This window comes from Tachyglossus aculeatus, chromosome X4 (genome assembly GCF_015852505.1).
Source record: "Tachyglossus aculeatus isolate mTacAcu1 chromosome X4, mTacAcu1.pri, whole genome shotgun sequence".
Lineage (NCBI taxonomy): Eukaryota > Metazoa > Chordata > Mammalia > Monotremata > Tachyglossidae > Tachyglossus > Tachyglossus aculeatus.
The window spans coordinates 6,724,733-7,206,238 of record NC_052098.1 but is presented as its reverse complement, the minus strand read 5'-3'; the positions used below and the strand labels follow the sequence as shown (position 1 = coordinate 7,206,238).

The following is a 481,506-nucleotide window of genomic DNA, read 5'->3' as shown; positions in this document are numbered from 1 at the left end:
CTGTCTCTCCCCACTTCAATCCATACTTCACGCCGCTGCTCAGATTGTCTTTGTCCAGAAACGCTCTGGGCATGTTACTCCCCTCCTCAAAAATCTCCAGTGGCTACCAATCAACCTACGCATCAGGCAGAAACTCCTCACCCTCGGCTTCAAGGCTCTCCATCACCTCGCCCCCTCCTACCTCACCTCCCTTCTCTCCTTCTACAGCCCAGCCCGTACCCTCCACCCCTCTGCTGCTAATCTCCTCACTGTGCCTCATTCTCGCCTGTCCCACCGTCGACCCCTGGCCCACGTCATCCCCCTGGCCTGGAATGCCCTCCCTCCCCACATCTGCCAAGCTAGCTCTCTTCCTTCCTTCAAGGCTCTACTGAGAGCTCACCTCCTCCAGGAGGCCTTCCCAAACTGAGCCCCCTCCTTCCTCTCCCCCTCCTCCCCCTCTCCATCCCCCCGCCGTACCTCCTTCCCTTCCCCACAGCACCTGTATATATGTATATATGTTTGTATACATTTATTACTCTATTTATTTTACTTGTACATATTTATTCTATTTATTTTATTCTGTTAATATGTTTTGTTTTGTTCTCTGTCTCCCCCTTCTAGACTGTGAGCCCACTGTTGGGTAGGGACCGTCTCTATATGTTGCCAACTTGTACTTCCGAAGCACTTAGTACAGTGTTCTGCACACAGTAAGCGCTCAATAAATATGATTGAATGAATGAATGAAAGCACCTGTATGCATATTTGTACAGATTGATTACTTTATTCATTTTACTTGTACATATTTACTTTTCTATTTATTTTGTTAATGATATGCATTTAGCTTTAATTCTACTTGTTCCGACGACTTGACACCTGTCCACATGTTTTGTTTTGTTGCCTGTCTCCCCCTTCTAGACTGTGAGCCCGTTGTTGGGTAGGGACCATCTCTATATGCTGCCAACTTGTACTTCCCAAGCACTTAGTACAGTGCTTTGCACACAGAAAGTGCTCAATAAATATGATTGAATGAATGAATAAATGAACAGTACTTGACCCAGAGTAAACGCTTAACAAATACCACTATCATCTTCATCATCATCATTACCCCAGTGCTTAGTATGGTGCCTGGCACATAGGAAGCACTTAATAAATTCCATTAGAAACAACAACAACAAAAACCAGAAAAAAACCAAAAAACTCTTACAGAAGTGATTAGGTGAAAATAACTCAATTCCAGAATACAGCTGTTGAGTCCATATGACAGCCATTCTAAGCCGTCTACACACGAGTTGTGATTTCTCAAAGGTCCACAAGCAATTTCCTGCAATTTTGAAATGGTGAAAGAAAAGTACTGCAGGCAAACAGGAAATATGGAAATGAAAGTTGGCAGGGTATTGGCAAAATAATGGGTAAGTGTGGCATTCCTATGCCAGATCACTGATTCATTCTGGTCCAAATCAGCAGGAACTGAGGAAGTTGTCATCTGAATCATCTCATGACAGTGGAGATATGGCCTCAGCTGTTTCTGTGCACTCACCACTGAGCTGTCATTCTCATGACTAGCAAATCAAGGCAGAGATTGTTACCATGTTGTGGGCAAGGAATGTGTCTAATGCTTCTTTCACTTTTTCCCAAGTGCTTAGTATAATGCATTACATCCAGTGGGCATTCAATAAATAGCATTAGAACCGTCGTGTTTTTAGATAGTTAAAGGATATAAGAAAATTGGACTGAAACGAGATCCCTGTAGCCAGGCAGGTTAGTCTGGGGTTAAAGTAGCAGAGTTTTAAATTTATACCGAATTACCCAAATCTCCTCCTACTTTCAAAGGAAACCGATACAGCTTAATTTCCTTGAGAGAGGCATTATGACGGAGCAGCATCTTCCAATAGAGGAGAGTTCCATCCATAATGAGGAAGAACATGAAAAAATCAATCAATCAATCAATCAATCATATTTATTGAGCGCTTACTGTGTGCAGAGCACTGTACTAAGCGCTTGGGAAGTACAAGTTGGCAACATATAGAGACAGTCCCTACCCAACAGTGGGCTCACAGTCTAAAAGATGTCATTAAAGAGTCTGACCATGGACCATTCAGTCCAATATTCTGTCTTGGACAGTGTGCAACAAGAAGCTTCGAAGACTCGTGTGAGGTGGCCCTCTCTGACATCCAACAGCATAGTTAGTATGTACCATCTGATGCCCCTAACGTTTCCCTCCGGTAAGCCATTATGGATTTGACGTTCCTGAAATTATCCCTTCCTTTCTTGAAGCTATAAATGAAGAGATTCACAGGTTTGAGAATCTGTCCAACCACATTTTCAGTAACCCAAAGTCGAGACCACGATGTTCTACTGCGTTTCTGCCCAGGTGACCTCCCGAGCTCTCCCGCAGCCTTCTGCCTCCATGCCATGTTTTAGGTATTGATGCAATCCTAACAATCCTTACATACCTATTTGGTCGGTCTCAAAGACTCCATTTGATGAGGACTGTGTTCTGCACGTAATAAGCGCTCAATAAATATCACTGAAGATATCGCTGCTGATTTGCCCTTTTAACATTTCCCTTCCACATATTCCCACTTTGCTCTTCTCGCTTCCTCTTTTCTAGCTACCCGATTTAGAACAGAATACCCAGAAAGCTCTGGATTACTGACTTTCACCACCTTGTGCACATCCACAAGTCTAGGATGTGATCCTGAATCCAAAATTATTCTTTGCCTGTCACCAGATTCCCCTTTGGAATGTAGATGCGAGAAGAAATGTATTTGCCTTCTGAACTTTAGGTAAAGAGTCCAGTGCTCTCAAAAAGTAGGGTGGAGAGAAACCTCGAGAGGGATTATTCTGAATCCCTTGGGAACACTGGACTCCACATTCCAGATGTGTCCCCACAGGAGCTGCCCGGTTTTTAAGCTAGTACATCTCAAGGAGAGAGAGCAGTGCCTAGCCTGGGGAGCAGGAATGCATATGCAGCAGGCAGAATGGGGATTTGCAAAGTTGATGGGGTGGAGGTGGGGGCTGGAGTGGACCCCAGACTAGGCTGGCCAAGGTAGGGAGAATGGGTGTGTTTCAAGAACTACAGGGCAGAAAGAGGAGAGGAGAGATGTGCACTGATGTTGCCATTGCCATCCCTCTTCCTCCTTCTGCCTCCTGCTCTGATTACTGACCCCTAAGACAAAATGAAAGAAAGGTCAGAGGTCATGTTATGAAGCCCAAAGTATAAGAAAGTCTCTACTTCAACATTTCTGAGGGCTGCACTGGGAGAGAGTGCAATACATTTCCTTCAAATACTGAAATGTACATCCCTCAAACCAGATCTATTTATTTATTTTACTTGTACATATTTATTCTATTTATTTTATTTGGTTTATATGTTTTGTTTTGTTGTCTGTCTCCGCCTTCTAGACTGTGAGCCCACTGTTGGGGGGAAGGGACAATCTCTATATGTTGCAAGCTTGTACTTCCCAAGCGCTTAGTACAGTGCTATGCACACAGTAAGCGCTCAATAAATTACGATTAAATAAATAAATAAATAAATCTTCCAAAAATTACTGAGAACATTTCACTGATAATGAGAATTTCAAAATGGCTCCTGTGATTTTTCTTTCTGAAAACTGCACAATTGGTTTAATCAAGGGGAGGGAGGGCAGGGGAGAGGTATCTTTTGAAGGAATGCAGAAACAGTTTTACATCTCCCCGTATTTGGCGATAGAATTCTCTCCCTCCCGTTTCCTCTGAGTTTAACAGCTTTCCAAGTGCACTTCATTAGAGTTATTTCAGCTGTGTTTTTCTCTTCTATAAACTTGGCCTTAAAGAGATTGTCCATATTTCAACTCTTCTTCTCCTGAGTGATCAGTGGTGCTTGAAGTGGAAAGTAATTCATAAAAGCAGCTGGACCCAAAGATACCTAAACATTTTCTACCTGATTTCCTTAGCCAAGGATATAGAAGAAGACCTGGAATTAAACCTCCCTTCTGGCTCATTTTCAAAGCCAGCATTTCAGTCCCTTCTGCCTGTTATATTGTACTCGCCCAAGGGCTTAGTACAGTGCTCTACACACAGCAAGTGCTCAATAAATACCATTGATTGATTGACTGACTCCACCTGGGAGTTATGCCCTTTCACCAGCTCTTTTAAGGCAGAAATCTTACTCATCTCAAAGTAGACAGGCTAAATATCTCGCTGAATTCAGGCTGTGTGGGGTCAAAGCTAGTGGAAGCCCAGAAGGTCCAGAAGGCCTGAAGAGCCCAAATCTGCCCCCGACCCCTCTTCCACCTCTCACCTTGGCAAGAGTGAGTTCCCCTGGTAGGCTCCACACGTGTGCTGCTCCCTCTTCCCCTATTTTAGCCCAGGACAGAGATAGTGGTGGAGGAAAGAGGAGGTGGGGGAGGCAGAGAGGGTGTTGTTGAGATCAGCCTAGTGGGTCCTCCCTTGACAGCCCCAGGGGGCTTCCTAGGTCAGTGCATCTGTGGCATCTCCCCCTCCCCTAACCCCCAACCTCCCTTCACCCAATTGTAAAAGCTCTCAGGACAGATTTCCCCTATGGACACGTCCCTTCTCTCCAACAACACAGCTTCCTCCGTTCAACATGGCTAGATAACAGTAAGCCTCCTGGGGTGATGGTAAGAGGAAGCTTATGAGGAGCCTGACCAAAAGGCTCTCTGTCAGCCCCTATAAGAGAATCAAGGACTCCTGGGCTCCATATTGGGAAAGCACAAGTCACTAATCTGCAAGAGACCCAGTAACCACTGAATAAAGAAAACATCGGCGTGGACTACAGCTCCAAAGGCTTTGTGGGTGGGAGACAATTAGATGTATTTGTATTGGCTCCACCACGGGTCTATTGGCATCCTGCCTCTCTTTTACATAATGAATATTCCCAAGAGGTACATTCATTTTCAAACCATTTCCCCCTTATTCTCCCACACATTTCCTTGTGAGTGTGACATCTTTGAAAATTCTGTCAATGGATTTAACACACTCCAGGAGCATCTAGCTACTGGAGTTGCATGTCTCTGCAGGATTAATGAAAGGCTACAGTTTGCAGTGAATGCTAGCTCTCCCTTCAAGTGGTGAGAACCATTTGCAAACTCACAGCAGGGTGGTGTGAGCAAAGAGGGTCTTGGACAGACTTCACAAATGACTGCTTTGCCACATGCCTTCTGCTTTGCAAAGAGCAAACATTTTAAATGGCCTGTTGTTCATGGCAGCCTACCATAAATGCAACGAAGCATGTACTTAGTGTTCAGTGACACCATTCAAATGCTGGGATTTATGTCAGAATGGCTCAAGTTCTTAAATCACTCCTCCGATACAAAGCAAATCACTTTCACTATAATTCACTTCTATCTCTTCGGAACATGAGTTTCACCATTGAAAGGAGAGGTTCTGAGGGCCTGTTAGTCAGGACATTGGTTTTCCAGTCTGGATCACTTTATCCCAAAGGGGAGACACTACCCTGGCTTGAACTACGAATGAAACCAGAGACCCTTTTCTCTGGCGAAGCTCATGAAGCTCTCGCCACTCACTACAAGCTTTTTTGGCTGGGGAGGGACATGCAGCACAGTATTGAATGTTTCTTCCCGATTATTTCTTCCTGAGATCTCCCTGCAATTCAGTGGTTTGTTTAATATTGGTGAGCTGGTTGTCTTTTCCCCCTTGGGTCTTTACCAAGTTGTTTTACTGGCCTTGCTTAGAATCATGGAAATTCCTCCAAGGACATTTCCATGACAGGCTGGAGATTTGGGCTTCCACTCAATTCATGCCCGAATTTTCTATCCTTCGGACCCTGTCCTTGTCCTATTTCCCTGTTTTCCTTTGCTTGCCCCATTCTCTTCCTCTGTCCTTTACCTCCCATCTCCACTTGTCTTACCCTCTTCCCTCTCTCTTCCCCCTCCTCTTATCACATCCTTTCTCTGACCCCTTCCCACCATCTCTGCTCAAGGGGCTCCACTGGGAAGATCCCTGAAGTAAGGCAGGGCATGCACCTTCAAACCACAGCAACAGGACAGAGGAAGATGAGCCTGGAGATCCTGCCCCCTGTCCATTTTCTTCCCAGCAAAAATCACAGTCCAGTCAACATCACTGAATTCTCATAGAGAAGCAGCATGGCTCAGTGGAAAGAGCACAGGCTTTGGAGTCAGAGGTCATGGGTTCAAATCCCGGCTCCACCAATCATCAACTGTGTGACTTTGGGCAAGTCACTTAACTTATCTGGCCTCAGTTACCTCATCTGTAAAATGGGGATTAAGACTGTGAGCCCCAAGTGGGACAACCTGATCACCTTGTATCATCCCCAGTGCTTAGAACAGTGCTTTGCACATAGTAAGCTCTTAACAAATGCCATCATTGTTATTATTATTATTATTATTATTATCACTGCGGCAATCCAGCACCACCCTAGGGCGTGGAACCCGATGCAGCTCAAGCTGGGCAAGTGAGCACACACGTACATCTGGAAGCCTTCAGCCACGTTGCTGAATTCACAGGCTGAATTCAATGCCAGAGTGGCACCCAAGCACTGAGCAGCACCTCGCCCACTCTGGTTGTGTTTGTTGGCAAATTCATTCATTCCATCGTATTCACTGAGTGGTTACTGTGCACAGAGCACTGTAGTAAGCACTTGGGAAATATAAATCAGCAACATATAGAGATGGTCCCTCCCCAACAACGGGCTCACAGTCTAGAAACCCCAATCTTTCAGGATGTTTCTGCTATGCAAACAATTATTCATTCATTCATTCAATTGTATTTATTGAGTGCTTCCTGTGTGCAGAACACTGTACTAAGCGCTTGGGAAGTACAAGTTGGCAACATATAGAGATGGTCATCATCATCATCAATCGTATTTATTGAGCGCTTACTATGTGCAGAGCACTGTACTAAGCACTTGGGAAGTACAAATTGGCAACATATAGAGACAGTCCCTACCCAACAGTGGGCTCACAGTCTAAAAGGGGGGAGACAGACAACAAAACAAAACATGTGGACAGGTGTCAAGTCATCAGAACAAATAGAATTAAAGCTAAATGCACATCATTAACAAAATAAATAGAATAGTAAATATGTACAAGTAAAATAAATAGAGTAACAAATCTGTACAAACATGTATTCAGGTGCTCTGGGGAGGGGAAGGAGGTAGGGCGGGGGGGGTGGGGAGGAGGAGAGGAAAAAGGGGGCTCAGTCTGGGAAGGCCACCTGGAGGAGGTGAGCTCTCAGTAGGGCTTTGAAGGGAGGAAGAGAGCTAGCTTGGTGGATGTGTGGAGGGAGGGCATTCCAGGCCAGGGGGAGGACGTGGGCCAGGGGTCGATGGTGGGACAGGCGAGAACGAGGTACAGTGAGGAGGTTAGCAGCAGAGGAGCGGAGGGTGCAAGCTGGGCTGTAGAAGGAGAGAAGGAAGGTGAGGTAGGAGGGGGCAAGGTGATGGAGAGCCTTGAAGCCGAGAGTGAGGAGTTTTTGCCTGATGCGTAGGTTGACAGGCAGCCACTGGAGATTTTTGAGAGGTAGTAACATGCCCAGAGCGTTTCTGCACAAAGATGATCCGGGCAGCAGCGTGCAGTATAGACTGAAGTTGGGGGTGACAGGAGGATGGGAGATCAGAGATGAGGCTGATGCAGTAATCCAGTTGGGATAAGATGAGAGATTGACCCAGCAAGGTAGCGGTTTGGATGGAGAGTGCAGTGTTCTGCACTCATACTCAAGCCCTTAATAAATACCATTGATTGATTGATTGATTAAATGGCTCGCACTTGGAGAGGAGGCCTCTGGGGTGAGAATCTGTTTCGGTTGGCGGTGCATTTCTAGCGAGGCCACGGCCATCACCGCTATGGATGCAACCTGGGACTGGGAGCCATCTGAGAGAGTGGACCCATTGAGCCATGTTTCCCAACAGCTGGATTATGGGAATATCTGTTAGGGTAATCAAGACTCAAGACTCAACTGATTTTAACAGCCAATCTGGAAGTCCAGATAGGAGAATACCCATGGGAGTGAAAGGAGTTAATGGATGTGTCAGCTCTATCATTTCAGAGAAACAAGAAAAGGACTAGCATGAAATGGGGAACTGGGTCCCTGTTCCCCATTCAATGTTTTCTCTGTGCTTGTTTGTCTGAGGGTTATCTGAGGGCGAGCCAGGCCACAAAGTGGGGCATTTTAGAGATCAGGATCCATTCGTACTTCTTGGTATTTCAACATGCCAGAAATGCACAAATGATTAAAGTACGGGTTTCACATAGCTGCCTGACCACATCATCTTGTTCCTAATGCAAGGAATTTGTGGCCTCCAGGGTTCACTAATGAAAAGCCGGGAGCTATTTCCGCATTTCCGCCTCGGGGTGGGGGTGGGGCAAGGGGTGTGGGGGAATGGGGTCGGCTTGAGGGGGGGCGGTGAGGCACTGCAGTGCCTGCTGATTCAGCTCAGGATCCAATTCATAAAGACCGGACTCATTTGTTTTTAGCCCAAGTCCCCAAAGTCTTGAATGATGAATCAGCAGGCCTAGTGCTTAAGGCTGAATTGGCATTTCGCTGCTAGCTGAACTGATCTGAGCACAGAAGGGAGAGGGAGAGGAAGGGATGTCTCAGCCAGGCCCATTCAGGAAACAATCTCCTAGCTTGAGGTTCTGAGCCCATAAACTTGCTCCCAGGGTGGACTGGAACAGATTCAAGAGAGGATGACTTCTGGGATCTTGCTTTATTTCCTTGGATTCCTAGCAAAGCAGATAGGTTTTCCCCAGGACTGGGGCAGTCAGATCCTCATGGGATGGTAACTGTGGGATTTTTTGAGCTGCTTGATCTCAGCTCTCCTGCTAGGCCTTTCCTCCTGGGACAAAGGCACCATCCCCCTGCCCCCCCCCCCCCCCCACCTCCCCATTGTCTTTGGAAGCCCCCACCAGTGAACGTGATCTTTAGTACTATCTTGAATTTCTATTTATTTCCAAAGCACTTTTGCATCAATAATCTCATCAGATCCTCAAACTATCCCTGTGGCTGCTATTATTTTCCCCATTTTAAGGATGAGGAAACTGAGACACAGAAAGTTGAAATGACTTGCCCAAGGTCACACAGACTGTGAGCCCATTGTTGGGTAAGGATTTGTTGCCGAATTGTACTCTCCAAGCGCTTAGTACAGTACTCTGCACACAGTAAGTGCTCAATAAATACGATTGAATGAATAAATGAATGTGGCAGAGTTTCATCCATCTGTTCATTCATCCATCCATCCATTCATTCATTCATTCAGTAGTATTTATTAAGCATCTTTTGCCTTTTGCATCAATAATCTCATTTGATCCTCAAACTATCCCTGTGGCTGCTATTATTTTCCCCATTTTAAGGATGAGAAAACAGAGGCACAGAAAGTTGAAATGACTTGCCCAAGGTCATACAGACTGTGAGCCTGCTGTTGGGTAGGGACCATCTGTATATATTGCCAACTTGTACTTCCCAAGCGCTTAGTACAGTGCTCTGCACACAGTAAGCGCTCAATAAATATGATTGAATGAATGAATGAATCTACTGTGTGCAAGGCCCTGTATTGCGCACTGGGGAAAAAAGTGCACGGATGAAAATTAGACCCAATTCATTCATTCATTCAATCGTATTTATTGAGCGCTTACTGTGTGCAGAGCACTGTACTAAGCGCTTGGGAAGTACAAGTTGGCAACATATAGAGACGGTCCCTACCCAACAGCGGGCTCACAGTCTGGCCTCCAAGGGGCTCACAGTCTAAAATAAGTAGGAGAAGGTTGGCGACAGACACGTAAGGAAAACTGAACCAACAAAATCAGAAAGACAACTTAAAAAAGAAAAAAAAACAAGGACAACAATGAGTACAGAGTAGTTAAAGAACATTGTGACTAAGGAACAGTTTGATACTGCTCACCACTTGGGTCAGGCTGTTCAGAGTCCAGCAGTTGCCACAGCCAAAGCCACAGGCACGGGCACAGTCACCTCAATGTTCTGAAAATTCGGAAGGCCCATCGCCGCTCTGCCCTCTCCCTGCTGGGCTGGAACAAAGCAGGATGGGAGATCCAGACGGTGAGGGGGAGGGCATTTGTGCCATATCTTCTCCAAGGTTGGGGAACAGCTGGGCCATTTACTGCTCCTTCATCCTCACCGTGATACGCTTATGTACTTACTTAGACCCTTCCTCAGCACTTATGAATATATATTTATTCAATTACCCATGCAATTTTATATTCTGATGACTTGGGAAATATTTTTATGTCTGTCTCCCCCGTTAAAGTCCCCTAGACTCATGCTCTTTTCCATTAAAGAGAAGCAGTGTGGTTTAGTGGAAAGAGCACAGACTTGGGAGTCAGAGGATGTGGGTTCTAATCCCGGCTCTGCCACCTGTCAGCTGTGTGACCTTGGGCAAGCCACTTAACTTCTCTGTTCCTCAGTTACCTCATCTGTAAAATGGGGATTAAGAGTGTAAGCCCCACGTGGGACAACCTGATTACCTTGTATCTACCCCAGCGCTTAAAACAGTGCTTGGCACATAGTAAGCACTTAACAAATACCATAATTATTATTAATATTATTATTATTGTTATTAAATCTGGAGTCTGCTCCCTTCACTCAGTGGAAACTGTTCTCTCCAAGGTCACTGTAATTATTATTAATATTATTATTATTGTTATTAAATCTGGAGTCTGCTCCCTTCACTCAGTGGACACTGTTCTCTCCAAGGTCACCGATGACCCCTTGTCAAATCCAATGGCCTCTACTCCATCCTAATCCTCCTTAACCTTTTGACTGCCTTCAACACTGTGGACCACCTCCTTCTGCTGGAAGCATTAGCTAACTTTGGCTTCACTGACACTGTCCTCTCCTGGTTCTCCTCCTATCTCTCTGGTCACTCATTCTCAGTCTCTTTCACCGGCTCCTCCTCTGCCTCCCACCCTCTAACAGGGTTCTCTCAGGGCTCAGTTCTTGGTCCCTTTCTGTTCTCCATCTAAACTCATTCACTCCTATGGCTTCAACTACCATCTCTACGTGGATAATTCCCAAAGCTACCTCTCCGCCCTGACCTCTCTTTGCTACAGTCTTACATTTCCTCCTGCTTTCAAGACATCTCTACATGGTTGTCCCATTGACACCTCAAACTTAATGTGGCCAAAACAGAATTCCTCATTTTGCCACTCAAACCCTGTCCTGCCCCTGACTTTCCTATCACCATAGACAGTATCATCATCCTCCCTCTTTCACAACTGTAATAGTGTAATCTCCCAAGCATTTAGTACAGTGCTCTGCACACAGTAAGCACTCAATAAATACAACTGATTGATTTCACAAGCCTGTACATAATCTTGACATTATCCTTGACTCCTCTCATGCTAACCTGCAAATTCAATCTGCCACCAAATCCTGTAGGTTTTATCTTCACAACTTCTCTAGAATCCACCCTTCCCTCTCTATCCAAACTGTTACCATGCTGATCTAAGCACTCATTGTTTCCTGCCTTGACTACTGCATCAACCTTCTCTCTGACATCCCTACTTCCCATCTCTCCCCTCTCCAGTTCACACTTCATTCTGCTGCCAAGATCATTTTTCTGAAAATCTAATCAGTCCCCACTCCTCAAAAACCTCCAACTGTTGCCCATCCACCTCCGTATCAACTGAAACTCCTTACCATCGACTTTAAAGCACTCCCTCCTACTTTATCTCATTGCTCTTACTACCACCCAACCTGCACTCTGCACTCCTCTAACACATACCTACTCACTGCATCTCGATCTCATCTATCCCGCTGCTGACCCATTGCCAACATCCTCCCTCTGACCTGTAACTCCCTCCCCCTTCATATCCAACAGACCACCGCTCTCCCCACCTTTAAATCCCTCCTAAAATCTCCAAGAGCATTCCGTAAGCCCTCATTTCCCCTCTCTGTCCCCCCCTCAGTGCTGGCTATGTACTTGGCTATGTACCCCTTAAGCACTTTGATACACGCCCCAGCCCCACAGCATGTATGTACATATCCTTATGCTCTACTGTTTCCCCTGGCTGTCTTTGATTTTAATGTCATTCTTCCCCTGTAGACTGTGTACTCATGGTAGGCAGAGATCATGTCTACCGTCTCTCTTGTATTGTACTTTTCCAAGCACTTTGTACTGTGCTACGCACACAGTAAGCACTCGATAAATGTCATCGATTGATTGATCGATTAATTAAGCTGCATTGCTTTTCCCAAGCTGCCCCCTGATTTGCTTAGGTGTTTTGACCTATTCTCTTAGATTTAGCCATACAAGTTTTTTGTCTTGATTTAGGTTAAATTAGTCCAATTATTTTATGGTGGCTTCAGCATGCAAATACATGTAGATGACATCCTTCAGCTGATAGTGAATTCACTTCATTTTCCATCTAAAATCAACCCTGCAATTCCCTAACTGATTTTATTGTTCTCTGGCCTCCCTCCAATTCTATTATTTCTGGTCCTGAGGTGCCCTATGCCGAACACAATGTTCCAGGTGCAGTATCCCTAGACTCATGTTGAGAGGGGACCTCATCTCCTGGTTCCATAACAAAATCTACCTTCTTCCAGAGGCCACACCTAACTGAGCTGCAACATCTTTTTCTAATGTATAACTACAGGACAGGCTCTTACCTGGAGCCTTGCCCTCTGGTTTATGGGGCTCTCTTTGTTGGAGTGGCTCAGGGAAAAGAAGGATTGTCTTTCTGGGCTGGTTAAAGCAGCCCAGCAAACGTACTTGAAAGGCTCACTTTACTGGTTTCTGGAGCAGTTGCTCCACTCTAGACTCTGAAGAGGGGATGCTCCTGCCTCATTTCTCTCACTCCTGCAGTTCCCCCATCCTGGAGTTCCCTCCCTCCCCAAATCTGAGAGTCCACAGCTTTCCCCACATCTAGAGCCCTTCTGAAATCCTACCTCCTTCAACAAGCCTTCCCCGGTTAATTCCCAGAATCCTAAATAATAGAAACTCAGCAGCCCTCTCTAGTACTTATATAGTTATTCATGCCTCTCTTCAGCAGTTTTGTTTATATGTTCATTCAATTGTACATTCAACTATTCATTTTGAGTACTCTGCTTGTGAATTTTTCTACTTGTCTTCCCTATTATAGAGTAAGTTCCCAGCGGGCAGGGAACATGTCTTTGTTTTGTATTTCCCAAATGTCTAGTACCATGCACTCCATGCAGGGGGTGCCTGGTACATGCTATTATCACTACTATTACCATTGCTACGACTACTGCAACTACTATTACTCCTACTACTGTGGAAAGAAGGGGGAAAGAGAAAGTCAGATCCCCACCAATTCCAGCTCCATAATGATTCGGGGACACAGAGGGTGGTAGGCTCAGGGAATGGTGGGGATTTCCTCCAGTCTACTCTTTTCTTTCTTCCTCTTCCTTCCCCTCTTGCTGCCACTATGGCAGTTGAGAATAGGTGTATAGTGACTAGTTAGGGGATTTATTTAAATGCTAACTATGTTCCAAGTACTGGGGTAGATACAGAATAATCAAACCATTCCCTTTCCCACACAAGGATCACAATCCAAGAGGGAACGAGAATATGTACCTTGTCCCCATTTTACAGATGGGGAAGCTGAAGCCCAGAGAAGTGAGGTGACTTGCCCAAAGTCACCCGGCAGGCCGGTGGTAGAACCGGGATTAGAGCCCAGGTCACCGGACTCCCAGGCCTGTGCTCTTTCCAATAGGCCACACTACCTCCTTAAAGGGGCTGTGTAAAGTATAGTGGATGGCCCCTTCTCTTTGAACCTGTTCTCTTTGAGGCTGCAGGTCCACAGGCCTGTGCGTGTGGGGATGACTATAATAGGTGCTATTTTGATTGAACATTTTCTCATTGTTCACTGTGTGCTAGGGAAGAACGTTCTTCCGAAAAATGCAGCCTTGTTTTCCATAGCCTTGAGTTCAGGAGTCAGGACACAGATGCCATTTGGAACCTTGGCTGCTCTCTCTGACAAGATAACATCATTCTGAAAATATGATTTCTTTTAACTTTGGCCCCTCACAAATTATATAAGTTCACAACCTCTTCCCCATAGAAGTATCTCCCTTCCCAAGCTAAGAAAATCATTGGACCACCAAACAGCATGGAAGCAACTCTTCAAAATCCCAGCTTTCATCCTTCTTAATAATCCCTGATGGTTTTTATTTGGATTGGCCCAGGCCTTTCGATCTGAAGTGTCTCACACATTTTCCCGAAAGCTCTGAAAGCCTTTGTTATTTGGAGAAAGTGCTGCAGGGAATGTGTATCCTATCAGCTTCAGTGGCACGACTCTCCTTCCCATGCTGTATGATCATAATGATACCTTGAATTTGTATGGTGCTTTTATTTCTTCAAAGTACTTTCACATTACTTATCTCAGTTTGTCCTCACAGCACCCTTGTGAGGGAAGGAAGAGGCAGGTATTTCCCTCCGGGTTTGACAGATGAGCAAACTGAGGCAGAGCAGCATGGCTTAGTGGATAGAGCACGGGACTGGGAGTCAGAAGGATCTGGGTTCTAATCCCAGCTCTGCCACCTGTCTGCTGTGTGATCTTGGGAAAGTCACTTAACTTCTCTGTGACTCAGTTACCTCATCTGTAAAATGGGGATAAGAGTGTGAGCCCCATGTGGGCCAGGGATTGTGTCCAACCTGATTACCTTGTATCTACCCCAGAGCTCAGAACAGTGCTTGGCACATAGTAAATACTTAACAAGTACCATAATTATTAATTACTATTAAGTGAACTCGGAGAGATCACACAGGAAGCCCATGACAAAGCTGGTCTCCTGACTCCCAAACCTGTGTTCTTTCCCATTAATTGACACTGCCTCCTGGCAGTGGTGGCAAAAAGTGTGATTCCAGTGGGGATTGTTCTAAAGTTCCATCCCTGTAGTTCCTCTTCCAATTTTGAGTCATTTAAATGGCATCAAGATCCCAAGATGTTTATACTCGCCAAAAGGCAGAAGTGATGAGGGGGCTCCTCTGGGCATGAGGGCAGGCTCTGTGGCTGAACACAGAGAGATGGGACTGAAGATTCCCACTTGCAGGCAATCCACCAGTACCATTCACTGCCTCCCTTGCACTGCACCAGATACCCCCAGTTGGGGCAGTTTGTCACCATGGTGATGCCAAATGGAAAGGAATTTCACCAGTTAGAAAATGACTGGTAGGGTAGTTAGGTCTATGGGCTGTGGAAAGAGCTGGTGGGTTGGGCAGGAGAGGGACGGGCAGCTAACTGGGCTTATCTCCCTGGCCCCATTGCTTTGAGCTGCAGGTGAGGCCCACCAGAATAAGGGACACCCCTGCCAAAGCCTCCATGCAAGACTCATGGTGGGGGCAGTGGAGGAAGAGGCAGGATGCCTGGACCAGCATTTCCACCCTTTTTAGCAGAATGGGTCACTGAGAGAGCCCCTTCCTTATGCTCCACACAGGGTCAACACCCAGCCAAGAAGGAGAAGGTGTGAGTCCTGCCCTCAAGGAACTTGCAGCCTAATGGAGTAGACAGACACAAAATAATTTGCAGATAGAAAGAAGAAGAATTGGGTGGAAGAAGAATGTGTGGTTGAGAAAGTGCTTAATAAGAGAGCATATAAGTCAATTGGTACTAAAGTGCTGAGGTGAGAGTTGAGTGACTACGACTTGAGGAAAAGAAAAAATAAAGCTCCTGGAGGAGGGTTTTGAAGATAGGGAGGGTTGTGGTTTGATGGAATTAAAGTTGGGAGTGTTCCAGACAGGAGGAAGGCACCACCATCCTCCCTGTCTCACACGCCTGTAAACTTGGCTTCATCCTTGACTCATCTTCCTCATTCAAGCCACATATTCTGTCTGTCATGGAATCCTGTTGGCCTTCTAGTCTGTAAGCTTCTTTTAGGCTGTAAGTTCCTTGTGGGCAGGGAACGTGTCTACCAACTTCGTTATACTCTGCACACAGTAAGCAATCAATATGATTGATTGATTCTGTCTTCACAGCATCTCCAGAATCTGCCCATTCCTCTCCACCCAAACTACTTACCACACGTCCAAACACTTGTCGTATCCTGTCTTAACTTCTGCCTCTGCCTCCTCCCTGACTTCCCTGCCTCCAGCCTCTCCCCTCTCCTGCCCACACTTCACTATGTTGCCCAAAATCTTTTTCTAAAAAATCCTACTGCATGTGTCTCCCCACTCCTCAAAAACATCCAATGGCTGTTCACCCATCTCTGCATCAAGCAGAAACTCCTCAGCATTGACTTTAAGGCATGCAATCAGTTCTCTTACCCCTACCTAGCCTCACCCCTCTCCCACTAAAACCCAACACGTGCACTTGCTCCTCTAATGCTATCCTATTCACTGTACCTAGCTCTCATCTCCTCTGTTGCCAACCTCTTGCTTACACTCTCTCCCTCCTGTCTGGAATTCCTCCCCTTTACATCACCTGACAGATCACAACTCTTCCCATTTTCAAAGTCCTACTAAAATCACATATCTTCCAGGAAGCCTTCCCTGACTAATCTTTCATCTCTCCATCCCATTTTCCCTCCATGCTGCATCATCTATGCACTCGAATCCATCTCCTCTGAGCACTTATCCTGTTCCCCCATCGCAATTCCCCACATTACATATATACATATATGTTCTTATACTTGGTTGCTCCTCTTACTTCTAATTTATTTTAATGCCTGACCCTTCCTCTAGATTGTAAGAGCCTTGAGGGCAGGGATCATGTCTTCTTACTCTGCTATACTCTCCCAAGCTCTAGGTATAGTGCTCTTCATACAGTAAGTGCTCAATAAAAGGTAGATCTGGTGGAAAAACTAACAGGATTTAGTAACTGAATAACAATAATAATAATGATAATAATAATAATACCTTCTTTTTTTCCAGGGCTTTCATTTCCCCAAAGTGCCTTTGCATCAGTTCTCTTTTTATCATGACAACATCCTGGTGAGGTAAGGAGATATTATTTTTATATATATATATATATACACATATAATTATTACCTCCATTTTTACAGATGAGGAAACTGAGACAAAGAGACATTGCATGTCGTGCTCAGGGTTACACAGCAGGTCAAAGGCAGAATGGGATCTAGAATGCCCTCAGTCCCATGACCATTTGACTATACCCTGCTGAGTGTTTAAAGAGAGCTGAAGGAGAAGGGAGTTCCTGTCAGGGAAAAGGATGTGAGAAAGAGGTCAGAGAGTGAGGCACAGTAACAATAATAATAATAATAATAATAATAATAATAATAAAGGCATTTGTTAAGAGTTTACCTTGTGCATAGCACTGTTCTAAGCGCTGGGGAGGATACAAGGTGATCAGGATGTCCCACGTGGGGCTTACAGTCTTAATCCCCATTTTACAGATGAGGTAACTGAGGCACAGAGAAGTTAAGTGACTTGCCCAAAGTCACACAGCTGACAATTGGTGGAGCAGGGATTTGAACCCATGACCTCTGACTCCCAAGCCCGTGCTCTTTCCACAGAGCCATGCTGCTTCTCTCAGTAAGAAGAAGATTAGCTTCAGAGGAACGAAGAATGCAAGCTGGGGAATAGCAGGTGAAAAAAGCAGGTAAGTAAGATGGAGAGAGCCGGTGCAGTTCTTGCAATCCATGAGCAAGAGTTTCTGCTTAATGTGGAGAGAAGCAGGCAGCCACTGAAAGTTTCTGAGGAAGAGATAAGTGTGGAGAACAAAGCTCTAGAAACGATGATCCAGCCAGCAGAGGGTAGTATAGACTGAAAAAGGGAGGGGTTGGAGGCAGGGTGACCAGTGAGGAAAGGAATGCAGCAGTTGGGAAGTAATGAGAGATTGAATTTGGGTGCCTTCATTTGAGAGGAGAGGAAGAGGAGGATCTGGGAACTGCACTGGAGGCGAAAAATGGTAGATTTACTGATACTGGTACCAAGTCAAGGATGATGCCAAGGCTACAGGCATTGCTGTTAGATTTACTGAATGCGAGAGTTGAGACAGCCAGGACTCGAAGGAGGCACAAAGACCACAGGCTTCTGAGACAGAGAGAATGGTGGTATTAAGAAAGTTAGGAGGAGTGGGTTTAGGAGGGAAGAAACTGGGGCTTTGGGGCTTTGTGAGGTTGGTTTGGGAGGTGTCCACATAGAGGTAGCTGAAGCCTTGTCATAACATGGTTCTCTGACCTAGAATGGGTCATGGTTTGGGATTCATCTATTAGCTCCAGCCAACTTCCAAAGGACTAGAGCCACTGGGGAAAGAGCTTACCTGGTTAATCCAAATCTCCAGATAATAACCTATTATTATTATTATTACTGTTATCATCATCATCATCGTATTTAAGTGAATAATAATAATTGTGGTATTTGTTAAGTGCTTACTATGTGCCACACCCCACACTGAGCACTGAGATAGATACAAGGTAATTGGGCTGGACACAGTCCCTGTCTCACATGGGGCTCACAGTCTAAATCTCCATTTTACAGATGAGGTAACTGAGGAACAGAGAAATTAAGGAATTTGCCCAAGGTCACACAACAGATAAGTGACAGAGTCAGAATTAGAACCCAGGTCCTTCTGACTCCCAGGCCCATGCTCTATCCACTAGGCCACGCTGTTTCTCCAGTGTCAAGTACATTTGTAAGCATTGGGGTAGATGCACGTTAATTGGGTCAGACACAGTCCCTATCCTGCATTGGGGTTCACAGTCTAAGTAGAAGGGAGAACAGGTATTGAATCCTCACTTTAGGTAACTCTTTTAGCCCTGTCTTTGATTTAGTAGAAAAATCACAGCTCTGGGAATCAGGAGACCTGGGTTCATGATGAAGCTCTGCAAGCTAGGGAATGCCTGCTGGATTGTGGGAAGGGAACATGTCTACCAACACTTGCTATACTATTGTCTCCCAAGCACTTTGTACAGTGCTCTGCATACACTAAGTGCTCAATAAATACCATCGATTGATTGATTGGGGCTATGCCATCAGTGGTGAAGGTTTCTGATCCCCCAAAACTGCCTAGCATGCTCCATAAAGTGGACAGGAATCCTGAAACATAGCTGGCTAGTTTGGGTAGGGATGACCATAGAAGTTACCAAGGCAACTGCCCTCCAAGTTGTGGCACTACTGCCCAATGTTGGCAGGATGTGGTAGTCCCTTTGGGAATGTGGCCTGGGGAAAGAGTAAGGACTGGGAATCAGAAGACTTGGGTTCTAGTCACAGCTTCACCACTTGCCTGCTTCTCTGTGCTTCAGTTTCATCGGTTAAATGGGGTTAAGATCCCTGCTCTCCCTTCCTCTTCGTCTGTGAGTCTTGGGTGGAACACTCTCGGCTTCAAGGCTCTCCATCACCTCGCCCCCTCCTACCTCACCTCCCTTCTCTCCTACAGCACAGTCCGCACCCTCCACTCCTCTGCCGCTAATCTCCTCATCGTGCCTCGTTCTCGCCTGTCCCACCGTCAACCCCCAGCCCACGTCCTCCCCCTGTCCTGGAATGCCCTCCTTCCGCACATCCGCCAAGCTAGCTCTCTTCCTCCCTTCAAAGCCCTACTGAGAGCTCACCTCCTCCAGGAGGCCTTCCCAGACTGAGCCCCCTTTTTCCTCTCCTCCTCCCCATCCCCCCGCCCTACTTCCTTCCCCTCCCCACAGCACCTATATGTATGTTTGTGCGGATTTATTACTCTATTTATTTTACTTGTACATATTTACTATTCTATTGAGTTTGTTAATGGTGTGCATCTAATGATGTGCATCAGAAGCAGTGTGGCTCAGTGGAAAGAGCACGGGCTTTGGAATCAGAGGTCATGGGTTCAAATCCCTGCTCCAGCCACTGTCAGCTGTGTGACTTTGGGTAAGTCACTCAACTTCTCTGTGCTTCAGTTACCTCATCTGTAAAATGGGGATTAAAACTGTGAGCCCCCTGTGGGACAACCTGATCATTCATTCATTCATTCAATCATATTTATTGAGCGCTTACTGTGTGCAGAGCACTGTACTAAGCGCTTGGGAAGTACAAGTTGGCAACATATAGAGATGGTCCCTAACCAACAGCAGGCTCACAAGCTAGAAGATCACCTTGTAACTTCCCCAGCACTTAGAACAGTGCTTTGCACATAGTAAGCGTTTAACAAATACCATTATTATTATTATCTAGCTTTATTTCTATTTATTCTGATGACTTGACATCTGTCCACATGTTTTGTTTTAGTTGTCTGTCTCCCCCTTCTAGACTATGAGTCCGTTGTTGGGTAGGGACTGTCTCTATATGTTGCCAACTTGTACTTCCCAAGTGCTTAGTACAGTGCTCTGCACACAGTAAGTTCTCAATAAATGCGATTGAATGAATGAATGAATGAATGAACAGGGACTATGTCCAATCTGACTAACTTGAATCTATGCTGGTGCTTGGCACATAATAAATGCTTAGTAAATACCGTCATTATCGTTATAATAAATTGGCCTCGCAATTGAAAAAATCCAAACCTTGGTGATATATTGCTGCCCCCCTGCTGGCTGAGGTGTCCCAGGGGGAATCTGCCGGGCAGGAATGAGAGTGCACGAATGGCCCGAGCAGAACGCTAGCACTAGAATCGATTCCTCTGTGCAGGTTCTCTTTTCTGGGGTTTCAGAACTGAGGCTTCTCCATTGTTCCTGATGGGACACTCTCTAGACTGCAAGCTTGTCATGGGCAGGGAATGGGTCTGCTAATTCTGTTGTATTGTGCTCTCCCAAGAGCGCAGTACAGTGCTCTGCATTCATTCATTCTTTTATTCATTCAATCGTATTTATTGAGCACTTACTGTGTACAGAGCACTGTACTAAGCACTTGGAAAGTACAATTCAGCAATGAATAGAGACAATCCCTACCCAACATATAGTAAGTACTCAATAAATATGACTGATTGATCGATCGATTGACACTTCACCATCAGAAAACTACACCATCCTTGATGGGCATTATTGGCATTTAGCAATGGATTGATTTGCGTTTTCCTTCTCTACAAATTATTATTATTATTATTGTGGTATTTGTTAAGGGTTTACTATGTGTCAAATACTGTTTTAAGCGCTGAGGTAGATAGATACAAGTTAATCAGGTGGGACACAGTTTCTGTCCCACATGGGGATCACAGTCTAAATCAGAGGGAGGACAGGCACTTAGAACAGTGCTTTGCACATAGTAAGCACTTGATAAATGACATTATTATTAATATTATTATTTAATCCCCATTTTACAGTTGAGGAAACTGAGGCACAGACAGATTATGTGACTTGATCAAGATCACACAGAAAGAGATTGGGCAGAGGCAGGATTAGCACCCAGGTCCTCTGACTCCCAGGCCCATGCTCTTTCCATTAGGCCACACTGCTTCTATCCTCTCGAGGGGGCTGGAAGAGGGCCCTAATGGACAGGGCCATAATCTGACAGCAGGAAACTGCCAGAGAGGAAGGGAAGCATAAGGATAAGCCACAGATTGAAAACTCCACACCTAGATAATTTTGAGAGTGGGGGGTGGAGGGTTTTGCTAAATGAACCTCTTGTTCTCTAAAATGGCCAAATTCAGGGACCCTGGAACTGGTAGAAGTTTGAGTGTTGCTAGGTATGAATGGTAGGGTTATGATGTTTTTTCCATCACCACCTTGGATGGCTCCTCTTCCCTCTCTTCCTTACTTGGGTTTGTGCCTCCTTGAAGCAGCTGCAGCTAAAGCACTGCTAACTGTACAGTGAATAGGACGGAGAGGTGTAGAGCTGGTCTGGGAGTAGAAGTTTGGGGGATGAACAGTAACGGAAGAGCTGCTATGTGGTGAGGGGGTGGTTAAATGCCTGCCAGGGTGGGGGAAGGGCTGCAAGGTGAGTCCTTCACAGGTGCTAACCTTTGACTTCAACAATCAAAAACGATCCAAGAGTTCCAGCTCCACCTCCCTTGTCCTAATCTGTCCTTGGACTCATTTAGCACCATAGGGAAATGACTGAACACTGGGAAAAGGGCAGGGAGAACATTGAGTACGAAGAGAATTCAACAAGAGGAAATGGGGATGGGGAGGGGGCAGATAGACGCATGACAATGGCATAAAAACATCTCTGTTTAAAACAGCACTTTTGTTCCTGGTGCTTTACGATACGCAGGCTGGACGATTTCGCCATCTGTGTCCATGGCCTATGCATCAACGTCTCAACCTGCTCTCTTGGACTCAAGCCATCTTAGTGGGATCAATATTTTGGGTTCAAATATTCGCTTTTAGTTTTTCCTCTTGAGTTAGTGGCTTAAGCCATGAGCAAGACCAGTGTTCCTGGCATAAGAGCAAAGGCCGTCAAGGTGATAGCACGTGTGGCACGCAACTACCCCGAGCATTCTACTGAGAACCAGTCCTTCCAGCTCTGCTGCTAATAGCACTCCCTTTTCAGATCCTTACCCCACTGCCGGAGAATCACTAACCTCATTTACCACAGACCTTCAGCTCCTTGGGCTCAGACGTTACCTGCCACACAACCCAGCCTGGAGTTCTCCCCTCACCGGACTGCGGGGGCACACCGGATAGACCTGAGGGCTGAGACCACCTCCAGGCAGTTAGAATATCACGGCACTTGTTCACCCAGAACCACTCTGGCCTCAAGTCAGAGAAGTGTCCAGAGATGAACTCTTACATATTTTTGATTGTTAATCATCCTGATTTGATAAATTTTAACTAGGATTCTTCCTGTTCAAATTAGGTTCCCAATGTTCTATGTGTCTGACTCATCACGCCTCCCTCCCCCTTAATTTAAATTGGGAGCCCCTTGTGGAATGGGGACCGTGTCTGAAATGAGTTTCATGTAATCACCCCACTGCATCTCAGTGCTGTGCTTTCTTCCATCGTAAATGTTTAAGAATTATCAGTTGTAACAATAACGCCATGTTCACAGGACTGGGGGGAAGGCCTTTCCAAGTAGAAGTGACTCTCCTCCCTAAAATCCCATCTCTTCCATGAGGCCTTCTCCCACTGAGCTCTCATTTCTCCTGCTCCCCCTCCCTTCTTTGTCATCTATGCACTTGGATCTGTGACCTTGGTAATAATAATAATGATGGTATTTATTAAGCACTTACTATGTGCAAAGCACTATTCTAAGTGCTGGGGAGGTTGCAAGGTGATCAGGTTGTCCCATGGGGGGCTCACAATCTTAATCCATGCTGATGACACCCAAATCTACATCTCTGCCCCTGCTCTCTCCCCCTCCATCCAGGCTCGCATCTCCTCCTGCCTTCAGGAAATCTCCATTTGGATGTCTGCCTGCCACCTAAAACTTAACATGTCCAAGACTGAACTCCTTGTCTTCCCTTCCAAACCCTGCCCTCTCCCTGACTTTCCCATCACTGTTGATGGCACTACCATCCTTCCCATCTCACAAGCCCGCAAACTTGGTGTCATCCTCGACTCCGCTCTCTCATACACCCCTCACATCCAAGCCGTCACCAAAACCTGCCGGTCTCAGCTCCGCAATATTGCCAAGATCCGCCCTTGCCTCTCCATCTAAACCGCTACCCTGCTCGTTCAAGCTCTCATCCTATCACGTCTGGACTACTGCATCAGCCTTCTCTCTGATCTCCCATCCTCGTGTCTCTCCCCACTTCAATCCATACTTCATGCTGCTGCCCGGATTGTCTTTGTCCAGAAACGCTCTGGGCATATTACTCCCCTCCTCAAAAATCTCCAGTGGCTACCAATCAATCTGCGCATCAGGCAGAAACTCCTCACCCTCGGCTTCAAGGCTCTCCATCACCTCGCCCCCTCCTACCTCACCTCCCTTTTCTCCTTCTACAGCCCAGCCCGCACCCTCTGTTCCTCTGCCACTAATCTCCTCACCGTGCCTCGGTCTCGCCTGTCCCGCCGTCGACCCCCAGCCCACGTCATCCCCCTGGCCTGGAATGCCCTCCCTCTGCACATCCGCCAAACTAGCTCTCTTCCTCCCTTCAAAGCCCTACTGAGAGCTCACCTCCTCCAGGAGGCCTTCCCAGACTGAGCCCCCTCCTTCCTCTCCCCCTCGTCCCCCTCTCCATCCCCCCGTCTTACCTCCTTCCCTTCCCCACAGCACCTGTATATATGTATATATGTTTGTACATATTTATTACTCTTTATTTTACTTGTACATATCTATTCTATTTATTTTATTTTGTTAATATGTTTGGTTTTGTTCTCTGTCTCCCCTTTCTAGACTGTGAGCCCACTATTGAGTAGGGACTGTCTCTATATGTTGCCAACTTGTACTTCCCAAGTGCTTAGTACAGTGCTCTGCACACAGTAAGCGCTCAATAAATATGATTGATTGATTAATCCCCATTTTACAGATGAGGTAACTGAGGCACAGAGAAGTTAAGTGACTTGCCCAAAGTCACACAGCTGACAATTGGCAGAGCCGGGATTTGAATGCCTAACCTCTGACTCTAAAGCCCCTGCTCTTTCCACTGAGCCACGCTGCTTTTGATATTCACCCCACCTTCAACCCCACAGCACTTATGTATATTTGTTGTTGTCTTGTGCTGTCAAGTCGTGTCTGACCCATAGCGACGCCATAGACACATCCAGTGCTTAGAACAGTGCTTTGCACATAGTAAGCACTTAATAAATGTCATTATTATTATTATCTCTCCCAGAACACCCCACTTCATCTGCAATTGTTCTGGTACCATATCCGTAGGGTTTTCTTGGTGAAAATACGGAAGTGGTTTACCATTGTCTCCTTCCATGCAGTAAATGAGTCTCTGTCCTTGACTCCCTCCCATGCCGCTGCTGCCCAGCACAGATGAGTTTTGACTTGTAACAGATTGCCTTCCACTCGCTAGCCACTGCCCAAGCTAGGAATGGAATGGGTATGCCTCTGCTTCACTCTCCCTCCTGTAGTAGTGACTGGAAACTCTACAGGTGCGACCCTGAGAGGGGCTTATGTACATACCTTTAAATTATATAAGTTACTCATTTATATTAATGTCTGTCTCCCTTTCTAGAATGTAAGGTCCTTGTGGGCAGGGAATATGTCTGCTGTGCTGTATTGTACTCTCCCAAGTGCTTAGTACAGTGCTCTGCACATAGTAACTGCTCAAAAAATACCATTGATTGACTGATTAGTTCATTAAGATCTTCCCAGTGTTATTTCCTGAAAGGCACTAAATTCCACATTTTGGCCCAGGAGGCATAGGAACCAAGTTGAAGGTTTTCCCATCTCTTCCACCCAGGGAGACATGGAGCTTCAACTTTTGTTGTATCTTTAAACCACTGCCCAGTGCATTGGTTTTCTGGAGAAAGTCCTTGTCACTATCAACCCACTGCCACCAGGTCCCTAGACCCAAGCGAGATGTCTGCTAACTTCAAAGCTTCAGACCACCATGTAATCCCCTGAACATGGCAGTTCACAACATGTTGCCAAACCATTTTTCTTTTCCCCACAGCAATTGACGATGTGAGAGTTGTTAGAGTCACCACATGAGTGGTGAAATGGACACAGTAAAATGAACCATACTGTATGTTCTGGCCTATCATGCTAGTCAGCAGTTAGACCAGGAAATAGTTTTCTCTTCCCTACCTAGAACTTGAACTTGAACTTGAACCTAGTTCATTTTTCCCAATTAGGATTTAATTTGAAAAAGCCTGAAATTATGCTCACCCAATCTGCTACAAGTACAATTCTTGCTACTGGTCACAGGGTGAGAGGATGCAGCACCCTGCAAAGCACCACTACTATTGGAAAGTCCTCTCAAGCAAATGTCTTACTGACAGTGGGATACTCCTCTGCCCCTAAACAAAAGCCCTATGCAAATAGGCGACTTGAGATGTTAGTCCTTCGATTGCTTGAGGAGGTGAGTCAGCAATCAATCAATGGTAGTTGTTGAGTGCTTCATTTGTGCAGCGTCATTTGGTGAAACCCTGGTTAGCAGCCCTATTTAGCGGTGTACTGGTCACCCTGAGTTGGGGGGCGGGGGGGCTAGAAAAGGTGGCCTAAACTTTACCAACCTCACCAACCTAAGACCTGGTTCTGCAGAGGACCATGCCTGATGAACTCCAACTTGCTTGTGCAATAACAAAGTCACCAGGATCTATCCTGCTTGCGATCGGTGTGGGAGGGTATGTCGATCCTGCATCAGGCTTTGGATGGACCCTTGCCCTCAAAGCGTTGTCTTCAAAGGTAAAGGATGGCACTATGCGTACGTGTGCATATGTTGCATAAGATCCTACAAATTTGAGCTAAAAGAAAACCTCTAATTTTTGAAATTGAAACCCAATCTTACTTGAATTGTAAAAAAAATCATTAATAGAATTTTTTAACAGATGACCACATATTTATCAACAATGATGAGTACCTATTTCACTATTTTAAATATCTTATCCGTCTCCTACAGCTCGTGTTGGTAGTAATAATTATAACTGTGGTATTTGTTCTAAGATGGGCAGTTTCTATAAAAAACAATGGTGACGGGAGTGGGTCTTCTAGATGAGGTTAGGTGATCCTAGAGATCATTTAGGCATTAACACGTTGGTCTACCCCCAACGGTTTTTTGGGGGAGATCGAGGGAGTGCGATGGCAGCCACCTGCCAGGCTGTCTCTGTCCCATCCCCTAGGGACATCACACAAGGCCAATCCTACCCTTTCCTAACAGAATAGTGTGGTACAAAATGACCTCCAAAAATACTGTATTTTTAACAAGCAAGAGAATTTGGGGGATGATTATACAATATTAGTTTTTTTTCAAAAACTATTTCCCAGCCCCAAACAATAGACAATACAAGCATTTGAATGTCAAGTGCTTAGTACAGTGCTCTGCACACAGTAAGTGCTCAATAAATACGATTGAATGAATGACATTTTAAGAACAGTGAAGATGAGTCTCTTAAATATTGCCAGTTAAAAATGTTTCTGACCAAACTCCTTAACTATGCAGGTCTCACAAGAGTTTCCACCAAAATGACACGTGAGGGGTCCAGCAACTGGTTAGACTCTAGAACATCTTTTCAGGGGAAAAATAAGGGCCAGAACCATTTCTTCCAACCAACTGAGCTCCCACCCACATGCGCTTGCACTGCACCTCAGAATTCTTCCCCTCTGCCCCTGCCAGCCAAAGGTTTTTCCTGAAAGTCATGGAATACCCTTTACCACAAAAAGATGGAGCAGGGCAATAATGTCAAGGGCCGAATGAATGTCCTCATAGTCTGGGTGATTTTTCCTTTGGTCGGATGGAACTCTGAATCATATGGTGGAACAAGTGGGTGAGGACAAACTTACTCCTTTGAACATATGGTGCTGGGGAACTGGTCGGCAAGAGTATTTCTGAACTGACACAGAGGCAGTCCAGCGATTATTCAACACTAGCTGTTCGGTATGCTGAGTGAAAACAAATGGAAAGTTTAGACAGCAGACTAAACAGCAGATGCCGGAATGCCCACAACATGGTAGCTCTCCCTGTAGAATTCACCATTTTCTTTTCCCAGTTGGATGGTAGCAACACAATGGAATCTCAAAGACCAGGATTGATCTAGTTATCATGACATATAGAGAGATGGAGAGAAACTATTTTTACAAATCTAATGTGCATTAGCAAAGTTAGGTCTTTAGGAGGCCAGGTGAACACACTCTGTGCATACTTCTTTGGTTAAATAATAATAATAATAATGATGGCATTTGTTAAGTGCTTACTATGTGCAAAGCACTGTTCTAAGCGCTGGGGAGATTACAAGGTGATCAGGTTGTCCCACAGGGGGCTCACAGTCTTCATCCCCATTTTACAGATGAGGGAACTGAGGCACAGAGAAGTTAAGTGACTCGCCCAAAGTCACACAGCTGACAATTGGCAGAGCCGGGATTCAAACCCATGACATCTGACTCCAAAGCCTGTGCTCTTTCCACTGAGCCATTTACTAATAAATGCTTGGGTCATCCTTACAGAAGTTTCAAGAAGAACAGCACATAATTCATGATTTAGGTACACTTTATTTTTGATGTGGGTTAACATTTTGCTATGTTTTATTATTTCACTCTCTTATGAGGAATGGAAAACACAGGAAAGGGTTATTAAGATGAGCAGTTGGAAGGTCATTTGCATCTTGAACCACCAAAGGCTGGGAGTCTTGCAGTATCTTAATATGCAGCCCTTTCCCCCCTTTAACATTTTTGCAAATAAAGCAGTCAGTTCTGACTGAAATCCAGAATACATTCTCTCCTTTGCTTCCAAGCTTAAACAGAATTAGATTTCACAATCATGTGGCAGTATGATTTAAAAACTACAGTTCATACACCTTGACAATCAAAATAGTCTGACTTATAAAAAGTAAACTGCCCTTATAGCTGCATTATCCTTGGTATGTCAGGACATTGCCAGTAAGTTTCAGACAAAGGCAAGTTTAAAGTTTTCTTAAAACACATATTACAGCTTTCTTGTGCTAGTGAACATCTAGTATACACAGGTTCCCAAGAAGGTTGTTTGTCTCTATTTATGACATTCAACAAGAGTGCATTGTTTGGCAAAGTTAAAAGGTGTTTTCACTTTTAACAAAGTTAAAAGGTGGGGTTATTTTTCTGGTTTTTTTTTTGTTTTTTTGTTGGGTATTTTTTTTTTTGGACATGTGTCTATTTCCCCTCAGTTTTGGGTTTGAGGCACCAATTTCTGGTCTCAAGCTTGATAAGCCGTAGTAGAAATAACCAATTTACAAATACCAAGTAATACACTGCGGGTGGGAACTGCTGTGTCACTTAAAAGGAAAAAAATGCTTTGTAAACTGGCACATTGCAATGTCGTGTGGAGTGAGTCATGAAATGGTTGCTCGCCTTGGCATGCTAGAGAAGTGTATTTTTCTAAAACATGCTCAAGTCATTTCAACAATCTGCCACAGGCCCCACTTACCCATAGCACAGCAAAGTACTCCAGTGACACACTCTGAATTTTTTGCAATCACAATAGAACTATAAAGCATGAGTAAACTTCTGTTTGTTTTTATACAAAACTGAAAAGAGTCCCTCCCCACCCCCCATCCCCACTTCTTCTTTGCCCCTCCCCCCACCCAATCCCTTCAAAACAAAACAAAACAAACCAACCAAGAAAAAATCCTTTAGATTCAGTTGACTCTTTTGGACACAGTTCCATTTCTAGCACTGCAGCTAGGGTGATCCATTTATTCCCTTCTGAAGAGAAGGGCTGTTATCATGCACCCTAGGATGAACAGTGAAGCCCCAACTTCAACTGGGCGGAGCAAAATCCGTTCTGGTTTGATAGTGCCAAATAGAGCAAGCTTTCCATCTTAGAACTTTGGGGTTTCTTAATGCTCTACATCTACTATAGCTTTATTAAATAGACTAACTCAATTCCCTAGAATTGTAACACTTGTGATGAGGATTGATTTTTATACAGAAAGTATCTGAAAGCCTACAGATACTGTTTCAATTTTTCAATGCCCCAAATTTAACGTCATACTTTTGGGGAAGCAGTGGTGTAGAGCCATTAAGGCATTTCTTTAATGAATCAGGATAGCTTTTCAAACCACCTTCAATAGAGACCACCAGAGAGGTAATACGAAATTGGGCAGTGGCCAAATAAGATTTCAATGGATATAAAAGCCCAAATTCCAACTCCACATCATATGGCAAAAGTTCTACAAAGGTGGTTTCCATATTTGTATAAAAGCTTTGAACCTATGCATTTTACTGTGAAATTGCCTCTGGGACTTTTTTATCAGTATACCTCTTCTCAGGAATGTGCAAATGATCTTGTACAGCACGATGCTAGTACCGCTCTGTATGATAGTAAGGTTTTTTTTTCTTCCTTTCTAAATGGAAAGAAATATCCCCAGTCAAAAATAAACTGACAAAATTTACATTCTCCTCTCTTAAAAAAGTAAATAAAATAACATTATTCAAAATGTGAATTAGCTAAGACATACAATACAATTACATAGGTACATATCAATACAGCACATTCAATCTGCCAAAAAATTAATGATTACAAAGCCAATATGGATGCTGCCATATATATAGAGAGATGTATGTACAATGATTATAGCATTCATAATTGCACTATACCTACAACCAGTATTTTGTTGTTGTTGTTGTTTTTACTTTAAATTACAGGTGTTTTCTGAGGGAGCAAAAATATAGCTTTCGTTGTTTTAGGCTGGGAGAGTTAAAGATGATATCATTACATTTATACTTATTAACTTTGGTACTTAACTAATAAGCCAATAAATTTTCCCTCTCCCTTTACTGCTCCAACAGCAATTTCTACACAAGTTCACTCTGGTGCCAAAGCAGTGTGGCAGTTAATCAGACCAGAGTTGTGGCTGAACTCTGACTTGCCTATAGCTTGCTAACAATCACGAGATAGCCTTTTTTTAAAAATCATCTTTCTAGCCAAGCTGCTTAGTAGAGGCTCATCAATTCATGTGCCTTTTTTTAATTTGTTAAAAAAAACTGCACATTAATTAGAGTTCCAAAGTTTTCTTTTAACAGGCTCAATTACATAAATAAATCTTCAATAGAACACTGTGAGGCTACTTTAAAGTTAAGTCCATTAATCCTCCTCAAATTCTTTAACAAGTAACCATATCAAGAAAGGTTCCTGAATGTGGTGTCATCAGTAACTTTATATCCTTCAACTAAAAGGTGTCATTACAATACTACAAAAAATGTCCTCTGCAGTCTCACTCCACCTTGGAAATTACTAGGGTAGAGTTAAACCGTATTTAAGTCAGAAAACTATGAGCAGATGTCCCCATGCACCTAACAGCACATTCACTCTTGCTGCTGGGTTTTGGCTTTGAAAATGGAACACTTCCTGAAGGGGAAAGAGAAAAGGGAGCCACGTTAACCGGTGGTGGCTTGAATCCTTGACTCTACTTATTATTTGGCAGTTGTTTACTCAGGCTGAGTCCCAATCTGTCAGTTTGGGCTTTTCAATTTCCACAGAATCTTATATTTTACGAAATCAGTTTCCATTTTTTTCTTTTCTTTTTTGTAATTGACAGCCAATTTGGCAAACATAAATGTTCTTTACCACATAAAAATCATTTTAAAATTATGGATAAAACCCTAAATTATAACAAGAAAAGGATTGAGGGGGAGAGAACAAGGTTCCAGGCTGCAGCCATTGGGGAATGTAGTGTCTGTTGACATTTTTGTTTGGCATCTGCAATTAAAATATGTGTGTGTGTGTGTGTGTGTGTGTGTGTGTGTGTGTATCTATCTATATGTATGTAGAAAGATAGACAGATATAAAATGGCACATGGCATTTCAATGTAAGGTCACCCTTTCAGGTCTTTTGCAATTGTGTTACTGTCTTCTGTGCATTTCTCTTAGTCGCCAAGTTACGGCTGAAGGGAAAATTCTAAAGAAATGCCACTTCGTTGTTTGATGAGCATTCAATGGCCTAGCCAGTGTGAGAAAGACAGTATCAAAAACCAGGCGTATTTTAAACTGGGCCAATGACTTCTTTAAAAAAAAAATCACAGTATGGATACTTTTGATTCTTTGGGAAAAAGTACATACTGTGGAATTAGGTTGACTGATGATGGCTTAAATCTAGTGCCATTTTCCTGATTGTATCACTCAAGAGGAAAACCATTTGCTGAGGAATGCAACTTGGAAAAAGAAGACTATTGCAACCTCTGAAAACTCAAGAGGAAAGAGAGGGTCAGGAAAAGGAGAAACCAGCTTCATTTTGCCTCAACGGCAAAACCCCCCAAATCTTTGGGAGTGCACGACTGAAAATTGAAAACACATTGTGCCACAAGGTTTTGCCTCAAAAAAATGAGGAAATGTGCTGTGAATGTATTTCAGCATCTTTTGTTTTTCCTCCATATAGTTTAAATAAAATCAAAATATTTACTACAAGCCCTGTGGACAAACTCACACAGAGCCCAGGACGGCAATAAATTAGTATTATGCAAATTGTTTTCACAGATAATACAGTCCCTCTTGTAAGTCTTCAATCGCCCGACAGGGTGGGGCAGGGTGGGTCTCCCTCAACATGATTAGACCAGGTTGTACTCCTTCAGATTTAACTGAAGGATGGTGTCCTTGACAGCTGCAAAGACGAAGCGGATGTTTTCAGTATCTGTGGCGCATGTGAAGTGGGAGTAGATGATTTTGTCACTGTCTGGATTCAGGTCGACGAACATCTTCAGGATGAATTCTCGGGCAGCTTGTGCATCCCTCTGGGGACCTGGGAGGAACAGAAGGAAGTGAACATTTAGATCTAGCTGACTGAGCGAGCTGTTCATTGATTGGTACTCCCTGGAACAGCTTCCAAAAGGCCCTTTGGTGCTCCTTGCTTACACCTCTTTCCTGTGTTTCTACTCCTGTCTCTCGGGCTGAAATTGGCTCATTAGGGTTGGGCCCAGTTTTGTGCCTTCCTAATTCTAGTAGCCCAAATCTCTCCAAGAAACAGCTCTTTCTTTGTGAGGGCCTCTTAGCTGCGGTAGCATTCCTCAAATACGACCTAGTGGTCTCAGTTCACCCAGTCATCTTTCTCCACCATCTTGCTCTGCAGGTAGCTGCTGTCTGGTTGAGACCCCCACCTGCCTAATTCTTCTTACTATACCTTGGATTTTGTTGAAGACCAAAGAAATCAGCACAAACTTGATCAGCCAGATGTGTCCAGAGAAAAGACCCAAATGAGCCTTTTCAGATTGGGACACCAAACGTTTGGCCTGCGTGATTTTTTCTGCCTCCAGTCACCACCAGGGAAATCCTCAGAGTCTTCCGTTTGGCTTTCCTGAACCCAGAGCCTCTTCTGAGACTTAAAGTCTTCATGAAATCATTTCAGTCAAAACGTACGCAAAGGCTGTTTCTACCCTGACTGAGAGAAGGGAAATGGAAGCTTTCCACATTGGTACGGTGAATCTTTTCTGGAACTGCAGCCCACCTTGGCTACCAGATGAACGTTCAGAGAAAGAAGAAAGCACCACAACAGTGTACTCCATTACTAGCAGAGTCTCTGGAGAGCACTGCTCTGTAAATAAGACAAGCAACAAATTATTCACCATCTCAATGTTACCCTGAGTCCAGTCTGCCCTGATTATTAGAATTCAGAGAACTAGGTGGGGGAAAGTCAAAGTAAAATTCTCCACCTGGTATTATTACCAGTGGGAAAAGCCATTGATTTCTCTATAGTCCCTTCACTTTAGCTAGTATAAAAAATCTGGTAGTCAATCTCAACCCTACTTTTCCGCTTCTTTTCCCAGATTGGTTCAGCAGAGTGCCTCTGAACTGGATGAATTTCACGCACACTTAATTTACATGAAGGGGGTATTGCCACTGTTCTCGACACTCCAAGTTCATCACACAATGCTTCCATCATCCCACTCAGTTGAGCACTTAAAAAAATAATCCAACCCCAAAACCTTTTTCACATGGAGCAGAAAAATCTTCTGTGTTTGCCTAAAGTCCCTCGTTTCAAATCTTTCCAGTTTTAAAGCTACCCAGAGGATTTCTTCAAGTCTGGCTTGAGAATTTTTCCTTCGCTAGGACTAGAGCCCTGTAATATTTGCAGCTGAGCGTTAGCGCAATTTTGGAACTATTTATTTACAGAAGGGGGAAAAAAAACCTGGAAGAGGCTCATGGAGCTTTATTCAGGCTGGAAAAACAATCATCTTTCCATAATTTCAAAATAGCTGAATAGATAACAGATTTCCCTCCAACTTTCCTAACAGCCTGATCAATCCTGGAGTTAGACTGCCTGAAAATAAGTCCCTTGTTCTTTTGAGTTTTGTGAGGGGCACCCATGTGAATGTAAGCGTGTGTGCGCATAAACACCCAGGGAGGGGAATCTGCTCATCTCAATTCCTCCCAGTTAATCAGCAGGCCTGCAATTGTCTTCCATTATTAAACAGCCAAGGATGCTCAGAGGATTAGCCCTTTGGGAATCTCACCTTATTATGTATTGATTACTAATCATTTGTTGCGGGCCAAGAACATGCTGAGGACTGCTCAAAGCAAGCAGCAGGGGTGGGACTGGACGCCCCCCGCCCCCGGCATTTGGGCTGGGACTCTGTAGAGAGCTAGTGCCCCTTCAAGTGCCCAGTCTGGCCATCACGGGGCCCACTGACAGAGAGGGGAGCAGCCATCCTCTAGCACCAAGCAGCCAGGGGCAGCAGTCTCGTCATGGCTACTTTAGCATTAGAAGCCACAAGAGGAGGAGGAGCAGCAATAGGTGGCAAGGGGACGTACTTTGCCTGTCCATTCAATAGTATTTATTGAGCACCTACAGTGTGCAGAGCACTGAACTAGGAGGAGCTTGGAACATCCAACCGAAGGAAGAGACATGGTTCCTGCCCTGGAGGAGCTTACAATCCTGTCAGTCCTCTCCGCTTCATGCTCGCTCTCCCCCGGGCCAGGTGCCTTGGCCTGGGGGTGAGGCTTCCTACTCGATCCGGGCAGGCCAGCTTGGGATGCCCCTCGGCTGGGTCGCTGCCACTGGGCGGCGAGCGGGGGGCACTACCTATGTCGCACTGCCCCCCGCTCCCTGCCTCCTGCAGGCACCCCAGAGCCCACATCCCAGCTTTACCCTGTTCTGCTCCCATGGAAAGTGGGAGCAGCCGTGGGGCAGTGGCTGGGCGGGGTAAGGCAGGGCAGGAGGCAGAAGGAGTGGGGTCCCTGTGGAGGAGTTTGGGTGGGAGGAGGGGAGGACGGCGGCAGTGGCGGCAGCAGCAGCAGGGCAGCCCAGAGGCTGTCGGGTGGAGCAGGTGGGAGGCGGGGAGCTGGGCACAGAGTTCCCTGCAACTTGGGCTGCGCCGTTGGGTGAAGCACGGTCCACGCGGCACGTGCTTTGCCTGTCAAGGTAAGACCCCCCTCGGCCCCTCCCCGCCCCTCCCGATCCCAGGAGGGGAGATGAGGCGGCCGTTATCCCCTCCCAGGACTCCTCCCCCGATCCCACCGTGGTCCGTCCCCGTCCCCCCGGCTCTGCCGGGTCGGGGTGGGCAGGTCCGCAAACTGGGAAAGGGGAAGGGGAGGGAGGGTGGCAGTGACAGTGGCCACTTGACGTTACAAACTTTTGAAAGCTCCAAAAAAAAAAAAAGAAGGAAAAAATGAAAAGGCAAAAGCCCGGCCGGTTTGGGGGGTGGGGTGGGGGTGGGGCTAGGCCTGCCTGGCAGCGGGTCCGGGTGGAGGGCCGGAGCGTGGGGGTCGGGGGGGCATCGGGGAGGCAGAGGAACGTGGAGGGTCGGGTGGCAGGAAAGCCGTGCCAGCGGCTCTTAGAGGGGGGAGGGCAGGGCAAGGGGATGAGGGGCAGGGAAGGGGAGGGGGTGACGTACTTACCTGCCAAACCCGCAAACGCGGAAAGCCGAGCTCAAATCACTTCAACACGAAGTGATTTCCGCCAGGCTGTCGTGGAACCGGGCAGGGCTACTGATCAGGCCCGGGCAGAAGTGAGACATGTAGCTAGGTGTGGGTATTCAAATTCAAATTAAACAATCTGGGGAGGAAGAGCAGGAAGATGGGGCACAGGACTGAGTCTGAGCCAAACAATCAACAGTAAAAAAAAAAAAAAATCAAACTGCAAGCGAGGAGAGCTAGCATCTTTTACTTAAGGTTCCCTTTATATTCCATTTGCAAAGCATCTTATGTCAAGCAGGCAATGACTTCCAAGAAGATAGGGGTGGGGCTAAAGGGGAGTAAGAAAAACAACCAATCTGATACATTAAGGGGCCAAACCAGAGCAGGAAAATAATAACTTTTCTGGCACATTCGATCAATTAATCAATCGATAGTATTTATTGAGCGCCTACTGTGTGCAGAGCACTGTACTAAGCGCTTGGGAGAGTACAACTGAGCAAAAGACAAGGCCCCTGCCCTCAAGGAGCTTACAATCTCGGGGCGGGTGGGGGAGACTGCCACAACAAATAGGAAGAGGAGGAGGAGAAAGAAACAACGCTACAGCTTCTGTTAGCAGGAGAATAGAAGGATACATAGTTGTAAATTAATAATCCAGGTAATGTATCGCAGTGCTAAAGAGAGGTGAATAAACCTATGGGTTAAGGGCCGTTATTGGACGGAAGTGACCTGGGGAGGTGGGGAACACTTGGCAGTTAAGTCAGGGAATGCCTCCTGGAGAAGGAGGGATTTCAGGAGGACTCTGAAGATGGGGTGAGTTGTATTCTGGCAGATGATAGGGAGGCAGAGTTTTGGGCAGGAGGGAGGGCATGAGCAGTGGAACAGAAGTGAAAGAAGTGAGAATGAGGCACAGTCAGGTTAGTTTGGGAGGAACAGAGAGTGTCAGTGGGAGGAAAATGGATATGGAGGAGGGAGAGAGCTGATGGCATGCCTTAAAGCCAGTTGTCAAGAGTTCTTCCTTGCTGCAGAGAGGAATGGGTATCATCGGAGGTTGCTGAGGAGTTGGCAGATGTGTCCGGGACAACAGAGTGAAATATGGCCTGGAGCAGGGAGACCAGCGAGGAGGCTGACATGGTAGTCGAGCTGGGATGTGACAAGCGCCTGGACCAGCGAGGTGGTCGTTTAGATGGACAGGTAGGGGCAAATCCTGGAAGCGTTTTGGAGGAAAAACCGACAGGACTAAGTGACTGACTGAATATGAGTTGAAAGAGAGAGAGCAGGTGAAAGGGGCGGGGGGCTAGTTAGGTAGATTTAGGACTCATCTACAGTGAGGTAGTAGCTAAGTGAGCTCCCCACAGGAGTGAATACAAAGTGAGTGGACTAGGGGATCCAGAGCACAGCCTTGAAGGCTCTCCAAATATAGTGGGGGAGCAATGAAAGAAGAACCAGCAAAAGAGGCTGAATAGGAGTGGTTTGAGAAGTAGAAGTCAGTCAGTCAGTCAGTCAATCATATTTATGGAGCCTTACTGTGTGCAGAGCACTGTACTGAGTGCTTGGGAGAGTACAGTATAACAGTATAACAGACACATTCCCTGCCACATGGAGCTCACAGTCTAGAGGGGGAGACACACATTAATATAAATAAATAAAATTAAAGCTATGTACATAAGTGCTGTGGGGCTCGAATACTAATAATAATGATTGTGGTATTTGTTAAGCACTTACTATGTGTCAAGCACTGTTCTAAGTGCTGGGGTAGATACAGGGTAATCAGGTTGGACACAGTCCCTGTCCCACATGGGGCTCACAGTCTTAATCCCCATTTTCCAGATGAAGTAACTGAGGCACAGTTAAGTGACTTGCCCCAGATCACACAGCAGATGTGTGGCAAAGCCAGGATTAGAACCCATGTACTCTGACTCCCAAGCCCATGCTCCTTCCACTAGACCATGCTCCTTGAGTGAGTTGTCTACACCTGACGTCTCAAATTCCTCTCCTCCAATTCTCTCCTTGACCCCCTTCAACCTGGCTTCCGTCCCCTTCACTCTACAGAAACTGCCCTTTCAAAGGTCACCAACAAGCTCCTTCTTGCCAAATCCAACAGCCTCTACTCCATCCTAATCCTCCTTGACCTCTCAGCTGCCTTTGACACTGTGGACCCACACCTGCTCCTGGAAACGTTATCTAACCTTGGCTTCACTGACTCAGTCCTATCCTGGTTCCCCTCTCATGTCTCTGGCCATTCACTCTCAGCCTCCTTCGTGGGCTCCTACTCTGCCTCCCACCCCTTAACTGTGGGGTCCCTCAAGGTTCAGTTCTGGGTCCCCTTCTATTCTCCATCTACACCCAGTCCCTTGGGGAACTCATTCGCTCCCACGGCTTCAACTACCACCTCTATCTGGATGATACCCAAATCTACATCTCCAGCTCTGATCTCTCTCCTGCTCTTCAGTCTCCCATCTCCTCCTGCCTTCGAGACATCTCTACTTGGATGTCCTCCCGCTACCTCAAATTTAACATGTCCAAAACAGAGCTCCTTATCTACCCACCCAAACCCTGTCCTCCCCATGACTTTCCCATCACTGTGGATGGTACCACCATCCTTCCTGCTCACAACCCCTTAACCTTGATGTTATCCTTGACTCCTCTCTGTCATTCAACCCACATATTCAATCCATCACTAAATCCTGTCAGTCTCATCTTCACAACATCGCTAAAATCCGCCCTTTCCTCTCCATCCAAACTGCTACCATGTTAATCAATCAATCAATCAATCAATCAGTCATATTTATTGAGTGCTTACTGTGTGCAGAGCACTGTACTAAGCACTTGGGAAGTACAAGTTGGCAACATATAGAGACAGTCCCTACCCAACAGTGGGCTCACAGTCTAGAAGGGGGAATACAACCATTCATCCGATTCCCCCTGGATTACTGCATCAGCCTCCTTGCTGACCCCTCAGCCTCCTGTCTCTCCCCACTCCAGTCCATACTTCACTCTGCTACCCAGATCTTTTTTTTTACAAAAACACTTAGGACATGTCACCCCATTCCTCAAAAAACTCCAGTGGTTGCCCATCCACCTCTGCATCAAACAAAAACTTCTCACCATTGGCTTTCACCATTGGCTTTAAAGCACTCCACCACCTTGCCCCCTCCTACCTCACCTCACTTCCCTCCTTCTACAACCCATCCCACACACTTTGCTCCTCTTGTGCCAACCTTCTCACTGGGCCTTGATCTCGCCTGTCTCACGGCGACCCCTAGCGTCTGTCCTGCCTCTGGCCTGGAATCCCCTCCCTCCTGAAATCCAACAGACAATTACCTTCCCCCGCTTCAAAGCCTTTTGAAAGGCACATTTCCTCTGAGAGGCCTTCCCAGAATAAGCCCCACTTTTCCCCATCTCTCACCCCCTTCTATGTCTCTCTGACTCACTCTCTCTGCTCTTCACTCCTCCCAGCCCCACAGCAATTATGCACATATCTGTCATTTTATTTATTTGTATTGTTGTTTGTTTCCCCGCCTCTAGACTGTAGGCTCGTTGTGGGCAGAGAATGTGACTGCTGATTGTTGTATTGTACTCTCCCAAGGGCTTAGTACATTGCTGTGCATACAGTAAGTTCTCAGTAAATACGATTGAATGAATGAATGAATGATGGGAGCGAGTCAAGGCAGTGTAAAAGGGAGTGGGAGAAGAGGAAAGGAGGACTTAATCCGGGAAGGCCTCTTGGAGGAGATGTGCCTTCAATAAGGCTTTGAAGATGGGGACAGTAATTTTCTGGTGGATTTGAGGAGGGAGGGCATTCCAGGCCAGAGGCAGGACGTGGGTGAGAGGTAGGCAGCGAGCTAGATGAGATCGAGGTATAGTGAGAAGGTTAGCATTAGAGGAGTGAAATGTGCAGGCTGGGTTGGAGTAGGAGAAGAACAAGGAGACTTGGGTGAATAAAACCAAGATGGTAAACAGTGTTGATGATTGCCAAGGGGTCAAGGTGGATTAGGATAGAGTAGAGCCCACTAGATTGTTCGAGGTGCTAGCCCAGTTGCGAAGGGTCAAGAAGGGAATTAGGGGAGAGGAAGTGAAGGCAGCAGGTGTATACAACCTGTTTGAGGAGCTTAGATAGGAATGGGAGCAAGGAGTTGAAGCGATAGCTGGGTGACACAGTGAAATCCAAAGCAGGATTTTTTTTTAAGGATAGGGGAGACTTTGACATGTTTGAAGGAGCCATCGGAAAGGGAAAAGTTGAAGATGGTGGGTAAGGAGGGAAGAAGGGTGGCAGCAGTAGTTTTTGGAAGGTGTGGGAGGATTGGGTCAGAGGAACAGGCAATCCTTGAAAATGCATTATAGACAAGTTGGCCATCTTTAACTGGAAGCGATGCAAGTGAAACAGAGCATTTAGGAATTTAAGAGATGTGTGGCCGAGCAGTGACTTTGGCTACACTTTGAGGCAGAACATGATATGCCCAATGAACCTCTCCCCACTTCCCCGAGCCCATGGTGCTGGCACGGCTTTCCTTCTCTACTTCATGCCTACTTCATATCTTCCCCTACACTGAATCCCTCCCCAAGCCAGGCCAGCCACTCTAGCACCTGTAATCAGCTCTTATCTTTATTCATTGAAACATAATGGCCCCACTGCTGCCACACCTTTATCCTTCCCTCCCTACTGGAAAGTCGGGTGGGCAGGGTGAGACACAGGGGTGGAGGGGGGTGTTGAATGAGGGGAGGATAAGCATCAACAGCATGGGAGGAGGCCTCTGGGGGGGGACATTAGGATGGTGACCCTCACCTGATTCCTTCAAGCATACAGCTGCCACTAACAGGGCCAAATATCAGCTTGGTTGGACAATTGATCTTTACTAGCAATGACATTGCTAATGGACTTCTGTTCTTATGCTCATAGCCTAGAGAATAGTTTTTCTTATACTGGATTTTCTTCCATGCCCTAAATTTAACCAGATAGAATTATTTTTAAATATCATCCTATCCAACCTTTTGAAATGATGGATGTCTCTTTTAATGGGAAATCTGCATTTCATCATAAAGATGGAACAAAACGTCTTTGGTTTAGTCATTTTCCAGAGAAGCGGGCTCTTTGGGTACAGTATGCTTTAGAAACAGATTGCTGCACATTTACTTCCCTCGCAGAGAGGGGAGCAACCTACACTAACACTGTTCTGAGGGCAATTGAAAAAAAAACTAGTAAGAACCACTAAACTCCAATTTCCCAATGAGAGGTCCATTAGAGCAAGATAAGAAGATCAGATCACTCTAGAACCATTAATTGATGAAACTGAAGGTGTCTGCAAAGAAGACTTCAGGAATTAAGGAGCTAAAGTCAGTAGGAAGTGCAGGCAATGAAGCAACATGCCTTTGGAGGACAGGACTTTGAATCTGAAAAGAAGGAAAAAGGGAAGGGATGGAGGAAAATGTGTTCATCTGACTTCTTTGTAAACCAACCACCATAGGATGGAAACACTGGCCCAGAGTGAATCAATCAATCAATCATATTTATTGAGTGCTTACTGTGTGCAGGGCACTGTACTAAGCGCTTGGGAGAGTACAAAACAACAGTATAACAGACACATTCTCTGCCCACAATGAGCTAACATTCTAGAAGGGGAGAGAGACATTAATATAAATAAATAAATTACAGATATAATAATAATAATAATAATGATAGCATTTATTAAGCACTTACTATGTGCAAAGTACTGTTCTAAGCGCTAGGGAGGTTACAAAGTGATCAGGTTGTCCCATGGGGGGCTCACAGTCTTCATCCCTATTTTACAGATGAGGTAACTGAGGCCCAGAGAAGTGAAGTGACTTGCCCAAAGTCACACAGCTGACAAGTGGTGGAGCCGGGATTTGAACCCATGACCTCTGATTCCAAAGCCCGGGCTCTTTCCACTGAGCCATGCTGCTTCTATGTATGTACTTAAGTGTTGTGGGGCTGGGGTGGGGGGGCAGTGGTGAATAAAGGGAGTAAGTCAGGGCGATGCAGAAGGGAGAGGGAAAAGAGGAAATGAGGGCTTAGTCACGGAAGGCCTCTTGGAAGAGATGTGCCTTCAATAATACTTTGAAGATGGGGAAAGTAATTGTCAGATATTTATTCATTCATTCATTCAATCATATTTATTGAGTGCTTACTGTGTGCAGAGCACTGTACTAAGCGATATGGAAAGGGAAGACATTCCAGGCCAGAGATTGGACATGGGTGAGAGGTCAGTGGCGAGATAGATGAGATCGAGGTACAATGAGTAGAGGAGCATAGTGTTCGAGCTGGGTTGTAGTAGGAGAGTAGTGAGGTGAGGTAGGAGGGCTCAAGGTGATTGAGTGCCTTAAAGTCAATGGTAAGGAGTGTGGTTGAGCAACCGCTGGAGGTTCTTGAGGAGTGGGGAAACACGGTCTGAGCATTTTTGTAGAAGAATCATCATCATCATCAATCGTATTTATTGAGTGCTTACTATGTGCAGAGCACTGTACTAAGCGCTTGGGAAGTACAAATTGGCAACATATAGAGACAGTCCCTACCCAACAGTGGGCTCACAGTCTAAAAGGGGGAGACAGAGAACAAAACCAAACATACTAACAAAATAAAATAATTAGAATAGATATGTACAAGTAAAATAAATAAATAAGTAAATAGAGTAATAAATATGTACAAACATATATACATATATACAGGTGCTGTGGGGAAGGGAAGGAGGTAAGATGCGGGAATGGAGGGGGGACGAGGGGGAGAGGAAGGAAAGGGCTCAGCCTGGGAAGGCCTCCTGGAGGAGGTGAGCTCTCAGCAGGGCCTTGAAGGGAGGAAGAGAGCTAGCTTGGCGGATGGGCAGAGGGAGGGCATTCCAGGCCCGGGGGATAATGTGGGCCGGGGGTCGATGGCGGGACAGGCGAGAACGAGGTACGGTGAGGAGATTAGTGGCGGAGGATGCAGGCTGGGCTGTAGAAGGAGAGAAGGTAGGTGAGGTAGGAGGGGGTGAGGTGATGGAGAGCCTTGAAGCCCAGGGTGAGGAGTTTCTGCCTGATGCGCAGATTGATTGGTAGCCACTGAAGATTTTTGAGGAGGGGAGTAATATGCCCAGAGCGTTTCTGTACAAAGATAATCCGGGCAGCAGCATGAAGTATGGATTGAAGTGGAGAGAGACACGAGGATGGGAGATCAGAGAGAAGGCTGGTGCAGTAGTCCAGACGGGATAGGATGAGAGCTTGAATGAGCAGGGTAGCAGTTTGGATAGAGAGGAAAGGGCGGATCTTGGCAATGTTGCGGAGCTGAGACCAGCAGGTTTTGGTGACGGCTTGGATGTGAGGGGTGAATGAGAGAGCGGAGTCGAGGATGACACCAAGGTTGCGGGCTTGTGAGACGGGAAGGATGGTAGTGCCGTCAACAGAGATGGGAAAGTCAGGGAGAGGACAAGGTTTGGGAGGGAAGACAAGGAGTTCAGTCTTCGACATGTTGAGCTTTAGGTGGCGGGCAGACATCCAGATGGAGATGTCCTGAAGGCAGGAGGAGATGCGAGCCTGGAGAGACGGGGAGAGAGCAGGGGCAGAGATGTAGATCTGGGTGTCATCAGCGTAGAGATGAAGTTGAAGCCGTGGGAGCGAATGAGGTCACCAAGGGAGTGCGTGTAGATTGAGAACAGAAGGGGACCAAGCATTGAACCTTGGGGAACCCCCACAGTAAGAGGATGGGAGGGGGAGGAGGAGCCTGCAAAAGAGACTGAGAAAGAACGACCGGAGAGATAAGAGGAGAACCAGGAGAGAACGGAGTCTGTGAAGACAAGGTCAGGTAGCATGTTGAGGAGAAGGGGGTGGTCCACAGTGTCAAAGGCAGCTGAGAGGTCGAGGAGGATTAGGACAGAGTATGAGCCGTTGGATTTGGCAAGCAGGAGGTCATTGGTGACCTTTCAGAGGGCAGTTTCCATGGAATGAAGGGGACGGAAGCCAGACTGGAGGGGGTCGAGGAGAGAGTTGTTGTTGAGGAATTCTAGGCAGCGTGTGAAGAATGATCCGGGCAGCAGAGTGAAGTTTGGACTGGAGTGGAGAGAGATAGGAGGCAGGGAGGTCAGCAAGGAAGCTGATACAGTAATCAAAGTGAGAGAGGATCAATGACTGTAGTAACATGGCAGCATTTTGGAGGAAAACGAAGGGCCGATATGTTGTGAAGGTTCAACTGACAGGATTTAGTGACGGACTGAATATGTGGGTTGAATCAATCAATCAATCAATCATATTTATTGAGCGCATACTGTGTGCAGAGCACTGTACTAAGCGCTTGGGAAGTACAAGTTGGCAACATATAGAGACAGTCCCTACCCAACAGTGGGCTCACAGTCTAGAAGGGGGAGACAGAGAACAAAACCCAACGTATTAACAAAATAAAATAAATAGAATAGATATGTACAAGTAAAATAAATAAATAAATAAATAGAGTAATAAATATGTACAAACATATATACATATACACAGGTGCTGTGGGGAAGGGAAGGAGGTAAGACGGGGGGAATGGAGAGGGGGACGAGGGGGAGAGGAAGGAGGGGGCTCAGTCTGGGAAGGCCTCCTGGAGGAGGTGAGCTCTCAGTAGGGCCTTGAAGGGAGGAAGAGAGCTAGCTTGGCGGATGTGCAGAGGGAGGGCATTCCAGGCCAGGGGGATGACGTGGGCCGGGGGTCGACGGCGGGACAGGCGAGAACGAGGCACGGTGAGGAGATTAGTGGCAGAGGAGCGGAGGGTGCGGGCTGGGCTGTAGAGAGAGAGAAGGGAGGTGAGGTAGGAGGGGGCGAGGTGATGGAGATCCTTGAAGCCAAGGGTGAGGAGTTTCTGCCTGATGTGCAGATTGATTGGTAGCCACTGGAGATTTTTGAGGAGGGGAGTAACATGTCCGGAGCGTTTCTGGACAAAGACAATCTGGGCAGCAGCATTAAGTATGGATTGAAGTGCGGAGAGACACGAGGATGGGAGATCAGTGAGAAGGCTGATGCAGTAGTCCAGACGGGATAGGATGAGAGCTTGAACGAGCAGGGTAGCGGTTTGGATGGAGAGGAAAGGGTGGATCTTGGCAATGTTGCGGAGCTGAGACCGGCAGGTTTTGGTGACGGCTTGGATGTGAGGGGTGAATGAGAGAGCGGAGTCGAGGATGACACCAAGGTTGCGGGCTTGTGAGACGGGAAGGATGGTAGTGCCATCAACAGTGATGGGAAAGTCAGGGAGAGGGCAGGGTTTGGGAGGGAAGACAAGGAGTTCAGTCTTGGACATGTTGAGTTTTAGGTGGCGGGCAGACACCCAGATGGAGATGTCCTGAAGGCAGGAGGAGATGCGAGCCTGGATGGAGGGGGAGAGAGCAGGGGCAGAGATGTAGATTTGGGTGTCATCAGCGTAGAGATGATAGTCGAAGCCGTGGGAGCGAATGACGTCACCAAGGGAGAGAGTGTAGATCGAGAACAGAAGGGGACCAAGAACTGAACCTTGGGGAACCCCCACAGTAAGGGGAAGGGAGGGGGAGGAGGAGCCTGCAAAAGAGACTGAGAATGAACGACGAATGAATGAGAGAGAGGAATCAAGGATAACACCAAGGTTATGGATTGGCGAGATAAGAAGGATGGTGGTGCTCTCTATGGTGACAGGAAAGTCAATGTTGGGGGGACAGGGTTTGGATGGGAAGATAAGGAGTTCTGTTTTAGACATGTTAAAGTCGAGGTGATGACAGGACATCCAAGTAGAGATGTCTCGAAGGCAGGAGGAAATGAAAGATGGCACAAAGGGAGAGAGATCAGAGCTGGAGATGAGGATTTGGGAATCATCCACCTAAAGGTGGTAATTGAAGCCATGTGAATGAATAAATTCTCCAAGGGAGTGGGTGTAGATGGAGAATAGCAGGGGACCCAGAACTGAACCCTAAAGGGCACCCAGAGTTAGGGGGTGGGAGGCAGAGGAGGAGGTCGTGAAAGAGACTGCAAATGAGTGGCCAGAGAGATAGGAGGAGAACCAGGAGTGGAGAGTGTCAGTGAAGCCGAGGTTGGATAATGTTTCCAGGAGAAGGGGGTGGTCAGAGTTGCCATGCCACTGAAGCTCCAGCGTCCGTTTGGCCCAGAGCAGCCTCTTTGCTCCCTCCAGTACCGTAAGTGAAGCTTGTAAGGTTTCGAACATGGAGACAGCTATGGCACTTTGCAACCAAGGATTGTTGCCTATTCCAGGCTTTAGGGGGTATTGTTTTAGCAATCTTTACTGCATTGCATTTAGCATTGTTGAATTCCACTGCTGAATTTGTAATTTACTACTGTCTGTAATTCCGCCTTATTGTTCTGTGTCTGTCTTTCCCAATGTAGAGATAGTGAACGCTTTGGGGGACAGAGGCAGTGTCTGAGTTAACGATTGCACATTTAGCCCAGTATTTAGCACCCTGCTTGGCATTTGGTAAATACTTAATAAATACCCTAACTACCACAACTAACTATAGCTTTTTCAACCCAATTCTCCAGGTTACTGGTTCAGGAGACATAGCTAAGCTCCTTCCCCACCAGCCACCTTGGCCTACATGTGCTTCCGTTGAATTTCTTGTGAGCACAGCTGGAGGGTGAATTGCTTCTGCAAACACAGTTGGTCCCCCTGAGCGCCCCCTCCTTCAACTTGAGGCCCTTCTGGATCACCCCCTCTGCCAAGAGGTTGGGGCCACCTCGGAAACCTACGTGGGTACGTATGGGTAGCTACCGAACTGACAAAAGCAGAGCCAACACTGTGCAGTAGTTTCTCTGGCCCCACCTCAAAATGCCATTTTACCTTGGAAAACAAGCACAGCCCCCAGGCTAAAGGCTGAGGGGGTTTCTGATGTTCCCCCTACATCAACCTGCTGCCAATTTGCACCCCTCCCCTTCCTCTCTGCTATCAATCAATCAGTCAATCGTATTTATTGAGCGCTTACTGTGTGCAGAGCACTGTACTAAGCGCTTGGGAAGTACAAGCTGGCAACATATAGAGACAGTCCCTACCCAACAGTGGGCTCACAGTCTAAACGGGGGAGACAGAGAACAAAACCAAACATACTAACAAAATAAAATAAATAGAATAGATATGTACAAGATATGATATGCACCCCAGCAAGGGCAGAAAAGGGCTCATTGACAGCAATGACAACTTAGTTAAAGAGATGTATTTGGAAAGTCATTAGGAAAGCTGAGCTACTGTCCCCTTAGAATGACACTACTGATGTTTGCTCTGTAATATCAGGATGTGTCATGGAATTTATGGCAAGGGAGTTTGGCCACCATTATTTGGTCACTTGGGCATTTTGAAACTCCACCCACTCTAGAGACTCAGGTCCCCATAGAGGTCAGACTTCACAAGCAACTTAACTGCCTTCTGCAGTTCTTTCCTTCCAGAATGAATGAATGGCTTCCTGTACAGAGACGCTTTCTGCCACTTCTGATCCCATTCGATTCAAGCGGTAGATAAACACTAAAAGAGAAAACCTGATGTGGCTGGAAAAGGATTTGCTTTTAGAGGAATAGTAAAGCACACTAAGAGTCAGAAAGTACTAAACGCTTTTGGAGTAAACTCCAAAGGCTGTCTCATAGTACCCCAGGAATTTGATTTCTCTGTCTAAATTTACCCATCTCTTGAAATCTTGTATTTCTACAATACACACATCCAGATACTAATGTCCATCACTAGCTCCAGAACTTTAGTTTACTTATGTTCATATGCCTTGATATGTCACACGCATGAAACTAACTTTACTTTACTATTCCATTCAAAGAATATATATTACAGTAAACTATCTTTAATATTACTTTTAAAGAATAATTAAGTTTGGTGTAAGCTTGTAAGAAGTACAAGTCGATACACAACTCAAGTTCATAAAAGATCAGAAGTTAAGAACATAATGGAAATATTTATTTGTAGCTTGGGCTCTTGCCATTACATTGGTACAATTGCATATGTCAGCATATCTTTTTATGTCACTGTGGCCCAGTTTGGAATAACAATTCCTTCAGGGGAAGGAATGCACTAATTTAAATGTTTATATACTTGTCCATCTTCCTCAAAGAAACCACTGACAGTAAAATTTGCCTATGGGTATGTATGTGGCTGAAAAAAACCAACATGGAACTGACCATCCTGCTCGCACTGTGCATGCACAGATTGTACTATGCCAGGTTGTCACGTTTGCGCTGTTTCACTTTTACCTTTGTCTCACAGTCTTCTTGATACTCCTGCTCAAAATGAGCTATTCTTTTCTTGATTGCAGTGTGCCATGCTGATCTGTCTGCTGCAGTTGTCTCCCAGTTTTTAGCTGAGAAAGAGTATCATTTGAGACTTTGTTTTACTGCATTCTTCAAACAATTCCTCTGTCCTCCTTGTTTTTCTGTTGTCCCATTTCAGCACACCACCTAGTAGCTGCTTTGGGTATCTTATTATTGTCCATTCTCCTTTCAAGTCTATCCAGTGAAATGTGCTGAGGTAAGCACAGGTTCAGTGCTAGGAGACTGATGCCAAGACTGTTGATCTCTTGTGATCCTTGATGTTGTGTATGGCCTCTGAGGGATGCGAATGGAACTGCTCATGGATTCGCATGTGACACTTGTGTGGAGTCCAGGTCTCACAGCCTTCGAGAAGTTTGGACAGCACCTACAGTTTTGTAGACCTTCAGTTTAGTCTGAAGCCTAATACCACACTGCTGCCAGTGACAGTTTCTCAAAGATTTGATTTCCTATGCTTGCACCCTTGGCCAGTGTGCTGCCTTGGTAAAAGAACACTTTGAGTGGGGCCTAGCTCCACGTTGCCAATAAATTTCCTTGGATTTCCCTGGTGCAGGATGACAGACTACTTCAGTTTCTTCAGACTTACTGTCAGTCCTAGTGCCTCGATTCAGTAAAGTGGTCTAGAATCAGCCGCATAACTTCTCGAGTGTATGCCTCTGGGCTGCAGCCAACAGCACAGCAATACTTGATTGACTGACTACCTCTAGGACTTTGGATGATGCTCACAGCCTGTTGAACCGGAAAACTCTTTGGGAGAAGTGGAAGCACATTTTAATGCTTTCGTTTAGGTCCCTTGCCACATCTTCCAGCAAAGCTGCATAGAATAAATTGATTCTACTATGCAGCCCTGCATCACCCCACTGGAGACGAGGAATAGATCAGACAGGCCACCCCAGATCTGACTTAGCCAGACATGGTCATCATGAAGGCGTCTTAGAATCCTAATGAAGATCTCAGGGGAATCCAATTTACTAATACATTTCCAGAACTTTGATCTACTGATAGTGTCCAAGGCTTTTGTGAGATCTATGAAAACTTCATCTAGGGGCTGGTGCCGCTCCCTGCACACACATCTGTGGCTAACAAGCTGCAATGGCCTGATCTGTTGTGCCTTGTTGTGATCTTGAAGCCATAGTGCGATTCCAGGACCATTTGGTTCATAATAGTCTTCAGTAACCAGTTCAGAAGGACTCCCTGCCTAGGATCTTTCAGGCAATTGAGGGTAACGAGGTGCCTCGAGACTTGCTGTCATCTGATCTTTCACCTTTCTTCTTGTAGACGGTGATAATGGATGGGTCTTTGAGATCTTCTGGTATGTAATGGTGTCCTTCCACGCTGGTAGATTTTAGTGGGTTTGCCATTGGATCCAGGAATTCTGCCCATTTTCATGGCTCTGACTGCTGAGGTGACTACCTCAGGCATCTTCAGTGGTATTTATTGAGCACTTAATTTGTGCAGAGCACTGAACTATGCACTTGAATAATGTGGAGAAGTTCCTGGTTGGGTGGTGGTTTGCGTGTCATGACCCAAACCCCACATCTGTCCTAATCAAGAGTGCCACAAGGAGTTGTTGGTGTACTACTTGCTTTCCTGAAAGTAGAGATTGTTTTTCGGAGTCATTTGCATCAAATCAATTTTGGCGACTTGGCTCAATGACGTCCAATGTCTTCACAGCTACCTAGTAGACAGCAAGGTGGAGAAGTATGCATTTACTACCTAGGGCAGAGACCGTGGTTGGGATTCCTTGTTCCAACAGGGCTGTAGTAACATCGGAAACCTCCTTCATATGTCTTCATTCTCCATAAGCTGGCTTGGGGGTTCGGAAGCCGCTGTTTGATGCAACAGAGGTAGGGTCAGGGTGAGGCTGGGGCGTTTCAGATGATGGTCCATTCGGCACACTCTGTTCCACGCTTGGCTGCTGTGATCCATACATCCTTAAGGTCCTTCTGCCGCACTGTGACACAGGCGCTGAGGTACCACTGTTTGGATCACGGCTGCAACCAGCGTGTTTTCCAGTTGTTCATCAGAATTTCACCCTCTTTTCCATGTCAGCCAGGAGGCTAAGGGCAAGGGAAACAAACTTCCCCTGAAGCCCTCCTTTTTCTAGGCCAAGCCAATGGAATGACACGGAGGTTGAAGAGAAAAGGACGGAGATGATTTACCTTACTTGCTGCCCTGGTGCTGCCTAGTTCAGGATCTGGGTCCGAAGACAGCTTCTTGCACCTTTTGTATCCCCATACCGCCCCTCAATTCCCCATTCCCCTCCCTGGTGAGAAAGCATTGACAAGACCAGTGGAAACACCGAGACAACTGCACGCTCTACGCCACGTGAGTCAGGAAGCTAAGGATAGGGGAACCCCGCTTCCCCAGAAGCCCCCTTTTCCTAGGCCAAGGAATTGGAAGGATATGGAAGTTTGATGGCACTCGTTATATTGTAAGCTCCTTTAGGACAGGGACCATGCTTTCTTCTTCCTATGTAACTCCCCATTGTGCCCATTAGTTCTCTGCACTCAATAAAGAGCTCAATAAATACGGCTAGCTGAAAATGACTGAATTTCTGGAAATTGCAATGACAAAGTGTCATTGAAGAGCTATAAGGACATTCATCAAATTATATTTCCTATTTGAGTACTTTTCTCCCCTTTATTCCCCAGGTGATTTTAAAAAAAATTTTAATGTGTTTTTTCTAGACCTTTCAGTTTCATTAGAACTATAGGTTTTCTAACATTATTAGTAGGCATGCAATTACCACAAGAGGGAAAATAATCATTGCTAATCAATCCATTATAAAACAAGTTTCCAGAGGCAATGATAGCATTCACCACATGGTACTGGAATACCTGGGAAACTCTCTCTCGTATCATCACCGTATTGGAAAAGGTCTCTTTAAATTAGAGGGTTGCCTCTGAAATGTGGAGTAACTTACCATCGTATTCTGGGAAATAATCAACTAGATGGGAGTACATAATTTTCTCCTCTAGAAGATCCTTCTTGTTTAAGAACAGAATCACTGAAGAGTTCTGGAACCAGGGATATGTGATAATTGTCCTAAACAGCGCTTTGCTTTCCTCCATTCGATTCTGGAATGAAATTTAAAGAGTCAGTTAGATGATTGTCAAATCTGTTAACTCTGATTTTTAAGACCAACCATTCTATCCTCTGTACCCCGTTTATTTAGCCAAAAACTTTTATAGCTTCAATCAGAATGTATTTGCTAGTGAATGTGTACACTTTTTCTGTTATCCAAACTCAGAGGCTTACATGTAGAAAGAAATCATCAAAAAAATGGCACCACAAAGGAGCTCTAAGGTTGCAATACAAAATGGCCTGGCCCCGAAATTTAGATCAATAGTTGGCCCATTGGCACCAACGTCTGCCACTGAAAAACTAATCTGCACAAACCAAAAAGTGTTGCATCTTACTTGAGGACTGAATGCTGGACAACCTCACTTTGATACACTACATTCAAACCTAATCAATCATATTTATTGAGTGCCTACTGTGGGCCAAGCACTGTACTAAGTGCCTGAGAGAATGCAATGAGAATAGTAGACATGTTCCCTGCCCTCAAGGAATTTACAATCCAGCAGGGGAGACAGACAATAAAATCAATGGCAGGGAAGAGTGCAAAGAAATAGAGCATATACGTTGTGTACATAGGTGCTATGGGAGGGTTGGGGCGGTGGAGGGGGGTGGGCTGTGGAGGTGGGAAGGGCTAAAGTGGCAGCTGGGAGATATAAAGTGGGCGATGGGAGATTAAATGGGGAAAGTCTCATGGAGAAACTAATTTCAGAAGGGCTTTGAAGATGGAAAGAGCTGGGGTCTATTGCATTTGAAGGGGGAGGGAGTTCCAGGTAGGGAGAAGGGTATGAGCTAGAGGTTGGTGGTAGGAGACAGGAACAAATCACAATGAGTAGGTAAATCAGCTAAGTAATGAAGAGCGTGAGCTGAGGTGTACTGGGAGAAGAGAGTGGTTAAGCAGCAGGGAGGGAGGGAGCTGACTGAATGCTGAAAAAGCCAACAGTCAGGAATTTCTGCTTGTTGCGGAGAAGAATGGGCAACCAGTCATTGGTGGTTTATGAGAAGTGGGGAGGTGTGTGAAGAAAAGACATTTTAGAAAAATGATCCGGGCAGTAGAGTGAAGTGTGGACTGGAGAGGGGAGAGGCTGGAGCCAGGGAGGTCAGCAAGAAGGCTGATGCAATAGTTAAACAGGATAATACGAGTGTCCAAGCCAGCTTGGCGGCTGTTCAGATGGAGAGGAAGGGACGGATCTTCGCAATGTTGTGGAGGAAGAAATGATAGAACTTCGTGACAGACTGAATATGGGGGTTAAAAAAAAGGTAGAAGTTGGTCAAGGATAATGTCAAGGTTGTGAACTTGAGAGATGGGGAAGATGGTGGTGTTGCCAACCGTGAAGGGAAAGCTAGGTGGAGGAAAGGATTTGTGGGAAGGAGGGGTTGGGAGGAGAGGGGGAAAGATGAGGAGTTGTCTTGGAAATATGGAGTTTGAGGTGACGGCAGGACATCCAAAGTACAGAGAGGTCCCACTGGCAGGAGAAATGTGAGATTGCAGAGAATTAACCAATGAAAACACAGGAACAGCTTAATTTCCTTGGAAATGTATATCAATCAATCAATCAATCAATCGTATTTATTGAGCGCTTACTATGTGCAGAGCACTGTACTAAGCGCTTGGGAAGTACAAATTGGCATCACACAGAGACAGTCCCTACCCAACAGTGGGCTCACAGTCTAAAAGGGGGAGACAGAGAACAGAACCAAACATACCAACAAAATAAAATAAGTAGGATAGAAATGTACAAGTAAAATAAATAAATAGAGTAATAAATATGTACAACCATATATACATATATACAGGTGCTGTGGGGAAGGGAAGGAGGTAAGACGGGGGGATGGAGAGGGGGACGAGGGGGAGAGGAAAGAAGGGGCTCAGTCTGGGAAGGCCTCCTGGAGGAGGTGAGCTCTCAGCAGGGCCTTGAAGGGAGGAAGAGAGCTAGCTTGGCGGATGGGCAGAGGGAGGGCATTCCAGGCCCGGGGGATGACGTGGGCCGGGGGTCGATGGCGGGACAGGCGAGAGCGAGGTACAGTGAGGAGATTAGTGGTGGAGGAGCGGAGGGTGCGGGCTGGGCAGTAGAAGGAGAGAAGGGAGGTGAGGTAGGAGGGGGCGAGGTGATGGACAGCCTTGAAGCCCAGGGTGAGGAGTTTCTGCCTGATGCGCAGATTGATCGGTAGCCATTGGAGGTTTTTGAGGAGGGGAGTAATATGTCCAGAGCGTTTCTGGACAAAGATAATCCGGGCAGCAGCATGAAGTATGGATTGAAGTGGAGAGAGACACGAGGATGGGAGATCAGAGAGAAGGCTAGTGCAGTAGTCCAGATGGGATAGGATGAGAGCTTGAATTAGCAGGGTAGCGGTTTGGATGGAGAGGAAAGGGCGGATCTTGGCAATGTTGCGGAGCTGAGACCGGCAGGTTTTGGTGACGGCTTGGATGTGAGGGGTGAATGAGAGAGCGGAGTCGAGGATGACACCAAGGTTGCGGGCTTGTGAGACGGGAAGGATGGTAGTGCCGTCAACAGAGATGGGAAAGTCAGGGAGAGGACAAGGTTTGGGAGGGAAGACAAGGAGCTCAGTCTTCGACATGTTGAGCTTTAGGTGGCGGGCGGACATCCAGATGGAGATGTCCTGAAGGCAGGAGGAGATGCGAGCCTGGAGGGAGGGGGAGAGAGCAGGGGCAGAGATGTAGATCTGGGTGTCATCAGCGTAGAGATGATAGTTGAAGCCGTGGGAGCGAATGAGGTCACCAAGGGAGTGCGTGTAGATTGAGAACAGAAGGGGACCAAGCACTGAACCTTGGGGAACCCCCACAGTAAGAGGATGGGAGGGGGAGGAGGAGCCTGCAAAAGAGACTGAGAAAGAACGACCGGAGAGATAAGAGGAGAACCAGGAGAGGACGGAGTCTGTGAAGCCAAGGTCAGATAACGTGTGGAGGAGAAGGGGGTGGTCCACAGTGTCAAAGGCAGCTGAGAGGTCGAGGAGGATTAGGACAGAGTATGAGCCGTTGGATTTGGCAAGCAGGAGGTCATTGGTGACCTTTGAGAGCGCAGTTTCCGTGGAATGAAGGGGACGGAAGCCAGACTGGAGGGGGTCGAGGAGAGAGTTGTTGTTGAGGAATTCTAGGCAGCGCGTGTAGACAACTCGTTCAAGGAGTTTGGAAAGGAATGGTAGGAGGGATATGGGACGATAACTAGAAGGTGAGGTGGGGTCAAGAGAGGGTTTTTTTAGGATGGGAGAGACATGGGCATGTTTGAAGGCAGAGGGGAAGGAACCAGTGGAGAGTGAGCGGTTGAAGATGGAAGTTAAGGAGGGGAGAAGGGATGGAGCGAGAGATTTCATAAGATGAGAGGGAATGGGGTCAGAAGCACAGGTGGCCGGAGTAGCACTTGAGAGGAGGGAGGAGAGTTCCTCTGAGGATACCGCTGGGAAGGATGGGAGAGTAGCAGAGAGTGTTGAGAGCCGGGGGGTTGGAGAAAGGGGGGAAGAGACTTTGGGGAGGTCGGACCTGATGGATTTAATTTTGTTAATGAAGTAGGAGGCCAGATCGTTGGGGGTGAGGGAAGGAGGAGGGGGAGGAACCGGGGGCCTGAGAAGGGAGTTGAATGTACGGAAGAGCTGGCGGGGGTGATGGGCATGGGTGTCATGGGTATATTTTCCTCAAGGGAAGTACAAAGTAAATCCAGATTATATTACACTCAATGCCCTTCATTTACCACTTGCCAGTCTGTGAACAGCAACTGCTAGAGAGCAGAAAGCCTCCAGTTTAGCTTGCTACCTCCTGCCTTCAGAAATCATAGGCAAAAGTCAGTCTGGGTGACCAAAAGCAGCACTAAATATACTCTTTTAAGCGTCCAAAGTTTGGGCTTCAGAATGGTCACCCTTAGTGTGGTGAGGTGGGGAGTAAAACAAAGGATTCTTGTTTTTGAAGTTCTCTACCATCACAGTTTAGAACTCTCCTTTTCCCATATTTTTCCTCCAAAAGCATTCATTTTCTCAGCCTTAGCAACAACTTTACAGCTTGGGCTTTTGTGCTGATCGTGGTCACTGGACCAGATGTGAAAAAGATACTGACACCTATGTAAAATTTATAAAATGGATGATGACCAAAGCAAATACGGAAAAAGTCTGGTAGTTCGGGGTGCTCAATGTAAAGCTGAGTACTTGCTTCTAATATTCTCAGCTTGCTGTCTGCCTCTCTAATGCACAGTTCCTTCTTCCTAATGTTCACCGCACAGGGCTACACAGACAAAATATGCCCGTTTGCATAGCCTTCTGATCCTCATTCCAAGAAACCTCCAGGAAACTAGGCTCAGCAAACACGATTATTAGACACCGAACATGTTCTTGTTTTCTTTCTGTAAATTGTGCCAAGCAAGATGAAGTCAAAAAGGCACACATGGTTAAGTCAGCATTCGTGCTTACAGCGAGTCTTATGCACAACCCTTCAGGCTTATTAACTCTGTGTCTACAGTTTTACATACAGCTCCTTTAATGGGAAAATGCCCACAGGTTAAATGGGAACTGTGTCGAAACGAACATTTCACTACTCCAGTAGAATCATATTAATTTCCTTGAATTAAGAGGCAAATCATTCTTTCATTGGAATAAAATACTACAGAGTAGGCTATATAATTGTTATATACCTGAAGTAGGAAAGGCACTTTATAAAACCAAGTGTTCTTGCTGGGTGCACACACCTGACTATTAAAGCCCCATAAACTACAAGCTTTTACTGCTGGGGAGTCCACAGTCACCAAGTGGAAAGATTCAGTATGGTGTTACGCTGTGTTTTACATTGAAAATACATTTAAGTTGCTAAAGTGGAGCTTAAGTCCTTGCCAAGAAAGAAAGAAATTTTTGGTGGTGATTAAGAAAAAAAAAGCAGCAGGTATTCTCTCCATATTCTCTCCATGTTATGTACTTGTACTCCCTCTCTCCTCCTCTCCACCCCTCCCACCCCACCCCAACCAGCTCTGCTCCTGGCCCTACAGATCTCATGGGTCTGTGCTCCCTTGGCAGGACAGTCAGGAGTAAGAAATAATAATAATAATTAGGGTATTCGTTAAGCACTTACTATGTGCCAAGCACTGGTGTGGCTACTCCTCCTACCTCACTGCTGTTGCCCTAGGCCACCAAAGAGCTGTCCTTGCACTGAACTGCATGGGCTAGGAAATTCAATTTTGTCTTGGGTAGAACTGGGAGGAAGAGGGGAGGCTGGTTCTGTCTTTCCACTGTGAATCAGTGCTTTCCATGGATGGTCCATCACTCTCTTGGCTAGCGGAGCCAGGTCAAGTGGAATCGCCTGTGTGCTTTCCCCGCCAGTGCCGGAGAAGAAGTCAGGGTCTGATGCTCTGGAAGAGTTCAGGACCTTAATTACTTCCAACATGAGCAGAATTTCCCAACAGTCTTCACTGTTATAACTACATCCCCCAATCCGTATGCCTACGATCTGCTCGTTCTCGATTTGCTAATCTGGCATTTCTGCATATAGCTTTAATTCTATTTGTTCTGACGATTCTGACACCTGTCTATATGTTTTGTTGTTTGTCTTCCCCTTCTAGACTGTGAGCCCGCTGTTGGGTAGGGACCATCTCTATATGTTGCCGACTTGTACTTCCCAAGTGCTTAGTACAGTGCTCTGCACACAGTAAGCGCTCAATAAATACAACTGAATAAATGAATGAATGGCATTCTCGGTGAAATCACTGGGACCTGGGTCAAGATAACACTGAGGTGCCATGTGACCAATGCAGCATTATTTCTACATCAGTCTAGGCCATATTATCAAGTGCAATTAAAATGAACCCGGCCCCCCCCCCTCTAGATTCACCAAAATGTGAGAAGGCCCCTGAGGAGGCTGACTAATAGCCAGATGCAGATTCTGTAATGTGTATGGTACACGACTTCCCAGGTACAGAGCTTGATCATTTCTAGTGAGATGCTGGGGTCTGTTTAAACATCTAGGTTCAAGCAAGCCCAGGCCCATGCAAACCTACAGCCTTACTGCGAGCCCAAATCAAAACTGCCTGAAACTCCTATAACTAAGAATATACTGCTATGTTCTCCAAGTGAGGTTGGGTGATAGGCACTCACTATTTTTATTGCCTTGGACCAGCCAAGTTTCAGAAAGTCTGACAGTGATAAAGGCCTTCCCCTCCTTCCCAAACAACATCCAGTCCCCAAACCTGCCCTTGGCTTCAGAAAGTTTGGTTGAAAAGGAATGTGAAGGAGAAAAGTTTGAAGTGGTGCATCCAAAAGCTGTGTGTGTACACACACACACACACACACACACACACACACACACACGAGATTTTTTTTTCTTTTCACTCAGGGGAATGGACAAGAGAAATCTCCCACTTGCAGGTGGGTCATTCAGGAGCATCCAGAATTACCTCCATCTAACTTGAGTGCCGTCTAAGTGTCTCCATGTGACAAGCCTCGGTACAAGCAAAGGCCCAGATGAGCTCTTTACTCCTTCCAAGACCGATGGCGGCTGCTTGTGGTTAGCTGCAAGGGGTCACAACCAAATTGGGTGAAATGATCCTCTAGCTATTAAGACTAAGTTCCCAGCCTTGGTTTTCCTAGCAACCTGGGACTCATTTTTACTCCCATGGTAATATAGCTGCAGGGAGGTGTGTAGAAAAACATCTGCTTTGGAATTTCACTATCCACAACAGAGATCGAATGGCCCTGAGTGTGGACTAGCGGAGAGAGTACAGGCCTGGGAGTCAGAAGGCATGGTTTCTAGTCCAGACTCCTCTGCTTTCCTGCTGTGTGACACAGGTGCAGTTCAATCTCTCTGGGCTTCAATTTTCTCATTGGTAAAATGGGAAGAAAATACCTGTTCTTAGACCGTAAGCCCCGTGTGGGACCGGGACTGTGTTTGACCCGATTATCACGCAGCTACTCCAGTGCTTAGCACACAGTAAGCACCTAATACATACTTTTACAATGGCCTAGAACCTCGTCTCCCACCTCAGGCTCAATCAGCTGAGGAAATCCCTGTGGCAGCAATCTTGATCACACTGGTTAGAATACTCTATTTGGCCCTGTAGGAAGTTACAAAAGGAAACAGAAGTTACAGGTTCTATTCTGAAAGATAAATACAGACACAAAATTCCCAACTCAAGTGCCTTAGATGGCTTTGTTCGTAGTAAGAACAATGAAAAAAAGCAGCTAGTTTCAAGCAGGTAGAAAAGAAGCCTCATCGTGTTCTCTGCGGACAAAGCCACCGGAGTGTACTGGGGAGTAGAAAAAGCGGGAAGTGAATCATTCTGCACATAACACCTTTTTGCACCCAAGCAAATGAAAGAGCTGCCAACGTGGACAGCAGCAATAGTGAACAGGAGGGAAAAATCTCCACACATCTCTGATTGCTTGCCCTTACTCTATGGGAGCCTTAACAGCACGTAAGTTGCTGCTGTCCACTTCACTGGGCCTTTTGGCTAAGATGAGGAAATGAAATATCTGTTCACTGGGCCAGTGTGAAACCCCTGGAGGAGGATTTTTTAAAATAAAGTGGGAAAAGAAACTGAAGTTTCTTCCCCCACTAAAAGAAAAGCCCATTTTCTGGCAGCCAAAGACAACTAAAAATGGACTCCAGATGCTTGGCTGCCCAGCAGACAAGCTGCTGACTCTGCTGCTCAAAGTCCTGGCATTTTCAGAGGGGACCTTAACAGGGCAACTGGCTCTTCTGGTCCAGTCTCCTGGTTAGTGTCACAGAATGGCCACTGGGCCATGGGCCACCCAGACGTGAATTTGCCTGTGACTCATTCCAGACAGGGCCCGCCTAATTTGGCAGCCATGGCCAACCACCACCCCCCCCCCCCCCCAAAAAAAAAAAACAACAAAAAATGAAGAAAGAGCTCAGTTTGGTTCCTCAGTTTGGATGTATGGGTCAGTCTGGGAGTGAGCCTAAGTTTCAAGGCAGGAAAGATCATGTTGGGAACTCACTGAGGGAGGAGCCTAGAGCTGACTTTGAGGTAAGCCCTGTTTTTGTTTATACCATTTTTACCCCTCAGGGCAATAATAATAATAATAAAAAAAGCAAAACACAAATAGCAACATCAGCTCCTTGCTTCACCTTATTTTCCCAATTCTAGTGTCATCTTGAGCTGAAGGACATGCAGTGTGGTCTAGTGGAAAGAGTATGGGTCTGGGGGTCAAAGGACCTGGGTTCTAATCCCGACTCTGCCACTTGTCTGCTGGGTGACCTTGGGCAAGTCGCTTATCTTCTCCGGGCCTCAGTTTCCTCATCTGTAAAATAGGGATCCAATGCCTGTTCTCCCTTCCCCTTAGACTGTGAGCCCACCCAGAGCTTGGTACTGGGCTTGATACATAGTAGGAGCTTAATGAACACCACTATTTTTATTCTAAGTATGAAAACACCTAGGTCATCTCATCACTTCAATGCATTTGCCTTCCACAGAATAGTGCTTGTTCCCAAACAGTTTATATTTATCTCCCGCCTTTTCAAAAACTGCCACCGAATCCCTGGATGATCTACACCTTTTGGGGACCCTCAAGAGTTTGGACACTTTGCTGAGGAGTACCTGAGCTAATGAAGAGGGTGTAAGAAGAAAGATGGGGAGAAAATTGACCCATGATTCCTGCCTCAGTTGCCTGCTAGCCAGAAAATGAAAACTGTTTTTCACAGAATCACCTGAGCCAGGAAAACCTTTCATTAAGTCAGAAAAGTCATTATTCTGGGAATGTGTTTGCTCCTAATGCCTATTTCCCCAGGAGCACACTCGGGTCCTTGCCCCTTTTAAATGCAACCGACATGCCTGTGGATGATGCCTTTTGCATTTAGAATGAATAACAATGCGCAAATTGTATGAAGAAGGCAAAAAAACAATAAGCCACTTCATAAAATTGAAATCCTGCATACCTCGATGGAATTATTAAATCAGGGCTGCCATGACCCTAAGTTTGGCTCCAATCCACTCATTTTGCAAAGTCCACTCTGAGTAAGAAGAGCTGGGAAGTGAATTCCAATGACCACAGGCAAACACTCCGAAGGGAATCCAGTATTTAGGTTTGGCATAAGCCTTCCCATACAAAATTATCAAAAGATTTAAGGAGAGTCCAAAGATTCATGTTTCTACAGTTTGGAACCAAGCCAGTCATTGAGAAAGACTGTTGTTTGGTAACTTGGGCATTGTTCTACATCACCTCCTGCCAAAAGCATCTCCTTCCCCCCTCTCAAAGGCAGCATCAAGAGAGGATGCAATTTCAGGGTAGTGTCTGCAACTTCCTAATGTTTTCTGCATTACTTCTTGCCACCATCGAATTCAGCCCTTTGAGTAGAATGGCACGGTGTCCAGGTGGTCTCAATTTACAGGATCTGAGCTACCCACATTGACAATTGGGATTTATTAAAAAGGACACAGCTGAGCCTCAGTAAAATGCACTTTGTTAAGCCACCAATCTAATGTTCTCCTGCCAGGCCAGTGCTTTCCCCCCAAATGCAAACCAGCTACTGGCATAAGCCTATGGGGCATTTCACCAATCTCCAAGTAATAGTAATAATAATGGCATTTGCTAAGCACTTACTATGTGCCAGGCCCCCTACTAAGTGCTAGGGTGAATGGAAAGAACCCGGGATTGGGAGTCAGAGGTCGTGGGCTTTAATCCTGGCTCCGCCACTTGTCAACTGTGTGGTTTTGGATGTCACTTGACTTCTTTGTCCCTCAGTTACCTCATCTGTAAAATGGGGATTAAGACTGTGAGGCCCAAGTGGGACAACCTGAGTACCTTGTATCTACTCCAGCCCTTAGAACAGTGCCTGGCATATAGAAAGAGCTTACCAAATACCATTGTCATTATTATTATTACAAGCAAATTGGGTTGGAAACAATCCCTATCCCATGTGGGGCTCACAGTCTTGATCCCCATTTTACAGATGAGGTAACTGAGGCACAGAGAAGTGAAGTGACTTGTCCAAGGTCACACAGCAGACAAGTGGCAGAGCCAGGATTTGAACCCATGACCTTCTGACTCCCGGGCCTGTGCTCTATCCACTACACCATAGTAGCTCTCACAGTAGCTCTGCAAGGTAGGCCAACCACCCTCCTTGCCCTGCCCTGCCCTCCCTCCTAGGGAGGAGTTGGTGTGCAGTGAAGAATCTAAAGGTGATCAGTCTAGTGAGACACTGGGGAGAAGTGAAGGGCTTGGCTAATCCATCCCAGAACTGAAGTTGGCTGTCATGGAGCATGAGTAGCAGCAAGAGACTTGGGGAAAAGCCACTCGGAGCAAGTGAAAACGAGAGAGGATTTATGAGTGCATCTGGGAAGTGCTTTGCAACAGGAATATTGTTCGGTAATAGGAAAAACACGTGGACGGTGTCATTTGTCAGCTCCTTACAACACTATCGCTTGATGCAGATTCTCGGCAGTCAATATCTACAGCCCACACATCTCATTTCGACGCCTGCCAACAAGCTATTCCAAGCACTCTTCACACCGTGAGTAATGCCCACAGAAGGTGAGTTTTTACAGGCACCGTTTCAGTCTCCTGTGGCCAGTAAATTTAAAAAAAATGATGAAGTCTGGATATTGGGGTTTTGAAATACTGGGGCCCATTCAACAAGACTCCATTTTAAAAATCACTCTCCATTTTAATCATTCCAGTGGACTTCACACTCAGTTTTTCTGGGCAATACCTAATTAAAAGTCCACTTATGCAGAGCTCTTCAGAGGCCCTTATCATTGCACAGAGAGAGGCTGATTGAACTGCTTTTCTATTTACTCACACATAGCCAAGTCAAATTCTAGTCAACATTTGCAAATATGTGCAGCTTACTAAACTTAAAACATTTGAAACATTCAGGCCTGATTTCCTCCTTGATGAGGACTCAGGGTACAGTCCTTGTTAAGAAGGTATTTCATTTTCCAATAGCTATTGAGTAAATAAAACAGCCACCCAAAAGACAAACATTTCCAAAAGCCTTATGAAAAAAAATTTGCAAGTTTGATCATCTGCATGTCTTTTCTCCCCCTGATTATCCAGGATAAAGCCTTATTTGTTTGACTTTGTATCCTCCACAGGATCACATCATTATGTGTCCTATCTGATGTAAACACTACAATAATTCAAAACACATTTTGTGCCAAGTTCCTGTTGTTGGGGGAGAGAAAGAAGAAAGGGAAGGAAAAATGGACATAAATTTGCTGTCTAATAATGCTCAGAATGCTTTCTGTGTGCAGATTTCCAAAGGACTAAAGTGTAGTCATATGCACTTTATGCAACATGCTGTACCGGACAGACTGGTGGGATATAGCAAGAGAGTGAGAAGACACTCTCCTCCCTTCAGGCCTTCTCCATCTGGATGTCTGCCCGCCATCTAAAACTCAATATGTCCAAGACTGAACTCCTTATCTTCCCTCCCAAACCCTGCCCTCTCCCTTTCTCATCACTGTAGACAGCACTACCATCCTTCCCGTCTCACAAGCCCGCAACCTTGGTATCATCCTCAACTCCACTCTCTCGTTCACCCTTCACATCCAATCCGTCACCAAAACCTGCCAGTCTCACCTCCATAACATCACCAAGATCCGCCCTTTCCTCTCCATCCAAACCGCTACCTTGCTGGTTCAATCTCTCATCCTATCCCAACTGGATTACTGCATCAGCCTCCTCTCTGATCTCCCATCCTCCTGTCTCTCACCACTTCAGTCTATACTTCACGCTGCTGTCCGGATCATCTTTGTGCAGAAACGCTCTGGGCATGTTACTCCCCTCCTCAAAAATCTCCAGTGGCTGCCAGTCAACCTACGCATCAAGTAAAAACTCCTCACTCTTGGCTTCAAGGCTCTCCATCACCTCGCCCCCTCCTACCTCACCTCCCTTCTCTCCTTCTACAGCCCAGCCCACACCCTCTGCTCCTCTGCTGCTAACCTCCTCACTGTACCTCCTCACTGTACCTCAGTCTCGCCTGTCCCGCTGTCAACCCCTGGCCCACGTCCTCCCCCTGGCCTGGAATGCCCTCCCTCCACACATCCGCCAAGCTAGCTCTCCTCCTCCCTTCACAGCCCTACTGAGAGCTCACCTCCTCCAGGAGGCCTTCCCAGACTGAGCCCCCTTTTTCCTCTCCTCCTCCCCATCCACCCCACCCTACCTCCTTCCCCTCCCCACAGCACCTGTATCTATGTTTGTACAGATTTATTACTCTATTTATTTTACTTGTACATATTTACTATTCTATTTATTTTGTTATGTGCATCTAGCTTTAATTCTATTTGTTCTAACGACTTGACTCGTATCCACATGTTTTGTTTTGTTGTCTGTCTCCCCCTTCTAGACTGTGAGCCCGTTGTTGGGTAGGGACCATCTCTATATGTTGCCAACTTGTACTTCCCAAGCGCTTAGTACAGTGCTCTGCACACAGTAAGCGCTCAATAAATACGATTGAATGAATGAATGAATAAGTTCCTGCCTTTGGGAAGCTTACGGTCAGGGCTGACTTCAGATCTACAGCCGCCCTGATGCAGGGAAAAACTGGCTACCCCAAGACCCATTCTGCACGATGTTATCATATTGTGTTATGTGTGCACACACACACACAGCACTTGGTACGACATCACTATAGAAGCCCGTTCGAACCCCTGAACCTTGAGAGCTCCAGGGGGACCCCTGGCCTGCCCCCCTAGTACGGAGCCATTGCGTTCCCTCCCGGGGTCTCTGTGAACCCAGGCTATGACTTCCAACAGGCAAATGCTCTGAATTTTCAACTGCTGCTGGGCAACTGTTCTGCTGCAGTGCCCCCTGACGGGGTGCCCTGAGGCGATTGCCTGGCTCGATTACCACCTAAAGCCGGCCTGGCTTACATTTCACTGGAGGGAGGAAGGTAAGGAACATGAAATTCCTGACAACTTCCTGGAATGAAGCAGAGTGGCAAGGACTTTCCGGGTGGAAGCGAAGGCTTAGAAGTGGGAGAGTGGAGCACTGGGGAAGGAAAGGAGATTAGCTTTTGCTAGGGAAGCAGCATGGCCTAGTGGCTAGGGCACATGCCTGGGGGTCAAAAGGCCCTGGGGTCTAATCCTGGCTCCACCGCTTGTCTGCTGCGAGAATTTGAGCAAGTCATTTAACTTTTCTGTGCCACAGTTACCTCATCTGTAAAATGGGGATTAAGGCTGTGAGCCCTATGTGGGACAGGGACGGTGTCCAAACCAATTAGTTTATATCTACCCTGGTGCTTAGTACACTACCTGGCCATCATTATTATTATTATTATTATTAACAAATACCACAGTTATTATTATTATTTTGCTCAGCAGAGGGCAGACACTGGGTGTGATGGGAGAAGTCGGCTAGGTTTGGGGGAGTCAGATCGGGGTGAGCCTTGAACCCAATTTTGGGGAGCATAAATTGGATTAGGAGTGACAATTGGGAGCCTCTGTAGGATTGTGAGGAGAGTGACATGGATCCAACTGATATTTAAAGAAAACGATCCATGCTGTTGTGGGTAGAACAGGCTGGTGAGAGGAGAGATTGGAAGCAGGGAGACCACCAAGGAGGCTGTTGCAGGAGTAGAGGCAGGAGATGACGAGGGCTGGTGTAAAGGTGGAATACAACACAACTTTTTAGCTCCTCTCTCGCTCTACTCCTTCCCCCCACTTTGATCTCAGGTCTAATTTCAAAGGAGATTGTTGCTTTTCTCCTTCCAAGCAGGGACGCGGCCCTTCAGTGCACTGCTTCTGCCCCAGGGGCCATTTTTTATCTACACGTGGCTGATAAGAGTGTCCAGATTCTCCACCGATCCTTCCAACTTGATGCACGTTTCCCCCAAATTCTTTCCTCCTCACCTGCTCGGGTTTGGCCAGGGTCTCAGGACCCTAAAGGAGAGTTTCATTTTCCAAATCCCTCCCTGCTCGCCAGCTCCTCTCCCATCCATCTCTGTCCAAACAGGTTGGAACATATGAACGGAGTGCTTGGACAAGATAGAGAAGCAAGGCTGCTTCCTAATCTGTGCCAAGCTTGCTGCTGAAATCAGCCAACTGGGGCCACGGTAACAGGGACGCCAAACCCAGCTGCATCCAGAATGGGCCTTGTTGCCTCTTTGGTAATTCTTCTTCTCCCTAGCAAGCTTCAGCAGCAAGAGACAGGTGGGGATCCAACGTGGAGCACTCTCTTGGCAAAAGGACAGCTCTCAAAGGTGGAAATGTTATTCAAAATCTCTGCAAAGGCACATATGGACACTACTTACCCAGGATGTTTACTGAAACAAAGAAGATGAACACATTTGCCTTTCACCTCCAGGTCAGTGACTGTGAAGAGCTACTGATTTATGTTCAGGATAATGAATCTACAGCCTGAGAGGTTGGGGCCCCTTTAAAGCCAGGGTAAAAGTGTGCGTGCTCCTGGGGGATGGGAGGGGAGGAAAAGTGTGGGTGAGAAAAGCAAACTGCCCAGATGGGGAGAGAGGTAGAGAGAAGCAAAGATCAAGAGCCTTTTGAATTTAGCGCTAGCAATCTTGCAATAGGCAACAAACTTAATTTACAACAAACAGCTACCAGATCCTCTGTGACCTTCTGCTGGGCAAAACGTATGGTAAATACACAGAGAAATTAGGAAAAACAGAGCAAATCGTTTAACCTATTCCCCTGCCACTGTAGAACTGATTCTTTTCACACGTTCTGGGGTTTTAGCTCCCTGACTCTAAGCCCTCAGCTCCCCTACCTGCCCTCCCCTCTGCATCACTTGGACCTTTTTTTAAAATGGTATTTCATTCATTCATTCAATTGTATTTATTGAGTGCTTACTGTGTGCAGAGCACTGTACTAACCGCTTGGGAAGTACAAGTTGGCAACATATAGAGATGGTCCCTACCCAACAGTGGGCTCACAGTCTAGAAGGGGGAGACAGAGAACCAAACAAAACATATTAACAAAATAAAATAAATAGAATATGTACAAGTAAAATAAATAGAGTAATAAATACGTACAAACATATATACATATATACAGGTGCTGTGGGGAAGGGAAGGAGGTAAGGTGGAGGGGATGGAGAGGGGGAGGAGGGGGAGAGGAAGGAGGGGGCTCAGTCTGGGAAGGCCTCCTGGAGGAGGTGAGCTCTCAGTAGGGCCTTGAAGGGAGGAAGAGAGCTAACTTGGCGGATGTGGGGAGGGAGGGCATTCCAGGCCAGGGGGATGACGTGGGCCGGGGGTCGACGGTGGGACAGGCGAGAACGAGGCATGGTGAGGAGATGAGCGGCAGGGGAGCGGAGGGTGCAGGCTAGACTGGGCTGTTAAGCACTCACTCTGTGCCAGGCAATGGGCTAAGCCCTTGGGGAGGTACAAGCTAATCAGGTTGGACACAGTCCTTGTCCTCCATGAGGCTCACAGTCTTAATCCCCATTTTCCAGATGAGGGAATTGGGGCACAGAAAAGTTAAGTGACTTGTCCTAGGTCACACAGCAGGGATGAGCAGGGACCAGGATTAGAACCCAGGTCCTTCTGACCCCTGGCCTGTGCTCTGTCCACTTGGAAACACTGCTTCCCTGCCCCTTAAGCCCTTGATATTCACCCAGCCTTCAGCACCAGAGCACTTATGTCCATATCTGTAATTTATTTTCATACTTCCTCCCCATCTAGATTGCAAGATCCTTGTGGGCAGGGATTCTGTCTACCAACTCAATAGTATTACACTTTCCTAAGTGTTTAGTACAGTGCTCTGCACACAATAAGCACTTCATAAATACTATTAAGCTATTAACTGATTGATTAATGGTCTCTACCAACTCTGTTAATATTGTACTCTCCCAAGCGCTTAGTTCAGTGCTCTGCACACAGTAAGGGCTCACTAAATATAATTGATTAATCGCCTGGCTAAGGAACTAGCTCTTTTTAAGACTGTTTCATACCCAAAGAGTTTTGACACCAGTGATAAACAGAGGTGTACAAAAAACTTCATACCCTGGGGTGTGGGAGGTGTTTTTTCACTGTAGCCTTTGCCAATAACTGCTGGATATCTGGGTCTCTCGCTCAATCATTTATGCCTGATCAATGGTATTTATTGAGCTCTTACTGTGTGCAGAGCACTTATTTTGATATGGAAACCCATTCTAGCTCTCGTCCACGATAAATCCGCTCCTCCTATTCAGGACAGCCCTGGGCAGTCAAGCTAGAAATATGGCACGTGTTTACTATTTCCCCCATCAGCCCCTCTATTTCTTCTTTTTCTTTTTTATGGTATTTGTTAAGCATTTACTATATGTCAAGCACTGTTCTAAGCACTGGGCTGGGTGCAAGATAATCAGTTTTGACCCAGTTCCTGTCCCACATGGGGCTCACAGTCTAAGTAGGATGGAGAACAGGTACTGAATCCCCGTTTTACAGATGAGGTAACTGAGGCCTAGAGAAGTGAAGTGACTTGCCCAAGGTTACACAGCAGACAAAGCGGCAGAGCCCAGATTAGAAGCCGGATCCTCTGACTCCCAGGCCCGGGATCTTTCCATGAGGTCTCGCTGCTTCCCAGTGTCCTGAATAATTTGTCTCACATGTCCCTGTATCCCACTTGGCTGGACCCCGAGAGCCTCAATAGCCGGCCAGAGTCCAGGGGACTCTGCTGCTCTCTGACATGGTGTCTCATGGTCCTCAGCTCAGGAGCAGTGGCCTGCGAAATGGTCATATCACCTGGCCAACTCAGGTCTAGCTCGCTGGCAACTATCACTCTACGGTCTCTTTCATCATAACTTCTTTCCCTCCCCCGGAATATTTATGTGTCAGAGAATTTTCCCCAGCTGGTGTAATTTGTATTTCTTCCAAGTTGCATCTCATTTTGACAGATTCTTCCCATATTTCTAACCTCTTTCGATCCATTCTCACTATTCCCCTGCCTTCACTGGAACAGCAGAGGGGCCGTTTATCTTGTGTTAACGGGCTAGCTAGCCTGCCCTTCGAGTTCAAAGAGCCCTGTGATGTCCCCAGAGCTTCCCGCCCCCAACTTCTCACTAGCTGTCCGTGGCCTGCCTCCCTCTCCTCGTCAAATAAGGTTTAATAAATAGGCTCATGGGGGTTGTGCTGCCACACTGTGCTAGGGCCTTCCAGAGTGCCAACGAGAACTAAAGTCACCCGTGAAAAAATTGACTAATGACGGGCTCAGATGGGACCCCTTGGCAATATGTCAGGAGTCCAAAAAGGAGAACTGTGTGTGCATGTGTTCCCATCCAAAAGAAATGCATAACCAGGAATTACGCTTGTTGGCCCAGTTCCCACAATTAAGTCATGGAAACAGCTTGCTGCTGGTGTGGGACAGCAATCCATTTGAGGAGCCATTAGAGAAGGATTCCCAGGTTAGATTTCTGCCCAGGAACTATCCTTCCTCTCCATGGCTCCATGTCCAGAAGACACAGTCATTAGAGAGTGGATCAATATCATATGTCAGGGGCCCATAGGTGGCACTTGCTGTGAGACTGCCCTTTGGTTTGCTTTAGGGTTGAATCGCCTGCAAATTCATGAATTAAACAGATCATGACTATGGCCAGAGTCAAAATGGAGAGTTCATGTTAAGGAGAGTTTAAATTCTTATTTGGAATTCCATTGTCATCATCATCAGTACTTATTGAGCTCTCTGGCTGTCTGCAGAACACTGCACTGGTTCTTGGGAGCATACAATAGCAATAATGATGCATTTATCTAGTGCTTACTGTGTGCTAAGCACTGAGGTAGTTACAAAGATGCACCGTCTCTGCCCCACAGGGGCTCACGATCTATTTTATCTCTTTTACAGATGAGGCAATTGAGGCCCAGTGAGGTTCAGTGACCTCCCCAAGTCACACAGTGGGCCAGTGCCAGAGCTGGGGCTCAAACTCGGGTCTTCTGACTCCCAGTCCCGGGCTCTGTCCATTAGGCTGTACTGGCTCCCCTGATTAAAAATGAGACACACAGTCCCTGTCAGCAAGGAGCTTACCATCTAATGGGGGAGACAGGCAAAAACAATTGGCACATTTTCACCCACACTCGGCAGTATGGGCCCCATTCCAAATTTTGAGGCAAATCCCTTGGCCTAAAGTGAGTTCTAATCTAATTCACTTCCTGTTTATGACAGGATGAACTACCCCTCCTGGGGAGGGGAAGACTATCCTTAGCATTAATGGAAATGTGAGCCTAGTTGAAGGGAGTTGAAGGAAGCCAGCTTCAGCTGGCTCCCCTAATCCACACTTCTTACCCATTTTTCCTGAGCTAATTGAAATTGTTGAACATGCAACCCCAGTGACTTGGCTGAAGTGTGTCGAAAACTAAAAGTGACTTTTGCCTTTTCTCTTGTATGATCCTGACTCTTCAAGCAAGGTGAAATACCTGTTTGGAGGCACCCTCAAACTGACTAGTCAGTGACTGCGTCTGTGTACTAAAAAATACTTTAATCAATCAACCAATCAAGCAAAGGTATTTATTGAGCACTTACTGTGTGCAGAGCATTGTAGTAAATGCTTGGGAAAGTACAATAATGATGTGAAAGAGTTAATGCAGACCCCAAGGAGATTTTATTTCTATCAGGGCTTGGCTTAGGGACTGAGAGAATCTAGTTGGCCATAATGCTGAATTGGAAGTTTGACTTCTGAAATTATTTTTCCTAATTTTTTTTGTTTTGTTTTCATGATATATGATGAAGTGGAGGCAACACAAGAAATGAGATCATTGCTTTTCAGTAGGATCCACACTAACAGTGGGATTTCTCTTCATTCTTTTAAGGTTCAGTAATGAACAGATGTTTCCTATATGTAAGACTTTCCTTCCATATTCATAATGAAATGCTGTAAACAGAAAGCCACCCAGTTGTACAATAAATCTCGATCTGTCCTGTCAAATTTTGGGGAGAGATATTTACATCCTGCTCCTTTAACTCTTCCAAGCTCTGAGAAAGGAGATGGAATTCTTCATTCTTCATCTCCTGTTGTTCACTGCTCTATAGTTCATTCTCAGTTGTTCAGGAACTGATTGGCTAGTGTGTAGATGACTTGCTTCTCCTCCTTACACTTCCTGCTGTCTACCTTAGCCCTCTTTCTTCCACTGCTGGCCACTTGGCGGAGGAAACAAGTTCCTGCCAGTGGGCCAGTAGATGAAATAAAAAAGGAGAAAAGGAAGTGAAGCCCAAATCAGTCGATCTGGGCTCCCAGCCCGCACCCTCCGCCGCTAACCTCCTCACTGTACCTCGTTCTCGCCTGTCCTGCCATTGACCCCCGGCCCACATCCTCCCCCTGGCCTGGAATGCCCTCCCTCCACACATCCACCAAGCTAGCTCTCTTCCTCCCTTCAAAGCCCTACTGAGAGCTCACCTCCTCCAAGAGGCCTTCCCAGACTGAGCCCCCTTTTTCCTCTCCTCCTTCCCATCCCCCCCGCCCTACCTCCTTCCCCTCCCCACAGCACCTGTATATATGTTTGTACAGATTTATTACTCTATTTATTTTACTTGTACATATTTACTACTCTATTTTGTTAATGATGTGCATCTAGCTTTAATTCTATTTATTCTGACGACTTCATCATCATCATCATCAATCGTATTTATTGAGCGCTTACTGTGTGCAGAGCACTATACTAAGCACTTGGGAAGTACAAGTTGGCAACATATAGAGACAGTCCCTACCCAACAGTGGGCTCACAGTCTAAAAGGGGGAGACAGAGAACAAAACCAAACATACTAACAAAACAAAATAAATAGAATAGATATGTACAAGTAAAATAGAGTAACAAATATGTACAAAAATATATACATATATACAGGTGCTGTGGGGAAGGGAAGGAGGTAAGATGGGGGGGGGGATGGAGGGGGGAGGAGGGGGAGGACTTGATACCTGTCCACATGTTTTGTTTTGTTGTCTGTCTCCCCCTTCTAGACTGTGAGCCCATTGTTGGGTAGGGACCGTCTCTATATGTCGCCAACTAGTACTTCCCAAGCGCTTAGTACAGTGCTCTGCACACTGTAAGCTCTCAATAAATAGAATTGAATGAATGAATGAAAGTGAAGGACTGATAGTTCAAGGGCCTATCATTTATTGGTTGTAAACTAGGATCTGGTTTTTTTCCTAGCTGGATTTTTCAAGAGAAACTTCCATTTCAGCTACAATTTCATGTGGGAAAAACTTGGTTTGCAGTGCCCAGTGGTAGCTGGAAGGGAACTGTAGAGACACAGCAAACTCAATGGAGATATCTGCCACTAGTTATACTTTTGAGCCCACCCTAGGATCCCTGATATCAGAATATTGCACCATTTTGTGGAAAAGCTCTCATTCTTTTGCCCCTCCCCCTCCCATCCCCCCACCCCACCGATCCCTACAGTCCCACTGCCAGACAGAGGCCAGACAGGTTAGTGGGGAAAAGAGAAAGTGAAGAACAGAGTTGCCAGGACCCTTGGGGATCAACTATCAATCATGCTTAATCCTGTGCCAACCAGAATCAATTCATCAATGGTATTTGTTCAGTGTTTACCGGGTGCAGAGCTCTGTACTAAGCTCTTGAGAGAGGACAATACAATAGAGTTGGTAGACACAGTCCCCACCTCAAGGAGCTTAAAACCAGAAGACACACACAAATCTTTTTTTTTTTTTTTTTTGGTTAAATGGTATTTGTGAAGCACTCACTATATGTCAGGCACTGTACTAACGCTGGAAACTATCCATGTGCCACATGGGGTTCAAGGTCTTAATCCCCATTTTATAGATGAGGTTAAATGAGGCAGAGAGAAATTAAAGTACTGTCCAAGGTCACACACAGCAGACAAGTAGCAGAGCTGGGATTAAAACTCAGATCCTCTGACTCCCAGGCCCCTACTCTTTCCACTAAGCCATGCTGCTTCTCTAGTCTGTGCCTCCTAAGCTTTTTGATATCCGCCCCTCCCCCACCCCCAAGCACTTTTTTGAATGGCATTTGTTAAATGCTTAATGATGCGCTAGGCACAGTACTAAGCACTGGAGTAGATACTTTCCCTTCAAAGCCCTACTGAGAGCTCACCTCCTCCAGGAGGCCTTCCCAGACTGAGCCCCCTCCTTCTTCTCCCCCTACTCCCCCTCCCCCCCTTACTTCCTTCCCCTCCCCACAGCACCTGTATATATGTTTGTACATATGTATTACTATATTTTACTTGTACATATTTATTCTATTTATTTGGTTTATATGTTTTGTTTTGTTGGCTGTCTCCCCCTTCTAGACTGTGAGCCCGCTGTTGGGTAGGGACCGTCTCTATATGTTGCAAACTTGTACTTCCCAAGTGCTTAGTACACTGTTCTGCACACAGTAAGCGCTCAATAAATACGATTGAATGAATGAATGAATACTGGCTAATCAGGTTGGACACTGTCCACGTACCACATGGGGTTCACAATCTTAATCCCCATTTTACAGATGAGGTAACTGAGGCAGAGAGAAGTGAAGTTACTTGCCCAAGGTCACACAGCAGACACACGGCAGAGGCAGGATTAGAACCCAGGTCCTTGTGACTCCCAGGTCCTTGCTCTATCCACCAAGCCTTGCTGCTTCTCTAAGCAACTAAGTATATCAATCAATCAATCAATTGTATTTATTGAGCGCTTACTATGTGCAGAGCACTGTACTAAGCGCTTGGGAAGTACAAATTGGCAACACATAGAGACAGTCCCTACCCAACAGTGGGCTCACAGTCTAAAAGGGGGAGACAGAGAACAGAACCAAACATACCAACAAAATAAAATAAATAGGATAGAAATGTACAAGTAAAATAAATAAATAAATAAATAAATAGAGCAATAACTATGTACAACCATATATACATATATACAGGTGCTGTGGGGAAGGGAAGGAGGTAAGATGGGGGGATGGAGAGGGGGACGAGGGGGAGAGGAAGGAAGGGGCTCAGTCTGGGAAGGCCTCCTGGAGGAGGTGAGCTCTCAGCAGGGCCTTGAAGGGAGGAAGAGAGCTAGCTTGGCGGAGGGGCAGAGGGAGGGCATTCCAGGCCCGGGGGATGACGTGGGCCGGGGGTCGACGGCGGGACAGGCGAGAACGAGGTACAGTGAGGAGATTAGCGGTGGAGGAGCGGAGGTTGCGGGCTGGGCAGTAGAAGGAGAGAAGGGAGATGAGGTAGGAGGGGGCGAGGTGATGGAGAGCCTTGAAGCCCAGGGTGAGGAGTTTCTGCCTGATGCGCAGATTGATTGGTAGCCACTGGAGATTTTTGAGGAGGGGAGTAATATGCCCAGAGCGTTTCTGGACAAAGATAATCCGGGCAGCAGCATGAAGTATGGATTGAAGTGGAGAGAGACACGAGGATGGGAGATCAGAGAGAAGGCTGGTGCAGTAGTCCAGACGGGATAGGATGAGAGCTTGAATGAGCAGGGTAGCAGTTTGGATGGAGAGGAAAGGGCGGATCTTGGCAATGTTGCGGAGCTGAGACCGGCAGGTTTTGGTGACGGCTTGTATGTGAGGGGTGAATGAGAGAGCGGAGTCGAGGATGACACCAAGGTTGCGGGCTTGTGAGACGGGAAGGATGGTAGTGCCGTCAACAGAGATGGGAAAGTCAGGGAGACTCTCATTGCTTCCTCAGACTCTCGTTGCTTCCCCTACTTGTAATTTATTTTAACGTCTGCCTCTCCCAAAAGACTCTAAGCTCCTCAAGGGCAGTTTTCGTATCTACCAGCATGGCCTGGTGGAAAGAGCATGGACCAGGAAGTCAAAAGACCTGGGTTCTAATCCCAGCTCCGCCTCTTGACTGCTGTGTGACCTTGATCAAGTCACTTCTCTGTGCCTCAATTCCCTCATCTTCAAAATGGTGATTCAATACCTGTTCTCCCTCCTGCTTAGCCTGTGAGCCCCATGTGGGAACTGAATATCTTGTATCTACCCCAGCGCTTAATACAGTGCTTGGCACATAATAAGCACTTAATACCATAATCATCATTATTACCCATTCTTCTGTATCATACTCTCCCCAGTGCTTAGTACAGTGTTCTGTACACAGTAAGCACTCGATTGATTGAAAAGAGGAGCCACCATAACCTTACTGCTTTGTCTTCACCAACCCAAGTAAGTGTTCGCAGGGTAAAGCAATAAAAAACACTAGTTTCTCTTTTGCTCAGTTGAAAACGAGGTTGCAAACATTACAGTGGTTAACCAGCAGGACCTCAGCTTTTAAGTTTTTTTTATTTCAATCTGCCAATTACTGTGTTATGTTCAGTGAGTTTCTCAATTTCTCTGGGTTTCATTTCTCCTTCCTGCCGTCATGGGTCAAACAGGGAAAATGCCCACTGTTACCATTCGTGTAGAGTATGTAATGAAATAAATGGAACATTAGAAGGCTCCACGACAAACTGGTGCATTTTGTGCTACGATACATTAGTCAGGTGCAATCCTTCAAAATGATCTGATAAACAAGTGGTTTATGGTGGCTCCAGATGGACTGTCTTCATAATTTCAAGTACAGAGTCACCTGATCTTCTGTCAAAGGGACGGCACCAGGGAAGATGGAAGTAGAACTTTCCGGGAAGCTTGATAGGAGGAAGGAACCCAGGCCGACTGTAGATCAAGGGGAGATGCAAGCGAATTTTTCTCTGCTGGACTGGGAGGAGAGTACAAACTGAAGTGGCTGTGCCCTGGCTCCTTTGGAGGGATTGTGCCAGCTCAGGGCATTTCCCTCCAGGAGATGGAGGGGTGGTGTGGGTAAAGGGGGACAAACGTGTAGTTGACTCTGCTGGTCCAGCAGGGTGGGTGCAAACCGAATTGGTTCTGTCCCAACGGGGGCAGGAGGGATCAAGGTCCAACTCCCCACTCATCAGCCTGGGCTCTGGAGCAGGGAAGCCCTTCTTTTCCCTCCCCTCAAAGCAGGAAAGCATCAGTGACTCCTCTTCACCAAACTCTGGACTCCCTGGCCTTGGCCCCGGGGCGGATAGAGGAGATGCAAGCAGTGGGCTTGCCCGCCTCCTTGCAGAGGGCTGGGACCATGCCCTGGCGAGGGATGAAATGAGGAGCCTCGTGTTAGTTTTCTGTTTTTAAAACAACTGACAAAAAAGAGAAGTCCAGGCTTGACTTCTCTTTACCCTGTCCCAAACAGGTCTGGGGCAAACGCCGGAGTGGAGAGCACTGCCCGGCCCAGCAGGGGGGCCGTGGAGAGGGAGGCACCCACCCCAATGTTTGCACCTGGCATACACCCATGCCTCCAGCACGGCTGCACATATGTGTAAGAGAGGAAGGCGCCATGCCAGCATCAGATTGTGACCCCCGACTGGCAGATGTCAATGGTAGAGGAGATGGCACCCTGTCGGGCCATAATTCAACCCCTTCTACTACGCATTGCTAGATTTATTAGGACATTTGTAATCCAACCAAATGCCTCTTATGCAAATCCCATCCCCGTTACAGCCCCCATTGGAAATGCCAAGTTAAATGTGATGTAAAGAATGATAATGTGGCTTAAGCACCAACTTAGTTCCCTTATGCAGCAAGTCAGAGCAGCCAGTGTGAAAAAGAAGATAATAGAAAACGAGAACTCGATGCTGACTCAGTCAGGAAGCAGGCCCCACAGACTGCTGCCCTCCATTCCCAGCCTCTGAAACCATCACATGGTTCCTCCAAGTATCCTGTTGCCACTGCCAGACACAGAATGTTGGGTTGGGTTGGGTGAACCCTTAGTCTCACCCAGGAATACCACTGCACATGGCCTTATGGTTCCCTGCTCATTCCCAAGAGCATTCCCAGACCTAATATGTTGACGGTAGTCTTGAGTTTCCCATGGTATTCTGGGAGAGTTTTAGGTCAAGTCTACACAGTTAAAATGAAGCAGTAGGTGGAGCAATTGCTGGTGAATTTGGGCCCTGCAGCTTGTCAACCCAGTTAGTTCAGATCTACTTCTCTGCTTCCATCTCCGTCCTCAAAAGTCCTCACTCTGAGGACTGAACATCTGAGTGGACCATCTGCAAGGTCAGAATTCCCTGGAGAATTGTACCATCTTTGATTTGCTCTGGCTGGGCACATCTGGTTTTTGGATCCTGTCTGGATCTGATTTGATTGATGGGTATCTAAGGAATATCTAATTCAAGTGTTCTACATTCAGTAGGTGCTCATTAAATGCTACTGATGATGCACCCTTGAATGCAATCACTGGCCCTTGTCCCCAGAACCTAAAAAAACAGCACAACCTAAGGAAATCAGCCAGCTGTCCAAAATGATTTTTAATATGCCACTGCACATTCTGTTCTCTTTTCATTTGGGTTTTCTGGGAATAAGCATTTTTGGGGGGCTCTAAGTGTTGTTGCTTTAGAATGTATGCTCCCAGAGGACAGGGTTTACATTTACTTCACACAGTGCTTTACACAGTGCCACCTGTAGGTCAGCAGAATACTGTATTAGCTGCTTGGGAATATACACCATAAGTAATCAATCAATCAATGATATCTATTGAGTGTTTACTATGTACAGAGCACTGTACTAAGCACTTCGGGGAGTACAATGCAACAGAATTAGCAGATACGTTCCTTGCCCATAACAAGCTTAGACTAGAAGTAAAGAATACAGTTCCTGCCCTCCAGATGTTTACAGTCTACTGGGGGAGATGAATAGGCATTAATTGCCATACAGACAATAGGTAAAGGAAAGAGAGCATAGATTCAAATGAACAAAAACAAAACCAATTAAATAGTGAAATATCAAATTAACAGACCTGAGTGTTAAGGAGGCTGATGAGGTGGCATCAATCAATCGACTGTATTTATTGAGCGCATTACTGGTTGTCTGTCTCCCCCTTCTCCCCTTTCTAGACTGTGAGCCCGCTGTTGGGTATATCTTGCCAACTTGTACTTCCCAAGCGCTTAGTACAGTGCTCTGCACACAGTAAGCGCTCAATAAATACAATTGAATGAATGAATGAATGAATTACTGTGTGCAGAGCACCATACTAAGAACTTAATCAGCTGAGGATTAATCGGGGAATGCCACTTGGAGGAGGTAACTTCTTTGGAGGATTCTGAAGGAGGGGAGGTATATGACTTGGCAGATTTGAGGAGGGGAGAAAATTCCATGCAGGGAGAAAGGTGTGAGGGTGGGGGATGAATTTTGATGATGATGGCGCTTCAGGATGAAGCTTGGATTTTTACTTAGCCCTAGTTACCTGAATCACACTAGGAGGAGGAGGTGAAGATTGATGAGAGGTGTATTCTTAACGCGGAAAGGGCCAATGCAAATCCTGTAGCAGGAACCAAATCTCGAACAACTATTTGCAAGTTTGAGCTAAGGTGTCTTTGTGGCAAAAGGAACATATGGTTTTGAAGTCTAATGATGGCCTAGTCATGCTTCGACTCTCCCCTCCACCTCCAAAGCCACACAGTCACTCGTTTTATTTGTTTGGGTTACTTTTTCCTAATGCCAGTGATGAGAGAACATCCAAAGAGGATGGCAAAAATCAGGTTATCTTCTTCAATCAGATCTAATGCAAAAAGATTCATGGATGAATGAAAAACTTCCACAAAGCCACATTGTGTTTGTGTTATAAGGTTATCAAAAGCAGATGTTTTGGAAACTGTCCTGCTTCTTACAAAAGGGGAACCAGAAAAAAATCTAGAAACTAAGAGAGGAACAGCATCCCGCTCCTCCCCTCCACTCCCCTTCATTGATTTGGCAGAGATAAAGAAGCTCATAATGAGGATATTTTTTATGTAATAAATTGTCTAAGGAAAACCCAGTCTGCTCAATTCCTCCCTTTTGTGGCAAGGGGGATAGTAGCATGTCCACTTGGATGCAGCAGGAAGAACCCCAGGAGTAAATTGTTGCCTGAATAATAATAACAATAATAATAATAATAATAATATAATAGTAATAGTGGTATTTGCTAAGCATTTTTCATGAGCCAAATCCTGGGGTAGATGTAATCAGATCAGACATAATCCCACTCCCACAATGGGCTCACAGTCTAAGAGGAATAATAAGCATTTAATTCCCATTTTACAGATGAAGAAACTGAGGCACTTTTCCAGCTGTGATGAGGCCCCCTACTCTCTCTCTCTCTCCCTCTCGCACACACACCCACATACACACTTGCACATTCATTCATTCAATCGTATTCATTATTTTACACACCTATGGAAAACTTCAGGGGGAAGGAAAGGTGGATTCTGGAAAACCACTGGGAAGTGCATGCTGGGTCTTCCCCTTCTGCCACCCCCTACTCATTTCTAAGCTTGGCAGTCAAGGTGCACTTGAACCCTATGCAGCTTCACCTGATAGCATCCCTTAACAACTTTAAGAGAAGCAGCATAGCTCAGTGGAAAGAGCCCGGGCTTTGGAGTCAGAGGTCATGGGTTTGAATCCCGGCTCTGCCAATTGTCAGCTGTGAGACTTTGGGCAAGTCACTTCACTTCTCTGGGCCTCAGTTACCTCATCTGTAAAGTGGGAATGAAGACTGTGAGCCCCCAGGGGGAGAACCTGATCAACCTGTAACCTCCCCGGTGCTTGGAACAGTGCTTTGCACATAGTAAGCGCTTAATAAAAAATGTCATTATTTTTATTATTATTATTATTAAGACAAGCCAATCTTTCCTCTTCCCCTCCTAAGGAAATGGGCTAACCCATTTCGCTTTACGAGAGACTGTAATTAAACTCTGAATAATAATAAGCATCATTTGCTAAGTGCTTACTATGTGCCAAACATGGGGATAGATATGTGATAATCAGATCAGACTCAGCCCCTGTCCCACATGGAGCTCACAGTCTAAGGGGGAGAGAGAAAACAGGAACTGAATCCCCTTTTACAGATGAGGAAAATGAGTCACAGAGGAGCTAAATCATCATCAATCGTATTTATTGAGCGCTTACTGTGTGCAGAGCACTGTACTAAGCGCTTGGGAAGTACAAGTTGGCAACATATAGAGATGGTCCCTACCCAACAGCGGGCTCACAGTCTAGAATGGGGAGACAGACATCCTCCACTTGCCTGCTGTGTGACCTTGGGCAAGTCACTTCTCTATGCTTCAGTTTCTTCTGTAAAATGGGGATTAAACACCTGTTCTCCCTCCCCCATAATAATAATAATGGCATTTATTAAGCGCTTACTATGTGCAAAGCACTGTTCTAAGCGATGGGGAGGTTACAAGGTGATCAGGTTGTCCCATGGGGGGCTCACAGTCTTAATCCCCATTTTGCAGATGAGGTCACTGAGGCACAGAGAAGTTAAGTGACTTGCCCAAGATCACACAGCTGACAACTGGCAGAGCTGGGATTTGAACCCACGACCTCAGACTCCAAAGCTCATGCTCTTTCCACTGAGCCACGCTGCTTCTCTGCAAATGACAGAGCGGGGATTAAGAACCCAGAACCTCTGACTCCTAAGCCTGTGCTCTTTCCACTAGGCCACACTGCTTCTTTGGGAGAGGTTATTTACTGTAAGGAACAATTTTCCTCTCTATCCAGGTTAATGGGACTAACTAAAAACCCTGAGTGTGGAGGCTGACCATCTGACATTCCACATAATGGAGACTGACGACTCCTTTATGGGAGGAAGATTTATCTCCTTCATTTCTCCTCCAGTGATGTGAAGCCATGCAGGTAACAACTTTTGTGAAAAGAGGTGAGCAAACATTCTGTGATTGAGCAAGGGTGCAGAGCTGTAAAATACTTCAATAGTAGAGTGCTGGTTGATCTCTAGATGTAGTGAATTCCATAATATTGGCTTTGTTTACTTCTATACTATTGACTTATTTGCTAACAGGTCAATAGTAGAGGAACACCACAGGAGAGCTCAGAGAATGAGGTGATTTGTCAAACAGATAAGATACAGAGACTTCAATTCCTTTTAAAGGAATTGAAATGAACTACTTGATGGGCTTAGAATCCCCCAGGAAAGGTTCCTGCCTTCTTTGTCTGTTAAGCATTGATAACTCAGTATTTGATAAATGTTTGACATTACTATTCAACATTTATTGAGCAGCATCACTACACAGTGTACCAAACATTGAATTAGACTTGGCCCCTTTCCACTGGGCCAGTCTCAACAGTCCAATGGACACAAAGAAGCAGCAGTGTGGCCCAGTGGGCCTGGGAGCCAGAGGAACCTGGGTTCTAATCCCAGCTCCACCATTTGTCTGTTGCGTGACCTTGAGCAAGTCAGTTAACTTCTCCGTACCTCAGTTACCTCATCTGTAAAAGGAGGAATAAGACTATGAGCCCTGTGAGGGACAGGGACTGTGTCCAACCTGATTAGTTTCCATATATACTCTTTAGTGCTAGTACAGTGTTCTGCACACAGTAAGTGCTCAATCTGTGAGCCCGTTGTTGGGTAGGGACCATCTCTATATGTTGCCAACTTTTACTTCCCAAGTGCTCAGTACAGTGTTCTGCACACAGTAAGCGCTCAATAAATACGATTGAATGAATGAATGAATTAGCTTGTATCTAACACAGCACTCAGTACAGTGCCTGGCACATAGCAGGAACTTAACAAATACCATTAAAAAAAAAGCCCACACACAAAGAAGGAGAAGGACTGGAATGCATTCATGCCCTGGGGTGGGGGTATTTTATCCAGTACCTTACCAACACAAAGGCACTACTAACTGGCACTTCATATATTTCCCTATACACGGTCAATCATGGTTGGATGATTGGCTGGAAGGAATTAACAATACCTATTTATTAGAGTATAAATTCCTTGTGAGCTGGGAATATGTCACCTGTTTATTTTGAACTTCCCAAGATCTTTGTATAGTTCATTGCAACCAGTAGACCCTTCCCCCGAGGCACCCTGTCTAATCCCCACCTTTGCATTCTCTCCCAGAGCTTAGTACAAGTGCTCAGCACGCAGTAAGTACTTGATGAATACTATTAAAAAAAGCTATTATTATTATTACTACTAGTCAGTCAGTCATATTTATTGAGCACTTACTGTGTGCAGAGCACTGTACTAAGCATTGGGAGAGTACACTATAACAGACACATTCCCTCCCACAATGAGCTTGCAGCCCAAGTACTACTACTACCACCATTACTAATGTTTTCTTTCCTACTTTACTGAGTCCTTGGTGATTGCTCACAGGCCCTGGCAGGCAGGGCTGACCTTTAAATAGCTGGCATTTTTTTAAATAACCTTCACCTCACAAATACCTGAGCCTGCTGGGTGACAAAGAGTTTGGATCTTTGGTAAAATAAATGCCAAATGATGAATTCTAATAAATGAATATATCCTAATTCTGTGAATACTTTCATTAAGATCCCTCCCACTGACACTGAGTCACAGTCTCCTCCACATTTTTCACTTTATCACATTAATGGGACCTGACATGAAGAAGAGAATACATGGAGGCATTTCCGGATTAATCCCCTGCTCCTTCAGTTATAATGTTTTTATGGTATTTGTTATGCGCTTTTTGTGTGTCATATACTGTTCTAAGTGCTGGGGTAGATTAAAAGCTAATTAGCTAATACATACTCATGTATTTGTCTATTTTGATACTTGTGTGTATTTTTCTCAGCCTCTGGCATAGTGGATAGGGCATGGGCCTGGGAGTCAAACGGTCATGGGTTCTAATCCCGGCTCTGACGCTTGTCTGCTGTGTGACCTTGAGCAAGTCACTTCACTTCTCTGTGCCTCAGTTACCTCATCTGACAAATGGGGATTGAGACTGTGAGCCCCATGTAGGACAGGGACTGTGTCCAATCCAATTTGCTTGTATCCACCCCAGCACTTAGTACAATACCAGGCACAGAGTAAGCACTTAAGAAATACCAAAATTATTACAATTACTTTTATCAATTTGTCCATTATCCTGAATTATCCTGCATCCCTCCATCCTCCATCCTTATTTTGTAAACTTCTCAAAGGGCAGAGCCCTTTTGTATCCTCCCCAAGCCCTTAGTGCTCAGCACATAGAAGGGGCTCAATAAGTACCATTAATGATAGTAGCAGACACTTACCAATACGTGTGAGAAACAGCTTCTTTCCTGGATTCAGGAACTACAACCTACTCCCAACAGGAGAAATAATAGTCTTTTACATACTTCTAGATTATAAGCTCGTAGTGGGCAGGGAATGTGTCTACCAACACGGTTGTATTTCATACAGTGCTCTGTGCACAGTAAGTGCTCAATAAATACCACTGACTGATTGACTGCTTACAGAATCCTGCAGAGGGTCCCAATTTCCCCTTGAATCAATGGAAAACTCCTGGATTTAAGGCCCTCAACCAATTTTCCTCCCCTTTCCAACTTCCCTTATCTCCTATTAGACTCCTGCCAAGCAAACCCTCTCCTGCCGCTGAATTATTGTACCTACCTCATTCACAGCATCCCTCTACTTAAGCCTCCCGTCCAGAATAGACCCACTCGTCTATAATCGCGCTAGTCCTTACACCATCACCCTGCACGAATTAGCACTAAATAAGAATGATTACTCAAAGTAACTTCTAACCACACCACAAAATATAAATTATCCTTCCTATCTCTTTGACTACTTTGCCGTTATGGGACTACTTGCTACAGTTGGTTAGTGTAGATTTCTGTCATTTATCTTTATATGTAAATTTACTGAAGGCAGAGGCTATGTTTCTACTTCTTTTTGTTATTCACCACTGGACCTTCTACACTATTCTGCACTTAATGGGTGCTCAATGGAGATTGTCGACTGTCTGAACTAACACAGATGGAGATAGGACCTACTAAGTCCATTAAAAACATGCTGCTATCACATGGTAACCTATAGCTGAATCTATCACTCATTCTCTTTAATAATAAATAAATAAGACCTTTGACTTCCTGAAATTTTGGTTTGTCGGCTGTTGCCAAGACAACTAGGAAATGAAATGAGGAACAGAGAGACCTTCAAGAAAACAGGTCAGCGAAGTAAAGTTATTACATTAATTCCAATTGAAACTGTAACTCTGCCCAGGGAAATGGAAAATGAATTTTGAATTAGATGCTAGTTTCATGAGCTCTGATGATTCCAGATTAAAGTGCCCATCTATGGGAAATTTGATCAAGCCACATATCAAAAGCAGAGTATGAATATTGAGGGAAAAAAACCAAACTTTCCTCTGGACCATCAGAAACGCAATCAGAAGGGAAAATGCACTCCCTCATCTAGACTGTAAACTCTTGGTGGGCAGGGAACGTGTCCATCAACTGTGTTGTAAGCGTACCCTCCCAAGCATTTAGTACAGTGCTCTGCACACACTAAGAGTACAAAAAATACCACTGATTGATCGATTGATGGATTGATTATAGGCAAGGAGCAGGTGTTTTGTATCTCTTGGACTTTCCCCAGTGCCTAATACGATGCTCTGCCCTCAGTAGATGCTCAATAAATATGACTAATTGACTGATTTTCCTAGATGCCATTAGCCCCTAAATTCCTTCAGAAGTGTTAACAGTCAAATTTAATAAAAAATAAACCCAAGAACACACTGACATACAAGCAATGCTATTCATATCACTTCACAAGTATAGAATCTATTCTGAGTTACAGTTTCACGTGTTTCTGGAGGACTCACAGTAAGAGTTACTACGGCAAAAGTGACAGGAGCTGTTAAATCATCCATTGCAATTTGTAGACTTGAAGAAAAATCAATCTTGGATTCCCACTTGCTCTTTTAAAGCCTGACTGCAAAACTTCAAATTTATTTTATTCATTACAGACGTTAGGAGTGCTCCAGTAAAGAGGAAGAAAACTGAGACAATTATCCTAGCCCTACAAACCAAACACCCACTTTTGTCTCAATTATCTAAATAATTCAGGTGAAAACCTTGTATTTCTGCTCTGAACTGTGTACAGTATTTATTCAAATAGTTGCTCTACTGTCCATTTTACTTTGTTAATGTGTCTGACCTGTGTCTACAGCAGAAAAATGTTCCCTAGAGGATTTTTATATATGGCCACTAAATTTCTAGGGAAGCTATGACTTCTGTCATTCATTCTGCTATTTCCCTGGTGACGTTAAATTGAGGTCAATTTCAGAACTGGGGTGCCTGATATTAAAATTCAATTACTTTTCCCTTGTGGTTTTTCCCAGTAGCAACGAAATAAGTGCAGCTTCCAATTTAAGATACCTACATGTATTTTGTTCCTATACATTGCACAAAATTCTGGGAGTTGTAGAAATATCATACACTTACCTAAGGTATACTGGGTACATTCTCGAGAATGAACTGGAAAAAGGTTTCTGGGTCAGATGAAGAACTGCACTTCAGGAAAAGTTCATTGGGCAGGGAACTTGTCTACTAATTCTGTTGCATCGAACTCTCCCAAGTGCTTAGTTCAGTGCTCTGCATGTAGTACATGCTCCATAAATACCACTGATCAATCGTGTTTTCTCATAGCACTGTAGGTGACTTCAGATATTAGAGCAGTGTTGACTCAGGACCCAAGAGGTGTTACTGTGTTTCACTCTCCCCTGTTTAGGTCTTGTTCTGCACTGCTGGCGGAGTGGTGAGGACAGACAGCTCAAGAGATGATTCTTGAACTAATAGAAATGCCCACTCTTCATTTGGGTAAGTTAAGCTCATGGTCTTTGGTCTGTGTAATTTGAGTGCAAATACAGTTCTATACCTAAAGACAGGCCCCCATGACTCTCGTCTGATGACTTTTCTCCTGGCTCTTCTCCAGCAATTTTGCTTTCTCCACCCATGACAGCTTTCTTATCTATTGCTTTTTTTTCCTCGGCTTTAACATAAATAATAACAATAATGATAATGATAATTGTGGTATTTGTTGAGAGCTTATTATGTACCAATACTGCACTGAGCACTGGGGTAGATACAGTACAATCAGATCTGACACAGTCCCTGTCCCGCATGGGGCAAGGATGGAGGAAGGGAGGAAAGGAGGGAGGGAGGAGAGGTATTGAATCACCATTTTGCAGATGAGGAAACTTAGGCACAGAGAAGTTGAGTGATTTGCCCAAGGTCACTGAGCAGGCAAGTGGAAGAACTGGTATTGGAACCCAGAATTTCTGAGTCCCAGGCCCGTGCTCTTTCCACTAAGCCACACTGCCTTAAAGCTCAGGTTTCTAATCAATCAATCAACAAGCTGTATTTATTGAGTGCTTATGGTATGCAGAGCACTGTATTAAGTGCTTATTTCTACAACAGTACTCTTCTACAAAATCTTTTTCATAAGCCTTCACACTCTACCCCGACCTCAGCATGCAAGGGGCCAGTTAGATCTAGGGACAAGTATCATTTTGCTCTGTGGTAAGTGTTCCTTTTCCACACATACACATTTGCTGGCTTGGCATAAGTTCTTCCTTGCCTGGTACCAATTTTAGCCAGCTGTTACTCTGTCCAGCCACATAGGAACCCAGTGACCCAGCATCATGGACCCCAACCAAGGATGGCTTTCTGACTGAACTGTCCTATATCAACACATACAAAAGTGACTAGTGTTCATCAGTGAACTGACATCATACCAAACAAGGACTTAAAATGGCCACTGGGACTCAGTTTTTCTTCTTCTCCGTGAGTTCTGCACTCTTGACTGAAGGGATTGAAAGGGGATGACAAACTGAAGATACATTTTTAAAATTGGGGGAGGGGAGACTTAAAACTATGGACATGCCACTTTTTCCCCAGACTTCCTCTGCCAAGAAAACTAATTTGATGAAGTCCAATGATTGTGTTTAATATTCCCAAGTATTCTTCCTAAAGTCATTATTTTCTAATACCACCAGTAGCCAAATACATAAAGCAGAATTTTCCTTCAATAACAATAACACTATATCTTAACTCATTAAATTTAATAGAACGGTAAGCCATTCAACCACATGGAACTAACTCGTCTTCTTAGTCTTTCAGCATTCTGTTATCTAGTTTGGCACAAGGACAATTATTTTTTTAAAAAACCTGTATTCTAAGGAAAAAGGAGTCACATTGCCAATTTAAATTCATAAATAGCTGCCTCCTAAAAAATAACATTTCTACTGCTGAGTGGGAAGAGTTGCTCCATTGGTCAATGTTGAAAGTAGAGCTGGCATTTTAAAAACCAAATCTGTGCATAAATGGCAGGTTCAATTATTTAGCATGCAAATAAAGTGTGCTACTCAGTCAATCGGTTGTATTCATTGAGTGCTTACTGGGTACAGACCACTGTACTAAATGCCTGGGAGACTACAATATAGCAGAGTCGGTAGAATAATTTCCTGCCCACAAGTAGCTTACAGTCTAGAGGGGGAGACTGCATAAATTATGGATATGTACATAAGTGTTGTGGGGCTGAGGATGGGATGAATAAAGGGAACAAATCCAAGTGCAGATGCAGAAGGGAGCGGAAGTAGGGGAAATAAGGGCTTACTTGGGGAAGAAGGTGTGATTTTAGTAAGGCTTTGAAGGTGAGGAGAGTGGTGGTCTGTCAGATACGAAGGGGGAAAGAGTTCCAGGCCAGAGGCAGGATGTGGGTGAGGGGTCGATGGCAAGACAGACAAGGTTGAGATACTGTGAGTATGATGGCATTACAGGAGTGAAGTGAGAGTGCTGGGTTGTGATAGGAAATCAGCAAGGTAAAATAGAAGGGGCAAGGTGATTACTTCAAAGCCAACGGCATGGAGTTTCTGTTTGTTTCTATGTTTGTTTCTATATGCACACAACCAAAATATAAAGGACAAGATGAAATTTGATGATTAATAATGTAGCTTGTTCATGTAGCTCTCTGCCATGATGTATATACTTCTTTAAAGGTTAAACAATATTTAAGCTCTTTACTAGAAATTGGCTCAAGGACCAGAAAAGGGATATACTAGAGTTTATTTCATAAACACATCAAATCCACTTGGATTTTATGAAAGCGTAGGTTAAAATCAAAATACATGTACAATTCAAACCAGCTGGTACTGGCCTGCAATACTGTAGAGCTCATGCATATTTCTATTGCTTTGAATTATTCCTAAACCCAGCTCTGCACTCATAGCCTGAAGAAAGGGCTGAACGCCCGGTGCTGCATATCCCAAGGTTCTGAATCCTGCCGTTTTCCAGACTCAACACATTGATATGTCTTCAAAAAAGGTAAACCAGATGAATACTACAAAAGGAAGGGAGTAGTATAAAATTTCATTTGAGAATTCTTTAGCTGTAAGCTCCATGTGGACAGGAACTATGTCTTCTCTCTTTACTATGTGCTCCCAAGCTTAGATATGGAAGTCTGCACACATTAGGAAGAGCAGCATTGCCTAGTGGACAGAGCCTGGGCCTGAGAGTCAGAGGACCTGGATTCTGATCCAGGAGGCAGCAATTCTGAGTATCCTGGGTTACCTGCTGGGTGACCTTGGGCAAGTCACTTAACTTCTCAGTACCTCAGTTTCCTCATCTGCAAAATGGGGATTTAATGCCACTTTTCCCTACTTGGACTGCAAACCCCATGTGGGACAGGGACTGTGGCTGACCTGATTATCTCATATCTACTCCGACACTTAGATCAATGCTTGACACATAGCAAGTGCTTAACAAATACAATAATAATAGTAAAAAAAGTATATCCTGGCTCTCCACTTGTTGGCTGTGTGACCTTGGGCCAGTCACTTCACTTCTCTGAGCCTCAGTTACCTAATCTGTAAAATGGGGATTGAGACTGTGAACCCCTAGTGGGACAACCTGATTACCTTGTATCTACCCCAGCACTTAGAACCGTGCTTGGTACATAGTAAGAGCTTAACAAATACCATTATGATTATTATATACCTATAAAACATCCAGCAGTTCAAGATCTAGAGAGTGACAGCCGTGGGCAATAAATGAAGAACAGTTCCAGGTGGATACACAGGTTTTACTCTTAATATGGACTTAGAAACAATGCCTGTGGCAAAAGGAATTATCCCCCTCTAGACTGTAAGCTCCTTGTGGGCAGGGAATGCATCTATCAACTCAGTTCTACTGTACTCTCCCGAGCACTTAGAATAGCACTCTATACACAGTAAGTGCTCAATAAATATGACTGATCGAACCTCACCAATTTAGAAGTTCTTGAAAGTCTAGGAAAGTCAGGAAAGCTGGTTAGACTTAGTTTCCCCACTGATAATTAGGATAGAATGGTAGCTACAACAAAAGTAGAAAATGCAAAAAGAATTATACATGCTCTTCCAAAATCTAGACTTGTGCATCAACTCATCTTCAAATAGAAAACCTCACATTAATCCTGATTTGAAGACATTGGGAGGGTGGAAGGAGGAGGGGGGAAAAGGTTTTCAGTTGCTGTTACATTTTTAATGGTTAAAAGATTCAGTGAGTATAATGTGAAGAAACCTCATTTTCATTCAGTGTTAGACTAAGCAAAAACAGTTGCTCTGAACACAAGTATTAACATTTATTGAGATGTAGCGGCCATATAATTAGATACGATGCTCTTCTGGTAGGTTTATAATCAATAGTCAGACAAGTGAAGCACAAAGCACACTGAGAGAGGATAAGCAATTTACTCAGGGAAAGACAGGTGAGAAACAGGGCATGAAACTCTGTAAATGATCAGCAGTTTAGACTATCACCATCTGTCTGGATGCACATATCCTACTAAGTATCATTTTGTACTTCCTGCAGCTGCAAAAAACTACTCTTTTTTGTTACTGGTATCATTTTAACTGCCTGCTAATGTATTTTCAGGATTATTTAGTAAAAGTTAAGTTGCAAAAACGTTCAGCTTCTCAGGTAAAACATTTAGACCATACTTTTCCTCCTAATGACACATCTACAAATTTTAGTCGTTCTAGCTCTGAGAGGCAAGGGCAATTAAGACTTTACACTTGCCCATTTTACAGCTGAGGAAAATGAAGTAGAGTGCATAAGTGCAAAACAAGGAGACAATAGTATGCCACCAGAACTCCTGATTCCATGTGGAAATTATTCCTCTAAATATCTTTTCTTTCCTTTCCTTCCCTCTTTGACACAGAAAAGCCACACTAGATTATAAACGTCATTTGTCTGTCATTTTGGGTATGAAATTATTTTGTTTGTGTTTTCAGGTGTCACAAGAATATCAGACTTGTCTGAGGCCAGAAATTCTCAGCAGAAAATGAAATTCCCTTTAGCGTTAAATCCTCTTTTTCTGTAGTTTGAGAGCACCACCTAGTGGAACCAGACCAAGTTAATAGGAGATAACTAGCCGGGTTTCTGAATTCCTGGACAGCAAGCTCTTCAGAAGTCATTTAACTGATGCACCTATCTTCAGGCAGAAGTACACCTTAACCATCCCAGAGAGTTGAGACTTTAGCTCCCTTTTTGATTAACAACAAATTGCTGAGTGCTAGTCATAGTGTGTTAGGATGAGTCATAAGTATCAATACCTTATAAAACCCCATAAACAATATCTAGAGATACCTTGTAAAACAAGATGCCTATTTCTTATGTTAGTTCACAAACCCACGTGACTGATAAGAGAAAGCTATTTTTTAAGTCTAATTCTCTTTATCCAACTATGTTGAAATTAGAAGTTCAGAAAACACAAAAAAGTAAAATGGGCCATTACCGGGGTTTTTTTAAAGGCATTTGTTAAGCACTTACTATGTGCCAGGCACTGTGCTAAGTGCTGGGGTAGATACAAGCTTAATCAGGTTGGAAACAGTCCAGGTCCCTCAGGGGGCTCACAGTCTTAACCCCCATTTTCCAAATGAATTAACTGGGGCAGAGATAAATGATTTGCCCAAGGTCACATGGCAGACAAGTGGTGGAGTCAGGATTAGTACCCAGGTCCTCTGACTCCCAGACCTGTGCCCTTTCTACTAGGCCTCACTGCTTCTTGAGCCTGTTGAAGTACCAACTAAGGGTGGAGCTCCAAAGAAACAGGAGAAAAAGGGAAAACCAACACCTTATTCCTAGGGAAGCCAAGGGCTGGATTTTTACCCAAAAAATCATGGCCTGTGTGATCAGTCATCTATCTGGCTGTTGGTGATTTTCTTCCAAATAGGATCAGAGGGATGGAAGTAACAGAACTATAACTCATTAGGTTCAAGGATCCCCTCCCCCCAGCACAAAACTTTGAATCCCAGCTGCAGAACTGCATGCGCCAAATGGTAGCAGCTGCCTTTCACCTGGAACCACTTAGGTAAGAACTACAAGTGTCTTTAGTTGGCTGTTAGGTTTATTAGGAATGAGCAGAAATGTGTGTTAAAGATGGTCGATTTTGTGTCTGCCTTTTGGAAAGTACAGCAGACTGCATTCTATAAGCAGTTCTCACAGCATTAGGCAGCCCTCTCAAAGGAAGTGAGAATGGGTACTGAGAAGAAAAAAAAAAACCCAGGCCTCAGGGATGGTGAAGTGCAGTGGCCATTTCCATGGGCTTGTTACATTTGAGCTGCCAAACCAAAAGTATTCTAAAATTCTATTCCTCCACTTTTTTTCCCTGATTACAAATCATTTAAAGAGTATAAACATTCCAAAGGGGTTTGTGTTACCAACGGATGGCCCGAGGAGCTGGGGGCAGCTACTCTGCCCACAGGTTTTGTGGCAGATCTGGGCAAACTACCATTGAAGAATCCCAGCAGTCGGTACGCCTCTGCGCCAGCACCCGGCCGTGACTCACTGGAAATACATTTGGGTACACTCCCAGGTGTAGAGGTTAGTTACCACAATGATGTTGATAGGCATGTGCTTTCACTCCTTAGAAAAGAGGTGGGTTGGCCGAGGCTAGTGTGGGAGAGGTTGAACTAGGCTCACCTCTTCAAGCTCCCCGCCACGGGCTGGAGCCTTGCAGAATAGAGTCCTTCCTTCGTGAGCGTTTTGGGAGGGGGAAAGCACTCTTCCTTCCTTGGTGGGTTTTCATTTTTTATTGTACTTATTAAGAGCTTACTAATGTGCCAAGAGCTTTACTAAGAACTGATATAATAATGGCATTTATTATATCAGTTCTTAGTAAAGCTCTTGGCAACTGATACAACATAATCAGATTGCAAACCGTCCCGTCCCTCAAGGGGGGTCACAGTCTACTTAGGCAAGAGTAGGATTTACCCTCCATTTAACAGATGAGGTAACTGAGGCACAGAAAAGTTAAGTGACTTTGCACAAGGTCACACAGCAGACAAATGGTGGAGCTGGGTTTAGAACCCAGGTCCTCTGACTCCTAGGCCCATGCTCTTTCCACTAGGACAATTCAGTGCAGAAGGATGGCATACTGGAGCCAAACAACCAGGTCTCTCAGAATGGTACCTTTTAGAAAAAAGAAAAAAGCGGGCATGGGGAGGGTGGAAAAATGCATCCTCAGTTGGAAGGGAGAGAAGATGACGGCCAACTTTTATACTTTCAGTTAAGGCCCTATTGATTTGTTCATTCAGTCAATAGAATCTATTGGGTGCTTACTGTGTGCAGAGTGCTGTAAAAGGCACTGGGGAAAAGTACTCTAGTGGGAGGCAAATCTGGAACAGGACACATAGATGAAGAGTAAGAATGCAAGGCTGGTCTGATTAAATACATCAAGAGGTATGGAGGGCATAGCCAATTGCCTAGTTCTTCAGGATTATCCTCTGCTAGATAACACCTCTTAACCTAGATGGTCAGTTGGACTTGGACACCAATGGAGACCGTTTGTTTGAAGCTACCTTGAGCATCATTAATGCAGTGGGCTCTGATCTGATAAACTAAACACCTTTCCAGGAATAAAACTGTTAAAAAACCATAGATCTTCAGCCCCTAAATTGTGTGAAGCAATATTTGATCTTGTCAGAGTTTTTGAATTCACTTCAGGTTCTAGTCAGTCGAAGGGCCAATTGACTGAATTCAGAAGGGTCTGGGAAATTTTCAATCACAATACCATTATTGGTGCCCACACTCATTCATTCATTCATTCATTCAATCGTATTTATTGAGCACTTGTGTGCAGAGCACTGTACTAAGCACTTGGAAAGTACAAGTTGGCAACATATAGAGATGGTCCACCTACTTGATGCCAAACACTGAATACAGTTAAAAGCAAACATTAATCGAATAGGGAAGACAGACGTAAATTATTCTAACCACTTCAGCTGGACACACATCCAGCTCTTACAAGGCCACATGGTCTAAGGTTTTCATAGGGTACAGCTTCTGCCTTGTTGCCAGGTGCTAGACACAACTTTGGTAGGATGGTTGACTTGTCAGTTGGTCTTTTCCACACCTAACCCTTCATTATGGTGGAAGGCCCTCACTGGAGCAAAAGTAGATGTCCCAAAGTTTTCCCAGATTCCTCTACAATACAGTGGAACCCTCTGCCCCAGAAGATTTCCCTCCACTGTCAAGGCACAGTCCAGCACTCTCCAGGGAGTTATGTGTAAAAATGCGTAGATCTTCCTCCGACCCCCAGAGCCATAATCCCTCTACATTGCCGTAACTAAGCAATGAAGGCAGAAAACACAACTATTGAGGCTGATGTCATAACAAATGTGATCTGTTGCTTCAACCAAATAAGGCTTCATGTTAATAGACAGCCTGGCTAGAGTCACTGTTTTCTTCACTTTCCACAATTTTTCTGAAGAGGAGCCAATCACAGAGAGAAGATAAATGGGCTTCAGAATGTGGAAGCTCTTCAGCCCTAAGCATAGAATTCTTTGTATCCCAGCCATCTCCGGGAGGGAACAAATCTGGTCCAAAAAAAATCTAGTTCACATCACCCAAATTCCTTCCACTCTTCAAAATCCACTTCCTCGGGCCAGCCAATCCTTGCCCTAGGCGGACCAATTGATGAAACAGGGAGTGGTTAAGATTAATCTGCCGGTTCAATACAAAGCCACCGTCCACCTTACCTACCATACACTGAGAAAGAGCAGATCTATGCACCTTATAATAATAATAATAATGGCAGTTGTTAAGCACTTACTATGTGCAAAGCACTGTTCTAAGCTCTGGGGGGATACAAGGTGATCAGGTTTGTCCCACGTGGGGCTCACAGTCTTAACCTCCATTTTACAGATGAGGTAACTGAGGCTCAGAGAAGTTAAGTGACTTGCCCAATGTCACACAGCAGATGTGGCGGAGCTGGGATTCGAACCCATGACCTCTGACTCCAAAGCCCATGCTCTTTCCACTGAGCCACGCTGCATCTCTTATCTCTTTATCAACCTGAGGCCCAAGTCTGTATTTGTTAAGTGTGTCTAGCACACTCTGTGCCTTTTAAAAAATACTATTACTGAACCCGACTCTCCCATCGGAGGCTCCCATAGGCTCAGCTGTGTGTTCTCCAGAGCCAGGAAGAGGAGAGCAAATTTGTTCCATTCAGTCCCTGATAGTTATTGGGAACAGATACAGGCATCTTCAGAGAATCACAGCCTAATTGATCCCCTCCCTCCCAACATGGCTCTTTGAACCTTACTGAGACAGTGTCGGAGGACAGCGGAGTACTGGTAGCAGTGTTGGCATGAGATTCACTCTGCTTGGCCACATCCCCAAACAGTAAAGCCCAGTGTCTCTCTTTATTGCTGAATTGTACTTGCCATGTGCTCTGCACAGTGCTCTGCACTCAGTAAATACGATGGAATGAATGAATGAATGAATACTACCTAGTCCTGGTGGCGTGAAAAGAGAACATCATATTCTCCAGTGCCCCCTAATGCTAAAGGAGGCCATAGGTCAGCAGGGAAAGTTGGACTCTCCTAATAATAACCAAATGATTAGTAAAATGATTAAAAGGATGATGGGCTTCTTAAATGTTCGCCTGCACGGAGGCAGTGTGGCCTAGAAGTGAAAATAACTTAAGTCTGGGAGTCTGGAGACCTGGGTTTGAATCCCAGTTCCGTCATTGGCCCGCCATATGGCTGTGAGTAAATCACTTTACCTCTCTGGGCTTCATCTGTAAAATAGGGATAAAACAATTTCTGAGCCCTAAATGGGACAGGGACAGTGTCCAATCTTATAACCTTTTATCTACCTCAGCACTTAGCACATGGCAAGCACTTAGTAAATGCCTTAATGCTATAGTTATGAGTAAATGCTTAATGCTATGAGTAAACATCATCTTCCCAAGCACTCCTTAGAAGTTGAAACACTACTGTGTACAACTTCTTATCCTTGACTGTTTCCTGGGCAGCGGAAAGTCAAAAATGATGGCTTTCTTCTGGGTTGGAAGAGCTGAAATTCGAATTTAGGAACTGGCCCATTGTTCAGTAACTAAGCATTCCTTTCTCGATTGAAAACTTTGCTCTCCTGGGACTAACAACAGAAAACACATACCACAAGCCTTCTGATTAATCCCTATGATTTCCTTTAGTCTGCTTGACAAGAATCAGAATCTGAATGGGCAATTTGTATCTGAGGGGAGCATTAATAAGGGGGGCTAGTTCCTGAACACTGATCAACCAACCACTGAAACAACTGGAACTGATGGAGGACATTTTTTGCCCTCTAGCCCAGAACCTATATCTAGGAAAGGGCCATTCAATACTTAGAACTCCAGCTTGAGGGGAATGATTCCACAGACTGTGTGCAAATGGAGCACATGTAGCTAAGGCTCTAGAAGTGTAACGGCAGTGGACAAGTTCCATTTAGTTTTGGATTCGTTCCAAGAGCATCCAATGCCCAAAGGACTCTGGGAGCACATGCAAATCCCTCTGAACCCAATTTCAACCCAAATGGAGCCCAAAGCAGGCCAAACACAATAAAGGGTTTTGTTGGTCAAAGAGAAGGGAACATCAGAGCCCCAGTCCTCACTGCTCCCAGTGAAAGGGGGTTGGAGAGCCTCTGAGCTACCAGTCAGCCAGCCACGATTTTGACTTCATTTGCTATGTTGGCATGAAGAAGACTTCCTCTTTATCTGACAAGTCACAGAGGGAGATGCCTTTGGCCAGTGCCCTGCAGTTTTGGAGGAATTGGATTGCAATACCCCTCTTGGCATTTTCAGCTGGTACTGAAGTGGATTTTTATTATAGATGATTTTGTACACATTTTGTACCTGTGCCGAGGCAGGTTTTCAGGGGTTTGGTAGCTAATCAGCAAATTCTCAGGAAAAAGAGGATGAATTTTTCTTTCTGCCACTTCAGTGAAGTTCAAAGAGGTTATCAACTACACAGCAAGACAATTAAAAATGCTCATTTTTTCTAGTTCCTTTACTTTTTTAATTAAAGTTTTTATTTGGGGAACATTACTTTCCGTGTCTGTAAAACAAGGAAACATCTTACTAATCCCTCAGGGAAATACTGAATGGAAAAATGAAAAAAATAGAGTGTACCTTATTAATTATGCATGTCAGGAACTCTTTCTAATCAGTACACAGCTATTATGCCAGTTTTACTAATTCTATGTTGTCCTTTCCCTTTCAGAAACCTGTTGCCCTGCCTCATGGGAGAACAGTGCATAAATTAAACAAGTTTTGGTTGCCACTAACTAAATAAATGACTCGGTTTGAACTTTCTCACCAGGCAGAATGTACCTTCTTTATTTAACCAGGCGCCCAATGGGAAGGTGAAGCGAAGGATCAACTGCTAATTGCCCAATGAATTTACTTGCTGCAAATTAATCAGCTAAGCGAGGTGTTTGGTTTCGGATATGTTTTCAAGGCAACAGCCCACGTAACCAGAATACAAATGGAAAGAGTTCTAGTGGAAAAACATTTAACGGAGAAATGGGGGCACACTCCCCATGGGAGGGTGAATCATGATTCAGAAGCAGGGCAGAGAGGTCCCAAGGGGAAGGGACCCCAAATCATTCCCCGAATGAATTGATTTACTACCGTGAAGCTCTGCTGAACAGGTTTAGTAGTAGCACTCTCACCCTGGAAAGTGCTATCAAGTGGGATCCAGCAGGCAGTTTAACTGAGCAGAGAATTGTAGGAGTCACTCTTAGTGCCATTCACAAACACTGAAAAGGGGAAGACTCAGCATAACATTTTAGGGAACTAGCTGCTCAGATTGGACAGAACACCCCAAAATAATAGTAACAATAATAGTAATAATAATTGTGATATTTGTCAAGCTCTTACTATGTGCCAGGCACTGTACTAAGCGCTGGGGTGGATACAAGCCAATCGGGTTGGACACAGTCCCTGTTCCACATGGGGTTCACAGTTTTAATCAACATTTTACAGATGAGGGAACTCAGGCACCGTAACCCAGTCGTCCCCTTCTGGGTCAGCAGCAGCATCTGAAACATCCGGGAATATGGGGTAGGAGTGGGGCTGGAATAAATGAAAGAAAGCTGGGCCTTCGCAAGCTCCTTTGCTAGACTCGATACCTTAGTGCTTAATCATTGGGTTGGGTCCCCCCGGAACTCTACATTGGGTTCAAAGGAATGCCAGCACTCTTTTAAATCCAGGTACAGTGCAGTTCCACTTGAAATTGGTGCAGTTTGTTTTTAGCTACAAGCCCAATCCCCTTTAAGCTTTACTTCAGCTTGCTGACTGTCCACTGATGACATTTATAGGAATCAAATTTTTGGAGGAGAGAAGGTAGGACACAGTGTAGTCATGTAGTATCTTTTCCTCTTTTTAATATGGTATTACATGGATACTTAGTCATGCATTTGTGATAAATGAATGGAATTAAGAGAGTTAAATAAAGTTGGTGATACATTTAGTTATCTATCCATTACTGAGCCTTCTTCAGTTTCTTACTAAATTCCTTGAAACTGAAATTATGTATCTATGCTCTTTGTCCCTCTCTCCTCCTGCCCCTCCTTCAACTCTCTCATCTTTCCCAGCAGTATCTCAAGACGAGCTCTCCTGTCTTCTCTCAAAATCCACCACCTTCACCTATGCAACCGACCCCATCTCTTCATACCTTATCAAAACACTTGCCCCCTCCCTAACATCCATCTTCAACTGTTCGCTCTCCAATGGCTTCTTCCCCACTGCTTTCAAATAAACCCATGTCTCCCCATCCTCCAAAAAAAACCCCTCCCTTGACCCTACAGCTTCCTTCATTTCTCGCCCCATCTCCCCACTACCATTTCTCTCCAAACTACTTGAGCAATTTGTCTACCACTGCTGTCTCCAGTTCCTCTCCTCCAATTCTCTCCTTTACCCCCTCCAATCTGGTTTCCGTCCCCTTCCCTCCACAGAAACTGCCCTTTCAAAGGTCACAAATGATCTCTTCCTTGCCAAAGCCAGTAGCCTCTACTCCATCTTAATCCTCCTCGACCTCTCAACTGCCTTCAACACTTCATTGACACTGTTCTCTCCTGGTTCTCCTCCAATTTCTCTGGCCACTCATTCTCAGTCTCTTTCACGGGCTCCTCCTCTGCTTCCCACCCCCTAATTCTGGGTGTCCCTCAAGGTTCAGTTCTGGGTCCTCTTCTATTATCCATCTACTCCTCCTCCCTTGAAGAACTCATTTGCTCCACGGCTTCAACTACCACCCCTATGTGGATGAGTCCCAAATCTCCATCTCCAGCCCTGATCTTTTTCCTTCTCTGCAGTCTTGCATTTCCTTCTGCCTTCAAGACATCTGTACTTGGATGTCCTGCCATCACCCCAAACTTAACATGTCCAAAACAGAACTCTTTATCTTCCCACGACTTTCCCATCACTGAAGACAGCACCACCACCCTTGCATCTCACAAACCCATATCCTTGGCATTATCCTTGACTCCTCTCTCTCATTCAGTCAGCCAGTCAATCATATTTATTGAGCATTTACTGTGTGCAGAGTACTGTGCTAAGTGCTTGGGAGAGTACGGTACAACAATAAACAGACACATTCCCTGCCCACAACGAGCTTACTGTCTAGAGGGGAAGACAGACATTAATATAAATGAATAAATTACAGATATGTACATAAGTGGTGTGGGGCTGAGAGGGGGGATGAATAAAGGGAGGAAGACAGACTGTGGGAGAAGAGGAAATGAGGGCTTAGGGAGGGCCTCTTGGAGGAGATATGCCTTCAATAAGGCTTTGAAGCGGGGGAGAGAATTTGTCTGTCGGGTATGAGGGGGGAGGGTGTTCCAGGCCAGAGGCAGGATCCGGGTGAGAGGTCAGCAGCGATATAGACAAAATCAAAGTACAGTGAGTAGGTTAGTAGTAGAGGAGTGAAGTGTGCGGGCTGGGTTGTAGTAGGAGAGAGGTTAAGTGACTTGCCTAAGGTCACACAGCAGAAAAATGGCAGAATCAGGATTAGAACTTAAGTCCTCTGACTCCAAGGTCTGAGCCCTTTCCACTAGTTATTACTGTTATTAGAGAAGCAGCGTGGCTCAGTGGAAAGAGCACGGGCTTTGGAGTCAGAGGTCATGGGTTCAAATCCCGGCTCTGCCAATTGTCAGCTGTGTGACTTTCGGCAAGTCACTTAACTTCTCTGTGCCTCTGTTACCTCATCTGTAAAATGGGGATTAAGACTGTGAGCCCCCTGTGGGACACCTTGATCACCTTGTAACCTCCCCAGCGCTTAGAACAGTGCTTTGCACATAGTGCTTAATAAATGCAATCATTATTATTATTATTATATTAATATTAGCATCAGTTTTTCCTCATAACTTCTTTAGAAAGGAGAAAGGACATTACGGGTTCGTGTTTGGGTCAACTGCGGCAAACAAAATGACTCACCCAAAGCCACAAAACTCAGTAGGTGCTTATTAAATACTATTACTACCACTACTAGTACTACTACTTAACAAATATACTGACTTGATAAAGGACTTCAATCAGCGACATTTACTGAGAGTTTACCGGGTGCAAAACACTGAATTAAGTGCTTAGGAAAGGACAATACAGCAGAGCCGGTAGATGTGTTCCCTGCCCACAAGGAGCTTACAGTCTATAGGGAGAGAGGGAGGTTAAAATATATGAGGGATAGAAGAAATAGTAGAAAATAAGAATATTTTCATAGGTATTCATTCATTCAATCATATTTATTGAGCGCTTACTGTGTGCAGAGCACTGTACTAACGCTTGGGAAATACAAGTTGGCAACATATAGAGATGGCCCCTACCTAACAACGGGCTCACAGTCTAGAAGGGGGAGAGAGACAACAAAACAAAACATGTGGACAGGTGTCAAGTTGTCAGAACAAATAGAATTAAAGCTAGATCATCATCATCAATCGTATTTATTGAGCGCTTACTGTGTGCAGAGCACTGTACTAAGCGCTTGGGAAGTACAAGTTGGCAACACATAGAGACAGTCCCTACCCAACAGTGGGCTCACAGTCTAAAAGGGGGAGACAGAGAACAAAACCAAACATACTAACAAAATAAAATAAATAGAATAGATATGTACAAGTAAAATAAATAAATAAATAGAGTAATAAATATGTACAAACATATATACATATATACAGGTGCTGTGGGGAAGGGAAGGAGGTAAGATGGGGGATGGAGAGAGGGACGAGGGGGAGAGGAAGGAAGGGGCTCAGTCTGGGAAGGCCTCCTGGAGGAGGAGAGCTCTCAGTAGGGCCTTGAAGGGAGGAAGAGAGCTAGCTTGGCGGATGGGCAGAGGGAGGGCATTCCAGGCCCGGGGGATGAAGTGGGCTGGGGGTCGATGGCGGGACAGGCGAGAACGAGGTACGGTGAGGAGATTAGCGGTGGAGGAGCGGAAGGTGCGGGGTGGGCTGTAGAAGGAGAGAAGGGAGGTGAGGTAGGAGGGGGTGAGGTGATGAAGAGCCTTGAAGCCCAGGGTGAGGAGTTTCTGCCTGATGCGCAGATTGATTGGTAGCCACTGGAGATTTTTGAGGAGGGGAGTAACATGCCCAGGGCGTTTCTGGACAAAGACAATCCGGGCAGCAGCATGAAGTATGGATTGAAGTGGGGAGAGACACGAGGATGGGAGATCAGTGAGAAGGCTGATGCAGTAGTCCAGACGGGATAGGATGAGAGCTTGAATGAGCAGGGTAGCGGTACGGATGGAGAGGAAAGGGCGGATCTTGGCAATGTTGCGGAGCTGAGACCGGCAGGTTTTGGTGACGGCTTGGATGTGAGGGGTGAATGAGAGAGCGGAGTCGAGGATGACACCAAGGTTGCGGGCTTGTGAGACGGGAAGGATGGTAGTGCCGTCAACAGAGATGGGAAAGTCAGGGAGAGGGCAGGGTTTGGGAGGGAAGACAAGGAGTTCAGTCTTGGACATGTTGAGTTTTAGGTGGCGGGCAGACATCCAGATGGAGATGTCCTGAAGGCAGGAGGAGATGCGAGCCTGGAGAGAGGGGGAGAGAGCAGGGACAGAGATGTAGATCTGGGTGTCATCAGCGTAGAGATGATAGTTGAAGCCGTGGGAGCGAATGAGGTCACCAAGGGAGTGCGTGTAGATTGAGAACAGAAGGGGACCAAGCACTGAACCTTTGGGAACCCCCACAGTAAGGGGATGGGAGGGGGAGGAGGAGCCTGAAAAGGGACTGAGAATGAACGACCGAAGAGATAAGAGGAGAACCAGGAGAGGACGGAGTCTGTGAAGCCAAGGTCAGATAGCGTGTTGAGGAGAAGGGGGTGGTCCACAGTGTCGAAGGCAGCTGAGAGGTCGAGGAGGATTAGGACAGAGTATGAGCCGTTGGATTTGGCAAGCAGGAGGTCATTGGTGACCTTTGAGAGGGCAGTTTCCGTGGAATGTAGGGGACGGAAGCCAGACAGGAGGGGGTCGAGGAGAGAGTTGTTGTTGAGGAATTCTAGGCAGCGCGTGTAGACAACTTGTTCAAGGAGTTTGGAAAGGAATGGTAGGAGGGATATGGGGTGATAACTAGAAGGTGAGGTGGGGTCAAGAGAGGGTTTTTTTAGGATGGGAAAGACATGGGCATGTTTGAAGGCAGAGGGGAAGGAACCAGTGGAGAGTGCAAATCATTAACAAAATAAATAGAATAGTAAATATGTACAAGTAAAATAAACAGAGTAATAAATCTGTACAAACGGGACAGGAAGGAGGTAGGGAGAGAAAGGAGGTAGGGCGGGGGGATGGGGAGGAGGAGAGGAAAAAGGGGGCTCATCTGGGAAGGCCTCTTGGAGGAGGTGAGCTCTCTGTAGGGCTTTAGAGGGAGGAAGAGAGCTAGCTTGGCGGATGTGTGGAGGGAGGGCATTCCAGTCCAGGGGAAGGATGTGAGCCGGGGGTCAACGGTGGGACAGTGGCCCAGGGTCAGTATCAAAGTGCATGAGGGGTACAGAGTCAAGTGCAAAGTTGATGCAGAGGGGAGGGAGGATAGAGACAATAGAAGGCTTAATCTGGTAAGGTCTCTTGGAGGAGATGTGATTTTTAGGAGGGTTTTGAACGTGGGGAGAGTGGTGGACTGTAGGATATGAAGGGGGAGGGAGTTCTAGGGCAAAGCGTTCGTGGTGGGATAGATGAGATCAAGGTACAGAGAGTAGGCTGGTGTTAAAGGAGCAGTGTGCGGGCTTGGTCGTAGTAGGAAATCGACAAAGTTGGGTAAGAAGGAGAGACCTGATTGAATGCCTTAAAGCTGGTGGTAAGGAGTTTCTGCTTGATGTGGAGGTGGGTCGGCCACCATTGGAGGTTTTTGAGGAATGGGGAGATATAGACTGAGTGGTTTTTCATCCAGGCATCATAGCCTGGATCATTTTTATGAAAAAGTATGGCCTGGAGAGGGGAGACACAGGAGGCAAGGAGGGCAGTAAGGAGGATGATGCAATAGACAAGATGGAAATGAAGAGTGCTTGAATCAGCATGGTAGCAGTTTGGATGGAGAGGAAAGAGTGGATTCTAGAGATGTTGTGAAGGTAGAACATATAGGATTTCATGACATTGAATGTGTGCCTTTAATTTTTTTCATGGTATTTAAGCCCTTACTATGTGTCAAGCAGTGTTCTAAGCAATGGCATAGACACAAGTTAATTAGATCAGACCCGGTCCCTATCCCATAGGATGCACACAGTTTAAGTATGAGGGAGAGGAAACAGAGGCCTTACAAAGTTCAGTGACTTTCCCAAGGACACATAGCAGGCAAGTGGCAGAGCCAGGACTAGAACTCAAGTCCTCTGACTCCCAGGCCTATGCTCTACTAGGCCATGCTGCTGCTCTAGCATGAGAGAGGTGAATCAAGGATAATGCCAAGGTTGATTAATAATAATAATAATAATAATAATAATAATAATTGTGGTATTTTTTAAGCATTATATTAAGCGCTGAGGTAGATACAAGATAATCTGGTCCTACATGGGGCTTACAGTCTCAGTAGGAGGAAGGCCAGGTATTGAATAACCATTTTGCAGATGAGGGAACTGAGGCACAGAAAAGTGAAGTGACTTGCCCAGAATCACACAGCAAACAAGTGGCATGAGCCAGGATGAGAACCCAGGTCCTTCTGACTCTGAGGTCCATTCTCTATCCACAGGGGGGATAGTGGTGCTGTCTATAATAATGACAGGAAAGTCACGGAGAGGACAGGGTTTGGTTGGGAAGATGAGGAGTTCTGTTTTGGACATGCCAAGTTTGAGGTGTATATTATATTTCCACATGGTCAGTACAGTACTTCTGAATCCCAAACCCCTAACAGAGCATTTGCTGCAGTAGGGAGTCCCCGAGTTCTCTGGTGATCCTGGGTGGGACCCTAAGGAGGTCCTGGCTGGAATTTCCCACTCCCACAGAATAGGCCTTGAGCCCATTTGCCTTCCTCTTCAGGGAGCCTGAACTCCAGAGTTCATCCTCTGAGGTCTCCTTGGCCTAACTCCGTGCCAGCTGGGCCATTTCAGGGCTCCCTGAAACCACCACAGAATCAAGGAGTATATTCATTCAACGTATTAACCTCACAATAATGTCACAGCTGCCCTCTTTCCTCTTCTCCTGCCTGCCACTCACTAATCACTTCTGGTAGTACTATATTCTGGTCCTAACAATCCCTCCATGATTCATCATGACCCCAGGGTTACTTAGAGAAGCAGCATGGCTCAGTGGAAAGAGCCCGGGCTTGGGAGTCAGAAGTCATTGGTTTGAATCCCGGCTCCGCCACTTGTCAGCTGTGTGACCTTGGGCAAGCCACTTAACTTCTCTGTGCCTCAGTTACCTCATCTGTAAAATGGGGATTAAAACTGTGAGCCCCCCATGGGACAAACTCATCACCTTGTATCCCCCATCGCTTAGAACAGTGCTTTGCACATAGTAAGCATTTAACAAATACTATCATTATTATTATTAGATCCCACTTTTGGCACTGACATACTATATCATATTAGTTCTTAGGACTATTTTACCTACATCACTTTTACAGTGAGTAGTGATTAATGGATAGTACTCTCAATTAGTCAGCTTGGCTCTGACTCTTGGAGGCTCCTTCTTGAACTGCAAGCAGGATACACCCCAATTTACACCCATTCATGGAAATTAGACTCAAGGAAACAGTGCTAAGGCTCAATGCACCTCCAGTAGCTCATCTCATACGGGGATGTGGTTCTTGTCAGGCCGATGGGATGACATTTTTCAAGTGAGGGCAAAGTTAGTAACAAAGCTTAATTTGCAGAGCTTAATGAGGGATGCCAGAAGGGACAGAGAGTATAAGACCAAAACTGTAACCACATCAGCTTTGGCCCTACAGTGCTTGGAACTTAAAAATGAAGAGTATATGGTGAATGACAGTTTGGCAAGAACTTTTTCATTTTTTTTAATGGTACATGATAAGCGCTTATTATGTGCCAGGCACTGTACTGAACACTGGGGTTGGATACAAGCTATCAGGTGAGACACAGTTCATGTCCCATGTGAAGCTCACAGGCTTGAGCTGCATTTTACAGGAGGTAACCAAGGAACAGAGAAGTTAAGTGATTTGCTCAAGGTCACACAGCAGATAAGTGGCGGAGCTGGGATTAGAACCCAGGACCTCTGATTTCCCGGCCCATGTGCTTTGCACTAGGCTGTGCTGCTTCTCAACACTTAACTGCAAATACATCACCAACTTCTCTAGTGTGGTTACGCAGGTGGAGGTATTGTACCAAGAATCCTCTGAATACTAAATGGGATTTGCATTTTGATTCATTAGGGATCAGATGGTTTGTACCACCTGGATTGTTTGGTAATGCACTTTAAACTGGTAGAAAACTGGCAGTCTTTACAGTGATGGAATGGAACTTTTTGGTTGATGTTTTCATTCAAGGAAAACCTGATTTTTAATGGCTCCTCTTAAAAGCATGAAAAACGGGAATTGCTCAACATAAGGGAATTGTTTTTGTGAGTCGTCATGCTAAACGCAGGGCAACATATTTTTCCAAAGAGATTTACAAGAAGAATGGGAAGGGCCTGCTCATTCCCATTTCCTCAGCTGCACTGAAAACTATGAAGCACCTACTATTTGCAGAGAACGGCATTAAGCATTTGGCAGAGTACAAAAAAAAAAAAATAAGCAATACAATCCCTGTCCTCAAAAGGCTAACAATCTAAGAGGGGAAACAGGTAAACATTAAAATATTTCCAAATAGAGGGAGAGAGAGGAGGAGAAAAATAACTGGTAATAGTAAGAACATGAGTTTTAAAAAATGAATGCAATTGTTAAGCAATGACAGCTGTGGCTTGTGCCCCATTTTGACTCTCCATTCAGGTACTGCTTGGGTAACCTACTACTATCCATTTTTTCATGTGTCTCATCCATTGAATCAGTCAATGGCACTTACTGAGCACTTATTCTGTGCAGAGTACTGTACTAAGCATATGCTTAAGTGCTTAGTACAGTGCTCTGCACACAGTAAGTGCTCAAGAAGCAGCGTGGCTCAGTGGAAAAGAGCCCGGGCTTTGGAGTCAGAGGTCATGGGTTCAAATCCCCGCTCCGCCAATTGTCAGCTGTGTGACTTTGGGCAAGTCACTTCACTTCTCTGGGCCTCAGTTACTCCATCTGTAAAATGGGGATGAAGACTGTGAGCCCCCCGTGGGACAATCTGATTACCTTGTAACCTCCCCAGCACTTAGAACAGTGCTTTGCACATAGTAAGCGCTTAATAAATGTCATTATTATTATTATTATTATAAATACAACTGAATGAATGTGGGATAGTAAAAAAGAGTTAGTAGACATGATCCCTTGCCCTCAAGGAGCATGCAATCTAGTAAGGGAAGTTGGACAGTAAAATAGATTATCCATAGGAGGAAGCAATAGTGCAAATACATGGCCATAGACCTATGTCAATACTGTATGACATAACTGATGTGATAGCTTAGCTATTCCTGTTTATTGCAGGAATGGATGTCAGGTTTCGGGACTACAGAAATACAACTGAAATCTAAAATCCTCATCAGTTTGCATAACAAATATGAAATGCTCTTACTCACTGATTTTTAGGACAATCAATTTAATCATAGCCTTGATTAAAAGAGAAGGAAACCCAGCTAAAGATGGTCATTCATCAGCTCTTACAGTAGTGTGGCTGGGTGCATGCTGGCTCACTCTGATTAGATGAAAGACTGAGAGAGGGCCACTCTGATGTGCCCTGCTCTCACTCCTCAGAGCAACATTAATTATCAGTTTTTAGAGTTATGCTCTTAAATCCAAGTTCTGCTCCTCGAGAAGAAGGACTGAGTTGTACTTCTTCAGTATCTTCCCCATGCAGAGAAGCAGCATTGCCTAGTTGATAGAGCCCAAGCCTGGAAGTCAGAAAGGACCTGAGTTCTAATCCCAGCTCCACCATTTGTCTGCTATGTGTCCTTGGGAAAGTCACTTAACTTCTCAGTGCCTCAATTACCTCATCTGTAAAATGGAGGTTAAGACTGTGAGCCCTATTTGGGACATGGACTGCATCCAAATGATTAGCTTGCATCTATCCCAGTGCTTTGGACAGTGCCTGGCACATAGTAAGCACTTGACAAATACCATAGAAAAGTACCTAGAACAAGCGCTCTGTCCATAGTTGATACTCAGTACTGTTCATGACGATGGTGCTCTTGTACCTAATTATTCCCACCACCATCTATAATTAATGAATAGGCCAAATTTGGAAACCATGGCATCTTGCCTCTCCTTTAAGAAAATTAAAGTTGAGGCATTGCAAATTGGTCCATCTACATGATCATCATCAGAAAAAGATGATGATTAAAGCAGTCATTTATTTTGGACTACAGAAAGGCCAAAATGAACATTTCCTTTGAATAGCCAAATGGAAGTGAAAAACAAGGAAGACTACCAGGAAAGAAGCTTAATAAAATGAACAAAAGTATCAGAAATCGGGGGAGAGTAATGAGGAATAAGAAAGTGCCAAAAAAGAGGAATGCAAAAAAGAAGGGGATGAGAAAATGTTAAAGGAGGTTTAGGATGAGCAAGGGAATGAAAACTGAAAAAAGTCTAACTACACTAAAAAGTAGGGCATCTTTCAAGAAACTCACTGTTTAATCAGGCCATGGAATCAGAGCAAAGTAGAACAAAGGATGAGTGGTAAAATGTTGATTCTGATCTCATAATTTGATTAAGAGATCAAGTAGATTAAAGAAGGATTAGAATGTACCCCATTAATGACGTTACAGATGAGTATGGATAGTCTAACCTAAGCCCCTGGTTTTTAATCACTTATAACTTTCTCTCAAAAATGTTCCTGTCGGGGTTGAAATTTTTCATGCCAGTTTTTAGCCAAAAGCTGAATTTTATCTGCTGAAAGTCCCTAGAGTTGTATTAGATTTATTAGAGCATGAAAAAATACATGTTTCACACTTTTAAAAAAAGATGTTGCGTCTGGTTGTGGATGAATAACTTTAAAATGGCTTCATTTTCAATCCTGACATATGGAAAGTGTGTATTTGTTTATGTGTTGGAAATCAAGAAGGAAATGATTAAAATATATTTTCTGAGCATTTTGGGGGCTTTACTGTTTAATTGATCAGCTGGGTTCTACTGGCAGCTATAGCACATGACCTTGGACAAGTAACTTAACTAATTGCTCTACGCTGCGGTTATGAAAGCAACATCCACCACTGAAATTCAGGAAAATGAATATCATTACAGGACAGACTATTTAACCATTCACATTGCAGACAAATGGTCAAAGGGCTGTTGCCAACTTGTACTTCCCAAGCGCTTAGTACAGTGCTCTGCACACAGTAAGCACTCAATAAATACGATTGAATGAATGAATGAATGATTCGAGTATTTAGAGATGTTGAGGAGAAAATGTAACAATGCAACACACAAGTACACAGTAACATTGCATTTGAAACAATCACACCCAACTGTAATAGCACAGTTAAAATGGAGAACAGGGGCCCTGGAATTTGTGTGTGTCAGTTCCAAAAAACCATGCAAATTAGACCAACGTACATTAATACTGGCAACTCAAAGTTGAAAGCTGACTCAAAATTCTGCTAAATATAATAATAATAATGATGGTATTTGTTAAGTACTTACTATGTGCAAAGCACTGTTCTAAGCACTGGGGGGATACAAGGTGATCAGGTTGTCCCACATGGGGCTCACAGTTTTAATCCCCATTTTGCAGATGAGGTAACTGAGGCACAGAGAAGTAAAGTGACTTGCCCAAAGTCACACAGCTGACAAGTGGCGGAGCTGGGATTAGAACCCATGACCTCTGACTCCCAAGCCCAGGCTCTTTCCACTGAGCAATGCTGCTTCTCTGGCTAAATAGGCAGCCTAGTGCCAATGAAGTGCTGAAGTAATAATAATAGTCACAATTATGGTATCTGTGAAGCACTTGCTATATTTCAAGCACTGTTCTAAGCATTGGGGTAAATACACTTAATCAGGATGGGCGCAGTTCCTGTCGCACATGGGAATCACAATCTAAATAGAAAACAATGTAGAATACTGATTTAAGACATTCTGTATGCTTTTCAGGAACTTCAGAATAGCACCAATATGGCATCCAGAGAGAGATTTACAGAGTGGCAGTATCGTCTGTCCTTCTCTCTGGAGGAGTCATCCTTACCACTGCAATACCTAACCATAAGTGGCAAGCCAAAGTCACCAACGAGGTCCAAAACAGTCCTTCTTCTAACGTAGGAATAATGCTTGTTGGATAATTTCTATTAGTAATTAGGCATTGAAGTTAAGTGCAAAATAAGAAAAAAAGGCATCAAGAAAACTCTTGACTGTGGACTGTTAAATTCAGGCTGCATATACTTGAATGCCTAATTACCTCCATTGTGCCTCACCGATCATGTAAGTGAATGTTCATGTGCATTTATGCCAGTGCAAGAGATGTCTCCTTACTAATGACTGTCTTCGAGTTTGTGTGAATTCATTGAGAGGAAACCTAGGTAAGAGACATCTTCATAAAATGTTTTAATACCAGAGCAACAGCTTGCAGATCTAACACCAGAAAAAGTGTTGAACTTTTCAACATTACTATTAGACTATTTTTCCCCCTTCTCTAATATACAGAAGTAAATCGATAACCCCAAACTCCAGTAATTTACTAGAAAGACTTAGAATTGATGAAGAGAAGTATAACCACTCCAAAATTTAGAATTTCCAGGGTGGTATCAAAAATGTCATATTTCACACATGGCACTTAAAAGGGAAGTCAAAATCAAGGGCAATAACCTAAAATGTTCCCCACAAAACCTTTCATGTGTAAATTGTGCTGTACCTATTACAAAAGTATAGAAACTAAGAATATCACTGTCAGAATATGCTCTAAATCATCACAGATATACACTAAATGGGACACAGAGAAACCTGCTTTGAATTAAAGTTGTGAATATCAAATTTCTAAAGGTCCAGCAAAAATGCTTTGGGCCTTCATCCAATGCACATAGTAAGAAATATTTAGATAAACAAAAGTCTAAGAGAAAAAGAAAGAATTTTGTACCTCCGGGTCCTTCCAAATTATTACAAAAAGAAATAAATTTGGGATATTACCAAAAGTTCACAAATTAGAATACAGAAATTGGTTCATGTCAAGGGCCGGTTCATCAAGGGGGAATGGCAAGAACTTCAAGAAAGTTCTTCCTTCCCAATCTTGAGATTTTACTTTGAACAAGTGACATTCGTTCCCTAGGTGTCGGTATCTCCATCCGTAAAGCCAGTATAATAATCCTTCCTCTCCATCTCCCAGCAAAACTTTGCAGATTAATGAAAGAAATGCTGGTAATGTGCTTTGGACTCAAATAACAGAGCTGCAATTATTAGCTTATATTTGTGTTTGAAACATTTTAGCATTGCAGCAATGAAACTCCAAAGAAATCAGAAAGAATAAGGACAACATTCTCAGCTGTCCTACTGAACCCCCTGTTTAATAACAGTCCCTCTAGACTGTGAACTCCCTCTAGACTCTCAGCTCGTTCAGGGCAGGGAATGTGTCTAGCAACTCTGTTACACTGTTATATTGTACTCTCCCAAGCACTTGGTACAGTGCTCTGCACATAGTAAGCACTCAATAAATACAAACGACTGACTGATAGTATAACCAAAAGGTGTCTTAAAGTGCTGCACTTCACCACATATAAGGCAAAGTGCACCCACGTGTACAGGAACCCATTTAGCATCCATTTAGAGTGTGTATTTATGTGTGTATGTATATATGCCCCCACGCACTGTATGTACGTGTATGTTTCATATTTGAAGATGATGTTGACAATGGTGAAAGTTTTCATATGGCTGAAAAGGCCTGTGAGAGATTGACAGTCCAGACCATATCATGTACTCACAAAGATTGCCCCATGTTGTGCGATTGGTTTTTTGTACACAGAACAATAAACCCTCTCTGCTACTCTCCCATCCTTCCCAGCAGTATCCTCAGATGAGATCTCCTCCCTCCTCTCAAGTGCTACTCCAGCCACCTGTGCTTCTGACCCCATTCCCCCTCATTTTATGAAATCTCTCGCCCCGTCCCTCCTCCCCTCCTTAACTTCCATCTTCAACCGCTCACTCTCCACTGGTTCCTTCCCCTCTGCCTTCAAACATGCCCACATCACCCCCATCCTAAAAAAAACCCTCTCTTGACTTCACCTCCCCTTCTAGTTATCGCCCTATCTCCATCCTACCATTCCTTTCCAAATTCCTCGAACGAGTCGTCTACACCCGCTGCCTCGAATTCCTCAATGCCAACTCTCTCCTCGACCCCCTCCAATCTGGCTTCCATCCCCTACATTCCACCAAAACTGCCCTCTCAAAGGTCACCAATGACCTCCTGCTTGCCAAATCCAACAACTCCTACTCTATCCTAATCCTCCTCGACCTCTCAGCTGCCTTCGACACTGTGGATCACCCCCTTCTCCTCAACATGCTATCCAACCTTGGCTTCACAGAATCTGTCCTCTCCTGGTTCTCCTCTTATCTCTCCGGCCGTTCATTCTCAGTCGCTTTTGTGGACTCCTCCTCCCCCTCCCATCCCCTTACTGCAGGGGTTCCTCAAGGGTCAGTTCTTGGTCCCCTTCTGTTCTCTATCTACACTCACTCCCTTGGTGAACTTATTCGCTCCCAAGGCTTCAACTGTCATCTCTACGCTGATGACACCCAAATCTACATCTCTGCCCCTGCTCTCTCTCCCTCCCTTCAGGCTCGTGTCTCCTCCTGCCTTCAAGACATCTCCATCTGGATGTCTGCCCGCCATCTAAAACTCAATATGTCCAAGACTGAACTCCTTATCTTTCCTCCCAAACCCTGCCCTCTCCCTGACTTTCTCATCACTGTTGACGGCACTACCATCCTTCCCGTCTCACAAGCCCGCAACCTTGGTGTCATCCTTGACTCTGATCTCTCGTTCACCCCACACATCCAATCCATCACCAAAACCTGCCATTCTCAGCTCTGCAATATCGCCAAGATCTGCCCTTTCCTCTCCATCCAAACTGCTACCCTGCTGGTTCAATCTCTCATCCTAACCTGACTGGATTACTGCATCAGCCTCCTCTCTGATCTCCCATCCTCCTGTCTCTCCCCACTTCAACCTATACTTCATGCTGTTGCCCGGATCATCTTTGTGCAGAAATGCACTGGGCATGTTACTCCCCTCCTCAAAAATCTCCAGTGGCTACCAGTCAACCTACACATCAGGCAAAAACTCCTCACTCTCGGCTTCAAGGCCCTCCATCACCTAGCCCCCTCCTACCTCACCTCCCTTCTCTCCTTCTACAGCCCAGCCCGCACCCTCCGCTCCTCTGCCACTAATCTCCTCTCTGTGCCTCGTTCTCGCCTTTCCTGCCGTCGACTCCCGGCACACGTTCTCCCCCTGGCCTGGAATGCCCTCCCTCCGCACATCTGCCAAGCTAGCTCTCTTCCTCCCTCCAAAGCCCTACTGAGAGCTCACCTCCTCCAGGAGGCCTTCCCAGACTGAGCCCCCTCCTTCCTCTCCCCATCCCCCCACCTTACCTCCTTCCCCTCCCCACAGCACCTGTATATATGTTTGTACAGATTTATTACTCTATTTATTTTACTTGTACATATTTACATATTCTATTTATTTTATTTTGTTAATATGTTATGTTTTGTTGTCTGTCTCCCCCTTCTAGACTGTGAGCCCGCTGTTGGGTAGGGACCGTCTCTATATGTTGCCAACTTGTACTTCCCAAGCGCTTAGTACAGTGCTCTGCACACAGTAAGTGCTCAATAAATGCGACTGAATGAATGAATGAACAGAACCTGGTGCCGTTTCTACTTTCTGTCATATAGACACACTCCAACAGGATGTATTCTTTATAATTCCTTGTTACACTCACAGAGGCCTTCTCAGACTGAGCCCCCTCCTTCCTGGGTGCAGAGCACTGTACTAAGCGCTTAGGAAGTACAAGTCGGCAACATATAGAGATGGTTCCTACCCAACAATGGCTCACAGTCTAACAAATACTACAATTGTTATTACTATTATTGCAGAAAAATGACAACTTCTAGAACAGCTGGTTAGAGCTCAACAACAATGTCAATGACAGTTATCAGGGTTGCCCAGGGACCCTGCACTTCCCCACCCCCCACCGATCTGCTCTACTTGGGTGGGGTGTGAGTGGAAATGCTCCTTGCTTGTAGTGTTCCTTGATCTTGGACCAATCTGGCCCAGGAACTCCAGGCAGAGGAATAACTAATGATAATAATAATCATGACTAAGCTTCAAAACCTTAGCAGGAAACCTGAGTAAAGGTGCCACCCACAAAACATAAGGCCAATAAAGTGGATTCAGCTCTTCTGTACATTCAACTCCCTTCTCAGGCCCCCGGTTCCTCCCCCTCCTCCTTCCCTCATTTCCAAAGATCTGGCCCCCTACTTCATTAATAAAATTAAATCAATCAGGTCCGACCTCCCCAAAGTCACTCCCCCGCCTTCTCCAACCCCCCGGCTCTCAACACTCTCTGCTACTCTCCCATCCTTCCTAGCAGTATCCTCAGAGGAGCTCTCCTCCCTCCTCTCAAGTGCTACTCTGGCCACCTGTGCTTCTGACCCCATTCCCTCTCATCTCATGAAATCTCTCGCTCCGTCCCTTCTCCCCTCCTTAACTTCCATCTTCAACCGATCACTCTCCACTGGTTCCTTCCCCTCTGCCTTCAAACATGCCCATGTCTCTCCCATCCTAAAAAAACCCTCTCTTGACCCCACCTCACCTTCTAGTTATCAACCCATCTCCCTCCTACCATTCTATTCCAAACTCCTTGAACGAGTCGTTTACATGCGCTGCCTCGACACCAACTCTCTCCTCGACCTCCTCCAGTCTTGTTTCCGTCCCCAACATTCCTCGGGAACTGCCCTCTCAAAGGTCACCAATGACCTCCTGCTGGCTAGATCCAACGGCTCATACTCTGGTCTAATACTCCTCGACCTCTCAGCTGCCTTCGACACTGTGGACCAACATGCCCAAGACTGAACTCCTTGTCTTCCCTCCCAAACCCTGCCCTCTCCCTGACTTTCCCATAACTGTTGATGGCACTACCATCCTTCCCATCTCACAAGCCCGCAACCTTGGTGTCATCCTCGACTCCGCTCTCTCATTCCCCCCTCACATCCAAGCCGTCACCAAAACCTGCCGGTCTCAGCTCCGCAACTTTGCCAAGATCCGCCCTTTCCTCTCCATCCATACCTTTACCCTGCTCGTTCAAGCTCTCATCCTATCCCGTCTGGACTACTGCATCAACCTTCTCTCTGATCTCCCATCCCTGTGTCTCTCCCCACTTCAATCCATACTTCATGCCACTGCCTGGATTGTCTTTGTCCAGAAATGCTCTGGGCATGTTACTCCCCTCCTCAAAAATCTCCAGTGGCTACCAATCAATCTGCACACCAGGCAGAAACTCCTCACCCTCGGCTTCAAGGCTCTCGATCACCTCGCCCCTTCCTACCTCACCTCCCTTCTCTCCTTCTACAGCCCAGCCCGCACCCTCTGCTCCTCTGCCGCTAAACTCCTCACTGTGCCTCGTTCTCGCCTGTCCCGCCGTCGACCCCCGGCCCACGTCATCCCCCTGGCCTGGAATGCCCTCCCTCTGCCCATCTGCCACGCTAGCTCTCTTCCTCCCTTCAAGGCCCTACTGAGAGCTCACTTCCTCCAGGAGGCCTTCCCAGACTGAGCCCCCTCCTTCCTCTCCCCCTCGTCCCCCTCTCCATCCCCCCATCTTACCTCCTTCCCTTCCCCACAGCACCTGTATATATGTATATATGTTTGTATATATTTATTACTCTATTTATTGATTTTGCTTGTACATATCTATTCTATTTATTTTATTTTGTTAATATGTTTGGTTTTGTTCTCTGTCTCCCCCTTCTAGACTGTGAGCCCACTGTTGGGTAGGGACTGTCTATATGTTGCCAACTTGTACTTCCCAAGCACTTAGTACAGTGCTCTGCACACAGTAAGCGCTCAGTAAATACTATTGATTGACTGATTGATTGATTCAAGTCCTGCATTTACATAGGGATCTTGAAGAACTCCTCAGGGGAGTTTGCAGCATAAGAAGCTGACTGAATATGTTACTTTTCCACCAGGTATTATAAAACCCCTTCATGAGGTTGACTCTGAATAGGCATATTAGCTTTAAAAGCACACATGGGGGCGGGGGAGACTTCCTAAATCGTATTAAAAAACTGAAATGTTTCCACAATTCAGTCAATAGAGTCCCTTGGGATATCGTGCACACACTCAGTGAATACCGGCTGTGAATGTTAGACAGCTGCCCCTGCTAAGGCAGCCCAGCCAAAATATCTACAACTTTTTTCACACCTTTACTAGCAGATGCAAGAGGTAGGTAGGGAAATAAACCACTGAATATTCAGTGAGTATAAATGATAAAGCTGAAATACCAAATTTACCATAATGCTTGGAATTTGTTGGAGGAGAAAACAACATTAAATAATTTCACTCAGTATACAGCTAAACCATTTTGGTTCCCCAGTCACCCTGAGGGTCCCTAGGACCCCTGGTGCCCCAAAGAACCCCTCCACATACATACTGAGCAAAGCAGGGAGAATGGTAATGATGTATTTGGCAGGGGTTTTTTGTTGCTGCTGTTCTGTTTTGGGTTTTTTTTTTAATCCCAGAAGAGGCTAACAGGGAGGGCAGGTGAAAGAATAACAATGCTAATGGGGAGATGATAAACACAAAGTAAATGATATAAACACTGACAAAGTTTTGCCAAGACAGAAGAGTGGACAGCGGAGCAAGTCCCTTGGCTAGAAAAGGGTAACAAAGAGGGAGTTGTGGTTTGGGGTTTTTGCCTGCTTTTTTCTTGGTTTTGAAGAGTCATCATTGTTGCCACCAGAGGAGCTCCAGTGTCCGCCGACTTCCCGTCCACTCCCGCTCCTCCACCAAGAACTGCCCCAGAAAGTTGCCCTCCTATTTTGAGAAACACTTATCATGCTAAAACAGAGCTGTACCACCACTTGTATCTTGCAACCACCCCTTTCAGCCCCTAACTGATCGGCTAAGATTAGAAACAGTATTGTAGTCAGCTGCACTTTTCTGCATCCAGGACCAGCTCTAACCGTCCAGGCCAACGAGGTCCCTGCTGTTCAGCCAGGAAAGGACCCCTCTTTTCTCCTTCTGACATCTACAGCTCACCTCCCTCCTCCCTTCATTTTGCTTAGGGTGTCAAAATGTCTTGAGCTGTCCACGACTCACTATGAAACCACATGGTTCCTGACTCTTCCTTCCACAGAGGAGAGTACATCAGGGTCTTATGTACACTAGGAGGTGACAATTAGTCTGTCGATCTCCACATCTTTGTTACGACCTGTTCCGTTTCATGGACACTGACAATATCACAGAGGATTCACATAGTAGAACTCTGCTTGGGGTCTGAGCAAATCCATGGGTCTCCACTGGATCAGCACAAAGTTGGACCTGGGCTGGTCTGGATCAGGCACCTGTGGTACCAAGTCCCCCGTAGCCCTCTGCTGAGGGCTGAGAGCTGGGGCCGCACCAAAATATTCAGTGTCGAACAGGAAGTGGCTGTCACAAAAACCTCAAGAAGACATTTCCAGCCACTTCTGATTAACACCACCACTGCCACTGTGCTATTGCTAGGGCCAAGGCAAGTGCTGTACTGGTTTGGAGAGAACCAGGGGGAGCTGGGTCAGGCTTGTCCTTGGATTTCTGGCCCAAGCAAGGTTCTACTACATGGACATGTATGCAGAAATCCTTTCAGACTCGTCTCTCCCCCCTCTTCATTCCCAACTCCCAGAGTCCGGCGAAATGACTCGTGCACAACTGCCCACGCCTATCAACACTCAAGCTAGATGCTAGCCTGTAATCAACTCTACTGCCCAAAGAGGCACTTACCTCATTGTCCGACTCCACGAGCACTTGATCGTATTCGCTAAGGGCTACGAGAAACATAATGGAGGTGACATTTTCAAAGCAGTGTATCCATTTTCTCCTTTCTGATCGTTGGCCCCCTACATCCACCATTCTGCAAATTTAACAATATTCATATCAATCACAGGTGAAGAAAGCTTAATAAAATCAATATGCTCTTATATTGTTCACTGCACAAAATGTAAAATGCATTTCAGTAGGGAAAAATACCTTGTTTTAAAGAAAAGTGGTTATTTCATCAATATTCACAATGGCATGAGAGGAAGAGGAGAGAGAGACAGAGACAGTGACAGAGAGAGATGAGGGCAAGCCTTTCATTGGAGATGATGATACTACTTATGGACTTTAAATAATCAGGTATTTGTGAAGCCAAGGCACTCAAATATAAACCACAGAATTCAGCACACAAGCCAACTTAAAAAAAATTAATATTCAAATGCATTTTTTGTCTTTTTGTGCAGACAGACACAGGCCATACTTAGGAGGAATAGGCACATTCCGAACACAAAACTTGTAAACCTGTTTACTTCATATATTTATACTGTGCTTATGCTATGCTCTCCCAAGCACTTAGTACAGTGCTCTGCACATAGTAAGTGCTCAATAAATACCATTGATTGATTGATTGACTTCAAGCCTGAAAGAAGCACTGACTCAGGGGACACTGCTCACTTGGATAAGCTGCTAAAGTAAGAAAATGCATGAGCTCAGATTCAAATTAGATAAATGGTATTTTTTTAATTGGCATTCATTATCACCTCACAAATGTTTGTGATAGGGCCAGGTTAGGTGGCACGGCTCAGACAATCAGAGCCCTGGGGTGGCTGATCCCTGCCCACGTCTAGGTTGAGTGAGGGCCAGTGGGAAATGCTACTTTTCCCTCTGTACCTGGGGTATACATTTTCTCCAGGACAAAGAGGAGAACAGACCTGAGTGTTCCTGTTATGGGGTTCCGGTCGAGAAGAGTTAGAGAAGCAGAGTAGCCTAGTGAAAAGAACACAGGCCTGGGAGTCAGAGGATTTGGGTTCCAATACCAACTCCACCACTGGTCTGTTGTGTGCCCTTGGGTAAGTCTCTTAACTTCTTGGTGCCTCGGTTACCTCATCTGTAAAATGGGAATTAAATCTGTGAGCCCCATGTGGGGCATGGACTGTGTTCAACCTGATTAGCTTGTAGTTACCTCATCTGTAAAATGGGGAGTAAATCCTCCTCCCTCTGATTTAGAAGGCGAGCCTCATGTGGGACTAGGACTGTGTCCAACCTGATTACCTTGTATCTACCCCAGCACTTAGTAGAGTGTAAATACATAGTAAGTACTTAAATACCAATGAAAAAAAAAGAGTTGGACATTGGCTAGTCTGGAAGGTGAGGTGTGAACCTGGGAGTGAGTGTCAATATTCAGAGGGAGCATACCTAGGCTCCCAAAGTTGAGCCAACTGATGCTAACGAATTTGAAGACAAAATGTTCTGTTGGCCCTTCAAACTGGGTACGCCTAGTAGGCGTGAGACTTGCTGATTATGTTTCGCCTGGACCTGTAAACGTCCATACTGCTTTTCAGCTTTCTGAACAGACACGTCTCCAGGGAACTGAGACTCTATGAGCACTTGCAGGTATAAAACACAAGAGGAAGCTAATAGGCAAAGGGAAAGTGACAATGTCTCAATGTGGCTGGACTCTTGGGGAAACAGACTGAGTAGTAAGGAGCATTGAAACACTGTCTCCTCTCTATTCCCACAACAAGGACAAAAAGAAAATCACTCACTGTGTCTTTATTGGAAGAAATTACCCATCTCATTTCATCAAGTATCAGAATAGTTACACAAAATGAGTGTGGGACAGAGCAGGGGAAAGGCAGAGCAAGGAGGGGAGGAGGGAGAAGATTATCTTTCTTCCAGCCATACCTACAGAGGCATGAGTTGACAAAAATATTTATTGGCTTACTGGCAAATGTTAATTCCGAGACCAAGAAAAAACTGCCTTAGTGGCCGCTTAATGTTTGATAGGTACGAGGAATACCAAACTTCCCATGATCAAAGTTAGTTGTTACAGATGCTATCTTTCAAAACCAAGATGTCTACATGTATATCTTGAGCCTAGTACTGTACAGTGCTCAGGATTTAGCCAGTGCTCAATAAACTCTGTGGACCAATGAACTGAGAGTGTTTTATGAACGTGACACCGAGAGTAATGCGTAACAACCAGAGGAAACTTCCTTGGTGCAGGCTGGTGGTTCTAAGGGCAATTCAATCAGAAAGAACATTATCCCTTGGTATGCAGTGCTAGGTACTGTTTAGCTCTGGGGTAGATTCAATATAAGCAGATGGGTCACAATCACTGATCCCCAGGGGATTCGCAGTCTCAGAGATAACTCTTGAAAACTGAGGGAATTCTGTTTGATCCAGCTGTATTGGATTTTTAGGGAATATTTGACATATTATATGTTTCAGATGGATTTTATGTTTCTTATTCAGAGATCACTCAAACTGGCACAGAGCTATAAAGAACATCATTCCATTTCTCAAAACATAACAAAGGTTGGATTCCAAAGAAAAATACAACTGAGTGTTCCTGTATTAAGCGATTAAACTGTGGTTCAAATATATATTTACTTTCTCCCTTAGTTTTTGAAAATGATAACACTGTCACTTGCAGGGAGAGAATAGTGCCAGGAAAGGGTCACAGGTCCCTTGTTTCCATTTCCTTCTCCGCCTCTGATTTGTCTTGTCACCATAAACCAAGTCGATTAACTCCTCTATACGCCAACAAATGCTGTGAGGATGAATGAATGCCTGAGATGTGTGACTTCATAAATGGAAAACATGATCATGTCAATTTTTCTGCAGCTGAAAGATTTATGCACTGGGCCCCAGAAAGGGATCTGACAAAGGCTGGAAGAGGTCAGCTGTCGTCTTCTTATGAAGACTAGGGAGGCATGAGTCATGTGATTTTCTGGGTACAAGGGCGTGGAGGCCCCACTCTCCACTTTCTTTTTGTATTTGCTGGAGTGGCCCCGGAGACATCAGTTCCGAGAAGTAGTGTGACCTAGTGCATAGGGCTGGGGGTCGGAGGATGTCGGAGGACGATGGAGGACATAGGTTCTCATCCCAGCTCTACCACTTGTCTGCTCTAACCTTCTGACATCATGAGCAAGTCACTTCACTTCTCAGGGCCTCGGTTTCTTCATCTGCAAAATGGGGATTCTCCCTTCTACTTAGACTCTGAGCCCCATGTGGGACAGGAACTGTGTCCTATCTGATTAACCTGCACCTAGCCCAGAGCTTAGAACAGTGCTTCAAACATAGTAAGCACTTAACAAAATTCCACAATCATTATTAGCCAGCTCAATTCCTGGAGGTGTGCCATCCACTAAGGAGACCAGCCGAACATAATAATAATAATAATAATAATGATGGTATTTGTTAAGCGCTTACTATGTGCAAAGCACTGTTCTAAGCGCTGATATAGTTACACTTCTCCCTCCCCTAACTGCAGCACATAACTACACTGTAGAGGATATCTCCAAGAATACCATAAGTGAATGCCCTCTAGTACCACAACTTCCACAACCTATGGGGGTTGAGGGCACGTCATAGCACACACAGAGTCTGGGTGAATGTGGGTGTTGAGGAAGGGAGAGATGCTCTTTCCCTGTGTAAATACTACTTAAGGGGACAGCACATCCCCATTCTAATTCATTCATTCATTCAGCTGCATTTATTGAGCCATACTGTGTTCAGAGCACTATACTAAGTGCTTGGAAGGTACAATTCAGCAATAAAGAGAGAATCCCTGCCCACACTGGGCTTATGAACATTTCGCAATGCATCATGACTGGCAGGAATAAGACAGTGGCTCTGTGCACAACATTAGCATTATTATCAACTCCCTGATACAGGTTCTTAGTACCTAAACCTTCAATCAATCAATCAATCAATGTTAGTTATTGAGCACTTACTGGGTGCGGAGCATTGAACTGAGCGCTTAGGAAGGTACGATACAACAGAGTTGGTAGACACATTCCCTGCCCACAAGAAACTTGCAATCTACAAGACCAAAACCTTACTGGACCACTGAAGTGTAAGCTTCCTGAGAGCAGAGATAGTGTTGACCGACTCTACTGTACTCTCCCCAGCGGTTAGTACAGTACTCCGCACACAGCAAGCCCTCAATAAATAGCATTGACTCCATCATCATCATGCTGCAGGAAGTCAAGATGATATTCAAATTAATATTTGTCACCTGCGAACTGGAAAGGGGCATGAGATCAGCCAGCCCATCTCAGACACTTCTAATAATGGAAGAGTCTTTCCTTCCACGAATTTCCTCGTTTGTGAGCTTTCTCCCAAGTAGACTAAGTGGGATAGGTACAATTGATTTTACGTTAACAACTATGTCAGCAGAAAGAGATTTTACTTTTTCCACTTATTTCACTGTAATTAAAACAAACAAACAAACAAACAAAACCCTGCCCATGTTTCTTCTCACTACCCCTTCCCTCAGGGATTAATTTTGCCAAAACTTCTACATTAACATTTAAACTTGTGATTACTGGTAAATGTTATTACAGCTGCAGCCACATATGGCTCCAATGTTCATTATGATAATACCACACAAATAACATAAGAGCGAGTAATGTGTGTCTCAAGGACCAGAACATTACCTGAAAATGACACTTTGTAAGTCAAATGGATACTCAATGATCCCTGTGGTGGGCACTCGAACTCTGAGGACATCTTGTTGAGTAGGCAGATAGGTAGGATCTGCTACACGGTCCAGGTCATTAAGATAGCTGTAGACAAGAAGGAATGATTGAAAGGTTAGCAACAACACAACATTAAGCCCCCTAAGGAAAATAGTTAGAAAAAGGCAAAGAGAGACAGAAAGCAATGAAGAAAAGGGAAATCTGCTAGACTGTTAGCTTCTTGAGGGCAGGGACTGTATCTATTAACTCTATTGTACTCTCCCAGGGGCTTAGTACAGTTCTCTGCACAGAGTTAAGTGCTCAATAAATGTGATTAATTGACTGACTGAGAGAGAGGCAGGGAGAAAAAGCTAGAGGGAGATACAGTCAATTATTCAGATGGCAATTATACAGGACTTCGGCATCACCTCTTTTTCCCTTCTGCTGCCTCTTAAGCCATTTCCCTGCTCAACAGCATCCTTGCCAGAAGGTGGTCAGGAGAAAGAAACTGAAATGAAACTCAAATCACTCCATTTTGCTGCTGGTTAGAAGTCCCGCTAGAAGATTTGGTGGGGGTTGAGGTTGAATCCATTAGCTTTTGGATTATTTACGAATCTCATTTGTTCCTTGTCTGCCACTGCCATGAACCACAGCAAATTGGCTGCAGTAAAAGCAAGTGATTCTCTGCTTTTTCTCCACACAGAAAACCTGGGAAGGAGTCAGGGAAAAGGTCAGGGTTCCCTCAATTTGATTCCTTGATCTTACCCAGGTTTATAGGGAAACTTGCTCCAAAACAAAGTCTACAAGATACATAACTGAATCAGGTTCTTCCCATGCCCATTACCGATAACAGCTTTGAATGCATCCCCACTTTGGGCCAGGCACTCAATTGGGTTCCGGTGGGAAACTGCAAAGGAAGACCAGGAGGACATCATCCTTGCTGTCAAGGGGCTTAAAATCAAATGCTTCAGAAAATAAATTTGGTGCTCAAGAAAACAAATCTCAAGCCCCTGGGGTGTCATTGGGAATCCTGAAATCAGAAAGACATTATTGCATTTTAATTCATCTGTTAATTATTTTCACAGAGGGCAGGTATCGTTTTAGGATTTCAAAACTAGCAATTCCACAGTAGTATTAAAATTATTCAATCAATCAATGGTATTCATTGAGCGCTTACTGCATGCACTGTACTAAGTGCTTGGGAGAGTACACTATAACACAGTTGGTAGACACATTCCCTACCCACAAGGAGTTTGCAGTCTAGATGGGGAGACAGACATTAATATAAATAGTAAATTATGAATATGTACATAAGTGCTACAGGGCTGAGGGTGGGGGGAATAAAGGGTGGAAATCCCAGTGCAAGGGTGACCCAGAAGGAAGTGGGAGAAGAGGAAATGAAGGCTTAGTCGGTGAAGGGTTCTTGGAGAGGTTCGTTTAATAAGGCTTTAAAGGGGGGGAGGGGTATGTCTGTCAGCTATGAAGGGGGATGGAGTTCCAGGCCAGAGGCAGGACGTACGCAATAGGTCAGTGGCGAAATAGAAGAGTTCGAGGTACAGGGAGTAGGGCGGCATTTACAGGAGCAATATGTGCAGGCTGGGTAAATCAGATTGGTAAAATGAAATAACAAATTGAACATACTAAAAACAGAGGAGCCAAAAGATTCAGTGATCTGGGACTGGAGAACCTCCAGATTGGGGGATTTAATGGAAAGCACTCTATCTTTCAAAACCAGAAGTAACCAGAGCAGATGAAATAACCTACACCAAGTACCATCTCAATGACTAAGCCCACAATTTGGAGCAAAATGAATCCTTGGAACCACCTAGCAATCAATGTGACCACACACACACACACACACACACACACACACACACACACACACTCTCTCTCTCTCTCTCTCTCTCTCTCTCTCTCTCTCTCTCGCTCTCTCTCTCTCTCTCCCCGCCCCCCCCTTCCATCCCTAGCATTGGATGTGATACTGTGAGCCCATTGTTGGGTAGGGACCGTCTCTATATGTTGCCAACTTGCACTTCCCAAGCACTTGGTACAGTGCTCTGCACACAGTAAGCGCTCAATAAATACAACTGAATGAATGAATCACACACAGTTCACAGACACCCACCCCGCCTCGATCCAACAGCGAAGTCAGCAAGGTGACACCAAACAAAACCACTGCAGTTGCTCTGAACCTCAACCATCCAGTGACTGAGAATACTCCTTCCTCCTAATGTTCAAGGAAATCTAAACAAAGATCCCTGACTATCGGTAGCTTAGGATAAGGCTGACCTGTTCTCCTCATGAAAAGCTATGTGATCCCAGCACGCCTTTCCAATGCTTCCAACACCATCTTATTGTCTTCTATAACATCAAAGCCATGTCTCAAATACAGAGCTAAAATCATACTCTGGTAAAATAGCTTATGGCATGCATAGAAATCACTTACAAGTATAGAATAAAAAATGACTTTGATGCTCATGACTTCTGTGGAGCTACTCAACATTAGTAGGGAACAAAAACAGGATACTGGAATCAATGCCCATCATTTTTTATAGTATTTGTTAAGCGCTTACTATGTGTCAGGCACTGTTCTAAGTGCTGGGGTTGGTACAAGCTCACTAGGTTGGACACAGCCCGTGTCCCACATGAGGCTCACGGTCTTAATCCCTATTTTACAGATGGGATAACTGAGGCCCAGAGAAGTGAAGTGACTCACCCAAGGTCACAGAGCAGGCAAATGGTGGAACTGGATTAGAACCCAGGTCCTTATTACTCTCAGGCCCATGCTGTGTCCACCAGGCCATGCTGCTTCTCTATCTTTAGATTGACAACAAAGTTGGTGACTGTTGCTGATGGTATCTTTACAAAGGGGTTACCAGGAAGTTGAGATTACCCTGATGGAAACTATATTTGAGGGTTTTGGGTTTTTTGGTACATGGTATAATACAACATGACACGACTTCTTACATCATGATGACACCTAACTTCATCCCAAAAATGAAAATCTTGGTTTGTGTGTAGGGATGCACAACCTCAGTCATTCACTAGTCCATAATGCTTTTCAGATCCTAAGCATTCATATATCTTCTTGTGTTATGTTTCCTGAATGATTGCCTATGAATAGCAGCTCCTGTACAACTGATTCAAGAACTTAGTTCATTTCACTGTAGGCAGAATGGATAAATGGAACGATTTGTTGAACTACAAACATTCTCAAATAGCAAGGCACTTAGGAGTTGGGGAAAAGATTCGTGTTATGGTGCAGTGAACAGAAATCATGTCTCTCAATTTCATCAAGACTGAACTGATGGTTGAACAAACAAAATGATCTATGGCACTACGCTTCAATATCCCGCTGCTCATTTGCATAGGAGTCTTTCAGAGAATGAGCATGTTAAGTGGGGCAACCGTTTTTATCACATTGTATCCTAGGGGCCTTGATTATTCTCCCTCCAACTGAATATAACAAATTGAGCTGCCTGGAAAACATATAGCAGGGTCAGATGAAATCTATGCATGCATCTGCTTTGGAGCAGGCACTTATATAGGCCGAGTGGTTATTTGACTGAAATGATAGCCTGCAATGCCCATCTAGGTGACGGGGGGGGGCATGATCAAATTTCCAGCAGGCTCTCTGAAAGGTTCCTTTTTGGGTAAAGGGCCAATTTGCAAGAGGCCTTATTTTCCCTTTTCTCATCTGCTCCTCTTGACTTCAGTGGCCTCATGCTGAGGAAGCAGGGGTGAATCCCCTGTACAGTGAAATTCTCAGTGACACACAGGCACCCTCTTCCAACTCCTCAGATGGAAGCCAGCTGGGAAACCTGAGAACCAGGAGAGTATGTTTGGTTTTGTTCTCTGTCTCCCCCTTTTAGACTGTGAGCCCACTGTTGGGTAGGGACTGTCTCTATATGTTGCCAACTTGTACTTCCCAAGCGCTTAGTACAGTGCTCTGCACACAGTAAGCGCTCAATAAATACGATTGATGATGATGATGATGGTAAAACCCAGGCCTGAAAGGCAGGTACTACTTGGTACTACCAGAATGCAAGAAATCGCTTCTTGGCCATTTCTCCAATTACCGAGCAACTCCATGACCCCTTGGCTGTCCTACCTGAGGTGGCTTTGATTCCTCGTTGTGCTGGTGGAGGAGGAAGGAAGGAAGAAGGGAAGAGAGGAAGATCTGGAGTGCCTGATCTATGCTCACTAGAGGATCCCCAGGTAGCTGGACTGGCTCTGTAAACAGGGATGATGATCTCTGGCAGGGCTTCTGCTCAGGTGAAACACTGGATGAGATATTCAGCCTACAGTCATAACTTTCCCAAACCTGTAATGGACAAGGCCTTAAGGAATAGAATGGTGTGACTTTGGGGAAGGCCCCACTGAATTGGAAGGGTCATATGAAATGGGATCCTCCCCAGTAAGTCTTAGATTCGCTCATCATCACCACAAACGTTTATCATGCACCTAGATCTCTACATGTTAGGGTAGAAGAAACCTTAATGGGCATGTCCTCTCGATAGGATGGTCCTTCCCTGATTAATTTCACCCATTTATTACACATATATGGGCACACGCACCTCTAAATAACACTCAAAATTGTTCTTCAGAACTGGTATTTGGTCACAGCTAGTGGTGCCAGAATAGATCAAGGCCTTCAGTAGAAGCCTTTCACTGGGGGGCGTGGTGGTGGGGGTTCCACCCTCAAGTTTATTCCTCCATTTTGTGTTTGTAGGTCTGTTGAGAGAGACAGAGACCACTTCTGTATTGAGAGTATTCTCCTGCCAGTTTCTCCACAACTGGGGTGAAATGCAGTTCACATTTACTAGTGCCAACAACCCTCCGCTCCACTTGAGAATGGAGCTACAGGGCAGGGGGAGGGCATCTGTCTCATTTATTGAGACTGTCACATTTTGATGAAATATGTTGGGAGTTACAATCTCTTAACCTTATTGTACTTATTCATTCTAGGCATTTAACAAAATGAAAAAAGATTTTGGTGGAGTAGCAGGGGGACAGTTTGCCATTCAGTTAAACTGGAAAAAATAAATCACCCAGGTCTGAACCAATTTATATTACAGAGTAAATTCAAAAAGTTAATTATAGCTGTAATTTGTTTTGTAAAAATGATTTTGAGTGGCTGCTGAGGTAATTCTCAAGGGGTTGCTATGGAGACAGGCACAAGGTGCATTACCACGGCAATGTGGGTGTCACAAATGGCTGGCAAGTAGCTCCCTCCTAACATCAGGAAGAGAAAGCTAACGTGGCACAGTTGGGATCGACATTACTGACCAGGAGGACTGGGCAATGTTAGAAAATGGGTAATTTACTAGCCCCTCTTCAGTGTTACCTATTGACCTGTTAATACTTGACATTCCAACACCACATAATGCTTAATCACCATTCTGGACAGAGAACAAGTCATGGGGAGCACAGTGGTTATGGTAGCGCTTTAAAGTCTGCCTTTTAGTCACTCTTTCTCTTCAGTAGAAAGCACAAGACACTTAAGCTACCCAAGTTAATTATCTTTTCCCAAGTCTGCAAATACTGCACAAAATGGAAAAGTGGGCAAATTAGAATGAATACATAGCCAAAATCAATCACTAGTATTCAAAGAGCACTTACTATGTGCAGAGCACTATACTAAGCACTTGGAAGAGTATAATTCAACAGAGTTGGCAGATACATTCTTTGCCCACAAAGAGCTTACTGTCTAGAGGAGGAAGCTCTAGAAGAGAAGATAGGGAACACCTAGAGGAGATGTGACCTTAAAGCTTTGAAGGTGGCATATATGGAGAGGGAGGGAATTCCAGGCCGGAGGGAGGATGTGGGAAAAGGGTTTTCAGTGAAATAGACATTACCGGGGCCCAGGGAACAAGCTGGTGCTAGAGGAGTGAGGTGTAAAGGCTCGGCTTTAGAAGGAGAACAAGGAGATAATGTACGAGGGGACAAGCTGATTGAGGGCTTTAAAGCCAATCGTAAGGAGTATCTGTTTGATGTGGAGGTGGATGGGCCACCACTGGAGGTTTTTGAGGAGATGGGGACTGGACTTATTTTTGAAAAATGATCCAGGCAGCAGGTTCAAGTAAGGACTAGAGAGGGGAGAGACAGGAGGTGGGTAGGTCAGCGAGATGGCTAATGCAGTAGTCAAGGCAGAATATGGTGAGTGTTTGGTTCAACGGGGTAACATTTTGGAAGGAAAGGAAAGGACAGATTTTAACAATGTTATGAAGGTAGAACTGGCAAGATTTAATGATAGACTATGTGAGAGTTGAATGAGAGCCATTAGTCGAGGATAATGCCAAGGTTACGAGCTTGTGAAACAGGGAGATAGTGGTACTGTCTTCAGTGATAAGAAAGAAACAGGGAGGACAGGGTTTGGGTGGGAATACGATTGAATATGAAGAGCTCTGTTTTGGACATGTGAAATTTCATATGTCAGTGGGACATCCAAGTAAAGATGACTTGACGGCAGGAGGAATTGTGAGACCGCAGAGAAGGAGAGAGGTCAGGGCCAGAGAGGCATACTTGGACATCATCTGGCTGGAGATGGTAGTTGAAGCCATGGGAGCAAATGAGTTCTCCAAGGGAGTGGGTATAGATGGAGAACAAAAGGGGACCCAGAACTGAACCTTAAGGGACACCACAGTTAGAGTGGGGAAGGCACAGGGACATGTTAAAGAGACTGAGAAGAGACAACTGGAGAGATGGGAGGAGCACCAGGAAAGAACAGTGTCAGTGAGGCTAAGGTTAGATGATGTTTCAAGGATAAAGGGTTGGTCGATAGTGTCGAGGACAGCTGAGAGGTTGAGGAGGATTAGGATGGAGTAGAGGCTGTTGGATTTGATAAAAAAAAAGATCATTGGTGATCTCAGAGAGGGCAGTTTTCGTGGAGTGAAGGGGGTGGAAGCCAGATTGGAGGGGGTCAAGGAGAGAACTGGAGGAGAGGAAGTGAAGACAGCAGATGTAGACAACTCACTCATGGATTTTGGAGAGGAATAGTAGGAGAGGGATAGGGCAATAACCGGAGGGGACCGTGGAGTCAAGGGAGGGCTTTTTTAGGATGGAGATACACAAGCACGTTTGAAAGCAGTGGGGAAGAAGCCACTGGAGAGTGAATGGTGGCCAGGTAGGGAAGGAGGGAGAGGGCAAGTGTTCTGATAAATGCAAAGGATTGGGTCAGAGGTGCAGGTGGAGGGGCTGAATTTTGAGAGGTGGCAGGAGATCTCCTAATGAGATAACTGCTGGGAAGGATGGGAGAGTCGAAGAGGGAGCAGGAGGATCATTTCAGACCCAAATCCTGTTTGGGGTCAGAATGATCTAGATTGGCTATACACATTGAACGAATGCCATGTATAATTCTCAGGTCTCCGCTTCACTAGGTTACCAGGCCAGCCTAAGAGAGAGATCTAACCCATTTACCAATTATCTTTCGAACATAATCTCTTGAAGGTCAAGAAAAATGGCCTTCCGTTAGCAAGGAGATTCAACATGGAGACACAGGATTTCAGACTGCTCCTCTGTTGTAAAAAATGCATGGTCAACAGGGAGATCAGAGGTTGCACGCAGAGAGACAACAATGGAGCTTTGTTGGGGATGGGCTGAAATTTGGGATACTTGGTGTGCAACAGCCTCCAAGTAGCTTATTTAAATGAATATTGCAAAACCCAAAATTTCACAAAAAACAAATCCTATTTAAGGCCAGAAGCCAAATAAATCATATTCAAAAAGGAAGCACAGAATGACATTAGAAAAAAAATTAAAGAAATAAAAATAAAGCTCAAATTTCGAATATCTCATTCAAATATAAAACTAGGAATACACCCTCATTGGTTCTAGGGAATAGAAAAAATTAAAGAGCTGGGTATGGGCAATAAGAAAACATTTTCAAACATCTGGCTTAGTCTTACTTTTATTGGTAAAAACAAAAGGAATGAGGAAAAATAACATCAATTCTTCTCTACCTTTCATTATAGTCTTGGACAGAATCTGACACAGTTCAGATTAAGATCATTATAAGAATGATCTTTCAGTGATAATATGGCACAGAGAATTACTCTGTAGAAACTCTCACATCTTAATTATTGAAAAGAAGGTTGCGGAAACTAGGTCTATTTAAAAAAAAATTAGGTGGAGACCTCATTGTGATAGAAACATTCTTAAGGGATTAGAAAAGATAGCTTGTGCTTTTGGGCTGCATGATTAAAAACAGCTAAAACTAAGAAGGGGACAGGCATCAAAATAATTTCAAACCAACACGTCTTTACTTAGTTGACATGGATTAAATGATCAGAAGCATCGGAAGAGGGAAAATGGTAAAGGAAATAGAAAGAGCAACTAGAAAAGCATTCAGTGGGCAAATCTCAGAGGAGCAAAACTGAAGAGAAGGGGCATTTGGCCATTTGCTACCTTATTTTTAGTTTCATCTTTCTATCTGCCGTCAGGTCTCTGAGAGTGTTAAGAAAGCCAACAGAAAATTAAATATGCTATGCTGGAAATACGCTGTTCAATTAAATTATCTTCTGGATTTCTATAGTAGCTTTCCTTAGTCAACCCAGCCCAAGTATATGTTAGACATCTTTACCCAGTTTTTATTTTGCAGGGGTTGAAAATCCATGCACGGGTTAAAAATTTTCACTGACTACTTCCTGAAGATGTGTTGTTAAGCACTGGAATAATAATAATGATAGCATTTATTAAGTGCTTACTATGTGCAAAGCACTGTTCTAAGCGCTGGGGAGGTTACAAGGTGATCAGGTTGTCCCACGGGGGGCTCACAGTCTTCATCCCCATTTTACAGGCGAGGGAACTGAGGCACAGAGAAGTTAAGTGACTTGCCCAAAGTCACACAGCTGACAAGCGGCGGAGCCCACATTTGAACCCATGACCTCTGACTCCAAAGCCCGGGTCCTTTTCCACTGAGCCACGGAATGAAGGCTGTTAAACTCAGATAACTGGGGAAAGTTGTGGACTGCCTTTCCCTGGAGACGTTTAAGAACAGGATTTAAACCCTTTTGTCCCCTACAGGTCTGGTGAAGCAGATAAATGGGCTAGATGACCTCTGAAGTTATCTTGCAGCCTTGAATCTCTTTGATTTAATGATTTACTAGGGAAATTAAAGTATGCCGTGAAATGTGATCAAAAACCTTCAAGAAGCACTCCCCATGGAAGTGTAATAATTTATTTCTTCCTGTATAAACAAAAGCTCCTCACAATTGGTTTCAAGATTCTCCACCAGATATCTCCCTTTTATCCACTCTCTTCTCTCATGAAACCCTAGCTCGCACTCTTGGCTCTTAGACTAACTATACCTGGTTTGCTACCCTTTGGTTTTTGAGTTATTGCTCATGTCTTTCTCCCTGCATAGTAATGGCTTCTCCCTCTTCAAAGCCTTCCCAAAAAAGTCAGAGACGTTTCCTGAGTAATTCCTCACCTTCCTGACCATCCCACTCCATCAGCCACCCTGGCACTCTGGGTGTACATACTCAGTTCTGCTAGAATGTGGGCTTTCACTCTGCATTTTCTCAACAATGTCTGACAGCACAAACCCATTTAGGTACAGCGCTGTGGTATCGGAACAAATATACACTGCATGTGTACATGGCTACAGATATGGTGAATACTGCAATGGGAGTTTTCCTTCTTGCAGGCTTTTGTGAGAAGGCATTTTCCATGGTAAAGGAGAACACAGTGTATCTGCTTGCTTATTATTTCTTTGCTTACTTTGGTTTTTATCAATTGTGCTTTGAGTTCTGATGTATGTACCCAAGCACCTAGTCCAGCACTCTGTGCACAGTGGCAGTTCAATAAATGCTGTTGATAATGAGGTGAGGTTAAATCTGGCCATCTTTACCCACAAGGCCTAGCTACCTGAAGCCAAAGGGCCATACTAAGCTACTAAAATTTGGTATCTTTTTTTGTGGTATTTGTTAAGTGCTTACTATGTTCCAGGCACTGTTCGAAGCACTGGGGTAGAGACAAAGTAATCAGGTTGGATGCCATCCACGTCCTACATGGGGCTCATACTCAACCCCCATTTTACAGATGAAGTAACTGGGGCACAGAGAATTTAAGTGACTTGTCCAAGGTCCCACAGCAGACAAGTGGTGAAGACAGGATTAGAACCTAGGTCCATACTCTATCCACTACGCCACGCTGCTTCTCCTGACACTCATACCGGCCCTATACCCTTAAAGCCTTCAGGATGATTTTAGGGGAGGAAAGACAGCTCCAGGGGGACCTGTTCTGGCTGGCAGCCTTCCAGGGGATGAACAGGTTTTGTGATGGGCCATTTCCTCCCAGTCCAAAAAGTCCAAGTGGCTAAAGTGGCTTTGGCCCACCTCATTTCTTCTCCCCTTTCCATCCTTACCTCTTCCCTAGCATGCCGGTGGGATAAGGCATTCTGAGGCAGGGGATAGAAGGAACTGCCTCTTTTTCCACCCACCCTCTAGAACTGTGGGACTGGGCCTGGTGTCTCAGAGGGTCCTCCTACCAGGATCTGCCCAAATTCAGAGCTGAGTCTCCCTCAAAGTGGCTGGAGCTCTTCCACGCCCAACCTAGGTCAGATTCTGGGGTCCTCAAAGTTACGCTGCAGTGGGCATGGATTGGCAAAAGAGCCCTGGCAAAAAGTCACCCTGCTGTGCCAAAATCATGACCACTCAGTGCCAGCGTGGCACAGCAATTTACCTGTGCTATTTCCTTCCCATACCCAGCAAGAGCAAAGATGTGCAAAACAGGGTCACGATGTAAAGTGAACACACTAATGAATAGAATTCAGGGAGTTTCTACCCACAGGGGAAGGCATCAAAGGCAAACTTCCAGGTTAAATCAAAAGCCCGGCAGTAAGTAGTTTACAATTCTACTGTTTGCCGATGGTATGGGAGCTCGAGGTCCTGAGCTTTTAGGGAGAAGGAGTCACATCAAAACAGTGTGAATCACAGAATTAGAGCAACCTCAGGGATCATCTGGTCCATCCATTAGCTCCAAACAGAACAGATCCTAACAGAAAGAGTCATTTTAATTCATTTTAAAAGTTTCCAGAGACAGAGTGGGGTAACGTTCAGGACATTCCACCTGGAACCTGGACCCAGTGGAAAGAGTCCAGGCCTAGGACCTGAGTTCTAGTCCCGGCTTCACCACTTACCAGCTGTGTGACCTTGAGCAAACTGCTTCACTTCTCTAGGCCTCAGTTTCTTTATCTGCATAATGGGGATTCAATACCTATTTCTCTCCCCCACTCTCCCTCACCTTAGACTGTGAGCTCCATGTAAGACAGGGACTGAGCTCCATGTAAGACAGGGACTGTGTGTTACCTGATTACCTAATATCTACATTGGGCTTAGTATGGTTATTATAATTATAATTATTATTATTATATGTCTGAGCCTTGTTCCTGGTAGTACACAGGCACACACCCTTTGGGTTCAAAGACTGTTCAGGACATTGAGATTTTACTCACATATGTGGGCATGGCTGAAAAACAACAATGTGCTACCAAAAGTCCTTCTACATGTGCACATTCAGATAGTCTTTAGCCTTAAACACAGTCTGGGCTATTTTGAAAATGATCCACAAGGGTTGATTGCTGAAAGGGTCTTATTTGTTCTTTTTCCATACCAAAGAACATTCCCCAAAATGTGCATTTACTCAATACCTGCCAACTTCAGGTATATGGAAAAGAAAAGGAAAAAGATGTTGATAAGGCACCTTTTTTTTCATTTTTTTGAACAAATAAGAAGCTCAGAAAAGAAGCACACAGATTAGCTGATGGGAAAGTTCTCCCCAACAGTGATCACCCAGTTCATGTGCTAGAGACACAGCAAAGCCACTTTACAAGGAAAACACAATTGCATATGGAAAAAAACAATAACATTTTAGAAAAAAATTTTGGATGAGAAGAGACTATCACTTTCTCTGGGGGAGGTAGGAGATAATCTCCCATTTTTCATCCAACTAAAAATGGGCAAGAATACTGTCCAGAAGTCCTCTGGCAGCTATGGCCCATGCATTTGAAACAACTGCATCAGTTGTGAGCCATGATTTGCAGTGTTCTCTCAGCAATGTTTCAGGGTTTTGAAACATGTCTGTCAATCACTGTCATCCTGAGGGTTTGACAGAAGAGAGAGCCCTCACTCATTAGGATTTAGCTCTTACTTAAAGGTAAAGATTTGAGCTTGAGAAATTGACATTACTGCAAAAAAGAATGCCAAAAAAACTGGAGGCTTATGCGAAGGCACTGCCAAGATGTGAACGACAGTGCAGTTACTCATGGCAAATCAATTTAACTATTTCATATGGAAATGTTTCAACCATCCGTATTTTTCCTTTCTGATACAGCGAGTGGTCAATCAGCTTCTTTTCTCAGTAGGGCTTGCAAGCCCTGCCCCTGGAATGAGTGCTCTGGGGTGAAGAAGCATGTCTAAATGTAAAAGCTTTCTCATCTATTATAGCCCCAGGGCTACAGTGAAAATGGAATAGTAAGTGCATCCCATCTTGAATTCATCCACATCCACTATGGAAGGCAAATGCAGATTTCAAAACCCCAAGGTACTGTATGAGCTCAAGTCCAGAAACAATCATAGAACAAAACTTTCAGGAGATGTCAGACTGCAGACAGAAATCATAAGAACCTAAGAAGTAACCAGGCCACTGGTCCTGTCATGGACAGAGGCAACAGGATGCTTGGAGGAATAGTGAGCTGCTTGCCCTAGACATCCATAATAATAATAATAATCCTTCTTCTGGGATTATTTAAGTGCTTACTGTGTTCCAAGTACTGTATGTTCTGAATCCTGTACTAAGCGCTAGGGTAGATAGAAGACAAGTAGATCCAACAGAGTCTATGTCCCAGTCGAGGAGGGAGAACAGGTATTGAATCCCCATTTTCCAGAGAGGAAACTGAGGAACAGAGAAGTGAAGTGACTTACTCGAGGTCATGCAGCAGACAAGTGGCAGAACCAGGATTAGAACCCAGGTCCTCTTACTCCCAGGGACAGGCCTTTACCAATATACTATGCTGCTTCTTGCTCATCCCCTGTCCCATAAGAAAAGGCCCCTATGACACTATTGTCCCTAGTCTTAGAACTCTAAAACTGGAAAGTAACTCAAGAGATGCTTGCCTCCCACACCATCCAGAACAGGTGACCACCTTGGCCCGGAAGCTCCACAACCACCTTCGGCATCCAATTCTGGTTTAGCTTATTCACTTTTGTTCGACTGAAATCTCTCCTACTTTAATTTCAGCCCATTTTCCTTTGTTTAGCACTCTCTGGAAAAGGATAATAACTTGTCATTATCCTTCCTCATTAAAACCCTTCATAGGCTTGACTACAATTATTAAGTCACCTCTTAGCCTTCTTTTCTCCAGGCATATCAATTCCAACTCCTTTAACCTTCCCTCACAGGACCCATTTCCCATCCCTCTAATCATTTTTTTTGGCTCTTTACTGAACACTCTCCAGTTTCTCCCCACCCTCTGTAACATGCAGTGACCAAAATGAAGCCCTATTCTCTAAAAAGACTCTGACAAGCCCAGTGTCTCTAGCACAAGAATTACTTCCAGGCTCACACACATCATATTCCTGTTAATATAAAACCTTTTTAAGTAATACCACTTCATTGCTGATTTACATTCAGTTGGTGGTCGATAATGGTCCCTAGATGTTTTTCTACTATACTTACATCCAGCCAGTTTTTTCCCTATCCCACATTTGTTTTTCATTCCTAAGTGAACGACCTTATCCTAGTCCCTACTGAATGTTTGTGTGGGACCATTTTTCCCGTTTTATCTAGAATGGTTTTGATTTCACTGCTCTCTTCCAAAGTGCTAGCAACCCTACCCAATTTACTACCATTTGTGTAGTCTCGATTCCTTCACTTGTAAATTCTGGTTTAGCCAGGATGGTACAGATTTTTGTAGACCTTCCCAGGTAATTTTAAAACATTATACAAATATCTTGAAAATGGGCTTTCTTATGGTATTTGTTAGGCACTATATATTAAGTGCTGGGGTAGATCAGCGCTTGGAACAGTGCCAGCGCTTAGAACAGTGCTTTGCACATAGTAAGCGCTTAATAAATGCCATTATTATTATACAAGCTAATCAGGTTGGGACACAGTCCATGTCCCAAATGGGGCTCACAGTCTCAATCTCCATTTTACAGATGAGGGAACTGAGGCCCAGAGAAGCGAAGTGACTTGCCCAAGGTCACGTGCAAACTAGTGGTGGAGCCAGAATTAGAACCTAGGTCCTTCTGACTCCCAGGCCCGTGCTCTATGCACTAGGTCACGCTGCTTCTTCTGGCTAAACTCATCATCACCAACATTTATTGAGCACCTACTGTGGGCACAGTACTGCATTAGGTACTTGGGAGCATACAACAGAAGTCAAAGACCTAGCCCCTGCTTTCATCATCATCATCATCATCAATCATATTTATTGAGCGCTTACTATGTGCAGAGCACTGTACTAAGCGCTTGGGAAGTACAACAATCTAATGATCTGCCTATCTAGCCTGAACCCCAACTGTTCTTGCATTCTTGGAATTCCATGTAGCCTGGATGAGGCCAGCTCTGCACAAGGTCAGTTTAGGCCCTGAGGTATTCTGGCATTTGTGGCCCCAGAAACCTGAAAGAAAAAAATGATGTCCCAAGGTCCCCTTTTTCAAAAAAAATAATATTGCTCTTCTACCTGCCTCTCTATTTCTTAGACTGTGGACAGGGTCTGTGTCCTAACAAATTATCGTGTATCTACTCAGAGAAGCAGCGTGGCTCAGTGGAAAACTTCCATCTTCAACCGCTCACTCTCCACTGGTTCCTTCCCCTCTGCCTTCAAACATGCCCACATCTCCCCCATCCTAAAAAAACCCGCTCTTGACCCCACCTCCCCTTCTAGTTATCGCCCTATCTCCCTCCTACCATTCCTTTCCAAACTCCTCGAACGAGTCGTCTACACCCTCTGCCTCGAATTCCTCAACACCAACTCTCTTCTCGACCCCCTCCAATCTGGCTTCCGTCCCCTACATTCCACCGAAACTGCCCTCACAAAGGTCACCAATTACCTCCTGCTTGCCAAATCCAACGGCTCCTACTCTATCCTAATCCTCCTTGACCTCTCAGCTGCCTTCGACACTGTCGACCACCCCCTTCTCCGCAACACGCTATCCAACCTCGGCTTCACAGACTCCGCCCTCTCCTGGTTCTCCTCTTAGCTCTCCGGCCATTCATTCTCAGTCTCTTTTGCGGGCTCCCCCACCCATCCCCTTATTGTAGGGGTTCCTCAAGGGTCAGTTCTTGGTCCCCTTCTGTTCTCTATCTACACTCACTCCCTTGGTGAACTCATTCACTCCCACGGCTTCAACTATCATTTCTACGCTGATGACACCCAAATCTACATCTCTGCCCCTGCTCTCTCTCCCTCCCTTCAAGATCGTGTCTCCTCCTGCCTTCAAGATAGCTCCATCTGGATGTCTGCCCGCCATCTAAGACTCAGTATGTCCAAGACTGAACTCCTCATCTTCCCATCCAAACCCTGCCCTCTCCCTGACTTTCCCATCACTGTAGACGGCACTACCATCCTTCCCGTCTCACAAGCCCGCAACCTTGGTGTCATCCTCGACTCCGCTATCTCGTTCACTCCTCACATCCAATCCGTCACCAAAAACTGCCGGTCTCACCTCCGCAACATCACCAAGATCCGCCCTTTCCTCTCCATCCAAACCGTTACCCTGCTGGTTCAATCTCTCATCCTATCCCGACTGGATTACTGCATCAGCCTCCTCTCTGATCTCCCATCCTCCTGTCTCTCCCCACTTCAATCTATACTTCACGCTGCTGCCCGGATCATCTTTGTGCAGAAACGCTCTGGGCATGTTACTCCCCTCCTCAAAAATCTCCAGTGGCTACCAGTCAACCTACACATCAGGCAAAAACTCCTCACTCTCGGCTTCAAGGCTCTCCATCACCTCGCCCCCTCCTACCTCACCTCCCTTCTTTCCTTCTACAGCCCAGCCCGCATCCTCCACTCCTCTGCCGCTAACCTCCTCACTGTGCCTCGTTCTCGCCTGTCCCGCCATCAACCCCCGGCCCATGTCCTCCCCCTGGCCTGGAATGCCCTCCCTCCGCACATCTGCCAAGCTAGCTCTCTTTCTCCCTTCAAAGCCCTACTGAGAGCTCACCTCCTCCAGGAGGCCTTCCCAGACTGAGCCCCCTCCTTCCTCTTCCCTGCCCTACAACCTTCCCCTCCCCACATATATGTTTGTACAGATTTATTACTCTATTTATTTTACTTGTACATATTTACTATTCTATTTATTTTATTTTGTTAATATGTTTTGTTTTGTTGTCTGTCTCCCCCTTCTAGACTGTGAGCCCGTTGTTGGGTAGGGACCGTCTCTATATGTTGCCAACTTGTACTTCCCAAGCACTTAGTACAGTGCTCTGCATACAGTAAGCGCTCAATAAATACGATTGAATGAATGAATGAATGAAAAAGCATGGGCTTGGGAATCAGAGTTCATGGGTTCTAATCCCGGCTCTGCCACATGTCTGCTGTGTGACCTTGGGCAAATCACTTAACTTCTCTGAGCTTCAGTTACCTCATCTGTAAAATGAGGATTAAGACTGTGAGCCCCACGTGGGACAACCCGATTACCTTGTATCCCCCCCCAGCGCTTAGAACAGTGCTTCCCACGTAGTAAGCGCTTAACAAATGCCATCATTATTATTATTATTACTCCAGTGCTCAGCACAGTGTTTGGAACACGGTAAGCACTTAATACTATTATTACTGTTATCATTATTAATCTAGTTTAGTAGAGTACATTGTACCCAGTGGGTGCTCAAGAAATACTGTTACTACAGGAGAAGCAGTGTGGCTCAGTGGAAAGAGCACTGGCTTTGGAGTCAAGGGTCATGGGTTCAAATCCCAGCTCTGCCAACTGTCTGCTGTGTGACTTTGGGCAAGTCACTTAACTTCTCTGTGCCTCAGTTACCTCATCTGTAAAATGGGGATTAAAAATGTGAGCCCCCCGTGGGACAACCTGATCAACTTAACCTCCCCAGCGCTTAGAACAGTGCTTAGCACATAGTAAGCACTTAACAAATACCATTATCATTATTATTACTACTACTATTGCTATTACTCATACAGGGCATAAAAGAGATTGATAATTAGAAGGTTCCTCAAGAATGTGGGAATCATCATTCACATCCTCTAACCTAAGCCACTAAAGAGCAGATACACATACTGCTAAATTCTCCATCGACTTGCCAAACACAATGGGGAGAGGGTTCTACATGTTCCCTCCTGAACCTAGTCTGAAACTGGGCTTTAAACTAGGGGGAATATTCGTTCATTCATTCATTCATTCATTCATTCAATCATATTTATCGAGCGCTTACTGTGTGCAGAACACTGCACTAAGAGCCTAGGAAAGTACAATATAATAAAGGGTCACATTCCCTGCCCACAACGAGCTTACAGTCTAGAGGGGGAGAGAGACACCAATACAAATGAATAAAATTAGTTATGTACATACGTGCTGTGGGGCTGGGAGGGGGGAAGGGCAAAGGGAGCAAGTCAGGGAGATACAGAAGGGAGTGGGAGATGAGGAAAAGTGGGGCTTAGTCTGGGAAGGCCTCGGAGGAAATGTGCCTTCAATAAGGCTTTGAAGGTGGGGAGAGTAATTGTCTATGGAATTTGAGGAGGGAGGGCACTCCAGGCCAGAGGCAGGATGTGGGCTTGGGGTCGGTGGCGAGACAGACAGGCGAGATCGAGGCACAGCGAGAAGTTTAGCACTAAAGGAGAGAAGTGTGTGGGCTGGGTTGCTGAAGGAGAGAAATGAGGTGAGGTAGGAGGGGGCAAGGTGGTGGAGTGCTTTAAAGCCAATGGTGAGGAGTTTTTGTTTGATGTGGAGGTGGATGGGCAGCCACTGATGCTTTCTGAGGAGTGGGGTGACATGACCTGAGCATTTTTGTAGAAAGAAATGAAAGATATCCAAGCTGAAAGAGTTGGACAAAGGTGTTTGTCTTGTCCCATTTTAAAGTAAGCATAACAGAATTTGTGCTGAGGATGCCACAGCAGCCCCTGGAAAAACAGTAGGATTCCTCTGCCACTTGGCTGCTTTGTGACCTTGGACAAGTCACTTAACTTCTCCATGCCTCAGTTTTCTCATCTGCAAAATGGGGATTAAATGCCTATTCTCCCTCCCACTTAGACTGTGAGCCCCATGTGGAACAGGGACTGTGTCCAACTTGATTAACTTGTATCTGCCCCAGCATTTTGAACAGTGTTTGACACACAGTAAGCACTTAACCAATGATGCAATTAATCAATTAATCCAAGCTACCCCTCTTCTCGAAGGTCAGTGTCTTGAGGAATACAAGGGATGGGGGGGGGGGGGGGGGCGAAGGCGAAGGGGAGGCCTGACATCACAGAGTGACAGTGTGGCTTCTGCACGAAGCTTGGTCATAATTCCGGTCCAGGCCCTGAGTCTGAATTTTGAGAAAAGGCCCGGGCACCCAGCCCTAGAGTGTTTGGGTTTAACGGTGATTCAGGCAGTGGGTCATGGGTTGCCAATATTGTGCTCATGTCCCGATTCACTCTGTATCTTCCAGCTCACACACAAATATTGTATTTCCTTAGAAAAAGGTGAGATTTTCAAAACTGATGCACCAGGATTTTTCTAAATACTAGAACTTGGGCCAATGTGGCCGAAATTAGCATCCTCTGGGTAATGTCACAGGATTTCTGTTTGTGTAGCCAGTGAGCTCATTAGGACTGATTCCTCAGTATATTAAAACAGCTGGTGAACCCAAGCATAATTTAAACAAATAATGCCTGATTTTCTCTGAGCTCTCTTTAATGAAAGAGTGTCAAGATCTCTGGGCCTTCAGCGATATCGAGAAAGTGAACTAGAATTGAGGAAACTCAATCAACACCCCTCCTATACCCCTGAGAACTTACGTCCATATCTTTATACTTGATTGCCTCCCCTATCTGTAATTTCTTTTAACGTCTGTCTCCCCTGCTAGACTGCAAGTGCCTTGAGGGCAAGGATCATGTCTACTTACTGCACTCTCTCAAGTGCTTGGTAAAGTGCATCAATATATATTATTGATTAATTGATTGAATTAACCAGGGGCTAACCAGTTGGACTGTGGATGGTCCAGGTGCCAAAAGTAACCATCGTGTTGCTGGGTACTCAACAAATGGCTGTGTATAACTGGTCAGCTTTTTATTTGAAGAATCACTTTAACTTCTCAGTGCCTCAGTTACTCCACCTGTAAAATGGGGACTGTGGGCCCCACATGGTCACGGACTGTGTCCAACCTGATTAGCTTGTATCTACCTCAGGGTTTAGTACAGTGCCTGGCACACAGTAAGCGCATAACAAATCCCATAAAAAAAGAGTTTGGTAGAAACTCCAGACTGTGCCCAAATACAGTGTACACTGTAAGCTCCTTGTGGGCAGGGATCAGGTCAACCAACTCGTACTGTAGTCTCCCAAGTGCTTAGAACAGTGCTCTGCACACAGTAAGTGCTCTTCTAGACTGTAAGCCCATTGTTGGGTAGGGACCGTCTCCATATGTTGCTGACTTGTACTTCCGAAGCGCTTAGTACAGTGCTCTGCACAGTAATTGCTCAATAAATATGACTGAATGAATGAATGATTGATATAGTATAGTGCTCTGCACAGAGTAAGCACTCAATAAACACCATCGATTAATTTACTGAAATATCAATCTTAATGTTAAATACCAACTTCATATTGAGAAAAACTGTCTTGCTGACAGGACCAGCAAGAGCCATATACCAATCATCTTTCCTCTGGGCTTGCCACGGGGACTCTGATGGCAGCTCAGCCACCCAATATTGGTGTTTCTCCCCCAAGCCTTACCCCCACACCCAGAGCCACCTTAGGAAGCTACCATACTATCCCTAGAACACAGGCTGGGAAATCAGAGATAGGGATAAGGGATTTATTTATTTATTTGTACATATCTATTCTATTTATTTTATTTTGTTAGTATGTTTGGTTTTGTTCTCTGTCTCCCCCTTTTAGACTGTGAGCCCACTGTTGGGTAGGGACTGTCTCTATGTGTTGCCAATTTGTACTTCCCAAGCGCTTAGTACAGTGCTCTGCACATAGTAAGCGCTCAATAAATACGATTGATGATGATGATGATGATTGACAAGCAGGGTAGAGAACCATAAACCTGATGAAATCTTTTCAAGCCGCACTTGGTTTTACCCCACTGTCTGTTGAGACTGATGTTTCAGTGATTCACCTTTGTTTAAGGCCATTTGAGGAAGAGGTCCTTATGCTTAACATGGAGCTCAGAGAAATGAATCTGAATCCAATGAGATCTATTTCAGGGAATTACATTCTGAATAATATTAGTTTCAGAATGCAAATGAAAACATTTGAATTTTTTGTTTAAAATTTAAAATAACAACAACATTTTAAAAATCCCAAATTAAGTCAAATTGGCAAGATAAAATAGGACATTGAGTTGCACAAAATTAATTGGAAAAAACACAGCAGCAACTGCAAATGCAGAGAAACTACTTTTCATAAAAAAAATTGTTTGGCATTTGGAATTAGTGATCTGTAATAAACACATCCTGGTTAACAATATCCCTGGGAATTACAGCATCTGTTGTGAATGCATTTGAGAAACACACAGAATTCTGCTGAGTTCATCCAAGAAGCCACAGACCCCAGTAGCTCTTCCACCTTACAGCTCACTCACTTTGGAAAACACTTTCAAAAATAAAGTCTTGCAAGACTATATTCAAAATCACTTGAAGGAATGAAAATTACCCTAAAATCAATTAAACAGTCTTTGTCCCCGTGTCTAGTAAGGAGACCAGCTCCAGCTAAGTTGGCGATTAATTGTGTGATTTTTTTTTTCATCTCTTTGAGCCTCAATGTCCTCATCTGCAAATTGGAAATCTTTACTACCTGGCCCACCCTATACCCCAGAGAGGTGATAAAGGTCACTTGAGATACTCTCTAGACTGTAAGCCAGTTGTGGGCAGGGAATGAATCTGTTTAATGTTATATTGTGCTCTACCAAGTGCTTAGTACAGTGCTCTGCACAAAGTAAGTGCTCAATAAATATAATTGAATGAATGGATTCCACAGTTGTGAAAGTACCGAGTTCTAGGAAGAGAGGTGCTTTCAAAATCCAAGGTCTTCCTGGTTTGAGGCTCCCTGGAGTTATAGAAAGGAAAGCCATCTCCCTCTGTACCCCCTGCCTTCTTCCAGCACTGAGGCAAGCTTTCTCTTCAACAAGGAGCATACTAGACACCCCCTGAAGAAGCACTTCTACATGCCAAGTCAATCAGTGTCACCAGAGAAACATAGCCAAAGGAGTACAATTCTAGGCCTAATTGCAAAACATGGTATCTCAGCTGAGTGGTTGCTACACTGCATATCTGCTCCCTCTCAGCCCCCAACAAAAAGTCCCAGCCCCAGGACTGCAGAAAATTAGCCTTAAAAACACAATTAACAACTGAAAGAGAGCACACATGGTGGCAGATCTGAACCTTGATGGGCTTGTCTGCTTGCCCGGGTCATTTTGGGATCCTGGCACAGTACTATTTTCTTGATTGCCAGAAGGGACTGCCAGGGCCGCCTAGAAGCCCAAGAAGGTTCAGGTAATGACTATTCTTTGGAGAACCTTGGGCTCAATCAGCTGTTTAAGATAGATTTTCTTCTGTAAACACAGATTTGTTTGAAACTTTGGGATTCATACTCATCGTGCTTGGCAAAGAGGAATTAAAATAGCATTCATTTGGTACTCCTGAACATTATTTCCTATTCCACTATGCAACTGAAGCTGAACAATTTTATTCCCAGAAATAGTTGGACCAAAGAGACTCAGTCTGACTTGGTTCAGAATCTAACGTTGAGGGATGTGAAAGCTAAATAACCTCTATTGTATTGTACTCTCCCGAGCACTTAATACAGTGCTCTGCACACACTAAGTGCTGAATAAATAGCATTGATTGATCTCATTGCCAATTCACCAACATCACTATATCCCATTTTAGCCCCATTCTTGACAAATTTTGATAATTTTATAGGGGATTCGGGATGAGATCAAGCCATCAAATTTATTCCTACCTGGGACAAATATTTCTTGAGAGTGAATCTTTCCCAATGCAAAGTGCTGATTTTATTTCCCTTTGGAATTTGTTTCTCTTTTATAAATTCTCACCTGTTTGCTACAAGAAGAAAAACTGGGCTCCGGAACGCATTAAGTATTAGGCTCAACCCAGTCTTTTTTTTACACAAAGAAAAACCTGTTTGTCAAGCTGTTGTACCATCGTGCAGCCCTCCTAGAATGCAGTGCAGGCTCAGTCTGTGAAAGCTGATCTTCAAGGAACTATAATCAAACCAGTTATTGATTCCTTTGTCAAATGGGTGGGTGTCTGACAACACGTGAACATAATTTAACATTTGGACAATTCTTCTCCCCTCCCCCAGCATGGGCAAGAATGGATTTTCAATTCAGGGAGAGATTTGCTGGCCCAACACACAGAAGGAGCGTGGCCTTGGATGTGGACATCCTGCCAGGCCCCTGGGAACCTCGAAATGGGTATATCTTGGAGCGGGATCTGTGTCCCTCCCTGTGAGTTTCTGGGTTGGGCCACTGAGGTTCCTGAAGCGTTGTCTTCTGAGTGCTGAAAGAGTCTGACATAGGGGGGCCGCTCCCAGGAGCCTCATGATGGCAGCCAGGAGCAGCCAGCATAATCTGCCATGCCCAAACTTTGCTTCTGTGGGCAGGGATTATGTCTCTACTAACTCTACTGTGACGTTCCCTCCCAAGAGCTTAGTACAGTGCTCTGTACGCAGTAAGAGCTCAATAAATTCCACTGGTTAAGAAGGGAAGAATCCAACAAGATGCTAGGAAATCTGAACATGGTTTTCCTTCCATAGCAGGGAAAAAATGGCAGTCACGGGCTTGGGAGTCAGAGGTTGTGGGTTCTAATCCCGGCTCCGCAACTTGTCGTCTGTGTGACTTTGGGTAAGTCATTTCACTTCTCTGTGCCTCAGTTACCTCATCTGTAAAATGGGGATTAAGACTGTGAGCCCCAAGTGGGACAACCTGATGACCCTGTATCTACCCCAGTGCTTAGAACAGTGCTTGGTACATAGTAAAAGCTTAACAAATACCATCACCACTATTATTATTAATAATAACAATAATCTATCGAGGTTATTATAAACATAAATGGAAAATTTCTCTTAATTAGGATACCAATATCTTACAACAATACAACACAGACTTGAATGTTCTGTTCTCCTGTCTAATCTTCTCAGTACGGTCCTTGGATTCAAGGGTAGGTATGCAGTTAGAGCTCTGAACCAAGAAAAGAAGAAAAGGTAATTCAAATGAAAAAGAAAGATGAATAGAGATTTAGAGAGCCCAAGTGAATGGCTATATACTTACTATTTGGTTGAATCTGAAAGCTGATATTCTCGTCGTCTGTCATAACACTCTTGGATTCCAGGATCATTCCATAAACTCTTTATTGCTTCCACATAGGTGTTCTCGAAAGCGGACACCTTCTCTACATCAACTTCCCGAACCAACTGAGCCTGGGCCTGTTACCGAAAAAAGATAAAATAAATTTAAAAAATCACTTTTAACCATTTCCACAGCTAAACATACACCACTTATTTTTAATTGGTATGTTAAAAACACATTCAATTTGTTGATTTCCCATGTGAGTTGTCAGGCTATTACTTGCTTTGTATAAAGGATAATTTTTTTTGATGATAGTCAACTAGTTTACAAGAACTAAAAAACTCTAAGGTCTATGGTTTATAAAGATAGTCCAATTTTACCTTCCCTAACCTAGAATGCAATCCCCAAGGCTTGAATGGACTTGATTAAAACAAATTGAAAGGAAAAAAATGTCAAGAGCCTTAACAGAATGATTATTAAGGCATGATCCACAAAAGGTTGCTTTCTTTAGGATACTATCACAACCTGGAACAGTTAATATTGTTGAATTGAAAAAAAAACAACAAGAAGTATCATTCTGTTTCCAAGCCTGGAGTTTATTCTGAGCAGAGACATAATATACCTGTCCTGAGGTTTTTGTTTTTTGTCCAATACCCCTGTTTGCCTGGCAATTTTGGACAAGCTTCCCTAGGTCTAATAAGACTCATCTCTGTCTTCACCAGAAAGTTAAACTTAGTTACCATATGAAAAATACTTTAATACTGTCAACATGGACCAACTGTACGACTTGGTATAGTAGCACTGAAAACTTTACTCATTGTCCTCCAGCTTCCTTAACAGTGGCTCTATCGAAAACATTTCCCCCCACTGACTCTCAAGAGGAGATATTTCACTTGCTCTTAAAAATCTAACTCCTCTCCTTGTACTGTGGATCCCATCCTCTCTCAACTCCTAAAAACAATTGCTCCTACTTCCCTGTCTCACTGCCATCTTCAACCACCTGCTCTCCACCGCTCCTTCTCCACTACTCTCAAACATACTCAGGTGTCTCCCAAACTGTTCTCCCCTTCCAGTCTCCTTTAGTTGGCTTTATATGCCTGCTACCTTCAATCAATCAATCAATAGTATTTATTGAGTACTTACTGTGTGCTGAGCACTGATCTAAACACTTGGAAAAGTACAACAGTGTATGTACTCTGCTCATCTTCAAAGCCCTACAAAATTCATAGCTCTTCCAAGAATCCTTCATTGACTAGCCTCTTTTCTCTACCTTATTCACCCTCCCTTCTCCATCACCGATGCCCCACAGCACTTTCGTACACATTCTTATATTTTGCAGCTGCTTCCCCTAGCTGAAATTTATTTTAATGTCTGTCTCCACACTGGTCTGTGAGCTCCTTGAAGGGAAAGGATCATGTCTACCGACTCTACTGTACTGTACTCTCTCCAGTACTTAGAATGGCGCTCTGCACACGGTCAGTCCTCAAGAAATACCACTGATTAAGTAGGCACAATCCCTACCCTCAGGGAGCTGCAATGCAATCAGATTTTCATTCCCTTCACTCTACTGAGACCATACTCCCCAAAGTCTCTAATGACTTCCTCCTAGCCAACTTTCACAGGGCTCTACTCTCTCCTAATCTTCCTGGATCAGTCAGCTTCCTTCAGTACTGTTCACTCTTCCCTTCTCCCAGAAATGCCACCAAATTTTGGCTTCACTGATCCAGTTCTCATCTTCCTCGGAGTACTCTTCCTACCTCTCTGACCATTCCTCTGTCCCTTCACCAATTCTTATTCCACCTCTCAACACCTAAATTGGGTGGCCCAAATGTCTCTGTTTTGGGTTCCTAGTCCTCTTGCTATTCATTCAGTCTTTCAGAAAACTAATCCACTCACTTGGCATTACCTACCCTATATTTCTGGATAACTCCCAAATCTCTTGCCAGCCCAGACCTCTCACTTGCCTTCCAATCTCACATTTCCTCTTACCTCTAGCCCATCTCCACATGGATGTCCCAACAGCACCTGAAATTCACCATGTCTAAAACTGAAATCATCTTCCTTTCTGAACCCATTCCTTGTCCTCCTAACTTTCCCATCACCACTGACAGCACCACCATCTTCCCTGTCCCATAAGCTTGCCACCTTGGTGCCATCTTTGACATCTTTCTTTTACCTCTTACAATCAGCCTGTCATTAGGATAGTGCTCTGCACACAATAAGCACTCAATAAAGACTGTTGAATGAGTGAACATGGGTAAAATATGACAAGCATTAAACAGTCAATTCACAGTCCTATGACCAGAATTCTGGTTTTCAATATGATTAAGTTATTATGAATCTAATCAGCCTCCTCGATGACCTCCCTGCCTCCTGTCTTTCCCCACTCTAGTCCATATTTCACTCTGCTGTCCAGATCATTTTTCTAAAAAAACATTGAGCCCATTGCTCCCCATTCCTCACAAACCTATAATGATTACCCATCTAATCTACTTCCCCATCAAACAGAAACTACTAAGGCACTCAATCATCTCTCCCCCTCCAATTTACTTTGCTGGTCTCCTACTACAACTCAGCCCACTCATTTTGCTCCTCTAACACCAATCTATTCTCTGAACCTCGATTTCATCTATCTCGCCACCGATCCCTTGCTCGTGTCACCCTTCTGCCCTGGAACTCCCTCATTCTTCATCTATGACAGACCATCACTCACCCTTCCTTCAAAGCCCTCCTACAATCACATCTCCTCCAAAAGGCCTTCCCTGACTAAGCCCTCATTTCCCTTACTCACTCTCCTTCCCGCCTCATCCTATGCACTTCGATCTGTACCCTTTCAGTGCAGGATATCCACACCACCCTCAGCCCCACAGCATTTATATACATATCCTAATACCCTGCCATTTCCTCTAGCTGTAATTTATTTTAATGTCTACCTCCCACTGTAAGATCCTGTTGGGCAGGGATCCTGTCTACCAACTATTTTGTATTGAACTCTCCCAAGAGCTTATTCAGTCCCTTGTGCCCCGTAAGTGCTCAATAAATATCACCAATTGATTTAATGTGTAAAGCATTATACCAGGAGCTGTGAATCATTAGGAAGAATCCTTATTCCCTGAAAGTTTTGGAAAACGTCTGTCAATTGCGAGGTGCTCTGAGTAACAGATGAAAAAGATAGATGGGTGAGTGAAATGGCCAATAATACTAATAATTAATAATTATGGTATTTGTTAAGCACTTTCTATGTGCCAGACACTACTAAGCGCTGGGGTGGATACAAGCCAATCAGGTTGGACACAGTCCCTATCCTGCATGGGGTTCACAGTCTTAATCCCCATTTTACAGATGAGGGAACTGAGGCACAGAGAAGTGAAGTGACTTGCCCAAGGCCACCCAGCAGACAAGTGGCAGAACTGGGATTAGAACCCATGACCTTCTGACTCCTGGGCCGATGCTTTATCCACTAAGCCATGCTGCCCAGGTGGGTCACATACTTAAGGGAAAGACAAACTCTTTTCTAGTCTTGAAACAAATACAGTAAAAATTAGTTTAAATCTCCTCCTCCTCCACCCTCAGGACTTCTCAATAGGAAATGTATAGATTCAATTCTATATTCCCAGTTCTACTTAAACTTTTTAAGCACATAGCCATAAATTAAAGACAAACAATCATTTCCTAGGTACGGTCTTAAATTAGGATCTTTTAAGTCTATGTCTATGTTGCAGATAGCCTCAGGAGGCTCAAGAAATAGTCAGGGTAATTCACCGGTATCCTAAGTGCCCACCTGGAGAACTTACTTTGCTCTGAACAATTGGGTAGTTGAGACAGGGCCTTCAGAAGAGAATATCCACTCTAGAGGATTCCTCTCCCTCCATTCGCCCCTTTTTCTCTACCTCGTAGAACAGTCCTGGCCATATAGTTCTCTAGAAACATCTTCCTTATAAATGGATTCTAGTTCACCTAGGTGGAAATGATTAAACATTGGTCTTAAGGCTGTCTGAAAGGTGCAAATGTACAATGTACAGTGACAGGAGGGTGGAGAGGGGGAGGATGATGGGATTATTATCACATCTCTACAACCCAAACTGTTCCTGGGGAGTTTTCTCCTCAAGTGGCCCCAGCCCAAGCAACTGTTTGTTCTAGTATTTTTCTTCTCCCACACACTTCTCCAACTAGAGACTTGGATATGATTCCTGGTCAAACAATTTCCAAACAATAAAAAACCGTGGAGGGAAAAAAATCTGGGAATTTCAGGGTTGAAACAGATGCAAAGGCTGTGCTCACATCAGGCAGGCACACACCCTTAAAACAGTTTTGAAATCTCTCTGATGCTGCAAACTAGTAGAGGTAAGGTTTCTAAAATAAATCGCATATTCACAACCTGGCCCAATGTATCATCTGAAAGACGCGCTGTTTCCATATCTGGAACATAGTTAATGATGCCAGAGAAAAAAGATTTAACTTACTGGGCACTTTTTATTGTTATTATTAAATATTTATTGAGCACCAGTGATGTGCCGGGCACACCACCAAACACAAAATTAGATTCGGTCCCTGCCCAGCAGGCTTATAATCTAAAAATATATGGTCCCAGCCAAGTAAGGGAATACACTCCAGACAAAAGACGAAGACACCTTCCCGCTCCACATTCTGGCCAACTCCCAAGAACCATCTGGATGATCCCGATCAGAATTGTTCTGTCAACTTAACTCCCACTGATCTCTTTAGCCTAAGATGCAAGCCCTCAGTGTGACAGCCCCACAGGGAACATTTCATGCAGAAAACCATCCCCCAACTGCCACTGAACAGCTTGCATGTTGATAGCAGGATCCAAGTGCCACCTCTGACAAGTCAGTCTAAAAACTAGCCCACAAAACTGGTGATACTAGACTCACCAGTTTCTAGACTTTCTAGACTGTGAGCCCACTGTTGGGTAAGGACTGTCTCTATATGTTGCCAACTTGTACTTCCCAAGTGCTTAGTACAGTACTCTGCACACAGTAAGTGCTCAATAAATACTATTGAATGAATGAACAAAAGCTGCCTAGGACAATGCCACTCACGCAGAATCAAGAATCCATTAGCATTGGTTCAAAACCTTTCACCTGAGCAACCCAAATTCCTTGGCAAGCTTAATGGCCTTTTGGGAGTGCTAACCTTAGTACAGTGTTTTGCAGCCAGTGAGTGCTTAATAATTACCAATGAAAAAGAACCTGGCACTGGGACAAGTGCTGGGGAACAGAATATGAGATGACTCCCATGTCTGTCATGACCAGAGGTTGAATCAATACTCTCCCAGGACACTTTCTTGAGGAAGGGGGAGTTGGGGAGGAAGGGGTGAAGAGTGGGTGGAGGGAAGCAGGGACTACTATGGGGACTAGTAGGCCGCTTGTTGCTTCTAGGCTGCAAGGGTGCTTGGCAGTATATCTATGCACCACAACCACTAGAGGTTGCAGGGCCATGCCCAAAAGTGCCAGGGTTCTGGAACGGAACCTCAGCCAAGCCCCGGTACAAATCAGGCCCCGCTCTTCCCATTTGTTTTTCAGCTGGCCCTTCCAGACTTCACTAGAGCCACTCAATCCTTCCCTTATTTTGCCAAAGAAGAGGATCTTTTTTTTCCCCTAAAGTAAATCTAGGTAGGAGGATGAATTAACTCTTTACTACTTGCCAAATGTCAAATCATCTAGTATCAAGAAATATCGAGAGGAAGCTGCTATATTAAACAAATGTCAGGGACAAAAAGGCACTTATATTTTATTTTTGGAGCTACAATTTAAAATTCAAATTCATATCACATCCAACGCAACCCGGAAATAAGTCCCTTATAATAAGAATTCAAGTGGCAAGCCTCATCCAACTGTTGTCCCAGTTTATTTTTAAAATGCCTGGAAAACAGATGCGGGTGAGTTTTAAGCAACAAAATGTAAACACTTAGAAAAAAAATTCACTTTTATTTTAAATGACAACAAAACTTCATACTTCATGAAGAGGATTTGGATTTGTACAGTGCTTGTTTTGGGGATTCTTGGGAAGCAGGTGGCAGGCGAGGAGGACACATCCTTGGCTTAAACTAAATAGTTATTTTGCTGGAACACCGCTTGGCAGATCTCCAAGGCCCATATGAAGAAAGTGAGACCAGGGAGTTTGTTTTTTCACCATTCCCTTAGGGTACTTTAATAGCTTGCTGTCTCTTGAGTAGCAGGAATGACGGAATTGGGTTCCCTTGTTAGTTTTGAACCAACGTGTCAATAGACCAGCAGTACCAGCTTCCGGGACTTTTTTTATGCTATTTGTTAAGCACTTACTATGTATCAAGTTCTAAACGCTAAGAGTCTAAACTGTTCTAAACGCTGGGTTAGGTACAAGTGAATCAGTCCAGATACAGTCCCTGTCCCACATGGAGCTCAAAGTCAAGTAGGAGGGAGAACAAATATTGAATCCCCATTTTGCAGTTGAGGAAACTGTAGAAGTTAATTGACTTGCCCAACGTCACACACAGCCAGCAAGGGGTGGAGCAGGGATTAGAACTCAGGTCCTCTGGTTCCCAGGCCTGTCCTTTATCTAATAGACCACACTACTTTTCCTAGGAGGCTCTCTAGCCCCTGTGGTGGGGAGGTGAGGAGATTTTCCTTCCCTTTTGGCCTGCAAATTTTGTTCTGCACTGTTGGGTGTGCTTCAGTTTCTGCACCGTTTCAAATTCACCAGTTTGCTGACTAGACAGGATTGGTGCCCAGTCCCATATTCCTGCCAGCCCCTGACATACAGTGGGGGATTTCTATCATCTTTGGAATCAGCCCCCAGCAGAGAGAGACAGGGGGACAATCTCACTCAAGGCTTGTAGTGTGCAAGAAAAGAGAACTCGTTGACAGTATTAACCCTGGATGGACTAGGGATGGGATCATTTGGCTGATGAGCGGGTTGGAGACTGTAAAACTGAACTCAAGACTTTTGATCTTCAGGTTGAGACACTTTCAGGCTCTTATGATAATTTAGAAGAGCCATCTGAAGCTTTAGAATATGAAATGTCTCTGGCTAAATGGGCTGAACTAATCTAATGCGATGGAATTCAGGAGCCCAAATCTGAAATCAGCCTGATTTGGAGCTTGATTAGTCAGTAGCAGGAGAGCCAGCCTGAAACACAGCAATCATTACATTTAGTTAAAATAATTGACCCTTGATTCGAGACTTCCAGTTATCTTGCCAAAGGACAGGCAGAAATGCACATACAGAGCAGCACAACTTTTCAAGAAATTCAATCGGATGGGCAGGATAAAACAAGACCAGGCATGAAAGGCATACAAGGGCCCATAAATGAGTTGGGTCACATCAACTTCACTGTCTAATCCCAGTCACTCTATTGCGGCAGCACCTGAAATAGTCCTTTCACAGCTTCCCAGGGGAAGTGAAAATAACATTTTGAAGAAATCATCCACTCACATGTTTTTGGTTTTAGGTGGGGGTTTTTATGTTTTGTTTTTTTGTTATGTTTTGTTTTTGGCTTCCACAAAAAAAAAGGGCACCGGAGGAGGTATCCGGAATGAACCTGTAAACCTGCTTCAATAGTTTCACCAACCTACCTCAACTTCCCTATAAAAGAGAGTCTGCAATAAGTCTGCAAGAAGCAGTGTGGCCTAGTGGAAAGAGCACGGGCCTGGGAGTCAGAAGGACCCGGGTTCTGATCCCCGTTCCGCCACGTGTCTGCTGTGTGACCTTGGGCAAGTCACTTAACTTCTCTGTGCCTCAGTTCCCTCGTCTGTAAAATGGGAATTAAGACTGTGAGACCCATGTGGAACAGGGACTGTGTCCAACATGATTTGCACTTAGAACAGTACCTGGCACATAGTAAGAGCTTAACAAATACCACAGTTATTATTATTATTATTGTTATTTGTGCTAAATGGATGGTTATTTAGCACGAAAGAGCACATACCAAAGAGTATAAGAATCAGAACAGGGACTGTATACCATTCTCCCAGGCTAATCGACCACAGAGGGATAGGCCTTTTCCAAGGGGAGGTGTCAAGCCAATGAACAGGAGGTCAACTGAAAATAATGATGATGATGATGGCATTTATTAAGCGCTTACTGTGTGCAAAGCACTGTTCTAAGCACTGGGAAAGTTACAAGGTGATCAGGTTGTCCCACGGGGGGCTCACAGTCTTACTCCCTGTTCTACAGATGAGGTAACTGAGGCACAGAGAAGTTAAGTGACTTGCCCAAAATCACACAGCTGACAATTGGCAGAGGCAGGATTTTAACCCATGAACACTGACTCCAAAGCCCGTGCTCTTTCCACTGAGACACGCTACAATAGGAACACTAAAGACCTCAAGACTGTATCAGTCTCTTTGTTCTTCCTGTTATTAATTTAAAGAAAATGTAAACCATTATATATTTAAATATTTCTGTACAATTACATAAATAATATGCATCTGCTTAGCTCCTTTATAGAATGGAAACTCCATGACGGCAGGATCCTCTGCTGCACTCTCCCAAGGGCCTACTGTGCTCTGTACACAGTAGGCAATCAATAAATACTACTGATTGATTGATTGAAAGCAGGGACACTTGGTAAGTGACACCTGACGGTGGTAAAAGTGTATGCAGGGCACAGAGGCAGAGAATGTTTCCAGGTTTTGCCTCTTTCTAACACACAGGCCCTTCTTTCAGGATGGTAAGTAGGTCAATGACATATTTCATTGTATTTCAGAGGAAATGGACTTAAATTTCAACATAAGGGAATTAGGTTGAGCACTAGGAAGATTTTAAATAATTGAGTAGGTAGAATTTCAAAGGTGTTGTATGTAGGGTCCTGCCTGGAGGCAAAGGAATGTACTAGCGGACCTCAGGTGATTCCTTCCAGTCATGTATGCTTTTTTATTTTAATGTGTGACTGAGATGTCAGCTTTCACTTCAATCTCATTCATTCAATCGTATTCATTGAGCGCTGACTGTGCGCAAAGCTCTATACTAAGCACTTGATCTCCCCAGGCCAACTAGTCCCTGGATGGGTCTCATTCACTTTCCCTTTCAAAGGCATTTCGAAGAAGATCCTCAATTCCTAGAGTTCTTAATGACATATCATCACACTTAAGATACAAGTTCATTATATATTATAGAAACCAGCTGAGATTGCCCAACTTCCCACTGTGCTTTCTTTGTCCCTAGAGTTCATTCATGCAACATATTTATTAAGCGCTTATTGTGTGCAGAGCACTGTACTAAGCCATTGGGAAAGTACAATATAACAATAAGCAGACACATTCCCTGCCCACAACGAGGTTACAGTCTACAGCAACGAGTTTACAGTCATTGTACGAATTCAAGTACAGTGCTCTGTAATTATTCAATCAACCAGTGGTTTTTATTGAGCACTTACTGAGCAAAGTACTGTACTAAGCACTTGGGAGAGTACAACGGGGGTGATGGACACATTCCCTGCCCATAAAGAGCTTACAGTCTAGAGGGGGAGACAGATGTGAAAATAAAATAGGGATATGTGCATAAGTCCTGCAGGGCTGAGAGTGGGGTGAATATCAAGTGCTTAAAGGGTAAAGATCCAAGTGCATAGGTGAAAGAAAGGATAGGGAGTAGGGGAGATGAGGGCTTATTCGGGGAAGGCCTCTTGGAGATGTGATTTTAATAAGGCTTTGAAGGTGGGGAGAGTGGTGTTCTGTCAGATATGAAGGAGGAGGTACTTCCAGAGTCACAAAGCAGACAAGTGGCGGAGCTGAGATTGGAACACAAGTCCTTCTGACTCCTAGGCCCGGGCTCTATCCACTAGACCACACTGCTTCCTTTTACCACCTTGCCCTAACCCCATAACCTGTTTTCTACCAAGATTCTGTTTTCGATTTCCATGTAAGTCATCACGCAAATATATCCTGATAAATCTCCCTGTGCCATTGCCATTCAATCTTTTTACCTTTGTTTATGAAACCTTTTTTTTTTCTTGGCAAGCTCCTGCATGTTGAAACCAAAATTGTCAGCACAATAACTTTCAAAAGCTGCTAAACGAATATTCTTCACACTTCCAGGAAGCCCCTTTGCTGTTCTGGATTTGATCATGTTCAATAACTCCACCTGAGGTAAGTGGCAGATGGTTTCACGCATCTCTGCGTCACTGGTATAAAAGAAATTCATTTTCAGTTGGTAACTGCACTGTTGTAACATTATAACATTTGCTTAATGTAGCTCTGATTAATGGTGCCTATCTCGAAATGCTAAATCAGGCAAACATCATCTTCACTAGAAAACCTCTACTGGAAATGTTCAAAAGAGGTTAGTGCTCATGGGCAACATAATTCCCAGAGAAATAAAAGGCCTGGTTTTTGTTTTCCTCCATGAGTCCCTTATATGACACTATGGTACAATACCTAATTAGCTTTTCATTAAACAAGCAGTTTCAGTGCCCTTTATGTTTTACCTTTATACCCCTCAGCTCAAGCTCCTAGTACTGATTTTCATATTTTGCCACTAAGACTTTTCAGCTGGCATCATTACCCGTTTCAGTAAGGTAACTATTTCAAGGTTTCAAATGTTTCCTTTTCCCCCTTCTACATTGTGCTATAGTACGCAGCAAGGAACACAAAATATCAGCCTCTAGACTGCTAAGGCACGTTTCCTTGGTTCTGTACCTTTCCCCTCAATTTTGTTTGGCTCAACTCATGACAGCGTTTACTTTCCTGCTTATTTCTATCTTCCCTGTTGTGGTTTCTTTATGGGGAAGAAAATCTCTCTGCTTTCTTCCAATTCCAATTGAGTGTTTAAAGCACTCGATCTATCCTTTGTCCCTGCTGCAGTACTTTTCCATGCGTTAAAAATTCTTCATTCAGTTTTTTTTACTAATTACTCTTCCTTTTCCCTTGCATCTGCTCCCTGCATTATCTACATTCACAATCTAAATCCTCTATATCCGATCACATTGTTCGAAGCAGCTTGTGCAACATGTCACCCTGGGCACTGTTCAGGTGTTCAATTAAATATTAATTGACAAAGGTCTGATATCCTTTTACATGGGTTTTATTACAAGATAAAAATTTTTATCTACAGGCAAATCAAACCTATGTCTCTTGTGTGCGCATGTATACATTAAATCTTGGAATTTGATATTAAACTATGCAATGGAAAATATTTAATAACAATAGTGATAATTCCTTGCATTTTTATGGAGTCTTGCTTCCAGAACATTTTTACAAGTATTATTCCCTTGTTATAATAATGTGGTGGGGGTGATAATAATAATAATTGTGGTATTTGTTAAATGCTTACTAAGTGCCAAGCACTGTTCTAAGTCTGGGGTAGATACAAGATAACTGGGTCCCACACGGGGCTCACAGTCTAAGTTAAGTGACTTTCCAGGTCACCCAGCAGGCAAGTGGCAGAGTCAGGATTAGAACCCAGGTCCTCTGACTCCCAGGCCCGTGTTCTTTCCACTAGATCACCCTGCTTCCCGGAGTAAGTAATAGTAAATACTGTTATTCCCATCTTGCCAATGGGGAAGCTAAGGCACAGAGAGTTTAAATGAATTCTCCATGAACCCACAGTCAGTGGCTCGGCCAAAACTAAATCTAGCTTCCGGCTAGGCTCTACTCATTTTCATTATAATCTGCTTCATTAGGGAAAAAAGAAAAAGAATTATAATGCCTACAGAATTAGTCTCCTGTTAAACCAGACAGTACCTCTTACCCTCAGAATTCAGTCTCAGTGATTCCTCCTCTAATCAATCACTGCTAGACAATCTTTTCACCTTCTTGAAAACTTGTCAGGCTCATTATAAAATTCATTGCAGACACCCTGGGGCCAGAATCTGCATTCTTACTCTTTTCATGTGAAGAATTTCCCCTGATAAAATGGAGTGGTGGGGGGTTTGAGGGGAGGGTGTGTGTGTGTATAAAAACAATACTAGGAAGACTGGGCATGGGGGAAGAGAAGGATCAGTGGCCTACCCAAGACTACTTTAACTGTCAAGCAACCTGAGCACTTGCCTGCAAGACCCTCCCCGCCGCAACCCCACCCATCAAGGGGGCTGACTGTGGACAATTCATCAACACTTAGCAATAATAATAATTATTATTATCATTATTATTATGATCATGGCATTTGTTATGAACTTTCTACATGCCAGGCGCTGGGGTGGATGTAAGCAAATCAGTTTGGACACGGTCCCTGTCCCACGTGGGGCTCACAGTCTCAATCCCCATTTTACAGATGAGGTTACTGAGGTCCAGTGTGAGCCCCTCGTGGCTCACTTCGTTGCTGAAATGTACTTTCCAAGCACTTAGTACAGTGCTCTCCACACAGTAAACGCTCAATAAATATGATTGAATGAATGAATGAATTTGCCCAAGGCCGCACAGCAGACAAGTGGCAGAGCTGGGATTAGAACCCATGATATTTTGATTACCAGGCCCATGCTCCATCCACTATGCCACGCTGCTTCTCTGAGGAGGAATGCCGAGGAGGAAAGAAAAGAGACAGAATTAGGTTGGCATGCACATTCTAGGGATGGGGGGAATTTTGGTCTGGGATGACTTCTGGTCACAGCCAAGGTCCCACCAGAGCTGTAAAGTTCTTCTGGAGCCACCCAAGACCAAGGAATCTCCACCCTGGAAGTGGATTTTTAGGCTGTGGCCAGACAAAAAGAAAGGAAATGATACATTTCACTCTCAAGTTCACAGAATATTGGTGCAAATAAGAATTTCAAGAAGGGATCTCCTACTGAGCCTAGTCAGGCCTCATCCTTCGCCCAGAGTACCTTGCTTGCATTTGAGATCAGTTCAAAAAGAAACATAGCATATTGATCCACGGGCTCTAGGAGCCTCTTCAATTTCAATCCTACTCTTTTTTTATCTGGGTCATTTCCTGGGATTAAGTCTGGGGAAATCTCTAATCAGGTTATCTCTTCATCAGGCTCCATGAAGATGCAGTCCTACACAAATATTACCTGGATTTTATTTGGATCAACATTAGAAGAAGTGAGGGAAACCTGATCAGTTTTTAATCATATTCTGAAGAATTCCCTGCCACAAAGCATTTTAGGCTTTGTGGGCATGGTTAACTCAATCAAATCAATCATCAATCATATTTATTGAGTGCTTACTGTGTGCAGAACACTGTACTACACACTTGGGAGAGTACAATATCACAGAGTTGATAGACATGTTCCCTTCCCACAAGGAGCTCAATGAAAGTTTCCTATGATCTTTGCAGTTTTACTTTTGTTCTGCAGAAACTTCTTCACCTGGGAGCTACAGGTTGATAGGTATTAATCACTGCGATGCACAAACAGATGTCTATTTTCCATACACACTTAGCAGGTGTTCATGTTATTTTGCCATTGTCCCAAACAGAGCCTCCCCCCTCCCCCAAATGTGAAGAAAGTTTACAAGAGAAGCTATGATCAGGGAATTTTGATGAAGAAAAATGACAGCCCCTTCCAATGCCACTCAGGCCTCTGGTCCTTTGAGAAGCAGAGTGGCTCAGTGGAAAGAGCACGGGCTTTGGAGTCAGAGGTCATGGGTTCAAATCCCAGCTCCACCAATTGTCAGCTGTGTGATTCTGGGCAAGTCACTTCACTTCTCTGTGCCTCAGTTACCTCATCTGTAAAATGGGGATTAAGACTGTGAGCCCCCCGTGGGACAACCTGATCACCCTGTAACCTCCCCAGTGCTTAGAACAGTGCTTTGCACATAGTAAGTGCTTAATAAATGTCATTATTATAATAATAATAATTATTATTATTTGAGTTGCTTGACAAGTGGGGCAGTATTATGGATTTCTTTACTTGCAGGGGACCTTAAACTAACACAACCAATGCAGAGATTTCCATGTCCTCTCTAAATTTAACTATCTCTTCCTTTGCTGTTAGCCTTCTTGCCTGATAATATCCTCATCTTCATCTCAACCAGTCTTCAAAAATTGTTGTTCTTTTACAAGGGTGATAACCTTTCCCTAACCTCTGGTGAGGCTGCACTTCACTCTTAACAATGCCTATGAGTGTATTTGACAGGACAAGTTTACCACTCCCTTCCTTCTTTCAGTTTCTGTAGGCCCAGCCTAAATCACTTCAAGTGCCACAAACGTCTTTCCTTTTGAGGAAACATTGACCTTCTGTGAGTGTTCCATGCCTCAGATTAGCTTGATCCCAAAGTTAGAGAAAATGCATCTCTCGACCTCAGTTGTAGAAATAGCATTAGCACTGATCGAGTGCAGATTTGGGTGGCATACCGTCCTAGGAGTTTGGGAAGTACAGAAGAACAATGTGACATATTGTCTGCCCACAAGGAGTTTCCACTCAAATGGGGGAGGGAAACATCAAAATATTTGCAACGAGAGTGGTCAAAATGAATACGTTGAGCAGACATATATACTTGAGTGCTGATGATAATAATAATGATAGTGATAGTATTTGCTAAGTGCTTACTATGTGTCAAGCACTGTTCTAAGTGCTGGGGTAGGCACAAGTTCATCAGAATGGGCCCCTGTCCCACATGAGGCTCACAGTCTAAGCAGGAGGGAAGAGAGATATTGAATGCCTATTTTACAGATAAGGAAACTGAAGCACAGAAAAGTTGGATGACTTCTAGGTTTAAAGGTAGCAATTACTCGCAGAGTGGAGCAGAAGGGTAAGGAGGACTGGTCTCTCGTCAAAAGAACAATTACTCAAATGAAAAACACACTGTGAAATAGCATGGCCTAGTGGATAGAGCACGGGCCTGGGAATCAGAAGGACCTGGGTTCTAATCCTGACTCTGCCACTTGGCTGCTGTGTGACCATGCAGAAGTCACTTAACTTATCTGTGCCTCAGTTATCCCATCTGTAAAATGGGGCTAAAGACTGTGAACTCTATGTGGGACAGGGACTGTGACCAACCTAAGTAGCTTGTATCTACCCCAGCACTTAGTACAGTGCCTGGCATTTAGTAAGCATTTAACAAATACCACTATTGTTATTGTTGTGATCCAATACAGAGATACCAATTTGTAAGGACTCATGCCTTAATTTCAGTTTACAGTTAAAAAGAGGTAAGCGTCAGACATGTAAAATCTGATTCAATGTATATGGCAAACAAAACTTCAAAAATTACAGCATAGCCATGGGTTTCTAGTAGCAGGCAGACCAACACGGGGTGCAACAAGTAGAGACGAGAGAAATTATTTTGAGCAAAGGTGATGGCAGCTATGAGGTAAAAAGGAATCCCACAGAGCGACAGGTCTCTCATAGGAAAGCTTCCAACCTGAGGGCAAATTGTGTGAGAAATTGGTGTCAAAAAGGACCAGCCTCATGGCTCATTCCTATCAGCTACATCGTTACCCCTGGATAGTGACACAGTCAGAAGTCAGAAACTACGTGCACAGATAGTTACACTCAAATTAGTATCAACCACAGTTTTGAGCAAAGGACGCAAGTTATCGTCAGGTGAAGATGGAACAATCTGAGTTCAGAAACAAGGGCATTTATTGACTGTGTGCTTCCTGTGTGCAGAGCACTGTACTAAGCACCTGGAAAAGTATAATACAAAGGATTTGGTAGACATGATCTCTGCTCACAAGGAGCTTATCATCTCCCTAATCAAAGAGTGAGTCTTCACCGGATAATAGGCATTCACACCACACCATCAGCCTACATTCTGTAACTGGCTTGACAATCAAGAAAATTCCCCACTACCAACTTAACAATTTACCTGCTCTCCCACCTCCTCCTGCGTCTTGGGACAGGACAACCCACTCTCTGCCACTTCACTAGCAGGAGCCAGGATCATGCTGGATTTCCTGCTTCTGGAGCTGAATAGGGTCTGAGGATTAAAGGCTGATCATCCTGGGAAATATGGGTACCATTCCTCGGCTACCCACCCACCTGATCGAGCCCCTCGGCTCCATTCCAGAACTCTAGTTAGGAACACAGAAAAGATGGACAAGTCTTTGTCTCCAAGTCTGCACTCTAATGGCCCAGAACATAGGAACCAACACTCTTAACATCTGGGAAAGAGAGTGAGAGAGAGTGTGGAGGTTTAAGGATCCCAACGTTCAGAGGGCAAGGAGCAAAAGAGCGGGAGGCATAATCAACCTCATTTCCTTGCTCTCCTTCCCCAGTCTTCCGGTGGACCTTGTTGGGAAACCTGTGGCCCAACCACCATTGCCATCTGCTACAGTGTCATAATAAGAAATGATAATAATTGTGGTATTTATTATGCGCTTACTATGTGCCAGGCACTGTAAGTGCTGGTGGGGGCCACAGTCTCAATCTCCATTTGACAGATGAGGTAACTGTGGCATAGAGAAATGAAGTAACTTGCCCAAGGTCACAGAGCAGACAAGTGGTGGAGCCAGAATTAGAACCCATGACCTTCTTACTTCCACGCCTGTGCTCACTATGCAACCTTACTCTGCAGAACTTCTCCAAGTGGGTCTTAAATAACTATGCTTACTGGTTCAAAAGTAAATATTTTACTGTTCCAGCAAAGCAAAATATTATTTTATTTGCTAATTCCTGCCTTTAGGGTTAGTGGGCAAGGAAAAAAGAACTTTCACAAAGGCACAGGGGAGCTACAACCAATTAGTTTTTGATGAGACAACTGTACCCAATTAGCATTAGCACTGGATGATGCATAGCATTCATTTCCAGTAATGCAACATGAAAGCATAATAATATTGTCCCCATTCACATTATTGATAATAGGCTATGATATAATGTTCTGATTGTCAGCCACCTAGAAGTGGAAAATTATTAATTAGTATCAGTGTATGATTAAAAAACCCTACTAAACATGGCACTGTGTAAAACTACTATGAAGTATTCTCAGAAGCAGGACGCACGCACTTTCAATGGGTATGAGGAATTCTTTTCATTTTGAGTGGACTATTAGTCACATCCAATGTCTAATGAAGAACCAAACACAATCATTTTTGCTTTCATCCATGGCTGAAAAAACAAAGTCTGATAGAATGGCAACTGCTCTACAAATATTCTATATTGTATTACAAGCAGAATTTTGGTTCTGATTCTTATTAACAAATGCATGTAGCTCCAAAACGAAAAACACAAAGGATCATCACTGAACACACACAACCACAAGCCTTTACACTACCCAATTTGACAAGATGGCCTAAAATCCAATCTCTTCCAAGAGTACTTCCCCAACTAAACCCTCATCTCCCCTACTCCCTCTCCCTTCTGTCCCACCTATGCACTTAATCTGTACCCTTTAAGCACTTGGTATTCACCCCCCTCTCAGCCCCACAGCACTTATGTACATATCTGAAATTTATTTTAGTGTCTGTCTCCCCCTCTAGACTGTAAGTCCCTTGGGGACAGGAAATGTGTCTTCTAGCGCTGTTGTAATGTACTCACCCAAATGCTTAGCACAATGTTCTGCATGCAGTAAGCATTCACTACACTGACTGATTACTGTCCCTTATCCAATTCTGAATTCTTGCTCTTCTAATTTTCTGTCACCCGCATCAATTTAACTGGCTGTTGGCTCGTGTCCCGACGCACTGATCTGAGGTACCTCAGTTCTGGGTAACTGAGGATACGGCACATTTAGGTCAAAGACATCATTTGGAGAAATTTTAATTGATTCCACACTCCATGCAGCATTTAGAACACATTTGTTGGCTTTTCAGCTGCTTTTAGATTTCCTCATATACGAAACAAAAAAAAAAATCTTTAAACAAAAAAAAGCATGTGAAAGAAGTCCTGTGGGCTTTTTATACTTTATTTATTCCTGCAGCCAGCCCCAGGAAGTGGGTGGGAGGCTAGTCCCTGATGACTTTGATGCCTTCTGGAGATGCCTTCAGCTGTAGAGTGGTGGCAGCAAGAGTGGTTCAGGGACTTGTTGAGGAAGGACGGGGTAGTGGGGTACCCTAAAACCCTGTGGTAGAAGAATGAGAAATATGGAGGGCCTACCAGGGTCTGGGCATTCCTACAGTGACTAAAGGTTTTGTTTTTTTTAGCTGGGATTTAGGGCTGAAACCTCGGGTTTCCTCTCCTCCTCCCCATCCCTCCCACCCTACCTCCTTCCCCTCCCCACAGCACCTGTATATATGTTTGTACAGATTTATTACTCTATTTTACTTGTACATATTTACTATTCTATTTATTTTGTTAATGATGTGCATTTAGCTTTAATTCTATTTGTTCTGATGACTTGACACCTGTCCACATGTTTTGTTTTGTTGTCTGTCTCCCCCTTCTAGACCGTGAGCCCGTTGTTGGGTAGGGACCGCCTCTATGTGTTGCCAACTTGTACTTCCCAAGCACTTAGTACAGTGCTCTGCACACAGTAAGCGCTCAATAAATACGATTGAATGAATGAATGAATAACATATCTCAGTTTGAACCAACCCTCCTTAGCACTCATGTGTTCTTGACAGTGTTGCAAATATTTTAAATCTGTCTCCCCCATTAGAGCGTAAGATCCTTGTGAACAAGGAAAATACCATTTTGTTATTCTTTCTTCCCAAGAGTCTGGTATAATGAACAGCACCAAGTGGACACTCAATAAATACTATTACTACTACTACCTTGCAACTACCCTACTGCTTTTATTATACCTGCCTTTAGATTGAGCCTGCAGTGCAATGCACCAAATATTCAAATAGAAACAGGATGCCTTTACTGACTTTCTAGCTATGAATTGCACTTGAAATTTCCTTGAATCCATATCTTCCATAATAAAATGGTGCCATAGTTATTCAAAGCTCCTTCTGATCGGGAAATGATGATGCCTTTCAAAGTAATATACTTTGTGCAAATTTTGAGGTGGGAAAACAACTAGAGTGAAGCAGCCGAGAGCTGAATTGTGCTTTAAATAATAATAATAATAATAATAATGGCATTTGTTAAGCACTTACTATGTGCAGAGCACTGTTCTAAGCGCTGGGGGGATACAAGGTGATCAAGTTGTCCCACGTGGGACTCACAGTCTTAATCCCCATTTTACAGATGAGGTAACCGAGGCTCAGAGAAGTTAAGTGACTTGCCCAAGGTCACACAGCAGACACGTGGCAGTCGGGATTCAAACCCATGACCTCTGACTCCAAAGCCCATGCTCTTTCCACTAAGCCATGCTGCTTCTCAGCGTAGACCTACACAGCAGCAAGATGCTTGCCTGGGTTGGGGAGGAGCTATACTAGAAAAGAGATTTATCCAAATAGCTCAGAATCAAACCTAATTTGTCAATATTCTAAAGAAGAATTTGTAAACTACTTGAGGGAAAGGGCCATATCTCTTACTTCTTCTGAAAGTTGTCAAAGGTCTAACAAAGTGTTCTGTTTACTATAAATCCTTAAACAATGTTGCTAAAGATGATAAAATAACATGGGACTTGATGTCAGGAGACTTGGGTCCTAATCCCAGCTCTCCCACTAAACTTCTGGGTGATGTTGGGTAAGTCACTTAACCTCTTTGGACCTGTTTCCTCATTGAATATGGAACTAGGATATCTGCTCTCCCTGTCTCACAGTTTGTGAGTCAAAGTGGGACAAAGACGATAATGTGATTATCTTGTGCCTATTCCAACACTTATCCCAGTGCCAGTCCTCTAATAAGCAATTAAATACCATAATTAATGAAATGAGTTCTAATGCTGTACATATTATATTAAACCAAACATCCTGGAATCAGTGAGTCATAGCAATGGCAGACAGGGTTTGGGGTGTTTGAAAGGAAGAACTGGAGCCATGGGGAATTCATTTGGCTTGCTTAGTGAAGAAACTCATGGTTTTGCAAGCATTGATAGCTTCAGAGGACCAATGAGAATTGCATCAAGGCTCAGATTGTCTTTTTTTTGGAAAGGAGCCACTGAACAAAGAGTGTGCTGAACTAGAAAAGGTGCAAACTGCCCAGAGATCTGGGTAATTGCAGTTCCAATCAATCAGTCAATCAATCATATTTATTAATTAATTCATTCATTCAATCGTATTTATTGAGCGCTTACTGTGTGCAGAGCATTGTACTAAGCACTTGGGAAGTACAAGTCGGCAACATATAGAGACGGTCACTACCCAACAATGGGCTCAGAGTCTAGAAGGCGGAGACAGACAACAAAACAAAACATGTAGACAGGTGTCAAAATAGTCAGAACAAATAGAATTTGTTCTATTTTTGTTGTGTCGTGTTTGTTGTTCTATTTTTGTTATTTATTGTGTCCACTATGTGCAGAGCACTGTACTGAGTGTTTGGGAGAGTATAATAGAATTCATAGACACATTCCCTACCCATAAGGGGCCTACAGTCTAGACACCTCATATGTACTTCACATCATTTACAAGTCTCAAGCCCACCTGTTTATTTTCCCAAGTACATTGGAGACCTTACAACAAAAAAGCATCACAAATAGAATGCAGTGAGTGGGACAGCTGTTAGACTCGGAATTTCCAGAAATTGGCTGGTTCCAATTGAATCCCTTAGGCTCATTGCCTGACCTGCCTGATTCTAAGACTGCCATGGTATGAACCAGGACAAGGGATCTGGGAGCCTCTGGGCTCCTCCAAACAGCATCTAGAAAATCTCGGCTGGCTCCTGAATCCAGATTGATGATGATGAGAGAGGAGGCCAAGGGGAGCCCCAAGAGGTTTGCCTAGAACCAGACCGGTGTCAGGAATGTAGGCCATAGCTTCCAAAAGGGCCTGTCTTACTGTGAAGGAGAAACTTATATATTAGGAGAATCTGGCTCAGTTTCTAAAGTCCCAAAGAAGTTGGCTGTTCTAGGAATTAAAAAAAAATTCTTCTCTAATTTAAGCAAAGTGGGAGTCCTAAATTCCTACAGTTTGATCAAATTAAAACCTCATGGACAATGGGTCTGGGTCTTTTTTTTTTCATAGTGAGAAATTATTTCTGAGGCTGAGATGATCCATTGTGATTTGGACCCTGGAAACGAATGACTATTAACTGTCTTGGAAATATAATTTAATCATTCTTCACACTGTTACAATAGGAAGTAAATAATAAAAGATTAAGAATAAGGCTTTACGTTATGCTAAACTATGAATTTGTACCCGCTGAAGTGGTGGAAAGCAGTTTGAGACTTGTCCCTAAGCCCGTGCTGGGATACGTTGTAGGTGAGCTTTTAAGGATGGGCCGGCGGTTGTCACGTGTTTTAATCCCTTGTCTTTACTCCCTTGTACTTTAAATCTGCTTTAAAAATTCAGGCTATTTGGGGATTAATTATGACACACCTTATGAACTATTAAATGAAAGTGGTATTTTTCCTTTCGAGTCATTTGTTTAACACTTCAGATTCTCAGCAGATACCATTTCAACCCCACAGGCTCACCACAATGAAGGCTGTATGCTTTTTGACTTGGGGGAAAATACCTATAAAACTGGGGTTGGCCTAGCGCAGCACTGGATACAGAAGGCTGCAGCTATCTGAATCCTGGGCCAGATAAGTTGCAGTAACTTGCACCCAACTCGGGCACAACATCCATACCTGATGACAGTACCTGGTCCATATTCTCTTCATAATGTAGGAAGGCAAATTTGGCTAAGGACATATGGTGGCTGACATAAGGAGGAATGCTGTTGAACGGCACTTCCTGAATCATAACCACTTTTAAAAATACAGAACCGTGGGGAAGGCCTAGAATCTACAGTGGGGTGAATGATCAAAGGAGCTAAGAGTGCATTTGCTTGATTACAATGATGAGAATGATGGAAATAGGCAGGGATGAAGGGAGGATAAGCCAGGTAATGTGGTAGGGGACTGGGGGGCAATGGGGGATGGAGATGGGGGATCGGGGAGAGAAGACCAGTGAAGGCTTCGAAACAGATTGAGGAATCTACAAGGAGTGTGTGAGTGGAGGCCTTTGTGAAGGGACAAGACATGGGAAAGGTACTAAACAGTGCAGGTCATTTTTAAAGTCGCTTTGGGACGAACTGGAGGGGAAGAGTTCAAACATGCCCAGGTATCCCCCATCATAAAAACACCCTCCCATGACTCCATGGCATCCTCTAGTTATCACCCTGTCTCCTTCCTTCCATTCCTTTCCAAACTCCTCGAGTGAGTTGCCGCCACTTCGAATTCTCTGCTTGATCCCATGCAATCTGGCATCCACCCCCTCCACTCCATGGAAACTGCTTCTCTAAGTTCACTAAGGACCTCCTTCTTGACAAATCCAATGGCCTCTACTCCATCCTAATACCCCTCAACTTCTCAGCTGTCTTCCACACTGTAGGCCATCTCTTTCTCCTGGAAACACTTGGCTTCACTGACACTGTCTTCTCCTGGGTCTCCTTCTGTCTCTCTGGACACTCCTTTGCAATCACTTTGCCCAGCTCCTCCTCTGCCTCCCATTCTTTAACTGTGGGGGTCCCTCAAGGCTCAGTTTTGGGTTCCCTTATATTCTTCATTTAAATCTACTCCCTTGGAGAACTCATTTGCTCCCATGGGTTCAAATACCATCTTTACACAGATAACTCCCAAATCTACTTCTCTGGCCCTGACCTCTCTCCTTCTTTGCAGACTTACATTTCCTCCTGCCTTCAGGACATCTCTACTTGAATGTCCCACAGATACCTCAAACATAACATGCCCCAAACCAAACTCATCTTCCCACCCAAACCCTTTCCTCTGGTTCCTTTCCCATCACTGTAGACAACACCATCATCCTCCCTGTCTCACAAGCCCATAACTTTGGCATTATACTCAACTCATCTCTCTCACTCAGCCCACACATTCAATCTGTCACCTAACCCTGTCTGTTTTACTTTTACAATATTTCTAGAATCTACCCCTTCCTCTCCATCCAAATTGCTATTATGCTGATCCAAGTACTGATCATATCAGACTTTAATTACTCCCTGTCTCCAGTCTTTCCCCACTCCAATCCATACTCCACTCTGCTGCCTGGATCATTTTCCAAAAAAAAAGTTCTGTACATGTCTCCCCACTCCTGAAAAACCTCCTATGGTTGCCTATCGATCTTATCACACAGAAACTGCTTAACATCGGCTTTAAAGCACTCAATCAGCTCTCCCCCTCTACCTAAGCTCAGTCCTCTCCCACTACAATCCGGCCTGCACACTTCAACAACCTTACTCACCGTACCTTGATCTTGTCTCTCGCTTTCAACCCTTTGCTCATGTCTTCTCTCTGGCCTGGAACTCCCTCCCCTTTCATATCTGATAGGCTACCACCATCTCCAAAGTTCTCTCCAAGAAGCCTTCCCTGACCAATCTCTTATTTCCCCACTCTATTTGCCCTCCCTTCTGCACCACCTCTGCACTTGAGTCTGTACCTCTTAGTCCATCGTATTTATTGAGTGCTTACTCTGTGCAGAGCACTGTATTAAGCTTCTGGGAGAGTACAATGTAACACTTTGATACTCACCCCCCCAACTACACTTATGTACTTATACTTCTGCAATACTGCTTCCCCTATCTCTAATTTATTTTAATGTCTTTCTCCCCCACTAGATTCTAACTTCTTGAGGGAAGGGATTTGGCCCACCAACCCATTTGTACTGAACTCTCCCAAGCACTTAGTACAATAAGCACTCAATAAACACCACGGATTGATTGATCAATTGAAGCAGGTGTAGTCAGGAAGGTGAGTTTGATCATCATCTTCAGAGGTATTTACTGAGTGCCTACTGAATGTGCAGCACTGCACAAAGAGCTGAGGAGAGTACAACAGAAGCAAGACACACTATCCCTGCCCTCCTGGAGCTTGCAATCTAATGATGTAGGTAGACAAGAATGATTTATAAATAGTGTGAGCAGGAGGAAGAACAAGGATCTAGCAGGTAGTTCAAATGCATCAGTATGAAATGCCTGAATAAATAATTGAATCTACAAATGTATATGTATATATATATATATATATATATATATATATATATATACACACATACACACACACACACATATATATATACATATATTCACTGGTAAAGAAGTACTTAGGCTAAGAATGAAATGTATGTGCGGGTGGGGGTATTGGCTTGACGTGACTGGAACATTGTGAATTAATGAGGGATGGCTTCCCAAAGGAGGAGTAGCAGTTGAAGAAAGCAGATATGTAAGAGGGAGAAAGCTGTTGGAGAGCCTTGAAACCAGTTTCTGTTTGATGTAGAGGGAGATGGGATGCCATTGGAGGTTTGTAGGGAGTAGAGAGACGTGTGCCACTTCAGGAAAAGGATTTGTGCAGCGGCAAGGAGATTGGACTAAAGCAGGAAGAGGCTGATAAACTAGTCTAACCATGGTATGATAAGAGCTGGGACCAGGATGGTAGCTGTTTTGGGTGAAGAGAAAGGGTGGGATCATGGAAATGTGGAAAAAGAACCAACAGAACAGAGGAAAAGACTACAGAAATTCGGGCATGAGATGATGTGACCAATCATGAAGACATGGTAGGGGAAGAAGGCACAAGGAGAGAGGTGCTTCCCGTGATGATGGGGAAGGTAAGTAGAGAAGCTAATTCTTCACCATACTAAATTTGAAATGGCTGTGAAATGTTCAGGCACCTTCAACCCAAAGAGAGGTAGAGCATCGCTGGGAAGAAGAGAGGGGAATAAAATCTGAGCATCATCTGTGTAGAAGTGGTAATCAAGGTCTTCTTCCCTCATATCTTCTCTTTTGTCCCTTTCTCCTTATCTCCACTTTCTTCAGAAGCCCTTCCTAATAGAGCCTGGTGCTGGGTTCCTTCCCTTGCCTAAAGTGGTCCCTTTCTCTTCCTCACACTTTCCAACACCCTCAAGAGACAATGTATCCAGGCAGACAAACCCAGGCAGGAGGAAGAAAAACAAGCAGAAAAGCTGTTTTTCCCTTAAGCACTTAGCAAAGTGCTTTTCTGTTTGCATGTATCCACTGAAGTACACTGCCTCTTTGGGGCTGTGTGGTCATTTGGAGCAGGAACAATTTTGCTCTCTGCTGAGTCTTTCTCAATAATAACTGGAATAATTTTCTTTGTTTTTAAAACTGCATCTCCCATGTATGCCACTGCTCAGCACAGTGCTTGTCACATAGTAAGCTCTTCATAAATACCATCATTAGTATTATGTAGGCTACCTCTGGACTGGCTTGCCCACCTGTTCCATTTTGATGGCTCTGGGACACAGTTGTGGGACACCATGGCTTCCTACATCCCCTCGAGGCAACCAGAGGTAGGCTGACCATATTTTCATTCAATCGTATTAATTGAGCACTTAATGTGTGCAAAGCAGGGTACTAAGCACTTGTACAAGTGGTACCCTTGGGCAGCACTGGCTTTGTGGTGGCCGGGAAGGGCTGTGGGGGTCTTTCAGGGGAGCCATTTCCCCCACATCCTTATCACATGAATAGTGAATACGCAGGACAAAGGCTAGAGAGAATGAGAAGCACAGTCACACGTTGAAATGCCTGAAGCTCTTTCAGGAGGGCAGCCTGCCCCCTGTTTCCAATTTGTAATCTGGTCACAGGCCCCTATTGGGGGTTATAAAGTTGGGGAATTGCTGCATCATCTTTTTCTTAGAAGAGTAACACCACAGCTAAAATGCACATCCATTAGTCTAGGATTTGTGCCCTTCAGGAAGACATTACACACAAAATCCTTTACTAGGATTCTTTGTGGTTCATATGCCCTGTTGAGACTGGTGGGGTTTCTTTTTTCTTCTCTTTTTTCTTCTCTCTCTCTCTCTCTCTCTCTCTCTCTCTTAATTCTGGGCAACACTTCTGAGATTGCTTAGTATGACAAAAACTCTTGACTTTCTGTGGCTTTTTTTTTTCAAATCACCAGCCAAAGACTATAACCTTCCTTTCCAAACTGTCTGGTGATTCATTTTCATTTCATTTTTTCCTGTCTAGGAACCTGGACATTCTTCTTTTCTCTACGATAGCTCAAACTAGTCCAGGCTCTGTTTTCAAAAAGTAATGCATTCCTTCTTCCCACCATCTGGGGATGCAGTGGTGGTGAATGGTGGTGAATTGGGCAAGACACCCAATCAATAATTTCATTCTTCTAGGATCTTTTCAGTCAATTTTTTTTAGTGGTACTTGTTAAGCACTTACTATGTTCCAAGCACTGTTCTACGTGCTGGGGCAGATATGGGATAATCAGGATGGACACAGTCCCTGTCCCACAAGGGGCTCACAATCTTAATCTCCATTTTACAGATGAGGTAACTGAGGCCCAGAGAAGTGATTTGCCCAAGGTCAAACAGAGCCAGGATTAGAACCCAGGTCCTTCTGACTCCCAGGCCTGTGTTCTATTCACTACGCCACATTGCTTCTCACAACCCAATGACTTCTTCAATGACACTAAACAATATCCTTGTTTCTGAAAGAGTTAATACTGCTCCAAAAAACAAGTTATCCCCTCTTTGTCGGTAGAAACAGACATTATCATTGGCCTATTTTCCTATACACTGTCTACCACCTATACAAGCACATGCACTTTGATAGAAATATATACTCCCCCTTCTGATTAGAAAAACTCCCTAACCACAGCTGAAGCATAAAAAGGGTGCTATGCTGTTTTTCTCCCATGTTTCATAAATACACATCACGGAACTATAAAATCTTGGTGCACAACAGATGCACTTTAACAAACTCTCTCTCAAGCCACTCTGTTCTTTGAGACCAAAATTGAAAATATACACTGGAACCACTTAAACTAAAAAAAAAATACTCAGAACCTTGTCCTGAAGTCAAATTTTGTATTGACATTTTCTGAAAGAGCAAAGAGAAGGGGGAAAAAACCTAGCTCCTTTCACAGTATATTTTAAACAGCATGGCTTTAGAGGAATGATTGTAGCTGAACAACAGACTTCCTGCAATTTCTTAAAAATAATTTGGCTGAAATCACTGCAACTTTGAGCAACTTCTTCATAGATTATTCTGGCCTCATGTTTGTTCTCTCTCCCACCCCTAATTTAGTTGGGATTCTACAGATTTTGATTAAAGTGAAGATGAAGTGAACATTCACCAGATGAGAATGTTGAGACAGAGAATGTGTGTGTGTGTGTGTGTGTGTGTGTGTGTGTGTGTGTGCATGCACTGTGTTCTACCCTATTTCCCTTATCTCTAATCTATTTTAATGTCTGTTTCTCCCTTTAGACTGTAAGCTCCTTGTGGTCAGGGATTCCATCTACCAACTCTGTCACATTGAACTATCCCAAGTGCCTACTAAAGTGCTCTGCACACAGTAAGCACTCGGTCAGTGAAGAAGCGTGGCTCAGTGGAAAGAGCACGGGCTTGGGAGTCAGAGGTTGTGGGTACTAATCCCGGCTCCGCCGCTTGTCTGCTGTGTGACTTTGGGCAAGTCACTTCACTTCTCTGTGCCTCAGTTACCTCATCTGTAAAATGCAGATTGAGATATTGAGCCCCACATGGGACAACCTGATAATAATAATAATGATGATATTTGTTAAGCGCTTACTATGTGTCAAGCACTGTTCTAAGCACTGGGGGGGGGGATACAAGGTAATCAGGTTGTCCCACGTGGGGCTCACAGTCTTAATCCCCATTTTACAGATGAGGGAACTGAGGCACAGAGAAGTTAAGTGACTTGCCCAAAGTCACACAGCTGACAAGTGGTGGAGTCGGGATTAGAACCCATGACCTCTGACTCCCAAGCCTGTGCTCTTTCCATTGAGCCACGCTGCTTCTCTGATGACCTTGTATCCCCTCTAACGCTTAGGACAGTGCTTGGCAGATAGTAAGCACTTAAATATCATTATCATTATCTTCCCCTTCTAGACTCTGAGCCTGTTGTTGGGTAGGGATTGTCTATATCTGTTGCCGAATTGTACTTTCCAAGCACTTAGTACAGTGCTCTGCACACACTAAGCACTCAATAAATACGACTGAATGATTGAATGAATGAATGAATAAAGAAGAGAAGCAGCATGGCATAGTGGATCGAGCATGGGCCTGGGAGTCAGAAGGTCATGGGTTCTAATCCCAGCTCCACCATTTGTCTGCTGTGTGACCTTGGGCAAGTCATTTCACTTCTATGGGCCTCAGTTACCTCATCTGTAAAATGGAGAATAAGACTGTGAACCCTATGTGGGACAGGGACTGTGTCCAACCCAAATTGCTTGTATCCACCTCAGCACTTAGTACAGTGTCTGGCACACAGTAAGTGCTTAACAAGTACTATAATTATTACTATTACTTTACTTCTCTATACCTCAGTTCCCTCCTCTGTAAAATGGGGATTGAGACCTTGAGCCCCGCATGGGACAGGGACTGTCTCCAACCTGATTTGCCCCTAGCCACCCCAGACTTAGTAAAGTACCTGTCACATAGTAAGTGCTTAACAAATACCATAATTATTGATAAAAACCATTGATTGATGGATTGATGAAGGTACCCAGACTCTTCATTTGTTTTAGGCTTTCCAAGGTTGAAATTACCCACAAGCACAAAGACTTTGGTAGGACAAATAGTGTTAATGAAAAGTTACATGCACAGTTAAGTAGCAAAGTGACAGAATAGATTCCACTTTTAAGTTAACACTTTGTGTGAAAACAATTCATTGACTTGTGCGTTATGCTCTAGCAGTCACTGATTTTTAGTTTAAAATGTTTACCTTTTCCTCGAGTTCTGACAATAACTCTGACAATAACTTAAAGCTCAGGAAGTTAAAGAAATAAAATTATATTTTTCTGTTTCCCCATTTTTTGTTCAACAATCATTCCCTTTTGGGTTTCTAGTTGAGTTTAGAGTTATCCTCTTCTACGTTTTTAAAGATGGGAGTGCCCTCTGCTGCCCAAAACAGAACTCCCATTGCATTTATGAGGTGGCAGGAAGCTAAACATGATATCCTGGGAATGACAAATATGCCAATCCTTCCTTTTCATCGATAATAGGATGATTTGGAGATTTTTTCTTGACTTGCCTTGGGAGGGTCCTCTTGAAAAAATAAGATCGGCCCTGGGAGAATTCTGATCCACAAAATAATATAGATTGCGTAACTGTGTGTTCCCCTATAGAGAGATACCAATGCATCACTGTATGGAAAGAAACCTCTAAATACTCACGTTCGTTTTCACCTAAGCAGCCTCAATCTGACAGGGAAACAATAGCACTTTTCCTCAATTCTTCCCTCAATTCAATGTGCAATTCAAACTCACTGTGTTGCTCTGATGGAAGTTAGGGAAGACAGAATTGAAACCATTTTATAAAATCTCTCACTCCGTTTTGGCAGTCATGACAGAGCAAATGGGCACAGACTTAACACTGCCTCATCATCTTGCCTAGGGAAAAGGAGCAGTTTCCCTTCAATGCCAGGGCAGACATGCTACATGGTATGTTAGAGAAATCAAACACATTGTTATTTGGGAGAAAGGAGACCCAGGTTCAAATCCTGACTCTGCCACTTGTCTGCTGGGTGACCTAATATGACATTACACCAACAATTACCCTTCTTGTCGTCTAAAGTGTTGGGCTTCACTAAGGTGAGACCAAAGACATCTACAAAGGCAGTCATGAAAATAAGCAGGATCCAAAGAAACTAAGATATGCTTAAATAAAATTGGGCCATGTACTTAAGAGAAATGCGATATAATCTGCTCTGCTATTCCCTTTTTGCTTGATTTTTATTGGAATCTGTATTGGTGGGGGAATTTTGGCTTTACAGCTTTGCATTGTCCTCCCCAAACTACTTCACTTACTGTTGACTAAATTTTCTGGCCATCTAAATGGTGCTGCTGCAGTGCGTTCTGGGACTGTGCCAGCCAACAGAATTGGTTTTGTTGGTCTTTCAGTGGGGGTAATGTACTCTGGAGCTCATAATCTCTCTCTCTCTCTCTCTCTCTCTCTCTCTCACACACACACACACACACACACATACATATATACATATACATATATGAGTCCCAGTTAGCCCAGTCACAGAATCTGGGCCTTTTTAAGAAGGTGACCATGTTGCACTGGTTGATCTTTCAAAGATTCGAGGTTCAACCACGCTGGATCCTGAATTCCAAGGCCAACCATTTCAGAACCCTATGCAGTCCTTCAATTCTCTTACCTTAGGGCTACCGAGAGCAGTAAAGAGAGGCTGGTTTCTGTTCACCAAGTTGGTGGCAGGTTCTGAGAGCAACTGTTAGACTTGAGAAAGCGGGTAACTGCATATTCAAGTTTTAACTTTGCACGTGGCCAATAGGGAATAAAACTTCAATTTATTATTTGATTATAAAGTTCAGATGGACAATGACATTTCACGGCAAACATTCGGGAGGAAGGCAGAAACCCAATGGTACTTACTGAGCACTTACCGAGTGGAGACCACTGGACAAAGTGATTGGGAAAGTACAATACAATAAAGAGGGTAGACAGGATCCCTGACCCCAGGGGGCTTACAGTCTACAGGACAATTCGCACCCTACAACCTGCAAGTCATTGTCATGATCATCATGAATGGTATTTACTGAGAACTTACTGTGTGCAGAGCATTGTACTAAGCACTTGGGAGAGTGCAATAAAACAGCTGTGGAGATGTTTCGTTTGGGGTTTAGTCTTCCAGTTCGGCCTTTGCAGAGATTTGGAACAGTGCAGTAGAGAAAATCTCAGTTCAATACCATTAAGAACCTTCCACCAAATTACAGCGTCAAGACCCAGCACAGTCAAGACAGAAAGTTGTGAAGGGGGTAGATGAGAAGAACCCAGAGAATTCAGTTCCTGTGTCTCCTAGTTTCACCAGTAGGGGGTCTTTGACTACCAATCAATAAATCATATTTATTGAGCACTTTCTGTGTGCAGAGTACTGTACTAGGTGCTTGGGAGAGTACAATATAACAATATAACAGAGGTGGTAGACACATTCCCAGCCTACAATGCGCTTACAATCTAGAGGGGCTTACGTGAATTACAGCCAATCAACCAAGTGAATGATTCGAGAAGCAGCGTGGCTCAGTGGCAAGAGCATGGGCTTGGGAGTCAGAGGACATAGGTTCTAATCCTGACTCCGCCACTTGTCTGCCATGTGACCTTGGGCAAGTCGCTTAACCTCTCTGCACCTCAGTTCCCTCATCTGTAAAATGGGAATTAAGACTGTGAGCCCCACGTGGGACAACCTGATTACCTTGTATCTACCCTTGTGCTTAAAAAAGTGCTTGGCACATAGTAAATGCTTAACAAATACCACTATTATTATTATTATTTGCCTTCTTTGTACCCCCCAGCTTTTTTTTAATGGTATTTGTTAAGTGCTTACTTTGAGTCAGGCATTGTACTAAGTGCTGGGGTAGGTACAAGCTGATCAGGTTTGACATAGTCCCTGTCCCACATGGGGCTCACAGTCTTAATCCCCATTTTACAGAGGAGGTAACTGAGGCACAACTGGCGAATCCAGGTTTAAAACCCAGGTCCTTCTGATTCCCAGGCCTGTGCTCTCTCTACTTGTTTTGTTTGGTTGTCTGTCTCCCCCTTCTAGATTGTGAGCCCGTTGTTGGGTAGGGATTCCCTCTATCTGTTGCCAAATTGTACTTTCCAAGCGCTTAGTACAGTGCTCTGCACACAGTAAGTGCTCAATAAATACAATTGAATGAATGAATGAATGAACGTCTTCTCAGGCCTTGCTCCCGCATCACACACAGACTAGCGTTACAGATTAGTCACACTGAGGAAAGTGCCAGGCAATCCCAAAGCACTAAAAGCTGTAAGAATTCTAATAATTAATATTTGGGTCCTTTTCAGGCTCAAGGTTGTGCATAAATACGAAGGATAATGTATTGAATGTGGCAAATCACTCCTTGTAGAAGACAGTAAATCTGAGGAATTTAATTGAACCCTGAAGAAGGAGAGGAAAGAGTAGGATAAAATTCAATCACCTTTTCAAAGGCTTTCATGGCTGCTGCTTATTTGGTAACTTTGCCCTCTTAGGTGGTTAGGCCAGGTTCAATTTTCTTGGCTTGACATTTTAAGAGAGTCCTACTGCCCACGTCTTCGAATCCCAACGCTAAGAAAATTGGACTTTTCTCACCCTGAGAGGCCAACATAACCAAACTCAAATCACCATGTTTTAAATGTTGCTTTCACCTGGTCATATTATCCATTATCACCCACTTCCTAGTACCCGAGAGCCAGTCTTGATCATACTGCGCTCTGGTCTTGTAATCTGCCTCCAGGGTGCTCCACACTGCTTTGCCTCTCATGCCCACCACAAACAATCACCCCCACAGAAACGTGCAAGTCTCTCACCTCTACTGGATTGTAACTACGTCCCCTCTGAGAAGCCGGCCACAGCACGGCCCAAAATGCCAAGAAAATCACTGCAGCACTGCTGGGTTTTTTCTTTTTCCCACTGCCATCGCGCCATGTCGCCAGACATGGAGATGAGGTAGGTGGGCTCCTCAGATAAATAACTTGCCTCAGGGCTGCCCCTAGGGTAGCACTGATCAGGGCAGTTGCCCTCAGGGGCACCCTAGGAAACCCTGCTTTCCCTTTACACTCCATCTTCCCTCCCAGATCTTAATAATAATAATAATAATAGCATTTATTAAGTGCTTACTATGTGCAAAGCACTGTTCTAAGTGCTGGGGAGGTTACAAGGTGATCAGGGTGTCCCACGGGGGGCTCACAGTCTTAATCCCCATTTTACAGATGAGGTAACTGAGGCACAAAGAAGTTAAGTGACTTGCCCAAAGTCACACAGCTGACAATTGGCGAAGCTGGGATCTGAACCCATGACCTCTGACTCCAAAGCTCGTGCTCTTTCCACTGAATCACGCTGCTTTGCTGCTTCTTCTCCACCTGCCTTTCCCATCACAGCTGACAAACCCATCACCCTCCCTAGCTCTGAACCCAATTAGTGGCTACCAATCAATCTGTGCAACAGGCAGAAACTCCTCACCCTGGGCTTCAAGGCTCTCCATCACCTCACCCCCTCCTACCTCACCTCCCTGCTCTCCTTCTACAGCCCACCCCGCACCCTCCGCTCATCTGCCGCTAATCTCCTCACTGTATCTCGTTCTCGCCTGTCCCGCCATTGACCCCCGGCCCACGTCATCCCCCGGGCCTGGAATGCCCTCCCTCTGCCCATCCGCCAAGGTAGCTCTCTTCCTCCCTTCAAGGCCCTACTGAGAGCTCACCTCCTCCAGGAGGCCTTCCCAGACTGATCCCCTTCCTTCCTCTCCCCCTCGTCTCCTTTCCATCCCCCCATCTTACCTCCTTCCCTTCCCCACAGCACCTGTATATATGTATATATGTTTGTACATATTTATTACTCTATTTATTTATTTATTTATTTTACTTGTACATATCTATTCTATTTATTTTATTTTGTTAGTATGTTTGGTTTTGTTCTCTGTCTCCCCCTTTTAGACTGTGAGCCCACGGTTGGGTAGGGACTGTCTCTATATGTTGCCAACTTGTACTTCCCAAGTGCTTAGAACAGTGCTCTGCACACAGTAAGCGCTCAATAAATATGATTGATTGATTGATTGATTGAACCTGCAACCTTGGCATTATCCTTGAATCCTCAATGTCTCTCAACTCTCATATTCAGTCCATGGCTAATTTCTGTTGGATTTTCCTCCACCACCTTTTCCAGATCCAACCCTTTCTCTCCCTCCAAACAGCCACCAGCCTGATCTAGGCACTTGTCATTTCCCAACTAGACTACCATATCAACTGCCTCACTGATCTCCCACCCTCCAGTCTCTCCCCTCTCCAGTCTGTACTTCACTCAGCTGCCAAGATCATTTTGTTCTGCACTCATCTCTCCACTCAAAAGCCTTCAATTGTTGCCCATTCCTCTCTGAATCAAGCAGATGTTCCTGACCATTGGCTTCAAAATACTCCAACTGCTCTCTCCCTTTTAGCTTTCCACTATCTTCTTCCACTACTACACTGTAGCTCACAATCTCTGTTCCTCTCAAGCTAACCTACCAACCTACTCATGGTGCCTCACTCTCATTTCTCCTTCATGCGTGTAACTCCCTTCCACTTGAAATCCATCATTCCACAGCTCTCCCCATCTCCAATACCCTTCTGAAGTTTCATCTATGAGGCCTTCCCAAATTAATTTTTCTACTTCCCAGTTCCTATCCTCCCAACTATAACCTCGCTACCACTTCTGTCGGATTAATCAATGGCATTTATCGAGTGCTCAGTGTGCAGAGCACTGTACTATGTACTAGGGAGCGTGCAACATAACAGCGTTGGTAGACACGATCCCTGCCCACAAGGAGCTTACAGTCTAGAGGGGGAGACAGACAACAAAATAAAGTATGGGCATGTTCATTAAAATGCCACAGGGCTGAGGGTGGGGTGAATAAAGGGTTCAAATCCAAGTGCAAGGGCGATGCAGGAGGGAGAAAGAGTAAAGAAAATAAGTGCTTAGTCAGGGAAGGCCTCTTGGAGGAGATGTAATTTTAATAAGGCTTTGAAGGTTGGGAGAGTGATTGTCTGTCAGATATGAAGGGGAAGGGAGTTCCAGACCAAAGGCAGGATGAGAGGATGAGTGGATGAGAAGTCCATGGCAAGACAGACACGATGGAGATACAGTGAGTAGGTTGGCATTAGAGGAGCAAAACGAGTGTGCTGGGTTGAAGTACTTCTTTCCACTAGGCCCTGTTGTTCTCTTCTTTAAAGCCCTCTGCCTTTCCTCTCCATCTAATGGTTTTGTTGTCCTGACTCCACCTAGGGTCACTTCTGTCTGCTTGGGCCTCCATTTCATAAGTGTTTCTTGCAATTTGTCTATCTCCTGTAAGTGTTCTAGAAATCACGCCTCCTTAAACACTCCAGAAGGTGGCATAGCTCCTGGTGGAAGAGATGCATCCCAAAGGGGATACACACAACCCTGGAGGGAAGAAAAAACATTTACAGCTCTCATGTTCACAGCCATAATTTACTTTAATGTCTGTCGCCCCCTCTAGACTACAAGCTCCTGGTGGGCAGGGAATGTGTCTATCAGCTCTGTTATATCAGTACAGTGCTTTGCACACAATAAGCGCTCGAAAAATGTGATTGAATATTGTACTCTCCCAAGTGCTATCAGGAGACCACTGTAGCAGACAGATAAGTCAGGTGGATAAAAATTGGAAGAGGTGTTGCTCTCTACAGCTAAGTCTTTGGGAAGCCCCGGGACGCAAGGAGACAGAGACATGGGCACTGTGTGGGACAGCGGGTTCTACCACCTTCAGGTCCTCTCCAACTTAATAAACAATGTGGGAAGGGTGTGTCTGTCAACCTCACCTTGGAATTTTCAGTCACACTGACACACAAGGGGAAGCAGCATGGTCTTGTGGATGGAGCACGGGCCTGGGAGTCAGAAGGACCTGCGTTCTTATCCCGGCTCCGCCACATGTCTGCTGTGTGACCTCGGGCAAGTCACTTCACTTCTCTGCACCTCAGCTACCTCTTCTGTAAAATGGGGATTAAGAGTGAGAGCCCCATATGGGACATGAACTGTGTCCAACCTGATTAACTTGTATCTACTCCAGTGCTTAGAACAGTGCTTGGTACATAGTAAGCTCTTAACAAGTACCATAATAATAATAAGTAGTAGTAGTAGTAAATAGCATCATCTTCAAAAGCCAAGGGCAGCTCTATGTCTACAATAGAATCAATCAATCAATCAATCAATCAATCGTATTTATTGAGCGCTTACTGTGTGCAGAGCACTGTACTAATCAATCAATCAATCAATCGTATTTATTGAGCGCTTACTATGTGCAGAGCACTGTACTAAGCGCTTGGGAAGTACAAATTGGCATCACATAGAGACAGTCCCTACCCAACAGTGGGCTCACAGTCTAAAAGGGGGAGACAGAGAACAAAACCAAACATATTAACAAAATAAAATAAATAGAATAGATATGTACAAGTAAAATAAATAAATAGAGTAACAAATATGTACAAACATATACACATATATACAGGTGCTGTGGGGAAGGGAAAGAAGGAGGGATGCGAGGTCTTTACTAAATGTAGAACTCTCTGGGTCAGAAATTTGTGGCTAGCTCTTGGTATTTCTTCACCACAGTGACTTCCAATTGAAGAATCCAATTCTGGTCATTCACAGACAATTCTGTCTTTTGGGGAATTTTCTGGCTCAGAGGGCCAGAATTATTTGTTTTTTTGAAAGACTTGGTAAAAAAAACAACCCTGCAAATATTTTGGCAAATAAATATTTCAAACCGGAAGCCCTAATTATGAGCAAGTGAACACACAGTATTAATATAAACAACAAAGTGCCTTTTCAGAGTTGCTATTCAGTGTGCTTTCCTGTTGGCTGTGCCACGAAAAACATGATGGAAATGAGCAGGAGGAGATGGAAGAGGAAATGACTTCTTTAAAGACCACGTCCTGTGGGCCAACTGCTGCCTTATGACTTGCTTCAGTAAGATATCAAAGAGGAAGGGTGGGTAGTTTAAAGTTCAGGAAGAAAAAAACGGGCTCACAAACAATTTTGAAGCTCCTAGAACATTACATAAGGAGGACACTTAAATCAGTGGCAACATTACAGTCCCTTTTTCCAGATGTGGAATAGGAAAGTTGAAGAAAGAAATGTTTCTAATTTCTTGCAAATGTCCATGAAATATAGCCCTCTTAGAGACTAGAGAAGGGTTTTCTCTCTTCCCTGGCAGTCATTCAAATCCATATCCTGGCTCAAGGCACAGCTTTACCACTGGCTATGTGACTTTGGGTAACTCAATTATCTATCAATCAGTCAATCATTAGCATTTATTGAGCATTCATTGTGTGCAGAGCACTATACTAAGCACTTGGGAGAGTACAAACAGAGTTGTTACACGTACCCTGCTCACAAAGAGCTCGCAGTCTAGAGGGTGGAGACAGAAATTATGGATATGTACATAAGTGTTGTGGAACTGAGGGAAGGGTGAATAAAGGGAGTAAAGCCAAGTGCAAGGGTGATGCAGATGGGAGTGGGAGAAGAGGAAATGAGGGATTAGTCAGGGAAGGCCTCTTGAAGGATATGTGCCTTCAATAAGGCTTTGAAGGTGGAGAAAGTGATTGTCTTTCAAATATGAAGACGACATTAAGGTACAGTGAGCAGACTGGCATTAGAGGAGTGACATGCTTATGCTGGGTTGTAGTAGAAGAGCAGCTACATAAGGTAGGAGGGGGCAAGGTGACTGAATGCAATAGAACCGATGATAAAGAGTTTCTGTTTATTGTGGAGGTGGATGGGCAAACACTGGAGGTTCTTGAGGAGTGGGGAAACGTGGACTGAATGTTTTTGTAGAAAAATGATCTAGACACCAGAGTGAAATATGGATTGGAGTGGGGAAGAGACAATCAATGGTCTTTATTGAGCGCTTACTGTCTGGCAGAGTACTGTACTAAGTACTTGGGTGAGTACGAAAGGGTTGTAGACAAGCTCCTTGCCCTCAAGGAGCTTAACACTTACTTAATGCCTCAGTTTCTACATAGGTGGCAATAGGGACAGTAATACTGGCCTCTGTCTCTTTGAAGGGATGCTGTGAAGATCCAGAAAATGATGCATTGTTCGTGAAAGTGCTTTGAGCTCTTTAGAGGACAGCTGTTTTGTAAGTCCTATTTAATTCAGTCCGGTTTCTCTTGTTCTCTAAAGGTAAGTACGTTCCCCGATGAGAGCATAAGCTCCCTGTGAGCAGAGAACATGTTTCGTGTAGCTCTTGTACTTTGCCAAGTGCATGTACGTACCTGTTATTTATGTACATACCTGCAATAGTACATATGCAAATTATTTATTTATATTAATGGCTGTCTCCCCCTCTAGACTGTAAGCTTGTTGTAGGCAGGGCCTATGTCTGTTTATTGTCGTATTGTACTCTCCCTAGCAATTCGTACAGTGCGCTGCACACAGGAAGAGCTCAACGAATACAATTAACTGATCGACTGAAGTGCTTAGTACAATGCACTGCACCCTGTGGGTGCTCAATAAATCTCGTTACTAAGACTACTACTATGATGCACCAATGGACCTGGATATTGGTGCCAGAATGTGAATCCAATCCTTTGGGGGGGATCCTTCTAACAGACCACAATCATCCAGGAGCTCTTATATGCAAGGGACTATGCCTTAGAGGCAATAAGACACCTAGATGACTGTGCACCACTCTGTAGAGCTCTGGGAGACTGAGGTAAATTGAAGAAAATTGAGGTAATGTACTACGCTGCACTAGGGAATAAGACCTTCATCAGCAACATGGAACTAAATGCTGACCGGTGATTCTGCTACGTAGGCAGCATATTTTCCAAAGATAATCTTGATAATTAAAGAAAAAAGGAGATTACTTCAAGACAGTTAGTATTTTCTCTGGGAGACTATCACTGTGTAACAATGCCACAACATCAAGCTTAGAACCAAACTGAAAATCTACAAAGCCAACCTTCCATATGCTTAGGAGAACAAAACCTCCAAAATATGTTGTATCAGGCTTATTGAGCGGTTTCATCAACGTCATTTAAATGCTCAATTAATCTCAGATGACAAGACATAATCACAAACGAAGAGATCCTGGAACCAAGGCAGCATGCAAATATTACGGCAATGTTCTCTACCATGTAGCTTCATCAGGAAGGACTGTCAAAGAGAATGGCTGCCATCAGGGTACCCAAACAATTCCTGCACAGTTGTTGACCTGGAGAAACCAAAACCATTGCGGGACAGAGGAAATTCTTTAAGGATGCAAGGAAACACTGACTTTGGGACCGAGTCAAGGAAGTGATTATAGTGCTAGTGGTTTGCACAACTCCACTCACAATCCTTCGTCCCAAAGTAGTAATAGTAGTATTTATTATGTGCTTACTGTGTGCAGAACACTGGACTAAGTGCTGGGAAGGCGTATACAGGTGGCAATTAGATACAGGCCCCATCCCTCAAAAGGCTCACAACCTATTAGAGTTTCCGTGCCTGGACGGAAGCTCATCTATCATTTACGACGGGAGACCTGTATTCCGTGTCCATTCGGACTCTGAGCGCTCATTTAAAAGTAGAGCATGGAAAGAATGGGAAGACTAATTCCAGTGATCTCAACACTGTCACCACCAATCTTCAAAGGCATTTCATTGATGCCCAGTAGGTATGGCTCTATTAACAAGCTTCCCACTGCTGGCACCTCTAAAGCAGCACTTAAGACCTGAGGTTGGCCCAGTTACCTGGCCGATTCCTGGGATACAGAGAGAGTCCAGGCCAAATTATAGAAAGTTTGGCAGCCTTATCTCCCTCCCAGATTTGGCTTGGCTGGGGTAACAATTGGTCTCATCACCCTCAGAGATGACAATTAATTAGTGCTGTGGGAACAAGGCGTTGTCTATGAGGGGAGCCCAGGTTTCGCCCATTAGAGGACCGCTGTTCTGACATCTTTTTGGAAGCAAGGGGATTACATATCATTGCACATCCTGAAGAACATCCTGTGGACGGCATGGGACTATAGGGAGCTTCCTTGTGATTCTGAATGAAGATGACAAAAATCAAAGGAAAATGTTCAGTTGAGGAATATATGGGAGTTGGTAACATCAGTGAAGGGGCTGAACGAGCTATAATAAAGGCACGGCACAAAAACCTCGGTGAAAAGCAATCTTCCAATGCCTTAAGGTGGTGGACCAATAGCGACAAGAATGTTATCCCCACTGAAGAAAATTAAGCTTCTGGGACTATATATTCTGGAGAAAGCTTGATTAAGCACCAAAATGTAAAGTATTTCTCAAAATGATGCGAATGAGAGTGTGCATCACAGGTTGATATTTCTCTCCATTTTTATAAGGCAGTTTTGGAAAAGAAAGATTACTTTGAGTCTAAGTAATAATAATAATAATAATAAGAAGAAGAAGAATATTTATTAAGTGCTTACTATTGTCTAGACTGTAAGCTTATTGTGGGCAGGGAATGTGACTGTTTATTGTTATACTGTACTGTCCCAAGCACTTAGTACAGAAGCACTTAGTACAGTGCTCTGCACACAGTAAGCGCTCATTAAATGCAGTTGACTGACTGACTGATATGCCAAGTCCTATCCTAAGCACTTGGGTAGATACAAGATAATCAGATCTGACAGTCTCTATCCCACATGGGGCTCACAGTCTAGGAAGGAGAACAGGTACTGAATCCCCTTTTAACACAGAAGCAACTGAGGCACAGAGAAGCAAAGTGATTTGCCCAAGGTCCCACGGCAGGCAAGTGGCAGAGCCAGAATTAGAACCTGGCTCCTCTGACTTCCAGGCCTGTGTTCTTTCCACTGGGCCATGCTGCTTCCCTTTTCCCTAAAAGGTGAAAAGAGGCAGGTGTCATCTTTCCCACTGTGCAGCTTTAGACTGGGTTGCAAAGAGGGACTTTCATTATGATACAAGGGACTAAAGGAGCAACAGTTGCTGTGTTTCTGGTGATGAGCTTGGGCCTGGAAGCGCATGGCTGGCCCAGGGTTGCTATGATAAGTTCAGGGGCATTGGGACCCTGGCAGTCTCACAGTACCTGCAAGCTCCCTGCATGGCTGAGCATCTGAAGAGTAAGAGGGAACATAGGTTGGGTGGCCAGTTTATTTATATTTACCTGGCCACATCAGAGCTATTTGTTCAGTCATTCATTCAACCATATTTATTGAGCACTTACTGTGTGCAGGCCTTCCCAGACTGAGCCCCCTCCTTCCTCTCCCCTTCCTCCTCCTCCCCATCCCCCCGCCTTACCTCCTTCCCCTCCCCAAAGCACCTGTATATATGTATATATGTTTGTACATATTTATTACTCTATTTATTTTACTTGTATATATTTATTCTATTTATTTTATTTTGTTAATATGTTTTGTTTTGTTGTCTGTCTCCCCCTTCTAGACTGTGAGCCTGCTGTTGGGTAGGGACCGTCTCTATATGTTGCCAACTTGTACTTCCCAAGCACTTAATACAGTGCTCTGCACACAGTAAGTGCTCAATAAATACGATTAAATGAATGAATGAATGAACATGGTACTAGGCGCTTGAGAGAGTACAATGTAACAGTAAAAACAGACACAATCCCTGTCCACACTGAGCTTACAGTCTAGAGGGGGAGACTGACATCAATAAAAATGTATAAATAAATGAAGGATAGGGTCATAAGTGCTGTGGGGCTGGGAGGGGGAATCAATAAAGGGAGCAAGTCAGGGCAATGCAGAAGGGAGTGGAAGAAGAGGAAAGGAGGGCTTAGGCAGGGAAGGCTTTCATGGAGGAGATGTGCCTTCGACATGGCATTGAAGGCGGGGAGAGTAATTGTCTGTTGGAACTATGGTGAATAGTCTCTCTACTAAAAGGATCCATCTCGACCCACTACAGGTCCTAGTGGAAAGATGAATTTGAGACTGAAAAGTGCTGGCAGGTGTAGGCACTCATCCCCTTCACCTTTCCACCCCCACCCTGTAGTGCTTATGTACAACACCACTGATTGATTGATTGATTGATTGATTGATTGATTGATTATTGTAGTTAAGTGCCAAGGGCTGTACCAAGCTCTGGAGTAGATATAATGCAGTGTGGCTTAGTGGCAAGAGCATGGGCTTGGGGGTCAGAGGACTCAGGTTCTAATCCTGGCTCTGTCGCTTGTCTGCTGCGTGACCTTGGGCAAGCCACTTAACTTCTCTGTGCCTCAGTTACCTCATCTGTAAAATGGGGATTAAGACTGTGAGCCCCACGTGGGACAGCCCAATTATCTTGTATCTACCCCAGTGCTTAGAACAGTGTTTGGCACATAGTAAGCACTTAATAAACACCACCATCATCATCATCATTATTATTATCAGCATGGCCTAGTGGAAAGAGCACGGGCATGGGTGTCAGAGGACCTGGCTTCCAATCCCAGGTCTGCCAAATTCTTGCTGAATGACTTTGGGCAAGTCACTTCACTTCTCTTTGCCTCAGTTCTCCTGTTCTCCCTCCTATTTAAACCGTAAGCCCCATGAGGGACAGGGACTGTGTCCAACCTAATTCACTTCTATCTACTCCAGCTCTTAAAACAGTGCTTGTCACAATGTAAGCACTTAACAAATACTATAAAAAAAAATCAGGTCAGACACAGTCCCTGTCCCACATGGGGCTCATGGTCCAATTTATTTTCAGATCTGTCTCCCTAGCTAGATTGTAAACTCTTTGAGGCCAGGGAGTGTGCTTACTAACTTTATTGTATTGTACTCTCCCAAGGGCCCAGTATACAGGAGGCATGCAATAAATACCACTGTTTGATTAATGTGAAGAATTTGAAATTTTCCTCCTGGCCAAGCATCCCAAGAGAACTGGTTTTCTCTCCATGACTCCTGGGGGAAAGTTGCAATCCCTTTGCAAACCTCAGACAGGAGAGTCAGCTGGAGTAACCAAGCTCACATCAGCTTGGTAATCGAGCAAGGTGAGGCAGATGCCCCGAAGTTAGATTTCCTGAGTAACCAATCCAAGCAGTCTGATTCCTCAGACCTCGCTACCGTTTTAAAGAGAGTGGTAAAGTACTATGGAGGTGCTCTGACCCTTTCCTTGTCCAGAAAACACACCATCAGCACTTTGAGAATCAGCGATGATGGGGAGAGGGGACTATAAGGACTGGAAACTGGAAATTTTCGCTACAGGAGCAGTTTGAGGCAGGCGTTTTAAAAATAGATTTTGCTACACTTCAGCAACTTGCTGTAAAATTTGCCATACTACAGAGAAAAGAATCTGGAAGCCAAAGAATAAATCATTCAGAACTATAGATGAATTTACACATCCTGCCTCCTGTCTGGGTAAGCCTCAGATATTGCATTTTTATAAAGGCATTCATCATGAAAATAACCTACAAAAACCTCTCATTTATGCAAGGCTTGACTTTTGCTACCAATATGGGTCAATGGGTCAAAAGAGTAACAGTAATTCTAACCATGGAGTCAAGACTTGAAAATGTGGGGAAATGTGCAGTATCAAAGCTAAAGCTCTAAAATACATTTCACCAGGGATTCAGAAATAGGCTTGGTGTAATGCAGAATAGCCAGCTTTAATGCCTGGGCTAAGTGCCAGGAAACAATTTATTGTATGTGTCCTGCTGTCCCATTAAATCTTAATTTGGGCTCTTTGTAGAATTCCTACAGAAAACCAAAGTACACTAGTTCATTTACAAAACAAAACAAAAAAGGAAAAAAAAAAGAAAAGCAATTACCTGTATCTGTCATGTTCCATTTCTAAGAACCCTTTCACAGGTTTCAAAATGTGTCTAAATGCATCCTGGAGTTCTCTAAAGTAAGAGAACAAAACTGCTTGGTATGAGCATTAGATTGATTTGGGGAAAATAAAGGTTCCTAACATATGTTTACATATTAAAGACAAGCATTTTCATATGCCACAGTGAGGGGAAAGGGTGAAAATATTTAATTCCGTTTCTAAACTACTAAAGCCCTTTCTTTACAGCATAGTGAGAGGTCTTAAAAATGGATCTCCATACTTCTCCGAGATATCTGTACTTTCATCCCTGTCTTTTCTGCTACATGTATGCACTGAATGTATTCATGAAGCACTCGGAAAAGCGTCCATGTTGGACCCAGAGATGCATTTGGTGAGATTATTTTTGGGACAAGTGATGAAACAACATACCCTTGGCCTCTGGGGTCACGTTGAGCCCAGAACCCATCTCCCTCCCTTTACTTGGCATTATGGATGTGAAGTATCAAGCTCCCAGGTGCTTCAGGGAATTGAAGTCCCAAGCAGAGCTGAGGGCCAATGCACGCTCTCAACATTGAAGCTTTTAGCTGTGAATCCTGGCCCCCAGGGCTTGTTCTCCATGGACCCTGGGGCACGGAGCCCATAACTGTGCAGAGCAAATGGGGCTCCTGGACCCCTGAGCAACCTATGTGGACCTTAGGTGGACTGCAATAGCAGTTCTGCCTGGGGCGTGCAGCTGGTGCAACGAGGTAGGAGAAAGACAACCACAGCAGAGAAGCAGCATGGCCTAGTATAGAAAGATCCTGGGCCTAGGAGTCAAAGGACCTGGATTCTAATCCCGGCTCTGCCACTTGCCTGCTATGTGACCTTGGACAAGTCACTAACCTGGTCTGTGCCTCAGTTCCCTCATCTGCAAAATGGGGATTCAATACCTGTTCTCCCTCCCCCTTAGAATCTGAGCCCCGTGTGGGACCAGGACTGTAGCCAGCTTGATTATTCTGTGCCTCATCCAGCGCTTAGTACACCACTTGGCCCATAATCAGTGCTTAACAAATACCACAGTCATCATCATCATCATCATCATAATAATAGTGATGGCATTTATTAGGCGCTAGGTGCAAAGCACTGTTTTAAGCGCTGGGGAGGTTACAAGGTGATCAGGTTGTCCCATGGGGGGCTCACAGCCTTAATCCCCATTTTACAGATGAGGGAACTGAGGTACAGAGAAGTTAAGTTACTTGCCCAAAGTCACACAGCTGACAATTGGCGGAGTCGGGATCATCAACATCATCATCACCACAATCAGACAAATTTAAGCTTTAGGCTGATTCATTCTATGCCTTGGTTCAGGTCTTCGGAGCAATAGGGAAATCCCCAGGGCTTTGGCCTTACAAGTTCAGCAATACACCTAAGATTTTCCTAACGATCCTTCCGCTGAACTAAACTGTAAAACGCTAAGATCGATCATTGATCAATAAATACGCTAAGTATTTAGCACCCCCTGCGGACAGAGCACTGTACTAAGCACTCGAGAGAGTACAGCAAAGTCCGTCGTCATGATCCCTCTCCTTAAGGACTTTACAACCCAGCAGGAGAGACGGACACTACAACAATTTGAAGATGGAAAAGGGGATACATATGTGAGTTTATGCTTAAATAGTAGGGAAAGAAAGATACGCACAGAAGTGCTGACAAACAAAAAGAGACAATAAAAATAAGGCTGATGGGACCTGAAACCTCAAAAAAGACTGAGTGGAATAATAATAATAATAATTTTGGTATTTGTTAAGTGCTTACTATGTGCCAAACACTGTTCTAAGTGCTGGGGGAGATACAAGGTAATCAGGTTGTCCCACATGGCTCACAGTCTTCATCCCTATTTTCCAGATGAGGGAACTGAGGCCCAGAGAAGTGAATAGGGAAGTTCATCCATCCTGAATTTCTCTGGCTCTGGCCAGTCTGTTCTTAATCTTTTTAGGTCTCAGATAGGCCCTTGCAGGCAGGAACAAATTCATTCAATTATATTTATTGAGTGCTTACTATGTGCAAAGCACTGTACTAAGCACTTAGCACTGTACTAACAAATCAGCAAGAGACTAAAATGCCCCATTTTTCCCGCCTGGGACTACCCCCACTCGCTCTTGCATAAATTCGTGCATGCCTTTTGTAACCTAAGGAGCTGAGATTGATTCAAACAGTGCAGTTCAACAAATGTACCCTTAGCTGGGGTAGTGAGCTTATGTATTCTCCAGAGATCAAGTTACCAGTTGTGATAATCAAGAGACCAGAATGACCTTTAAGGTGATAAAAATCTATCCCTTTTTCCTAGGAAGTACATCATCAATTCCCAGGCAGAAAACTCACCGCATGAGAATAATGTGAGGAGTGAGATGGGCGTGGAACAGCCAATACGGTTCCCCATAAGAAAAGCATTTCAAGATCGATAGTTACAGTATTTACATGGCTCAAGACTAGCCAGTTGAAGATTTTCTTTCAACAACTGTGACGAATGAAGGGGAGAAAGTGTCACTGAGAAGATGTGGATTTTCCAATCTCCTCGTTTTTTCATCCACTTCAAAAGGCAACCAATGATATTTACTGGGCTGCTTATTGGGTGCAGGGCAATGTACTAAGTGCTTGGTTGAATACATTATAGCAGAGTTGGTAGACACGTGTCCTGCCTCCCCGGAGCTTACAGTCTTGAGGGGGAGACAGGCATTAAAATACATTATGGATATATATCTAAGTGCTGTGGGGCTGAGGGTTGGGGGCTTCTAGACTTCTAGTCTTCTAGACTGTGAGCCCACTGTTGGGTAGGGACTGTCTCTATATGTTGCCAACTTGTACTTCCCAAGCGCTTAGTACAGTGCTCTGCACACAGTAAGCGCTCAATAAATACGATTGATTGATTGATTGGGGGGATATCAGGTGCTTAAAGGGGACAGATCCAAAGTGGGCCCTTTTGAGCTCAGAAGGGACTGAGCTTGACCAGGGCCTTCAAAATGCGCTACCATTCAGCAGTGCCCACTCAACATCGCTCCTGCCGAGGAATGTCTTCACCTGCTGTTCGCTTCCATCCCGACTAAACCTTGTACCCAGAAAAACAGAGTCCACCAGGCAGCTTCAGGAGGAGGATGAGGCAAACAGAAAGACAGCAGAAGACCGAGCTGAGGATCGGCAAAGGAGCTGAGAGGTATTAGAAAGGGTCGATTCAAGGACAGAAAGAAAAATGGAGGACAAGTAGAAGAAAGGAAGCAAAATGGAGCACCAAATGAAAAGAGGGAGAAGTGTATGAAACAAGAGTAGGAAAAGAGATATTTCTTCAAAATGAATTACAGGGTTAAAAGCAAACGGCAGCTCATGCCCCCACATGCCTCAGAGAGCTAAGTCTCCTAAATAGAAAGAGGCAACGGCACGCTGCTGCTTCTTAGCTCCAGGAGAGCTCAGTTTTAAATCCCAGCTTCAAATCTCCATTTTTCACGACAGCATTTTACACAGAGCTTAGTATGCTAGCTACTGCAACTCATGGCCCAGTTATTTCACCTTCACATCTTGAAAGGAGATCTGACTTCCAGCAAAAAGGCAGAAAATTGCAATCCTAGGAACAAGCCATCAGCAAAACAAACACCACAATGCCCAGAGTGAGATAGAAATTCCTGTCACCGGAAGCTTTATTGTAACACTTGGTTAAGGGCAGCAGTAGTAACAGAGGTTCCATTTCCTAGTGAAGAATTGTTTCAATCCCCAAACACAAATGAGATGAAATGCATTCCAAATGAATGTGTTCTGCCACTTGGCTATAAATGTCTTTACTTGTTAGAATATGAGAAACAGAAAGGATCAACTGTAAATATCCACCCGGATATTGCAGGAACCTATTTAACGTAATTCAGTTTTGACATCACGGCTCTCTACAGAGGCCTTGCTTGATTTATGTTTGTGAAAGATAGGAAATCACCAAGTATTTTTTCTCTGATGGGGAACGTTTTGCTAACACTTGGCCTTCCTTCCACCTGATAATCTCCAAGTACTTTGGAAACAGAAGATAACACAGCTTTGAAGCAAGATTTCAATAGGTTTCGAACAGGGTCCCCACCCTATCTTCCCTCCCTTCCATGTCACCTATACACTTGAGTCCATACCCCATTGTACACTTAGGTACTCACCCCTCCCCAGCCGAAGTTATGTACAGGTCCTTATACTTGGTTGCTTCCCCACCCTGGAATTCATTTTAGTGTCTGTCTCCTCAGCTAGATTGGAAGCTCCTTGAGGGCAGGGATTGTGTCTACTCAACTTGTATCCTCCCTAAGTGCTTAGTACAGTGGCTTAGTGGAAAGGGCAAAGGCTTGGGAGTCAGAGGACATAGGTTCTAATCCTGACTCCGCCACTTGTCTGCCATGTGACCTTGGGCAAGTCGCTTAACCTCTCTGTGCCTCAGTTCCCTCCTCTGTAAAATGGGGATTAAGACTGTGAGCCCCACGTGGGACAATCTGATTACCCTGTATCTACCGCAGCACTTAGAACAGTGCTTGGCACATAGTAAACTCTTAATAAATACCACCATTGTTATTATTGTTATTATTACAGTGATCTGAACTAGTGGGGGCTCAATAAATACTGCTGATTGATTGAGATGGGGAAAGGATGTAGGAGGAGCGTGATACTCTGAGAAGGTGAGTGTGCCAGAATGTTTGCTCTGTTCCACCAAACATCATCCCAAAGCCAACTCGTATTTATTTAGGGACTGATTTCCCAGCCTGTGGTTTAACCAGGCCCTGTCTTGCCACATTTTGGCTGTTTCACTGTTCATTAGTGCCTCGACCAGAGGCTGGACAGGGGAAATAAAATGAAATGTAAGCCAGTTTATTCTGCTGTTTTTGCAGCAGCTCTGTTTCGTGTGTGGGGAGTGGGGAGGAGGTTGCGGTAATTTGCTTTAATGAGGTTTTTGGATTAACTGGGAATCTAGACTACTGGAGAATTGCAGAGTTAGCTTAAAAAAACTTCACTGTGAAAGTTTCTGAAACATTGAGAGATGAAGCAGGTCACACTGGGGCCTGGTACAAGACAGAGGGGGAGTCAGAGCCAACACTTCCTCTACCTCCTGCCTCTCCTGCCCTGACTTGATTTCAGGGGACCATTATGTGATGGTGCCATTTTCTGTGGGGCTAAACTTTTAGCCATGAAAAAACTGTTCAAAGAAAAAAAAATCTCTCATCTTCAATGTAAAAGGTTCCTGTTGTACCATTTTTCATTACTTTCAGCGATAGGGCTCTCTACATCACACAGTTAGCTACCACAGTGGCAAATATCTGCTACACTAGGTCCTTTGTAGTCATTGAAATGGAGTTCTATATCGTGGAATTCAATCACTTGCAGCAGGGCACTACCACTTGACCTGTATCACTAAGCTTTATGCTATTTGTGGTGTGCATTTCCCTGAAATACCATTTGACAATGTTATATTTCCTAATCTAAGTGTTTGTTTATACACCAAACTAGAACTATTGCATTCCAAACACCTAAGCTTCTAAGTGCAAAAAGAAAAATGGAAATTTATCTACAATGCAGCATGGAATATTAATGCCTGAGAAGAAAAGGGAAGCCTTTCTACACCATTAAAATGTCCATTTCATTTACTTCAGTTAAACGTAATAAAAATCTTATAGCAGTAACTTGGTGAATGAGCAATAATGGACCATTTTCAAGTTTGCAATGAGGTTACATATTTCACATGCCATTATACATCTTTTTCATTTCCGTGAAGCCTCCCCAAAGTTTCTTTAGAGATGCCAACAGTCTGAGTTCCTGACTTACGAAGAGCCTATGCCTTTGAGCCAGCTCTCTTAGAACACAATTAGTGACATTTCCATTACAAATCCCTTATTTTCCTGTATATCTAGGATAAATTAGTCTCCCTTGTCTGGTATCCAAAGTTCCAGCTGTTCTGGGATGGCCCCACGCCAGCAGGGGAAGATATGAAGTACTAAAGGTTAAGGGGTTGTTGAACTTTCATTCATTCATTCATTCAATCATATTTATTGAGCGCTTACTGTGTGCAGAGCACTGTACTAAGCGCTTGGGAAGTACATGTTGGCAACATATAGAGACGGACCCTACCCAACAGTGGGCTCACAGTCTAGAAGGGGAAGACAGAGAACAAAACAAAACATATTAACAAAATAAAATAAATAGAATAAATATGTACAAGTAAAATAAATAAATAAATAGAGTAATAAATACATACAAACATATATACATATATACAGGTGCTGTGGGGAGGGGAAGGAGGTAAGGCGGGGGGGATGGGGAGGGGGAGGAGGCGGAGAGGAAGGAGGGGGCTCAGTCTGGGAAGGTCTCCTGGAGGAGGTGAGCTCTCAGTAGGGCCTTGAAGGGAGGAAGAGAGCTAGCTTGGAGGATGTGCGGAGGGAGGGCATTCCAGGCCAGGGGGATGACGTGGGCCGGGGGTCGACGGCGGGACAGGCGAGAACGAGGCACGGTGAGGAGATTAGCGGCAGATGAGCGGAGGGTGCGGGCTGGGCTGTAGAAGGAGAGAAGGGAGGTGAGGTAGGAGGGGGCGAGGTGATGGACAGCCTTGAAGCCGAGGGTGAGGAGTTTAACTTATCCTGCCTGCCTGCTGCATCATGGAATTAAACCTTTTCAAGTCCAGGGGTTTCTATTTCTAAGATGCCCTCTGGCAACTCCAGATCACAGATATGGTAGGAGGGCAAATTCCACAGCAACCAGTGAAACCCCATTCAGGAATAATAGGTAATGGCATCTCCTTCTGAAAATGCAACAATTCTCCAAGTCAGCTCACAAGCCCTACCCCTACGTAGGCATGGGGGATTACTATGGCACCTTGAGGATAACAGATATGAGGTCTGGGAGATAGATTTTGAAGCCAGAGCCAGCTAGGCTCAAAAGATAACAAACAGCGAGACATCCCGTCTCTGATTAGACTGTACAAGCCTATTAGAGGAAACATAACTTGGTAAAATAAATGACAACACCTAGATACCTACCCGAGTGAAGTGGACTCCTATTACAGATTTGATATATCTACAAGGGTAGAGTTTAAAAAATCCCAGGCGGAGATAACTACGACAGAATTTGAATCCTCTGGCATAGCATTTTGTTAAACAAAATGGTTGTGGCCAGGGAACAGGTTTACCAACTCGGTTTTATTGTAATAATAGTAATTGTGGTATTTGTTAAGTGCTTACTATGTGCCAGGCACTGTACTAGTACATACATAGTATGTACTTGTACATGTACTAGTACTATGTATTTGTATATACTATATCCAGCCTGATTACCTTGTATCTACCCCAGCGCTTAGAACAGTGCTTGGCACATAGTAAGCACTTAACAAATACCATTGTTATTATTATTATTATTATCATCATTATTACTAAGCACTGGGGTAGATACAAGTTCATCAGGTTGGACACAGCCCCTGTCCCATATGGAGCTCACAGTCTCTATCCCCATTTTACAAATATGTTAACTGAGGCACAGAGAAGTGAAGTGGCTTGTCCAAGGTCACACAGCATACAAGTGGTGGAGCCGGGATTAGAACCCATGACCTTCTGACTCCCAGGCCCGTGCTCTATCCACTACGCCATGCTGCTTCTCTCATTCTCCCAAGCATTTAGTACAGTGCTCTGCATGCAGTAAGTGCTCAATAAATACGACTGATTAATTGATTGATTATCTGTTGGGCACGAGAAGTCTGTGAAGTGAAATTAGGACTATTTCAATGCAATTAAAGGAAAAGTGGCTCAATTCTTAGGGTTTGGGGCCAGCTCAAAATTCTTCAAAGTCAACTCAGAAGGAAACTAGATGACTATAGAATATGGACAAAATTTTTAAATGGCTGTTTAGACTACTGACAATTTAACAGCCAATTAATCCCCAGTGGAATAGGCAGAAGTGAGATTTCAACCAGCAAAACAATTTCACTGTTGCCCACAGGAGGCTACCATTTTTTTTTTTACAGACACCCTGAACAGTGGCCTAGTAGAAGGAGTATGGGCCTGGGAGTCAGTGGAACTGGACTCTTATCCTAGCTCTGCCACTTGTCTCCTGTGTGACCTTGGGCAAGTCACTTAACTTCTCTGTGCCTCAGTTTTCTCATCTGCAAAATGGGGATTCAATATTGGTTCTGCCTCCTACTTGGACTATGAGCCCCACATTGGGACCTGATTATCTAGTATCTACCTCAATGCTTAGTGCAGTGCTTGGCACATGATAAGAGCTTAACAAATACAACAATTTTGTTATTATTATTATTACTCAAACATTGCCACCCATTTTTCAGCATCTTTTTAAACTTTGGGCTTCTAAAAGACAAACGATGTTACAACTGACATTTAATCTCTTTACCCACTGAACCCCAACATACATTTGCCTGCTTAAATTAGGTTCTATTTCAAGAGCTAGACAATGCCGAGGTTTAAGAGAACATGTCTAGTAAAAAAGGTAAGCTTCAACTCATGCTCAACTTGCAAATTTTAGATGGACTCTTGAACAACTGTTTCAAATGGCTCTTTGGACACCAAATCATAATTTCATAGGAAATAGAATTTAGATAGGCATATATAATTTAATGTGCAATACTGGGTGATGCATAATGCATAATGTGAAGGGCAGCAGCATAATCTAGGACATTGGAACAGACAGTCCTTTAAAGGGTTTTGTTGCCATTTTAACCTACAGTTTCCTCATGTGTGAAATAGGGATTCAATATCTGTTCTCCCTCTCCTTTAGACTGTGCTTAGACTGAGCCCCACGTAGGACAGGGACTGTGTCCAACCTGATTGTCTTGTATCTACCCAAGTGCTTAGTACAGTGCTTGGCATATCATAAGCACATTATTATTATTATTATTATTAAGAAGAAGAAGACGACTCAACCCGAAATCTCACTGTGGACCAGTTGAAAATTCCAGCCATACTATGGAGTTGCAGAGGAAATTACTGACTGTTGGAAAGAGACCAAATTCCTTGGTTAAAAAAAAGCATAAAAGTAACACATTACGGCATTAGTATACCTGCTGAGACTCGTGAAGCCAGCACAGGATTCTCTATGGGCTTCCTCGGGACTTCAGTTCAAGGCAGCAGGCACTCCCTGTTCCCAAGTTCCTGGTGGGGGACTATATGTGCACCACCGTCTCTGCTCCCTGGACCAACCCAAGCTTTGAGCTCAGGCCAGTTTGGTTTTTAAGTCAAGTTTTTAAGTCAAGTTCCCTTCAAACTTTTCCCAAACACTGGTTTGCTCGGACTGCAGCAACAGAAGCGGAATCAGAAGTCGGAAGATGTAATCGTCCTTTTGAGGGCACAGTGGTGGAAACCCCCAGTAAGATTTCCATGGAGCTAACTGGCTGATCTCATTCAGTCATTTCTTCCATGCAGAAGCCTCTTCTGCAGCAATTCCCAGCTTTGCACTCCCCTCTCCCCAACTCCCCTTTCACTGCAGCAATGTGGCCATCACTGAGGAGCACTGTAATAACTATGGTATTTGTTAAGCATTTATTATGTGCTAAGCATTGAACTAAGAGCTGGGGTAGATCCAAGGTAGTCAGGTTGGATACAGTCTCTGTCCCACATGGGGCTCACAGGTTAAGTAGGAATGAACAGGATTTAATCCCCATTTTACAGATGAGGAAGCTCAGGCACAGAGAAGTTAAGTGACTTGCCTAAGGACACACTGCAGGTAAGTGGCAGGGCTGGAATTAGAACCCAGGTCCTCAGACTCCCAGGCCCGCATTCTTTCCACTAGGCCACACCAAGCAGGCCTTCAAATCAAGGGCAGGTGAGCAATCCCAATGTTCTTGGTCTTGTATACTGAATATACTACATTAATGAACATCAACACTAAAATGTAATAGAGATTTATTAGAGAAGAGGAATTTTATCCAGATGGATAAATCTTTTCTTTCTTTCTTTTTTTTTTCCAATAAAAGAGCCTCTCCAGTCACAAACCCAAAGTTTTTTGCCTTTTATCAAAAAACAGTTGAAAAGGAGGATTTATTTAGCACTTAGATTTAATTTAGCATTTGAGAACGCTCATCAATCCATTCACTTGGGAGAAAAACATTTATATTATGTTTCTCAAATTGATGATTAAAGAACATATTCCGTCTCGAGTAAGCCACAAGGGCTTTTTGTGGCAATTAATGACACTTATTGGGCTTGAAGCATGTATCACTTAGGAATAAGATTCCTCAATGAAAGAAAATATCAAAAGTCAAAACCTTCACTCGAGTTTATGATTCCCCTTTAAGTTCCTACAAGTCAAGTGCTTAGTACAGTGCTCTGCACACAGTAAGCGCTCAATAAATACAATTGAATGAATGAATGCAAGTCGCTATTCCATTTCATAGAAATTTAATGTTTCTGATCATGGGCTTTGAGGCTCTCCATCAACTGCCCTCCTCACAATTAATCAGTTGTATTTATTGGAATACCTACTCTGTGCCCAGCCCTGCATTTTGGGAAAGTGTAATGGAAAGAGAACACAAGATCCCTGCATACAAGGAGCCTCCAATTTAACAAGGGAGACAGACATTAAATAATTTACAAATAAGAGGAAGAAGTGCTCACATAGTAGAGCAAGGAAATCGAGGATGTGTTTGAGATCAGGTAATAGTTGGGAAGATGTGACCTGAGGAGAGGAAATTTAATCAGTGAAAGCTTCTTGCGGGAAGTACAATTTCAGAAGGGCTTTAAAGATGAGGAGAGCTGAGGTCTCACAGATTTGAAAGGGGAGGGAGTTCCGGGCAGGTGAAAGGTCCTAAGCAGAGGTTGGAGGCAGGAGAATCAAGAACAAAGCACAGTGAGAAGGTGAGTTTGGAAGGAACGGAGAGTGTAAGGAGGAGTGTAACAAAAAAAGAGAGTGAACAGGTAAGGGTGAGAGAGCCTACCTGCTCTCTGCATCATCTGCTCGGGCTCTCGGCTCTGCTCAGGCCGGCAGCATCTTCATCCACTGAACTCAGCTCTCTAACCTCTGTTTTATCGCCCATTCTACTCACTCCACCTTGAATGCTGGTCTCCCTGCCTCCAGCCCCTCCCCTCTCTAGTTCATACTTCCCTCTCTACTCCACACACCAAAACACACTACTCCCCACCTTAAAAACATACAAAAAACCCACATCCTGCATAAAGTCTTCCTGATGAGCTTCCTACCTTGGCCGCTTCCTGCTTCCCCTTCTCTCGCAACTGTTGGAAGATATTTCTGTAATTTGGTTCTTCCGCTTTAAATCGTATGTTCATTTTCTTAGATTCACTGGCCTCTCTCAAATTATATACTCCTTGAGGGCGTGAACCTTAACTGTTTCATCTTTTGTAAATCCCCTCAGTGCCTAGTACAGAGTGCTTTACACAAAAGACGGCACCCAATATTTCCTAACAAAGATGCGGATAACGCTGCTGCTAGTTTGAAGCCAGTGCTGGAAAATAAACCTGGAGAAATGGCACATTTAAAATCCGCTATTGTTCAAATTAAGTAGAGGCACTGACCAGCTAGACTTGTCCCTAGAAAGCAATTACATCTACTCCTTAAAGCTATCAGGAGGCAGATCCCTTTGGGCAGACTGGGCAGACTTGCTCAGAGTCCACTGCCTTAAGGGCGATATCCTTGACCAACTCGATAGCACATCCTTCCTTCCTTCCCTGGCCTCTGCTCTCATCTCTGCTGCTCAATAATAATAATAATAATTATTATTATTATCTCCTCATCTCTCCGGTTGTTCATTCTCAGTCTCTTTTGCAGGCTCCTCCTCCCCGTCCCATCCCCTTACTGTGGGGGTTCCCCAAGGTTCAGTTCTTGGTCCCCTTCTGTTCTCGATCTACACTCACTCCCTTGGTGACCTCATTCGCTCCCACGGCTACAACTATCATCTCTATGCTGATGACACCCAAATCTACATCTCTGCCCCTGCTCTCTCTCCCTCCCTCCAGGCTCGCATCTCCTCCTGCCTTCAGGACATCTCCACCTGGATGTCTGCCCACCACCTAAAACTCAACATGTCCAAGACTGAACTCCTTGTCTTCCCTCCCAAACCCTGCCCTCTCCCTGACTTTCCCATCACTGTTGACGGCACTACCATTCTTTCCGTCTCACAAGCCCACAACCTTGGTGTCATCCTCGACTCCGCTCTCTCATTCACCCCTCACATCCAAGCCGTCACCAAATCCTGCCAGTCTCAGCTCTGCAACATTGCCAAGATCCGCCCTTTCCTCTCCATCCAAACCGCTACCCTGCTCGTTCAAGCTCTCATCCTATCCCGTCTGGACTACTGCATCAGCCTTCTCTCTGATCTCCCATCCTCGTGTCTCTCCCCACTTCAATCCATACTTCATGCTGCTGCCCGGATTGTCTTTGTCCAGAAACGCTCTGGGCATGTTACTCCCCTCCTCAAAAATCTCCAGTGGCTACCAATCAATCTGCGCATCAGGCAGAAACTCCTCACCCTCGGCTTCAAGGATCTCCATCACCTCGCCCCCTCCTACCTCACCTCCCTGCTCTCCTTCTACTGCCCAGCCCGCACCCTCTGCTCCTCTGCCACTAATCTCCTCACCGTGCCTCGTTCTCGCCTGTCCCGCCATCAACCCCCGGCCCACGTCATCCCCCTGGCCTGGAATGCCCTCCCTCCGCACATCCGTCAAGCTAGCTCTCTTCCTCCCTTCAAGGCCCTACTGAGAGCTCACCTCCTCCAGGAGGCCTTCCCAGACTGAGCCCCCTCCTTCCTCTCCCCCTCGCCCCCCCCTTTCCATCTCCCCGTCTTACCTCCTTCCCTTCCCCACAGCACCTGTATATATGTATATATGTTTGTACATATTTATTACTCTATTTATTTATTTTACTTGTACATATCTATTCTATTTATTTTATTTTGTTGTATGTTTGGTTTTGTTCTCTGTCTCCCCCTTCTAGACTGTGAGCCCACTGTTGGGTAGGGACTGTCTCTATATGTTGCCAACTTGTACTTCCCAAGCGCTTAGTACAGTGCTCTGCACACAGTAAGCGCTCAATAAATATGACTGATTGATTGATTGATTGATAATAATAATTATGGTACTTGTTAAGGACTTACTACGTGCCAGGCACTGTGGGGTGGATATCATCTTGGACACAGTCCCTGTCTTATGTTCATTCATTCATTCAATCGTATTTCTTGAGGCGCTTACTGTGTGAAAAGCACTGTACTAAGCCCTTGGGAAAGTACAATACAACAGTAAACAGTGATGCACCCTGTTCACAATGAGGTTAACAGTCTAGAGGGTGGGAGACAGACATCGATCCAAATGAATGAAGTTACAGATATGTACATAAGTCCTGTGGGGCTGGGAGGGGAAAAGAACAAAGGGAGCAAGTCAGGGGCGGAAGAAAGTGGGAGATGAAGAAAAGTGGGGCTTAATCTGGGAAGGCTTCTTGGAGGAGATGTGCCTTTAGTAAGGCTTTGAAGGGGGGAGAGCAACTGTCCAGAGGATTTGAGGAGGGAGGTTGTTCCAGGCGAGAGGCAGGACGTGGGCCAAGGTTTGGCAGCAAGGCAGGTGAGACTGAAGCACAGTGAGAAGGTTAGCACCAGAGGAGTGAAGTATGCGGGCTGGGTTGTAGAAGGAGAGATGCGAGGTGAGGTAGGAGGGGGCAAGGTGATGGAGTGCTTTAAAGGCAATGGTGAGGAATTTTTGTTCGATACGGAGGTGGGTGGTTGCCCACTGGAGTTTTCCGAGAAGTGGGCAATGTCCTGAATGCTTCTGTAGAAAAATGATCCGCACAGCAGAGTGAGGTGTGGACTGGAGTGGGGAGAGACAGGAGGCTGGGAGGTCAGCAAGGAGGCTGATGCAGTAATCCAGGCAGGATAGGATTCATTCATTCATTCAATCCCATTTATTGAGCACTTACTGTGTGCAGAGCACTGTACTAAGCACTTGGGAAGTACAAGTTGGCCACATATAGAGATGGTCCCTACCCAACAATGGGCTCACAGTCTAGAAGGATGAGTGACTGCATTAACGTGGTAGCACAAGGGGTTCATCCCCATTTTACAGATGAGGTTACTGAGGCACAGAGAAGTGAAGTGACTTGCCCAGGTCACATGGCAGACAAGTGGCAGAGCCGGGATTAGAACCCATGACCTTCTGTCTCCCAGGTCTGTGCTCTATCCACTATGCTAGTGCTCAATCTGTTCTGCCTACAAATAGCTGAGAAGAAAGGGAGTGAGCCCCCGGAGCTAGAAGGGAGGGGAGAGGGGACGAACTTAGACCTGGGAACTTTCTGTTTTCCACTTTCATTCATTCATTCAATCGTATTTATTGAGTGCTTACTGTGTGCAGAGCACTATACTAAGCGTTTGGGAGGGTATGATATAACAATAAACATACACATTCCCTACCCACAACGAGCTTATGGTCTAGAAGACACGTTTATAGTCTAGAGAGCCTGGAGACCATGAGAGTCATAAACTCTCCTTGGCAATAGGAATGAGGAGAGAGAGAAAATAACCCTCGAAGCACAAGTAAATACCTGCTCTCCCACCGACTTGGACCATGAATCTCAGGTGGGTCACGGACTGGATCCAACCTGAGTATCTTGTATCTACCCCAGTGCTTCCGGTGCTTACCACGCTTAATAAATGCCATGATTATTATAATTAAAGAAATATCAAATATAACTACACATTTCCATAAGGAAATGTGTGAGTGCTAAGGTGGGTGTGGAGCTGGTGGGAATGAGCTAGGAGGAGGATTAATTAGGGAAAGCTTCACAGAGAAGGTGGAGTCTTAGGAGGGGAGAAAGGTTTTGTGTGGGGAATAAAGGGGGGAAGAAATGCACGCCTGTAGAAAGGTGGTTAAGAGATTAGCAAAGGAGGAGCAGAGAGGACAAGCTTCAGGTGCGGTGAGGGAGTGAGGAGCTGATAGCAAGCCTTGAAAGGGAACAGAGAGAAATAAAAGTCACTAATAATAATAATTGTGGTATTTGTTAAGCACTTACTCTGTGCCAAGCACTGTACTAAGTGTTGGGGTAGATACAAAATAATCAGGTTCCACATGGGGCTCACAGTAAGTGACAGAACAGGTACTGAATGCCCATTTTGCAGATGAGAGAACTGAGACACAGAAGTTAAGTGACTTGCCCAAGGTGACACGGCAGGAACATGACAGAGCTGGGATGAGAGAGGTCTTCTCTCTCCCAGGCCTGCTGTCACTGACCCCCTTGAAATACAAGAATGGAGAACAGGCGAGAGCACTGGGTTAGAGCTACGGATTCAAGAATCATCCCAAAGGATGTGACCAAATGAGTTCCTTCAGGGAGGGTATAAGGTGAGGAGAGCAGTGTAGCCCAAATTGGGCCTTGAGCAGTATCCTCAGTTAAAGGGTGAGGTGCGATGAAAATCAGGAGCAGACTGACAAGGAGCAGGAAGAAGGGAAGATTTGGGATCCAATCTCAATGCGCTAGGAAGGTCAAGCAAGTTCAAGACAGAGAAGATTGGTTTCATTAGCTTTATCAGACCAAATAATGGAGGTAGTAATAGTCCAGAAAGGCCTACAGCAAAACTACAGCTAACTTACTAATAGAGTTAACAGTAAAACTCACTGCTACCTTTTATCACTAATGTTGTGAATTCTAGCCTCATTTTCCTTGCCAACCTCTAAGATCCCCTTGGTATACCAAAGATAGATCATCAAAAAAGAGTATAACAAGTGCCTACAGGATTCAAGTACCATGCTAGGCATCATGGGTCTTACAAAGTTTTGTTAATTTGGTACATACCCCTCAGGAGATTGTAAACTCCTTGAGGGGAAAATCGTGTCTTTTAGCTCTAATGAATTCTCCCAAGCCATACACAGTACAGTGCTCTGAACTCAGTAGGCACTTGGTAAATACGGCTGATTGACTGACTGAGCTGATCATACATTGGAGAGGCCAGCCACAGTACAGACTACAGATAGATCTGAATAATAATAAGAAGAATGGCATTCTAGACTGTGAGCCCACTGCTGGGTAGGGACTGTCTCTATATGTTGCCAACTTGTACTTCCCAAGCGCTTAGTACAGTGCTCTGCACACAGTAAGCGCTCAATAAATACGATTGATTGATTGATTTATTAAGCACTTCCTATGTGCCAGAGCATCGTGCTAAGCCCTAGGGAAGATAAAGATAACCAGAACTGTCACAGTCCCCATCCCACCTGGGGTTCACAATTTAAGAGTTGGACAGGGCAGGGATCTCAACCCCATTTTTCAGATGAGGAAACTGAGGACCAGAGGAGGTTAAGTGACTTGCCCAAGGCCACACAGCAGGCTCTGTAAGAGTTAGGACTTGAACCCAGATCTTCTGATTTCACAGTAGGCCATGTGACCCTCCTTCAGCCTGCATCAGCTATAGTGCAGAGCAGGTAGCTTTCAGGCTGACAATTTCAGAGAGAAGGGGAATATTTTATATTGTGCTGGGCTGAAAAAAGACAAAGCATAAAATTGAAGTTTCCCTGCTCATCTACGGTTCAGTATTCAATTTGAAGTTACTGTGACAATTGGATTTTTGATGAACTAAACTAAAAGCCCAGAGAATTGCCTAGCTATAGGAGCATGAGACTGGTGGTCAGGAACAGAAGTTCAAACTGGAGTTCAGCAATCACTCAGACTTTCTGTGGACCTAAAGGTCAGTCACTTAACCGTGTCCCTGTTAAATTGTGGTACTTGTTAAGTGCTTACTATGTGTCAAGCACTGGGGTAGATACAAGTTAATCAGGTTGGACATGGTCACTGTCCCACACGGGGCTCACGCTCTTAATTCCCACTTTACAGATGAGGTAACTGAGACACAGAGAAGCAAAGTGACTTGCCCACAGTCACACAAGTGCAGGAGCCACGATTAGAACCCAGGTTCTTCTGACTCCCAGGCCTGTGCTCTATCTACTAAGCCATGCTGCTTGTCCAAATGTGCTTGATAGTGTTCTCTGAGGTCCTCAAATGCAACATTCAATGTACGAATGAAGCATGTACTGTCTAGGGGTGGTAGGGAACAAGGAAGGGAGAAGAGACATCAGGAGAGAGCAAATTATAAAACGTGATCTGTTTATACCTAGCACAATCTTTTTTCTTATGGTATTTATTAAGCGCTTACTCTGTGTCAGGCACTGTAGTAAGCGCTGGGATAGATACAAGCTAATCAGGTTGGACACAATCCCTGTCCCACTTGAGGCTCACAATCTTAAACCTCCAATGGCTACCGATCAATCTGCGCATCAGGCAGAAACTCCTCACCCTGGGCTTCAAGGCTGTCCATCACCTCGCCCCCCTCCTACCTCACCTCCCTTCTCTCCTTCTACTGCCCAGCCCGCACCCTCCGCTCCTCCACCACTAATCTCCTCACTGTACCTCGCTCTCGCCTGTCCCGCCATCGACCCCCGGCCCACGTCATCCCCCGGGCCTGGAATGCCCTCCCTCTGCCCATCCGCCAAGCTAGCTCTCTTCCTCCCTTCAAGGCCCTGCTGAGAGCTCACCTCCTCCAGGAGGCCTTCCCAGACTGAGCCCCTTCTTTCCTCTCCCCCTCGTCCCCCTCTCCATCCCCCCGTCTTACCTCCTTCCCTTCCCCACAGCACCTGTATATATGTATATATGGTTGTACATATTTATTACTCTATTTATTTATTTATTTATTTATTTATTTTACTTGTACATTTCTATCCTACTTATTTTATTTTGTTGGTATGTTTGGTTCTGTTCTCTGTCTCCCCCTTTTAGACTGTGAGCCCACTGTTGGGTAGGGACTGTCTCTATGTGATGCCAATTTGTACTTCCCAAGCGCTTAGTACAGTGCTCTGCACATAGTAAGCGCTCAATAAATACGATTGATTGATTGATTGATTGATTGATTAATCCCCATCTTACAGAGAGGTAACTGGGGCACAGAGAAGTGAAGCGACTTGCCTGAGGTCACAAAGCAGACGAGTGGCAGAGCCAGCATGGGAACCCAGGGCCTTCTGACTCCCAGGCCCATGCTCTATCTACTAGGCCAAGCAGCTTCCGGCATCAGTTCGGAGAGCCTAACATTATTCCAAACCCTACGTTGGCGAAAGCTAGTACTGGAAGCACAATATCAGTGATGATTGTGAACTAATGTTCACTGGCCCAGATAAACCCTTGCTTTTTGTATCCTGTGTTGGGGAATAATGACTGATTACCGGCTAAATTGGAAGTCCACATTATCATCTTTATTAACTCTTTTGGCAAGGTGTCAAGTCCCTCCCAAACCTTGCCCTCTCCCTGACTTTCCCATCTCTGTTGCCGGCACTACCATCCTTCCCATCTCACAAGCCCGCAACCTTGGTGTCATCCTCGACTCCGCTCTCTCATTCACCCCTCGCATCCAAGCCGTGACCAAAACCTGCCGGTCTCAGCTCCACAACATTGCCAAGATCCGCCCTTTCCTCTCCATCCCAACCACTACCCTGCTCATTCAAGCTCTAGTCCTATCCCGTCTGGACTACTGCATCAGCCTTCTCTCTGATCTCCCATCCTCGTGTCTCTCTCCACTTCAATCCATACTTCATGCTGCTGCCCGGATTATCTTTGTCCAGAAACGCTCTGGGCATATCACTCCCCTCCTCAAAAATCTCCAGTGGCTACCAATCAATCTGCGCATCAGGCAGAAACTCCTCACCCTCGGCTTCAAGGATCTCCATCACCTCGCCCCCTCCTACCTCACCTCCCTTCTCTCCTTCTACAGCCCAGTCCGCACCCTCCGCTCCTCCACCGCTGATCTCCTCACCGTACCTCGCTCTCGCCTGTCCCGCCATCAACCCCCGGCCCACGTCATCCCCCTGTCCTGGAATGCCCTCCCTCTGCCCATCCGCCAAGCTAGCTCTCTTCCTCCCTTCAAGGCCCTGCTGAGAGCTCACCTCCTCCAGGAGGCCTTCCCAGACTGAGCCCCTTCCTTCCTCTCCCCCTCATCCCCCTCTCCATCCCCCATCTTACCTCCCTCCCTTCCCCACAGCACCTGTATATATGTATATATGTTTGTACATATTTTTTTAACTCTATTTATTTATTTATTTAATTTATTTGTACACATCTATTCTATTTATTTTATTTTGTTAGTATGTTTGGTTTTGTCCTCTGTCTCCCCCTTTTAGACTGTGAGCCCACTGTTGGGTAGGGACTGTCTCTATATGTTGCCAATTTGTACTTCCCAAGCGCTTAGTACAGTGCTCTGCACTTAGTAAGTGCTCAATAAATACGATTGATGATGATGATGATGATGAAGGTGTTTTCCCAGAAGGGAGTCTCAAGTTTTTGTATTCCCTTAATCTTGCTAAACAGATCCTCAATTGCTTGCAGGGTTCTCTGCAGCTGAACATTTCCCCAGAATCTGAATAGGTGTGAATCAAATCACTGGCAATGCTCTTGCTTCTTTTCAAATACTGTTTTCCAGATTCCTATGGCAGTTCTTCCAAATAAAGCATTTCCAGAGGCAGAAAGCAAAAGGGAGGACTGGGCAGAAGCAGGGCCGAGAGAGGTAATCGACAGAGTGAAGGGGTAGTGTTTTGTGAGGAGGAAACCGCACAAACAAACAGATACAAATCCTCTTGGACCAGGCTGTGGAGGGAGCCAGCTAGGGCATCATGTGTAAGCAAATTTTCCCATGTATTAAATAAACAATCTGAATTAAATCAACTCAGTGTCTGCAGCCTTTCTGTGTCTTCTGACCTTCATGATGTATTTCTGGGTGGTTCCTAGCTCTGAACCATTCAAGCAGTTCGTACCCTTAAGGGTTGCTTGTGCTTTAAACTGGGGCAGAGAACAAATTGTTGGGCTAAGATCCAGATTGGCGATCTGGGAGTGTGAGGAAGGAGCGGGGCGGGGGGCAGAAGGGTGCTACTTCTTTATTCTGGCACTTGAGGCTTCAGGTTGTCACGACTACCTCGGCTAACAGCCCTATTCATTGGATCTGAGCGAGCACATGGCCTCAGTTTCCAATAAATAAATGATCATTTCCAATAAATAAATAAGTTCTGTGGAACTCCTGGGGCTGAACAATGGAAGCCTCTGACCCTTCCGCAGATAACTGGCATTTAAGTTTCAACACAATGAGGCAGAGTTCAGCAGTCTCATTCTCAGCGACTGGATGTAGGTTTACACAAGCTGCAGCAATGCAAGCAACATTTTAAGTGTCCACCAAGAAAACACAGCCAAAATCGACTTGTTGCTCTAAACGACCATACCCAGTAGAAGAAGGTACCAACAGCCGAGGTACGAATGTGATCCGAAAAAGGAATAGAAGTGTTATATTCTATCTCCCTGCCAACTCCCTCCAAACTAACTGGTTGAAACCACCATTATTGTATCTCACTGAGGAACTAATGTATATCAGCTGGACAGAGGGTGCACAATAGGAAATGGAGAGAGTGCAGTATCTTCATTTGTCACAACAATCCCCTCAATTGGACTTTAAATGATCTAACCACAAAATGGGCCTAAAAGGAATTAAAAGACCCCAAATCTCCATTTGGAGGCATGGAGGAGAATGCATTAGCACACATTTCCACATCTATTAGAGCCCAAAAAGTATTATCTCTAAGAAGCCCTTTAACTAAATTCATTAGCCATGTGACAGCTAAAGAAATCACACTCATGGCAGGACTCTGAAATAGCCATTTTCAATGTTAAATGCATCAAGAATGCTTAGCAAAATTACTGACATATGAATCATTAGCTGTAAAGTCATTCTGTAACTTCCTCTAACATTGGTTATTCTCCAGAAAACATTCTTTACTTGGATGTAAATATCCTCCACTCATACATAAAACTTATTTATATTCCTTACTTCATGTACCAGATTGGGTTTTTCTTTAAAACAGGGTAAAGATTGTATTTTGGTGCTATAATAATGAAAATAACAACAATAGTATTTGTTAAGCGCTTATTATGTGTCAAGGACTGTTCTAAGCACTGGGGTAGACACAGGGTGATCAGGTCCCACATGGGGCTCACAGTCTAAGTAGGAGGGAAAACAGGTATTGAACACCCCATTTTGCAGATGAGGGAACTGAGGCACAGAGAAGATAAAGGACTTGTCCAAGGTCACACAGCAGGTAAGCGACAAAAACCAGGATTAGAACTCAGCAAAGCAAATTTCTGCAGCAATAACCTAGGCAACAATGAGATAGGAGTGAAGGCCCATCTGTTGTTTTTTTTCCCCAAAGCAATTCACATCTGCAGCTGATAGTTCATTAGATTCCCAAACACTAATCCATCTGACAATATAATGAGCTCGCTGGGACAATTTGGGAGGCCATATTTAAGGGTAGGTTATACGAAGATCTAAGAGTGGGCAACGGTGCCTTTCTTTCTATCCAAATAATGTTGCCTTTCTCCCTAAATCAATCAGTCAGTGGCATTCACTGAGTGCTTACTGTGTGTAGAGAACTGTTCTAAGCACATGGGAGAGTACAACAGAGTTGGTTGACATGTTCCCCACCCACAAGGAATTTACAATCTAGAGGGAGACAGACATTAAAAGAAATTATGGATATGTCCATAGTGCTGTGGGGCTGAGGGTGGGGAAAATATCAAGTGCATAAAGAAGGGAGAGTGAGTAGGGGAAATGAGGGCTGAGTCGGGGAAGGGCTCTTGGAGGAGATGGGATTTCAGGACGGCTGTATAGGTGGGGAGAGTGGTGGTCTGTCATATATGAAGGGAGAAGAGTTCCAGGCAGGAGAGAGGACACGGGCGAGGGTCAGCGGCAAGACAGGCGAGATCAAGGTACAGTGAGTAGGTTGATGCTAGAGGAGCGGAGTGTGCAGGCTGGATCACAGTAGGAAATTAGTGAGGTAAGGTGGAAGGGGGCAAGTTGCCTGAGTGCTTTAAAAGCCTAAATTTGAATATGGGCAAGAGGAAATAGGCTTGAATTACAGCATGAGGAATTTAGATTGGCTACTAGGAAAATCTCCCGAACTGGGGTGGAGTTGAGACCCTGTCATGGGGGTGGCACAATCTCTACTATATTGCTGAATTGTACTTTCCTAGCGCTTAGTACAGTGCTCTGCACACAGTAAGCACTCAAATACAGTTGAATGAATGAATGAATCTTCTGAAGAATTTGTACAATAGGGGTTGCACAGTCTTCCCTGGGGATTGTCATGATAAAGGCTGTTATCTGTCTGCTGCTGGAGAAGTAATGGAGGCCTGCTGGAGGCAGGAGTGAGATTAAATGACCCCAAGATCCCTTCCAGCCTGCGTATCTGTGATTTTAAGAAGTCATAATACTGTCATTTAGCTATCAATTGGGGATGGCAATGCAGATCTTTCTCCCAGGGTGGTTGTTCTGAGTTAAAATGTACGTAGAATTATTTGCAAAATATAAAGACAATCTAAATGTAAACTATCTCCTGACACTATCTTTGAATTGGAAAAATGAGAAAGCTTATCCTGTAAATGGAATGGATCTTTAGGGACTGTGCATCAAATTTTCTCTGCAAAGGAAGAAAATAATGCATTCTGAAAGCTCGTGGTACAGGCAGATCCTAAGAGAAGTTCCACTTGCTCACCTGCTTTTAGAAAGGGGGGGGGTGGGAGGGTGGGGTATATCAAGTCAAGTCTCCCCTCCCCAACCAGGTAGGTATTTGCAGGGCACAGGGAAGGGTTGAGAAAGGAAGCATCCATTAGCCCCATTTAAGAGTCTCTGCTACATTTGGGCTCAGCCCCATTTATAATCAATCAATAGTATTTACTGAATGGCTATAATAACAATGGTGGTATTTGTTAAGTGCTTACTATGTGCCAAGCACTGTTCTAAGACTGGGGGCGGGATACAAGGTAATCAGTTTGTCCCACATGGGGCTCACAGTCTCGAGCCCCATTTTACAGATGAGGTAACTGAGGCACAGATAAGTTAAGTGACTTGCCCAAAGTCACACAGCTGACAAGTGGCCATATGAGAATTAGAACCCATGACCTCTGACTCCCAAGCCTATGCTTGTTTCCACTGAGCCATGCTGCTTCTATTGTGTCCAGAGCATTGTACGAACTGCTTGGAAGAGTAGAATAGAGAATAAACTAGCTGCTACCCAAAGGCTGGCACTGATGTTGGCAGGAGAAACACACACACACACACACACACACACACACACACACACACACACACACAGTCACACACTCTCACTCTCTCTTTTTCTCTCTCACTCTTTCCAGGGAAAAATCCCAAGGCCTCAGTCCAAGGGAGACATGAAAGTACATCCCCAAAAGACCCATCTCCAGGAGACTGAGTCACACACACCTTTCTCAGGACTCTGCAATTGGGCTTAACTTTGACCTACAGCTGGGGTGTGGAGATGCCCTCCCTCCCTTTCTAAGGGAGTCACCTAACAGAAGAATCCACATATGGAATCTCAAAGTCTCTGGGGTGAAGGCAAGAGGCCCAGCAACTCCAAGAGCTGTGTGGTGGAAGAGTTGCATAAGAAGCAATTTTGGCCACCTTCATGCAGCAGAAAAATGTGTAGATTTCATTTAATGGTTGACTGTAAGCTCTTTGAAGAGATTGGATCCATTTTACAATTCCTCTGGAGGCCTAGATGCAATCAATCAGTCAATGGTATTTATTGAGCACTTACTGTATGCAGAGCCCTGTACTAAGCACTTGGAAGAGTAGAATATAACAAAGTTGGTTGACATGTTCCCTGACCACAATGAGCTTACACTCTAGAAGTGGAGAAAGACATTAATATAGATGATAATTAATACAGATGCACTGTTCCTCACATCATAGGAATTCAATCAACCTGCTGCTGCTAGTGCTAACAAAACCTTCCCTGTTCCATCACAGCAGTGATTGCGGAATTTTTGTTCGTAAGTGAACTGGAAAGATTTTGTCCTTTCTGAGGTGCTGATGAGATACCGTATGTTCCTTGAAAAGCTAGTTCATGAGTTTTTGTTTTCAGTTACTTTCTCAAAACTGCTGAGAAGCAGCATGGCCTAGTGAAAAGAGTGGGGGCCTGGGAGTCAGGGGACCTTGGTTCTCATCCCGGCTCTGCCACTTGCCTGTGCCTTAGTTTCCTCATATGTAAAATGGGGATTCAGTATCTGTTCTTCCTTCCACTTAGACTGTGAGTCCCAAGTGGGACAGGGCCTGCTCAACTTGATTATCCTGTATCTCCCCCAGCACTTAGTACACTGCTGGGCACATAGTAGATACTTAACGAATACCATAATTATTATTGTGCTAGCCTCAGTTATCTCACTGTAAAATGGGGATTAAATCCACATAGCGCTTAATAAATACCATTAAATAAATAGAGAAGCAGCATGGCTCAGTGGAAAGAGCACGGGCTTGGGAGTCAGAGGTCATGGGTTCTAATCCCTGCTCTGCCACTTGTCAGCTGTGTGACTTTGGGCAGGTCATTTAACTTCTCTGTGCCTCAGTTACCTCATCTGTAAAATGGGGATTAAGACTGTGAGCCCCACATGAAACAACCTGATCACCTTGTATCCCCCCAGCACTTAGAACAGTGCTTTGCACATAGTAAGAGCTTAACAAATGCCATCATTATTACCACTGAAAATGATCATTATTGGAGTACCCAGGAACTTGACCATCAGACCCCAATTCTTGCATTCTCTCCTCTAATAGACTGAGCTTCTGACAAGCAAGAAAAATGAACGAAACCCCTTTTACTGCTAAATAACAATGTGCAGATGACAGTGGCATACAGAAGGCTCAGAGAGATATACTCACTGTGCAAAAATGTATTGTGACCAAGTGAAAATATTGAATTGAAACAGTTTGAGACTTGAATCCATTAATTTTTTTCACACCGGAAGTTTGTTGCTCTTAGCATACATAAAGAACAAAATAAATTAAACAGAACAGGGCAGTGTTTATTGAAGTCAGTTAGAAACCTTTCTGAGAAGCTACAACTTGAATCTAAAATGTAAACATCAAGGTTTACAGTTTATTAGTTTAGAGAAATAGCTTTGTATAAGTGATATAAGTGCTTTGTAACAGAAGTGAGAGGCTTGAAGGATTGGTGGTAATAGAAGTGCTCTTTTTTTTCCCCAATCGTGATGAAAGGTAGTCATACATTCACCTCTCTCACACTTTTTCCTCTCCCCACTTCACCAGAGCAGGAATATTTAAAGCTCCCCTCTCCTGCCTATCCCACCCCCTCAACTTCCCAACTGTCTTGATAAACAAGTCTCCTAGAAACTCAAGGATCTTGGCCAGAGGAGGGGAGTCAGTGAGCAGACATACTATATTTGGTAGCGTTGGGACAACTCCCATGCCGGAGTCAAACAGCACCTAAACTATCCTGACACTCGCTTTGACTGTGTCCTCGGCAGCAGTCTCCAAAGAGAAGAAACCCAGGAGTGGGCCAGATGATTAAATCAACTTTTTATGAGTAGAAGTGGCTCTTCTGTTACAGGCTGAACAACAACAGCTACTTGTCATTAGACCCATAAGGGGCTGCTTCCTTTGGAAGCCTGGCACTTGGAATATTTCCTTCTTCTTGAGCTGCTCCTCTGGATTCACTTGTGTGGATTCCAGTGGGGCAGGGGTCTGACCAGACTCTCTGGCGCCTGTCACAGTGGCTGCCTCCTCTCTGTTTAGTGGACTTGGACAATTACAGATGGATAGCTTAAATAATGTTGTGTGTTCTAATACCTCTTTACCATGCACATGTGTTTCCCAGTCGTTTAGACGCTAGGACAGTGGATTTGAGGAGCCAGATGTGGAAAGATCATTGGTTTCAGTCTTCCAAATTACAGCTCCATCCCTGCTCTTATTTACCCCAGATTAAATGCCAATTTGCCAAACACCAAATACAAAATAAAAGTTAAACCGAGGTGGTCTAAAACAAAGGTACTGAAGACTTAACTCCTTATGTTCTTTGGAGTGGAGGAGCTGCATCTTAACCTCCATTGATGCTTTCTGGCTGAGGGATGTGGCCGAACAAATTACCCATTGTAACGCAGCAGAGATCACAGCTAAATAGGTTCACTGTCCACCCCCCCTTTTTTTTTAAACAGAAGGAGTCTCTCCCAAAAGGCACTGGGTCATTTGTCCCAGTAAGAATGATTGGTTCTTGCTTCCATTTGGAACATTAAGCAATAGACTCCATTGCCCATTGACTCAACCACCGGAAGTCGCTTTGTTTGAAATATCTTGTTTTATACCCCGGCAGCTAGCACATAGGTAATCAATAGTACATGTGTGTGCAGAGTACTGTACTAACTGTTTAGGAGGGTAGCACAGAATTAGTAGACATAAACCCTGCCCTCAAGGAGCTTACCATCTAGTTGGGGAGACAGGCACTAAAATCAATTACGGATAGGAGGACTTAATCTAGTATATACGATTCATTCAGTCGTATTTATTATAATAATAATGATGGCATTTATTAAGCACTTACTATGTGCAAAGCACTGTTCTAAGCGCTGGGGAGGTTACAAGGGGATCAGGCTGTCCCACAGGGGGCTCCCAGTCTTAATCCCCATTTTACAGATGAGGTAACTGAGGGCCCAGAGAAGTTAAGTGACTTGCCCAAGGTCACACAGCAGACATGTGGCGGAGCCGGGATTCGAACCCCTGACCTCTGACTCCAAAGCCCGGGCTCTTTCCACTGAGCCACACTGCTTCTCTTATTGAGCACTTACTGTTTGCAAAGCACTGTACTAAGCACTTGGGAGAGTACAATATAACAATAAACAGACACATTCCTCTCCCACAACAAGCTCACAGTCTAGAAGGGATATAGTAGGTACGGTCTAGGATAGGTACATAAATATTGTCATGACTAAAGTGCTTAGGTGACATGGAAGTGCGGAAATAGCCATTGTGGATATGAAGAGGAGAGATTAGAAATCAATTGAAGAAGGTCTCTTGGAGGAGATAATGATGGCATTTGTTAAGTGCTTACTATGTGCCAAGTGCTGTTGTAAGCACTGGAGTAGATACAATACAATCAGATCAAACACAGTCCCTGTGTCATATGGGGCTCACAGTCTAAACAGGAGGGAGAACAGGAATTTAATATCCATTCTCCAGATGAGGAAAGTGAGGCAAAGAGAAGTTAGGTGGCTTGCCCAAGGACCCACAGTACCCACAATCCTAATGATGCCATGCACATACAAAATAGGTCAATGGCAGTTATAGAAAATAAAGATGTGTACATAAGTGCTAGTTTGGGGGAGCAGAGGGGAGTACCCAAGTACTCACATGACCCAGAAGAGCTGAATTGGAAACTGGGGGAGATAATACAGTGGGGGGAGATGAAATGAGATGAGATGAGGAGACGTGATTTCAGAAGGGCTTGAAGATGGAGAGAGCAGTGGTCTGTCAGGTGTGAAAGGGAGAGAATGTTCCAGACTGGATAGAGGGCAAGAGGGTGGCGGTGGGAGAGACGAGAACAAAGCACAGGGAGTAAGTTAACTTCAGAGAAACAAAGAAAATGAGTTGGGGTAGAGTGGGAGAGGAGTGAGGATAAGAAGGAGGGAAAGAATACATTCAATGCATTAAAATTATTTTAATGTCTGCCTTCCCCTGTAGACTATAAGCTCCTCGTGGGCAGGGATTATGTCTACCAACTTTTGCACTGCATTTCCTAAGTATTTAGTACAGTGCTCTGCACACCATAAGTGCACAATAAATACTACTGATCGATCTATCGATTGGTTGGTTAAAGCCAGTGGTCAGGAGTTTCTGCTTGATATGGAGAGGACCAGGCAACCCTCACCCTCGGCTTCAAGGCTCTCCATCACCTCACCCCCTCCTACCTCACCTCCCTGCTCTCCTTCTACAGCCCAGCCCACACCCTCCGCTCCTCTGCCGCTAATCTCCTCACTGTGCCTCGTTCTCGCCTGTCCCGCCGTCGACCCCTGGCCCACGTCATCCCCCTGGCCTGGAATGCCCTCCCTCCGCACATCCGCCAAGCTAGTTCTCTTCCTCCCTTCAAGGCCCTACTGAGAGCTCACCTCCTCCAGGAGGCCTTCCCAGACTGAGCCCCCTCCTTCCTCTCCCCCACCTCCCCCTCTCCATCCCCCCGCCTTACCTCCTTCCCCTCCCCACAGCACCTGTATATATGTATATATGTTTGTACGTATTAATTACTCTATTTTATTTGTACATATTTATTCTATTTATTTTATTTTGTTAATATGTTTTGTTTTGTTCTCTGTCTCCCCCTTCTAGACTGTGAGTCCACTGTTGGGTAGGGACCGTCTCTGTATGTTGCCAACTTGTACTTCCCAAGCGCTTAGTACAGTGCTCTGCACACAGTAAGCGCTCAATAAATACGATTGAATGAATGAATGAATGAATGAATGAATGAATTGGAGGTTTTTGAGCAATGAACAGATGGATGCAAAATTACACTTTAGTAGAACAAGTGAAGTATGGACTGGGGAAGGGATAGATTGGAGGTAAGCAGACCACTGAGGAAGCTGATGCAGTAGTCAAGCCAGGATATGACAAGTGCCTGGACCAGTGTGATGGCCAAATGGATGAAGAAGGGGCCAATTCTGGAAATGATGTGAAGGAAAAACTGACGGAATTTTGTGACAGATTACATATTAGGGGTGAAAGAGAGGGAGGGAGAAAGAATAATGCCATGGTTAAGGGCTTGAAAGATAGGGAATGTGCCGGTGGTGGTGTCGGCTGTGATGGAAAGTTAGCTGGAGGAGCAGATTAACAGAAGAAGAGGTGAAGTTCAGTTTGGGACCTGTTGAGCTTGAGATGCCAGTAGGACATTCATGTGGAGATGTTGTGGAGACGGGAGGAAATGTGAAATTGTAGGAGGGTGGTCAGGACTAGCAAGGTAGATTTGGGAGTCAACTGCATGGAAATGTTAGTTTGCAGCCACAGTGAATGCACTTCCCAAGGGAGTGAATGTATGTTGAGAAGGAAATGGGACCAAGAACAGAGCCTTGAGGGACACCCAAAGTTAGGGAGTGGGAGGCAAAGAAAGACGGAGAAAATGATTGACCAGAAAGGCAAAAGAAGAATCAGGAGAGAACTAAATCAGAGAAACAAATTCCAGGAGAAGAGTGGTCTGCACTGTCAATGGCTGCCGAGAGAGATTGAGGATGACTAGGACAGAGTAGAGCCCATGAGATTTAGCAAGAAGGTGGCTGGTGACATTGGAAAGGGCGGACTCAGTGAAGTGAAGCGGGTGGAAACTGGATTATAGAGGGTCAAGAAAGGAGTTGGAGGAGAGGAAGTGGAAGTGGCAGGTATATACAACCCATTTGAGGAGTCTGGACAGAAATGGAAGGAGGGAGGTGAAGCTGGATGGTGCAGCAGTGTCCTGAGAAGGGTTTTTTTTCTTTTTTTAAGGAGACATAAGCACGTTTGAAGGCAGAGGGAAAGGACCCATCACAGAGTTGCCAGTTGAAGATGGTGACCAAAGAGGGAAGAGAGTGGGATGGGGTCAGAGGCACAAGTGGCAAGGGTAGATTTCTGAATGCTAGCCGAAGATCACACAGTAAAAACGTATTATTACACATGGCTTTATTTCTGTTCGGCAACTAGAAATACTCAGAAATATGGTAATATCACACTTTGGGGCCCAAGCTATCTAACAGTATCACAGCTCACCATAAGCCAAATACTAAACAAGCTACTTGCCAGTCCCCAAGTCCTGCCCACTTGCCCCATTAGGCATGTGACACTACACAGGAAACACCAGCCTGACCTCCCACACCAACACAACCAGTTCTGTGTCATTCCTGAATTATGTCTCTCATTTGCGGTCACATCAGAGCACATGACATCACTATAGCAACTTTCAGGCAGGCTTGGTTACTTATTTTGATAACTTTTCAGAATTATAAAGCACCTTTTCGAAGAAGAACTCAAAGTCCTGTAGGTGGTTTACATTCACCCAGTGACAAACTTGCCAATTTTTTCAGAGCATAACTTGCATCTCTTCTTCTTTAGACAAATTTTCTGTGACTGAGTTTGCTAACATTCATTGACAATCAGCTCTGTCATCCCTCCTGCCCTCCTAGTTGTAGAGTTGGTGACTTTTCCACATGGGAGCTCTCTGATGATGGGAATGATCCTGTAAAGCCGCACTTTATTACCCCGGGTCATGCCTTTCTTGCAGAAGAAGCAGAAGGGCACTGCCTGTCAGTCAGTCTCCCCATTGTAGAATCATCAGTGCTATAATCAAGGCTGGATTTTATTTGGATTAATGGAGAGATAATGGTTCTTTACAACTTCAAAACCATTAGCCCTGCATGTTAAATCACAGACTTAAAAGGCAACCAGGGAGATTGCCCCGACTCGCTCCCTTTGCTCTATGCCCCCTCCCTGCCCCACAGCACTTGTGTATATTTGTACATATCTATAATTCTATTTATTTATATTGATGTTATTGATGCCTGTTTACTTGTTTTGTTGTCTGTCTTCCCCCCTTCTTGACTGTAAGCCCATTGTGGGCAGGGATTGTCTCTCTTTCTTTCTGAATTATACTTTCCAAGCACTTAGTACAGTGTTCTGCACACAGTAAGCGTTCAATAAATACGACTGAATGAATGAATGAATGAAGCAGGGTGGCCTAGTGACTAGAGCACGGGCCTGGGAGTCATAGGACCAGGGTTCTAATCCCAGCTCCAGCACTTGTCTACTGTGGGATCTCAGGCAAATCACTTCACTTCTTGGGGCCTGTTTCATCAACTGCAAAATGGGGATTCAATACCTGTTCTCCCTCCTACTTAGACTGTGAGCCCCTTGTAGGACCTGATTATCTTGCATCTACCCCAGCACTTGGTATAGTACATGACACATAGTAAGTGCTTAACAAATACCACAATTATTACTATTGTTACTAGGTAGGATTTTAACAGAGCTATAAAGAAGGGGAGCACTGAAATCTGGTGGATTTGAAGGGGGAGAGAGTTCCTGGCAGGAGGAAGGGCATAAGCAAGGAGACAGAGGAGGAAGGGTCAAGAGCAAATAGAATGAAAAAATAGCTTGGGGGGAATGAACAGTATGAGCTAGGGTGCCTTGGGAGAAGAGAGCTGATAAGTAATAGGGAAAGGCCTGAGAATTGGATACAATTCCCACAAGTCTCCAGCTGCAGCTTCCTTGCCAGTTTCCATCACCTACTTAGGCTAGATCCAGTCCACTTCTGCACCCGACCCCCGGCCCTTCAGGGCCACCGAAGCAGCTCATCTACTCCATGATGGGGGTCTATCCGGGAGACATCGAGATCACTGACTCTACTGCCTGACTGAAGGGGATTTAGTTCCATTCAATCAATCAGTGGCATTTATTGAGCACTTACTGTGTGCAGAGCGCTGTACTAAGCATTTGGGAAAGTACAATATAACAGAGTTGGTGGACACATTCCCTGCCCACCAAGAGCTTACAGTCTAGAAGGGGAGACAGACATTAAAACAAACTACAGACATGTACATAAGTGCTGTGGGGGCTGAGGGTGGGGTGAATAGCAAGTGTTTACAGGGGACATATCCAAGTGCAAGATCCATTGTCTCAGAGTCACGGTCCCAGGCAGCAGGATAGTGCATGGGGACCAAGGGACAGTGGCTCTTTTCTCCACCCCAACCCCTGACCCAAGGCCACCCATTCTCTGAAGTCATGTGACTTCCCACTGCCCCCTCTGCTGCACGTGGCCCACAAGCCCAGCAGAAAGATGTGCAGTTACTACTGTACTTTCCAAGCACTTAGTACAGTGCTCTGCACACAGTAAGTGCTCAATAAGTACGATTGAATGAATGAATATTGCCCATCATTTGAAAATTACCTGGGTTCATTAGCGCTCCAGAAGAGAATCCCACCTCCAAGACAGCTCTAGGACTGTAAGATTCCTTATTCGCCATCCCCTCTGCATCAACTATGCTCTTAGCTGTGCACTCCTTAAATACTTTGACACTCCTCCCAACCACACAGGACTTATGTACATATCTTGATAGTCGACTTTTTCCCCTCTTCATAATTTATTTTCATGTCTGTCTCCTCTTGGAGAATGCAAGTTCCTTGTGGATAGGAATTGTGTCTCCCAGCTCTGTTGTACTGTATTTTCCCAAGCACACAGTACAGGGCTCTGCACACAGGAAGTGCTCAATAAATACCGCTGACTGACTGACTGACTGAATGAATGCCTTTCAGCTCCCATTCGAATCCCAAAGAGATTTAGACGTGAAAACCTCCAATAACCCAGAGAGGCGGATCAAAGAGATACTTTCCAAAGAACACTCACAAAGCTGAATGGATGACTGTCAATACTGGAAATGGTATTTTAAAATCCTTATGGATGTGTAAAAATCCTCATCGTCATTGCATGAACAGCAGTCATTCGAGGGAGCAAAATTCCCCCACTTCAGATTTCTAGGTGAGGCCTCTAAAGCACTTTCATACGGCTATGTTCTTTTGTGGGAGTAAAGTGTTACTCCCACACTGTCTAACTGCAAGCTAGCTGCCTTTAGGACGGCTATAAACCAAATGCCACTCATAACTCCGCTGGCCATTTTGTTCAACCTTTGTCTCCATTCAATTATGCTTCAAGGTAATGAATAGGAAGTAGTTTGAAACTGAAAAGGGGGCTTATTTGACTAAATAGGCCAATGCTGTCACCCTTAAACTTGGGACATGAGGAAAATAATGAATGAAATAAGCAACAACTGCTAAATTTTCCATAATACAGTAGTAGTGAATGAGGAGTTAGGGATCTTAGCTCTTCCTGGATGAAATATGTGAGCATGTGTTATCTTTTTCAAGAAAAAGATCCAAATTTCTGGCCTTTTATTTTCTGCCTTTGCCTGCCAAAAAACAGCATATTTTCCCCAAAAGAAAAGCCAAGAAGGAAATTATGAGGGTGGGTTTGTGCGAAGAGACTGGCCTAGGGAGGGTAGGGTAATGGAGAGTGAGAGTGTGGTCTCAGAGCCAGTGGGGTAGTGTAAACTGGTTCGGGAAGCTCGCAAAATTCACAGATGACAGAGATGACCAGGGGCAGAACACCACGACTTCAAACTGGGGTGAGAGCCAGCACTGCAGGCTTCCTCTGTCCATGCTCCCTCTCCAACACACTAATACTCATACCTCCACCCTACGAGTGATTTCTCCAGGGGCAAAGGGAAGCAATCCTGGGAATCAGGACCCACCCCAGTCTCCAGCTCCATACCTTGCCTGGCACCACCACAGAAGTTGGGAGAGAAGGGAGAAAGACAGAAGGGGAGAGGAAGAAAGTGGCAGTTAAAGCCACAGTCACCCTCTGGGCTCAGGAAAGGAGCTCCCAGGCAGGCTTCCAGGCCAGTAGGGCAACACAGGGTGGAGGCCTGGATTCTGGCCTTCCTACTGCCACGTAGCAGCCCCTGAGGTGACCTGCCGGGCCCTGGGGGCACAGCATAGGACCAGGTCTGCCGTGCTCTCTGACCATCACCAGCCTTGGGAGCAACCCATATGGTTAGTCCAGGGTTGGAGACATGGGGAGGGAGCCACAGCCCTCGAGGCTGCCTCTTTCCATGGCTGTCTCGGGGAAGGGGCTGAGGTGTAAAAGCACAAGCAGCCACAGTACTGGTGGGAGAAGCCAACTCTCCAGAGGAGGAAGTAGAAAAGGACCATGGGCAGAGACACTAAGTATTAAGCAGAAACTCTTGACCTCTGGCTTTTAAACACCAAATAAGCTCACCCCTTCCTACTTACCCACTCTCTTTTCTGACTACACCCAACTCGCAAGCTTTGTTCCTCTCTGGCCAACCCACTTGCCGTGCCTTGTTCCAAGACTGAGTCCCCTCCTTCCTCTCCCCCTCCTCCCCATCCCCATCCCCCCCGCCTTACCTCCTTCCCCTCCCCACAGCACCTGTATATATGTATATATGTTTGTACGTATTTATTACTCTATTTATTTGTACATATTTATTCTATTTATTTTATTTTGTTAATATGTTTTGTTTTGTTGTCTGTCTCCCCCTTCTAGACTGTGAGCCCGCTGTTGGGTAGGGACCGTCTCTATATGTTGCCAACTTGTACTTCCCAAGCGCTTAGTACAGTGCTCTGCACACAGTAAGCGCTCAATAAATACGATTGAATGAATGAATGAATCTCTCCTGCTGCTGACCTCTTACTCACGCCCTTCCCCCTGCCTGGGACTTCCTCTCCCTTCAAAACCGACAGACCACGGTTTCCCCATCTTGAGAGACCTTCTGAAATCACATTTCCTCTAGGAAGCCTTCCCTGATCGACTTCTAATCTCCTCACCTTACATGTCTCCAACTGCCGCTTGAATACTTGTATACTCACAACCTCCAGTAGCAATCAATGACATTGCTTACTGCATGCAGAGCACTGTACTACATACTCTATTAGTTAAGCACTGACAGTATGTATGTATGTAGTATGTATCCCCTTTTATTTCTTCCTCCTCTCTGTAAATGAGTTTTGTGTCAATCCTCCCTGCTTGTTCTTCGAGGGCAGGGATTGCGTCTACTAACTCTAATGTACTCTTCCAAGTGCTTAGTACAGTGTTCCCCACACAGGAGGCACTCAAGAAATGCCACTGTTTGATTGATTACTCCTGATCCCCTTCTGTATTCCTTTCTTCACTGTGCCGAGGCTACCATTCCATCTGCTATCCCTGGCTCCACTGATTATTATTCCAACGTATCGGGGAAGTTGTGCTGTTCTTAACATTTAGCTCACCCGTTTGTGACTGTGCCCCTTTAAGACTTCATTAGACCAACTGGCAAAAGGAAACCTAGAAAATGAGGTGCTTTCCAAGCCTCAGTTGGAGTCATTATATATCTACAGCTCACCTGCCCCTTGTTCTTCCCTCTGGTTTTGATTTTGTGAGCTATGTTAGCAAGTTTCTGCACTCTAAGCAGTCCACAGAGCAGAAATCATGCCAACGGCTTGCTGGCTCCTGAGACTGGATTGTAAAGGAGGGGAAACCTATCAATCTTAAAATGTGGGCCTCTTCCTGCTGTTCACCCAACTGAAGGACAGGGCTGTTAATACCTATGGAAGGTGGAAGGTATTTTGAAAGTGCATTTATTTTCTATTGTACAATTGCCTTTTTACAAGAAGTATTTTTGAAGCATCAATTTGGAGACCTACCTTTGAACCACCCAGTGAGAGATTCTGGAATTGAACCTATGAGTGGGGGCAGTGGGAGGGGAGGGAGTCGAGGTTGCAGACGGAAAGAGGCACACTCCAAGGACACTTGCCTCTGCAGAGCCTGGAAATTTGCCCAATTGGCCTCATTTTCAACTCTGGCAGGAAACCAGACCCCCAGAAGTTAGCCATGGCTGTCCTACCAGTCCCCGTTAAGAGTGACAGGAAGCTCAGTTGAGGCAACAGCAGTAGCTATGGTGGCAGGGGCAGGATTTGTGGACGCTACAAAACCACATTAATCCTCCCCCACTCCACCCAGGAGCCACTCATGGGCTATCAATTGGCTCAATTACTGGCCAAGCCCTTTCCCAGAATCCACGTCTGAATCTGTCTTTGGCAGGAGTTTCGGTTCTGCCTGTGGAAGTAGGGGAACTTAATCTCAGAGAGACACTTCTCTTGAAACAAGAGTTCCTTTCCAGGTGACTTTACTTCTAGGGAGGGGCAAACTCTCTCCTCGAGTCCCCATCTCCACCTAACGCTCCCCAAAAAGGCAAAGTGATTGTCATGATCATCTACTGGGCAACTGACCACGTTTTCTGGGAGTCAACTGCCAAACTTTCGGGGGTGACTCGCTTTCCCTATACCAAGTCCACTGAAAGAAACAATTGGTAAATCTTATCCCAATAGGCTGGAAGAGTAAAATCACTTTCCACAGATCACACTTGGGAATACCGGGCACCTCTTGCTCTCAACCTCCTTCTGTATGAGCACGTGGAAAGGGTGATAAAATATGTCAAGCCAAAGCTTCAGGCTAGTCGGTTCCTCTAAGAATGAGCTTCCTGCTTCTTCACCCGACCCCACCCTTTGAACACATACCAGTTCCAGGGAAACTTGAACAAAAAATAATACTCGTATGAATACACTATCGAGTATGAACATATGACACGTGAAATGCCAGGACAAACTCTGACACTGAAGAGGCAAAATGAGGAAGAAACCAAATAAAACCAGAAACCTGCTGGCAGATCCAAGACAGCGCTGCCACAAGGTGAGCACCATAGGTTGCACACAGTTTAATGGAACATTTCTTTGTTCCCCTGGAAAGATACACCCACTGCTCTCATTCCTTCTCTAACACAAACCCTTCCTGGCTAATAGCATTTCTGAAACAGAACTCTAAGGGACAGCGAAAGTAGGAAATAGATGTCTGACTTCCCCAATAGCTACATTTAACTTTTTTTTCCAGCCCACGAACTTTTGTCTCCTGCCATTCAGAGCTCGGTTCTAGAAGGGTTGGATCCAGCCTCACTGAGGTAGGAAAGAAGAAGCCCATTAAAATTTGCCGAAAATGCCACTGCACATGGTCCCAGACCTACAAATCTTTCCTGCCTTCTTATCAAAGGACACAGCTTTCCTAACCTTAGCTCGGGAAAAACAAAACCAAGCAGCAAAAGAGCTAGAGATGTACCCAGAAAGAAAGACATTATCATTTGAACAATAAACCTTTGTTGCAGCCCAGCAACTGTTGTTATCCAAAGGAAAAGAAAAGGCTTCTCCTTAGGGTTTAAAGCTTTTGTATGATTTACTGACCCACTTAAAAACCTCAGCATACGCTTCAAACATTTAATAAGAATTGGAATGCAATCTTTTTCCTTTTTTATTAAAAATATTACTTCTTATAAAAGCAACAGCTCCGGGTTATTAGCCTCTATCTCTCTGCAAAGAAAAGGGAGCTGATGTATTATTTCAAACATTTCTTTCTCCTATTTCCCTCTGAAATTAGGAGTTTTGAAAAGTGCAGTAAAAAATAGCAGTATATTTCCAATCCACTGAATAGAGTCCATTAGAGTTTTCAACTTTCTATAGGAAGTTGAAATTTACTGATTAAAAGAGAGAAAGGGCAATATGTGCAAATTAAGCCCCACTATAAATCCACAAAACTTGATGAGATGAGGCCGGTCTGACAAATAAAAGATAAAGTGAATACCAGCATGGCTGCTCTCCTAAATCACATCACTCTGCCCAACTTTATTAGAATCTATTCTCAATTATTCATGAGTGGAATATCCATTTTGTGCATTACTTGAAACTTCCCCTCTCTCCAACTATCTCCCACCTGAAGCACTGACAGGGAAGAGGAAGAGGAGGGCTACTTTCCCACAGTCCTCCAACGGGTCCAGCACTGAACCGCCACGCCCCACACCCAGACAGGCCACTTCTCCCGTTTGCTCTTAACCATTAATTCATATTGTCCACACCACTTCTCCATTCCATAAGTGCAGATGGTGGAGAGTTGACCGTAATGCTATTTCTTCCATGCCAAATTTAGTCCCTGGATGTGTTTGCCCATCCCTTAGAGTGAAACCAATGCAGTCTCTTGCCAAAATTAAGCTGACTCAAAGAGTTGCAGAGCAGAGAATGAGCACGATTGATCACAGAACAAATAGATGAATCACAATGAAGCTTGCACACTCTGACAGAGACATTCAAGCCACTGAAAAACTGCGAGTGGATCGATATGCCCTGCCAGGAAATAATTCGTAAAGCAAATGCACTGAAAAAACTACCTTTAAAATGATTTACTGTGGCTAAAGCTCATAAGGCAGGGACCGCTTTAATAATTAGGAAAGGGGGAGATTCTTTTGGACACACCACCCTCAGAGGAGGTCGCCACGGCAATTAGGGCAGTCCAGTGTGGTTACTGCCCTTTGCTCTTACCGCCACTATAGCTAGCACTCAGGGCTAAAAGAAGCACCTGCAGCCTCCAGCAGAGCATGTGCATGCTCCAGGGAGGACCAAAGGAGAGGTAGCGTGGCCTAGCGGAAAGGCACGGGCCTGTGAGTCAGGGGACCTGTGTTCTAATTCCAGCTCCACCACTCGTCTGTTGGGTGACCTTGGACAAGTCACTTAACTTCTCTGTGCCTTAGTTCCCTCATCTGCAAAATGGGGATTCAGTACCTGTGCTCCCTCCTATGTGAGGGAGAACACATAGGACTGGGAGCCCCATGTGGGACCTGATTATCTTGAACCTACCCCAGCCTTCAGTACAGTGCTCTTGACACAGAGCAAGTGCTTAACAAATACCGCAGTTATCATGATCATTATTATTGCTGTTATTATTATTCACTTCTCTGGGCCTCAGTTTCCTCATCCGTTAAATGGGGATTCGGTACCTGCTCTCCCTCCTACTTTGACTATGAGCCCCATGTGGAGCAGAAACTGTAGGGACTTTGTCTGACCTGATGATCTTGTATCTATCCCAGTCTGTGGGGTAGATACTCCAGCACTTAGTGTAGCACCTGGCACATAATAAGCCCTTAACAAATACCATAATTATTATTATTTCTAGTGGATTGTTTTGTCAGCTCCACAGAACTTATGTACATACCTGCAATTTATTTATTTATAATTACCTGTCTCCCCCTCCAGACTGTAAGCTTGTTGTGGGCAGAAAATGTGACTACCAACTCTGCTATAGTGTAATCTTCCAAGAGCATAGTTTAGTGCTCTGCCCCCTTGAGCACTAAGTACGACTGACTGATTGATTAAAGTGGAAAGAATATGAGTCCAGGAGGCAGAGGACTTGGGTTCTAGTCCAAGCTCTAATAATAATAATACTGGCATTTATTAAGCGCTTACTATGTGCAAAGCACTGTTCTAAATGCTGGGGAGGTTACAAGGTGATCAGGTTTTCCCACGGGGGGCTCACAGTTTTAATCCCCATTTTACAGATGAGGTAACTGAGGCACAGAGAAGTTAAGTGACCTGCCCAAAGTCACACAGCTGACAATTGGCGGAGCTGGGATCTGAACCCATGACCTCTGACTCCAAAGCCCGTGCTCTACCACTAGATGTGAGGATACTCTTCTGAACGATAAAGGCCTAATGCCAATGCAAGGTATTATTAAAAGGGCATTAATTTCGGATTCTCTGGCCCCAGGACCACCGGAGTCTTAATGAGAAGCAGCGTGGCTTAGTGGAAAGAGCAGGTGGCTTGGGAGTCAGAGGTCATGGGTTCTAATCCCGGCTCTACCACTTGTCAGCTGTGTGACTTTGGGCAAGTCACTTAACTTCTCTATGCCCTCAATTACCTCATCTGTAAAATGGAGATTATGACTGTGAACCCCACATGGGACAACCTGATAACCTTGTACCTACCCCAGAGCTTAGAACAGTCCTTGGCACATAGTAAGCACTTACCAAACACCATAATTATTATTATTATCATTATTATTATTAATCTCTACTTGCCATAGGGTCATGTGATTTAGTTCAGGTTCAAGTTTCTTACTTACTGACTTGCTTGTTCACCATGTGGAGAACTGCACAGCAGCCATTTTAGAGACCAGTGAGAAATGCTCACTCTGTTGAATGCCCGAGAGCCCGAAGCCTACCGTAAAACGTTATACCCTGATCTTGTTTCCTGAAGTCATTTGATGTGTGTGCATTGATTCTTACGCCACTAGTACAGTTAGGCTCCCCACAGTGGAACATGTTCAATATCGTCTAACACAAACCCCTTCAGCAAGCCAAAACCATCTGAATATCATCCGATTCTTCTGCAGTCCATGGAATGCTATTCTGTCCACTAGTCTGCTCCCACACAGAGTTTCCTTTTACGGGAACACAATAATGGTTATTTCATACCGACTCACCTTCACACTAGATTTCAATCAGGTAAGTGGCAGAAAAAAGCAACCCCAAAGTTAGAAATGGTAAAAAAAAAAAAACCCAATTAGATTACTAAATTGGCTATCTCAATCTCCTAAAAACAAATTGTACCCCAATACCCTACCCATCCATGTTTAAAATGTCATGGGAAAAGCACTTCTCATTCCACTGGAAAGATCATTTCCCACTTTGCAATATGGGTTATTACTGAGTGCAATGCTTTCTCTGCTAATTTGCTCTTTAACGCTGCACTAAAACCAGTCCTTGGTACACTCACTCTAGAAGAGTTGGGTGTATTCTTCCAATTTAGATGCCTTGGCAGTACCTTTTTCCTCTTCACTTGGGTCAAGAAGCACATCGCCTTGAAATGTCTTCTAATAAGTGAATCTTTCCATCCCTCTAAGTTTTGCTATCCTTTTCTAAACCATATGCAGTTTCATCCCTTCTTCTAGTAATGAGATGCCTAGCACTGAACTCAGTATTCAAGGCACAGTTTCAGCAATTGTGAAAAGAGAGATTATTACCCCAGTGCTTCTTGACATACAGCCGCTCAACCCCAAATTATGTTGCTCATTTTGGCTCCCATATTGCATCGCAAGCTCATATCTAATTTACTATCTCCCATCATCCCTAGAACTCTTGGCAGGCAATTCTGTTTCCCACATTTCTCTTCCCCCTTTATTATGTTGGCATCTAATGGTTCCCCCCCAGATGGATTAGATTAGCTTGAATTTCTTCATCGAGTCAAATCACATTTGGTTTCTTATTCACAGTGCTTTTCTCTCTAGTCCCATTTGTCTTATTGTGCTGCTTTTTCCAGGGACCCCTGAAGTTAGTGTCATTTGCAAATTTCAGTCAACTAGTGCTTAATCCTCTTCCAAGATCCAAAGACGCTGAATGTAATCAAACCCAAACCCCCCAAATATACTGCCTTTCAGAATTTGTATTTTTGCCTGCTGTCCTTATGCCAGTTTTCTAACGATGAGACAGTGCTCTAGCCAAGGCCAAATCACATTAATAATCATAATTGATGTTCTATAACAATTCAGACAATAATAAAATAATTCTTATTGTTATTATCATTATTGTTTTGCCTGAATTGTTATGGAATATCAATTTTTCAACATTCCAGCCTACTATCCTCATTGTATGATGAGGAAACTGAGGCACAGAGAGGCTAAGGGAATTGTCCAAGGACACACAGCAGGTGAGTGGCAGAGGAAGGACTGAAACCCTGGTTTCCTGCTCCCCACACCTATGCTCCCTCCTCCAGGTTGGCATAACCTACTACTGCAACACGCCCTTAAAAGGGAACAAACTGGAGCTGACTCATTCCCTCTGCCCATCACATCAAACAAAACAATACAAAAAAATGCATCCAGTTAATCTTGTAAGAGTCTGTGGGGTTGTTTTTTTCATAAAAGCTTCTAGCTACACTTTTTTACCCTTACTATACATTCCATCCATTCACAGGCACTATGGACACAGAGAATCATGAGACCTGGATTGTAGTCCCAAATCAACTATTCATTCTACATGACCTTCTCTAAGACATGTAGAGGAATTTAGGGAACTGGAACGATGACAATGTATTCATTGCAAAGGCACCACCCAATGACTGTTGTCTACTCCAGAACTTGAAGCACTGACCTCAGGCATTAGGAATCTCTCAGTAAGCACTACGCTGTGGAAGGGCAGTGGGGAAGGGAAGAATACTTCTGGGAGTCCGTTTCGCTCTCACTCTCCATTCCATCACAATTGCTAGTAGCTTTGACCAGTGAAGGAATACTGTGATGGGGTTTTTTTTAACCATATTTGCCTGGTTTGTTTTTTCAGCCTGTTGGTTTCCCCCAAGCACCTCACCCCATTTAGATAATGACTTTCTTTTGGCCAAGGAGGATTTCTGCATTTATTTCCCTTATGCCGTTTCCCAGTGCTGATTACAGTGCTTGTCACAAAGCAAATGCTTAGCAAATGTAATAAAGAATAATGCAGTGGAACCAGCAGTGGCCAAATGGATGGAGGGCTTCGATTGGCTTATGAGAAGAAGTGTTGCCTGGTGGAAAGAGCACAGTCTGGGGAGTCAGAGGTCCTGGGTTCTAATCCCGATTCTGCCACTTGTCTGCTTTGTGACCTTGGGCAAGTTGTTGAACTTCTCTGTGCCTCAGTTACCATACCTGTAAAATGGAGATTATGACTGTGAGCCCCACATGGGATGTGGACTGTGTTCAACCTGATAAGTTTATATCTACCCCAGTGCTGAGTACAGTGCCTAGAACACAGTAAGAGCTTAACAAATGCCATTGGGGAAAAAAAAGTCCTCCTTATAGAACATTCAATCAATCAGTGGTGTTTACTGAGCACTTACTCTGTCCAAAGCACTGTATTGAGCACTTTAGAGAATAAAACAGAGTTAGTAGATATGATCCTTGCCCTCAAGGAACCTGAAATCAAGCAGACAAGGCACAATAAAGAGGGATCATCTCGCAGGGCCCTGCCTGGAGCTTGGGGGAAGCAACTATGGCATGGGAAAGGCCAGAGCAATAACACAACCAGTGCCCACTTGGAGGAGCCTCAGAATAGCACCGCCAAATGGCTCAGAGTTGTCTGAGAGAGCCCCAGGGGCAGAGTGGGTGAGGCTTGATGTTTTGAAATCTGGTGTCAGGTTCTAACAGACACCTGTAGTCCCTCAGTAGAGTTGGAGTCCTTCCTTTTCAATAAAACCATTTGCAAATTTGACACTCAACCCTTATTCTTATCTTCCGTTAGAGTGTAAGTTCCCTGTGGGCTTGGGATGCTTCACCGCTTTGTTTTGTGCTTTCCCAAGTGCTTAGTACAGCACGATGCACCAAGTGGGCACTCAGTAGATACTATTACTACCACTACTAAAATAGAGATAATTATGCTCACCATTTACCAAGTTCCTGTGGATATTTGGAGGAGTCACGAGATTTTTCTTTTGGCATAAGGAGTTTGGTTTCCTGAGGCTATACAAATTCAAACTTAATAGATTAGCGAGGCTCAAAGTCCCTCAACTTTATCCCGGTAATAATAAATCATCCCTAGCCACACCTGCACAGTGTACTCAAGTCACTAATTTCATTCCAAATTTGCCTTTGGCCTACACACAACTAAAAAGTTCTCTAGTTCCTCCTTAACTCCTGAAAACCCAGGCAGCAGCATCCTCAGAAACAAGGCCCTCAGAAAACAAATGCTGCCCAATAACACTACACCAGAGATTCAAATTATATTACCGGCGAGTTATGATCAGGATACTCTTATGCCATTTATCAAAGAGTTGGCACCACGGATCAAAGAATAGCGGTTATGAACATTTGCCCAGGGGCTTTTCAATGGGCCCCCGTTCATCCCTGTGGAGTCAATACAAATTAACTGCATAACTGACACCAGATTCTCAAAGATCTGGAAAATTTGCCAGTGTGGCTCTCGGTTTGTACCTTCTGCAGATGTCATTTGCAGAAATTCTAATTTTTCCTAACTCTTGTAGTGAACCACCCTTTTTCCTCTTTTTATACAGTGCTTCTCTTTTCTCCTCAAGCTTGAATGCTCTCAGTAGAGTTGGAGTCCTTCCTTTTCATTAAAACCATAAATACCCCTTGAGATCTGCTGCAATTCTTTTTAACATCCCTTCACAAGACACTTTTTTTCTACTCTCTGGGCCTGATTCCTATAGGCCAACAGCACCCAGGCCAAGCTTTATTTTCATGGCTGCTGTAAGGAAACCCCTGGTGCACTTAACTCACAATACAAAATGTCCTTTCCATATATGATCCCAGCCCACTGAAATTATATGAATTTCCACGAATGGCAACGATCACTAAGAAAGGTGTTTACCAATGGCTGTAGAGTCCTTTTTTGAAAATGAAGGGGCTAAAAAATTATTATATAATACTTTAGTCCGGATTTTACTTAGGTAGTAAGATTTTATATATATGTGTGTGGTGGTGGAGGTGGGGAGTGTATATATGTATATCTACCCTTGAGTAGCCTGGTACCTGGCCAGAAACTGGAAGTGTGTGTTTCTGGATACTCTTAAAGGACGGTGTGTCAGCCTGAGCTTTGACAGTGTCTACGGAGGTAGCAGAGGAGGATTTGGTGACAGGTGCATTGACCTGAAGAGCCATCAAAGGCTTGTACCGTAGACTCTTTTTTATTTATTTATTTATTTTGCTTTGGGAGAGAAAAAAAGATCTGGACTGTGATGAATCCTGGAAACTCTCTCTGAACTGAGTATTTGGTTTATATATGTTTGTACATATTTATTATTCTATTTATTGTACTTGTACATATTTACTATTCTATTTATTTTATTTTGTTAATATGTTTTGTTTTGTTGTCTGTCTCCCCCTTCTAGACTGTGAGCCCACTGCTGGGTAGGGACCGTCTCTATATGTTGCCAACATGTACTTCCCAAGCGCTTAGTACAGTGCTCTGCACACAGTAAGCGCTCAATAAATACGATTGAATGAATGAATTCAATGAATACACTAAGCCGCTCTCAAGCATTAGTTTCACTGTCAGGAATATTTACCACCAATGAAATACGATGGGTGTGATTGATACCACCCAGCCTCAAAATAAGTTCTCCAGTTTTGCCCAATCTTTTTTTTTTCAGGGGGTGGGGTGGGGGAGAGAGTGGGGGAGGAATTCCATACCAGTAACTACTGTATCTTGCAGACAATATTTATAGGCATTACCATGATTATACCCATCTGCTATTACAATGGAGTTTAATTACAATGTGAGGCCCCTTGAGGTCTCAATTTGGGGAGTGGCAGGAACTTGGCCAGATCATCCCTATGCCCCAGTACAAATTAGGCATTACAACAGGACCTGGCTAATTCGCTCTAATGACAGGGTCACTGAATATTGCAATTTAACAACCAAACAGGCAACTGTGATTTAAAAAAAAAAATTGGGTAGTGCTTCACAAAATATACTCAACTCATTTGATTTGCTAAGGGTAGTTTAGTTTTAAGTATTTATGATGAGACTCCACTGCATGTTTTGTAATAGTAATGAAGTCTTAGTAACAGGAGACCTCAATACAGCTCTCAGCTATCAAATCTTTACTAAAAGTGGGGTGAGGCTGCCAGGTTTGGTTGTTTCGTGTCAACGTCCCCGCCTCCCCTCCGGCTCTCTTCTGTGAGAATAGTTAGAATTATAGATTAACAGAGCAAAAACTGTCTGGTCCAACTGGAAAATCCAATTTTGGCAACAAAACTTTCAAAATCAAAATTTGTACAAAATGTTTTGCTTTTGATCAGATGTTCCTTGTTTTCTACATGTGCTGTTGTTATTCTAACTGCTGTGTTCTGTCTGCTAAACCAATGATCCCTGAGTTGTGGTTCAGTGGGTTGATTAGGCTTGACGGCTGGCTCAAATACAATGCTTCCTGTGGGTGTTTCCCTGGGGATTGTCATTAAGGTTGACTGCTTTTTAAACCAGTGGCATATTCTCAGCAACCTGTCATCCAGAGAGAAATGTCTGGGACTGAGGTGATCCAATTCCAGGACCCGGGTTGTTGTATGCTGTGAAAAGACTGCCAAAAGCTAGACATGGCTACCTCCAAGAGGGGAAACATGGATTGCTTTAGGTTCCTTCCTTTACTCCAGATCAGAAATTCTTCCATATTTACTCAACTCCATTACTATTTGGAGGAAAGACAATGTTACCCAATCATCAAGCCAGGGACAGGACTGATTCGGAGGCTTGCGCCGTGTGACACCATCTGGGAAAGTGGACAAATGGTACAGGTGAGCGGGTAGGTGAGGGGAAAGAAGCAGCAGCAGCATGGCCTAGTATTCTGTCTACCACTGTAGCAAGAGGGTATTTGGAAAAAATGTGTGATGGTTGCCCTTCTTGAGAGCAATTCTAATGCTTATGGATGGACTGACCTTTCTAACATGTCCCCAGCTCACCTTTGAATACCAACTGGCTCTCAACTCTCCTGCCTCCCTCCCCAATCAAATCTGCTTAGCGATAACTTTCTCCATCTTCAAAGGTGTCCTGATATCCCTCTGCCTCCATAAAGCGTTCCCTGATTAATTTCCGCCATTCCAAGCCCATCAACCCAACTGTCTGCCCAGAGCACTTATGTATTTATAAGTATCCTCAACACTTGTGAATATTTCAACAGTGAGACCGGTGATATACAATTGATCTGTGTAGGCTAAGCATTTATTCACTTACTTCCTTGTGGGCAGGGATCACGACTCCCACTGTTGTTGTATTATACTTTTCCCAATGTCTAATACAGTGCTCTGCACACAGTAAACACTCAGTAAATATCACTGATTGATTACTTAGGATCTCTTTCTTCCTACCATACTCTTGTTACTGCCAGATGTATCCATGTTCTTCCTCCTGCTTCCACTATTTGTAAATAATTTATTTCTACCTGTCTTCCCCTATTAGACTGTAGGCAATCTGGGAGCTGGGAAAGTGGCCTTTTGCTTCTGTTGAACTCTTCAAACCTGAGAAGCAGTATGGCCCAGTGGAAAGAGCAAGGGCTTGGGAGTCAGAGGTCATGGGTTCAAATCCAGGCTCTGCTGCTTGTCAGCTGTGTGACTTTGGGCAAGTCACTTCACTTCTCTGTGCCTCAGTTACCTCATCTGTAAAATGGGGATTAAGACTGTGAGCCCCACGAGGGACAACCTGATCACCTTGTATCCTCCCCAGAGCTTAGAACAGTGCTTTGCACATAGTAAGCGCTTAACAAATGCCATTATCATTATTATTATTTAGGGCAGTGACCTACACACCATAAGCTCTTTGTAAATATTGTTGATCAGTTGATCCCTAACTTCTCCTCTAACTACTCAATAAAGGCTATTCATTGAAAATTTTATCTAACCCCCCCTGCCTTGAACCTACTGATATTTTCTACCTAAGGTAACAGATTCCATGTGCTTACGCCTGCTGTGTGGTAATGCTCCCCTCCCCCTCCACAAAAAAAGGGGAGAAAATTCCCTTGATCTAAGATTCCATGAGTATCCACCCAATAGCAGTGGGAATGATCTTCTAACCCAGAATCTGGCTTTCTTCTGTAATTAGCTGTATCTGAGGAAAAAGACTTCCATTTCCACCAAGCAATAACCTCCCCCTGTTGCCTAGAGTGCTGGCTCCAGTCCTTTCCCAAATGACATATTTTAACTGGTGAAAAAATCCATCTCATTCTGAATATACTTGCCCTCCAAGGGTATGATAGAGCATTAGCACACAGCTTTAGCTGTCTCATGATATGACCCAATCCAGACAGCCCCCATTCTGCTGATTCACACTGTATCATTAGAACGTGGTACAAAGGAAGACCACAAAGGGTGACAAACATTTAAAGATGGTCCCAGAAAGAACTCTGACACAACACATCTGCTTAAATGTGCCTGCTGGGTAAAACAAAGGAGGAAAGGAATGGGGATTGGGAGGAAGGAGGGAAACTGTCTATATTTTTAGGCCAATTTAAAATCTGAATGCTGCCTGTGACGCTACTCAAAATTCAGACTTAGAATGCTAACTTCACCATTGAGTGGAGAAAAGAATGCTTCCAATGTTGCTTTTGGCTATTATGACTTTGGCTAGCTTTGGAATAGCCAAGCAGAGAACAGAAGCACTCTATCAGTATAATTGAACCAATCTAACCCTCTTCTGCCTCAGGTACCAAGGTACATCAGGCAAAAGGGGTTTTTTTGGGCCGGAATGATCCAGCTAATTGCTTCAAGTCTCCTCTTCAATGGACTAATGTGGCAACTGCTTTAGACACCAACAAATGATCTAGAATACTTCAGGCCCCTCATAAAACACTTTTGTCTGAAATATTCTGGCAGTGGAAGCTAAACTGTATTCTGAGGGCCTGAATTACCCAATTTGCTAGTGTCAACCCAGCCACTGAGTCCTTGTTTCAAAATTTTGCAATCTGCTATCTGGATAAGCATACCCTTCCCCCATAAGAGGGCCCAGCCCTGCAAGGTCATAGTTCAACACTGTTGGGAGTGTGTGAATTGCACAGCTGCCATCTGCTCCTAGGCAGCCCATGTGCTTAGTACAGTGCTCTGCACACAGTAAGCACTCACTAAATAGGATTGACTGATTGACAGGCTCATTGACCTTACTAGTCCATATCAACTGGATGAGTTTCCTCAAAGACATTCAGCTTGTTTTCCAATAATATGACACAGAACATCACATATAAACTAGACTGTAAGCTCGCTGTGGGTAGTGAATGTGTCTGTTTATTGTTATATTGTACTCTCCCAAGTGCTTAGTACAGTGCTCTGCACACAGTAAGCACTCAATAAATAAGATTGAATGAATGAATCAATGAATGAAAGAAATGAATGACACTTCAGATGTGGTGAAACTTTGAATACTGAAGACAATGGGATCTGGCAGACAAGTCAATAAGTGGGGTGTCGCTTCTCTGGGCCCAGCTCCACTGTGCAGTTTCGGGAATGACGTGTGGCCTTTCTGTGACTCTATTCCTTCATGCCTTGACCTGGAACTCTTAACATGCACCAGTCTCTGAGGGGTTTTTCATGGAAAACAAATACAGTAAATGGCTGCCACGGACTTTCCAAATTTAGACCACTATGGGAATGGCAAGTAACACTAATGCAGGCAACAATTTCTTGTTTTCCAGATCAATTCCCTCTGAGTTAATGAGATGATATTTTCAGAGGGTTTGGTCATTCAGCTAGTCTACAGACGCTCATATTCTGATCCGCAACCCAGCCAAACTTTTTGGGCAGCAAATATGGGCATTTTCCTGGAACGTGTTCAGAAAAGACAGACATAACTTCTGCTTTGATTTGATCTAAAAGTACTATTTCTCTCCTTCCATTCTGGCACTTCCACTTTTAATTTGGGTAAATAGATGGCAGTGGAGGAGACTGAGAAAGGAATTCAACTTCTGACTCTCTCAAATGGGTGACAGTTCAGGCTTACTTAAATGTTGGATGGTTGGGCAAGGGTTCAAGAGACAAGCAAAGGTCTGGCCAGTTTTTACTTTATCTGAACTATAAGACCCACCCTGAAAAAAAGAGTATGATAGCATCCCTATAAGGGCTCCTTCTCGGTTTCTCTGTCAGGTCCAAAACCCTTGAAAATCTAACACTGATTTTTGCACCTCCTTCTCTTCCTCTTCCTATTGTTAAAACCATTTGGTTTTGACACCGTCCAGTACTTAACAGGGTCTCCATGGAAGCAACTGGGTTCATTAAGGTTTGTCACAAGTGTCTCTCTCTCACTCACAAACACATATACACTGTTAAGGAAAACATACAGAAGGCACAGCATAGTGTAATTAGGTTGAAGAGAAATCAAATTTTCTAATTTTTGCTAGAGCAGAGCCACGCTCTATTTCAGACCTAAACCAAAACAATAATTCTCTGCCAGGATTTTTTAAAAACCTTTTAAAATATATTTTTCCAAGAGTAGTTTCCAGTTTGAGTTTGCATTCCTCTTCTTGGAAGAATCAAATCTAGCAAATGTCTGGGAATGGTAAAGTTCTGAGATCAAGGCTACTCAGACTAGAAGTACCCGGGGCCTGCATTTTGCTGGCCTCATTGACTGAAGACCAGTAGTCACACATAATCAGTGGTATTTATTGAACACTTACTGGGTGCAAGGTGCTGTAGTGAGCACTTAGCATAGTGGTCTTCGATACTGGAGGGCAGAGACGAGGGTTGAGGCCAGGGGTGGCACCCAAATCTCTGCAGTCAGAGAACCCTGCCAAAATGCGACTCATAATATCAAAAAAGGAATGGGATAAAAATACATGTTTTATACAAATTTAAAATTTGGCAAATATAACACAGTATCTTTAATATTCCTCCAAATCAAACTGTGGGTTGATAAGTGGCAAACTCAGCACATGCTCGAGTATCCAAAATGATCAGGATTAAGTCTACTTTAGACAAGAGAAGCGGAGAACCCCTCACCTCCCTCCCCCCCACACACACACAACACACACACACCCCAATGTCAGAAATGGGACCCAGGAGTTTCCTCCTTCCGTATATCTAAATATAAGTAATTTCTAAGTAACATAACTTCTGTATAAATATATATTATATATAAAAATGATCCTTCACTACCCTCAAGGTCGGGGTGTGCAGGGGATGGAGAGAACACCTGCATACCAGAAAAAACTGGGGACAACTAATATTTGGATTTGTGAGAGCAGGCTGCATGAGAAAAATCAGGGACAGACATACACAAAGACACATATACAAACATAGGGATACACACAGAGTGACAGAAACTGTTACAGAGAGTGAAAGTTGGACATGGAGGCCTCAAAAGACAAACACAGCCAAAGAGTTGGGAGGTTGAGGGACAAGGAGCAGGGGAGATAGGGTGTGAAAGACAGGAATAAGTGAAAAGAAGGAAGTTGATGAGGAAAAGAAAAGGCACGAAGAGAATGCGGTTCCTGGGAGGTCATTTTGTGACCCTTTATGTAACAGCCAGAAGTCCCTGTGTTCTTTCCCATGTGTCCATCTGTGTATGCTTGCATCTGTCCAAGCTGAAGTCTTGCATCCCCCGGCGTGTGTGTGGGTCTGTTCTTTGACTGAATTATTATGGTACTTGATAAGTGCTTACTGTATACCAGGCACTGTACTAGGTGCTGGGGTTGATCAAAGATAAGAATCAGGTTGGACACGGTCCCTGTCCCACATAGGGCTCCCACATTCTAAATAGGAGGGAATGTCCCAGGTATTTATGAGGGCAGTTTTGGGGGTTAAATATAGCGGCAGGACTAAGACCTGGGTTCTTCCTGTGAGCCAGCCCTGATTAACTGCCCCCCGGCTCCTGCCGGAGATGGGCTTTTCAGGCCACCAGAACGGTCAGCATAGTTGGGGCTGACTCTAGACTTTAAGCTCCTTCTAGACTGTAAGCTCACTGTGGGCAGGGAATATATCTGTTCTATTGCTATACTGTACTCTCCCAAGCACTTAATGCAGTGCTCTGCACACATTAAGCTCTCAATAAATATGATTGATTGATTGGGGCGGGGTGAGACGGAGGGGTAAGACCTCAGATGATGTGACCCAGCCAGGATATCAGCCCCAACCACCACTCCTTTGGAGGGTGAGAGGCATTCTGGAACTTTCGGTCTTGACTTCTTTCCCCTTTCTCCCCCAAATCCTGGAGTCCAAGAAGCCTAACTCCAGTGGACAGAGACCTGGGAAGATAGGCTGGGTTGGAAGGAAGCAGTGAGGAACAAGTCTAGAAAGCCAAAAATCACTGCTCAAGTGTCTGAGGGAACTGTGAGCTCATTGTGGGCAAGGTATGGGTCTGTTTACTGTTGTATCTTACTCTTCCAAGCACTTAGTACAGTGTTCTGCACATAGTGAGCGCTCAGTAAATACAACTGAATGAACAAGGGGAGAGGTGGGCAAAGAGGGAAAGCTGATCCTCTGTTCCATGAACACAAATAATTTATTCCCAGATGCAGTGACTGGATCACTAAGAGGCATTCAAAGTTCTCAGAGAGAATTCTCTTTAGAAATGACACACCAAGATTCCTTTAAAAAGCATGTTCAATTCAAAAGTACTTCTAGGCCGCCACATATTGAAATATCTACTAGGAGGCCACCGGGCTCAAACTCTTTATTCTCACCTACATGTTGTTGATGCAGTTGGGGAGATTTTTAATTGAACCCTGCAGGTGTGAAAGCTTTTCAATGCCTATTTAGCATTCAGGGGACTCCTGTTCAAATGATCCTTGAAGGAGCACTGCTCAATTTGTGATGCCATGTTTCTCCAATTGCAGGCTCCTGGCTGAACAGAACTAAAAGGAATGTGTGATGAGCCACGTTTACAGATCAGCCCAATGTGGCTATAGTGAATGAAGATGTCTCTGAAGAACAGCATGCAGTCATTTACATGGGCTTTTCCTATTCATCCTAACCGAATAACACTTGCCAATGGCCAAGCTCTGAATATAACAAGACCACCAGAGCAATATTTTCATAGTATTTGTTAAGCGCTTACTGTTGTGTCAGGCACTGTACTAATTGCTGGGGTAGATACAAGTTTGTCAGGTTGGACACAGTCCCTGTCCCGCATGGGGCTCACAGTCTTGATCCCCATTTTACAGATGAGGCACAGAGAAGTGAAGTGATTTACCCAACTTCACACAGCAAACATGTCCTTCTGACTCCCAAGTCCATGCTCTAACCATTAAGCCATACTGCTTCCCCAATATGCTTTCTAAATCAAGGAATGAGGAAGGCCTTACTTTATAAGTTTAAAGTTGTCCTCTGTACTAGGAGGACACATAGGAATGTGTTATCATTATTATTATTATGGTATTTGTTAAGCGCTTACCATGTGCCAAGCACTGTTCTAAGCACTGGGGTAGATAATGGGGTAGAGCCCACATGGGGTTCACAGTCTTAATCCTCATTTAACCGATGAGGTAACAAGCACGGAGAAATTAAGTGGCTTGCCCAAGGTCACACAGCAGACAAGTGGCAGAGCCGGGATTAGAACCTAAATCCTCTTACTGCCAAGTCAGTGCTCTTTCCATTAAGCCATGCTGCTTCTCTCATAATCTCTCATGTTCACTCATAATGTTTAAAATGAATCGACCCACAGGGAACACACTGCCCAAATTTCCGAGCCAGAAATATTATCCCATCTTCAGTTCAAAAATGACCCTGCTAATGGTGAGACTCCCTCTAGACTGTGAGCTCATTGTGGGCAGGGAATATGTCTAACAACTCTGTTGTATTGTACTCTCCCAAGCGCTTAGTACAGTGCTCTGCACACAGTAAGCACTCAAAAAATGACTGATTGATTGTGTTCAGCTCTCCCCCTCCTACCTTACCTTGCCGATTTCCTCGCTCCTCTAATGCTAACCTACTCACTACATCTCAATCTCATCTAGCACAGCACCAACCCCTTGCCCATGTCCTCTCTCTGGCCCGGAACTCCCTCTCCCTTCATATCCAACAGACTACTACTTTCCCCCACCTTCAAAGACTTATTAAAATCACACCTCTTCCAAAGGGCCTTCCCCAACTAAGCCCTCATTTCCCCTACTCCCTCTCCCTTCTGCATCACCTATGCACTTGGATCGGCCCCCTTTAAGCACTTGATATTACCCCTACCCCTAGCCCCCTTAGCACTTATGGACATAAGCTGTAATTTATTTTAATGTATGCCTCTCCTTTTAGAATGTAAGCTCCTTGTGGGCAGGGATTGTGTCTACCAACTCTGTTGTGTTGTACTCTCCCAAGCTCTTAGTACCATGCTCGGCAGACAGTAAGTGCTCTGTAAATACCACTGATTACTTGATTGATTGAGTGTGTCAGTGACAGAGAATAACCTGCACACTTTGTCCATGAAAACCTAGTAGTGCATCTTTTCTGTCCTCCTGCCATTTGGGGGAGCTGTGCTCAAGACACCAATGATTATGAGGGGAAAGGTATGTCCTATCACCAATCAAGGCATGCACTTGAGTTGATTTGGCAATAGTGGTGATGGTTGATGGTCTATGCTGAGCCAGCCACGTTATCTCACCTGGTTATCCCGTGCCCCTCAGCACATACACACCAAAGAATATCTCTGAGACCTTAGCAGTGACAGACACCCATGTGTCCCCAAGCCACTTTGTAAACCACAGTTGAATGTGACACTCAGACTTGCTTAATAGGACTGTGAATGGGGGGGTGGGGGGGGGGTCTTTCCACTTTCTTGCAAAAATCTTGCAAAAAAAAGCAAAAACAAGATATGAAAAATCAAACAGAACAACAGCAACAGCAAAAAAAGAAAGGAAATAGTACATAATTCATCCCAAAGCAATGCTATAGGGATATTTACTGCCTGATGTTCTTTTCAGGAATGATCATCCACTCTCCTATTTCATAGTCCAGCAACTCCCAAAGGGAGCCATGGGCAGTGGTTATGGGGTGGTCTAAGATGCTGACAAGAGATATCTCTGAGGCCTCTTTGGTAGTAGGTGGCTAGGTCTAGATCTCTATTAGTGTTTACTTTGAGGCACCCATAACAACTCCAATACCTAAAACTTGGATCAGGGAATTAAAGAAACCCACAATTATCACAGCAGAAGAAACAGTGAGAGGATGACAGGGGAATGTGAAAAGAAGTCACTAAAAAGGTAGAGGGAGAGAAATGATATAGGAGGGAGGGAAGACATTAGGAAGAAAGGGATAGAATTGAAAATAGTGGCCAAAAGGAGCTGAAAAATGGTGGGGGAAGTCGTCATTACAGCAGATTAATCTTGATTATTATCACATGGGTTAGTCTGAAGAGTTAAGAAAGATTTGGAAGGCAAGGAGGGCTAAGGGAGGGAGGAGGATGGGGGTGGTGAGTGAAGGAACCAGAACCCCCTCCACAACCATCAAGTACACAAGTCATAGAAACCCTTCGCCTTCACAATCACCTAAGTCTCCCCCAAGGTGGTGGTGGCGGCAAAGAGTCGGCACAACTCAGAGAAGCAAATTTAAAGCTTCACAAAACAGGAAAGACAATCTTGTAAAATGTGCTTCAGGTCTGTTACAACATAATGCTGAATTTGTACCAGGACCTGCCAGCGTCATTGTCATTGGAAAAAATGACAATAATACCCACGCACGCCCAAACTCATCACCAACTAAAAATGTAAAGTTACAGAGTCATTTGAGCTCCGGCTCTGGTTTTGCTACACATAAGGCATTGGAACTGCCTCTGAAGCCTGATGGTGTATTTACAAATTAACAGCATCTGCCACTATCAATTCTCCAAACTGCCTCGTTTTCCCATCCTTTGTCAAATTTTATGTTAATTCAATTTCCCCAAAAAAACTTTCATGACCCACGTTTGAATGCAACATGTCCAACAGTGAATCTTGATGTGCCTCTATAAAGAAAAAATCCCCTGATTTGCTCATTTCATTTTCTTTTGCAAAATTCATATTATTCCAAACAACACTAAAACACTCGGGTGCATCTGAATTAATTACCATTAATGGGGATCAGGGGAGTCTGGATAATTGAAAAACATATATAATCCCCCAAACTGATTTTTGTCAGAAGCTTCAACTTCCTCTCCCGTCATACTTTTTAACAGAGCTAGGAAAAAAGAGCAAAATTGACTAAACTGAGTTTCACTTCCTCCTTTCACCCTTGCCTCTCCACTGAAGGATGGTCCAACAAGCAGTGACAGGGCTAGAAGTCTATCAGAAGAAGCTAAAAGGAGGAGAAGCATAGGAGGAGAAGCCACAAACTGGATAATCAGGCCCTAAAAATAATTGAGGCGGCTGTAAAATCACTGTTCTCAGGGGCTAATCATTTTTCTCCTCATCCAGGCAGTGTATGTAGCCAGAGAAAACCTTCTTGCTTTTCAGAACCGTTTTAGCTTTTTACCACAGAGGAAGTGTGTGCTGTATAAAGAAAAGATAGCCTACTCACCAGCCTAATAATAATCGTGTCTCAGTTGGGGTGGGTAGGTTTCTTGGCACATGCCAATAATGGCCCTCCTGCAAGTCATTTTTTATTTTAAACAAAGCACATAAGAGTCTAAGGAAATTACATAACCACCTTATTTTATTATGAAGTAATGGGAATAGCATATTAACCGACGTTCATAAAAACAGAAAGAACTCAGAAAAAGCTGCTCGTTGAAAAGCCAAACTTGCCACATTTATCCATTTCCTAAGCAGATGCTAGAAAAGTGAAAAGAATTGTATCTTTTCATTAAAAGGAGAGATTGTTTTAGAGTTCAGTATGTGATGTAAATAGCATTCATTACTTTCTTAAAAGCCCACTTACCTTGTTGATATGAGGTTTATTTGAATAATGTGTGTGTTTATGAGTGCCAAGAGCGTGTGGAGGCCGACACAGTACTGTGATTTCTGAAATGCATAATTATGTAGCAGGTATATCTGTGTGTAGGTGAGAGTTAGGCAAGAGCACAGCTGCTGTGGAAACAACTGAATCTCTGGGTTCCTGCTCTTAGTGAATCCTTCGCCTTTGCCCCGTGACAGTAGATAGCAAGAAATAAAGGCAGTCACCACTGGCTACTCTCCCACAATAAGGAGGGAAAACAGGTTCAGAGGGGAGAGAATGACAGGAGAAAGCAAAAATCACAGATGTCCTTCATCTTCCAGCTGGGTCCTTTTAAGCTTCTTTAGCAGCTGACCCCTCCCAAAGTATAATTGGCCCTGTTCATCCATAAATGGGATCATCCCCAAGAGAAGAGAAAATTACTCTTCAGACCATTAAAAAGAAGCGGTAAATAGTGCATGCAATGTCAGGAGTATCCAAAGGTACATATCCAAAATGAAAAGACTTTTTAACTTGCTATTGCAAGGAACTAACTGATTTTTACTTATATTTTCCTACTAAGTCACATTAGGACTCTTTAATAGCTAGGGCAGACTTAAGGAAGGGCTCTGGCAATCATGCATTCAGTTGTATTTATTGAGCGCTTACTGTGTGCAGAGCACTTTACTAAGATCATTCAATCAATCAATGGTATTTACTGAGCGCTTACTGTGTGCAGAGCCCTGTACGAAGCACTTGGGAGAGTACAATACAACAGAACTGGTAGACACATTCCCTGCCCACAACGAGTCTAGAGGGAAAGATGGACATCAATATAATTACATAATTTATGGATACGTACATAAGTTCTGTGGAGCTGAGGGTGTAGTGAATACCAAATGCTCAGAGGGAATGGATCCAAGTGTACAGACAGTACAGAAGTTAGAGAGAGTCGAGGAAAAGGGAGCTTAATCGGGGAAGGCTTCTTGGAGGAGATGTGACCTTAAGGGCAGGATCTTCCCTTTCCCATTTAGACCTTTCTTTAAAGATTAAATGAGCACCAGTTTCATCTCTACCCTGTCTCTTCCTCTCCCCCTTTCCTCCCTCCTTTCCCAGCACTATCAAGGTAGTAGGTGGCTCTTAGGACAAGGACCATCTGTTTTAATTCCTTCAACCCTACAGGGTGGATTTACCATTTGGGCTAGCTTGCTCTGGGACTAGGGCAACAAATTTTGTCCCTGCCACCCTCCCCAGCCAAGGCTGCAGCTCCTGTGGGATAATACTGCATCTCCCAGCAGCCTCAACCAGTACATCCTTCTCTTCAGGAAGACTTCAGTTCCCTAACATGTTTCTACCCCATCCTCCCATTCTACAGAATTCTTCCTTCCAGCTCCAAGATATCATGACTAGTACTGACAGACAGATACTAACTCATACATATGGCCAATGCTAGACTTAACGCTAGTCAAATAAGAAGTATCTATTGTCGGCCCTCCATGTGTCTTGTATGGTTCTGAGCACTTGCAAGTTTGAGGATTTGCTGAAGGGATGAATATATGCGTCTGGCTCTGGAGGTTGTTCTTGAGAGCAAATCAGGGAAATGAAAGATGGGCCAGGGCCATATCCTATAATAAAGTTACCCCAGAACTCCCTCACAAGCTAACCACCTCCTCCCAACACCCCACATTGCCCAAGCTTCTAGGATTAGGCAGAGAGGTGAGCAGGAATCAATCAATCAATCCATCAATGGTACTTATTGAGCACTTAGAATGTGCACAGCACTGTACCAAGCACTTACAGTAATAAGAGTTAGAAAGGAGAAATACATCATAATGATCTCCAGAAGGTGACTTCCAGCTCCCCGGCTCCTTCTCCAGCTGTGTTTTCACCCTGAAATGCCCCTAGAGATTCTGGATTTAATTCTCCTGGATCCCATTTAAAGCCCTATCCTAGTGCACCTCATATAGCTACTAAAAACCCACCAATCAATCAATCAATCAATCGTATTTATTGAGCACTTACTGTGTGCAGAGCATTGTACTAAGCGCTTGGGAAGTACAAGTTGGCAACACATAGAGATGGTCCCTACCCAACAGTAGGCTCACAGTCTAGAAGGGGGTGACAGAGAACAAAACAAAACATATTAACAAAATAAAATAAATAGAATAGATATGTACAACTAAAATAAATAAATAGAGTAATAAATACATACAAACATATATACATATATACAGGTGCTGTGGGGAAGGGAAGGAGGTAAGGCGGGAGGGATGGAGAGGGGGAGGAGGGGGAGAGGAAGGAGGGGGCTCAGTCTGGGAAGGCCTCCTGGAGGAGGTGAGCTCTCAGTAGGCCCTTGAAGGGAGGAAGAGAGCTAGCTTGGCGGATGTGGGGAGGGGGGGCATTCCAGGCCAGGGGGTGTATGGCGGATGTGTAGCGGGCCAAAAGCGAGTAAAATTGAGGAGCTGGATGTTCCCCAATACTGCAGGTGCGAGATCCAATTTTTCTTCATAAAACCGAGTAACTAAGCAGAAGCCATCATGAGGCAAAAATTAAAGGGTTCTGCTGAAGCGGTACCAAACTCCACTAAACCTTTCCATATTAATGCCACATGGAACTAGTCTGTCCAATAACCCCAGAAACCTCAGAGCTGAGAACTTAGAATCATTAGATAAGAGTATTTTTTGAGAAGGTTTTTTTTTCCATTTTTGCTGGAAATCTGCAGAGAAATGGCAATTTCACAACCTCTCTTAATATCTTAAGAGAAGCAGCATGGCCCAGTGGAAAGAACCCAGGCTTTGGAGTCAGAAGTCATGGGTTCAAATCCACACTCTGCCGCTTGTCAGCTGTGTAACTTTGGGCAAGTCACTTCACTTCTCTGTGCCTCAGTTACCTCATCTGTAAAATGGGGATTAAAACTGTGAGCCCCCCGTGGGACAACCTGATCACCCTGTAACCTCCCCAGCGCTTAGAACAGTGCTTTGCACATAGTAAGCACTTAACAAATACCATCATTATTATTATTATCTTTACTCAGTGTTTAATCAGCTCAATAGTCAATAAGTGTTCCTGTCTGTCTAATGGAACTCTCTCACTACAATTTATGTCCACACCCTAATGTTTGATTCCTTCTGATGGGAAAGAGCCCAGAGACACTCTAAAGTAGCAATGGGGCCTGGGTACGGTAAATTATTGAGCCCCAAGCACAAATTTCATGCATTCCCCAGGACACACACACACACATGCCCCCTTAAGCTCTTTCCTTATCTTCCCATTTCCTGGCACTTTCTATGCTTCTTTTAAACTGTCCTGTGCCATGGCAGAGTGCTTAGATGAGGGAGTGGAAAAGAGGAATGATGAATCAGCACTGGTGGGTTCTCTACTGGTGGATTCAGGGGGCTCTTGTCAGCAGGTGTGATGTGTCTTTGGCAACTACCCACAATGCTCACTGATTATAACAGCCCTAAAGCCACAACAGAAAGACTAACTTGGAATGGAGTGGGGAAGGACTAGCTTTGGAAGGAGCAAAAACAAGGCAAAAAGTAAAGAAAACATAAGCAGGCTCTACAAGCAGTGGCTGTATCCACTGATCATACTGAAGTCATGTGGAAAGAACAAATAGTCAGATGTTGGTCTTTTCAGCAAACCTGCACTCATGTAAACACTAGCATCTGCAGTGTTATATTAGAAAGCCGAGGCAAGAATTTAGACACACATATATATGAACACACACACACACACACATACACGCTTCTGAATCTTTATGAAAGAACAATTTGATATCACCCCATCAGAAAGAGTCCTCCTGGGAAAGAGGGGATTGAAATCTTCTACCTGAGGTGGCACTATTTTAAGTCAGAAAACCCAAGCTACCAATTGTTTTTTTCTTTTATAAAGAAAGACTTAGCTTCCCTTTCTTGGGGAGCATATGGATTTTTGTGACTTCCTTGGACAGATACATCCACAATGGTAAAGCAAGGACATGCTAAGTATCACAAAACTCAGCTGAGACCTTCCAAGAATCTATCGTCATTGAAGACAGCAAACGTGGAAGGGTTGTGGAGGTGAATCAGACATTGTCTCAAAGCAATGTCTGGTACAGAATTCTGTCACCCCAAGTCTGAGGTGACTGAGAAAATGAAGCCCTGCTCTATGAAATATAATGACTAATTAGTGGCCCATTCTGCTTTCTTTCTTGTTCCCACTGACGTCAATGAGAGTTCCACGTGAAGGGTGAAGGAAGACTATGGCCCCTAGTCTGGGTGGTTACAAAACCATGCAGCATCTCCCCAGTTCTTCTTTAAATGAAGGAAACAGAAATAAAGATGCCTCCTTCATAGTCAAAGAAGAAGCAAAGTGAGTGGCATCAGCTAGCACAGCCACCTCAGAGAAAACAGAAACTTAGGCCTTGGGGCGGGAAAGGATGGTTGAGTTAAATAGCACAATATTCACTACTAGCCAGGCCCTGTGAAATCTGACCATTAGAAAATGAAACTTTACCAGAGCCGGTTGTTCTTTTTCCCTCAGGGCACTAATTGCAGAGGAATGAACTCGAAAGACCATGGGTCCGTTGTCTAATGCAGAAATCCCAGGCTTTCATTATCCCCACACACAGGGCATGTCACATCATCCATTGATACAGGCTGAATGCAAACACTCATCCAGTGTACAGGAAACAGGGCTTCTTGAGGGGGGAAAAAATTTACTTTTGCTTGGCAAGGGGGAAAAGCCATGGCCAGATAACAGACCTCTGATCACCCATAAATATGTTAGATCTCATCATGGAGACTGGAATTGCTCTGCAGAGTAAAAAGAGAATAAGGAGTGAAACAGTTGTGGAAATTGATGTTGCTTTCACCAAGGAGCAGGGACATAATGTGACATGGGAAGCAGTGTGACTAGTGGAAAGAGCCCAGGCCTAGGAGTCAGAGGACCTGGCTTCTAATCCCAGCTCCACCACTTGTCTACTGTGGGATCTTGGACTACTCACTCAACTTCTGTGGGCCTCAGTGTGCCCATTCTGCATCTGCAAAATGGGGATTCAATACCTGTTCTCCCTCCCACTTAGCCTGTGAGCCCAATGTGGGATCTGATGATCTTGTATCTACCCTAGCACTTAGTACAATAAGAGGGCATACATATGATGTTAATAAGGATTTAATATTTAATAATATTTTAATAGCTTTAATGAAACAAAAAGTATTGCTCATTTGAAACTGTTACATAGATGTCAATAAAGCTAGTCCGTTGTGGGCAGGGATAGTCTCTATTTGTTGCTGAATAATACTTCCCAAGTACTTAGTACAATGCTCTGCACACAGTAAGTGCTCAATAAATATGACTGAATGAATGGAAAAGGAAAAATATAAATAAACATTTCCAAAATAAGTAGAAGAAATGTATTGGGGTTCCAGAGAGCATATCTTTAATTATACGGAGGGTGAGCCACTGACTAAGGAGATTTAGAAATTTTGATCAGATGTTTGTGGGGCCCTAAAAGTCGTAACACCAAAGCAATACAGGGGCAAAAAGAGAAAAGTTGGATGAATGGAATCATGGAAAGTCACTTATGGAAAATTTGTATGGGAGGTTACTAAAGCAGCGTGGTGTAGTGGATAGAGCATGGGCCTGGGAGTCAGAAGGTCATGGGTTCTAATCCGGACTCCGCCACTTGTCTGCTGTGTGACCTTGGGCAAGTCACTTCACTTCTCTGGGCCTCAGTTACCTCATCTGTAAAATGGGGATTAAGACTGTGAGCTCCATGTAGGACAGGTACTATGCCCACCCCAATTTGCTCATATCCACCCCAGTGCTTAATACAGTGCCTGGCACATATTAAGTGCTTAATAAATACCACAATTATTAAAGCAATCAAAGCTTGCTAATAAATGAACAACATGCTCTAACTTATAGAATTTCTGATACAAGAAATAATTCTCCACAGAGATACTGCAAGCTGTCTCAAGAGAATGTGCATGAAACATAAGTAATGTCTCATCTTCTGACATCTGGAAATAACTATCCCCCCTGCCCTCCTCTCCCCCAAAAGATAACTTTCCCATGTTCCGGTGTGACAGGGTGAAGAGACGAATGGCAGCACAAGGCCCAGCTGTCCTCCCCCCCCCCCCCCCCCCCCCGCCCGACCTCAGAGTACAAACCCTGCCATCCAGAAGATATGACACAACCACTCTCCCCCTCACCATCTGGATCTCCCATCCTGCTCTGTTCCAGCACGGCAGAGAGAGGGCAGAGTGGCGACGGGCCTTCCGAACTCAGAACACTGAGGTGCCTTTGGCTGTGGCAACTGTTGGACTCTGAACAGCCTGACCTGAGCAGTGAGCAGCATGAAACTGTTCCTTCATCACAATGCTCTTTAGTTATTCCTGCACTCATTGTTGTCCTTGGCTTTTTTTAAGTTGTTTTTCTGTTGTTATTGTTTCACCTTCCCTTACATGTCCGTCGCCAACCCTTTCCCACTTATTCTTAGATTGTGAGCCCTTGGACACCAGGAACTGGGTCTATTTCTCATCTGCGCATTTCTTTTTCCCCCATTGTTTTGTAAACATTAGGTAGTCAATAAATAATATTGAAAGAATGAATAAATAAAAATATCATATTTTAAATCTAGCAAATTACATACTGATAACAAACACATTTACCTCCCATTTTGGTAGAAAAGATTTCTCTCATTATGAGACATATCATGGTTGAAGTCAGAAAAAAAGTCACAACGATCTAGTGGTTGTAAAGACCAGGTCATTGTAGACTTGGTGATAATTCATGAATCAAAAAACAACCAAGTCTGAGTATGAACCACGTTGATTATAAAAAGCCCACAAACCAGTTCCTTATTTGTAGTGACTACAGATTCTGATAATGCACACTAAAATCTTCAATGAGCAAAGAGATCATGCGAAAGGACCAACAAATTGAGGATCTAACATATAAAGCACGGAATTCTTCAGAGACACTTTCTGAGATAAGACGTGAGGATGAACGTGACAACATATCATCGATCATTTGCTCTGCATAGGCTCCATGAAGCTCTGCCAATTCCAGAACACACTTCCATTAACTGAAGAAAATATTCATCATACTGAAGGGGAAATGTTAAAACTTTTACCTCGGCACAGGCAATACGATAAAGGCTGAAAATGCATTGGCAGCATAATTTGTAATATATTCACTTGGAGTTTAAAATGGCTCAATTCATACCTCGAGGCCAATCACACGTAACATGAGTGTTAATAGCAAACCACTAAAAGCTACATTTGAGAGCTACATTAGTCTACTGCACAAAGGTAGAAGAGTAGTAATTAACCTCGATCATTTTTATAATTCCCAGACTACAAAATTGAGGGCCTACTTTTATAACAAGTCAGATTGCAACCTGTATACAATAAAAACGACTACAATTTTAGACCACTAAAGTTTAGAAGCATCATTCAGCAGCAAATCTCTAAACGAAGGGCAAGCAAGTCCAGACGTGGAAACAAAAGAGTTGCATGGTACCTACCCAGATCAGTTCAGCTGAAATGAAGTAGATGAAACTCTGTCTCGTTCATGACTGAAACAAGGTTTGCTCTTTGGGGAGAAGGGAGGGCTCAGGGGGTGAATCAGAAGGGGGACATGGGATGTGAAAAATTATATGTAATGCAGAAAAACTTGCTTGACAATAGGAATGGAAAATATATGTCGTTGTAAGACATACTACACTGGCATTTGGGGATTACATCAACAGATACAATAATGTTGCAAAAAGCATATGACAGCGGCAGGTAAAGGAATTACTCTATTGTACTCTCCCAGGTGCTAAGTACAGTGCTCTGCATATAAGTGCTCAAAAAATACCAATGATTGACTGCTGGACTGAGTTGACACCATATTAGAATTAAGAAGTTGTGAGTGTGTTGAAAAACAGCTGCAGCAGAGGTATTGGGACAGACTCATAATTACAGGCAAACAAATTCTGGCCTCACAACCAGATATTCAGCTGGTTGAGATATTTATTAAAACAGTGGAACTTACTGATTCTTGCTGTTGCTCAAAGCAGAAATATGCACAAAAGATAAATAAAAATATGGGGCTCATCAATAAAGTGAAATAAATGCAGATACTTGAGTACATCAAAATTGTCAATCATCATTATCATGGGGACTGCTACTACATTTTTATGGTATTTGTTAAGAGCTTACTATGAGTCAAACACTAATCTAAGTGCTGGGGTAGGTACAAGTAATTAGGTCGGACACAGTCCCTGGCCCACATGGAGCTCAGAATCTAAGTAGGAGGGGGAACAGGCATCCCCATTTTACAGTTGAGGAAACTGAGGCACAGAGAAGTGACTTGCCCAAGGTCACACAGCAAGCAAATGGCAGAGCCGGCATTAGAACCCAGGTCCTTCTGACTCCCAGGCCCATGCTCTCTCCACTAAGCCACACTGCTTCTTACTTTGAATAAATGGAGCTGGAAATTCATCATAGAGAGACCTCAGTTAAAAAGGTGATATATCTGGATGGCTGTCACAAAACCAGGAGATTTTTCTAACTTTAATAGATCACAGTAATGCACAAAAACTCCTCACTATTGGCTTCAAAGCTCTCCATCACCTTGCCCCTTCTTAACTCACATCCCTTCTCTCCTTCTACAGCCCAGTTCACACACTCCACTCCTCTGGTGCTAACCTTCTCACTTGGTCTCCTTCTCGCCTGTCCCGATGTCAACCCCTGGCCCTTGTCCTACCTCTGGCCTGGAACGCCCTCCCTCCTCAAATCTGCGAGGCAATCACACTTACCCCCTTCAAAGCCCTACTCACAGCTCACCTCCTCCAAGAGGCCTTCCCAGGCTAAGTCCCCCTTTTCCTCAGCTCCCCCCAACCTCCACATCACCCAGACTCACAGCCTTTGCTCTACCCCCCATAGCACTTGTGTATATATGTACATATCTATAATTCTATTTATTTATGTTTATGTCTGCTTACTTGTTCTGATATCTGTCTCCCCCCTTCTAGACTGTAAACCTGGTGTGGGTTTGTCTCTATTGCTGAATTGCACTTTCCAAGCGCTTAGTACAGTGCTCTGCACACAGTAAGCACTCAATAAATACGATTGAATGAATGAATGAATTTGCTCTAAAATCCATATTATTACAAGGAGTGAAGACCAGATTAATCTGAGAATTTAAAATACTGTACAATAGGAGAGGTCAGTTCTCTCCCATTTTGAAGGGAATGTAAACACAGCAGTGTGGGATTGCATTGTAAACACTGAGAAATTGCCTCTGTTCCTGTTTCTGACACCTTTGCCCCACCCAACCCATTGTACTTTTGAACGTCCACACCCTTCAAATTAGGGAAAAATCAAGCTTATAATAACAACTCAACAATAGACGATTTTATCGGCTAATGCCAGCATTGTTATAATTTGTCAAGTCCAGATTATTCTGAAAAATAAAATACAGTATCAGAGAAACCCCTCAGAGGAGTCCTTAACCACTGCTGAACTACAAAGCAGAGATAATAATAGTAATTTTGGTATTCGTTAAGTGCTTACTGTTTGCTGGGAACTGTACTAAGCACTGGGGTGGGTACCAGAAAATCAGTTTGGACACAGTCCCTGTCCCATGTAGGGCTCACAGACTCAATCTCCATGTTACAGATGAGCTGAAGCCAAGAGAAGTGAAGTGACTTGCCTAAGGTCACACAGCAGACAAGTGGCAGAGCCCAAATTAGAACCCAGACCTTCGGAAATGCCATTGCCTCCAGAAGTGTTTCCTTGACTGCCTTGATATTTAAGAAACGACAAGATTAAAGCCCCACCCTTGCTTTTCAAATTCAGGTTTCCCCTCTGTGCTACTGTGGAGTTCCAATGCTCATGAAACCCACCGAGTTATCTTGGGCAGTCGGAGTTGCACAAGCCAGCAGTAGATTTAAGGAAGTCAGGTAATTAACTGCTTTGGAGGCTGGGTGTTTTTGGGGGGGGGTTTGAGGTTCTTCCCTTTCCTTCCCTCACAGTTTAATGACATGAAAAGGCATTTTAGGACCAGAACCTTGCTCTAGTGGGTTTATGAAAGCTCCCCAGTGTGGATGCCATGATCATAGAGAACCAGACGGTGTAATTTCAAAGAAACAGGAAGGGGGAATAAAGGCTGATTTGGGAGAGAGCTGAGTGCCTTTCAGGTACCAATGTGCAGCTGAGGTAGATGGAATTTGGTGATTGTGGGTCATGGCAGGGTGCCACCTTCATTAACAAAATTTTAGTCCTTAATTGTAGTTTACCTTGCACATGTGTTTTGGTTGAAGGTCTGAACTAGCTGTTAGAATATGCAAATTGACTGTTTCCCTAGTAAATGTTCCTCTTTTCACATTTTTATGAGATTACTCAATGATATAGTAGAACTGACTTCAGTAAGTACATAATCGGTTCTTCCTGACTTCAGGAGGAACCTTAAATGGGTTCTTCTTAGCAATTGCATATGTATAACTCTCTTTGGTCTAAAACATTCTTGCAGGTTGGTTCGATCCAATTGAGCACTTAGAACAGTGGTTGACACATAGTAAGTGCTTAGCAAATACCACAAAAAAAAGTAACCCTGGTCCTGTCGGTCAGTCAGTGGTATTTATTGAGCACGTACTGTGTCACAGCACTGTACTAAGCACTTGGGAGAGAACAATACAATAGAGTTGTAGACATGATCCCTGCCCTCAAGGAGTTTAAAATCTAGAGGAATCCCATGGAACAGAAGCTTGACTCCTAAAACTGTCAGTAGCACTATATTCCAGGGCAGGAAAGAAATTTTGTTGGATCCTTAAAAAGAAAAAATGGCTCTGAGGGTAAGAAGAAATTTGAACAGAATGTTAAACCCAATCCACCTAGCATTATTCCTGTGAAGCAGCATGGCCTCGTGGAAAGAGTACGGACCTGGGAATCAATAGACCTGGGTTCTCATCCTGCTGTCTCCCTGGGCAAGCCAACCAACCCCTCTGTGCCCCAGCCTTCCCATCTGTAAAATAGAGATGAGACACCTGCTCCCCCAACCCCAAACTATGAGCCGCAAGTGGGACAGGAACTGTGTCTGTCTGGATTATCTTGCGCCTACCTCATCACTTTAGCACAGTGTTGAGCACAGAGTATGTGCCTAACAAATACCACAATGATTATTTATTACTATTCCTGCTTGTCAGTCAGTCAATCGTATTTACTGAGCACTTACTGTGTGCAGAGCACTGTACTAAGCAGTTGGGAGAATACAACAATACAAACACACATTCCACATACACAGCAAGCAATTATCTGGATGCTTGAGATCCCCAAATACATTTTGGTCTGAATTATCCATAGATTCCAATTCAACTCCTTAACTATCTGGGAAAATTGGGACCAAACTGAACTTTTGGGACTAAATCATCCAGATCATTGTAGAATTGTCCTTTGGTTTGACGATGATGCAGCTGAAGGTGAAGTTGTATCTACAAGAGTACAGGTTGGTGACAGAGAATCTTTTACAGTTTGTTCACGAAATACAATGGTACATCTCTTCAGGTCCCTTGCCATTTGGGTGAGCACTACTACGTCCTTAGTGGTTAAAAGATGAAACGGATGCCACCAACACTTTAAAGTCAGAATATTTTCAGTAGCATCAGATACTCCAATACTAGATATTTGCAAGGTTAGATTCTTTTTTAAAGGTTCGAACTCTGTATTTATTATTTCTCAAAGGTGTCAATCCTTTATGAGTTCACACACACCCACACATCCATACCCCCTCAATCAATCAATCGTATTTATTGAGCGCTTACTATGTGCAGAGCACTGTACTAAGCGCTGTACTAACCCTCACACACACACACGCCCCACCCCATCCCCCACCCCTCTTCAGGTAGAGTTACATGTTCTTATTCTGAAATAAAGTTGAAGCTGTAATTCTACGGAAGAGAAGTCAAGAAAACCAGAACAAAATTGGACTTAATGACCCTAAGCTGTCTGTTTATTTTTAAACAGAACACCAAGGATATAAGTTTAGATTACATCATTAGCGCTGGCTTTTTTCAGTTTTGCTAAACTTTCAAATTTGTAAAATTTACTTTGTGGTGAATAATATGCCCACCCAAGGTGGAATTTAAACCACATACGTAATTCTCCCCTCTATTTTCATATTTTAATTTTCCCCAATATCAAAACCCTCATTTAAATAAATGTATGTATCTGATCTTGGCTTCCACAGATGGTATAGAATCCTCATCAATAATGTTACAATTTCTTCCAAGTATGTTTTTTTAAAATATTATGGGGCAACACTTACTCTAGCAGACTGCCTACTGAATATCTTCTGTTGGAGTAAAGGAATGGGGGCTGAAATTCTATGCTAAAATTCCATCGAGTAGTTATGCATTTCCCACTCTTCCAGGGTCTACTTTTATTGTGAAAATGGACCTTTCGCAGCACTGCATACAAAAGGCAAAACTTACCTTATTGTGTTCAAACTTGTATGGGATTTTGAGTGTATCCATGGCTCTGATCATGGCCTGCATGGCTGTAAATATGTTCTGATACACCAATTTTGTGAAGCCCCTTTTATCTTCATCGGAATAGCCTGATCCATGGATGATCCTCATTTGCTTGATGAATGTGCTTTTGCCACTTTCTCCTGTTCCTGTAAAAAAAAAACAAAGCAATAATGATGGCTCATCAGAACTCAGGCAAACCATACAGCACAGCAGTCCTTGAGAACTACAAAGTTCAACTGGGATGCAGGACTCGGTAGCCCTCAACGACTCCTTAGGCAAGGGCTTTGATCTGTCAGAATCTGATCATGGAGTGGCAGCCATCCTCTAGGGATGGAATGGTCCATTTCAGGTGAAATGGTACAATAGTTAATTAATGGTCAAACTGTAGAGGGGATATTCCAAACCATTAAAAAGGGAGTGGACACAAAAACACTTTCATAACACCATCCCTTTGAGAGCCAAGGCAGCAGAGAGTGTCAACAGCAGACCTGTCACTCTAAAGAGTTATAATCTACAGTTTTATGAAATGCACTGATATTAGTATTCTTAACCTGACAAAAAAACAAATATGTTTACTCTTGTGCCCTCCATCTCCTCCCCTCTCACCTCCCCCCCCCCCCCCAACCTCCCCCAGGAGTGTTGAGAGTGCTGCTGGAAGCTGTCTGAAGTTCCTAGGCGGTTCAGCCAGAATTTGATTCTGGAAATACTTCATTTAAGAGAAATGTTGTTTGCAGAGATAGAATGGAAAAACAATACCCAAAAGTCTCTAGTAAGGATTTTTTTTTCCTTCTTTCAGATGACACATACAGACACAATAGCTTCTAAGTAGGTAAGTAAAATAGTTGTTGTAGCAGGAATATCAGATGAATTTCTCAAAAGAAGCAAAATGAGGTTAACAGACTTGCTACAAGATCTATCCAATTCTTTTCCCTATCTCTTTGGCCCACCCATACTGATACCTTGATTTGGAAAACTGACATCTTTTGCCTTTCTTTTTCCTTTTTCTTCAAGGATCGCCACTTCCGACACCTTCCTATTCCTCTTCCAAGAAGTCACACATTTCCTGTGACTCTACAGGACTGGAGATAGCCCCCTCTTGAACCTGTCTAAGCAGTCCAGGTATATGAGGGAAGCTGCATACACTGGTGACATCAAGCGCTAAGTACAGTGCCAAGCGCTTAGTACAGTGCTCTGCACACAGTAAACACTCAATAAATACGATTGAATGAATGAATGAATGAATGAATGAACTCGGGATTCCTCAGCATTCCAAAATCCCCTTCCAATGGAGGGAGGGCAGGACTGGAATTCAGACAGCATTTAGGAGAGCCAGATAAGGAGCCAAACTCCTTGGGATTGAAATCCTAGACCATCACAGACCTAGAGAGATACCTAATATGCCATCTAGTACAATCTCCCCGCCTCAAGATAGCACAGTGCATGCTATAAGCACTCAAATACTCCAGAAAGATGTAGTGGGTTTTGATGAGTGGGAAGGAAAAAAATAAGGTGGCAAATCCTGCTTAACTTGCATAAATTGAGGCAATGTTTTTAAATTCTAACACCACTTTTGTGGGGCATTTCTCTCACTTTCAATATTTACTTCAGATTGAATGAATTAAACAATAAACGTTTTTGTCGTCAACAATGTCAAAAAGTTAAAACATCTATTCAGATGCTATAGAATGAATAAGGAATAGCAAGGAATGTAACATAAGAACCTAACGTAAGAACTGAATGACCTGAGTTCTTTTTGTCATTCCCTTACCCCAAAGTCAGAAAAAAAATGATGGGGGGAGGGGACTCTTGGACTTCAGCATCTGCCTTAATCAATCAATCAATCAATCGTATTTATTGAGCGCTTACTATGTGCAGAGCACTGTACTAAGCGCTTGGGAAGTACAAATCAGCAACACATAGAGACAGTCCCTACCCAACAGTGGGCTCACAGTCTAAAAGAGTGGGCTCACAGTTCACTTTTGGTTTTCAGATAGCTGAATTTCATTAACAACCTCCATCCGAAAAGTCAAAGAAGTAGTAGGATTTACACATAAATTCCCAGAGGCTATTTCTCAGTGACCAAAGGTCAACAAGCACAATCCTTTGCTGAAAGTTTAAAAACGTATACCTATGGCTAGCTGCTAACCTCATTTCTCTGCAACTCTACTCTTTCAATACATCAAAGATGTTTAGAAATGGAATAGTCAACATCCGTCCTCCCGCCTCCCACAAAATGTGGAGGGGGGGTGGGGGCTGGGGGCAGGAGAAGAGTGAAACAGAGAGGAGAGGGAGGAAAATGGAGGGGCCAGATCCCTCGTGAGGCTTCCTCCCTTTCCTCATCCCCACCCAGCCATGACTGTCACCATTCCCACCATTACTGCCATAGCTCCTCCTCCTCCCCCACATTATTTGACTAACCCTTTAATCTATTCCGACTTTGTTTTTCTTTTATCTCTTCTCAGAGGCTGCCAAAGCATTCATTCAGCCTCAACAACATGTGAATGAGTAATGTGAATAGTATCACCTCCATTTTAAATATGGGCACTTCTGACCCTACAAGGTCTTAAATTCATTAAAATATTTGAAGGATATGTTAAAAAAATGCTAAGAAGGGAAGTGTGACTATTATTTCTAAGTGTGATTTCCAAATCTGTTAAAATAAGCCTATAGTATCCTTACCAAGAAGAGTGCTTTAAAGTTTCACAGTATTTGGTAGTAGCCAAGATACAGATTAGAAATAAAGCTCATGAAATAGATGGTTACCCTATTACTCAGCTTAAGGTCTGCATTTCCCTTGTGTCATCCATTCCTTTCCAGAGGAAAAAGGTCTTGATGGTGTCATTCTAAACTGCAAAATTATCAGGGCTAGTATTGCCTCATATTGCCCCTTAAATCCTTCAAAAAAAAAAAAACAAACAATGGAATAAAACAGCCATGAAATTAAGTACTGGTCCACATGTCCAGGCCTAAAATAAATTGAATATACTCAATGTCTTTTTCTATTCCCCTTCACTTTATATTTTAAGAGAATCTGTGCTTCTGAAGGAATTCTGATTATATTTGCTCTAAGAAGATACATGGATTCCTTTCACCTTGTAATGTATGGAGCAGTAGAAAGAGGTTAGCTAAAAGAGGTTAGGGATAGCGTTAATAGTGTGGACCAGAGCAGTGCATATTTTTTGAGCCAGTGAAGTTTTGCAGAGTTAATGCTTTTCAAAAACCATTTGCACAGCTGGCAAGGAGTGACCAGAGACTGAGCAATTCCGGAAAAGGATGTTTTATACCGCTATATGAAAACTGTTACAATGGAATTTATCAAAGCCGTCAGAAGGCAGAGAGGCTGACTAACTAAAAAGAATTCCTTAACTTTGAGCCTCTGCTAGAGAAAAGGTTTCCCTAGTGATTGTTAGTATTCTTCACATTCCAGTTTAAGCCCATTTAATTTTGTTCAGGGGAAATGGAAAACAACTGGTCACGTGCTTGACTACCATTAAGCCTTCCATCAGAGTCCTGTTCTCTTAGGAGACAATTCCAGTTCCTTCAGTCTCTTCTCAAAGGTCCTATTTTCCAAGTACTATTAATCTTCTGAACTCAAAGTCCCTCCTAGGTTGTGGACACCAAATTGAAAAGAGCAGTTGTGGAAGTTTCCCTCCATCACTGAGTATACCATTAGAATTTATTCGTGGTTCCAACTTTCTATGTTCCTTTTGATGGACCCCAGGATCTTGCAAGTTTTTCTAACAACAGAGCTACATTGCTTGGGAAAATACCGAAGAAGTATTCTGCCGACAAGGGGCTTGCAATCTTATGGGGGAGCCAAACATATATGAATTAAGGACAAATAGTAGTAACATGGGGGAAGAACAAGGAAGTAGGTAGTAGAGAGTAGGTAATAGGTAGTAGAGAGAATATGCAAGGATGAATTATTAGAATGAATTAAAGTAACAGAATATACAATTGCACATGCATTCATAAATAATAAGAATGGATATGAATGCATAAGTGGTAAAGGTAGCTGTAAGATTGATATTCCTTAGAGTTGGGAAGTGATCAGGGGAGGCTCCCTGGAGGAGGTGGCATGTTTAGGAAGGCTTTGAAGGTGGAGAGGACTATGGTCTGCAGATTCGGCAAGGGAATTCCATGTCAGGGAAATAGCGTGACCATCAGGTGGGAGGCAGGACAACTGAAAGTCAAATACAGTTGGATGAGTTTAGAAGGAATAAAATCTATAAACTGGAAAAAAAAAAAACCCTTAAAGTCAGTGCTAGGGAATTTTGTGATTGGGGGGTTGTTTTGACAGAGAGAGAGATGGGCAGCTACTGGAGGTTTTTGAGTAGTGGAATCATATATGTCTCTAAAAGATGATGTGGGCAGCAACCTGAAATATGGACTGAAGTGGGGGAAGAGGCTAGAGGCAGGGAGATAAGAGAAGAGGCTGATGCAGCAGTGTAACTTCTAGGACAAAGAGCTTGAACCAAGGTGGCAGTTATTTGGATAGAGAGGATTTTGAGGGCATTGATTGATAGATTATGCTCTCCAAGTGCTTAGTAGAGTGCTCTGTCCACAATAGGTACTCAATAAATAATACTGATTGATTGAAGGAGTGAAGCTGGGAAATGTTTTGGAGGAGGAACCAACAGGACTTAGCAGTTGATTGATTGCGAACAGAAAGAGAGTGAGGAGTCAAGCATGACACTAAGGTTGCAGGCTTCTGGTGGTGCAGAATGAGGGAAAATTAGGAGTAGGGAAGGATTTGTGAGGAATGATGAGAAGTTCAGTTTTAGACATATTAAGTGTGAAGTTTCACTGGGCCATCCAAATGGAGATGTCACAGAGGCAGGAGGAAATGCAATATTGAATAATGGGAGAGAGGTTGAGGCTAGAAAGGTAGATAATAGGAGAAGCAGCATGGCATAGTGGACAGAGCTCAGGCCTGGGAGTCAGAAGGTCAAGGGTTCTAATCCCGGCTTCACCACTCATCTGCTATAATGACCTTGGGCAAGTCACTTCACTTCTCTGGGCCTCAGTTCCCTCATCTGTAAAATGAGGATTGAGACTGTGAGCCTCACGTGGGACAGGGACTGTGTCCAACCTGATTCGCTTGTATCCACCCCAGTGCTTAGTACAGTGCCTGGCACATAGTAAGTGCTTAACAAACACCATCTCTATTATTATTATTATCTATTTCCTCCTCTAGGCTGTAAGCTTGTTGTGTGCAGGGAATGTGCCTGTTAACACTGTTGTGTTGTACTCTCTCAAGCACCTAGTACAGTGCCCTCTACACAGTAAGCACTCAATAAATATGACTGAGATTGACTGATTTGGGATATTCACCCTTGCACTTGGATCTGTATCTTTTATTCACCCAACCCTCAGCCCAACAGCTTTTATGTCCATATCCAGAATTTACTTTAATGCCTGTCTCCTCCTCTAGACTGTAAGCATCTCATGAGCAGGGAACATGTCTAATCAACTCTGTTATATTGTGCTCTCCCAAGTGCTTAGTACAATGCTCTGCACACAGTAAATGCTCAATAAATGCAACTGATTGATTGATTTGCAAGTCATCTGAATTGGGGTGGTAGCTGAAGCCAGGGAAGGGAACAAACTCTCAGAGAGTTCTTGAAGCACTAGAAGAGCAGGGGACCCAAAACAGAGCTTCGCAGGACAGTCATAGTTATGGGATGAAAGGTGGAAGAGGATCAGCATGGCTTAGTGGATAGAGCACGGGCCTGGGAGTCAGAAGGACCTGGATTCTAATCCTGGGGCTGCCACATGTCTGCTGTGTGACCGTGGGCAAGTCACTTCACTTCTTTGTGCCTCAGTTACCTCATCTGTAAAATGGGGATAAGAGTGTGAGCCCATGTGGGACAGGGACTGTGTCCCACCTGATTTAACTTGTATCTACCCCAGCACTTAGAACAGTGCTTGGCACATAGTAAGCAGTTAACAAGTACCATTATTATGATTATGATTACTAGTCTCCATTGAAAAAGAGAAGGAGTGAAACAGAGAGGAAGCAGTGCAAGGTGTAGGAGAACCAGCCAAGTACTATGCTGGCAAAAATCAAGATCTGATAGCATTTCAAGGAGAAGAGAGGAGGGGGTAGTTAACAGTACCGACTAACCCCTCATTTACCCACCCTATCCTCCCTCCTTTCTGCATCACCTATGCACTTGGGTCTGTACTCCCTAAGCACTTTAATACTCACCCATCCTCTACAGAACTCATACCCACATCCTAATACACTGTTACTTCTCCTCTCGGTAATTTATTGTAATGTTTGTCTCACCCATCCCAACTCTGCCACATGTCTGCTGTGTGACCTTGGGCAAGTCACTTAACTTCTCTGAGCCTCAGTTACCTCATCTGTAAAATGGGGATTAAGACTGTGAGCCCCCCGTGGGACAACCTGATCACCTTGTAACCTCCCCAGCGCTTAGAACAAAGCTTTGCATATAGTAAGCACTTAATAAATGCCATTATTATTATTATTACCCATTAGATGGCAGGCTTCTTGAGGGCAGGGAACATGTCTACCACCTATATGTGCTGTATTCTCCCAAGTGCTCTGCACTTAGGAAACTTTCAATAAACACCATTGATTGATTGATTGATCAAAGGGAGCTCAGAGGTCAAGAAGGATTAGAACAAAGTAGAGTCTGTTGGACTTGGCTATGAGGAGGTCCTTGGTGACCCTCAAGATGCTGTTTCAGTGGAATAAAAGAGACAAAAATGTGACTGTGGTGGATCAAAAAGAGAGTAAGTGAATGCAGCAGGTTTTTCAACTTATTCAAGGAGTTTGGACAGGAAAGGGAGGAGAGAGATGAGCAGATGACGGGACAAAACTGGGGGATCCAGAGATGGTGGGTCTTTTTGTTGTTGTTTTTTTAGTATGGAAGAGATTTGAGTTTAAAGGCAAAGTGTAAGAAGCTCTCTGAAAACAAGACATTGAAGAGCTCAGTATGGGAGAGAAGAAGAACACAGAAGCAAGTGTTTTCAAGGGGTGCTGGAGATGGGGTCAGAGGCAGAGATAGAAGGGATAGATTTAGGGAGCAGGTGGGAGAACTTCTGAAAGACAGCTGGGAAAGAGGAGGAGGAGGAGGAAGGGGTAGTAGAACCGAGGGAAAATGATGGAGGAACTTTGCGAAGGTCCTGACTACTAATTTCCATTTTACCAATAAAGTAGTTGGTGATATCAACAGGGATTACGGAGGGAGGGGGTGGGGGTGGGGTTCAGGGGGGAGTTAAAGGTCTGGAATAATTGGTGGGACTGGAAGTGTGGAAGTCAATGAGGGAGATTTCTCTTTAGAAGTAATGCTGGGCAAAAGAAAGGATTAAATTATAGCAAGTCAAAATGAATTTGAAGTGGCGACGGTTGGCTTTGTGCCTGGATTTTTGCCAGTAGCTTTCAGTTGCACAAGCACCTAAGCAGAGGAAGTGGACTATGGGGGGGTGATCCAGGGCTGGTTGACGGTAAGGGCGGGACAGAGTCACAGTGGGGCAACAGAGGACAGGGTTGAGGACTTGGACTTAAGCATCAAGGAATGGGAAGGTTGCCAGGAAATCCAAGAAGAGATAGCCTGATAGCCAGATTGTAAACTCGGTGGAGGCAGGGAATGTGTCTAACGCTATATTGTACTCTCCCAAATGCTTAGTACAATGCTCTGCACATAGTAAGTGCTCAATAAATATGACTGACTGACAGTGTGTCCAAGGGACAGAGGTCACAGTGGGTAATGATGATAGAATTTGGGGGTGAGAGGGTTTAGGCAATGTTGCATTCATCTGTTTTCTAACCACTTTTCCAAAGTTCCAAATTACCTGGAATTTTAGCATGTTAGTTATGTCTCAACTTCATGTCATCATCTGTGAATTTAAAGAACATACTGTCAGATCACTGATGAAGCAGCGTGGCGGGCCTGGGAGTCAGAAGGACCTGGGTTCCAATCCCAGCTCCACCACTTGTCTGCTGTGTGACCTTGGGCAAGACACTTAACTTCTATGTGGTTCAGTTACCTCATCTGTAAAATGGGGATTAAGGCTATAAGCCCATGCAAGACAGGAACTGTGGCCAACCTGATTAGCTCGTATCTACCCCAGCACTTAGTACAGTGTCTGGAACATAATAGGTGTTTATCAAATACCACTAAAAAAAATGAAAGAATATCTCTAAGTCAACAGGCTACCACATATGGCTGGGCATAAATATGTTTTTTGGTCTTTTTTAATGAATTCAGTTAGAGTGTGTGAAACATCAGCTGGAACAAGCATTTTTAACACACCCAACAGGAAAATCGATGGATTGAAAGCACTTAGCAAGCAACAAAGCCAGTTTCCTGGTATCTGCTTAGAAGTGTTTTCTATTCTACAGGCAAATTTTAGTATTCTCTCAAAGTGTGCAAGGAGGGAGCCCTGTGTCCGTTTCTAATTTCTGTAGAACTATGCAATTCATTCAGAGTCGGAACTGGACATTTTAACAATCTAACCATGATTAGTATGAAAAATTATTTAACACAGAATTAAAAGCAGCTGTTCGCTATTCATAAAAAGCCAATTTTGTTTTCCAGGCTCACATGAAAAAGTTTAATGTGAGACTTCCACCATGCTTTATCCCTGAATTGAAAGAAAGCAGAGTGTCCCATGAGGGGAAGCTTTGTGAATCCTGTTGTGTCTAATCTTTCAAAGCACAGGGGAGTACAAGGCACAAAAGTCTGACTTACTGAAGGGAACATTAGTCTTTAAATAATTTTCAAGACCCCTTAGTAAAATGAAATACATCTATTTGGTTTATATAAAAAGAAATGCACCTTGTTTGTGAAGACATGTTCTTTTGTCATCCAGTTATCCGATATCTTTCAAACACACGACATGGGGAGGGTAATGAGTCTTTGCCAAACCCCTGAATTTGGCCTTCATCTCAATCTCAGCTATTCCCCCCCTAGACTGTAAGCTCATTGTGGGCAGGGAATGGGACTGTTTATTGATACACTGTACTCTAACGCTCAGTACCGTGCTCAGCACACAGTAAGCACTCAATAAATACGACTGAATGAATGAACGAATATTTGAGTTTACAACGTAGGTTCTTTAGCACCATTATTTCATTACTTGATGAAATTCTGGATTTCAGCTGACATCCCACAAGGCTCTGTTGTGATTCCCCCTATATACTCACTTGCTCAGGGAGCCTATTGACTCGCACAACTTCAGCTTCTACCTCTATGGGCTTCTCCCCAATCTAACTCTCCAGCCCTGACCTCTCACCTTCTCTGCAATCTCCCATTGCCTCCTGCCTCCAGGACATCTCCATGGGGATGTCTTGCCAAGTACCATAAAATCAACATGTCTGAAACTGACCTCATCTTCCCTCCCAAATCCACTCCAGCTAACTTTCCCATCACAGTCCACACCACCACCATCACCTTCCCTTTTCCCAAACCCCCACAATGGTAATGATCCTCAACTCTTTGCTGCCTCTTCTAGACTGTGAGCCCACTCTTCTAGACTGTGAGACCACTGTTGGGTAGGGACCGTCTCTATGTGTTGCCAACTTGTACTTCCCAAGCGCTTAGTACAGTGCTCTGCACACAGTAAGCGCTCAATAAATACGATTGATTGATTGACTGACTGACTGATTTCAACTTTCACACTCAAACACACCCCTTCCTCTCCATTTCCTTCCAACTGGCCACCACCCTGCTTCAGGCGCTCTTCATATTCCAACTAAGCTCCTGTAATCAGCCTTCTCACTAGATTGCCTCCCTCCAGCCTCACTCCTCTCAAGTTTATACCACACTTTGCCTCCTGGATCCTCTCCAAAACACCACTCAACACACACAACCCTCCACTCCTCAAAAAACAACAATGGTTTCCCGTTTGCCTCTGCATCAAGAAGAAACTCCTGACCACTGGCTTCAAGGCATTCTACCAGCTCTCTCCCTCTCACATAACAATCGATCAATCATATTTATTGAGTGTTTACTGTGTGCAGAGCACTGTACTGAGCGCTTGGGAGAGTACGTTATTAGAGAGTTGGTAGGCACATTCCCTGCCCACAAGGAATGTCAGTTCTCTTCACCTATTGCATCCTATCTGCACTCTTCATTCCTCCCAAACTGACCTTCTCACTGTGTCTCATTCTCACCTCTCCCATCTCTGACTCTACTTCTTACACTTAGAATGTGAGCTCACTGCGGGCAGGGAACATGCCTATCAACTCTGCTGTATTGTACTCTCCCAAATGCTTAGTACAGTGCTCTGCACAAAGTAAGTACTCAACAAATATGATCAATTGGTTGCCTGACCCCTTGCCCATGACCTACCTCCTTCCTGGAACTCCCTTCCCTTGAAAATCTGTGCCTCAGTTTCCCCATCTCAGTTTCCCCCATTTCCCCTGTTCTCCCTCCTACTTAGACTGTGAGCCCCATGAGGGACAGGGACTATGTCCAACCTAACTAGTCCATATCTTGTTGTTGTTGTCTTATGCTGTTGAGTCGTGTCCAACCCATAGCGACACCACAGCCCTTCTAGACTGTGAGCCCATTGTTGGGTAGGGACCATCGCTTTATGTTGACGACTTGTACTTCCCAAGCGCTTAGTACAGTGCTCTGCACACAGTAAGTGCTCAATAAATACAACTGAATGAATGAATGAATCTCTCCCAGAAAACCCCACCTCCATCTGCAATCGTTCTGATAGTGTATCCATAGAGTTTTCTTGGTAAAAATACGGAAGCAGTTTACCACTGCCTCCTTCCGTGCAGTAAACCTGAGTTTCCACCCTCGACTCTCTCCCATGCCTCTGCTGCCCAAAACAGGTGAGTTTTGACTTGTAGCAGATTGCCCTCCACTGGCTAGCCACTGCCCAAGCTAGGAATGAAAATGCCTCTGCTTCACTCTCCCTCCCATAGTCGAGATTGCCCACATCTACCCCAGCACTTAGTACAGTGCTTGGCAGATAGTAAGCACTTAACAGATTTGACCGTTATTACTGTTACTATTATTATTATTATTGAATCCACCAGACCACAGCTCCCCCTCTTCAAAGACTTCCTGAAAATCCGTCTCCTCCAGGAGGACTTCCCCTACCAAGCGCCATCCTAGGCCACATAAATCCCATGATAATCCTTGGCACTATGTCTATTTCAATGAAATGAATTTGCATGTATTTATCTATTTATCCTACAGCGCTTAAGCTCTCAGCACCCATAGTGTGATTCTTTCTTCTGCTCCCACTATTTATAAACAATTTGTGTCTATCTTCCTCATTAGACTGTAAGCTCCTTGGGGGCGGGGGCCATGTCTCTTACTATGGTTACACTCTCCCAAGCACGGAATACAGTACTCTGCTCACAGCAGGTGCTGAATAAATGTTATTGATTACTTGACTGGTTATACCAGCATGAATTCTCCCTTAGTCATGAAGCTCTTCAAATGTAATCATCTTTCTTTGATGTATATTTCTTTTTTATATCCCCCCAAGTGCCACAGTGCTCTGCACACAGTAAGCACTCAAATACTGACAATGATGAGATGGTAATGATATACGGCTGACAGAAAAAAACTGCATTAGAATAGGGAAAAATAAATTGGGTATTGCAACACATGGCCAAGTAATTACCTTGGGATGTAGCAAACAGTGTTGCAAAGTATTTCTTTCACCTTTAATGTAATTCTTGAAGGCCAAAGTTTTATTCTAAATTCCTAGGTGACAGAGTAATCAACCCTAGCACTTAGAGACTGGTTTATACTCTCATCAGCACTCATGTATACATGTCTACTTTATTTTTGACCTCTCTACTTGTAAATATTTTATGTTTGTCTCCTTCATTACAGTTTAAGTTCCTTGAGGACAGGGAACATGCCACTTCGATATTCTGTGGGCTCTCAATACATGCTTTTAGACTGTGAGCCCACTGCTGGGTAGGGACTGTCTCTATGTGTTGCCAATTTGTACTTCCCAAGCGCTTAGTACAGTGCTCTGCACATAGTAAGCGCTCAATAAATACGATTGATTGATTGATTGATGCTACTACCACTACTACTACTACTATAGGAACCGGTGAAGGAGTGGAACCAGAAAAATGTTTTTTGATTGCTATTAACTGTCAATACAGAGTGAGGATCTCTGGGGCCTGGCAGGAAGGACACCCAGAAGACTCTTCAAGTATATCTCTGCACAAGCTTGAGAAAGTCTGCAGAGCTCCAGAGGATCTCAGCCTCCATAGCCAAGTCAGTTAAGCCCAAAGCCCAACACGGCCCTGCCAGGGCAACTTCCATCTTTAACTGCTCACTCTCCACTGGTTCCTTCCCCTCTGCCTTCAAACATGCCCACGTCTCTCCCATCCTAAAAAAACCCACTCTTGACCCCACCTCACCTTCTAGTTATCGCCCTATCTCCCTCCTACCATTCCTTTCCAAACTCCTTGAACGAGTCATCTACATGCGCTGCCTTGAATTCCTCAACGCCAACTCTCTCCTCGACCCCCTCCAATCTGGCTTCCGTCCCATACATTCCAAGGAAACTGCCCTCTCAAAGGTCACCAATGACCTCCTGCTTGCCAAATCCAACGGCTCATACTCTATCCTAATCCTCCTCAACCTCTCAGCTGCCTTCGACACTGTGGACCACCCCCTTCTCCTCAACACGCTATCCAACCTTGGCTTCACAGACTCCGTCCTCACCTGGTTCTCCTCTTATCTCTCCGGTCGTTTATTCTCAGTCTCTTTTGCAGGCTCCTCCTCCCCCTCCCATCCCTTTACTGTGGGGGTTCCTCAAGGTTCAGTTCTTGGTCCCCTTCTGTTCTCGATCTACACTCACTCCCTTGGTGACCTCATTTGCTCCCACGGCTTCAACTATCATCTCTACGCTGATGACACCCAAATCTACATCTCTGCCTCTGCTCTCTCCCCCTCCCTCCAGGCTCGCATCTCCTCCTGCCTTCAGGACATCTCCATCTGGATGTCTGCCCGCCACCTAAAACTCAACATGTCCAAGACTGAACTCCTTGTCTTCCCTCCCAAACCCTGCCCTCTCCCTGACTTGCCCATCACTGTTGACAGCACTACCATCCTTCCCGTCTCACCAGCCTGCAACCTTGGTGTCATCCTCGACTCCGCTCTCTCGTTCACCCCTCACATCCAAGCCGTCACCAAACCTGCTGGTCTCAGCTCCGCAACATTGCCAAGATCCGCCCTTTCCTCTCCATCCAAACCGCTACCCTGCTCGTTCAAGCTCTCATCCTATCCCGTCTGGATTACTGTATCAACCTCCTCTCTGATCTCCCATCCTCCTGTCTCTCCCCACTTCAATCCATACTTCACGCCGCTGCCCGGATTGTCTTTGTCCAGAAATGCTCTGGGCATGTTACTCCCCTCCTAAAAAATCTCCAGTGGCTACCAATCAACCTACGCATCAGGCAGAAACTCCTCAACCTCGGCTTCAAGGCTCTCCATCACCTCGCCTCCTCCTACCTCACCTCCCTTCTCTCCTTCTACAGCCCAGCCCGCACCCTCCACTCCTCTGCCGCTAATCTCCTCACGGTGCCTCGTTCTCGCCTGTCCCGCCGTCGACTCCCAGCCCACATCCTCCCCCTGGCCTGGAATGCCCACTCTCCGCACATCCACCAAGCTAGCTCTCTTCCTCCCTTCAAGGCCCTACTGAGAGCTCACCTCCTCCAGGAGGCCTTCCCAGACTGAGCCCCCTCCTTCCTCTCCCCCTCCGCATTCTCCCCGCCTTACCTCCTTCCCCTCCCTACAGCACCTGTATATATGCATATATGTTTGTACGCATTTATTACTCTATTTTATTTGTACATATTTATTCTAATTATTTTAGTTAATATGTTTTGTTTTGTTCTCTGTCTCCCCCTTCTAGACTGTGAGCCCACTGTTGGGTAGGGACCGTCTCTATATGTTGCCAACTTGTACTTCCCAAGCGCTTAGTACAGTGCTCTGCACACAGTAAGCGCTCAATAAATACGATTGAATGAATGAATGAATGAATGAACTCCCCTGCCCTCCTGCCATTCCCAGTATCAGATAGATGCCAAGGCAATGTCAAACCAAAGCTGCTTGATGCCCAAATCGCAAGTGGCCAGGAACTGCCTGATGCATGAGCTTGCCACCTCGGGGTTGCTGGGTGCCCTGGAAGCAGATTGCCAGGCATATCCAGTTCGGCCAAGGGCACTACCAGGTCAGTGCTGCTGTTTCACAGTGGGAACAAGGACAGTTAAAAAGCAGCATGGCCTAGTGGAAAGAACGCGGACCTGGGATTTGAGGGACCTGGATTCGAGCCTCCGCTTCCTATACTTGTCTGGGGGGGTGACCTTGGGTAAGTCACTTAGCCTCAGTTTTGTCATCAGTAAAATGGGAATGATATACCTATTCTCTCTCCCCCTTAGACTGGGTACCCCGTATGGGCCATGGACTGTATCTTGGCCCTGTACAGTGTTTGGCACAGAGAAAGTGCATGACAAATACCACAATTATCATTATTAGTTACATGATGGGATGGGCCCACACAGTGGACCGGGCAGGCCGGGTCTTGGATTTCTAGCCTCCTTGGGATTCTACCTCTTTCTCCCCTTCCCAACCCGCAGGCCAAAGTTCACCCTCTTCCACTTTCCACCAGTATGCATGCACCTCTTCCACCACACATACTCCCCTCCTTGATATGGCCAGGGCTATTTTTAGCCCAGAGCACTGGCTTGGGCTGAGATAAGAATTTGGGAGGAGGGCAGGGAGGATAGGGTGTATTGTAATAACTCTTGTGGTGGGTCACCCTGATGACTGTGGAGGGTGTCCTCCCTCCCCCCCCTCCGCTCAGGGTAGTGAGTTATTGCAACTGATCCTTGGGGGAAATTGATGAAGTTGCTCTGTCTGTCCAAACAGTAACCAAAACAAGCACATCTGCTATAAGCTACACATATCGTTTTTTACATTAACAAGAATCTGTGCACTAGTTATCTTCACCGGCAGCCTATAAATAATTAGCTTTTATAAAATGGTAATGGGTGGGGGTAAGGGAATTAAGTGACTAAAGGGATAAAGCAATTTTATTACTCCAATTAACACTTTTCAGCCTTTAAGCATTTCTCACAGCCTGGTCTTGATTATCTAAATATTTCAGCTAAAAGTATTCCCTGACCTAAATTATCTTGATAACTGGTAGAATTGACTTGATGAAGGCACATCTCCTCCAAGAGGCCTTCCCTGATTGAGCCTTCCTTTTCTCTTCTCCCACTCCCTTCTGCATCGCCCTGACTTGCTTCCTTTATTCATCTCTGCTCCCAGCCCCATAACACATGTACATAGCTGTAATTTCTTTATTTATTTAATTCATTTAGTCATATTGCCTGTCTCCCCCTCTAGACTGCAAGCTCATGTGGGCATGGAATGTGTCTGTTTATTGTTGTTTTGTACTCTCCCAAGTGCTTAGTGTAGCGTTTTGCACATGCTAAGTGCTCAATAAGTATGATTTACTCAAATTGAACTGAATGACCGGAGATTAAGGAGAAAATAAGAAGGTGGGATGCTAAGCCAGAAGATGTGAACACTACCTAGAGAGATCAGCCATTGATCAATCAATCAATCAGTGGTATTTATTGAGCACTTACTGTGGGCAGAGCATTGTGCTAAGTGCTTGGAAGAGTACAATACAACGGAGTTGGTGGGCACATTCCCTGCCCACAACAAGCTTAGAGTCTACAGGGGGAGACTGACATTAAAATAAATGATGGATATGGACAGAAATGCTGTGGGGCTGCAGGTGGGGTGACAAAAGGGGACAGATCCAAGTGCAAGGGTGACACAGATGGGTGAGAGAGTAGGGGAAATGACAGCTTAATCAGGGAAGGCCGCTTGAAGAAGATGTGATTTTAATAAGGCTTTCAAGGTGGGGAGACTGGTGATCTGTCGTATATGAAGGGGGAAGGAGTTCCAGGCCGAGGGAGGATGTGGGCAAGGGGTCAGCGATGCGCTAAACAAGATCAAGGTATAGGGAGTAGATTGGTGTTGGAGGAGTGAAGTGAGCTTGCTGGGTTGTAGTAGGAAATTAGGAAGGTATGGTAGCAGAGAGAGAGCTGATTGAGTGCTTTAAAGCCAATGAGAAGGAGTTTCTGTTTGATGCGGAGGTGGATGGGCAACCACTGGAGGTTCTTGAGGAGTGGGGATACGTGGACTGAACCTTCTTTTTGAAAAAAATGATCCAGGAAGCAGGGAGGTGGCGAGGAGGCTGTTGCATTAACTGGTTAAGTGGGGAATAAAAATGAGACAGACATTTTTCCATTCCTAAAGAGTGGGTTTCTTTAAATACAAACAGATGCAAAGCAAAATACCCACACCCAGTTTAAAATATAATCATCTGGGCAGAAATTGTTTTATTCTATGCTTTGCCAAAGATTAATAAAATGATGGTGATCAACAGATTTTATTATTGTTATTATTTCCTGCACATACTGTATGTCTACTTGAAATTCACCACTCTTAGTTATTTGACACTCTGCTAGAGAGAACTGCATTCAGAAATGCCTGAGCTCTAACTTCTCTAAAAAAAAAAAAAAAAAAATCAGGCTTTGCTTTTTTGGTCAAAGTGGGAACTTTTCAGTAAGTGCAAATACAAACTAGTTCCTTTTTATTCAATCTACATGAGGATCTGAGAAGACTGGTGTCTAGAAGAGGAAAAGCAAGGAGAAAATATTTCTGAAGGTATCAAATGATGTCCAAAGCAATTCCTCTAGTACTTTAAATGTCAGTCTGTGCCTTATTTTTAAATTTAAACGCTGTCCCCCAATTTATTCTGCCTAATCTCCATATGTTTCTTAGGGTTTCAAAGGCCTGACAGTGACACACTAGCAACAGGAATGCCAACTGCTGTTGATGAGTCTCTCTCCTGCTCCCTCTCCCCTCCTCCCTCCCAGCAACTTCAGATGTACCAATGGGATTAAAGTAGCAGCAGAGTGTGAATGAAACTCAAGGAGAAGGGCTGTTTTGTTTTGTTTTTTAATTTACCCTTTAAATGAGTGAGGTAAGAAAAAATATCAGGAAGGATACAGTTTTTCCTTTGCAGAATCCAACAAGATTTTATAACCTCAGAGAGGTACTTCAGTTTTAGGGTGAAATTTATTCTCGGATAAAATGAACTTATTGATGCTTCAGACTGATTTGGGGCATGCTCTCCCCCAGCAGTATTACCTTCCATTTAATTGATTAATGAACTGAAATCACTTAGCCTCTTAATTTGGGGCCAATTTCTCTCTTCCCCATGGAACTGATCCTAGTCAAAAAATAACTCTAGGTGAGCTTGCTTCAGAACCCAAATAGCACATGTGGTCCTCTCCCCTATTTTTATAGTCTCTTTAAGCCACAAATAATGGATTAGAAGGTAAGGGGGTTTGTTTGTAGTTAAGAACAAACATTTACATAGCACTTCTCTTAATGATTTCCCCTTAACTTCCATAGACATTGCAAACAACACACCCAACATTGGTTCTCTGTCTTTACTGATAAAATCAGTTCTAGCAGAAACAAATGATGTTACCAATTGTTTTCATATGTGAATAGCTTCTGTTACAGCATCTTGTTTATGGGAGAGGGGGAAGAAAAAGGTGTTTCAGTACTTAAGGAGAGCTCTTCATCATGGAGCGCCTATGTAGTTTCTTCCACTAGTAAGGAAAATAATTGAGAAGGAAACAAATGAATACATATTATTAAAAAAAAATGGAAACAATGAATCACTGTGCTTAGCTAAGCCAAGTTACAGCCCCAATTTTAGAATTAATTCCTGGCAGGGTCTTAAATCTACCATTATTATAGAATCAGGCTCTAACCCATATTTGGAATTCATAGCTTTGGCCTTTCAAGTCAGGCCCTAGAAGTCTTTTGATCTCATCCTGGCACTAGAACCACAGCTCACACACCCTCACCTTTACGTGAAGACTTCTCAGCCATGCCTGCACATCAAGGAGATATAGTTCAAAAGAACGGTCAGCCTTAAAAGTCATGATATCCTCACACCTGCCCCCATTAAATCAGGGGCTGATGGGTACTCAAATATTTGCCGGATAATTTCTCCTCTCAGTTTCACTGGCTTTCAGAGGAACCGATGGATCAATTTTTTGAATGCCTATTGAGTGCAAAACAGAGTACTAAGCGCTTGAGAGAGTGCAATATAATTAGCATCCATGATTCCTGTCCTCAAGGAGTTTACAATGTAGCAGTAGTAGGCACTCAGTTAATGAATCAATGGTATTTATTGAGCGCTTACTATGTGCACAGCACTGAACTAAGAACTTGGGAGAGTACGATACAGCAGAACTAGCAGACACGTTCCATGCCCATACCGAGTTTACAGTCTAGAGGGAATGACAATAGTATTTAAGTGCTTACTGTGTACTGTAAGCACTGTACTAAGCACTGGGTAAGAATACACAGGTGGGAATTAAACACAGTTGCTCTCTGGGGTGGGAGTGGGGTGCCCTCACAATCGAAGAGGGTTGAAAATTATCTGTGAGATAAATGCCCAGTGCAAGGAGCCCCCTAGCACTGTGTTTGGCACCAGTGTTTCTGCCACCTACTCAATCACTATTACCATATCCTGGAAGCTGCTAAGCATGTCAGTCAGTCGTATTTATTGAGCACTTACTGTGTGCAGGGCACTATACTAAGCATTTGGGAGAGTATGATACAACAATCAGCAGGAGCATTCCCTGTCCTCAACGAACTTACGGTCTAGAGAATGAGCTTACAGTCTAGAAGGCTGGAAGGGTTGACCTGATCCATCCCACTGAGTGTGTAAATTGAAGAGGGATGGCAGCACTAAGAGGTGTGACTACAGGAGGGTGTAAAACAAATCTAAAGAAGCAAAGTGATTCCACCTGGGTCTTAAAAGGGCACTTGGACATTTTCCTTAGAGTGTACATTATGCTTTAGATTGCAAAATTTCCAAGGCATGGGACGTCTTTTTCATTCTGTGGAAATCCCTGAATAGGAATGGTCCTTAGAGTCTTCCATACGGAGACTTCTTTCCATTGACCCTACATTATTGTGACCATCAAAAGCGGGGGGGGGGGGGGGGAATGGGGAGATTTCCAAGTTATTGAGAAGGTATAGGTATAGGGAAGCAGCATGGCCTAGTGGTTAAAGCATGGGCCTGGGAGTCAGATGACCAGGGTTCTAACTCTGGCTCCACCACTAGTTTGCTGTGTAACCTTGGGAAAGTCACTTAACTTCTCTGGGCCTCAGTTTCCTCAACTGTAAAATGGGGATTCAATACCTGTTTTCCCTCCTACTTCATTCATTGAATCGTATTTACCGAGTGCTTACTGTGCACAGAGCACTGTGCTAAGCACTTGGGAGAGTGCAATACATTAGACTGTGAGCCCCATGACATTCAGGGACTGTGTCCTACCTGATTAACTTGTATATATTCCAGTGCTTAGAACAGTGCTTGCTTGACACATAGTAAGACTAGACTGTGAGCCCACTGTTGGGTAGGGACCGTCTCTATATGTTGCCAACTTGGACTTCCCAAGCGCTTAGTACAGTGCTCTGCACACAGTAAGCGCTCAATAAATACTATTGAATGAATGAATGAATAGTAAGCATTTAACAAATACCATTAAAAAAGGTATTTCTACATAATGAAAAGAAGACATTTAGGCGGAGGAGAGGAAGAGGAAAGGCAAAGTTGGTGCAAATGATGACCAAGGGGAAGATGTTCAGCACCCAGAAGGTGCACATTTAAATGTATTTACTGATTTTTGAAGCAGCGAGAGAATGATCTCACCTTGTATAGACTGTAAGCTCCTTGTTGTCGGGGATGGTATCTACCAACGCTGTTGTATTCTACTCTCCCAAGAGCTTAGTACAGTGCTCTGCACACATATGTGCTCAGTAAATACCAGTGATTGATTGATTAAAAAGCACTGGTGATAAGATTTTTTTTTGGGGGGGGGGGAGGGGCAGGAGCAAGGAAGAGGAGGTTTTGCTAGGGCCTTACACCCCCGCTAGACTGCAAGTCCCCTCTAGACTGTAAGCTCGTTAGGGGAAGGGAGTGCGTCTGCTAATTCTGTTGTACTCTCCCAAGCGCTTAGTACAGTGCTCTGCACATTGCAAGCACTCACTAAATACCACTGATTGATTGAGTGTTACCCAATCAACTACCCTAAAGAGAGCTCCATTCCCACTTCCACAACCCAACTGGAACTTCCCCATGACCTTCCAGGGTGTTATGACCTCCACACTGAGAAGTAGTGGAGTAGAGCCCTTTATGGTACTGGGCCCTCAGTGGGCGCACAACAAAAGCCTGTCATTGATGGTAGAGTTCCCCTGCCCTTTAATGCACGTGCACTTAGATTAGATGGGAGAATTAGAGCTTTCAAAATCAAACAAGATACCACCACTCCAAAAAAACAAAGAACTGCATCTGAATCTGATTTCTTCCAAATTTACCACCATTGTGAGTCTGTAAGCCACAAGCAATTCCAAAGTGCCAAAAGAGACCACCTCCTCCTTCCCTCAACCCAAGAAACTAATCTCATAAGCCACAAAGATGTATCAAATAAAAACAAAAAAACAGAAATCCAGGAGCAAGCATGACCCCTCTGCCCTTTGTAAGAACTCACACAAACCACAGAGCATTAGTCACAACTTAGAATCAATGCAGGAAAAGATTATGAAACCTGAATTTCATCTACTTGGAAGTTGAAAATTGCTCAGTCCTCTAAAACCAACTTGCACAGGCTTTTAGGGCCTGATATTTAAACCCAAGACAAGCACAAATTTCCTTGCTTTGCGGGGGTTGAACAAGAGGCTGGAGATCCTTCATTTTCTGTTGGGGAAATGAGCTGGGGGTAGGGGGTGAATAACTTGGTAACCCGCTATGCTCAGGAGAGGAGACCAGACCTTGAGAGGGGGTGTGGCCAGGCCGTGAGGAGTAGAACCAGCTGTGATTCTCCTACTGACACAGAGTAAGCCATCTCTGCATGCCCAAGTGGCATTTCCTCAGGCTGAGTTCCTCTCCTGGGGGCCACAGAGCTCATTCTCTTATTCAGGGAAATATAATAAATCTGGATTGGGGGTGGAGGGAGAGTTTCTTTTCCTTCCCTTTCTGGGAAGTCACAATGCTAGGCCCCTCCTAGTCACAAAGGGTCGATTGGGCTGGCAGTTATATTAGTACCTCCATGTCACTCCTAGGTGAAAACATCTGTTGTGACAAATCAACATGGCCTCGTGCCCTCCAGTTGGGAATGCTTGTTGCCCTTCGTTATCCTTCATGCTCATCTTTAACCAAATGGCATGGGTCAAAAGGCCCTTGGCACCTCTCTGTGTTCAGGAAGTCACATTTGGTACGGGGACCAGTGACAAGGGAAGGTATGAAGGGGAGTTGAAGAGAGCACTAAGAGCCCTGGGTCAAGTAGTAGCTGAGTAATATCTCAATGGTTAAAACTGCTAAAACGGCTAATATCTCGATGGTTAAAACTGGTGACCTGAGGATGGAAATTACTGGTGTGTCAACCATGTCTACATTCCACTAAACACTGTGCAGGCAGCAGGTTATGACTGGGGCAGATTATTTTTATCAGTTTTGTCTCTCTATCTTTCTATCAGTCTTTGTCTTTCTATCAGTTCTGTCTCTCCCTCTAGACTGTAAGCTTGTTGTGGGCAGGGAACGTGTTGTATTGTACTCTCCCAAGTGCTTAGTACAGTGCTCTGCACACAGCAAGACATACTACTATACTGGGATCTTAAGGATCTTGCAACCTGAAGTGAGTACACAGATATGGTTTCCAAATAGAGTTTGCTGCAGGTTTTCAAAAGGCTTTTCACATTTTTCCCTTTTCCCCCCACCATTCAATATTCTTGGCTGCTAAGTGAGAGGAAATGGGAAGAATGGTGGGCCGGGTAAAACCTGGCAACATAAAAGAGCGTGCGTGTTTGTTTTTGCATATATCTCCAGGGGTTATGGGGAGAGAAATTAGCTTGAGAACACTGCCCTGATTTTAGAAATGATGGCGGGCCCGCCCACCCGCCCGCCATCACACCGCGTGGCCCCCGCTGCTCCCGTAAGGCTCCTCTCCTCAGAGCGCCTCCATAGACCCCCGGGACTCCGTTCCCGAGAGGCCCGCCCGCCATCACACCGCGCGGCCCCCGTTGCTCCCGGAAGGCTCCTCTCCTCCGAGCGCCGCCATAGACGCCCCCTGCTTCCACCCCCACCCACTTAAACGACCTTCCTTCTAGTGCCCCCCCAACCCCCCTTCCCAGTCCGGTCCTGACTGACTCCCCCCACCCCCACCCCGGGGAAAAGGCCCTTGTTATCACCAAGTTACATTAACGACAACCTCATTCGCACCTACTCAGCCTTCCTGTCCCACCATCGACCCCCGGCCCACGTCCTCGCCCGGGCCTGGAATGCCCTCTCAATGCCCATCCGCCACGTTAGCTCTCTTCCTCCCTTCAAGGCCTTACTGAGAGCTCATCTCCTCCAGGAGGCCTTCCCAGACTGAGCCCCTTCCTTCCTCTCCCCCTCGTCCCCCACTCCATCCCCCGCATCTTACCTCCTTCCCTTCCCCACAGCACCTGTATATATGTTTGTACATATTTATTACTCTATTTATTTATTTATTTTACTTGTACCTATCTATTCTATTTTGTTAATATGTTTGCTTTTGTTCTCTGTCTCCCCCTTCTAGACTGTGAGCCCACTGCTGGGTAGGGACTGTCTCTATATGTTGCCAGCTTGTACTTCCCAAGCGCTTAGTACAGTGCTCTGCACACAGTAAGCGCTCAATAAATACGATTGATTGATCGATTGAGTAGTTTCTAAACTGGAGAGCACTTTAGAGATGAAACAGATATACATATTGTATTTTAAGATTATTAAAACCAAAGAAACCAAATGAAAAAATACTACTTTGAGGACTGGGCAAAATTTGAACCTCAAGATCATTCTCAAGGCCATAATGTGAACCATAAAAAGGGATTGGGGGTTTTAATGCTTAATGATTTCCAACTTAGAGAAAAGTGCCAAAATGCAGTCAGATTTTAGTCATGTTCAATTTCCACAGAGGGTAACTCCTGTAAAAGAGGCCCCAGTTCATGAAGTGTAGCTTTAATCGAGCAACTCGGTGGCCATATCTGCACAGGGCAAAGCCCACTTCATTGTCAAAAGAAATCTCTAATCCAAATCTGTCTTAATGGTGCAAGTCAGTCCTGCATCTATAGTTTCACTCAGAACAAGAGGAGATTAATACACTGTAAAGTTTGTTATAGTACACCCAGTTCTCCTCTAACACACGGTTGCATTCTTGCAAAACCCCATGTAAAGATGTGCCCAACACCACGCACTGTGCCATATCCGGACAGGCTCAGGCTGTTGGACAGACATTCCCTAATCCCAGAGTAGCAGCAAAGTACAGCAGAACAAGTGCTTAGTACAGTGTGGCTGAGAAGCAGTGTGGCTCAGTGGAAATCAATCAATCAATCAATCGTATTTATTGAGCACTTACTGTGTGCAGAGCACTGTACTAAGCGCTTGGGAAGTACAAGTTGGCAACATATAGAGACAGTCCCTACCCAACAGTGGGCTCACAGTCTAGAAGGGGGTACAGAGAACAAAACAAAACATATTAACAAAATAACATAAATAGAATAAATATGTACAAATAAAATAGAGTAATAAATATGTACAAACATATAATACATATATACAGGTGCTGTGGGGAAGGGAAGGAGGTAAGATGTGGAGATGGAGAGGGGGACGAGGGGGAGAGGAAGGAGGGGGCTCAGTCTGGGAAGGCCTCCTGGAGGAGGTGAGCTCTCAGTAGGGCCTTGAAGGGAGGAAGAGAGCTAGCTTGGCGGATGGGCAGAGGGGGGGCATTCCAGGCCCGGAGGATGACATGGGCCGGGGGTCGACGGCGGGACAGGTGAGAACGAGACACGGTGAAGAGATTAGCGGCAGAGTAACGGAGGGTGCGGGCTGGGCTGTAGAAGGAGAGAAGGGAGGTGAGGTAGGAGGGGGCGAGGTGATGGAGAGCCTTGAAGCCGAGGGTGAGGAATTTCTGCCTGATGCGCAGATTGATTGGTAGCCACTGGAGATTTTTGAGGAGGGGAGTAACATGCCCAGAGCGTTTCTGGACAAAGACAATCCGGGCAGTGGCGTGAAGTATGGATTGAAGTGGGGAGAGACACGAGGATGGGAGATCAGAGAGGAGGCTGATGCAGTAGTCCAGACGGGATAGGATGAGAGCTTGAACGAGCAAGGTAGGGGTTTGGATGGACAGGTAACGGCGGATCTTGGCAATGTTGCAGAGCTGCGACCGGCAGGTTTTGGTGACGGCTTGGATGTGAGGGGTGAATGAGAGAGCGGAGTCGAGGATGACACCAAGGTTGCGGGCTGGTGAGACGGGAAGGATGGTAGTGCCGTCAACAGTGATGGGAAAGTCAGGGAGAGGGCAGGGTTTGGGAGGGAAGACAAGGAGTTCAGTCTTGGACATGTTGAGTTTTAGGTGGCGGGCAGACATCCAGAAGGAGATGTCCTGAAGGCAGGAGGAGATGCGAACCCGGAGGGAGGCAGAGAGAGCAGGGGCAGAGATGTAGATTTGGGTGTCATCAGCGTAGAGATGATAGTTGAAGCCATGGGAGCGAATGAGGTCACCAAGGGAGTGAGTGTAGATCGAGAACAGAAGGGGACCGAGAACTGAACATTGGGGAACCCCCACAGTAAGGGGATGGGAGGGGGAGGAGGAGCCTGCAAAAGAGACTGAGAATGAATGACCGGAGAGATAAGAGGAGAACCAGGAGAGGACAGAGTCTGTGAAGCCAAGGTTGGACAGCATGTTGAGAAGAAGGGGGTGGTCCACAGTGTCGAAGGCAGCTGAGAGGTCGAGGAGGATGTGGATAGAGTATGAGCCGTTGGATTTGGCAAGCAGGAGGTCATTGGTGACCTTTGAGAGGGCAGTTTCCGTGGAATGTAGGGGATGGAAGCCAGACTGGAGGGGGTCGAAGAGAGAGTTGGTGTTGAGGAAGAGTTGGTGCTGAGGAATTCGAGGCAGCGCATGTAGACAACTCGTTCAAGGAGTTTGGAAAGGAATGGTAGAAGGGAGATGGGGCGATAACTAGAAGGTGAGGTGGGGTCAAGAGTGGGTTTTTTTAGGATGGGAGAGACATGGGCATGTTTGAAGGCAGAGGGGAAGGAACCAGTGGAGAGTGAGCGGTTGAAGATGAAAGTTAAGGAGGGGAGAAGGGACGGAGCAAGTGATTTCATGAGATGAGAGGGAATGGGGTCAGAAGCACAGGTGGCCGGAGTAGCACTTGAGAGGAGGGAGGAGAGCTCCTCTGAGGATACTGCTGGGAAGGATGGGAGAGTAGCAGAGAGTGTTGAGAGCCGGGGGGTTGGAGAAGGGGGGGGGGGTGACTTTGGGGAGGTCGGACCTGATGGATTTAATTTTATTAATGAAGTAGGAGGCCAGATCGTTGGGGGTGCGGGAAGGAGGAGGGGGAGGAACCGGGGGCCTGAGAAGGGAGTTGAATGTACGGAAGAGCTGACGGGGATGATGGGCATGGGTGTCAATAAGGGAGGAGAAATAGTTTTGTCTGGCAGAGGAGAGGGCTGAGTTAAGGCAGGAAAGGATAAACTTGAAGTGAACGAGGTTGGCATGGTGTTTAGACTTTCGCCAACAGCGTTCGGCAGCTCGAGCATAAGAGCGAAGGAGGCGGACAGTGGCAGTGATCCAGGGCTGTGGGTTAGTGGTACGAGAGCGGCGAAGAGAAAGGGGAGCGAGTGAGTCTAGCTAAGTAGAAAGGGTAGAGCTGAGCGCAGTAATCTGATCATCAAGATTGGGTAGAGAGGAGAGGGAGGCGAGGTGGGGTGTGAGGCGCTCAGAAAGATGGATGGATGGAAAGAGAGCGGGCTTGGGAGTCAGAGGTCATGGGTTCGAATCCTGGCTCTGCCACTTGTCAGCTGTGTGACCTTGGGCAAGCCGCTTAACTTCTCTGTGCCTCAGTTAACTCATCTGTAAAATGGGGATTAAGACTGTGAGCCACACGTGGGACAACCTGATCACCTTGTTTCCCCCTCAGCGCTTAGAACAGTGCTTCGCACATAGTAAACACTTAACAAATACCATCATTATTATTATTATTACAGTGCTTTACACACAGTAAGCATTCAATCAGTATAATCAAATGAATGAATAGGGAGCCCAGGTGGAAGCTGGATAAAATCGCAAAATATTGTCTTGTCCCTCAGGAGGTTATTTATGCCCTCCTGTGTGTGATTACTGTATAATATAATAATATAATTATGATACTTGTTAAGCGCTTACTATGTGCCAAGCACTGTGCTAAGCACTGTGGTAAATACAAGTTAATCATGTTGCACACAGTCCCTGACCCCCATGGGGCTCACAGTCTAAGTAGGAAGGAGTGGGATTTATCCCTGTATTACAGATGAGGTAACTGAGGCACAGAGAAGTGAAGTGACTTGCCCAAGGTTGCACAGCAAACACATGGCAGAACCGGGATGAGAACACAGGTCTTCTGATTCCCAGGCTTGTGCTTTTTCCACCAGGCCATGCAGCTTAGTGAAATGTGACTGCAACCCCCTTCAAAGCCTTATTGAGGGTGCACCTCCTCCAAGAGGCCTTCCCAGACTAAGCCCCTCCTTTCCTTTTCTCCCACTCCCTTCTGCCTCACCCTGATTTGCTCCCTTTGTTCCCCCACCCCACCCCACAGCACTTACGTGCATTTCTGTCATTTATTTATTTGCATTGATGTCTGTCTCCCCCCCTCTAGACTGTAAGCTCCTTGTGGCAGGAAATGTGCCTGTTTATTATTGTATCGTTCTCTCCCAAGCGCTTAGTAAAGTGCTCTGCATACAGTCAGCGCTCAATAAATCCGATTGAATTGAATGAAAAGCATCACCCTTCTCTCTGAAAGTGCTACCGGGGTACAAACAAAGGTGAGTATTGCCCCATGCCAATTTTGCTTATGCTTCTACACATATGGGACCATGGGAGAATGACCTGGCTATTCTGGGAGCTGTGCTCCTTTACCCAGAAGTAGGCAGTGCTGGTGCAACATCCTACAAAGAGGCACAGCCAAGGGGGAGTAGTCCCTGAAATAAGACTGTGAGCCGGCTGTTGGGTAGGGACCATCTCTATATGTTGCCAACTTGTACTTCCCAAGCACTTAGTACAGTGCTCTGCACACAGTAAGCGCTCAATAAATACAACTGAATGAATGAATGAATCAGGGACAGGGGTGCTCACCTCCCCAGGGCATACTGCCTTTTCAGACTGCTTATGGGGAGCAGAACACACAAGCACTGGAACTGTGTGCAGTGCAACAGGGCTTGGGGCCCTGGGGGTGAGCGGGCCTGAAAGAGAAACTGATTCTCTCCCCTCCTCCATGGGAATGCAGGTATCAGGCCAGCCCACACTCAAGGTTGGAGGGTAGGAATAGGAGCTGGGGAAGCATAAAGTATCAATCCCCTCACTGATCTCCCTGCCTCTAGTCTCTCCTTCTGAACATTTTGGATAGAAAGTAATGGCAGAATTCGACAACATTCTTCCAGTAACACACCCCTGCCTGGATAAACCATGATGTGATGTTGGAAGAAACAGTTGCGGGCATGCACTTGGTTTTGGTCAAAGCATGAGCATAATTACACAAATCGCCTCGAAACAGGGTTCTTCAAGAACACAACCAACCCCCCGTGTTGTAGAAGACCATATTGTGCACGCAATCAGTCATATTTGAGGGCTTACTCTGTGCAGAGCACCTTTCTAAACTTTTGAGAGAGTATGACAGAGTTTCTAGGCATGATTCCTGACCTCAAGAAGCTTACAACTGAGTGGGGGAGGAAGCATGCAATCATAGGACATGAGCTCCTCGTGGGCTGAGACTGTGTCTACCAACTCTATTTTCTTGTACTTTTCCAAGTGCTTAGTACAGTGCACTGCACACAGTAAGCACTCAATAAATACCACTGACTGATTGATTACTGGTGATCATCTTCTTAAAATGTTACACAGCACACTTTTCCATTCTCTGCCAAACCTTCCTACGGTTGCCTATCTCCTTCTGCTTCAAACAAAAGCACTTAACCACTGACTTCAAGGCTCTCCACTTTACATACTGGCTCTCCTCCCTTACTACACCCCAGCTGGCACTCTTCGCTCTTCCCAAGGTCTCCTCCTCTCACACTGCTGGCCCCACAAAGGAACTTCCTTCTCCACTCAATCCACCAGACTTCGGCCAGCCCCATCTTCAAAGCCCTCCTAAAATCCCACCTTCCTCAATTTACTAACCCCCGAGTCATATCAACTCATCCACTGCCTCTAACACATATTAGTCAACTGAGCATCCGATTTTTTTTTATTTTGATTCCACTGCTTGTAAATATTTTTATGGCCATCTTTCCCAGTAAAGTGGAAATTCCTTGTGAGCAGGGAGCATGTCTTGTGTTTCTACTGTATTTTCCCAAGAGCTCAGGACAATGCATTAGACTCAGTAGACATTCAGTAAATACCATTACTAGTACTACTACTACAACTACTACTACATTATCACTAGAAGCAGCATGGCTTAGTGGAAAGAGCCCGGACTCGGGAGTCAGAGGTTGTGAGTTCTAATCCCAGCTCCACCACTTTTCAGCTGTTCGACTTTGGGCAAGCCACTTAACTTCTCTGTGCCTCAGTTACCTCATCTGTAAAATGGGGATTAAGACTGTGAGTCCCACATGGGACAACCTGATAGCCTTGTATCTATCCCAGCACTTAGAACAGTGTTTGGCACATAGTAAGCGCTTAACAAATACCATCATTATTATTATTATTGCTACTACTACTACTACTACTACTACTACTACTACTAAGGGAGAGGAGGAATATGCATGGTGCATTTAACGTATCTTCGGTCAAGTTACTACAAACACTTAAAAGAATATCGATATTGCCAGTTTCCAGCTGAAAACACACAAAAATAACTGTTGGAAATCAAGCAGAAATTTAAAGACTGAGTGGTAAGTGGAAGATACATTTCCAGTGGAACTGGGCAACTATCACTTCTTCCAGTGAGGTGTGTGTGTTCTGGGGGGTGGCAGGGACCTGAATATGATAATAATCTAGGTTAGAGGGCAATCCACACAGTCCATTTGTCACATTTCTAGAAAAAAAAACCCTTTAAATTGCCATGACATTTATAGAAGGAAAAAAGAATTTTCGTACCCTTGAGGAAACTTAAAATAATGCTTAATTACCTAGCTTAGGCAAGCTGAATAGATTTAAATGCAAAATAGATCCTCTTAGAAAATGGACTAACCTGACAGTATATTGTTTCTTGAATTTAATGGTCATTCTCAATCTACTAAATAATAAATAATGAAAGAGAAACAAAGGAAAATAATATGCAAATTTACTACCGACCAGCATTATGCAAATGCAGTGAGGAGAAATGCAGTCCTCAGACTTAAGAACTCCTGGAACCTGGTGGATATTGTTTGACAGTCATATCCCCTTACAAAATTCACCGTTGTCTGTAAGGTTGCAGCATGTAGCATGCAAAACTCAAATGTAAAGGAAACCTGGCTCCTTGCCCAGGTGGGGAACTGGGAAATAGGAATGATGGAGAGGAAACAATGGGAGAGTTGACAGATGAGCCAAAGAACAGCACAGTCTGTTGACTGGTTAGAATAAAATGAAATGGGAAGGGGAAAATACAGAAACCTCTTTTAAAAATTACGCACAGATTGAGAGGTGCCTAAGAAAACAGGAGGCTTTTCAAGAATTATAAGGGGAATGAAATATCCTCATTGAGAAGCTGAACCAAGCCGAAGAAACTATTAACAATGATGATGACTATGCTAGTATTTGTTAAGCACTTACTATGTGTCCAGAACTGTTCTATGTGCTGGGGTAGTTGCAAACTAATCGGGTTGGACACAGCCCACGTCCCACATGGGGCTCACAAGATTAATCCCCATTTTACAGATGAGGGAACTGAGGCACAGAGAAATGAAATGACTTGCCCAAGGTCACACAGTCGACAAGTGGCAGAGCCAGGATTAGAAGCAGCGTGGCTCAGTGGAAAAAGCCTGGGCTTTGGAGTCAGAAGTCATGGGCTCAAAACCCGGCTCTGCCAATTGTCAGCTGTGTGACTTTGGGCAAGTCACTTCACTTCTCTGTGCCTCAGTTACCTCATCTGGAAAATGGAGATGAAGACTGTGAGCCCCCTGTGGGACAACCTCATCACCTTGTAACCTCCCCAGTGCTTAGAACAGTGCTTTGCACATAGTAAGCACTTAATAAATGCCATTATTATTATTAACCCATGTCCTTCCGACTCCCAGGTCCGTGCTCTGTCCACTACGCCATGCTGCATGACAGGGTATTCAGTATCACAGTTTTCCCAGCTAACTGGAACTGAGGTAAATTAGATCATCAAAAGTTTGGCTCATCAAACAGAAATAATAATGATGGCATTTGTTAAGCGCTTACTATGTGCAAAGCACTGTTCTAAGCGCTGAGCACTGGTCTAAGCGCTGAAATGAACACAAAGATTGCTCAAGAAGCACCAGCACCAAAAAAAAAACAAAAACAAGCTATCCTGATGGCTTCTGGAATTGAGCAAGCTGAAGTATTCCTAGGTAATTCATGAGCCTAAAAAGGCTTGTTCCCCAAAGTGTGATGCAGGGTTTGAAACGGAAATAGATGAGGCGAGATGTCATTCCACTTCTCAGAAGCGAATGAAAGGTTCCTACTACCTCTAAGGGGTTAAGCTTGGGCCTGTGGATGAACCATCACTGTCCCATTTTTCCAGTTGAAGTGTCACACAAGCCAATCCCCTTCCTCTTTGTCTCCCTTCACACACTGATATGGCACTTTAGGCACTAGGTTCTAATGAGGATCACTAAAAGGTCAGACTGAAGAAAGCACCTGAAATTTTACACTATATGTACCAGGGTGGCCTCTTTCCAAGAACCAGGCCTGTCCCTGTAATGAAGAATGTACCGGCAGTGAAGAAAACACAAAACATAAAACTGATAACAAGTAGTATGGGACTGCTGCCAGGCACTTTGAAACCTGCAATTCTACCAAACCTCTGCCTACAACATCCATTTTCCCTCTTGATTGCGGATCTCACTGAATTCTCCAAAGAGAAGATTGAGAAATAGCTGCAACACCCCCTTTGCCTCCTCTTATCTACTTTTCTACAATAAATACGGTTGAATGAATACTTCTAAACTCTTGGGCCACGTGGTGTATCTCACGGCTTCAGGCTTCTATCCTCCAATTCTCTCCTACATCTCCTTCCATCTACTTTTTGATCTTCTCTCAACTCCAGTCCATACTTCACTCCGCTGCCCGGATTATCTTTCTACAGAAATTCATGGCATCTCACCCCCCCTCCTCAAAAATCTCCAGTGGTTGCCTATCCACCTCCATATCAAACAAAAGCTCCTCACCATTGGCTTTAAAGTGTTCTAACACCTTGCCCCCTCCTACCTCACCTCCGTTCTCTCCTTCTACAACCCATGCTGCACAATTCACTCCTCTGGTGCTAACCATCTCACTGTGCCTCCATCTCGCCTGTCTCACTGCCAACCCCTGGTCCCCATCCTACCGCTGGCCTGGAACGCCCTCCCTCCTCAAAGCCACCAGACAATTACTCTCCCTCCTTCAAAGCCTTACTGAAGGCACATCTCCTCCAAGAGGCCTTCCAAGACTAAGCCCCACTTTTCTTCATCTCCCACTCCCTTCTGCTTCTGACTTGCTCCCTTTGCTCTTCCCCCCTCTCCCTGTCCCAAAGCACTTTTGAATATATCTGTAATTTTATTTATTTATATTGATGTCTGTTTACTTGATGTCTGTCACCTCCGCTCTAGACTGTGAGCTCATTGTGGGCAGGGATCATCTCTCTTTATTGCTGCATTGTACTTCCCCAAGTACTTAGTATGGTGCTGTGCAAACAGTAAGTGCTCAATTAATATGACAATGAATGATAGAAACCAGCCTTGTGAAGGGTCCCACCCACTTACACAAGGACAAAACAGACAGATTTTTGCACTGATCCAGTCCTTCAACCACTGCTCTCTGACCTGGATATCGAAGACTCCATATAACTGCACCTCTCACCCTCCTGGTTGTTCTTTCAGCAGTGCCTACTCTGCCTCTCTACCCCTGGTAGAAGGAACTTTCGGGGGTTCTCTCCTCAGACCCCCTTTTTATGGTATTTGTTAAGCACTTACTATGTATCAAGCACTGTTCTAAGGGCTGGGGTAGATACAAGTTAATCAGGTCAGACACAGTCCCTGTCCCACATGGGGCTCACTGCCTAAATAGGAGGGAGGGCAGGTTTTGAATCACCATTTTACAGTTCAGGAAACTGCAGCAAAGTGAAGTGACTTGACCAAAGTCACACAAGCTGGAAACTGGCAGAGGCAGAATTAGAACCAGGCTCTTTCGACTCCCAGACCCACGCTCTTTCCACTAGGCCACACTTCTTCCCCTGAATGTGACTTAATCGATTTGTTGTCTCCAATTTCCTCCTGTCTGTATTTCAGTTTTTTATTCTTACAATGCCATAGCTACTCTTGACTGATTGCCTACTTTGGCTAGAATAAAGTGGCAAGAGAGATCAAATTTAGACTCAAACAGTAGGGCTAGTTCCTTTAGTGGCAATGGCCAAGCAATAGCCAGCATTAGGACTGTAGCTTTAGAATCAAGCTAGGAATTTTTCCAGTACCGATTGTGTTCAGGAGTAGGGTAGGGAGCAGAGGTGCAGAAAGAACATCTGCTTCAGAACAGGGATTAAATCTGAAAACTCCCAAGGGACTCAGGGCAAATATGAGTCACGTGGGTGATACTTGCTTTCACCTGTATTCCCTCCCTCCCTCCCGGAACTAAGCATACCCAGTATCCACAGGCAGATTGTGCTTGCAAGTAGAATGCTATGGTTATTCTCTCTTTTCAATGTTTGCATTACCTAGGTGGTAGGCAACGAACCATGGAGGGCAATGAACCATATGGGGAGGTGGGGGAGGGAGGCAGGAACGACACCTCTCCTCACAGCTATTTAACAAATTAGTTCAAACAATTCATCTCTCTAGAGTGCTCTACCAGGGAGATCCCATTCTGCTCCTAAGGAAGCACAGACTGTGCCTATATGCTTTTTGGAATGAAGCGTTGCCCTTGAATAGACACCGGCTCAGAATCTGTCATCTGAGTAGCATTTAGGGTCACTGTATGTGTCATGACCAGAGCACAGATGATTTTGACCAGATGCTTCCTCACAGAGGTTTGAGAGATGGACTGAAACCCTCCCACCCACACCCCCCAGGCGGAAGGTGATAGTACAAAAGCATAGGAAGAGTTCAAATTATGGAACAGGAAAGAGGTAGTCAGTTGATAGTCATCTGATTCAAAATATTGGGTGTACTGGATGGACCTCAGCAGAAATAGTATACCCAAGGAGTAATCTTTGATTGTAATGCTTCTTAAATAACATTTTTTTCACAGGATCCCCACTAGATCCTGAATGTGACAATTGATTTATCCTCTCTAATTTCATCCTGGAGCATTCATACTAAAGGATTTTTTTTTATTGAGGCCAACTTTCAATTATCCAATTTGTGGGTTATCAGTGCATTTTCCCATTTGAACTAGTTTGGAAGCATTCTGTTGTCCATTTGCACGGACAGAAAAGGATGGACCATGGAAAATACAGGAGGAAAAATTGCATTTTTTCCTTGTTAGCAATTTTGGTAAAACATGTTTTTTTGGGAAAGAAGGTGGAAGTGATTGGTTAGAAGGAGGCTTTTGGAGTATTTGTTTATTTCATGCTAGATATTGCAAGAATGCCAAAGGTGGTTTCTTAAAAATAATAATAATAATAATGATGATGATGTGAGATGAAGAAACTTTTTAAAAATATTACCAACTTATATTTATACAGAACCTTACTCCACAGTTCTTTTACAACATTTATATCATTTTGTTTTCTCAATGTCTGTGAAACATGGGGGAGGGCAGGTATTATTAAACCAATCCAAATGACATGCATAAAAATAAGAAGGTTAATACTTCAAGCTTACCATGATCTCAGTTCTTAGGGTGAAAAAGAAAATAAACAAACTATTTACTATTCAGTACTTAGAACAGTGCTTTGCACATAGTAAGTGCATAATAAATGCCATTATTATTATTATTATTTACTCTATAAAAAAATAGTGCCTCCAAATTCAATTTATAGAGCTGAATTGAAAAGTATGTCATTTGGATATTCACCACAACATATTTGTTTAGCTACTTTGTATAGTTTAATAATTCATAGGTATATGTCTAAGAAGTCTATCAATAAATTATGAAAGATAACAGAATATCAGATTGCCTGTGAATGACTCATCTCAAAGGCTACATTGGCAAGATATGCAAAAGCCTTTCAAAAGAGGAACCTGGTAAAATATAATGGGCAGAGGAAGAATCATAACAAGCAAACAATTTAACTCTTTGAGTCACTAAGAATCCAATTTTGATTTTGAAAGTATGAGGAGGATTAAAAGGAGAAATGAAATAAAACAAAATTATCATTGTTAATATTCCATATTTTCATGTAGAAAAAAGCTTTCATCACTGCATAGGCTTTGAAAGGAAAGAGCCTTTAATCCAAAGTCAGAAAAGTTGTTTGATCTAGAGCAGGAGTTTCAAGGTTTCACCAGAAGACCGGCACCCACATTATTATTATTTTATTATTATGATATTTGTTAAGCACTTACTTTGTGCCAAGCACTGTTCTAAGCACTTGGGTAGATACAGGGTATTAAGATTGTCCCACGTGAGGTTCACACTTTTAATCCCTATATACAGATGAGGTAAAAGGCACAGAGAAGTCAAGTGACTTGCCCAAGGTCACACAGCAGATGAGTGGCGGAGCCAGGATTAGAACCCACGACCTCTGACTCTTACAAACCTGCTCCTTATATATCGCTCCTTCTTCACATCTCAGTCCCTCCTCATATCCAGATTCCGCCCTTCTCCAAACATACACCCACGCGCGCGCGCACACACACACACAAATTCTACATATATTGAGGGGGAGGGTGATAAAGAGCAACAGCATGGCCTAAAGGACCTGGGTTCCAATCCTGACCCTACCACTGGCTAGCTGTGTAATCTAGCACAAGTCTCTTCACTTCTCTGTGCCTCCGTTTCCTCAACAGCAAAATGGGGATTAAATAACCTTCTCCCTCCTTCTTAGACTGACAGCCCCTCGTGAGATGGGGTCTGTGTCTGACCTGACTCCCCTGTATCTACCCCAGCACTTAGTACAGTGCTTTGTGCTCTGCACATGGTAAGTGCTCAATAAAGCCCACTGATCGATTGGCTCGTCTACAGTGCTTTGGCCCAATATCGGCACTATTTGGCTACCACTTTTGCTCTGAATGGCTTTTGGGAGTAAGAGTCTTGCTTTTACTTGTACTTCATCGTAACCCTGTAACCCTCCTATTCACTTGGTGCACCCACTGCCCCAGCAAGAACATGACCGGCAGGGAAGAAAGTGAAAGTGGCACTGTGGAAACCACTAGCACTCAAATTCATACAGGTTCTTGGCTATGAGGTCTTTGTGACTGGACCAAGGCTCACCATTCATTCAACCATATTTATTGAGCACTTACTGTGTGCAGAGCACTGTACTAAGCACTTGGGAAAGTAGGAATGCAACCATAAACAGTGACATTCCCTGCCCACAACAAGCTCACAATCATCCTTTATTTACAACAGGGGCTTCTGTCATTATCATCATCATCACCATCATCATTACTATTCCCTACAATGTTTTGCAATATCCTGAGGGCTTAGAGAAGCAGCATGGCTCAGTGGAAAGAGCCCAAGCTTGGGAGCCACAGGTCACAGGTTCTTATCCCGGCTCTGCCACTTGCCAGCTGTGTGACCTTGGGCAAGTCACTTAATTTCTCTGTGCCTCAGTTACCTCATCTGTAAAATGGGGATTAAGACTGTAAGCCCCATGTGGGACAACATGATCACCTTGTATCCCCCCCAGTGCTTAGAACAGTGCTTTGCACATACTAAGCACTTAACAAATGCCATCATTATTATTATTAGTCACTTAGCCCCAGATGTCAATCTTTGATTTAGAGTATAATGCAGAGTCCTAGAGTGACTGATCTTCCTCGCTGGCATGGAGCCAAAACAAAAGACCGTTTGAAAAAACAAATCTCCAAAACTCATGTTTCTTAACAGGTGAAACTTCTTCTGCCACTGACTCAATTTAACCTAGGGTGGGAGAGGCTGGGGGTGAAGGACCTAGCCAATCAATCCATGGTAGCAGGTTTTCTTTTAGTTCAGACAGGTTAAAGGCCCAAAAAATGGAATTAGTTTGTGCTGAGATTGTATATTGGGTGTGACGCCTGACTGGGGAGAGGTGGGTAAGAGGGGTCTCTCCTATCAGGTCCTTATCTGCTTTCATTACTTATCAACTAATGTGTGAAGTTTTATCTGTCAGGAAGTACTAATTTGGACAAAAACAAACTGGGAACAGAAGGGATTCTCATATTAATCTCCACTTTTAGAGAACCTGTTGACACCTTTGCTTTCATCCTTTGCTTAAGCAGCAAAAGTGTCACCTCCCTCTGTTCTGAGTCAACAGAAGGCAGACATTCATTGGGTATTATTTTTCCTCACCTTCCTAGGAAAACAGCAACAGGCAGTACGGTAAGGGTACAGGATTTAAGGGTGAATGGAAAATACTGGTCTGCAGTCTGTCGATCAGACAGCAGTGATAAACAAACAGAAGCAGGCTCTGAAAAAGGAGTGCTGTGGGTTTCCAGAAACGTTCTCTTTTTCTGCATGAAGAAATCCCCAAAGATGTTTGCTTGATGTTGGGATTTTTTTTTAACCCAGGCAGATTTGTGTCAAAAACGGTTACTTCCATCATACACATACAGCCTCTATAAATCAATAAAAACGCAAATCCCTTACAGCAAAGCCACCAATTGGCTCTGACCTTGGACAACTAGCTAAACTTCTTCATCTCCTAAATCCAACATCGCTGAATTCCTCCCCCTATCTCTCCCATTTCTGGTGATAACACCACCATCCTCCCTGTCCCAGAACCCTGCAACCTTGGGGTTATCCTCAACTCAGGCGCTTAGTACAATCAAGAGCTTAGTACAGTGCTCTGCACACTAAGCCCTCAATAAATACGACTGAATGAACTCCTCGCTATCTTTCGTATTCAGTATACTGCCACATTCTACTGCCAAATCCCGCCAGTTCTTCCCATACATCTCCTGAATCCACCCCTTCTTATTCAACCAAACTGCTACCACTTCTAACCTTAACAATAATAATAATAATTATGGCGTTTGTTAAGCGCTTACTATGTGCCAAGCACTGTTCTAAGCACTAGGGTAGATACAAGGTACTCAGGTTGGACACAATTCCTGTCCCACATGGGGCTCACAGTCTCAATCCCCATTTTACAGATGAGGTAATCAAGGCACAGAGAATCAATCAATCAATCAATCAATCGTATTTATTGAGCACTTACTGTGTGCAGAGCACTGTACTAAGCGCTTGGGAAGTACAAGTTGGCAACACATAGAGACGGTCCCTACCCAACAGTGGGCTCACAGTCTAGAAGGGGGAGACAGAGAACAAAACAAAACATATTAACATAATAAAATAAATAGAATAGATATGTACAGGTAAAATAAATACAGTAATAAATATGTAGAAACATATATACATATATACAGGTGCTGTGGGGAAGGGAAGGAGGTAAGGTGGGGGGATGGAGAGGGGAAGGAGGGGGAGAGGAAGGAGGGGGAGAGGAAGGAGGGGGCTCAGTCTGGGAAGGCCTCCTGGAGGAGGTGAGCTCTCAGTAGGGTCTTGAAGGGAGGAAGAGAGCTAGCTTGGCGGATGTGCTGAAGGAGGGCATTCCAGGCCAGGGGGATGACGTGGGCCGGGGGTGGCCGGCGGGACAGGCGAGAACGAGGCACGGTGAGGAGATTAGCGTCAGAGGAGCGGAGGGTGCGGGCTGAGCTGTAGAAGGAGAGAAGGGAGGTGAGGTAGGAGGGGGCGAGGTGATGGAGAGCCTTGAAGCCGAGGGTGAGGAGCTTCTGCCTGATGCGTAGGTTGATTGGTAGCCACTGGAGATTTTTGAGGAGGGGAGTAACATGCCCAGAGCGTTTCTGGACAAAGACAATCCGGGCAGCGGCGTGAAGTATGGATTGAAGTGGGGAGAGACAGGATGATGGGAGATCGGAGAGAAGGCTGATACAGTAGTCCAGACGGGACAGGATGAGAGCTTGAACGAGCAAGCTCTCGTTGCTCGAGAAGTGAAGTGACTTGTCCAAGGTCACACAGCAGACAAGTGACAGAGCCGGGATTAGAACCCACAACCTCTGACTCCCAACCCTGTGCTCTTGCCACTAGGCATGCTGCTTCGTGGCTAGACTATTGCACCTGCCTTGTCGCTGGTCTCCTCATCCGCTATTCACCAACTCGCCCTCTTCATTCTCCACAAGCCAAACTTCTAGCTGTATCCCATCCCCATCCCTTCACTCATGCTGTTCCACCGGCTTGGAACTCCCTCCCTCCCCAAATGTGAAAGACCCCAGCTCTAACCACATCCAACTCCCTCCTAAAATTCCACCTCCTCCAACAAACCTTCCCTGATTAATTTCTCAGCACCCTGAGCCATATCCTCCCTCGACCAACTTTAGCCCTTTTGAACTTGTTTATACTTATCCTCAGCACTCATGCATATATGTTTATTAAATTATTTGACCACTCAAGTAAATAATTTTTGTTTGTCTCCCCCATTAGCATGCAAGCTCCTCGTGGGCAGGAAATGTGTCATTTTTTTTTATTCTGCACTTTGCAAAGGCCTAACACAATGTATTGCACTAAGTCGGTGCTCAATATAGCTTACTATGTGTTAACTATACATATAAAACTATATAAACCTATATAACCTATATATGTGTAAATATAGTTTACTATATAGTAGTTTACTACTAAACTAGTAGCAGTTTACTACTAAATATTGCTATAGTATTTGATGATGATTATGGTACTTGTTAGGTGCTTACTAGGTGCCAAGTACTGTACTAAGCACTGGGGTAAGTACAATTGTCTCACAGGGGTGTTAAGATGAGAGCTCTCCAGTGAGAAATTGCTTTGAGATCTTTTTAAAAAATTACCACTAAGAGGAATTTTCAACTGAGAATATTATGCCAATGAACTCCTACCACTCTTATACCCTCAAGCATATCAGCTGATTTCTTTCATTTTCTTAAAAAAAAAACATGAATGGACAGTTCATCTTTGAATGCTTTGTTAAGCAAAGTTAATCCTCTTACAGTACTTAATCTGCCTATGTTTGAACAGATAATAAACTTTGTTTAGCATTCTACTGAAGCCTTTTTACCCATTGAAATAAATCTAATACACAACTCACCAAATATGTGACAGATTCAAGATACACAAAGCGACAACTACAATAAACCCTGCATTGGGACTCTAAATTCATTCCTGACATCAAGGCAGAACTTCATTCAAAAGTCAGCTTTGGTTTTGGATTTCATCTACCCAATACATATTAACTGTGCAATGCTCAAAGAAACTTTACATGAAATTAACTTATTCAAATGATTCTTATGTGCACAGTGCCACAAAGTAACACTGTATTCCCATGTGTCCAGTGCAGAATAATAAACTGAAAGTGAGTAATTACAAGATTCAAAAGCCATAGTTCTATTTTTGTTCAGAAACTAGGCAAAACATAAACAATTTTATTTCCTTATCCCCTAGTCCTGGATCGAGTGATCATGAAAATTCTAGTTTCATCCTTTTTCTTACTGTGGAGACTTAGGAAACAGTCATGTCATCACCCGGAAGAGAAATTCAGCTGGATTCCATTGAAAAGAAGAGCAGCAACTGGAATCACATAGAATGTGGCCTTTTCTCTATAATTTGTGCAGCTGAACTGCATACCCACAAAGCAAAATTTGGAGAGCACTGATGTCTTCCTAGTTAGTGAAAACTCATCTTCCTTTTCTTCAATGAACATATTCAGGAAGAGGAAAAAAAGTGCAAGATCCATATTATGAAACCAGTTATAATAACTTTACACCCTCTTGGGATTTCTTGGATATTTGCCTTCAATCCTAATTTGCCATAAGGCTGGACAATATTACAGCTCTGTTGACCTTGACTTGGGTCTGAAGTCTGATATCACGTATGCTGGCCTACTTGATTCAGTACCACTCCAGAACCAGGATTCGGAGGAGCAGATGTTCGGCGGAACCAGAGATCGGCTTCCCCTTCCGGTTCAGGCTACCCTAGGCGGGAGACAACTGTTGATTTTCACATGCTGTAGCCTGTAAGCTCACTGTGGGCAGGAAACATGTCTACCAACTCTGTTAGCATATTCTCCCAAGCGCTTAATACAGTGTTTGGCACACAGTAAGCGTTCAATAAATATGACCGATTGATTGACTGGTTTATGCTAATGTAACACAAATAAAGCTATTCTGCCTTAAAATAGCAGGGTGCATGTGCAGACCTTGACTTTTTTTTCTATGTGCAGCAGGAGCGAGAAAGGAGACTGTGCCCTTCAATGAAAAAATTATGTGTTGCCTGAGTTTCATGCCCTGACTTTATGCCATTGACAGCTGCATAGATTTATTATAATACTCCCTCACTATTTTTTATGCTGTCTGTACTACCTGTCACAAATCCATACATGAACTTCACCACCAGTAGCATCAACTTCATATAATAATAATAATAATAATAATAATAATAATAATAATGGCATTTGTTAAGCACTTACTATGTGCAAAGCACTGTTCTAAGCGCTGGGGAGGTTACAAGGTGAACAGGTTGTCCCACGGGGGGCTCACAGTCTTAATCCCCATTTTACAGATGAGGTAACTGAGGCACAGGGACGTTAAGTGACTTGCCCAAAGTCACACAGCTGACAATTGGTGGAGCCGGGATTTGAACCCCTGACCTCTGACTCCACAGCCCGTGCTCTTTCCACTGAGCCACGCTGCCTCTCCATACAAATACAAATACAAAGGAAAACTATATGTGCATACATACACACATACACCCAAACATATACACACATATGCACACACACGTATATATGCACTACCTGAAATAAAGATACCTCACATATTTTATTTTTTAAAAACTCTTGGCACTGGTCTCATGACAAACAGAATAACCATTATCACAACAAAACAGTTACTGTTCTAGTAAGAAGCAGCGTGGCTCAGTGGAAAGAGCACGGGCTTGGGAGTCAGAGGTCATGGGTTCTAATCCCGGCTCTGTCACATCTGCTGTGTGACCTTGGGCAAGTCACTTAACTTCTCTGAGCCTCAGTTACCTCACATGTAAAATGGGGATTAAGACTGTGAGCCCCACGTGGGACAACCTGCTCACCTTGTATCCCCCCCAGTGCTTAGAACAGTGCTTTGCACATAGTAAGAGCTTAACAAATGTCATCATCATTCTTATTATTAGTAGTAGTAGTAGTAGTAGTAGTAACAGTGGCTCAGTATTTTATTGAATCATTCTGACTTGGAACTTTTTTTTTTTATGTGGGGCTTAAGTGGGTATTAAGACAACTTTATGAACTTGCATCACTGGCAGCCTCTTAGGAAGTTGTTCTTGTGAAAACAGCAGATTCAAATATTTGGAAACACACGATGAAATAAAGAATGAATTCAGGTTAAATGCTGTCCTTCACAGGCATAGTCACTGCCAAATCGTTGGTCTGCTAGCACGTCAACATGACAAGTAATTATTTGGTTCCCCCTCCCACAATAATTTGACTCCTACCACTATCAGTTAAATTCTGCCAACAGGTCTTCAATGCTCCCCTCTAAAAAGTGACTTATTGGCACAAGAGAGCCCTGACATAAAATATCTGGTGGATCATCCATGATGCAAATTACCTTTTGCTTTCTATAAAATGGATCTCTTACCATTAAACAACAGCTCTTATGCCACTCTAACATAACATACCTAAGAATGACACCAAAGGTTGTAGAAAGCTTACATGCACTGATTAAAATAAAAATATATGCATCCTTGTAGACATTTGATGCCACACAATATACCGCTGCCATAATACTGACATTGCAAAGACATGATTTCCTTTCTAATATTACTGGAATGCTGAGAGGCCTGGGAAAATGGCTTGAAGCTCCAGAAGGTTAATATTTTCCTTTCAGTAAAAGCTGGACCACTTTCCTTGAGCAAAGAGTCTATGGTTTCCACTCTTCCAACCCTAAAGCCATGCAACCTGTAAGAGGATACGTTTCTGAGGCATCCATTTTAACTCTCTTGGATGATGGCATAATCTCTGTGTAGCCTCAAATATGCTGGTCCACAGCTCAATACAGACTCGAAAGGCAAAAAAACTGACTGAAATCTGCAGGCCTATGCCCTACAAATCCAGAATATACTTAATGGGTGAGCAGCACTGCAAGTAAAAAACAAAAACAAAACGCTGCCCATTTTCTTTAAAGCAAAGCTTATTGTAGACAGGGAACATGATTACCAACTCTGGTGTATTATGCCCTTCCAAGTTCCTAGTACAGTGGACTCAATATATCCAAGACTGAACTCCTTATCTTCCCTCCCAAACCCTGCCCTCTCCCTGACTTTCCCATCTCTGTTGACGGCACTACCATCCTTCCCGTCTCACATGCCCGCAACCTTGGTGTCATCCTCGACTCTGCTCTTTCGTTCATCCCTCACATCCAATCCGTCACCAAAACCTGCCGGTCTCACCTCCGCAACATCACCAAGATCCGCCCTTTCCTCTCCATCCAAACCGCTACCCTGCTGGTTCAATCTCTCATCCTATCCCAACTGGATTACTGCAACAGCCTCCTCTCTGATCTCCCATCCTCCTGTCTCTCCCCACTTCACTCTATACTTCACGCTGCTGCCCGGATCATCTTTGTACAGAAGCGCTCTGGGCATGTTACTCCCCTCTTCAAAAATCCCCAGTGGCTACCAATCAACCTACGCATCAGGCAAAAACTCCTCACTCTCGGCTTCAAGGCTTTCCATCACCTCGCCCCCTCCTACCTCACCTCCCTTCTTTCCTTCTACAGCCCAGCCCACACCCTCCGCTCCTCTGCCGCTAACCTCCTCACTGTGCCTCGTTCTCGCCTGTCCCACCATGGACCCCTGGCCCACGTCCTCCCCCTGGCCTGGAATGCCCTCCCTCCACACATCCGCCAAGCTAGCTCTCTTCCTCCCTTCAAGGCCCTACTGAGAGCTCACCTCCTCCAGGAGGCCTTCCCAGACTGAGCCCCTTCCTTCCTCTCCCCCTCGTCCCCCTCTCCATCCCCCCATCTTGCCTCCTTCCCTTCCCCACAGCACCTGTATATATGTTTATATGTTTGTACGTATTTATTACTCTATTTATTTATTTATTTTACCTGTACATATCTATTCTATTTATTTTATTTTGTTAGTATGTTTGGTTTTGTTCTCTGTCTCCCCCTTTTAGACTGTGAGCCCACTGTTGGGTAGGGACTGTCTCTATATGTTGCCAACTTGTACTTCCCAAGCGCTTAGTACAGTGCTCTGCACACAGTAAGCGCTCAATACGATTGATTGATTGATTGATACCCACTACCGCAAGATGAGGAGAGAGGTGTCCAAAGCCAGGATTAAGTGAGCCCCTTGATCTCCAACACCTACTATTACATGAGGGAGTAAGTAATTCTCTCTCACCTCCCCACCCGCCACTTTCTTGGCAATCCTAAATATTTGACTTTTCTAGTAGCAGTGCCTGATTTTCAGGGGTGTAGAAGAGAGTGTCCTAATTAGATTGTGATCCATCCTGGTAGAATCTATCTTGTTTTAAATTACATTTGAAGCTACACTCAAGAGCTATTAATAAGTATATGTAAACCCAACAGAGTAGCCCATTTAAGGCCAGGCCTCATTTAAAGCCACAATGACCTACAGGAAAGCAAACAAAAAAGGCTGATTTAATAACATAATAATAATTGTGGTATTTGTTAAGAGCTTACTATGTGCCAGGAACACATAGCGCTGGGGTGAATACAAGCAAATTGGGTTGGACAAAGTCCCTGTCCCACATGGGACTTACAGTCTCAAACCCATTTCACAGATGAGGTAACTGAGGCCCAGAGAAGTGAAGTGACTTGCCCAAGGCCACACAGCAGACAAGTGGCAGAGCAGGAATTTGAACCCATGACCTTCTGACTCCCAGACCCGTGCTCTATCCACTATGCCAGGTTCTATCTGACAAGCCTACAACTGTCCTGCTGCTTCTTCCACCTCCTCCTTCTCTTTTGCTTGCTGGGGCCAGAGAGGGCAGAGAAGCAAGAGAACTCTGCTGTTCACTGAGCCCCTCCCCACCTAGGGCTGTACTTCTTCAGGTTGTCATTATTCAACAGCACCAGCTATATTCAACAGCACCAACTATATTATCACTGTGACAACGGTTACACCAGAGAAGGATGATGAGTATTTGTAGTAGTAATGAGGGCTGAACACCCGCTGGATGCACTGCACTGTACCAAGTGCTTGGTAAAAAACAGCTGATGCATGAGATGTGTTCCCTGCCCTCACAGAGCTTACGTTCTAACAGGAGAGACAGACGTAAAAATCTTTACAACAGGGAAAACAGAACAAATTGACTGTAAAATCTATATATATATAAAATATATATATTTTATATATATATATATATATAAAATATATATATGTATATATGGTTGTACATATTTATTACTCTGTTTATTTATTTATTTATTTATTTTACTTGTACATTTCTATCCTACTTATTTTATTTTGTTGGTATGTTTGGTTCTGTTCCCTGTCTCCCCCTTTTAGACTGTGAGCCCACTATCGGGTAGGGACTGTCTCTATGTGATGCCAATTTGTACTTCCCAAGCGCTTAGTACAGTGCTCTGCACATAGTAAGCGCTCAATAAATACGATTGATTGATTGATTGATTGATTAAAATCGATCATACATCGGCGCTGAGAAAGGATATGTGGCTGACGGTGCTACATGAAAACAGTTGACGTGGAAGATGAGGAGAGCCTTGAAGTTGAGCATGAGGAGATTTTGATTGATATGGAGGGAAATGGGACACCACAGGAGGGATTTAAGGAGGATGTGAGAATAGCAAAGCTGTCTAAAGCTGGGAAACTGCTCCAAGGATGAGACTGGGGGAAGCGCAGAAGTCAGGCACAGATGACTGTTGGGCAAAGCAGATTTTGATTAGCTTTTCCAGCAGGGCAGCTAATGAGAATTTTCTTTGGGAATTTTGGCAGTGGGTTACGTATTCTTTGCTATACTTGGCAATAAAAGGAATGGCGGCATCACGGGCTGGTGAGATGGCAGGGAAGATGAGGCTAGGAAAAGGAAGGGAGGAGTTGTAAATATCATGAGAAGGTAAAAGTTTGAGGGTGACGGTCTATTTTAAAATGAATTCCAAGGCTGCACTAAATGAGGCGTGCTTGAAGTGGGCCGTCCCTTGTAAAAATAAAATGGCCTCACCCTCTTCTGGATCATGCTTTCCACTATTATTATTCTCCTTTAAAGTTCAAGTTCAGTCATTTTTGCCATACTGTCCAGAGTGGCTGCTATTTGTCTCTTTTTTCTGGTCAGAAGCACCTTAACTGAGGTTCGAACCATATTTTAAGATATTTTAGAGGTTTCACTGACTAGACATAAGAGGAGGAAGCCCCCCTTTCTGTTCAGGATATAATGCCTCTGTGCTAACTGTTGTTACCTTTTTTTTATTATTTTTGGCTGCCATATCTATTGGAACCACAGATCAAATTTCCTATTTGCTGTCACTCCAAAGCCAGCATTAAATATTTCTGTCACAATACAATTAAATTCATTCAGTCATATTTATTGAACGCTTACTGTGTGAACAGCACTGTACTAAGCGCTTGGGAAGTACAAGTTGGCAACATATGGAGACAGTCCCTACCCAACAGTGGGCTCACAGTCTAAAAGGGGGAGACAGAGAACAAAACAAAACATGTAGACAGGTGTCAAAATCATCAGAACAAATAGAATTATAGCTATATGCACATCATTAACAAAATAAATAGAATAGTAAATATGTACAAGTAAAATAAATAGAGTAATAAATCTGTACAAATATATATACAACTGCTGTGGGGAGGGGAAGGAGATAGGGTCGGGGGGATGGGGAGGAGGAGAGGAAAAAGGGGGCTCAGTCTGGGAAGGCCTCTTGAAGGAGGTGAGCTCTCAGTAGGGCTTTGAAGGGAGGAAGAGAGCTAGCTTGGCAGATGTGTGGAGGGAGGGCATTCCAGGCCAGGGGAAGGATGTGGGCCAGAGGTCGACAGAGGGACAGGCGAGAACGAGGTACAGTGAGGAGTTTAGCGGAGGGTGGGCTGTAGAAAGAGAGAAGGGAGGTGAGGTAGGAGGGGGTGAGGTGATGGAGAGCCTTGAAGCTATTCCTTTATGGCTTGTTTTCTCCCAACCCAAAGAAGCATTAGCTTGTAGTATTTTCTCCATTTTCTTTTCTACTTGTTTCTAATCTCCCTATGACACTTTGTATTATTTGTTTCCTTTATGCCTCAAGATGATGCTAAATTTGGACACATTCTATGCTACTTACCCCTTTCCACAACATGAATGAAGCTGTAAATAAAGTTAGAGATGGTAGTTCCCAATCAATACTTTCTAGAAATACAATTTTGGCCAAATTTTCCAAAATCCCATTTTCACACACAAATTATTTCAAAATTCTTTCATCTCATCTCAGAGAGGTCAAGAAGCCCAGTTTTGTTCAACACACATCACTTCTTCTGTGTTTTCTTCACCAACCATTGAGTGTCTCATACTTTCAACCACTTATTACGGTTTCCATAATTGCTAATATTTATTTAATTTTGTTTCTTGCTTCTCTTTTCATTAATTCAAATTGGAGAGGTCATTTTCTTCTGGCTACTGAAAAGGATTTCTTTTCAGATGGAAAACAATATACTACTTCACATATCTTGGTCTTTTCTTCATGACTTTTTAAACACAGCTCTGGGGTGCTGCAGTAGGCATACTGGCCTACTGAAACTGTATTTCAGTAATGCACACATGTCATCTTGACCTAGTTCATGAGGAAGTTTGGGTTTTTTTAATGGTACTTGTTAGTCATTCAATCAGATTTATTGAGCACTTATGTGCAGAGCACTACACTAGGCGCTCAGGAGAGTACAATATAACAGTTGGGAGTCACGTTCTCTGTCCCCAAGGAGCTTACAGTCTAGGGAGGAAACAGACATTCATTTAAATTATGGATATGTACATACGAGCCAAGCACTGCACTAAACACGGGGTAGATACAAGATAATCAGGCTGGAAACAGTCCCTCTCCCACATGGGGTTCACAGTCTCAGTTCTTTCGACTGCTTCTTCATTATTCAGATGGATTATGTACACACAAAACAGAAGAATCTCTACAAAATTAATAATAAACCCTGACAAAAAATGAGACCATCAAAACAAAGCTTTTACACTGTAAAGGATTTTTTTTTCAGCTGTCAATCCTTAGAAATAAAATTCAAACAAGATATCTGCATTCAGACAGTAAGAAAGATGGCACCAAAATTCACAGGCGCGTGTTGAGGTATCTTTGGTTTCTGAATCTCATCTCAGGATGCAATCAGTAGAGCTAATCCTCTGTGACAAGCTGGCCTGAGAGTGGCCCATCTAACAGAGCTGGAGGCTGCAATCAACAGTGCAAAGGCATGGGGCAAGATGAGGAACAGATTCTGTGTCAAGCAATCTTTCCTTACAGTTTGAAAAGCAATCCTTTTTTTTTACACTGTTATTTCAAGAGCATGATATCCTGACACTGGGAACCAGTTCAATTTTAGTGGTCTTGGCAGGACACTCTTTGAATTTGAGGTGGTGTCACTTTATAAGGAATTTTAGTATTTTTGAACACCATTCGCGGGTAGAAACCAATTGAGTTGTCTGAGGGTACTGAAGAGAGGGGGAGTTGGGTCGATGAAACCCACAAGCACTACAAGTATTCGGCTGGGTGGCGAATACTTTCAGTAACATGGAGGCAGCGGCGGCCCTGAGGGGGATCCTCTCCGGGGTTGCAGCCTGTCAGACCCCCTGGCCTGGACCGCGCCCCGTCCATGGCCAAGCCGGAGCCCCGCGGGGTCAAGCGGAGCCCGGACAGCTGCCCCCCGGGGTGGAATACATCCCGCAGAAGACGGCCAAGAATCCCATAAGGCCCGTGGGTCTGGCCTGGGCCATCGGCTTTCCATGCGGCATCCTCCTCTTCATCTTTACCAAGCGCCAAGTGGACCGGAACCGGGCCAAGCAGCTCCGGGTGCGGCAGAACATGCGGGTGTCAAACACGGGCACCTAAGAGTGCCAGCGATACCTTGACCAGGCCTCGGGCCCGGCTCCTGCCCCCTAGCCTGGCCCCTGCCCCCACCTCCCAGGCCCCTAGCCCAACCCCCTGACCCCAGCCCAGGCCCTGGCCTTGTAGCCCAATCCCAGGCCCCTAGCCCGACTCCAGAGCTCAGCCCCCTCGCCTGACCCCAGCCCCAGCCTGGCTCCTTGCCCCCAAGCCCAGACCCCAGCCTCCTAGCCCAAACCCCTGCCCCCCAGCCTGATCCCAGCCCCTTCGCCCAGCCCCAGCCCAGACCCCACCCTCCTAGCCCAACCCCAGAAGCAGCATGGCTCAGTGGAAAGAGCCTGGGCTTTGGAGTCAGAGGTCATGGGTTCAAACCCCCACTCCGCCAACTGTCATCTGTATGACTTTGGGCAAGTCACTTGACTTCTCTGGGCCTCAGTTCCCTCGTCTGTAAAATGGGGATGAAGACTGTGAGCCCCCCGTGGGACAACGTGATCACCTTGTAACCCCCCAGCGCTTAGAACAGTGCTTCGCACACAGTAAGTGCTTAATAAATGCCATTATTATTATTATTACAAAAGCCTCCATTAGACAGTAATTTCAATTTCTAACCACTGCACTAAATTTATTACCTGAGGTGCTCACCGGTAGCCCAATACACAGTCAATTAATCAACAGTATTTATTGTAAGAAGTAGTGTGGCTTAGTGCATAGAGCATGGGCCTGGGAGTCAGAAGGAACTGGGTTCTAATCCCAGCTCCACCACATGTCTGCTGTGTGACCTTGGGCAAATCACTTCATTTCTCTGGGCCTCAGTTACCTCACCTGTAAAATGGAGATAAAGAGCGTGAACCCCATGTGGGACATGGACTGTGTCCTACCTGATCAAGTTGTATCTAGTATCTACCCCAGCACTTAGAACAGTGCCTGGCACGTCGTAAATGCTTAAAAAATACCATAAAATCAATCAATCATATTTTTTGAGCGCTTAATGTGTGCAGAGCACTGTACTAAGTGCTTGGGAGAGTACAATACAACAATATAACAGACACATTTCCTGCCCACAAAGTTTACAGTATAGAGGAAAAGAAGGCAAGAGTGACAGGTGGAACAGACTGGTATGTTGAGGTGGCTCTTTTGGAACAGAGACTTTTTTTAATGCTATTTGTTAAGTGCTTCACTATGTACCCGGCACTGTCCTAAGCGCTGGGGTAGGTACAAGGCAATCAGGTTGGGCAAAGCCCCTGTCCCACATGGGGCTTAAAGTCTAAACAGCGTGGCTCAGTGGAAAGAGCCCGGGCTTTGGAGTCAGAGGTCATGGGTTCAAATCCCAGCTCCGCCAACTGTCAGCCGTGTGACTTTGGGCAAGTCACTTAACTTCTCTGTGCCTCAGTTACCTCATCTGTAAAATGGGGATTAAAACTGTGAGCCCCCCATGGGACAACCTGATTATCTTGTAACCTCCCCAGAGCTTAGAACAGTGCTTTGCACATAGTAAGTGCTTAACAAATATTATTATTATTATTATTATTAATCCCCATTTTACAGAAGAGGTAACTGAGGCACAGAGAAGTTAAATGACTTGCCCAAGGTCACACAGCAGACAAGTGGCAAAGTCAGGACTAGAACCCAGGTCCTTCTGACTCCCAGGCCAATGTGTTGCTCAGGAAAACGGTATGCTTAGAGCCGGAACTGTAAACAGACTTAGGCCCTGCAAACAGAAAATGCAAAGGCAAAGCAAAAGACAAACATTATGTGTGCACAGTCTGGAAGAAACTGCTGGTTACACATCAGTCTTTTCAGCCACATATGGGCAAAATTTCCCCTGGGTAGTGTCATTCTTCGATTACTAAAATCAGCTTTATATATATTATACACACCCCTTTTGGGTGTATATAATACTGTGCATCTATATCAGGGTCCAGACAAAGTTAAATACTAACTACACTAATTTAAAAGGTTTGTTTGCTTTGCTTCCCTGCTGCCCGGTTCATATCTTTTTATACAATGGTAAAGATAACCAAAACAATCACTTTTAAAGAGTCCAGTCTGGTATATAAAGCAACCAGCTCCACTTTTCTCTTTCTTTTACCAAAAAAGGGGTCTCCCGTGCTCTTCTACAATGCAAACTATGAAAAATGATGAAAATATTTTCTTCCAAACAAGTATAGATTTATAAATTATGTAGTGTAGCCTAATGGCTAGAGCACTGGCCTGGGAGTCAGAAGGACTCGAGTTCTAGCCCTGGCTCAACCACTCATCCGCTGTGTGACCTTGGGCAAGTCGCTTCACTTCTCTGTGCCTCAGTTACCTCAACTGTAAAATGGAGATTAAGACTGTGAGCCCTATGTGGGACAGGAACTATGTCGAACCAAATTTGCTTGTATCCACCCCAGGGCTTAGTACAGTGCCTGGAATATAGTAAGCACTTAACAAATACCACAATTATTATTATCATTATTATGCCTCCCCTTCTAGACTGTAATCTCACTGTGGGCAGGGAACGTGTCTACCAACTCTGTTGCAATATACTCTCCCGTGTGCTCAGTACAGTGCTCTTCACACCATATGTGCTCAATAAATACCACTGATTGACTGACTAATAAATTGAGACTGCTGCTCCACAAACTTGCAGGTGGAAAGAATCCATGAACTAACAGGCTATTGTCATTTGGCTAGCTAGGATTCACAGAGGAATCCCCAATATCTCAGTGCTCCTGTTGTGGGCAGGGTAAGTCACCATTTATTGTTGTATTGTACTTTCCCAAGCGCTTAGTACAGCACTCTGCACACGGCAAGCGCTCAATAAATATGATTGAATGAATTTGAAGAGAAGCAGCGTGGCTCAGTGGAAAGAGCCCGGGTTTTGGAGTCAGAGGTCATGGGTTCAAATCCCGGCTCCGCCAATTGTCAGCTGTGTGACTTTGGGCAAGTCACTAACCTTCTCTGTGCCTCAGTTACCTCATCTGTAAAATGGGGATTAAAACTGTGAGCCCCCCGTGGGACAACCTGATCACCTTGTAACCTCCCCAGCGCTTAGAACAGTGCTTTGCACATAGTAAGCACTTAATAAAAATGCCACTATTATTATTTACAAACCAGAACACCTGGTCCAAAATGAGAACTCTTTCATCTCCCATTATCTCCTATTTTCTAGACTCCTACAGAGAGAGAAAGCTGCGACAGGCAGCGGAGTGAGGTATTTTGCTGGAATAATACATCTGAAGGAGCCTCTTCAAATAATGTATATCCTGAGCCTTTCGTTAATGAACAAAAGGACAAGGGAACAGTGTTTGTTCCTCTGAACCAAACCCTACTAGCCTATATAGTTCACTGTATTCCATGAGGCAATATTAAATATGTAAAACACCCTTTAAAGACCCTTAAGGTAACTTCTCTGAATGTTTTCCAAAGCTATTAAACTCATTTTCCCTAAGCTTGTTACTATTACAATAGGTCCTCTCTGTTATGGAGACATTGTGTCTATTAGCAGACACAGGCCCCACCCAAAGAAAAGCAAACAGTACATTAGTGGAGCATTAAGACAGAGTTGATTCATACCGAAGTCAGGAAATTCAAAGCTAGATATCCATAGGGGGAAGCATTAATGCACTTAGGTGAATTCAGGATATTCAATCTACAGGAGCCAAATTGATTCCTGAAAATTTGATCTTCAAGGATCAAGGCTTAAAACAAGAGTTGGGATTTCATCCTCTCCACCCCCACTGGAAAGCACACTTGCTTCTCTTGGAGGACTTGTATGGAGTGCGGAAACGGGGCATTTGCAAACTGGAAGGCAAAAACCGTTTAAAGACCTAGTGAGAGTGTAGGCTCTGACTCTGTAATAGAACCATGGGCTGTCGGCAATAACCAGGCAGCACTGGGGGCTTCTCCACCTGAATCCGGGGGTCCAGGAACTGATTCTGTTTCCCCTCCTTCCCCTCGGCATTCTGGGGGAGGGAGGGGAGGGTGTGGAGCCCAACTCTGTTGGAGCGGGACAGGCTGGAGCTGGCGTGGCAGCACACACACCTGCAACAACATTTAGAATGTTGGAAGACTAGTGACTGTTGGACTAGAGACGGCTCTTCTGGAACAAGGAGGAGCCTGCTAACTGTACCGCGACTCTTACTGTTATTGTTGACATCTTTAATGTTCCTTTATTCATTTGGCTCGACTTATCTTGTTATTCTTTCCATCTGTGTCCATCGCCGGTTCCTCCTCCGTCCTTTTCTGGTGGTGAACCCACTATGAACTAAGGCCTGTGTCTGAATTCTTATCTTTGTACCGTGCCCCCGGTGCTCAATCCAGTGCTTTGCCCCAAGTAAGTCTCGACCAACTCGACAGCTAATGAAAGGGCACCACCTTAGCCCAGAGCAATCTGGGGAGAGGTTACTCTCCTGGATACTGCTGCTGCTGCTACTGCTACTACTACTACTACTTGTTAAGCACTTACTATGTGCCAAGCACCATTCTAAGAGCAGGGGTAGATACAAAGGTTGGACACAGTCCCTGTCCCACATGGAGCTCGCACTCTCGATCCCCATTTTACCAATGAGGGAACTGAGGGCCAGAGAAGTGAAGTGACTTGCCCAAGGTCTCACAACAGACAAGTGGCAGAGCTGGAATTAGAACTCGGGTCCTTCTGACTCCCAGGCCCATGCTCTATCCACTGGCACTGCAAGTAGCAAATGCATCAGTGTGGTAATGGGCACAAAGTATGGCAAGGAGGGCACCTACCCAGAAGTCTTCTCACCTCATCCACTCACGTGGGTAGGCTCTCCCCATCAGTAGTGTCCCCTTTGCATATATAAGACAAGAAAACCCACTTGCTATACAGCCCACGGTAAGGCTCACAAGTTCAAAGGCCTTGCTTCAATTATTTGCTTAGCTCTTCCAAGGCCTTGGCCCTAGTTAGTCATTGCTTCTTCTTCCAAGTCATCATTCTGGGTTTCTGGGATGTTGTCCTCTTTTGTTTCTCATCATCCTCTCTGCTTCTTCTTTTGACAGGGGAAAAACTTCATCCAAAGCCTGTTTTTTCCCATTTTTAATTCTATTCCTGTGAGATAACGTCTGTGCTAGAAAATTTTGACTACCCCATCTAACCGCTTTCCCACCCTAATCTTGCTCCTTCTGCTTCCCCTCAGAATTCTTCTTTACTCTCTCTCCATGCCTGTCAGAAATCCATACACTAATAACTACCACTGACCTATCCCTGTAAGCAACAGGCAAATTGTGGTGCCGGGTTCATGCAGCGATATCAAATTCACGCCATGATTTGAATAGAATCAGAGGTTCTTTTCCTGAGAGTTGCCTCTTCTTTCTCTCAGTGAAAGAGTGAAGACTCCAGATTCTGAGTCTGCTTTTCAAAAAAAAACATTGAGAGCTAGAGGGAGGTAACAGCCTCAAAGATGTTTATGTAACGTTGCTCCCACCAGACTCTTCCTGGCTTCTCAGTTGCTGCTCTCACTCCTTCTGGAAAGTTATTGATGCATTTTCTACCCATGAATATGGCAAAGTAGGGGGTCCCCAGATCACTGTTCTGTTCTTCCCAAAGTCAAATGGATGCCTAACTCCCTATATGGTCTTCTATCACATCTGAAAAATCCATTAAAAACCCAACTATATAGCGTTGTTGTTGTTTTTATGGTATTTGTTAAGTGCTTACTATATGTCAAGCACTGTTCTAAGTGCTGGCATGGGTACAAGTTAATTAGGTGGGACATAGTCCCTGTCCTGCCTGGGGCTCACAGTTTAAGTAGGAGAGAAAACAGGTATTTAAGCCCCATTTTAAAGTTGAGAAAATTGTGGCACTGAGAAGTGACTTGCCCGAGGTCATACAGCAAGCAATTGGCAGAACTTGGATTAGAACCCAGGTCCTCTGACTCCCAGGCTCAACCTCCCTCCACTACACCATGCTGCTTCTCTACAGTCAACTCCTTTGGTTATGTTACACTTATCTCACTTACTATCCTTCTTGACTTAATAATAATAATAATGGCATTTATTAAGCGCTTACTATGTGCAAAGCACTGTTCTACGCGCTGGGGAGGTTACAAGGTGATCAGGTTGTCCCACCAGGGGCTCACAATTTTAATCCCCATTTTACAGATGAGGTAACTGAGGCACAGAGAAGTTAAGTGACTTGCCCAAAACTCTTCCTCCTCCAGTCTGAAATAACAAACCAAAATCATCTTCTCCTCCTCCCGCTTGGATTATATTACTCCCTTGAACAAATCTATACTCCAAGGGCCATCGCAAAGGCAGGTCAAGGGCCATCACAAAGGCAGGTCAACATTAGTGAGAGGACCTCTGCCTTTCACTGCTGCCGAGCGACCCCTCCGCACCTCGGCTATGGCTGGGAAACCAGTGTTGGTGGCAGCAGAAATGCAGGGCCCCATTATATCAGCTCCCTGTGCTACCCTGAAGGGTTTCTGGGACATAATATTAATAATAATAATTGTGGCATTTGTTAAGCACTTACTATGTGACAGGCACTGTACCAAACGCTGGGGTGGATACAAGCAGATTAGATTATACACAGTCCCTGTCTTGCAGGGGGCTCACAGTCCTCATCCCCATTTTACCCCATTTGAGGTAACTGAGGTCCAGAGAAGTGAATGGACTCGCCCAAGGCCACACAGCAGACAAGGGGCAGAGCCAGGATTACAACCCATGACCTTCTGACTCCCAGGCCCGTGCTCTATCCAATACACCATGTATGGCTATCTCTATGTTGGACAGCATTATAAGGACTGTGTGTCCCAGAAATGCCTGGGACATAGGATCATCAGGCTTCTGGAAAGCTCCCTGCAGCAATCCATCTCTGCCACTGGCATTTCCATCTACAGCCCCTTCCTGTTCCCTTTGCTCCCTCAGTGTCTTCTCTAAACTGTCTTGGTGTCCATTTCCCACTCCCTCTTTCAAACATTGTTCTGGACTTCAGGCCTGGAACACATCTCCACTTGATGATGATGATGATGATAATGGTATTTGTTAAGTGCTTACTATGTGCCAAGCACTGTTCTAAGCGCTGGAAACAACTGCTGTCTGACACCCTGCCTTCATTTCAAATCTTACTGTAAAATTTACTTTTTAGAAATGTTCTCCATAACCATGCTGAGCTAGGCAAAAGGCAAAATGAAGTAGAAAATATGAATCATGCAAACTTCCATCTTGTGTCCAATAGCTCCAGGAAAGAAGACAATAAAAGTACAGGTATCCATCCCATCATCATCAATAGCAGTTATAAAACCATACTAATTGCAAAACTACTATGCTGTCCACTGAAAGAAAAAAAAAAAGACAAGGACCCTGTCCTCGAATGTACTGTACAACCCTCTGCACACAGTAAGCACTCAATAAATATGATTGAATGAATGAATCCTGGCCCTTTATCATGAGTTTTCCAAGAGAACAGCAACAGTGTTGTCTTTTACCTGTTCTGGACAGTGCCTACCAGACTGGCGGTCCTTAATAAATGTTCAAGACAAAATAACCAATATAGTTAAATGTTTTCCTTTTTCCTCTGGAAGAAGATATTCTTTTAATTGTTTATTATCATTCCCGTATCTCCGAGTATATTAGTGCCCCCAAAGAATTCCAATAAATGATTACGGTGTACTAAAATAAGCCTTTAAAGTATACAAAATCCCAAATATATATTGGCCAAGTTCATGATAAAAAGATTAACTCACTTTATGAAAAAAAATTAGACAAATATGACTCTTCTCCATTTGCTCAAGTGCCTCTTATGTCCAAGTGTGCAACCCACTGAGGTAATTGCTTCATAATACCCAACCCTGGAAATCTGCTTTCTAATATGAAAGGCACAGAATATCTAAGGGGTATTGGGCCTGGGTTTTCTGTGCTATTTTATTTTGTAGTGAGCTGAGCAAAATCCTACTGTCTTTCAATACGTACTTCAAAACGCATAATAATGTGAAAGGAACAAAAGACAATAGGGTGCAGCTTGCCACTTTTCAGAATGAAATTAATAGAAGATGAATTAACCACTACATTCACAGAGGTGTATTATGTCCTTTCTTTTTTCTAAAGCAAAAGTGAAAGGTTTTCTTTGAATGTTTAGCAGTCCTTTATAAAAATGACAGTAGCTCTATTAAGGCTCCTTGGTACTCATTTACCATTCTGTTTCCTTCTCTTAGACTGGGTAGTGTGTTTGGAACATTCTAATGCAATAGTAAGAAAGTAATTTAAATTAGGGGCTATTGAGGAAAGCAAGTAGTAATGGTATTTAGTGTGTTTCTCAGACACTAAATCAAGCATTTTCTATTTCCTAGTCATCAACATTGTTATACTATAATAGATTTGCCCATCATATACAGTAATTGCCCTTCAATTATCTTTGATTCCAAATTAATCTGTGCAAGTGTGACAACTCAACAAGAATACAATACAGCTCACCAAAGCAAAGAATCTCAAACAGCAAGATAATTTTACTAAAGCTAAAATCCTCTTATTGAATCTTAAGAAACTAGGGAAAATATTGGTCCAAACCCGGAGGTTTACCACTGTAGACATCCCTTAACCATTCTCACGGTAAACTTTCACTCCCCCTTGGGAAACTGGAACTTGAAATCTCACTATACTCAGAGAGAAAGAAGTGATAATTCATGGCACCTGCACAAAGGCATACTTGGGACAGCTGACCACATTCTCAAACGTGCTTCCACTGACAAAATGTTTCCTCCAAGAAAAAGGTACTTTAGGGAAGACTTTTGTTTAGGGTAAACCTTTCTTCTTGGGCACCTAGAATCACATCCCTCTGGCAAGATACTACTTAGATATTGAAGCTACTCCAAGAATAACAATTTAGCCCAACCACTCTTTCAGACCAAAGAACACGGTCTCTTCGAGGCAGCCCTCTACCTGCCTGTGGGAAATATAATTGCTGCCCTCCTAAAAATTTCACCCCTATGACTGGGATCGGACATGATTTCTTAACATATATCATGGCACTAGAGGTATCGTTCAGGGTACTCATCAATTTACCAAATGGTACTCTAATAACACAAGAATTAAAGCAACCAACCCCAGGGATAATATGCCCAAAACAAGAGTATTAACATTTCCCCATCCTGTTTAAGTAAAAGAAAAAGATAAAGTATGAATAAAATAGAAAAATCAACTGATGGCGGGTGCTTTTATATGACAGGAGGTAACAGGAAAGCTTAATATTTCCAATTGGATGAAAGGAACAAAAGAAGCACCTCTCTAGTTGCAAATATTTAATGTTTGTCTTCCCCCCGTTAAGAGTGAAAGCTCCTTGAGAGGACAGGGGATATGTCGAATATAATACAGTGCACCACGCCAAGTGGGAGCTCAATAAATGATACCACCATTATGATGACAAAAAAATGTGCTCAAACATATTCAACAGCCCATGATCTAAAAGATTTCACTACAAATTATAACAAAGACTGCAGCTGTATTGCAGGCAGACCTGAAAATCAGAGCAACTTAATTTTTTACGAACAGCAGAGTGGTCTGCAGTCTGCAGCCCTTCTGAGTAACTTGGGCCTTTCAATTGCAAAAATGTTTAAGTGTATTCTGACAGCATTAAGCTATGCCCCATTTCCACCTAACGAGAAGCTGTTGCCACCATCACCTTCCTCTCAGAATCAAATAGCTCATCAGTGCCCAGTCTGCTATACTCTGGCATTTGGCATTCTGACACAATGGTGAAATCCAACACCATTCAGCCACAGCCACACACCCCTAGCTATCACATCAGTGCTGTGAAAGGGGGTTTCCTTCATTTATTCGTCAACTATCGAAATGTTGCTATCAAAATGTTGCTTGAGTGTTCTTGCTAATAGCAGATGCAATTACAGCACATAACCTCAGCACTTAGTACCGTGCTTGGCATAGAGTAAGCAATTAACAAACACCACAATTATTACAACAAGGTAATAATAAACACATAGCCGCTATTCCCAAATGTCACAGACAACCTAGATATTTTAGTATTTTGTTATAATAGATTTTCAAAATGTATTCTGCTTTGGTCTAGAGCAACTTCTCTGGTTAAAGTAGGTGGGCAGGGGTAGGGGCCAATGGGGGGGGGGGGGGGGGGGGGGGGGGGGGGGGGGGGGGGGGGAGAGAGAGAGAGAGAGAGAGAGAGAGAGAGAGAGAGAGAGAGAGAGAGAGAGAGAGAGAGAGAGAGAGAGAGAGAGAGAGAGAGAGAGAGAGAGAGAGAGAGAGAGAGAGAGAGAGAGAGAGAGAGAGAGAGAGAGAGAGAGAGAGAGAGAGAGAGAGAGAGAGAGAGAGAGAGAGAGAGAGAGAGAGAGAGAGAGAGAGAGAGAGAGAGAGAGAGAGAGAGAGAGAGAGAGAGAGAGAGAGAGAGAGAGAGAGAGAGAGAGAGAGAGAGAGAGAGAGAGAGAGAGAGAGAGAGAGAGAGAGAGAGAGAGAGAGAGAGAGAGAGAGAGAGAGAGAGAGAGAGAGAGAGAGAGAGAGAGAGAGAGAGAGAGAGAGAGAGAGAGAGAGAGAGAGAGAGAGAGAGAGAGAGAGAGAGAGAGAGAGAGAGAGAGAGAGAGAGAGAGAGAGAGAGACCAGAAGGTCCCTTACTTCTATTGTATGTTCCTAGCTATCCTACTTAGAATGTTCAGCCCACAGTAAATACAATAAATGCTGTTGATGATGGTGTACAAAGAGAAGAAAAGATCAAAGGAGAGGAGGAAACAAGGAAATTGAGGAGAGGGGAAAAGGAGGAGGAGGGGGAGAGAAGGACTGAGGAGAAAATGTGGAGAGGATAGATTGGGGAAAGGGGGTGGGGGGGACTTGCTATTTGCCACATCCCCTACTATTGCCCAAGTCAAGTCAGCAAACATCCCGCTGCTGTGCTGGGGAAGCCCCACCCCTTGAACTCATTTAGCCCAGACCATGCGGGTGGTGTTACTTGTTGGCATGGCAAGGGGCAGCCGGGGGCCCCAGAATGCATTTACAGGGCTACCCCCAGGAAATGCCCCAGAAGTTTCAATGGTACAACCCAGACATTACAGCTGACGTGACTGAACCCATGGTGGCAGTGACAGCTGCTGCCACCCCCGAGAAAACAGACTCCCCTTACCTGCTGCTCCTTCTGGATGTAGGGTGCCCTCCTTTCACTCAGGCAAAGCCTAATGGAGACTTTCCATGTAGCATTATGGAACTCTAAAATTTGTGATTGTCTCTCTTGAAGCAAGATGTCTGGTCACACTTACCTTCTCTGCCAAATGACTAAACACTCATAGTTTCCCCTCATTGCAAGGCAACAGATATTACAGGAAGGGAGAAAGGAGAAAGTAGTGAAAGCTCATATAGTCTTCAGCTTGCCAACATCATCAAGCACTTAGTATGGTGCTCTGCACATAGTAAGTGCTCAAAAATAGGATTGATCTCAGTTTTCAGGAAAATTATTACAGGAAGCAAAGGATCACACAGACTCTGTCCATCTTGCTCTCAGTCTCTCTGTAAATTTACCGTGTAATGATTCAGATCTCTGCATTGGCTTTGCATTTTACTGAGCCCAAGTATTCGAATGCTGGCTTGTAGATTTGCACAATTACAAAAAGTGGCAGCATTTAACAATCAACTGCATTCATTCGAGAACGTGGCATCAATAAATTGGGCCTTCTTCCACTGTGACTGAAAGCTTTCCAAAGATTGGGCCGATTTTGTCTGTTCGCAAAACGCAAAAGAGATCAGGATGAAAGGCATTACAAAATTCCCAGCTCTTCCATACCATGACTAGCACCTTTTCTAATCACAGTACGGTTGCCTGAACAGTTCTAGCTATCTCCCCTAACCCCTGTCCCCAAGCTGCAGAGAAAGAGGGTATTTCTTCCATGCCCAAGCAAAGCATTCTCCTTTAATAATGTACTCGACAGGCAGAGTTACAGCACTCACCCAAATTTCTCTATCGTCTGAAACCAAGCTACTCACTCTACCTTGGTCTTGTCTATATCGTTGCTGACCCCTTGCCTACGTCCCTTCTCTGGTCTGGAACTCCCTCCCACTTCATATCCAACAGACCATCATGGTCCCCACCTTCAAAGCCCTACTAAAATTACATCTCCTCCAAGGTGCCTTCCCTGATTAACCTGTCATTTCGCACCCTCCTCACCTTCCCCTTTGCATTGCCTATGCACTTGGGTCTGTACCCCTTAAGCACTTTAATATGCCATCCTCCCTCAGTAGGCGCTCAATAAATATCATTGTTTCATTGGTTGATTATTTCCTCCCAAGACTGCATATTTTTCTTGTCTTTCAAGATCATGCTCTGGTTAGGATTTTGAAATGGTATACTCTAAGTGGATCGATTTTTCTCCACTATCTCAATAACTTGCTCTTTCTCTCTGATGTTACCAAACAGACCAGTCAGACAGCACTCATCCTGGGCAAGGGGCAGCCAGATGAGTAAACAGAACAGCTCCCAAAGCAAGGTTGTCTGGACATTCTGCAGCCTCAGATACACTCAGGTACGGGCTGAAAACATTTGAAGTATCGCCGAGCTCCACCCACCATGATCCCAGCTCAACCAGCCCCAGTGTCATGTGCAAAGCTCTGAGTGCTATGGAATATTTTAAAATAAAGCCTACTTGAACCCTTATCTCTCAGCTGCCACCCTTCCCATCACCACCCTCAGCAGAGAGTCAGCAGGAAGCCAGAAAGCCCCTAATATAGCTGCAACTGTTGTGAGAACAATGAATTTTGCATTAATTCATTAAGAGGGGTTCAAAAGTGCACTGGGCTTCCAACCGATTCTTCTCTGGACTCAGGGTTTTGCTACACACTAGGGGTTCCCTTAGCCCGAGTATCATTTGAATACACTGTCAAATTTTACTGAATTTTTAAAAAATGAATACCCTCATTGGGACATTAATCAATCAATCAACTGTATTTATTATGTGCTTACTGTTTAGAGAGGAATGTACTGAGCACGTGGGAGAGTACAATATAACACAGTTCGTAAACATTCCCTGCGCACAACGAATTTACAGTCTAGAGAGGGAGACAGACATTAATAGAAATAAATTAGTTACACCTCAGTAAGGTAGAACTTGATTAGGGTTTGATTTCTTTATGTAAGTAAATATGCACACCTTGATTTTTATGTAAACCGAAAATTAAATCTGACAAATCACGCTGAATAGCAATCAGTCCCTCCTATTTATTGAGCGCTATGTATAGCTTCATAGGACTCCAGTATTTTTCTGATCATGATCATCATCAGAGAAGTGATCCACATCCTCAGAGCTAGGATGGCGCATTGTCTGGTTTTATCCCAAACAATCTGGTTCTCAGCTGGACTGTCCCACAGGGTCCAGATACAGTCTCAGGCACCTCTTCTATCCCTTATTTTCTACTTTAGCACCCAGCTTCCCTCTGCTGAGGCTCCAGCCACTGAATTCTGCTGCTCAGAAGCAGTGTACAAATTCAGAAGTACGTGGGAGGCCGCTGGAGTGAGTGATGGGGGCCGGGGAACCCCCACACTCAGAGAAATGCTCTAGGTTCAGGGGACTCCTGGTGGACTCTACCAAATGGTGCATATGATGTGTCATTAAATTCCATTGTATGCCCAATGTAACGCACCACATGTCACAAGTACCCCTTCGTCCACACTCCACAAGGGCTCTCAATGATCCCCCTGTGCAGCCCCAATTCCCATCCTTGGGTATTATCCTGGCTTCATCCAGAAACCCTTTTGAAATGGGCAAGAACTCGGCCCAGAAGGGAAAAGAAGACCGACATGTATGCATTTGAGAGTGTAGGGGGCGAGAAAAACAGATCACCCCTCCATTTTATCACCCCTCCATTTTATCACCCCTCCATTTTACCAAGTGGAAAAGAGCACCACACTTGATACTGTCCACAGAGTGTGGAATCACAGGTTTATGAGTGGGACTCATTCATTCAATCATATTTATTGAGCACTTACTGTGTGCAAAGCACTCCCAGTCTCTGGCTTCCAAATTCAGGACATACGGCGGAAAAATCCTGCAATAAACCACACCTCACTTTGGGAAAAAAATGATGGGGAAAATAGTAGTTCTAATCTGCCCTTTCTTCTCCAAAACTGATACCACACTTATCTGAGCATTTATCATATCCTGCCTTGACTACTGCATCAGACTCTTTGCTGACCTCCCTGCCTCTTGTCTCTTCCTACGCCAGTCATTACTTGACGCTGCTGCTCAGATCATTTTTCTAAAAAAAATTCTATCAGGGTTTCACCACACCTCGAGACCCTCCAGGGGTTGCCCATCCATTTCTGAATCAAACAGAAACTTCTCACCATCGGTTTTAATAATAATGGTGGTATTTGTTAAGCACTTACTATGTGCAGAGCACTGTTCTCAGTGCTGGGATAGATACAAGGTTATCAGATTGTCCCACGTGGGGCTCACAGTCTTAATCCCCATTTTACAGATGAGGTAACTGAGGCACAGAGAAGTTAAGTGACTTGCCCAAAGTCACACAGCTGACAAGTGGCAGGGCCGGGATTAGAACCCACGACCTCCGACTCCCAAGCCCATGCTCTTGCCACGAAGCCATGCTGCTTTTAAAGCACTCAATCGCCTTGTCCCCTCCTGTCTTACCTTGCTGGTTTCCTACTAAAACCCAGCCTGCACACTTCACTCCTTTACAACTCACCGTATTTTGATCTATCTCACCACCAACCTCTTGCTCATGATCTCCCTCTGGCCTGGAGCTCCCTCCCACTTCATACATGACAGACCACCACACTCCCCACCTTCAAAGCCTTCTAAAAAACAATCTCATCTCCTCCAAGAGGCCTTCCCCAACTAAGCCCTCATTTCCTCTACTCCTGCTCCTTTCTGCACTGCCGACACACTTGGCTTTGTACCCTGTAAGCACTTGACATTCACCCTACGACACTTACGTGTATATTCGTAATTTATTTTAATGTCTGCTTCCCCCTCTAGACTGTAAGCTCTTTGTGGGCAGGGAACATGTCTACCAATTCTGTTGTATTGGACTCTTTCAAGCACTACAGTACTATGCACCCAGTAAGTCCTCAATAAACACCAATGACCGATGGACTGATTAATACAAGAGTGAGTTCTATGCAGCCTGCCATAGGGCATAGCTAAACACCTTTACTTCTACTCCACTCGCTAAATTTTCAGCATAGGGAAAGGGAGAAATGTTTGTGGTAAAAATAATTTGTGCCATTTAAATGGGTACTTGTACTGGCACTTGAGTTTTTCAGAGGAAAAGAGCTGAAGAAAGCTAATAATTATGTTAACACCATTAATAATTGCTCAGTGAAAGAATGAGCTCAAATAAAATATTTGAGTGAGGCAATGATGCTGCAAACTAATTTCCCAGAACATCTTTTCAGCATCCAATGGTCATTTAAGTGCTCACTGCGTGAACAAGACAGAAGCTGGAGGTTGAATCAGTGGCAGAAATCAACCCCTATCCACCCCCCAGTTCTGCTCCAAGAGCAGTGACCCACTTCTATTTCCAGCGGCCACTCTCCCTCCAACACGCCTCTTCATCAGGGCAATATTGGACTGGGGTAGCCAGGGGCACCATGCTACCCTGTCACTGCCATCGTTGGCCCCCTGGCAGCTCACACTGCCAGCCCAACTCAGCTCCCTGCCCTGGGTCCAGCTCTACCCTTTGCAACCCCTCCCTCGGTTCTCTCCTTTAAACAGCCAGTTTGTGGTTAAGCATTTAATGATAATAATAATAATAATAATAATGACATTTATTAAGTGTTAACTATGTGCAAAGCACTGTTCTAAGCACTGGGGAGGTTACAAGGTGATCAGGTTTTCCCACGGGGGGCTCACAGTCTTAATCCCCATTATACAGATGAGGTAACTGAGGCACAGAGAAGTTAAGTGACTTGCCCAAAGTCACACAGCTGACAATTGGCAGAGTCAGGATTTGAACCCCTGACCTCTGACTCCAAAGTCCGTGCTCTTTCCACTGAGCCACGCTGCTTCCCCATCTAACCCACTTCAGTTTCCCAACCGGACTCGGTGGGCGACCCTCGAGTTGTCAGAAGGCAAACTAAAGACTCGATTAATTGAGGCCATTTCCAGAGAAGCCAATCAGTCCAAACCTCCCTGGACCTTGCCAAAGCCAAACTGAAATTGCCCTCTGGGAAGGAACTCCTCCTGGGGCTGCTCAAGAGTGGCTTTTCTATGCCCAAGAGGCAGGAAAGAAAGAATACCAAGTTCCTCCTGAAAGGACCAGGTTGAACAGCTTGCTTTGAGGTTCAGCCAGTCCTGGGTCTAAAGAAAGTGCCCGTAACTGGACAGAGTTTCTGGGTTTAAATAGCATACTTATTAGCCGACTCCTCTCCAGTAGAAAGAGCTTCTCCTGTGTGCATCAGCAGGCACGGTTTCTCCCGCCTACAAGCCGTTTCTCTGAAAGGACTCCGAGGGATTGTGCTCGGTTTCGTTCAGCAAATTGGTCATCCAGATGTGTGAATGAAGTTTCCGCTCATTGTCTTGGTAGCAACTGGGTGGGCTGCAGAGAGTGTTGGGGATAGGACAAAGAGGGAAAGAGAGCTCTCTGGGCTATCTTCTCAGTCACCTCCACTCTAACTCTGGGCCCTGCCATCATCTGCACTCCAATTTTCCATTTCAGCTGAATAAAAAGGACTCTGGTGATCAAGACAGCTAGATCAGCTGCTCTTCCCACCATCCCAGCATGTGGTAGGCCATTACTGGCTGAACATCTCCCATAACCGTGATTCAAGGCTTTTGGAAAGCTGTCTGGGCATTCCAGCCAAATTCTTGATTTCTTACCTGGGGGGGGTCAATCCCAGGCAGGTGATATTCTTGTGTGTCGAGCAGAATTATCAGACTGGGGGATTGAAGTTTGTAACTGTGCCATGGCAACTTGAGAGAAACCCAAAGGAACAACTTCTCTGTGATGTGCTTTCCTAGCCACAATATTTTTCTACATTCAATCAATCAATCGTATTTATTGAGTGCTTACTGTGTGCAGAGCACTGTACTAAGTGCTTGGGAAGTACAAGTTGGCAACATATAGAGACAGTCCCTACCCAACAGTGGGCTCACAGTCTAGAAGGGGGAGACAGACAACAAAACAAAACATATTAACAAAATAAAATAAATAGAATAAATATGTACAAGTAAAATAGAGTAATAAATACATACAAATATATATACATATATACAGGTGCTGTGGGGAGGGGAAGGAGGTAAGGTGGGGGGATGGGGAGGGGGAGGAGGCAGAGAGGAAGGAGGGGGCTCAGTCTGGGAAGGCCTCCTGGAGGAGGTGAGCTCTCAGTAGGGCCTTGAAGGGAGGAAGAGAGCTAGCTTGACGGATGTGTGGAGGGAGGGCATTCCAGGCCAGGGGGATGACGTGGGCCAGGGGTCGATGGCAGGACAGGCGAGAACAAGGCACGGTGAGGAGATTAGCAGCAGAGGAGCGGAGGGTGCGGGCTGGGCTGTAGAAGGAGAGAAGGGAGGTGAGGTAGGAGGAGAAGAGGTGATGGAGAGCCTTGAAGCCGAGGGTGAAGAGTTTCTGCCTGATGCGCAGATTGATTGGTAGCCACTGGAGATTTTTGAGGAGGGGAGTAACATGCCCAGAGCATTTCTGGAAAAAGACAATCCGGGCAGTGACATGAAGTATGGATTTAAGTGGGGAGAGACACGAGGATGGGAGATCAGAGAGGAGGCTGATGTAAGCATTTGTCCCTCAGAGTAAGACAAATTGCATTTGGGAGATGAATTAACACTTTCTGATAACAGGGGTACAATTAGTGCACTGATTTTCTTAAATAGGACCCTTGTGACCTAAAGGTTTAAATAAAGTTCTCTGAGAATTCAACTAACACTGAAGAAGTAGCCTATGCAGCTGATGAACCTAATCAGAATTTTTATTTACTCACTATTTTTAATATGTAACAGCAGTATTGGTATTACTGAGTGCCCACTGGGTACAAAGAGCACATGCTTGGGAGTCAGAGGACCTGAGTTCTTATCCTAGCCCCACAACTCGTCTGCTGTGTGTCTTTGGACAAGTCACTTAACTTCTCTGGGGCTCAGTTTCCTCATCTTTACAAATGGGTAGAAGATGCCTCTTCTTAGACTGTGAACTCCACGTACTAAATACCTGTCCTCCCTCCTGTTTAGTCTGTGAGTCCCATGTGGGACAAGGACTGCATCTGACCTAACTTGTATCTACTTCAGTGCTTAGAACAGTGCTGGACACATAGTATGCACCTGTGTACCATCATCATTATGTTATATTTTTATTATTAATAATAATAACGATATTGTTATTACTAACTGCTTGGGAAAGTACAACGAAGTGACACATTTCCTGCCAAGAATATTTACAGAGTATAGCAGTCCTCAGATTTTTCACACCTGGTTCCTTAAAAGAAGCGTGGTCTAAGTGGAAAGGGCCCAGACCTGGGAATCGGAGGACCTGGGTTCTATTCCTGGCTCCACCAGTTGTCTACTGTGCGACCTTGGACAAGTCAATTCACTTCTCTGTGCCTCAGTTCCCTCACCTGCAAAATAGGGATTCAATACCAGTTCTCCCTCCTACTTAGGCTGTGAACCAGCGTGCCTCAGTGGAAAGAGCACGGGCTTTGGAATCAGAGGTCATGGGTTCAAATCCCAGCTCCACCACTTGTCAGCTATGTGACTTTGGGCAAGTCACTTAACTTCTCTGGGCCTCAGTTACCTCACCTGTAAAATGGGGATTAGGACTGTCAGCCCACCATGGGACAACCTGATCACCTTGTAACCTCCCCAATGCTTAGAACAGTGCTTTGCACATAGTAAACGCTTAATAAATGCCATCATCTTATAATCTTGTATCTATGCCAGCACTTGGCACATAGTGAGCGCTTAACAAATACCATGATTATTATTATTATTATTATTGTTATTAACAAAACAATCTCAAGTCAAGGCATTGCAACTCAGAATCAGTGTTTACATAGGAGCAATGTTGTATGGTGGGTGGGGGATGCTGAACTAAGGTTGGGTACTCTATTTTTACCAAAATTACCTACAACTGCATAATCAATTAGAGAACTAATATAGCTATATCATTGTATGTAAACTGAATCAGAGAAGTTCCACAGTAGGGTAGCCAACTTGCAGGAGAGTCAAGAATGAGGTACAGATAGAAGATGAATTTGGGAGGAATGAAGAAAGCAAGCTAAGAAGTAGCAGGTGAAGAGAGTGGGGAAGTAGGATGGGGATTGTTGGTTAAAGGCTTTAAAGCCCAACATGAGTAGTTTTTGCTTGAAGTGGCTGGAAAAGGGGAGCCAATAGAAGTCTTTAGGAGTGGAGCGATGTGTGCCCAGTGACACTTCAAGATGATCTGTTCAGCAGCAGGTAGCGTAGATTGGAGAAGCAACATGGCCTAGTGGGAAGAACATGGGGCTGGGAGTCAGTGCCTGGATTCTAAACCCAGTTCTGCCAATTGTCTGCTGTGTGATCTTGGACAAGTCATTTCACTTTTCTGTGCCTCAGTTACTTCATCTGTAAAAAAAGTCACTCAATACTTGTTCTCCCTCATCCTTAAGCTGTGAGCCTCATGTGGGATACGGGCTGTGTCCAACCTGATGATCTTCTATCTACCCTAGTGCTTGGCACAACATAAGAGTTTAACAAAAAAAAAAAAAATTGGGGAGGGGAGAAGCTGGAGGCTGGGAAACCAGCAATGAGATGAACACAATCATTTTACAGCAACATGACCAGAAATCAGTAGTTTCCATCCATGATGATAATATTCGTTAAGCATTTGCTATGTGCCAAACACTGTTCTTGACAGTGCTGGGGTACATACAAGGTAATCCGATTGGGCAGAGTCCCTGTCCCACATGGGGTTTACAGTCTAAGTAGGAAAGAGTAGGATTTAATCCCCATTTTACAGATGAGAAAACTGAGGCACAGAGAAGTGAAGTGACTTGTTCTAGGTGACACAGCAGATAAGTGGCGGAGCCAGAATTTGAACCCAGGTCATCTGAGTCTCAGTCTCCTGCTCTTTCCATTAGGCCACGCTGCCTTCACATGCCCATGCCCTTTAGGTTATAAAGAAAAGCCATCATGTAATTCTTCTGAGCACCCTGTTGACACTACTGGAAACCAAATATTAGACTGGGTGAACTATTATTCTGATCCAAAAAAGGTTCTTACACTTCCAGTGGTTTGAAACCTCCTCAGTAAAGTATTCCGATAAGACTGGATACAAGATTTAAAAATAAAAGAGATGCATACATGCCAGCTATGGATTTCCAGTGAGTTTCAAAGGGAATAAGAAAACCATTAAGATAAAATTTTGAAGTATCCTAAATCATTCAGCATCATAGTCCTGGGGGACTTTAACTGCTCAGCTACCTGTTCAAATGTGAAAACAAACAAATGAGGGGGAATTGAATGGATTCCTAAATTACACAAGTGACAACATTAAGATGCAGAAACTAGGACATCCAACTAATGGGGAAACTGTATTAGATCTACTGCTTACTCACCTGGAGAAAATAATCTTTAAAATATGACATGAACCTTTCAAATCAGCTGCAGGAACAGAAGTCTAAGAAGTCTTAGCTTTGAAAAAAGAAACTGTGGGGAAATTTAGTGAAGATAATGTACTGAGAGTTAATGAATTAAAACACATACATGTAAAAGAAGGTCATATTAATAATAATAATAATAATTTGTTAAGTGCTTATCATGGCCTGAGCACTTTACTAAGCACTGGGGTAGATACAAAATCATCAGTTCCCAAATGGGGCTCACAGTTTGAGGAGGAGGAAGAACAGGCACTGAATCCCTATTTTGCAGATGAGGGAACTGAGGCACAGAGAAGTGAAGTGACTTGCCCAAGGCCACTCAGCAGACAAGTGGAAGACCCGGGATTAGAACCCAGGTCCTCTGACTCCCAGATCCAAGCTCTTCCCATTAGGCCACACTGGTCTTCTACAATACAATGAACATCCAAATGATTACAATTCTTTTTAAAAAGAAAAAATGCAAACAAAATAGGAAGCATCCATTTGGATGACACAGAAGACTTGAAGTCCCAATCAGCTACAGAAAAAAAAAGGGTAGGTTGCCTAGCAAGAATGTGGTGGGTAGCCAGGACTTTTGTCTACAGAAAAACGGGTTCCCAGCACCTCTGCTAATGGGGGAAATGAAAAGCCTGGGCAACAAAGCATGTTTTGTGGAAAGAATTTACCCAGTGGAAAATTCCAAATCTGCACAGCGTTAAATCTAATTTTTAGTACCAGAACAACACTTCCAGGGAGCATGCTGGGAAGATCTGAGCTCGTTGTGGGCAGGGAACATGTCTACCAACCCTGTTGCATTGTACACTCCCAAGCAATACCAAGTACAGTGCTATGCATACAGTAAGCGCTCAAGAAATACCATTGATTGATTAATTGATCTGGGAAATCCCTTCGGAGACTCGTGCCATTAGTTCCTTCCAGAACCCACCCTGACTGCCGTGTAGTCGTCCCACCCACTCACGAAGTAGACGGAGCACATTTTTGAATTTTTCCAGCCTCCCAGAGGACCCTGGCAGGAGGCAATCAAATGGACTCCCAGGCCAATTAGGGGAATAGCAATACATAGTCAAAAATATTGGTCTGCAAGGGCTGAATACAATGTGAATAGTAAAACAAAACTGACTTTTGGCCAACCTCCTTTTGATTAGGTTAAAAATGGTTGTGTTGCTAAGAAACACTACGTTTAGAGATGCTTTTTGACCCTTCTATTAATATAGGAATGTTAATAGTCATCAACAGGAGAGCAAACATCTAGGCTAGGAAAAGATATGTTGGGGAAGGAGGTTTTTAAAGAGTCACCTTATCACCAAGCAATTGTGTAGAGTTCCCTAATTCCAATCTTCAGGACCAATATCATCGAGGGAGCTTCCCCTGGCCCCTTCATTCAGCATACCCCCTTCCTCCTCCATCATCTCCCACTCTCACTTGTTTCACTGCCAGACTTGGACATTTTTTTTGGAGACAAAAGGCATTGGATAGAAATCCTAAGAGATACATGAGTAAGTGGTATTTTTCTGAATGCTGAGAAAAGGAAAAACTAAAAAGAAAAAAGGTCTAATAAGTGGTGGTGGATAACTGAGGCAGGGAGCGAGGAAAGCAGGGAGTCATTATTCCTGGTCGACTGCTGGAACATTAAACTCCTGCTGAAATCTGTTTTGAAAGCAAAATAATAAATTTTTGACTTTTTGGGAATTGTGTAAAAATAAGGGAATGCACACAAACAAGTACCCAGACATATATAGCTAGTTCAAAAATTAGGTCAAGGATAATGTTACTATAGTACACATTTAAAATTAGATTCTCCAGGGGAGGAAAAAGTGCTATTTCCATGAAAGAAAAAAAAAAGCAGAACTGGCTGGTTGTATACAAAGATATCTTGATAAGTAATATGTACCTTATCATTTTAGACATGTTTGTGCTACACGAAGTCACATCAACAATTTCACAAAATTTCCTCAAAAATGCCTGCAGTTGAGATATATTATCCATCGGATGACAAAAAATAAAAGAAAGCAAGCATGTGTGAGTCACTTCTTGAGAAAGATCATAAACAAATGAAATTGCCAAAAAAATCCAGGAAGATGGATGCAACTGAACTTTCTACTCATGAAAGCAGCATACATAATAGTGCCAAGTCACTGAAAATATCACTTCCCTATAACAGCAAAATGTAGGTCCTGCTTTTCACTGTTTTCCTGATTATACTCCGTGATAACTAACTCATTCTCCCTTCTAAGTCTGACCTGATCAATATGCTGTCAACCTGTTTAACTGACACTACAATACCGATGTAGGCTCCAAATGGTCCCTGAGTAAACGGATATCACTAACTTTTGTCATTAAACCCAAATGAAGAAATGCTACTTTTAAACTATTATTTAAGAATTAGAATCTATTCAGCAAAGTTTACAGGCAACTGATATTCCCCTTGGTAAGCTCTCTTCTTCATTGTATTTTTAGCATTTTACAGATTTTGCGATTAACTGAGGATTAAACATTGATAACTGCTTTCCAATTCTACCCAATACTAATACTCGGTTGCATAATAAAATTTCCATAAAAATGAGAAATCAGGCTAGGACAGCTATGATGGGTATGTAACGTTACTCATCATCCATCCCATCTGTCCTTTAATTGTCAGAGGAAGGAAGAGAAGAAAAAACAAAAACAAATCAAAGCACCACCACTCTGCCCACAAAGGTGAAAGCTTCAGTCATGACATTTGTTGTAAATTGCTACAAATTATGGGTGATTTCCTACTCTTTTTCTTTTTCTGCTTTAAATCTACCCCTCAGAATAACAAAGAAGCAAGATAGAGGTTTTAATCTCTGTTTCTCCCTCCAATCCAAACTCATTTCCTCCTAGATCATTCCTGTTTCTTTGTAGTCGCTCAACCTCTCTTCTCTCCCTTTTTCTCTGGGTGAACATTCTAACCTGCTATTCAGGGCACTCTGGATACGGAAACAGGTACCAGCTCACCCTCCTATGAGCTTAGTACAATTCTCCACAGTTCTCCCTCTCTGGATCCAGCAAAATACGATAGCCGAGCCAAGGGGCTGTGAGGTACCATTGGCCCCGGTTAAGCCTGGAGCCTGAAACACTACTCATTTTACTTATCCTGTTTATTTGCCCACCTGTTCCTAAATTCCATTTGGTGTGTAATCAAGAACCTCCCGATTAAAAGAGGTTGCGGAACCCACAGCTACTCAATTTCATTGTAATGGGTTTATTTAGCAGAGAGTTAGAGGCAGGGTGGCCACTGACAGCACTTGAAAATGCCAGGCTTCATGATGTCACCTCCATTCCACCAGGTGTGCAGTGCAATGTGACGGAATCACAATAATGATGGCATTTATTAAGTGCTTACTATGTGCAAAGCACTGTTCTAAGCATTGAGGAGGTCACAAGGAGGTCAGGTTGTCTGCTGTGTGACCTTAGGCAAGTCACTTCACATCTCTGTACTTCAGTTATCTCATCTAGAAAATGGGGATTAGGACTGTGAGCCCCATGTGGGACATGGACTTCGTCCAACCTGATTACCTAGCATCTGCCACAGTACTTAGAACAGTGCCTGGCACATAGTAAGCACTTAAATACTATTTAAAACGAAAAGTAGACAAATCTCTAGCCTGCTTTTTTAAAGCCTGGAGAAGAAGATTTCACAACATCCCTCTGTAACTCATTCTGAACTTCAACCACAGTGGGGACATTGTTCTCTATCCATCACTATCTACTGAAGCTGTATATATGCATAAATATCTGGAAGCCTAGTTGTCATTATGTTTTATGAGGTGTTTCTTTTCTACCAAATATTCTTTGTGAAATGCCAGTGTGTGAGAAAAAGGCCTTATAAAGAGGACTCAATGTTTTAATACCGATATTGATGGCATTTAAAACCTTGGGCCTGTTTAAACAAGGAATTTGGCATTTATGGAGCAGTAGGGTATGGAGGAATTTGCCAAGAGTGAAGATGAAGGTGCTTTAAATCACTGAAACATTGCAGCCATATAATGCAAGGTCTTATGCTTTCCCTTTGGGTTGGGAACATAGGAGGGGAAAGAATTATTTGGTGATACTAGTTCTGGAATAAGCAGAAGACAAGTACATTCAGATTTCTCCTCTCCCCCTCGTCCCCCCCTCCATCCCCCCGTCTTACCTCCTTCCCTTCCCCACAGCACCTGTATATATGTATATATGTTTGTACATATTTATTATTCTATTTATTTATTTATTTTACTTGTACATATCTATTCTATTTATTTTATTTTGTTAATATGTTTGGTTTTGTTCTCTGTCTCCCCCTTCTAGACTGTGAGCCCACTGTTGGGTAGGGACTGTCTCTATATGTTGCCAACTTGTACTTCCCAAGCGCTTAGTACAGTGCTCTGCACACAGTAAGCGCTCAATAAATACGATTGATTGATTGATTGACTTCTGGACACTAGCATAGGGCTGGGCAAATCGAATGCCACCTCTTGTGAGACCAATCAGTTGTATTTATTGAGCACTTACTGTGTGCATGGCACTGTATGAAGCGCTTGGGAGAGTACGACAACAATAACAGACCCATTCCCTGCCCACAGTGAGCTTACAGTCTGCAGGGGAAGACAGACATTAATATAAATAAATAAGTTACAGATATGTACATAAGTGCTGTGGGGCTCTTGAGGGGAGGGAGAGGATAGTGAATAAAAGGAGCAAGTCAGGGTGATGCAGAAGGGAGTGGGAAAAGAGGAAATCAATCAATCAATCCATCGTATTTATTGAGCGCTTACTGTGTGCAGAGCACTGTACTAAGCGCTTGGGAAGTACAAGTTGGCAACATATAGAGACAGTCCCTACCCAACAGTGGGCTCACAGTCTAGAAGGAGGAGACAGAGAACAAAACCAAACATATTAACAAAATAAAATGAATAGAATAGATATGTACAAGTAAAATAGAGTAATAAATATGTACAAACATATATACATATATACAGGTGCTGTGGGGAAGGGAAGGAGGTAAGACGGTGGGGATGGAGAGGGGGACGAGGGGGAGAGGAAGGAGGGGGCTCAGTCTGGGAAGGCCTCATGGAGGAGGTGAGCTCTCAATAGGGCCTTGAAGGGAGGAAGAGAGCTAGCTTGGCGGATGGGCAGAGGGAGGGCATTCCAGGCCCGGGGGATGATGTGGGCCGGGGGTCGACGGCGGGACAGGCGAGAACGAGGCACAGTGAGGAGATTAGCGGCAGAGAAGCGGAGGGTGCAGGCTGGGCTGTAGGAGGAGAGAAGGGAGGTGAGGTAGGAGGAGGCGAGGTGATGGAGAGCCTTGAAGCCGAGGGTGAGGAGTTTCTGCCTGATGCGCAAATTGAATGGTAGCCACTGGAGATTTTTGAGGAGGGGAGTAACATGCCCAGAGCGTTTCTGGACAAAGACAATCCGGGCAGCAGCATGAAGTATGGAATGAAGTGGGGAGAGACACGAGGATGGGAGATCAGAGAGGAGGCTGATGCAGTAGTCCAGACGGGATAGGATGAGAGCTTGAACGAGCAGGGTAGCGGTTTGGATGGAGAGGAAAGGGCGGATCTTTGCAATGTTGCGGAGCTGAGACCGGCAGGTTTTGGTGACGGCTTGGATGAAAGGGGTGAATGAGAGAGCGGAGTCGAGGATGACACCAAGGTTGCGGGCTTGTGAGACGGAAAGGAGAGGAAATGAAGGCTTAGTTAGGGAAGGCCTCTTCAAGGAGATGTGCCTTCAATAAGACCTCTCCACTATTTCTGAATTTAGAAAAGGAGTATGGTGACCAAGCCAGAATACTAAGTCACACCATGATTAGGGTTAAAGAAGGGAGATTCATTTCAGAATTCTGTTTTGATGCATAGGAGACAGCAAGATATATAATCAATCAATCAGTGGTATTTACTGAGCAGTTACAGTGTGCATAGCACTGTACTAAGCGCTTGGAAGAGTACACACTGAATTGGTAGACACGTTCTCTGCCCCCAATGAGCTTACAGTCTATAGGGGGAGACAGAAAGTAAAATAGATCATAGATATGTACATTGGCCCTGCCACCTCTCCAAGGGCTATTTGGGACAGATTAGTTTAATTTAATTGAACTCTTTACAGGAGACTGCAAAGCCTGTGGAAGTCTGCCAGAGAAAAACTACCCTGAGCCTCAGACAGAGCTAGTGCTAGAGAGTGCAGGGCTTGGGATATTGCCTTTGGGCTCATTTGGAGCAAAATGAAGAGAAGGTTGAAGGAGCAAAACTTCACAACAATGCAATAGCTCCACTCGGACTGCTTCCCCAGCCCTCCCAAAATCTAGCTCATGAACTGTTTGCTTTTTTTTGTGTGTGTGTGTGGGGGGGGGGGGGGTGCGGGGGGTGCAATTTGGTCCCACACCAGTGGAATCTCTTGGACCAAGCAGCTCTGACTCTCAAGCTGGAAGGGGCAAGGCCTCATAAACAGTGGAACCTATAACAATTACCGCAATTCATACTCCCCTGGGGTCAGCCCAGGTCTCAATAAAAAAAGAACACCACCCAAAGATATTTTTTCCCTAACAAAGCCAACAGAAGAATGCTCCATTCATGATTATACCATTCTGCTGAAAATCAGCCTGTGTGAAATATTGATTTTTGACCAAATGTTGATTTAAGCAGCAGGCCAGAAACCAAGGAAGGTTCCCTCATTGCAAAAGGCTGACTAGCGATATGGCTGTTACATGAAAGGTAAGGGGGAAAACTAGTAAATGCAATGACAATATATTCATTTCAACCAATCACAAAAAGACACAGGCACCAAGCCTAAGAGTCTGAAAGAAATCAAGCTGGGCCCAAGGAAGTACCTCTTTGGTTTTTCCCTTCCCAGGATGAACTTGGGCCAGGCTGCCCTTCCTAGGCTGTTCTGAATTCATCCGGATTCCCTACGCAGTGCAAAGAAATAGGCTCTCTGCCCACACATTCCCCTACCTGGCACATCCAGTACTTTCAATAGCCCAGTCTACTGCACAGAGGAGTGATAAGAGTGGAGAGGGTGAAGAAAAGAGAGGGAGTTGCTCACTTACAGGTCCTCTGAGGCTTTGGTAAATGGGGTCCTGGGCTTCTGGATCTGCACCACTCCCTCCCCCATCAAAGAGTCGGGTTGTGGGGGGGATTTTTCCAGCCTCAGGGTTACAGGGGAGGGAGGAGAGAACAGCCGTTTGGCTGACTCCATTCTCTTCAGTATCAAACTTCCCTTAGAAATGAACCCTTATGCCCACTCCTGTGGAAAGTGGAATAAGGTATGCGAACACAGCCTAAGGAACAGTTTGTTCTAATGGGCCTAAGTTGTGCCCCCAGGACCACACACTTTGGCCAACTTTCAAACGCAAGCCCGCTGTGGGGGACATTAGGCAAGACACTGAAACAGAGTCAGCTGAGTCTTTCCTCTCGCTGTAAACTGAAGATTATCACTGACCTACCTTGCAGTGTTGTCAGAATAATTGATCATTTGTAAAGTACTCTGGAAACATAAATACATAAATGTTATATATAAGGGTGGTTTTCTTGGTTTATTTTTTTCAGTTTGGCTAATGTTTCTTCAAGAACTGAGATCAAAATAACTGAAATAAGATTTTTTGACTTTTTGGAACAAAACCCCTCACCCTAAATATTTGCAGATCCCTACAGGCAAACACAAAAGTCAGCCCAGGTCGCTGAAACCAAAACTTAAAAGACATATAGAAATCAGGCTATGAGCAGGTAAGAGTTTTAATAAAACCTGAAAATATTGCCCATAGTTCTAACAATGCCCCCTACTTCAAGCTTAGAGTCATTAAATAAATGGCCATTATGGCCTCCCTATCTGTGTAAAGGTCTGCTGACAGTAGTGCAGGTTTAGAGGTTTTTCTGAATGTGTCTGCAAGGTTGACCAAAGGAACTATTTTGTCAAAACTCTTGCTTAAAAGACATCCCAGTCAGATAGCTAATCTTGAGGATTGTCATTTGTATTCATGACATCCATGATTCTTTGCAATGAGGTTTTGGGACTGTCATCCTTATTGGATCAGAACTCTCTTTTTACAGATTGTTCTAACACACAGCTATTTATCTAACACCTGTCTTTGTTTTGTTCACCTTCTAGTACGTAGGCAACTGTACAATACAATGTTCAAAGACTCGGGTCTGGTTGACCTGCAAAGACCGAAAAATGAATGGAGATTTTCTCCCTATTTAAATAATTATGGATTATAGCCCATTATTTTTTAATGAGCTTTAAGCCTTTGCATGAGTGAAAAAAATATACTAAATAAAAGTAACATCATGCTTCAGCTCAAAGAAATATGGACTCAGAACCTAAGGGTGATTCGTTGTTCAAACCAACAAAATGAAGTGCTTAAGTCAAAAAAGTGAAAGTACTCCAAGAGCTTTGAAAGCTGAAGTGCAATAAAGGCCACATTAAAAAGAAAAATCCGTGAATAGCTTTGAGGTTGTAGTATGTTTAAATAAATCGATGGTATTTGTTGAATTCTTACTGTGCGAAGAGCCTAATAATAATGATAATAATAATAATAATAATGGTATTTAAGCCCTTACTATGTGCCAAACATTGAACTAATACAAGTTCCTGTCCCACAATGGGCTCACAGACTAAGGCAGCACTGCATCATGCACTTGGGAGAGTCCAATACGAACGTGCACATCATAGAATCATAGTGCTGGAATGGATCGCTGGAGATCATCTAATCTAGTCTTCTGCCTCTGGCAGGTGAATAACTGAATCCTATATTACAGGTGGTTAGCTATTTTTTTCCCCCCAAATCTTCAGGGATGTAAATTCCCCAACCTCCCTCAGAAGCCCATTCCATGTGATAATGGCCTACCCAAATGGGCTTTACTGCATTAGTCCTATTGTCAAAATACATGCATTGTTGTACTTTGTATTCAAAGATGTTGCCATGACGGTATACTTACCCACTTTTCTGGGTGTGGCTAAGTAGCCCAATGCTTGACCAGCTGTCTTCTCCATACTGCTTCCATGTGATTTTTTTATGGTATTTATTAAGCACTTACTATGTGCAAAGCACTGTTCTAAACGCTGATTTGTGGCAGTGGCCCCTGTTTCTACATTTTGTTGCTATTTACAGCCCTGCACTTTGCCTCCTGGGTTGCATGACATTTGCTCTGTGTCCTGTGTCTGATTAATGTATGCCAAATTTCCCAGCAGTCCACAACTGCTGCTGCTGTTTCCCAGAGGTCCACAAATATGGCATGCTCCTTTTCTGACATTATGGTTTCAGTGTGCCTTTATAGAATTGTTTCTGCCTTTCCTGCTTTTGTTGCCCAACTTCAGCTGGCCATATTTTTTTTTAATGATATTTGTTAAATGCTTACTATGTGCCAGGCACTGTTTTAGACGCTGGTGTAGATACAAGATAAATTGGATAGAGTTCCTGTCCCACTGGGGCTTACAGTCTTAATCCCCATGACAGATGAGGGAACTGAAACACAGAGAAGTGAAGTGACTTGCCCACAGACTAGTGGCAGAGCTGGGATTAGAACCCAAGTCCTCTGATTCGCACGCTCATGCTCGTCCCAACAGCCTTATAGCTGTTGATTTGGTAACCTGCTTGTATCATCTACCATTCCCAGACAAGACCTGCCTGGCAGAATGGTGTAGTTACACTGGTGGACTGGTGGGTTGTTGGTCTCTATTGTTGGTAATGCCATCTTGTCATTTAATGTTAAGTATGACTGAATAAATTATTAAAGAAGCTGATTGTGACATTTATGGAAAGTTCAGGTATTATGGCTATAATAAAGGTTGTGTGTACATAAACACACACAAAAAATAAGAACAAATAGGAAAAATAGGAAAAAAATTGGATATTTGCCAAATAATAATAATAAATAACTATGGCATTTGTTAAGTGCTTACTATGTGCCAAGCACTGGGGTGGATACAAGCAAATCAGGTTGGACACAGTCCCTGTCCCACATGGGGCTCACAGTTTCAATCCCCAATTTACAGAAGGTAACTGAGGCCCAAAGATGTGAAGTAACTTGCGCAAGGTCACACAGCAGAAAAGTGGCAGAACGGGGATTAGAATCCATGGCTTTCTGACTCCCAGGCCCGTGCTCTATCCACTATGCTATGCTGCTTCTCTTCACTTTGTTAGTAAAATAGAAACCAACCTGTGTGAACTTGCCTCAATCCCTTCTTCAATCTTCTCATAGCCAGGTCCAATGAGCTCACTTTGACCTAATCCTTTGCAACCTCTCAGTTGCCTTGGACACTGTGGACCACCCCTGTCGCCTTAGAAGGCTATCTGACCTTGGTTTTGCTGACTCGGTACTCTCCTGGTACTCTGCAATCACTTCATCTCTATTTCCTCTGCTGGTTCCTCTTCCACCTCTCATTCCTTAACCATGAGAGTAAAACTCTGTGTTGGGTCCTTTGCTCTTCTTTCTCCACATCCACTCTCTTGGAGAACCCATCGACTCTCATGGCTTCAGCTACCAGCTCTATGCTTTTGACTCACAAAGCCACAGCCCTTGGCTTGCCCTCTCCCACATGTGTCCATGGGCGTAGGTGGGGGTGATTTGCATAAGATGAATTTGAGTGGATTGTGAATTGGTTTGGGCATTCTATCAGTTCTACCATTCCCTAGTAGAAGGGGTTAAATTACAACCCAACTCATCTTCCTGAAACATTGCTCAGTAGGACATATACTCCCCTCCTCAAAATCCTCCAATGCATCAAGCAAAGACTCCTTACCATTGACCTCAAGACTCTCCACTGACATTCTACACGTTATGCAACTGGGTTCCCTCACCTCCTACACTCTTCTGCTCACATTGTTGTTCCTCCCAGGCCAACTTCTTGGCTACACCCTGCTCTCCGCCTGCCTGCCTTTGATCCCTTGCTCACATTGTCCTCAGGGTCTGGAACTCCCTTTCCCCACCAAATCTGCCAGAACACCAACCGTCCCCACCTTCAAAGTCCTAAAATCCTTCCTCCTCCAACAAGCCTTCCCCAACCAATTATCAGTACCCTGAAACTTATCAACCCTTCAGCTGCCTTTTGCACCTTTTGGTAGATACAGGGCTGGACACAGTCCATGTCCCACGTGAGGCTCACAGTCTTACTACCCATTTTACAGTTGTGGTAGGTAACTGAGGCCCAGAGAAGTGAAGTGACTTGCCCAAGGTCACACAACAGACAAGCAGCAGACACAGGATTAGAACCCAGGTCCTTCTGACTCCTAAGCTCGTGCTCTATCCACTAGACCACGCTGCTTCTTGATATAAGCGCTCAATAAATATGATTGAATGAATGAATATTTTTATATTGTTCTTATGCCAACCTCTAAGCACTGGTGTATAGGTGTATATTTTGATAGGACATTCAACTTTCTTCATATAGATTCCACTGCTTATGAATATTTCAATCTGTTTCCCCCATGAGAATGTAAACTCGATGTAGGCAGGAAACATGTCCTATGCCTCCGTGGTAAACTCTTCCTGTAGACTGTAAGCTCCTTGTGGGTAGGGATCATGTCTACGAACTGCATTGTAGCGTACTTTCCCAAGCATTTAGTACCATGCTCTGCACACAGTAAGGGCTTAATAAATACCACTGACTGATTGATTGGTACTTCCTCAATAATAATAATAATAATAATGGCATTTATTAAGCGCTTACTATGTGCAAAGCACTGTTCTAAGCGCTGGGGAGGTTACAAAGTGATCAGGTTGTCCCACGGGGGCTCACAGTCTTAATCTCCATTTTACAGATGAGGTAACTGAGGCCCAGAGAAGTTAAGAGACTTGCCCAAAGTCACACAGCTGACAATTGGCGGAGCCAGGATTTGAACCCATGACCTCTGACTCCAAAGCCCATGCTCTTTCCACTGAGCCACGCTGCTTCTCAATGCTTAGGACAGTGCACTGCACTCAGTAGGTCTTCGATAAATACTATTACAGCTACTCCTAGATGCAACTCACAAAGGCAAAAGTAAGAAAATAATGAGTAAATACATGACTAAATAGAAGAAATAAGCCAAACACTCCACACATGAATGGTAAGTGTGGCTGATGGGATGACTGAGCAGGGAAGTGAGGATGAGGTGGGTAATGTCCCCCAGAGACGGTGACTTTTTGAAGGTTTTTTTGAAGGGCTTTGAAGGTTGATGGGAAGACATGGCTTGGAGGATTTGAAGGGAGAAGGGAATGCTCCGCAAGGGGGAAGGGTGGGCTTGATAAGTCAGACCTGGGAGCCGAGACCAAGGTTCAGTTAGGAAGTGAGCTTGGGACTTGTGAAGACTGTGAGCTGGGATATAGCAGGAGAAGAGAGCAGAAAGTTATGAAGGAAACAGCCGGCAGGGAACCTTGAAGGCCTGGTTAGGAGGAATTTGATGCTGAGAGAAAGAGTTGACCATTGGAGGTTTCCTGAAGAAGGGGATGATGCATTCTGAATTCTCCTGAATCTACCGCTGCAGAGATTAGGCCTGCTCGTGTACTTGGTGGCCTAAAGCCACACTGAAATTCTGCAAGTACACTGTTGATTATGTTACACCTTTCTAGAAGTAAGTAACCAAGACAGAATCTCAACAATGACGGAGAAGAGTGAATTAGTGTGAGTGAGAGTTGCGGAGGTCATCTTTCTCCTTTCTCCTCTTGAAAATGGTGATGATGCTAGTGTCTTTGAAATCCCATGGCACTTCCTCAGCACTCCACAGACTAAGGAAAAGCCATCCCTCTTTGGAAACCTCAGCATGTATAACAGATCTGTGGGTTTCATGTGGCTCTACCTGAGGCCAAGACTCAAGAAACCTGAAACAAAATCTACCTCCTCAGGATTCCCTTCCTCACTAAGCCGAGAGAGGAGGCATTTTCAAATTTCAGTAGTGTGGTAGTCTAGTGCATGGGTTCATAAATAAATAGCAGAGGATGCCGAGAATCATTAATGAGACAATACCAAATTGACAGAGAGGGATTAAATTAAGACAGCATCAGAATTAGGGCCATGAACCACACATGGAAATTGGAAATAAACAAAAACCTGAGTAAATATTCAAATGCAATTCATTTTGAGTCAAATTTTGCATTTTATTACTCTGATTCATGGGCTTCAAATGGTTCATCTCGACATTTCCTTGGCTTTGGATGCAAAATTCCTTTAATCTGCTCTCTTATAAATTACCCAACAACACAGGGACATTTGCTGCCCTGTCAGACCAAGCACGCCGCCGGTCAGAATAACATGCTTTCTGTCAAGGGACTGCCACGCAAGGAGTGCGATGAGAGTGGGATGGGGAGGGAAATGAGCAGGGTGGGATGCGGGAGGGAGCTGGGAGGTCTGACTTACCTGTAGAATCAGCAAAATGCAGAAAGTCCAAGAGAAATCATTTTCGACAGGAAGCCATTTCCGCAAATCTGTCGTGGAGCCTCCCTATACTAGCCTAGCCTTACGCTCTCGCCTCAGAAGCTTTTCTTTTTTCAGAAGAAAAAAAAAAACCACTTACTGACTATGCTTTGACTGGAAATTATTATACTTTTTCTTTAGAAAAAAATATAGCCTTTTCTTTAGTGCTACCTTAATTCACCCAGTTCTATAATGCAGGAATCACATTTTTGCAAAAACCTGCCTTACTTATGGAACCACCTCTTAAAAGAAGACTCATGCTTTAGCACTCACCTGTTCCAATGTCACAAACATATGCGCAATTGTTTCTTCTGACACTGTGGTGCCCTGTATTCAAAGAGGATCGCACTGTTGGATAAATAACCCCCAATTCCCTAACAGATCTAGCCAGAACATACGGTGAAAGCATAGACCATGGCAGCATATCACAGAAATAAGGTACTTACTTTTTTTTAAAAAAAACCTCAAACAAAATTATTTTGGTGTTAAAAATAAAGTAATAAATCTAATTTTAAAATCCTTTGCTTTCTCCCTCATTTTCTAGTTTTGTTAAATGATTTATTTTCCATTTTCAAAGCCTTTCTTTCACCTGACAATTTATTTGCAGGTGGCATTTGACTTCCTACAACTTACTGGAAATGGATGGCCTTGTCCCTTTTATGTAATACTATGGCCTATGAAAGAATGGAAGTCACTATTTCGGAAATATTTATTTTAAAGTTTGTGAACAAACTAATGGTGGCTTGGGGAGATTTTTTTTTAATTGCACTGTGTGCCTGTTGCATCACGCATACGTGGCCTCTGATTCAGCAGTCATTCAATCTGCAGAATTCAGTGAAAACTGGGTGTGCAGAAGAACTGTGGGATCTTGCCCACATATGCTTATGATATTCTGATATTTATAGAGTTGGGAAGATTCATATCAAGCTCTGAGCTGCTGTTTCTTTCCACCAGGCTGTTCACACACTTCCCAGAACAAAGTGTTTTCTTCGAATTCTCCCTATTCAGTCGTTGCAGAAGACAGATAGTTTTCCCTCTAGAGTACTAACTGGAGTCTTGTTCCCCCTCTGGAGATTTGTGAATGTGTTTGGCTGTACAAAATGACCTTTGAAGTCAACGGGAGCAATGCATGTGGAGTGGCCCCAAAGGTTTAGTATGGAAATCTGATTTGGGCCCTATAACTTTAACCCAAAGACACAGAAAAGGCCTGAAAATCAGAAAGCTTTTTTTCCTTCAGCAACCTAGAGCACTGCAACAGGTGATTTGTTGCCTAATCAATTTACCTTATGGTAGTGCTATAACAAATTGACTTGGCATCATTTTAAGCGTAGCTATTGCCACATGAAGATCGTATTTTCTTCTTTTCAAATCACCAAGAAACCATGTTGGCCAGCCTCCCTGGTTTCATGTAGCATAAGAATGCATTCCTTGGATAACTTGTGATACCATTGACCTTTCTATACGGACAGATTGAAGCTATATTAGAATCATATATCACAATGCCAAATGTATTTCTTTCACATGATGTTTAACAGAGCCACCCTTACTTTAATTTTCCAGGAGACTTACAGATCACTCAGAGATACAGCAGTTGCTTTCAATTACCCACCATAGAAACCACAGAAGGTGAGATAATGAGTCTGGAAAACAGGATCATAAGTACAGTGGCTTGAACTCCATATTGCCACTCACATTTAAGTAAACATTTGTGTCCACATTAAGGTGAGGCTCTGCTTTTCAGGGTGAGGCCAAACACTACATGATTGGATGGACTTTGAAAGCCTTTCTGGATTTGTAAATTGCAGTGTGAATCTGTCATATGATTTAGCTCTCCTACAGATGGATACCGAGTGTTAAAATCTTTTTGTGTTTACCTTCTTTTCTCTCATTCCAGTTAGGAATCTAGCAGAACAGATGAGGCTAAGAAATATAACAGCCTAGCCTTAACAATAAAAATAGTATTTGTTAAGTGCCTATGATGCATCGAGCACTGTTCTAAGCACTGGGGTAGATACAAGTTAATTAGGTCAGATGCAGTCCCTGTCCCACGAGGGGCTAACAGCCTCAGCAGGTGAGAGAACAGGTATTCAATCCTCATTTTACAGAAGAGGAAACTGAGGCCCAGAGAAGCAAAGTGACTTGCCCAAGGTCACACAGCAGACAAGCGGTGGAGCCGGGATTAAAACCCATGACCTTCGGACTCCCAGGCCCGTGTTCTATCCGCTACGCCAGGCTGCTTCTCTAAGTGCTTCATAAGTGCTTTGGGGCTGAGGGAGGGGTGAGGAAAAAGAGCAAATATAAGTGCAAAGAGAAAGGAAGAGGGAGAAGAGGATCACATCCCTCCCTCCACCAAACTTAGTCATGGAGAAGGATGAAGTCATGGTCCCGATGTCCAGAGCGTGCGCAAAGGCTGTGCTGGTAGCAGAATTGTGCACCCCAAAATGGCTGTACACGTTCTCGGGTGCCCAGGGACCTCCTGACTACCAGCCTGAAAGAGGCTGGCAGCAGCCTTAAATGGGTATGGATCAGATAAATTATCCATTGACTGCGCTGAATCAGGGAGGCATCTGCCCCTCAGAGCAGGCTTCCCAAGGCCCCCTCCAATGCCCAGAATGCTCCGAGGCCCTGAGGTCCCTGAGGTCACCTGGGCAAGAGGTCGCAGACTCCGGAAGAAAAAGCTGTGCCTGCAGGAAGGGCAGAGAGAGTGGCACACCTTCCCAACAGCCAGTGATCCTGCCCCTTGAAGAAGCAGATGTGAGCCTACTCCAAAGGCAGGGTTGGAACGGAGGACCAGATCAATTGAACTCCAAATATGTACCCTACTTCACAAACTTTTTCCACCTTTCCTTGAGGTAGGCAGGCTAGTCTATGTCCAGAAAGTCCAAGGAGAGAACATTTGAAATGGGGACATTATTTAGGACATTATTTAGGGTTTTTTTAATTCACCAAGACGGGGAAAAGAAAGTGGAACCATGTAGATACTAGCACAGTGCGACGTGCCAGGGGAGCTTAATAAAGAGGAATATCAAGTGGAAAACGTCCCTTTTCCTGCCTTGTCCATTACCATAACAGAGCCTAGTTTTCATTCTCAAGAGAAAGGAGCTCTGAGACACTGGATGGGTGGCAGTCTGAATATGGAATAGAAAGAATAAAAAATTCCTGGTACCAACTAATTTGCTGTAAAATAGGCATCATGATAATTAGCTCTTGTGTATTAACTTGTCAAAGCCTGGCAAATTCTCTGGAAACATAAAGCACTGTGTAAATTCTAAATGATATTTATTTCACCCTCTCCCTCTACCAGTTTTTAAACCTTTTCTCTTCCCTTGTGAATGGCATCCCAGGTTTTCAATTTAACCAGCTGGCTGTTCTACTGTCATTTTACTGCCTGGGTCCTGCTTTAGCAGTACATTACGTCCTATGCAGGCCTACTCAATTTAAGTTTGTAATATAGTCAGGGCATCCCAGCAAGAAGTGATGGGGCTTCTGGCTAGGAGGATCATCCTTTGCTCAAAAAGGAAACACAGGCCTTTAATATGAAGGGCTTTGAAACCAGGCTGAACTCCATCGCTCCAAATTTACTCTCACTTGCCATAATCCTGCCCTTTCATTTGCTCCACAGTGCTCCTATGCCTCCCTCATTGACTTGCACATCCCACCTATTAGACCTGACTTTTAACTCCCGGTGTCCTGACCTCCTCCCTCTCTCAACCACTGCCGACCTCGCTAATTATTTGTGGGCAGGATTGAAGCTAACAGAAGTAAACTTCTCCATGATCCACCCTCACATCAATGCTCACCTGCTCCTTCTGGCTTTTTATATAATAGTATTTGTTAAGCTCTTACTATGTGCAGGCACTGTACTAAGCGCTGGGATAGGTACCAGCTTAAAAGAAGCAACATGGCATAGTGGATAGAGCACGGGCCTGAGAGTCAGAAGGTCATGGGTTCTAATCCCAGCTTTGCCACTTGTCTGTCGTGTGACCTCGGGCAAGTCATTTCACTTCTCGGTGCCTCAGTTACCTCATCTGTAAAACGGGAATTGAAACTGTGAGCCCCATGTGGGACAGTGACTGTGTCTAACCCGATCTGCTTGTATCCATTTCAACGCTTAGTACAGTGCCTGGTACATAGTAAGCACTTAATAAAATACCATAATTATTGTTATCTTCAGGTTGGACATAGACCCTGTCTCACATGGGGCTCACAGTCTTAATCCCCATTTTACAGATGAGATAACTGAGGCCCAGAGAAGTGACGTGACTTCCCCAAGGTCACCCAGCAGACAAGTCTCTAGACTGTAAGCTCACTGTGGGTAAAGAATGTGCTTGTTTATTGTTGCATTGTACTCTCCCAGGCACTTAGTACAATGCTCTGCGCACGAGAAGCACTCTATAAATACAATTGACTGGCACATAGTAAGCACTTAACAAATACCATAAACAAAAAGAAAAACCCAGCCCTCACACTTCGCTCCTCTAATGCCAACCTACTCACTGTACCTTGACTTCATCTATCTCACCACCAAACTCTCACCCACACCCTGCCTCTGGCCTAGAACACCCTCCCTTTTCATATCTGACAGACAATTACTTTCCCCACCTTATTGAAGGCACATCTCCTCCAAGAGGTCTTCCCTGTCTAAGCCTTCATTTCCTCTTTTCCCACTCTCTTCTGTATCTCCTGACTTGCCCCCTTTATTCACCGCCCCACAGTCCCACAGCACTTCTGTACATATCTGTAATTTACCTGTCTAAATTAATGTCTGTTTCCCCCTCTAGACTCTAAGCTAGCTGTGGGCAGGGAATGTGTCTGCTATACTGTACTCTCCCAACGACTTAGTACAGTGCTCTGCACACAGTAAGTGCTCAAAAATACCACTGATTGACTGATTGGTTGATTGTACCTCTGCTCTCATCTAACCTGCTACCGACCCCTTACCATATCCTCCCTCTGGCCTGGAACTCCCTCCCCCTTCACTTCCAACAGTCCGCCACTCTCCCCACCTTCAAAATTCTCCTAAAAATCACGTCCTCCAAGAGGCCTTCCTTGACTAAGCCCTCATTTCCCTACCTCCCCTCCTTCCCATCTCCACACTAGATTATAAGGTCCTCCAGGGCAAGGAACCACACCTTCTATGATCCAGTCCTCAAGTCCCAAACCCAATAGGGCGCTCAAATACCGATGGCAAAGCTGAACTGAAAATGCAGTATTAGGCTGACACTTAAAATATCGAATACAAAATTAATACAGAAGTGTACATAGGGTGTAAACCCTAGCACTGGAAACACTACAGTGGACTCTGGATATGTTTGTTTTTGAAATTTCTCTTGATAATACAGTGTGAACTGGAGGTTATTTCAGCAGAACACTATTTTTCTGAAATGGTTTAGGCATAGGTCTACCTCGTAGAAGTATTGACAAAATAACCATAAGAGTTTCCTTCAATCAATGGTATTTATTGAGTGCTTACTGTGTGCAGTGCACTGTACTGAGCACTTGGGAAAGTAGAAGAAAATAGAGTTGATAGACACGATAGCCCACGAGGAGTTCATGTCCTATGATTGCCTGCCTCCCCCACTCAATTGGAAGCTTCTTGAGGTCAGGAATCATGCCTAGAAACTCCGTCATACTCTCTCAAAAGTTTAGAAAGGTGCTCTGCACAGAGTAAGCACTCAAATACGACTGACTGATTGCGTGCACAATATGGTCTTCTACAACACGGGAGGTTGGCTGTGTTCTTGAAGAACCCTGTTTCGAGGCGATTTGCGTAATTATGCTCATACTATGACCAAAACCAAGTACATGCCCGCAACTGTTTCTTCCAACATCACATCATGGTTTATCCAGACAGGGGTGTGTTACTGGAAGAATGTTGTCAAATTTTGCCATCACTTTCTATCCAAAATGCATAGTGAAGATACATTATACAGAATTTGTGAAGCAACAAATGTATCCGTTGTTCTTCCACAAAGTGAGGGGAAATATTATATCCAGCCTTTCTCCTCTCACACTGTCATATTATTTATTCAAGAATGAGAAGCAATGTGGCCTAGTGGATAGAGCCTGGGCCCAGAAGTCAGAAGGTCCTGGGTTCTAATCCTGACTCGCCACTTGTCTGCTTGTGTGATGCTGAGCAAGTCACTTCACTTCTCTGGGCCTCAATTACCTTACCTGTAAAATGGGGATTAAGACTGTGAGCTCCGTTTGGGACAGGGAGTGTGTGCAACCTGAGGATCTCATATCAACCCCAGCGCTGAGTACAGTGTCTGGTACATAGTAAGTGCTTAGAAGCAGTGTGGCTTAGTGGAAAGAGCCCGGGCTTGGAAGTCAGATGATGTGGGTTCTAATCCCGGCTCCTCCACTTGTCTGCTGTGTGACCATGGGCAAGTCACTTCACTTCTCTGTGCCTCAGTTACCTCATCTATAAAGTGGGGATTAAGACTGTGAGCCCCACATGGGACAACCTGATTACCTTGTATCTACCCCAGTGTTTAGAACAGTGCTTGGTATATAGTAAGCGCCTACCCCAGTGTTTAGAACAGTGCTTGGTATATAGTAAGCGCTTAACAAATACCATTATTATTATTATTGTTATCATTAACAATGCTATGAGATCCTAGAGCTAGTTTTCATTTTTTAGCTATTTCTACTCAGGCATCCATTTACTCCCCGCCACTGTCCCTTATTATCAGTCTTCAGAGGAAGCCTTCTTTAATAATAATTGTGGTATGGGTTAAGCACTTACTATATGCCATGCACTGTATTAACCACTGGGGTAGATACAGTATAATCACATGGGGCTCAACCAACCAATCAATCCATCAGTGATATTTATGGAGCGCTAACTCTGTGTGTGCAGAGCACTATACTAAGCACTTGGGAGAGTTCAAAATAACAGAGTTGGTAGACACATTGCCTGCCCACAAGGAGCTTACAGTCTAGAGATGGTCATTGCCTGGCAGCCTCCTGCCCACTTAACTAGGCCCTGCGGCAACAAAGCGTAAGCTGGGGCCAGGGCAAAGATGAGGTCCTGGGCCAACATTATCCCCCATGGCCGCCATTGCTCTCCATGAGCCAGAAGCTCACAGAGTAGGTAGAAGGGAGAACAGGTACTGAATCCCCCTTTTGCAGATGAGGTAACTGGCATAGAGAAGTTACATGCTTTACATGCCTTACCTTACCATCCTTCCCGTCTCACAAGCCCGCAAACTTGGTGTCATCCTCGACTCCGCTCTCTCATTCACCCCTCACATCCAAGCCGTCACCAAAACCTGCCGGTCTCAGCTCCGCAACATTGCAAAGATCCGCCCTTTCCTCTCCATCCAAACCGCCACCCTGCTCGTTCAAGCTCTCATCCTATCCCGTCTGGACTACTGCATCAGCCTTCTCTCTGATCTCCCATCCTCGTGTCTCTCCCCACTTCAATCCATACTTCATGCTGCTGCCCGGATTGTCTTTGTCCAGAAACGCTCTGGGCATGTTACTCCCCTCCTCAAAAATCTCCAGTGGCTACCAATCAATCTGCGCATCAGGCAGAAACTCCTCACCCTCGGCTTCAAGGCTCTCCATCACCTCGCCCCCTCCTACCTCACCTCCCTTCTCTCCTTCTACAGCCCAGCCCGCACCCTCCGCTCCTCTGCCGCTAATCTCCTCACTGTACCTCGTTCTCGCCTGTCCCGCCATCGACCCCCTGCCCACGTCATCCCCCGGGCCTGGAATGCCCTCCCTCTGCCCATCCACCAAGCTAGCTCTCTTCCTCCCTTCAAGGCCCTACTGAGAGCTCACCTCCTCCAGGAGGCCTTCCCAGACTGAGCCCCTTCCTTCCTCTCCCCCTCGTCCCCCTCTCCATCCCCCCCATCTTACCTCCTTCCCTTCCCCACAGCACCTGTATATAGGTATATATGTTTGTACATATTTATTACTCTATTTATTGATTGATTTATTTTACTTGTACATATCTATTCTATTTATTTTATTTTGTTAGTATGTTTGGTTTTGTTCTCTGTCTCCCCTTTCTAGACTGTGAGCCCACTGTTGGGTAGGGACTATCTCTATATGTTGCCAACTTGTACTTCCCAAGCGCTTAGTACAGTGCTCTGCACACAGTAAGCGCTCAATAAATACGATTGATTGATTGATTACCCAAGATCACACGGCAGGTAAGTGGTGGAGTCAAGATTAGAACCCAGGGCCTCTGACTCCCAGGCCTGTGCTCTTTCCACTAAGCCAAGCTGCTTCTCTTTACATCAGACTCCACATTTATCAGAACTCTCCCCTCCCTTCAAATCGGGAGTCATTCTTTTCCTTATTACTTTCAAATCTCCTTTTTCATTTTGTTGATAATTAACTTACTCCCTAAAAAGCCTTTGGTGAAACCCTGCGTGAAAAACACAAGATGTGTCTTCATGGCACGCAAAACATTAACAGTACTGGGATGATTATGTGGTCCAAAATTAAAAGTACATGTGAGGTCTAACTTCAAATACAACCCTTAGCAGTGTCCAAGTTCAGGCTTGAACAAAACATAGAAAAACTTCCTCCCTCCAGAACTATCTGTTAGGAATGAATAGGTGAGGGGAGCAAAGTTTCACCATCTACTCAAAACACATCCACTGATTTGAACCTTCTGCTATATTTTTTAATGGCATTTGTTAAATCCTTGTATGTTCCTGGCACTGTACTACGTGCCGGAGTAGGTACAAGTTAATCAAGTTGGACTCAGTCCATGTCCTACATGGGGCTCACAGTCTTAATCCCCAGTTTACAGATGAGATAACTGAGGCAGAGAAATGAAGTCACAGGGCAGGCAAGTAGCAAAGCTGGCATTAGAACCCAGGTCCTCTGACTCCTTGGCCCGTGGTCTATCCACTAGGCCACGCTGCTTCTCCTGTGCTCTATTGTACTTCCCAAGCACTTGAACCAGTGCATTACGTCCAGTGGGTGCTCACAAAATGCTATTGCTACCATATTAAAATAGCAAAAAAAGGGGTGGATTGGTTACCAGAAAATCCTGCACCTGGGTGAGAAGCTTCTGATCAATCACTACCCCTCTCATCTCCTCTTCCAATTACCAAGTCTGGACCAAGAATTTCTGCTGAGTTTTAACTAGTGTATTTATTATACCTAATTTGTGTTTCTTCTCCTGTTCTTGTCAATGCAATCAAGGGCACCACTCATCAAACCACATCCCTCCCCTCCGATAATGATAATAATCATAATAATAATAATAATAATGATGCATGCTAAGCATTTACTATGTACAAAGCATCGGAGTACATACAGAAAATGCAGATTGGATAGAATCCTTGTCCCACCTGGAGCTCACAGGCTAAATGGGAGGGAGAATGGGTAAACTGCTAAAGAGCCATCTCCTCCAGAGGCCTTCTCATATTATTCCACTTGACTCTTAGCTCCTCTCCACTACTAATTTTCTTGTATATATGTATATACAAATATATACAGCCTTTAATTGTTTATGCTCATTTACCTTTCCTACCCCTTGATTCTTGTCTCACTATGTCCTTATTCCGGGTGATCGTTGCTTCCTCTAGACGGTAAGCTCACTGTGGGCAGGGGACATGTCTACCAACTCTGCTACAGTGTACTCTCCCAAGCGCTAATACAGTGCTCTGCACACAGTAGGCGCTCAATAAATACAATGGATTGAATGAATACTTGCACACTGCATAATTTTTGTAAGCCCCCGCTGGATAGAAATTGTTTTGTTTTCCCCTTAAGGTTTCCCATAGCACCCAGTACAGTGCTCTGCACACAGTGGATGCTCAAAAATGACTGGGAAAGGTATGAACCAATAAATATTCACTTCCAAGAAGGGTCCCTCAGCCCCTGGGGTGGTTTCACTCTTCATGAGTAACAGCTCACTTCAAGCCCCAACGTCCTGGGATGATCTCACAGAAAGAGGAAGATCATAAGTCAGCAATTCCATGGCCCAAACAGGTGGTGGGCAAAGGTTAAACAGTAAGTAAAATGAAGTTTGAAGGCTCTGTCTGAATTTCATGCTCTCAGAGGTATGGTTTTCATGACATGACTATGTTTTTTCCCATAAAGGAACATTAGCAAGACTGCACCAATCGGAGAGAGAACTGAAGAAAAACAACAACAACAACAAATAATGTTCTTAGCAGAACAGTAATGTATAACTACCTTTGCTGCTCAGGTTGGAAATAAGTTGGCTTCCAGAATTCATTCCTGAGCCAGACTACGGTTATCAAAGATAGGTATGATTTGGTTTGGGAGACAAATTTTGATGAATTCAAATCTCTGGAAGCAAGGGCCTGGAACTTATATTAAAAGATGAAGACTTGAGGAAGTTCTGAAGTAGAAACAGCTGCCATATTGAATCTACAATTAAAAATACTGGTTTTCCTTGTGGGGAAACTAAAATTCTACAACCAAAGTATAGCACTGCAGATTCTGCTCCTAACCACTGACTTGAAAGCTTCAGACTTTCCACCACCTTTCTCCCTTTTAACTATTGTCCGCTGTCTCCTGTTACACCCCAACTTGCACTCTTGGCTCCTCCCAAGCTCACCTTCTGACTGTATCTCACTCCTGACTCTACCATTTCTGAACCATTGCTCACACCATTCTCCTGTCTGATACTTCCTCCTTCAAAATCACCATATTTATTGAGCCTATTGTTTGCAAGAGCACAGAACCAGGTACTTGGGAGCAAATGATAGAAGTAGAAGATCCATCCTTGCCCTTGATGACCTCACCATCTAATGGGGAAAGCAAGCAGCCACAGACTGTGTACATACAATGAGAACGTTCCTTTCCAGGAGTGACACATCTCAAATCATGAAGTCAGTTTTCCAACCGAAGAGATGGAAGTGTGCCTCCTTCAACCTAAGTAACATTAGGCATTAAGGAGCCTACCTCAGTCTCTCAACTCAGAAAGTCACCTGTGTAGAAGGAACTTATACATACATATCCATCTGTAATTAATTTTAATGGCTGTCTCCCCCTGTAGTCAATAAGTTCCTTATGGGCAGGGATCACATCTATCTATTTTATTGAACTGTACGCTCCCAAGTACTTGGGAAAAGCAGTGTGGCCTATTGGAAGGAGTATGGGCCCAGGAGTTGGAGGACCTGGGTTTTAATCCCATCTCTGCCACTTGTCTGCTGTGTGACCTTTGGCAAATCACTTCACTTTGCTGTGTCTCAGTTTCCTCATCTGCAAAATTGGGAATTCAATACCTGTTCTCCCTCCTACTTATATTGTGAGCCCCATGTGGGCCCTGATTATCTTATATCTATCCCAGGGCTTAGCACAGTGCTAGGTACCTAGTAAGCACTTAACAAATACCATAATTATTATTATTACTGCTTAATACTACAGTACTCTGCACACAAAGCTCAATACATAGTACTGACGGATTGATTTAGAGATTTTTAGACTGTGAGCTCTTGTGAGCAGGGAAACTTGTCTACCGACTCTATTGTACTGTACTCTCCCAAGTGCATAGTATAGTGCTCTGCATTGATTGACTGCATTGGAATATGGTAGAAAAGAGAAAGAACAATTGCACACTTCAAAGATTCATTTCCCTAGTAAAGACTATGCTGTCAGGGCAACTTGGGGAGACATTGGGAAGATCTCTCTCCTAATAATCAAGTCATAGCATCTATTGAGTGCAGAGCACTGTACTAAGCAGTTAAGAGAGTACAGTCAGAGTAACCTGATAACCAGAGATTTCCTACAGCCTTGCTATTGATTCTATAGAGTCAGTGATGGGGGTGTAACTTTTCACTGTGAGCAGAGAAATGAACCATCAAGGAGGTGGGGCAAAGAGAAGGAAAAGGAGGTGAAAGGGGAAGCCAAGAGGAGGGAGCAGGAGAAAGAAGGAAGAGATGGAAAAGGGGAGGAAGAAAGAGGAGTCAATCAATAGTATTTTTAAGGTTCACTCAGTCGATCGCATTTATGGAGTGCTTTCATTCATCCGATCATATTTATTGAGCGCTTACTGTGTGCAGGGCACTGTATTAAGCACTTGGGAAAAGTACAATGTAACAACAGACACATTCCCTGCCCAACGCTTACTGAGTGCACAGCACTGTACTAAGTGCTTAGGAGAGTACACTGTAACAACATAATGGACAAATTCCCTGCCCACAGCGAATTTACGGTCAGTGTACCGACTGCAAACCCCAGCGCTTAGGACAGTGCCTGGCACCTAATAAGTGCTTAACAAAAACTGCCAAGGCAGTGGCTACCTCCTGCCAACCGGGGTCAAGAGGTGGCACTGTCATCCTGGCTCCATCTTTGGTTCCCTCTCATCCATAAAATGGAGATTGAGACTGTGAGCCCCACATGGGACAACCTGATTACCTTGTATCAAGAACAGTGCTTGGCACATAGTAAGCACTCAACAAATACCATAATTATTTATTAGTAGTAGTAGTAATATTATTTCCGGCTCCAAGGGCAGAGCCTGTCTTGCCCAAAAATCTGTGGGGATGAAGACAACAGATATTAGCTCTGCCCCATACAGGTGCTGGGCCCACTCAGCCCTATGGAGTTGGCACCTGCAGACACCTCACCTCGGTCCTGATCTGGGACAGGTACCTCCTGGGAGATGGCAAGAGGACGGTCTGAGGGGGTCTCAATGAAAAAGGATTGTTTTTATGATGTGTGCTAATTGGGGTGGACGTGGATTTCTTGGAAGCTAGTTGGGAGGAAGCAACTGCAGAAGCTGTGCCTCCACCCAGACAGAAGGAAAAAGATACCAGCCACCAGAGTTTAACTTTCAGGTGCAACTCACAACAGTTCTCTAGCACATAAACCCAGATACCTGGATTAAATCGAAATTCCCACACAAAGACATAGATTCTCGGCTGCAATTACTGAAGAGGCTCTCAAATGCACTGATGAGCACAATGACTTTGCTGCTTATTTCCTCCTGAATTAACCTTTCTAAAATAAGAGAAATAATCAGTTCATCTCTGAAGGAAATAGCCAAAAAATGTTAATAAAGTTCAAGGGTTCTCTCCTCATCCATCCTTATCAAGATTATCTGGATTACTGTGCACCACATTAGCCCTAAGAGAAATGCTTCTTTGCCAGTGACACACAGCACCAGGTGTCCTGGGAATGAAGAAGAGAATGTATCAATGACAGAATGTTCAAGGTGGCCTCAAATCTGCTTTAGTTGCATTCTTGGAATGTACATTTCTGAAAACTATCCCCTTACCTTAAGTACAAATCTAACCAGCAAAATATTGCAGTACCTTGTTTCACAAGTCCCAGTGACATTTGAAAAACTGTCCAATCCTGATTCAGTGGAATACATTTCACTTTAAAATAAACAGCAAATAGCCTTGTATTCCCTTCAGGAGGAGTATATTAGAAGCACATTTTTTAAAAAATGGTGCTTTTTATGTGTGGCATCTGTTAAGCACTGACTATGTGGCAGGCACTGTATTGAGCACTGGAGTAGATACAAGCTAATCAGATTGGACACGGTCCATATCTCTCATGAGGCTCCCAGTTTTAATCCCCATTTTACAGGTGAGGTAACTGAGGCAGAGAGAAGTGAAGTGACTTGCCCAAGGTCACAGAGCAGACAAGTGGTGGAGCGGGGATTAGAACCCAGGCCCGTGCTCTTTCCACTAGGCCACGCTGCTTCCCTGTTCTCACCTTTTCCCCTTCATTTCCTTCTTCAAAACCCAGTGCCCCAGGAAGTTGTGCTGGAATGTACACCCAGAACAGGGCAATGGCTACAAACTACATTTCCCAGGAGTAGAATAGATGATGCTTTGCTAGTGTATCAATTAAATAATATGGGTCCCTCCATTATATCCTCTTGACTGGGGTTGCTTTGACAGAATTGGATGGGCAACAGTCAGGGATTGAGGCAGAAGAGAAATTCATCCACGGAATAAAATGAGTAGAACTGCTTGGGAAAAGGGGGCTCAAGCTGGCCTTAAGAGAACTGCGAGTGGTCAGGAAGTCCAACAACGAGTTGAAAATTTTTAAAACGCCAAGCAAAAAGGAGTACAAATGAATAGGTGGAGATCTTAGGCTCCCCCAAATTCTTTGCAAGGTTCAGCTCAAACTAATCTACATGTTAGCTGGCTTTCTGGGGACAAAACGGGTGCCAAGACCTCGCTCTTTTTCCTCCTGGCAGATCTGGGCTCCGGGCCCATAGCTCCATGGCTCCTGGCTGCTAGTTCTTGTTAACTTTGCTGTTACCCTGTCCCTGCCTCCTCTTTGGATGGACAGAGAAGCCCAGAGCTGGCAGAACCTGGGAGGCAGGACAGGTAATGGCACAAGCTCAATGAACCAATAAAGGCGGGGAAAAGAGGAGGCTGCTGAGCGGCAGCCAAAGAGCTGCCTCTCAAAATCTGGCACACAGCCCACGAGCTTTCTCTGCAGGCACCCCAGGAAACCCACAGTAAGGAAATGACTTTGCCAATGCCCCGGGTAGAGGGGGCAAGACAGACCTTTTGCCTTCAGATGGACAAGGAGAGGAGAGGAGAGAAGGGTGCAAAGACTGGCTGGGGAGAACGTTACAGCATTCAATTCTATTAAAGCACTCACTCACCTTGCCCCCTCGCTGCTTTCCTACTACAAGCCAGCCTGAACACTTCACTCCTCTAATGCCAACCTACTCGCTGTACTTCGATGTCACCTGCCTCACTGCTGACCTCTCGCCCACGTCCTGCCTCTTGCCTGGAATGCCCTCCCTCTTCATATCTGACAATCACCCTCCCCATCTTCAAAGTCTTATTGAAGGCACATCTCCTCCAAGTGGCCTTCACTCACTAAAGTCCTCATTTCCTCTTCTCCCACTCCTTTCTGATCATCTTTGCCTTTGGATTTGCTCCCTATTTTTTTATATGGTATTTGTTAAGTGCTTACTATGCGCCAGGCACTATACTAAGCCCTGGGGTAGATAAAGCCTTAGCCGGTTGGACACAGTCCCTGTCCCACATGGGACTCACAGTCTTACCCCCCATTTTACAGATGAGGTAACTGAGGTACAGAGCCCAAAGTCCCACAGCAGACAAGCAGTGGAGCCAGGATTAGAACCTAGGTCCTTCTGACTCTCAGGCCTGTGCTCTTATCCTCAGCCCCACAGCAGTAAGTGCTTAACAAATACCATCATTATTATTATATCTGTTATTTATTTATATTAATGTCTGTCTCCCCTCCTAGACTACAAGCTCATTGTGGGCAGGGAACGTGTCTTCCAACTCTGTTATACTGTACTTTCCCAAGTGCTTAGTATAGTTCTCTGCACACACTAAACACTCAATAAATATGATTTATCACACCATTCAAGTTGTTATGCCTCGCAGTGTTACTTCATCTTTAACTTGTCTTCAACAATTTTGGTCAGATCGTCTAACTGCTTCCTAAACTTTCTGGAGGTTAAACCAAAAGAAGATCCATTTCTTGCTCAACTGTACTGCTTCTTTCTGAAATGGCACTCATCCTTCACCTACATATTTATAGAGAAAGCTGAATAAATATGGAAGAAAAAGAAAACAGGTGGGCCAAGACTATGAAATACAAGTTAAAAGCGGGGGAGGGAGGAAATAAGGAAATAAATGGCTGCCTAACTGTGGAATGAAAAATGATTTTCTGGCTAGCTAGTCCTGCCTCAGAGGCAATGCTAAACTTGGATAACATCCAAGTCTGGACTTGGATATCCCGTCTGGACTACTGCAGCAGCCTTCTCTCTGATCTCCCATCCTCGTGTCTCTCTCTCTCTCTCCACTCCAATCCATACTTCATGCTGCTGCCCGGATTATCTTTGTCCAGAAACGCTCTGGGCATATCACTCCCCTCCTCAAAAATCTCCAGTGGCTACCAATCAATATGCGCATCAGGCAGAAACTCCTCACCCTGGGCTTCAAGGCTCTCCATCACCTCGCCCCCTCCTACCTCACCTCCCTTCTCTCCTTCTACAGCCCAGTCCGCACCCTCCGCTCCTCCACCGCTGATCTCCTCACCGTACCTCGCTCTCGCCTGTCCCACCATCGACCCCCGGCCCTCGTCATCCCCCGGGCCTGGAATGCCCTCCCTCTGCCCATCCGCCAAGCTAGCTCTTTTCCTCCCTTCAAGGCCCTGCTGAGAGCTCACCTCCTCCAGGAGGCCTTCCCAGACTGAGCCCCTTCCTTCCTCTCCCCCTCGCCCCCCTCCATCCCCCCCATCTTACCTCCTTCCCTTCCCCACAGCACCTGTATATATCTATATATGTTTGTACATATTTTTTTACTCTATTTATTTATTTATTTATTTTATTTGTACATATCTATTCTATTTATTTTATTTTGTTAGTATGTTTGGTTTTGTTCTCTGTCTCCCCCTTTTAGACTGTGAGCCCACTGTTGGGTAGGGACTGTCTCTATATGTTGCCAATTTGTACTTCCCAAGCGCTTAGTACAGTGCTCTGCACATAGTAAGTGCTCAATAAATACGATTGATGATGATGATGATGATGATGATGATGATAACATGCAATTCAGTGAGGTGCTATTTTACTCTAGATACAGGGTCTCTTTAAAACCACCACAGATGCTTATATTCAAGCCCCAAACTACATTAGCAAAACTATTAACTTCAGGTTTCAAGTTTTCTTTTTCCTTACTCACAAATACAGTGCTTTGCAGTGCATTTCATAACTTCCACGATGCCCTTAATGAGGGCATCAGTTGACTTTCTGGCCTGTCAGGAGCAAATGGCACTTTTCTAGAATTCTGTAAATTTATTCTTATGAAAATTAAGGCCGGGATCAGGCTATCACAAGCTGAATGAGTTCACTTAGTTGTCTCCCATTCAACAGTCAGGTTGCACTGTAGCTCAATAGTGTGGGGACAAATAGGAAGGCTTTATAGACTCAAGAAAAGCAAATAAATAACTGAGCCCATTTCTAATGATTCCTCAGGCAGGGTTTAGGAGACAGCTGAAGAGACACCAGTAAAATGATCTCAAAAGACCCAAAAAGTGAACTACCACTGAGTTCTTTCTTACCTTTGTATTTCAGCTCAAAAAGAATATTTAACAAAATTATGTTTTTCCAAACTAAGAAGAATGGATAAAGGCAACTGAGCAGCAGGGTGGCTTAATGGAAAGAGCCCGGGCCTGGGAGTCAGAGGGCCTGGGTTCTAATCCCAGCTCCATCCATGTCTGTTGCGTGACCTTGGGCAAGTCACTTAACTTCTCTGTGTCTCAGTTTCCTTACCTATAAAGTAGGGATTCAATCAATCACATTTATTGAGCACTTACTGCGTGCAGAGCACTGTACTAAGCACTTGGGAGAGTACGACACAACAATATAACAGGCACATTCCCTGCGCACAATGAGCTTGCAGTCTAGAGGAGAAGACAGAAATTAATGTCTATAAATAAATTACGAATATGTACGTAAATGCTGTGGGGCTGGGGGCAGGGGTGGTGGTGAATTCGATAAATACGATTCGATTCAATAAATACGATTGATGATGATGAATTCATTCATTCATTCATTCAATCGTATTTATTGAGCGCTTACTGTGTGCAGAGCACTGTACTAAGCGCTTGGGAAGTACAAGTTGGCAACATATAGAGACGGTTCCTACCCAACAGCGGGCTCACAGTCTAGAAGGGGGAGACAGACAACAAAACAAAACATATTAACAAAATAAAATAAATAGAACAAATATGTACAAATAAAATAGAGTAATAAATACGTACAAACATATATACATATATACAGGTGCTGTGGGGAGGGGAAGGAGGTAAGGGGGGGGATGGGGAGGGGGAGGAGGGGAAGAGGAAGGAGGGGAGCAATAAAGGGAGCAAGTCAAGGAGACTCAAAAGGGAGTGTGAGAAAAGGAAATGAGGGCTTAGGGAAAGCCTCTTGAAGGAGATGTGCCTATCCTATTCCTTCCTACTGAGACTGTGAGCACCAAGTGGGACAAGAACTCTATCCAACCTGATTATCTCGCATCTACCCCAGTGCTTAGTGCAGTGCTTGGCACATAATAAGCATTTAACAAGTACTGTATTTTTTTGCTGAACATTCTCAAAGAGGAAACTCTCCAGTCCAAAATGTGTCATGGAATGTCTGATTTACATTTAACCTTTCATTCCTTAAACTTCAGATAAGAAGAAAGAAAACACAATACAAGTGTCATAATATTCGCTGGCCACAGAGAGGGACATGCCAAAACAAACTCTTCCTGCAGCCATTATGCCATTTAAAATTGGACAGGGTGGGAGGAGAGGGTTAAAATATACTGGAAGATGAGACAATGAAGGGTTTAGAATTAAAAATATGAGGCTTTGGAGGCCTTCCCAGACTGAGCCCCTTCCTTCCTCTACCCTTCCCCATCCCCCCCCCCCCGGCTTACCTCCTTCTCCTCCCCACAGCACCTGTATATATGTATATATGTTTGTACATATTTATTACTCTATTTATTTATTTATTTTACTTGTACATATTTATTCTATTTATTTGGTTTATATGTTTTGTTTTGTTGTCTGTCTCCCCCTTCTAGACTGTGAGCCCGTTGTTGGGTAGGGACCATCTCTATATGTTGCAAACTTGTACTTCCCAAGCACTTAGTACAGAGCTCTGCACACAGTAAGCACTCAATAAATACGATTGAATGAATGAATGAATGAATGAATGAAAAGCTGACAGAAAAGTACATTTGTTGTAAGATCTGCAACTAAGGCAGACTTTTCAAATGCCTGGACAGTTTAAAGACATGTCAGATTTCACTCCTACTGGAATTCATCATCGGGAATACAGCCATAACACAGTTATTGGCAAATTCTCTACCTGCTGTTATCTGTTTGGGGTTCAAAGATCAAAAGCTTCAGGGAATAACATCAATGGAGTTCCTAACCTTAACTAGATTTAGCAATTAATAGTAGTATATTGCTGTATCATAAGTCCTGACACAGTACATGGGCATTTCCTAATACACTGGTACAATTTAATATCATTCTTGAGGATGGGAGAGGGAGAGGTGGGAGAGGGAGGGTAACTTGCACTAAGGAAAAAAAAATATGACCAGTCACTTCAAAAACTGTTGCCAGACAGCATTAATTTCGACTATGAAAAGACTGAAAATTAAGCATACGGCCAATTACCTACAGCTTAAACAAATATGGTAACGATAACGCCTACACAATGTAGAGGGGATCAGGCTGTCATAAAGGCAGGCTGGCACACTGATCACACCTTACTCAACCTCATTCCACCTCTGCTTTGCACAAGGAAGGATTTAGATAAGATTTCAGAAAGAACATTCTGACTACATTGTTGTGGAACACAGCAACTCATTAGCCCTGAACACTGAGGAATCTTCTTTTCAGAAGATCAAAGCCTTACTAAAAAAATCCCATCTCCTCCAAGGGGCCTTCCCTGACTAAGCCCTCATTTCCCCAACTCCCTCTCCCTTCTGTGTCGCCTAGGCAGGTGGATCTGCACCCTTTATGCAGTAGATATTCTCCCCACCCTCAGCCCTACAACATTTATGTACATATCCATTATTGATTTTAATGTCTGTCTCCCCCTCTAGGCCATAAGCTCCTGATGTGCAAGGAACACTTCTACTGTACTGAACTCTCCCAAATGCTTGATTCAGTGTGCTGACCAAAGTAAGCATTCAATAAATACCACTTGTTGATTGACTGACAGAATCAAGGAGGTGAACTTGATCAATTGCATTTATTGAGCACCTGTGTGCAGAGCACTGTGCAAAGTGTTGAGAGTAAAAAAAATTAGTCACAATCCCTGCTATCATGACCTCTCAAGGGCCCTTCTAGCTCTAAGCTAAAATACTGTGAGTGTTTTTACTTGGCCATGCTTTCCAACCAGGACAGTACCAATCAATCAGTAGTAGATCAATAGTATTTACTGAGCCACTACTCTGCACAGAGCACTGTACTGAGCACATGAGAGAGCACACTAAAACTATAGGGAAACAGCATGGTCTAGTGGAAAGAGCATAGGCTTGGAAGTCAGACGACATGGGTTCAAAGGCACTGCCATATTCATAAATACTCATATTCAATCGTATTTATTGAGCACTTACTGTGTGCAGAGCACTGTACTAAGCACTTGGGAAGTACAAATCGGCAGCATATAGAGACGGTCCCTACCCAACAACGGGCTCATGTCTGCTGTGTGCCTTTGGATAAATCACTTAACTCCCCTGTGCCTTGGTTCCCTCATCTGTTCTGTGCATGGTAAGCACTTAGCAAATATCACAATTAAGGATCTTACAATCTAGCAGGGGAGACAGGCTCAAAAATGAATAACATAGGAGGAAGCAATCGAATGTGAAAATATGTGTATAAGTGCTTCAGGAGGTTGTGAGTACTGAAGTGCTTAGGTGGCAGGGAAGTGCTGAAATGAAAGTTGGACGACATGAAGCAGGGATAACCTCAAGGGTGAACAGACTTTAAATATGTTAGGCAAAGAGAGCAGAGGAAGCGTTTCAATGACAGGGTAAGACATAACCTCAGACAATGCTGCAACCCAGCTGAAAACTGGGACTCCATTGCTAAGGACAGACCTGCAGGACACACTGCCATCAAGAAGGGAGTGGCTCTCAGAGCAAAATCAACCAATCAGTCAATCAGTCAATGGTATTTGGTGAGCGCTCACTGTGTGCAGAGCACTGTACTAAGTTTTTGGGAGAGTACAATGCAATAGAGTTGGTAGAAACGATCCCAGCCCACAAGGAATTTACAATCTGAAGAGGGAGACGGACATTAAAATAAATTACAGATGAGGGAAACGGCAGAGTATAAGGATACGTACATAAGTGTTGTGAGGCTGAGGGTGGGGTGAATAACAAGTACACAAGGGGTTCAGTTCCAAGTGCATAGGTGATGCAGAAGGGAGGGTGAGTAGGGGAAATGAGGGTTCAGTCGGGAAAGGTCTCATGGAGGAGATGTGATTTTAGGAGAGCTCTGATGGAGTGGTGGTCTGTAGCATATCCAAGCCAGAATGTCCAAGACAGAGGGAGGACACGGGCAAGGGGATGGTGGTAAGATAGACAAGATCAAGATGGAGTGAGTAGGTTGGTGTTAGAGGAGAGAAGTGTGTGGGCTGAGTTGGAGTAGGAGATCAGCAAGTTAACAGAGGATGGGGCGAGCTGTGGGAAAGAAGAGAAAGAGACAAAAGAGAAACCAGAGCCAGGCATTGCAAACATTAACCACAACATCACAACACTGGACAACCTCTTGTGTGCTGAATGTGGCCAAGCCTGCAAATCCCACAATGGCCGTTTTGGCCACACACGCACTCGGTGGTGAACTTCGCCACAGTGGTGACTTCTTCTAATTTATTCATTCATTCAGTCAGTTGTATTTATTGAGTGCTTACTGTGTGCAGAGCACTGTACTAAGCGCTTGGGAAGTACAAGTTGGCAACATATAAAGACGGTCCCTACCCAGCAATGGGCTCACAGTACAGAAGGGGGAGACAGACAACAAAACAAAGCATGTGGACAGGTGTCAAGGACAGCTGTATCTTTGTGTTAGACATATTTGGGCGGTTATTTCACAGACGTGGTGAACTGTACTTCACTGTAATGGTCTCACTGCAATCAAAATGTGGCCAACTTTCCCCACCAATTTGGCCTTCATGTGTTAAGGGATGATTTGGGAATTTTTAATTTCCATTTAAATGGCATGTTATTTAAGGTTTAAATACATATTTTGAAGGATTTAAAAGTAAAGGAAAATGGAAAAGCCCAATTGCGGTGCTACTTAGTCTCTGAAAATCAGTCCTGAGGGCAACGTTACTGAAAGTCCAACACAAAAACATTAGCAAACCCAGAGGGGAGAATTTAGGCTAGTTCCTATCTTGCTCTCTCCTCCTCAGAGCAGGGACCTATTTGATTTAATGGCCTTATTTTACTTACCAAAATAGTATTCTTGAAACAATCACATGAAATGATTTTTGAAACATTTCTCAATCAAGTACTCCTCCGGAAGACTTAACAATTTGTCCTTCATTTTAATATCAAGAAAAAAGCACACACCGAGAATAAAAATGCAGCTGAAACCTTTGTCTGAATATGTGTTCTATGTTATAAAACAAGGAGTCACAGGAGAATAAAACTCTGTCTGACCCAAAAAGTTAGGCATGGGGAAGTGCTGTGCATTCATTAAATCTTGAAAATGACACATAGGACTTTGAGAATTAACCCATAAATAGAACCTTGGGGATTAGAGAGCCCCAAGAGAGCAATTTCATAACAGATATCTTATTCCAAGATCAAAAAAAATCCTCAAGAGAAAATGTTTCTCATGAGAAACAATGGGTGAATTTTCTGAAAATGCACTTTGGGGGCCAGAAAAGTGGAATGGCAATTGAACAATCAATCAATCAATCAATGGCATTTACTGAGCGCTTACCATTTGCAGAGCACTGTACTAAGCACTTGGGAGAATACAATATAATAGAGTTGGTAGACATGTTCCCTGAATACTCCCAGGTGGACGTGGCAATCAGGAGAGGCATCAAGATGCATCATCTCTTGTGTGGCATCAAGAGAACTCTGATGGTGACTAGAACTCCAAATCCATGGGCAAATGGGCTTTGAGAAACCTCTAGGGAGCCCCTTCTTCGTAATCTGCCTTCATACTTCACTCATGTCATGATTTCTTACACACAAAAGTCTGCTATTTCCTGCTCAGTGAAGCCCTCTGTCCACTGGAAGAGTCATTGCCATGGGGTGGAGGTTGGTGGGGGGGCGTGTTTTCTTTACCCACGTTGTGGATTTCCTGCCTAACCACTTTGCGGCTTCCATTCCTGCTGCTTATTCAGAGAGAACCAACCTGATCTCCAGGCCTGGCCTTATTCAAAGTGAAAGTATTACACTTGTGCTCTGGGACCTTTTAAGCAAACAGTGAGGCACCATTCTAAAAATCCAATAAATAAAGAAAATAAAAGTTTGAGGAAAGCACACTATGTTGAAGGGTGTCTGAGTTGCTTACATAGAAATTGGGCTTTTCTGTCTCCACCCAAAAAACCTTAAAATTAGCCAAAGGGTATCACTGTTATTAAGTGGCATGTGTATGAGGTCACATAACTAATAATCTGTATTTTTACTTCAGAGGATAGCTAAACTGAGGCATCTAAGAAACAGCACAGCATTCTTTTAAGGGAGAGGACAACATGAACAAGAACTACACCATCTTATACTAACCTATATTATTAGAACAGTAGCAGGAAGTGGGTCACATCTCTGGGACAAAGGGCAAATAGCATTTGTAATTTGTAGAGAGAACATTCTACATAATGAAGGACCTTTGAAAAAGATAGCTCCTGAAACATCATTTCACAGGACAATGAACTACTGAGTCTTTACAGTGTCAAAAAAATAAAACATGTTCAGTATGATTATATGTAGAAAAATCATGGGTCACGTTACTGCCCCATTCTCTTATTTGCTTTGTGGCAGTGTAATTGAAAAGAGGTCGGTTTTTTAAGGACTAGGCTGCCTCCAGAAATGGAAACATGCCTCTAAACAAGAGAGCTGACTGTAAAGGTTCCATGTTAGGGAATATACTACCCAGAGTACACTACACCTCTTTCTCAAATTTACAGTAACCGCTTATACTTGCTGATTTTAAGGAAGAGATCCTTCAAAAAACAGGACAAAATTTTTATGGGACTTTTCCTGTTTGGAAACTAACCCCCCAAAATTATTTGATGACATTTTTTAAAATAAATTTTTCACCTGTCACTCAGATTACAGCTTTTACTTGATTTTTCTTTACTCTCCCCACCTCACCATACCCCTCACAGCCCCCTGCCCCTACTCTCCCTATTCTTCCCAGGACTCAAACTTCCTGTCTCACTGCTCTGAATCCAAGCCTGCCTCCTCCGGTACTGACAGTGCCCCAGAGCCTCCCCCCAGCAACAGGCAACCCCTGAGCTGGTAACCACTTACCTGCTGTGTGACCCGTGGCAAGGCACTTAACTTCTCTGTGCCTCAGTTCCTTCATCTGCAAAATAGGGATTCCTAAAACACTCCCCTCCTACTTCGAATGTGAGCCCCATGTGGGATCCAATTACCTTGTATCTGCCCCAGCACTTAGTACAGTGCCTCATACAAAATAAGTACTTAAATACAATTATTGTTGCTCTTATTGTCATTATTATTATTATTATTATTACTATTAATAACCAAATTCACCCCAAACCTTCTCCCCCCACAACCTCCCCTGCCGCTTTCCTATCATACAGGTCTCTTGCAACCCCCACCATCACTGTAGACGGCACCACCTTCCTTCCTGTCTCAAAAGCTCGTAACCTTGGTGTTATCGTCGACTCCTCTCTGTCATTCAACCCACATACTCAATCCGTCATCAGATTCTGTTGGTCCCACCTTCACAACATCACTAAAATCTGCCCTTTCCTCTCCACCCAAACTGCTACCACATTAATACAATCACTCATCCTATCCCTCCTGGATTACTGCATCAGTCTCCTTGCTGACCTCCCAGCCTCCTGTCTCTCCCCACTCAAATCCATACTTCACTCTGCTGCCCGGATCATTTTGATACAAAAACGTTCAGGACATGTCTCCCTGCTCCTCAAAAAACTCCAGTGGTTGCCCATCCACCTCCACATCAAAAAAAACAAACAAAACTTCTCACTATTGGCTTTAAAGCATTCCACCATTTTTCCCCCTCCTACCTCGCCTCGCTTCTCTCTTTCTGCAGCCCAGCCCGCCCACTTCGCTCCTCTAGTGCTACCCTCACTGTGCCTCAATCTCACATGTCTCACCGCTGACTACTAGCCTCTGGCCTGGAAAGCCCTCCCTCCTCAAATCCAATAGTCAATCCCGCTCCCCTCCTTCAAAGCCTTATTGAAGGCACATCTCCTCCATCTCCTCCAAGCGGCCTTCTGACTTTTCCTCATCTCCTACTCCCTTCTGCATCGCCCTGCCTTGCTCCCTTTGCTCTTCCACCCTCCCAGCCCCCAGCACTTATGTACATATCTGTAATTGTATTTATTTGTATTGGTGTTTGTCTCCCCCACCAGACAGTAAGCTCGTTGTGGACATGGAATGTGACCATTTATTGTTGAGCGGTACTTACCCAAGCACTTACTACAATGCTCTGCACACAGTAAGTGCTCAAGAAATACAACCGAATGAATCTCAGATCCGCAGAACCACAGAGCCGAGATGGGACAGGACTGGGCAGGAGGGGAGGTCTAAGAGGGGACTGCCACCAACCTCCTTCCCACACCTCAACCAGGCCCCTCCTCTAGACTGTAAGCTCGCTGTGGGCAGGGAATGTGTCTGTTATATTATACTCTCCCAAACGCTTAGTACAGTGCTCTGCACACAGTAAGCATTCAGTAAATATGATTGGCTGACTGACTTCCCTGCCACTTGGTGGTCCCAGGATGGGTGGCTCTAAGCAATCAGTATGGCAGGCAAAGAGTAAGGGACTGCCATGAGAGGCAAGGTGAAGGACAAAAAAAGCCATCGGGCGAGAATTTGGTCACAGGTAAGGGGTTGGCCTGTTTGAGGGGGAAGAAGAGAGAGGTTATATAAATTAAGAAGCCATGTGGCCTAGTGGATAGAGCATGGGCCTGGGATTCAGAGGACCTGGATTCTAAACCCAACTCCTCCATTTGTCTGTCGGGTGACCTTGGATAAAACACTTAATTTCTCTGTTCCTCAGTTACATCATCTGTGAAATGGGGATTAAGACTGTGAACCCCATGTGGGACAGGAACTGTGTCCAATCTGATTGGCTTCTATCTACCCCAGTGCTTAGTACAGTGTCTGGCACATAAGTGCTTAACAAATACCATAAAAAATAGTTAATTCCATTTTTTTTAATGCATCATATATTGACTTTTTACAGGACATTCAAGGAAAAAAGAGACTGAAAAACAGGACTCCCATAAAATATGTGGGATGGGTTAACTTATTTGACAAATCCACCTTATCCTTAATTTGAAGCCTGGTACAGCACAAGAGATTATCCAGTTTGGGATTACCACCTTGGCTCTGAGCCCTTGGAGTAGATGCAAACTTGCCTCCCTCTAGAAAAGCCACAAGAGCAGCTTTGATTAGCCCTGAGTTGGGTTTGTTGAGACTATTAGGATAGGAAGTTGAACAATGCCCCCCAAATGCATATCCACAAATTTCTTTCTTTTTATAATAATAATAATAATGGCATTTAAGCGCTTACTATGTGCAAAGCACTGTTCTAAGTGCTGGGGGGGATACAAGGTGATCAGGTTGTCCCACATGAGGCTCACAGTCTTCATCCCCATTTTACAGATGAGGTAACTGAGGCACAGAGAAGTTAAGTGGCTTTCCCATGGTCACACAGCAGACAAGTGGTGGAGCCGGAATTCAAACCCTTGACCTTTGACTCCCAAGCCCGTGCTCTTTCCACTGAGCCACACTGCTTCTCATGTATCAATCATCCTTACTTCCCCTCTTTCCAGCTCACCACCACATGATACTTTATGGCAGCGTCAAATTAGAAGTTCCCTAAATCTTTAGAACTTTAGAAAGTATGCAAAGAGGTCTAAAGAATCTTCTTAGCCATTTGCCAAAGTCTTGTGGTTACAGTTGGTGATCATGTAATCCTTGGATCACTAAAGTAGGGTGAAATAAGAAGACAGTGAGCATGGTATGGCTTCATAAACCCTTTTGCTCACTGGAAAAGCAGAATTAAGTCCTATGCTTCATGATAATCCTACAGCTTCTTTTCTCTTGGGAGACAAAAAAAAAACAAACCCAAAAACTGTACATTGTCTCCATCACCAGCAAATCTAGAGCTGAAAAGAGTCAATGTTCACTCTTCTGCTACTGCTGGTTGCAGAACCATCATCTGGAAAAAAAGATGGCAAAGTAAAAATGGAAAACACGGAAACGAAATAAAAGTAATTATATTCTTAAAAGCAGAGAGTAACCTTTGGACATTTTATGTTAGCTGCAGAACAAGTCTACAGGGGAAGGGGAAATTGCTCATCAGGATTTCAGTTTTCCAAGGAAAAAGATGTCAGGCCATCTCTGAAAGGCTTTAAGAATAATCTGCTAAATATCCAGATTTTCTCTCAACAGAAAAGGCCCCACTGAAGTTCTTTTTCTTTAATTTGTGGTTCAATTATTGTTCCCTTCTGAGAGGTATCTCCAGTAGAATAACACTAACACGTTAGTTCCCCCACTGCATTACAATTTATTACATGCTTCCTTGAAACAACTACTCCATTTCTACTGCATCAAATTACTCCCAATCCAAGATTAATCCTCTAATAAAGGTGCCTGGAATGTTCTCCTACAAAGTTTGTTGGTTTTGTCACTGCTCTCCATTTGGGCTGCTGGATAAATTACTATTTGGCTTTTAAACTGGAAACAATAGCAAATTATTAAAGCACATTCCTTTATCAATGGAGAAATCAACAAAAGGGCTAAAAATGATCTCCACTTAAGTAACACAGCCCAAATTGGTATCAGAGGGCAGAGCCCAAGGGTAGAAACGAAGTAAGAACCAGCATGAATCCATTCTCAGCAAGCAATGTACACCATCACTCAAGGGTGGTGATCCTCTAGACTGTAAGCTGTGGGCAGGGAATGACACTGTTTATTGTTGTATTGTACTTTCCCAAGCATTTAGTACAGCACTCTGCACACAGTAAATGCTCAATAAATACAACTAAATGAGTGAATGAACGAATGATTAAACAGAAAACAAAATCTCAACAAACCTTCTGCCCTCTTGCTCTTTTCGGAGACATCAGGCTCAGGTCTCCAACAAACCCCAGAAGAGTTCTGCACCCACTATTGTTAAAACAAAGGCCCTTTCTGGACTTGACTTTTCCACTTTGTACATTGAAAGGATGGGAAAGAGAAGGAGAACAATACGCAACCATGCCCAAGGGGCAAAGAGTAAGTCAGAAGAGTATACTGTCAAGCATCTCAAGCTGCGGAGAGTTTTCCTTTTAGAAATGGAAAAATGACTAGGAATTTGTAAGACAACTCCTTCCTCTTAACTTACTGTTTTAAATATGTTTTAGTAGAATCATCTTGTTCTCCAGTATGAAGATGAACATTTTCATAATTTCATTCAAGGCAATATTAATGTTCTTCTTGGAAATTTCCCCAGGAAGGTTTAAACCATTAGTATGTTACACTGATTTCTGAAATAACATCTGAATATCAAGGTCCAGAGCTATTTACAGGGTCCAGTTCTCAGATGAGCGGTAGCTAGAATATAGATGTTTGTCTTCTTGCTAAACAGTTAGTAATTACGATTGAATGAATGAATAATAAACATCACTGCTTAAGATTTGTTAACTCATTTCCCAAAGAGCATACTCTGTCCTCTTTGTTTTTAGGTTACTAAGTTCAGTGAATCAAAAGTGAGTTTTGACCAATTTCTCACAATCACATCTGTGCAAAAATGCTTAAGTCTGAGAATAGATCTTTAATGTTATTCTGTTCAGCAGGGTAAGAGGAAATGTTCACTGTTTACACTATTCAGTTACTGCAACAGAGTTAATTACCAGCAATCACACTTTTACCTTTTAACACTATTTCACACTTTCCTGGGATTAATTTTTTTGCAGCAATTTTTGCATTGCTGAAGAGCCATTATCATAGTTTCCTTTTGCAAAACGGTTTCTACCCTCCCCCATCTGCTAAGAAAATAGACCTTTAGTTTGTTGCTAGAAATCCTTGTGGTCCCCATCCTGTGGGTGGAGAATCTAGTGGTAGCATATTTCTCTGAGTAGTCTCATGTTCTTTTTCCCTTCACCTTCTTAAAATGGCTTCTCTTCCTTCCTCCAAGATGAACACATTAAGATCTATTTTTCTCTATACACATAGACACAAAAAAATCCACAAAGGCCAATGGGAAGAATCCACGCACAGGCAAAAAGGAAAAATGAATATGAATATTTGACAACAAAACCTTCCTTGGCAATAGATGAAAGAAAATTTGCAAGATTAAGTTCACGTGGCCCTTCAAGAGAAAAAAAATCTATTTTATAAGAAAATTTTCTCCATTTCTTCACCAAAAAAGGCCATGTTCACATCCATAAAAAAGGAAAGTGCGATGAAAATCAAATAAAAGCTTGAGTTAGTGGGTCTTTTCTATTGGGTATTTTTAAAAATAAATATAAACCTTTAAGAGATGTTGCTGGGAGGTGCCAGCAGAATACTTAGGGAGCAGAAGAGAGGGACGCCAACTAGGTACCTTTTAAATAAACATTCTGATATAAAGATCTGTTAATATAAGCCCATCCAGAATCATTTAATGTAAGACGGAGGGGATTATTTTCCTGTTCATCAAGGTTTTCATTTATCCTCAGTGGTAATGGATTACCAGTAATTACAGTTTTCATTTTAAATAGGGAATGCTCCCCTTTCACCCTTAAAATATAAGTCATAAATTTTATCTCTCAAAAAAAGAGTTCTATAATTCAAAATGAAATTCCAGCAATCAGAGTCCCATTCTGCTCTTTGGGGATGCAAAAAAAAATATCAGCACATTGTTTCACTGCTCCCCAGTGCACCCTAATTAAAATTATATTTTGGTACCTCCTAGGAGGGTTAGTGCTTGATTTGCCTGTGGAGGATTTCTCTCTGAACTTCCGACTAGGGTAATTTACCCAGGCCATGATAAACAACCACAATTGTGGGGTGATACTACACAAGTTTAAGCCTGAATTATCTGGATAACTGACCCTAAAAAAGCAGGGTTTTCAGTCCAAATTATCTAGATTAGCAGCCTACACTGACTGACTTTACTGGGTTTATGCCAACCCCCTGCTTAACTTTGTGCTGGCCAGGTCTGGTATTCCAGGCAGAATTTAGTAGAAATCTATAACCTCCATGTTAATAGCTTTTCTATCTCCAATGTCTAAATGTCTTTTCTTAAAGCAATCTTGTTTTCCCTCTTGTTCTTCATTCTGACTCTCCAATTTAGAGCCACCTTCACTGTGACTATGATTTTTTTTAAAATCACTTTGATCGGTATATCATGACGCACAGCCAGCATATGGCAAGATGAGTAGGGTTAAGCTACCTAATTCAAGAAAGAGATAGAGAAGAAGTGTAATAACATTTTACTTCCTTCTAATATTAGTATCTTAATCATGACTATTAGCAACTCAAAATGCACACAACCCAGGAATAATTCCCTGTTTGATACTTGGTCTAATATTTCCATAGAGAACAGTTGCTTTTTTTTTTAATGGGATAGTGATTCTATCTGCTACAGATGAAAATACGTTATACTGTATCCTTATAATCCATTCACTGGTTTATGGGTTCCAAATCTGCTAGGTAGTGTCACCAATCCACATGGTCCTAAAGTACTAGATTTTGCAATCAGATCTTTAATTTAGCCGAGAGATGTTTAAAAACCTCCTGGGGTCCAGAGCCCTATCAGCTGCACAGCTGAGAAGACTCAAGAGTTTATGTCATTCCAGCTAAGGTTAGCTGTAATTTAGATTCACTAAACCGACCAGAGATTCCTTTGTTTCAGTTGAAAGAAGGTGATGAATAAAAATGATTTGTTAATCAAATCACCCACCCTCAGTCCTTTTCAACTAGCAGCCATGTGAAGGGCATGGGGATTCAAGGTTCACATATTAAGAAAGGCAATTGGTTAGCATAACACCTGAAGTTTTGGTACCAGGAGAGCAGTTACTGTATCTAAAGTTGCTATTTATCTCCCAAAATTCTAAACAAACAAAATTTCAGAGAAATTTCAGCACCCAGAAAGATCATATGTTGTCTTGAATCTACACCTTAAATGTTTAGCCATATCAAAGGGGCTGGCCCACTGAAATAGAAATAAATGCCCGCTTAGTAAATAAAAGGAAAGCATAACGTACTTTATACCTCCTAAGTATACAAGTGACTCAATAGAGGAAAATAGATTATTCACTAGGATACATATACAAACTGAACGTTTTCGTAGGAGAAAGACAAAAGTTGATAGCTATTAATATAATATTAACTGCAGTTTTCAATAAGACAAGAAAAACAAATGAAAAAGGGAAGAATTATTTTAGAACAAATTTGGCATTGTGGGGGATGTGAATCACGATGCCCTTCATTCTTTTTTTTTATTAGTTAGGTAACTATATTCCTTTCCTAATGTCGCTAAAGTCATCAGCTTCTAAAACTGAATAATTTGGTTAAGAAATGAGTCTGTAAAATTTTAAAAACTGGTTCCCCTCCCATAAGGAGGCCAAAAAGCCTCCGTTGACCTAAATTTTTATGTTTTCTCTTTTTTATTAGTTTACTTTCACAATTATCTTATTTTGAGATGCAATACATTTTCCCATCTGTTACATTTGAAACAAGCCAGAAATGAAGAACATTAAATTCTAAATCACTGATATTAAACTGCAAAAAGGCAGCATATTGGCAGCATAGTATCACAGCAATTGAGGACTCCAATATTAGATGTGAGATTCCCTTTTCTCTACAGAGAAACATCTCAAAAACTCCATAGACTGAAAAATACCTCCCCTTTCATTTCCCATCTTGACCCAGAAAATGGTGAACGTTCTCACTAGAGACAGATATTTGTAGCTTTAAGCAATTGCTTAAAAACCAAAGTATTTGGGCATTTATACTACATTACACAAAATACTATAAACATAAAGTCAAAATGACCTGCAAATTTCCAATGATCTACAAAGGGCCAGAATGGGGATTTATAAATCTTTACTAAGGAAGAAGTATGATTTAAAAGCCTAAATACATTTCAGAAATGCTCTTGCTTCTGATGTAGGGTTGGGAGCCGGAGAGGGGAACGAGGGAGAGGAAGTTACAGAAAAACCTCCAAAATCCTCATCAGGTTTCCCTTCACTAACCTAAATGGTATAAGCCAGACAATGCTCTTGGCTTTTATGAAGAATATTTGACAGTTTTCTCTCTGACTTCCTCTAAACTCCTCCTAGAAACCCAACAACATTTGAAGCAGCAGGGCAAGGTTGAGAAACCCTGGAGCCTCATGTTCAGAGGATAAACAGAATAATCCAAGTGAAAATCAAAGCAACAGCATTTCTTAAAAGAACTGTGTAAAGTGTTCCCTTCGACTCCTTTGCAAAACCTAAAATACCCACTTGAGCATTCTGATCCAAGAAAGTAAACTAAAATGAGAGAATGCGATTGATCCTGATTGTTCATGTCACATTTCTCCCCCCTCTGTTCATTCCCTTGAGCACTCCCTCCCTCCCACCCACCCATTTCTTCTTCAGTCCTTAGCTTCCGGGACCCTCCAGCACAAACATGTGCAGGTTACCCGGCTGTCCATATTACAAAATGAATCATGTAGATTCCCAAAGGGTGCCATGTGTAAAATGCATTCGTATCCATTTGTGATGTTCCTTTGGTTTCTGCTTTTTAATTGTTCTAAAGCAAAATAAAAAAGTCAGCCCCAACAGCCATCGGTTCCTTGAATCCCGAGATCGAATGTTCAAGGCAGGAAAATGACTGTTTTCGAGACTCTAAATAACTTTATCTTGCACAAATTTGTGTCCTGTTTATTACACACACAATCTATGAGGGTACATTGGTGCAGGCAATCTTCCGGGCCTGGTATTCTGGCATATACTATTATGGTAACTCCAAATTATCTCACATTCGACTGTGGCCGGAACCCCATCTTTCGATTCCGTGCGTTTGAATATTATCTCAGAGTAAATAAGGCATTCGTTGGGATCCCTAATTGAAAATGACACTCTGCAGGACCTATGGAAATCACACGAGTGGGGCTTTTGTGAATTACAGCAAAATGCTTCTGTACCCCATCCCTTCTATTTCCAGCAATGGACAGTCTCCAAAGGTGCTGGATTGAGACCCTGACAGCTTTTAACATGGTACAATAGGTTCCATGAGAGAGGCTGGGCGTTGGCATCGACTCATTCCCAGCCCCTGGTCTGCAAGCAGCCCTTCGACCCAGTTGCCTCATTAATGAAACCCCAAATTCCCGTCATCATCATCATTATCGACAACAAAACGTACCACCCCCAACCCCCAAGTCTTTCCCCTAAAGAAACAAAGCAGACATTAAAGTCTGTCACCATCCATTTGCTAAGGCATTCCTCCTAGGTCCTTTGATTTGGCTGCCTTGTTGCGCCGGAATTTTATTCCTTGGAAAAGCTAGGTTCTTTTTCACAGCACCCACATGTTCTCTCCCGACCCAATCCCCAACCTCGACACACTTAATAAGGTCAGTCAGTGGTCACTGTCCCCCACATCCCACCACCTTCAGGAGCGGCTGCCCAGCACTTCCTCTACTGTCGGAGAAAAATGCCTTTGGAATACATGTTCACACGCGAGGGCGCACACGCTCTGGCTCCATAGCGCGATCGATGGTATATGGGATATGCGAGGCCATGTGTACACGCTCCTACGCTGATCCCTCCACTCCAATGGTCCTAACGGAAATAGCCCGCTTCCCACCGAGGGCAGTCAATGCAATTGGGATAAGGACCTCCTCCCCCGTCCTTCGCTCTGATCGGATTTTTCATTTAATGCTTAGAGAAACTGCATCGCGGGCACGTCTGATGCCCCCGCCTCGTCCCGTCCCCCTACCCCAACACACACACACACACACACACACACACACACACACAATGCACAGCTGTCAGGGTTGCGGAGGGTGGGGGCCCACGAGTGCGCGCGCGCACACACACACATACACAAACACCCTCCTCCCCCACCCCGATCGCTTAACGAATCGTGGAGGCGGCGGGGAGCGTCAGGAGTGTTAACATATAGGGGGAAGAGACCCCCAAATGGTAACTAAGGTGTGTGCGCGTGTGGGAGTGTGCTGCGCGAGCGCATCAGCAGCTGGGGATACGGAGGGCTGCTAACCGCGGGGTGCCGGAGAGAAGGGGAGAGGGGAGAGGAAGAAGGGGAGACAAAACGGGGGAGAGAGGGAGGCAGGGGAAGAGGGGAAGAAGAGGAGGGGGAGAAGGGCAGGGGGAGGAGGAGGGAGTGGAGGGGCAGCCGCTTACCGAGCAGCAGCAGCTTGAGCTCCCGGCGCGCATCCCGCTTGTCCCTGCGGAGCTGCCGCTCGATCTCGTCGTTGATGCGCCGGGCTTCCTTGGCTTCCTCGCTCAGGCAGCACGCCATGATGGACTCCAAAGTCATTCTTCCCCGCGGCTTCAGACACCACCTCTAGCCCCCCGTGAAACACACCCGCACCCTCGCTCACACGTTCCACCGGCCGCCGCGCAGGCTGAGCCCCCCCCCCCCCTCCACCCCGGGGGTCGAGGTCGGGGTGAAGAGGGGAGGAGAGGGGGCTGGGGCAGGTGATGGAGGGGAGGCCGGAGAGAGGGTGAGCGTGGGGGCTGCCCCCTAGCACGGCCAGAGATCCCGGTGGCCCTGACCCTCCGGCAAGCCCCCCGCCCCGCGGGACCTACCGAAAGGAGAGACAGAGAGACACACAGAGACGAGGGAAGGAAGGGGGAGGAGCGCTAGAGCAAGACGGGAGAGAAGACCGAAAAGGCCCCCTAAACTCCGCTCCGCGACCTCGCACCCAACCCCCAGTAGTGCTTTTAAAAATAAAACACTGTCGCCCTCAAGCACATGCAGGCAAACACTATCCTGCCCCTCTGCCGCCTGCCTCTGTCACTGATCGGGTCCAACTCCACCTTGTCTTCTTCCCTAAATCATGCGCCGAGTAGCGAGGAAACATCCGCTGGGGGGCAGGGGCAAGGGTAGGAACAGGGGCAGGAGTAGGGGCGGGAGCAAGGGCAGAAGCGGCAGGAACAGGCGGCGGGCACGGCGGCGCACACACCCCGGCGCGTTCCCACGGCTCCCCCGAAATACCACCCGCCGGGATCCCCCCCACCCGCCCCGGGCGCGCTCACTCTCACTCTGGCTTGCCCTCTCGCTCGCGTTCACTCTCACGCTCTCTCTCCGCTCCCTCGCTCGCTCTCATACAACCGACTCCTTCCTCATCCTTGCCGCTGCTTGCAGCTCTTCCTCCGTCTCCTCCTCCTCCTTTTTCTCCTCCTCCTTCTCCTCCTCTCAGATACCCACCCACCCACTCCCCCCCCCCGCCGCCCCCCTCACCCCTCCACAGCCCCAATTGCAAGACGAGAAGCGGCTGATCAGCTTTCTCCCTCCCCCCCGCCACACACACGCACACACACACATTTTCTTCTCTCGTTGAACTGGAGCACAGATCCGGGAGGGGGCGGTGGCGAGGAGGAGGAGGAGGAGGAGGCGAGGAAGAGGAGGTGGAGGAGGAAGAAGAAGAAAAAGGAGGCGGGGGATGCGGGGAAGCGGCGGAGTAGGGTGCCTCCTCCCGGGTGTGTGTTTTATTATTTTTTTTAACTCGTCTTCTCCCTTCTTCCCCGCGTTCCAGCCCTTCCCGTCCCTTCCCTCCCCTTCCCTCTTTCTCTAAGGCGGCCGCGGCTGTCCGGGCTTCCCGCTGTCAGCGAGGAGAGCGGGCCGGGGCGGCGGCTCCCACGCTCCAACTCCAACCCACGTCCCACAGCAGCCACCGGCACCGACCTCACTTTTGACTGGCCCCTCTCCCGGGAATATGGCCGCCCTGCTCTGGGACTGCCCCCACCCCCACCCCCAGATTCAGTTCCCCACTCGGGGAAAGCTCCAGGGGTGCAAACCCTCCGAGTTCCCCGGACGGGCGCGGCCAAGCCAGACGCTGCCGTCCGTTGCCGCCGGGGCAACCGGAGGCCCGGGCTCACGCCCAGTGACCGCGGGGAAGCGGGGGCCCTTGGGGTCCAGCCACAGGGACGCTTTAGGAAAAAAAGAACAGCTTCTTTTCTGCTCCTTTCATTTAGTATAAACCAGCCTTTCTCCGAAGATTGGAGGGAGAGAGTGAGTGTGTGTCTGTGCATGTGTGTGTCCGAGTGTGTCTGTGTATGGGGGTCCGTGTGTGTGTTTGGGCGCCGACCGGGGCTGTGGGAGAGAGCAGGGACGGGGGTGAAGAGGAAGAATTGCAACCAATTCCCAGCGTGGGGGGAAGCAGGGGAAAGGGGGGGCGGGGCGGGGGAACCTTCCACTGAGTTACTTCAGATTGAAATCGAAATCTTGAGCGGAGAAAAGAAGCTGCCAAAGTTTCCGAGAGCCTCCAAGGCACTGCTTGTAACTTTTCATGCCAGTGAAATCTATTGTTTGTACTAGTTCGCCTCTTGTTTTGAAAGACAAGTCGATTAACATCCTGTAAAAGGTAGCCAAAATTTCTCCCCTAAACAAAGAATTAATGACTGGAAAGCTCTTTAAGAATGCAAAGTGATGTGTGAATAATGATGTTACTAAAATAAATGTTAACAATAATTATGGCAATGAATAATGATAATAATAAAAAACAAACTACTAGAACAAGATCATCCGCTTTTCCCCCTGCAACATTCCATTCTAGTTGCCTGTTCGACTCAGTTTTTATTGATACTGTTTGTTTTGCGGCATTGTTTTGCTACATTGTTTGGATTCATTGTTTTTCTCGATACATTGTTCTGATAATATTGTAAAATCTCTAGATTCAGGTTTTAGGTGACTACCCGGCTCCAAAAAGTGAAATCACTATCCTTCCTTATTTTCCGGAACCTAGTGATCTATTATTGAAATACCTTAACCGAATTACGACTTGATTTGTTTCTAGGAAAATTGCCTTCTATATCCTACTCCCCAAGGGATAACAGTGATAGCTCTATAAAGGGTCTCTGAAAACGACAGGGGCGTGACACTTTTCTCCATTCCATTAAACCATCTGACCGCACCCCTACCTAGGGCTTTAAATTATGGAGGAATCTATGGTTGAATTGATGCCCTTTTTTGTTTCGCGGGGCACGGAAAGAACGGGGCTGAGAAATACACCCTTGACTGGAAGGGTCCGGAGAGGCAGTCTCATACCTTTTAGAGTCAGAGTTCTGACAAAGCCACCAGACTCCTTGTGAAATTAAAATTGTAAATGAAATGATGAACTCAAATTCATATTAACAATTTTAGAATGGCTTCCAGGAAATAATTTAATCAGGGATTTCCTGAAATAAGTGCACAGCCTTGCCAGTTTCCCAAAAAGCTAGAAAATCAAATAAGGGGTTGGACGTTGTTCTCTGATTTCCCAGTCACATAAGAAATCAGGGATCCTCTGGGATTTGTCTCTATTTGAAATCAAGATAAAGGTGGTCTTGCGGGGATTAGAAAAAAGCTGTGAATGGGGAGAGGGGAGGGAGGCATGGCACTTTACTGTAATAGTGATGATGTTGAACACTGTCCATAGAAATCTTCAATTAAACATGGTGAAGGGAAAGAGGACTTCAGATCTAATCACCTTATTAATGCCGTGCCCACCTATCTTTATCTCTTGTCTGTTTATATAGCTCTTATCTGCCAGACTTGTATACATCCAGAAAGTGTCAAATGAATGTTGATGTAACATAACTGTGAAATAACAGTCATTTAGGAATTACTGAATGTTGATAACTTTGCCCCAGAGGCACAAACCCTGAAGTGAATGCATCTGATTATTAATCATTTTCCAAAAAATCAGCATAAATTAGGGACTATATACTTGAATAACTCATAGGTCAGGTACTAATTTGAACCAGGTGAAGCATATAAGGAACCCAAAATTATTTTAGGTACTAGAAGCAATAATAAACTCTGTAACCTCTGTATCATGCTATCTCAGGAGGAACTATTGGGTAAGTGGACGCCAACATTAAGAAAGTCAGTGCCTGCTACTGGAATCTGACTATCAGGGTTTTGCAGCATTGGGGAATCAAACTCTAGGAGAAAACTAAGTCTCTAAAGTGGAAGAGCCAGCCATCCATTCTGACCTAAATTGCAACCATGGCCAACGTTAAGATTCGTGGACACATTCTACCAATGTCATTTATCTACTATATTTCACAGCAGGGGCAGGTCAGAACATTAAACACCACCAAGCTGAGGCCATAAAATCGAGATGGTGAACTAGCTCTCCTATGTGAGGACCGAATTTTCAAACCACTCTTTAAAGCAAGCTGAAGGAGGGTGGCTATTCATTCGATAGTATTTGAGCACTTACTGTGTGCAGAACACTGTACTAAACGCTTGGAAGAGTACAATACAGTAATAAACACTCACATTCCCTGCCCACAACAAGCTTACAGTCTGGGGGTTGGGGTTTGGAGGGAGACAGACATCAATACAAATAGATAAAATCACCAATATGTACCAAAGTGCTGTGGTACAGCACAAGGGGAGGCTGCACTGTGAGCTGAGCTGGAGGATTTGCCTAGATTCTGGAGCCCTGCTGGGCTGTAGTGGAAATCCTGGTGGTACCTGCAGAAAAGAGGATCTTCCAAGAGGTCCTAAGGAGATGACCCTCTACCTGGAATGTGACAGCCCCCACCCAGCTGGCTGGCCCCCTCGGAAAGGGAGGAAACAGAAAGGGAGGGGGGGAAGAGCAAAGGGAACATGTCAGGGTGATGCAGGAGGGAGTGGGAGATGAAAAGTGGGGCTTAGTCTGGGAAGGCCTCTTGGAGGAGTTGTGCCTTCAATATGGCTCTGAAGCAGGGGAGAGTAATTTGAGGAGGGAGGGCGTTCCAGGCCAGAGGCAGGACGTGGGCCAGGGGTCGGTGGCGAGACCGGTGAGATGGAGGCACAGTGAGAAGGTTAGCACTAGAGCAGCAGAGTGCGGGCTGCGCTGCAGAAGGAGAGAAGCAAGGTGATGGAGTGCTTTAAAGCCAATGGTGAGGAGTTTTTGTTTGACGTGGAGGTGGATGGGCCACCACTAGTGATCTGTGGGACCCTTCTAGGACATGCCTATGGCCAGCCGTTATTCCTAAATTGCTGCAGACAGCAAAGGCAGCACTGGACATCTGCTGGTGTAGCTCTCTCTGTGCTTATGAGAAGCCAATGAGGTTAAAACACAAAGAACTATACCTGGCGCCCCCTAGGAGATTTTGATAGCACCATAAGGCCAGGAAACCCAGGCAATCAAGTGAAAAACTAATTCGTTCTTCCACCTCTTTGGGGGGATTAATAATCAGGAAGGAGCATACTTGCCTGCGCACACAAGGGGAGGCTGCACTGTGAGCTGAGCTGGAGGATTTGCCTAGATTCTGGAGCCCTGCTGGGCTGTAGTGGAAATCCTGGTGGTACCTGCAGAAAAGAGGATCTTCCAAGAGGTCCTAAGGAGATGACCCTCTACCTGGAATGTGACAGCCCCCACCCAGCTGGCTGGCCCCCTCGGAAAGGGAGGAAACAGCGTGGCCTAGTTGAAAAAGCACGAGCCTGGGAGTCAAAAGACTTGGGTTCTAATCCTACTCTGCCACTTGTCTGCTGAATGACCTCAGGAAAATTACTTAAATTCTCTGTGCCTCAGTTACCTCATCTGCAAAATGGGGATTAAGACTGTGAGCCCATCGGACATGTTTCTATCCCAGCGCTTAGTACAGTGCCCAGCACTTAAATACCATTTTTTAAATGTTTTTGAATGTCTTTGTACCTATCCTCAGGACTCATGTATTCTGAGTATTATTTATTCTGTGTTTCTGTGTTTCATTCCCTTGTTTGCATGTAAGCTCCTTGTGGACAGGGAATATGTCTTTTCTTTATTCTGTACTTCCCAAGCACTGAATACAATGTACTGCACCAAGTGAGCATGCAAAAATACCACTACTACTCTTAAATGCAAGCTCTTTTGAATGTACTGTAGAGTTGCTAGAATGTCTGAATTGAAGGACAGAGCTTGGTTTTTAATAACAGGTCCTTTCGAGGAAAAACCAGCCTTTGCCTGCAATCTGAAGCTGAGGATGCACACCAAGCTTGACCCCTCAGTAATTAAGGCCAGGCAATGAAAAGGAACACCTCTATGACAAAAGGCAGTATTAAACACCTCTACCTGGAAAACAAAGAAAGGGGGTTTCTAAGATACTTAACCCACCTATCGACCTGACCTCGGGTTGCCTCCACAGAAGGTAACAAAAGGCCAAATTCTCCCCTTCGATAAATATCCAAAGGAAACTTCTCCAAATAAATTTAGCAGTGCTTTTAAATGCAGAGGCCAAATTAGTGTCGATGAGTGTACATATCCTGGGAGCACCCTCAGACCTTTTGGTGCTTCAATCTTCCACTCCTTCCAGCCAGTTCAGCACCCTCTGCCCTGTAAGTGATTAACATCTGACAGATAATGGGGTTTGGAAACTCTCAAATGTACCTAAATCAGGGTTTGAATATACCTGAAGAAAAATCTGTCTTGCAAGATTTTTTCCTAGGGCTTGGAGCATTTTGAAGCACATGGTGGAATGTCAGAGAGGAGATGGGTTTGTCTCACACCTGTTTTTCAGCTTTGAGATGCCACCTAAACTGTGCTGGTGGGCCAGATGTGTTCATTTGAGCATTTGCATTTCCAGACATACAATTGGTAATGGGCTCAGCGCTGCCAAGTTCCCTACCTGTGATTGCAAGCCGTGAATCTAGGGTTGTGAGCGGCAGGTGGGGGAAAAGATCTTCCAAGGATGCTTTCTTCATGGTCAGGGCCTGAATTCCTGGATAACAGGCCCAGGTTGAGATGTCCAGGCAATCCTGGCTTGGTCTGCAAAGAAGAAGGGTTGTGGTGAAATCAGTCAGGAAAATATGGGGTGTGCCCACAGTGCATTTGTTTCTACTAATTATAATTTCTTGCATTTTCCACCCTGTGTTTGTCAATTTGACAAAGTGTTATTCAGGGCCAAAGACTCCTTGAATGCCATGCTTGAACATGTATTCATCTGTCTGTCCTATACTCCCCTGTAAATCCTACTCCATCCTACTTAGACTGTGACCCCCATGTGGGATGGGGACTGTGTCCTACCTGATTATCTTGTATTCATTCATTCATTCAATCGTATTTATTGAGTGCTTACTGTGTGCAGGGCACTGTACTAAGCGCTTGGGAAGTACAAGTTGGCAACATCTAGAGACGGTCCCTACCCAACAGCAGGCTCACAGTCTAGAAGGGGGAGACACACAACAAAACACATTAACAAAATAAAATAAATAGAATAGTAAATATGTACAAGCAAAATAGAGTAATAAATCTGTACAAACATTCATTCATTCATTCAATCGTATGTGTTGAGCGCTTACTGTGTGCAGAGCACTGTGCTAAGCGCTTGGGAAGTCCAAGTTGGCAACATATAGAGACGGTCCCTACCCAACAGCGGGCTCACAGTCTAGAAGGGGGAGACAGACAACAAAACATATTAACAAAATAAAATAAATAGAATAGTAAATATGTACAAGAGTAATAAATCTGTACAAACATTCATTCATTCAATCATATTTATTGAGCGCTTACTGTGTGCAGAGCACTGTGCTAAGCACTTGGGAAATACAAGTTGGCAACATGTAGAGACGGTCCCTACCCAACAGTGGGCTCACAGTCTAGAAGGGGGAGACACACAACAAAACAAAACACATTAACAAAATAAAATAAATAGAATAGTAAATATGTATCTACCCCAGTGTAAGCAGTACAGTGCTTGCCACATAATAAGCATGCAACAAATACTATTATTATTGTTATTGTTAATAATAATTATTATTATGGTATTTATTAAGCATTCACTATGAGCCAGGCACTGAACTAAGCACTGGGGTGGATTGAAACAAATCGGGTTGAACACAGTCCCTTGTCCTACGTGGGGCTCAGCAGTCTGAATCCTCATTTTACAGGTGAGGTAACTGAGGCCCAGAGAAGCAAAGTGACTTGCCCAAGGTCACACAGATGGCAAGTGGCGGAGCCGGATTAGAACCATTATCTCCTGACTCCCAGGCCCGTGCTTTATCCTCTACGCGTAGTAGTAGTAGTACTTTTACATCCTAAGCCAGGGTCTCCAAAACCAAATCTGGATATTCCTCTGGATATCATCTGTTTCTTCTTGGATAATTTCAAAACTGTCAAACTTCCCAGACAAAAATATAATCATTTTTAGATTGAAGAGGGGAAAAACAATCCTATTTAGATAGATTTTATTCAGGTTATGCCCTGGCATGTGAGAGCTTTGTGAAGTAGTCAAATCCAGGGGTATAGAGAAGCAGTGTGGCTCAGTGGAAAAAGCACGGGCTTTGGAGTCAGAGGTCATGGGTTCGAATCCCAGCTCTGCCACATCTGCTGTGTGACCTTGGGCAAGTCACTTAACTTCTCTGAGCCTCAGTTACCTCATCTGTAAAATGGGGATTAAGACTGTGAGCCCCCCGTGGGACAACTTGATCACCTTGTATCCCCCCAGCGCTTAGAACAGTGCTTTGCACATAGTAAGCACTTAACAAATGCCATTATTATTATTATTGAAATTCTCTCATATTTAGTGAGCCTGCTTCTCCCCTTCATATCTGATGGACACTAACAGTGCTCCCTGTTGAGCATTAGTGAAATCCTTTCCTCCATTCCCCTCCCACCTTCCCCGGTGGCCAACAGCATAAATTGTTCCTAACAGAAAAGCCTTTTTATGCTTCCAAGATGGTCTTACTGAGCAGTCCACCAGTTGCTACTAAGAGAGTAGCAGAATCACCACTCCTACAGCCCAGCCCTCACCCTCTGCTTCTCTGCCGCTAATCTCCTCACCGTGCCTTGTTGACCCCCGGCCCACATCATCCCCCTGGCCTGGAATGCCCTCCCTCCCCACATCCGCCAAGCTAGCTCTCTTCCTCCCTTCAAGGTCCTACTGAGAGCTCACCTCCTCCAGGAGGCCTTCCCAGACTGAGCCCCCTCCATCTCCCCCATCTTACCTCCTTCCCTTCCCCACAGCACCTGTATATATGTATATATGTTTGTACATATTTATTACTCTTTATTGATTTATTTTACTTGTACATATCTATTCTATTTATTTTATTTTGTTAGTATGTTTGGTTTTGTTCTCTGTCTCCCCCTTTTAGACTGTGAGCCCACTGTTGGGTAGGGACTGTCTCTATATGTTGCCAACTTGTACTTCCCAAGCGCTTAGTACAGTGCTCTGCACACAGTAAGCACTCAATAAATACAATTGATTGATTGATTCTCTTGTAATGTCCAGAAAAAAGCAGAAAATTCTAATTCTTGCTCAGTGCTTCTCCAGGCGACTCCAAGTGACCACAGAGGCAGCTGCTGCTAGTTCCATTTCCCTACCGCTGCAGCTCCATTGCTTCAAGGGAGGAGAGTGGTTTGCCTTGAAGCAAATGGTCAGACGATCCCAACCACTGGCCATAAAGCAAAGCAAGTCCCTTATTTAAAGAGGCAGCTAGAGCAACCTCAGCTATTTCGAGGGGATGACTGAAGCATTATGGAAAGGTGAGTAGCTGTTCTTTTTTTAAAGCTCTCCAAGGATGCCTAGTACAGTACTTTTGCACAAATTAAGGGCTCAATACATACCATTGATTGATTGATTGGCTGGTGACTCCACACCCTCCCTTGGTAACTGATTTCTGTGGTTCATTGCCCTGACCTTTAAAAATCTGGCACTGCAGCTGGGCCTTGGCAACATGGGTTTTCCCAGAATCAGAATCTCAGCAACATCTGATAGAAATCTTTTAACTAGTGAACAATTTCCTCTCTGTGCCATATACACCTCTCCAGTCTGGAGGACAACCTGAACAAGATGTTCATGAGGGAGAGGGAAAAACCAGAAATCAGTCAACTCCATTTTATTTTTAGTGCCTGTCTCACCTGCTAGATTGTAAACTCCTTGAGGACCTAAATAGTGCCCACTAACTCTATTGTAGTGCACTCTCCTAATTGCTTAGTACAGTGTTCTGCACACAGTAGACTCACAGTAAACCCCACTGATGGCTTGAAATCATCTGCTTTTCCCCAATGCAAAATAACTGTCATGCCAATGCAAATCCAAGGCGGGTAGTGAGAACACAGTTGTGCAATCTAATGCATTTGCACGGACTAAGAATTATCAGCACCTGCTTCACATTCCACACATTGTTCATCTTCACAGGGAGCCATTAGCTCTTGCTACGGAACTTTAGCTACGTCACCGGAATGAATCTGATGTTCATTTTCCAGCAGCAAAAGTAAAAAAAAGGTGCTCTTTTTAAAGCAAGGTACCTTACAAATTTTCCAGAGGCCTCCTCAGATTACTTATTTTCTTCAAAAAAAGGCAGAAAAGGTCCTATATGAGCACTGGAAAAGTGCCAATTGTTGTTGTGGTTGTTGTTGCTTTCCTATCAGAATGTGCCAGAATGCTATCCTGGCCCATAGATCCAGAAGTTCATCAGACTTGGACTTCACACCTGTGCAACAGGAAGCAGCATGGTTTAGTGGAAAGAGCACAGGCTTGGGAGTCAGGTCGTGGGTTCCAATCCCAGCTCACTTGTCAGCTGTGTGACCTCAGGCAAGTCATTTAACTTCTCTGTGCCTTAGTTACCTCATCTATAAAATGGGGATGAAGACTGTCAGCCCCATGTGGGTCAACCTGATTAACTTGTGTCTACCCCAGTGCTTAGAACAGTGCTTGGCACATAGTAAGTGTGTAACAAATACCAACATTTTCAAGCGCTTAGTACAGTGCTCTTCACACAGTAATCGCTCAATAAATACGACTGAATGAATGATGCAGCTCTAACACCTGTGTAGTCATGACATCTGCAGTGCTGCCGGGCTGTTCCCTTCAACCTGCTTCTTCCAGCCCTCACCTTCCCTCTCCCATAATCCAAGGCTGCTTCTGCTCCTCAGTTCAAGAAGGAAAGTCTAGAACCAATTTTAACCCAGAAAACGAGCACTACAAGAGGGCCATGGGCTCATTCGTTTTAGGAAAAGGTGTGCTTTCTCTGCAAAACCAATATCTAACCATCGAAGACAGTGAAAAACTGAGAAAGCAACATTACTAGGTATATTATCATTGTTCAGTTCCTGGAAAAATCCATCAAGCTTCTCCTACAGGTAGAAAACAAAGAACTTACCACACATTTTATCGACTCCTTTCTTAGCCGTGACCTTCATAGGCTGCTAATGAGGCCAGAAAGAATTTGAACTTTAGTGCCCTCTTTGGACTGATGCTCACAATGGTCTCTAGAATACAATCTCCTTTCATGTTTTCAACAGTTCAGACCTTTGCAGAGCTAACTAAGCTGACTAGGAGGGTTATAAGGAGAGAAGAGAAGCTCTCGAGGGAGGTTGTACAGTATCTGTCCCTGGAAACCATGAGACTCAGGGTGGATGATTGCAACTGAGCCTAAAAGGCGAGGATGGACTGAGTCAAAGACTCCCCAGCCTTCCCAATTTCATAGACAGGCAAGCAGGATTTTGTTTTATATCAGGACTTCAGAGTCCCTCCCGGCACCTGTGCTGCCTCCCCAGCACTACTGGACAGGATCCCGTGATTTCTAAAGTGCAAGGGGGCGCAAAAAGGAAATAAATAATAAAGCAATCTCAGGTAATTCCTCTTCACTCCATCTGAGAGAAGCCAGCAAGCTAGGAGGTAGAGAAGTTACCAACTCCTAAAAATTCCTTTTCTCCCTGCCCCCACCTCGAGCCTTGCTGCTCAACACAGTGGGTTCTCGGGAAGACCAAGACGGCAAAGGTGCAGGTACAATCAGCCTCCCAGCCGCTTGCTCAGTACAAATTAAATAAGGATGTTGGGCAAGACCCAGAGCTTCCAGGAGATTGGGGGCAGGGAACAAGTACAAGTGGCAAGCAGGGGAGATGCCATTGCAGGTTTATTGGTCAAGCTCTCTCACCTGGTGTTCTATCCCGGGTCCAGCTGCCAGACAGCAGGCAAGAGAGAGAAAGCAAACAGAGCTTCTCATTTCCTCATTCCCCCTCCCCCCATCCTCCATCCTCCCCCTCTTCTTTTCTGTCCTCTGGTAAGCATGAGGTCAAGGACCAGCACTGGATGAGATGACCTCTCAATACCTCTTTTAGCCCTCTGATTTTATAAAACTCTGAAGGCAATGATACATGACAAGTCTTCCTTCGAGAGGGATGCATTCTCTCTGGAGTCAGATAGCATGGCAGAGGGTGGGACAGTCAGTCATCTGGTAAACTGGAGACAATCTAAGCAACAAATCCAGGCAATGCAAACAAAAATGGATTTCTCTTCTTTTATTTTCTGAAATCTGAATTAGCCGCACAATTTGGGAGCTGACCTTAGGAAAGCACAATCATTTCTCCAGGGTCCTCGGGTGTCACAGTGTTAGCAACAGGGACAGTCCCCCTTATAATTCAGTAGGTTTACAGAGTGAGTTTGTTCCGACATGGCTCCCACTGTGCCTTCCTGTAACTGTACTCCATCGTTGGGAAACGGAAGCCAGGGAAGTCCCTGTCTTCCTTTGGCGTGGTCCAGTATGCATCACGTGCCCTCTATCGCAGATGAGGAGGCCATTAACTCATGAGGAGACAAAGTCAAAAGGCAACTTCAGCTTGAAGAGTTTGGTGCACTGGTGTACGGACAGATTTCTACATTTGAAAATATAGAACACTGGGAAAGATTTGCAATTTCCAGCAAAAGTTAACCCTCCAGTGCCCTTTAATAATATGAGTTGATTCTTAGAAGTTACATTTACTGTTTTCAAATTGAGAATACTCCTTGTCCCTCTCATTTCTCATGTGCTCAGAGGAAAGTCCATTTTTATCCCTTCCCCCTTTCAAGTTCTCAGAATAAAATGACTCTTTTTCACTCTCATTTTTTTTTCTTGGAGCTAGATGTGAATTGTTTTCTTTTGCCCCCAGACTGGCAAAATATATTAAAAATGCTCTTTGAATCCAATAAATATTCCATCATCCTACAATTATGGTTTTAAAACATTTCCTTCCATGACCGTCCCTGGTTTAGTTAATGTTCTGTAGCAATTTGTGGTGTCTGACAGAGATCTCTCTAGAAAATGTTCAAACAGATCATTTTCATATTATGAAACAGTGATTTGATCACAGATTCTGTCTTGAGTCTCAAGTTCTATCATTTTTTGCATTTTGATTAAATAATTTCCCTAACTTGAATAAATAATCTGGGTGCATTTTCTGGCCTAATTTCTCAAGATTCTAATAATTTCCTTCTTTAAAAATGGGACAAAACTCTCAAAAACACATAAATCTTGAGAGATAAGTCATTTCTGATGGCAATAGAGGAAGAGAAAAGGAAAATAGATTGATCTAGCATAAATTAATTTCATCCCATGTGCAGATACAAAATTAATAGCAGTTCCCTTTAAACTACTGCTATTAAAAATAATGTCTTGATCTGTATTTCCAATCAAGTTAAATTGGATTGCAAACTGACTTTGGACCCAGAGGTTGGCTAACGAGCCCTTAGAATCCCCAATGCCCAGAGATGTATATCCATGAAAGCCAGGCAATATGAGTGTGCATGTATGTAGACAGATCTTCCCAGACACAGTGGGATAAGATTTAGCCCAGTCACAGCCAAGGCTGTCTGTATAAGAGTGGCTCCTCCAATCAGATCATGGATGGGGTGACAATTACAACTAAATCAGACCCCAAGGAGCCAGAAAAACAACAACAACAACAACAATAATAATAATAATGATAATAATAATGGTATTTGTTAAGCGCTTACTATGTGCCAGGCACTGTACTAAGCACTGGGGGAGTTACAAACTTGTCAGATTAGACACAGTCCCTGTCCCACATGGAGCCTTAGTACAGTGCTTACTGTACTAAGCGCTTAGTGCAGTGCTCTGCACACAGTAAGCACTCAATAAATATGATTGAATGAATGGAGCCCACAGTCTCAATCCCCATTTTCCAGATGAGGGACCTGAGGCCCAGAGAAGTGAAGTGCCTTGCCCAAGGTCACACAGCAGACAAGTGGCGGAGCCAGGATTAGAACCCATGGCTTTCTGACTGCCAGGCCCATGCTCTATCCATGAGGCCATACTGCTTCTCATCTTGTCGGCTCTACAAATACAATGGAAGAAGGAGTCCTTTTGCCCAATTACCTTGCTGTTAGGGTGGCCAGAGAACCCATTCCCCAGAACATTTTCTACAGGACCCTTTCCCCATTTTACAAATCCAGTGAACACAGGGGTCACTTACTTCACAGGAAGCAAAATTCCCTTCTTTGGGTTCCCCAGGATATTTCTCTGCCTCTTAAGAGTTCAGCTGCTTTTGGCTAGTGAATTTGTATGCCTTCCTACATGTGGCAGGTTGCTAACTCAACCAGGCCAATTCACAATCTGAGGACCTCCTCAGCCTAATGGAGAAGTTTTAATACCAGGCCTGCCAGGTCCTGGGTAAAAAAATCTCTTCACATTAACTCATGCAAACCTGCATATTGTTGTGCCAGTTGAAATTTACTGATCTCTGCAATATATCTATCTACATATAGAGAGCAGCATATTTATATGGTACTATGAAGCTCCTGCACTGGGCTAAATGCTGGGGAAAATCAAATAGGAAACAGACCCATCCCACATGGGACTCATGACCTAAGAGGTAGGGCGAGCAGGTATCTTATCCCTATTTTGCAGGTGAGGTAACTGAAGCTCAGAAAAGGTGAGGTCACATGGCAGGCCAGTGGCAGAGTTGGGATTTGACTCCATCATAGGTGTCCACTCTATGCAGGGGAGGGGGGTGGTCTCCCAGCCTTGCTCATCTCAGCTCTCAACAACAAGATGTGAGCTAACAATCACAACTGAAAAGATGCAAAATGGTGGCTTTCTGGTTTGCTAGCTCTTTGCTGTTCTCTCCTAGTCCTCATCCCCCCTAAAATTCTCACCCCCGTGTTCTCATAATGAAAAGTTGGCACGGATGTAGCCCAGGGACCCAGGAGTCCTGACTCCATGCTCTTTCCTTTAGGCTACACTCTTTCTCTATTAGCAAAAAGAGGATTCTTTGGGCTAAAGAATCTTATCCAACAGGTGCCATATCTGACTCCTTGAGCCATTTGATAAGGGTCACTTATTGGCCATACTCACCATCAAATGACAAGGCAGGATCACAAACAGTATCTTCCCAACCTTTTGGTGGATAGCCGGGCACTTCACTCCAAAGGGCGGCTTTCCTTCCAATTTCATGATGTTTGGCCATTTTTGCCATGTGGACAGCTGAAAGTGATAGTTTGGCCACACCTTTAAGAGAAGCAGCGTGACAGTGGAAAGAGCCAAGAGTCAGAGATCATGGACTCTAATCCCAGCTCCACCACTTGTCAACTGCGTGACTTGGGGCAAGTCACTTAACTTTTCTGTGCCTCAGTTACCTCATCTGTAAAATGGGGATTAAGACTGTGAGCCCCATGTGGGACAAACTGATTACCTTACACCAGCGCTTAGAACAGTGTTTGGCACATAGTAAGTGCTTAACACCATCGTTATTATCATTATTATCAGGCAGGCATTACTATCAGGCAGAAACTCCTCACCCTGGGCTTCAAGGCTGTCCATCACCTCGCCCCCTCCTACCTGACCTCCCTTCTCTCCTTCTACAGCCCAGTCCGCACCCTCCGCTCCTCCACCGCTGATCTCCTCACCGTACCTCGCTCTCGCCTGTCCCGCCATCGACCCCCGGCCCACGTCATCCCCCGGGCCTGGAATGCCCTCCCTCTGCCCATCCGCCAAGCTAGCTCTCTTCCTCCCTTCAAGGCCCTGCTGAGAGCTCACCTCCTCCAGGAGGCCTTCCCAGACTGAGCCCCTTCCTTCCTCTCCCCCTCGTCCCCCTCTCCATCCTCCCCATCTTACCTCCTTCCCTTCCCCACAGCACCTGTATATATGTATATATGTTTGTACATATTTATTACTCTATTTATTTATTTATTTTATTTGTACATATCTACTCTATTTTATTTTGTTAGTATGTTTGGTTTTGTTGTCTGTCTCCCCCTTTTAGACTGTGAGCCCACTGCTGGGTAGCGACTGTCTCTATATGTTGCCAATTTGTACTTCCCAAGCGCTTAGTACAGTGCTCTGCACATAGTAAGCGCTCAATAAATACGATTGATGATGATGATGATGATGATTATTATTATCTTTACATCAGTGCCTACTGACACACAGGTGGTCAGGCCTTGTTCTAGAGTTATGGTTCCCCAGTTGGAATGAAGAGACTTAAGAAGCAAGTCTGCCATTTGTGAAGATATCAGGTCACCAATTCAAGGATCTGTTCCATCACAGGTCACTGCTTCTGAGGTCAGTCAGATTCACCCTTTGGGAATCTCCAAGGAAGCAAAGCATAGAGATTCAAAGAGATTTCAGTGAATATTAGTTTGGAGTTGGAGTTCTTATAACATTGTGGTATTTAAGTGCTTACTATGTGCTGCCCAGCATTGAATTAAGTGCTGGGGTAGATTCAAGATCATCGGGTCAGACACTGTCTCTGTCCCACATGGGGCTCACAGTCTAAGGGGGAGAGAGAACAGTCATTTAATCCCCATTTTACAGATGAGGAAACTGAGGCCCAGAGAAGTGAAGTGACTTGCCCAAAGTCACATAACAGGTAAACGGCAGAGCTAGAATTAGAACCCAGGTCTTCTGACTCCCAGGCCTGTGCTCTTTGCACTAGGCCATGCTGCTTCTCTTTTGAGTCTCCCCACTATATTGTAAACTCCTTCAGGGCAGGGATCATTTCTTTGTACTCTATTAAGTGCTCAATAAAAACCAGTGATTGATTGATGACTGAATAACTCATTCCATAGTATTTTTTAAATTTCTACTATTTTACAACCTAATGAAACTGAATCTATTTACAAAATAGGAAAATGTTAGCCCTCCGAGAACAGGAACGGTGTTTTTTTCACTTTAGGTGTATTCTTCTCCTCTCCCTCCACCTAGTAGTAAGTACTCATTCAATACCATCGATTGATGAATTGATAAGCCTGATTAATGGATTGTACTTTCCTAGGAAATATCTTAGCCATTTTCATCCTCTGTTTCTTCTTCAAATAAGGTAGCACACTGGGGTTTTTTTAAAGATATTTCATGCTCTTGAATATTTCCTTTGGCTGTGTTTAAATCTCACTGCTAATCCTCCAGCATTTAGAATTGTTATTAAGCTTCTTTAGGGAAAATTACCATTTTTATTTCTGATTTTATGCCAACTTTACTGCATGAAAAATTCATGGTGTAATCAAAATGAAATTGGTATAACCAAAAATGATATCCCTAAATATTGAAATCAGTCCAATTTGAGAGAAAAGATCAGAAAAGAAACCCCTCGGGGTGACCAAGCAAGTACATTTAAAGTTAATTGGTTAAAGCTAATAAACTGTCCTTGATCCTTCTAAAGTTTGGTGGCGGGGGGTGGAATGGGACAATTTGGCATGCAGCCTGGTGCTCAGTGGTTAAAGACCAAACAACTTGCTGTGTTTTCCCAGTCACTTCATTATTTTCTCTTCTGACTCTTCATTCTCAGTGCTCTAGATCCCCCTTCTAGAAAATGGAGATAATACTGATTGATCTCACATGGAGGTGAGAAAACTGCTTTTGAGTGAAATGTGTTGGTAGTCTTGCATGTGTGCATTCTTTTGTGACCCCAAATTTCATTGTACGAGAAAGAGAAGAGTATGTAGTTTGGTTATGCAGGACATTTGAGAGTAGTGGAGTTGTTCTTATACCCAAATTAGGAAATGGTCTTAATAAATTGCTTCCAACACGACAATGCCTAAAGTTCTGCTCCATCTGACCAGACCTTCAAGCAGTGCTTTAGTTTCTGCCTAGTCTCGCTGAGGCTCAGCTGTTTTCCTGTTTCATATCTGAAGCGTTGTGCTGTCACTTCTGTGAGCCCCTGCACCTCTTTGATTACCAATTAAGCACCACTTTCAAAGTTGACAATAAAAGCAGCGCTCTGCCTAAGCATCAACTACAGAAGGCAGCAAGAATGCCCCTCTCTCGGTTCCAGTAATGCTCAGGTGAGCGGAGACCCCCAGATGTGCAGCTCTGCCTTAATCCAGTTGTTGGACTAACTTTTACAGTTGCTAGCAGCAGTGTGGTGATTGTACACTTTCAGCTCCAGTAATGACAATTTGAAATTTGGGAACTTTAGGCTCAGTTACTTTAAAAATCTCTTCTGTACTTTCCATTGCATCACTGTTGAGCTTGTGGTTAAATCTGGTAGCTATTCTGTGCCACCGCTCCTGGGATGCCATTTGTTGGATCCCAACAATGCGAACAGGGGAGTCAGTGCTTCAACTGGGGGACCTGTGACTAGGGCAAAAAAAGAACATTGAGACTAACTTTTGTATGTTTACTTCCCGGAGGGAGAAATTTGGGTCGCAGGGGAGGGAGCTACTCTTATCCAGGGCAAAATTTCACATTTCAGCTAGACTTTGTAGTACTTGCCATGAACAAAATTCCCACTGACTTGCAGCTTGGGTTGGATGTGTACTTATATGGATGCAGAGAATAATTTGCTGGGAACCTATTGCAGGCTGAGATCCTGGGTCAGTGAAAAGAGCATGTGCTGGTGGCCTAAAAGTTGTGCTAATGAGAGAGGGGCATGTAAGCAGCCAAGGAAGGGGGGTGGGGGACACAGGACCACCAGATATCTCTTGTCTTATGCCATCAAGTCGTCTCTGATGCATAGCGACGCCATGGACACATTTTTCCCAGAATGCCCCACCTCCTTCTGCAATAGTTTTGGTAGTGTATCCATAGAGTTTTCTTGGTAAAAATGCAGAAGTGGTTTACCATTGCCTCTTTCCATGCAGTAAGTTTGAATCTCCACCCTCGACTCTCTCCCATGCCACTACTATGAATGACAGATAGAGGAAAATGGGAGAGTGTAAGGATATGGACATGCTGTGGGGCTGAGGGAGGGGTGAATAAAGGGAACAAATGAGAGTGATACAGAAAGGAGTGAGAGAAGAAGAAAAGAGGGCTTAGTCAGAGAAGGCCTCTGGGAGGAGATGTGCTTTTAATAAGGATTCAGAGATGGGGAGAGTGATCGTCTGTCAGAGATGAAGAGGGAGGGTGTTCCAGACCAGAGGCAGGATGTGGCCGAGAAGCTGGTGGCGAGGTAGATGAGGTAGATGAGATAGAGGTACAGCGAGTAGGTTGGCATTAGAGGAGCCAGGTGCACCAGCTGGGTTGCAGTAAGGAAAGCAGCAAGGTAAGGTAAGAGGGGCAAGATGATTGAGTGCTTTAAAGTCTATGGTAAGGAGGTTCAGTTTGATGCAGAGGTGGATAGGCAATCATCTTGCGGAATGGGGAAATGTGGACTGAACGGTTTTGTAGAAAAGTGATCTGGGCAGCAGAGAAAAGTAAATAGATGGCACTAATGGACTGCAACTTCAGGTACATATCTCCAAGTCACATATAATAGAGGCCATGATCTTGATTAATCTAAACAAAGAAGGGGGATGTCTCCCAGGATTTACAGAGACGGATTTAAACTCCGAAAAGTACACATGGCCGCACATCACTTTGCACATTTTCACATCTGTGGCACAACCCTCCTCCACTGGTCTCTGTTTTTAGGATCAGCAGGTTCAATGCCAGGAGACTCTTCCTTCCCATTCAGCTCTTGTCTCCCTCACTCACCTTTAGCATTATCGAGGAAGTCACTTAACTTCTCTGTGCCTCAGTTACCTCATCTGTAAAATGGGGAGAAAAACTGTGAGCCCCATGTGGGACATGGATTGTGACCAACCTGATTAACCTGTATCTACCCCAGCCCTTAGCACAATGTCTGGCACATAGTAAATGCTTAACAAGTCCCAACAAAAAGCAGCACTGATGGGGAATTCAGGGAAATAACATGAGCCTAGTACCTTATGCCGTGAAAGCTGTTCACAGAGGTTTAGGCAGTTTGGAAAGGGTGGCATTGACTAGAGTGCTGAGGAGTCTGAGATGATGTAATTGTTTTACCATAATTTCTATTTTGTTTATTGATCCTGTCATTTTTCCTGTGTCTGTTGCCCCCCATCTTAGAATGTGAACCCCTTGTGGGCCAAAGACTGACTCTGAATTCGTGTCTATATATTCTCCTTAGCACTTAGTTTAGTCTTCGCAGATCATAAGTGCTTAATAAATACGTTCTTGATTGTTGACAGTCCTCTACACTGTAAGTTCCTTTTGGGCAGGGAATGTGTCTACTAATTCTGTAATATTGTACTCTACCAAGCACTTAGTACAGTGCTTTGCACACAGCAAGTACTCAGTAAAAACAATTAATGACTGAAGACTCATTCCTTTTCTCCTCAAGCAAAAAGTACAGTCACCAGCCCATTTTTGTAACCCGGATATGTATGTGGGAATTCTGCATTGAGAAATCAACGATAATTATTGTAAGATATCAATGTCCATATTATTCTGTGAGGTTGGTTTCTGCCTCCATATTACCTTCAGTCATCAGTGCATTGCACCCCAGGATATATGATGGAGATAAACTCTTTTGACCATAATTCAAGGAGGAAAATTCAAAATGAATATAGAAACTCCAGAGAAGCAATGCAGGAAAGAAATATACTTTTTTCAAATGTGGAATGCTAATATTTGTAAAGGTGGTAGTTACAGATAGTCTTTGTTTCAGCTCACAAATATTTATACTAAGGACAATTACCCTTCTGCCTAAATAAAGGAGTTTTTGTACATATGCGCTGAGCTTCTCAATGACCTTTATTGTAACTTGTTCACAAGCCCACATGCATCCACCCATTCAAAAACTTCCATTCATCAAATTTCTCTTGCCTAATGAAACCCAAACGCCACATTTTTCTCCAAAGACATAAATCCATAAGAAATTTTAGAAGACTTCATCCAAAGCTGAAGAGTGCCCTTTATATAATGTGTCCATTTGAAGAGTTGATTCCTAAGTATACCATTTATGTTGCCCTTTTGTTGAGATTACTTGGGAAAAGTACAAGACACAGTGCATCTGAGTGTACTAAATGCTTTTAATAAGCATTAAACTCCGTTTTCCCTGTTTCCAAGTGGCAGTGTTCTTGGGTAAGTATTGGCAAACCAAAAAAAAAAAAAATAGAGAAACTGAATGGTATTGATTGAAATATAATTGATTCTTCCCCCCAACATACACATATTTTTTTGGGTGTGTATCACAAATGGACTATTGAGGTAATAAAGGCCACTGCCTAAGTAAAGCCTGCTCTAAACAAGTTCTGATATATGCCTGGCCATTCATTGGGGACTTTATGTAACTTCTCCCTCAGTATCTTATAATAACCTCTCTGTGCAGACCTAGAGAAGTTTTGGGGAAGTAATGTGAACAACAAACTTCATTCTCTTGCCTACATCCTGCCCCTGACCTGGAACTCCCTCCCTCTTCATCTCCGACAGACAATTACTCTCCCCACCTTCAAAGTCTTTTTGAAGGCACATCTCTTCCAAGAAGCCTTCCCTGACTAAGCCCTCATTTCGTTTTCTCCCACTCCCTTCTGCATTGCCCTGATTTGCTCCCTCTATTCGCCACCCCCTCAGCTCCACAGCATGCATGTACATATCCATAATTTATTTATTTATATTAATGTCTGTCTCCCCCTCTAGACTGTAAGCTCACTGTGGGCAGGGAATGTGTCTGTTATATTGTACTCTCCCAAGCACTTAGTACAGGGCTCTGCACACAGTAAGTGCTCAATAAATATGATTGATTGATTGATGTGGCAGAAAGTCACCTATCTTAACAGGCATTAATTCCTCCTCATCATCATTAGCAACAGCATTTATTAAGCACCTATTGCATGGAGAGCATTATACTAGGGAATGCACAATAGAAATAAAACCCAGTCATCTCCCTAGAGGAGCTTACCATCTAACAGGGGAGAGAAATTGACCCAAATTGGCAGATATGCAATAGGTAAAAGAATAACTACATAAATGCAAATGATAAAAAAACAGGCCATGAGATAAATAATGAAATATGTCAGTCAGTCTGTCGGTCAGTTGTATTTATTGAGTGCTTACTGTGTGCAGAGCACTATACTAAGCACTTGGGACCACATAATGCCCATGATGGCAATAAGAAATAGCTAAACAGATATCTCTCTGAGGGCCTGCTTTTTCCCTTTCAGCTCTCGCCTTCTCCATTCTCTCTTCTTTCCAAGTGATAGCAGCATTCTGTACCCAGGCAGGGAAAGGCTAGACGCAGGGGAGCAGTTAGCTGTTTCCGATCTCATTTGTGTGGCTGCTTGGCAGCCGGCATGGGGAAGCAGTGCCGTGGTCTGTAGCCGCCTCCAAGCTTTCTGTATAAACAGTGTTCATTTCCCGTCCTCAGACTGTCTTGCTGATGGCTTTGTAGCAAAGATTAGGCAAGAAAAAATAGGTAAAAGGGATAAAAGGGATATCACTGTGACAGTGGGCATTTAGGTTCTTATCTCATTTTATTGTGCCGACTCTCCTAGGACACAATTCAGTGGAGGAATTTGCCCAAAGTCTGAGATTTCTATGCTACCAGGGCACAATAAAAAATAAATCTAATAGAAAATGGAGGTGTGACTGAGTTGGGTGGGTTTTTTGAGAGGGGGTGCAGTTTTGGTGCTTTTGGTTGTAGGGACCCAAGCCTAAAGTGAAATCTCAACCTCTCAGACACTTTCTCCCCCTTTTATGTCCCTTTCTGCACATTCTACATGGAGTGGACTTTTCAGTAAGAATCAAATCAATCCAAACTCTCGATCCAACTCCATTTTAGATCATTTTCTGATCCGCAACACAGATATGAGACCCCCTATTACTGAGTATAGTAACTTCCCCAGAGAAAGTGAATTGGTCCACCATATAGATTCAATTATTAGGAGTTTAGGAAAGCATCATGAGAAGAAAAACAATAAGAGCTGGGTGTAGTAACTACTCTTCAGTGGTCAATACACAAATTCATCTTGCTCACAATTTAGGTTTTTGTAGGAGTTGAATGCACTTGTAAAGTATAGACTGTTGGAAGTAGATGGCCCCACAGAACAGAAAAGTTCTGTGGTTGAAGGTGGCTTAGTGGAAAGATCACAGGATTAGGAGCCAGCAGGTTCAAATTCCATCACTGGCCTGCTGTGAGACCTTGAGCAAGTCACTTAACCTAGCTTGGCCTCAGGTCCTCATCAGTAAAATGGGGATAAGGTGATTGTGAGCCCTGGGTGGGACAGGGACTGTCTGATGTTGAAAACCTTGTATCTACCTTAGTGCTGAGCATATAGTAAGTGCTTAATAAATGTCACAATTATTAATATATGAGTTATTGTGCCCAAAGGAAATCAGATAATCAACTGCTATCAGCAAATCATTGCACACAAAATGTAAGCTAACCAATTCTCTTGATGCTGCACCCTAGTAGTAATGGTATTAATGGCATTTAGCATGCACTTGCTAAATGCAGAGCACTGTACTAAGCACTGGGAGAGAAAACCCAGGTGGGAGTTAGACATGGATCCTGGCCCATAGAGGGCTCACAATCTAGTAAAGGGGCCCGGGAAAGTACAGACTTGAGATTGGGCCCATGCTCCAATATGAATGTGAGAAGACCAAGGATCACACAAAGGGCAACCTGAATAGTAAAGGCCAAATTCTTGTACTTGCCCACAGCTCTCTGACAAGTCAATCAGGTTGGGTGGGAGTTCCTCTGGACAGCCTTTGCCCCAAGGAAAATTGTAGACTATGTAACCAATTGGGTGAAATTGCCAGAAAGCAGACAGGTATAGCCTAGAGAAAAACTGGCAAAGGGGAAAGATGATATAACCGTCCCCAAGCACATGCTGTACTAGATGTTACAAGGAGATAAAAGTGTGCATGATGGGTGGTGGGAAGGGACGGGTGATTATTCTCCTTCAATGGCAACTCAACAAGAACGATTGTAAGCTAAGGCAACAGATATTCAGGCAGAATAGGAAGAAAACTTCATAAGCATAATTAGATAAAGGAGCTAGCTGCCGAGGGAGGTTGAGGAATTGTCATCATGAGGGATATTCAAGGCTAGATCTATTGAGAAAACACAACGGAATAATGACAGCTATTCAACTGGGAATGGATTAGAGGGTCTATAAAGCCACCTTTCAACCCCAAATCAATTAGTTTTCATTTACATTGTGACATCTGTCCTGACTCAGTTATCTTTCTGAAGGAAGTAACAACATTTTTCTGTTTTTATTAAATGAGTGATTATGCTAGCCCAAATTCATCGCAATACCTTCATTTTTCAATTAAAGCTATTGTATTCATGAGCTAGGTTTACTTTCTTTTAATTAAGTCACACTTAGCTCATAGTAAATGATTTAAAAGCACTTTGTTCGGTTTCCTGTGTTTTGTAGACTACCTACCTTGTGAGGAGAGAATTAATTAATTAGTTGGTAAATCCTCAGTTTGAAAATAATTTCCAAGCAGAGTGATGGCTTTTATGTTACTTAGAGTTTGATCTCAAGTCAAATGTTTACACTATAAATACCAGATAGTAATGGAAAACCTAACCGCTCTTCATCTAGAATTGTTAATAGGCATCTTAACAAGTTAGATCACACCATTCAGATATATTTGAGCAATTAACAGGTAAGGGACTTTCACACATGGTACCATTAGCCCTGCATATGAACATTATTCCACCTAAGGCCCCCCAAAATACATTTCAGGTATTTCCGTTGGGAAGGAGTTTTTAATAATAATAATAATGATGGCATTTGTTAAGTGCTTACTATGTGCAAAGCACTGTTCTAAGCACTGGGGGGATACAAGGTGATCAGGTTGTCCCACGTGGGGCTCACAGTCTTAATCTCCATTTTACAGATGAGGGAACTGAGGCTCAGAGAAGTTAAGTGACTTGCCCAAGGTCACACAGCAGACATGTGGCAGAGAGTTTTTAGTGGGGAACAGGAGGTGCTGAGGTTCTGGGGACAATTCAGGCCAATTGGCCAAATTTAGGCTACATCAGACCCATGAATGTGTGACTCCTCTGAGGTGAAAATAACAAAGAAGCATGTTGTTTGGCCAGGGACACAGAGAATCCAATTGACCCCTGGATCCTTTTCAGATTTCCTACAGGCAATACAGAATAGACTCAACTCTGGGTCTGGTCCTGGAATGGGGATTTGACAGAAGGACATACTGTAGATGCCAGGGCACCATGACCTCAAAAGGTTGCAATGTGTCATGCGCACTGGGACGGGGCTGCTGTCAGCTCTGGTCCCCACCTCTGCAGCCTGCTCCGGGATGGGTGAGCACTGCTTTGGGGCCAGAGTCATTCAGGCAGCCCAAGCTGGAGAAATCTGAAGGGCTGCCTGGCTGACAGCAGTCGTTAATCACCTCTCTAGGCCACTGCAGCTGCAGCTTGAGGGACGGAGCTCACAAATAATCTGTTTGGGGATGAATAAAAATAGAAATTGCAATAATAATTGTGGTATTGTTAACAACAATAACAATCATGGTATTTGTTAAGCGCTTACTACATGCCAAGCACTGTTCTAAGCACTGGGGTAGATACAAGGTAATCAAGTTGTCCCATGTGGGGCTCACAGTCTTAATCCCCATTTTACAGATGAGGTAACAGGCACAGAGAAGTTAAGTGGCTTGCCCAAGGTCACACAGAGGACAAATGGCAGAGCAGGGATTAGAACCCTTGTCCCCTGACTCCCAAGCCCGTGCTCTTTCCACTGAGCCACTCTGCTTCTCAAGTTAAGTGCTTACTATGTGCCAGACACTCTTATAAGCACTGGGGTAGATACAAGATAATTGGGTTGGACACAGTCCCTCTCCCACATAGGGCTCACAGTCTTAATCCCCATTTTACAGATGAGGGAACTGAGGCACAGAGAAGTTAAGTTGCTTGCTCAAGGTCACTTATCAGACAAGTGGCAGAGTGGGGTAACCTAGTAACCAGGTCCTTCTGACACCCAGGTGCGGGCTCTAGCCACTTGGCCACACTGCTTCAGGAGCGGAGAACCTGGAAGAGGCACCCTTATTCAGCCTGGCAAGAAGGATGGTACACAACTTCAAAATTAAAGCCAAGGCACTCGCACCTTATCTTGTCCATCGGCACTGATTTCCAGAAGATCTGCTCCTCAATACTCATATACAATGCAGAAACATGCTTTACCCACCTTAGTACCTATAGCGGTGGCTCCAACTAATTTCCACTACTCCACAACTGAAAAAATATACTGATTTATGTACTCCATTTATTTCAATCAATCAATTTCAATCTCTCAATAAAGCTTACTATGTACAGAAGCTGCACTGAGCACTTGGGAAAGTGCATTACAACAGAATTGGTAGATGCAATCCCCTGCCCACAAGGAGTTTACAGTTTATAGGGTGAGCCAGACATCAAAATAGATTAGGGATAGAGGCAATAGTAGAGTATAAAAATGTTTACATAAGAACTGTGGAGCTGAGTTGAATATCAAAGTGATCAAGGGGTACATAGCCAAGTTTGTAGTCCACCCAGAAGGCTGAGAGGATAGGGGAAATAAAGGGCTTAGTCTGGGAAGCCCTTTTGGAGGAGATGTGATTTTAGGAGGGTTTTGAAGGTGGGGAGAGTGATGGTCTGTCAGATATGAAGGGGGAGGGAGGGAGTCCCAAATAAGGGAGAACACAGACAAGGGGCCAGTGGTGGGATAGGTGAGATCAAGGCCCAGAGAGTAGGTTGGTGTTAGAGGAGAGGAGGTGCAGATTGGGTTGTAGTAGATCAGCAAAGCTGATGGTAAGGTGTTTCTGTTTGATGCGAGAGTAGATGGACAACCACTGGAGGTTGTTGAGGAGTGGGGAAATATGGTCTGAAGAGCTTTTCAGAAATATGATTTGGGCAGCAGGGTGAAGTATGGCCTGGAGAGGGGAGAGACAGGAAGGTCAATGAGGAGGCTGATGCAGTAGTCAAGGCAGCAAATGATGAGTGCTTGGACCATTATGCTAGGGTGGAGAGGAAAGGGTGGTTTCTAGAGTTGTTGGGAGGGTAGAATCAGCAGGATTACATGGCAGATTGAATGTGTGAGTTGAATGAGAGAGATGAGTCAAGGATAAAGCCAAGATTACCGGCTTGTGAGCCAGGGAGGACGGTGGTGTTGTCTGCAGTGATGGCAAAGTTGTGGGGATGAGAGGGTTTGGGTGGGGAAAGGAGGAGTTCTGTTTTGGGTACGTCAACTCTGAGGTGTTGGTGGGACAACCAAGTATTTATTTATCAATCGGTCAATCAATGGTATTCACTGAGTGCTTACAGTGTGCAGAGCACTACACTAAGCACTTGGGTGAGTATAACACTGTACAGTAAGTAGACACAGTCCCTACCCAAAAGGAACTCATAGACAAAAGGGGAAGACTGACATTAAAATAAATTACAAATGTATATGAACATGAGAGCTGTGTGGGTGGGCTGAAAAATCAAAGCGCTTAAGGAGTACAGACTCAAATGCATAGGAAACACTGAAGGGAGAGAAGGGAGGGGAAATGAGGGCTTAAACAGGGAAGGGCTCCTGGAAGAAATATAATTCTAATAGGGTTTTGAAGATGGGGAGATGGCCTCTACTCCATCCTATTCCTCCTCTACTTCTCAGGTGCTTTCAACACTGGAAACAACTCCTTCTCCTGGAAACATTATCTAACGTTGGTTTCACTGACACTGTCCTCACCTGGATCTCCTCTTTTTTCTCTGGCTGCTCCTTCTCAGCCTCTTTCACAGGCTTCTCCTCTGTCATCCCCCCTCTAACAGTGGGAGTCCCCTCAAGGCTCAGTTCTGGGCCCCTTTCTGTTCTCCATCTACACCCACTCTGCTGGAGAACTCATTCGCTCCCACAGCTTCAGCGACTATCTCTATGCGGACGATTCCCAAAATTACCTCTCCAACCCTGATCTCTCTCCTTTTCCTCAGTCTCACATTTCCTCCTGCCTTCAGGATATCTCTACTTGGATATTGCTCACCAATGACTCAAATTTAACGTGTCCAAAACAGAACTCTTCATCTTCCCACCCAAACCATGGCCACTAGGTCATGAGAAGCAGCAAAGCCTGTTGGAAAGAGCATGGGCCTGGGAGTCCAAGGACCTGGGTTCTAATCCTGGCTCTTCCAATTGCTTGCTGTGTGACCCTTGGCAAGTCACTTAACTTCTCTGTGCCTCAGTTCCCTCCACTGTAAAATGAAGATTAAATACCCATTCTCCCTCCTACTTAGACTGTGAGTCCATGCAGACAGGGACTGTGTCTGACCTAATTACCTTGTACCTACCCCAGTGCTCAGAACAGTGTTTGACACAAAGTGCCTAACAAATACCATAAGAACCCTGTACTCCCGTCTTTCCTATTGCTTTAGGCAACACGACCCTCCTCACATCTCACAAGCCTATAATGTTGTCATTATCCTCGACTTATTTCTTTCACTCCATTGATCAGTGGTATTTTTAAGCGCTCACTGTGTGCAGAGAATTGTAGTAAGCACTTGTGAGAGTACAGGTTGAACACAGTCCCTGTCCCACATGGGGCTCCAGTCTAGGAGGAGGGAGTAGGATTTAATCCCCATTTTACAGATGGGGTAACTGAGGCACAGAGAAGTTAACTGACTCGCTGAGGGGCACACAGCAGACATGTGGCAGAGCTGGGATTAGAACACAAGCCCTCGGACTCCCAGGCCTGTGTCTCTCCATTAGGCCTCACTGATCTCCTACTACCACCCAGCCTGCACATGATGCCCCTCTAACACCAACCTACTCTTTGGACCTCTATCTTGTCTATCCTACCACCGACACCCTTGTCCACGCCATCCCCTGGGCCTGGAATTCCCACCCCCTTCATAACCAACAGACCAACCAATCAATGGTATTTACTGAGTACTTACGATGTGCAGAGAACTGTATTATGACCCAATTAGTCAATCATACCTTTAGAGCACTTACTGTGTACAGAGCCCTGTAGTAAAACCTGGCAGGGGACAATATAACAGAGTTGGTAGACACATTCCCTGCCCACAATGAGCTTACAGTCTAGAAGGGGAGACAGGCATTAATATAAATAAATTACGGATATGTTCACAAGTGCTGTGGGGCTGAGGGAGTGATGAATGAAGGGTGAAAATCAAGTATAAGGGTGACACAGAGAGTAGTGGAAGAAAAGAAAATGAGGGCCTAGTCTGGGAAGGCCTTTTGAAGGCCTTTTCAATTGAGGTCAAGGCTGGAGATGTAGATTTAGGAATCAGTCGCATAGAGATGGTAGTTGAAGTCATGGGATCAAATGAGTTCTCTAAGGGAGTGGTTGTAGATGGAGAATAGAGGACCCAGAACTGAGCCTTGAGGGATCCCACAGTTAGGGAGTGGGAGGCAGAGGAGGACCCTGCAAAAAAGATGGAGAATGAGCCTCAGAGAGATAGGAGGAGAACCAAGAGAGGATAGTGTCAGTGAAGCCAAAGTTGGATAATGTTTCCAGGAGAATGGAGTGGTCCACAGTGTCAAACACAGCTGAGAGGTCAGGGAGGATTAGGATGGAGTAGAGGTCATTGGATTTGGCAAGAAGAAGATCACTGGTGACCTCTGAGAGGGCGGTTTCTGTGGAATGAAGGGGCAGAAGCCAGATTGGAGGAGGTTAAGGAGAGAATTGGAGGAGAGGAAGTGGAAAAAGTGGCTATAGGTAACTCACTGGAGGAGTTTGGAGAGGAATGGTAGGAGGGAGCCATAGGGTCAAGGGAGGTTTGTTGTTGTTTTTTTAGGATAGGGGAGACATGAGCATATTTGAAAGCAGTGGGGGAAAAGTCATTGGAGAGTGAGCAGTTGAAGATGGCCGTCAGGGAGGGGGCAAGTGCTTTGATAAGGTGCAAAGAGATGGGGTCAGAGGCAAAGGTAGAGGGGATGGATTTTGAGGAAAGTCAGGAGCTCTCTGTCACAAGCCCCCTGGCTCATACCAACCTGGACTTTCCTGATCCAGGGGGAACCTCAGTGACACATAGTAGAGTCAAACCACACCACTGACCACCAAGGAAAGTTTTTTACTTAGTTTTACCAATGTACAAGGGAGTGATACATACACACTCTCACTCCACTCCACTAAGGGTCCAATACCAGTCTGCTGGTCAAAGAAGCCCATTCTGTCTTCTTTCTGCTTCCAAGTGCTGCTGCCTTCAGCTGCTTTCAAATGCTGCTCTCCTGCTTCCTTCTCTTTGTGTGCCTCTTTCCTGAATGCTTGCCCTCTTGCATGCTTTCCTGAATGCTTGCCTCTTCTCTGCATGCCTCCTCACAATTCAAAGCGACTGCCTTTTATCTGCCTCAGGCATCGCAGCTGTGGCTCTATGTGGCAGTCACTGATTGATCCAGGCCCCTTACCAGATAGAGCAGGGAAAGAAGGCCATGCCTCCCTCCATGCTCCGCCCCCTCAGGCCAGCAATCACCTGTCTCAGGTAGAGCCCATCGGTGCCTTCGCCAGTCTCTTCCTTGTTTGCAAGAGCACAAACAGCCATTAGTAACTTATTACTAACTTAGTATAAGGCAGCTTTTTGTGGGCTCACCACATCCTTTTATTGAGATACTGCTGGGAAAAATGGGAGAGCTGAAGAAGGAGCAGGAGGAGGGAGGGACTGGAGAGGAACAGGGGAGATTTTAAGGAGATCACTCCTGATGGTTTCAATTTTCTCAGTAAAGTAGGTGGCCAGGTGATTAGGGGCAAGAGATGAAGGAGGCAGGGGCACAGGGGGTTTGAGATGGGAGTTAAACATCTGGATCAACTGGCGAGGGCAATGAGCATGAGAGTCAATAAGGATGAAGAAGTAATGTTGCCAGGCAGAGGAGAGGGCAGGGTTAAAGCAGGCAAGGATGAATTTGAAGTTTATGAGGTCAGCCTGATATCTGGATTTCTTCCAGCAGCACTCTGCAGCTCTTCTACTCATCCTCTGTTTCTTTCGTCTTTTCTAGTCTCCCTTTCTGGTTGCTGGCAGCAGTATCTCTGCCCTAAGAATAATGGTTGTAACTGGGTAACTGCGGCTTGCGGTGTGTGGTGGTAGCACCAGTGGCAGAGAAGAAGATTAGTGTTTTCCCTTTCTCCTGCTCCTTTTCCACTCTCCTCACTCCTCTATTCTTTCCTTTTGTCCTCTCACCTACCTCTTTCCTTTTCTCCTTCTCTCTTGCACCCCCATCCCCACCCCTTATTTCTGGCTCTGCCCCTTTTACTAAGCTTTACCCTTGTCCTACTTAAAGAGACAAGAAATCTGAACATCTGAGGTATAGCCTAGCCTCAAAAATCAAAAATAGAACGAATGTAACATGGACTTTTTATAAACAAAATATTTGAAAGGACTAAAAACCACTTAGAACTCATGTACTGTTCTAGGAACTTCAGGATTTTCAGGATGTCATCATGCTAACACATCATAAATGGGAATGTGGAAAATATAATTATTGCCATTCCTATAGCACCCTGTCTCTGCTCTCCCAACCCTCTTAACCCTTGCTCCCCCTTCTTACTGATTTGCTAAAAACAGCCCTCACAGCGTCAGAAAAGGAAGTATGGAGAGGGGAAGGGCCCCTGTGTTTGTCATGGGCCATGTTTGCAGACTCGTTAGGACCCCTCTCCAACCCCCAAACTCTTACCTCTGCTCTGCCCTTGCTATGTGCTTAGTTCAGCAATCCGCACGCAGTAGACACTCAGTAAATACCATCGATTGATTGGCAAGCACAATCTGACACAAGCTGCCAAGGAGGGGAGGGCAGGATATACAAGAAACCAGGCCATCGCTCCATGCTTTGGGAGCTGGTCAGGATTCTTGGCTCCCACTGCCCAAGGCCTTAGCAATGCTTTCCTCTGGCCCTGCTTCCTGGGAGTAAATTGAGCACTTTGGAAAGCTGCAGAAAGCTCTTTAAGGGACAGACAACTCCTCTTAGAGTACTGAAGCAGTCATTTAAATCCTCGAGGCCTAAGAGAATTACCACAAGTTCTCAAAATGACTAACAGGCTTCCAGAAGCTCATTTTTCTCTAGGAAAATAGGCCTGAACATGTTCCTTATTCAGCCTAACCAATATAAAAATTTGACTGCATTTACCAATCAAAAGAAATGAAATTCCTTTTGGAGATAACCTAAGTGCTATAGGAGTCTCTGAACTGACAAATGCGTCCTGTAATATCTAACATTTAACATGATCATTTTGTAATTATTACAGGATGTTACAATGAGAAAGATCAGGAAATTAGATAATGCATGTTAGCAATGTGCTTTTGTAATGCGCTGTTTGAACAGCCAGAAAAATAGGGGTGGTTGACGCTGCAGATATACAAAGATTAGGTGAAGAGTTGTAACTAGAATCAAAGCTGAAAGGCAAATTTCTATGAATAGAGAAACTGACTGAAAAGCTGATAGAAAGAGACTGCCTGGGACAATCTGAGAGCAAGTGAGCACAATTCTCTATTGTGCATTTGCAGAGTTATTGATTACTCTGGTTTGAAGCACTAGCTTCATTTTTTATGCTACTTCAATTCCGGCGCTTGCTCTGCTGCTTAATGCTCATCTGATGAGCTGATACAGTCTTGGATAATATAACTTTAAGATGCCAGTTCAAACTCAAACAAGTCTAAATGGTCTGTCTTTCTTCAAACTGGAACTGAACCCAAACCCATTATTTAGAAGTCTTTGTTGAAATTGAACCAAAACTGAATGGGGAAAAGATTTCTAAAGATATTTACGAGTGTGTGAACCTGCTGGAACCTGTTTGAACATAATTTCCTCGGACTGAAGCTTTGGGAGTCACAGTTGCCCCTGAACCGAAACTGAACCCCGAAAATGTACTGGTTTGATTTCCTTATTTCCTGCACCTGGATCCCAGTATCTGAAATCCATTCCTTGGACGTAAATGCTCAGTCAGGGTATGGCGTAGTGGATAGAGCACAGGCCTGGGAGTCAGAAGGTTATGGGCTCTAATCCTGGCTCCGTCACTTGTCTACTATGTGACCTTGGGCAAATCACTTCACTTCTCTGTGCCTCAGTTACCTCATCTGTAAAATGGGGATCGAGACTATGAGCCGCACATGGGGAAAGGGGCTTTGCCCAACCCAATTTGCTTGTATCCACCCAGCCGGGCACTTAGTAAGTGCTTAACACATACCATCATTATTATTATTAGAGAAACCCGAAGGGCCTCTTCCAAACCGACTGGGAAACCACATCTGTGGGCATTTTCTGGAGAACTCAACATTTCTCTGAAAAGGCCATGCTACTGTAGACATCTTAGAATCAGTCGATCAATGGTATTTACCAATCAAGGGTATTTATTGAGTGCTTACTATGTGCACTAGTACTAAGCACTTGGGAAAAGTACAATATAGCAGAATTAGCAGACATGTTCCCTGCCCACAACAAGCTTACACTGAGCGCTTACTGTGTTCAGAGTATTGTACTAAATGCTTGGGAGAGGACGATATAAGAAAGGATTGTTTCACTTTCAGGATTTTCCCCCACCTGTTTCACAGCAAATTGCCCAGCAATTTAAGAAGACTGTGGTAGCAGTATTATGAGACATCAAAAAAATCAAACCTCGTGGTGACGTATGTGCATCAATGACCAATCCTAACTCTCTTCAGATGATTTCCCACTTTTTACTTACACCTCTCTGCCTTCCTACTCCAACTCCCATTCCTTCCCAACTTTCCCTTCTCTCTTGGGTGACTCTCTACAGTAACTAGTCCCCTTAAAGAGTCTCCTGCCCTTTTCCCTTCTCTTTTCTCTCAGCAGAGGACTCCCCATGACTACTGGGAACCTAGCCAACATTCCTTACTCCTACTCTTCCCCCAACCACCCTGATCCATCTTCTTCTTTGTGCCCCCCTTTCTCACTCTTCATTCTCCTCTCTTCTGATTATTCTTTTCCCCTTCTCCTCCCACTACATTCTCCTTTTGCTGCTTTTCATTCTACCTTGCTCCTCTCCCTCACTCCTGACCCCTTCCTCCCCACTACTCATTTCCCCCAATTCCCTCCACAACTCTTTTTTTTTGCTCCCCTCTCTCCTCACCTGCTTCCTCTTCCCCCTTATTCCTTTATTCTCTCCTCACACATCACTCCATCTTTCTCTCCCCAACCGCCTTAAACTTTTCCCTTTATCCCTCCTCCTTCCTTCTCTTCTGCTCTGGCCCTCATCTTGGCCTCCTCTTTCTCCTCTCCTGTCCTCCCCTTCTTTCTCTTGGCCATGGGAAATACAAGGTGAGTGTATATCATGAGAGGGAGGTAATAATAATAATAATAATAATGATGGTATTTGTCAAGCACTTACTATGTGCCAAGCACTGTTCTAAGTTCTGGGGTAGATACAACGTAATCAGGTTGTCCCACATGGTAATCAGGTTGTCTCACAGTCTTAATCCCCATTTTACAGATGAACTAACTGAGGCACAGAGAAATTAAGTGACTTGCTCAAGGTCACAGAGCAGACAAGTGGTGGATCCAGGATTAGAACCCATGTCCTCTGACTCCCAAGCCCATGCTCGTTCCACTAAGCCACGCTGCTCCTCTAATCAATCAATCAATTAGGTAATGAGGTAATCAATAGTGTTGATTGATTGGGGTCATTCATTCATCCATTCAATCGTCTTTATCAAGTGTTTACTGTGTGCAGAGCACTGTAATAAGCATTTGGGAAAGAACCACAATAAAGAGTGACAATCCCTACCCACAGTGAGCTCACAGCCCGGAGTGGGGAGACAGACATCAATACAAATAAGCAAACATAAATACAAATAAATAAAATTACAGATATAAACATAAGTGCTGTGGGAATGGAAGGGAGAAGAACAAAGGGAGCAAGTCAGGGCAACGCAGAAGGGAGTGGGAGATGAGGAAAAGTGGGGCTTAGTCTGGGAAGGCCTCTTGGAGGAGATGCGCCTACAGGGTAATAGTTGGGAAATAGTAGGGGTGAGAAAACTCTCAAAGGGGTGGGTAAGTGAGGGGTGGAAAGTGGAGAAGAGGATGAAGGACTGATGGATGGAAAGAGGAAAGGAGGGAGGAAGGGAGTAATCCCCCAGATGAACTGTTTGATAAATCAATCAATTGTATTTATTAAGTACGTACTGTGTGCAGAGCACTGTACTAAGACTTGGGAGAGTACAATATAAGAGTTGGTAGACAGATTCCCTGCCCACAATGAGCTTACAGTCTAGAGGGGGAGAGAGACATTACTATGCACTATAAATACATAATTTATAGATCTCTAGTCATTTGGAAGAAAATTTTTTCATCATTTTTATCATAAATGAACTGATTGATTGGTGGATTTTGATTTTTGGAAACACAGACAATTGGAATTGGCCAAGGACTGGCCATTAGATGTTCATTTTAGATTGCTAGTTGATTTCTCTATCCAAATCTTATAGTTCTGCAGGATTGTGTTTCCAAACTGGGAAACTGAGAAACAGCATGTCCTAGTGGAAAGAGCACAGGCCTGGGAGTCAGAGAATCTGGGTTCTAATCCTGGCTCCACCACTTTCCTGTGGTGGGACCTTGGGCAAGTCATTGAACTTCTCTGTTCCTCAGTTTCCTCATCTGTAAAATGGGGATTCAGTACCAGTTCTCTCTCCTACTTAGACTATGAGCCCCATGTGGGACAGGGACTGTGTCCAATGTGATGATTTTGTATCTATTCCAGCACTTATTACAGCACTTGGCACATAGAAAAGACTGAACATGATTATTTTTATTATTAATAAATATAATTAATGGGAAAGAACCTGTCCATCCTAGATCATCCTCATCACCCATTTACAGACCCTTAGGCCAGATAATTGTGGACATCATCCTCTCCCTATGAGGGATTTGCTAATTGTTGACACAGCTTCAAGGGATGATTAAATTGTAACAGGGAAGAGGGTGAGAGAAAAGGTATACCCAGATAGGTTGACTTTTTCAGAGCTGGAAAAAAGTTTAGTCACATTCATTCATTCAATCGTATTTACTGAGTGCTTACTGTGTGCAGAGCCCTGTACTAAGCGCTTGGGAAGTACAATATTGCCAAGTCTTTCGTCTGAGTCACCAATTCATATGTAACTTAGGACCACCATGGCTCAATTGCCCTCTGATGAGTGAGCATTTGTCAGCCAACCACCACTAGACACGCAATGCTATATAGGCAACTCCAGGAGGGTTTTCTTTTTCCTCCTACCCTCACTGAAAACCGAGAGTCATTGCAAATCTTTGGCCTGTGACTATCAGATGGTGCAATTACACCACACACAATGATTTCAGTGTCAGAAACTGAGGAACCATTTCCATGGGGATTAGATGCTATTCCAGCTCTCTGCGGCCAACATTGTGTCACCAATACAAGGAACTATTGTTCAATCGAAATAGGGGGTGTTGCTCACTGGGGATTTTAGATTTGAATGTGTACCCAAATTGTTTTCAATGCTGCCTTTTGAAAAATGGGGCACCCTTCCCGCGTACGCTTACAGTATTTGATGTTTCTTCGACCAGGACTTTGGCTCTGTCATTGCTCCAGTGCTTCCTATGGTGGTTTTTTCTTTTTTGTGTAGGGGGGGTGGAGGGGAGTGGAAGGGGAGTAGGGGAAGGTGTTTCAGCGGTTACGCATTCCCTGTTTGGGATTTCTAATAGGAATGTTAGAGATGGATGTCTCAGACTGACAGGTTCTGAGCCACTGCCTCCCCGTTGCTTACAAAGAAAGCTGTTTTGCTGCACTGTGGGGAGGCACTCAACTGCCCAGCACCACAGTAAATATAGCAGCATGAAAATGATCAGCCTTTGCAATAACATTATTATTATCTGATAATGCTGTATATTTGCAATACGCTGTACTTGTTTTCTGAGTTTCTCCCAATAATTCTTCATGCTTTTCTCAGGTTTTTCCAATGAATAAAAACGGACCCAGGATGATCAATAGACTTGTCTCAAGTCAGTAAGGTCGCACGTAGTAAAGGGTAGTGGTCCTAAGCAGTTTACTCGGGACATCGTTTCCCAAGTGGAACACCGCATACTGAAGGATCAACAGATCCCCAAATCAGAACTGTCAATCCTCAAACAATATACACATATAGAATTATGGTATTTGTTAAGCACTTACTATATGCCAAGCAATGTAATGATATATATATATATATATATATATACATATATCAACTGGTAAAACATCTCTAGGTGTCAGTCTCTTTGTCTTTCAATCCATCGATGGTATCTAGTGGGCACTTACTGTGGGCAGAGCACTGTCTCCACTATTTTGTACTTCCCAAGCACTCAGTACAGTGTAGAACACCAAGTGGGTGCTCAAAAAATGCTACTACTACTGCTAATGATAATCACTATACTTGTTAGGTGCTTACTATGTGCTAAGACCTGGGGGAGGTACAATATAAGCAGATCAGACACAGCCCCTGTCCCACATGGGGCTCACAGTATAAGTAGCATGGAGAAGCAGCATGGCATAGTGGATAGGGCCCGGGCCTGGGAATCAGAAGGTTGTGGGTTCTAATCCCAGCTCTGCCACTTGTCTGCTGTGTGACCTTGGGCAAGTCACTTCACTGGGCCTCAGTTCCCTCATCTAAAAAATGGGGATTAAGACTGTGAGCCCCAGGTGGGACAGGGACTGTGTCTAACCCAATTTGCTTGTATCCATCCCAGTGCTTAGTACAGTGCCTGGCACTCAGTAAGCACTTGACAAATACCACAATTATTATTATTATTACAAGGGAGAGGGACAACAGGGATCTTATCCCTATTTTGACAGATTGGGAAAGAAGAATGAAGAAGTTAAGTGGTGCTGCTTCTTCACTGTTGTACTGCAATGGCTAGTGCTAAGATTGCATTGGAGCTGAGGTGAGAAGCAAGAGCTCCCTAGCCTTCATTCTGTGCTTTTACCTGACACTTCCTCACATAGAATGATTGAAAGTGAAGGAAGCCGTGAGGTGTGAGGGCTCTCAGGTGTAGGTTTCTTTATTTGAGTTTTAAATCACACTCTTTGTGACACAATAACCGTAGGAGGGAGCAAGGATAGAAAATGAACAAATTAAAATACATAAAACAGAGAGGTAATGACCAGGTTCTATTAAAAAATCCATAAAATGCAAAATTAAAGAGATCTATCTTGCATCAAGTCCTTAAGGTCAGCAGACTGGAACTCTCCTGGACCTCATAGGGCATATGACAGCTGAGATGATGGAGCAAGCAGTCCAATCACCCCCTTCCACTCTGACTGCCCTCCGCCCTTCCCACCTACTTAATCCCGCCCCCCGCCCAACCACAACTTGCTTGTGTTGCTCTGAATCTGGAAGGAACACCTTAAGGATATGTCTGAATGAAATGGAGTCTCCAACCTGGATGTTTGGACATAGGCAGGCAGTGGGGGACCTTTCACCCCACCCCACGTCATCTCACCCCGTTCAAGCCTCCATTTTATACTCAATCTCCAAGCCCTGAATTTCTGCTATGGCATCAAAGGAGGCTTGCTATCCCTGTCGGCCATCTTGCAATACATACTGCTGTGCTGTTGGGCCCTGGTGAGAGAGTGTGGATGGTGTAGTGCAAACCATCAACCATTACTGCAAAAACACTCCAGGCACCTGTCCTGTTTACAGTCATGTCATGAGCCCCCTGGCTCGTACCAACCAGACTTTCCTGGACCGGGGGAGCCCCGGTAACACATAGTAGAGTCAGACTACTCTAGACATACACACACTCACTCACTCCACCAAGTGCCCAATAGCAGTCTGTTGGTGAAAGGAGCCCTTTCTGCCTATGCTTCTTCTTTCTGCTTCCCAGTGCTCCTGCCTTTGGCTGCTTTCTAGTGCTGTTCTCCTGCTGCTTCAGTGCTTGCTTCTGCTCCAGGTGCTTCAGTGCTTTCTGCATGTGCTTCAGCGTGCCTTAAGTGCTGCTTTTCTGCATACTTTCTGTTTGCCTCCTCACAATTCAAAATGACCGCGTTTTATCAGCCTTCTGAGTCGCAGCTGTGGCCCTACATAGCAGTCATTGATTGGTCCTGGCTCATTACTAGGTGGAACAGGGAGAGAAAGCCACGCCTCCCCCCATGCTCCGCCCCCACAGGCCAGCAATCACCTGCTTCAAGTAGAACCCATCAGTGCCTTCGTCAGTCTCTTCCTTCTTGGTGTTTGCGGGATTACAGTCACTAATAAGGCAGCTTGCTGTGGGCTCACCACAAGTAGTACATACCTTTCCCCTCTCCTTCTCTCAACCACAAACTAAAGTCCTATGAAATGTAGTCAGCCCCAATCTGATCCCATGCAGAGAAGTGAAGTAACTAGTCCAAGGACACACAGCAGAAAAGTGGCAGATCTGGGATTAGAACCCAGGTCCTTCTGACTCCCAGACCCGTGCTCTATCCATTAGGCCATGCCGCTTCTCCAAAGCAGTTTCTCTACAGAATTTGGATGACGTGCAAACACAAAGCGGGAGAGATTAGTCTGGAGTGATCTGAAGCTATATAGTATGTGCCACTGGCTATGAGGCATTCCATATAGCTGGCAGATCAAACACATGGATCAGGAGGGAAGTAGCACAGCAGATCTGAAAGCCCAGAAGACCCCCAGTTGTATCTTTTCGGGTTCTTTTTATTTTCTCAAAATGTCGTGCAGTTCATCTCTTGTCAAAACAATATGAATCTGGTACACAGCCTTTGAGGGGAAGAATAACCCTTTATAAAAGAGACAGTAGCACCAGAAAAGTTTGACACCACTACAGCAAACTACTGTGTTTTTTGGTCCTTAAGGTGCTGAGCCAGGTTATTATGGTTGACAGTACTCTAGACTTGGCTAGTGTTCTGGAAAGATCCAGAGCAGCCTTCATATTTATGGAGTGAGAGAATAATAATAATAATAATAATAATAATAATAATAATAATAATAATGGTACTTGTTAAGCACTTACTATGTGCCAAGCACTATTCTAAGTGGTGGGGTAGATACAAGTTAATCTGGTTGGACACAGGCCCTGTCCCCCATAGGGCTCACACTCTTATCCCCATTTAAAAATGAGGTAATTGAGGCAAAGAGAAGTTAAGTGACTTGCCCAAGGTCACCTAGCAGACATGTGGCTGAGCTGGGATTACAATCCATGCCATTCTGATTCCCAGGCCCATGCTCTATCCACTAAGCCACGCTGCTTCTCAATAGTGAGGTCAGGGTGGCAATTCCCGTCTGAGCTCATGCTGAGGACAGGACATTTCTATAATTTGAATGTAGAGCTCCTAGACATAAGAGACACACTTCAAGGTCAAAATCAAGGCACATGAATGAGCAGCGTGACTCTGGATGAATTCCAGAACTCCTGATGTTTTCTTTTAAATGGTATTTATTAAGTGCTTACTCTGTGTCCAGCACTGTTCTAAGTGCTGGGGTACATACAAGTTAGGCCGGGCACAGCCTCTGTGCCACATGGGGCTCATCGAAGTAGGAGGGAGAACAGGTATCAGTGTTGACGCTGACAATCTAGAAACCTACTATGGTATTAAAATAAGACCCAAACAAAAAAACAAAGGCAATAAGGTAATTGCAGAACTTGAGCTTCAAGATTAAACATCTACATTGGCCAAACAATTAATCAAGAAAAGTAGTAAAACTGCCATGAATATTAACCACAAAAAATTCAGAAAGCAATCGCTCTGTAAAGGTACACACACTTCCCAGAATGTTTAGGAAATTTTGGACGAAGTCATTCTTCACTTGTCTAATTCCACTGCATTTATTTGGCCGTGTACTTAGGAATATTCTTATGGGCAATATTAATCTTTCTATTTGAATGACCAATTGTGAGTTTAACCTCTTAAAGGCTAAGATGTCCTCACAAGAAGCAAAGAGGAAGCATTGCACTTGTTGTATATAAAGAATTCAGGCCAACAAAAAGAAAATGGGTGTTCCTCTCTTTGCTGATTTTGGTAGGAGCATTTCCTAATAAATCCTCTGGGTCTTATTCATCCAGGTCACGGGTCTTCGGCTCTGCCCAACTTACACTGTGTTCATCCTCTAAGAATGCCCAAGGTGACACACAGGACAAGATTAGAAATAATTACTTTTTTACCATCCAAGCAACTCTCTGGCTTCTCCAATTAGCACTTTCATGTTGCTAAGGGCCAAATTCAGCCCCTTTGAGGATCTGATTTAGGGCATTATACCCTTGGATCAACATTTTTCTTTGACGATAAAGGTTTAGCTTCTGCATCCTCTTTTTATCCCTCCTGACACCATGATCTTCCTGCTGCTCAGTCATTAGGCTACCTTGAAGTCCAGCAGTCTCCATTGGATCTCCCCTCCTCCGTAGAGACGCCTGACTGGGTTTTCTATGGTGGTTTGACCCTAAAATAAAATTTGGACTGTGTTTAACCTAGTGTTTTAGCCCCTCTTTTTGGCCAGAGAGAATTCTAGCAACTGATCCTCCAACGTACAGAGATCAGGTCTGGGCCAGCCCCAGTCCTGCAGTTCTCTTGCAGAAAGGGTAGCCGTTTTTTTTTTCCACCTTTCTTACACACACTCAGACTATCCCAGGACCTGTTTCTAAGCCCCCTCCCATCCTGCCTCCCCTCCCCCAGCCCAGGAGTGAGGACTGGGTTTATAGGTGATGGCAATAGGAGTAGATGTCTCAAACTCCCATAGATGTCTTAATGGTCCAGTCCTCTCCTCCTTTATGAATGAAACCTTTGTAGAGTGCAATGCAATGAGGAAGGCAAGACTCAAACTGATTTGGAAGCTCTGCACCATTGTTATCCGGTTTTATCTGGCCAAAATGAAGACCAGGGTTGGACAACTGTCTAATGAATTCACACAGTACAAAAAACCAATTGAATAACTCCATGGATTTTTTTTTTACTACCTCAATAAATCACCATGAAATTGCTCAATCCCCTTCTTTACTTTAACAGCATAGACCTGGCCTTGAAGTTGGCTTGGAAGACCACAAGCTTGAGGATCATTTGTTTTGAGGTAATTACTAAATTGGTTTCTTGAATTAAGAACATTCTTTAGGATGACATACTAAGATGGGCAGGGCAAAGGTAGTGAATATCCTCAAAAGTCTCCAGAGCATAATGATATTTTCAGGCCTGTACCATTCAGACTCCATCTTCATGGAATAGGCCAGGATTTTGTAAGATGGATAAGAACCACACATTTCTGAAGTAATATTGGTTTCCTCACTTCATGGCTAATCATTTTACTACGCAAATATTCAGAGAAATTCCATCCCTTCAGCCCTACTTCCGTTCCACCAATGGAAATATAGGCATTTTTCAATTATCTAGGACATGGGGGGGAAGGAAGGAGCTAAAGAGGAAGAACCACAGATAACACAAGCTCAATTAATTAATTAATTATGGTATTTGTTAAGTGCTTACTCTGTCTACAATAATAATACTATTTGTTGAGAGCTATGTGCCAAGCACTGTTCTAAGCACGGGGGTAGATACAAGGTAATCAGGTTGTCCCACATGGGGCTCACGATCTTAAGCCTCATTTTACAGATGAGGTAACTGAGGCACAGAAAAGTTAAGTGACTTGCCCAAGGTAACACAGCAGACAAGTGGCAGAGGCAGGATTAGAACCCATACCCTCTGACTCCCAGGCCCGTGCTCTTGCCACTAGGCCACACTGCTATACTAAGCTCTGGGGTGGATACCAGATAATCAGTCTGGACACAGTCCCTATTCCACATGGGGCTCACAGTCTAAGGGGGAGGAAGAGCAGGTACTGAATCCCCATTTTACAGATGAGAAAACAGGCACAGAGATGTTAAGTGCCTTGCCTAAGGTCACGCAGCAGACACGGTCTCTTCTGCTGCTCTCTGCAGTGCAGGCCTCTTCTTCTCCCATTCCCTCAGACTCACCGGAAAAGGAGGAGGTGTTGGTTTCCTTCTCGCCCCCCAATGTCGCTTTCGCACTATCCCTCCTCCCCCTTCCCTTTCCTTCCCTTCCTTTGAAGCCCACATTATTCGCCTCTACTACCTCCTCCAGATTCTTGTAGCGGTCATCTACCGCCCTCCCGGCCCCACTTCCAACTTCTTTAACGACTTTGACCCATTCCTCAACTTCCTTCTCTCCTTCTCCATGCCCACTCTGATCCTCGGAGACTTCAATATCCACATGGATATCCCTAACGACTCCTCTGCCGCCCACCTTCTATCTCTCCTTGACGCTGCCAACCTCTTCCTCCACCCCACCTCACCCACTCACCAACTTGGTCATACCCTCGACCTCATCATCTCCTACCGCTGCACTGTGTCCACCCTCACCAACTCTGAAATCCCTCTCTCTAATCATAATCTTCTCACCTGTCTCCTCACTCACACTCCTTTCCCCTGTAAATCCGTATTACTCCCTCACAGAGATCTCCGCTCTCTGGACCCCACTCATCTTCCGGAGCGCCTCACACCCCACCTCGCCGCCCTCTCCTCTCTACCCAGTCTTGATGATCAGATTACTGCTCTCAACTCTACCCTTTCTACTCAGCTAGACTCACTCGCTCCCCTTTCCCTTCGCCGCTCTCGCACCACTAACCCACAGACCTGGATCACTGCCACTGTCCGCCTCCTTCGCTCTTATGCTCGAGCTGCCGAACGCTGCTGGCGAAAGTCTAAACACCATGCCAACCTCGTTCACTTCAAGTTTATCCTTTCCTGCCTTAACTCAGCCCTCTCCTCTGCCAGACAAAACTATTTCTCCTCCCCTATTGACACCCATGCCCATCACCCCCGCCAGCTCTTCCGTATACTCAACTCCCTTCTCAGGCCCCCGGTTCCTCCCCCTCCTCCTTCCATCACCCCCAACGATCTGGCCTCCTACTTCATTAACAAAATTAAATCCATCAGGTCCGACCTCCCCAAAGTCTCTTCCCCCCTTTCTCCATCCTCCCGGCTCTCAACACTCTCTGCTACTCTCCCATCCTTCCCAGCAGTGTCCTCAGAGGAGCTCTCCTCCCTCCTCTCAAGCGCTACTCTGGCCACCTGTGCTTCTGACCCCATTCCCTCTCATCTCATGAAATCTCTCGCTCCATCCCTTCTCCCCTCCTTAGCTTCCATCTTCAACCGCTCACTCTCCACTGGTTCCTTCCCCTCTGCCTTCAAACATGCCTATGTCTCTCCCATCCTAAAAAAACCCTCTCTTGACCCCACCTCACCTTCTACTTATCGTCCCATATCCCTCCTACCATTCCTTTCCAAACTCCTTGAACGAGTTGTCTACACTCGCTGCCTAGAATTCCTCAACAACAACTCTCTCCTCGACCCCCTCCAGTCTGGCTTCCGTCCCCTACATTCCACGGAAACTGCCCTCTCAAAGGTCACCAATGACCTCCTGCTTGCCAAACCCAATGGCTCCTACTCTGTCCTAATCCTCCTCGACCTCTCAGCTGCCTTTGACACTGTGGACCACCCCCTTCTTCTCAACACGCTATCTGACCTTGGCTTCACAGACTCCGTCCTCTCCTGGTTCTCCTCGTACTTCTCCGGTCGTTCTTTCTCAGTCTCTTTTGCAGGCTCCTACTCCCCCTCCCATCCCCTTACTGTGGGGGTTCCCCAAGGTTCAGTGCTTGGTCCCCTTCTGTTCTCGATCTACACGCACTCCCTTGGTGACCTCATTCGCTCCCACGGCTTCAACTATCATCTCTACGCTGATGACACCCAGATCTACATCTCTGCCCCTGCTCTCTCCCCCTCTCTCCAGGCTCACATCTCCTCCTGCCTTCAGGACATCTCCATTTGGATGTCTGCCCGCCACCTAAAGCTCAACATGTCGAAGACTGAACTCCTTGTCTTCCCTCCCAAACCTTGCCCTCTCCCTGACTTTCCCATCTCTGTTGACGGCACTACCATCCTTCCCGTCTCACAAGCCCACAACCTTGGTGTCATCCTCGACTCCGCTCTCTCATTCACCCCTCACATCCAAGCCGTGACAAAAACCTGCCGGTCTCAGCTCCACAACATTGCCAAGGTCTGCCCTTTCCTCTCCATCCCAACCGCTACCCTGCTCATTCAAGCTCTCATCCTATCCCATCTGGACTACTGCATCAGCCTTCTCTCTGATCTCCCATCCTCCTGTCTCTCTCCACTTCAATCCATACTTCATGCTGCTGCCCGGATTATCTTTGTCCAGAAATGCTCTGGGCATATCACTCCCCTCCTCAAAAATCTCAAGTGGCTACCAATCAATCTGCGCATCAGGCAGAAACTCCTCACCCTGGGCTTCAAGGCTCTCCATCACCTCGCCCCCTCCTACCTCACCTCCCTTCTCTCCTTCTACAGCCCAGTCCACACCCTCCACTCCTCCACCGCTGATCTCCTCACCGTACCTCGCTCTCGCCTGTCCCGCCATCGACCCCCGGCCCACGTCATCCCCCAGGCCTGGAATGCCCTCCCTCTGCCCATCCGCCAAGCTAGCTCTCTTCCTCCCTTCAAGGCCCTGCTGAGAGCTCACCTCCTCCAGGAGGCCTTCCCAGACTGAGCCCCTTCCTTCCTCTCCCCCTCGTCCCCCTCTCCATCCCCCCCATCTTACCTCCTTCCCTTCCCGACAGCACCTGTATATATGTATATATGTTTGTACATATTTTTTACTCTATTTATTTATTTATTTTATTTGTACATATCTATTCTATTTATTTTATTTTGTTAGTATGTTTGGTTTTGTTCTCTGTCTCCCCCTTTTAGACTGTGAGCCCACTGTTGGGTAGGGACTGTCTCTATATGTTGCCAATTTGTACTTCCCAAGCGCTTAGTACAGTGCTCTGCACATAGTAAGCGCTCAATAAATACGATTGATGATGATGAAGTGACAGCACAGGGATTAGAACCTAGGTCCTCTGACGCCAAGACCTGTGCTCTTGTCACTAGGCCATGCTGCTTTCCACATAACTTCTCACATAAACCAAAAGTTTTGGACTGCATTTCTCCAAATGGCTTCACTGTCTCATCTCATGTCATCGAGTTGTTTCTGACCCATAGCAACACAACGGACACATCTTTCCCAGAATGCTCCACTCTCCATCTGCAATCGTTCTAGTAGTGTACCCATAGAGTTTTCTTGGTAAAAATATGGAGGTGGTTTACCATCACCGCCTTCTGTGCAGTAAACTCGAGTCTCTGCCTTCGACTGTCTCCCATGCCGGTGCTGCCCAGCATGGGTGAGTTTTGAGTTGCAGCAGATTGCCTTCCACTTGCTAGCCACTGGCCAAGCTAGGAATGGAATGGGTAGGCCTCTGCTTGACTCTCCCTCCCATAGCTGAGACTGGTAGACTCCTGGAAACTCTCAGGTGCAACCCTGAGAGGGGAATGGTTTAACTAGAGCTACTAAATTGCAAAATGGGCAATTGTGAAATGCAGCACATTTTCCCTGTCCCATCTCTACAGCAACTATATTGTAGACTCACTTCCACTAGTCTGTGAGCTCATTGTGAGCAGGGAACATGTCTACAACTTTGTTTTACTGTACTCTCCCAAGTGCTTAGTACAGTGACTCTTTCATTCCCCTCAAACTAACTGACTTCCCTCAAGCAAACTGACTCAAGCTGCCTTGTTCTGGTCTCTCCCACCACTGAACTCTTACTCACCTCCTCCCTCTTTCTTGGAACTTCCTCCCACTTCACCTCCAGCAGATCACTGATCTCCCCATCTTCAAAGGACTTCTGAAATCACATCTGTTGCGAGCCCCCGGTTCATACTAACCAGGATGGTCCTAGACTGGCGGAGCTTCGGTGACATGTAGAAAAGTCAAACCATACCTCTGATCACCAAGGTTACTGTGGAAGGTTTTTTACTTAGTTTTAACAGTGTGCAAGGGAGTGACACATACACACACTCACTCAACCATCCAAGGGTCTAATACCAGTCTGTGGTCAAAGGAACCCTCTGCCAATGCTTTTTCTTTCTTGCTTCCAAGTGCTGCTGCTGCCTTCGAGTGCTGCTCTTCTGCTGATCTCAGTGTACTTCCTTCTTGCTTCTCTGCACGCTTCTGCCTCCATGTTGCCTCCAGATGCCCCCTCCAGATTCAAAGCGACCGCCTTTTATCTGCCGTAGACGTCACAGCTGTGGCTCTGTGGCAGTCATTGATTTGTCCAGGCCCATTACTGGGGAGAACAGGGAGAGAAGGCCATGCCTCCCTCCATGCTCCGCCCCCACAGGCCTCAAATAGAGCGTCTCAGTGCCTCTCCGGTCTCTTTCTTGTTATTGTTGTTCACGGGATCATAAACAGTCACTAATAAGGCAGTTTGCTGTGGGCTCACCACAACATCTCTTTTCTTTTTTTTAATGGTATTTGTTAAGCACTTACTATGTGCCAAGCACTGTTCTAAGTGCTAGGGTAGATACAAGTTCATCAGGTGGGACACAGCCCCTGTCCCACATGGGGATCACAGTTAAAGAGAACAGGGTATGTGTCTGTTTATTGTTGTATTGTACTCCCCCAAGTGCTTAGCACAGTGCTCTGCACCCAGTAAGTGCTCAATAAATGTGATTGAATGAATATTGAATCCCTATTTACAGGTGAGGAAGAGAAGTTAAGTAACTTGCCCAAGGTCACACAGCAGGAAAGTGGTGGAGTCAGGATTAGAACACAGGTCCTCTGCTCCCAGGCCCAGGCTTTTATTCGCTGGGCCACACTGCTTTTCCTTGGGAAGGCCTTCTCCCCTTAATTTCTAATCTCCCCAGTTTTCATCCCCAACTGTCATTTCAGCTCTTCCATGCCATCAAAGCACTTAAGTATGCTCAACCCCCTGTAGTACTTATGCACTTATCTTTATACTCTATTACTTCTTCCCATCTGTAATTTTTTGTAGCGTCTCTTTGCCCCCTCCCCACACAAGTTGTAAGTCTCTTAAGGGCAGGAATCATGTCTACTAATTATATTGTACTCTCCCAAGCCCTTAGTACAGTGCTCTGCACTCAGTAAGAGCTCAATAAGTACTACTGATTAAATGATCATGTACTGAGGAAGTGAAAAATACATCTTACCCTCACATTAGGTCTTAACCCCTTTTGAGAACCAAACTCCTAGAGACTTCAAGTTTCAATGGACCAACTTCAGTGAGATCTTTAAGTAGGAGTAGCGGGGGGCGAGGGGAGGTGCTTATGCTGAACAAAACACTGTGTTAAACACTAGGGTTATTACAAAGTAAACAGATTAGATTGGTCTCTGTCTCACGCAGGCTCACTATCTTAATGGGGACAAACAGGCACCTAGAATAATAACAGTGAAATGTGAAACAATAAATTATTAAATCAACAACCTAAGAGCATGATAGTAGACTGAAGTCTACAGACTAGACAGTAAGATCGTTGCGGGCAGGAACTGTGTCTACCAACTCTGTTATATTGTACTCTCTCCCAAGTGCTTAGTGCAGTGCTCTGCACACAGTGAGCACTCAGTAAATATCACTGATTGATTTTTAGAGGGAGGAGTCATTGCCTCAGCCTCCCCAGCTTTAGATCAGATCCCAGTCAAGAACTGAGCACCTACTGTGTACGAAAGTGTTAGAAGACAGGATCCCTTCCTTGAAGGTGTTCACAGTTCAAAAGTGAGGCTAGGAATAGGAGGAAATAATGGAGTATATATGATAAGTACAAAAGTAAGTATGGTAAGTACAAAAGTGCTATGAGGATTGGGGTAACAAGTGATCAAGTGGTACGAAAAGCCTTAAGTGGCGGTCGGAGGGTATAAAGTAGTGAGCTTAGGGCTTACTTGGGGTACGTTTCCTGGAGGAAATGTCATCTCAGAAGGACTTTGAAGATGGGGAAAGCTGTGGTCAGTTCAATATTAAGGGGGAGGAAGCTCCAGGCGTAGAGAAGGGCTCTAGCAAGAGATCAGTGATGGGAGAGGAGAGGAGAGGAGAGGAGAGGAGAGGAGAGGAGAGGAGAGGAGAGGAGAGGAGAGAACCAGGCAAAGTGATCTGGTTCACTTGAGAGGACTGAAAATGTGAGCTGGGGTGTAGTGGGAGTAATAATAATAATGATAATGGTATTTGTTAAGTGCTTACTATGTGCCAAGCACTATTCTAAGTGCTGGGGAGGATACAAGGTAATCAGGTTGTCCCACATGGGGCTCACAGTCTTAATCCCCGTTTTACAGATGAGGTAACTGAGTCACAGAGAAGTTAAGTGTCTTGCCTACAATCACAGAGCTGACAAGTGGCAGAGCCGGGATTAGAACCTATGACCTCTGACTCCCAAGCCTGGGCTCTTTCCACTGTGCCAGGCTGGTTCTCTAGAGAGTAGAGTAGAGAGTGGATAAGTAGGACGGAGGGAGAGCTGATTGAATGCTTTAAAGTCAATCAGTGTTTAGGAGTATCTACTTAGTGCAGAAAGGAATGGGCAAGCTTTGAAGGGTTTTGAGGAGCAGAGAGCTTAGGCAGAATGATGCTTTAGAAAAATGAGCAGGGCAGCAGTGTGAAGTGTCGATTGGTAGCTCCGCAAGCTGTGAACCTATTGGGTACCCACACAGGCTAGAGGCAGGGAGACTACTTAATCAATCCATGGAATTTATTGAGTGCTTACTATGTGCAGAGCACTGTACTAAGCACTTGGGAGAGTCCAATACAGTACAGTTGGTAGACACATTCCCTGCCCACAGTGAACTTACAGTCTAGAGGATGCAGTAGATTAACCAGGATAGGACCAGTGTGGTGGCCATTTGGATGGAGAGGAAGCCACCAATTCTAGAAATGTAGGGGAGGAAGTACTGACAGGATTTGGTGACAGACCGAATGTGAAGGTAGAAAGAAAGGGAGAAGGCAAAGACAATGCCAAGGTTATAGGCTTGAGAGATAGGGAGGATGGTGGTTCAGACAACGACTGAACTCCTTGTCTTCCCTCCCAAATCCTGCCCTCTCCCTGACTTTCCCATCACTGTTGACGGCACTACTATCCTTCCCGTCTCACAAGCCCGCAACCTTGGTGTCATCCTCGACTCTGCTCTCTCATTCACCCCTCACATCCAAGCCGTCACCAAAACCTGCCGGTCTCAGCTCCGCAACATTGCCAAGGTCTGCCCTTTCCTCTCCATCCAAACTGCTACCCTGCTTGTTCAAGCTCTCATCCTATCCCGTCTGGACTACTGTATCAGCCTTCTTTCTGATCTCCCATCCTCATGTCTCTCCCCACTTCAATCCATACTTCATGCTGCTGCCCGGATTGTCTTTGTCCAGAAACACTCTGGGCATGTTACTCCCCTCCTCAAAAATCTCCAGTGGCTACCAATCAATCTGCGCATCAGGCAGAAACTCTTCAACCTCGGCTTCAAGGCTCTCCATCACCTCGCTCCCTCCTACCTCACCTCCCTGCTCTCCTTCTACAGCCCAGCCCGCACCCTCCGCTCCTCTGCCACTAATCTCCTCACCGTGCCTCGTTCTCGCCTGTCCCGCCGTCGACCCCCGGCCCACGTCATCCCCCAGGCCTGGCATGCCCTCCCTCTGCCCATCCGCCAAGCTAGCTCTCTTCCTCCCTTCAAGGCCCTACTGAGAGCTCACCTCCTCCAGGAGGCCTTCCCAGACTGAGCCCCTTCCTTCCTCTCCCCCTCATCCCCCTCTCCATCCCCACATCTTACCTCCTTCCCTTCCCCACAGCACCTGTATATATGTATATATGATTGTACATATTTATTACTCTATTTATTTATTTTACTTGTACATATCTATTCTATTTATTTTATTTTGTTAGTATGTTTGGTTTTGTTCTCTGTCTCCCCTTTCTAGACTGTGAGCCCACTGTTGGGTAGGGACTGTCTGTATATGTTGCCAACTTGTACTTCCCAAGCACTTAGTACAGTGCTCTGCACACAGTAAGTGCTCAATAAATATGATTGATTGATTGATTGATTGGTGTTGTTAAATGTGATGGAACAGTGAATTAATAAAATGATTTATTAATAATAATGATGATGAGGATAAATATGTTTTGTCACTGCTCAGCAGGGTTTATTTTGAAGATACCAGGCTGGGCTTATGAAGACAAGGCAGCTGGCCTCGAGTTGGCTTTCATTTGTGTGTCCCCTCATTGGCTGGGGGAATGCATGATGGGCAGGAGACATTCTAGGTTAACTGAAAACAAGCTCTACTATCTCCCATCTCATTGTACCCCTGCCTGGACTCTGACCACTAAACTAGCAGCAGGATGGGGGAACAAGGATAGGAGAATGGAAGCCATAAAATGCTTCACTGACACCGTCCTCTCCTGTTCTCCTCCGATCTCTCTGGCTGCTTCTTCTCAGTCTCTTTCATGAGCTCCTCCTCTGCCTCCCACCTCCTAAATGTGGAAGTCCCTGAAGCTTCAGTTCTGGTTCCCTTCTATTCTCCATCTCAACCCATTCCCTTGGAGAACACACTTGCTCACATGGCTTCAACAACCATCTCTATGCAGATGTTTCCCAAATCTGTCTCCAGCCCTAATCTTTCTCCTTTCCTATAACTCTGCATTTCCTCCTGCCTCCAGGACATCTCTACTTGCATGTCCCACCAACACCTCAAACTTAACATGTCTAAAAGAGAAATCCTCATATTCCTACCCAAACCCTGCCCTCCCCCTGACTTTCCTGTCACTGCAGACAGCACCACCATCCTCCCTGTCTCACAAGCCCGTAAACTTGGTGTTATCCTCCGCTCATCTCTCTCATTCAACCCGGATAATCAATCTGTCATCAAATACTGTCAGTTCAACCTTCACAACCTCGCTAAAATCTGCCCTTTCCTCTTCATCTAAACTGCTACCATGTTGATCCAAGCACTTCTCTCCCGCCTTGATTACTGTTTCAGGCTCCTTTCCTGCCCTCCCTGCCTCCTGCCTGGATCAGTTTTCTACAAAAACCTTCAGTCCATGTTTCCCCACTCCTCAAGGTTCCCCATCTACCTCCATATCAAACAGAAACTGTTTACCAACATCTTTAAAGCATTAAATCACCTTGTCTCCCCTACGTCACCTTCCTGATTTCCTACTCCAACCCAGCCTGCACACTTCACTCCTCCAATGCCAACCTACTCACTGTACCTCAGTTTCGTCTATCTTGCCACTGACCTCTCGCCCATGTCCTGCCTCTGGCCTGGAATGCCCTCCCTCTTTATATCTGACATGATCAATCTCCCCACTTTCAAAGCCTTATTAAAAAGCACATCTCCTCCAAGATGAAGTCCTCATTTCCTCTTCTCCACCCCATTTCTGCAGTGCCCTTGCACTTGGATTTGCACCGTTTATTCACCCCTCCCTCGGCCCCACGGCACTTATGTACGTAGCCATAATTTATTTATATTAATGTCTACCTCACAACAGAACGATTGCAGATGGAGGTGGGGAGTTTTGGGAGAGATGCGTCCATGGCATCGCTGTGGGTCGGACACGACTCGACAGCATCAGACAACAACGGCAACATCTCTCCCTCTAGACTGTAAACTTACTGTGGGCAGGGTAACATATCTACCAACTCTGTTATACAGTACAAGAAGCACCATGGCGTAGTGGATACAGCATGGGCCTGGGAGTAAGAAGGTCATGGGTTCTAATCCCAGCTCTGCCATATGTCTGCTGTGTGACCTTGGGCAAGTCATTTTACTTCTCTGTGCCTCAGTTACCTCATCTGTAAAATGGGGATTGAGACAGAGTCCCACATGGGACAGGGACTGTATCCAACTCAATTTGCTTGTAGCCACCCCAGTGCTTAGCACATAGTAAGCGCTTAATACCATTATTACTATTATTACTCTCCTAAGAAGTTACACTGCATATTCATTCATTCAATTGTATTTATTGAGCACTTACTGGGTGCAAAGCACTGTAATAATAATGATGGCATTTGTTAAGTGCTTACTATGTGCAAAGCACTGTTCTAAGCGCTGGACTGTACTAAGCACTTGGGAGAATACATAGCAAGCACTCAAAAAATACGATTGAGTGACTGATGATGTGAATGCTGTATATATTTGTGTGTGTGTGTGCGTGTGTGTGTGTCCCTTAGCCTAATTAGATGGAGAGCAAGAGAAGGAAGTCAAGAGGTACAGGAAGGGAAGATGGTGGGGCTGATACATGTGTTTGACAAAGAATGCAAAAGTGTTGGACTGAAGCTCTTTGAGTGTAGGGACTATGTCTTTTACTGCTATCGTCTATTTCTTAGTGTTTAGTATAGCATTCTGAGCACAAGTGCTTAATTTATGCTGCTGCTAATAATAATGATGATGATTATAATAATAATAGTATTAAGCCATTTAGAACTGTCACTGGCCTGACAACTTTTAAAAATCATCCTGCTAGGACAGCTCTGTCATCTAGCTGGCTTGAAGCACCAGTCCAAGCTAAGAATTTAAATAAATAGGTTGTATAAAACTGGATGCAAACCGAGAGTTCTATAGGCCTTGATAACAGACGTGAAAGGAACTGGGATTGACAATCGGAGTAGAGCATTGGTAGGTAAAGAAAGCAGCTGGAGAAAAGAACAAACAGAGAAAATGGGACTCTAAAAAGGAGCACAACCCTGCCAGCACACCACTGAAGTAATAGACGATGAATTTGCTGGAGTGATTCACATGCCAATAGATGTAGGGCAAGTCGAGCCCCTTCGTTTCCCTTAGGTGGGCCTGGGGCATCCATGCAGAGAAAGACTGCCCCAGGATTAGACTCACCCGCTCTATGGCCAGAAGGATAGTAAACGTTGGGAGAGTTCACTCCCTTACCATGTCATCGAAAGTGACAAGTTAATTATTGTTTTCTCCCCACCAGCTGATGTGTGACGAGATTTCCATAGCTAAGAGCTGTTTTCTACTGCCTAATGAATTGATGTTCATTTTCTCCCTACTTAAAGGATATCCAAATTATGGTCAGAAAATCTCAAGAGAAATGAAAGGCGAGTTGACTGAAAATGAGTGATTCTATGTACCTGGTCCCGTACTCCCAATCAGAAACAGAAAAGGAACAGTTTTGAGAGCTCACCAGACCACAGTTGAGAAGAGCAGTCTGCTTAAATGTTGAAGTTTCTACTTCCATGCCAGACACATGCCTAGCTTGCTAAAGGTATCATCTTGAAGTGGAAATGCAAACAACTATAGCCTTTAAAACAGATCATCATCATCAGTGGTATTTATTAGAGTGCTTACTATGTGCAGAGGACTGCACTAAGCGCTTGGGAGAGTACAATACAACAGAGCTGATGGGCATGTTCCATGCCCGCAATGAGCTTAAGTCATGTTCCCTGCCCTGCAACAGATGAAGAAGGGGGAGCATATGGCCTGGTGGAAAGAACTCTGACTCGAGAGTCAGAAGACCTGGGCTCTAATTCAGGCTCTGTCACTTGCCTGCTAGGCGACCTTGAGCAAGTCACTTTATCTCTCCATGCCTCAGTTTCCTTATCTGTATAATGGAGATTAAATACTTGTTCATTCATTCATTCATTGTTCTCCTTCCCCTTAGACTGTAAGCCCTATGTGGAACAGAGACTGTATCCAGGCTGATTATCTTGTAGTCATTCATTCATTCAATCATATTTATTGAGCACTTACTTTGTGCAGAGCACGATACTAAGCCATTGGGAGAGTACAGTATAACAATAAACAGACACATTCCCTGCCAATAATGAGCTTACAGTCTACCCCAGCACTTAGTACAGTACTTGGCACATAGTAAGCATTTAGCAAATACCACCATTATCATTACTATTAAGAAGAGCATAACCAGTTAAGTGGATTTATAAGAGTTTATGTCCAAGGGATCCTGAAGATAAAGTAGGCCTAAATTCTTTGATTCATTCATTTGAGCCCTCAAATAGAAACAAATTTATATGGCTATACCCAACTCTTTATATTCTGTTTCACTGGCAAAGTTTCTTTAGTCCCTGGCTTTTCCAATCAGTGAATCAATTAATAACTCATTATTGATTGAGTGCTTACTGAGTACAGAGCACTATACTAGGTGCTTGGGAGAGCACAATGTAACAGAGGTGGTAGACATCTTCCTTGCCCACTAAGGAGCTTACAGTCTAGAGAGGGAGGCAGATATTAAAGTAAATTACAGACGGATATGTACATAAGTGATGTCTGGCTGAGGGTGAGGTGAATAAAGGGCAGACATTTTCCTCTGCAGCACCCCTCTGAGAATCCTGTTCCATCTTCACCCTGGACTTTCTCCCACTTTGCTGTGACCTTAAAGCCCTCAAGGAGCTTAGAGTCTAGAAGGAGAGACAGACATTAAAACAAATGATAGATGGACCTGTTAAGAGCTGTGGGGCTAAGGGTGGGACGATTAAAGGCTACATGTCTTCCATTGCAGCACCCCCTGAACAACCCTATTCCATCTTCACCCTGGACTTTCTCCTACAGTGCTGTGGCCCTAAAGCTTCCCAGATGTCCTTTGAACAATACTCTAGATATCTTCTTCCATGCTCCTCTTCCCCCATCCTCTCTTCTCTCCCACAAGCCTCCGTCATATCTCTCTTCCTCCCTGCACCAACTCGTCTTTTCAGAAAATCCAGTGATTTTCCATATGGGGTTTATTCTCCATTAGTGTTTCTGAATGGCATTTTCCTTTTCTACACATGATATCTGAACACATCCCTGTAATACTGGGAAATTTTTATATTTACAATCTGGAAATCATACCGCAGACCTTTGAGGCCTCTGAGCCTGCATAGCTTTTTTTAAAACTATCATTATTTGACTACATAATTAATATCTTGCCAGTTATGTAAGCATTAAAAGTAAGTAAAAAATTGACCAGCCCACACACAATTTTTTAATCATCCTGCTCTCCCCCACGAAGGTGAAATTAACAGCCTTTTTAAGTCACCTCTTATAAATTGTAATTCACCCTGGATGAGCAGGTGAGTAGCTAATTCCAAGGCTGTAGATTCATATGATTTTCCTTTCTTACCACTGGGTGACTTGGCTTTCCACCTTTGGCCGACAAGCTGACTGATGTTAGTTCACTATTTCCCCAGTCAAAAATCACAGTCTCCTAAAACTATTACAAACTTGGTTCTCTCCAGCGAAGTTGCTCCTCACTGGGTAACAGACGGGCATTTGCACACTTTCCAGACTCCACGGAACTACCATTAGACATGAACTGAAGGAGTTAACGTCCCTCCTAAAAACCCAACTCACTAGCAGGACATGACTTGGGCAGTGGAGAGAATCTGGCTCAATATTTAATTATTCTTTTCACAAACTCCAGGCACACCAGACTGTCTCCACACAAGAGTTAAATGAAAATGGCTTTGGCGGAAACCAAATCCTCAATGGATTAAATTTTGTATGTCTGGCATATACAGAAGATACCAGCAGTATGCTAGAGAGGAAAGTTTGCTCGGTGAATTATTTCAGGGGAAATTTACACTGGTACTACGGAAGAACTAACAACATTCAAGTTTATACATGCCTTGCCCTCTTTGCTAATGCCTCGTCTACTTAGCACTTTATCAACTGTCCTGAGGGAATTGAATTACCCTAAAAGCCAAATCTTGTATATTAGGTTTTATAAATAATGGAAAATAAGAGATCAAGGCAGCTGGCCAGGTTGCAGAAAATATATTGCTCCCAATTACCCTAAAGAGAACTGTATTGAAGCCCATGTGTGCAGTGTGAATTTTTCTGATAAATGTAAATTCCTGAATTCAATCATCATTTTCCTCTCTCTCTCTCTCTTTCTCAGTAGCAGCAGTAGTAGTGATAGTAGGAGTAATAATCAATGGTATTTATTGAGTGCTTACTGTGTGCAGAGCACTGTACTAAGTGCTTGGGAGCACACCAGAGTTGGTAGAAATGTTCTCTGCCAACAAGAAGCGTACAGTCTAGAGGGAGAGACAAACATTAAATATGAATAACAGTAGTAGTCGTCATAGTAGCAGTAATCGTAGTAGTAATAATGATAGTAATAGTAATAGTAGTAGTGATGGTATTTATTGAACATCTACTGGGTGCAATGCACTGTACTAAATGCTTGGGAAGAAAGACAAAGAAGTGACATCTTCCCTGTTCACAAGGAGCTTACACGCTAAGTGGGGGCGGGGGAGGGGCAGACATAAAAATATTTGCAAATAGAGTATTCAAAATAAACAATCCCGTGTCCAATTGTGAATTTATAGACAAAAATGCTGAGGATGGGTAGAAAGAGGTCCCAAAGTGCTAGAGATAGCTGATGATTTTATATGACTTGGGGTACTGAGAATCAATCAGGGCAGGCTTATTGGATGTGGTGTCTACCAACTCTGTTGAATTGTATTCTTCCAAGCACTTAGTATGGTGCTCTGCCCACAGAAAGCACTCAATAAATACCAATGATTAATTGATATGGGATTTTCAGAGGGATTTGAATTTGGGAAGAGCTGTGATCTGTCGGATTTGAGGGGGGAGGGAGTTCTGAGATGGGAGGAGACAGAGACTTGTCCCTCCATCTCCCTTTCTTGTCTTCTCCTTTTTCCTGAAGCTCATATTTAATCCATTGGCCTGCCCTTAGAAATCCTGCCCCCCTGGAGGGTGTGTGTCCCTTTCTGACCTTGAAAAAAGCCATTCACTTTAAGAGAAACCAACTGCAGTGATTTCCTTTGTAGGGGGTGTAACATGCTATATCAGCCGCCCTCCTCTTCATTCCCATCCCACCCCCTACGCAAATGCACACCCAGACTCTATAGCTATATTTTGTCCTTTTGAATTTTTCAAATAGCCAGTCTCCATTTGGCTGCCTTCCAGACTGTACCTTAGAGAAAAGGCATGTGTAATTGTACCTCTGTGTATTAGCATGCGGCTGTATTCTATATACCCCAGGAGATGGCTCATTTTGTATGTAAATGCTCGGTTCTTGGCTTCACGTTACTGTTTGTCTTAATTTTTCTTTTTACCAAATGGTCTCTTAGACATGATACTCGCCCAGACTTCCTCCTCCTCCTCATGTCCTCAGTCTTCTTTTCTAGACAGATAAGAATTGGAATTATTTAGCATTGAGAGAGAGAGGCTCAGGGGAGACCTCGGAAGTTCAACTATAAGAAGAGTTAATAAATAAGGGTGGCTCTCCAACTCCTCCAAGGGTAAGTGGAGAAGAAATGGGTCTAAATGAAATATGGGTGTGATCGCCTGGACAGCCGTGTGGCCGTTCCCATCTGCAATTTTCCATCAGAATGGTGAGTTCCCGTACAGTGTCGCTTGTGGCGAACGTGGCCAAAACTCACCATTTCAAATTGCAGGCCAGGGAGGCTAAGTAGCCAGATTGACTGCAGTCCACCAGTGGAGTTGAGTAACAGAACGCAACACAGACCTGTAGACTGTAAGCTCATTGTGGTCAGGCAATGTGTCTGTTCATTGTTATATTGTACTCTCAAAAGTGCTTAGTACAGTGCTCATGGCACATGGTAAGCACACAATACAATTGAATCTCTGGGAAAATGGAACAAGACAACGAAATAAGGTGATGGACTGTTCATAGCTGGAGTGGTCTGGGGGGAAACCGTGGCATCGTCCTTCCTGAAAGTCTTCAAAAGAAAAAGTTAGAAAAAACAGGATGGTTTGGAAGAAAAGCTGGAGGCAGAGAAAAATCTCAAAAGTCCCTTCCATCCCTCCGATTCTCCACTTTCTACTTTTCCATTTACTTTGACTGCATAAGGACACAGTAGCATGATCATCTGTCACATTCAGCATTACCAACGAACACGCTCATTGCTCCACTGAATATAAAGCTACATAGAGGGCCATGGCTCAATGGGATGTGGGCTGCAATTTGAATTAGACAGACAAAACACAAACACGGGGAGGGAAATTCATTCCAAAGAAAGACAGGTGACAAGGGGAGATGGATGACAGTGTTCACCAGCAAATCACTGACAATTCTGCAGACCTCTTTCCTCAGGTAGCTGCATTTTTTTCGAAGCTTTCAAATCGAACAAAACATAACTTACTAATTGTACAGTTTTATGGAGATAATATTGAACAGACTCAATTTGCATAAATCAGTTATTCTGGAGAGAATTTAAAACATCCATTCATTCCAAAATAACCCGGCAATTAGCTCACTGTTCTTACAAAAGAGCACACAGTGTTTCACATAAATACTCAGCCATCCTCCAGTTTTGCACCCAAATCTTTAGAAACTGGATGAATCTGACACCCAGGAGCCACGATCAATCTGCTGAAGGAATGAATGAACTATATAGATGCCAGGGCACGGAAGACTATAATTAGCAATATAGTCCTTGATCTGGCCAAAGTATAGATGTGACCCAAGACGTGCATCCAATTCTTAAATTAAATAAAGCAGAAGGCCCTTGAAGGAGACAGCTGGAAAAGAATTTGGCCAGGTTTCATGGCCTTGAGATGTATGGTTATTTACAAAGTGGGGGGAAGTACAGTTCCTATATCAATGATCACTCAGCTCTCCACAGGGCTCTCTAATGGAGGAAAATGAAATACCGCATCCAGCAGCTCCTCATCACAGCCAAGGGCACGTTTCCCAGCTCCTTTTCCCTGTGCTGACCTAAAAAGGGTACTGCCTGATTGAAGCCCTAAATATTCAGTCTTTTCTAGACAATTTTCATTTCACACAAGTAATTGCTGGCTTCAGATGAATCAACATAATCCTCATCATTAACAGTAACTGTGTCTGCTTGAGCAGGTGTATTTATTTGAAAGGCATTCTCTCTTTAGTCCGAATCGGTGCAAGCCAAAACTAACGTCAGGCACCTCTTTAATGTTAGTGGGTATTGACCCAGGCCAAATCATTCATTCATTCATTCAATCATATTTATTTGAATGCTTACTGTGTGCAGAGCACTGTACTAAGTGCTTGAAAAGTACAATTCAGCAACAGACGGAGACAATCCCTACCCAATAAAGGGCTCACAGTCTAGAAGGAGGAGACAGACAACAAAACAAAAGAAGTAGACAGGCATCAAGAGCAACAAAACAGATAGAATCATAGCTATATATGCATCATTAATAAATAGAATAATAAATACGTACAAATATACACAAGTGCTGTGGGGTGGGATGGGGGGTAGAGCAGAGGGAGGGAGTAGGGGCAATGGGGAGGTGAGGAGGACGATACTCTCATGAGCCGCATCCTCTGATTGGTTTCTGCAGACAGGATCTGATTGATTGATTGTTACCGATCTTCCAGCGTAACAGAGTTGGTAGACGTATTCCCCGCCCATGGTGAGCTTACAGTCTAGAGGATCTGTACCCTTTCAGCACTTTGTACTCTCCAAAGCGCTGATTATTAACAATAATAATTGTGGTATTTGTTAAGCGCATACTGCGTGCCAGGCACTGTACTGAGTGCTGGGGTGAATACAAGCAAATCAGGTTGGACACAGTCCCTGTCCCAAATAGGGCTCACAATCTTAATCCCCATTTTACAGATGCTCTGCACACAGAAAGCACTCAAATATAACTGACCGATTGATCCAAGTGGGTAGAGGAAATGAGGGTATAGTTGAGGAAGGCCTCTTGGAGATGCAATTTTAATGGGCAGGGAACAGGTCTGCCAACTCTGTTGTAGTGTACCCACCCAAGCTCTTAATTCAGCGCTCTGCACATAATAAGCACTCAATAAATACCATTGATTGATCAATGGAGTTAGATGAGACTGAGGTACAGTAAGTAGGTTGGCTATAGAGGACAGCGAAGTGTGTCTGCTGGGTTGTAGTAGGAAATCACTGAGGTAAGGTAGGAGGGGGAGAACTGATTGAGTGCCAATGGAAGGAGCTTCTTTTTAATGGGGAGGTGGGTGGGCAACCACTGGAGGTTCTTGAAGAGTGAGGAGAATTGGACTGAAAGATTTCTCAGAAAAAAATGATCTAGGCAGCAGAATGAAGTATGGACTGGAGTGGGGAAGAGACAGGAGGAAGGGAGGTCAGCAAGGGAGCTGACACAGTAGTCAAGGCAGGGTGATGACTGCTTGGATCAGCACGGTAGCTGTTTGGATGAAAAGGAAAGGGCAGATTTTAGTGATGTTGTTAAGGTAGAGCCGACAGGATCTGGTGACAGATTGAATATGTGGGTTGGATGAGAGAGATGAGTCGAGGATAATGCCAAGGTTATAGGTTTGGGAGACAGGGAGAATTAGTGATGCTCTCCTATGGTGATGGAAAAGGCACGGGGGTATGGGGTTTGGTTGGAAATATGAAGGCTTCTGCTTTGGACATGGTAAGTTTGAGGTGTCAGTGGGATATCCAAGTAGGGACATCCTGAAGGCAAGGGGAAATGTGAGATTGAAGAGAAGGAGAGAGGTCAGCCCTGGAGACATAGGTTTGGGAATCATAAGCATAGAGTTGGTAGTTGAAGTGGAGGGAGCGAATGAGTTCTCCAAGGGAGCGAAGAACTCTCTCCCTTCTTCTTCCCTGACTGCTATCTTCAACCTTTCATTTTCCACTGGCTTCTGCCCCACTCTGCATTCAAATAAGCTCATGTCTCCCCTACCCTGGAAAAAAAGCCTCCCTTGACCCCACAGCACCCTCCAGTCATAATCACCCTGTCTCCCTCCTACCATTTCTCTCCAAACTCCTTGACCATGTTGTCTACATCTACTGCCTCCACTTCCTTTCTTCCAATTCTCTCCTTGACCCTCTCCAATCTGGCTTCTGCCCCCTTCGCTCCATGGAAATTGCCCTCTCTAGGTTCACCAATGATCTCCATCTTGCAAATGCAACAGCTTCTATTCCATCCTAATCCTACTTACCCTCTCAGCTGCCTTCAATACTGTGGACCACCTGCTTCTCTTGGAAACATTATCTAACATTGGCTTCACTGATGCTGTCCTCTCTTGGTTCTCCTCCTACCTCTCTGACCGCTCCTTCTCAATCTCTTTTTCAGGATCCTCCTCTGCCTCCAACTCCCCAACTGTGGGAGTCCCTTAATCAATCAATGGTATTTATTGAGGGCTTACCCTGTGCAGAGCACTGTATTAAGGACTTGGGAGAGTACAACTGAGTTAGCAGACACGTTCCTTGCCCACAACAAGGTTCTGGGTCCCATTACATTCTCCATCTCTACCCACTCTCTTGGAGAACTCACTTGCTCCCACAGCTTCAATTACCACCTCTTTGTGGGTGATTCCCAAATCTCTCTCTCCAGTCCTGACCTGTCTTGTCCACAATCTCTCATTTCCTCCTGCCTTCAGGACATTCATTCTTTCAATCACATTTATTGAGCACTTACTGTGTGCAGACCACTGTACTAAGAGCTTGGAAAGTACAATTCAGCAATAAAAAGAGACAGTCCCGGCCCACGGCAGGTTCACAGCCTAGGAGGGGGAAGACAGACATCAAAACAAGTAAACAGTCATCAATATAAATAAATAGAATTATAGGTAAATACATATATACATAAGTGCTGCGGGGTGAGGGTGTGGGGAGAAAGCAAAGGGAGTGAGTCAAGGTGACGTAGAAGGGAGGGGGAGCTGAGGAAAAGGGGGCCTTAGTCTATGAAGGCCTCTTGAAGGAGGTAAGCCTTTAGTAGGGCTTTGAAGGGCAGGGGGAAGAGTGTTTGGCAGATTTGAGGAGGGAGGGCATTCCAAGCCAGAGGTAGTACATGGGACAGGTGAGATTGAGGTACAGTGAGAAAGTTAGCACCATCTCTACTTAGATGTCCAACACTTAAAACTTAACATATCCAAAACAGAACACCTCATCTTCCCACCCAAAGCCTCTCCCCTGGGATTTTCCATCACTGTAGACAACACCACCATCCTCCCTAAACGACAAGCCCCAAATCTTGGCATTATCCTCAACTCATCTCTCTCTTTCAACCCACATATTCAGTCTGCCACCAAACCCCATTAGTTCACCCTTCATGACTTGGCTAAAATCTCCCCTTCCTCTCCATCCAGCACTTCTCCTATACCACCTTGATTAATGTCTCAGCCTCCTTGCTGACCTCCCTGCCCCTTGTCCCTTCCCACTCCAGTCCATACTTCACTCTGCTGCCCAGATCATTTTTCTACAAAAATGTTCAGTCCATGTTTCCGCACTCCTCAAGAATCTCCATTGTTTGTCCATCCACCTCCGCAAACAGAAACTCCTAACCAAAGGCTTTAAACCACTCAATCACCTTGCCGCTTCCCTCCTACAGCTCAGCTCGCACACTTCTCTCCTCTAATGCCAACCTACTTGCTGTACCTCGATCTCATCTACCTCACCAACAACCTCTCACCCACATCCTGTCTCTGGTCTGGAATACCCTCCTTCTTCATATCTGACAGACAATCACTCTCCCCAGCTCCAAATCTTTATTAAAAGCACATCTCCCCCAAGAGGCATTCCCTGATTAAGTCCTTACTTCCTTTTCTCTCACTCCCTTCTGTGTCACCCTGATCCATTCCCTTTATTCACCCCCCCCCCCAGCACTTATGTACATATCCTTAATTTATTTATTTATATTAATGTCTGTCTCCGCACCCCCACACTGTAAGCTTGTTCTGGGCAGGGAATGTGTCTACCAACTTTGTTATATTGTACTCTCCCAAGTGCTTAGTACAGTGTTCTGCACACAGCAGGTTCTCAGTAAATACAAAGGATTGATTGATTCGTCCAAACTATTACACTGGTACAAGCACTTGTCTTACCCACCTTGACTACTGGCTCAGCCTCTTCACTGATCTCCCTGCTTCTAGCCTTCCCCCTCTCCAGTCCATATTTCACTTTGCTGCCTGGATCATTTTTCTGAAAAATCATTCTGAGCATATCTCCCCACTCCCCAAAAGCATCCTACGGCTGCCTATCCATCTCCACATCAAACAGGAACTCCTTACCATTGACTAAAAAGCATTCAATCAACTACCTTACCTCACTCCTCTCCCAGTACAACCCAACCCACACATTTTGCCCTTCTAACACCAACTTCCTTACTGTGCCTTGAGCTCATCTCTCTCACTGCTGTCCACTTGCTCCCATTCTCTCCACCTGTAACTCCTTCCTTCTTAATAGCTGACAAACCCCCACTCTCCCTATCTTCAAAGCTCTACTAAAACCCTGTCTCCCCCAGGAAGCCTTCCCTGACTATTCTCTCATCTCCCCACCCTATTCTCCCTCCCTTCTGTGTCACCTATGTTCTTGCACCCTAAGCACTTTGATACTCACCCCACCCCCATAGCAAGCATGTACCTGACACAGCTGGGTTCCTCCTGTAGTATCTGTCTCCTCCACTAGACTGTTAACTCCTCATGTCGACCTGCTCTATTGAAATGTATTCTCCCAAAGGCTCTACATACAGGAAGCACTCAATTAAATACAATTGATTGTGAACAGTTGCCTTCACTCTCTGAAGCCACACTAGCACACATGCATACCCCTGTAAATTAGGTCTATAAGTTTGTTCTTTATATTCTTCAATATCTTTGGTATGATTTTTGTTTCCATCATTTGTGTTTGACAAAAATGTTGGTGTATTTGCACTTATACTTCCTCCAAAAGTTGTAAGCATCTTGATAGAGGCCATGTCTTCGTTCTCCACTGAATACCTCCTGGGCCAAATACAATAGGTGCTCAATAAATACCATTTACTGCCCACTAATCTCCCAGAAGCCCAATTAGGATCCTCCACTGTTAGGTCCCATAGTGGCAGATTTTTGTTTTGAAGCTGACCATCAAAAGTAATATCATTTTCAATGGTATTTATTGAGCGCTTACTGTGGGCAGAGCACTCTATTGCTACTACTAATAACAATGGTATTTGTTAAGCATTTACTATGTGCCAGGAACTGTATTAAGCACTGAGGTGGATACAAGCAAATTGGGTTGGACACAGCTCTGTCCCGCATGGAGCTCAGTCTTAATCCCCATTTTACAGATAAGGTAACAGGCACAGAGAAGTTAAGTGACTCACCCAAGGTCACACAGCCAACAAATGGTAGAGCTGAGATTAGAACCCAGGTCCTTCTGAGTCTCAGGCCCTGGCTTTAGCCATTAGGCGATGCTGCTTCGAAGCACTTGGGAGAGTAAAATGCAACAGAGTTTTTGTTTTGTTTTGCTTAGTTTTGTGTTTTTTATGGCATTGGCTAAGTGCTATGCCAGGTACTGTACTAAAAGCTGGGGTAGATACAAAATAGTCAGCTTGGACAGAGTCCGTGTCTCGCATTTTACAGATTAGGTAACCGAGGAACAGAGAAGTTAACTGAACTGCCAAGGGTCAAACAGCAGACAACTGGTGGAGCCAGCACTAGAACCCAGGTCCTTCTGACTCCCAGGCCTGATAGTCATTAGTGTTACTTGCTTGAGAGAGTTTACTACAACAGAGTTGGCATACATGGTCCCTGCCCATAACGAGCTTACAGTCTAGAGGAATGTCTCTTTCCATTTTTTCCCCTATTGCCTGGCATTCTCTGGTTCCAAATTTGTGACAAGTTTCTGGGAGGGGATAAGTCATAAAGATCGTGGGCTGTCTTTCTACAATGACCCCAAATTGCTGCTGAGAATGTGCTCACATATCTCTGCAAGGTTGAGTGCTATTTTGTGTTTGTGGGTGCCTAAGGGTTATTTATTTTGGGAGGCAGACCGGCATTCATTTCCACTATAAAGTAGGGAATGGAAAGGAAGATCATTTTCTTCCCAGAGGAGTGGAGCCACAGATGCTTTAAAAAGATTTTGGAAGGAAGATCAATGATAAACAGCAAGAACATCGAGGGACACTGTAGGCTCTGTTTGGGGACTGTAGAATGTGCCTTAAGAGTATAATCGCCCAACAAATGGAAAGAGGATAATTTTCACACTGATTTGTAAGATGCAATAGTAGAAAATCTATTCCTTGACACTGTGACCCTATCTAAGGAGTAGACAATCTAAATATAAAGGGAAGGGGACACTGAAAATAGATGGAAAAGAAGAATCCAGTTTAGAAAATAAAGAGCCTATTCCCTCAAAGAATGCCAGACAGGCCTTTTGGGAAAAGGTGGGTTTGAAACAGAGGTGACTGAATAAAAGGGATTGCCAAGTAGAGAACAACTGGTAAGCAGCTGGAAAAATCCTTAATAATTGATCTGTGATACATTTAATCTGGCCCAATGTACCATCAAAAGGGCTGGCCCTAGGACACAGCACAGGACAGATGATTTTTTTTTTAAATCTTCCCTGCTCTCCCCACCACCCATCCATCAACATAACACAGCAACCGAAGAGTAGCCCGGCAGAGGGAAAAGACCACCCCCAACCATCCCCTTGTCCCAAAGAATAAGATATTTCTACTAGGCTGAGAAGCACGAGAAGCAGCGCGGCTTAATGTTAAGAGCACAGGCTTGGGAGTCAGAGGTCGTGGGTTCTAATCCCGGCTCTGCCACTTGTCAGCTGTATGACCTTGGGTAAGTCACTTAACTGCTCTGTGCCTCAGTTACCTCATCTGTAAAATGGGGATGAAGACTGTGAGTCCCACGTGGGACAACCTGATTAGCTTGTGTCTACCCCAGCACTTAGAACAGTGCTTGGCACATAGTAAGTGCTTAACAAATACAACATTATTTTTATTATTAGATCAAAAGTTGTCAGCAGCACTTAAGAAAAGGGATTGCCAAAAACGTGGAGATGTGTGTGGGGGGGGGGGCACTTCCAAGTCAACAGGGGCATCTTTAGAATGTTCTGAACCCATCCAGACTATGCTCAGTTCATTGAGCTATTCTAATGTCTCCTTTGGGAGTCTTCTGGGGTTCCAGATGATTGATGTGGCTATAGATGATAATAATAATAATAATTTGGAGGACCTACCTTTTTAAAAAATGGCATTTGTTAAGCATTTACTATGTGCCAGACACTGTTCTAAGCACTGGGGTAGATACAAACTAGTCAGGTTGGACACCGTCCATGTCCCACATGGGGCACAGTGTCTTAATCCCCATTTTACAGTTGAGGTAACTGAGGCCCAGAGAAGTGAAGTGACTTGCCCAAGGTCACATATAGGATAAGTGGAAGAGCCGGGATTAGAATCCAGGTCCTTCTGACTCCCAGATCCATGCTCTATCCACTAGGCTGCACTGCTTCTCAATTTTGAAGAAGCTTCCATTTTGATGATGTTCCCAATATGCTCTCATCTACAAAACTACTGTGGTTTGCATAGATGGAATTCCCATCCAGGAATGACAGAGGAGCCTCAACCTTGAAACTCCAGGACTGAGAACATGTGAGGAGGAACTGATTATAGTGATAGTGGTTTGTGTGGTGTGACTAGCCCTCTCTATTTCCCCTAGTCATTATTACTGGCATATATATTAAGTGCTTACTGTGTGCAGAGCACTGTACTAGAGAAGCAGCATGGCTCAATGGAAGGAGCACGGGCTTTGGAGTCAGAGGTCATGGGTTCAAACCCCGGCTCCGCCAGTAGTCAGCTGTGTGACTTTGGGCAAGTCACTTAACTTCCCTGGGCCTCGTTCCCTCATCTGTAAAATGGGGATTAAGACTGTGAGCCCCCCATGGGACAACCTGGTCACCTTGTAACCTCCCCAGCACTTAGAACAGCGCTTTGCACATAGTAAGTGCTTAACAAATGCCATCATTATTATTACTAAGCACTTGGGAGAGTACAGTACACCAGAGTTGGTAGACACATTCCCTGCCCACAAGGAGGTTACAGTTTAGAGGGGGAGACAGATATTACTATAAATAAATTCCTTATGCCCTGAACAGGATCAAGAGCCAGAGCCCTACTTGCCAGGAGGGGCGGGACCCCTGTAGATGGTGGAGTCCAGGACAATTGTGGCCTAGTGGATAAAGCCCGAGCCTGGGAGTCAGAAGGACCTGGGTTCTAATTCTAGTTCCACCACTTGTCTCCTGTGTGACCTTGGGCAAGCCATTTCACTTCTTCATGCCTCAGTTACCCCAACTCTAAAAATGGGGATTAATATTGTGAGCCCCATGTGGGACGAGGACTATGTCCAACACAACTTGCTTGCATCCACCCCAGTGCTTAGAGCAGTGCCTGGCAAATAGTAAGTGCTTAACAATTACCACGATTATTATTAATTGCCCAGATTGCTCCTTTCCTAGAGAGGACTCTGCTTCAACTAGAGTGACGCTTCATCCAGGTTGACTCGGGGCGGTCTGTTTTTCAGCTGGTCTGTTCTCTAGCCGGTACAAAAACTGGCACCAGACACATCCGAGTTCACCGTTTCTATCTGAAGCATCGCCCCCATTCACAAGAGGTGGACAGGGCCCTCCCTCTCCCCCCGGCCTAGGAAATACCTTTAGGTTCTGTAGCTTTCCATATGTTCTGTCTGATGGCATGATGGTCTGTTGTAGAACCAGTGTTACGCATGTAACATGACATGTGAGGGTCACCAAAGGCACACCCAGTATATCAGCGTGATGTCAGTGGCAACCTTAGCTTCGGCCCTAACTCTTAGTAACCCAGAATTTTTGCCTACTTCCCCAGCCTAGCGGATAACAAAGCTTTCGCTCAAGATCCACACTGAAATGTTGTGTATGGTTTCGGTCATTCCTATCCTAGAGGTTGTTCACCAACTTCTACAGCTCCTTAGTCCTGAAGGGGGTAGGTGCAAAACAAACAAAAGGGAGCATTTTGTTCCCACTGAGTAGGGGGAAAGTGTGAGGAGGAAACTCTTCTACTTTCAACTTCTTGTCTCCTTACTGGCTCCCAGTGACTTTTGCCTTGCTCCATGCTCTGACCAAGAAAAAAAAAAGTCTTTCCGAGACAGACGTGACCCAGATCAGTCCCTCGGGTTTGGAGTCTGAATGTTAGAATGCTCATGAAAGGCTTAAATAAGTTACATGGTGAGCTATTAGAGGGGAAAATTAAGAAGACTAGTAGAGGGTACATACCTAGGAAGCTGTATGTAAAAAGAGGACACTGTTTTCAAGCATCCTTTAGATGCCACCATCAGAGATAGAACACTAAGATAATAATAATTAATAATTATGGCATTTGTTAAGTGCTTACCATGTGCCAAGCTAAGCACTGGGGTAAATACAAGGTAATCAGGTTGTCCCACGTGGGGCTCACAGTCTTAGTCCCCATTTTTACAGATGAGGTAACTGAGGCACAGAGAAGTTAAGTGGCTTGCCCAAGATCACACAGCAGACAAGTGGCAAACCTCTGGCTCCCTAACCCATGCTCTCGCCACAAGGCTATGCTGCTGCTCTATGGATATACTAGATGGATGGCTCATCTAATTGCAACATTCTGACATTCGGATCCATTTAATCTGCCACAGATCATTGAGCTGTGCACTTTTCCACCATTAATTTCATCCTCGCACTTGGATTTTGCCCTTGCGCTTGGATTTGTACCCTTTATTCACCCCTCCTTCAGCCCCATGGCATTTGAGAATCTGTTGAGAATTAATTTTAATATCTGTCTCCCCTTCTAGACCGTAAGCTCCTTGTGGGCAGGGGATGTGCCTCTGTCTACATGTTTTGTTTTGTTGTCTGTCTCCCCCCTTCTAGACTGTGAGCCCATTGTTAGGTAGGGACCGTCTCCATATGTTGCCAACTTGTACTTCCCAAGCGCTTAGTACAGTGCTCTACACACAGTAAGCGCTCAATAAATACGATTGAATGAATGAATGAACCCTGTTACATTGTACCCTCCCAAGCACATAGTACACTGCTCTGCACACAGTAAGTGCTCGATAAATATGATTAAGAAACACAGGCTCTGGGGATTTTTACTTTGTTTTGCCCATGCCAATTAAGTCATTAAGCAAGTCATGCAGTATTCTTGTTTGGTACAAAGGAATTCTGAAACTGTCAGTTCAGTATCTCTCGCCATTTTAAGAGCTATAATGTTCCATCCTTGGCATTAAAGTGACACTGTATGGGATCGCGAGACATGGTAGATTATCCTACCAGCTATTCAGGGCTGGCAATCTGGATGGAACTTCTATATTAAGTTGTAAGTGGAAAATATATATGGTTGTCTTGGTCCCTCTGGGGAATTTGCTACTTTTATGAGTTATTTACTTTAGGAAAAATGAATGTGATCTGAAGATAGCCTAACAGTTCAACATGTCTACCTTGAATTCAAAAGAAAAGCTGTTCTCAGAGGCTGTGAGACAGATTAATCTTTTTAAAGTGTAAAAAGGACCGTTGGTGGTGAGAAACAGCAATTGAAAATAAGCTGTCAGGAATAATTAGACCAGGGAGCACATTTAAAAAAACAAAACAAAACAAAAAAAACCCCACCTAATACAAGGATTGACTCATAGATTACTAGCCTGGAAGGGACCCAGCTTCAGACAGGATCATATTTAAACTATCCCAGGTGAAAGAGAACACCCCCCCCCCCCCCCGTTTTTAAAGACCCCCAGAGATGGGGATTCCACAGCCTCCTTGGGTCACCCATTCCAAAAAATACAACTCTCTCTGCCAGGACATTCTTCCCTCTGAATCTCTCCTGTTGCACTTTAAACCCATTTCCTTCTGTTCCATCCTCAGTGGAGCTATAGAACAGCATCTGCCTGAGAGACCTTCCTAGACTTGTAGATCTATATTAATTCCACTCCTGCCACCCCCAGCCCCCCAAAAAACGGCCTTCTCTCCTCTGCGACTCCTCTCCATTGGCCAGAGTCCGTGGATCAAGGAAACTTGTTCCAACAAATGGAGGAGAGCTTAACGGGGCCTCACGCCAACATCTGGAAGCACAGTTGAAGCCAGATTGGATGGGAGATCGTCCCTGACTCCGGCTCTCGAAGCAGAAGGAAGCTAGCCAGTTTGCTGGAGGTTGAGACCCCCATCTTCTTCCCCTGACCACGATGGGTTGTTTGGCACCTGGAATGTTGATGACTTAACATTAGTTGAAGCTTGACTGCTTCATTTGGTCCAATTGGTTAGACTAGCATTTGGGTTTTTTTCCCTTCCCAGGGGTGCCACCCCACCCTCGTCCTGACTGAAATGCACTCTGCCGGTTGCTAAGTGAGGCTCCTATGTACTAAATCCATTTTGAATTTTAATCCTTTCCCACAAGATGCTGTCCAAGAACACCTGTTTTGGTGTCATCTGCAAACTTGATGAGCACATGTTCTCCATTGCTTCCCCTAGGCAAACCCTCTTGAGATGCTCTAAGGCACCCAGCCCACAAAATACTTCATACTTCAGTTCTTCTATAGCCCCAGGGTTGGGTCCCTGAGTTTTTAGGGAAAATTCAGGCTATAGGTCTTTTATCTTGACTGGCTCCACGCACATGCTCAAAATTGTTTCTTCTAGATCGTGAGCCTCACAAGGGGCAGGGATCGTGTTTCATTCACACCTGTCCATTCTCTCCCAGAGCATAGGCTTGTGTGCAGATCTGTAATTCATTTGTATTGGTGTCTGACTCCCCTTCAAGACTGTGGGCCCCTGATGGGCAGGGAATGTGTCTGAAGAGTCTGTTGTATTTATGCTTTCCCAAGTACCAAGTACAGTGTTCTGAGCACAGTAAGTGTTCAATAAATACTACTGATTGATTTAAGTACTATTACTACTAAGACCCGAATCTGTCTCACTAGCCCTGATCTCTCTCCTGCTCTGCAGTCTCACATTTCTTTCTGACTTCAGGACATCTCTATAGGTCTGTCCCACTGGCACCTCAAGCTCAATATGTCCAAAACAGAACTCCTAATCTTCCCTCCCCAATCCTCTCCTCCTAAATTGTCCAACACTGTTGACAACACCTCTATTCACCCCAATCTCTCAAGCCCACAACCTGGCATTATCCTTGATTCATCTCTCCCTTTCGACCCCCATTCTCAGCCAGTCACCAAATCCTGTTGGCTCTTTCTCTACATCTCCAAAATCCACCCCTTCTACTCCACCCAAACTGCCACCACATCTATCCACCATCCCATCGCCATATCCCGACTCGACTAACTGCATCAGCCTCCTTACAGATTCTCCATGCATCCAGCCTCTCTCTCTCTCTCTCTGCTGTCCAGTACACACTCTGCTGCACAGATAATTTTTCTAAAATATCGCTCTGTGCACATCTCCCTGCTCCTCAAAAATCTCCAATGGTTGCTCATTTCTCCCCGCATCAATCCAACTCCTGACCATTGGCTAAATGGCTTAAAGGCCCTCCATCAGCTCTCTCCCCAGTACTTATCCTCACCCTCCAAAATCCAGTCCAAATCCTTCACTCCTCTGAAGTAAATCTACTCACTGTGGCTTGTTTTCATCTCCTTCCCTCCCTCCCCCTTCACTACTACTACTCTCTACCACTGTCCCCTTCTTCAAAGCCCTTCTAAAATCATCTCTCTCCAGGAGGCCTTCTCTGATTAATCTTGGTTCTCCTTCCAATTCCCAAATTGCTACTTCAACACTTCCATGTTAACTATTCCCTTAAGCCCCCCTCCCCTACTTACACTCACATACAGCTCTTTAAACTCTGTGGTTTCCTCCTACATGACGTTTCACTCCAAGAAGCCTTTCTCATCACCCCCCCCCCCCACCGTATTTTCCCTCCCTACTGCCTTTCCCACACTAAGCACTTAGGTACTCACCCCATCCCCACAGCATTTATGTACAGTCAATTATATTTATTGAGCACTTACTGTGTGTAGAGCACCATACTAAGCATTTGGGAGAGTATAATACAATGGAGTTGGTGGACATGCTCCCTGCCACCTCAGGAACTTACAGTCTAGAGGGGGAGGCAGACATTAAAATAAACTATGGATAAGTTCTGTGGGGCTGAAGGTGGGGTGAATAGCAAGTGCTTAAATGGTAGAGATTTAAGTGCAAGGGTGACTGCAGAAAGGAGAGGGGGAAAAGAGGGCTCAGTCAGGGAAGGCCTCTTGGAGGAGATGTGATTTTAGTAAGGTGGGGAGAGTGGTGTCTGTCAGATGTGAAGGTTACTCAGTTGCTTCTCTTACCTAGAATTTATTTTAGGGTCTGTCTCCCCCTCGAGACTGTAAGTTCCATGTGGGCAAGGAATGGGTCTACAAACTCCATTGTATTGTACTCTTCCAAGTTCTTAGTACAGTACCCCTGCCCCCATCACCCCAACTAGCTCCCTTCACTCTACCCCCCTCCCTACCCCACAGCACTTTGTATATATGTACATATCTATAATTATATTTATTTATATTAGTTCCTGTTTACTTGATATGTATATATAATCTATAATTCTATTTATTTACACTGATGCTATTGATGTCTGCTTACTCATTTTGATGTCTGTCTCCCCACTTCTAGACTGTGAGCCCGTTATGGGCAGGGATTGTCTCTCTTTGTTGCTGAATTGTACTTTCCAAGCGCTTAGTACAGAGCTCTGCACACAGTAAGCACTCAATAAATAAGATTGAATGAATAAGTGAATAATCTGCACAAAGTAAGCACTCAAATACCACTGATGGATTGTTCTCTAATGTTTTCTAATTCCTTAATAGCATTCTATCAACAACATAATGAAAATGTGCATTATAATAGACCTGGCTATATTAGTTAGGTCAAGGATATTTCTCTGCAGCCCACTCACTCTCCTCTGCAAGGAGAAACTGAGCTGATTAATTATGCCCCGAGCACATTTAAAATCAGGCCTGACCTTCAACATGCTTCTCAGTGTGGTTGTTTGTGGTATCTTGTCATGTTCGCCCTCCACATCTTGGTTCTCAGTAATGCTGAATTTCCCCAAAATGCTATCAGATCATTTGAAGTGACTATCTTCTTTTGATGACATAAAAAGGATGTGGCTCTGGTCAACAGCAATATAGAAAGTACTGAATTTGAACCATCATTGTTTCACCATTGTGACTGTTGCAAAGTTGACCTGCAGCTCTAAATTACATTTCCTCCTTCCGACTTATGTTTCACCTGCACATTTTCTTTGCATGGAGGAGGAGGGAGTAGTTTTCAAGATAAGCTGGATTAGGAAATGAGTCTTTAGGAAAACAATCAATGATATTGGGCAACTCAGTTAACCTCGGAGGAACTTCAACAGATCTTGATTGTACTGTACTAAATGCTTGGGAGAGTATGATATGATAGAGTTGGTAGACATGATCCTGGCCCTCAGAGGAAACTACAACCTGGTGGGAGGGACAGACATTATAATTAACTACAGAGAGAAGCAGATGGAATATAAAGGATATGTACATAAGTACTGTGGGGGTGGGGAGAATATCAAAATGCTTAAGGGGCACAGATCCAAGTGCATAGGCAGTGCAGAAGGGACGACACAGAAAGTTAGGAAATAAGGTGAGTCAGGAAAGACTTCTTGGAGAAGATGTGATTTTAGGAGGGTTTTGAAGGTGGAGAGAGTAGTGGTCTGGCGTATATGGAGGGCAAGGAAGTTCCAGGGCAGAGAGAGGACATGGGCTAGGAGTCAGAAGAGAGATAGATGAGATCAAAGTACACAGTAGGTTGACAGTAGAGGAGCGAAGTGTGTGGAGTGAACTGTAATAGGAGTTCGGCCAGGTGTGACAGGAGTGGGGAGAGCTGCAGTGGGAGAAGGAAGCGGGGGGGATACAATAGAAAAGTAACCCCAGAACCTTAAACATCACCTGGAAGTCAAGTTTCTGAGAGTAATTAATTTCCTCCAGTGTTCTAGCAGTATTATGGGGCTCTGCCCTTAAACCACCTCTGGGCCATTATTATTAATCAACGGTATTTATCGAGCATTTACTATGTGCAGAGCACTGTCCTTGTCGCTTTCGATGTGTGATGGATCATAAGTTACTTCCTCAGGCAAACTTCAGAATTGGAGGCCTACAAAATAAATAATTTTGAAATGCCCAGCTAAATAGGAAGGGAGCATGCCCTAGTGATAAGGGTGTGGAACAAGGAATCAGGAGACCCTGGTTTTAATCAATCAATCAATCAATTGTATTTATTAAGCTCTTACTGTGTGCACAGCATTGTACTAAGCACTTGGGAAGTACAAGTTGGCAACATATAGAGACGGTCCCTACCCAACAGTGGGCTCACAGTCTAGAAGCCCAACTCTACCACTGACATACTCATGACCTTGGGCAACTCAGTTAACCTCAGTTGTGTCTCAGTTTCGTCATATGCAAAATTGGAATAAAAATGCTTGCTTTCCCTACTTCTTAGATTGTGAGTTCCCTGGGGGCCTGAATTGATTATCTTGTAGACACTCTGCCCCAGCGTTTAGCACAAACTACTTAAAAATACCATTATTTTATCATTCTTTTCAATGCCATGCAGACAATAGCCCAAATTATAAACTGAGGAATCAATCAATGGTATTTATCGAGTGCTTACTGTGTGCAGAGCACTGTATTAAATGCTTGGGAGAGTACAATATTCAATTCAATTCAATCGTATTTACTGAGCGCTTACTGGGTGCAGAGCACTGTACTAAGTGCTTGGAAAGTACAACTCGGCAACAGAGACAATCCCTACCCAACAACAGGCTCACATTCTAGAAGGAGGAGACAGACAACGAAACAAAACAAGAAGACAGGTATCAATAGAACAGAGTTGGTAGACACGCTCTCTGCCCACAATGAGTTTAAAGTCTAGGGGGGGGCGGAGACGGACAGTAATATAAATAAATTACAGATATGCACATAAGTGCTGTGGCGCTGAGGGAGGGGTGAAAAAAGGGAGCAATTCCAAGTGCAAGGGTGACACAGAAGGGAGGAAAGAATGAGAAGAAAGACTATCCAGTTTGGGGTTGGTTAGGTTAGCTACTCAGGGGATATTTCACCTGAGGATGTCCTGCAATCCTCAAAAATGAGGGTGGGAGTAGTGTCCATTAGTTGCTGAGTTCTCCATCTGCCAGCCCTAGGCAGCATATTACTAACCTTTGGATGCCCTGCTCCCAGAACCCCTGCCAAGAGGCCTAAGCTTAGAGCACTGGACTAAACGCTTGGGAGAGTACAATATGACAGAGTTGGTCGACATGTTCCCTGCCCACGACAAGCTTACAATCTAGAGGGGGAGACATACAATAAAATAAATTACAGCTATGGACAATAGTGCTGTGGGGCTGAATGGTGGGGTGAGTGGCAAGTGCTTAAAGGGGACAGATCCAAGTGTGCAGATCATGTTTCATGGTAAGTGGCCTGACCTGAAGTACTCTAACCTGATCCTTTGTGAGGTATTTAGAACAGCGGGCGGCAATAATACCTTCCATTTACAAAGCAACCAACATAATTAATCAGCTCTACTCACCCTGCTATAGGAAAAATGAGAGAGAGAGAGAGAGAGAGAGAGAGAGAGAGAGAGAGAGAGAAAGAGAGAGAGAGCATACATGGGAAGGAGAGTGGGGGGTTTCAGAAGAAAATCTTTGACTTCTATCATTTCATTTCTACTTCACAACAGCTCTGTGAGGCAGAGGGACATATATCCATTTTGCTACAGTGTGGCCTGGTAGAAAGACTGCAGGATTGAAGTCTGGAGGGCTGGATTCTAATCCTGCCTCTGTCACTGGTCTGCTCTGTGACCTTGGGCAAGTCACTTCACTTCTCTGGGCCTCAGTTTCCTCATATAGAAAATGGGGATTCAATACCTGTCCTCTCTCCCCTTTACACTCTGAGACCCATGTGGGAGAGGGACCATGTCTGATCTGATTGTACTGTATCTATCACAGTACAGGTTGAGAGTCAGAGGATCTGGGTTCTAATCCTGTTCTGCCACTCATCTGCTGTGAGACTTTGGGCAAGTTGCTTGAACAGTGCTTGACATATAGTAAGCACTTAAATACCACAATAATAATAATAATTTAGCACTGTGTTTGGCTGATAGTAAGCACTTAAATACTTATTATTATTATTTGTAAGTGGAGAAATTGAGACTGGGACCAGAGTAGATTTTCAAACTACCAGCCTAGTGTTCTTGCTACTAGATCACATTTTCTTGTCATGTAGTGCACCAAGAAAACCTTTTCTTCACAAATTACCTCGGAAATTACTGAGTCTGAAACTGAGAAAAGGCAATTCTCTTGTGATATTTACAGAAAATAAATCAGTGTAAATGTGCCACACCATTAGGTAAGGCTTTCTTATGGAGAAATGCAAATAATATAGACAGGTACCACTAACAAAACTCTCCCTTTCTCTTCTTCAAGTTCCTCTCCTTCATCCTCCTCTTTCTGCCCTCAGGAAGAACCAGAAGTGGCATCTACCAAGTGTGGTTTTATTCAGATCCTGAGCCCTGTGCGGGACAGGGACTATGCCCATCCTGATTAACTTGTATCCACCCCAGTGCTTGGCACATAGTAAGCACTTAACATTAAAAAAAATTTGCTCTCTCTCTCCTAGGATCCTTCCTGTGAATGAAAGAGAATTGTAAGACCCTGTGCAGCTCAAGATGATTGCCTGGGAAATCTGTATCCCGCAGGCTCCACCGACACTGCTGATGAGCGCTCCCTGATTCCCCCACATTTCACACACCCCTAGCCCACTCTCTATTTCCACTGCTTTGCCTCTAAGTACTGCACAACCATCCTCCCTCTCCTGTTGAGGCTTTTTATCCCCCCCCAACCTCCAACAGTATCTGACATTTTTTTTCCCTGACAGGTTTCTGATCCCTCAGCTCCAACAAAGGCCATCTGTCCTACACAGAAGAACACAAATCTCTTCAGTCCCTCTCAGCAATAATGGTTGCCAGACTCCTCAACTCCTGGACTGCCTTTTGATACTTTAGTTCCTCTCTAAGGGGTGTGAATTCAACCAGGAAGTCCAAATCTGGAGTATAGCTGAACTTTAAAATGTAGGGCATTGGTTTTGGCACAATGACAGGAGATAATTTTATATTTCCAACATCATGGGCTTTAAAATCATAAAAAAAACACCCAACAACACTTAGACTGGTGTTCTACCTATGGATAAAATAGAGGAAATGGTCTTAAAATGAAGAATTAACCATTTAGATATAAGGAAGAACTTTAGATAGAAGAAAAAACAAGGAAGCAGCATGGCCTAGTGGAAAGAGCATGAGCCTGGGAGTTGGGTTCTAATCCCAACTCCACCACTTGCCTGCTGTGTGATCTTGGGTAAGTAGTCACTTCACTTCTCATCTGCAAAATGGGGATTCATTACTTGTCCTCCCTCTTACTTAGAATGTGAGCTCCATGTGGGACCTGATTATCTTGTATCTACCCCAGGGCTTGGCACACAGTAGTCTGCTGTGTGACCTTGGGCAAGCCACTTAACTTCTCTGTGCCTCAATTCCCTCATCTGTAAAATGGGGATTAAGACTCTGAGCCCCACGAGGGACAACTTGATTACCTTGTGTCTACCCCAGTGCTTAGAACAGTGCTTGGCACATAGTAAGCACTTAAATACCATCATTATTTAACCAATATACTAGAATTATTAACTTTCTGACAACCAGAGGCATGAAACACCAGAATGAGCCTCACCCAGAGGGCTAAGGAATCTACTTCCCGTAAAATCCTCATTGGTCTGGGCAGCTTTGAGCTAGGAGGTGATAATAGGTGATTTCTCAGGCTTCTTTTCGGATCTATGACTCTTCGGTTATTTCTGGCCATTCCTCCGGCTAGTGGTGTTATCCCACTTTTAGCTGGAGTAATTGGAGCACAGAGAGGCGTTACGTGAATGGCCCGGGCACAGTAGCTGGGATTCTTCTTATTTGGCATGAGATCTTGTTGCTTCCTTTCCTCAAGGTTTTTCCAAACCAACAGACAGACAAGACATCCCCCACCTCCCAAACACAGATACCGCCCGCCATGAGTAAGTGGGAAGGAAAGGCCCCACCCCTATTACAAACAAGGCCACGCTACAATTTTTGCCCTAACTTGCTCCCTTTATTCATCTACCCCCCCCCCCCCAAAAGTCCCACAGCACTTACGTCCATAGCTGTAATTTATTTATACTAATGCCCGTCTCCCTCCCTAGACTGTAAGCTCGTGTGGGCAGGGAATGTGTCTGTTTATTGTTATATTGTACACTCCCAAGTGCTTAGTGTAGTGCTCTGCACACAGTAAGGGCTCAACAAATATGAGCAAATGAATGAAAGTTTTAGCAACTTTTCTTCCAGTCATCTGAAATGATGTGACTGTGAGCCTTCTAGACTGTGAGCCCATTGTTGGGTAGGGACCGTCTCTATGTTGCCGATTTGTACTTCCCAAGCACTTAGTACAGTGCTCTGCACACATTAAGCGCTCAATAAATACGATTGAATGAATGAATGTGCCAGTTCTGTGTGAAATAGAATGGTCAATGAATGTTTAGTTGCCATTTCCAGCTGTGATTCTAGGATCTTTCTGTTGAAAGACATGCTCCAATTATTGATACCTTCAAATCAGGGGTGATTCTGGGTTTGGGGACTTTTTTTAACCAAGTGATCAATCCATGGTATTTGAGCACTTTCTGTGAGCAGAATACTCTACTAAGTGCTTGGGAGAGCCCAGTACAACAGAATTGGTAGACACGCTCCCTGCCCACAATGAGCTTAGTCTTTAGCTGAAATTGAGGTCTCTGAGAAAAAGAAAGCAATATTAACTCCGTTCAATTTGACATGGTTGTCAGGCAGAGCACTAATCCTAGAGAATTAAATTTGTTTGGAGAACTGTTTGGTATTTAAGGGTTGTCCAAGCAATATATTGAAAAAATTTTAGAGTTAATCATGTTTCAGAGTGCTTCAAAATTAGCATGAGAGAAATTAGGAGGAACAGTTCTGGGGGGAAAAAAAGTATGTCATTCGGAATTGTGGTTGGAAATAAAATTACAAGGAACTGTTTCAGATGGCAGGGTTAACAAAGACAGCTCTCAGAAAAGAGCAGATAGAAAGACAAAGAAGAGAGCTGATAGAAAGGGAGTTGTGGGAAGAGGGAGGAGGAAAAAGGAGGAAGAAGGATTCAATACTAACTTTTTTCCTCTCATCTCTGCAGAAATATTTTAGTTTTGCAGCAAACATAAGGTCAAGGGAGATTAGAGTGTTTCCAACATAAATGAAACTAATAATATTCCATGAATCATTAGACAGACGAGACTAGCTCTGCAGCCCAAGGATTTAGATATACCCAAGTCAACTTCTCTAGTTGATTCTGCAGTTACCAGAGGCCAGTGCGTGCTTATTACAGTTCCACGCTTAGGAGTTTTGAAATACGTCTCTTGTCAGTAAGTAAGTCTTGCTTTCGATCCTTCTCACTTGTTGCTAATATGGGACTTTGTTGACTTCTCATCAAGGACTGCAAAGGGAGGTCTGGTTAGGGTTCCTAATGAAGAGACAGTGAAGTCAGTATTTCCTTTCTGCTTCAAAGAAGAAAAAAAAACCCGCAGCCAATAATGAGTGTCTCTTTAGTAAAGGAACATTGCCACCTAGCAACAGAATCTCACATTATCTCGAGGTCTGCATAAAAGCTGGAGAGGACATAGGTTCAGCATCAACTAGTACATTCTTAAGTACATAGTTGGGGAAGTTTTGGTTTTCCTCCTTTGCCATTTAGCATTCTGTGCCAGCAGGCTTCTACAGAATTCAGGGGAGAAACAAATAGTAGAGTCTGATTTTATGGAAGGCAAGCCACAGTAGCAAAAGGATCTTAAAGAAAAGGACAGAGTTTATAAACAAGAAAGGGCTTTTATTTAGTGTGCTACAGAAGCCATGCTGGTAAGAATGAAAACAAAACAAACAAAAATACACCCGGCAGGAAAATAAAAAAGTTTCAAATTGAGGAAAGACTGAAGAAAACAGTTTAGACAAAATTCAGTTTCATTTATTTTTCATCATGAAATGTGCCCAGCTCTGAAAGTAGGCACAAGACAATCAAAATAGCTATTAATGAATATTTTCTTCCTGTTCAGATTGGACATACACAAAATTTGAAAAATCCCAACTTGTATTCCATAAAATAGAAAAATGCAAAAGGAAAGAGTATTTTCATTCTGTCCCCATTTATTATTCTTGTTTACATTTCATGTTTTTTCTATCAACTCTAAAAATATACTCATCTGTCTTGAGGATTTTTTGAAAGAAAAAGTGTAAGTTAAACACACATAATGTGTGTGAGGAATAAATGTTAGCAGTCAGAGCAGAAGACTGCGAACTTGTGGTGGGCAGGGAATGTGTCTACCAACTCTGTTATAGTGTACTCTCCCAAGCACTTAGTACAATGCTCTGCGCACAATAAGCACTCAGTAAATACAATTGATTCGTTGATTGAAGGGAAACATCTGCACTAAGATTCAGAAAGGGAAGAGATTTTTCAAAGACCATCACCAGTTGTACAGAGCCTGTCTACTCTGATCACCAAGACCAATATTATTGAATAATTTAATTAACTGTGGTATTGGCTAAGTGCTTGCCTCATGCCAAGCAGTGTACTAAGCTCTGGGGTAGATATAAAATCATTAGGTTAGACAGAGTCCCTGTCCCACATGGACTCATGGTCTAAGTAGGAGAGAACAGGTAATGAATCCCCATTGGACACATGAGAATGTGAAGCACAGTGGACCACCCCCTTCTCCTCAACACGCTATCCGACCTTGGCTTCACAGACTCCGTCCTCTCCTGGTTCTCCTCTTATCTCTCCAGTCGTTCATTCTCAGTCTCTTTTGCAGGCTCCTCCTCCCCCTCCCATCCCCTTACTGTGGGGGTTCCCCAAGGTTCAGTGCTTGGTCCCCTTCTGTTCTTGATCTACACGCACTCCCTTGGTGACCTCATTCGCTCCCACGGCTTCAACTATCATCTCTACGCTGATGACACCCAGATCTACATCTCTGCCCCTGCTCTCTCCCCCTCTCTCCAGGCTCGCATCTCCTCCTGCCTTCAGGACATCTCCATCTGGATGTCTGCCCGCCACCTAAAACTCAACATGTCCAAGACTGAACTCCTTGTCTTCCCTCCCAAACCCTGCCCTCTCCCTGACTTTCCCATCTCTGTTGACGGCACTACCATCCTTCCTGTCTCACAAGCCCGCAACCTTGGTGTCATCCTCGACTCCGCTCTCTCATTCACCCCTCACATCCAAGCCGTCACCAAAACCTGCCGGTCTCAGCTCCGCAACATTGCCAAGATCCGCCCTTTCCTCTCCATCCATACCGCTACCCTGCTCATTCAAGCTCTCATCCTATCCCGTCTGGACTACTGCATCAGCCTTCTCTCTGATCTCCCATCCTCGTGTCTCTCCCCACTTTAATCAATACTTCATGCTGCTGCCCGGATTGTCTTTGTCCAGAAACGCTCTGGGCATGTTACTCCCCTCCTCAAAAATCTCCAGTGGCTACCAATCAATCTGCGCATCAGGCAGAAACTCCTCACCCTGGGCTTCAAGGCTCTCCATCACCTCGCCCCCTTCTACCTCACCTCCCTTCTCTCCTTCTACAGCCCAGCCCACACCCTCCGCTCCTCTGCCGCTAATCTCCTCAATGTACCTTGTTCTCGCCTGTCCCGCCATCGACCCCCGGCCCACGTCATCCCCAGGGCCTGGAATGCCCTCCCTCTGCCCATCCGCCAAGCTAGCTCTCTTCCTCCCTTCAAGGCCCTACTGAGAGCTCACCTCCTCCAGGAGGCCTTCCCAGACTGAGCCCCTTCCTTCCTCTCCCCCTCGTCCCCCTCTCCATCCCCCCATCTTACCTCCTTCCCTTCCCCACAGCACCTGTATATATGTATATATGTTTGTACATATTTATTTCTCTGTTTATTTATTTATTTATTTATTTTACTGTACATATCTATTCTATTTATTTTATTTTCTTGGTATGTTTGGTTTTGCTCTCTGTCTCCCCCTTTTAGACTGTGAGCCCACTATTGGGTAGGGACTGTCTCTATATGTTGCCAACTTGTACTTCCCAAGTGCTTAGTACAGTGCTCTGCACACAGTAAGCACTCAATAAATACGATTGATGATGATGATGATGAACTTGAGTGACTTGCCTAAGGTCACACAGCAGACAAGGGGCAGAGCTAGTATTAGAACCCAGGTCCCCTGACTCTCAGGCCCAGCTCTTTCCAGTAGGCCATGCTGCTTCTCTAGCTGCCTCTACCTATCCCATTCATTCAATCATATTTATTGAGCGCTTACTGTGCTCAAAGCACTTTACTAAGCACTTGGAAAGTACAATTCAGCAATAAAGAGAGAAAGTCACCACCCACACCGGGCTTACAGTCTAGAAGGGGGAAGACAGACATCAAAACAAGTAAACAGGCATCAATATAAATAAATAGAATTATAGATATATACATACGTACATAAGTGCTGTGGGGGAGAGCAAAGGGAGCAAATCGAGGTGACACGGAAGGAAGGGGGAGCTGAGAGAAAGGGGGGTTAGTCTGGGTAGGCCTCTTGAAGGAGGTGAGCCTTTAGTAGGGCTTTGAAGTGGGGGAAAAGAGTGATTGGTGGATTTGAGGAGGGAGGGCGTTCCAGGCCAGAGGTAGGACATGGGCCAGGGGTCGACAGCAGGACAGGTGAGAACAAGGCACAGTGAGGAGGTTAGCACCAGAGGAGTGGAGTGTGCAGCCTGGGATGCAGAAGGAGAGAAGGGGGGTGAGGTAAGAAGCGTCAAGGGGATGGAGAGCTTTGAAGCCAAGAGTGAGGAGTTTTTGTTTGATACGGAGGTTGATAAGCAACCACTGGAGATTTTTGAGTGTGTGTGGGTGGGGAGGGGGGAATAACATGCCCTGAATGTTTCTGTAGAAAGATAATCCAGGCAGCAGAGTGAAATATGAATTGAAGTAGAGAGAGGCAGGAGGTTGGGAGGTCAGAAAGGAGGCTGATGCAGTAATCCAGTCGGGATAGGATGAGTGATTGTACTAACGTGGTAACAGTTTGGATAATAATAATAATGATGGTATTTGTTAAGCGCTTACTATGTGCAAAGCACTGTTCTAATTACTGGGGGATACAAGGTGATCAGGTTGTCCCACGTGGGGCTCACAGTCTTAATCCCCATTTTACAGATGAGGGAACTGAGGCACAGAGAAGTTAAGTGGCTTGCCCAAAGTCACACAGCTGACAATTGGCGGAGCCGGGACTTGAATCCATGACCTCTGACTCCAAAGCCTGTGCTGTTTCCACTAAGCCACGCTGCTGGAGAAGAAAGGGCGGATCTTGGCAATGTTGTGAAGGTGAGACCAGCAGGATTTGGCTATCAACCGTTGGTGAAGGAACAAAATAGGGCATTACTCCTTACTTCCCCATTTACTGCTTGGGGCAGCTGCTCCTTCTGCACAATGGTAAAGGGCTTAGTATAGTGCTCTGCACACCTTAAGTGCTCAATAAATACCAAGGATCAATTGATGGATTAAAGCAATCCTGCAAAGAATACACATTTTCTCAACACTTTTGGAGGGTGGTCAGTGTTCAGGTTTTGTATCAGACAGTCTGCGTTTTAGTGCTCTGGTCTTTATCCAGTAAGGATATAGAACCAGAGCCTTCTATGCCCCGTGTTTTAGTTTTTAGGGTGCCCAATCTCCCTCCACTTTAACACTTAAAGCCGTATTCTGCAGAATGGGCACCCTAAAAACTAAAATATGGAAGGGAATACAAAAGAAACTGATGGATTGTTCCAGGGCTTGAGAAGGCGCGTGGCTTAAGTAGAAAGAGCCCAGGCTTGGGAGTCAGAGGACAAGGGTTCTAATCCTGGCTCTGCCACTTGTCTGCTGTGTGACGTTGGGCAAGCTGCTTAATTTCTCTGTGCCTCAGTCACCTCATCTGTAAAATGGGCATTAAAACTGTGAGCCCGACATGGGACAACCCGATTACCTCATATCTACCCCAGTGCTTAGAACAGTGCTCGGTGCATAGTAAGCGCTGAACAAATACCAGAATTTTCATTACCTTGTGTACAACACTGTACTAAGCAGTTCCAATAGAGTTAGTAAATGTGATCCCCACCCTCAAGGAGTTTATAGTTTACTGGGTGGAGAGCACTATCCTAAACACTTAGGCTGAGTCCAACAGAGTAAGCAAGCACAACCCTACCTTCGAGGAGTTTACAGTCTCATGAGAGAGCCAGACATTAAACTGTTATAGGTAGGAACAAGTTGAGGAGTCAGGGCCTGCCCCCTCCTCACTTGTGCAAAATGACACATCACATTATGGTATCTTCCCAGCGTAACCCATGTGACATCACATCCAACTCCCCCATGGGGGCAAGATGGCAGTGTCTGAGGCGACGGGCGATGAGGCGGAGGCCTGGCGGGCCTGGCTGCCACAGCACGCCATGTTCCTGTGGCTCCGTGTTCCTGCGGCTCTGCGAGGGGCTGAAGGCCCCGGCCCCGGCCCCCACACAGAAGACACCATTGACAAGGAACCTGCTGCTGGGGCTGGGCGCCGACCTGTTCCTCTGGGACTGGGTCGGCAGCACCTTCTTGGCCGTCCGCCTCCGGGGCCTCGCCGCCGGCCCCCCTCACACCCTCTCCCACTACCAGGTGCACCACTGACACACCCTCCCCCTCACCACCACCGAATGCTTAGCACAGGGCTCCGCGCTTCCTTTTACGATAGTCTTCTAGACTGTGAGCCTGCTGTTGGGTAGGGACCGTCTCTAGATGTTGCCAACTTGGACTTCCCAAGTGCTTAGTACAGTGCTCTGCACACAGTAAGCGCTCAATAAATACGACAATGAAATGGCTGATTCTCAAGGGCCATCAACATCCAGCCTCCTCTTAATATCCTCCTCTTAATAGAGAAGCAGTATGGCTTAGTGGCGAGAGCCTTGCTTGGGAGTCAGAGGTCAGGGGTTCTAATCCCAGCTCCACCACTTATCTGCTGTGTGACCTTGGGCAAGTCACTTAACTTCTCTGGGCCTCAGTTACCTCAACTGTAAAATGGGGATAAGACTGTAAGCCCCACGTGGGACAACCTGTTTACCTTGTATCTACCCCAGAGCTTAGAACAGCGCTTGGCACATAGTAAGCCCTTAATAAATAGAATCATTATTATTATCCCTAGCCTTTCCTTCCCCCAATCCTTTCTTGAAGCTACTAAGATACCTTCTAACTGCACCACCTCCCTGCCATACCAGCAGTTATATAAAAAAAACATTCTTTAGCTTGCCTTAACCTCCCATTTTCAAATTTCAGCGGATGCCCCTCAAGTCCTTGGTGTCATATAAGTCTCTTCTTCCCTTGCCGCTATTTGCCAGATGAGCTATTTTTCCCTGCTGTGGAGGATGATGAAGTCAGGTGACTAACTGGGTGCTGGCTGGCCAGAGTGGGATTACCCAGCAGGCCTTGGAAGAACTGCTCCCTCCCCTCCTACTTGTCCTAATCATGGACATTGGCAGAACAGCTGTGCATCAGGTTGTTCTCCCTTCTTGAAACTTGAGGACCCCCACAGCTACAGCAGGGGGTTAGGGCAGGAAGCCCAGTAAGGGATTCTTCCCTGGTTCCCTTTTAGTTCTTTATACATCCCGAGGATAAGTGAGAAGGGGGGAGCACATGGCTGGGGAGCTCAGCTGCAAGTGGCAACTGAATCAAGGAATCAATCATTCCCAGTCAGGTCAAAGGTTCAGTTGAGGTGGAAAAAAGAACCTTTTCTCTTTCAAACCTGAAGACTTGATCCCATCCTGGTGATGGATGTCAGGATTTTTAATACTTTGAGAAGTAGTAATAATAATAATAATGATGATGGTATTTGTTAAGTGCTTACTATGTGCAAAGCACTGTTCTAAGCACTGGGGTTTACAAGCTGATCAGGTTGTCCCACGTGGGGCTCACATTGTACCTTAGTGGATAGGCCACGGGCCTGGGAGTCAGGAGGACCTGGGTTCTAATCCTGCCTCTGCCACTCGTCTGCTGAATGACCTTAGGCAAGTCATTTCACTTCTCTGTGCCAGTTACCTCATCTGTAAAATGAGGAGTAAGACTGTGAGCCCCATATGAGATATGGACTGTTTCCAACCTGAGAAGCTTGTATCTACCCCAACGCTTGAGAAGCAGCATGGCTCAGTGGCAAGAGCACGGGCTTGGGATGCAGAGGTCGTGGATTCTAATCCTGACTCTGCCATTTGTGAGCTGTGTGACTTTGGGCAAGCCACTTAACTTTTCTGGGCCTCAGTTACCTCATCTGGAAAATGGGGATTAAGACTTACAGCCCCATGTGGGACAACTTCATTACCTTGTATCTACCCCAGCACTTAGAACAGTTCTTGGCACATAGTAAATGCTTAACAAATACCATTATTATTATTATTATTATTAGTAGTAGTAGTAGTAGTAGTAGTAGTACAGTGCCTGGCATGTAGTGAGTGCTCAGCAGCTACCATTAAAAAAAAAATCTTTGGGAGAATCTATTCACTAAAAAAGGAAACCCAGTTTCTTTTAAGTTGTTAAAAAAGATGTGGGGTAATACCTTTCTGTTTCTTTTGACCTGTAAGAGGGCAAAATGTGGTATAACAATAATAATAATAAATATAATAATAATGGTATTTGTTAAGTGCCTACTATATCCCAAGCCCTAGGGTAGATACAATGCTATCAGATCAGACCCAGCCCCTGTCCCACATGGGGTTCACAGTCTAAGGCAGAGGGAGAACAGGTACTTTGTCCCCATTTTACAGATGAGGAACTGGGGACAGAGGAGTTAAATGACTTACCCAAGGTCAAAAAGCAGGCAAGTCGCAGTATTGGTATAATAGTAATAATGATAATAATTAATACTTTGGTATTTGTTCAGTGCTTACTATGTGTCAGGCAGTGTTCTAAACACTGGGGTACACATAAGTCACACACAGGTTGGACACAGTCCCTCTACCACACGGGGCTCACAGTAGAAGTAGGAGGGAGAACTGGCATTTGATCCCCATTTTACAGTTGAGGAAACTGAGGCACAGAGAAGGTAGTAGCGGCATGGCCTAATGGAAAGAGCACAGGCCCAGAAGTCAGAAGACCCAGGTTCTAATCCTGGCTCCGTCAAATGCTTGCTGAGTGACCTCGGGCAAGTCCCTTAACTTTTCTGTGCCTTGGTTCTCCCGTTCTCCCTCCTACTTAGACTGTGAGCCCTATGAGGGACAGGGACTGGGTCCAACCTAATTAGCTTGTGTCTACCCCATTGCTTAGAACAGTGCTTGACACATAGTAAGCACTTAACAAATATCATAAAAACAAATGAAGTAACTTACCCAAGGTCATACAGCAGGCAAGTGGAGGAGCCAGGATCAGACCCCAGGTCTCTGACTCCCAGTTCTCTAGATCATGCTACTTTTTGAACACAACAAACAAAAACACACATATGCAATAAACAAAACCACAGAACAAAACCAGAGTCATAAAGTTTCTTCTGGCTTATTACCTTTATTTACTGTTACGTTCCAGGCCACCCATTTTAGTAAATACTGTGTGTCTTTGAGCTAGAGCAACAAAGAGTATGTTGCTGATATAAATACTGACCATCTCTTACTTGACACTGCATGTTGCTTCCCCATCTGAATGCATTTTGGAAAAACTTTCCACCTATGATATGGAATAGTCGATCAATCAATCAATTAATCGTATTTATTGAGCACTCACTACATGCAGAGCACTATACTAACAGAGTTGGCAGACAAGTTACCTGCCCATAACGAGGAATAAGAAGAAATTGTAAAATTCTGGATTAAAGAGTTAAATTTTGGACTCACTTATGAATGTTGTTTACACTGTTGCCGTCATAGTTACTCCTCCCTTGAAGTCATCCTGCTTAGCACTGCTTCATTTCATAAACTGGTGGTCTGTTAGGATAGGTAATTGGTAAAAACAGTACCCCATTCTGTCTCAAGGCTGTTTAGCTGCTTCCACCTGTGTGCTAAACCAGTACGGCAACGGTTGTTGTTCACACTGTGTCAGTGCAAAGTCAGTATTTCCTGAACATTTCAACTCAAGATGGTATCACAGGGCATCGTTAATCAAAAATGTCTAGCAAGTGATAAAGAGAGCTGAGCATGAACAGTGACAGTAGCAGTAAGCAAACCAGGAACTCCATTCGTTTGAAGCAGCGTGGCGTAGTGGATAAAGCATGGGCCTGGGAGTCAGAAGGTCATGGGTTCTAATCCCAGCTCCGCCACTTGTCTGTTGTGTGGCCTTGGGCAAGTCACTTCACTTCTCTGTGCCTCAGTTCCCTCATCTGTCAAATGGGGACTAAGACCATGAGCCCCAGGTGGGACAGGGACTGTGTCCAACACGATTTGCTTGTATCCACCCCAGCGCTCAGTACAGTGCCTGGCACATAGTAAGTGCTTTACAAATACCATAATTATTATTATTATTGGCTACTAAATTAGTTCTTTCAGTCTGTATACTAGATTGTGAGCTTGTTGTGGGTGGGGAATGTGTGTACCAACTCTGTTATATTGTACACTCCCAAGCGCTTAGTACAGTGCTCGGCACACAGTAAACGCTCAATAAAAATGATTGATCGGGTGATTGATTCTTTCTGGGCAGGAATCGTGCCTACCCATTCTATCGTATTGTACTTTCCTAAACATGTAGCACAATGCTCTGCACATGGTAAGTGTTCAATAAGTACCATTGATTGATTGATGTTTTTCACCTTCTGATCCATCACCTAAACCAAGCTTCTAGATCAACCCAACCTCAGCCCCCCAACACTTATGTACATATCCGTCATGTATTTTAATGTCTGTCTCAGTCTGTAAGCTCCTTGTGGGCAGGGATATTGTCTACCAACTCTATTGTGTGGTCCTCTCCCAAGCACTTAGTACAGTGCTCTGCACACAGTAAGTGCTCAATAAATTTGATTGATTGATTGACCCTTGGGATAATAAATAGTTTAAAATGATTCCGGCTTATACTGGATGTGTCTATAATGTCTTTTGCCCTTCAGAAAGCATTTTCCTGAAATGTAATTCCCATACGTATCCAGATCCAGCCAGCAGGAGGGCAGTGAAGTACACCATTTCTAACTCTATATTTCCATTTTTTTCTTCCACTTTTTTCATGGCATTTGCTAAGCGCTTACTATGTGTCAAACACTGTTCTAAGCGCTGGGGTAGGTACAAGTTAATTAGGTCTGACACAGTTCCTATCCCGGCACGGGGCTAACAGCCTAAGTAGGAGGGAGAGCAGGGACTGAATCCTCATTCTCCAGTTGAGGAAACTAAGGCACAGAGAAGTGAAGTGGCTTGTCCAATTTCACACAGCAAGCAATGGGCAGAGCTGGGATTAGAAACCAGGTCCTTCTGACTGCGAGGCCCATGCTCTCTCCACCAGGTCTTGCCACTTCCATGTCTGTCTACTGGCTAGGTCCAGTAAAGGGGGCCACTGGGGGAAAAGTGGTCCCTTGCCTTCAGCCTCCTTCAGCGTGCCAAAGCCTACACCAGTAGGGCAATGGTTTTACTCTTATTTTTTACTCTTATCTTTTGATTTTACTCTTATCTTTTGAGTTCTTTCACAATCTGCGACTGGCATGTCCACATTCCACCCCCTGGGGTCTCCAACAATTCGAACCGACTGGTTGAGGGCATGGCAGTGTCTGCTGCCAAGAGGGTACACAAGAGAGAGCCATTCCACGGCCACAGGTCATACCTGATTTCCCCAGCAGACACCCCACTGGCTGGTACAGATGAAGGGAGGGTCTCACTCAATCACCAGTGGCGCACGAACCAGATGAGGGCCCAGCAGTGAGCATCGGCTGCTGAGGGACACTCAGAGTAGGAACAGAAGCAGCGGAGCCTGGGAGTCAGAAGGACCCGGGATGGAATTCTGGCTCCACTGCTTGTCTGCTGTGTGACCTTGGGCAAGACACTTCTCTTGCCTCAGTTACCTCATCTGTAAAATGGGGAACAAGACTGTGAGCTCCATGTGGGACATGGACTGTGTCCACTTAGCTTGTTATCTACCTCAGTGCTTAGAACAGTGCCTGGCACATAGTAAGGGTTTAACAAATAACACAATTGTTAGTATTCTTATTATCTACCCCAGGCCTTAGTACAGTGCCTGGCACATAGTTGGCACTTAACAAGTACTATTGAGATAGAATGTTCTGCAACCCCAGCCTCCACTCATATGCTGGGTGTGCAGCGTATCTTAACGGTGCCATGTGTTCCATTTATGATGTTGCCCTCTAGACTGTAAGCTCATTGTGGGCTGGGAATTTATGTGTTTATTGTTATGCCGTGCTCTCCCAAGCTCATAGTACAGTGCTCTGCACACAGTAAGTGCTTAATAAATACAAGGGCAACATGGCATAGTGGATAAAGCACAGGCCTGGGAGTCAGAGCATCATGGTTTCTAATCATGGCTCTGCCTTTCCCTGCTGTGTTACCTTGAGCAAGTCACTTCACTTCCCTGTGCCTCAGTTACCTCATCTGTAAGATGGAGATTTAGACTGTGAGCCCCACATGGGACAGGGACTGTGTCCTACTTGATTTGCTTGTATCCATCCCAGACGTTAGCACAGTGCCTGGTACATAGTAAGCACTTAACAAATGCCATCATTACTATTATTATTATTACAATTGATTGACTGAGGGAACCTGGAGCATTTCTCCAGGAGGCCCCCTGATGCCCCCTCCCTTCCACTCCTTAACTTGCTCCGTAGCCTCCCTAGTGTCTCTGAGCACAAGCATCACTTCTAAACCATGGAACTTGGCAGCAAGCACTGCAACAGAAAAACACCCCAGATGCATCAGCGGTCTAAGTAGTGATACCTCATCAACTATGTCACAGTCTGGCAGAGGGACCTTAAGGATGTGTGGATCACAGCATTCAATTCATTCATTCAGTGGTATTTATTGAGTGCTTACTGTGTGCAGAGCACCCTATTAAGCACTTGGGAGTGTACGATACAATGATAAGCAGACACACCCCCTGCCCACAACGAGCTTATAGCATCCAGGCATGAGCAGAGTGCCAAATGGAAGCAGCATGGCCTAGTGGAAAGAGCCTGGGCCTGGGAGTCAGAGGACCTGGGTTCTAATCCCGGTTCTGCCAAGTGCTTGTGCAAGTGCAAGTGCTTGCTGTGTGACCTTAGGAAAATCCCTTAACTTCTCTGTGCCTCAATTCTTCTGTTTTTGGTTTTTTTATGGTATTTGTTAAGCACTTACCATATGCCAGGCACTGTTTTAAGTGCTTGGATAGATCCAAGCAAATCAGATTGGACACAGTCCATATTCCACATGAGGCTCACAGTTCAAATCCCCATTTTACAGATAAGGTAACTGAGGCACAGAGAAATGAATAGACTTGCCCAAGGTTACGCAACAGGCTAGTGGAAGAGGCAGAATTAGAACCCAGGTCTTTCAGACTCCCAGGCCCGTGCTCTAACCATAGGGCCATGCTGCTTCTTCCTCCCTCCCTCCTACCTAGACTGTGAGCCCCATACAGGACAGGGACTGTGTCCAACTTAATTCACTTGATGTACCCCAGCGCTTGACACATAGCTTGACACAGAGTAAGTGCCTAAAAAAAACCATTAAAAAAATAATAAAAATGGATCACCACCAGAAATGCTTCTCCAGATTCACCCTGACCATACAATAATAATAATAATAATAATAATAATAATAATAATGTTGCTATTTGTTAAGCGCTTACTATGTGCCAAGCACTGTTCTAAGCGCTGGGGGGGATACAAGGTAATCAGGTTGCCCCATGTGGGGCTCACAGTCTTAATCCCCATTTTACAGATGAGGTCACTGAGGCACAGAGAAGTTAAGTGATGTGCCCAAAGTCACACAGTGGACAAGTGGCGGAGCCAGGATTAGAACCCACGACCTCTGACTCCCAAGCTCGGGCTCTTTCCACTGAGCCACACCAGTGCATATTGTTGTTGTTCTATTGGACTCTCCCAAGCACTTAGTACAGTACTTTGCACACAGTACGTGCTCAATAAATATGATTGAATGAATCAATCAATCAATCAATCAAACCTCAACCCCCACACCAGCTAAAGGTTATTCTCCTGAACACGGCAGCTGCAAGACATGAGTGTGGTTCAGTCCATATACTATCCCAGCATCTCTAGAAAGTGAAGATGCCGCCAGCCTCATCATAGACAAGGAGGGAATCCAGAAGAGATGGCGACTAGGGTTCATTATCCTCATCAACGTATCTATCGATCAATCTATCAATCAATTAATTCATTCCTTCAATCCTATTTATTGAGCGCTCACGGTGTGCAAAGCACTGCACTAAGCGCTTGGGAGAGTACAATATAACAATAAACTGACACATTCCCTGCCCCCACCTAATCAATGGTATCTAGCGCTTACTGTGTGCAGAACTCTGTACTAAGTGCTCAGGGGAGTGCAATATGACAGAGTTCCCAGCCCACAACGAGCTTACGGACTGGAGGGGGAGACGGACCTGAATATAAATATATAATTTACAGATATTTGCGTAAGTGTTGTGGGGCTGAGGGTGGAATGACTAGCAAATGCCCAAAGGGTCCAGAGCCAAGTTCAAGATCTCCTGTCCAAGATGAGGCCCCTCAAAACAGAGAAAGCCTTCCAATGTGTGAAGACGTGGCACTTGTCCCAGATATTGAGGAAAACACCACAGCAGTCAGAGCCGTGAAAAATAACAAAGCACGTGGACCTGATGGCATAGACCTGCTGAAACACATCCACTGGCTCTAGCGCAACATATGAGCCACTGAGGAAATATCACAGGAGTTCAAAGATGCCACCCTCATCACCGTCTTTGAGAAAAGAGAGGTGAAAGATCAAACTGTGGTCATTACCGAAAAAGCGTGGAAGATCAAACTGTGGTCATTACCGAAAAAGCGTGGCACAGAGGACATGATCTTTATAGCACATAGGGTATGGGAAAAGAGCAGGAAGTAGCACAGCGGGGCAGGGGGTTCTCTATGATTTTCTTAGTTCTTAGGGAACCATTTGACTCCATCAGATGTATCGCCCTGATTTGCTCCCCTTATTCTTGTTTCTATCCTAGTGCTTAGTACAGTGCCTGGGACATAGTAAGCACTTAACAAATACCAACAGTTATAATGACAATTACACTCTCCCCCTTCAAAGCCTTATTGAAGGCACATCTCCTCCAAGAGGCCTTCCCTGACTAAGCCCTCCTTTCCTCTTCTCCCTCTCCCTTCTGTGTCACCCTGACACTCCTTTCATTCATCCCCCATTCCCAGCCCCACAGCACTTATGTCCATATCTATAATTTGTTTATAATAATGTCTGTCTCCCCCTCTAGACAGTGGGGAGTGAATGTATCTGTTTACTGTTATATTGCACTCTCCCAAGCACTTAGTACAGTGCTCTGCACAAACTAGTAATAATAATAATGATAACTGTGGTATTTGTTAAGCGCTTACTTTGTGCCAGGCACTGTACTAAATGCTGGAGTGGATACAAGCAAATCGGGTTGGACACAGCTCCCGTCCATTGTGGAGCTCACAGTCTCAATCCTCATTTTACAGATGAGAGAACTGAGGCCCAGAGAAGTGAAATGACTTGTCCAAGGCCACACAGCAGACAAGTGGTGGAGCCAGGATTAAAACCCACGGCCTTCTGACTCCCAGGCCCGTGCTCTATCCACTATGTCATGCTGCTGGTCTAAGCACTCCATAAATACGATTGAATGAATGATTGAATGATTATTGTTACTATTCACCTACGACCCAGCCCCACAACACTTATGTCCATATCTGTCATTTATTTATTCATATTAATGTCTTGTCTCCCCCTCTAGACTGTAAGCGTGTTGTGGGCAGGGAATGTGTTTGTTATATTGCTCATCGTACTCTCCCATGCGTTGAGTACGGTGCCCTGCGCATAGTATGCGCTCACTAAATACAAATGATTGATTGACTGATTGATCAGATAGAGCTGGCTTCAGGAAACAATGGCTTAATAAACATGTGTGGCCAGATCCAAGCTGAGGTGCTTTGGCCTATCCACTCCCCACCGCCTACTGGATAAAGCAGGGCTGCCCAGTGGACCCGGGCTCTGTGAAACTGCTTGGCCCCAATAAAACTGCAATAAGAGAGTTGGATATAGGTGTTAGAATGGGCTTTCACCCCCTAGGGCGTGGAGGGGGGTGCTCTCCGTTTTGGCCTCAGAGGTGAGAGCCAGTGATCAAAGGCCCTTCTCCACCTGCTGATGGGACTTTCCAGAACCGGCAGAAACACCTCATCTGGGTACATTAGAAACTCGCATAATAATGACATTATTATGTGTACAAAGCTGTAATTTACTTATGTATATATATATTTATTTATTTAGTCATATTGCCTGTCTCCCCCTCTAGACCGTAAGCTTGTTTTGGGCAAGGAATGTGCCCATTTATTGTTGTACTCTACTCTCCCAAGAGCTTAGTGCAGTGTTCTGCACACAGTAAGCTCTCCATAAACACGATTGATTGAATGAAGGAATGAATGAACAATAATCATTGTAATATGTGCTAAGCGCTTACTATGTTCCAAGCAGTGTATAAGCGCTGGGTAGATCTGAGATTATCGGGGTCCCACATGGGGCTCACAGCGTAAGGAGGAGGGAGGACGGGAATTGAATCCCCATTTTATAGATGAGGAGAGTGAGGCATAGAGAAGTGAAGCGACCAGCCCAAGGTCACACTGCAAGTACGTGGCAGAGCTGAGATGAGAACCCAGGTCTTTGGAATCCCAGGCCTGGGCTCTTTCCATTAAGCCACGCTGCTTCCCTAGTGCTCTTCCCACTAGGCCACATCACTGGGCCAAAGTGCCATTTGACTTTAGACCTGTTGGGTGAAAGGGCAGAATCTTCAAGATGTGACCATCGCTTAGAACAGTGCTTGACACATAGTAAGCGCTTAACAAATACCATCATTATTATTATCCAGTTCTGATTAGAACATATGGCTGCTTTATCACCTGCCCTTCCCCTCTTTTCGGTGCCATATGGTTCTTGTATCTGATTGCTGTGCGCATAATTAGCCTGAAGATATACCAGAGCTATGAAGAAGCATGGTGCTGTGGATCGAGCATGGGCCTGGGAGTCAGGAGGTCATGGGTTCTAATCCCTGCTCTGCCACTTGTCTGCTGTGTGACCTTGGGCAAGTCACTTCACTTCTCAGGGCCTCATTTCCCTCATCTGGAAAATGGGGATCAAGACTGTGAGCCCCACGTGAGACAGGGACCGTGTCCAACCTGATTACCTTTTATCCACCCCAGCTCTTAGTACAGTGCCTGGCACATAATAAGAGCTTAATAATTATTATTATCATTAGATTTCCACAGTGACTGAGGTAAAGTATTTGACTTCAATAAACTGGCCACAGTGAATGCAAGATGGAATTCTTCCAACAGAATATATATGGCTTTTCATCATCTGGACTTTCTGAGGATTTGTGATATCAATCTGTCAAAACAATATTTTTTGAACTGAGATTTTAAGCCAAGGAGGCTTAAGGCCGCGTCTGCTTTCTTTGCAGAAACATGAGGGTTTTTTTTTCTTCATCCTGCCACTTCAGATTCCACTCCAACAGGGGCAAGATTACAAGATTTCAAAATTTACACAATGCCAGTGAGGATATTATGGCAAATGTGCCCAGGTTTCGTTAATCTTGCACAAGCTTACTAAATCTTATGAAAGGAATGTGTGGCGTAAACACAGCCAAAAGAATCTCTAAAGAAAGCCTGACGATTAGGAGTTAGCAGCATTTCAGTACATTTTCGAGCAGCAGAAAACAAAGTTAAAAATCTGCTCTCTCCTTCTCTCAGCATGCTTTGTCATATTCGTTGTCTAGTGCAGCAGAGGAATGGCTGGGATTCTTTCATAGCAACTGGGTTACAGCTTTTCTTGTAGCTCCCTCTGAGTTTTCTAATTATGTGTCAGCCATTTTGAAAAGAGAATGAAGGGTGAGGAAGCAGTAGTAAGGGAAGTTTCTGGGAAAACCACAGAAAGCTGTTGATGCTTGGTGCTTAAGCCTTATAAAAATACTGAGGCTTTCCTCGGCAATCAGAATAATATTTATTTTGGATCCTCAGAAATAGCAATCATGAGAAATTGATTGAAACAATTTACGCTGTACAATAATATAGAGCACAATGCTGCCTAAAAGAGATTTCTTGCTCCTCTCTCCTGCTGAGAAACTTAGAGGCATTATGTAAAATAAAATGTGGGTACGCATTCTCTCCCATTTTCCTGTTTCCAGCTTTTGCTTTTTAAAAAAATATTAAATTATAATTATGGTATTTATTTTGTGTTTACTATGTGTCAAGCACCGTTCTAAGCACTGGGGTAGATACTTGATAATCAGGTTGAAGACAATATTATTCCCTATAACTTGGAAAAAAAGTCCCCTAGAGAATGCTTTTAAGACATTTCATTTCCATGATTTGGTTGGCTTAAATATACTTTTTTACTTTTTTGATGTTTAAATTACTCTGATCCTTTGAAATATTGAAGCCTTTTTATAAATATTTTATCAGAAAGTCACTTTTAAATTCATTTAAAAGGTTGGAATATTGTATCTCTAGAAGTCTTTCAAATCATGTGTTTAACTGTCATTAGAGTAACCATTAGGAAGCAGCATGGCTTAGTGGATAGAGCACGGCCCTGGGAGTCAGAAGGACCTGGGTTCTAATCCCAGCTCTGCCACTTATCTGCTCCGTGACCTTGGGCAAGTCACTTCGCTTCCCTGTGCCTCAGATCCCTCATCTGTAGAATGGGGATTAAGGACTGCAAACCCCATGTGAGACAGGGACTGTGTCCTATCTAATTAGCTTGTATCTACCCCAGCGCTTAGTACAGTGCTTGGCAGGTAGTAAGCACTTAACAAATACCATTAAAAAGAAAAAAAAGAGAGTAGCCTCTGATGGCATGTGCAGATACTAAATGCCTCTTGGCCGACCTGCAAGTAACTCTGTTGTGGGAAGGGATTGTCTCTCTTTGTTGCTGAATTGTACTTTCCAAGCACTTAGTACAGTGTTCTGCACACAGTAAGAACCCAATAAATATGATTGAATGAATGAATAACTACCAAATGACTCACCCTTGTGTTATGCCTGTTAGGCAACATAACATAATGATGATCTATGGACCGTTTTGCCCCAGAACCTAGAGAGTATTCCTGGAGTGACCCTCTGACCCCCTTCCCCCTCACCAGAGCCTCAGTGCAGACATGGGCGTCACTTCCAAGTAAAGGAACTTGGCAACAGGAACCTAGGCAGAGGGAGGCTGGTTGCTGAAAATAAAAATACCAGACTTATGCAGTTGACCTTTATAATAATAAGAATAATAATTAAGGTCAATCAGTCAATGGTATTTATTGAGCACTTATTGTGTGCAGAGCACTGTACTAAGCGCTTGGGAGTGTACAATGCAACAATATAACGGACCCATTCCCTGCTTACAATGAGCTTTCAGTCTAGAGTGCCAGACAGACATTAATATAAATAAGTAAAATTACAGCTATATACGTAAGTGCTGTGGGGCTGGGAGAGGGATGAATAAAGGGAGCGAGTCAGGGCGATGAAGAAGGGAGTGAGAGAAGAGGAAAGGAGGGCTTACTCAGGGAAGGCTTCTTGGAGGAGATGGGCCTTCAGTAAGGCTTGGAAGGTGGGGAGAGTCATTGTCTGTGGGATATGAAGAGGGAGGGTGTTCCAGGCCTCGGGCAGGACGTGGGCAAGAGATCAGCAGTGAGATAGATGAGATTGATGTACAGTGAGTAGGTTAGCATTAAAGGAGCAAAGTGTGTGTTCTGGGTTGCAGTAGGAGAGTAGTGAGGTGATGTGAGGTAGAAAGGAGCAAGGTGATTGAGTGCTTCAAAGCCAATGGTAAGGAGTTTCTGTTTGATGTAGGGGTGGATGGGCAACCACTGGAAGTTCTTCAGGAGTGGGGAATCATGGCCTGGATGTTTTTGTAGGAAAATGATCTGGGCACAGAGTGAAGTATGGACTGGAGTGGGGAGAAACAGGAGGCAGGGAGGTCAGCAAAGTATCTGGTAAGTGCTTACTATGTGCCAAGTACTGCACTAAAAAAAATTAAATAGTATTTATTGAGCACTTACTGTGTGCAAAGCAGTGTACTAAGCACTTACCATTAAGCATCGGGGTAGATACAAGATCACCACGTAGGTCATGGTCCTTGTCCCACATACAGCTCACAGTCTAAGTAGGAGGGAGAACAGGGACTGAATCCCCATTTGACAGATGAGGAAACTGAGGCACAGAGAAGTGAAGTGACTTGGCCCAGGTCACACAGAAGACAAGTGGTGGAGCCAAGAATAGAACCCAGGTCCTCTGGCTCCCAGGCCTGGGCTTTTTCCACCAGGCCAATGCTGCTTTCCTTCATATTAAAAAAGACACCACAGACAGTGAAATTCACCTAGGAGAGTGTGTGCGGCTTAAAAGGCCAATGTGTACCAGATGGGGGAGAGAATCAATCAATCAATCAATCAATGACTCAGTGGTATTTATTGAGCGCTCACTGTGTACAGAGCACTGTGCTAAGCACTTGGAAAACTCCAATACAACGGAGTTGGTAGACACAATCACTGCACTCGGGGAGCTGAAAATTAGACCGTCTGGTACAAAACCAGCCAATTGGCTACCCTAGCTTTCATTCATTCATTCATTCATTCATTCAATCATATTTATTCAGTGCTTACTGTGTGCAGAGCACTGTACTAAGCGCTTGGGAAGTACAAGTTGGCAACATATAGAGACGGTCCCTACCCAACAACAGGCTCATAGTCTAGAGGGGGGAGACAGACAACAAAACAAAACATGTTAACAGGTGTCAAGTCATTAGAATAAATACAAGTAAAGCTAGAAGCACATCATTAACAAAATAAAATAAATAGAATAGTAAATATGTACAAGTAAAAATAAATAGAGTAATAAATCTGTACAAACATGTATATAGGTGCTGTGGGGAGAGGAAGGAGGTAGAGCGGGGGGGGATGGGGAGGGGGAGAGGAAGGAGGGGGCTCAGTCTGGGAAGGCCTCCTGGAGGAGGTGAGCTCTCATTAGGGCTTTGAAGGGAGGAAGAGAGCTAGCTTGGCGGATGTGAGGAGGGAGGGCATTCCAGGCCAGAGGGAGGACGTGGGCCGGGGGTCGACGGCGGGACAGGTGAGAACGAGGCACAGTGAGGAGGCTAGCGGCAGAGGAGCTGAGGGTGTGGGCTGGGCTGTAGAAGGAAAGAAGGGAGGTGAGGTAGGAGGGGGCGAGGTGATGGAGAGCCTTGAAGCCGAGAGTGAGAAGTTTTTGCCTGATGCGTAGGTTGACTGGTAGCCACTAGAGACTTTTGAGGAGGAGAGTAACATGCCCAGAGCGTTTCTGCACAAAGATGATCCGGGCAGCAGCGTGAAGTATAGACTGAAGTGGGGAGAGACAGGAGGATGGGAGATCAGAGAGGAGGCTGATCCAGTAATCCGGTTGGGATAGGATGAGAGATTGAACCAGCAGGGTAGTAGTTTGGATGGAGAGGAAAGGGCAGATCTTGGTGATGTTGCGGAGGTGAGACCGGCAGGTTTTGGTGACAGATTGGATGTGAGGGGTGAACAAGAGAGCAGAGTCGAGGATGACACCAAGTTTGCGGGCTTGTGAGACGGGAAGGATGGTAGTGCTGTCTATAGTGATGGGAAAGTCAGGGAGAGGGCAGGGTTTGGGAGGGAAGATACGGAGTTCAGTCATGCAAGATAGCATCGTGTTGTATGAAAAAGTGTTCCTTGTGAATGATCCCTGTCAGAAGTGCTGACCAAGGAGAGATCCAGGTTAAATTAAAGGTGCGTGAGTGACTGATCAAAGAAGCTATTAGCCTGTAGTTTCCCATGTGATGGCTAAGTCTCCCTCTGCTCCCACCCTGGTTTCCATGCAATGGCAGCCTGCCCTGCTGCTTACTCCATTACCAACCTCTCCCAGATGATTGAAATGGCTGTGGCTGGATGAATGGTAAAGTCTCTGAGTGCCTGGAGAAGCAGTACGGCCTAGCGTATAGAGCACAGGCCTGGGAGCCGGAAGGACCTGGGTTCTAATCCCAACTCCACCACCGATCTGCTGTGTGACCTTGATCTAGAGAGTTGGAAGTACAGTGAATGGGTTGGCATTGGAAGAGAGAAGCCCGCTGGCTGGGTCATAGTAGAAGAGCAGTGAGGTAAGATGACAGTGCAACAGAGATGGTAGACATGTTCCCTGCCCCACAGTGAGCTCTGCCTGTGGGGTGCAAAGCCGAAAGGAACAAAAAAAAAAGCCAGATCTTCAGGAAGCTAGCAGCAGCAGTAGCAGCTGCCTTAGTTTCTCTTTCCCTTTCTTTTAATGGCATTTGTTAAGCCCTTACTGTGGACCAGGCACTGTACTAAGCGCTGAGGCAGATACAAGATTGAGGGCCTTAAAGCCAATGGTGTGCCATTTCCATCTGAGCAGACACGGGTGGAGACCAAGTCCCCATCTCATGCGGGACTCAAAGTTTAAGAGGGAGGGGGAGTCGATAGTATCTAATCAGCATCCTATTTGTAGCTGCTCATTTTGGACATGGAAATATTAGTTCAATACTGAGATTTATATTTCCCTTTGCTTATCATACAGTAGTGGAATTGCCTTCTCTGGGGGTTCGTGCGAAATGGAGGAAGGCAAAGAGGAAGATGGAGATAGAGGGAGTCGGAGATAGCAGGAGGCAGGGACAGAGACAGAGACAGAGACAGAAAGAGGCAGACACAGACCCACGCTACTCCATCATCCCTACCCACATCTACCACTCCAAGCCTCTCACCCACATCCAATTACAGACACATACACAGCCACCGCCCCTCAGCTAGTCAAACAGGGAATGTGAAGAAAGCAGCCGTCGAGAAGGGAGGAAGAGAAACCACAGTTGCCAGTGCTACAACTGCTGTCCCCCCAGGCTTCCTGCTATAAATCAACCCATCGATGGCATTGATTAAGCGCCTACTGTGTGCAGATCACTGTACTAAGCACTTGGGAGAGGACAATGCAACAGAGACAGTAGACACATTCCCTGCCCCCAATGAGCTACGCCTGCGTGGTGCAGGGCCTACAGGAGTGAAAAAAGCAGGACTTTCAGGAAGCTAGCAGCAGCAGCTGTTGTAGTTTCTCTTCCCCCTTTTTTATGGCATTGGTTAAGCACTTACTATGTGCCAGGCACTGTACTAAGTGTTGGGGTAGATACGAGCTAATCAGGTTGGACACAGTCCACGTCCCAATTGGGGCTCACAGTCTTAATCCCCATTTTAAAGACAAGGGAGCTGAGGCGCAGAGAAGTGAAGTGATTGATAAATGACAGATATGGACATTAAGTGCTGTGGGGCTGAGGGAGGTGTGAATAACGGTGCAGATCCAAGTGCAAGAGCGACACAGAAAGGAGCGGGAGAAGAGGAAAGGAGGTCAGAGAAGGCCTTGTGGAGGAGATGCACTTTTAATAAGGATTTGAAAGGGGGAAGAGTGATAATCTGTCAGACATGAAGAGGGAGGATGTACCAGGCCAGAGGCAGGAAGTGGGTGAGAGGTCTGTGGCGAGATCGAGGTACAACGAGTAGGTTGGGATTAGAGGAGCGAGTGTGTGGGTTGGGTCATAGTAGGAAAAGGTAATTGAGTGTTTTAAAGCCGATGGAAAGGAGTTTCTTTCTCTTTTCAGGCCTTGAAGACCTTAGGGAGGGAAACAATAGCATGAGACTGCATCCAGAAAACTCCTTTCTCCACATAAAAAGTCTCTTTTCACACTTTGAAGAACTTAGAGATACAAAAGCAGACAAGTCTTGACATGAAGCAAACTTCTTTTTTCACCTCAAAGAATCTCTATTAAAAGGCCTTGAAGGCCTCAAGTGGAGGAATGAACAGATGTATCTGCATGAAGCAAACCTCTCCTTTCCTACCCCAGATATTTTCTTTTCAGGACCTGAAGAACTTAGGGAGAGAAATCAAAGCAGATTTTTTTTTCCCATGAATCACATTTCCCCTTTCACCACCAATATACTCTATTCTATACCCTTCTAGACTGTGAGCCCACTGTTGGGTAGGGACTGTCTCTATATGTTGCCAACTTGTATTTCCCAAGCGCTTAGTACAGTGCTCTGCACACAGTAAGCGCTCAATAAATATGATTGATTGATTGATTGATTCTCATTTCAGAGGCCTTGAAGGCCTGAAGTGAACTAATACACAGGAAGAGGTTTCTACATGAAGCAAATTAATCCTTTTTCAGTTCGTATATTTTCCCTTCAGGTCTTGAAGACCTTACGTGGAAAAATGATGAGCTGAGTTTTTGTATGAAGCAAATTTTTCCTTTTTGAACCCCATATATCACCTTCTCTGGCCCTTAGGCAGAACAAAAGCAGGAGATTGCTTGCATGAAGAAAACCTGTCCTTTCTCACCACACATACTCTCTTTCCAGATCCTGAAGACCTTTGGTAGGAGAAATTAAAGTAGGAGATGGTGTTCAATAAGTAAATTTCTCCATTTTCAACTCAGCTCTTCTTTTTTGAGGCCTTATAGACCTTTAGAGAAGTAAGAGCTGGAGATTGTATGCATGAAGCAAATTCCTCCTTTTTTATCACAGATATTCTCTTTGATGGCCTTGAAGACCTTAGGTTGTCAAGTAAGCAGGACATTTTTTGCATGAAGCAAAAGTCTTCTTTTTTAATGCCATACACTATCTCTTCAGGTCTTGAAGACCTTAGAGAAATAAAAACTAGAGTTTGATTGCATGAAGCAAATTTACCCCTTTTCACCTCAAATATTCTCTTTGGGGGCCTTGATGACGTAAGGCCTTACAGAAATAACACTTGGAGACTGTTTGCATGAAGTAAACTAATCATTTTTCACCTCATGGATTCTCTTTGAAAGGCCTTGAAGACCTAAAGTGGACAAATGAGCAGGACAGTTTTTTCATGAATCAAAATTCTCCTTCTTTAACCCCATCTTTTTATCATCTTTATCATCTTTTCATGCCTTGATGATCTGATTTAGAAAACTGAGCACAGGAAATTGCATAAAGCAAATTTCCCCTTTTTCACTTGAAATATTCTCTTTTGAGGCCACGAAGACCTTAGAGAAACACAAACTGGAGACTGCCCGCATGTCACTTCAAATATTCTTTTTCGGTGCCTTGAAGACCCTAGGTAGAGAAACAAAAGCCGCAGACTGTTTGCATGTAGCAAACGTCTCCTTTTCCAGCTCAAAGATTTTCTCTTCAGCCCTTGAAGACCTTGGCCAGAATACTAGAAGAGTGTTTGCATGAAGCCAATTTCTCCTTTTTTCACCCCAAAGATTTTACTTTGGTAGAAAAATGATCCAGTGAGGCTTTCTATGAAGCAGATTTCTCCTTTTTCCATCTCATATATTTGATCTGCATGCCTTGAAGACATTAGATAGAAAAATTCAAGTGGGAGGTTGTGTTCATGAAGTACTTGTCTCCTTCTCCACCTTGGATAGTCTCTCTAAATTCTCCATAAATGACCTTGAGGAGCAAACAGTAACGTTTCCTGCACGAAGCAAAACTTCTCCTTCTGCAGCTCATATGTACTCTTTTTTCTGGCCTTGAACACTATACATGGAGAAATAGGTGGGATAATTTTTTTCACGAAGCAAATGATTTCTCTTGCACAATGAATATTCTCTATTCATTCTCAATTACAAGGGCTTAAAAGTGAGAAGTGGCATAACAAAAAGGAGATTTGTCCAAACGAAGCAAATTTCTGTCTTTCAACCCAAATATTCTCTTGTCTGGCCTGGAAGACCTTAGGATAAAGAAATAAAGGCAGGAGATAGTTTACATGAAGCAAATTTCTCCCTTTTCAAATCAAATATTCTCTATCCATTCTCTAGTAATAGGCCTTGAAGACCCCAAGTGAACTAACGCACAGGAGATATTTCTACATGAAGCAGATGTCTCCTTTTCCAGCTCACATAGTTTCTCTTCAGGCCTTGAATACCTCAGACAGAACGTTAGGAGAGTGTTTGTTTGCATGAAGCCCCTTTCTCCTTCTTTAACCCTATATATTCTCTTTTCAGGCCTTGAAGACCTAAGGGAAGGAAACAATAGCAGGAGCTTGCATCCAGAAAACTCCTTTCTCCACATAAAAATTCTCTTTTCAGGCTTTGAAGAACTTAGTGAGAGATACAAAAGCTGGCATGTTTCATGCTTGGCATGAAACAAACTTCTCCTTCTCCTTTTCACCTCAAATAATCTCTATTAAAAGGTCTTGAAGGCCTCAAGTGGAGTAATGAACAGGAGATGTAACTGCATGAAGCAAACCTCACCTTTCTCACCCCAAATATTTTCTTTTCAGGCCCTGAAGAACTTAGGGAGAGAAATCAAAGCAGAGTTTTTTTTTTCTCATGAATCACATTTCTCCCTTTCACCACCAATATACTCTATTCATTCTCATTTCAGAGGCCTTGAAGGCCTGAAGTGAACTAATATACAGAAGAGGTTACTGCATGAAGCAAATTTCTCCTTTTCCAGTTCATATATTTCCCCCTCAGGTCTTGAAGACCTTACGTGGAAAAATGATGAAGTGAGTTTTTATATGAAGCAAATCTCTCCCTTCTGAACCCCATAGATCACCTTCTCTGGCCCCTAGGCATCAGTTTCTGTCTGATGCGGAGGTGGATGGACAACCACTGGAGGTTCTTGAAAAGGGTAGAAACATGGAATGAACGGTTTTGAAGAAAAATGATCTGGGCAGCAGAGTGAAGTATGGCCTAGAGTTTGATTGCATGAAGCAAATTTATCCATCTTATTTTAAGTTGAAGTGGCCAGCCAGATTTATAACCTTTTCCCCTCATAAATGGAAAAGATGAAATATTTTCCTCTATTCTTTCAATCAGGAAGATTGTCATGTCCAAGTTGAATACTTGGGTCCCCCGAATGGTGATTAGTGCATAGAACCCGTAGCTTTTTTCGGCCAAAAAGGGCATTTACTTTTGAAATGGGCTGACAACATTCTGAGCAATTTACATCAAGAGTCGTTCCCTTGGTGAGATGTAAATGATGCTGAAACTGACTTTCGGTATTAAAGGCAAAAACGTCTTTTGCCAGAGCATTGGTGAACTGCTGGGTAGAGTTATAGAGCTATTTCTTGTGTTTTAATGAGTGTTTGGCCAGTATACCTTTCCCTTGAATAGGAGCAAGGGCTTACAAAGGCACCGGACCCACCGCCTCCCCCTCCCACCCCCGGCCCCCGGGCCCGCTTCCGGCCCCCACATCTCTTTTCTGCTAGAATTGTGGATGCTAATACTTCAAAAAGGCTCAAGGCAACATCACTGCGATGTGGTTGTTTTACACTGCTGGGCTAAGATGTCACCTTGCCCAGTGTAACCCCAATGACAGGAACATTCCTTGGTAAATGGCTTTAGCCCAGAAATTCAAACTTGAATACATTTTGAAGTGGTAAGAGTCTGAAATTGGAATTTTCTCCTTTAGGTTACTAAATTGACCATGTCTTACCTAACTGAGGAGGAGATGGAGGAGAAGGGGAAGTGAAAGAGGAAAGAGGAGGAGGAGAAAATGAAGGAGGAAGAGGAGGAGAAGGAGAAATAGGAGGAAGAGGAGGAGGAGGAGGAGAAGAAGAAGAAGAAGAGTAGAAGAAGAAGAAGAACTGTGGAATTCGTTAAGTGCTTACTATATGCCAAGCACTGTACTAAGTGCTAGGGTAGATACAAGACAATCAGATCCCATATGGGGCTCACAGTCTAAGTATTAGGGAGAACAGGTATTGAACCACCATTTTGCAGATGAAGGAACTGAGGCCCAGGGAAGTGAAGTGACTGGCCCAAGGTCACACCGAAGACAAGTGGTAGAGATGGGATTAGAAGCCAGGTCCTCTGGCTCCCAGGCCTGTGGTCTTTCTGCTAGGCCACGTTGCTCTCCATCAAAATTAACATCAAAATAACAAAAAAAAAAACAGAATAGGAAAATGTAGTCAAGAAGACACTGCTGTTCTTCTGATCACCGCATTGTCCTAAAGATTTCTGACTGACTGAAGCCTTCTGGGCCAGAAACAGCCATCCAATCAGTCATCCGTATTCAGACGATACTTTGCACCAAGGTCATTAAGGTCCAAGAATATAGCTGTTACAGGAATTTTGGAATTTGTTATTTGTTATTTTGGAAATCTGTAGAGTGAGGAAGACAGAAGTTCTACAGACCACTAACCTCTAGGCAAACAGGAATTACTATTTGGGAAAGGGCTGGAAGAGAGAGGCATAGAAAACAATCTGTGGGTTTTCGCGTTGTTTTTGTTTGGGTTAGTGCAAAGTTGTGTACACTAATTATAATGACTGCTAATATTTGTCAATATCAATGCTGCATTTATTCTTTGGGTTAGTGTAAAATTACATACACTAGTCATAATGACTGCTCATATTTGTTAATATCCATGCTGTGTTTTATTTTTTGTTTGGATTAGGGTAAAGTTGTGTACACTAGTCATAATGACCGTTGATGTTTGTAAATATCAATACTGCATTAGCTGCCAGGCTGCATTGCACTTTGGGGAGAAATTATTTGGGTCAGGGTTTACACTCCTTTCAACCCATATGTCGAGAGGTGTAGAACACCTTGTCAATTCCCCAGGGCCGTGAATTGGTCACGTCAGGGTCACCAGTCTGGGTCACTCATAAGTGACTGAAAGCCAACTTCAGACAATGGTGTCCCTCATTTCATTGGAACTTGGGAAGAAGAGGTTTTTCTGGAGCCAACTCAGCTCTTCCCGGGTGTCCTCAAAATGAAGGAAGATGGGTCCAACACAAATAGAAAAGTTGCCCAGAGGCTGATTTGCTCTCATCTGCCTGGGATCTAGCCCCTCAGAACAGTTGCATGCTATTTCAGCAGGACACCATTCTCCCGTTGAAAGGTGGTGGAATTTGAGTAGCTATGTTGGAAGGCTGATTCTGGCAATCAAATAAAGCTCCCATAATAATAATAATGTTGGTATTTGTTAAGTGCTTACTATGTGCCAAGCACTATTCTAAGCACTGGGGTAGATACAAGGTAATCAGGTTGTCCCACGTGGGGCTCACAGTGTTCATCCCCATTTTACAGGTGAGGTTACTGAGGCCCAGTGCTTTGCACATAGTAAGCACTTAATAAATGTCATTATTATTATTATTATTAAATGACTTGTCCAAGGTCACACAGCTGACAAGTGGTGGAACCAGGATTAGAACCCATGACCTCTGACTCCCAAGCCTGTGCTCTTTCCACTGAGCCACGCTGCTTCCCATCATCACAGGCTGCATCTTGGCCCTTTAAAGCAAGAAAATGCTTATTGAAGCAAATACCTGGAGTTTAGATCAGGTCTGAAGTTCCATAATACTACCTGCATAAAACCCAAGAGCTGAACATAGGGGGCTTCTGAGATGGGAGGACTAGGCCTCCTGGTGAGATTCCAACTATCCTTGGACAGTTGGCTATTATTTTGAGTATAAGGACTCGAAGTTGGGCTCACTCAAAACTTCTATTCAACTACCCTATTAGATGAAGAGAAAACCAAGGGATTCGTTGCCAAGACCTGACCTTTTTGGTCAAGAGATAAACAGCTGTACCTATGAGCCATGCTACAGTATTATTTAGGTCACACTTCTTAAAGATTAGATTCATAAGCACAGTTCTAACCAGGCAGGATCTTCTGGCTGCACTGGTCTGTATTGAGTTTAATTTTTAGTCAAATCAGTCGATGGTATTTTAGTGCTTACTGTTCTTATGAGCACAATCATGTGCCAAAACCATGATCCTGGCTGTGGGCATAGTGGGGCAGCAGATGTCAATCATGTTTTGTTTGTTCTAGCAGAAGCAAGAACAAGGAGGTCATGGTTAGTAACATCAGTGTCTTGGGGGTGAAATGACCAAATGAATCATTGACTATGTGTAGATGTTAATGCTGAAGGTGGATGGCAAGAGCATGGGCTTGGAGATCAAGAGGATGTGGGTTCTAATCCCAGCTCTGCCACTTGTCTGCTGTGTGACCTTGGGCAAGTCACAACTTCTGTGCCTCAGTTACCTACTCTGTAAAATGGGGATCGAGACTGTTTGTGTTTCTCTAAGGTTTTCATGGCCTCAAAAGAGAATATTTCAAGTGAAAAAGGGGAAATTTGCTTTATGCAATTTCCTGTGCTCATTTTTCTAAATCAGATCATCAAGGCATGAAAAGATGATAAAGATGATAGGGTTAAGGAAGGAGAATTTTGATTCATGAAAAAACCATCCTGCTCATTTGTCCACTTTAGGTCTTCAAGGCCTTTCAAAGAGAATCCATGAGGTGAAAAATGATTAGTTTACTTCATGCAAACAGTCTCCAAGTGTTATTTCTGTAAGGCCTTACGTCATCAAGGCCCCCAAAGAGAATATTTGAGGTGAAAAGGGGTAAATTTGCTTCATGCAATCAAACTCTAGTTTTTATTTCTCTAAGGTCTTCAAGACCTGAAGAGATAGTGTATGGCATTAAAAAAGAAGACTTTTGCTTCATGCAAAAAATGTCCTGCTTACTTGACAACCTAAGGTCTTCAAGGCCATCAAAGAGAATATCTGTGATAAAAAAGGAGGAATTTAACTTATTTTACTTTTAATTATTCGGATTGATGTCTGTCTGTCTCCCCCCGACAGACTGTGGACAGGGACCGTGTCCAACCTGATTAGCTTGTATTTACCCCAGCGCTCAGAATGGTGCTTGGCACATAGTAAACTAGCTTAACAAATACCATAATTATGGAGCGTGGCTCAGTGGAAAGAGCACAGGCTTGGGAGTCAGAGGTCATGGGTTCTAATCCCGGCTCCGCCTCTTGTCAGCTGTGTGACTTTGGGCAAGTCACTTAACTTCTCTGTGCCTCAGTGACATCATCTGTAAAATGGGGATTAAGATTGTGAGCCCCACAAGGGACAACCTGATCACCTTGTATCCTCCCCAGTGCTTAGAACAGTGCTTTGCACCTAGTAAGCACTTAACAAATACCAAAAATTATTACTATAGTAACCATTTAACAAATGCCATAAACCCCCCAATTACTACAATGCTTCATCATCATCATCATTAGTGGTATTTACTGGGCACCTCCTTTGTTCTCTGCTGCTTTCTGCCAACTTCCTAAATCTGTGCCACCTCTCCCATATCTTTGCACTATCTCCCCTCTACTTCTGTCCCGGGCCCACGTTTCCTCCCCAACTAACTCAGCTCTTCCTCATCAGTTAAAGCTTTCCATTTGCCCCACGACCATTACATCCTGGCCTTACTGAAATGTTTACAGATGTTTATCAGCAACAGGGGGGTGAAAGTTCCAAATCGGACTGAGCAGTTGGGAGGGTACAATATGACAGAGCTGGAAGACATGATCCCTGCTCTCAGGGAGTTTACAATCTAGCCAGGGAGACAGTCACTAAAAGAAATGACAGACAGGAGGTAGAAGGAAATGGGGATATATGTGCATGAGTTGAATGCTGAAAAACACTAGATTAAGCATATGGGAAAATACAACAGATAGCAATGATTATTATATTTAAGTGCTCACCCAGGGCTCTGCACCGTACTAAGCGTATGGTAAACGCAAAGCACTCAGATCTTAGGGTATGTAAGATAGGTACCTGAGTAAAGTGCTTAGGTGGTACTGAAGTGCTGGAGAGATTATAAATGAATCGAGGAAGGGCCCCCTGGAAGTGATAGTAGGATTTTGAAAATGGGGAGCCTGTCGTTTGTAGAATTTGAAGTGGGAGGGAGCTCCAGGTAGGGGGAAAAGAGGAAGAGAAAAGGTCAGTAGCTGGAGAGATGAAAACGAGGCCCAGTGAGTAGGTTAACTTGAGATGAACAAAATTCACGAGCTGAGATGTAGTGGGAGAGGAAAGTGGATAAGTAGGATGGAGAGAGTTGATCGAAGGCCTTAAATCAAGATGATTGAGACAGCAGCATGTAAGGATACACAATACCGGTGCAAAATGCCTAAAGTACTCTTGATTGGATTAAGGGTGTGCCTGAGCATCAGTATCTGATGCTCTGATCAGAGCACCACTGATCAGCCCACCACTCTGTTGAAGGGGTTGATTTATGACCCACTCAGAAACCTATCTTCTGACTGGTTCCTGCAGACAGGATCTGATTGATGGAAACATCTGCCACTCACACACATTTTTTCCTCTCCCATTCCTGCTTGTCACTAAAGCTGGCAGAAAGAAATTTCGGGCCAGCGATTTTTATTTGCGCTAGAACACCCCTGCAAGCCTCACAAGGATGCATCTGGCCCCTCAAGGGGAGCGGGGGAGGCGGGAGGGTACAGTGCACCTCCTGGCTTCCATCCCTTTGGACACAGTAGAGCATTGTATTTAAGTGTTTGGGAGAGTCCGTACCTATTCATTCATTCAATCGTTTTTATTGAGCGTTTACTGTGTGCAGAGCACTGTACTAAGCGCTCGGATGATTCCTCCCCTCAAGGCATTTACCATTTACTGTGTGCTTTAGTAAGTACATGGGTGAGTGCAAAAGATCGCAATAATTATTGTATTTGTTAAGTGCTTATTCTGAGCTATGCACTGTAATAAGCATGGGGTAGATGCAATGTGATCAGATCGGACACAGTCACACGAGGCTCATGGTCTGAGGTGGAGGGAAAACAGGTATTGAATCCCCATTTTACAGATGTGGAAACCCCCCCCCCGAGGCCTGGAGAAGTGAAATGAC

At 44.4% G+C, this 481,506-nt stretch overlaps 1 protein-coding gene and 1 non-coding gene across 4 annotated transcripts; both read right to left on the bottom strand.

The window, feature by feature from the left end:
* Nucleotides 1–28,917: 28,917 nt before the first annotated feature.
* GNAQ (G protein subunit alpha q) lies at nt 28,918–371,457 on the bottom strand. 3 transcript variants are annotated; one of them, XM_038769485.1, is made up of 8 exons: nt 371,345–371,457; nt 370,487–370,649; nt 254,067–254,251; nt 143,032–143,186; nt 119,551–119,679; nt 114,854–114,983; nt 50,353–50,506; nt 28,918–32,061 (listed from the first exon to the last, which is right to left on the bottom strand). In XM_038769485.1, exons 2-8 carry the CDS (start codon nt 370,620–370,622, stop codon nt 31,871–31,873), a joined length of 1,080 nt encoding a protein of 359 aa, XP_038625413.1. In that variant the 5' UTR covers nt 370,623–370,649; nt 371,345–371,457; the 3' UTR covers nt 28,918–31,870. The 3 variants fall into 3 exon arrangements, with proteins under 3 accessions (XP_038625413.1, XP_038625414.1, XP_038625415.1); XM_038769486.1 differs by having other exon boundaries at nt 371,351–371,457; XM_038769487.1 differs by lacking the exon at nt 28,918–32,061 and adding an exon at nt 35,222–35,310.
* Nucleotides 371,458–416,353: 44,896 nt separating this feature from the next.
* LOC119948506 lies at nt 416,354–416,490 on the bottom strand. Its single transcript, XR_005456897.1, has one exon. It is a non-coding gene; the product is annotated as a small nucleolar RNA SNORA7 (small nucleolar RNA).
* Between the last annotated feature and the right edge of the window lie 65,016 nt (nt 416,491–481,506).

Bases quoted from the DNA above. Each gene is read 5' to 3' on its own strand.
- GNAQ (XM_038769485.1), bottom strand. From the start codon at position 370,622: ATGACTTTGGAGTCCATCATGGCGTGCTGCCTGAGCGAGGAAGCCAAG. The intron at 254,252-370,486 runs GTAAGCGGCTGC...TTTTTTTTACAG, and splicing joins GCTCAAGCTGCTGCTGCTCG to GAACAGGAGAAAGTGGCAAA. The intron at 32,062-50,352 runs GTAAGTTACTCC...TGTTCCTCCCAG, and splicing joins TTATTTCCCAGAATACGATG to GTCCCCAGAGGGATGCACAA.